At 39.2% G+C, this 576716-nt stretch overlaps 3 protein-coding genes and 4 pseudogenes across 55 annotated transcripts, besides 10 other annotated features; 3 read left to right on the top strand and 4 right to left on the bottom strand.

Annotated features, from left to right (window-relative positions):
• Window positions 71253-354217, top strand: PAK3 (p21 (RAC1) activated kinase 3). 43 transcript variants are annotated; one of them, NM_001128168.3, is made up of 20 exons: window positions 223047-223271; window positions 224246-224312; window positions 224431-224540; window positions 230012-230162; window positions 249933-250134; window positions 268952-269052; window positions 271716-271778; window positions 273377-273421; window positions 274593-274746; window positions 279266-279303; window positions 289771-289902; window positions 290418-290583; window positions 299874-299937; window positions 318983-319031; window positions 319362-319474; window positions 321157-321274; window positions 322698-322797; window positions 323300-323496; window positions 343277-343414; window positions 347214-354217. In NM_001128168.3, exons 5-20 carry the CDS (start codon window positions 249960-249962, stop codon window positions 347301-347303), a joined length of 1743 nt encoding a protein of 580 aa, NP_001121640.1. In that variant the 5' UTR covers window positions 223047-223271; window positions 224246-224312; window positions 224431-224540; window positions 230012-230162; window positions 249933-249959; the 3' UTR covers window positions 347304-354217. The 43 variants fall into 43 exon arrangements, 34 of the variants coding, with proteins under 34 accessions (XP_011529270.1, XP_047298104.1, XP_047298105.1 ...); XM_017029563.2 differs by having other exon boundaries at window positions 230015-230162; XM_011530968.3 differs by lacking the exons at window positions 223047-223271; window positions 224246-224312; window positions 224431-224540; window positions 271716-271778; window positions 347214-354217 and adding exons at window positions 71253-71484; window positions 120242-120338; window positions 140684-140756; window positions 343742-344350 and having other exon boundaries at window positions 230015-230162.
• Window positions 71627-72462: an enhancer, noted in NCBI's record as "H3K4me1 hESC enhancer chrX:110187999-110188834 (GRCh37/hg19 assembly coordinates)". NCBI's record gives its function as "activates a minimal SCP1, AML or CMV promoter by ChIP-STARR-seq in primed H9 embryonic stem cells {active_cell/tissue: H9 hESC(primed)}" and the evidence as "EXISTENCE:reporter gene assay evidence [ECO:0000049][PMID:30033119]".
• Window positions 91424-92024: an enhancer, noted in NCBI's record as "OCT4-H3K27ac-H3K4me1 hESC enhancer chrX:110207796-110208396 (GRCh37/hg19 assembly coordinates)". NCBI's record gives its function as "activates a minimal SCP1, AML or CMV promoter by ChIP-STARR-seq in primed H9 embryonic stem cells {active_cell/tissue: H9 hESC(primed)}" and the evidence as "EXISTENCE:reporter gene assay evidence [ECO:0000049][PMID:30033119]".
• Window positions 137665-138165: an enhancer, noted in NCBI's record as "H3K27ac-H3K4me1 hESC enhancer chrX:110254037-110254537 (GRCh37/hg19 assembly coordinates)". NCBI's record gives its function as "activates a minimal SCP1, AML or CMV promoter by ChIP-STARR-seq in naive H9 embryonic stem cells {active_cell/tissue: H9 hESC(naive)}" and the evidence as "EXISTENCE:reporter gene assay evidence [ECO:0000049][PMID:30033119]".
• Window positions 223118-223247: a silencer, noted in NCBI's record as "silent region_20943". NCBI's record gives its function as "represses an Ori minimal core promoter by ATAC-STARR-seq in GM12878 lymphoblastoid cells {active_cell/tissue: GM12878}" and the evidence as "EXISTENCE:reporter gene assay evidence [ECO:0000049][PMID:35858748]".
• Window positions 250095-250304: an enhancer, noted in NCBI's record as "active region_29857". NCBI's record gives its function as "activates an Ori minimal core promoter by ATAC-STARR-seq in GM12878 lymphoblastoid cells {active_cell/tissue: GM12878}" and the evidence as "EXISTENCE:reporter gene assay evidence [ECO:0000049][PMID:35858748]".
• Window positions 296077-296259, top strand: FCF1P4 (FCF1 pseudogene 4; annotated as a pseudogene).
• Window positions 322286-322787: an enhancer, noted in NCBI's record as "NANOG hESC enhancer chrX:110438658-110439159 (GRCh37/hg19 assembly coordinates)". NCBI's record gives its function as "activates a minimal SCP1, AML or CMV promoter by ChIP-STARR-seq in naive H9 embryonic stem cells {active_cell/tissue: H9 hESC(naive)}" and the evidence as "EXISTENCE:reporter gene assay evidence [ECO:0000049][PMID:30033119]".
• On the bottom strand, window positions 356863-358186 carry GLUD1P9 (glutamate dehydrogenase 1 pseudogene 9; annotated as a pseudogene).
• On the bottom strand, window positions 371955-397339 carry CAPN6 (calpain 6). Its single transcript, NM_014289.4, has 13 exons — window positions 397227-397339; window positions 390628-390807; window positions 381128-381259; window positions 379864-380072; window positions 379163-379355; window positions 378405-378598; window positions 378065-378142; window positions 377773-377959; window positions 375791-375913; window positions 375425-375627; window positions 374727-374848; window positions 374224-374360; window positions 371955-373615 (listed from the first exon to the last, which is right to left on the bottom strand). The coding sequence occupies exons 2-13, from the start codon at window positions 390790-390792 to the stop codon at window positions 373433-373435; spliced, it is 1926 nt and encodes a 641-aa protein (NP_055104.2). The 5' UTR covers window positions 390793-390807; window positions 397227-397339; the 3' UTR covers window positions 371955-373432.
• Window positions 373096-374295: an enhancer, noted in NCBI's record as "CDK7 strongly-dependent group 2 enhancer chrX:110489468-110490667 (GRCh37/hg19 assembly coordinates)". NCBI's record gives its function as "activates an origin of replication core promoter dependent on BRD2, BRD4, P300/CBP, MED14 and CDK7 cofactors, with strong dependence on CDK7, by STARR-seq in HCT116 cells {active_cell/tissue: HCT116}" and the evidence as "EXISTENCE:reporter gene assay evidence [ECO:0000049][PMID:35650434]".
• Window positions 382065-382598: an enhancer, noted in NCBI's record as "OCT4-NANOG hESC enhancer chrX:110498437-110498970 (GRCh37/hg19 assembly coordinates)". NCBI's record gives its function as "activates a minimal SCP1, AML or CMV promoter by ChIP-STARR-seq in primed H9 embryonic stem cells {active_cell/tissue: H9 hESC(primed)}" and the evidence as "EXISTENCE:reporter gene assay evidence [ECO:0000049][PMID:30033119]".
• Window positions 420635-539048, bottom strand: DCX (doublecortin). 11 transcript variants are annotated; one of them, NM_178153.3, is made up of 7 exons: window positions 538994-539048; window positions 536891-537276; window positions 527846-528186; window positions 459907-460009; window positions 457775-457897; window positions 439498-439592; window positions 420635-428599 (listed from the first exon to the last, which is right to left on the bottom strand). In NM_178153.3, exons 2-7 carry the CDS (start codon window positions 537252-537254, stop codon window positions 428543-428545), a joined length of 1083 nt encoding a protein of 360 aa, NP_835366.1. In that variant the 5' UTR covers window positions 537255-537276; window positions 538994-539048; the 3' UTR covers window positions 420635-428542. The 11 variants fall into 11 exon arrangements, with proteins under 11 accessions (NP_835366.1, NP_001356301.1, NP_835365.1 ...); NM_001369372.1 differs by having other exon boundaries at window positions 439495-439592; NM_178152.3 differs by having other exon boundaries at window positions 457760-457897.
• Window positions 538082-538614: an enhancer, noted in NCBI's record as "OCT4-NANOG hESC enhancer chrX:110654454-110654986 (GRCh37/hg19 assembly coordinates)". NCBI's record gives its function as "activates a minimal SCP1, AML or CMV promoter by ChIP-STARR-seq in naive and primed H9 embryonic stem cells {active_cell/tissue: H9 hESC(naive and primed)}" and the evidence as "EXISTENCE:reporter gene assay evidence [ECO:0000049][PMID:30033119]".
• Window positions 538615-539146: an enhancer, noted in NCBI's record as "OCT4-NANOG hESC enhancer chrX:110654987-110655518 (GRCh37/hg19 assembly coordinates)". NCBI's record gives its function as "activates a minimal SCP1, AML or CMV promoter by ChIP-STARR-seq in naive and primed H9 embryonic stem cells {active_cell/tissue: H9 hESC(naive and primed)}" and the evidence as "EXISTENCE:reporter gene assay evidence [ECO:0000049][PMID:30033119]".
• Window positions 548394-548463, bottom strand: RNU6-496P (RNA, U6 small nuclear 496, pseudogene; annotated as a pseudogene).
• On the top strand, window positions 561283-561871 carry HMGB1P12 (high mobility group box 1 pseudogene 12; annotated as a pseudogene).

Consider the following 576716-nt stretch of genomic DNA (forward strand, 5'->3'; position numbering starts at 1 on the left):
CTTCATTTCCTATCAGTCTCCCACTCATTCACCATAATCCTGCCTCTTCTTTCTGTTCCTGAAACCTAGGCCCTTTCCTACTGTTGGACCTTTGCACTTGCTCTTCCTTCTGCCTGGAATGTTTTTTTTGCATAGCTTGTGCCTTTTCATAGTGTACATCTTACCTCAAAGAACTCTTTCCTGATCACTTTGTCTAGAGTTGTCTCTTACTAATTAATGTCTTTAAAATTACCCTATTAATTTACTTGGTGGAATTTATCAACATTTGCAGATTTATTTATTTATGTATTATTCCTCCCATTCCCAGATTATAACATCCATGTGGTCCAGGACATTGTCATTCCTTTTCAGCAGTGTTTCCACAGTACTGAAATGGTAGGTACTTAATACATATTTATTTGAACAAATGAATGCATGGCATTCATTTATTTGAACAAATGAATGCATGGCATTTATTTATTTGAACAAATGAATGCATTATGAGTGGAAGTCAGAGTCAGGATCTAATATGACAATTTTTTGTTAGAACACCCACCCAGCACTATCACAAAGATGATTTTGTGGCTATGGCAAAGGCCAGGTTGGAAATCAACTTGAGTGAGATGGTGTCCCAGGAACAGTGTGGTGTCAGGAGTAGGTGAAACTAATCTTTGGGTTGCCCAGATCTATCTTTGACCTGGATACAGGTGCCAGAGTTTGCAGTGTACTGGAGCATATCATATCAGCTGCCAGGTTGCCCATAGGCCCTGTATTTAAGGTTTGGAATGAGCTATGGTGGACAGCTGGAGTAATGTCAGGATGTGGGCATTCCTCTCCACCCAAGGCCATGGAGACAGAATACTCAGATCACCTCTGCTGGCTGTGGCTGTGTCCTGATAACCACAAAATTCCATGTTACATAGTGTGCCTAGAAGTTAAACCAGAAGTAAGCAGCAACGACTGTGTATCAGTTGCTCTAGACCTCAGTGATCTGAGTATTCTGTCATCATGTTCTGGGATCCTTGAGGAAGTAACAACATGCTTCTGAGAGAGCTTTGTTGGTCAGTAGCCTTCGTTTTCAAAAAAAAAAAAAAAAAACATTGATGATGTCTTGGTGACTCAGACACAACAGAAGTGAGCACTGGTGTTTGGGATTCACCTGTGATAGAATGGCTCCCCCAAAATAATGCTGGAGGAATCACCTTTGCTAGGATATTGCCTAGTTGGATAGACTAGAATCTGAGCAGAGGTAAACAGAGTCTTTATGGCCATGGCTATGATGGAAGATTAGAGGATCCCATTCTCCTCAGGTAAAAATCTACCTTTTACAATATCGTGGCAGAAAAATGGTGGATAAATGTTCAGCAGCACTTGGTGAACCTCAGGCTTCTAAGGGCATCTTTGATTAGCCTAAGGAGGTACTACTCCTAGGTGGTTAGCATATTAGTCAGACAAGAGTTAGTTTGAGAATTCTACCTCTGAACTTTGGAATCTGCACTTTTTACTGTGGGTTCAAGATGATACCACTACAGGTAGTTATGAACATGCCAGACCATGCTTTTTGTTTTGTTTTATTTTTGAAAGCAGGTGTGAAAATAAAATAGGATGTCATCCAGGTAGAGAACAGACTATCTGTGCAGGAGGTCACATAGATGTTGATCATTAAAATAATAATGACTAACATTTATTGAGCACTTATTATGAACCCAATCCTCTTTTTACCCCTATTCTATAGGTTAGCAAACTCAGAACCTGAAAGGATAGCTAATTTACCCAAAGATCACACAGGTACTAATTGGAAGAGCTGAGATTTAAACTAAGGTAGTGAGACTATAGAGCCCATGCTCTGAACACCTATGCTAAACCACTGTCAAATGCTATGCTGTCTTCCATTCCACTAGGATTTAGAAGATATTCAAGATTGCTCAGGCCAAATAATACTACAGCAGATTTACTTTGGCTGAAGTGCAACCTCTACTTGTCACCCCCCAGGAAATGAACAACTGTAGGGCCCCAGAGGTTCCATTTCATAGTGATACCTCACATAGCTTGTCCCAGAGATTTGAATTGAGCATGAACAGGCAGTGGTGATCATGTTGAGATCACTGGCATCCAAGCAAGGGTAGAACTCTTCATTTATCAAAGTTAAAAAGAAATCAGGAGTGTCATCAAGGGAAGTGAATGAAGCACTGCAGAAAATTAGTGTCTTACTCTTGGGCTCTAAGACACAATATGTGAACTGAGCAGTAACCTGAACCTTGGAGTCCAAGGTGACTGGAACAGCTAGACTTCTGCGTAATGTCAGTTTCCCTACTCACTGCAAGAAAACCCCTCATGATGGACAGTGTTCCATGTGATCCAGGACTGAGGGGCACAGGAGGAACATGATAACTGTATCATTTTGTTATAAATGGGAAATCCTGATTTTTCCAGATGATAACCACTTTGAAGACTTTTACCCAGGAAAGGGTGAGGGCCCAGCGGAAAGGTGGAGGTGGACCCTGTGTAATGGACTGCACAAACCTTATATTAGTCTATTCTCACACTGCTATAGAGAACTACCTGAGACTGGGTAATTTATGAAGAAAAGAGGTTTTAATTGACTCACAGTTCTGCAGGTTATACAGGAAACATGGTTGGGGAGGCCTTGGAAACTTACAGTGGAAGGGCAAAGGGGAAGCAAGTACCTTCTTTACATGGAGGAGCAGGAGACAGAGTGAAGAGGGAAGTGCCATACACTTTTTAACAACCAGATCTCATGAGAACTCATTCACTATTATGAGAACAGCAAGGGGAAAATCTGACCCCATGATCAAATTACCTCCCACCAGGTCCCTCCCTCAACATTGACAATTATAATTCCACATGAGATTTGTGTGGGGACACAGAGCCAAACCATATTAAGCCTCTTGGCGCTTTCTCCCATTTCCAGCTTGATGGCATGGCTCCATGTTTACTGATCCCTTTCACAAGTAGTGCCTGTCAAATATATCAGTTATTAATAGTAATAAGAGATAGCATGTTTTTATTACTTACTATGTGCCAAGCACTGTGCTGAGCATTTTACATGGAGTATTTCATTTAAGCCTCATGACTACTTATAATGCCTGTTCTATTAGTATTCCTATTCTAAAGATAAGAAAAATTAAGCACAGAGAAGTTAGATGATTTGCCTCAGGTCACAGAAAAGATAACAGAGCCAGTAACAATCCCAAGTGGACTAAATCCAGAACCTGCCCTCTTAACTACTAGGATGGAAGCAATTATTCTTGCCTCAAGGCTCCTACATTTGCTGTTCCTTTTGCTTGAAACAATTTCCTCCAGATTGTCACAGAAATGCCTCCTTCTCATCATTCAAATCTCAACTTAAATGTCACTCTATCAGAGAGGCCTTTCCTGATCACTCAATCTAAAATAGCTGTCCCCACTCTATGTCTGTCACATGACTACATGAAATCATGTTATTTATATTTTTGTATTTGTTTATTTTTATCTTCTCGACCCCAACCAGAATGAAAACCTTGTAAATGTGGGGATTTTTGTCTGTTTTTATCAGAGCTAAATTACCAGCACCTAAAACAGTGACTGGTACATGAAAGGAAGCAGGTAGGCATTTGTGGACTGACTGGTATCACTATGTCATCTCAGATCAGGGGGGCTTTGCGTTGGGAGGTGGGGACTTCAAAGCCTTTACCTAGAGATAGAAGCCCATTTGCTACTGTGAGTTCACATTCAATAGCACTTGGGCCTGTATATTCTATGCTGTTGGGCTCAATGTGTCTTTGACGGAAGAGGGCAATGACACTGTAGGTCAGGACACAAGGATTATGGTGTCATGGTACATGTTTAACTATCAGCTCTTCAAAAGGAGAAGCCCTGATTTGTAGTGTTTGCTGATTTTCATGGTATAATTATTCCCAGCATAATTCAAACCATCATGCTTCAAGCTGCCCACATGGTATCACTGAATATGGAATTGGGAAGAGATATACAGTAGTACACCATTATATGCTATTTCCACCCTACATATACAAAAGCCATAAATAACATCAACAGCATAGATGATGATAACAAAATAAAATAGTTAACAAGTGATAAATTTTGAGTATTATCTTTGTTTTTTATATAATTTAATTAGAAGTTTATATTATTTAATTTTTAATAATGGCTGTGTTTAATAATTTTATTAAAAATTAAATAATATTATGAACCCATTAACATTTGGCTCTTGTGAGCCAGTACAAGCCAGCTCCAGTACACATGACTGGACCAGCACCTCTGGAAAATAGGCACAGGTGCTTTCCCAGCCTTTGGAAACATACACTCCACAGTTGTCAATGAATGATGTGTGCAGGCAGCTGATTTTAGTGTGAGTTGGAGGGGCAATGTCAACAGCTGCAGTGGAAAATGCAGGTGGACTGTTAATAGGTCTGCCAGTTTTGCAGTTCTCAGGGGCTTGGGATCTGTACCCTTGAGATCATCTCAGAACTGTGTGTGTGAGGAAAATCATTTCATTCCAGCCCCATGCCAAGAACTGAAAATCACTAACATAGCAGAAATCCATTGCTCAGAAAAGATCATCCCAGATGGAATTGCTAAGCACATGTTGGCTCTTGTGAGGGATGTACTATTGAGCTATAGCAAGAGAATTGCCCACATTTGTGTGTTAATAGGCAACATAATGTAGTGGTTAAGAGAATGAGATCTAGAGGCAGATTGCTTGGGTCACCATCTTGATTCTGCTGCTTACTGGCTGTGTGAACTTAGGCAAGTTACTTAATATTTTTATGCCTCAGTGTCCTCATCTTTAAAATGGGTATATAATAGTACCCATTTTTGGGTTAATGTGATGATTAAATTAGTTAATATGTGATAGATGGTGAATGCTATGTTAGCATGCTATCATTTTTGTTATCTGCCTGTCAAGAGATCAGAAATGTAACATGCCCAACCTTCCCCTACATTCCTGGAGCAGAATGTCTTCAATGGAAAGTAGGACTACCACTAGGAATCATCAGTGATTTTCTGCAGGATTGGGAGTTTTGCAAGCAACAACTAAGGTTTGGATACTGAAACTCCACAGTTCCAATGCTGGGCTGTCACTTGGCAGAGTGTCTAAATATACCACTGCCACAGTCCTCCTCTGTGAAATGCAAATAGAAGCCCCCAGGAGTCAAGTGGACTCTAAAGCTTGTCTGACACCCTGCCTGTGATAAGTTGAGTCACAAAGGTTACTGTAGCTCTGATCAGAGGGATGTCCCTTATGCCTGGGCAAGCTGAAGAAGTGGGATGCCTCCTGCTCCTTGATGTGATATTTGGAATCAAAGAGCAGCTCCCTGAAGCAACTTCCTTAATAAGTGCAAGTTCAGAAAAAAGGAAAATATCTGTGCCAGGCCAGAAAGCCAAAGGAGACTTGTAAAAAATGGGAAGGTAAGGTACAAGCAGGGATTTGCTGGTCAATGTGTAATAACTGGCTCTACAGGCAGGGGAAAACCAGTGTGTGGCAATTTCTTTCATGTTAATATTTCTATTATGTGACATCATATTTCTATTATGTGAATTTCACATAATTTCTATTATGTGAATTTCACATAATTTCTATTATGTGAATTTCACATAATTTCTATTATGTGAATTTCACATAATTTCTATTATGGGAAATTCACATAATTTCTATTATGTGAATTTCACATAATTTCTATTATGTGAATTTCTATTTAATGTGGCATCACTGAATACAGAGTTGGGAAAAGATGCACACTTTCAGCTCTCATGAACCAGTTGTAGCAAGCTCCAGCCAATAAAAATAGTCTAAAAGCAGCCAAAGGGAAGAGATGTTAGAAGCTCATAATAGGGAATAAAGCTTATCCTAACTTTTGATTCTTAAGACAAGTAACTGCAGTAACATGGGCATGCAAGAAGCTTTTAAAGGAAATGAGAATTGAGTGAGCAACTACATTTTCTGCAACACATTCTATTTACCAACTTGAGTAATCGGGGCAGTTGTTGAGGGATAGCTCAGATGAAACAGAGAATGGTGAAATATGCAAGGGAGGACACAGAGTAGAAATGCCACCAAACTGACTGTCTCTTTTATTTTTAAGGGTATCAACTAGGCATCCTTCATTTGAGAGCGGAGGCAGGCAGAGGAGCACCCCCTGAGGCTGAGAAAAGGGCCAGCAGCATTCTAGTTATCGTCGTAGACACACTAGGGTGGTGGAGTGGTGGTGCTTCTGTTTATTTTTCAAGAACAAAAAACATGATTTTTTTTTTAACTTTTATGTCAAGTTCAGGAGTACAAGTACGACTTTGTCACATAGGTAAACTTGTGTCATGGGGTTTGTTGTGTAGTTTATTTCATCACTCAGGTGTTAAACCTAGTACCCGTTAGTTATTTTTCCTGATCCTCTCCCTCCTCCCACTCTCCACCCTCTGAAAGGCCCCAGTGTGTGTTATTCCCATCTATGTGTCCATGTGTTCTCATCATTTAGCTCCCATTTATAAGTGAGAACATGTGGTATTTTGTTTTCTGTTCTTGTGTTAGTTTGCTAAATATAATGGCCTCCATTTCCATCCATGTTTCTTCAAAGGACATGATGCCATTATTTTTTATGGCTGCATAGTATTCCATGGTGTATATGTACCATATTTTCTTTATCCAGTCTATCATTGATGGGCATTTAAGTTGATTACATGTCTTTGCTACTGTGAATAGGGCTGCAATGAACATAGGCATGCATATGTCTCTATAATACAATGATTTATATTCCTTTGGGTATATACCCAGTAATGGGACTGCTGGGTCGAATGATATTTCTTTCTTTAGATCTTTGAGGAATAACCACACAGTCTTCCACAATGGCTGAATTAATTTATTCTCACACCAACAGAGTATAAACGTTCCTTTTTCTTCACAACCTCACCAGCATCTGTTGATTGGCCTGGATATCCTTTAGGTTCTGTTTAGCCATTAGAGTAATGGAAGTACTAAATGGAAAACTGAAAAACTGTTTTCTCTGGAAGGGTTCTGCCTCTTGGAGGAGTGCAGTGGCTGACTCTGTGTGAATCCCACTTTAATAGGTTGGTAAAAAATGTACCTACTGTACATAAGAGGTGTAGCACAGAGTGATGCTTCCAAGTCCAAGAGTCCATTTAAAGGACCCACCATAACATCCATCTGCAGATGGTGACAGGTAGATGCAAATGTGGAGGGCTTTGACAGCATTCTCCAAAGCGGGGATACAAACATGACTTTCTCATGAGAGATCAGTGGATGTCACATTCTTGGAAATGGAGAATTTCCTTGATGATTTTGGCAGCAATGTTTGATACAACTGGAGTATTATTTCAAAGGCAGTAATATGCTACTTGAATAGTGGTGTTCTTAATCACTAGAATTATCCCCTAGAATTGACATCAGCAAAATGGCAGACTAAGAAGTCCCAGCCTATATCCCGCCTGCCAAAATAATGATTAACAACTACCCACTGATGAAAATATCTCTGGCAAAACTCTAGAGTACAATGAAAAAGCTGCAGCAACCTAGTGGAACACAAAAACAAAGGATGTTGGCATAGAAAAGTATAAGAAGCATTTTACCAGCATCAGCCTATTCCCCAGCTCAGCATAGCTTGGTGCAAAGATGGATTCCCTCAGCTGCAACTTCACCTTGTGGAAGAAAAAGAAGAGCAGGAAGACCCAAGGAGTCTTCACCAACAAGGACTCCAACAGTCTTTGACAATGCTAACTCCAGCTGGTGGAGCTGTTTGAAATTCATGCCACTGTGAACCCTGTGACTGGAGCTGTGACACCTTTTCCCTGCTATAGCACCACTGTGTGCACACCCATGCCCTGGGCCATGGCATGGTCACTGCTACACACACACTCATCTCTCAGGCCTTGGTGGTGCTGCTGTTGCACACACAACTGTGCTCAATACTCCAGCACCAAAAGGGATCACCTTGGTCATAACTAATGTTGATGGGAAAAAAAGGAGAGCAGGAGCACCCCAGCAGTCTTCCCTAGCAAGGATTCTAGCAGATCTTTCCACCATCATGGACACACACATCTTTCACTGCCAAGTACTTCTGTTGTCTTTGCCAACAGTGACTTCAGCTGACAGATTGGTCTGGAATTTATGCCACTGTTTCCTTCTGGAGCTAGACCCACTACACTCTACCTAGCTCATGCCCTTGCACTCACCTGTAAGTGAAAGTCTTTCCCCACTGAAGGTTGTTCATGAAGTCTTAAAGAGGTGACTGCTTTTTCCAATGTGCAGATATCAACACAAGATTATAAGGAACACAAATAACAGTGGAAACATGACACCACCAAAGAAACACAATAAATTTTGAATAACTAATCCTCCCCAAATGGAGATGTATAAATTGCCTAACAAAGAAGTCAAAATAATAGTTTTCATAGAAGCTCGGTAAAATACATGAAAACACAGATGGGAAACTTAACAAAGTCATGAAAGCAATACATGAAGAAATTAAGAAGTTCAACAAAGAGATTGAAATCGTAGAAAAACAACAGAAATTCTGGAGCTGAAGAATACGATGAATGAAATAAAAATGCAACAGAAAGTAGATTCACTCTAGCAGGAGAATGTATGAACTTGAAAACAGGTCATTTAAAATTACCCAGTCAGAGAAGAAAAAAGAAAAAAAAATTAAAAAGAGTGAAGAAAGCTTATGGGACTTATGGGACAACCATCAAGCAAACCAATATTTATGTTATGGAATTTTTAGAAGCATCAGAGAGAGAGAAAGAAGAGAAAACTTATTTAAAGAAATAATGACAGAAAATTTCCCAAATCTTGGGAGGGAAATAGGCATCCAGATTCATTAGGTATAATGCATCTCAGAAAGGATCAACAAAAAGAGTACTACATGGAGGCATATTAAAATCAATTGTCAAAAGTCAAGGACAAAAATAGAATTCTGAAAGCAACAAGAGAAAAGTGACACATAACATATGAGGGAAAACTGCCTAAGCCCATCAGCAAAACTTTTATATGGGGAGAGAGTGGCATGATATATTCAAAATAGTGAAAGAACAAACTGTCAACCAAGAATACTATATCAGCAAATTTATCCTTTAAAAATGAAGACGAGATCATCTTTACCACACAAACAAAAACTAAGGGAGTTTATCACCATTAGACTGCCTTAAAAGAAATGCTTAGGGGGTTCTCCAAATTGAAAAGAAAATATGCTAAACAGCAATGCAAAAGCATATGAAAGCATAAATTTCACTGGTAAGGGTAAACACATAGATAAATACTGAATAATGTAGCACTGTAATGGTGATGTACAAATAACTTTTAATATAAAAGTTAAAATAAGCCAAATTTTAATGGATACTCAATATAAAAAGAAGCAAACTCTGACTACAAATCACAAAGTTGTGGGGAGTAAAAGAGTAGAGTTTTTGAATGCGATTGAAGTTAAATTTTTTATCAACTTAAAATAACTACAAATATAAGATACTTTATACAAGGCTTGAGCTAACCACAAAGAAAAAAAAGCTTATAATGAATATGCAAAAGATAAAGAAAACAGAATCAAAGCAAATCACTACTAAAAATTATTAAATATCAATGAAAGACAGCAAGAGAGGCAGAGAGGAACAAAATAACTACAAAACAGACAGAAAAAAATTAATAAAATGGCAATAGTAAATCTGCACCTATCAATAATTTTTTTCTTTCCAACTTTTAGGTTCAGGTGGTACATGTGCAGATTTGTTATATGGGTAAAGTGTGCATCATGGAAGATTGGTGTACAGACATTTTGTCACCTAGGTAATAAGCATAGTACCTCATAGGTAATTTTTCGATTTTCACCCTCTCCCCCACCCTCCACCTTCAAGAAGGTCCTGGGGTCTATTGTTCCCTTCTTTGTATCCATGTGTACTTAATATTTAGCTCCCACTTAACAGTGAGAACATGTATTTGTTTTTTTTCTTCTCACATTAATTCACTTTGGATAATGGTCTCCAGCTCCACCTAAGTTATTGCAAATGACATTATTTCATTCCATTTTTATGGCTGTGTAGTATTCCATGGTGTATATGTACCACTTTTTTTTATTCAGTCCACCATTGATGGACATCTAGTTTCATTCCATGTCTTTGCTATTGTGAAAAGTACTGTGATGAACATACACATGCATGACTCTTTATGGTAGAACAATTTATATTCCTTTGGGTATATACCCAGTAATGGGATTGCCATGTTGAATGATAGTTCTAAGTTCTTTGAGAGATCTCCAGACTCCTTTCCACAGTGGCTGAACTAATTTACGTTCCCACCAATAGCGTATAAGCATTCCCTTTTCTCCACAACCTCACCAGCAACTGTAATTTTTTGACTTTTTATTAATAGCCATTTTGACTGGTGTGAGATAATCTCTTATTATGGTTTTGATTTGCACTTCTCTAATGATATGTGATGTTTATCATTTTTTCATATTCTTGTTGGCCACTTGTCATGTCTTCTTTTGAGAAATGTCTGTTTGTGTCCCTTGCCCAATTTTAATGGGGTTGTTTGGTTTTTGCTTGTAAATTTGTTTAAATCCCTTACAGATTCTGGATATTAGACCCTTGTTGAATGCATAGTTTGCAAATATTTTCTCCCATTCTGTAGGTTGTTTGTTTACTCTGTTGATAGTTTCTTTTGCTGTGCAAAAGCTCTTTAGTTTAATTAGGCCCCAATTTGTCAACTTTTGGTTTTTTTATAATTGCTTTTGGCATCTTCGTCGTGAAATCTTTGCCAAGGCCTATATCTAGAATGTTATTTCCTAGGTTTTCTTCTAGGGTTTTTAAAATTTTTGGTTTTATATTTAAGTCTTTAATCCATGTTGAGTTGATTTTTGTATATGGTGAAAGAAAGGGGTGCAGTTTCATTCTTCTGCATGTGGCTAGCCTGTTACCCCAGAAACATTCATTGAATAGAGTGTCCTTTCCCATGTTTATTATTGTTGACTCTGTCAAAGATCAGATGATTGTTGGTGTGTGGCTTTATTTCTGGGTTCTCTAATCTGTTCCTTTGGTTTATGTGTCTGTTTTTGTGCCAGTACCATGCTATTTTGGTTACTGTAGCCTTGTATATATAGTATAGCTGGAAGTCTGGTAGAGTGTGATGCCCCTGGCTTTTTTTTTCTTAGGATTGATTTGGCTATTTGGACCCTTTTTTGGTTCCATATAAATTTTAGAATAGTTTTACCAAATTCTGTGGAAAATGTCATTGGTAGTTTGATAGGAATAGCACTGAATCTGTACATTGCTTTGGGCAGTATGGACATTTTAACAATATTGATTCATCTTATCCATGAGCATGGAATGTTTTTCCATTTGTTTCTGCCATCTCTGATTTCTTTCAGCAGTGTTTTAAGAATATCATTGTAGAGATCTTTGACTTCCCTGGTTAGCTGTATTCCTGGGTATTTTAGTTTTTTTGTGGCTATTGTGAATCAAGTTGCATTCTTGATTTGGCTCTCAGCCTGAGTGTTGTTGGTGTAATAAGATGCTACTGAATTTCGCACATTGATTTTGCATCCTGAAACTTTGCTGAAGTTGTTTATCAGACCTATAAGCTTTTGGGCAGATACTATGGGGTTTTTTAAGTATGAAATTATATTGTCTGTGAAGAGAGATAGTTTCTCTTCCTCTCTTACTATTTGGATGCCTAGTATTTCATTCTCTTGCCTAATTGCTCTGGCTAAGACTTCCAGTACTATGTTGATTATGAGGGGTGAGAAAGGGCATCCTTGTCTTGTTCTGGTTCTCAAGGGTAATGCTTCCAACTTTTGCCTATGCAGTATGATGTTGGCTGTGGGTTTCTCATAGATGGCTCTTATTATTTTCAAGTATGTTTGTTCAAATAAATGCCTAGTTTGTTCAGGGCTTTAAACATGAAGGGATGTTAAATTTTATCCAAAGTCTTTTCTACATCTATTGAGATAATCACGTGGCTTTTGTTTTTCATTCTATTTATTTGATGAATCACACTTGTTGATTTGCATGTGTTGAACCAACCTTATATCCCAGGAGTAAAGCCTTGTATCCCAGGAGTAAATATCTTAGTGGATTAGCTTTTGATATGGTGCTAGATTTGGTTTGCTAGCATTTTGCTGAGGATTTTTGCATCTATGTTCATCAGGGATATCAGCCTGATGTTTTCCATTTTCTTGCATCTCTGCCAGGTTTTGGTATCAGAATAATGCTTGCCTCATAGAATGAGTTAGGAAGGAGTCCTTCCTCCTCAATTTTTTGTAATAGTTTCAGTAGGATTGGTATCAGCTCTTCTTTACGTGTCTGGTAGATTTCGACTGTGAATCCAACTGGTCCAGGACTTTTTCTGGTTGGTAGGCTTTTTATTCCTGTTTTGTTTCAGTAAACTCACTTCTGGATATATAGCCAAAGGAAATGATTTAGTATGTATAAGATACATCAGTTCCATGTTCATCGAACCATTATTCACAATAGCCAAGACTTGGAACCATCCTATGTGTCCATGGACAGATGAATGGTAGAGAAAATATCATGTATATATACACAATGGAATCTTATTTAACCTTAAACAAAAGGAAATCCTGCCATTTGTGATGACATCGATGAACCTGGAGGACATTATATGCTAAGTGAAATAAGCCAGGCTCAGAAAGACAAATGCTGCATGATATCACTTATATGTGGAATGCAAACAAGTTGAACTCATAAAAATAGAGATTAGAATGGTGGTTGCTAGAAGATGGGAGAGGGAGAAATGGGAAGATGTTGGTCACAGTGTACAAAGTTTCAGGTATGCAAGATGAATAAGTTATTGAGCTCAAACATACAGCAATGTGAATATAGTTAGCAATACATTATTGCATACTTGAAATTTGTTAAGAGAATAGATCTTCAGAAAATAGGAACTATATAAGGTGATGTATATGGTAAATAACTTGATTGTGGTGATTATTTCACAATGTATATCAAAACATTAAGTCATGCACACTAAACATATAAAATTTTATGTCAATTATACCTCAATAAAGATGGAAACATATATACAATCCCAGTTTAATGATGAGGACTTACAATAAGCTGGCTTCTACAGCAAAGGGTACTAGTGGCAACTCAAAATTGTCTTGGGCTGCAGGTGCAGCTGGATAAAATCTTCATTCATATATCCATTAAATACCGAGAGTATACTATGACACAAATACGGAAGCAGGTGCTACTGCTCTCAACTTTACAATAACACAACAGAGTGTATGAATGGCAAAATATTAGGCCCAGCCAATCCCATGGGTAGCACCTTTTCTCCAGCTGTTTTATATAGTGGGCCATCTCCCACCCATTGTTTTAGTAGTTGTTGTAGCTGCAGTGAAAAGGTGTTGGCGGGTGACAAAATAACATCATGCAAAAGTTTCTGAATCCCCAAAAGATTGAGAGACTTGGGCACATTTTCTATCCATTATACAGTGCACTTGAGGTTTTCCTAGAACCAGGCCTTCTGTGCAAGCTCTTTTAGTTGCTTAGGAAGCAGAATTCACTTGTAAGTGGAACTATTTAATGTACTCTCTCTTTCTTTCTTGACTGAATCAGCAGATTACGGTGCTGAAATTTTTGACAGATAAGGAGTGTCCACATGTTTCTCACTGTTTTCAGGAATTCCCTGTAATCCCTCCCTGAACAGCACACTTTTTTGAGACGGAGTTTCGCTCTTGTTGCCCAGGCTGGAGTGCAATGGCACAATCTCTTCTCACTGCAACCTCTGCCTCCAGGGTTCAAGCAATTCTCCTGCCTCAGCCTCCTGAGTAGCTGGGATTACAGGCACCTGCCACCACGCCGAGCTGTGTGTGTGTGTGTGTGTGTGTGTGTGTGTGTGTGTGTGTGTGTGTTTGTGTGTGTTTGTGTTTAGTAGAGATGGGGTTTCACCATGTTGGCCAGGCTGGTCTCGAACTCCTGACCTCAGGTGATCCACCCGCCTCAGCCTCCCAAAGTGCTGGGATTACACGAGTGAGCCCCGGCGCCTGACCTGAACAGTACATTTCTAGATTGCAGGAGATGCTTCTGCCAGATGTGACAAGGTATGTGGCTTGTGCAGACCTTCATACAAATCAATGATTCTATATACCTAACTAATATCCCCTGTCAGGTAAGAGGGAGACTTTAGCACCAGCCCTGGGTTGGGGTGCAGTGTCAGTGAGTATAGACTAGGCACAAGAGTCTGTCAAAGCTTGCCCATGGTGGAAGGCTATGTCTGAAACATGTGTGGGTGATCCAACGAATCTAAAGATTGAAACAAAGTGCAGGCATATAGATGGTTCACTTGAGTTGTCAATCCAAGGAAGACTACAGAATGGATAATTCAGGAATAAAGGGAACCAAACAAGAATGATAGGGTATCAAGCACATGGTAGGAGTCAGAACCTGAAAGAAATTTCCTGCGCTAACTGACTGCAGCTGCTTGTGTGAAGGGCCCATAGCCTCACGTGTGGAAAAGAAGGAGCTAATAAGAGCAACTCCACTACACTGACCTTGTCTCCTCTCAGATCTCCTCTGCCAGGCAGGACAGGGCAGGGTTGGATTTCCCCTCATACAATTGACAAAAAGGCTTACCTCATTCTAGTACTTTTTGGAAACCCAAGCCAGTTTCCCACAACCAGTTTTCCAGCCTGTACCTTTCTCAGTGCCTCATTCATTAAACAGATATTTATTGAGTACCTGCTACAACTGGGACTGCAGCTGAGCACAACATCCTTGAGATCCTTTTTATCCACAATAGTAGTTTAGTTGTGGTGGCAGAGCAGGACTTTGATGTCTCAGACAGAGTAAGATACAATGGAAGATGAAATAAATGCAGAACACAGGGAGGCTTGATTGGGAAGGCCATGGAGTTAGCTAGCAACCTCAGTTACCTTAAATATTCTCAGATAATGGTCCTGAAGGTTTTGACAAGAGCAGATAATGGACATATGCTAGGAAAAGATCCAGCCAGAAGCTCCAATTTGTGTGCCTAACCTTAATACCTGGTACCCTTTGAAATGCTCTTTGAATTAGCCCCATTTTTGTGTGTAGGAGGACATCCTGCAGGTGCTTCTAAGGGTCTTGTAGTTCTCACAGGTACTGCCTGGCTCAGGAATGTCCATGGTTCTGCGAGTAAAAGGGGACAGATTGTATTATTGGTAAATTTAAAAATGCTCGTTGTCAGTTCTTTTCAAATATCTAGTATGTTGGTCTTGGTCTTATATTACCTTCCGATTATTCCTTGCTCTTTTCCTGATCTGCCCTGTGTCACAGGAAAACTGTTCTCTACAAACTCCATTTCCCAGATTCTCATATTGGTGGGTTTCCAGTTAAGTTCAGCTAATAGAAAGCACTGATGCAAGAGTAGAAGAGGGGTGTTGTGCCTAGGGGTGGGGACTGAGAAGACAGGATATTTCTTCTCTGTCCTATCTGTCACTAGTGATCTCTTTGGCAGCAGGCATGTCTCTTCCATGGCTTCAGATTCCATCAGTCAGTACTACCCTGATTCCAGCTTCCATTCAGTGATCCTGGACCTTGGGCTCCGGTAAGCCTGTCTCTTCCCTTCATCCCTCCAGCCTAGGGATGGTAGAAGTTTCTTGGATCTTCAGGTTAGGCTTACCTTATCATTTTTTGCTGGCTTTTCAGTTCTTCTATTACCCATGTAACCAGTTATCTCTATTAAAGTCTTCTCATTCTAAACACTTGAGTGTTTTTCCTTTTCCTGATTAGACACTGATGAATACACTTGATTAATATAATTTATTTGAAAATAAGTATAGATAGTCAAAATAGTAAAATGATCTAGTGGACATGGACCTGAAAAGCTGGAAACTGTGTCCTCAAAACCATAGTAGGGTTGAAAGCAAATATGTAGTCCATGGAGGCAGAAGACTTCATTAAAAGGGGCTAAAATGCATTCTCTAGATGGGGATAATATAGGGCATTTTGTGTGGCATTCTCCACTACCAGTAGGGCATGGCACCCATGATGAAGGGAGAAACTTGGAAATGAAATGTGGGGTGATGATTACATAGAGTTATCTGGTGGTCAGAAAGATGTTGTAGGAGATACAAATCCACCAAAGACTAAGATGTTTGCTAATTCTAGGTGGTATCATGGCACAGATGAAGATCTGGGATCCCAGCCTCTCTGGCTGGGATGGACAGTAAAACAGGTATCCTCAACATTCTGTGCCTTCCTTCCAGGGGTGCTCCTCACTAGCTCTGATTTTCAGACACATTTTAATGAGAGCATCTTCTCAATGCTCATGCCAAGCCAACTTCATTGGCTATAGCTGAGACGGAATGACTGCAAAATTATCAGGCCAAATAATTTCTCCATGTGGAGTTGCATCATATACCTATGGACACTATGGCTTTTGGAAAGATAAATCTATTAGGCAGTTTTTGCATGGGCTAAGCTTCCAGATTTCACAGAGCTGCTACAGACTTAATATTCTTTGTACACTCTCATGGAATACACAGAATCCTCAATCTATTACCTTCAAGACCAAATTGACCAGTTAATATAATCTGGGCCCATATTTCTAGAGGATCAGGAGGTAGAGGGGCAGAGATAACAAGCTGAGCTCATCCTGGGACTTAATAACTGTCAGTACTATCTGGAGAATTCCAGGGACCACTAGGTGTTTCAGGTGGTCTTAGAGAGGGACCTTCCACCCATTGTCCACAAACAATTTGCCTAGCATTGTATGTATTTCATTGTTGGACAGAACATGGTATCCAGAAAACTGACCACAGAACTTGACAACTTTTATTTCTCAAGGTCGGGTCAGGGATGGTGTTGTTATAGATAGTCTTGGACTGGTTTAACTAGGGAGTACAAAGTACAAGTGAAGTCAGTTTAGGAGAGCTGAACAGGATGTTTTCCAGGTTAATTTTCTTCTTTCTAAGAGGTCAAACAAGGTGTAACAGAAAAACAGAGAGCCAAATCATGAATGAACTCCCATTCACAATTGCTACAAAGATAGTAAAATACCTAGGAATACAACTTACAGGGATGAGAAGGACCTCATCAAGGAGAACTACAAACCATTGCACAACGAAATGAAAGAGGACACAAAAAAAGGAAGAACATTCCATGCTCATGGGCAGGAAGAATCAATATTGTGAAAATGTCCATACTGCCCAAAGTAATTTATAGATTCAATGTTATCCCCATCAAGCTACCACTGGCTTTCTTCACAGAATTGGAGAAAACGACCTTAAACTTCATATGGAACCAAAAAAGAGCCCGCAAAGCCAAGGCAATCCTAAGCAAAAGGAACAAAGGTGGAGGCATCATGCTGCCTGATTTCAAACTATACTACAAGGCTATAGTAATCAAAACAGCATAGTACTGGTACCAAAACAGATATATAGACCAATGGAACAGAACAGAGGCCTCAGAAATAATACCACACATCTACAACCATCTGATCTTTGACAAACCTTATGAAAACAAGCAATCAGGAAAGGATTCCCTATTTAATAAATGGTGCTGGGAAAAGCAGCTAGCCCTATGCAGAAAGCTGAAACTGGATTCCTTCCTTACATGCTATACAAAAATTAACTCAAGATGGATTAAAGGCTTAAACGTAAGACCTAAAACCATAAAAACCCTAGAAGAAAACCTAGGCAATACCATTCAGGACACAGGCATGGGCAAAGACTTCATGATTAAAACACCAAAAGCAAAGGCAACAAAAGCCAAAATTGACAAATAAAATCTAATTCAACTAAAAAGCTTCTTCACAGCAAAAGAAACTATCATCAGAGTGAACAGGCAACCTACAGAATGGGAGAAAATTTTTGCAATCTATCCATCTGACAAAGAGCTAATATCCAGAATCTACAAAGAACGTAAACAAATTTACAAGAAAAAAACAACCCCATCAAAAAATGGTCAAAGGATGTGAACAGACGCTTCTCAAAAGAAGACACCTATGCAGCCAACAAACTTATGAAAAAATGCTTATCATCACTGGTCATTAGAGAAATGCAAATCAAAACCACAACGAGATACCATCTCATGCCAGCTAGAATGGCAACCATTAAAAAGTCAGGAAACAATAGGTGCTGGAGAGGATGTGGAGAAATAGGAATGCTTTTACACTGTTGGTGGGAGTGTAAATTAATTCAACCATTGTGGAAGACAGTGTGGTGATTCCTCAAGGATCTAGAACCGGAAATACCATTTGACCCAGCAATCCCATTACTGGGTATATACCCGAAGTTTATAAATCATTCTACTATAAAGACACATGCACAGGTATGTTTATTGCAGCACTGTTCACAATAGCAAAGTCGTAACCAACCCAAATGCCCATCTATGATAGACTGGATAAAGAAAATGTGGCACATATACACCATGGAATACTATGCAGCCATAAAATAGGATGAGCTTATGTCCTTTGCAAGGACATAGATGAAACTGGAAACCATCATTCTCAGCAAAGTAACACAAGAAGAGAAAACCAAACACCGCATGTTCTCACTCATAACTGGGAATTGAACAATAAGAACACATGGACCCAGGGAGGGGAACATCACACACTGGGGCCTGTTGGGGGGTCGGGGGCTGGGGGAGGGATAGCATTAGGAGAAATACCTAATGTAAATGACAAATTGATTAGTGTAGCAAACCAACATGGCACATGTATACCTATGTAACAAACCTGCACATTGTGCACAAATACCCCAGAACTTAAAGTATAATAATAATTAAAAAAGAATATTTGACCTATAAAAAGTAAAAAAACAAAAGAAAGAAAAAAGAAAATGGCTGGTGTATTAGTCTGTTTTCACACTTCTGTAAAGACTGAGTAGTTAATGAAGAAAAAAAGGTTTAATTGGCTCACAGTTCTGCATGGCTGGGAAAGCCTCAGGAAAATTATAATCATAGCAGAAGGCAAAGGAGAAGCAAGGTCCTTCTTTACAGAGTAGTAGAAGAGAGAGAGAGAGAGCAAGGGGGGAACTGCCAAACCCTTTTAAACCATCAGATCTCAAGAGAACTCACTCACTATTATGAGAACAGCATGCAGAAAACCACCCCCATGATCCAGTCACCTCCCACCAGGTCCCTCCCTTGACACATGGGGATTACAATTCAAGATGAGATTTGGGTGGGGACACAGTGCCAAACCATATCCGTTGAGATACTTCAAAGATAAAGAGTTATCACACTATTCTCAAGTGGACACAGACATACTTGGAAAGCTATTTATTCCTTTATTCTACAGGTATTTACTGGGTGCCTAATATGAAGCTACTTTAGAAGATAAAGGATTGGGGGGAATGGGAATAAACACGGAGACTATAGTAGTGTTAGTATAAGCAGAGCTCCCTTGGAGTGGCAAATTAGGGAGGCCAATCTTGCTATCAAAGAGAGATGTTTAGGTTCCTTCCTACAGAAATAGTGAAAGTTCTGAGGAACCCTATTTCAGAAAATTTTATTGCAGCATTACCAAGAGACTTCAGGTGCAGAAACCAGATGAATCACACATTACACTCACACCATCATACCCAATTATCTACGGCTCATCATTTACGTAACCTATGGCCAGAGATAATTCATCTAGTAGGTCCTGAAAAATAGTGTGCTAATCATTTACGGCTTGCCTCCTCGACATCTGTTTTCTCTCCTTCTAATGACACCTGAGTTTTGTTTGAAGATCCACCCCTACCCTACAACACATACATATGGTTTAGGTGATTCTCAAACCATGGATTCCAAGTATAATTATAGAACCTGAGCCTAAATCAATACATCTCATTTCCATAAGCATAAATATTGGTTCAAGACTGTGTCTATGACCATATCTTGAACCCAAACTGTGTGTGAATTTGGCTGATAATATTGGGAAATTGACACTTTTCCTCACTCCTCACTCCTGGTTTAAATATGGAAGAATGGGCAGTAGATGGTTCTACAAGTTATTTTCTTATCATGAGAGAAAATCTGTAGCAACTAGGTTCTACTACCTCAAGCTGCACTGTCTACTATGTGGCCACTAGCCATGTGTGGCTATTTAAATTTAAATAGGACTTCTGATACTGGGGTTACTATAACTCAAAATGAAGTAACAGAGACTACTTCATTCATTCTATTTAACCAACAAAAAAACAAAAACACAAACCGAATATAAAAAACAAAAGTTTTTAAGACACCAGATACTAGGCCCTAAAAGATGATGATCCTTGAGATATGAGAAATAACTGAGGTAAGCGTTATAATAACCTGGCTTAATGCTTTGAGAAAGTTTCTAGGACATGGCATGGAAAGAGAATCAGGCAGAGTGTGGTAGAATTCCTGAGTTGAAGAGATGAAGCTGAAAGTCCAGGAAACCAAGATAGCTAGAATACCCAGGAAACCATAACAGAGAGGAGAGATCCCACTAATCAATATCCCTAGGATCAGAGAGTCCCTCTCCTTGAGAATGTAGCAGAGTACTGAGCAGCACATCCTGGTAAGGATATCACCCAAGGCCTGGGGGGAGAATCATCCAAAATAATTAGAGAAAAGAGTGTCCAAAAAGAGTAAAAAGCATACAGGGCCAGGAACCATGCCTTTTTCTACCAGCCAGAGTGGAAAAAATTCATAATTCATGGGACATCAGGTAGAATACTCAGGAAGGTCTAGCCTCAGTAGTGGAGAATAATTATCCCTATACTGAGCACTGCTCCAGACCCACCTAACAAATAATAAAAGAATGACTGGAAAAATCAAACTGTTTCCAAATAGCAGCTATACCCAGGAAGAAAGAACCAGATTATTTATAGGAATACCCAGTGTATTACCTCATAAAACACCCAGCACTCTATGAAGTAAAATGTACAGTATCTGATGTCCAATTAAAGAATACCAGATGAGAAAAGAGACAGGAAAACATTTTCATTAATGAAAATAATAATCATTTATTTGAGAATAACCCAGAACCGACACATATATTAGAATTAGCAGAAGACAACATTAAATAAAATACTATAACTGTATTCCATGTGTTCAAAAAGTTAAATAGAAACATGAAAGATATAGAAAAGATACAAATATTACTTTTAGACATGAAAACTACAATGTGCAGGATAAAAATACATTGAATGATAAATGGCAGATTAGACATTGCAAAAGAAACAATCCGTGAACTTTAGGTTGAAGAGATAGCGATGGAAACTGTCCAAAGTGAAACACAGAGAGAAAAATAGAATAAAAAAAATGAAAACAGCATCAGTGAGCTATCGGACAACTTCATACATTTTAATTTATGAGTAATTGGAGTCCCTGAAGAAGAAGAAAAAGGAAGGTGAGCAAGGAAAATATTTGAAGAAATGATGGTCAAAACTTTTCCAAATTTGATAAAAATGATATATTACAAAACAAAGAAGCACAGCATACCACATGCACAAGAGACAAGAGAAAAATGATACCAGGTCACATCATAATTAACTTGCTCAATACCAATGATAAAGAGAAAATCTTAAAAGCAGCCAAAGGTAAAAGATGCATAATGTGCCGAGGAAGCAGGATAATAATGATGGTAGATTTCTGATTGGGAACAATGTAAGAGAGAAGAGTAGAACAATATCTTTACAATACTGAAAGAATAAAACCTGTCAATTTAGAATTATCTAGAATTCTATGTCCAGCAGAATTATCTTTCAAAAATTGGTGACACCAGATGGAAATACAGCTGCACGGAAAGGAATGAAAAGAAACACAAATCGTTACCAGATGGGTAAATATATGAATGTTCTAAAATTATTTAAATTACTTTAAAGGATAATGGAGTGTTTATATAAAATAATGATATATTAAAGTAACAATATGTTGTGGGTTTTTACAACATATGTATAAGGTGTGTGATGGAAATAGCATAAAGGCAAGGAAGGGGGAAATGATAGTGTACTATTGTAAGGCTTTTATATGTGAAGTCGTATAATGTCACTTGAAAGTAGACTGTTATGAGCTAATGCTTTATGTTATAAGCCCTAAAACAAACATTAACAAAACAAAGAATTATACCCAACGAGCCAACAAAGGAAAGTAGAATCACCAAAATACATACAATTAACTCAAAATCAGAAAGAAATAAAGGAGAAAAAGGAACAAAAAATAAATGAGACAAATAGAAAACAAATAGCAAGATGACAGAGTTCAACCTAATCATATTATCATGTAAAAGGATGAATAAAGATATATGTTGCCAACCCTATTAAAAAAAAAGCCTCTCTGGACCATAAAACAAGTGCAAGTAAATTGGAAATGATTCAAATTTACACAAAGTATGTTCTCTGATCACAATGCAATTAAATTAAAAATCAGTAACAGAAAGTTCTCTGGAAAATCTCTAAATATTAGAAAACTAAATAAAACACTTCAAAATAACCCATGGCTAAAAATACAAGAATTCAAAAGGGAAATAAGAAAGTATTTTTACTGAATGAAAATGGAAACACAAAGACAAATACTACATGATCTCACTTACATGTGAAGTGTAAAAAAGTCTAACTAATAGAAATAGAGAATAAAATGGTGGTTGCCAGAGGCTGAGAAGTAGGTGATTGGGAGATGTCAGACAAAGGACACAAAATTTCAGTTAGATGGGATGAATAAGTTCACAAGATCTCTTGTACGTCATGGTCACTACAATCAATAACAATATATTGTATATTTGAAAATTGTGAAAAGAGTCGATCTTAGCATTTTCATCACAAAAAATGATAAATATGCGAGGTAATGCATTTGTTAAATAACTTGACTTAGCCATTCCACAATGTGTACATATATCAAAACATCATGTTGAACACAATAAGTGCATACAATTTATATTGGTCAATTAAAACCAACAAATAAATGCGAAAAAAAGAGAATGAAAACACAACATATGAGAATCTGTGGGGTGCCACCAAAGTGGTACCTAAGGGGACAATTTAAAATTCTAAATGCCTAGTTAGGAAGAAAAGAAAAATTTTAAGTCAAAACTAAAAAGGGGAAAAAAGTTAAACAAAAAGTAATGAGAAAAAAAGAAATAACGAACAACAGAGAAGAAAACATTGCAACTGAAAACAGAAATTCAATTTTAAAAAGCAATAACATAGAAGCATAATCATAAAAGAGCACATTAATAGATTGGGCTTCATCAAAGCTAAAAACTTTTGCTCTTCAAAACGTGCTACTAAGGAAATGAAAAGACAAACCACATCCTGGAGGAAATATTTGCAATATATATGTGTATCTGACAAAGGAATGCTATTCAGAATATAAAAAGAATATTTACAACTCGAATAAGAGGACAAATAAACCAATTTAAAAATAAGCAAAGAGTTTAACAAACACTATAACAAAGAAAATATACAATTGGCTATTAAGCATATGAAAAAGTGCTCAAAATTATTTGTCCTAAGGGACATACAAATTAAGTCAACACTGAGATGTCACTACACCCACTAGAATGGTTAAAATTTAGAAGACTGATAATACCAAATGTTGATGAGAATGTGGAGCAAGTGAAATTCTCATGCATTCCTGGTAGGGATATAAATAGTATAGCCATTTTATAAAGAAGTTTGGTAATTTTTTATAAAGTTAAACATATGTGTACCAACTGACCATAATTCCACTCATAAGTATTTATCTAAGAGGAGTAAAAAGGATATATCCATACAAATACTTGTACATGAATGTTCATAGCAGCTTTATTTATAAAAGCCCCAAACTGGAAATAACTCCAATGTCTACTAATAGGTAACTGTCAAAATAAACTGTAGCATATGCATACAGTATCATTAAGTTAATCAACACTCTGTGTATTAGTCTGCTCTCATGCTACTGTGAAGAAATACCCGAGGCTGGGTAATTTATAAAGGAAAATGGTTTAATTGACTTACAGTTCTGCACAGCTGGGGAGGCCTCTGGAAACTTACAATCATGGTGGAAGGGGAAATAAACACATCCTTCTTCACATGGCTGCAGGAGAGAGAAGTGCAAAGCAAAGACGAGAAAAGCTTCTTATAAAACCATCAGATTGGCCAGGCATGGTGACTCATGCCTGGAATCCTAGCAGTTTGGGAGGCTGAGGTGGGTGGATCACCTGAGGTCAGGAGTTCAAGACCAGCCTGGCCAACATGGTGAAACCCTGTATCTACTAAAAATACAAAAATTAACTGAGTTTGGTGGTGGGTGCCTGTAATCCGAGATACTCACGAGGATGAGGCAGGAGAATCACTTGAATCCAGGAGGCAGAGGTTGCAGTGAGCTGAGATCATGCCACTTCACTCCAGCCTGGGTGAAAGAGTGAAACTCCATCTGAAAAAGAAAAAAAAACGCATCACATCTTGTGAGAACTCACTCACTAGCATGAGAACAGCATGGGGGAACCATCCCCATCATCTAATTACCTCCCACAGTTCCCTGCCATGTCATGTGAGGATTATGGGAACTACAATTCAAGATGAGATTTGGATGGAGACCCAGCCAAACCATATCATTCTACACTTGACCCCTCCCAAGTCTCATGTCCTCACATTCCCAAACACAATCATGCCTTCCCAATAATCTCCCGAAATCTTAACTCATTCCAACATTAACCCAAAAGTCCAAGTGCAAAGTTTCATCTGAGACAAGGCAAGTCCCTTCCACCTGTGAGCCTATAAAATCAAAAGCAAGTTAGTTACTTCCTAGATGTATTGGGAGTATAGGCATGGGGTAAATACATGCATTCCAAATGGGAGAAATTGGCCAATACAAAGGAGCTACAGGCCCCATGCAAGTTTGAAATCCAATGAAGCAGTAATTAAATCTCAAAACCCAGAAATAATCTCCCTTCACTCCATGCCTCACATCCAGGTCACAATGATGCAAGAGGTGGGCTCCTACAGCCTTGGGCAACTCCATTCCTATGGTTTTGCAGGATACAGCCCCACTGCTGGCTGCTTTCATGGGCTGGCATTGAGTGTCTGTGGCTTTTCCAGGCATACAGTGCAAGCTGTGGGTGGATCTACTATTCTGGGGTCAAGAGGATGGTGGCCCTCTTCTCACAGCTCCACTAGGCAGTGCCCGGTGGGCACTCTGTGTGGGGATTCCAACCCTGCATTTCCCTTCTGCACTGCCCTAGCAGAGGTTCTTCATGAGGGCTCCACCCCTGCAGCAAACATCTGTCTGAATATCCAGGCATTTCCATACATCCTCTGAAATCTAGGCAGAGGTTCCCAAACCTCAATTATTTATTTTTTTGTTTGTTTAATTTTCTTTTCTTTCTTTTTTATTATTCTTTAAGTTCTAGGGTACATGTGCACAATGTGCAGGTTTGTTACATAGGTATACATGTGCCATGTTGGTTTGCTGCACCCATCAACTCGTCATTTACATTAGGTATTTCTCCTAATGCTATCCCTCCCCCAGCCCCCCACCCCACAACACACCCCAGTGTGTGATGTTCCTCTCCCTGTGTCCAAGTGTTCTCATTGTTCAATTCCCACCTATGAGTGAGAACATGTGGTGTTTGGTTTTCTGTCCTTGTGATAGTTTGCTGAGAATGATGGTTTCCAGCTTCATCCATGTCCCTGAAAAGGACATGAACTCATCCTTTTTTATGGCTGCATAGTATTCCATAATGTATATGTGCCACATTTTCTTTATCTAGTCTATCATTGATGGATATTTGGTTTGGTTGCAGGTCTTTGCTATTGTGAATAGTGCCACAATAAACATATGTGTGCATGTGTCTTTATAGTATCATGATTTATAATCCCTTGGCTATATACCCAGTAATGGTATTGCTGGGCCAAATGGTATTTCTGGTTCTAGATCCTTGAGGAATCGCCACACTGTCTTCCACAATGATTGAACTAATTTACACTCCCACCAACAGTGTAAAAGTGTTCCTATATCTCCACATCCTCTCCAGCATCTCTTGTTTACTGACTTTTTAATGATCATCATTCTAACTAGTGTGAGATGGTATCTCATTGTGGTTTTGATTTGCATTTCTCTGATGGCCAGTGATGATGAGCATTTTTTCATGTGTCTGTTGGCTGCATAAATGTCCTCTTTTGAGAAGTATCTGTTCATATCCTTTGTCCACTTTTTGATGGGGTTGTTTTTTTCTTGTAAATTTGTTTGAGTTGTTTGTAGATTCTGGATATTAGCTCTTTGTCAGATGGGTAGATTGCAAAAATTTTCACCCATTCTGTAGGCTGCCTGTTCACTCTGATGGTAGTTTCTTTTGCTGTGAAGAAGCTCTTTAGTTTAATTAGATCCCATTTGTCTATTTTGGCTTTTGCTGCCATTGCTTTTGATGTTTTAGTCATGAAGTCCTTGCCCATGCCTATGTCCTGAATGGTATTGCCTAGGTTTTCTTCTAGGGTTTTTATGGTTTTAGGTCTAACATATAACTCTTTAACCCATCTTGAATTAATTTTTGTGTAAGGTGTAAGGAAGGGATCCAGTTTCATCCTTCTACATGGGGCTAGCCAGTTTTCCCAGCACCATTTATTAAATAGGGAATCCTTACCCCGTTTCTTGTTTTTGTCAGGTTTGTCAAAGATCAGATGATTGTAGATGTGTGGTGTTATTTTTGAGGCCTCTTTTCTGTTCCATTGGTCTATATATCTGTTTTGGTACCAGTACCATGCTGTTTTGATTATGGTGGCCTTGTAGTATAGTTTGAAGTCAGGTAGCGTGATGCCTCCAGGTTTGTTCTTTTTGCTTAGGATTGTCTTGGCAATGTGGGCTCCTTTTTAGTTCCATATGAACTTTAAAGTAGTTTTTTTCCAATTCTGTGAAGAAGGTCATTGGTAGCTTGATGCGGATGGCATTGAATCTATAAATTACCTTGGGCAGTGTGGCCATTTTCATGATATTGATTCTTCCTATCCATGAGCATGGAATATTCTTCCTTTTTTTTTGTGTCCTCTTTTATTTCATTGAGCAGTGGTTTGTGTTTCTCCTTGAAGAGGTCCTTCACATCCCTTGTTAGTTGGATTCCCAGGTATTTTATTCTCTTTGTAGCAATTGTGAAAGGGAGTTCACTCATAATTTGGCTCTCTGTCTGATATTGGTGTATAGGAATTCTTGTGATTTTTGCACATTGATTTTGTATCCTGAGACTTTGCTGAAGTTGCTTATCAGCTTAAGGAGATTTTGGGCTGAGATGATGGGGTTTTCTAAATATACAATCATGTCATCTGCAAACAGGGACAATTTGGCTTCCTCTTTTCCTAATTGAATACACTCTATTTCTTTCTCTTGCCTGATTGTCCTGGCCAGAACTTCCAACACTATGTTGAATAGGAGTGGTGAGAGAGGGCATCCTTGTCTTGTGCCGGTTTTCAAAGGGAATGCTTCCACTTTTTGCCCATTCAGTATGATATTGGTGGTGGGTTTGTCATAAATAGCTCTTATTATTTTGAGATATGTTCCATCTATACCTAGTGTATTGAGAGTTTTTAGCATGAAGGGCTATTGAATGTTGTCGAAGCCCTTTTCTGCATCTATTAAGATAATCTTGTGGTTTTTGTTGTTGGTTCTGTTTATGTGATGGATTATGTTTATTGATTTGCATATGTTGAACTAGCCTTGCATCCCAGGGATGAAGCCCACTTGATCATGGTGGATATGCTTTTTGATGTGCTGCTGCATTCAGTTTGCCAGTATTTTATTGAGGATTTTTGCATCCATGCTCATCAGGGATATTGGTCTAAAATTCTCTTTTTTTATTGTGTCTCTTCCAGGCTTTGGTATCAGGGTGATGCTGGTCTCATAAAATGAGTTAGGGAGGATTCCCTCTTTATCTATTGATTGGAATTGTTTCAGTGGGAATGGTACCAGCTCTTCTTTGTACCTCTGGTAGAATTCAGCTGTCAATCCGTCTGGTCCTGGACTTTTTTTGGTTGGTAGGCTATTAATTATTGCCTCGATTTCACAGCCTCTTATTGTTCTATTCAGAGATTCAACTTCTTCCTGGTTTAGTTTTTAGAGGGTGTATGTGTCGAGGAATTTATACATTTCTTCTAGATTTTCTAGTTTATTTGTGTAGAGGTGTTTATAGTATTACCTGATGGTAGTTTGTATTTCTGTGGGATTGGTGATGATATGCCCTTCATCAATTTTTATTGTGTCTATTTGGTTCTTCTCTTTTCTTCTTTATTAGTCTTGCTAGTGGTCTATCAATTTCGTTGATCTTTTCAGAAAACCAGCACCTGGATTCATTGATTTTAGAAGGGTTTTTTGTGTCTCTATCTCCTTCAGATCAGCTCTGATCTTATTTATTTCTCGCCTTCTGCTCACTTTTGAATTTGTTTGCTCTTGCTTCTTTAGTACTTTTAATTGTGACGTTAGGGTTTCTATTTTAGATCTTTTCTGCGTTCTCTTGTGGTCATTTACTGCTATAATTTTCCCTCTACACACTGCTTTAAATGTTTCCCAGAGATTCTGGTACGTTGTGTCTTTGTTCTCTTTTGTTTCAAAGAACATCTTTATTTCTGCCTTCATTTCGTTATTTATGCAGTAGTCATTCAGGAGCAAGTTGTTCAGTTTCCATGTAGTTGTGCAGTTTTGATTGAGTTTCTTAATCCTGAGTTCTAATTTGATTGCACTGTGATCTGAGAGACAGTTTGTTGTGATTTCTGTTCTTTTACATTTGCTGAGGAGTGCTTTACTTCCAATTATGTGGTCAATTTTAGAATAAGTGCGATATGGTGCTGAGAAGAATGTATATTCTGTTGATTTGTGCTGAAGAGTTCTGTGGATGTCTATTAGGTCCACTTGTTGCAGAGCTGAGTTCAAGTCCTGGATATCCTTGTTAACCTTCTGTCTCGTTGATCTGTCTAATATTGACAGTGGGGTGTTAAAGTCTCCCATTATTGTTGTGTGGGAGCCTAAGTCTCTTTGTAAGTCTCTGAGGACTTGCTTTATGAATCTCGGTGCTCCTGTATTGGGTGCATATGTATTTAGAATAGTTAGTTCTTGTTGAATTGATCCCTTTACCATTATGTAATGGCCTTCTTTGTCTCTTTTGATCTTTGTTGCTTTAAAGTCTTTTTTTTTTTTTTTTTTTTGCTTTCCATTTGCTTGGTAGATCTTCCTCCATCCCTTTATTTTGAACCTATTTGTATCTCTGCATGTGAAGTGGGTCTCCTGAATATAGCACACTGATGAGTCTCGACTCTATCCAATTTGCTAGTCTGTATCTTTTAATTGGGGCATTTAGCCCATTTACATTTAAGGTTAATATTGTTATATGTGAATTTAATCCTGTCATTCTGATGTTGGCTGGTTATTTTGCCCATTAATTGATGCAGTTTCTTCATAGCATCGATGGTCTTTACAATTTGGCATGTTTTTGCAGTGGCTGGTACCAGTTGTTCCTTTCCATCTTTAGTGCTTCCTTCAGGAGCTCTCGTAAGACAGGCCTGGTGGTGACAAAGTCTCTCAGCATTTGCTTGTCTGTAAAGGATTTCATTTATCCTTCACTTATGAACCTTAGTTTGGCTGGATATGAAATTCTGGGTTGAAAATTGTTTTCTTTAAGAATATTGAATATTGGGCCTCACTCTCTTCTGGCTTGTAGGGTTTCTGCTGAAAGATCCACTGTTAGTCTGATGGGCTTCCCTTTGTGGGTAACTGGACCTTTATCTCTGGCTGCCCTTAACACTTTTTCCTTCATTTCAACCTTGGTGAATCTGAGAATTATGTGTCTTGGGGTTGCTCTTCTCGAAGAGTATCTTTGTGATGTTCTCTGTATTTCCTGAATTTGAATGTTGGCCTGCCTTGCTAGGTTGGGGAAGTTCTTCTGGACAATATCCTGGAGAGTGTTTTCCAACTTTGTTCCATTCTCTCTGTCATTTTCAGGTACACCAATCAAACGTAGAGTTCGTCTTTTCACATAGTCCCATATTTCTTGGAGACGTTGTTCATTTCTTTTTACTTTTTTGTCTAAACTTGTCTTCTCCCTTTATTTCATTAATTTGGTCTTCAATCACTGATACCCTTTCTTTCACTTGATCAAATCTGCTATTGAAACTTGTTCATGCTTCACAAAGTTCTCATGCCATGGTTTTCAGCTTCATCTTTTTTCAAGGTTTTTAGCTTTCTTGTGATGGGTTAGACCATGCTTGTTTAGATCGGAGAAGTTTATTATTACTGACTTTCTGAAGCCTACTTCTGTCAACTCGTCAAAGTCATTCTCCATCCAGGTTTGTTCCATTACTGGCCAGGAGCTGCAATCCTTTGGAGGAGAAGAGGCACCCTGGATTTTAGAATTTTCAGCTTTTCTGCTCTGATTTCTACTCATCTTTGTGGTTTTATCTACCTTTTGTCTTTTATGTTGGTAATCTAGGGATGGGGTTTGGGTGTAGATTTCATTTTTGTTGATGTTAATGCTATTGCTTTCTGTTTGCTAGTTTTCTTTCTAACACTCATGTCCCTCGGCTGCAGGTCTGTTGGAGTTTGCTGGAGGTCCACTCCAGACCCTGTTTGCCTGGGTACCACCAGTGGAGGCCGCAGAACAGCAAATATTGCAGAAAAGCAGATATTACTGCCTGACCCTTCTGGAAGCTTCATCCCAGAGGGGCACTTGCCTGTATGAGGTGTCTGTCAGTCCCTACTGGGAGGTGTCTCCCAGTTAGGCTACACGGGTTTCAGGGACCCACTTGAGGAGGCAGTCTGTCCATTGTCAGAGCTCAAACGCCATGCTGGGAGAATCACTGCTCTCTTCAGAGCTGTCAGACAGGGACGTTTAAGTCTGCAGAAGTTTCTGCTGCCTTTTGTTCAGCTATGCCCTGCCCACAGAGGTGGAGCTTATAGAGGCAGTAGGCCTTGCTGAGCTGCCATGGTCTCTGCCCAGTTCGAGCTTCCTGGCCACTTTGTTTACCTACTTAAGCCTCAGCAATGGTGGACACCCCTCCTCCAGCCAGCCTGCAGCTTCACAGGTCGATCTCAGACTGCTGCACTAGCAGTGAGCAAGGCTCCGTGGGTGTGGGACCCACCGAGCCAGGCATGGGAGAGACTGTCCTGGTCTGCCAGTTACTAAGACTGTGAGAAAAGTGCAGTATTTGGGCAGGAGTGTCCCGTTTTTCCAGGTACAGTCTGTCACTGCTCCCCTTGGCTAAGAAAGGGAAATCCCCCAACCCCTTGCACTTCCTGGATAAGGCGACACCCTGCCCTGCTTTGGGTCACCCTCCATGGTCTGCACCCACTGTCCAAACAGTCCCAATGAGATGAACCATGTACCTCAGTTGGAAATGCAGAAATCACCCATCTTCTGTGTCAGTCACGCTGGGAGCTGCAGAATGGAGCTGTTCCTATTCGGCCATCTTGGAACGGTGTACCCTGTTTTCTTTGTTTATTTTTATTTTTGGGATGAGCTTTCATTCTTGTTGCCCAGGCTGGAGTGCAGTGGTGTGGTCTTGGGCTCACTGCAACCTCTCCCTCCCAGGCTCAAGCAGTTCTCCTGCCTCAGCCTCATGAGTAGTTGGGATTACAGGCACCCAGCGCCACACCCAGCTAATTTTTTGTATTTTTAGTAGAGACTGGGTTTCATCATGTTGGTCAGGCTGGTCTCAAACTCCTGACCTCAGGTGATCCACCCATCTCAGCCTCCCACAGTGCAGGGATTACAGATGTGAGCCATCATGCCCAGCCTCAATTCTTGACTTCTGTGCACCCACAGGCCCAACACTATATGTAAGCTGCCAAGGCTTGGGGCTTCCATCCTCTGAAGCAACAGCCTGAGCTATACATTGGCCCCTTTTAGCCATGGCTGGAATGCAGGACACAAAGCAGCAATACCCTGGGCCCCACCCATGAAACCATTTTTTCCTCCTAGGTCTCCAGGCCTGTGATGGGAGGTGCTGCCATGAAGACCTCTGACATGCTCTGGAGACATTTTCCCCATTGTCTTGGTGATTAACATTTGGCTTTTCATTACTTATGCAAATTTCTGCAGCTACCTTGAATTTCTCCTCAGAAAATGGGTTTTTCTTTTCTATCACATTGTCAGGCTACAAATTTTCTGAACTTTTATGCTCTGTGTCCCTTTTAAACATAAGTTCCAGTTCCAAACTATATATTTGTGAATGCATAAAGCTGAATGCTTTTAAAAGCACCCTAGTCACCTCTTGAATGCTTTGCTGCTTAGACATTTCTTCCACCAGATACCCTATATCATCTGTCTCAAGTTCAAAGTTCCACAGATCTCTAGGGCAGGGGCAAAATGCTGCCATTCTGTTTACTAAAGTGTAGCAAGAGTCACATTTATTTCTGTTCCCAACAAGTTCCTCATCTCCATCTGAGCTACCTCAGCCTGGACTTCATTGTCCATATCACTCTCAGCATTTTGGGTCAAAACTATTAAACAGATCTCTAGGAAGTTCCAAACTTTCTCACATCTGTCTTCTTCTAAGTCCTCCAAACTGTTCCAAACTCTGCCTGTTACCCAGTTCCAAAGTCACTTCCACATTTCTGGGTGTCTTTATAGCAGCACCCCACTCTCTGCAGTACCAATTTACTGTATCAGTCCATTCTCATGCTGCTATAAAGAACTGCCTGAAACTGGGCAATTTATAAAGGAAAGAGGTTTAATTGACTCACAGTTCTGCATGGCTGGTGAGGCCTCAGGAAATTTACAATCACGGCAGAAGGGGAAGCAAGCATGCCCTTCATGTGGCAGCAGGAGAGAGAACTGAAACAAGGAAAAGCTTCTTATAAAACCATCAAGTCTCCTGAAAACTCACTATCACAAGAACAGCATGGGGGAACCACCCCCATAATCACCTCCCAAGAGGTCCCTCCCCCAACACATGGGGATTACAATTCAGATTACAATTCAAGATGGGATTTGGGTGGGGACACAGAGCCAGATCATATCACTGCAGCATTTGGTCTCTATCAGTTTGTGCACACCCACCCTATCTTCTACCTTTCCCTTATATTTCTTGCCTGTGAAGCTTCTATTCTTCTCTCCCAACAACAACTCACACACACACACACACACAATTAGTCCTGACATCCCCAAATAATAGGTTCTTATTGACCCCACAAGCTCTAAAACTGGGTCTTCAAGGAAGAATTTTTACTCAAATCCTTCTTTTTTGGGAGGTGCAATGGGGAGACAATCTGTGCCTGGTCCAGCTAAGACGCTAGTCATTCATTTGGCCAGGATTGGGTTTGATAGTGCAGGGCTAAAGTGAAAGAGGAATGTTCCTATCATAGCAAATCTAGGGGCCCAAGAGCTGGAGGGGCAGATAAGCCAACATCCACTGGGAAGAGCTGAAGCTTTAATGCCAGGGGGATCAGGCCCAATGCTTAGCAGAAATCAAGACAGTAGTTCCAGCAAAAGTTCAGAACTGAGTGATGGTGGAATTAGAAGAAGAACAAGGTCCAAGATGAGTAAGTAGAATTATAGAGTGATTTCTAGGTACGCTAGCAGGAGTTTGTGGGTTGCCTTTATTGACAAGTGGGAAGACAGTGAATGGATGAGTTAGGCTGTCTTAAAGGGCTGTGCAGAAGGAAGACAAGAGACCAAAGAGGTGCCAGGAGAAATGTTGTAGGTACTCCCCTTCTGCCAGGCACACACAAGGAAGCCCTTACCCTTATTTGCAAGGGAGTTTGGTTGTAGGGGAGAGTGAGAAGAGTTTGATTACCTTGGCTCTGACTTTTAAACAAACCTAACTCACTCACATTCCAATCACCAGCCAGACTATAAAATCAAGGCTCAATCACCAAAGACCATTTGCACCAATCACTAGTCACTACCCCTCCATCTCTGATCATGTTTCAACCAACATTTTTTCTTAATCTCATCTCAATCTAATTTTAAACCCTTGCTCTCTTTACCTGATCAATCCTAACTTTGATCCTTTGGACTTGGTGTTTGTAGTTATCAACCACTTGGTGGGCATCTCAGTCAGATTATCTCCAAATTCCCTTGTGCATATTTGGTTGGGGGTGATTTCAACAAGTGGGAGTTCTAATCCTACTCAGGAAGTTCAGGCAAGTGCCTAAGGGATAATACCAGCCATCAGGTTTAAGGACAAGATGTAATGTTCTAAATAGAAGATAAGACAAGGAGTTTGGAGCCAAGGACAAGTTTGGAAGTGAAACATAAGACAGGTCATGGAAAAGCCCTTCACAATGTGGGCAGTGAAAAATGCAGGCATGCAAGATGTCCTTATTTATTGAGTGTTAATTTATTGAGTGCACCCTTCCTACTCACATTGCAAACTGCTTCCAGAAATCTGGAGTCACAATTTGGACCACGGCTGTATACAGCTTTTAACCATTGCTCCTTTGCAAAATGTGACTCCAGCACATAGTGTAAAAAGCCTTCCATGACCTGTCCTTTGTCACCTTTTTCTTTACATTTCATAAATTTCACTCTATTCTCCAGTAACACTGAACTTTTTGATGTCCATCCACCACCCCAATTTTGTTTCTTCTTTATGTAACTTTACAAAGGTTCCTTTGCCTGCCTGGAATGATCTGGCCACCTGTTTGCCTGACATGTTCTTATTCTTCAATTCTTGGCAGGAGCATCTTCTCTGTAAGACCCTTTATGCCTACTTCCTATGCAGAGTGGATTATGCTTTCCTTTGTGTCACCATTCTTTAATGACACAGGTAAGCATGACATTTAGAAGATAGAAGATAGAATCTGTAGGCCTTGATGATTAAGTAGATGGTAGGGGTGTTGGACAGGTAGGAGTCAAGGATGGTCCTAAGTTTTTGCTTAGGCAGTTGAGTGGATGGCAGGCCATTCACTAACCTAGCAAACACTGAAGCAAGAGCAGATTATAGGCATGATGAGTTCAGTTTTGAATATGTTGAGTTGAAGCTCTTTAGGAGACATCCAAGCGGTGTAGCTATCAAGTAGGCAGTTGAATATACTTGTGTAGAATATAGGAGAGAGACCTCACCTAGAAAATATGCAATATGCATTTTGGAGTCTTTAGTATATAGATCTCATGAAAGTGGATGAAATTCCTCAGGAAGACTGTGTAGAGTGAGAAGAATAGAGACCCATGAATTGCCAACACTTAAGGGGCCAAAGAAGAAAGGCTTCTGTGGGATCAGTGGTGATATCCCCTTTATCATTTTTTATTGTGTCTATTTGATTCTTCTCTCTCTGTATTAATCTGGCTAGTGGTCTGCCTATTTTGTTAATCTTTTCGAAAAACCAGCTCCTGGATTCATTGATTTTTTGAAGGGTTTTTCGTGTCTCCATTCTCCATCTCCTTCAGTTCTGCTCTGATCTTAGTTATTTCTTGTCTTCTTCTAGTTTTTGAATTTGTTTGCTCCTGTTTCTCTAGTTTTTGTTTTGTTTTGTTTTGTTTGACAGAGTCTCGTTTTGTTGCCCAGGCTGGAGTGCAGTGGCACAATCTCAGATCACTGCAACCTCCGCCTCCCAGGTTCAAGCAGCTCTCCTGTCTCAGCCTCCTGAAGCTGGGACTACAGGCACTGACCACCAGGCCCAGTTAATTTCTGTATTTTTATTAGAGATGGGGTTTCACCATATTGGTCAGGCTGGTATCAAACTCCTGACCTCAGGTGATCTGTCCATCTTGGCCTAAAATAGTGCTGGGATTACAGGCGTGAGCCACCACTCCCGGCCTTCTCTAGTTCTTTTCATTGTGATGTTAGGGTGTCAATTTCAGATCTTTCCCACTTTCTCGTGTGGGCATTTAGTGCTATAAATTTCCCTCTAAACACTCCTTTAGCTGTGTCCCAGAGATTCTGGTACTTTGTGGCTTTGTTCTCACTGGTTTCAAAGAACTTACTTATTTCTGCCTTAATTTCTTTATTTACCCAGTAGTCATTCAGGAGCAGGTTGTTCAGTTTCCACATAGTTGTGTGATTTTCAGTGAGTTTCTTAATCCTGAGTTCTAATTTGATTGCATTGTGGTCTGAGACTGTTTGTTATGATTCCCATTTTTTGCATTTGCTGAGGAGTGTTTTACTTCCAATTATGTAGTCAGTTTTAGAATAAGTGTGATGTGGTGCTGAGAAGAACATATATTCTGTTGATTTGGGGTGGAGAGTTCTGTAGCTGTCTATCAGGTTCATTTGGTCCAGAGCTGAGTTCAAGTCCTGAATATAGTTGTTAATGTTCTGTCTCGTAGGTCTGTTTAATATTGACAGCGGTGTGTTAACATCTCCTACTATTATTGTGTGGAAGTTTAAGTCTCTTTGTAGGTCTCTAAGAACTTGCTTTATGAATCTGGGTGCTCCTATATTGCGTGCATATATATTTAGGATAGTTAGCTCTTCTTGTTGCATTGACCCCTTTACCATTATGTAGTGCCCTTCTTTGTCTTTTTTGGTCTTTTTTTGTTTAAAGTCTATTTTATCAGAGAGTAGGATTGCAACCCCTGCTTATAAACTACCATCAGAGAACACTAAAAACACCTTTATGCAAATAAACTAGAAAATCTAGAAGAAATGGATAAATTCCTAGGCACATACACCCTCCCAAGACTAAACGAGGAAGAAGTTGAATCCCTGAATAGACCAATAACAGGTTCTGAAATTGAGGCAATAATTTATAGCCTATCAATCAAAAAAAGCCCAGGACCAGTCAGATTCACAGACGAATTCTACCAGAGGTACAAAGAAGAGCTGGGACCATTCCTTCTGAAACTATTCCAAACAATAGAAAAAGAGGGGCTTATCCCTAACTCATTTTATGAGGCCAGCATCATCCTGATACAAAAACCTGGCAGAGACACAATAGAAAAAGAAAATTTCAAGCCCATATCCCTGATGAACATCAATGCGAAAATCCGCAATAAAATACTGGCAAACCGAATCCAGCAGCACATCAAAAAGCTTATCTACCACGATCAAGTCAGCTTCATCACTGGGATGCAAGGCTGTTTCAACATATCCAAATCAGTAAACATAATCCATCCCATAAACAGAACCGATTACAAAAGCCACATGATTATCTCAATAGATGCAGAAAAGGCCTTCAATAAAATTCAATACCCCTTTATGCTAAAAACTCTCTATAAACTAGGTACTGATGGAACATATCTCAAAATAACAAGAGCTATTTATGACAAACCCACAGCCAATATCATACTGAATGGTCAAAAGATGGGAGCAATCCCCTTGAAAACTGGCACAAGAAAAGGATGCCCTCTCTTACCACTCCTATTGAACATAGTGTTGGAAGTTCTGGCCAGGGCAATCAGGCAAGAGAAAGAAAAAACATATTCAAATAGGAAGAGAGGAAATCAAATTGTCTCTGTTTGCAGATGACATGATTGTATATTTAGAAAACCCCATCATCTCAGCCCAAAATCACCTTAAACTGATAAGCAACTTCAGCAAAGTCTCAGGGTACAAAATCAATGTGCAAAAATCACAAGCATTCCTATACACCAATAATAGACAGACAGCCAAATTATGAGTGAACTCTCATTCACAATTGCTACAAAGTGAATAAAATACCTAGGAATACAACTTAACAAGGGATGTGAAAGATCTCTTCCATGAGAACTACAAACCACTGCTCAAGGAAATAGAAGAGGACACAAAGAAATGGAAGAATATTCCATGCTCATGGATAGGAAGAATCAATTTCATGAAAATGGCCATACCGCCCAAAGTAATTTATAGATTCAATGCTATTTCCATCAAGCTACCATTGACTTTCTTCACAGAATTAGAGAAAACAACTTTAAATGTCATATGGAGCCAAAAAAGGAACCCATATAGCCAAGACAATCCTAAGCAAAAAGAATGAAGCTGGACGCATCACACTACCTGACTTCAAACTATACTACAAGGCTACACTAACCATAACAGCATGGTACTGGTACCAAAACAGATATATAGATCAAGGAACAGAACAGAGGCCTCAGAAATAACACCACACATCTACAACCATCTGATCTTTGACAAACCTGAGAAAAACAAGCAATGGGAAAAGGGTTCCCTATTTAATACATGGTTTTGGGAAAACTGGCTAGCCATATGCAGAAAACTGAAACTGGACCCCTTCCTTACACCTTACACAAAAATTAACTCAAGATGGATTAAAGACTTAAACATAAGACCTAAAACCATAAAAACCCTAGAAGAAAACCTAGGCAATACCATTCAGGATATAGCCATGGGCAAAGACTTCATGACTTAAACACCAAAAGCAATGGCAACAGAAGCCAAAATTGACAAATGGGATCTAATTAAACTAAAGAGCTTCTTTACAGCAAAAGAAACTACCATCAGAGTGCACAGGCAACCTACAGAGTGGGAGAAAATTTTTGCAATCTATCCATCTGACAAAGGGCTAATATCCAGAATCTACAAAGAACTTAAACAAATGTAAAAGAAAAAAACAAACAACCCCATCAAAAAGTGGGCAAAGGATATGAACAGATACTTCTTGAAAGAGGACATTTATGTGGCCAACAAACATGAAAAAAAGCTCATCTTCACTGGTCATTAGAGAAATGCAGATCAAAAACACAGTGAGATACAGTCTTACACCAGTTAGAATGGCACCATTAAAAAGTCAGGAAACAACAGATGCTGGAAAGGATGTGGAGAAATAGGAACACTTTTACACTGTTGGAGGGAGTGTAAATTAGTTCAACCATTGTGGAAGATAGTGTGGCGATTTCTCAAGGATCTAGAACCAGAAATACCATTTGACCCAGCAGTCCCATTACTGGGTATATAGCCAAAGGATTATAAATCATTCTACTATAAAGACACATGCACACATATGTTTATTTCAGCACTATTCACAATAGCGAAGACTTGGAACCAACCTAAATGTCAATCAATGATAGACTGGATAAAGAAAATGTGGCACATATACATTATGGAATTCTATGTAGCCGTAAAAAAGGATGAGTTCATGTCCTTTTCAGGGACATGGATGAAGCTGGAAACCATCGTTCTCAGAAAACTAACACAGGAACAGAAAACCAAACACTGCATGTTCTCACTCATAAGTGGGAATTGAACAATGAGAACACATAGACACAGGGAGGGGAACATCACACACCATGGCCTGTCGGGGGGCGAGGTGGCTAGGGGAGCGATAGCATTAGGAGAAATACCTAATGTAGATGATAGGTTTATGGGTGCAGCAAACCACCATGGCACGTGTATACCTATGTAACAAACCTGCATGTTCTACCCATGTATCTCAGAAATTAAAGTATAATTAAAAAAAAGAGGGAGAAGGAGGAGAAGGAGGAGGAGGAGAAGGAGAAGAGGAAGAAGAAGAAGAAGAAGAAGAAGAAGAAGAAGAAGAAGAAGAAAAGGAAGAAGAAGAAAAGAAGAAGAAGAAAGAAGAAGAAGATGAAGGAGGAGGAGGAGGAAGTCAAGGAGCAGGAGGAGGAGGAGGAGAAGGAGCAGGAGAAGAGGAGAAGAAAGGCTTCTTACATGCAGAATATGTTAGGGGTAAGGGGCAAGCCAAAAGGAGACTATATGACTTAAATTTGGGCTTTACATCTAGAAAGTAAGAAGTAGTCTCTATTGTGTGTATAAAAAGCCCGAGGAAGTGCAGTATATGGTTCCTCTTATATGAGGTACTTAGAGTAGTCGAATTCATAGAGATAGGAAGTAGGATGATGTTGCCAGGGGCTAGAAGGAGGGGAGAATGGGGAGTTGTTGTTTAATGTGTACAGAGTTTCCATTTTGTAAGATGAAAAAAGTTCTAGAGATTGATGGCACAAGAATGTGAATGTACTTAACACTATTGAACTAGACACTTAAAATGGTTAAGATAGTATATTTTACATAATGTGTATTTTATCACAATTTTAAAAAATTCCAAAGAAGAAAGAATCTCAACCTAGACTAAGAATGAAGGAGATTACGGCTTTCTTCTCCTTTCCTCAATAGTTATTTAAACACCCAAGAACGCTATATAGTCCTTTCTCACCCCACAGAATCATATATCCCATCTCCTCTTGCTGTTGGGAACATAATTCTAATAAACTGTGTTTATTAGAATTCATTGTTTAAAAATCCTTCCAGCTATTGACTACAGTCTAACAGTGAAATAAAATGGCCTTCCATTTCAACTGATTAATACAGATTTCCTCACCACCTGAGAATGTTTTTTCAAGATATGAACCTTGCTATTCTCAGGAGTATTCGTTTCCCTATGGTATTTTCCTGTTTTATAGACAGCAGTCTGTGTTTTCTGCTACAGTAAGCACATGCAGAAGTGGTTGAGTTACATAGGCCCTGGAAGTCTGAGGCTTCTGTGGATATTAGCAAAATGCCAATCACTCATCCCTGGGCTCCAAAGACAATAACAAAAGAGAGTGAAATTGACTTTGTAAGAGCTGGACCAAATTGTCGCCTGAATGGTTCCCAGGGAGAATTTGCCATTAAATGAGGATTATTTTGTTCCCTATGAAGTAAGGAGATGTAGGATATATAAAGAGACTGGGTAGCAAGGTGAGGTGAATAAGGTATGAGCAGGATGTTTTTGAATGTGAATGCAGCACCATTTCTGAGCACAAATAATCTTTGCATCTCCCACTGCAAGATCACAATTCATTGTTTCTCAGTAACTATTGACTGGGTCCTAGACACCCAGATCAGCACCAGGTGCTGTGAGGAATACTGATATAGACATCTGATCAGTCCTACTCTCAATAGCCTTATTGTCTAATTGGGGAATAATCCAGGGCAGATTTCAAAATATTCACTTTTTCTAAATCTCAAATACATTAGCTGTTCTTTGAAGTCAAAAAGAGAAGAGACTCATGTGGATTGGGAGAGATGGGCCTGGAGCAGGGCATGCAGAAGATTAAATAGGTTGTCTTCTCCCAAGAGCACCTGTTGTGGGGGCAAGTGGGAGCTGAAATCCATTCTTCACCCCTATTTTTTCAAGCTGTGTTCTGGCTCACTGCATGAACCCTGAAGAAGGGGTGTGTTTCTCCTGGTTTGTCTTCCCAGCAGGTCTGCCTTTTTTTTTTTGGATTGCTGCATCAGGGGTGCCTTTTGTAATTCAGCCAATGATGCCATATGTGCTGGTGGAGACCCTGCCTGGAGATAGATGATCACATTGTTCAGGGCCAGTGCTAGGAAGATCATGTATCTGCTGTCCAGATGAAGATTGGGGTGCATACTTAGGGTTCCCAAAGGCAGCCTTTCCACCACTAGGACTTCATTTTGACATAGTGAATAGTAGCATGTCAATAAGTTGCTTTTGTTTTCAAGCTAGTCCACAGAACATCTTTTGTGTATGACAAAAAGACTCCATTCTAGGTGGGCAAACTACAAAGTGGCCTTTTCTAGTAACCTGGCAAGGGTAACAAAGGTTTTGTTGTTGTTCCAATGTGTTCCCTGTTCCAACTTGGCTGGGTGCATTTGTGGAATGTAAGAAATGCACATCTATCTGTGTTGGCCCTGGCTAGCCTGTAGCCAAAAGTGCGGATACTGAGACTTTTCCAGCCTTATTTTTAACCATTTAAGATACTCCAGAAAGAAGCTTAAGAATGTTAAGTTTCCTTCTCTACTTCTGAGTACATTGTTAGCATCAGATATGAAGGTAGGGCCAGGCTTCTGGAAAGCACATAGAAAAGAGCTCCCTCGGTTTAGATGGTAGGGAGGAATGGCATAACAGTAGCATGGCTAGACTCTACAGTATTACTGGCCAGTGTTCAAATCCCACATCCACTGCCTGCTATCTATCTGTATAAGCTTGGGATCATTACTTTATCATCCACTAAGCCTCATTTTCCTCCTCTGTACAATGGGGATAAAGTCTCGCAGTGTTGTTCTGAGGATGAAAAATTACAACATATAAAATGACTGACATGTAGTAAGCACTTGATAAATGCTAGCTGCTTTTATTTCCCTGCAATTTCTTCAAATATCACATAATAAGGCACCACCACTTTTACAATGGATGGTATACTTTCATCCCAGGAGAACCCAGGAACTGACAGGCAGAGGCTAGGGAGAACTCTGTGTCACAGCCTCAAACAGGACTTTCTCTCACTTCAGTTAACACATGCCATGTGGCAGGTGGTGGGGCGAGGAAGATTCAATAGCAGCCCTCCTTCAGCAATGGGAGAGATGCGATTGTCACTTGGCTTGGCAGAAACCTCACTCTTCTCCTTCCAGGCAAGAGTCTCCTCACTTGATAGGCATTTACTCTAGCAAAGAAATGGTGGCAAGCTGATTTCCAGATGTTCTCCTAGGTTGGGTATGAGTCACATGTCGGATCTTATTTCAGCAGCACAGTCTGCTAACTCTGGAGAGTTGAGGGTTGTTTTTTTTTTTTTTCCTTTTGCTCTTCAGAAAAGTATTCCTTACTGAAAAATGAAAGTTCTCTATTTGTGTCAACAGGGCTAGCTTTCAGCAAAACTGAGAGTTAGGTGAGAAGTGTGTCTTTGGCTGCTTTTCATTTTCCCTTTCCATTTCTCTTCCCTCTGCATTCCCAGATCCCATGGTTTATTCCCACAAGGCCTTAATCTTTTTTCACTTTTTAATTTTTTAATGTAAGATACAAGTTTATAAATTTTAAGGTGTTGCCCTTTAAGATCTATTTTCCCAAATAAACTTGGCAGCTATTGGGAGATAGGATCTATGTGTGTCCAAGAATTCCCCTGGGGCTTGGGAGGTCTCTCAGATGATTCTAGATATTGCCCATTCTGCCAAACCCATTTGAGGTTTGGACTCCCACAGCAAATGCCATCAAAGGCCTTCCAGCTTGCTGCCTGACTCCAGTCCCTGACCCTACTCTGTGTTGTATTTTTTTAATTCAAATGCAGTGGGTCAAAAGAAACCAGAAAAGTCAAAGAAATCACCAACTGTAAGACCTGAGTGGGAGCTGTTTGTTAATTAGGATTTAATGAGCAATTACTATGAATCAGGAAATGTCCTTGGCACTTTCCCACTCCTAACCTCATTTAACACTTCCAGTACCCCTAGGAGGCAAGTATTTCCATCCTGATTTTATAGGTGAGGAAACTGTGGCTCAGTGCAGTCTTGTCACTTACACAGCTACTAAGCAGCACAGCTTATGTCTGAAGCCCTAATCTATACTCTGGGCCAATGGACATGAGCCAGAGCCGGGAGTAATTACTTCCCTGTATCTTTATAAAATGCCTATTAATCATCCTATTCATGAACACTTCATGGATAGCTACTCTATGCCAGGCACTGTGCTATGGACTGGATGTACTACTTGAATAACTAGAGTTGGCCTAGAGTGACCAACTCACCCAGTTTGCTTGAAATGTGGCATTTTGAGTGCTAAAACCAGGGTTGCACCTTCAAGTTACTTACAGTAACATTCCTTCCCATCTCTGCTTCAGTGATGCTATGCTGATAAACTGAAATTTGCCATGGTGGGAGTGTTTATTTTGCATAAATCACTAAACACTACAAATCAGGGCTTTTTTTTTTTTCACTTTCCCAGGAAAGCTGATTATAAGCATTTATCAGCACACCACCATTTACAGTCTAGTAAGAAATTCATCCAAGTAGATAAGCAGTATTTATATTTAAAATAGTGATACAGTCTGGATGTTTGTCCCCTCCAAATCGCATGTTGAAATGTGATCTCCAGTGCTGGAGGTGGGGCCTAATAGAAGATGTTTGGGTTATGGGGATGGATCCCTTATGAATGGCTTAGTGCCATCCTCACAGTAATGAGTTCTCAGTCTAATAGTTCATGTGAGAGGTGGTTGTTTAAAAGAACCTAGCACCTCCCTCCCTCTCTCGTTAGTTCTCTCACCATGTAATAGGCTGGCTCCTCCTTTGTCCTCTGCCATGATTGGAAGGTTCCTAAGGCCCTTACCAGTAGCAGATTCCAGCACCATACCTCCTGTACAGCCTTCAGAACTGTGAACCAAAGTAAACATCTTTTCTTTATAAATTACCCAGTCTCAGGTATTTCTTCATAGCAATGCAAAATGGACAAACAGAGTATCTCATGCACTATAATGACAAAAGCTAATGTGTTGAGAACTAATGATGTACTAGGCACTATTTTGTGTGCTTTAGATAGATTTAGTCTTTACAACAACCCTAAGAAGTAAGAACTATTGTTATCTCCATTTTGCAGCTGAAGAAACTGAAGCTTAGAGAGTTTAAGTAAGTTGCCCAAAGTCATACAACTAATAAAGTAGTAAAGCCAGGACTCAAACATCAGTGTGTCTTATTCCAAATCTGTACTCGAGGTAGCCTATGGTGACAGATTTCAGGATGAACAGCATAGTCGTGGCTGCTGCAGGTGGGCCGTTGAGACAAAGAGGAAATGGGTCAGTTTTGTGAGGTGGTGTTGTAACACACATAAACACACACAACTTAAAACAGTGTAGGGGATACACTAAGTGTTATATTGTTTGCTGCCATTATTGTTACTATGGTTGTGTTGTGGCCCTGAGGAAAGCGAGTCAGAGTTGAAGTGCATAACAGTGACATAGGGCAGTTGGGCCTTTCCCTACTGGTACTCAAGTGTGGCTGTAGGAGCATGCTGAAGACAGCTGGTTTGAAAGTGAGGCCAGAAGGTCATGCTAGTTGTGTTTAGGGCTTTCAATCTGCTACTGAGATCTACTGGAGTAGCCTTTGTGGCCTGAAGTTGTATCTTTCTGACTCAAGAATATTAAAATCCATTATGGAAAAGACTTATAGAGAAGTCCTCTGTCACTGTAAGAGCTCCAAGGCCATTCCCCAAAGCTCTTGACTTGCTATTTAATCCAGGTTATCTCTAATAACAAGAATGGGCCAAGACAACCTCAAATTTCTTAGGCCAGAGGTTTTACTCTCTCCTAATTTAGTTTCTCAAGGATAATTCTTCTTGGTCCTTGGCATCTTCTGATTGGAAAATCACATGCCACACATCCCCCCTCATCCCACTCTTATTACTTGGAAAATCCATGTTCTCTGCCTTACCTCTGCATTCTGCTGCCAGGGTTGTTTGTACCCTCTAGGGTCTAACTCATCTGTCGTGTGAATACCTGGGCCAAGAGCTGTTCTGGAGCATAGAGGAAGAATGGCTGCAGCCTTCTCATGAATGTGGTTGGGAGATCATTCCAGTACTCAAGGCTAATTTTTCTGCAAGCATGTACCCATTAGAGTCCAACATCTAGGCTTTCTGAACATTTGTAGAAGCTACTTTGTAGGAGGAATTCACCATGCCCCCAAACTCCCCCCACAAAAGCCCTGATACTCCTTGTGAGGAAAAAAACAAAAGAAAACAAAACAGGATGCTATATCCCTGCTGGGATTTCTGTGGCTGCAATATGCTTACTCCTTTGATTGCTGACCTCTCAGAACACAGGGCTGACCTCTGATAGGCCTACAACTTTGACATAGAGAGCAAGAAATGGAGGCTGACTTTCCACGTGGGTCTCGACCAGTCTGAATGTGCTGTTCACTTTTGGGCCTATGTGATGCCTGATACCTCGTGTGTACAGCTCGGTAGTTGACAGCATGGATTCCAGAGTAGACTGTGGATTCAAATCCTGGCTCCACCACTTCCCAGCTTTGCATCCTTGGGGAGACTACTTAATTTTCTGTGCTGTCATTTTAGCAACTATAAAATAAAGATAATTGTAATAATGATAAATATGATTATTATGAGGGATAAACATGATAATCCATGTGAACTTCTAGAATAATACCTAAGCATATAGTAAGCACTCAATTAATGTTAGCTAGTATTATTACTCTTATTATCTTCAGCAGGGGTCAACAAACTGTTTCTTCTATGAATGGCCAGATCGTAAATATTTTAGGCTCTGCAGGCCAAGAGCAAATGCAAGGATATTATGTAGGTGCCTATATAATAATAAGGAAAACAAATTTCTACACATTTTTATCAATACAGTTCCAAAAATAATAATGACCGAGTAGAATCTATGGGTCTACTAATGATAAAAGTGGATTTTTTTGGAATAACATTTCATTTAATTGGGTTTCAAACTTAATATTCCTTATCATTAAATTGGTTGCAAAGATTTAATCAGTTAAAACCATTCTTAACTTGTGAGCCAAACAAAAACAGACAATGGCTTGATGTGGGTCTATGAGCCATAGTTTGCTGACCCCTGATCTTATACAACCTTGATGACAAAAGGTTTGTAATCTACTTGGAGGATATCCTAATTTATTCCCATCATCTGAGGATATCCTAATTTATTCCCATTATCCCATTATCACAAGAACACCAAGTCCAGGCAGTTCTGAGCCATTTGAAGCAGCACTACCTCTGGGCAGACATTGAAAAGCCCAGAGGTGGCTTTCTTGAACCAAGGCACAGCCACCCAAGATGTGTCCATGTTGCCTGATAAAGTACTGGCCGTATCAGATTGGGAACCCCAGGTCAATCAGAGTGGTCTGTTAATATGTGATGTTTGTGGAGCATCCCTGCTACTTTTCACCCTATATCACCACACTTACTAACCTCCAGGCTGACATTATCAAGAGGAAAAAAAGGATTTATTTTGTTCACATCATAGCTTATCCTTCTAGCAGCTAAAGCCACTTTTAATCCTTGCCTCTTAGGTCTAGATAACCCCATAGCACTGAAACCAATGCCATCAAAAATAACTATAGAAGCCTACCTAACTTGAGGACCATGGCTACATCACTGTCATTTTTTGTGCCTGTTTCCCTGGGAAGGAAATATCCCTGCCTGTGTACTACCAACTTTGTGTAGCTGTAGAGGTCACTGGCCACCAAGGCTAACCTAGAAATGCAGAGATGTTGCTTCAAGGGACTCCAGTCCCCATGACTTGTAGTCACAGACGACCACAGACTAGAGCAGCTAAGAGATCCAACAGCTCAGCTTTACAAAATGAAGAGGGTCATCTTCTTTGAGCAGTTCAGCCTCTCCATTGTGGGTGTAGTAGGCCACATTTGAACTATTTCCATCTGTTATTGATTATATATCAGGCTTCAGGATGGCTGGGAGGATACTCTGCCTTTACAAGCTGAGTCAATGCCCTTTCTAATGTCTTCTGCTCATGCTGTGGTCAAAGGCACCCTATAAAACTTATTTGTGTGTATGCTACATAGCTCAAGGAATACTCCCAGGGTCCTCCTCTATCCTCTTTTTAACAAAAACAACTAACATTCATAGATAACTTACTAAGTGCTAGACACTATACAAAGCATTTTATAGAGATTACCATATTTAATCTTCACAAGCACCCTGTGATCTATGGGATCTTTTTAATCTCTATTTTTATAGATGAGGAAATTGTGGAATAAAAAGTTTAGCAGTTCATCCAAACTGTCAGCTAAATAAGTGGCTGAGGCAGAATTCAAACCAGGTTTAAATAACTCGCTCAAGGCAACTCAACTTGTATATAATGGAATCAAGTTGTAACCAGGCCCTTTCAAGCTTTTAAGTAATTTTGCCACTTTCTGCTCTGTTGCCTGGATTATAAATTCTCTTGCTCTACCCAGCCCATTTGGACTGGCATTTAGATTTAATTGTTTGACTGGCTTTGGTTTCAGTTTCTCCCCAGAATTTTGCCTTTTGGATTGCCCGCCTCTGTTCCACACCCCGCAGGCTGCAGTCCAGCTCTGCCCTATCTCTTCACCAATGGAAGTTTTAGTGATAGTATACTCCAGTCTAAAACCAATGTCTTAGAGCTCCAACTGTCTGGAAGGAGAAATTCAACATTATCTCAGAAAAAAAACTTGACTAAGGGAGAGATATGGAGGCAGACCCACCCTGGTAGATTCTGCAGGAGACCTTCTGGGTTATATGGTCCCAAGTAAAATAATAACATTAATCCTATGCTCTAAGTACAGGGATAAATACTTGACACTAATTGTTTCATTTAAATCTTCATAATAGTCCTTTGAGGTTAGTACTATTTTGATCTCTAAGATATTAGGAAACAAATGTTTACATAAATTAAGTGACTTATCTAATGTTGAAGAGCTGGGTTTTGGATTCAGATCTCTCTGACCGTAAGTCCTACATCACTAAACTCTACAATTAGCAGATACAATCCAAAGCAGGCTGCAAATGGATGCCTACTTGTAGCAGCACTTGGATGAGATCCAGGCCCATGCAGTGAGAGCTCTGAAAGGCCGAGAATGTCAGAGTTGCCTACAATATGAGAGTGGATTCTCATATTTCCCAGCTGGAAAGGCTCAAACACAAGTAATTCTCTTGTGCTATGATCCCACCGTGCTGGCCACTGTGATTCATTCAAGTCAAAACCTTGAACATGGTCTTTTTAGCAGTGGCTCCATCTCTGATACAACATCTCTAATGAGTCATCATTTATGATAGCTGCTTCCAAGTCATGGAGTAAACAAGTAGATCCAAGAGCCTTCCATATCCACTTCAGATTACTGAACACCTGAGGAATACCATCTCACAGTGAACTATTTCTAGTATATTCCCTTTTAATGACCCCACACATTCCTGGCAGTGGCAGATGTCTTGAAAAAAATGTATCATTCATTGTATACTCAGCCTATCTACTCCAACTGTGGTTATTTTGTTTATCAAAAGAATCTTCTGGTACCAAATTATCCGCCTATGTGATTTCTGATTATTACCTGCAATTATCATTCTGATTTTAAAGGGCACTGTTCAAGGCCCTTCACATTAGTATCCATTTGTCAACTTCCTACCACTAGTAGACACAAAGGTCAGATTGGAGATATCAACCAAGTACTCACTTGAGGAGTAAATCTCCTATTTCACCTTTTACTAATAACACACTGGTTTCCTCTCCTTACTATACAGATGTTCCTCACCTTATGATGGGGTTGCTTCCGATAAAACCATTGTAAATTGAAAATATCTTACGTCAAAAATGTATTTAATACACGTAATCTACTAAATATCATAGCTTAGCCATGCCTACCTTTTTTTCTTTCTTTAAAAAAGGATCTGGCCCCGTCAATCAGACTGGAGTGCAGTGGTGTGATCTCGGTTCACTGCAGCCTTGACCTCCCGGATTCAAGCAATCCTCCTGCCTCAGCCCCTCCGGATAGCTGGGACTACAAGTGTACACCACCAAGCCTGACTAATTTTTTTTTTGTAGAGATGATTTTGCCGTGTTGCCAAGGCTGGTCTCAAACTCCTGGGCTCAAGCAATCTGCCTGCCTCAGCCTCCCAAAGTGCTTGGATTACAGGCATGATCCACTGTGCCCAGCTAACTTGTCTACCTTAAACTTGCTCAAACACTTACACTAGCCTACAGTTGTGCAAAGTAATCTAACACAAAACCTATTTTATAATAAAGTATTGAATATCTTATGTAATATATTGAATACTGTACTGAAAGTGAAAAACAGAGTATTTGTGTGGGTACTCACCATTAATGTACACAGCTGAAAGCACACTGAACCTGTAGAATGTTTGAAGCATTGAACTAAAATTAATTGATGAATGATGGGGATACTACAGTGACAGGGTCATCAATTTCTCTGTCTTCTGATGAGGCTTGAGAATAGCTAGTATTGATGGTTTAGCAGGCATAGTGTTCTTCAGGAAAATATCAAATATCAGTTGTTTACCTTTGTGACTGCATGAATGACTAGGAGCTGCAGCTCGCTGCTGCTGCTGGCAGAACCACAAGACAGTATTGTACGGCACATCACTAGTCCAGGAAAATATCAAAATTAAAAACTCAAAGTACAGTTTCCTCTGATGCGTATTACTTTCGCATCACCATAAAGTAAAAATATCATTAAACCATCCTAAGTCAGAAACCATCTGTAACTGATTCCTCCCTCAATTTATCTCATTCATCAGCCAGAAAGACTTATTTTTATGGTAATTATGGCTTCCACATCCACTGCTTTCCACACTCTCCCATGCAATGTTGGACATAAGGAGTTGTAGGCTACCAGAATGCTGAAGGTCATAACACGTGAAGTATACTGAATAATCCTGGGTCCTTGAGAAGAACATCAGCATGGGAGACAATCATATATACATGCATGCACACACATAAACACCATCATATGGAGCACTTCAAGGCAATGAATGTTATCAACACCATGGGTTTCTGACTCCAGCTAACTCCTCTATGTCAATCCACCCCATCTGCCACCAATCTTTGCTATATCTGACCTACCAATATTTCTCCACCGTATCAATAGCTAAGTCTTCAGATTCTAGGAAAGCAAGGTTAAGGACCGAAGATGGTTGGGAAGTGTGCGATGAGCAGCAGTGTCCAGCTACATCTTCCTATATGCTAATCTATGGAGGTGATCTTGAGGCTCATAGGTCCCCCAATCAGAAACAACCATTGGTAGTTGTTGTTTACATGGTGGGGGTTACAAATTGAACCCAGTAGGTGACTGGGTTCCCTTGACCAGAGTTTGGCCTACCAAGCTGCTTAAGGCTCCTGAATCTATCCTGTCCTCAAGTGAGAGACAAAATGCACTGGCTCCCCTATGACAAGTTAGGCTACCAAATATATTTCTCAGATTAGTTAAGAGACCAAGTAGTTTATTAACATGCAAGAGACATAAGCCTCACTAACCCATGTCTCTAGGCATTTGGGAGACAAGAAAGACCAATAAAAGAATCTTTCTTTGGTTCCATGGTGAAAGATAGTTGAATATCTTTATATATAGCAGCATACGGGGCCCAAAGCTGAATCTCTATCAAGCTAGAACATATGCCAGCACAGTGACCATAACTTCATCCTAGTAGCTGATAGATCGCTATGCCCAAGGAGAAAGTTGCCCTCTAAAATACTGTCTGATGCCTTTCCAATAATGTAAGGATAGGAAGGAGGGTAGCCCAGATAGTCCCACAAGTCAGGGATGGGAAACAGGATGGGCTTCTTTCTGCAGTCCTTGGTCACAGAACTTGAAGGAAGAAATAGTAAAATTGTGTCCAGAGGAAAAATCTCTCTAAAGTGGGTAGTCATGCAAGACAATCTTAGGACAGCAATAGAAGTTGAGGGCAGTGCCATATGGGGAGAAACAGGAGTGGCAAGAATGGCCAGAGGAATATCACTGAGTAGGTCAGAGTGAATAAACAAAATAGGTGGTGTCTGAATGAACACCAAAAGCAGGGGCCCAGTGAAAGAGGCTAGTGTTATACCTGTTCCAGGTATTACTTGCATGAATGGGCCAAGTCCAGTCAATGGGGCAGAATAAATACTAAACTTAGAGTTTAAATAAATAAATAATAAATAAATGTGTTTTTTTTCTTTTTTTAAAAAAAATTTTTTGAGATTGAGTCTCACTCTGTCACCCAGTATGGAGTGCAGTGGCGCGATCTCGGCTCACTGCAACCTCTGCCCCCTGGGTTCAAGCGATTCTCCTGCCTCAGCGTCCTGAGTAGCTGGGATTACAGGTACCTGCCACAGCGCCTAGCTAATTTTTGTATTTTTAGTACAGACGGGGTTTCACCATATGGGTCAGGCTGGTCTTGAACTCCGGATCTCATGATCCACCTGCCTCGGCCATAAATGTCTGATAAACTGCACATACTCTCTGACTCAGTGACTCAACCTCAGCAATTCATCTTCTTGATGTATTTGCAGAAAAGCATAAATGTTAGGATGACAATTGCAGCATTAATTGTATTAGTAAAAGACTAGGTAGAATAAAATGTTTATCAATACTGGACTGGCTAAATAAATTATAGTACATTTATAGAATATAATATTATTCAGCCATTAATGAAGAGAAAAATAAACCAACTGAAACCCAATCCAGAACTGACACAGATACTGGAATTAGCAAAACTATTAAAACAGTTACTTTAACTGTAGTCCATATGTTCAAAACAGTAAGTAAAGACATGGAAGATTTTTAACAATGACTCAGAGCTTCAGAAAGGAAAATGTACTAAATGGGATGTACAGCAGATTAGATATTTCAGGAGAAACAATTAGTAAACTACATAATATAGCAATAAAAACTGTTCAAAATAAAACACATAGGGGAAAATACCAATATAATGAAAAGCACATTAGTGTGCTATGAAGCAACTTCAGGCAGCCAAATGTATGAGTAATTGGAGTCCCCAAAGAAGGACAAGGAGAGGCCAAAAAATATTTGGAGAAACAATCATTGAAAAATTTCTAATGTTGATAAAAACCATAAACCCACAGATTCAAGAATCTCAGAAAACCTAAACACAAGAAACATGAAGAAAACAACACCAAACCACATCCTAATCAAATTTATCAAAGCCAATGACAAAGAAAAAATCTTAAGACCAGCCAAATAAAACAGACAAGTTATATAATGAGAAACAAACATAGAGATGACAGTAAATTTGTCTTCAGAAATGGTGCATGTGAGAAGAGAATGGAACAGTATATTTAAAACAGTAAAACAAAAGAGCTGTCAACCTAGTGTTCTATAACCAGAGAAAATATATTTTTAAAAGGAAAGACATTGTCAGATATACAAAATTTTGAAAGAATCACCACTAGCAATCCTGAACTACAAGAAATGTTAAAGGATGTCTTTCAAGCAGAAGAAAAATGACACCAGATGGAAACGTGGATCTACACAAAGGAATGAAGAATACTGGAAATGATAACTACCTGTGTAAATATATACTTTTTTTTCATAGTACTTAAATATCTTTACAGGACAACCAAGTCTTTAAACAAATACAACAACAATTGTGGTTTATAAGTATGTAAAAATAAAATGTATGACAATAATAGCATAAAGGCTTGGAGGAGAAACATGGAATTATACTATTTTAGGTTATTATACTATATGTGAAGTGGTATAAACTCACTTGCAGGTGGCTTGTAATAAGTGAAAAAATGTTTTCTCCAGGCATAGGTAGTCCCAGCTACTCAGGAAGCTGAGATTGGAGGGTCACTTGAACCCAAGAGTTTGAGGTCAGCCTTGGAAATATAGCAGACTCTTGCTGTAAAGAAGAAGTATAAAAGTTTCTAAAATAGCCAAACAAAAGTTATAGCTAATAAATCAACAAAGGAGATCAAATGTGATCATAAGAAATACGCAATTAATCCAAAAGACGGTGGAAAAAGAGGAAAAGGGGAGAAAAGAAGAGATGAGACAAAAACAAATAACAACATGATACACTAAAAACTAACCATATCAATAATCACATTTAGAAGTAAAAGTCTAGTCTTCCTAATAAACAAGTAGAGATTCTCAGATTGGAAAAAAAAGCAAGACACAAGTTTATGTTGCCTTCAACTTTATAAACAATTTAAATATAAAGACACAAATAGGTTAAAAGTAAAAGAATGAATTAAGACATACCATGCTAACACTAGCCAGAAGAAAGGTGACATATCTGAATTAATGTCAGACAAAGTTAACTTAAACCAAAGAATATTACAGTGATGAAGAATGTCATTTCCGGGTTGATGAGTGCAGCAAACCACCATGGCACATGCATATATACCTATGTAACAAACCTGCACATTCTGCACATGTATCCCAGAACTTAAAGTGTAATGAAAAAAAAAAAAAGAAAGTCACTTCATAATGATAAAGAGTCAGTTCTTCAAGAGGACATGACAACCCTAAATGTTTATACCTCTAACGAAAGAGCTTTAAAATACATGAACAAAAACTGATAGAACTGCAAAAAGAAATAGACAAATCTATAAATTATAGTTGGAGATCTCAATATTTTTCTCTCAATAATTAATAGAACGGGTAGAAATTATACAGCAAAAAATATAATAGACTAGAACAACACCATCAATAAACATGACTGGCATATATAGAACATTCCACCTAACAACAGCAGATGACATATTCTTCTCAAGTATATATGGAACATTTATCAAGGGAGATCATACTCTTGGACATAGAGCAAGTTTCAATAAATGTAAAAGGATCCAAGTGGTATAATGTATATTATTTGAGGACAATGGAAATAAATTGGAAATTAATAACGGAAATATCTGGGAAATTTTTCCAAATATTTGAAAGTTAAACAACACACTGCTAAATAACCTATGAATCAAAGAAGAGATCAAAAGGGAAGTTAGAAAATTATTTTGAAATGAGTCAAAATGAGAATTCAGCATATCAGAATTTATGATATGTAGCTAGAAGTAGTTTAGAAAGGTCTTAAATCAATGACTTCACCCTTCATCTTAAAAAACTAGAGCAAAGAAGAGCAAATTACACCCAAAGTAATCAGAAGAAAAAAAAAGAAGGTTGAAGTGTAAATCAATAATAAGGGAAACTGGAAAACAATAGCAGAAAATAATGAAACCAAAGCTGGGCCTTAGAGATCAAAGAAATTGGTAAACCTCTAGCCACACTAATCAGGAAAAAAAGAAAGAGAAAACAAATTTCCAATGTCAAGAATGAGAAAGGGGACATCATTACAGATTCTACTGTTATTAAAAGGTTATTAAGGGAATATTATTAATAACTTTGTTTCAATATATTCAACAATTTAGATAAAATGGTCAAACTTCTTGAAAGACACAAACTATCAAAGCTCCTTGTAGAAGAAATAGATACACACCATGGAATACTATGCAGCCATAAAAAGGAAGGTGATCATGTCTTTCGTGGGAACGTGGATGGAGCTGGAGGCCATTATCCTCAGCAAACTAATGCAGGAACAGGAAACCAAATAGCAGATGTTCTCACTTATAAGTGGGAGCTAAATGATGAGAACTTATGAACACAAAGAAGGAAACCACAGACACTGGGGTCTACTTGAGGGTGGAGCGGGGGAGGAGGAAAAGGAGCAGAAAATATAGCTATCGAGTACTGGGCTTAATTCCTGGGTGATGAAATAATGTGTACAACAAACCCCCATGACATGAGTCTACCCATGTAACAAACCTTCACATCTACCTCCAAACCTAAAATAAAAATTATAAAAAGCAGAAACAGATAACCAGAATAGCTATATATCTATTAAATAAATTGAATTTGTAGCTTAAAATCTTCCCACAAATATAACTCTAGGCCCAGATGCCTTCACTGGCAAGTTCTAACAAATACTTAAGAAAGAAATAATACCAAATCTACCCCAATTTTTCTTCAAGAAAATTAAATGGAAGGGAATATTTCCCAACTCATTTTATGAAGCCAGTATTACCCACATACTAAAATCAAAGAAAATATGTTGCAAAATAAGAAAACTATCAACTACTGTTCTTCATGAATATTGATAGAAAATGTCTAAACAGAATGTTTGCAAATTAAATCCAACAATATATTAAAAGTATAAACACTATTGCCAAGTGGGACTTATTCCAGGAATGCAGGGTTGATAGAACATTTTAAAATAAGTATAATTCACCATATTAACAAACTAAAGGAGAAAACCCATATGATTATCTCAATAGATGAAGACACAGCATTTGACAAATCCCAACATCCATTCCTGATTTAAAAAAACCAAAAAGTCTCATCAAGCCAGGACTAGAAGTGAAATTCTTCAACCTGATAGAATGTATCTAAAAACCTATATCTGGCATCATGTATAATGATGAAAGACTAAAGGAATTTTCCCATTAGGTCAGGTGCAAGGAAGGATGTCTGTTTTCACTTCTATACAGCATTGTACTGGTGCTTCTGGACAGTGCAATTAGGCAATAAAAAGATATAAAAGGAATCCCGATTTGGAAATAAAGGGAAATAAAACTGTTTTTATCCAGAGATGATGTTGTTTATTTAGAAAATGTGATAGAATTTACAGAAAAGCTACTAGAATGAATGAGTTTAGCAATGTTGCCAAATACAGAGTCATCATAGAAAAATCAAGTATATCAATCAAAAAATGAAATCTTAAAAGATACCATTTATAAAAGCTAATCCACCAAAATCAAGAAGGTTTATCCCTGGGTTGCAAGGTTGCTTCAACATACACAAATCAATAAATGCGATTCATTACACAAACAGAACTAAAAACAAAAGCCATCTGATCATCTCAATAGATGCAGAAAAGACTTTCAATAAAATTCAACATCTCTTCATGTTAAAAACTCTTAACAAACTAGGCATTGAAGAAACATACTTCAAAATAATAAGTGCCATCTATGACAAACACTTAGCCAATATCATACTGAACGGGCAAAAGCTGGAAGCATTTCCCTTCACAGATGCCCTTTCTCACCACTGCTATTCAACATAGTACTGGACGTCCTGGCCAGAGCAATCAAGCAAGAGAAAGAAATAAAAGACCTCCAGATAGGAAGGGAGGAAGTCACACTGTCCATGTCTGCAGATGATATAATTCTATACATAGAAAACCCCCATAGTCTCTACCCGAAAGTTCCTTAATTTGATAAACAACTTCAGCAAAGTTTCAGGAGACAAAATCAATGTGCAAAAATTAGTATCATTCCTACACACCGACAACATCTGAGCTGAGGGCCAAATCAAGAATGAAATCCCATTCACAACAGCTACAAAAAGAATAAATACCTAATACAGCTAACCAAGGAGGGGAAAGACCTTTACAGTGAGAATTACAAAACACTATTCCAGGAGACCAGAGATCACAGAAACAAATGAAAAAACATTCCATGCTCATGAGTAGGAAGAATCAATATTAATAAAATGGCCATACTGCCCAAAGCAATTTACAGATCCAATGCTATTCCTATCAAACTACCAATGACATTATTCACAGAATTAGAAAAAAAACTATTTTAAAACTTATGTGGAACAAAAGAGCCCAAACAGCCAAAGCAATCCTAAGTGAAAAGAATAAAGCTGGAGGCATCACATTACTGACTTCAAATTTCACAACAAAGCTACAATAACCAAAACAGCATGGTATTGGTATAAAAACAGACACACTGACCAATAGAACAGAATAGAGACCCCAGAAATAAGATTGCACACCTACAACCGTCTGACTTTCAACAAAGTCAACAAAAACAAGCAATGGGGAAAGGACGATCTGTTAAATAAATGGTGTGGGGATAACTGGCTAGACATATGCAGAAGATTGAAACTGTACTCCTTCCTTACCCCATATATAAAAAAAATCAACTCAAGATGGATTGAAGACTTAAATGTAAAACCTAAAACTATAAAAACCCTGGACGATAACCTAGGAAATACTATTCTGGTTACAGGAACTGGCAAAGATTTCATGATGAGGATGCCAAAAGCAATTGCAACAATAATCGACAAATGGGACATAATTACACTAAAGAGCTTCTGCACAAAAAAAGAAACTATCAACAGAGTAAACAAACAACCTACAGAATGGGAGAAAATATTTGCAAACTATGCATTCTGGATTCTGATATCCAGAATCTATAAGGAACTTAAATTTACAAGCAAAAAACAACCCCATTAAAAAGTGGGCAAAGACACTTTTCAAATGAAGACATTACACATGGCTAACACATTTAAAAATGTTCAACATCACTAATTATTAGAGAGATGCAAATCAAAACCACAATGAGATACCATCTCACACCAGTCACAATGGCTATTACTAAAAAGTAAAAAAATAATAGATGCTGGCAAGGTTGGGGAGAAGAAGGAACTCTTTTTTTTTTTTTTTTTTTGAGATGGAGTTTCACTCTTGTCGCCCAGGCTGGAGTGCAATGGCACGATCTGGGCTCACTGCAACTTCCGCGTCCCCGGTTCAAGTGATTCTCCTGCCTCAGCCTCCTGAGTAGCTGGGATTACAGCCGCACACCACCACGCCGCCTAATTTTTTTGTATTTTAGTGGAGATGGGCTTTCGCCATGTTGGTCAGGCTGGTCTCAAACTCCTGACCTCAGGTGATCCGCCCACCTCAGCCTCCGAAAATGCTGGGATTACAGGTGTGAGCCACTGTGCCTGGCCAGAAAAAGGAACTCTTATACACTGCTGGTAGGAATGTAAATTAGTTCAGCTTCTGTGGAAAGCAGTTTGGCAATTTCTCAAAGAACTTAAAACAGAATTACCAGTTGACCCAGCAATCCCATTACTGGGTATATACCCAAATGAATATAAGTCGTTCTACCATAAAAACACATGTATGTATGTATTCATCACTCACAGTAGCAAAGACATGGAATTAACCTAAATGCCCATGAATGTTAGACTGAATTAAAAAAAAAGGTGGTACATATACATCATGGAATACCATACCAGCCATAAAAAAGAATGAGATCATGTCCTTTGCAGCAACATAGATGGAGCTGAAGGCCATTTATCCTAAGCAAGCTAATGCAGGAATAGAAAACCAAATACTGAATGTTCCCACTTATAAGTGAGAGCTAAACATTGAGTACTTATGGACATAAAGAAGGAAACGACAGACACCAGGGCCTACTTGGGGATGGAGGGTGGGAGAAGGGTGAGGATGGAAAAACCACCTATCAGGTACTATGCTTATTACATGGGTGATGTAATAGTCTGTACACCAAACCCTGGTGACATGCAATTTACCTATATAACAAACCTGCACATATACTCCTGAACCTGAAATAAAAGTTATACAAAACAAAAGAAAATAAAGATACCATTTATAGTTACACAAAAATATGAAATGCTTAGAGATAAATATGACAAAAGATAGGAAAGACTTGTACACTGAAAACTACAAAACATTGTGAAGAAAAACTAGAGTATACCTTCTTCATCGGTTTGAAGTCTCAATATTGTTAAGGTGTCAGCCTTTTTCAAATTGATCTATATATGAAATGCAATTCTAATCAAAATCCCCACAGGCTTGTTTATGGAAATTGCCAAGCTGGTTCTAAAATTCACACAGAAGTTTAAAGGACATAGTGCAGCCAGACACCTTTGAAAAAGAAAAAAGTTAGAGGGCTATCTCTATCTGATTTCAAGACTTATTATTAAGCTATGGTAATGAAAGCAATATGGTATTGGTATGAAGATAAATAAATCTGCCAGGCATGGTGGCTCACACCTGTAATCCCAGCACTTTGGAAGGCTGAGGTAGTTTGAGGCCAGGTAGTTTGAGGCCAGGAGTTCATGACCAACCTAAGCAACATAGCATAACCCCGTTTCTACAAAAATTTAAAAATTAACTGGGCACTGTGGCACACACCCATGGTTCCAGCTACTCAAGAGGCTGAGGTGGGAGGATTGTTTGAGTCCAGGTGTTCAAGGTTGCAGTGAGCCATGATCCTGACACTGCACTCCAGTCTGGGCAACAGAGCATGACCCTGTCTCAAAAAAAAGAAAGATAAATAGGTCAATGGAACAGAATAGAGAGTCCAGATATAGACCTACAGATCCACACATATATAGATTACTGATACTTTGCAAAGGTGATGTAGTGGAGAAAGGACAGTCTTTTTAACAAACAGTACTGAAAAAATTGGATATTCACATGCAAAAACATGAACTTCAATTCATACCTCAAAATATATGCGAAAGTTAACTTAAAGTGGATAACAAACCTAAATATAAAGTCTTAATCGGTAAGATTTCTAAAAGAAAACATAGGAGACAAGTTTTGTGACCTTGAGTTAGACAGAATTTTTGGATACAATGTCCAAAGCATAATCTATAATAGAATAAATTAATATAATAGTCATTGATATTTAAAATTCTACTCTTCAAAAAACATTCTTCAGAGAATGACTGGGAAAAAAATCTTTGCAAATAATACATCTGAGGAATGACATGTGTCCAGAATATATGAAGAACTCTCAAATCTCTATAATAAGAAAACAAACAATTCAACTAAAAAATGGCCAATGGGTGAGGAGCAATTTGTACTTGTATAAGTTGTTCTCTTGTATGTAATCTGAGATGCCCTTTTGAAGGGCAATTTGACAAAATAAAAAAAGTGTAAATGTACTTTATTCTTCAATACAGCATGCCCTTTGTAAATACTGTATTTTTCCTAGAAAAGTATCTGCTCTTGTGCACAAATAGGCATGTACACAGTTGTTTACTAAAACATTGTTTGTAACAGCAAAAGTGAACACAATCTATGTGTCCACCAGTAGAAAAGTGGTGAGTAAACTATGATTCATCCATCATCATCCATATAACATTGATCTATATAATACAACAGCTAAAATGAATGCGAGCTATGTGCACTGACATGAAAAGAATTCTGAGCTTCATAGGTAGACTAACAAAGAAAACTGCAGAAAAAATACACAATGTCATCCTAAGACTAAGTAAAATCATTTATTTGTATAGTTATACATACGTATGAAACTTATTTAAATGATCTGGAATGACACATATCGGACTTCCTACAAAAAGAAGAGGAAGGTGGGCACAGACTATTGTGAAGGGGCATTTTCTTTTTATGCTGCATATATATGTATATACATATACATATATATATATACTGCTTTATTGAGATATAATGTATATAACATACAATTCACACATTTAAAAAGTGCAAGTAAATCGTTTTTAGTATATTCATAGGAAATGAGGTTTCAGAAGGTTAAGTGGCTTACACCAGATCACACCTAATAAAGGAGAGACCTGAGATTCAAGCGTCTGCTGTCTGGCTCCAAAGGCCATTCCCTTAATCACTATGCTGTGCTGCCAATTGCAATGGCTTTCTGGTAAGGGTATTCTCTACAACAAAAAGAGTGTTGTGATTATGAAACAGGGAGTAGATTTGTGATCAATCCATAGCAATGGTGTCAAGGGTGTGTTCGAGGATTGGTAATGGGTATATTAATCTGTTGATCCTTGTAGATCTATTCTTGATTAGAGTACAAGTGCTCCAAGTGCTTGTATACTAAGTGTCATTGTGACAGATATGGGGCCACCATAAGTCCCTGCATTCTTTGTTCAAGGTTTTGAATAGGCCACTGTAGCTGAGTCAATGCTCCTACCAGGACATAATGCCTTTGTATAGTTAGCATTGGCCTTTCTATCTCCCTTACATTAGAATATTCTGGACCCTTAGCCAGTGTTCCAGCATAGAGGCATTTGCCTGCTGTCCATTTCCCTTTCCTCAGTCAGGTGCACCTGACCTTAATGACAGTAAAGCTCACAGGCCAGAGGACCTCTTGGGGTGAAGCCCTGGCTGCATCCAGACTTAAATAATTGGGCATCTTCTCAATGAGACACAGTGGATGTGAAAATTCTACCTTTACTAGAACAGTGCCATTTCATCTGGCAAAACTGAGCTTCTAGCTTTGCTTCAACAGTAAGATGATGCACAGGTTGTGCTATACCATTATAGGTACAGAAACCCTCATGCTTCAAAGATAGCCTTGATTGCCGGCAGTTCCTGTTCCTACACTGATATACTTTGGATGTTTGTCCCCTCTAAACCTTATGTTGAAATGTAAGCCCCAATGTTGGAGGTGTAGCCTGGTGGGAGGTGTTTGGACATGGGGTTGGATCGCTCATGAATGTCTTGGTTCTGTCCTCGCAATAATGAGTAAGTTTTCTCTCTGAATTCATGTGAGATCTGGTTGTTTAAAAGAGTGTAACACCTCCCCCGCCCCTCACTCTTGCCCCTGCTTTCAATATGTGATATGCCAGCTCCCTCTTTGCCTTCCATCATGATTGAAAGCTTCCTGAGGCCTCACCAGAAGATGAGCCAATGCCAGCATCATGCTTCCTGTGCAGCCTGCAGAATCGTGAGCCAATTAAACCTCATTTCTTTATAAATTACCCAGTATCACATATTCCTTTAGAGCAATGCAAAACAGACTAACACATATATTGAGTAATTCACCTCAACCTCCGTTGGGGCCATTTTCCCAGAAAGGGAGGCACATGGGTAGGAATGCCTGGGCCGTGGTCTCCTTCTATTAGGGTCACTTCTACCTCAATATTGGAGGTGTTAGTTTAAATATGTAAGGCTGAATTGGCTCAGGTTAAGTCAGGATCAGGGCAGAAAGTTTTCTTCACTACCTTATTGAGGTATAACTGATATAAAATATAATGCACAAGCTTCAAATAATTACCATTTATTTCTTTTCTGTAATTTTTCTTTTTTTTTCAGTCTCACATCACTGGTTGGAATCTCCAGCATAATGCTGAACAGGACTTGTGATAGCAGATATCTTTGTCATGTTTCTTATCTTAAAGGAAATAATAGTTTCAGTATTTCCCCAGTAAGTATGATGTCTGCTGTAGTTACTGATATGATGCTCTTTATCAGTTATAAGAAAGCCCCTTCTACTCCTAGGTAGCTAAGAGGCTGTTTGTTGAAATCATAAATTAATGTTAGATATTATTGAATATGTCTCCCGTATTATTAAGATGATTGTGAGTTTTTGCTTTTTTTCTTTAACCTGGTAATATGATGAGTTATGTTACTTAATTCTCCAAAATAACCTTGTTATCCTGGAATAAACCCAACTTGGTAAATATTCATTATCTTTTTATACATTGCTGAACTTACTTTGCAAATGTTTTGTTTACAATTTTTACATCTATAATCATGAGTGAGTCTGACTTGTAATATCCCTTTCCTATATAATACTGGTCAGGTTTGTTACCAAAATAACCTGGGGAGTGTTACTAATATCCTTTTCTCTGGAAGAGTTTAGCTAATATTGGAACAATATTTTCATTGAATTGTCAGAAGAACTAGCCTCTCAAGTACAGCAGACTTGGTATTTTCTTTGTGGGAGTAATTTTAAGTATTGACTCATTTTTTTCCTTTATGGTTAGAAGACTTTTTGAATTCTCTATTCTTAAGTTACTGTTAGTAAATTTCATCTTTTCTAAGAATATATCCAATTTTAAGTCCAAGTTTTCAAATGTATTGACATACAGTTTTTCGTATTATCTTTTTAATCCTTGCAGCATCTGTAATTATTTCCTACTTTTTATTCCAAAATGTATATTTATGCTACCTATCTTTTTTTCCCTTGATTGACCCTTGCTAGAAATTTTCCTTTAGCAAATTTCATTTTTTCAAAGACTGTGTCCAATTTTAAGTCCAGGTTTTCAAATGTATTGACATAGAGTTTTGCATATTATCTTTTTAATCTTTGCAGCATGTGTAATTGTTTCCCACTTTTTATTCCAAAATGTGTATTTGTTCTATATGTCTTTTTTCCCTTGATTGACCCTGCTAGAAGTTTTTCTATTTTATTAGTTATTTCAAAGAAACAACTCTTGACTTAGTTGATGTTATTATATATTTGTTTTATATTTCATTCACATGTATTCATATCTTTATTATTTCCCCCCTCTGCTTTCTTGAGGATTATTCTGATATTCATTCTCTAATTTATCAAATCAAATGTTTGGCTAATTAATTCTGAGCCTTCCTTCTAGTGTGAAAGCTTTTAAGTCTATTCATTTCCCCCTTAATATCACTTTGGCTAATCCCATGAGTTTTGATATGTAGAATTTTAATTATCTTTCAGTTCTAAGTATTCAGTTCCAAATCTAGTTTTCATTATGATTTTTCACCTGTAAATTTTATAATATTGTTTTACGTTGCCATAAATGGAATTTTTGTAGTCATATTTTTAGACTGATTTGTAAGTTAATTGTAATTAGAAAAGTTGGTGTGATATGTTACCAATCTTTGAAATTTGTTTAAACTAACTTTAAACAATGATTACATATGTTCCAGATGTGCTTGAAAATAATGTATATTCTCTGATTGTTTGCTGGAATTGTCTATATATGTCTGTTATCCTAGCTTGTTAATTATGCTGTTCAAATCTTTTATATCTTTAACAATATTTTTCTGCTTGATTTATCAGTTATTAAGAAAGATGTATTAAAATCTCCCACTGTGATATAGAGTTTACTAATTCCTCCTTGTTGATTTGTCAAATTTTGTTAAAAAATTGTTTTGAGAGTCTTCAGCTAAATTGGGGTTCCAGTGCCACAGTGGCTAGCAGCCCTGCTCCAACGGGAAATGAAGAAGAGCTGGACATGGGTATTTACAGTGTGTCTTTCAGGGGATACTTCTTTAACCTCGTGGAAGACCTAATGCCTAGTTGTTCAACCTGTGAACAGGGCATCCCTCACAGAGAAACTTGTTTATACTGGCAGATGCCCCTGTGGCTCTTGTCTGACCTGTGTTCAGTTTATGCCTGCCTGACCATCACTTTGGTGCTGGGAGCACAACCTTGTGTTCCCCCAGGAATCCCAGGGAAAACTCACCCAGGGGTTGATTCCGAGGCAACATAAAATTATAAGTATTCATTATAATATGTTAAAATTGCTATATTTTGCTGGTTAATTTATTTTTTCCATTATGAAATGACTCTATTTATCTCTTGTAATCCTTTCACCCTAAATTTTAAAATCCGATATTAAAATAGCGACTTCAGCTTTCTTTTGGTTAGTTTTTGCCTAGTAGTAATTTTTTTGGTTCTTTGACATTCAGTCTTTCTGTATCCTTACATTGAAATATAAATGAAGATATTTATCTTATGAACACTATACAACTGAATGTTTGCTATAGTTTGGATTATGATGTGTTTTCCCTGTAAATCTCATGTTAAAATTTAATCCCCAGTGTGTCAGTATTGGGAAGTGGGACCTCATGGGAGGTGTTTGGGTTATAGGGGCAAATCCGTCACGAATCCTGGTAATTAGTGACTTCTCACTCTATTAGTTCCCATGTGAGCTGGTTCTTTAAAAGAAGCTGGCACCTCCATCCCACTTCTCTCTCTTGCTTCCTCTCTCCCACCATGTGATCCCTGCACATGCCAGCTTCCCTCATCTTCTGCCATGAGTGGAAGCAGCCAGAGGCCCTCACCAGAAGCAGATGCTGGCGCCATGCTACTTGTACAGCCTGCAGAACTTTGAGTCAAATAAAACTCTTTTCTTCATAAATTATCCGGTCTTAGGCATTCATTTAAAGCAACACAAAGACAGACTAAGACAAAAAACTGGTACCAAGAATGAGGTGTTGTTATAAAGATACCTAAAAATGTGGAAGTAGCTTTAGAGCTGGGTAATAGGCAGAGGCTGAAAGAATTTGGAGGGCTCAAAAGAAGACAGGAAGGCAAGGGAAAGTTTTGGACTTCTTAGAGATTGTTTAATTGACTGTGAACAAAATGTTGATAGAAATATAAGCATTAGGCTGGGAGCAGTGGCACACACCTGTAATCCCAGCACTTTTGGAGGCTGAGGTGGTAGGATTGCTTGAGGCCAGGAGTTCTAGACCAGCCTGGTCAACATAGCAAGACCCTGTATCTACAAAACAAAACAAAAAAAGTTAAAAAATTAGCTAGGCATGGTGGTACATGCTTGTAGTCCCACCTACTTTAGAGACTGAGGTGGGAGGATTGCTTGAGCCCAGGAGTTCAAGGCTGCAGTGAGCCATGATGGCACCACCATACTCAGCCTTGGTGACAGAGTGAGACCCTATCTCGAAAAAAAAGAAAAAAACAAAGAAACAGGTAGTAAAGGCCATGCAGAGGAGGTCTCAGATGGAAAGAAGAAACTTATTGGGAATTGGATCAAAAACCACCCATGTATGCCACAGGAAATAACTTGGCTGTATTGTGTCCATACCCTAGGGCTTCTTAGAAGGCCACACTTAAGAATGATGACCTAGGGTTTCTGGTGGCAGAAATTTCTAAACAGCAAGAAATTCAAGAAGTAGTGTGGCTGCTTTTAACAACTTACAATCAGATGTGGCAGCAAAATAGTGTCCTAAAGGTGGAATTAATAATTAACAGGGGAGCGGGGCATAAAAATTTGGAAAATTCACAGCCTGGCTATGTGTTAGAGAAGAACAGGGATTTTTAAGTAGAGCAATCCAAGGGTACTATGGGCAACAACTAACTAGAGAGATTAGCACAGATAAAAGGGAGTTGGGTGCTAATAGTTGGTACAATGGAAAAAGGGCCCCAAAAGATTTCAGAAATCTTTGAAGCCTCCCCTTCCACAGGCCCAGAGGCCTAAAAGGAAAGAATGGTTTCAGAGAACAGGCTAGGAGGGCTGCTTCCCTGCATTCCCACCCCTCCAGCTCCAGTCAAGTCTCAAAGGGTCCCAGGTACTGCTTGGGCCATCACTCTGGAGGGTGCAAGATGTAAGCCTTGGCAGCATCTACATGGTGCTAGGTCTGCAGGTCCACAGAATGCTAGAGCCACGGAGGCTTGGAAGCTTCCATCTAGATTTTAGACGATGTATTAGAAAGCCTAGGAGTGCAGGCAGGAACCTACTGCATGTGCAGAGCTGTCACAGAGAATATCCACCAGGGCAGTGCCCAGTGGAGCTGTGGGAACAGGGCTGCTGCCCTCCAGACCTCAGAATTATAGAGCCACAGGTAGTGAGTCATCCTAGTTTGGAAAAGTTGCAAGTACCAGACTCAAACCCATGAAAGCAGCCACATGGGCTGTGCCCAGAAAAGCCACAGGGGCAGGGCTGCTTAAGGCCTCAGGAGCACTTGAACCAGTGTACCCAGGATGTGAGACAGAGTCAAAAGTGATTATTTTGGAGCTATAAGATTTACGTTACTTGTGTGGGGTCTATTACCTCTTTCTTTTGGCCAATTTCTTCCTTTTGGAATAGGAGTGTTTGCCCAATGTCTGCTTCAACATTGTAGACTTGGAAGTAAATCATTTGTTTTTGATTTTACAAGCTCACAGCTATAAGAAACTTACCTTGAGTCTCAGATAAGACTTTGGACTTTGGACTTTTTAGTTGGTGCTGGAACAAATTAAGACTATTATGATGGAGTGATTGTATTTTGTATGTGAGAAGGACATAAGATTTGGGGGCCAAGGTTGAAATGCTATAGTTTGGATATGGTGTGTTTAACCCCTCTAAATCTCATGTCAAAATTTAATCTCCAGTGTGACAGTGTTGGGAGGTGGGGCCTAGTGGGAGGTGTTTGGGTCATGGGGATGGATCCTTCATGAATGGTTTGGTGCTATCCTCACAGTAATAAGTGAATTTTCACTCTATTAGTTCTTGTTAGAGCTGGTACTTACTTAAAAAGAACCTGGCATCTCCCCTCACTCACCATGTGATCTTTGCACACACCAGCTCCTGCCATGTGTGGAAGCAGCTGGAGGCCCTCTCCAGAAGCAGGTGCTGGCACCTTGCTTCTTGTATATCCTGCAGAACTGTGAGCCACATAAACTTATTTTCTTTAGAAATTACCCAGCCTCAGGTATTACTTTATAGCAACACAAAAAATTGACTAAAACAATGTTGTTCTTTTATTCACTCTGATAATCCTTGATATTTTAATTGATGTATTTAATCCATTTAGATTTACAGCAATTACTAATCTGTTTGGATTTATTCCTACCCTCTTCATATGTGCCTTTTATTTGTTCTATTTTCTGTTTAATTTTCCTACTCTTATTTTCTTGACTTATTTTGAATTAAGCTTTTTTCCATTTTTTTAATTCAATTTTTCCCTCTACTTATTTCAAAGTTACATATTTTATGTCTATGCTTTTGTTGATTACTCTTGCTATTTTAACATGAATACTTTAAAAAGTCTAAAATTAATTGTTTTCCATTTTCTTCATAATTTAACTTTCAAAGGGACCACTCATACCACTCACACTCACCATGTATCACCTCCAACATAGAAATCTGAAAGCCATGGGTTATGTAGCAGTCTTTCCACAAGGCTTCAACTTTTCCTAGTTTTGCAAAGAGATGTGTGCGTAAAAATTATAACCCCATTTCGTAGATCAAAAAATTGGGTCCTGAAACAATCAAATGACTTGTCTGTAAAATTAAGTCATCTAATCAAGAAGGGAAATCAGGGCTTCAAATTATTTTTCCAACTGTGAAATTCAGGAGATTGCCTGGGGAAACTTTTTTTCCACATTTATTTTATTTTTTTGTTGCAATTTTGATATACATTGACACCTAGTTCTCCAGGAAAGTTATACTAATTTACACAGAGAAATACTTGGAGTCCATGATCAATAGAATTCTGAGTTCTTTCCTTCCAATACTTAGAGAACAGGAACCATGTCTTTTTTCACATTTGTATTATGGAACATTTCAAACATATACAGAAGTAAAGAGAGTAGTTAATAAATCTCGTGAGAATTTTCTAATCCCAAATAACTGTCAACTGCTTAGACAGAAAACATGAAGATAAAACAAAGCAAAGCAAACTTAAATAGAGTTGGGTTTTTAATTTTATTTTTTAAAGATCAGATTATTTTAAATCATTTCTGTGTTTTGAGATTACAATAAAGCCTTAATTAGTAGGACTCTAATAAACTGGAAACTTTCACTGACTAGATTCTTTTTTGGTTCTCTCTGTTTTGAGAAAAGGTTTATTATAATCTACTCATAACAGGGATTTATTCTAAAATTTAAGATTCAATGAGTGATCTAGACTCTGTCCACCCTCAGTTTACTCTCATATCTCTAGTATTATTTCCAGTTTTAGGTGCTTAGCATAACAAAGACCATTCTTCATGTTAATCTTGCTTAAAGTGGCCTCAGGATGAAGCTACTAGGAAAAAAAATAACTTGTGAGGAGAAAGCCAAAAGAAGCAAAAAGAGGACTGCACCTTCCTTCCTCACTTCTATTCTTGTTTTCATGCCATTCCTATATATCTGAAAAAATGTTTCAAATATCAGTTTCTAAGCAATTGCTCCTAGTTTTCTTCTTGGCTGTTGGAGTATCACAGTGTGGTGGAAAAAGCTCTGTGCTTGGAATTCAAGTCATGGCTCTCTTCTTTGAGCTATGTGCTCTTGGGAAAGTCACTTAACTTTTCTGAGCCTTTATTCAATCACTTACTAAACAAAGGGGTTGAGCTGGAGTAACTAATGCCTCTTAGTGTTCTCCATTTCTGTTGTGTCATGAATTAGAATTCCCAAAGTCTGGTTTTATTCATGGAGAGTCTCATACCAAATATGATTTGAAGGCACTCAAAGCATTTCTATCACCCACAGTGCCTGAACTTTTATCATTAGTGATCCATTCATTTTGCTGGGTTTAGCATTGTCTCCTCCTGTTAGTCTTTCTTTTGAGAAGAAAAGCATGTAAAGGCACTTCTTTGTGAATGCATTACTCACATGGCCCTTTCCCTGGCTTAGAAAGTAGAGATTTTGATGTCTAGAGGTTGGAAGTGGGAAGAAAAGGGTGAAACACAGAGAGACTAGAAGGGTATCAGAGACAGATTTCACCTCCTTCATAATTTTTCTGCAGCTTGGCTCTGAGCATTGTTATGACTCAACCTCCTCTGTTCTTGGCAAGGCTCAAACAAGACAAGGTACTATTTGGTAGCAGATTGGAACAGGGAGTCCCTGGCTGAGTATCAAATTCAGGTATTTTTGATAGATTCTGAATGGAGTTCTTTATTAGGTCTTTTGATCAACAGGAATGTGTTTAGAAGAGCCAAAGCACCTCTCTAAGTAAAACATGTACATTGTTGCAGAACCATTAACAGGCATATCCTCCCATTCAATCACAGTAGCCATGATTGGCAAGAATCTGGGTCATAATCCATCACCCAATCTTAAGTGTCCTCTCTTCATCATCCTCTTCTGGTCCCGTTCTCTTCTAAGTTCCATGTTGGTCCTCAATATTGTAGAGAATCTCTCATTTTTACTTGTGTATCATGCCTATTTCCTGACACCAACACTTTATCTCTCCTATCCCAGAGAAAAGCAATCTCTTCCTCTGCATTCCCTCAATGTTGGGACACTATTGGTAATAAATCATTTCTGCCTTTAATGGAGAAAGATTCATTAATGAAGTTGTTTTTTTCTCTAATAATAACAGTTATTGTTTTACTGAGCCTTGCTGTATCTTAAGCATTTGCATCACTTCATTTCATTCTCACACCTCTACCACCCATTTTACAGGAGAAGCCATTGATATTGGGTCATCTTCCAAGGTTTTCCAGCTAAGGCAGTCTGTCTCCAGAGTCTAGCTTTTGTCCACTGCACTAACCTGCCTCTCTTGTTTGATATCCACATGCTTGGGATTGCCCAGGCTGGTGTGTAGGAGATAGGTTTCCTCCATGGATGGCAAATAATGATTCATTCTCATGACTTAGAGGAGACAGATCTAGCTTGTGGGGGAATCATTTACAAGTTTATCACCCTGGGAAATTCAGACTCTTTTCTTATTGTCCTTTCTGCAACTTCATTTCAAATTTTTCTTGTAGTAGCTGGTAGCAGAATCAAAGGAGTAATTATGTGTGCTGATTGGGGTCTGAGGCCTAAAAGTTAATTCTTTTTTGTCTACTGATCTATGGATTGCATCTGAATGCATCGATTTAACTGAAAATATTTTTTAAACTCTCATTCTAGTTAGCAATTTCAACTTCCCTCACTAAACCATTACTTCCAATATGGAGATAAATAGATGAATCTGAAGGTTCTTTCCAAGATATAATTTTAAAAAGGAACTTTGGCCTGGAAATCCAAAGGCCTGGGTTCCAGTTCTGGATCTGCCACTTATTAGCATGTAATTTTAGGCACATCCACTTAACCATGCTGAGACCTAGTTTCTTATCTGTAACACAGGAATAATGATATCTTCTGTGCCTAATTTACAGAGATGCCATGGTAGGGAAGTTGTTATTAGAAAGTGCTTTGTAAATCTCAAGGTACTCAACAAGCATAAGCCATTAGGCAAGATGAAGCAAAATGCTATGCTGAAAAGATCAAGAGTAGGAAGGAGATTTTCATCAGGGCTCCAAACACCAAGAATTGAATCATGGGGGAAGTTCATGTCTCTGACAATTGGTTTCTTACTTTAGCTTTAGGGATGCAGGTCCAAACTGGATCTCCAACTGGATCCGTGATGACCTTCAACCCTCTGATCCCCAAGAAACCAGTCTTGGTCCTCATCTAAACTGAGTACCCCACTCCTAGAGGAAAAATGCCAAGAGGATTAGTTGACCCCTTGTCACCAGAGAAGCCAGGGGCCAGCGTAATGTTGATTGGATAAACTGACTAAAAAGTAGAGAATTAATTTTATGCCACTTGCTTACAGGGACAGAGTTATTGCAATGGAAAGAAATAGAGGAGAAAGGGTAGAATGTAAATGCTGTATGAAGTTATAGGCACTCCAACTTGTAAATGTCGATCACAGTGAGAACAGAACTTATCTTCTGACTAGTCCAGGCATTGCCCAGTACGGTGTGAGTGCTCACTCAATGCAATGTGTTGGTGATGGTAACTGTCCTTGGTCTCTTTCCTTTCTCCTTGGCTATAGAGTTTTCAGAGAGATGTGTTGATGCAAGCTACCAGTGCCCAGAAAGAAGATTGAAGAAAGGGGTACGGGCACCTTCTCCCCGCCCTCGCTCCCCCCAGCCCCCATCCCACCGACCTAAACAGTCAGGCTTGAGAGACTGGAAGGGTTTCACTTCCGCCTGGCTGCAGGAACCACAAGTTCCAGACTAGGTCGTAATTGGAATAATCACAGTCAAAATACACCCAGATGCTCTCACACACCCAGACGCGCGCGCATCCCCGGGCCATGGGGCGCACGTGAGCCCGCACCCCGCGCACCCAGCCCTGCCTCTCGCCAGAGCATCCTCAGCAGCTGCCACCGAAGCAGCCTCCTCCTTCTCTCTTCCTCCTCCTCCTACCACGGCCGCCGCCACCACCGCTGCGGCTGTGATCTCCTATCCCCTCTGGTCCTCCTTCCTCCCCCAGTTCCTGCTCCTCCTCCCATCCCCTGCTCCTCCTGCCCAGCAGCGAAGGGCAGAACCCTCGGCTGCCGCCCTCCTTCGCTCTGACCAAGAAGAGGCTGGAACAGGTCTGTGCAGGGGGGGCGCTTTGTTGCGGGCTGCTGGAGCTCTTGTGGCTCCAACAGCCACTGGGAGGGCACGGGGCGGGAGGGATGGTAGATTATTTCCCAGTTTTCAGTCTTGCTGTATGAATAGATGCAGGGCGAAAGGCTGGGAAGGCAGCTGGTTCCCTTTGCCAGTTCGCCTTCCTTTTTGGTTCATGGCGAGAGAGCACTGAAGCTGCCCGGACTCCTGCCCCCGCCCACCCCTAAAGCTCTCTTTCTTTGCGTCCCCACTCCCTGCATCCACTTCCCCAGGCTGAGCTTTCTCTTGTTCAGGGAGCTCAGGGATGGGGGCGGGGAGAGATGGATGGAGATGATCCAGCCGGGCACCTGGGTGCCTGGGGCTTTGTTACATACAACAAAACCAGTCCTCCTCAGCTTCCAGCTCCAGGCTAGGCTGCGGTCCGCCGGCAATGTGGGGTGTGGGTCGGGCCGACTAGGGAAGTGAGAGAATGTGAGAGGACACTCCCTGTATGTGACTACACACAGGAATGCAGTGGTGTGTGTCGTGGAGATGGTGTGGGTTTTGTGTGGAATTCAGTGAGTGCGAGTTGGAGTGGTGTGTGTGTGTGTGTGTGTGCGTGTGTGTGTGTCTGCGCCATGGGGCTGGGCTACTCTTGGCATTACATGTCCTTGGGTCTCATTCCATGCCAAGCCAGACTGCAGCAACACGCAGGTGGATCAGGTCCAACCTGTTCTGCCCACATTGGAAGGATAATGATTGTTTTCAAAGTGATGGAAATCCCCCCAGCTGGGACTGTTGCTTAGGACTTTCTGGATGCGGAATTTCGAGCCAGGTTGACCAAGCCCTACCAGATAGCGTTATTGTTCTCCCAAAGATGCCCAACTTTCTTAGCAGGGTTTCCTCTCTCAGCCAATGAGGATCCAAAGCTCTTACAGTGATCCCTGCAGTGCCTTCCCACACCCATTTTAATTAGCGCATCCTAATGTCTTCAGGTCTTACTTACTACAGTGAAGTTAGTGGTGTGCTAGGATGTAGTTCTATGTTTGAACTAAAAAGAACAAACTAAATGCACCTATGTGTTAGTCATGAATTTGATATAGAGGTTTTTTTTTTCTTTCTTGAATGATAAGGTATGAACTGGTATGGCCACTTTTTAATCAAAGAAAGAAGAGGTCAATAAAAATGAACAAAACTGCTAAACCTTCTCTTTGACATTTTTATTTGTGGTTTTAATAAAGCATTGTTTTTCAGGGTCCAAAAATATACAGTTAAAGGTAGTGATTAATCAAACAGCAGACATTTTTTGCATACCTGCTATGTGTTATTAATGTTAAGTATTGAAAGTATATAAATGAATAAAACATCATCTCAGCTCACAGGGAGTGCACAATCTGGTAGGCAAGATAGAGCGTGTAAACAGACAATTAGAGTAAAGTATGACAAGGGGCAGGCAGGGTATTGTGGGAGCCCAAGGGAGGTATGCTTGATTGGGGATGGGGGTTATGATCAAGAAAGGCTTCATGGGCGAGGTGACATTTGAGTTGAGTCTTGAAGAATTAATTCACCAGGTTACTAAGTGGAAAATGGTATCCTAAGTTGAAAGAATGGCATGTATGAAGGTAGAGAGGTCATAGTTAAGTGAGACTGCAGGGAGTCCTTGGAAGTGTGACTGCCAAATTCTCAACAAACTCAGAATGGGTCTTTCTGGTTTGGAGTGATGACTGGTGGCCAAAAAAAAAAGCCAGTATTGCAGATTGATAAAGACCACAACACATCTCTATATTAAGAAACATCTGGCTCATTTATTAATATTAGTGTGTTTTGCTTTAAGCAAATCTGATATATGTAAATGTGAGATTCCAAGGCAAATGAACTAAATGGACAATATTTACATTGCAGAATTTGCTGCTTTACAAAAGGATTCATAATCAGATTATGTTAATTAACACTGCCTCTCTGACCTTTACAGTGAATTTCTTTTAACCAAAAATCCACTAACGGAATTTTTCCAATAGTCCATGAATGGATAAAGACAGGCATACCTGCATTACATTTACTTTTTGCACAAAAATTTACCAACTTCAACGCAGGAATTTCCTCTCATTCTGTGGATGTTTAATAAATACTAAAAGAAAATATGAAAATGCTAGTAATGAATATTAAATCCATTGGCTGTGATCTTTTATCATTCAAACTGTATATAAAATAGAAACTAACCTGAACGGGATCTTGAGGAATTTTTACATTTTAGGTACTTTTAGTAGTTTCACTGGTAATTAACAATGGTACAAGATTTCTGTGCTGTATGTTAGTTTTAAAATGGATATATAATAACTGCTCTAATGCTCGTGCAATTAAGCCAGAACAGGGGCACATTCTGAGTCTCCTGTTTTGTTGTGTTGGTGCTGATTGCATTCATAGGCTGATAAATGGCCCTGGGAGTGAGACTAAGAGACTGATTATTTCTACTGGAAATGCCTGGTGGTCACAAAATTATGCTAGGTAAGAGTGTGGGTTCTGAGAACATGGATCAGCACCCATCTGGAGCACCTCTCCCCTTAAATGAAGACCAAAAATAGCCCTGGGTTCTATTTGAAAGGAATGACAGAAGTAGATGAGCTTGAATGACTTCTTTCCTCGTCTGGACAATACCTTGCTGTGGAGGAGTTGATGGCCTAGGGTACTTTGGGCACATAAAGGTCCTTTGTTCACTGGCTGTCAATACCAGAAGGTATCAGGCAGTATCTCTAAGATACATTCTCCAAAGCTTGGGCTGGAATGGAATCGATCTGTCAGCTGTGTTGATGTTCAGATCTGTCTAGTTACTAGACAGTGTTTTTTGATGTAGGTTCTAAAGAAGACTAGTTCCATAGAATGTTAGTAGGGCACACCTCTCCCCATCCACACACACACACAAACACACAGGGTTTTGTGGTCAAGTTAAGTTTTGGAAATTCTTACTTAAACATAAACAGGTTTCTTTCCTGCAGGGCTTCTAAAAGTCTTTACTAGGCTAATGAATATTGTGACTCTCCAGGAGTATAAAATATGCAGCATTTCTCAGATGGAATTACCCATAGAGCATGGTGTTCCAACAAGCATTTGGGTCTACTGGTGTTGAGAGACACGTTCTTTGGGTAAAAGCATTCTCTGCTGAGTTCTGAGTTCAGAGGCTGTCGGCATCTTGCTGGGTAAGCTTGGATGACTCGCTTTACCCCTCCAGGCTTTCCTTCCTTCCCCCCTCTTTAAAATGAGGTTGATAATAATCATCACTCTCACTGACTGTGATGGTGTGATGACAACTAAGATAATATCTCTGTAAGTATTTTGAGCTGCTTAGAAGAAAGGCTGTATGTAAACTCAAGGTTATTATTAAAGTGAAGTGAAGAATTAAGGCAATTATCCTGATAATGCAGGCCCAAATTCTGTCTTTCTGCTGAATTATTGGGCAGACTGCCTCATTTCTCTGCTCTGCTTTGACTGCAGAGACCTATCCTCATTCAACCTTGGCTGACTCAGTTCTCTGGGTTTATTTCCTTTCATATTCTGAAAATTTCAGCATGGCCTTTAATATCCTGGTCCAGAGGTATCATCAGTACAGCCTTCAGAAAAAGTCCATCAATCTGAACATACACTGCTGACTAGAGAACCCTGGAGTTAGGAATTAAGTTTAGTTGGAAAGTTGCTTTTATCCTTCAGACTAATTGTCTTTCAGAAGCATTTGTAAAGGGCCATGTTGGAAGCTAGCTGGTGCAGGATTTCTCTCCAGTAGCCCCAACACCCAACCTGGGCTGGAGTCCTGTTTACAGGAGACGCTTCTTGAACAACAGTTTCAGGGGTCCATTTTGTCAATGGGAAGCTGAGGCCATCTTTAAGGAAATTTAAAGATAAAGGAAATAGCATTCATGTGACTATTGACCCTTCTTGGATCCCTTGACTGCTATTAATTCCCAGAACCTTTTTTTCTTTACAAACTGCCTTGAAAGGAGAATGGAGTTCTTGAGACTTAATGGCTGATAATCATTGCAAACTGGGTTTGGGGTAGAGACTGTTGCACAAGGCATTCAGTCTCTACCCCAAAATGAACGTCAAGACATTCGGGTTGCTGGTTCTAGAGTACTCTATACTCAGATTAGCTCTTCTCTGCATGAAAGCAGCAAGCTTCAGTTGTAATAGGAAGGATTTCTGTTAGCCACAAGAGATAACTGTGTGACTTTAAGACTGTGTGATGCTGTAAAGCCAGAGTGAAGTTATTCGCTGTTCTGGAGTACATAGTGGAGATGCTTGTTCAGTGGGGGACATTCATAGAATGGTAGAGCTACAAATGCCTATGGAAGTTTCTCTGTTGTAAACCTTATGTTTGGATGATGAAAATGAGGATGGAAGAAGTGAAGTGAGTTGTCCAAGGTCACACAGCTACCACATGACAGAACAGAAGTCATTCTAAGAGTTGAAACTCAGATCTGCTGCCTCCCAGTGTTCTTCTCTTTGACTTAACTGCCTTCTTGTGTAGTTCAGGGGAGTGAGGATTGGCTCATTTGGTGGGACTTGGAGGTCATGTCCAGTTCTGAGCAGTGTGGGCTCTCACATTGCAGTTTTAGCAGAGGGATAGGTTTCTAGTGGAGACCTAAAAGACCATGCTTCTCTCTCTCCCTCCTCATTCCTCTTGAGTGTATAGTTGTCTGATTCACCAAGCCAAGCACCCAGTTGGTAACCTGAGGACTAGATATTCTACCTGAGATTCATGGTGGATGATTTGATCATCCTAGTCCTTTTACTTTGGTGATTGATTAATAACCATTTTCTGTGTGCCAAGGATCCCCTTGAAAGTCATGAAAGCTACTGATGCACTCCCCAGAGAAGGCCTCTCATCCATGGACATGTGCATGTAATTTCAAAGCATTGTAGGTCGAGAGCTCTTGCTCTGCTTGCTGTTGGTATTGGTACACAGCCTAGGGTGACTGGTAGAAGCTCCCTAAATATGAAAGATTCCCAGAGGTGGAATTGTCAATCTTAACTCGGAGGGAAATGGAAATGCTGGGATGAGCTTTGTGCCAAATAGACAGGGGACAGGGAGTAGAGTGGAATTTCTTATGGATAAAAGAATGGAATTGGATCCTGAATTCGAGATAAAAATAGAAAAGGAATTGAAGTGAGCTAACCATGTCCCCTTCCTTCAACCTTATGAAAGAAAGTGAAGTGGGGAAGCTAGGCAGGTGGGAAATTTGGGAGGACTGGGGAGGGGGTCAGTCCAGAAAGGATGGCAATCATGCCATATTTAAATGAAATAAAAATTCTTCCCAAAGAATGAGACAACTCTTTCACTTCTCTCCAGATTTCTTACCCTAGTCAAACACCTAAATACCAAAAGCTCAGGGCTTTGGGTATTAGAAGTTGTCTTAGATTCTGGAACACTGTCTCCTTGAAAAGGACACATTTAAAGGCTGGGAGTGGGGGCTGGACATTGTGGGGGAGTGGCACAGCATGGCTCTCTTCTTGTTTACAAAAGCATTTTTATTATCAAAGAACACATGCTCATTCTTGCTTATAAAAATAGAGATATGATGTAGAATGTTCCTTCCTTGTCTCTCCAACACTGATCCCCCACCATGTTCACAGGTTGGTATGTATCACATTGTGCATGTTTTTATGAATATTCACATAAATACATTCATGTACATAAAATAATCAAAGATGTGACCATGTGCTGTTCTACAGAATGCTTTTTACTGAACTATATGTCTGAAGATCTTTTATTGCCAGTAGACATCTAGTTATTTCATTCTTGTTTTTAAATTTTACTTTAAGTTCTGGGATACATGTGCAGAATGTGCAGGTTTGTTACATAGGTATACATGTGCCATGGCGGTTTGCTGCACCTATCAACCCATCATCTAGGTTTTAAGCCCCGCATGCATTAGGGATTTGTCCTAATGCTCTCCCTCTCCTTGTCCCCCAACCCGTGATAGGCTCCAGTGTGTGATGTTCCGCTCCCTGTGTATTTTATTCTTATAAATAACTGCATAGTATTCTATTATATAATTGTAATATAATCTCTTTAATCCAACCTTTGTTGATGAATTTTTGCATTATTTCTGATTATTTTTACATTATTAAATATTGGTGCAATGTACCTTCTTGTACATACAACTCTGCATACCACTGTGAGCAATTTTGTCATATAAATTTAAAGTAGTAAAGTTGCTGGTTTGGAGTTTGATTTGCACATCTTTGATTTTAATAGAGCCTGCCAAACTGCCTCTCAGAAAGGCTATCACAATTTACCTTCCCATCAACAGTGGCCATTTCTCCACACTCTTCCTCATCAATTTCAGATATTATTGATCTTTTTAATCTTAGACAATGTGAAGGCTGAAAAAAAATCTCCTTTCTCTTTGCATTTCATTGAGTACTAGTGAGGTTGAACATCTTTTCATGTGTTTTTTTGGCCATCTGTATTTCTTCTGTGTTGCCATTTCATATCCCTTGCCTGTTTTTCTTTTGAGTTGTTCTTTCTGCTTCTGATAACTGGGTTCTCCTTCTTTTGAGTTGTTCTTTCTGCTTCTGATAATGAGGATCTCTAAATATTTTGGATAGTAACCATTTAACTCTTCTCTATGTTGCAAATATATTAAGCAGTTTATCGTTTGTCTTTTAACTTTGATTTGGATGTCTTTCACTGTACAGAAATGTTTATGATTTTTGTAAAAATCACAATTTTCAATCTATTCCTTTATAAGCCAACAATGCCACAATTAGATATCCTTGCACTATGTCATATACAGTTGGCTCATTATTTCCTTAAGATAAATTCCTAGGATTAGATTTGTTCAGTTAATATTTTTCTCGATATTGCCAAATTGCTTTCTAAAATATTTCTAGCAAGTTACACTCCAACTACAGTGTATACAAGTACATTTTCCCCCTCCTCCTGACGTCTTCTGATAATTCAGGTTTTGGCTCTTAAATCAAATGCTAGGCTGAAATTCATATTTGACTGGGAGGAAAGGCAAGACTGAGAAAGGCTGGGAGCAGAAATCCCTAACTGCACGTGGAACACCTGTAATACATGTTTCACCTTCAATTATTTAAGTAAACATGCTCTTTAATTCATTTCCAACTAGAACTGTGTCGAAAGCGTTTTCCAACGTTAAATCACTCTAAATTCACTGTGAAATGAATGACCATTTAGGGTCATCTCTGCTGGCAGCATCTGCAACAGCAGGCAATGATGAACTAACTTTAGAGCTCTATCTCATCTTAAGACACTTGGAAAAAATCTACTGCTGCATCTTCACTGATCTCTGAGGTCAGCTAGATTGGTTCCATAACTTTCTGAAGGCTGAGTGGTGAGTAGGAATCAGTTTCTATTTAACTTGGCTTCCTGCAAAGAGGACAAGTTTGAGGTCCTCCCATGAGAAGTTATTCTAACAGAAATAAACAGTGATGTCACACTCTGCAAAGGGTATAGTGCCAAACAAGTACAGGTGTAGCTTTTTCCCTTACTCTGCCTGGGCTTGCTTCATCTTCTTGTGCCTGTTTTCTGCCAGTATCCAGATATGGTCAAGGGTATTTTGGTGTGTGCTTTAGGCCAAAGGTAGGGTCTGTGGATTAGAAGATGGAAGTCTGAGTGGTAGTTTATGTAGCTTACGAATATCTTTTGTCTGAAGAGCACAGTAGCAACCTAAAATCCTTTGGAGGTGGCAGGGCAATGGGGAAACATGAAAAAGTGGTGATGATAGTTGTTGCTTACCCATTTTACAGATGGAGAACACATCTGGAAAGGAGAAATGCTCCAAGAGTTGGACACTGCTGGAAAAGGATCCTGGCATACCTCCTAATACTTGCTAACTAAAGATTTGGCAACTTCTCTCCTCTAGGGATATATGTATGTGCCTTTAAAGTGAAGCTTCCTGATTTGATATGTTTAATAATGCCCTTTGTACTTACCCATCATTCACTTTATCTAGTGTGGTACTGACACAGCCCACCCCAGGGACGATTTTGAGCTGTCAGAAGATGGGTGGATTATTGTCCCCAAAGGAATAATTTGGATTACTTGAACTATTGACAATTATGAGTTGTGGTTTTCCACTTACCTCAAAATCTTGGTATTTGGCAAATGACTTTAGATTGTATCTAATATTTGTCTTTTTTTCTCCTTTTTAAAGATTTGGACTAGAGTAAGCATAGTTCACAGAGGAAATGATGGCCAGATAATATAATTATTAAATTTTGCTGCCTTGAAAAAAGTGGTTTTAGTTTTTATGCTAATGAATGTCCTGTTTTAAAACTAGTGTTTCTCTTTTTAATTGCCAAATAATTTAAAATTGAAACATCATAGCCACAGATATGGATTCTATGCATAAATCATATGATACATTTATACTTTTTGATGGTTACAAGTGGAAAGGTCATCTTTCTTTTTAAAACTATGCTTGGTGCTTTAAGTAGAATTGGAAATTGTCATGTTTTTCTTTTCTAATGAACTATTCTGCAAAGGTAACATTGTTTTTTTAACTCTGATTAGAACTGGAAGGGGATGTCTGACTCCATACTTAATCCAAAAATAAAAACCTCATTAACAAAGAGGCAAAGAGAGTCAGTAAATGGAGCTTACATTAAATTGGGAGGCAGAAGTCCAGGGTTCGAGTTCTGGTTTTGTTATTAATTAGTTGTGTGACCCTGAACTAGAGCTTAAATGCCTCTGAGCCTCAGATTCCTGACATATAAAATGAGGGCATCGTTAGGAATTGATGATCCATATTGTAATTCCTTCAACTTAAACAAGGCATTCTCCTCTCCAAAGTCAATGTTTGCTTTGTGACAGAATCACTTGGGGACATTTTAAAAATATATTTTGAAGGCCCCACCTCAACCAGTTGAATCTGAACTCCAAGGGTAGACCCAGGAAACCTATTTGTTAACTAGCTTCTTAGGTGATTTGGGAGAAGACTGGAACACCCTCCAGAGGTAACTTTCAGGAGGCAAGATCTCCTGGTGTTTTCTGGCTTGAGGGAATGAAAGCATTTTCAAAAGTGGGGAAGTCCAGGTCACCTAGGAGCTCTGGCTTAGAAATCTATGATATGAAACTGCACTTGAGGAGGCTGGCTTTTGGCCTAGCTCCCTGGGACTGGTTTCTGCAGAGGTGAATGGAGAGCACAGTGTTCTTCTTAAGAAGAGCGAGTTTGGACGAACAAACTGACCAGTCATTTAATAATGAGTATATTTCAAGCCCTTTGGCACACTACCTTGAGAAGAAGCATTACTGAGAGAGGGCACAGTGATTTCCATAACTCCTAGACTGTTTTGGCCCAAGCTTTCCTTTGAATCCTATTTCAAATTTCTATTCCCTCTTTGACTTTTTCAACTTTTGTTCTTCTTCCCTTCATTAAATTCACAGTGTTGCAGTGGGTTTTTCCCACTTCCCCTTGATCTCACTGATCTTATTTCCTTCAGCCATAGGCACTCTCTCAATACCATCCTATCTTCTAAATGCCAAAAAGAAAGGAGTCAGCACTAGTGTACACCAATTTGCCCCACTATTTCCTTCTGCGCCAACTTTCAGCCCTTCACTTCATTATGGGAGTAGTTGGAGCTAGGGAAATGCTTCTCTAAGGCAAACTTTCAGAGACAGCAAGTGTTTCTTTTTATATATAGCTCCCATTTATTAACTGTTTGTTGTGTGTCAGGTATTGCACTGCTCTTTGCATGTGTTGTCTCATTTAATTTTCTCTGCAACTCTGTTAGGTTAATACTGTTAGCATTCCATTTTACAGAGGAGGGAACTAAGGCTCAGAGCAGCTAAGTGATTTGCACAAGTTCACTCAGATGGTGAGCAGCAAAGTGAATCTCTGTCTGGTCTTGGGGTCTGAATGGTTAAACAGAGTGTTCTACTATTAAGGGCTTCCTGTGGTAATAAGACTGTGTTACACCAAAGGGGAATGTATGAAGCAACAGATCTTCTTGGGTGTGACCAGTCTGAGCCTTGAAGCAACAATAAAGACCAGGAAAGAAAGGGGAGGTTCATTTTAATGGCAGCAAAATGTTGCCAGAATTATTGTGTGTCATTGTAGGGGTGGGGCTCAGAGATTAGTCTTGATTCTTGTGAATTGTTAACTGAGTAAATCTCTAAATATTATCATTGAGAGATAAATTCCTGATATCCCCATGACTATTGTTTGTGTCACAAATCATGGGAATGTGGAACATACTTTTTGTTTTCCTCCTCCTACTCCCAGCAGGAGACTAGTGCCAAGGGTATAGAGGACCTCTGGGAGGCAGGGAGTGACTTCCTGGATGTTTTCAGCTAAAGGGAGCCTGGGTGGGGGAAGACAACCAGGGAGAGGACCCAGAATAACATGAATAACAGTGTCATTGGCTGGGATTATTGGGTTTCCAGCTCACTCAAGTTCTTCCTGTCTGATTCTCATTATCAAACTTGCAGCATGCAGCAAAGGATATTTGGCATCCAGCAATACAGACTCATTGATCTACGACTGATACGATTCAAACTCATGAACATAACCAAAGCATGCACTGCAATTTCCAGACTATACGTATGGGACCAAATCCATCCTTAAACCCTAACCTAATGCCCTTTTTGAAGTAGCCGAACTTTTCACTTTGACTGTAGTATAGGGCATTGAGCAATTTAACATCACTGCACAAAAACAGACCATTTGTTTTCTTTCCCGCAGCTCTTTCCTAGAAAGATCTTCTACTGGCTATAATTTCTCTAAAAATTCCCTTCCAATTGGAGCCCTCAGGGGAGGACTTGCACCCATTTCCTGCAATATCTGTCCTCTTTATTGCCGTTTCCGGTAATGAGAGTCAATAGGCATCAAGAAACCAAAGATGAGCCAGGCATGGGGGTGTGCACCTGTAGTGCACCTCAGCTACTAGGGAGGCTGAGGTGGGAGGATCACTTAAGCCCACGAGTTTGAGGCTGCAGTGAGCTGTGATTGTGCCACTACCCTCCAGCCTGGGCAAAAGAGTGAGACCCTGTCTCTTGATAAAACAGGAAAGAAAGGGAGAAACCAAGAAACTACGGTCTTGTAAGGCCTCAATTGCTTACTCCATGTCTAATGCCAGATAAGTCACTTTGCCTCTTTAGGCCTCAGTTCTTCCATCTGCAATGATTCTAATTCTCCCTTCTCTGTGGAAAACTTGGAGCAATCAGATCACTGAAAACAGACTACTTTGAAAGAAAAGTGGTCCAAGATATATGACTGTGAATGTCTTCATGTTTTCCCTGGCAAAAGAGCTGTTTTGGAGCAAAAAAGAGGGTAGGGTAAAGGTTAAAAGATCACTTGCTTAAGTTTAAGTCCCTGCTCTGCCTTCTGCTAGCTGTGTGGTCTTGGAAAGTTTCTTAACCACCTAACTGCCTTGGCTCTGTAAAATGGAAAAAATAATATTAGTACTTACCTCACAGAGTTGTGGTGAGGAATCAAAGAGATAATCTATGTCTGTCCAATAGATAGTGTTTATTTATGGCAACTATTTTTATTTTGAATGCATGAAGCTCCATGAAGAGGTTTGGATCCTGGCTCAGGCACTTTGGACAGTCATTTAGCCTCTCTAAACCTCTGTTTCTTCACTTGTGTAATGGGGATAATAATAGTAGCTACGTTTTTGGGTTTCTTGAGGAATATATAAGATAATTCCTGCAAAGTTCTCAGTACACCACCTGGTACACAGACGTGCTCAATAAGCTATTGCTATTATCATTCGGTTGCCATCCTCAGAGGACTTGTGGATCCCTTGGTCCCTGCTTTTCTATATCTGGACCACCTATGGGCCTGGCTCCCACCCCAGAAAATATTTCTGGTGCCTGTGATGTACTATTATCCTCATTTACCCTTGTTTGGGTTAAGTAGAGGAGATAGCCTTTTTGCATAGGGGAGGCCCCAAGACTGAGGGGACTTCTTGCTAAAGCACTGCACAAGGGCTGCTTGTGGAGAACAGCTGATTCCTTGACCTCGAAAATGTTTCACACAGTGACCAAAATGGGAACAAAGCAGACCCTGCTTTACGACTCCCACTGGAGCCTGGTCCCATGAAGCACAAAGTTCTGTCATTGCCCTCCCCACGCCTCCCCTGTCGGCTCCACCAGCCATATATTCCCTTCTGACATTCCTCCAAGACAACTGGTCAGAGAGCACTTAGTCTCCTCCCCACATAATATGTTGAGTAAGGCAACCAGATGCTGCCATAGTGACAATTCCTACCTGATCAATAGAGCTGGGAATTAAGCCCTGGTGACAGGACCTTCTTTGTGGAGGGCCTCCTCCCAGGGCATCGCCTAGCTCAGCCTGGTGATGAAGCAACCTGCCCTACCCACCACTGTCTGTGTACTAATCTCTGGGCCTTTCTCTATACATTAATCCACATCTCTGGGGCCCCAAAGTGACCATTTCAGAGAAATTTTGACCTCATTGGATTCCCCAATGTTTCTGCCTTGGTTCAGACCTTCATGATTTCTTGCCTGAACTATATCATATTATTGTTCCTGCTACTTTTACTTCTATGAATAACAATAAATTATAGCTAACAGTTATTGTGTACTTATTATGTCCTAGTTGCTGTGCTAGCATTTGCATGTATTATCTCATTTAATAGTCACAAAAACCCTATGAGGCAGGCACTATTATCCCCATTTTACAGAGGAGCAATTATAATACCAGCTAACATATATTGAGTGCTTACCATGTGCTAGGCACTGTGCTAGCTGCCTTATATATTTTTTTCTCATTTAATCCTCATGATAACTGTATGAGGTAGGCATTATTACTACTAATAGAGATATCTGTAGGCCTCTGGTAGTAAAGGACTGGATAAGAACCCTGATACTTATGAAATATTCAGAAGGGTTGCATGACCCAAGAGGACTTTGGATGTACTTTTACAAGTCCTTCCTCACTAGGTGCTTGGGTACAGTAGACATTGCTCATTTTGAATCTTGCAGGGACCCTGGCCATGGCTGGTGATAGGAGAAGGAGTGGTGAGTCTTTCTTACCCTGGGTTGTTTTAGGGATATCTGGGATCAGGCTATGGTAGAGGCACAAAAATTTTCATGCCTTGCTCATGGTGTTTTCCTACTTGGTCTTCTCTAAAAATCCTTCTCAGACCATGTCACTTCTTTCTTTCATTCCTTTAGTCATTCATCCTTTCATCCCAAGGACACATGTTGATTACCTACTATATACTAGGTAATGTGCTAGACATTCGGAATATTATTATAAGCGAAACAGACATAAAACCTACCCTCATGAAGCTTATGGTCTAATGGAGGAGACAAACATTAAACAAATAAACTCAGACACATATAATTGTAAATTATAGTAGTGCTGTGAAGGAAAAGTATAGGGTAGGAGAGACAATAGCAGGGGAGACTTCATTGAGATGGTTGAGGAGCATGAAGAAAGGCCCTTCTAGGGGAAATGACACCTAAGCTGAGGCCTGAAACGTGAATAAATATTAACAAAGAGTGTTTCATGCAGAGAGAGCAAATTGTACAGACACCCTGAGGTGGGTACTTTCCATATTCAAGTGACTAAAAGAGACAGTGAACCGGGAGAAAGTGATGCTCAATGAGGTCGGAGACCATGCAGAACCTTGAAGGCCATGGTAATGAGTTCCCTTTTTATGCCAAGAGCAGATGGAAGCCAATGAAGTAGAATCAGTGAAGTAAGGGTAGAATCAGGGTAATGTAATTCATAGTTTTACAATATCATTCTGGCCGCTATATAAAATGGAACTTAAGAGTGGCGAGAAGAGAAAGAGGGGCAAGCTAGGAGGCCATGACAGTAGTCCAGGAAAAGAGATGGTGGTGGCCTGGACTAGAGGTGACAGTGGCCATGAAGAGGAGGGCAAATGCAGCATGTGTTTCAAAAGAGCTTGCTACTAGACTGGATATAAGGACTAAGAGGAGAGAGGAATCTAGGAAGACTTCCATGTTTCTAGCTTGAATAACGTGATGAAAGGTGTCCATTTATGGACATGGGGAAGTATCCTGAAGCAGATTGAGTTGAGCTCTCATCCTGTGCCATATTCAGTCTAAAATGCTCATTTAGCATATAAGCTCTATTACCTTGTTTTGATGGTAGTTAACATGAATGCATTTGTTCTCTCCCTAGGTAGGTTTTAAGCCCCTTGAGGACAGTAGCTGTGTCTTACTCATCTCTATATTCCCCAAGGCACCCAAGATATGATGTATTAAATGCTGTATGATTGATTAACAAAGGGAAGAGGTTCCTTTCTCTTTCAACCTTACTCTTCTTGCCAAGGCATGGGACATTACTCTGGATTATGCTTTTTTAAAAAAACAAATGTGACGCACTCAATGATATATATTATTTGATATAGACTTTGAACTTCATTCAATCATTAATCACCTTTTGAATAACTCCTGCCATATGAGCAAGATACATAAGGCACACATACGTTTGCTCTGCAGAATACCCTTCAGCAGTGCAGTACAGGCTATGGAGTCACAGAAGAATGGTCTCACGGGAATGTGTGGGCTAGGTCAGGATTGGCAGAGCAGAAGACTAGAAGTAGCCTAAAAGCCTGAGTTGTTTAGGCAGTTAGTTTTAACTCTGGAACAACTTCACTCCAATGATTTCCTCCCAAAAGGGTCTATTCAGAGTTTCGAGACATCTTAATTCCCCATAATGCCTCTCCATTTCTGCAATCCACTGCCACTACCCCAAATGTAAGTTCCTTTCCTCTCCTAGGGATTTTCATCCTCATACATGTTTCTGCTTTCTCTTTACACTCTATCCTCTTTCTCGGGCTTTCCGTCTGTATCCTTTGAGATCTATGTTGCATATCAACAAACTCCTCTGGTCCTTCACCCTCGTGTACATCACAGTGCTGGCTACATGTTAGCATCACCTGGGGAGTTTTTTAACGGGTACTGAAGCCTGGACCCCATCCCTAGAGAATCTGATTCATTTGGCCTGAAGAGGGACCTGGGTTTCCGTACTTTTTAGAGCTACTCCAGGTGATACTAGTGTGCTGTCAGGTTTTCACACCACTGGTACCTGCTTGCCTTAATTGACACATCAGTTCTCTTGCAGCTTATCAAGTGTAAGCCGCTCATTCTCCTGGGTTGCACATTCTACAGAGCTGAGGGGTGATAGCCACACTCTCCTATTTCCCCAGAACTATTTTTAGGCCTTTTAAGTTCATCCTGAAAAAGAAGCGAAAAAAGCCAACAGATAACAAAATTAAATGCAAACTAAATTCATTGTTTTTTTTAAAAAATAAATTGATTTTAAAATAAAAGAAAATAAAATGACATCAATGCTCCCTGTAAGTGTCATGGCATCTATACTGCTCACTCTTTTCTTTTGTCAACTCTTGTCTTCCTCATGTACCCACACTTTTCCTAAATGTTTAATACTTGGTTTATCAGTTTCCTCTCCAACCTAAGTCCTGCTTTTCTCCTGGAGGACTTTAGTGCCCTTGTTGGCAATCTATCCAACATTCTGGACTTATGGTTCCTTCATCACTTTGACAAATATTTATGGAATGCCTATGTACCAGGCACTGTTGTAAGTAAGTACTAGGTATGGAACAGTGAACATATGGACAAAATCCCTGCCCTCCAGAAGCTCATTATCAGGAAGGTGCCAGTGAGGGGGATAATCAACCAATCAGTAGGCAAATAAATGTTAATAAGCATTGTGGAAAAATTTAAGCAGAGGATGAGGGAATGCTGGGAGAGAGGGATCAATTTTAAATATAAGGGAATAAATTTCAACAAGAATAGCCTTCACTGAGCTACCCTTGCAAATATCTTGAGGGAGAGCATTATAAACATAGAGAACAGCAAGTGCAAATGTCCTGGGACAGGAGTGTACCTGGCTGTGAGGAGGCAAGTCTAGCTTAAGCTGAGTTAGAAGGTGAGGTCAAGGAGGTAACATGGAGATGGGTCTTATCAGGCCTTACAGGAAATTGTAAGGACACTGGCTCTTACTTTGAATGAGACAGTGAACCACTGGAGGGGAGGGTTCTGGGTAGGGAAAGGAATAGGGTGTGACTTTTATTTGAAGTTTCCTTGATATCAGTTATCTCCACTCACTTTCATCTCTACTGCACTTTGATAACCTGTCCCCATTGCCAGCTCCTGGATTTTGTCCCCAAACTGTTCTACCTCTGAAATCTTAAACTCTAGTATTTTAATTGAGAGAGCTTATATATCCAGCTCCCTCATGCTAATTATACTTTCTCTTTTATTTCATCTAAATCTCTCATCTGTTGATTCTACAGTGGTCTTCGTGGATGTTAGTCCCTCCTGGCTTCCCTCTTTTCCCTCTCCCTCCTAAATTCCATAGTGCATCTTTTCCAGCAATTCTCATGTGTCAATATATTTTTTTTCCTATTTAACCCTATATTATAGTGGTTTAGCAAAACCCAAACCATAGATCATTCTAGTGGATCTTGTTCCTGGCTGCACATGAGAATGACCTGGGATGCTTAGAAACATACTGATACCTGATTTCACTGGTTTAGGATGGGGTCTGGATATAGATATCTTAATGATCCCCAAGTGATTGTAATGAGCAACCAGATTGAGAACCTGTGGACTAACCCAGCATCTGCCTCTTCATTTTCTATATCTTGACATCTGAGCAGAAAACCAAATCTCAACTGCTCCCTGTAAATTGCTTGGAAATCTTACAAAGTGACGTTAGTAAGCTACATGTCACTTTTCTGTTATGTTAAACCAACCTGCACCACCCTCCTCTAGGCTTCAACCTCACTTCTGTCTCTGTCTCTCCTAGAAGATGACTTCTTTTCCCATTTCATAAAGAAAATAGCAGCTTCTAGCACCCCAAGCTCCTGCCCTTCTACCTCAAACCTAGATGTACCTGTGTCCACTTTTATCCTGTTGTCTCCTCTGGCACTTCCAAAACTTTCCTCATTCTTGTAGATCTTCAACATCTTGCCACTGGGTCTTTTCAAAATATCTACAATCTCTTTTGTCTTTAAAAACCTTCTCTTCACCTCTAGATTCTCACTTGCTAGCTACTGCCCTATGTCTCTTCTTCCCTTCACAGCTAAGCTTCTTGAAAAAAGGAGTCTTTAACCAATCCCATTCTCTCACCTTCCATTCACTTTTTTAGTCCCCTGGAATTTGGTTTCTGGTTTCATGAAACACATTTTGCTGTGGACACCAGTGATTTCCCAAGTGACAAATCTAATGAATAGTTCTGTCTTTTTCTTTACTTGTTGTTTCTGAGTCATTAATTTTATACTGCCTGTCTTCCTGAAAATCTGTTCTTTCATGGATTCCATGAGAGTATTTTCTTGATTTACCTCCTACTTCTTTGGCAGCTTCTTGAGTTCTTCTTCCTTGTCCTAGACCTGAAATATGAGTTTGGAAAAATATGAGGAATCTCTTCTTACTAGTTCACATTTCTTTCTCAGCAATTTTATGCATGCCTTTGGCTTCAAGTATCACCTACATGTTCATGACTCCCAGATATATTACCCCCACTATGGATTTCTCTCCTGATCCCTAGATCTGTTTATCAGACTGCCTATGGACTGCCTCTGCCTAGAAATTCTGCAGGAACCTCAAAGCAGTGTGTCCCAAACTTAACTTGGCCTTTTAGAAATACTCTGACTCCACCAAACCAGAAAGCGGAGTCATCCAAGATTCCTCCTTCATCTCCCTCACCTTCCACAATTACCAATCCTCCCAAGGCTATCTCTAAAATCTTTGTTATCTATTTGCTTCTTGCATCTTGACTGCCACATCTCTAGATTCTCATCATCTCTCCTCTGGACCACTACAATATCTTCCTAACTGGATTTCTTGGCATTATAACAGCCTCCTTCAAGCTGTCTTGCAAAGTTGAATAATCTTTCCACCATGCAAACCTTACTTGTTATTTCTCTGCTCCTATGCAATTAATCATTAATGACTCCCAGGGACTTATAGCAGTGGTTTTCAAGTTATACTTCATGCATCCCTGTGTGTGTTCTGGAGTGAAGTTGGGGGCAGCAGGCCGAGCAGGCCACATAACAGGGCCAAGCCGCCAAGCCTCTAATTTAACTAGGACAGCTGTGCTTTATATCTGTTTATCATCCTGGCCTCTGAAGATATTTCCCATTAGAGTGAAAATTCTACAGCCAAAAGAAATATTTGAATGCTATTGATGTTGACCTTCATAACTAATAAGCTTAGTATTTATCAGGAACAGAAGGGTATCTCTGACATCAAGAATGTGAAAGCTTCATAGGCCTTGTGTCCAGGAACTTTATCCCCCCTAGATGTATTCGTTTGGTTGCAAGGCCCAGAATGAGGCCTCTCACAGCTTGATGTGACCTTTTGTGTGTTGTAAGGCCCTTTCTCTGTCTTTCAGGGCTGCTGGTGCCTGTTATACACATGAAATACAGAACTCTGCCTGAAGAACAACCATGGCCTTGATGCAGGCACTATCCCTGGTCAGCATCAGATATGAAATTGCACATAGTTCTATAATTTGCATTTTCTACTTAATATATGTCTAATATACTCCTGAGTGATTGTAGAGCCTATTTAAAAGCAGCAGAATATTCCACTGAATTAAAATTTTTTACATGTTTACTTCATGAAATGAAATTCTGTTGCCTTTATCAGAACTGGGAGAACCTTAAGACATCCTGTCCAGTCCTCATGCTGTGGTCTCCATGGGAACTAATTCCCAGTGAGCTCTTTGTTCTCAGGGCAGCTTAGTTGCCCTCATTTACTCTTCCAAACTGTGATTAAGCTCAGGCTGTAGGCTTTTCATCTGCATCCAGGAAAAGGGAAAGTGCACACTCTTACCTATAAAAAGGGAAATTTGCCATTGATAAATCTGGTGGTTCCCAGGCCCATGCTATAAAATTGCCTCAATTTTTCCAGTTCAGAGAATGTTCATGGTGAGTGGAGCCTATGGCCATGGCCAGGCTTGACTGACCTAAGCCTCTAGTGTCATCTCTCCCTAAACAAATATTCTTATTAAAACTGCTGTTAAGTAAAAGCACTGAATTGAAAATTAGGTTTTCATCAGGTTCTAGTGCTGATTGTGCCACTCAACTAACTGTATGACCTTGGGCAAGTCACTGAACAATTCTCATTTGAACACAGAAAGGACGATGTTGAACCAAGTGATCTCTAGGATTATTTTCAGTTCTGATACCTTGAGTCTTTGATACTAGGAGATAATTGCTATGTAAATGCTTTCAAAAGTTCAAAGTGCTATATCAGCGTGAGGTGTTATGATTAATTAAACTTACTGCTTTAAGTTCCCACAGAGCATAAGGAGAAGTAAAGGAGCCTTCCTGATACACAACTGGGCAAGTCAACATCCGAATCATCTGAAGTTAGCATGGTAGTGTTATTTACTGGGAAGAAAAATAATAATAAGAGTTATTATTCATTGAAACATGACCACATGCCAAACAGCATGCTAGTCACTGTCACATACATTTTTATTATTCATCCCCACAATGAATCCATTGTTACTATTATTTTTGCCCTTTTACAAATGAGAAAACTGAGTTCAAGGAGGTTAAGTGACTTGATTGCCATCATACCCCTAGCAATCGATGAAGCTAAGGTTTGAACCACAATTTTTCTGATTCAAAAGCTCAAGCATTTTCAAGTGTGAGAAAATGTGAGATCCAAGGCCATGTTTTCTATCCCAGTACATCTAAAACTCTAATTCGTGTATGAATCACCAGGAGTTCTTGCTAAATTCAAATTGCTGACTCCATAGGTCTGGGGTGGAGCCTGAGCTTCTGCATTTCTAACAAGCTTCCAGTTGCTGCTTGATGTAGCAGGTCCATGGACCACACTTTGAGTAGCAAGAGACTAGAGACCTTTATATGGAAATCATCTGGCCTATATTTGCCCCTGGAGCAGGGCTGCACAGACTGCACTGCACAACTCCAGGGAGCACTGTTCACATTGCAGTCTCTGTGCAGTGTGCCTCTTGAGTTGTGTACTGTGCTCCCCTTGTCCTAGAATGAGAACATTGTGAGTAGTGAGTAGATCTACAGAATCTTCCTCTACCTGTGCCACGTCTGAAGAACAGGAAGTGTTCTTTCCCTCACAAATGAAAAATGGATCAATGCTGTTGAGAAAAGCAACACAAATCCAGTCTGCCCACAATGAGGGTGGCCCATTTGGTGTTCTAAGGCAAGATGGGGAGGAGGGGGAGAAGGAAGCTAGCTGGCAAGCTGGCTGGCTGGCTGACTGACTGACTGGCTGGCTTGCTGGCTGGCTGGCTGGCTGGTTGGCGTGGCAGGCTCCATTCTTATGCTAACAAAGCTCTGATTCCAGGCAGCAGCTGCTGCTTGTGTGGGTGCTTGGGCCATTCATAGCAGCTTGCTTTACCAGTGCCAGACCCCCAGAACAGGTGCGGCCGCACTTGTTATTTTGCTCAGTCCTGACCGTCCAGACAGGGAGCTGATTATCACTATGAATCTGGGATTGCTGCTGATATTCCAGCTTCTCCTGAACAAAGGGGCCAGCCTTGAGACAGCTGTCTTTTCTGGCCACAGTGAGGCTGACTGCCCTGAAGGCCATGTGGGCCTTGGGGAGGTGGGTTTGCATTGCAAATGGGACGGAGAAAATCAGACCCAGGTAAGCAGTTCTTCTGAAACAGTTCAAAGTGTCTGAGAGTCAGAAAGTTTGGGGGCTTAAGCCCACAGTCCCCAAGCAGGAGCTCCAAACCTATTGAGATCTCTCCAAGCTCCTCTTCTCTGGTCAGGTGCTGTTGCCCTTAGCCTTCCCTTGGCCTAAGGTCTGCTGCAGTGGCCAAGGGCAAGAGAAGGGCAGCTGGCTGACATTGTCCCCTTCCTCCTTTGCTCAGCCTCAGGACCAGGCTTTGGGAACCAGGAAATTAGCTTCTATTCACAAAAAGGATGGAGAACTATAGCACTGTGGTTAAGAAGACCAGCTCCAGGGTGAGGCAGCCTGATACAGATCTTAACTTGATTACTCACTAGCAGCAAGCATGAGCTTAGGCAATCATTTGATTTATTCAAGCTTCAGTTTTGTCACTTCTCATAGAAGAATAACAATAGTACTTCCCTCAGGGACTATTATGAGGATTTATTATTAATAATAATGAAAGCTAACACTGACAGAGCACCTACTGTGGACTAGGTACTCTTCTAAGTACTTTACACACTGTAATTCACTAAATCCTCAAAATGATCCTGTGAGAGGGACTTGTATTATCCCCATTTTATAGATGTGGAAGCTGAGGATCAAAGGGGTTAAGTAATTCGCCCAACGTCACAAATCTGGTGAGCAGCAGAGCTGAGAATTGAACCTAGCAGTTTGCTCCAGAGGCCACGTCGTATGCACTATGCTTTACTGCACAAACTTAAAGTGGAGTGAGCACAGTGCCTGGCACACATAAATCCTTGCTAAATGAGGGTGGTTATGATTCACTAAACTGATTTAGCCTCACTGTTTCAATGAATAGCTAAATATGTGTCACCTAAAAAAGAAATGTATATTTTTTTCAATAAGAATATGGGTTTCCACAGCTGGAGTCTTCATAATGGAAAGAGTAATAGTCTTTCTTGGCCCCAGGGCTCCAGTTCCATTCATTCATACACAAAGGAGGGTAGGACAATTCATTTTCCCACTTGGCTTAGCAGACCATTTTTGATTCCCAGAGCAGCTTTTCATCTCTGCCCACCAAACCACCTCCTCTTAATTCTACCGCCTCTACAGGCCCACTGCTTCCCCATAACCTTTAGCCCTGTGAATTTGATTCACTTATTATGTGAAAGAAAGGGAGGGACTCAAAAAAGGAGGGAGGGAGGGTAGGAGAGAAAGAAAGGAGAGAGAGTGAGAGATCAAGAACAGAGAGAGAGAGAGAGATCAGGGGTGGGAAGGAGATACTTCTAAAAAGAAAACAAGGAAGAAAAAATAGTCAAGACAGTCCTATTCAAATCTAATCTTAAATAAATTTTGACTGCAGTTTTAGAAGAATGTTTATTGAAAAGGGAATATGTCCATAATATACAATTATGTGAGAAAAGCAGGCTGCAAAATAGTGTTACACCATTTTGAAGTGTGTATGTACAAATATAAAAAAAAAAGACTGGAAGGAAGTATTCCAAAATGTTAACAGTAATCATCTGTAGGTAGTCAAGTTGTAGATTATTTTTCTTCTTTAAATTTTCTGTAATTTTTCCAGAATTCTAATGAATATAAATGCTTTTTGTAATTTTAACAAGATCTAAGGAAAAGGAAAAAGCAGGGATAGGATATGTCGGTACTGCCTGCATGAGGGATGGATCCTGCCCCCAAGAATGCCCTGTACTAGACAGAAATGATTGTTGTCCTATGTGTATTGCAAAATTGCATTTTCTGTGTGCAAGGGAATGCTAGATTACTCAACAAGACCACAGAGAGCTTTGAGGCACATGCTCAGCTCCCAGTCAGCTCTGAGAGTGTCTGATCTTCCTGCCCAGACAAACCCTGACCTGTGGTGTGTCCACTTAGAATACCATGTGTCCCTGACTACAGTTTGGGAACCCAGTGGTAGAGTTAACATTCTACAGACTTGCCATAGGGGCAAAAACCAGAACAGGGCCAAGGGGACAAAAGCAAACAGATCAGGGACTACGAGTGCAGAAGGTCAGAGCTGACAACAGGAAACAGAAGGATAGTATCTTCAGTGAGCTGGAGGGGGTTAGTGCTGAGGTGTCACGTGCAAGATTCTTGTTTTGGGTATGGCTGTGTTGGAGACGGGTAAAAAGAGTGTAAGTAGGCACAGGGTTAGGGACAAAGGCATAACTAGGGGCCACAAACTCAAATGCCTTTGGGGACCAGACTGGTAGCTTAATGATTGCAGGGGCCTGGGTGAGGACTGTGCTGAGCTGAAAGAGAACGATTCCCATGGAAGAGAGCAGTGGGAAGCCTGGGAATTTGGGCCCACATTTACATGTCTTATGAATTTTTAAGAGAAGATAGATATCCAGGTATTTATGTAAAATCTCTTAACAATTAATTTTTTTTTCAATGTCAAGACACTACGGGCCAAGCAAAATATATCTGTGAGCCACACATTTAAAAACATTTCACTTTTAAATAATTATAGATTCACAGGAAGTTGCCAAGGTGTTACAAAGGGGTCTCTGTGTACCTTTCACCCAGTTTTCCCAATGGTTACATCTACATAACCATCATGTAATATCAAACCAGGACAATGACATTGGCACAATGTGTGTGTCTAGTTCCATGTCAGTTCATCTCATGTGTGGGTTTGTGTGTCCAACAACACAGTCAAGATACAGAACTGTTCTACCATTGCATAGATCTCCCTCGTCACATACTAGTCACATCCATTTTCCTCCCTCCAACATTCCTTACCCTTGGCAACCACTAATCTATTCTTCATCTCTATAGTTTTGTCATTTCAAGAGTATGACACAAGTGAAACAATATATTATGTGACTTTTTGAGACTAGCTATTTTTACTCAGCATAATGCCCTGGAGATCCACCCAGGTTGTTGCATATACTAGTAGTTCATTCCTTTTTATTGCTGCATAGCATTTCATGGTATGGATATACCAGAGTTTGTCTAACCATTCACCAATTGCAGGACATTTTTGCTGCTTCCAGTTTTGGGCTTTACAAATACAACTGCCATGAACAATCATGTACAGGTCTTTGTGTGGACAAAAGCTTTCATCTCTAGAATAAGTGTCCAGGAGTCTGATTGCTGGGTCATAAGGTAAGTGCATATTTAGTTTTATAAGAAACTGGTGAACTGTTTTCCAGAGTGGCTATACCATTTTACATTTTCAGGAACAATGTATCAGTGATCCAATTTCTCTACATCTTTGCCAACATTTGGTACTGTCACAAATTTTTTACTTCAACCAATCTGACAAGTGTTAGTGATATCTTGTGGTTTTAATTTGCATTTTCTTAATGGCTAATGATATTAAACATCTCTTCATGTGCTTATTTGCCATATATATAAACTCCTCAGTGAAATGCTGGTTCATGTCTTTTGTTCATTTTCTAATTAAATTTTGTGGTTTTTGTCATTGAGTTTGAGTTTTTAAAAATATATTCCAGATAGCAGTCCTTTGTTAGATGCATGATTTGCAAATATATATATTTTTTCAGTCTTCAGCTTTTCTTTTCATTCTGTTAACAGGGTCTTTCATGGAGTAAAGTTTTTAAATTTTTATGATGTCTGATTTATTCATTTTTCTTTCATGGATTATACTTTTCGTGTCATGCCTAAGAACTCCTTACCAGCCCTGGGTTTCTAAGATTTTTCCCTTATGTTTTCTTCTAAAAGTTTATAGTTTTATGCTTTACATGTAAATCTATGATCTATGTTGAGTTAATTTTGTGTGAGGTATGAGAGCCCGGGTTTAAGTGATTCTCGTGCCTCAGCCTCCTGAGTAGCTGGGATTAAAGGCATGTGCTACCAGACCTGCCTAATTTTTTTTTTTTTTTTTTTTTTTTTGTATTTTTAGTAGAGACAGGGTTTCACAATGTTGGCCAGGCTGGTCTCAAACTCCCGACCTCAGGTGATCTGCCCACATTGAGGTATGAGATTTAGGTCAAGGTTCATTATTTTGCCTAGGGATGTTCAATTGCTACAGCATTACTTGTCAAAAAGGCAATTCTTCCACTGACTTTTTTTTTTTAATAGAGTCTCACTCTGTCATCCAGGCTGGAGTGCAATGGCGCGATCTCAGCTCACTGCAACTTCTACCGCCCGGGTTTAAGCGATTCTTGTGCTTCAGCCCCCTGAGTAGCTGGGATTACAGGCGTGTGCTACCAGACGTGGCTAATTTTTTTTTTTTTTTTTTTTTTGGATTTTTAGTAGAGATAGGGTTTCACCATGTTGGCCAGGCTGGTCTCAAACTTCCGACCTCAGGTGATCTGCCCACATTGGCCTCCCAAAGTGCTGGGATTACAGGCATGAACCACTGCACCCAGCCCTTCCACTGAATTCTTTTTGCACCTTTGTCAAAAATCAGGTGGGCATATTTGTGTGAGTCTATTTCTGAGTTGTCTATTGTGTTCCATTGACCTGTGTGTCTATCCTTCCACCAATACAATGCTCTCTTGATTACTGTAGTTTTGTGGTAAACCTTAATATTGGGTAAAACAATTACTCTTGCTTGATTCTTATTTTTAGAAATTGTTTTAGCTATGCTAGGTCTTTCCAAATATATTACAGAATTATATTGTCTATAGCCAAAAATCTTGCTGGGATTTCTATAGGAATAGTATGAAATGTGTATGTCAATTTTGGAAGAATTGACACTTTTACTATATTGAGTTTTCTAATCCATGGGATCTATCCATTTATCTAGGTCTTTGATTTCTTTCATCATTGTCTTTACATTTCAACATACAAGTCCTGTATAGATTTTGTTACATTTACACCTAAATAACTCATTTCTTGAGTGATTATAAGTGCTCTTGTATTTTTAATTTTGGTTTTCACATGTTCATTACTAGCATATAGAAATACATGTATCTAATGACTAGTGATGATGAGCTTTTTTTCAGATGTTTGTTGGCCACATAAATATCTTCCTTTGAGAAGTGTCTGTTAATATCCTTCACCCACGTTTTGATGGGGTTGTTTGTTTTTTTCTTGTAAATTTGTTTAAGTTCCTTGTAGATTCTAGATATTAGACTTTTGTCATATGGATAGATTACAAAAATTTTCTCCCATTCTGTAGGTTAGGTTGCCTGTTCATCTGATGTTAGTTTCTTTGGCTGAACAGAAGCTCTTTAGTGTAGCCATAAAAAAGAATGAGTTCATGTCCTTTGCAGGGACCTGGAGGAAACTGGAAACCATCATCCTCAGCAAACTAACAGAGAAACAGAAAACCAAACACCGCATGTTCTCACTCATAAGTGGGAGTTGAACAATAAGAACACATGGACATCGGGAGGGGAACATCACACACCAGGGCCTGCTGTGGGTGGGGGGAAAGAGGAGGGAGAGCATTAGGAAAAATACCTAATGCATGTGGGGCTTAAAACCTAGATGACAGTTTGAAAGGTGCAGCAAACCACCATGGCACATGTATACTTATGTAAAAAACCTGTACGTTCTGCAAATGTATCCCAGAACTTAAAGTAAAATAAAATAAGTACAATTGGTTTTTGTATGATGATATTGTATCCTGCAAACCAAAACTTCATTGCTAGATCAAGGCTCATTTTTATAAATTCGTTGACATATTATTCTGTGTAGATGATCATGCCATCTGTAAATAGAGACAATTTTATTCTTTCCTTTTGGATGTATAAGACTTTTATTCCCTTTCTTGTCTTATTGCACTGGGTAGTACTACCTCGAATAGCAGTGATGAGAGTAGAAATCAGTGCTTCATTCCCAATCTTAGAGAAAAACATTCAGTCTTTCACCATTGTGATGTTAGGTTTAGCTTTAGTTTTTAAAAATCAGCTTGAGATAAGATTCACATGCTGTACAATTCACCCATTTAAAGTACAAGATTAAAGACTTTGAGTATATTCACAGAATTTTGCATTCATCACCAGAATCAATTTTATTCAGTGCTCTCAAAATAAACCACATACCCCTTAGCTGTCACCACCCAATCCACCATCTTCCCCGGCCATAAACAACCACTAGTCTCCAGTTGGTCTCTATAGATTTTTCTATTCAGGACATTTCATATAAATGCAGTAATACAATATGTGGCCTTTTGTGACTGGCTTCTTTCACTTAGCATAATGTTTTCAAGGTTCATCCATGTTGAAGCATGTATTAGTATTTCAGTTATTTTTATTGCTGAATAATATTGCATTGTATGCACATACCATAATTTGTTTATCCATTCATCAGTTGAATATTTAGGTTGTTTCCATTTGTTGGCTGCCATAATGTCTTTTTATTATTGAGTTACAAGAGTTCTTTAGATTCTAGATACAAGTCCCTTATCTCATATATGATTTTCAAATATTTTCTCCCATCCTGTGGGTTGTCCTTTCATTTTCTTGATGCTGTCCTTTAAAGTACAAATGTCTTTAACTTTAATGATGTCCAGTAGTTTATTTTTTCTTTTCTTGACTATGCTGTTAGAGTCAGATACAAAAACTACTGCCTAATTCAAGATCACTAAAATTCACACCTATGTTTTCTTCTAAAAATTTTCTAGTTTTATTTTGTACATTTACATCTTTTTATCCATTTTGGGTTAATTTTTATATGGCATGATGTAGGAGTAAAACTTCATTATTTTGTATGTGGACATACAGTTGTCCCAGCACCATTAGTTGAAAAGATTATTCTTTTCCTAATAAAACTTCTTGGCACCCTTGTTGAAAATCAAACGGCCATAAGTGTGAGAGTTCATTTCTAGACTCTCAATTCTATTCCATTGTTCTACGTATGTATGTAGGTATGTATGTGTATATATACACACATATATATACACACACACACATATATATACATATCTATCAATCTATCTATCTATCTCTCTCTCTATATATGTATGTATGTATAAGACTTTTATTCCCTTTCCTGTCTTATTGCGCTGGGTAGTACTACCTCGAATAGCAGTGATGAGAGTAGAAATCAGTGCTTCACTGCGTTTGAGCTCTGAGAATGGACTGACTGCCTCCTCAAGTGGGTCCCCGACCCCCGTGTAGCCTAAATGGGGACACCTCCCAGTAGGGAGTTGGCTGCCCCTCTGGGGAGAAGCTTCCAGAGGAAGGATCAGGCAGGAATATTGCTGTTCTGCAGCCTCCGCTGGAGATACCCAGGCAAAGAGGGTCCGGAGTGGATCTTCAGCGAACTCCAACAGATCTGCAACTGAGGGATCTGACTGTTAGAAGGAAAACTAACAAACAGAAAGGAATAGCATCAACATCAACAAAAAGGTCATCTACACCAAAACCCCATCTGTAGGTCACCAACATCAAAGACCAAAGGTAGATAAAACCACAAAATGGGGAGAAACCAGAGCAGAAAGGGGGAAAATTCTAAAAATCAGAGTGCCTCTTCTCCTGCAAAGGTTTGCAGCTCCTCGCCAGCAACGGAACAAAGCTGGACATAGAATGACTTTCATGAGTTGACAGAAGTAGGCTTCAGAAGGTTGGTAATGACAAACTTCTCCGAGCCAGAGGAGGATGTTCGAACCCATCACAAGGAAGCTAAAAACCTTGAAAAAAGATTAGACGAATGGCTAACTAGAATAAACAGTGTAGAGAAGACCTCAAAGGACCTGATGGAGCTGAAAATCATGGCACAAGAACTTCGTGACGCATGCACAAGCTTCAATAGCCGATTCGATCAAGTGGAAGAAAGGGTATCAGTGATTGAAGATCAAATTAATGAAATAAAGCAAGAAGAAAAGGTTAGAGAAAAAAGAGTAAAAAGAAATGAACAATGCCTCCAAGAAATATGGCAGTATGTGAAAAGACCAAATCTAAATTTGATTGGTGTACCTGAAAGTGATGGGGTGAATGGAACCAAGCTGGAAAACACTCTTCAGGATATTATCCAGGAGAACTTCCCCAACCTAGCAAGGCAAGCCAACATTCAAATTCAGGAAATACAGAGAACATCACAAAGATACTCCTAGAGAAGAGCAAACCCAACACACCTAATTGTCAGATTCACCAAGGTTGAAATGAAGGAAAAAGTGTTAAGGGTAGCCAAAGAGAAAGGTCGAGCTACACACAAAGGGAAACCCATCAGACTAACAGCAGATCTCTCTGCAGAAACTCTACAAGCCAGAAAAGAGTGGGGGCCAATATTCAATATTCTTAAAGAAAAGAATTTCCAACCCAGAATTTCATATCCAGCCAAACTAATCTTCCTAAGTGAAGGAGAAATGAAATCCTTTACAGACAAGCAAATGCTGAGAGATTTTGTCACCACCAGGCCTGCCTTACAAGAGCTCCTGAAGGAAGCACTAAACATGGAAAGAAACAACCAGTACCAGCCACTGCAAACACAGGCCAAATTGTAAAGACCATCAATGCTATGAAGAAACTGCATCAATTAACAGGCAAAATAACCAGCGAACATCATAATGACAGGATCAAATTCACACATACCAATATTAACCTTAAATGTAAATGGGCTAAATCCTCCAATTAAAAGACACAGACTGGCAAATTGGATAAAGAGTCAAGACCCATCAGTGTGCTTATTCAGGAGACCCATCTCATGTGCAAAGATGCACATAGGCTCAAAATAAAGGGATGGAGGAAGATCTACCAAGCAAATGGAAAGCAAAAAAAAGCAGGGGTTGCAATCCTAGTCTCTGATAAACCAGATTTTAAACCAACAAACATCAAAAGAGACAAAGAAGGACATTACATAATGGTAAAGGGATCAATTCAACAAGAAGAGCTAACTATCCTAAATATATATGCACCCAATACAGGAGCACCCAGATTCATAAAGCAAGTCCTTAGAGTCCTACAAAGGGACTTAGACTCCCACACAATAATAATGGGAGACTTTAACACCCCACTGTCAATATTAGACAGATCAATGAGACAGAAGGTTAACAAGGATATCCATGGCCTGAACTCAGCTCTGCAACAAGCAGACCTAATAGACATCTACAGAACTCTCCACCCCAAATCAAATAGATGCAATAAAAAATGATAAAAGGGATATCACCACCGATTCCACAGAAATACAAACTACAAGAGAATACTATAAACAACTCTATGCAAATAAACTAGAAAATCTAGAAGAAATGGATAAATTCCTGGACACATACACCTTCCCAAGATTAAACCAGGAAGAAGTTGAATCTCTGAGTAGACCAATAACAGGCTCTGAAATTGAGGCAATAATTAATATCCTACCAACCTAAAAAAGTCCAGGACCAGATGGATTTACAGCCAAATTCTACCAGAGGTTCAAAGAGGAGCTGGTACCATTCCTTCTGAAACTATTCCAATGAATAGAAAAAGAGAGAATCCTCCCTAACTCATTTGATGAGGCCAACATCATCCTGATACCAAAGCCTGGCAGAGACACAACAAAAAAAGAGAATTGTAGACCAATATCCCTGATGATCATTAGTGCGAAAATCCTCAATAAAATACCGGCAAACCAAATCCAGCAGCACATCAAAAAGCTTATCCACCACGATCAAGTTGGCTTCATCCCTGGGAAGCAAGGCTGGTTCAACATATGCAAATCAATAAACATAATCCATCACATAAACATAACCAACAACAAAAACCACATGATTACCTCAATAGATGCAGAAAAGGCCTTCGACAGAATTCAACAGCACTTCATGCTAAAAACTCTCAATAAACTAGGTATTGATGGAACAAATCTCAATATAATAAGAGCTATTTATGACAAACCCACAGCCAATATCATACTGAATGGGCAAAAACTGGAAGCATTGCCTTGAAAACTGGCACAAGGCAAGGATGCTTGTCTCACCACTACTATTCAACATAATGTTGGAAGTTCTGGCCAGGCCAATCAGGCAGGAGAAAGAAATAAAGGGTATTCAATTAGGAAATTAGGAAGTCAAATTGTCTCTGTTTGCAGATGACATGATTGTGTATTTAGAAAACTCCATCATCTCAGCCCAAAATCTCCTTAAGCAGATAAGCAACTTCAGCAAAGTCTCAGGATACAAAATCAATGTGCAAAAATCACAAGCATTCCTATACACCAATAACAGACAAACAGAGAGCTAACTCATAAGTGAACTCCCTTTCACAATTGCTTCAAAGAGAATAAAATACCTAGGAATCCAACTAACAAGGGATGTGAAGGACCTCTTCAAGGAGAGTTACAAACCACTGCTCAATGAAATAAAAGAGGACACAAACAAATGGAAGAACATTCCACGCTCATGGATAGGAAGAATCAATATCATGAAAGTGGCCATACTGCCCAAAGTAATTTATAGATTCAATGCCATCCCCATCAAGCTACCAATGGCTTTCTTCACAGAATTGGAAAAAACTACTTTAAAGTTCATATGGAACCAAAAGAGAGCGTATGTTGCCAACACAATTCTAGGCAAAAAGAACCAAGCTGGAGGCATCACGCTACCTGACTTCAAACTATACTACAAGGCCACAGTAACCAAAACAGCATGGTACGGGTACCAAAACAGAGATATAGACCAAAGGAATAGAATAGAGGCCTCAGAAATAACACCACACATCTACAACCATCTGATCTTTGACAAACCTGACAAAAACAAGAAATGGGGAAAGGATTCCCTATTTAATAAATGGTGCTGGGAAAACTGGCTAGCCATATGTAGAAAGCTGAAACTGGATCCCTTCCTTACACCTTATACAAAAATTAATACAAGATGGATTAAAGACTTAAATGTTAGACCTAAAACCATGAAAACCCTAGAACAAAACCTAGGCAATACAATTCAGGACATAGGCATGGGCAAGGACTTCATGACAAAAACACCAAAAGCAATGGCAACAAAAGCCAAAACAGACAAATGAGATCTAATTAAACTAAAGAGCTTCTGCATGGCAAACAAACTACCATTAGAGTGAACAGGCAACCTACAGAATGGGAGAAAATTTTTGCAATCTACCCATCTGACAAAGGGCTAATATCCAGAATCTGCAAAGAACTCAAACAAATTTACAAGAGAAAAACAAACAACCCCATCAAAAAGTTGGCAAAGGGTGTGAACAGACACTTCTCTAAAGAAGACATCTATACAGCCAACAGACACATGAAAAAATGCTCATCATCACTGGTCATCAGAGAAATGCAAATCAAACCACAATGAGATACCATCTCATGAGAGTTAGAATGGCAATCATTAAAAAGTCAGGAAACAACAGATGCTGGAGAGGATGTGGAGAAATACGAACACTTTTACACTGTTGGTGAGAGTGTAAATTAGTTCAACCATTGTGGAAGACAGTGTGGCGATTCCTCAAGGATTTAGAACTAGAATTACCATTTGACCCAGCAATCCCATTACTGGGTATATACCCAAAGGACTGTAAATCATGCTACTATAAAGACACATGCATATGTATGTTTATTGTGGCACTGTTCACAATAGCAAAGACTTGGAACCAACCCAAATGTCCATCAATGATAGGCTGGATTAAGAAAATGTGACACATATACAACATGGAATACTATGCAGCCATAAAAAGTATGAGTTCATGTCCTTTTCAGGGACATGGATAAAACTGGAAACCATCATTCTCAGCAAGCTATCACAAGGACAGAAAACCAAACATCACATGTTCTCACTCATAGGTGGGAATTGAACAATGAGATCACTTGGATACAGGGAGGGGAATATCACACACTGGGGCATGTCAGGGGTTGGGGGGCTGGGGGAAGGATAGCATTAGGAGAAATATCTAATGTAAATGATTAGTTGATGGAGGCAGCAAACCAACATGACACATGTATACCTACGTATCAAACCTGCACGCTGTGCACATGTACCCTAGAACTTAGAGTATAATAAAAAAAAATCAGTGGTTCATTCTCAATCTTAAGAGAAAAGCATTCACTCTTTCACCATTGCGATGTTAGGTTTAGCTTTTGTTTGAATCATCTTGAGATAAGATAAAATATATATAAGATATATATGTATAAGATATATATATATTTTATGACAGTACTACACTCTCTTGATTATTGTACCTTTGTAGTAAGTTTTAATATTGGGAAGTATTAGTCCTCCAACTTTGTTGTTCTTTTCCAAGATTGTTTTAACTATTTGGGGTAACTTGCATTTCCATACAAAATATTGTAAAAATTTTAGGATCATCTTGCCAATTTCTATTTTAAAAATGCAGCTGGAATTTTGATAGGGATTTTGTTGAATCTATAGATCAATTTGGAGAGTTTTGTCATCTTAACAATATTAAGTCTTCTAATCCAAGGACATGGAATGTCTTTCCATTTGCTTAGGTTTTCTTTAATTTCTTTCAACAATGTTTTGTATTTTTCATTTTATAAGTTTTCCACTTATTTTGTTAAATTTATTCCTAAATATTTTATTTTTTGATGCTATTGTAAATGGAATCAATTTCTTAATTTCATTTTTGGTTTGCTTACTGCTACTGTATACAAATAAAATTGATATTTTGTATAATGATCTTGTACCCTGCAACCCTATTTAACTTGTTTATTAGTTCTAATTATTTTTAGTGGATTCCTCAGGATGTTCTGGACACTGGTCATGTCATCTGCAATTAGAGATTATTTAAATTCTTTCTTTCCAATCAGGGTGGCTTTTATTTCATTTTCTTGCATAATTGTCCTGGCTACAGCCTCCAATACAATGTTGACTAGAAACGACAAAGGTGTTCCTAATCTTAGGGGGAAATCTTTTAGTCTTTCACTATTAATTATGACGTTAGCTGTGGGTTTTTCATAGATGCTCTTTACCACGTTGATGAATTTCCTTCCTATCTGTAGCTTGTTGAGTGCTTTATCATAAAAGGGTGTTAAATTTTGTAAAAAGTCTTTCTCTGTGTCTATTGAAATGATCATGTGGTTTTGTCCTTTATGGTATTGAAGTGGTATATTACATTAATTGATTTTGCAGATGTTAAAACAACCTTGAATTCCTGGGATGAATCTCGGTAGGTTATAATTGTGTAATCCTCTTTTATTTGTTATTGGTTTCATTTGGCTATTTTTTTGTTTTTGTTTTTTATTTGTTTGTTTGTTTTAAGGCAGTCCCCCCCTCTACTCCTAGTTTTCTGAGAGGTAGGTTTGGTTTGTTTTTTTTATTGTCAGGAATGAATGTTAGATTTTATCAATTGCTTTTCTGCATCAATTGATAAGATTATATTATTTTTCTTATTTAACCTATTGATATGGTGGATTACAATGGTTGATTTTGTAATATTGAACTAACTTTGCATCCATGGAATAAACCGTAGTTGGTCATGATGTATAATTCTTTTCAAATAATGCTGAATTCTATTGACTAATATTTTGTTAAGAATATTTGAATCATATTTATGAAGGATATTGGTTTGTGCCTTCTTTCTTTTTCTTTCTTTCTTCCTTTCTTCTTTCTTTTTTCTTTCTTTCTTTCTCTCTGTCTCTTTCTTTCTTTCTTTCTTTCTTTTTCTTTCTTTCTTCTTTCCTTCTCTCTCTCTCTCTTTCTTTCTTTCCTTCTTTCTTTTGTACTGTCTTTGTCTGGTTTTGTTATCAGAGAATAAATACTAGCCTCAAAAGTGAATTGGAAAGTGTTTTTCTCCCCTTTCCACTTTCTGGAAGACATTGTTGAGAATTGGTGTTAATTCTTCTTTGAATATTTGGTAGAATTCCTCAGTGAAAACTTCTGATCTTGGAAACCTTGTTGGGGGGCTTTGAAATTACAAATTCAGTTTTCTCAAAAGTTATAGGTCTATTCAAATTATCTATTTTATATTGGCTGATTTGTGATGCATTATGCATTTCAAAGAATGATTAATTTCATCTACATTGTCAAATTAATGTGTATAGAATTGCTTGTACTACTCCATTTTATCCTTATAATGTTTATAGGGTCTGCAGTGATATTTTCATTCAGATGTTGGTAATTTGTGTCTTCTCTCTTTTTCTTTATCAGTCTTGAAGGATCAATTCAGTCAATTTTCTTGATCTTTTCAGAAACCAGCTCTTGTTTTATTCATTTTCTCTATTACTTTTCTTTTTTTTTTTTTTTTTTTTTTGACAGAGTCTGGCACTGTCACCCAGGCTGGAGTGCAGTGGCGCCATCTCTGCCCACTGCAAGCTCTGCCTCTCGGGTTCATGCCATTCTTCTGCCTCAGCCTGCGGAGTAGCTGAGACTACAGGTGCCGCCACCTCGCCTGGCTAATTTTTTGTATTTTCAGTAGAGACGGGGTTTCACCGTGTTAGCCAGGATGGTCTCGATCTCCTGACCTCGTGATCTGGCCTTGGCCTCCCAAAGTGCTGGGATTACAGGCATGAGCCACTGCACCCAGCCTACTTTTCTCTTTTCAACTTCACTGATTTCTGCTCATATATTTATTATTTTATTCCTTCTACTTACTTTGAGTTTATGTTGTTTTTCATTTTCCAGTTTCTTGAGGTGGGAGCTTGATTACTGATTCAAGACTTTTCCTCTTTTCTAATATATGCATTGAGTGCTATAAATTTCCCTCTCAGCACTGCTTTAGCAGTGTCCCACACATTTTGGTATGTTGCATCTTCATTTTCATTCTGATCTGTAGGTTAGAAGTCCTGGCAGACTTGACAGGGCTTTCTGTTTAAAGTGTCAGCTGGGTTGGACTCATATCTGGAGGTTCTGTGGATGAATCTACTTCCAAGCTCATTCAGGTGTAGGCAGAATTCAGTTTCTTTGGGTTGTAGATTTGAAGTGCCCATTTCCTTGCTGATTGTCTGCTAACAGTCACATTCTGCTCCTAGAAGCCACTTGAATTCCTCCTTAGTGACCCACTCCATCCTCAAAACCATCAACTAGCAATCTCGCATGTCAAAATATTCTCATGCCTCAAATCTCCCTGACTTCCTCTTCCATTTATCAGTCAGAGAAAACCATGTTATTAAAGGGTTCCTATGATGAGATTACACACACTCAGATAATCTGTTTTGCCATGTAATGTAACATAATCATTGGAGTAATTTCTCATCATGTTGATAGGTTCCACCCACACTCAGAGGGGAGGGGATTATACAGAAGCAAGGGTCATTTGGGTGGTCATAGTTAAAATTCTCCCTACCACAGTAATTATCTAATTCAAAGAAAAATATTGGGAAAATGGTATGACCAAAATATTGAGGAGTGCATGACAACAGTTTGGGACCCAACGGAGTAGTTCATTTTAAGGTCCATTCCAAATTCTATGATTCTGTAGTAGGGAAGTCATGGAATATTCTGCTTTTCTGTCTATTGTAGGGGCCAAGGGATAACTTTCCCCTTGGCCTTCTGAAGGTTCCCTGAAAAATCAACTCATAAAAGGCAGATGGATAGGAGAAACGACATACACATTTAACATACGTGTACATGGGAGCCTTCAGAATGAAGACCCAAAGATACAGAGAAAATTTTCCATTTTATGCTTAGGTCAAAAAAGTATGGACAGCCATGTAGAAATATGATTAGACATAAAGAGCATAATCCAATGCAATAGACTCAGTGGGGAAATACATCAAAGCCTCTCTGTCTAGATTCTTCTAGGCCTCTCTGAACATGAATTCCTTTCTTCTGGGTGTGGGGCATGACCCTCTCTGGAACAGAGATCTTATGACCTGCAGTCAAACAAGGTAGGTCAGATCGTTTCTTTGTGGTTAGTTTATACACAGAAAGACAGAGGGAAAGTTAGAGTAATATTTTTAGGTTTCATGGCTGGATTTGGGGAGAAGGGGTCGGTTTCTATCACTCGTCTTAGGGAAAAGAGATTCTAGGTTCTGTGGCTAGCCTCCAGGGAGGATGGGATTGAGAGACAAGAGGGCAGGAGAAGGTCAGAGAATAACATTTGCTTCTGAGGCCTTCATTTTGGGGTACTGTTTTCTGAGCTCCAACACTCCAGTGAGGTGAGGTACAGCAAAAACCAGAGGCCAGTATATTCTTTAAAAATATCAAGGTCATGAAAGATAAGAAAAACTGAGAAACTGTTTCCAATTAAAGGAGACTGAAGAGATATGGAAACTAAAGTTAAGAATTCATTCATATTTGGATCTTTTACTAAATAATTTTTGACCTTTTGTTCTAAAGGTTGACATTGGGATAATTGGTGACATTTGAAAGAGGTTTTTAGATTAGATCATAATGTTGCATGAATATTAATTTCCTGATTTTGATAATTGTGGTTATGTAAGAGAATGCTCTTGATTTTTAGAAACATGAACTAAAGTATTTAAAGATAAAGGGGCATGATCTCCATCTTACTCTCAAATGATTGAGAAAAAATAGTGTGTGTGTGTGTGTGTGTGTGTGTGTACAGAAAAAGAGAAAAGGATAAAGAAAATGTTGCAAAGGTTAACATTTGGGGAATCTGAGTGAGGAGTACGTGGAAATTCCTTGTACTTACATTTATCCTTTCTACTAACAGAGCTTCAGATGAAAATCACAACCCTGGCCAACACCTTGATTTCAATGCAATGAGACCCTAAGTAGAAGATTCAGGCATACTGTGCCTGTACTTCTGACCCACAGAAACTGTACAAAAATAAATTTGTGTGTTTTTTAAAAGTGAGGCCAATGGTGTGTAAGAAGAATTTGAAGTGGGAAAAAAGGGTAGATTCAGGAGACATTATGGAGAGAAAATTGCCACAATATGGTGTTTTCCTTGGCTAGATATGGGTAGAGAGAGAAGAGTTGGGGATGATTCTGAAGTTGGGAGCCTAGAAATTGGGATAATGCTGGCAGAAAGAGGCAAATAGAGGGAGAGCTGGGTGGGAGAAAAAAAATGATGTTTTAGAAATTCTGAGCTTGAGTGAACAGAGGACATGAGTAAAAGGGAACCATCTAGTGGAAAGGAATTGGTTAAGGATTGAAGCTGAACAGAGAGGTCAGGGCTGCAGCCAGAGGTTTGGGAGGCATCACCATTGTTTTGGATGTATTTGGAATCCCTGTTGTAAAGGGAAGAAAGAGGCTGAAAATAGAACGATATATTTGAGTCCACTCCTGCACACCAAGTTGGTTGTGAGGACTTGCACTGAAGACAGACAGATCTAGGTTTAAATCCTGGCTTTGCTCATGCCTAGCTCTGTGACGCTGAACAAGTGCCTAAACCTCTCTGAGCCTCTGCTTTTCTTTTATTCAGCTATGAAATGGTGACACTGATCATACCTGCCTTGTGGTGAGGACTAAATGAGATAACCTATATATAAAGCACTTAGCTCATCGCCTGGAACATAGGTTGCGCTGAAGAAATTGGGGTTATGATTGTTACTGTTGTTTCCTTTCATGTGATTTTCTGCATTAGGCAGCCTTCTCCCGAAAAGAACCCTGACAATTCAGATCACTGTGTGTTTTGTTTTGTTTTGTTTTGCTGGTGGGAATGAGGCAAGGCGACCATAGCATGGCATCTTTTGCTTATGGAGGGCAGGTCCACAACCTGTTACTGAAAAGGGTGAACTTTTTCTTTTTCTGTCAATACGGGCAGATGAAGAGAAAAGCACAAGGAGCTCTAGGAAGGGAAAGTTGGAGCTGTGGCTAATGGAGCAAGGGCAGACCCCAAAGACTCATCTAGATCATCAGTGATGATTCATTCCTCCGAAGCCTTTCCTAGGCCATTCTGAGAAACACTGGAGGAAGTGGGATGGCATGATCTAGTGTGAGTGATGGGCACTGTGCACAAGGGGATGATTTGTATTTATGAAAGGTTCTTGGTGCCTAGGCTGCCTGATGCATGTCTAAAAAGGCAGTGGGTTCCAAGTCAATGTGCCTGGAGTGAGGAGATTTAGCTTCACCTGCTGGCACTGACTTTCCCTACAGAAGATGTAGCTCTGGGCACCACACTCCTAGCTTACATTTGATCCCTCCTGCTGAAGCAGTAATCAATCTGCAGTCTTCTGCTATTAGATGTTAATGCAATCAAAGAGATCACAATGACCTTAAGATTTCCTGATTAATTCACTTTTTCCCCTAGTCAGCATTACCTTCTTTAATTTCTCAGCACTTGGCTCGTTTTCTCAGCTCACTTGGCTCTGTTTCATGCTACAAGTACCTTTTTCCTCTACTGAGGAGAGGGTTTGGGTAGAGTGATGGCGTTCTGGGCTGCCTGGTAGTGGAAGATGGAGAATCCCTGTCCTTGAATAAAGGTGTACTACCCAAAAAGAAAGGTTTTGGGGTTTTGACAAAAAGCAATCTTAGAAAAGGACATTTGGAAATGGTAAGAGAAAGACAGAGAGAGAGAGGATGTGTGTGTTTGTGTGCATGTGTGTGTATGTCTGCGTGTGTGTGTGTGTGTGTGAAAGAGAGAGAGAGAAATCTTGAGAAACTGGTAGGAACAAAGTAAAATTATTATTTCCTCTCAAGTCAAAGAAGGTACAGAAAGAAAACTGCCGAGGTGAAGATACGTATCAGGGATTACCAATTTTCCAGAGCCCCCCACGCATAAAGTGCTTTAAGATCCTCAGTGAGGAGAAGCTTAAGATACAGAGACTGATGATCTGCCACCATAGGTGGGCAGCTGGAGTTGATACAAGCTGCCCAAAGCAGAATTTGTGATTTTTTTCTGCAAATACATTCCTCTTCCAGTCAACCCCACTCAGTAAATGGCACTACCGCTCACCTGGTTGCTTAAGTCAAACTCCTGGTGGTTATCCTGAGTTCTTCTTGTTCCCTTACACATCACATCCTAGTCATCAGCAAATCCTGTTCATTTACCTTGAAAATATTTACTGAATTTCATCACTTTTCACCACCTCCTCAGCCATTAGCTAGTGTGAGCCACCATCATCTCTTTCCCAAACCACTGCAACAGCCCCCTAAATAATCTACTTGCTTCCGCTCTTACTGCCAGGCCTGCCATGTATGGATGTTCAGGTTGTATACTACACAAGGGCACCATAGCTATGGGTGTGCCATTTATATCACAGACACATACATACTTACATAAGATTGTGCAGATGGGTGCAGACATTCTGGGCTTCTTGGCTCTAAGTCTGACAACAGCGGAAGAGAGCCTGCTCCTACTTAAAACTGTACCAGTGCACATGGCCTTGCATAGACTCAGGAAAGCACAATCACACACACACATACACACACATATACATCCATAAATGTACATACTCAGTGGCACACACAAGTGGACTCTATCCTACCCAAGCCCTGGGTGTCCCCTGAGTTTACTTCTCTCTCTACTACCCATTGTTCCCACAGGCTGAAGTCCCATCCCTCCCACTTCCAGCTGCCTCAGCTGGAGAGGGGATAGAACAGTGGGGGGCAAAGTGTTGTTGATGGTGCATCTATTCCAGTGACAAGAAATGCATGAGTGAGAGGAATAATGTGGGTGCTCACAACACAGGCTGCTGCCCACCATGACTCTGGCAAACTTTCTTGGGCAGGACTTAAATTTGTTTAGGTTGTACAAGAAAAGACTAACATAATTTTTGTTGTCATTTTTAAAATGAGGAAGGGGTGTCTTTTTTGTGATTCACACAGACACTGTATCAGATAGTGGCAGCCTTACGCCCCCCCGCCCCCGCCAAATCTCAACTCCAACCAATCTCTACTCTATATAACAGTCACTAAGAACTTTAACAAACAGGCTGGGTACAGGGGTTCAAGACTGTAATTCCAGCACTTTGGGAGGTCAGGGCGGGCAAATCGCTTGAGCCCAGGAGTTTGAGACCAGCCTGGGCCATGTGGTGAAACCCCATCTCTACTAAAAATACAAAAATTAGCCAGGCGTGTTGGTGCACACCTGTAGTCCCACCTACTCAGGAGGCTGAGGTGAGAGGACTGCTTGAGCCCTGGAGATCGAGGCTGCAGTGAGCTGAGAAAAATAAAAAAATAACTTTAACGAACACTTGAGTATGTTGATTCTTTGCTTAAAGCCTTCCATTTATATTTTAATGTTTTTAGGATAAAGATAAAACTCCTTAGATGGCCTACAAAGCTTGAATGATCTGGCCCCTGCCTTCCTCTGCAACCTCATCTCATATCACCCTCCCTCTCATGACTGCCCCAAACCCCACCCACACTGATTTTCTGTCCCTTGAGTTCACCAAGCACATATCATTGTATTTCTTGTTTATCTGCCTCCCCCTTCCTCCTACCTCCCTGCTTCTAGAGTGTTAACTCTGTTAAGCAGGGACTTTGTCTTTTTCATCATTATGTCTTCATCACCTAGCACAGTTCCTGGCATTTAATAGGTGGTCAATAAGTATTTGCTGAGTGAATAAATAAGTGAACAGGAAAATGAGCAATTTTGCTCCCTATTCCACTCATTGGCTCTAAGATGAACCTCAGCTCAGCCTCATCTCTAGTGTGCTTTGAGATCCTCTGGTGAAATGAGATGGCCAGAAAATGCAAGGTTGTTAAACATCAGAAAGTTGCAAGACCAGTTTGGTCAGGAGGAATAATAATCAGTATAACCAGCACGTATTGAGATATTAGCATGTGCTGGGCATTGCTCTAGGCTTTTTTCTCATTTAATCTCCACAGTAACCTTATAAGGTATTTCCTAGTATAGAATTATCCACATTTGATGATGAGCAAACTGAAACCCAGGTGATTCAGTGACTTGGATGCAGACACAGGCAGTTCGATTCAAAGCTTTCTTTTGTGTTGTGTGAGAATGAGAACAGTCTCATTTCCACTGATTTCTTTTTCAAACCACCCTAGGATTATCCCTCTACCCCCTGGCTTCTCTTCAATCTCATAATCTTGAATCCAGCCCTGAGGAGCAGGTAGAAAAGAGCCATGTACTACATTGGTAAGCTGCAGTGAGTGTAGGTCTAGTTAGTGTCCCCATAGGGTAGCAGCTACTTTGATGATTGACAATATAAATTTAAAAGCTGAGATATCCTGTACTATCTTGATACTGAAATCAATAAAACCATCAAATCCTAAGCCAGCCTCACCAAACTAAAAGGGAGTTGCAACCACAAAGCAAATTTAACACCTCTTGGAATCTTTCTGACATCACATGAAGCACTACCTCTGAGGTGAGAATGGCATTAGCTTGAAGCTCTACAGGGCTGAAACCTTAGCTATTACAGGGCTGGATTGTATCTGCCACCTTCACATGGGAAGAGAAATTGACATGGGGGGAAGAGACAACTGACTAGGCAGTCTTTGCAGCTCTGACTGTGCATAAAGAGAATGAAAAAATAAAAGAAGAGAGGGAAAACACAGCATAATCCTCATTGTTAAGATGTTATCATGCTCATGGGCATAACAGAAATTACTGTTCTTCATCTCACCTTATGATTCCCTTTAACAAAAGACAACCATTGAAAACACAATTTGAGGCCAGTTTACCCCTTCATGCTCAGAGCCTGAATCACAAATTCATGGGCTGTATTAAATGCTTTCCCCACTTATTTTATCAGATTCTTAGAACCAGAGAAGGAACCTAATAGAATATCTGGTTCAACTCATTCACATTTTCTAGATAGGGAGACTGAGGCCAAAAGAAAGGGGTCTTGATTTCATTTTCACCAAGTGTACGCGTGTGTGTGTGTGTGTGTGTGTGTATGTGTGTGTCCATTCGTGTGTTGCATGAGTGGGAGGTTTGCTTCAGGAGCTGTTAAGGGGAGAGATGGAAAGTTCTGTATTCTAAAAGGAAAGGGGTGAAAAATGTTAGAATCAATACAGTGTTTGGTAAATAACTAGTAATTTGTCACATAAACATATACACACTACAAACACCACTGTCTGTGGCAGAAACAGAGGGATGTTCTCAACAGAGGGAGGGTCTCAGCCAAGAAGGATAAATGAGGGCCATTCATCCTTTCAGACCCTTTCTGCCATTGGCAAAGATTGGTCCAGTCCACTGCCTAGGTTTTCTGTGGGCTCTCAACATTTTGCTCAGCAGAGACTTCCCAAGGCTGCTTCACTAGTGGCTGGTGGCATTTAACCTCTGTGGGAGGGATGGAGCTTTTTCTTTTCATCATGGAATCCATTATTTTTCTTTGAAGCATAGTGCAAAGCTTCTTACAAATTGCATGGCAAAAATAGAAATGCAGCCAGTTCTCAGCACAGCCTTGTGGAAGTCGGGGCAACCTGTCCCTCAGGCAGTGTGGATGGAGAGTGTGTTCATTTCTGAACTTGATGGTAAATCCTATGGGGAAGGAGGCAGAAAGCAACCCATCCCTTCCTCTTCTCCCTTAAAGGGAACTAGACCTAAAATGTGTTGGAGCTGTGAGCCCTGGAGAAAGCCAGCCCAATTGCAGTATTAGACCCCGCCAGAGGGAGTCAGAGTGTGGCAGCTTGGCTGTGAACTTGCCGTGAGACCTGGAGTAAGTTGCTTCCCCTCTTTGGGTCTCTGTTTTTTCATTTAACCCTCATGCTTCACAGAATGATTGAAAGGTACAAATGTAGAGAAAATAGACCCACATATGCTTTGGAAACAGTAAAAACCTGATATTAGTACAAAATATTTTTATTGTCATTGTTTTATGTCTGCTCTTTGTCTCTGGTGGTTGACCTGGAATTTGGGTATCTGATCTGGAATTTGACTTGGTATAGAATATTTCAGGATAGGTTCAAGGCCTCTGGAGCTGCAGAAAGAAGAATTGTTGGAAGAGTCAATGCAGGTTGAACACTGGGCTCAAACAGACCCCTCACAAATCACAGCCCTGCTCCTTCATTAATCTCCCCGGGTATGTCTTCCAGCAGCTTATCGAACCTCTGAGCTTCAGTTTCCTCATCTCTAAAGTGGGGTTGTTGTGGGAATTTAAGTGAGATAATAAATGAAAGCTATTATGCTGAAGCACTGGTGTGGAGTATGCATTTGATAATAATTCTTTTTGATGTTATTTGCATCTGTGTGCTGAGAATAACTGTGATTCCTTAATGTCAGTGCACAGCTAGTCCTTGTTAAAACATACAGATTCCTGGGCCTTGCCCTAAAGAAATTCTGATTCCATAGGTTTGGAATGGAGAACAAGAACATGTGTTTAACAAGGACTCCACGGTATTCTGATGTGGGTCCAATTTGGAAACCATTGGTGTAGAGCACTGTTATTCAAGCTGTCAATTGTTACCCACTGCTCAGAAAATCAATTTAGTGGATAGTGACCAGCATTAAACACACATACAGGAATGGAATGGGAAATAACAGGGTACACTGCACACAGTAAGGGTAAATATTGAGTTATAAAATGTTTATAATTACATATAATTTTAAATATAAAGACAGTTATATTTATCATTTATAATATAGTTGTATATACATCGTTTGTGTGTATGTGTATATATATACATGCAAACATTTCATGAGGCAATACTTACCCTCACTGTAGATACCTTGACATTGGACAAAATTATTTGAAATACTCATTTCTTATTTGGAGAAACTGGCATCCAGAGAATTAATCTGTCAAGTCTCAGATAAGACAAGAAATGACCAACAAGGGAATGGAGTAGGATCCATTTCTCCTCTCTCCCCATCTCTCCCATGCTATTCTTGGATCAACAGAGTTGGTGGTTCTCTAATTAGAATCAGTTCTAATATCATATAATGGCCCTGGCCTGAAATGTAAGGGCAAGTTAGGGAGGCGGCTGCAGGTATCAGGCTAATGGCATTGACCCCATTAGACGGAAAATGCATCTGGGTTTATGGGATGTTTAGCTGCTCTTGGTTAGTGAAGGCTTTGTATAAGTGTGCCAAGCTCTTGTCCAAACAACTGCTCCTCCTTTCCTTCTCCCAGACTTTGATATTGATTTTACCATTTGAAACTCTTTTGTTGCCTCTGTAAAATCAAATAATTAGCTTAAAACTATCCTTCCGGTCACATCAACCAGCATCATCTTTTCAGTCCTGACTTGATATGTTGAAGATGTTAGCACCCCTAACCTTTCATCCACATGCTCTGTCTAAAGGGAGCAGCTATTTCTGGGTTCCAGTTCATTATGGTCCTGTGGGAATGTGGTCACTTTGCCAGTGAGGCCTTCTGTGTCTACCCTCTGTGATACTCTAGGCCTTGCAGGAACCTACTACTCTTACCATTTCAAAACTCTTCATCTCCTACCTGACTTTGTATTTTCCTGATGGTACTTATCATACAACTTAACATAGTATATTTTAAATAATAAACAGATAATGAAAATAATCCCATGTGTCCAGATATTTTTTTTCTAGGAAGATTGAAAATCAAATTTTATGTGAAGTTTTCCAATTTTTAATGCTGCCAGATATTTTGATTTTTCTAGAGAGCTTGGACATCTGAATATTCATGTAAAATCTTGTAATTTTTCAATGTCGGTTACCAGTTCATAGAAAATTTAAATACTATTTGCACCAAAGAAAATATGTTTGTGATCCAGATAGAGTCCAAGGTTCACCCTATTGTGATCTGTGTCATAGATCTGTAGAACACTGGCGCTGTGAGAAGCCTTGTAAATTGGCAGCTTCTAATGAGGAAGTACAGACTCAGAAAGATTAGGTATCTTCTGCATTATCACACAGCTGGCTTGTAGCAGAACTGGATCTCGAACCCAGCTTTCCTGCCTCCTAGTTGCTCTGTCATAGTCACCATGCTGGCTGCCTCCCTTCTGCTGAGGGTTGAGTTAATCTGCTCTGTGTAGAGGACAGCTTTCAGTCTTCAGTCCCCTCCTCCTAAAGAATATAACAGACGCATCACCACCCATCTGATAATCCCCAGGCACTTCTCACCAGAGTGTATGAATTTACCTGCCTTCCCAATCTCAACTGAGGATATTGCCTCTTGGCGCTCTTTATTGCTTTTGCTCCAGTGATAGAATCAAGACAAAGTCTTTATAGGAATGTTATTATCATTGCTCCCAGACAGCGGTGTCTTCCGGCAGAGTCATAGAGTCGGTGTGGTCTAATGCAAAGAATCTGGGGCTCAAAGTCCAGACAGCTGGGCTCAATTCTCAGATATGTGACCTGAGACAACTTATTTAGCCTCTCCGGCACTCAATTTCCTTAACTGTAAAAATGAGAAAAATAAGATCTGTCTCTCTTGTGTCTCAGAGCTGCTGTGAGGCTAAAGTGAGATGATATGTATAAGAGCACCTTGGAAACAGATAAACATTTTACAACGATGAGGGTATAGTATCATTAAATCAGCAAAATAATGATTAAGCACCTACTATGTGACAGTGAACATACCATTTATGCAGGGCATGCCAAGAAGCATAGGCCTATCTGCCTCCATGAGCTTATAGTCTACCTGAGAAGAAGGGACATAGCTGAGTGGGAAGAGAGCCAGCACTGCAAAGCTAGAGACCAGGGCTGAAGGAAATGTATTGACCGTAGAATGAGAGAAAGAAATTGTGGTAGAAAGGGGTGACCATGGAAGGATTCCTGGAGGGAGTTGCATTTAAACTAAGCTTTGGAATAAAAATTCACAGGCTAGGGCTGGCAGGAGTTAAAAAAAAAAAAAGGATATTCTTTTACTGGTCAGGGGCAACAGCACAAATAAGGGCTGAAATCACAACGTATGCTGGAGGTCTAATCTACATGGACAGAAGGGTTCAAGTAGTGGCTCTCAGATTATTGCTTATCCAGCTTTTTCACTGGCCTAAAACACAAAAGAGAAAGTCAAGGGATGCTTGCTATGAAGTCAAGGTGGGGCCAGGCACGGTGGTTCATGCCTGTAATCCCAGCAATTTGGGAGGCTCAGGGAGGCATATTGCTTGAGCCCAGGAGTTCGAGACCAGCCATTGGCAACATAGCAAAACCTCATCTCTAAAAAATACACAAAAATTAGCTGGGTGTGGTGGTGCAGGCCTGTAGTCCCAGGTACTCAGGAGGCTGATCTGGGAGGATCGCTTGAACCCTGGAGGCAGAGGTTACAGTGAGCCACTGAGATTGCACCACTGCACTCCAGCCTGGATGGCAGAGCCAGACCCTGTCTCAAAAAAAAAAAGAAAAGAAAAAGAAAACAAACCAAGGCAGAGGTTAAGTGTGGGCACAGGTTTGGTTAATTACATCACAGGAGGGCCTAATACTATAAAATGATCATAATGATTATTTCTGCCTCATAGGGCTTTTCTCAGCTTTAAATTACATGATGTGTGTTAAACATTTAGCATAGCACCTGATACATGATTAGTACTCAATAAATGTTAGCTATCATCATCATCACCAGTTTTCATCTTATACTGAAGTTAGGGGACAATAACATGGGCTTTGGAATCTGTCTAATATTAGTTGTGTAGCCTTGGTCGAGTCACATCACTTCCTCGTTTCTCGGTTTCCTGGTCTTTAAAATGGGAATGACAGTAGTGCCAACTGAAAAGGGCTATTGTGAGGATTAAATGAGTTAATCCAAGTAAAGTACTTATCACCATGCCTGGTACATGATAAGCATTCAATAGATGTTAGCTGCTACAGTTATTATGGCCAGTTGACCATTAAGGTAATATGACAGCATAACTAAAACATGAGAAAATTGAGAAAAATAGGCAATCATGCCAAATCTTACTACTAAGACACATCTTGTTATTATTTTTGGATTTGGTTCTTAAATTTAAAATTTCTTTTGTTGAGAAAATCAAGACTGCAGGAGATGGCATGGATTTGGGATGCAGCAGGCATTTCGTTAAACACTTAATAAGTAACTACTGTGTGCTAGCCAGTGTTCCAGAAGCTGAGATATGACAAGAAAAAAAAACACACAGGACAGGCATTATTCCTGTATTTAAGGAATTTATAGCCCAATAGAGGTAGTATGGAAAACAAAATAATAAATATAAAATATTGTGTTATGTGATATTAAGTACTATGGAAAATATCTTCAGATGGGGTGATAAGGAGTTGTAAAATGGTCAGGAGTGGTGAGGGAGGGTTGGAGAGTGAACCCTGCAGAGCCTATAATTTTAGAGGGTGGTCAGGGTAGGCCTCACCAAGAAGGTAATCTTTTGAATCCAGCCCTAAAGGAGGTGAGGGAGTAGGTCATGTAGGTATCTCAGGGAAGAGCATTGGGAGCAGAGAGAACAGGAAGAGCAAGGTCTTTGAATCAGGAGGATATCTGGCATTTATGAAACTGCCAAGAAGCCCATGTTGCAGCAATGGAGTGAATGAAGGGAAGAGTATTGGGATGGGAGGTCAGAGAGGTCACAGAGACAAGTTTGTTAAGGGCATTGACTGCCATTTCCAGGGAGTGAGATGGAAAGCCACGGAGGAGCTTGTTCAGTGAAGGACATGACCCAACTTATATGAGCTATTTGGCACTCCTATAAGCAGTGGGTTTTGACCCCATAGATCCTGGGCAATAATAAACAAGAGGCAGCAACTCCACCATTCCCTCAGAACTCTCCTTACCACTCTGTAGACTGCAGAGAGTGGACTTATTGATCCTGAGGGCGACACAGAGAGGAATTGATGGCACGGAGAATAGGGGAAAAAGATGTAATCTCTTAGAGCTGAAAGGGACTCAGTGCAATTCTGCCACCGGGCATCTGTTCATTCCGCCTCGACTAAAACCGTCACTGCCTTATCAGCTTGCTCAGCCTCTTCTTGCAGGACCTTCTCAAGGTCGGAAAGCCTTTTGATGGGTTTACTGAAAATCTGCCTCCTTTTCACCACCGGGTGGCAGTAGTCCTGGTTCTATCACCTGAGCAACCCAGAATAAGTGCATACCTTCCGCAGGAAAATACTTGAGATTTGAAGGCAGGTGGATATCTTATATATCCCCCAACGTTTCTCCTTTACAGGCCCTATTGTCTCTTCTACCTTCAAGAGTAACTCCTATTATAGAATGGTTTTCTTTTGTCAATCTTGCAACCCTCTTCTGGAGGTTTTCCACTTTCTTAGTGACTCTCTTAAAATGTGATGTCTAAAATTGAACAGGAGACGGCAGGAGTGAACAGAGGAGGTTACAGTGCAATGATTATATTCTAGGATCTAGAAACTGTACTTTGATTATGCAATCTAAAATTGTGCTCTGTTTTTAGCGACTAAATAATTTAGGTACATTAAACTGTTGGCTCGAATTGTGCTTGTGGGTCAATTCAAGCCCCTTGATCTTTTTTAGTTTGTTTATTTGTTTGATGTGAGTTGCTGTGAAGCCACACTTCCCCTATTTTGGCCTCACAAAATGGACTTTTAAAATTTGAATTGATGATTTTTTTTCTTTATCTCATTTATATTTCACCATTTAAATTTTAGCCCAGTATTCCAACCCGTCTGAGCTTATTTTGAATCTCAATTTTGTTCTTCAACATATTCCGACATCCCTGCCAGGTTTGAGTCATCTTAAAACACAGTAAGTACATTTTCTGTATCACCTAAGTTATTAATAAAAATGAAAAAGTCTTGTGGCCCTTCTCTGGAGAACTTCTGCTGGATTGCCAATCCATTTGACTGTATTATAACTTGATCAATATGTTACTATCTTGCTTTAGTTCATTCATGAGAAAATTCTGAGACAAATTCAAATGCATGGCTAAATCCAAGATATGTTGTCAATGCAAAAGATAGCATGGATGAAGGTGATCTAAGATAGGATGTTTTTGTTTTGCAAAATGGAAATTCTAGTATTGTTTTTTCCAATTATAAGGTGATATTGGCTTGTTGTAAAGGTCAACAGCATACATAAGTATACAAAATACAAAGGGAAATTTCCTCTGTAATTCTGTGCACCGACACTGTACTAGATAACTATGGTTGACAGTTTTATGCATATATAAACACAGATCTATGGTTTTACTGGGATCATGATATAGAGACTGTTACATGACCTGCTCTTTTCACTTACAATCCTTTGGAAACGTCTGTCCTTCTCAGAAAGTACAGTTTTAGCTCCTTCTTTTAAACAATGATATAGTGTTCTTTTCTTTGGATGTTTCATAATTTATCTCATCAATCTCATATTGATGGGCATTTAGATCATTGGCAATTTTTGCCGTTACAAGCAGTATTACATGTTGAATTGTCTTTGCTGACTCGATGAGATGTTGTGCTAGATGCTGGTTGTTGCCTTCTCTGTATTTCCCATCCTCTTGTCCTTCTCAGATATTGTTGTCAATGTCCTAAATGCCAAAGGGCTGCTTCCGCCTAAGAACTAATGAGGGGGCCAAATTACTACTCATCATGGTTTGAGTTTGAAAATCTATACTTGCCCTACTTTCGAGTGTGTTTAAGGCTTTTTGAGCTGCCAGGGGCTTTTAGAGGATCAAGGCACCCCAAGATCAAGCCTTGAGGGACAGACAGTCTTGATAGGAGGCTGCAACCCCTGTTTGGCACATGTGAAGTGGTTAGGGGCAGAAAGGAGAAGGAGAACTGCCTTGCCATTGGGCCACAATTCCTTGTTATACACCCTCAGCCCTGACCAAGCAGGACACTTGCTGGTCCCTGAATAAGCTCCTCCTTTTTCATGTTCACACCTTTATTCCTCCACAGGGTCTTCCTCCTTTCACACGTGTACCTCCCAGAACAAGGTAGGAGCCATCTGCTCTGAATTCCCAGAATGCTTTAAAACCATGGGCTTGGGAGTTGAACCAATGTTTGAATATCAGAGCTTGGCAGTTGAACCTAGCTCTGTGATTTTTGGATAAGTCTTTTATCCTTTCTGGGCCTAGTTATCCTCATCTATGGAGTGATGATATGCCTATATATTTTGAAACACCTAGCCCAGTGCCTGGCTTAACAAACGTTTGCTGTTATTATTATCATAATTACCATATGTGATTATATTACCTACTCCACTGTTGTGAAAATTAAATGAGAACATATGTAAAGCACACAACACAGTGCTCAGCCTAAAATGGGTATTAAATAAATTATGGCAATTACTGATTGTATTCATATCTTCCTTTGGATACTTATCTTACTCTCTTGTGTTACTCCTATTTGTGTTTACGTCTTGATCTCCTCCTTTAATTAATAAGTTCCTTCAAAAGCACAGTGTTTGTCCTCTTCCCTCCTCCTACCCCTCTCCCCTAGAAAGCATAAAAAAACCAGTGTTGGGGTTAGTAGGGCTCTTTAAAATTTAGGTGCCGTCAGCGAATGCCACCATCACTTTGTCTAAGCCCCTTTCTGATTGGATTTTCTAGTTAGAAAGCACTGTCTCATTAACAGATCAACTGGGCCCCCTTTCTAGGGCAAGTCATGGCATACATATTCCAACCCCTGAGCCACTGATCAGAATTAGCAAGCTATAGAATCTTAGCTTTGGAAAGATTTTCAGAAACCAATGGCTTTGTGTATGAGTTTACCTGGGCAGAATGGATTCATGTACCACTCTCAGGCCTTTGCTATCTAGATGGAAAGGAACAACATTAGGCCATTAGCCCAGTCCAGACCACTGTTGAGTCCCTCTTAGACTACCAAAACAGTCTCCTAGGCTTTTTCCTGCTTTCGCTCATGCCTCTACACAGCAGCAAGAGCAATCTTTAGAAAATAAAAAATCAGATCACATGATTTCCCTCCTCAAAACCCTCCCATGGCTCCCATTGCATGTAGTATAAATTCATATTTCCTTCCCATGGCCTAGAAGACCCTGAATAATCTGGCTCCTGTGCATCTCTCCACATTCATCCTGTTACACTCTTCCCCTTGCCCCCTGTGCACCACCTGCGCTGATCTACTGTTCTGAGGATACACCAAGCTCATCCCTGCTTCAGTGCTTTTAATCTTGTTTTGACCCTCTACCAACAATTGAATGCCAGCCTTGCCCCAACTTCCCCATGTTTCTTTTCGTCCTTCAGGTTTCCATTTCAATTATACTTTCTCAGAAGAACATGAAAAGCCTTCCCTGTGCACCCTGTCTCAAGTAGGTTCTTGTCCCCACGTTATTCTCAAACTCATTGGTTCTCAGGCTTGCTTCAAATTGAGAATCACTCAGAGAGCATTAAAAAACAAAACAATGGCCAGGCCTCTTCTAGATGAAGTAAATCAGAATTTCTGAGAATGGAACTCAGCTATCTGTATTTCTAAATGCTCCTCAAGTGGTTTTAATGTGTAGCCAAGGTGGACAGCCTTTGTTTTATCTGTCAACTTGTTTATTTCATTCTTGGTGCTTATCACAAACTATAATTATTTTGCTTATTTTAGCAACTTATTTAGTAAATATTTATTATGCCCCTACATGTGCCAGGCACTACTCAAAACATGGAAATTAAACTAGTGGACATACTAAACACAAATCCCAACCATTATCAAACTTCAATTCTAGTGGAGGAGGCAGACAATAAACAAGATCAATAAAATATATAGTGAAATTTTTATAGTGTTCTAGACTAAATGGTTGTGTCTTCCCCACCAAATTATTGTGTTGACATCTTAACACCCAATATGATAGTATCTGAAGATGTGGCTTTTGGGATGCAGTTAGGGTTAGATGAGGTCATGAGGGTGGGGCTTTGATCTAATGGGATTAGTGCCTTGATAAGAAGAGACACCAAAGAGCCTGCTCTCTCTCTCTCTCTCTATCTCTCTCTTTCCCCCACCACCCCACCACCCAACATGCACAAAGAAGTCATATAAGCATACAATGAGATGGTGGCTGTCTACAAGCCAAGAAAAGAGGCCTCAGAATGAAACTTACCTTTCTGGCACCTTGATCTTGGACTTCCAGCCTCCAGAACTGTCAGGGATAAATGTCTGTTGTTCAAGCCACCCAGTCTGTAGTATTTTGTTATGGCAGTCCAAGCACATTAAGACATATAGTATGTTAGAGAATGATGAGTGCTAGGGAGAAAAGTAAACTAGATAATGGAGATATAAATTTTTTGGAGGAGAGAAACACTTTAGACAGAGTGACCTCGATAGATAAATCTTGAGTAAAGACCTGAAAGAAGTGACAGATATAGATCTGCAGCTATTTGGATGACGAACTTTTAAGGCAAAGAAGAGTCTGTGCAAAGGTCCTAAGACTGTATCATACCTAGTATGTTTGAAGAACAGCAAGGGGGCCGGTATGGCTGGAGGTTTGAAGACAAGGGGAAGAGTGGTAGGTGATAAATTCAGGAATTTAATGGGGTTGGGGGGGCAGGTGTTTGGAACTTTGAAGGTTATTGTAAGAGCTTTGGCTTTTACTGAGTAAGAAGGGGTATCATAGAGCAGAGGGTAATATCATCTGACTTAGATTTTAGTAGGCTTACTATATATGGTATGTTGAGAATACACTGAAGAGGGAAAAGAGTGGAAGCAGAAGAACCAGTTGGAGACTACTGTAATAATCCATGTGAGACATGATGGGGGCTCGAAGAAGGATGATAGAAATGGCAATGATATGAGAACCAATAAGAAATGGACACAAACTGTATGTGTTTTGAGAGATAGAGTATTTAGGATTTGCTGACAGACCTATAAATAGGACATGAGATAAAGTACCCAGTCAAGGATGATGCCATGGTTTTTAGCCTAGGCATCTATAATAATGGAGTTGCTATTTACCTGAGATGGGAAGAACTGTGGGAGAAGTAGGTTTTAGGGGAAATATCAAGGAATTAGTTTTCAACTTGTTAAGTTTGATGTGCAGCTGTGGTCTGAAAATTTGTGTTCTCCCCAAAATTTCTATGTTGAAATGCTAACCCCCAAAGTGATAGTATTAGGAGGTGAGAGCTTTGGGAGGTGATTAGGTCATCACGGAGGAGCCTCTACGAATGGAAGGGATTAGTACCCTTATAAAAGAGACCTGAGAGTGACCATTCACTCCTTCCACTACGTGAGGACACAGCAAGAAGATGCCGTCTATGAGAAAGCGGGCCCTCACCAGACACCACCAGCACCTTGATCTTGGACGTTCTAGCCTCTGAAACTGTAAGAAATACATTTCTATTGTGCATGTGCTATCCAGTTTATGGTATTTCATTATAGTATCCCAAATGGACCAAGACAGATGCCCATTAGACATCCAAGCTGGAGATGTCAAATAGAGAATTGAATATACAAACCTTGAATTCATAGGAGAGGTCTGGACTCGGGTCAGAACTTTGGGAGTCATAAGACTGAATGATCACTTAGAGAATAAGTTCAGGTAGAAAAGAGAAGTCCAAGGACTGATCCCTAAACCACTCCAATGTCTAAAGGTTGGGTTGAAGTGCAACAAGCAAAGGAGACTGGAAAGAAGCAGCCAGAGAAGAAAGAAGAAAACCAATAGAATGTGGTTCCTGGAAGCCAAGAGAAGGTGATTCAAGGAAGAGAGAGTGGTCACTTATGTCAAGCACTGCAGATAGCTCAAGTAAGATGAGAACTGAGAATTGGCTGTTGAATTTTGTAACATAAAGGTCACTGGTGATCTTGATCAGAGCAGTGATAAAAGTGAGTTCAAGAGAGAAGGGAAGGAGACAATTTGGAGATTATAAGTATAAACAAATGCTTCAAGGTTTTAGTAAAATGAGGAGGACAGCAATGGGGCAGTAGCAGTATCTAGAAGAGGAATTAGGGTCAAAAGAGGGTTTATTAACTTTTTTAGGTAGGAGAAAAAATATTCAAATGAAAAGATCCACCTCCTGCATTAGAATGTAAGCTTATTGAGGGCAAGGACTTTGTCTTGTGCATATTCAGCACCTTCTATGGTCCCTAGCACATAGCAGGCACTCAATAAATTTTGTTGAATGGTGAATGATCAAATGAATGAAGAAATGAATAAATAAACAAAAGTAGATGTCAATGAGTTGAGCAAGAAATACTAGCAGGATAGAGTGGCAGGTGAATTGAGTAGCACCTTGGCTTTAGTTCTAGTCATTCCTGCCACACTCCTGGCATACCAAACTTATCCCAGGCCCAGACGGCTTGTGAATGAGTTGGCATGGCACAACTCCCTTTGCTAAGAGGGCATGTTATATCTCTGTAGTCACTTGTTCCAGGGAGCAGACAGGCTGTTGGACTGTAAGAATCAGGTGCAGCCAGGTGAGACTGTAGAGTCCAGGAGTGTGCCAAAAGAGATGCCCCTTTGCATCATCACCATTCTCTGGTCCTGATCTGTCTGTGATGCAGGACATGGGTGAGACACATGCTGCACTGGCATCCCAGCCTGCTCTTACTTGCTGGAGGGTAGTTAATAACCTCATGTAACACAGGCCAAGGAGCAGCTAAACCAAAGTTTAAGAAGAAGAAACACATGCCCATGCAGTGACCAGAAGCTTTGGCACCCGGCTCATCTCAGTTGCTGCATTGCACAATCCCCACAATTTAAGGTGATGGGTTGGCCCAGTGGGGCTCTTGCATGGTGCCTATGACTCAGTTTTTGCTAGAAAGATGGCATGGCCCCACTCCAGGCTGGCACATAGGAGGTGCTCGGCAAGTTTTGAATAAATAAACCCCTTGGGACTGAGGAAAGAATGCTTCTTTCGCTTTGCGGAGTTCTTCAGTGCTCAGCCAGAGCCAGATTGTGAATCTAGGCAGTCTGGCTTCAGGGCCTGTAGACTCAGCCACTTAATTTATACATGCAAGGTATTGGGTTTTATTGGGGGAGTGGTGGTGGTGGTAGTGGTATTATTTTTTATAAAAGTAAAAAAAAAAAAAAAAAGCCAGGTGCAGTGGCTCATGTCTGTAATCCCAGCACTTTGGGAGGCCAAGGCAGGTGGATCACTTGAGGTCAGGAGTTTGAGAACAGCCTGGCCAACATGGTGAAACCCTGTCTCCACTAAAAATCCAAAAATTAGCCAGGCATGTTGGCAGGCGCCTGTAATCCCAGCTACTTGGGAGGCACGAGAATCGCTTGAACCAAGGGGGCGAAGGTTGCAGTGAGCTAAGATCGCGCCACTACATTCCAACTTGGGTGACAGAGTGAGACTCTGTCTCAAAAATAAATATATAAAAGTTTTTTTAAAAATCTTGCTATCACATTATCCAAATATTATATCCATATTCCCTCTCACTGGGGCACATACTACTTGGGTTCCTTTGCCTATTATTGTTTTGCTTTTTGGTAGAGAACTCCTACCATACCCAACCATATTACCTTCCCCTTCTTCAAAAGAGATTCCCAGGAATCCTAATATCCCACAGAACATAATCTTTCCATTTCCAGAAAGGAATATGGATGCCTGTTGGTTTTGTCCCTTTGTGTCTTCACAAGTACTGAGTGCCTACCATGTGTCAGGTCCTGTTTTAGTCAACTGGGGATATAGCAGTGACCAAAACAATTTTAAAAAATCCCACCCTCCACAACATCACTTCCATAGCATTCTTGCCAAAAAATGCACTACCTTAATCTAACTGTAAGAAAAAAGCAGACAACACCTGATTGAGGGAAACTCTACAAAATAGTTGGCCTGGACTTGTCAAATTGTCATGAGAGACAAAGGTTGAGGAAGCATCACAGATTAGAGGAGGCTAATGAGGCATGGCAACTAAATACAATATGAGATCCTGGATTGGATCCTAGAACAGGAATAGGACATTAGTAGAGAAACTGGGAAAATGTGAATAAGGTCTGTAGATGAGTTAATCTTATTGTATCAATGTTAATTTCCTGGTTTCAATAATCTTAGTATTATTATGTTAAGGTGTTAAGATTACAGGAAGCTGGGTGAAGGGTATATATGGTAACTCTCTGTGCTATGTTTGCAATTTTCCTGTAAAGTCTAAAATTATTTCAAAATAAAAAATTAAAACTAGCCCTGCCCTCCTGGGGCTTAAGTGCTGGAATTGACAGCCAGAGAGAGAAGAAGGGAGGGAGAGAGAGAAACAATAAGTAAAACAATCAGGATATTATTTAGTATATTAGCAGGCAATGGATGTTATGGAGACAAAGTAGGAAAGGGAAATGAGGAGTAGAGGGGCTGTATTCAAGTAGGATGGTCGTGGAAGGCCTCACTGAGATGACATTTGAACAAAGCCTTTAAAGAAGAGGGTGCAAGAGCCACAAGGTAGAGCACACCAGTACGAGGGAAATGCAAAGGTGCTGAGGGCATGGAATGCCTGCCCAGTTTAAAGAACCACAGGAAGCCTAGTGTGGCTAAAGCCCAATGAGCAAAATCAGTTTGCCGCATTCTGTGGTTTTAAAGGTATCGGAAAGAGACTGACCACAGAGGAAAGATTAGGGAAGTCAAACAAAGGACATCAAATGGAAGGCCTGCTGTTGTCCTCTGTTTCCAACCAAGTCACAGATGACAGAAACATGAAGGGAAGGAAAGAGCAGGGAAGTAAAATCGCTGAAGTCTAGAATCACTGTCCAATTTCTGGTGAGTAAATAGATCCTTATTAAGCACCATAACAAGTTTCTGAGTCTCCTGTGTTTTATTCCTCTCCAAGCACTGAACTATAATTAATGCTGAGTGTGGCACTGGTATCACACAGCCTGTGACATCTTCCTGATTTTGTGCTGTGTAAAATCATGAGAAGTGTAATTGGTAGCACAAACGGGTGGGCTGATTTTTCTTGGACTAATGAGTGGAAATGATGAAAAATCCAGAACATTTTTTTGATTTGGCTTATGTTTATTATCAAAAATTCTCGACTTATTCAGGTAGCATCACTTGGATGTTTGAGGCCTGGTAATGCATGCACTAAACAGTATGCAGTCAATGATGTTGCTTGGCAAGCAGCCCCCTGGCCTGATGTATACTTACAAAAGACAGGCCAGGTACCAGCGGGGTTTCCTAAGGGTTCCTCAGCTGGTAGCTTTGACTGAGGATGCTTCCTCTTCACCAACTATGCAGAAGCAGATATCCACATGGGAGGAGCCAGCCTAATTCATGGGAGGCTTGGTGACAGCAATGTTGTTTTAGGAACATCTTTGACCAGTCCACACAAGAGTGCTTAAAAAAAAAAAAAGATTGTATGAGAGGATTTAGTGCTTAGTATTCTGAAAAGTGTAAAATACTGCATAAGGTATTACTATAATAATAATTATTATTATGTACTATGATGAGGTTTAAAGAAATTAAAAGGTCTATAGCTATAATGTTTTCTAGTTCCTTACTTGTTTAGTGTTATGAAGGATGCCATTACCCTCTTTTTAGAAAGGACAGCTACCATTTTGAGCACTTACTATGTGCCAGGCACTATAATAAATGCCTTGCATGTATTGTTTCATTTAGCCCTCACAATAACACCATGAAGTAGGTACTGTTGATATCCCCATTTTAAAATTGAGGTAAGTGAGGCTAAGAGATGTTAAATAACTTACCCAAGGTTGCACAGTAAGTGGTTAGAACCAAAATTATATGCAGGAGATTGGCTCTAGAATTCTGTGTCCTTACGTCTGTGCTACAGTACCATTTAAAATAAGGGATGCAGGACACACATGCTCTGAAAAGGCAGATTTAGGTCTCCAAGAGGGAAGGCATCAGCTCTGCTTTTGGGGCTCCATACACAAGGATAACTGTTAAGAAGGCCCGAAGCATGTGGGGCAGCTGGAGCTCAGACTGATGTACTTGGATGTCTGAAGAGGTGCTAAGGGGCTATCTGGCATCCCAACTTGAAAGACTGAGCTAGGATGAAGAGCAATGGACAAACTCTGAATTCTAGAACTACCCAGAATAGCCGTCACCCACTTCACCCCATCCTTATGTCTGTGAGGAAACTAGAGAGGCAGAGCACTGCTGACACGTGCCCAAGGTCACACGGTTCTCTAGAGCCAGCAGCTGCAGTAGAACTCTGGTCTTCAGGCTCCCAGTTCAGTGCTCATCCTCCAACCCCACCCCCATTAGCCCCTCGCATTCAGTGGGCAGCAGTCAGAAAGAAGGCATCTCCTTTTGAGTGAAGCTACTGTCTGGAGCAGTGGTTCTCAGTGTAGCCCAGGGACCTGCAACATCAACATCACCTGGGAACCTGTTAGAAATGCCAATTCTTGGGTCTTTCCCTGGACCAACTGGGGCTGGGGCCCTACAATGTGTGCTGTAACAAGCCCTCTTGATGATTCTAATGTATGCTGAAGTTTGAAACCCACTGGTCTAGACTGACAAGCAAAGCACTGAGTGCTGCAGATATCAATATGCATGTGGAGCATCAACTTGCACAGCACAAAGGATAGTCTTCATAGGGAAGGAATGTGGAAAGGACTGCAGCCCTCGAGCCACACCTGCAGCACAGTGTCACCTTCAAACACACATGATAGTCACAGATAGATACACAGAGACTGGGAGGGAGGGTGTAGCCAGTTTTTGTTGATCTTCAGCTGCATCAAAGATAATGTAGTTTTGCCAGCTCAGCAGTTCGCTAGAGACATGCCAGCTACTCGGCTTGGTGCTGTGGAAGGTGAAGTCCCTGCACCTCGGGGAAACTGCCACCCAGGATTATAGAACTTCCAAATTGGGAGGGAGCTTAGAGATTATCTACTCCATTATCCACCTCTACCACTCCTTGGTAATGGCATCCCTGACTGGCACTTTCTCAGCTTCAGCATTACAGGGCCATAGTGAGAGTGAGCTCAGTTTCTTTTAGGACAGCTTGGAGGTGGGAGGGAGAAGGGAACTTACACACAGGTAACTACCATTACAAAAAGTAGTATAAGTGTTAGAGCCAATGCTGTAAGAACACAGAGCCAGGAGGAATACATTTTAGCTGTGGGAGATCAGGGATGACTTCATGGAGGAGATGTCCTTTGAGCTGGGCAAGATTTCAGCAAGCAGACACAGTGGAGTAGGAGGGGTTATTTCCAAAGAAGACAATATCATGAAAAACACTTGAAGGAATGAAAATCCAGAACAAATTTCACAAAACTATTTAGGCAGGCTAGGTTGAGAGGACACATTCTGCAACGAGACTGCTTAGCTTAAAATACTGACTCTGCAACTTACTGGCCACTTGACTTTGGGCAAATTATTGAACATCTCTTGGCCTCTGTTTTCCTACCTGTAAAATGAAAATAATACAACATACCTGTGCTATATCATATTGGGTTGGGAGAAAGAGTAAATGAGATAATGCTATGAACTAGCTAACACAGTGTCTGGCATATAGCAAGTGCTCCAGGACAGTTTGGCAAGCTTTCTTCATATATAACAGGAAATTTGTTTGGAGCACTGGCAATAGAACTGAGAGTAGTGGAGGTAATCTTTGATACTAGGTTGTGGAGAGAGCTTAGAGTGCCAAACTAAGAATTTGGGGCTTTTATTCTGAAGGCAGGGGATATGCGTAGTAGGAGGATGAATGGGAACAGCGGCAAGGGATAGAGAGAGTTAAGAAGCCACTCGATCTTACTTAAGGCAGTGACAAGTTACCTGAAAGGAACAGGACGAGAATCAGGTTCAGAGGAGAGATATTTGTGTGAGTGTATGTCTGAACTATACTGTCACATATAAACCTGACTTTGGGTTAACAGCCTGAAATGTACACATGTGTCTATTAAATAATTGGAGAATAAAAATTAATGGTTGGAGAGAATATTCGTCATTTGTTCTATTGTGAAAGACAATCCTTTGTTAGCTCGAGTGAAGCTATGTGAAATATTATATCCTATGAAAACACTTCCTAAAGTTGGCCTTTTTGTAAGAAAATTTGGGATATGTGCAATTCACACATACTTGATCAATTTAAGCACATTCTGTTTTACTGGCAGGCACCAAAATCTGTAATAAGACAAGGAGTCCTCCAGTGAAAGAGATGATTAGAGATTGCAATAGCAGTGCACACTGAGCTCCAATTAAGGAATTTCCTAATGGTTGTCTAGGAATACAAGTGCCCTCCATTTGGGCTTTGGTGATAACTAGAGTATTCTTTAGTTGTTAATCAGAGTGAACACAATTCAAAATGTTCTCGACTCGTGGGTCAGAGGGAATGATCTCATTTGGCACATTATTGAGTTTCTGAGAAGAGGAAAGATACTAACAGCTCACAAATATTTTGTTATTGACTAACTGCAAAGATGCATCTGTTAAAGCAATCCATCTGAGTTGGCTAGTTCTCTCGAATATTAAAGAATATCAATATATACTAAAAGCAAGTCAATTTGTCAAGCATTTACAAAGCAACTTTGAAGCCAAATGATACCTTTTCTGCCTTCCCTTCTCTTCTAGAAGATACTCACAAACACATACAAATCTGGACTAAATTCCCTCTAACAGACCCTTTGTAAAGAAAGCTCACTTTCTTTGGCTGCAGTGACACAGATGTTTGGGTGGGAGGGGGTGCGGAGGGTGGCGGAAGCATGCTGGTTCAATGCTTGAGAAACAGTGCTGCACCCAACAGACTGAATGTCATGAATTCTTTGTCAGCTCCCCCTCAGACCCTCCAGGCTTTCCCTTTGTCTGCTAAGGGATGGAAACAGAACAGATACATTGAAGCCGGTAGACTGACCAGCTAGATTGACCCAAATTCATTCAGGAAATGCAAAAGCCTGCTGGCTCCTGGGATTAGCTGGCTGGTGTTTGAATCGCTACCCATCTGTACATTTCCTTCTAGTCCAGTGCAGCCCCAGCTTGCTACATCTGCTCACCTCAGCAGCTTGCTTTCCAAGACAAGATAATTTGAGAAGAGTCTAGTTGTGAGAAAGCAATGTCCAATGCTAGGGAAACTTTGTGGCAAGCCCGAAGAGAAATTTGGCCCTTATGGTAAGTGATTTGCTATATCCCCGGTGTTCTTTTCCCACCATCTGCCCTTGCTCTTCTCTAATTCTAGGTAATGCAGCCAACTTGTCAGGCTTAGCTTTGTCGAGAGGATATACCATTTTCAAGGCTTCATTTTTTCATAAGGACTGTGCTAAGCAGCTGTAAGAAAAAATAGGATGAAAAAATGAATGTTTTGTTTACATTAGTGAGGTGGCATCAAAAAGCAATGAGGAAAGGCCCAGTACATCTCATAGACAGTTAATTATGTCAGAACTCAGACTAAAGGAGACATGGAGGTCTAGACAAATTATACCCAGGGTTTACCCTGCTGACAAGAGTTCCTATCCCAGCAATAGACAGGGGTCACAGAAAAAGCCTATAGCACAGTATTTCTCAGCCCTGCACATTAGAATCTCTTGGAAAACTTTAAAAAATATATATGCAGAGTCCCCTCCCTCAGAGATTATGTCTTAATTGCTATGGAGTTAGGGCCACAGCATTGGTACTTTTTAAAAGCTCCCCAGATGGAAAACAAAATTGCCACAAAGGACATCATTGAGACAATTAGCCACATTTGAATATGGACTATATATTAGGTAATATAATTGTGTCAGTGTTAAAATTACTGAACTTGGTAACCATGGTGCTGTGATTACGTAAGAGGATGTCCTCCTTCTTAGGAAATATGCACTAAAGTATCTAGCGGTGAAAGGCATGATGTCTGCAACAAACTCAAATGGATTAGGGAGAAAAACACCTAGAAATGTAAAGGAGGAATAAAGCAAATATGGCAAAATGCTAACAATTTGGCTCATCTGGGTGAGGGGTATACAGGGTTTTTTTGGTACTATTCTTAGAACTCTTCTGTTGGTTTAAAATTATTTTGAAATACAAAATTCTTTTTAAAAAATAAAAAATAAAACAGATCCCCTGATGAAATAAAGCCCAACCAAATTTGGAAACCATTGGGTTCAGTCAAATAGAGGGAATGGGGACCTGCTATAGATAGGTGAGACTGAAAGCCTTTCTGAGACATTATCCTACATCAGTGTTTCTTCCACTTTAATGCTCATACACATCTCCTGGAGATCTGGTTAAAATTCAGTTTCTGATTCGGAAAGTCTGTAGTGGGACCTGAGAATCTGCATTTCCCTTTCTTTCTTTCTTTCTTTCTTTCTTTCTTTCTTTCTTTTTTTTTTTTTTTGATAAGTTTTCCCTCTGTTGCCTCTGCTGGAGTGTAGTGGTGTGATCATGGCTCACCGAAGCGTCAACTTTCCAGGCTCAAGTGATCTTCCCGCCTTGGCCTCCCAAACAAAATGTTGAGTTTACAGGCATGAGTTACCATGCCCCCCTGAGATTCTGCATTTCTAATAGACTCCCTGGTGATGCCAATGAGGTTATTCCATGGGCCACCCTCAGAGTAGCAATTCTTGGACTGAATTACCCCACCATAAATTTGTCAGTCAGTAAACAAGTATTTTGGAACTGCAAGAAAAATTCTCTAAGTGGAGTGGGCCTGCAGAGTTCTATGGATTGGCAGCCCCATCATCTTGACCCCTTGACCATGGCAACTCCCCGTGAGGGATTCAGAAAGTCTGCAGTGGGGCCCAACCTGCCCTGTGGGAGTCACTCTGATCCACAGAACAGAACAGAGCACCTAGCAGAATAAGCATAAACAAAGGCTTGCAGCAAATGGAAGAAGGTATGAATGGTCTCTTCAAAAGCAAGTTTATGATACAAGTCCCAGGAGAAGTGCAGCCCTTTCCAGTGGGTGGCAGTGGAGCCAAGCTGAGGCTCTTATAGAGAGCAACATAGTTCTGATGAAGTGTCAGGGTACAGGCTGCGTGGGTCCAGCTGCCTCCTCCAGGTGAGGACCCCTTTCTTAGAAATAAAATTCCAAGGAGGATTCCCATTTCATGCTGGCTGTGGCATGCTTTGAGTTTGTTGCTTCCACTGTAAGTGGAGAACCAAAATGTCTCTCACTTGGAGGACCCTGCTTCCATCAGAACTTCCCAAACCTTGCTCTACCATTTCCCCCTCAAGGTAGCTCCTTTCCCCTCTGCCTGTGTGTTGTGATTGTGCTTTCCATGCATTGAATTAGAGGCTATCCTGTTATTTATATCTTCCTTGTTTACATCCAAATCGAGGCCAACTAGTGTGAATGCACAGAAGGCAACTGAGCTTTACTGAGCATGCAACCCCAGAGAAAAGCTCTAGAAGACAAATGAGAAAGGCCCTGGAGTTGGTCAGCCCTGAGTTTGTATCCTCGCTTTACCACTTAATAAGTGTGTGAACTCGGGCAAGTTACTTAACATCTCTGAGCTTTGGGTTCCTCATCTATAAAATAGGGTCAATAATTGTACTGACTTCATAGAGTTGTGAGTATTAAATCAAATAGCGAGTACAGCAAGTGCTCAAGAAATGGAAGATAGTCATGGACTTGATGGGCATTTATTAAGTTTCTTCTATGTGTAGACAAAGAGTAGTTCAAATCCAGTCTAGTCCTACTTGCTAGTTGTGCAATCTTGGATGAGTTGCTTTGTTTTACCTCTCTGAGCCTCAGTTCCGTTACTCTTAAGTGACACTGGTGCTGGTATATAAATCACAGAATTGCTGTAAGGAATAAGTGAAGTCAGACATGTTAAACACATGTCAGGCACATATAAATGTGCTCAGCCAACATGAAATATCATAATTGTTGTGGTTATCATGTCAGCTCTTCTCTGAGCACCTTTGTATTATGAGATTTACTTAGCAGCCAAGCACACTTTGCAGCCTCCTCCAGTAGACCCTCTCCAATCTTCACTGTCATTTCCCTGAGGGCGGAGGCCCTATCCTTTATACCATTTCTGGTGTCTCCATGACACCTGGCAGTGAGTAGGTGTTCAGTGCATGAAGCAGAGAGCACTATGCTGCAAGCACAGCCATCAGAAGCATCACTGCCTGGGTTCAAGTTTTAGCATGTCCACTTTACTTGCTGGGTGACTTTCTAGCAACTCCTGGATCTTCTCTGAGTCTCCATTCTCTCACATGTAGTAAGGGTGTGATAATAATTCCTACCTCTGGGGATTGCTGCAAGGATTAAAGCTGGGTACATAGTGAGAGCTTAATAAGGGTTGAGTGTTTTAATTGCTGTTATTATTTGAGAAAAGTCTTACAGTCAAGGATCACAGGAGCTACTCTGAGAAATCATGCACACACATGCATAGATACACACGAGTGGGCAGCACTGAGAGGACAGGTTACAGGAAAGACACAAATAGGCATTTATTGCCCATGAAAGGCTCTTTGAACCCCAAGCCAGAGCCAGTGTCTGCCTAAAATTTTCTCTGTAACCATGGTACTGAGAGCCCCTGAGGGTTTTTTTTTAATATTGAAGTAAAATTCATATAACAGAAAATTTATCATTTTAACATGAAGAATTCAGTGACATTTGGTACATTCACAGTGTTACAGAACCACAGCTCTTCTGAATTGATTACCCCTTTAAGCTGGCTGTATCCAGAGGAAGGCAGGGCTCATTGCCTTCTGTAACCCTTCTTGTCACTATTCCATACCTCTTCACATCCCCACTTTGTTTCTCCTTCCTCATTTTTTCAATTGTACTCTCTCTCTCCACTCTCCTGCTCTTTGGGGGCAAAGGGATATGTGTCTCTGATATACATGTACTTTTAGGAAGAGTGAGGATATTTACCCACTGGAAAGATTCCAGGTCTAAAAGATGGCACTGGAAGAGTGCAGAATGGGACTGGTGAAGCCACTTCTTGCCAGGACAGGCTTGGCACACCTGAAAGCAGGCACAGCACAATGTCAGCTGCCCATTGACCTTAGTCTTCGTGGCCCCAGGGTCAACAGACAACCTGAAAAGGCTTATTATCAATTATGACGTCTGAGAATCACAGTCCTGTTTGTTATCATGTCTTCTATCTTTGGCCTCCCCGTTATTATGAGTAAATTTGCTTCATATTAAAGCATCTATTGCAGAATAACCTTCATAGGCTCCACAACCTCACAGAATCTGCTTTATATTTGTACCTATCGGCAAGAGCCACATCTTAAATATATTAAACAATAAGAATAATACTGCATATGTACTGAATTATTCCTGCATGCCAAGCACTGCGCTAAATGTGTTTCATGAGTTATCTCATAAATGAATCCTTACAATGACTCTAGGGGCCAGGCATTGTTAATATCTACTTTTAATAGATCAGGAAACTAAGGCACAGAGCCAATGGCTGATTTGTCCAAGAGCAAGTGACAAAACCCATGCTTTACACGGCTGAGTAATATTGTGGCCCCATAATCCCACCATGGATAATTAACAGAAAAAAAAATATTCATTTGCAACCACAGACAGTAGCTTCCTTCATCCACTGCTAGACTTTAGTCTTGGTTCATGAACTTCCTAGTTTTTGACGTTAGGCTGTTCACCTAACCCATCTGAAACTGTTTCTTCCTCTATATAATTGTGGAAATTGTCCTGCCTTACCTCGCTCAGATTTATGAGTATAAAATATAAAAACATGCAGGGAATGTTTTTGCAAAATGTAAAGTGCTATGCCAATGTCAGGAACTGACATCATGAATAATGGCTTCTTGGGATTATGTGAGAACCACCCAGTTTCATGCTGGGGAATTAGAGCTCCCTAGGAGCTCTGTGATAACCCCGGGAAGCTGCAAGTTCTTCTAGCCAAATCAAATCCTTGACAAGCCACGCCCATTTCTACTCTTCATGGTTGTGTGAACTCTTAAGTGCTAGCTGATATGGTTTGGATCTGTATTCCCTTCAAATCTCATGTAGAAATGTAATTCTCAGTGTTGGAGGTGGGGTCTTATGGGAGGTGATTGGATCACTGGGGCAGATTCCTCATGAATGGCTAAGTGCCATCCCCTTGGTGATGAGTGAGTTCTCATTCTGAGTTCACATAAGATCTGGTTGTTTAAAAGTGTGCAGCACCTTTCCCCTGACTCTCTTGCTCCCTCTCTCACCATGTGATATGCTGGTTCCCCCTTCACCTTCTACCATGATTGTAAGTTTCCTGAAGCCCTCACCAGAATCCAAGCAGATGTTGGTGCCATGCTTGTACAGCCTGCGGAACTGTGAGACAATTAAACCTCTTTTCTTTATAAATGACCAAGCCTTAGGCATTTCTTTACAGCAATACAAAAATGGTCTAGCGCACTAGCCAACTTCTCTGAACTCCTAATCTGTGTCTTTAAAATGTACTTGGAACAGCACTGGAAAAATCCTCCACTTTTGATATATCCGGGGCTGAATAAACCCAGTGAAAGCCTTATAAGATGTCTTCTGCCTGTTCTAGTTTTGAAAAATCACAGCCTACCTATCACAGAGGTTGAGATGCAGATTAACTTGAGGTGATAAATTTGAAAGTGCTTTGCACAGTGCTTGCCTCATAGTGGGTGCTCAAAAGATGGTGCCTCTTTTGTGATTCAGATTGTTATTCTTGGGGCTGGGGGTGGTTAGGTAGGATGCCAAAGAAGAGAGAGGCTGCAGCAAGGGGAAGGCAGTTTGGGCAGTTGGGACTCCTAGACCACACGGCTTGCCAATTTCCTGATTCCTCGAAATGAAGGCATGATTTTGAAACACAGCTGCCTCTTACTCACACAAAAGCAGTTTATGCACAAGGCTGTGTCTGACTTCCCATGTAGGTTATTTGTGTTTCCCAGAAATGTTGGGAAGGTGTAGGAAGATGAAGCCTAATTAAGGGTCTTCCTGTTCCACCACACTTCATCTCCCTGGCATGCAAGTGGTTTAGCAGCAAAGCAGGCAGACAAAAAGTCTCTCAGCAAGAAATAACTTTTATTATCCCTCAATGTAGACATGCAGGACAGTGGACCAGAAAGGCTAGGAAGCAGTGGAGGGTAGCAGTCTTTTAAATACTACATATCATTCTTTTAAAGAATTATTAAGTGTTTTCAGAAATTGTAAATTTTCCACGTATTCATTGCCCTCAGTGAAACAATGCACAGGAATGTTCTCCTCCGTTCTTCTGCTTCTGCAGTGTAAGCAGTATTAACAGCCTGGGTTCAAATCCTCCCACAACCTTCTTTGTGCACATGCAACCTTCTTTGTATTCAGGCATGTAAGACATCCATAGGGGATTTTGCTGTTTGTACTAGAATGGGATTGTGAGATATATGTTTCTCTACAGCTTGGCTTTTGCACTTAACAGTGCATCACAGACCTCCTAGCACATCAGTAGTTATAGATCTGGTACATTCTTTCAAACCACTACATGATACTTCATAATATGAACAATATGAATATGCCAGGATTTATTAAACTGTACATCTATCGATAAGCACTTGGGTTGTTTAGAACATTGTAGTCATTCTCAGAGACTTTTTGTCTGCCTGCTTTGCTGCTAAACCACTTGCATATCAGGGAGATGAAGTGTGGTGGAACAGGAAGACCCTTAACTAATTATAATATGGTAAACATATTTACCAGTGTTGGTAAATATGGTGGGAAAGATTGCTGGGTCAAAGGGTTTTAATTTACTTATGGAAAAATTGCTTGGCTGATATTCATAAATTGCATTCTGATTCCCTCATCCTATTATCAAAAAGTTTATTGTTGATCAGTTAAGCAGATTTCATTTGCCTTCCCAATAATCAACGTATGACCCATAGTAAAGGACGGTTGTAAAGAGTGGGCATCCAAGGATATGATCTTCTCTTCATTGGGATCCCAGAAATGGTGGGTTGTAATTTATCTAACTGGACTAATTTCTCCAGATGCCTTCTTTCACTGACACAATCCAATTATTCTCCTGCCTTTTCTAGCCACGATCACCTTAGGCTCAACCTTGAGAAACAAAAAGAAAACAAATTTTGTTGGCAGCAGACATGTTTTGGTTCTCCCTCAGATAAAGTTTCCTTTGCAGGACAATAAAAGGGGAATTGGAAAGGCTGGAAAAGTAAGGTGAGCACAAGTTAACAGAAGATGAGGAACATCAATCTGCTTTACTAAAGGAATTACTTTTGCAAAAGTATTGCTGAATAGTGCTTTTAAGTATCAAGGACATGGTGGGTACATGGGGGTTCACTGTAAAATTATTTCACATTTGTTTTACAAACTCTTAAGGTGTTATTTTTTTATTTGCATTTTTTTGAGACAGGGTCTTTCACTCTGTCACCCAGGCGGGAGTGTGGTGGTACAATAATGGCTCACTGCAGCCTTCACTTTCCTGGCTCAAGCAATTTTTCCTACCTCAGCCTACTGAGTAGCTGAAATCACAGCCATGTGTCACAGCACCCGGCTTATTTTTTAATTTTTTAAAAAGATGTGGTCTCGCTATGTTTCCCAGGTTGGGCCGAAGCAAGCCTCCCACCTCAGCTTCCCAAAGTCTTGGGATTACAGGCGTGAGCCACTGTGCCTGGCCCTGTTAAGATGTTCATATGTGGTTTGATTTATAAAAATTCTGCTCACATGCCACTTTCCAGGCATAAAATATCTGTATCAAGATACTTTGCTGTGTGTGATACTTTATGCTTTTTAAAGCAATTTCATTTCACAATCCAATTCTACCCTCACAGCATCATAGTATGACAGGAATCACTCTTCTCATTTGACAACAGAGATAATTAGGCCTGGAGAGGTAAATGACTTGTCAAAAGTCACATACATAATTAGCAGCAGAGCTAAGCCTTAAATTAGGGATTCCCCATCCAGCATTTGTCTCACTTGGGGAAGATGGGTAGAACATGAGACCCTAATTCCATCTCTCATTAGGTCTCTGCTTGAGTCTTATTTGGCCTAACTCAATTTCTGTTTTACTTCAGGCATGTAGATCCATGCTTCTTTCCATGGCTAATATAACACTGATTGAGCACCAGTAATGCACTAGGTGCTCTAGAGACTATTGAATTAAATCTGGTTGCTGCCCTGTAGCTCCTATTCTGAATTTGTTGGAGCCCAATCTAAAATAGTTATTGCTCTGCACAGATAGTACAGGCGTATAAGAACATTTCTCCAATCTAAGCTTGTATCTCACCATTTTTCTTTAGGACCCCCAACAGAATTTCTTCTTATCAGGCAGGAATATCCCACAACTGGTCTCTGAGTAGTCTTAAAAAACAGCCCTTTATTTTGCCTGACTCACTCTTGAAGATGAATGCATCAGCTTGTTTTCTCTTCCAGAATAACATACAGAGGACAGCTTTCTCTTCTGAGGAGTCAGAAGTTCAGTTCGCCCAACATGGAATGACTTGAGGTACACTTGAATGGTCTCTGTGTCCCTAAATATCTTCCTCATCAGCAGAAATGTCCTCTTTGAAGATGTGATTCCTTGACTACTTCCTGCCTCTTCATGTTGTGTCAGTTACGTGATCCATTAACCAGGCTGTATGTATATCCTTTGAAATGTTTCAAACATCTTTCCCTTTGCTAACCACTCCCACTTGCCACTGGCTTTGTTATCTTAAACAGCAAAGTCCCAGCAGATCTCCCTACTTAGCATCTTTTCCTCCAGTCTACACTATATGCTACTGGCAAAATTATATTTCTAAAACAAAGCTCTGATTATATTATTCCCCTAGTCAAAAACCATAGTCGGCTTTCCACTGCCTGTTGCAGTGGTGTTCAAAGTCCATTTGTTCATTTGTCTGTTTGTTCTTTGGTTTCAAATCAGCAGCACCTTTTTTTTCAAGTAAAAAAAATTAGGTAGTTAAGATCCCAAAATGTAAAGCAGATAAAAGTAGACATGCCTTAAAAAATATGTAGACACACTGTAGTTGAAGTGAGAAGTTGGGGGTGAGAAAGTAGGGAAGCTCTGGGCCCCTTGCTCCTGGCAGAACCCTTGGTCCTCAGGGAACACAGTGTGAAGACCACTGGCCTGCTCATAAGTTTAAAATGCCTTTGCTTGCCATTCAAGACTGCACTAACCTGGCCCTAAACTGCCTCTCCCATGAGACTTCCAATTGTCCTTAAAGGAACCCTTTGCTTCAGCCGTTCGTTCTGCTCTCTGTCTTCCCCACACAACTGGGACATTCTTTACCTTTGCACTGCTAAGCCCCCAAGCCTGAAATGTCCACTACTGTTCTTGGTTCCTGTCTGACTTGCATTCACCCTTTGAAAACCAGCTCTAGTTCTACTTACTTTAAGAAATATTTGCCGGCTTCCTTGTTCCGCAGGGACTCACTTACTGGAGCTGTAATGACTTTATCTTCCAAAAGAACAAAAGAGAAGCAGCCCAGGAAATAAATTCCTATCAACTCTGTTTTTATGTGCTCCTTCTGGCTAGAGAAGCCTTATGATGTTACCACTCTCTGAAGTCCCTCTTCTGTAAAATTGGGACAATAATAGTAGTCATCTCAGGGATTATGCAAGGATTAAGTTATATCAAGCTCCTAGCCCAGGGTTTAGCACTAGTAAATAGTATAACTTACTAGTTATACTAGCAAGTGTAACTGGTAAGTAGTATAACTAGCAAGTTATACTACTAACTAGTATAGTAAGTAGTATAGTAAGTAGTATAACTCGCGAGTTATACTACTAACTAGTATAGTGACTGGCTTCTTTTTTGTGACTGGCTTCTTTCATTTATCATAATGTCCTCCAGGTTGATCCATGTTGTAGCATGTGACAGGATTTCTTCCTTTTCTATGACTGAATAATATTCCACTGTATGGATATATCATACTTTGGTTATCCATCCATCTGTTGATGGACACTTGGGTTGCTTCCACCTTTTGACTATTGTGAATATGCTGCTATAAACATTGGTGTACAAGTATCTCTTTGAGATACTGTTTTTGACTCTTTTGAATATATACCCAGATGTAAAATTGCTGTATCATATTGTAGTTATTGTTTTGTTTGCTTGATGAATCTCCATCCAGTTTCTCATAGTGGCTGCACCATTTTACATCCCTACCAGCAATGCACAAGGGTTCCAATTTCTCACATCCTTGCAAACCCTTGTTATTCTCTGTTTTCTTGTTGATAATGGCCATCCTATTGGGTGTAAGGTGATATCTCATTGTGGTTATGATGTGTATTTCCCTAATGATTATTGATGTAGAGCATCTTCTTTGTGCTTATTAGTCATTTGTATATCTCTTTGGAGAAATGCCCATTCAAATCCTTCCACCATTTTTAAATCAGGTTATTTGTTGTTGTTGTTGTTGCTGTTGCTGTTGATTTGTAGAAGTTCTTTATATATTCTGGATATTAATCCCTTAACAGATATGTGGTTTGCAAATATATTCTCTCATTCAATGGGTTGCTCTTTCACTCTTGATTGTTTCCTTTGCCACACAGAAGTTTTTAAGTTCAATGTAGTCATATTTGTCTATTTTTGCTCTTTAGTGTTATTTTAATGTGTCTATATCCTGTCTTCTCACTGAAACTCAAAGCTTTCCAAAGGTACAGTGCATGATTCCTCTTGTGTTGTCTGTTGTGTCATGCTCTGTGCCACGCACATAGTAGGTGCTCACGAATATGTACCAACCAATTAATTGAATCTCCATATGCACATTAACCTATTATCAGCCATGAGTGCCTTAGCAAAATTATTTTTTTAGTTAACTGGAAGCTTAGAGGATAGCATCTATGATTGGGCCAAAGGAGAGACATAGGTTGGAGGAGTGAATAGAAAACATGGGGCCTTCTCAGGAAGAGGAGACTCTATGGCAGCAGGTGGGGACATTGTGCCTGACATACGGAAAGGTCCCCATAAATGTTAGCTGGTATCATTATTTGTGCACTAGCTGTCTGAGACAGGGAGAGGCAATGCTGGGATAACTGAATGGAAATATGAGAAATTCAAAAGAGAAACTTTTTGTCAGCTTGCCTTCTTAAAAGTATGTGTGTGTGTGTGTGTGTGTACATATATATGTGCACACGTGCTCAAGTGCCAAGATCCAAATTTGTTTTGCGACCAGGAAGATAATTCACTGTTTGCGTTATTTCCAAGAGTAACCATTAATGCAGGTAGAGAGGAGGACCACAAATGTGATTACTATTCAGTAGACTCTTTTTGGATGATGTCCATGCATTACTTATCTCACATATACTACATCAGTGCTAAAGAAGAAAGGAAGGAAAGAAGGAAGGAAGGAAGGGAGAGAGGGAGGGAGGGAGGGAGGGGAGAAGAAGAGAGGAGAAGAGAGGAGAGGAGAGGAGAGGAGGCAAAAGAAGAAAGGAATAATTAGGAGTTGATTAAAGCACCTGCCCTAGGACTCTTGGAGATAAATAGGATTTTCTGACCTGTTACTTTATTTTAAAATTAATGTTGCCTTTGGGGCTCTCAGTGCTAAATAGTGAAAACTCAACAAAGATAGTAGTCCCTGCTTTGGGCTGGAAAACATCACAAGGGAAATTAGAAAACACCTTGAGATGAATGAAAATGAAAATACAACATATCAAAATTTATGGAACACGGTGAAAGCAGTGCTAAAAGTGATATTCATGGCTATAAATGTTTACATTGAGAAAGAAGTTCTTAAATCAACAACCTAACTTCACACCTTAAGGAATTAAAAAATAACAAGCTAAACCCAAAGCTAGCAGAGGAAAGAGACCAATAAAGATTGGAACAGAGATAAATAAAAATAGTGAATAGAAAATAAAATAAATAAAATAGAATAAAATAGAGAACAGCAATGAATCCAAGAGATGTCTCTTTGAAAAGATCAACAAAATTGACAGAGTTTATAGCTAGATCGACTAAGCAAAAAAAAGAGAAGCCTCAAGTAACTAAAATCAGAAATGAAAGCACAGACATTACCAAAAATGTTAAAGGAATAAAAAGATTATAAGGGAGTACAATGAAGAATGGCATGTTAACAAATGTGGTAACCTAGATAAAATGGACAAATTTGTAGAAACATACAGCCTACCAATATTGAATTATGAAGAAATAGACAATGCCAATACACCTATAACTAGTAAGGTGATGAAATCAGTAATCAAAATAATTTAAAGGAAGAAAAGCCAAGATCCAATGGGTTCACCTCTAATTTCCACAAAACATTTAAGAGTAATTAACATCAATTTGTTTCAAACTCTTAAAAAATTAAAGAAAAGAGAATATTTCCTAACTTACTCTATGAAGCCAGCATTACCCTGATATCAAGCTAGAAAGAGACACTGCAAGAGAACTACAGACCAATATACCTTATGAATATTGATGCAAATATCCTCAGCAAAATACTAGCAAATAGAATTCAATAGCATATTAAAAGGGTTATATGCCTTGAGTAAGTGGGATTTATTCCTCAAATGCATTGATGGGTCAACATTAAAAAAATCAATCAATATTATACACCACATTAACAGCATGAAGGGGAAAACCACATGACCATCTCAAGTTACACAGAAAGAGCATTTTACAAAATTCAACACCTTTTTGTGATTTTTAAAAAGAACTCAATAAACTAAAAATAGAAGAAAACTACCTCAACATAATAAGGCCATATATGAAAAACCTACAGCTAACATCATGCTTAATGGTAAAAGACTGAAAGCTTTTACTCAATGATCAGAACAAGACAAGGATGTCAGCTTTTTGGCACCTCTATTGAACATAGTATTAGAATGCCTAGACAGACAGCAATTAGGCAAGAAAAATAAATAAAAAGAATCTAAATTGAAAAAGAAAAAGTAACATTATCTCTCTTTACAGACAATATGATCTTCTATATGGAAAATGCTGAAGATTTTATTTTAAAAACTATTAGAACTAATAAATCAATTTGGGAAATTGTCAGGCTGTAAAATCAACATACAATAATCAGTTGTAGTTCTATACACCGACAACAAGCAATCTGAAAAGGAAATGAAGAAAACGATTTCATTTAAAATAGTGTCAAAAAGAATAAAATACTTAGGAATAAACTTAACCAAGGAGACAAATAAATGTGTACTGAAAAGTATAAAACATTGCTGAAAGAGATTAAAGACACAAATAAATGGAAATATGGAAATACATCTCATGCTCTTAGATTGAAAGACTTAACATATTTATGATGTCACTACCCAAAGTGATCTACAGATTCAGTGCAATCCTTATCAAAACCCCAGTGACTTTTGTTGCAGAAATAGGAAAATCCATCCTAAAATTTATATGGAATCTCAAGGGACCCCAGATGAGTGAAACAATCATGAAACAGAGCAAAGTTGGAGAACTCACACTTCTTAATTTCAAAACATACTACGAAGCTTACAGTAATCAAAATATTGTGGCACTGTCATAATGACAGACACATATACCAATGGAGTAGAAGAGAGCCCAGAAATAAACCCTCATTAGATGGTACCTTTTTGTACCCTTTTGACAAGGGCACAAAGTCCATTCAATAGGGAAAGAGCAATCTTTCCAACAAATGGTGGCTGGGAAAACTGGATATCCACATGCAAAGGAATGATGTTGGGCCTTTACCTTACACCATATACATAAATTAACTTAAAACAGATAAAACACCTAACCATAATAACTAAAACTATAAAACTCTTAGAAGAAAACATAGGGGAAAATCTTCGTGACATTGGATTTGGCAATGATTTATTGTATATGACATCAAAAGCATAGGCAACAAAAAAATGGATAAGTTGGATGTCATTAAAATTAAAAACCTTTATGTATCAAAAGACAATATCAGAGTGAAAAGGCATCCTACAGAATGAGAGAAAGTATTTGCAAATCCTATATCTGGTAAGGGATTGATATCCAGAATTGTAAACTCAACAACAACCACAAAATTCGATTATAAAATTATGCAAAGGCCAGGCAAAGTGGTTCTTGCCTGTAATCCCAGCACTTTGTGAGGCCAAAGCAGGAAGACGGCTTGAGCCCAGTAGTTTGAGACCAGCCTGGGCAACATGGCAAAACACCATCTTTACAAAAAAAAAAAAAAAAATTAGCCTGGCATGTCTCCTGTAGTCCCAGCTACTCAGGAAACTGAGGTGGCAGAATTGATTGAGCCTAGGAGGTTGAGGCTGCAGTGACCTGTGGTTGTGCCACTGCAATCCAGCTTGGGTGACAGAGTGAGACCCTGCCTCCAAAAAAAAAAAAAGAAAGAAAGAAAAGAAAAAGGGGGGGGGGCAAATGATTTGAATATACATTTCTCCAAAGAAGATATACAAATGACCTATATACACATGAAAAGGTGCTTGACATCACTAGTCATTGGAGAAAGGCAAATCAAAACAACAAATGAGATACCACCTTACACCAGTAGGATGGCCATTTTACAAACCACACACACACACAAACACACAAAAAATAACAAGTGTTAGCCAGGATGTGGAGAAATAGGAACTCATGTGCATTGCTGGTGGGAATGTAAAATGGTACAGCTGCTATGGAAAATGGTATGATAATTCCTTTAAAAATTAAAAATAGAATTACCATATGATCTAGCAGTTCTACTTCTGGGTATATACCCAAAGAAATTGAAAGCAGGGACTTCAGTAGATATTTACACATCCATGTTCCTTGCAGCATTATTCACAATAGCTAAAAGTTAGAAGCATCCCAAGTGTGCACCAACAGATGAATAAAGAAAATGTATATGTTACTCATCCTTTGAAAGGATGGAAATTCTGACATATTCTACAGGAATGGATGAACTTTGAAGACATTATGCTACGTGTAATAAGCCAGACACCAAAGGACAAATATTGTATGATTCCATTTGTATAAAGTACTTAGAGTACTCAAATCCATACAATCAGAAAGTAGAATGGTGGTTTCCAGGAGCTGAGAGGAGGGGAGAATGGGGAATTGTTGGTTATTGGGTATACAGTTTCAGTTGGGGAAGATGAAACATTTCTGGAGAGAGTGATGATGATTGCACAACAATGTGAATGTAGGCCTGAGGGAGGATTAAGATGGCAGATAGGAGGCAGGACTAGCTTGCAGCTCCCACTCAGACAGACAGAGCAGTGTATAGAGACTCTCATCATGAACTTTTGCTCCAAGAACTACCACAGGAACATACCAGGGAAGCCGAGAGAATCCACAGACCCTTTGAAGGAACTGGATCACCACTGCAGGTTCCCTGAGATGTCAAAAACCTGTGTCTGTTTGCTTTCTCAGCCAGTGGGGAGGCTTGTGGTCTGGGGTAAGTTCTCAGCCCTGATCATTGGCTGCCTAGAAATAGACTTGGTGCTGTTGTGGGGGTATGGTGGAAGTGAGACCGGCCTTTAGGACTGTGGGCTCTGTGGGAAAGGGGTGAGGCCTGTGACTGCCAGCTTTCCACCACTTCCCTGGTGACCTGTGTGACTTATCAGAGGCAGTCATAATCCCCCTGGGTATATAACTCCACTGGACTGGGAACAACACCCCCATCCCCCACAGCAGCCACAGCAAACACTGCATAAGGAGAGGCGGAGCTCAGACATGCTTATCCCTATCCCCAACTAGTGGTCTTTCTCTACCTGCCCCCGGGAAGACAAATGTCATAATCTCTTGGGAGCTCTATTGCCCTTCCTACCTCCTGAGAAACCTGAATACTTAATCAGGTGTCTTTGCATCCTCCTTGTAGGGCCACAGTTGATGCACTCCTGAAAGGGTTACCTCCTGGCTGGGGGCCAACCAACACAAAACCAGCCCACTACACAAAAACACAACCAAAGACCCTCACAGAGTCCATTTTACTCCCCTGCTACCTCCACCAGAGCAGCTGCTGGTATGCAGGACTGCAAGACCTGAAGACAGATTACATCACAGGACTCTTTGCAGAAACTCCCCAGTACCAGTCTGGAGCCCAATAGCTCCACTGGGTGGCTAGACCCAGAAGAGCAAAAACAAATCACTACAGCTTAGCTCTCAGGAAGCCTCTTTCCTAGAGGAAGGGGAAAATAACACATTAAGGGAGCACCCATGAGACAAAACAATCTGAACAGCAGCCATTGAAACCTAGATATTCCTTCTGACATGAGAAGGAACCAGAAAAACAATTCTGGTAATACGACAAAACAAGGTTCTTTAACACCCCCCAAAGATCATACCAGCTCACCAGCAATGGATCCAAACCAAGATGAAATCTCTGCAGTGCCAGAAAAAGAATTCAGAAGGTCAATTACTAAGCTAATCAAGGAGGCACTAGAGAAAGGTAAAGTCCAACTTAAAGAAATCAGAAACATGATATAGGATATGAACGGAAAATTCTTCAGTGAAGTAGATAGCATGAATAAAAAAAATCACAACCGCAGGAAATCAAGGACACACTTAGAGAAATGCAAAATGCACTGGAAAGTCTCAGTAATAGAATCAAACAAGCAGAAGAGAGAACTTCAGATCTCGAAGACAAAGCTTTCAAATTAACCCAATCCATCAAAGAAAAAGAAAAAAGAATTTTTAAAAATGAACAAAGCCTCCAAGAAGTTTGAGACTATGTTAAACATCCAAAGCTAAGAATAATTGGTGCTCCCGAGGAAGAAGAGAAATCTAAAAGTTTGGAAAACATATTTGAGGGAACAATTGAGGAAAACTTCCCCAGTCTTGCTAGAGATCTAGACATCCAAATACAAGAAGCTCAAAGAACACCTGGGAAATTCATCACAAAAAGATCACCACCTAGGCACATAGCCATCAGGTTATCTAAAGTCAAGACAAAGAAAAGAATCTTCAGAGCTGTGAGGCAAAAGCATCGGGTAACTTACAAAGGAAAACCTATCAGATTAACAGCAGATTTCTCAGCAGAAACCCTATAAGCTAGAAGGGTTTGGCGACATATTTTTAGCCTCCTTCAACAAAACAATTATCAGCCAAGAATTTTGTATCCAGAGCAACTAAGCTTCATAAATGAAGGAAAGACACAGTCTTTTCCAGACAAACAAATGCTAAGAGAATTCGCCACTACTAAGCCAGCACTAAAAGAAATGCTGAAACGATCTCTAAATCTTTAAACAAATCCTCAAAATACAACAAAATAGAACCTCCTTAAAGCATAAATCTCACAGGACCTATGTAACAATAATACCATGAAAAAAAACAAAAACAAGTTGTTCAGGCAACAAATAACACAATGAATAGAATAATATCACACATCTCAATACTAACATTGAAAATAGATGACCTGAATGCTCCACTTGAAAGATACAGAATGGCAGAATAGATATGAATTCAACAACCAAGTTTCTGCTGTCTTCAGGAGACTCACCTAACACATAAGGATTCACATAAACTTAAGGTAAAGGGGTAGAAAAAGATATTCCATGCAAACGGACACCAGAAGTGAGCAGGAGTAGCTATTCTTTTTATATATATATATATACTTTAAGTTCTGGGGTACATGTGCACAATGTGCAGGTTTGTTACATAGGTATACATGTGCTGTGTTGGTTTACTGCACCCATCAACTCAGCATTTACATTAGGTATTTCTCCTAATGCTATCCCTCCCCCAGGCCCCCACTCACTGACAGGCCCCAGTGTGTGATGTTCCCCTCTCTGTGTCCATGTGTTCTCATTGTTCAACTCCCACTTATGAGTGAGAACACACGGTGTTTGGTTTTCTCATCTTGTGTTACATTGCTGAGAATGTTGGTTTCCAGTTTCATCCATGTCCCTGCAAAGGACATGAACTCATCCTTTTTTATGGCTGCATAGTATTCCATGGTGTATATGTACCACATTTTCTTTATCCAGTCTCTCATTGATGGGCATTTGAGTTGGTTCCAAGACTTTGCTGTTGTGAACAGTGCTGCAATAAACATACATGTGCATGTGTCTTTATAGCAGCATGATTTATAATCCTTTGGGTATATACCCAGTAATGGGATTGCTGGGCCAAATGCTATTTCTAGTTCTAGATCCTTGAGGAATCTCCATACTGTCTTCCACAGTGGTTGAACTAATTTACACTCCCACCAACAGTGTAAAAGTGTTCCTATTTCTCCACATCCTCTCCAGCACCTGTTGTTTCCTGACTTTTTAATGATTGCCATTCTAACAGGCATGAGATAGTATCTCATTGTGGTTTTGATCTGCATTTCTCTAATGACCAGTGATGATGAGCATTTTTTCATAAGTTTGTTAGCTGCATAAATGTCTTCTTTTGAGAAGGGTCTGTTCATATCCTTCACCCATTTTTTTGATGGGGTTGTTTGTTTTTTTCTTGTAAATGTGTTTAAATTCTTTGTAGATTCTGGATATTAGCCCTTTGTCAGATGGATAGATTGTAAAAATTTTCTCCCAATCTGTAGGTTGCCTGTTCACTCTGATTATAGTTTCTTTTGCTGTGCAGAAACTCTTTAGTTTAATTAGATCCCACTTGTCTATTTTGGCTTTTGTTGCTGTTGCTTTTTGTGTTTTACTCATGAAGTCTTTGCCCATGCCTATGTCCTGAATGGTATTGCCTAGGTTTTCTTCTAGGGTTTTTATGGTGTTAGGTCTTACATTTAAGTCTTTAATCCATCTTGAGTTAGTTTTTGTATATGATGTAAGGAAGGGATCCAGTTTCAGCTTTCTGCATATGGCTAGCCAGTTTTCCCAGCACCATTTATTAAATAGGAAATCATTTCCCCATTGCTTGTTTTTGTCAGGTTTGTCAAAGATCAGATGGTTGTAGATGTGTGGTGTTATTTCTGAGGCCTCTGTTCTGTTCCATTTGTCTATATCTCTGTGTTGGTACAGGACCATGCTGTTTTGGTTACTGTAGCCTTGTAGTATAGTTTGAAGTAAGGTAGAGTGATGCCTCCAGCTTTGTTCTTTTTGCTTAGGATTGTCTTGGCTATGTGGGCTCTTTTTGTGTTCCATATGAAATTTAAAGTAGTTCTTTCCAATTCTGTGAAGAAAGTCAGTGGTGGCTTGATAGGGATAGCATTGAATCTATAAATTACTTTGGGCAGTTTGGCCATTTTCACAATTCTTATATCAGACAAAACAAACTTTAAAGCAAAGCAGTTAAAAAAGGCAAGGAGGGACATTATATAATAATAAAAGGACTAGTCCAACAGAAAAAATCACAATTCTAAATATATATGCACCTAAAACTGGAGCTCCCAAATTTATTAAACAACTACTAGACTTAAAAATTAGATAGACAGCAACAAAATAATTGTGGGGGACTTTAATACTCCACTGATGGCACTAGATAGGTCATCAAAACAGAAAGTCAACAAAGAAACAATGAACCTAAACTGTACCCTACAACAAATGGACTTAACAGATATTTACAGAACATTCTACCCAACAACTTCAGAATATACATTCTATTCATTAGCACATGGAACATTCTCCAAGACAGACCATATGATAGGCCACAAAACGTGTATCAGTAAATTTAAGAAAATCGAAATTATATCAAGTACTCTCTTAAACCATAGTGGAATAAAGTTGGAAATCAACTCCAAAAGGAACCCTCAAAACCATGCAAATACATGGAAATTAAATAATGTAGTCCTGAATGATCCTTGGGTAAACAATGAAATTCATATGGAAATTAAAATAATTATTTGAACTGAACAATAATAATGACACAACCTATGAAAACCTCTGGAATACAGCAAAAAGCAGTGCTAAGAAGAAAGTTAGTAGCATTAAATGCCTACATCAAAAAGTCTGAAAGAGCACAAATCTAAGATCACACCTCACAGAACTAGAGAAACAAGAACAACCCAAACCTAAACCCAGCAGAAGCAAAGAAATAACGAAGATCAGAGCAGAACTAAATGAAATTGAAACAAAAAAATACAAAAGATAAATGAAACAAAAAGCTGGTTATTTGAAAAGATAAATAAAATTGATAGACCATTAGCAAGATTAACCAAGAAAATAAGAGAGAAGATCCAAATAAACACAATTAGAAACAAAACGGGAGATATTACAACCAACACCACAGAAATACCAAAGATCATTCAAGGCTACTATGAGCACCTATAAGTGCATAAACTAGAAAACCTAGAGGAAATGGATAAATTCCTGGAAATATACAACCCTCCTAGATTAAACCAGGAAGATACAGAATCTCCAAACAGATCAATAACAAGCAGCGAGATTCAAATGGTAATTTAAAAATTGCCAACAACAAAAAATGTCCAGGACCCAACGGATTCACAGGTGAATTCTATCAGACATTCAAAGAAGAATTGGTACCAATCCTATTCATACTATTCCACAAGATAGAAAAAGAGGGAATCCTCCCTAAATCATTTTATAAAGCCAGACTAATACCTTAATACCAAAACCAGGAAAGGATATAACAAAAAAAAAAAAAAGAAAACTACAGACCAATATCCCGAAAGTAGGACATAGATGCAAAAGTCCTCAACAAAATACTAGCAAACCAAATCCAACAGCATATCAAAAAGATAATCCACCATGATCAAGTGAGTTTCATATGAGGGATGCACAGATAGTTTAATATATTTAACTCAATAAATGTGATACACCACATAAACAGAATGTAAAACAAAAAATCACATGATCATCTCAATAGATGCAGAAAAAGCATTTGACAAAATCCAGCATTCCTTTATGATTAAAACCCTCAGCAAATTTGCATAGAAGGGACATACCTTAAGGTAATAAAAGCCATCTACAACAAACACATAGCCAATATTATACTGAATGGGGAAAAGCTGAAACATTCCCCCTGATAACTGGAACAAGATAAGGCTGCCCACTTTCACCACTTCTATTCAACATAGTACTGGAAGTCCTAGCCAGAGCAATCAGACAAGAGAAAGAAATAAAGGGCATCCAAATTGGTAAAGAGGAAGTCAAGCTGTCCCTATTTGCTGATGATATGATTGTATACCTAGAAAACTCTGAAGACTCTTCCAAAAAGCTCCTAGAACTGGGAAATGAATTCGGCAAAGTTTTAGGATACAAAATTAATGTACACAAATCAGTATCTCTGCTATACACCAACAGTGACCAAGCTGAGATCAAATAAAGAACTCAACCCCCTTCCCAATAGCTGTAAAAATAAATAAATAAAATATTTAGGAATATACCTAACCAAGGAAGTGAAAGACCTCTACAAAGAAAACTACAAAACACTGCTGAAAGAAATCATGGGCAACACAAACAAATGGAAACACTTCTCATGCTCATGGATAGGTAGAGTCAGTATTGTGAAAATGACCATACTGCCAAAAGCAGTGGACAAATTCAGTGCAATTCCCATCAAATTACCAGCATCATTCTTCACAGAACTAGAAAAAATATCCTAAAATTAATATGGAAGCAAAAAAGAGCCCACATAGCCAAAGCAAGACTAAGAAAACAGAACAAATCTGGAGGCATCACATTACCTGACTTCAAACTATACTACACAGCCATAGTCATCAAAACAGTATCGTAGTGGTATAAAAATAGGCACATAGGTGAATGAAACAGAATAGAGAACCCAGAAATAAAGCCAAACACTTAGAGCCAACTTATCTTTGACAAAGCAAACAAAACCATAAAGTGAGGAAAGGACACTCTATGTACAAAAAATGGTGTTGGGATAATTGGCAAGCCACATGTAGAAGAATGAAACTGGATTCTCATCTCACGCCTTGTACAAAAATTAACTAAAGATGGATCAAAGACTTAAATCTAAGACCTGAAACCATGAAGATTCTAGAAGATTACATTTAAAAAAAAAAAACTCTTCTAGACATTGGCTTAGGCAAAGACTTCATGACCAAGAACCGAAAAGCAAATGCAACAAAAACAAAGATAAATAGATGGGACTTAACTCAACTAAAAAGCTTCTGCACAGCAAAATAAATAATCAGCAGAGTTAACAGACAACCCACAGAGTGGGAGAAAATCTTCACAATCTATACATCTGACAAAGGACTAATGTCCAGAGTCTACAAAGAACTCAAACAAATCAGCGAGAAAAAAACAAACAATCCCATCAAAAAGTGGGCTAAGGACACGAATAGACGATTCTCAAAAGAAGATACACAAATGGCCAACAAGCATATGGAAAAATGCTCAACATCACTAATTATCAGGGAAATATAAATCAAAACCACAATGCAATACCACCTCACTCCTGCAAGAATGGCCATAATAAAAAATAAAGAAATAATAGATGCTGGTGTGGATGCAGTGAAAAGAGAACACTTTTACACTGTTGGTGGGAATGTGAACTAGTACAACCACTGTGGAAAACAGTGTGAAGATTCCTTAAAGAAGTAAAAGTACATCTACCATTTGATCCAGCAATCCCACTACTAGGTATCTATCCAGAGGAAAAGAAGTCACTATATGAAAAAGATACTTTCATACACATGTTTATAGCAGCACAATTTGCAATTGCATACATATGGAAGCAGCCGAAATGCCCATCAATCAATGAGTGGATAAAGAAAATGTGATATGTGTATATATACATATATATGTATATAATATATATGTGTGTGTGTGTATATATATATACATATATATGTGTGTATATATATATACACACACCATGGAATACTACTCAGCCATAAAAAGGAATGAAATAATGGCATTCACAGCAACCTGGATGGAACTGGAGACTATTATTCTAAGTGAAGTAACTCAGGAGTGGAAAACCAAACATCGTATGTTCTTACTCATATGTGGGAACTAAGCTATGAGGACACAAAGGCATAAGATACATTTGGCTTTGGGGACTTGGGGGAAAGGGTGGGAGGGGGTGAGGGATAAAAGACTAGTCACTGGGTAGAGTGTACACTGCTCGGGTGATGGGTGCACAAAAATATCGGAAATCACCACTAAAGAATTTATTCAGGTAAACAAAAACCACCTGTTCCCCAAAAACGTATTGAAATTAAATTTAAAAAAGTGAATGTATTTATTGCCACAGATTTGTACAAGCAAAAATGATTAAAATGGTAAATTTATTTTATGTATATTTTACCACAATGAAAAAAGAATTTGTTAGAAATCCAAATTGAAATTTTAGTATAAGGGAAAAATAATAATTTAACAAAAAAAAAGCAATTAAAAATTGAAGCCTGTTTTGTGGTAGAACTAAACCAATATGGAAGTCAGCTAGATACATCTGTTAATAAAAGTTGGGTTGATAAGGTAAATAAAAAGCAATAATAGGAGCAAACACTTAGTAAGCACTTGCTGTGTTCCAAGTACTTTACAAACATTATTTAATTTTCACAACCACCTGTGGGGAAGCTACTGTTATTATCCCCAATATACAGATGAGGAAAGTGAGGCTCTCTGTTGAGACCAGGAAGTTCACTGTGTTGCCTCTAAAACACAGTCTCAGCTGGGCACAGTGGCTCATGCCTATAATTTAAGCACTTTGGGAGGCTGAGGCCAGACGATTGCTTCAGGCCACAAGTTCAAGACCAGCCTGGAAAAAATAGGGAGACCCTGTCTCTACAATTTAAAAAAAAAAAATTAGCTGTGCCACAGTGGTGCACTCCTGTAATCCCAGCTATTTGAGAGGCTGAAGCAAGTGGATTGCTTGAGCCCAGGAGATGCAGGCTGCTGTGGGCTGTGGTCATGCCACTGCACTCCAGCCTGGTAACAGAGCAAGACCCTGTCTCAAAAATAAATAAAACAATAAAGAAATAAAGAAATAACGGCCTCTACCTTTGAGCAGATCACAATCAACAAAGAGAAGCCTATAGGCAATGATAAAACTCTACAACATCATACATATTGCAAGGAATGTAGGTATGAAATGCTACAATAGAACAGACGAAGATGCAATTTCAGTTGACCCTGGAACCATATGGGAGTTAGGGTTGCCAAGCCCCCACACAGTAAAAATCAGTATATAACTTTTCAGTCCCCCAAAACTTAACTACTAATAGCCCGCCATTGACCAGAAGCAGTACTGAGAACATAAACAGTCAATCAACGTGTATTTTGTATGTTATATGCATTATATACTGTATTCTCACAATAAAGTACAATAAAGTATGCCAGGAAAAATACAATATTATCAAGAAAGTCATGAGGAAGAGAAAATACTTTTACTATACCATACTGCATTTATCAATACCGTAAGCTTGCATCATCTGTTTAAAAGATGAATCGTCTGTCTGAAATAGTGGGCCACTGCAGCTGCAGACCTCAATCTACAGTACATATCAAGCAATCAACTTTTTCTTGTAGTGTCTTGACTTTTCTCTGCTTCTTGGGAGCACTTCCAGCATGACTAATGGCACTTCGTGTGGATCTCCTGGTGTTATTCAAGGTTTACAGCATTGCACTATATGTGATGAAAAACATGTAAGAACAACAAGGATCACTTTTTACTGTGATCTGCAATTAACTGGAGAGAGGATCTGCTTACTTGAAGATGATTAGCATCACATGGCATTTTAAGGAACACTCATAATACTTGAGCTCACTACAAGAACAACAGGAGGTTGGCTACAAAATATTACAGCAGTACAGTGTGTACTACAATTAATTTTATGCAGTCATGATTTAATACTGCATCATTACATCTGCTTACATTTCTCTCAACTGTGAATGGTGCCATGTATGGTCTGTTTGTGCATAAGTTTTGATAAATTTTAACTTTTTATAATAGATTTGTGTATTTTTATGGGAGTAAATGATAAAATATATGAGTATCTACATATATTTTATGCATTCATAACATATCTTTTTGGTTTTTTTTTAAATATTTCTAGGCAACATGGTTCATCTCCGAGTTTTCTTGCCCGTGTTCACTGAGGAGAAATTTTGTGTAGAAGAGTGGTAGAGTTGATGTATGAGAATTATTGGGAATGTGTAGTGAGAAGGAAGGACAGGACTGAAAAGATCTAGAAAGCTTAAGAGAAGGGCTGCTTAGTTCAACTCAACAATTGTTAAAGATCCGATTTCCATATTTGCCACCAGAATTTTCACATGACACTCCCTTTGAGAGACTACATTAATTGTGGAGTTTATTTGGCTTTAAGATTCCAAGAAGATTAAAGCCAAAGATTAAACTACTCTATTTATGTTGGCCAAATAGATGGGTGGGTGGATGGATGAAGGGATGTTGAATGTATGGATCATAGATGAATGAATGGATAGTTGAAGGGATGTTGGATGGATGGATGGAGCTAGATGGAAGGATGGCTAGACTATTGCTAGACTGAGAAAAAGGAAAAAAATCTGAGCTTCATCTGCTTGTTTCCTGATTGTTTTTGAAGTTCAGGTAGACCTGCCTCAAGACATCATGAAATACTTCCTGGTTATTTTCCACTTCTTTAATTACATTTTAAATGTACCTAACAGTGATACAAATGCTGCATTTAGCTTAGTTTTAATACATTTGAATGATGTTAATTCTCACTGTGAAAGTTTAAGCTACATTACAAGTCGGTTTGTAGTCAGCTGTACTAGTAACTGTCTTAGAATTTGGCAACTGGCGAACAACTAACTCCACAGAACCCACCTTTACCCTTGTCCCAACCAAATTGCAGCATGAACTAGTGATGTGGTCAAAGCCAGTTGTTTGAAATGACTGATTCAGTGGAAACAAGACATTTCACTCATTAGCATATATATGCAAAACATATAAATTGATTACCTACTGCAAGACATTTGTCTCACATAGCTCCTATGTTTGGGGAGGTCACAGTCTAGTGAAATAGATATGTGGAACAAGGAACTAGAATACAGTAAGTGAGGACTAGATTGGAAGTAGGTAGAGAGAGCTAGGCAAGTCTAGAGCAAGGGGTGATGAGCTAGAGAGGGTCAGAGAAGGCTTTGTATGGGAAAGAGGTACTGGGAATCCCTGGAAACCAACCCTAAAAGATTAGGCATCCTCCTGTAGAGAAAAGGAAACAAATGAAGGGATTCTTTGAGCAGAAAACAGAAGCAACATATATTTTAACACTTTCTGGTTGATGCTGGCCCATCATCATGCTTAGTGACTGTAGTGACTAAATGTCTATGGTTAAATCAGTTCTGATTTCCAGACATTTGGTGAACAAAATCAGAGGTGGGAGCAGCTTTTCCTTTATTGTTATTTGTTTGATTGTGTACTTGTTGTTTCTTTTTGCCTCCAATACAATTAATGTCTTCATCTTTCTCAGCCTACTTTGACTTTTCAGCAGCGGACAGAACATTGTCTTATTTAGGGGTTACTATCGCAACCTCATTTTCAACTTTTGCCCTCTCTTCTTCTCAGGTGCAAGAGAACTTAACCATTTAGGGACCCATGGATGGAATTCTGTGGGTCTATGAACTGGGATTTGTATTTTTACTAATATCTAACTGAAAGTTAGCTTTTCCCTCGATTACCAATGTAGGCAACAAACAACAGTATTAGCAAGAGTTGTGATTTTATCACCAATAGAAATCATATTTTCCTGTAACATTACGGCTGTGGCTGATATCTTGAAATATCATTTGTGTGCATCACTATTTCAAAATTACAGTAGTTATGAGACCCACTACTGTAACTTGTTAATGAAGCACATAAATGACTACATCACAAATCTTTAAAAGGTATTTCAATATTGTTCATTTCCTTAGTAATCTTATATATTTAATTTTATACATTTAAAGACACTGTTTTGAGAGGGATTTACTGGCTTCATCAGGGGGCCATAGCACAAAAACGGTTAAGAGGCTCTACACTGCATTTCCTATAATTGCTTGTTCTAGAAAGTAAGGAATAACACATTTCTTTTTGGCCACCATGTTGGCAGCTTTCATTCAGAAACTTTCCCAAGCTTGCAAACATTTAGATCAATGCTCTTGAAGACCATTACATCTTGGTTGCATTTGTGTAACTATAGTTTTTTAAAAAAAGGAACAGTATGTGCAAACTCTGGTTTTCAGCCAAGCCTTATTCTTTAGGGCACCAGACCTCTGGGTGTAAGATAATCCATGTATTGCTCTACTTGCAGCTACTGTTCCTGTTATTTGCAGGGACAGCCAGAAATTGCGATTTGGGTAGCTCACCATATTGCATTTAACCATTCTTCTTCCCAGGATGACCTGTGAACTATGTACTTGTTTAGATCAAATAAAGATAATGAAAAACAAAACGAAAACTGCCCAATGCTGAGCACAGACGAGGCAGGCACTTGCAGACCCTTATTAGAAAAGAAAGAGGCATGGAAGACATGTAAATTTCATCTGATGGGGGCAATTTTGCTCCGTTTCCCTTTCTCCTGATTACTGAAGTGAAGGGAGAAGGGAGGAAGATTGGCTCGATTGTCAAGGAAATGAGGTAGTTTGGGTCAGCTCACGGGTAACTCAGGCCCTAATGAGGTAGGGTCTTAATGAGCCAGATCTTCCTCCTTGTCCTCTTCTTAAAGGGCTCTTCATAGGCTCATTGTCAGTTTGTCTCCCATACTTATGTACTTGTCTTCTTTCCCCTCATTACTAACCCGCAGGAAGGTACACTTGGGCATATATGTCAGTGTATGACTCACACAGAGGATTTGAGATGTGATATACATACACAGTTTCACTTGATTTATTATCAGCAGATTTAGATATGCTGGCCCTGAAACATCCCAAATCTATAGAGTGAAAGAGAGCCTGGTAGAGCTCACACATTTACACCCTCCCTCTCTCTGTACACACAGGGGCAACACACACACACACATTCTTTATGGCCATAGCCCTCTACACATCTGTGTCACAAACAGCTGTGACGAACCAAATCTTGCCACCCATCACCTACTTCTGTGAGAGGTGTTACTTGTCCAAGCACTCATGTCTGTGAGGAGCATGCATTTCCAAATGTGCTGTGCCCCTCCTCTCCCTCCTCCTCCTCCATCTCTACAGATCCAAACACACACGCAGGTATTCATAATGCACAGGCCTAAATGTCGAGGTCAGGTATCCTTTGCCTCACAGGCACTGTACAGATCTGAAAGATCCCACATTGACTGCACTCACCTTGCTGTCGCTGCTGACTCAATGAAATGGAACTTGCCCTAATTTGTTTTTAATTTTGGTAGACATCTGAGCTGGCAAAGGAAGAACTCAGGTGGACCCCCTTGATAAGACTTTTCTCAACATTTGGGAATGCAGCTCCCTTGGCTAAGCTAGCCAGCTATATAGTTACAGGAAAGGCTGGGGTGTCTGCTACCCACGCTTTTTAAAATGATTCCCCAACACCAAATTAGCCAACTGCGCTTAAGTGATTCCTATTTGACTAATTGCTTTTAAGGAGTCTGTTAAAACCCCTCACTTACTCCAGCCCACACTCCGTCAGACATTGCAAAACAGCACTATGGTTGGGGCAGTGGCTGGGAAGCAGCTATGGTTGCTAGGATGGAGACAGCCTGGTGTGATGGCTTGGGTGGGCCCATGTTGTTTTTATTATTATTATTTTGCAATTATGTGAGAGGAGCATTATCTCATATACTTTTAAAAAAAGAATCCCACTGTCTCATCCCTTAGGTCATTCCTGTGCCATCACTCCAGCAAAACTGTGTACTCTTTATTTCAGTTTCAAACTCTTGTCTCCCCTCTCCCTGCCATACACACAAACACACAAGTGTGTGTGCACAATTCTACCATACAGTTCTTCTTCTTTATTTTATTTCTGCATTTTGTTTTCCATGAGGAAGGCAGCTAGAGAGTGAAACTGAAGGATGGCTTATTTTCTGGGTGATAGTCACAGTAACCTACTTGAAGGGTTAAACTATGCCCAAAGGGAGAGAAGCTCCCTCAGAGGGGTTGGGGGTCGGGGAAAGAGAGAGGAAAAAAAAACAGTGAGAGATAGAGAGACAGAGAAACTGAAAAGGAAAAATCCCAGAGGAGATTTTTGAAAAGATGATCCTGAGAGCAAATGGAGGTCACCTTCCATAAGCAAGACTATGGCCCACTGCTTCAATGACCACATTGTCATTGCTTCTTCACTCATCCCCTTCTGACAGTGTATAAAATCCAGCTTTTACATAAGCTTCTTTGGCTGGTTTTTTAGTCAACCTCTTTATTACACAGTGATGCTTCTGTTTCAGTCCTTCAGTAATTCCCCAGGTCCGAACCAGTATATTACAAAGGGCCAAAGGATGGGCTTGCTGTCACCAGTTATCTGGTCTTTTCCCCATGACAACATCTGCATCCTGTCTGAGGTGCTGCACCCCCTTGAAACTGACCTTGACAGATGTGTTAGGACTTGTAGTGTAGGGGAATGACCTTCAGACTAACAGATAAGAGACCTAAGTTCAATTCCACCTCTGCTGATAACTATATGACCTTAGGCAAGTCTACTCTTCTCTGGGCCTTACTTTCTCATCTTTTAATAGAAATGGTGGCTGGGCGCAGTGGCTCATGCCTGTAATCCCAGCACTTTGGAAGGCTAAATTGGGTAGAAGGCTTGAGCTCAGGAGTTCAAGACCAGCCTAGGCAGCTAGAGATGGAGAAATCCCATCTCTACCAAAAATACAAAAATTAACTAGGCATCATGGTGTCCAACTGTTGTCCCAGCTACTTCAGGGGCTGAGGTGGAAGGATGGCTGGAATCCAGAAAGTCAAGGCTGCAGTGAGCCGAGATTGCACCACTGTACTCCAGCCTAGGTGACAGAGTGAGACCCTGTCTCAAAAAAAAAAAAAAAAAAAAAAAAAAAAAGAAAGAAAGAAAGAAAGAAAGGAAGAAAGAAAGAAAGAAAGAAAAAAAGAAACGGTAATATCTGCCTTGCCAACCTCATTGCTTTGTTGTGAGGCTCAACTAAGATGTCAGAAAACCATCCTGAAACACAAACAGTGCTGTGATAATATATGTACTTGTGGTCAACAAAAGTCAAGGATTCTGCCTCTTGTTTCAATTCTGCACTCTGCGGGGACTTACCCAAATCTCTAAGCCTCAGTTTGTTCACCATTAAATAGCCATTACAATGCCCAGAGGGAGTTGTAAGCATTTGGCTGGATTTTTCCAAACCACCTGTTGTTCTTTACTGTGGGTAGCTGATGCCATGCTGGGGACTGAATGGTGCCTGGCATGAGAGCAGGGTGGAAGTGGTGTGGTGTGCCAGCAGGCAGAGGCTGTGGTCACGGCTGTGAAACATTATTAGCTGGATGTTTCCAGGTTTTCCTAGAGAGAGAAAGAGAATAGAAAGAAAATTCTTTAAAAATAGAACTTTAAGTGCTGTGCAACTACATGATATTATGTTTTAGTCCCTCTCATTTATTATTCTTAACTCTGTGTTGGCACCATGTTAAGTTCCGTACATACCGTATGTCATTCCATCTTTGCTTCAGCCCTTGAGGGAAGTATTAAATAGATGAGAAAATTGAAGTTTGGAGAGAAAGTTTAAGTAGGCTTCTCAAGATTAGCTTGTTTAGAATTGGCAAAGTCTTACTCCAAAGTCTAAGATCATCTTGAGAGATGGATAACACTAGCCCCAATTTACAGGTCAGGAGACTGAAACAGAGAGGTAAATAACTTTCACAAAGCTAAACAAGCTAAACGGCCAGTCAATGGAAGAGACTGATGCCAAAGCCCATTCTTGTTTTCCCTACAATGTAAAATGTGGACCTTGGGCTCCCAGTGTATTGCTAAATCCATCAGTTCATCAGTCTCTAGGCAGCCATTTCCTGAAAATGTACTGCAGGGGGCTTGTTGAACACAGACCACAGTCCAATTGAGACACTAGGAATTACATGAGGCTAAGCTCAACTGTCCAAAATAGCAGCTGAGTCTATTAAGTAGGTAGATAGGCTTGTGGCCCCAACAACAGCTGTTTCCTCACACAAGCCCAAAGCACACCATTATGTGAGAAATGGTCTAAATGTGTTGTAGGCCTTTTATGCTTTGTATTAGTCCATTCTCGTGCTGCTATGAAGAAATATCTGAGACTGGGTAATTTATTTTAAAAAAGACGTTTAATTGACTCACAGTTCCACGTGGCTGGGAAGGCCTCAAGAAACTTACAATCATGGTGGAAGGCACCTCTTCACAGTGCAGCAGGAGAGAGAATAAGAGTTGGACGAAGGGGGAACCCCCTTATAAAACCATCAGATCTTGTGAGAACTCACTCTCACGAGAACAGCATAGGGGAAACTGCCCCCCATGATTTAATTATCTCCACCTGGTCCTGCTCTTGACATGTGGAGATTATTATATCAAGGTGAGATTTGGGTGGGCACACAGAGCCAAACCATATTAGCTTATTACCAATTTCTTTACAGAAATCTTGTCCAATTTATAGTAACCACGCATGAGAGTGCCCATTTGAGACTCCTTGCCATCATTTAGTCCCCCGATTAAAAAACCTCTTATTTGATGGGTAGAATTTATATCTGACTGTTGAGTCATTTTTATGTGTTTTATCACTAGGTAAAAGTTGAATGGTTTTTACATACTCATTAGCAATTTACAATTCCTCCTTTAGATATTGTTTGAATCTTTTGCCCATTTAACCATTAGAGTCTTAGGTTTTGTTTGTTTGTTTGTTTTTGAGCCAGAGTCTCGCTCTGTCACCCAGGCAGGAGTGCAGTGGCATGATCTCTCCTCATTGCAACCTCTGCCTCCGAGGTTCAAGTGATTCTCCCGTCCCAGCCTCCCGAGCAGTCGGGATTACAGGCTTGCACCACCATGCCCGGCTAGCTTTTGTATTTTTAATAGGGACAGAGTTTCACCATGTTGGCCAAGCTGATCTCAAACTGCTGACCTCAAGTGATCTGCTCACCTCAGCCTCTCAAAGTGCTGGGATTACAGTCATGAGCCACTGCACCCAGCCAAGTCTTAGTATTTTTCTTAACAAATTTATAAGCTCTTTATATATGAAGGCCATCAACCCTCTCTCATGTTGTGGTGACTATTTTTTAAAGCTTACTGACTCCCTACAAATAGTTTGAAATTGAGAGGATTTCCTTTTGGGATTTGTTTGGGTTGGTGTGAATGGCTTTTTTAGCCTTCTCACATTCCTTGTTCATTCAAAAAGTGGTCTCTCCTTGGTATTGTGGCTTTACCACTCAAAGAAAAGCAAGTGTTTCAGTTCTGGGCAGAAATAGCATGAATATTCTCTTCCATTTAATTATAGAGACTCAGCGTAACCCTGGCAAGAAACTAAATCGAGCCCATCAAGTAGCAGACAGTGAAGCCCAACTGTATTCCTAGTATAGTGCCTGTTACATAGTACATGCTGATGAAAAGTTTGTTGTAAAATTAAAGCATGCATGAATCTCTCCCCAAGAACCATGTATTATCAGTTATAGCTTCATGTCTCATCACCTCAGTTATGAGGCAAACTATCTTCTTTTTTCTCTTGAACTCTTCATTTTCAATATTTAAAAAACCTGATTATATCAGGAACAGGGTATCTATAGGTATTCATAGACCTTTAACACTAATAATTTCCCTTTCATGAAGGGGCTCATAAGGTTCCCCAGGTTTCTTGTGAATATTATGGAGAGGCTTGCAACATAGTGATTACAATCCCAGGCTTTAGTGACAAAAAGATGAGAGTTCAAATCCAATTCTGCAATTTACTGGCTGTTTGGATGTTGACAAATTATTTGACCTCCCTATGCTTCAACCTTTATATATGTGAAATGAAGATGATAGTAGCCCCAAACTCACAGGGTAGGGGTGATTCTGAGGGTTAAGTGAAATAATGTATGCAAAGCATCAGGCATGGAATAAATAAGCACTCATTTAATGGTAGCTACAATTATTATCAACAACAATGTATTATATGTTGGGGGCAGGAAGCAAGGATCAGGTTAGTATCAGGGACTATAGCATAAAGGGCATTGAATGTGAAGTCCCAACAAATAGATTCACGTTCAAATTCTATTATCACCCTGTGACTTTGGAGAAGTTCCTTTTCTTTTGTGGACCTGGTACTTTGACAGTAAGTGTCCTGCCATCCTCTGCTCACCTGGGCTGGGATACCATCCCCACCCTTCTTACAGAAGCAATGGCTTCAGCCCTTGAATCTACCTTGCAGTCAAGCATGATAAAATCCCTTCTGAGGTTAAGTATAATGAGGTGTATGGGACTCCAGGAAGAGTAGGTACTAAGGTGGGTGCAGTTTATAAGGAGGTAGACAGGTTTTACCCAGTAAAAGAGCTTTTCACAGTGTAGTGGTTAAATGCATAGTGTCAGAAGCCACATTGCCCAGGTCAGAATCCTGACTCTGTCATTTACTAGCTGTGTTGACCTTAGGCAAGTATTTTAGCCTCTCTGACACTTAGTTTTCTTACCTGTGACATGAGGATAATAATAGTATCTACATCATAGGATTGTTATGAAGATTAAATCTTTAATGTTTATAATTTGCTTAGATCAGTATCTGACATATGTAAAGCACAATATAAGAGTTTTAAATAACAAAATAGATAAAAATAAGAGCTAATTAAGAATTGGAGGGAGTTCTTTGATGGGTAGTGAGTTTCCTTTCACTCTCAGGACATCATCAGAGGCTGGAGGTATTAAATATATTCAAGTACCAAGAGAGGATTGGACAAGATAAACTTGATCATCACTTCCTGATCAAAAGTTCTATGACTTGCTTTCCAAGGTCACCATGGCAGACTTAGACCCAACTTAAGCCATAACTTTTCAGTAGATATTTTTCCTCCTCTGCTGCTGTCACCCTCATTTACACTTATGTTTTCTTGGATGACATTTTAAAATTGATCAATACAATTCACAGGTATGAAGGGCAGCTTAAACCTGCCACCCTTCCCTTGCTCACAAAGCAGCTATTACTTTGAAAGCCAGTTTTACTTTCTGCCTTTTTGTCAGATCTTAGCCAAATTTGATTGACAAGAGGCTTTTGGTGAAACTGTTTCATTCGTGTGCTGGATGTCACTTGCTGACTTACAGTCTCCTCATTTGTGAGGTCCCTGATGCTATTAAATGAGAGGAATTATCATGTCATAAAAAGAATGCCATCAGCTAGTCAGTTTTATATCTGACCTAGCTGTACTTGCATCTGCCATTTGACTTTAGCCTCTTATTTGGGCAGAGAATAGCATCCATTCATCCACCCTCCACCACCTGTCACTCTCACTAAAGACCAGAAGAAGTCTGCCTCCAGGTGAGGTTTCTCAGTGATGGACTGATAGAAAGAGTGCTGGAGTTACTCTAAGCTCAGCAGACCAGGCTAATGCTTTAATAGACCATGTAGACAAAGGGCAGTGAAAGAACTAGGGCAGAAATGATTTTTTACTTGGAGAATCAGACTAGATTGTAGCCCACACAGATGCAGCCTCCTGAATGATTGGAGGAGTTTCAGTATTCCCAGCCCCGCCCTAGGCTGAAATCCAAACCGGGAAGGCAAGGCAAGGTGTGAGCACATAGGTGAAGGAATTTCCCTCAAGCAGAGGCCCAAGCTCAGAAGGGGTCCTGTGAGGCACATAATTCCTAGGGTCTTGGCTGAGGCAAGTCTGCCAACCCTGAAAAGCCAGGGGATTTCCTGCATGTTAGAGAATGGCTGAGGCCCTGGAGTATTTTAACCACTCTGGGAAAAGTAGATGGAGCAAAAAAAAAAAAAAAAAAAGAAGAATCAAAAAGAAAGAAAGAAAAAAAAATGTCTCCAAGACACCATCAGAGAAGTAGAAGGTGGAGGTTTCCCTGAAGAAGAAGACTCAACCTGGTTCCAGAGAGACTGCCACTCAGCAACTGCAAGTATGGCCTTGGAATCGGAGAGACTTGGGTTCATGTCCTGGCTTAGCCAAGTTCCACCGAATGAGTTACTTAAACTCACCAAGCTTCGATTTCCCCTTCTCTAAATTACAGATACTAATAAAAGCCCCTGATTCATTGGGTTGTTGTGACAATTACATTATACAGAATGTAGGTAAAGCACTTAGCACTCTTGGCAAAAACTAAGTGCCCAGTAAATATTAACTATTTTAATCATTATCATCATAATGCATCAATTACTGGAAACAGACAAATATAACTTTAAGAAAATATAGATACATTTTATATACTTTTCAATGCATACTATATTTCCTAATAAAACCACTATTTAAAAAAGGAAAAAGAAAAGCAGTATGACAGAGTGGTTAAGAATGTATGACAAATCATGGTTCACACTCCCAGCTTGACCACCTATCCCTGTGAGTGTCTAGGTAAATCACTTGGCCTCTTGAGGCTCATAGGACCAACCGTGCAGGATATTGTCAGAATTAAATAAGGAAACCCCCATAAAGTGTTTAGTATAGTGCCCTTCACAGAACAAACTAAGATTTATTTCTAGTTATTATCATTATGGGTTTTCCTCTGCAACTCTCAGCCCTCTTGTGTTCCACTTGATTCTACCAGTCTTTAGCCCATTATTACAAGCTGTACCAGAGGGAAGTTCAGAGTAACACTGGCGGTTTCCTGGGTGGGGGTAGTCGAGATTGAAACTATCAGGCCCTAGGGTATAATCCAGTGGTAGTGAAATGGGGTAAAGCATTGTTAGGAACCCAGCCTATTAACTAAAGGCACTGTGGCTTTAAAAGGTAATTGTTTTCCAGTGGCCTCCCAGAGCTGAGTCAGTTCCTCAGTGGACCCTGTATCACGATATAGCTCCTTTCTTCCAGCCCCCATCACAGCAGCCAATTCAACACATACACTCCTGGCTGACGCATTTGCCACTTTCTTCAAATATTTGCTAAAAGCTTCCCAAAGCAGGAAGCCTTGCGGTTGCAGAGCATTCTCTGAGAGAAATGAAGCAATGGTTTCTATGGCAACACTTTGGCACTTATTAGTGTTTGCGTAGGCACTGAGGCAAAAGCTGGGGTCCAGACAAGCCCTTGCTGGGAAGGGATGAGGAGAAGAGAGGGCTTGGGATGCAAAATTGCTCTCACTTTGCCCTCTTGGTAGTCCTTAGGGACAGTCCTGGGGGAGTGTTTGGGGCACAATTTGGCCATATAGAGACAGTCTGAACTCTCCTGGGGCAGAGATTGCCTCACTCAGTACCACCTGTCTTTGCCACCAGGTTTAGCTTCCCCAAACACTCCTTCACTGTGCCACCCCTCTGCCCAAAAGCTTTGCTTCTTTTCCCCAGTATCTATAGATCAAGTGCAAATCATGGCATTTGTGGCCTTCCACAGACTCCTTTTTTCAGAAGCTGTAGCTGCCTCCCTCACTGTACCCCCTGTGCCTTCTACTTCAGCAAGATGGTTCAACCTCATCCTACCTCCACTCCCTGTTACACTGCAGGTGTTTCTACTTCCCACCTCTCTTCCATACCATTCTCCTTGCTTGGACTTCCTGATACCATCGCCCATGTATCCAGGACTTGCCTTTCCTTCAAGACCTGTCTTAAGCCTCAGTTTCTTCAATAAACTTTATTGGACCACCCCAACTCAGTGGAATTCCATTCTCTGAATTGAGATTGTATTACTACTCAGATCTGTCATGCATTTGACACTTAAACACACACTGCCTTGTATGTTGTTTTATTACTGCATATATATACTTTTTTATATATGTGTGTCTTTATTACTGCATATATATTTCTTTATTACTGCATATATATGTGTCTCTATTCAACAAATAGATGTCTCTGTCTAGACAGTAAGCTTCTCCCCAAAAGGGGACTTTTAAAGTGTTTTTCTGTTTTTCCACAGTGCCCTGCTCATAATAAGAAATTAATTAGACATTATATGCACAGGGTTTAACCCGGTGCCTGGTATATAGTAAGTGCTGGAGAGATGTGTGGTACCCTCGAATAGTTCTTGATTGATACCCTGTACCTCCATTGCCACTTCCACTCATGGGCTGCATATGGTGTCCCTGGACATTCATTTAGCCTTAGCCTTGGAGCCTTCATGAGCCATTAGGTTGGCAAAACTCAGTGAGTGACCATTGGTCTTATCCACACCATCTCCTGCTGCCCACCCACTCACCACTGCAGCCCTCAGGACAGGCTGTGTCATTTTTAGAGCCCAGTGAAAAACAGAAATGTGAGGCCTCTTGCTGAAATAGTTAATTTCAAGACAGTGAGAGTAGAGCATTAAACCAAGGATAGGGCTCTTCAGAGTTGGGGCCCTGTACCACGGCACAGGCTATGTTGCACACCCACAAGGCCAGCCCTGCTCGCCATCCTACTTTTCTTGTGCCGTGTTCCAAGTTCCTGGCACAAGAGACAGGGGAAATCCACATGCGGCAACCACATATCAAATGGCTCTAGACTAACTGACCAAAATCCAATGATCCAAAAGTGAATTCATTGAATGGCCAAGTGTCCAAAAAACAAATTTGTGATGTCTGTCTTTTATTTTGCCCTGCCCTTGCCTTTGCCCAGGCTCTGCCCATGCCTCTGCCTGTGCCTACATCTACACTTTCATCTTCTCACTTCCCAGGTCTTAGCAAATTAAACTATAAAGGCAAGGCTGCATCTGTTTTATGTCCCTTTCCCCTCATGTTCTGATTTCTTTTGAATCAGTCATGATTTCTTTGGGGGCTGAGGTGAGCAGCCACATGACCACTCCATACTTCACTCACGGGACAGCCAGACAGTAGAGATTAGTAAACATTCAAGAGTTAAAAGCTGAAGGCCAGGGGTGGTGGCTCACGCCTGTAATCCCAGCACTTTTGTGAGGCTGAGGAGGGAGAATCACTTGAGCCCAGGAGTTCGAGACTAGCCTGGGCAACATAGCAACACCCTGTCTCTACAAAAAAAAATGTAAAAGATTAGCCAGGTGTGATGGCACACACCTGTAGTCCAAGCCATTCAGGCAGCTGAGGCAGGAGGATTGCTAGAGCCCAGGAGTTTGAGGCTGCAGTGAGTTATGATTGTGCCACTACATTCCAGCCTGGGTGATAGAATGAGACCCTGTCTCAAAAAAAAAAAAAAAAATTAAAAGCTGTAAGCAGAGGATGTCATAGTCTTAAAATCATACTTTTACCCTGCTCATGGATAATATAAAACTGTAGGACAGTCTCACTCCGTTTCTTCAAACACAGTAAGCATCATTTTATAGTCTGTCTCTGGTATGTCCAACATCTGAAGTCTTTGAGGGTCTGTTTCTGCTGTTTGCTCTTTCTTTAGACTCCTGGTCATGGTCTCTTATTTCCTTGTGTGTCTGGTTATCTTCATGTGCTAGTTGTTGTATTTGAAAAACTATTTGTAGTAGTGATTTGAAGCCCAGAATAAAGTTATCTTTCTTCAGAGAGAGAATTTGTATTTGCTTTAGTGAGAATCCTGAGGCATTGCTAGTCTGGAGTAAATTTAAGTTTACTAATTAAGTTTTCCTAGACAGTATAAATGCAATCTGCTGCTCCCCAAGGTTCATATGTGGTTTACCCTTATTCTGCAGGTATAATCATTTGGAGCCCTAGTTTTCTGTGGGGAGCATTTCCTAGCAGACTTCTCACCTTCTATTGGATCTGGACTATGATTTCTGTCCCTCTTGACCCACAAGGTTTTCAATATTAAAGTTGAAATTTTCTGGCATGGAAAAATGCCCTTAGAGTGAAAGCAGCTACATCCATGCTTACTCATCTCTTTAGGTTCTCACTATCACTTCATTTTTGCCTAACAATACTTAAATACCTTGTTAGTAGTTCTTTATTGATTTTAAGAAGATTTTTAAAAAACAGATTTTCTGATTTCCGGTGGCTTCAACCATTATAAGAAACCCAAAGTATGTCACATGCAATTCTCTCATCATGCTTTGAAGTAGGCAGGTAGACTGGGAGGCTAAAACTATACATATTTTGTAGATGGGAAAATTCCATGAAGTTACTTGCCCAGAGCCAGACAGTGAATTAGTGACAGATCTTGAAAGAGAAATCAGGCCCCACATGTTACCATCACATTCTCAAATGATGAAGAAGTATTATTTCCCCTACTTATGCCAAATGCTGGGAGGATGGCCTTTGGTTGCTCCTACTTTTCCTTCCATCTTCTGTCATCATTTTATAGTCTGTCTTCTCCCAAGGGGAAACCTTGCTTTGTTCATTTGGTCTTTGTAGGAGACCCCTAGAAAAAGAGTTGGCAACTTTTGCAAAGCAGTGGTGTCAAGATTCCTGGTCTTCTCCTTTCCTTTATTCCCAAGTACCCTGGTCACTCCTGGGATGTTGCTTTAGAAACAGGGAGAGGGATGTGGCAGTGGGGCCTGATCAACAGCAAACACAGGTGCCTTCTTGGCTATGGTGGTGGCCTAATTACCATGAATGATCAACGAGGTCTCCTCTGCCGTCTGCCATTGTCTCCCATCTTCTAGTAGCAGTCCCTCAGGTGCAGCTTTAGAGAAGCTACATACCAGCATTCTGGAAGTGCTTTTACGCATGAGTGTTAATTTTTCCATCTGTCCTGTCATCTGTGACTACCAGAAGTTGATCTTGGAATGTGTTTAAGCAGGTTAGTGGAATAAAAACTCCAAGAAAACCTGACATTTTGGAATTGCCCATCTAAGCTGGATCATTGAAATTGTGAACCAGAGCCTTTTAGGGAAGGGGTTGGCATAAGAAACTCAGAAATGGCTGGGAGATGAAAGTTTCAGGCTATATGACCTATGACATGAAAGCTTACAGTGGTATACACAGCCTCTGCAAGAGAAGCCCAATGGACAGACATCCCAGTTACAGACCTCTCCAGACCTTTTCTCCTCCCCAAATGAAATTGACTTCCATCTTAGAGCTTAGGTACTGTTAGCTATTCTTCCCAAGTATCCTTGACAGATGCTACAGGTATAATCAGGTACAGGTGTCTGTCTGGAAAGATGCCAATAAGGGCAAGCAATTGGAAAGGTGCCCAAAATGTATACAAAATTAACTTGGATGTCAATTTGAACGTGCTAAGGTGGTTTGACACAAGTGAAAGGCAGAACCATGCTACTAACACTTTCCACTATGTTATGGGCAGATATTGCCAGGTTGCCAGAATTATGTCATATTTTTATTTTCAACAGTTATATTTTCTGGCATTTTGAGCACAGCATTTCTATTGATATTTGAGAGGGATTGTGGATAATTTAGCATATGGTTATGGGTTTCTTTTTCATTTAAATAAGAGATTTCACTAAGCTTGCTATCTCCCTGTATGTGATGTGATTGCACTCACTGTCTGATGTTCTGATGTTTTTTTCCCCAGGATAAGGAGAAGGAAGCTAATAGGAAAGTTTATAAAGGAAGGCAATTAAAAAGTTGGATTTATGAAATAGAAGTTGGATCTATTCTGTTAAGTAAAGGATGCATGTCTTGCCAACAGTCATGCCTAGTCATATACCTCCAGCAATAGAGGCTCTGTTGTCCTGAGCAACATTATTATCTTCTTCTAGGAAGTTATGGTCTCAGAATTCTAGGAAACTGCTTCCATGGCTGATTTCACTCCACCACACCTGCCGTTTCCATGGACCATGGCGAGGCTAAGCTGTGGGTCAGTCAATAACCCTCAGCTGCATTGCTGATGTTGGTCTGGGGCTCCATTGGACAGAAAATGTTTGACACTGATCACCTCTATTTGACCCTGCTTCTGAGCTATTGTTTCTGCCATTTCCCCACTAATTCCAGGTAACCTAGCCTTCTCATTTACTGATCTAAGTTTCACTCTGTAATCTCATCTCTTATTGTTAACAAGAGCCACCTGGCTATCCTCCTTAACTGGGAGCGAGAGGAGAGCCTCGTCTGCTGCTGGGCAGAGAAACTTGTATGGGGGCTGAGGCTGGGAAAGGCAAGTAAGGTCATTTTCTGAGTGCTTACTATTTGCTGGGCACTGTGCTGGGTGCTTTACACATGTTAACTCTACTCATTTGCTGTCAGCGAAAGGAAGGGTAGAAAAGGCTCAACCCTAAAGGATGAGAGGCTGAATTTGTGTTGTTGTTGTTGTTTGTTTGTTTGTTTACAATAGATGGAATGGTATTGTGTAAGGGAGGGCTTACTCCACAAAGATTAAGGAGCCTATGGTCAAACAAGAGTATGACTTAAAACAAGTCATTTTCCTTTACTGAGTTTCAGTTTACCCCCCTGTAAAATGGCCACATAGTCTTTGCTCAGCTTACCATATATACTTGTTGTGAGGATACAAGTGATATAGAATGCTTAGAAAAGTATAAAATAAAATATTGCATAATGTCATGTGAGGCAATATAGAATAGTAGTTAAGAACCAGACTACAGATGGGGTGTAGGATTGCAAATCTCAGCCCAGCAACTTGCTACCTATGTAACCTCGGACAAGTCACTTAACCTCTATATGCCTTAGTTTCAACATCTGTAATGTGAGGATATGAATAGTACCTGTTCATGGGGTTTTTGTAAGGAAAAATAAGATAGTATGTGCAAAACATTCAGAATAGTACTAGCACATGATAAATGCTGCATAAGAACTGTTTATTATTACAAATAATAGATAACTATGAATATTTTAGGCCCCTATCTTTCCCACATGCACTCTCTCAGTGTTGTAACCCTTAATGCAACAGAACTTGGCTAATGCTGCAAGTCCCGTTATATTGTACATAGCTCTCTGCATGCCAGGGCACATAACCCTGCCGTAGAACACACATAGGCCATAGCACTTGGCTATATAAGGAGGTGGGAGCTCAGTACTCCCAGTGGATGAGAGAAAGGCCTCTGTAAAACTGGATGGCCTCTGAGGTAAATGCCATAAAGGATTCATTTACATAAATTCAGAATGCTTCTTAACTTTTCAGAAACATGTTTCCTGCATTAAGTGAGATATATCTGTATATAGAGGAAGCTGCAGAGTTATAGCATCCCTCTACAACATTTATTGAGAGACAAAGAGGACTAATGCGTGAGGATGTGTGAGATAAAAAGAAGACTAAGACATAGTCCCCAACCTTAGAGAGTTGATCATTTAGTAGGGGAGATAAGACATATAGTCAAGCTCAACATGTTGTAAGACAGAACCGTGTTATCAGAGTAAATGAGAACATACATATATCCTTTATAAGCTGGGAAGACTATATAAATGCCAATGGTTTTAGGTTTTTTTTTTTTAAACAAGCCTTAAGAATTGCAAAGTGCTGTAGGAGATAGAGAAGAAAGGAACCATTTCTTACTGGGGGCATCATGGAAAGCACTGAAGCATGAGTAGTCTTTCAACAGGTAGAACTGAGGGCAAAGGGCACCAGCAAAGCCCTGCAGATGAGAACTCACTCAGGATATGAAGGGACCAGTAAGTAGCTTGTGTCGGCTTCCGCATAGAATACACACAGGAGTCTTCCTGAAGGATGACAAAGCTGGAAAGTTTGGCTGGAACTGGGCTTAAATACCAGGCTACGGAGTTGGGCTTATTTAGGAGGCCATGGGGAATTTTAGAGCAGGGGAATTGCATCATTCAAACTTCCCTTTTGGAAGTCACTCTGACAGCAGGAAGTGCCATCTCCTCTGGCCGCCTGAAGGACTTTTCTCCTGCAATGCTATCTCTTTCTCTTCTGCATCATCAATCTTTCTCCAGAGATATGCAGTGGCAGCCTGCTGCTTTCAAAAAACAAACAAATGAAAATCTTTTTTGGCTGCATACTCTCTTTCTATTTCTCTACAGCCCTGATAGCACACTGTCTAGAAAAAAAAGTCTATACTCCTTGTTTCCACTTCCTCGCTTATCAATCTCTTCTCAACTTGCTTTAGACAAGCATCTACCCCCAGGTATATCATTGTCAATATCCTCATATTTTTGTGAAGGTCACTAGTGACCTCCATGGAGTCACATCCAACAGTCCTTTTTCTGCAATACTCTTTTCTCTTGATTTTCCAAACTCAGTACTCTTCCAGCTTTCCTCATCTCTCTCTAGCCATTCCTTCTCAGTCTCCTTTGTTGACTATTTCTTCTCTATGTCATCTCTAATTGTTGGCACACCCGACGGCTCAGTTCTAGATCCTCAACTTCTCTTTATCAGTACTCTTATTTAAAGTGATTTTATCCAGTTCCATACTTTAAAAAAAGTCTGCCTGTTGATGATGCTCATATTCATATCTTCAGCTCTCACCTCTCCACTGAGCTTCAAACTTATATATTCTCCTATCTACCTAACATCTCCACTTAGGGGTCTAATAGCATCTCAAATTTTATCATGGCCAAAAACACCCTCTTGATCTGTGCACTTACCACATCTGCACCAAATTATTTCTACTGCAGGCTTCCCCTTATAAGTAAATGGTACCATTTGTCCAAGACCATAACCTAAGCCTCATTCTTGATCCTATTTTCTCCCACCCAACACATCCTCTTCATCTATCTATTAACAAGTTCTATTGGCTCCCCCTCAAAAACGTATAAAAATCCATCCATGTTGTCTATCTCCACTGCTCCCACCTGGCCCAAGCCACCACCATCTTTTGCCTAGACCACTACAATTGTCTCTTAACTGGTTTGCACACTTCTACTCTTGCTCTTCTATATTTTTACTACTAATTATGGGGCCTACAGTGAATTCTTCACAAAACCTTCAAAGTGAGGTTTTAAAAACATAAATCAGATCATGTCACTCATCTGCTTGAAACCATCCAATAGCTTCCTGTTGCAATTAAAATTCAAACTCCTTCCGATGGTTTACAAGGGCCCTGCGGGATTTGGCCACTGCATGTCTCTTCAGCCTCATCTTGTGCCACACTCCCTCTTGCTCACTATGTTTTAGTCTTACTGTCTTTCTGTTCTGTTAACAAGCCAATTAAGGCCTCTGCACTGCTCTTTTCTCTTCTTGGAATGTTCTTCCCCTAGATCTTTACATGTGACAGGCTTCTTCTTGCCCTTTAGGTCTCAGCATAGATGTCACTTCACCTCAGAAAGAGTTTTCTTCACCATGTAAAGTAGCCTCCCTTCCTTGCCATCACTTCCTAATACATCAGCCTGTTTTATTATTGTTATAGTATTTATTTATGTCAAATCATCTTATTTATGTGTTTATTACCCAATCCCCACACACAACTAGGATGTAAGCACCATTAGAGCAGGAACCTTTTCTGTCCTATTCACCCTTGTATCTCCCATGCCTGGAACAGTGCCTGGTATGTAGTAGACACACAATAAATATATATTGAGTGAATGTGGCATAAATTAATTAGCAGCAGAGTGGTTACTGCAGTGATACAAACAACAATCAATAAAGGTTTTAATTAAATTGGTGGTAGTAGTAAGTGAGATGAAGGAGGAAAAATCAGTATTAGACTAATCCCACCCAAATTGCATTTAAAGGCATTTAATACAGAAAATTTATCCTAAGTCACTATTTCTAGTACAGAGTATCAAAACTAGGACCACAAATCAATTAAGCAATAAATAATTATCCATTCATTAACCAAAAAAAGAAATGAAAGAATAAGTCAGTGGAACTTGGTGTATAGGAGTAGAAAGAAGAATGATGATTCCATAGTTTCTTGCCATTAGAACAAAATAGGAAATTTGAGAGAAAAACTGCTGGTAGGTGGGAGGGAAGAATGACAGGTTTGGTATAGAACATGCTGATTTTTACTCATCCTCTGAGGCGTCTGGGAGACTGCCTCAGTGTGAGTTTAGAATTCTACAGGAAGGACTGAGGAGAAGATAGAGATTAGGTACATAATCAGCATAGCCATGAGAGTTCAAAGCAATAGGAGTGGGATTCCTTGAGGAATAAAAATCAACTGAAGGGGATAGGAAATCTTTATTTCAAGGGATCTGTCTATCACATTTCTTAGCTCCCAGGAAGTATAACTAGAAATGTGGATTATAATAATTTCCATTTTCCCCAGGCACTTCCCCACAGTTCACTCCCTCTCTTGAATAACTCTGTGGATGTTTTTTCCCAGGTAGGGGGTTCCTGGTATGGGCTGTGAGGAAGCACCGTGATCCTTTTTGCCATCAGCCCCCATATTTATGCCTCTCACTACTAACAGGGACAGATATCAAGATAAGCAATGGAGAATGCCTCTAAAAGATTTTGTGGTCTTTTGGGGGAAAAAGCCTAGCTATAAAGAAAGTTATCACTTCTATTTTGCTTTTTCCAATGCAAATACACAGTCTGATCCCTTAAATACCAGAAGCGATGCTGTCAGCAGCAACAACTTAAAAAAAGTTCACCCCGATATGTAAAGCTTTTTTTGTAAATCAGACTTGCTCCCTAATGCTGTCAGTTGAAGAACTGCCCTTATAATTTTTACTCACTGCCAACCTGTGCCTTGCCAAGATGAAGGAGCTCATCTGAGTTAGTAGTAGAACTGGGTTGAGACCCTCAGACTTCTAGGCCCAGCCCTTCACCTCACGAGCAGCTGTTGGCAGCAATCTCAGATTGTTATTCTACCCTCTTTCTTTGCTTCATCTTGAACCCTTGGTGGGAGCCAAAAGCCTATCAGAGACTGATTGTTCTGCTGCTGTTGGCAGATTGGCACCAGCCAGTTTCAATGCTTGTGCAAAGAGCATATAATAGGTCCCTAATGAGGGCAAGACAATGAGTGTTTGGTTTTGATTGCAGGGCTTATTTGTCGTGTGTCTGTGTCTATATCTAGTCCCTACAAAGCAAACCTGTTGGTGGGACAGGGCAGGCAGGAGAGGAGGAGGCTGTGAAATAGAGACTCAAAGGACAAAGTGGCAAGTGGTCCAAGGCTCTGCAGTGGTTCATAGCTATAGGAAATGGAACCTAGAACTTAGTCCTGTGCCTTGGGCCTTGGGCTTGAGCAGAAGAGAGAGGAGTGGGTTTGGGTGGTCACAGTGGGCTGTTATATTCTGAACAAGACAGAACAGTCTGAATTTGGGTTCTGGAAAAGGAATCAACTCCTGTTGGGGGAAAAAAGTAAGCTCTATTGGAGCAGTAACTTTGTTTGTCTTCTTCACCTCTGTATCCCCAGGGTCTAGAAAAATGCCTGGCCATAGTACCTCTACAATAAATATTTGTTGAATATGAATATGAATTTTTTTCTGAATAGAAATCTCGAGTCTTTGAGATTTTATTGATTAACTCAGCTTGTCTAGCGGAAGCCTTTCCCTGGCTTTCACTGGAAGAATTTAATTTGTGTAACAGTCCAGGCAATAAGCCAAAACCCCACAGAGATTGCTTTTTAGAATTGCTCTTGTGCCCATTTGCTTTATTTTCGCTTTCCTCTAGACCTGGTCTTCCATATTGAACATTTCGAGATGTTTTTTCTCCTGAGCTAATAATCTCCATAAGCTCCCATTTTTCTTGCCCCATCACTGGGTTGCTGATACAATCTGAACCTCTGATAACTGAGATTTCCATTTGCTTGCTGATCTCTCCTTAGTACAGTGGGCCTTATGAACAACGTGTGTTACCGTGTGTGTGTCTGTGTGTGTGTGTGTGTGTGTGTAAGCAATCAGAACTGCCTGGAAAAATGAAAATAAGTAAAGAGGGCAATGGAAGGTGATGATTCACACATAAGTGAAATGATTAGATACTTCTCAGCCTGTCACTAGAGTCTTATGAATACTAGACAGGAAGATACCTTTGTTAAGTACCAAATCTCAAATTGGCCCTAAAATGGAGCTCTCCAGTTCAAGGGAATGGTTGATCTTCCAAAAACAGGCAGATGGTGAATCCACTAACTCTTATAATCTCCAAGGTCATTGTAAAGTAGGAAACCGGGAAGCCTGGAAGATAAGTAGGCCCATGGCTGTAAATAAGGCTTCCAGTTGGCCTGTGAGGAGGACTTTGGGAACAGCAGCTACTATCCATCCTTGGCCCTGCCTGAGCCTAGCTCCTCATGCTGCCTAATTCAGAAACTATAGCCATGTACTCCCAGTCCCTCTCTCAGCTTCTCCCACCATCTCCAGAAACTGCTGAGGGAGGGAAAATTAACATTAAGTTAGAACCAGCAAGCATTGAAGAAGCAGGCAAGCATCAGAGGTGAGGAACAACCTATAAGTCAATAACAGGAGAGTGAGTCTTTTAGGACAAACCTTGGAATGTTGACCAGAGTCTCAAGAAAATGTTTTACGTAGCTGTGTGCTTAAAAATAACTGAGTTTTTGTCATAGATAATACAAATAGTCAAAATTTCATCCTTTAGTCCCTCTACCTCGTGGTGTTAATAATAATGACAGCCAACATTTATTGAGTGCTTACTATGTGCCAGACACTGTCTTAAGCACCTTATGCACATCATCTCACAACTTCATTTAATTGCCACAACAATTCCCATGGTGGGGGTGGGTACAATTACTGTTACTTCCAGTTTATAAATGATAAAGCAGAGGTTCAGAGTAGTGAATGAGTTTTCCTGATTCATACAGCTACTGAGTGATAGAGAAAGGATTTGAAGCAAGGTTCTCTAACCTCAGAACCACATCTGTTAACCAATACACTGTAATAGGTCTTTTCCTTCCTTTGACTCTTTTTGCTTAAACCACAATTGTATAAAGACTTAAGTTGATGCAATAGCAATGGAAGTGAAAAATATTGTAAGTGTTTTGTCTTCTTTCATGGAACAATGGGTTTAGTAGCTGCCATACCCCTTTAACCATGTCAGAAAAGCATGAAAAAACAGCATATATTGGTGTATCATATACCGTTATTAAATAATAAGCCATATTATATATGTTATTAAACTATGAACAGACAGCAGTAGATTTTACTGTGGAAACTTTTGATAGACGCACAGCACAAGTATCTCATAAGCACAATTTTATTAGATTCACATGTTTATTCTGAGATCTGTGACATATTCAGGAATATACCTCCTGTGTAACTGAGGTAAAGGGTTTCTGAAGCCAGGCCTTCTTGTATTTTTTCTTCCAGGAGGGAACTGAGGTTATAGATAGGTGTATACTCCAAGTACACTTGATAGAGTGAGCTGTGCCAGGTTGAGGAATGAGTTTCCATTACTGGCTTAGGAGGGGGTGAAAGTGGGGGCCACAGAAGGTTCTGAAGCTTGAGGTGCACAATGCTTTTTGTCAGCTTGCTACCAGTGTCAGTGCAAATGGGGAAAGGCTTGATGTCTTCCAGGACACAAGACTATTTAAGCTTAACATCCCAGGAACATATTCAATACTGTCCAGAGACTTCTCTTTCTTTATCTGAACAGATATTTAATGATAGAAAGGTGTAGGCCAGTGAGTAGTCAACAATAGGCAACGATTCTAGAGTACTGACTCCCTATGTACTATAATTGGCTGTAATTTGCTCAAAGATTCATTCTAGGCGCAGGCACTTTCTACATACTCCATACCATTAGGCAGGATCTTGCCAAGATGGAGACCTTCGGACCTGTCTACATACAGTGGGGTAGCTGTCTGCCCAACTATGACCCTCATGATTATGCCATACCACACTGGACAGCTCCCATCCAGCCCGGAGCTCTTTCCTCTTTCCTTGACACATCCCTCAGGGCCCTTATCCACTGAATAGCATGAGCCCAGACAGCACCTCCTCAGACCAGGTTCACACCACCATACTCCAAGGCAACCCTCCAGGCACTTATCCATGCTCCTAATACCAATAAACAGCCTTTGCTCACAAGAGAAGCTATATCCTAATTGTGCATGTAGTAAGAGCTTTCTTGTTAAGATCACACATTAGCTGTGATACACACTGAGACAAGTCTGCTTTCCACTAGAGTCTACCTTGCAATTACACAATCTGGATACTGGCCTTTGTGGCCTACCCAGCCACTCTTTACTCAGTGAGGCAACCCTTGTGCAGATTAGAGCTCTCAGTGGACTCTCCAATACAACGAAGCAGGCCCTACCATCCTGCCCCTCTGCATGTTGTGTCCATCCCCACCACCAGCCACCACTTCCCACAAGACAATCAGCCCAGAGACTTTAATTGCTGGGTCTGCTGTGAGGCTGGCCTCACCAGCTCTCACCTTCACTGCAGCTTATACGGCTGTTTTGCTCACAGAAAGGCAACCATCTCCAGAGGAGGATCCACATCTCACCATATGCCCAGTGAAGCCACTTTCCAGTGCCCCTAGTCAGTGCTGCATTATCCAGAAGGCCAGATAAGTATGTGCTTAGAGAATAACACTGTGGGGGCACCAATCAAATGATTTTTAAAAGAGTTAGAAATTTGATATTTAAAAAGCTGAAGTAGATAAGAAAAATCAGAGCTGTGTTGGATTTTTTTGTCATCTGTTGTATGGCTTATAATTGTTTCCATGTGAATTACAGAGAGGAAGGTAGACACAAAAATGTTTTCATTAATTAGGGCTTCCAAAGGCCCTATTTTGGCCCTGCCCTCTTTGTTTCTCCATACACTGTGAGCCAGCCATCTGCTACCATCCAAAATTCCTCATGCTATTCCTGGAATAGTAATCCTACCACAAGGAACAATATCTATTCAGAATATACCAGTAAGGTCACATCAGGTGTTAAAATATTGAAATACTTCCATATCTATTGACGAAGAGCCATTGCCCTGATCCCTTCCTCTGCAAACCCCCTGCCTCCACCATCACCTCAGCTGCACTAGACTCTCCCTAAGGATCTCCGGGCCCCCTTATAATCTAACAACTGAAGGCATAATACTTGCTCCAGCATCCTGTTTCAATGTTTATACTGATTGGTCAGTGTCCATGCAGAATCTGCTGTTAAATATTTTGAATATCAAATATAGGAAAGGTCCTATAACTGCTGCACCAAGCATTATACAGCTTTCTGGGGCTCACTACTTACATGCATATGTCACTTGGCAAATCTCTTCCAAACCAGAGAGGATTTCTGAACACTTGGTGCACATTGTACACCAACCACTAGACCACACTACCATTCCCTATATTTACATGGACTCTTTGCCTTGAGGCAATCTCTGAATAGGCAGCACCTCAGCTGAGCTCTTCATGAGGAAGTCCTCCAGATACTTACCAATCCTGCACACCATGAGGAAGGTTTTAACTCTGCCTCCTCTTCATTTATTGACTTGACCTGCCATTCCCTACTTCCCCTATACCTTGGCAACCCATGATCTGGCCATTGCACATTGCTTCAAAACAAGGAAATGACTGACAAGACTAGGTCCACATAGGCAATACCAGTCCTTGCAAACTGAGACAACCAACCTATGACCCCGTAAGAGTCCACATGGAACATAGTGTGTTGGCTCCTAATGTGGGTCCCACATCAACTCTTCACAGAGCATTTGGCAAAACTTGAAACCAAGATCTGTAATACAATTTCCAACAATTCAATGGACTTTCTAAATAGTCAAGTCCAAAATCCCTTCTTCCCCAGGAACAATTCTCTAGCTGTGTCAAGCCTGTGAAACCACTCAGGACACTGACTGGAGCAGAACCACACCTACTTTTCACACAGCCTGAGCTAATCTCTAACCAGAACAGGATCTACATCAACCATCAACGCTGACCAGGCAATCATATACACAGCCACTCCTCATGGCCTGAAACAAACCCTAACTAGGCCAGGGAGCAAACATCAGTCTGCAAAACTTGAGGCAAATTCTGAGCAGAACAGAATCTTGAAGGAGCTGCTAAGATGACTCTAGTCCACAGAAGCAGCCTCCATTTCATGAAACAGCCTATGAACAGACCAGGCATATGGTCCCATGCCTCACATTCATCTCCTCCCTTTCCCTCCTCTTCCCTCTTTCTGCCCCTTTCTTCTTTCCCATTTTCTCCCATTCCTTGACCCTGTTATTCCCTTTCTCTCTCACCCAATTCACTGCCATATTATTTAGTTGTTATAATAATTTTGATCTCCCTAGTCACAGGGAGGGGAAAATCTAGGAAACTTCTAAGATAGTTCCAGCCCCCCAGGCAAGTCTGCTGTTGAAAGACTGGGCCTACTGTATGAGAATCAGTGCATGGAGTTTATGTTCCTGGAACCAGAATGGTTGTGGAACAAAAACCTCTTTTCTAGTAAGCAAGCCCCCAAGCCAGCTGTTATGATCTGAGACCAGTCCCCAAGTGAAAGGCTCAGGTTCAGCCAGATTGGGAGGGACCAGAGGAGACTCTGGGTAAAAAAGTCAAGTAGATAAACTCTTCCATACCTCCTGCTATTCCAAGTTTTGGTCTGCCACATTAGGATAAATATTTGCTTAAAAAATCCCTCATGTGTATGTTTGTTGTCAAGCTTTTGCATTAGATACTACACAAACTATAATTCATTGTCCCTCATGTTCCTTGAACCCATTTCTGCCCAATTCTCTCCTTTTATCACATTCCTTAAGACCTTTTAATTCATGTTTATGTACATATATAGGAACCTACACAGAGTACTATTTGTGTATGGTTTTTTAAATATATGCTATGCAGTACATATCATTTTGCAACTTGATTTTTCACTAGGCATTGTCTTGAAGATCTTGTCATATACATATAGACCTAGTTCATTTACATAAATTGCTACATAATGTGGCATATGTAATCACTCTATGTAATTATTCCTTTCTTAATGGACATTTAAGTTGTTTCCAATGTTTTGCTATTACACATAGTGATTCCGTGAAAGCCTTAGTTTCTGCTTCCTTGTGTAATTGAACTGGAGTTTTTCTAGAGTAGATACTAAGAATGGAAATTTCTGGGTCATAGTGAATGTCCCCCCTTTTTTTACTTTAATAGATACTGCAAATTGTACTCTCAAGTGGCTTTCTGTATTTACATTCCAATAAAGTGTGTAAACATGCATGTTTCCTCAATCCTTTGCATGCATTTTTTCAAGTTTTTATTTTGAAAAATTTCAAACATAAAATTACACATCTGACAAAGGACTAATATCCAGAATCTACAAGGAACTCAAACGAATCTGCAAGAAAAAAACAAACAATCCCATCAAAAAGTGGGCAAAGGACATGAACAGACATTTCTCAAAAGGAGATGTACAAATGGCCAACAAACATCAAAAAATGCTCAACATCACTAATCATCAGGGAAATGCAAACTAAAACCATGATGAGGTACCACCTTACTCCTTCAAGAATGGCCATGATTCAAAAGTCAAAAAATAAAAAAATATAATTTACAATGCATATCCATATGATCACCACCTAGATTCAATAATTAAGGTTCCATGTCTGTTTTATCTACCTATCTTTTTTGATGAACCATTTCAATGTAAGTTGTAAATATCATGATTCGTGACCCTTAAATACTTTAGCAAGCCTCTAAAAATAAGGACATTCTCTTACATAAATGCCAGTTATTTTCACACAATATCTTATCATACCTACAAAAATTAACAATAATTTCCTAATCCTTATATCATTTAATATCCAGTTAACATTCAAATTTCCTCAGGTGTCATCAATTGTCTTTTTTAATGTTTTATTTTGACAGCCAGGATCCAGTCAAGTTTAACTAATTGCATTTTTTAATGGAGATATTATTAACATACTAAAGAGTTCACCATTTAAAATAGAACAATTCAGTGGTTTTTAATATATTCACTAGATTGTGCAACCATCATCACTAATTCCAGAACATTTTCATTGCCCTGAAAAGGAAGCTTGCACCCATTAGCAGTCACTCCCCGCTCTCCCCTACTCCTGGTCACCAGCAACCACTAATTTACTTTCTGCCTTTATAGATTTGCCTATTCTGGACAATTCATAAAAATGGAATCATATAGTATGTGCCCTTTCATATCTGGCTTCTTTTGCTTAGCCATACTGTTCTCAAGATTCATCCACATTGTAGCATGTATCAGTACTTCCTTTTTAAATAGCCAAATAATATTCCATTGTATGGATATACCACATTTTGGTGATTCATGCAACATTTGATGGACATTTGGGTTGTTTCTAATTTTTGGTTTTTATGAGTAATGCTCCTATGAATATTCCTATACAAGTTTTTGTGTGGGCGTGTGTTTTCATTTCACTTGGGTATATACCTAGGAGTGAAATTGTTCAGTCATATAGTGACTCTATGTTTAACATTTTGAAGAACAGTTGAACTGTTTCTGCAATGGTTGCCCCATTTACATTACAACCAGAAACGTATGAGGGTTACAATTTCTCCAAATACTCATCAACACTTGTTATTGTCTATTTTTTTGTGTGTGTTAGAGCCATGTTAGTGGGCATGAGACGGTATCTTATTGTGGCTTTGATTTCAATTTCCCTGATGATTAATAATGTTGAATATCTTTTTGTAGTTTTTCACCATTTGTATATCTTCATTGAAGAAATGTTCATTCAGATATTTGCCATTTTTAATTGTGTTATCTTTCTTATGGAGTTGTAAGTGTTCCTTATATATTCTAGATAAAAGTGCTTCAGGAGATTTACGATTTACAAATATTTTCTTCCATTCTGTGGGTTGTCTTTTCATTTCTTGATAGTGCCCTTTGACACACACCCAAAAAAAGTAATTCAACTTATTGAGTTTTTTTCTTTGGTTGCTTTCACTTTTGGCATCATATTTAAGAAAATGATGCCTAGTCCAAACACAAAATATTGACCCCTATATTTTCTTCTGAGTTTCATTGTTTTAGCTATTACATTTAGGTCTTTGACCATTTCAAGTAAAGTTTTGTATATAAGACAGTGGTCAAAATTTATTCTTTTGCATGTGGATATCCAGTTGTCTCAGTACCATTTGTTGAAGAAACTGCTTTTCTCCTTTGAATGGTCTTGGACTCTCAATTCTGTTCCATTGACTGACATAGCTATCTATCCTTATGCCACTTGGTTACTGTCACTTTGTAGTAAGTTCTGAAACTGGGAATTATGAGTCTTCATTTTAGATCTTTTTCAAGATTGTTTTGCCTATCACGAGGCCCTGGTATTTCCATATGAATTTTAGGATCAACTTTTCCTTTTTTTTTTTTTTTTTTGAAAAAAAAGGCCATTGGAGGCTTTTGTTTGCTTGTTTGTTATGTTTTTGATACAGGGTATCACTTTGTCACCGAGGCTGGAGTGCAGTTGTTCACTGCAGCCTTTAACTCCTGGGTTCAAGTGACCTTCCACTTCAGCCTCCCAAGTATCTAGAACTACAGGTGTGTAACACCATGCCTGGCTAATTATTATTATTTTTTTGTAATTTTTTTGTAGAGACAGAGTCTCACAATGTTGTCCTGGCTGGTCTTGAACTCCTGGCCTCAAGTGATCCTCCTGCTTTGACCTCCCAAAGTGCTGGGATTACAGGCATGAGCCACTGCACCTAGTTAAAAAAGAGCATTAGAGTTTTGATGGGGATTGCATCGCATCTATAGGTCAATTTGAAGAGTGTTGCCATGTTAATGTTAAACCTTCCAATCCATGAACATAGGATGTCTTTTCACTTATTTAGGTTTTCTTTAATTTCTTCCAACAACGTTTTATTGTTTTTTTTGTGTACAACTCTTGCACTCCTTTGCTTAAAGTTATTCCCATGTATTTTATAATTTTTGATACCATTATAAAAGAAAATGATTTATTAATTTCATTTTCTGATTGTTTATTGCTAATTCATAGAAATATAATTGTTTTTCTGCTAATCTTATATCCTGCAACCTTGCTGAACTTATTTGTCTAACAGTTTTTTAGTGAATTCCTCAAGATTTTCTATATACAAGATTATGTTATTCGTCAATAGAAATAGTTTTACTTCTTTCTTTCCAATCTGGATACCCTTTATTTGTTTTTCTGGCCTAATTGCTATGGCCAGAATCCTCAGTACAATGTTTAATAAGAGTGGTGAGAGTAGACATTCATGTTTTGTTTCTGATCTTAAGGAGAAACTTTCAGTCTTCCATTATTAAGTATGATGTTAGCTGTGAGTTTTTCATCGGTGTGCTTCATCAGATTGAGGAACTTTCCTTCCCTCTCTTGTTTGTTGAATTTTTTTTATCATGGAGGAATGTTGGTCTTTTTCAAATGCTTTTTCTGTATCTATTGAGATAATGTGGGGTTTTCCCCTTTATTCAACTAATGTGATGTATTACATTAATTGATTTTCGTATGTTGAATCAATCTTGTATTCCTGAAATTAATGCCACTTGGTCATGGTGTATATTCCTTTTTATAAGCTGCAGGATTTAATTTGCTACTATTTTGTTGAGGATTTCTACATCTCTATTTATAAAGAATACTGGTCTATCATTTTCTTTTCTTGTGATGTCTGTCTGGTTTTGGTATCAGAGAGATACTGGCCTCACGGACTGGGTTAGGAAGCGTTCCCTCCTCTTCTGGTTTTGGAGGAGTTTGTGAATGAGTAGTGTTAACTCTTTAAATGTTTTGTAGAATTCACCAGTGAAGACTTCTTGTCCTGGGCTTTTTTTTAATTGTTAATTCGATATTTTTATATAAGTGTGTTCAGATTTATAATTTCTTCTTATGTCAACTTGATCTTCTGTGTAATTCATTGCATTTTGTTATGTCTCTTTAGAATCTTATGCCACAACAATACTCCCACATTTTCCACCCCAGGACATTGACTTTTAAAGACATCAGGTTGCCTTGTAGACCGTCTTGCATTCTGGATTTGTCTGATTGTTTCATCAAGCTGTCATTTAACATGTTCTTTGCTTTGTATTTACTATAACCTGAAAGTTACATATAATGTCTTGAGCAGAGTCAAATTTAACATTTTTATTGCCAATACTTGATTTTTTTAAAAAAAATTACATTTTGAAAATTGATAGATGAAGGTGAGAGCTCATGGTTAATTAGTGGTAAAATTGAATAGATTTTTAGACTTATTGGCCATTTGGGTTTCTTATTCCGTGAACTGTTGGCTTTTATTCTTTGCCTATCTTGCTATTGTGTTGATCATCTTTGTCTTATTGATTTGAAGGTGTTTATTATTATATTCTAGATAAAAATCTTATCCACATTTTTCATTTACTTCTTCAATTCACCTGAAATTTATTTTTGCAAATGGTATATTTTAGGCAAGAATGTTATTTATTTAAATGTATTTTTTAACTTATTTAAATCAATTTTATCTATTGTCCAGATAAAATGTATTGAATAGTCGGGCTTTTCATTGACTTGAGATGTCACTTTTATTATATACTAAATTCCCATATATACATGAATCAGTACTTTTTATTATGCCCTATTGATTTATTTTTGTCTAGTCATGTGAATACATTTTAATTACACAATGTATAATATGCTTTGATATCTGTAAGGGGAAGTATCTCATATATTTTTAAAATTGTCTTGGCTATTCTTGTACATTCACTTTTCTTTTGAATTTTAGAGTTCGCTTGTCAAACCTTAGGAAATATCTTTTTTATTATGTAGATTGTCATTGCATTCATCTTATAAGATTACTTTTGTGAGAATTTATATCCTTAACATAATGAGTCTTCCATCCATAAACAGGCCCTTTTTCATGTTGTTCAGTACATTTTTGTAGTTTTCTCCGTAAAAACTTTAACCATTTTTGGTCAGATTTATTCCTATTTATTTCAGAGCTTTTTTGCTGTTATAAATGATATTTGCTTTTCTATTACATTTTCCAATTGGTTATTATTGGTGTATAGGTAAACTATTAATTTTGCTTTGTGAACCTTATACTCAGTCACTTGTTTTTTTTTTAGAGACAGGGTCTTGCTTTGTTGCCCAGGCTAGAATACTGTGGCACAATCACGGCTCACTGCAGCCTTGACCTCTTGAGCTCAAGGGATCCACCTGCCTCAGCCTCCCGAGTAGCTGGGACTACAGGCACCCACCATAACACCCAGTTAATTTTTTAAATTTTTTTTGTAGAGACAGGGTCTCGCTATGTTGTCCCAGCTGAACTTGAACTTCTGGGCTCAACTGGTCCTCCTGCCTTGGCCTCTCAAATTGTTGGGATTACAGCTACGAGGAGTCACCACACTGAGCTCCCAGTCACTTTTAACAATGCACTAAGCTCTAAATAATTTGTCACTTCATTTTTAAACCTATTTTTTCTCTCTCATTGCATTGGCTAGGATATCTAGTACCACTGGAATAGTAATTGTTAATGATCACCCCTTTCTTCTATTTCATTTTAATGAGAATGTTTCTAAATTTTCATGATTAAAGTAGGTTTGCTGTAGGTTTCTAGTAGATAAGTTTATGAAGATAAGTTGGTCCTAATTTACTAGAAGATTTGTTAAACGTGAATGTATGGTATACTGTGTGTGGTACGTACAAACTTGAGACCAAATACCACATTTATTAGAAAATAATTCATAGGCAGCATGGGCCCCTGGGCTGAAGAGCACTGGCCTCAGTTGGACTGAACTCTGAGAAGATGGAATCTGCCAATTGAAGCCAGACATCTGTAGAATCTAGAAGTGAAGAATTTCCCAGAGAGAGGTCTCTGGGTATACCATACAACCTCAGGCTTACCAGGAAGTAGCATCTTGCTTGCAAGAAGAGAGGAAGAAAGGGCTGGCCTGGAGGGCGTCCAGGCTCAGCAGATCATATTCCTACTACAGACTGTTGCCTGCCCACCTGCCTGCCTGCCTACCTGCCTTAGGTTATGAAGCCAATTAGGAACAGAAGAGGATAAAGAACTGTGATTTGTTCCACTTTCCAACTCTCCATTAAACTGTAGAACCCATGGGTAAGGAAATTACTTTTTTTTTTTTTTTCTGCCTCAGAAGACAAAGAGCATTCCCTTGGAGATTGTCATCTTGTTTTTATGGAAGCCACTACCTAGAGTTGAATAGCTTTCCCCTTTCCATGCTATACTGTCAGCAGTGCCACATGACATCTTCAACTACTGCTACCTAAAAAAAAACTCTTACTTCCTACCCTAGCCTGGAATAACCAGTGGCTGAAGCCAAATGCCTAAGAGGTGCTTTCCTCAAAAGAATCTCTGTCTCCCACACTTCTGGGAAATAGGTGGAAAGCAGAATGAAACAAAGTGTTCCTTAGTCCAGTTGTAGTCAAATGGAAGAACTGAATATTTATAGACCTGGATTTCTTATACTAGCCCCTTCCCTCACTTGCTGTGTGAGTTGGGCCAAATCACCTAAACTCTCTGTGCCTCAGTGGGAGAGAGGACAAAAATACTATCTACCCCAAAATTCATTGCAATGATTGAAGAAGATTTGTATAAAATGCTTAGCAAAGAGTCTAGCAATTTAAGAGTTCACAAAATATTATTTGTTAAAATGCAAATGAATGAGATTGTGAGAATGCTCAGAGAGTGACAGGGAAGAAGAGCCCCATCTTATTCCATATCTATCTATCTCCAGTGACATGCAAGCAGATACTAAGTTATCTAAATCTAACTAAAGAGAACAAAGATTCCCCACAGATACCTTCAGTAGCCCCATGCTTTGGATTCAACCATCTCTTTTTATAGGGAAGGGCAGACACATGAAACTGGGCATTCATTGCAAAAGCAATGACTCCTTCGAGACCAGCCTGGCCAACATGGTGAAACCCTGTCTCTACTAAAAATACAAAAATTAGCTGGGTGCAGTGGGGGTCACCTGTAAGCTACTTGCTAGGCTGAGGCAGGATAATTGCTTGAACCCTATAGGAGAAGGTTACAGTAAGCCGAGATTGCGCCACTGCACTCCAGCCTGGGTGACAGAGACTGTCTCGAAAAAAAAAAAAAAAAATCAATGACTCCTTAAACATGGAAAGAAGCTCTATATTCCTCAATATTGAGGCCGCTGAAGAAAAATAATCAATGGATACCTCTACTGCTCAAGAAAGCTGGACTCCAAGACTAACTTGATTCAACCCCTGAATAACTACAAAATTATCCTGGTTTCCCAGGGATTTTATTAGCAAGAGGAACAGAACAATCAAGACTGATCTAGACTACAGACCCCTTTGTGTACCCTGAGCTATGCTACTCTGTTTACTAATATGAACATCAGAATGCCTTGATTGCTTAAAGGAGAAACTAGGTGTTATGTATAATTTGGGCTCTGACATGCTCCTACTTTAGACGAATAATTTCTTATTTGAAGAAAGAGGATGATACTGCGAATCATATATCTTTCCACAGGACTCGTTGAGGAAGAAAAGGAGATCATTTTATTTATTTACTTATTTTTTATTATTTTTAAGAATTTTAACTTTTATTTTAGATTCTGGGGGTACATGTGCAGGTTTGTTATCTGGGTATATTCTGTGATGTTGAGGTTTTGGGTACATTTGATCTCATCACCCAGGTAGTGAGCATAGTACCAAATAGTTGTCCAACCCTTGTGCCCCTCCCTCCCTCCCTCCCCCTCTAGTAGTCCCTAGTGTCTATTGCTGCCATCTTTATATCCATGAATACCTAATGTTCAGCTCCCACTTATAAGTAAAACCTGTGGTATTTGGTTTTCTATTCCTGAATTAATTCAATTAAATAATGGTCTCCAGCTGCATCCATGTTGCTGCAAAGGACATGATTTCATTCTTTTATATGGCTACATGGTATTCTATGGTGTATATGTATCACATTTTCTTTATCCAATCCACCATTGATGGGCACCTTGGTTGATTCCAAGTCTTTGCTATTGTGAATTGTGCTGTGATGAACATACAAGTGCATGTGTCTTTTTGGCAAAACAGTTATTTTCTTTTGGATATATACCCAGTAATGGGAGTGCTGGGTTGAATGGTAGTTCTGTTTTAAGTTCTTTGAGAAATCTTCAGACTGCTTTCTGCAGTGGCTGAACTAATTTACACTCCCACCAGCAATGTATAAGTGTTCCCTTTAAAGACTTTTGGTGGAGTCTTTAAGGTTGTCTAGGTATAGATTCATGAAGGTATAGCATTGTCCATGAAGATAGATAGTTCAACTTCTTATTTTTCTATTTGGATGCCTTTTATTTCTTTCTCTTGCCTAATTGCTCTGGCTAGGATTTCCAGTACTATGTTGAATAGGAGTGGTGAGAGTGAGCATCCTTGTTTTCTTTCAGTTCTCAAGGGGAATGCTTCCAGCATTTGTCCATTCAGTATGACATTGGCTATGGGTTTGTCTAGATGGCTCTTATTATTTTGAGGTATGTTCCTTTAATGCCTAGTTTGTTGTGGGTTTTTATCATGAAGGGATGTTGGATTTTACCTAATGCTTTTTCTGTGTCTATTAAGATGATCACGTTTTTTTTTTTGTTTTTCATTCTGTTTATGTGGTGAATCACATTTATTGATTTATGTCAAACCAACCTTGCATGCCAGGAATTAAGCCTATTTAAATGTGGTGAATTATCTTTTTGATGTGCTGCTGGATTCGGTTTGCTAGTATTTTGTTGAAGATTTTTGTGTCTATGTTTATCAGGGATATTGGCCTGTAGTTTTCTTTTTTGTTGTTCTGTCTTTGCTGGGTTTGGATATCAGGGTGATGTTTGCTTTGTAGAATGAATTAGGGAGGAGCCCCTCCTCTTCAATTTGTTTGAAATAGTTTCAGTAGAATTAGTATCAGCTCTTCTTTGGCTATCTGGTGGAATGTGGCTGAGAACTTATTTGGTAAGGGGCTCTTTTTGATTGGTAGGTTTTGAATTGCTAATTATGTTTCTGAACTTAATATTAATCTTTTCAGGGTTCCAATTTTTTTCCTGACTCAATCTTGGAAGATTGTGCATTGCCAGGAATTTATCCATTTAGTCTAGATTTTCTAGTTTGTGTGCATATAGGTGTCCATAGTAATCTCTGAGGATCTTTTGTATTTCTGCGGGATCAGTTGTAATGTCATCTTTGTCATTTCTGATCATACTCATTTAAGTCTTTTTCTTTCTTAATCTAACTAGCAGTGTATTGACGTTGTTTATTCTTTTGAAGAACCAACTTTTGGTTTCGTTTATTCCTTGTATGGATTTTTGTGTCACAATTTCATTCAGCTCTGCTCTGATTTTATTTATTTCTTTTCTTCTGGTAGCTTTGAGGTTAGTTTGTTCTTGTTTTTCTAGTTCCTCTAGGTGTGATGTCAGATCAGTAATTTGAGATCTTTCTAACTTTTTTAGGTAGTTGGTTAGCACTATCAACTTTCCTATTAACACTGCTTTTACTGCATCCCAGAGATTTTGGTATGTTTTGTGTCTGTTTTCATTTATTTCAAACAATCTTTTGATTTCTGCCTTAATTTCATTGTTTACTCAAAAATCATTCAGAAGCAAGCTGTTTAATTTTCACATAATTTAATTTTCACATAGTTGTGTGGTTTTGAGAGATTTTGGCATTGATTTTTATTTTGATTCCACTGTGGTCTGCAAGCATGGTTGGTATGATTTTGATTTTTTAAAAATTTATTGACACTTGCTATGGCCAAGCATGTGGTCCATCTTGGAGTATGTTCCATGTGCAGATGAGAAAAATGTATATTTTGTGGTTGGCAGGTGGAGAATTCTGTAAATGTCTATTAGGTCCAATATGTCAAGCGTTGAATTTAAGTCCAGAATTTCTTTGTTAGCTTTCTGCCTCAATAATCTGTCTAATGCTGTCAGTGGGGTGATAAAGTGCCCCACTGTTATTGCATGGCTGTCTAAATTGAGAAATAGATAATTTTAAAACAAAACAATAACAATAGTTGTACTGCAATAATGCTGCCATTTAATAAGCATATAGTCCGTATTGTGTCATTCAATTCTCTTAACAACTCTGTGAGATATGTACTATTAACTTGTCTATACAACATATGAGAAAATTGAAGCTGAGAGAGGTTAAATAACTTGCTCAGAGTCTCATACGTAATATTTTTAAGTTTCTATTGCTATTGCAAATGATATTTATTTTCCTATCATGTACCCTAATAAGTTGTTGATGATGTGTAGGAAAGGTATTGATTTTTGTAGTCTGATATTTCATTTAACCACCCTCCTGGACTTTTCATATTTGTTCTAATATTTTATCCGTTGACTACCTCAGATTTTTATATAGCCATATTGTTTGTGAATAACAAAAATTTTGTCTCTTGCTTTCGAATCCTTATTCTCTTATTTTTAAATTTATTTTATACCTTATTGCATTGGTTAGGACATCACCATGTTGAATAGTAAGTGGTAATAGTGGCCATCTTTATCTTGTTTCTCATTTTAATATTTTGTCAATAAGAACTACCAATAGCAATTCATATTTATTGAGTACTTTATATTGCCCGAGTAAGTGCCTTTATATATTTTATATCGTTTAATCCTTGCAACAATACTATGAGGAGTGTACTATTATTTTTCTCATTTTTTGTGGATGAGAAAAGTGAAGCTCAGAAAGAGTAAGCAATTTTCCAAGGTCACACAGCTTGGATGGAACCAAGATCCTAACTAAGGCAGTCTGACTCCAAAGCTTGTACTCATAATCAAAATTACCTCCTCAGAATTTTCACAAGATTTGTTGAGGAAGTTCTCTTCTAATCTTTATTGGCTATGGATTTTTAACATGGATGGACATAAAATTTTGTCAAATGTGTTTTCAACATCTGTTGAGATGATTATGTGATTTGTCTCTTAGTCTATAATTGTATTTAATTACTTTAATAAATTTGCTAATGTTAAACTATGCGTACATTCCTGAATAAACTCTACTTGATTATAGTGCATCATTTTAATAAGCTGCTAGATTCTATTTTTTCTAGAATTTTTATATTTATATTAATAAATAAGATTAGTCTATAATTTTCTTTTTCTTTCTTGTCCTGTCTGTCTGATTTGGAGGAGCCGTCCATCTTGTTGTACCCTCTGGAACTATTTCTATAAAATTAAAGTTGTCTGTGATTTGAAGGTTTGGAATTACCCATAAAATGTTTAGCCTTTCAATTTGTTCTATTATTTTTCTATGATTTTCTACTTTTTATTGGGTAAATTTTAGTAATTTTATTTTTCTAAAAATTTTCTCATTGAAACATATTAGTTTAAAATTCTATGTAGTATTATTTTATTTTTAATATTACCTTGGTACCTATATTTGTGTTCATATTTGGCTTCCTGGTGATATTTTTTCACCTTCTTCATTTTTTCATATTAGTATTTAATGAAGGTTTGACTCTTAAAAACAGTCTCGTTTTATGGATCATCTATAATTTATTTGTTTTCTATTTAACAGTTTTCTGTTTTTATCTTAATCTCTCCCTTCCAATTCCCATAGGCTTGTTTTATTTTTATTTTAGCTTTCAAGACAGAGTCTGGCTCTGTTGCCCAGGCTGGAGTGCAGTGGTGCAGTCATGGCTCACTGCAACCTCTGTCTCCTGGGCTCAAGCAATCCTCCCACCTCAGCCACCTGAGTAGCTGAGATCACAGGTGTGTGCCACCACGCTGGCTAATTTTTGTATATTTTTTGATAGAGACTGGTTTTTGCCATGTTGCTTAGGCTGGTCTTGAACTCCTGGGTTCAAACAATCTGCCCACCTCGGCCTCCCAAAGTGCTGGGATTGCAGGCGTGAGCCACTGTGCCCGACCCATGGGTCTATCTTACTGTGCTGTTTTGTAAAACTAACACCTGGACTTGATAGCTTAGTTCGTTGACTTTTCATTTGTTTATAATTTCTAATATGTGAATTTAAGGCCATGTTTTTCTCTGAATATTGCTTTACCTGCATCTAACAGACTTGGATATATACTTCACTCATCATCTTTGATTGCTAAAGCATTTGCAATATCAATTTAAGTTCATCTTCAATTCAAGAGTTATTTAAAAGTGTGTTTATGTTTTTAATTTATAGATATATATTGCGTTGAGCTTGTGTAATGGGAGTGGGGTAGTTGGTTATCACTTTACTGCTGATTTCTAATTACATTTCAGTCCTGCATAGCTGATTTCTGAGCCCGTATTCTCAATCGATACAAATGGTAATAGTCTGTCGCAGTGTGTGCCTCTATTTCCCAATCTAGAGGCAGTGTGATGTTGGCTTTTTTATATTCAGCACCACCTGAGAGTGAGCATTTAAGGATGTGAGAAATGAGACTTAATGTCAGTTCTCAGGAGTCAGTTGGTCCACTTAGAGACATGTAGTCCCTTTCTTACAGACCCCTCTTCACGTTTGGAAAGAAGGTGTTTGTCTTATGAGCCCTCTTTGTCAGTCAGGACACATCATGTTGACTTATCTAATCCTACTGGTTTGTAGCTACACTTCGGTTTCTGGGTAGTTGGTTATGGGCATATCCCATAGGTTGTGTGGCACTGAGGAAGTAGAATATTCAAAGTCCTGTCCTGGAGAAAAAACAATCCATCTGTCCATGGAGGCTAAGAGTTCTAGTTAGTTTTTCTTCCAGTTAACTCCACTGCCTTCTTGCTCTTCAAACCTACTGTTTCTAACAAAGAGGATGATGTATATATTACCTTCTATATTACTATATATTTAGATATTCTTAGCAAGATACAAACAATACAAAATATGTATTTGTCTTGCTTAGCAGTCTAGATGAATGCTTCATCTCCCTTGGTGCCTCATCTGTAGGAACACAGTATCATTGCCTTGTGACACAAGTCTGTATCTCGTATCTCATATCTCAGAACAGGGGCCTCCTTTAGACTGCTTTCATGGTCTCTATCTCCTCCCACTGCTACTGGCAATACCTTTACTGACACCTCACACATACATCCTGAGAATAGTGGGGTTTAATTTGTTTTCCAAATGAATAGGGTTGTCCCCTCCCCCAAGTGGACTCCAGAACAGTGTTTCCTTTCTGTGACACTTCCATTGTTTTTAATGTTCTTACTTCCTTGACGACCCTTAATTGGGGTCTTTTGCAGACTGAGACTGACTGCCTTTTTCATTTTCTCTTCTGTATCACTAATGACAGTGCAGAATAAAGTGGTACCTAACATTGTGTTCTGCTAACCTTTCTGCCAGATAGCCCTATGCATTGCATTATCTATTAGTTTTTTTCTGTTTTATGGTCAATTTTCTACCCATTCAAGCCACTAAAAAATGATTTTCCATTATATGGGTACAAGGTAATCCTGAGACAAAACAAACAAACAAACAAACAAACAACAACAACAAAAAACAGACCTTCAGCTGTGATTCCAGGGTAGGGTAGTTGCACCAACCCACAGCTGTTATGAAGCCCCTATCTTTATATAGCTGAATTTGATCATTTATATGGACAACAGCTGAATTTGATCATTTATATGGACAACAGCTGAATTTGATCATTTATATGGACAATGCAGGTTAGTCTTCAACTGTGTATGCTTCCAGTGAGGTTACTTGTACTCTGTGATTCAAAAAGTTCTGGTCATTTGTCTAGGCCACAGCATTCCTCAAAAAGAGACATGATACCTTTCTAAGGCTGAGCCACATTTGCTGTAGAAAAATCTTTGCAATTCCTTTGCAGCAGGGAAATTTTTGCAACTCAAGATGAAGTGGGGCAGGGCGAGAAGGCTTCTTTGACTGCAAAAGTATCTGAAACGAAGGGTAAGGCCTTTGTGTACTTGTAGTCATCATTATACTTCATGAATAGCTCTTTCAAATGAATCATATTAATAGATCTCTTAGAACTGGAAGGGACTTTGAGGCTACCTGATGTAGTTCCCTTCTTTCAGCTGAGAACGATATTTCTTTAATCTCCATTTTATAGGTGAGGCAACTGAGTTCCACAAAAACAATGCCATTCTGTAGTCTCAGGTTCACCTGAAAACATTGCATTTGACTCTGCCACTGTTCATACTTAGCCCACCTTTTGATAGTCTGTCTTATTCACTGCTTTGAGCTCATGATGCTCTCCAAAGAGCCCAACCAGGTTGTTACATGCTGTGCCCCTGGTAGGGAGAATTTTCATACCTGACTCCCATAATTGAGGGCAGATATGACACATTCCTGTTTGCCGATAGAGAATTGTATCCTTTAATGAAGCAATACTTTCCTGAGCCTCTGGAGCTGCATGTGGTTCTTTCACATGCAACCTGTCATTTTTCCAACCCTTTGATGTATTAAAATATTGTTTCCAGTGATATTTCACAGTGCACATGTAATTATCAGGTATTGGACTCTAGAATTTGTGTAAGTTGTCCCATCTAATGGGACAGTCTATTCCTTGCTTACACCATTCAGCTGGATGCTAAAACTGTTTTGGGAATTTTCACCTACACCCTTGACAAGACTAGTTCAGTAAGGCCATATTTGGTCTTTGGAAACAGAAAGAACTGGATTCAAACCTTTTCTCCACTATGAAACAGTGACCACATAAGTAGCTGTGTTACCTAGGAAACATCACTTTAAGCATTCTGTGCCTAAATTTCCTTATCTTTAATGGAATATTAGTAATGTATGTCTCATGGGTTTGTTGAGAGAATAGAGATAATGTACATATGGAATTTAGCTCACATAATGACTACCACATGTAAGGATTTAATACACTATTATTATTGTTCTCCTCCTCCTCGTCATCATCTCTCTATATTTCAGAGTTGCTATAAGATTCTTAAACAAAATGGTGTAAACTATATAGCAGTTTCTCATCTCTAGTAGAGTCTCAAAAATAGCAACTCTTATGAGTATAGTTAATTAAAGCACTGGAAATATTAAATGAAGCTGTCACATTTCTTGAACATGGCTTATTTGGTCACACAGGTGGTTTATCTTGAACAAATAGTACTGTTCAAATTTTCTAATTCAAGTCCACATGTTCCAGCCAGAGAGTAGAGTGGTAAACATCATAGAATCCTTTAGAAATTGATACTTTCTCTGAATTTTCCCATTAAGTTTCTCAGTTTTCTAAATACAAGACTAAAACACACTCCCAGAAAATAATTTCATTTGAGTGTAGAACTGTGACAAATGATATCACCAAGGTAGCTAACAAACAGATACACATAATTTTCAAGGCAAGATTTCTAGATGTTCTCTGGTTACTTGGTCTTAATTATCCTTTGATGTCAGCAACCATCTGCTCACCCTTTCACATACATAATTACCCAGCCAAACTTGTACACTGTACTGGAAATTTCAAGGGGTTAAGATTAAGAAAGACCTTGATTCTACTTGCAATCTCCACTACTTGCTAGCTCTATGTCCTTGGCCAAGTCTCCTAATGTGTCTGAATATCAGTTTTCATATCTACGAAATTGCTATAAAAATCATTTCCCAACCACTTATCCAAAATCCTTGGTGCCAAATAAGTTTTATAATTCAAGTTTTGTGGGCTTTTTATTTTAAAAATACTGCATGTTGCATAACACCTTCAGTGGGACAGAACCCGGTAATCAATCACATCAATATTTCTGCAACAAAGCATATGAATAGTTACACTGAGAGTGCCTCATGTCAATTCACAACAAGTTTTGTCACCAGGCAAGTTTTAGCAACAAACTTATGAAAAACTGTTTGGTCTTCAGAGCTTTCTAGAGTTTGTAATTATTAATGGTGGACTGAAACTTGTATCTGATCACATGAGATTGTTCTAGGGATTACATGAAATGCATTATGTGTAGCAGGGGTCCTGATGAGAGTGAATTGATATTCTGACACATCTGGGTATGTGAAGACCCCCATATGTTTATTTTCTTGAGATAATCTGCAGAAGGCAAAAGGCTTTATGCAGAGGAGGGCTGTGTCAGAAACTGAATTTGTAGGGATGGAGGAGCAATCTGATAAGATATGATGGTGTTTGTTCTCCAAGGACAGTAACCAAGTTTGAAAGTCTGAGCTAGGGTGGTGGGAGTGGGTTGTTGGGGAGATGTTGCTGCAGTAAGAAGCTGAAGATGTTTTTCTCACAGGAGCCTCACTCAGATACAGGTTAGAAGCAATATTGTTTCAGTGTCCAGGTGACAAAATTATAGCACAGAACTGAAAGGGGCATTCCTACCCTTCTATGTAGACCCATTGTTGGTTTCAGACAAAGCTGCCAGAAAAGAGGGCAGCACCATTTAAGCCCCTCAGGGATGTGTAGCTGGGAGCACTTCAGAATCCATACTCCCCCACAGTCTAGCGGGGGCCTCCATGTTCCCACAGCCACAGGTACTAGTACCATCAGTAGCTGGACTGGGTTGGAGGGGCTACCACTATCTTTCATTAGAAACACAAGCTCTGTCTAGTGAAAATGGACACATAACATACCAAAACTTATGGAATGCAGCAACGTTCCCTATTAAGAGGGAAGCTGATAGTAGAAAATGCCTACATCAAAAAAGAAGATCTTAAATAAATAACCTAACATTACACCTCAGGGAACTAGAAAAAAGAACAAACTAGGCCCAAAGTTGGTAGAAGGAAAGAAATAATAAAAATCAGTACAGATACAAATGAAATGGAGAATAGAAAGTCAGTAGAAAAGATCAATAAAAGTAGGAGTGGTTTTTGAAAAGGTATACAAAATTGGCAAATGTTTAGCTAGACTAAGAACAAAGGAGAGAAGACTGAAAATCAGAAATGAAAGAACACATTGCAACTGATGACTAAATAAAAACAAATGATCATAAGAATCTACTATGAAGTTATATGCCAATAAATTAGATAACCTAGAAAAATGGATACATTACTAGATACATATAATCTACAAATGTTAAATCATGAAGAAATAGAAAATATGAACAGACAAATGGTGAGTAAAGACATTGAATAAGAAATAAATAGTCCCACATCAAGGAAACGCTCATGGTCTGATGCCTTCACTGCTAAATTCCACCAATATTTAGAGAACTAATACCAATTCTTCTGAAACTCTTTCAAGAAATCTAAGAAGAGGGAATACTTCCAAACTCATTTTATGAGGCCAGAATTACCTTGATACCAAAAACTGACAAAGACATAACAACAATAAAAAATTAACTGCAGGTCAATACCCCTGATGAACATAGATGTAAAAATCTTCAACAAAATACTAGCAAGATAAATTCAACAGCACATTAAAAATAACATTCTTTATGATCAAAAAGGATTTATCTCTGGGGTGCTAGAATAGTTTTACATACACAAATTAATAAATGTGATGCACCAATTAAAAGAATAAAGGACAAAAACCATATGATCATTTCAATAGATACAGAAAAAGCATTTGACAAAATTCAACATTCTTTCATTATAAAAACTCTAAATACATTAGGTTTAGAAGGCACTATGATTTGGATATTTGTCCCCTCCAAACCTCATGTTGAAATATGATTCCCAGTGTTAGAGGTGGGGGCCTGTTGGGAGGTTATTGGATCATGGGGGATGATCCCTCATGAATGGCTTAGCACCAACCCTTTGGTGATAAACGAGTTCTTGCTCAGTTAGTTCATGTGAGATCTGGTTGTTTGAAAGAGTCTGAGATCTCTCCCCTTGCTCTCTTGTTCTCACTCTTGCCATGTGTCATGCATGTTCCCCATTCATCTTCTGCCACGATTATAAGCTTCCTCAGGCCCTCACCCAGAAGCTGAGCAGATGTTGGTGCCATGCTTTACAGGCTGCAGAACCGTGAACTAATAAACCATTCTTTACAAATTACCCGGCCCCAGGTATTCCTTTATAGCAATGCAAAAATAGCCTAATACAGAAATTTGATACCAAGGAGTTGCTGTAAAGATACCTGAAAATGTGGAAGCAGCTTTGGAACTGGGTAACAGATAAAGGTTGAAAAATTTGAATGTTGCAGAAGAAGACAGAAAGATTAGGGAAATTTTGGAACTTCTTAGAGACTCATTAAATGGTTGTGACCAAAATGCTGATGGAGATGTGGGTAGTGAAGTCCAGGCTGATGAGGTCTCAGATGTAAATGAGGAATTTATTGGGAGCTGGAGTAAAGATCATTCGTATTATGCCCTAGCAAAGAATTAGGCTGGATTGTGTTCATGCCCTAGGGGTCTGTGTGTGTTTGAACCCAAGAGTGATGACTTTGGGTATCTGGTGGAAGGAATTTCTAAGCAGCAAAGTGTTTAAGAGATGGCCAGGCAGCTTATAACATCCTACAATCAGATACAGGAGCAACGAAATGACTTAAAGTTGGAACTCATATTTAAAAGGGAAGCAGAGAAAAAAAATGAAAAACTTGAAGCCTAGCCATGTCACAAAGAAGGAAAAGGTATTTTCAGGAGTGGAATTCAAACAGGCTGTGGAGCAATTTAGATTATCACAACTAAAAGGGAGCCAAGTGCCAGTGTCCAAGATAATGGGGAAAAGGCCTTGAAGGCATTTCAGAAGTCTTTGGGACAGCTCCTCCCATCACAGGCCCAGAGGCTTAAGAGTAAAGAATGGCTTCATGGGCCAGGCCCAGAGTGCCAATGCCCCGTGACACCTCAGGAGGCTGCTTCTTGCATCCCTACTGCTCCAGCTCCAGCTGTGGTTCAAAGGGCCCTAGATACAGCTCGGACCACTGCTTCAGAGGGCACAAGCTGTAAGCCTTGGCAGCTTCCATGTGATGTTCAGTCTGCAGGTACACAGAATGCAAGAGTGAAGGAGGCTTGGTGACTTCCACCTAGATTTCAGAGGATGTATGGGAAAACCTGAACAACCAGGCAACAGCCTGCTGCAGTAGCAGATTCCCTGACAGAGAGCCTCTACTATGGCAGCACCAAGAGGAAATGTGAGGTTGCAGCCCACACTCAGAGCCCCAACCAGGTACTGCCTGGTGGAGCTGTAGGAAGGGGGTTGCTGCCCTCCATACACAAGAATAGTTGAGCCAGCAGCAACTCGCATCCTCAGCCTAGAAGAGCCACAAGCACTGGACTCCAACCCATCAGAGCAGCTACATAGTCTGCATCTAGCAAAGCCACAGAAATGAAACTGCCCAAAACCTTGGGAGCCCATCCCTCATACCAGTGTGCCCTGGCTGGTGGACATGGAGTCAAGGGAGAATATTTTGGAGCTTTAAGATTTAGTGACTACCCTTCTGGGTTTAGACTTGCATGGGGCCTATTGCCCTTTCCTTCTAGCCAATTTCTCCATTTTGTAATGAAAATGTCTGGTCAATGCCTATACCGCCATTGTACCTTGGGAGTGAATAAGTTGTTTTTTTTATCTCACAGGCTCATAGGTCTCCAGATGAGACTTTGGACTTTGGAGTTGGGACTTTTGAATTAATGCTGGTATGAGTTAAGTCTTGGGGGGACTATTGCAAAGGCATGATTGTATTTTGAAATGTGAGAAGGATGTGAGATTTGAGGGGCCAGGGGCAGAATTATATGGTTTGGATATTCGTCCCCTCCAAATCTCAAGTTGAAATGTGATTCCAATGTTGGAGGTGAGACCTGTTGGGAGGTGACTGAATCAGAGGGGATGATCTCTCATGAATGGCTTAGCACCATACTCTAAGAGAAAAGTGAATTATTGTGCAATTCATACACGTAAGATCTGGTTGTTTAAAACAGGCTGTGTCCTCCCCGCTTGCTCTCTTGTTTCCAGCTCTTGTGATATGATGTGTCTGCTTCCCCTTTGCCTTCTGCCATGATTGTAAGCTTCCTGAAGCCTCACCAAGAGCAGATGCCAGTACCATATTTCCTGCACAGCCTATAGAACTGTGAGCCAAAATAACCCTCTTTTCTTTATAAATTACCCAGTCTCAGGTATTTCTTGATAGTAACACAAGTGAACTAACACAGAAGGAATGTATTCAACACAATGAAGGTCATGTATGACAAACCCATAGCTAACATCATACTTAGCAGTGAAAAGTTGAAAGCTCTTTGTTTACAATCAAGAACAAGACAAGGATGTCCACTCTTGCCACTTCTGCTCAACCTAGTACTGGAATTCCTAGCCAGAGTGATTAGGCAAGAGAAAGAAATAAAAGGCATCCCATTCAGAAAGGAAGAAGTTTAAATGGTTTCTGTTTGCAAATGACATAATCTTATATATAGAAAATCCCAGAAACTCCACCAAAAAAAACTCTTGGAAATTATAAATTCAGTAAGGTTGCAAAATGTAGTACTGCTACTATACACTAATAATGAACTATCCCCCCCCAAAAAATCAAGAAAACAGTCTCTTTTATAATAGCATTAAATAACAAATAAGATATACTATTTAGGAATAAAGACCAAGGAGGTGAGAGATCGCTACACTGAAAACTATAAAATATTGATGAAAGAAATTGGAGAAGATACAAATAAATGGCAAGATGTTCCATATACATGGATTGGAAAAACTAATATTGTTAAAATGTCCATACTACCCAAAGCAATCCACAGATTCAATAAAATCCCTATCAAAATTCCAATGATATTTTTTCACAAAAATAGAAAAACAATCCTAATATTTGTGTGGAGACACAAAAGAGCCTAAAGGACCAAAGAAATCTTGAGTGAAAAGAACAAAGCTGTAGGCAATACAATGCCTGTCTTCAAAATATATCACAAAACTCTATTAATCAAAACAGCATGGTACTGGCATAAGAATAGATATATAGACCAATGGAACAGAATGAACAGCCAAGCAATAGACCCACACATTTAAGGTAAATTGATTTTTGACAAAGATGCCAAGACCACACAATGGGGAAAGAACAGTCTCCTTAATAAATGGTGCGGGCATAACTTGATATCCACAGGCAGAAGAATAAAATTAGAAGCTTCACTCATAATATACACAAAGACTAAGTCAAAATGGGTTGAAGACTTAAATATAATACTTGAAACTGTAAAACTACTAGAAGAGAATATAGGGAAAAACCTCTGTGACATTGATCTGGGCAATGATATTTGACCTATGACCCCAAAAGCACAGACAACTAAAGCGAAATTAGACAAATGGGATTACATCAAGCTAAAAATTTCTGCATAGCAAGGGAAACAACACAGTGACGAGACACCCTATGGAACGGGATAAAATATTTGAAAACCATGCATCTGATGAGGGATTAATATCCAAAATGTATAAGAAACTCAAACAACTCAATAGCAAGAAAACAAATAACCCAATTAAAAAATGGAAAAAGGACCTGAATTGAATTGACATTTCTCAAAACAAGACATGCAAATAGCCAACAAGTATATGAAAAAAGCTCAACATCACTAATCAACAGGGAAATACAAATTAAAACCACAATGAGATATCACCTCATACTTGTTAGAATGACTATTATCAAAAATATGGAAGATAAGTTTTGGTGAGGATGTGGAGAAAGGGGAGCCTATGTAAGGCACACCTTCTTTTATTGTACTTTGTTTAATTGTGCTTTGCAGCTATCATAGTTTTTTTTTTGTTTTGTTTTGTTTTTTTTTTTTTACAAATTGAAGGTTTGTGGCAACACTGCATACATCAAGTCATTCAGCATCATTTTCCAACAGCATCTTCTCACTTCACATCTCTGTGTCACACATTGGTAATTCTCACAATATTTCAAACTTTTTCATTATTCTTATATCTATTATATTGATCTATGATCAGTGATACTACTATTGTAATTGTTTTGAGGCACCATGAACTATGCCCATATAAGATGGCAAACATAATCAAGAAATGTTGTGTATGTTCTGACTGCTCCACCAACCAGCTGTCCTCCCATCTCTCTCCTTCTCCCTCTCCTAAGCCCTGCCTATTTTCTGAGACACAACAATATTGAAATTAGGCCAATTAATAACCCCAAAACAGTCTCTAAGCATTCAAGTGAAAGGAAGAGCCGCATGTCTCTCCCTTTAAATAAAAAACTAGAAATGATTAAGCTTAGTGAGAAAGGCATATTGAAAGCCAAGATAGACCTAAGCTAGGCCTCTTGTACCAGTTATCCAAGTTATGAATGCAAAGTAAAAGTTCCTGAGGGAAACTAAAAGTGCTACTCCAGTGAACACATGAATGATGAGAAAACAAAACAGACTTATTGCTAATATGGGCAAAGTTTGAGTGGTCTAGGTAAAATGTCAAACCAGCTACAACATTCCCTTTAGCAAAAGCCTAATCCAGAGCAAGGCCTAACTTTCTTCAATTGTATGAAGGCTGAGAGAGGTTAGTAAAGTGCCAAAGAAAAGTTTGAAGCTAGCAGTGATTAGTTCACGAGATTTAAGGAAAAACGCCATCTCCATAACATGAAACTGCAAGGTGAAACAGCAAGTACTGAAGGAGAAGCTGCAGCAAGTTACCCAAAAGAGCTAGCTAAGATCATTGATGAAGATGGCTACACTAAACAATGAATTTTCAATATAACAAAACAGCCCTCTATTGGGAGAAGATGCCATCTAAGGACTTTCATAGCTAGAGAAGTAAATGTCTGGCTTCAAAGATTCAAAGGACAGGCTGACTCTTGTTAGAGGCTAACGCAACCAGTGACTAAGTTGAAGCTAATGTTCATTTACCATTCTGAAAATCCTAGGGCCCTTAAGAATTATGCTAAATCTACTCTGATTATGCTCCATAAATGAAAGAACAAAGCCTGGATGACAGCACATCTCTTTACAGCATGATTTACTGGATATTTTAAGCCCACTGTTTAGATACACTGCTCAGAAAATGATTCCTTTCAACATATTACTGTTTGCTGACAATACACCTGGTCACTCAAATGTTCTGATGGAGATGTACAAGGAGATTAATGTTGTTTTCATGCCTGCTAACACAACATCTCTTCTGCAGCCCATGGATCAATGGGAAATTTTGACTTTCAAGTCTTACTGTTTAAGAAATACATTTTATAAGGTTATAACTGCCATGGATAGCAATTCTTCTGATCAGTCTGGACAAAGTAAATTGAAAACCTTCTGGAAAATATTCACCATTCTAGATGCCGTTAAGAACATTTGTTATTCATGGGAGGATATTTAAATATCAGTATTAACAGGAGTTTGGAAGAAGTTGATTCCAACCCTCTTAGATGACTTTGATTAGGTTTAAGACTTCAGCAGAGAAAGTCAGTGCAGATGTGGTAGAATAGCAAAAGAACTAGAATTAGAAATGGAGCCTGAAAATGTGACTGAATTGCTTCAATCTCATGATAAAAATTAAACAGATGAGGAATTGCTTCTTATGGATGAGCAAAGAAAGTGGTTTCTCAAGATGGAAAGTACTCCTGGTGAAGATGTTGTGAAGATTGTTAAAATAACAAAGGATTTGGGATATTACATGAACTTAGTTGATAAAGCATCAGCAGGGTTGGAGATCATTGACTTCAATTTTGAAAGAGTTCTGCTGTGGATAAAATGTTATCAAACAGCATCTCATGCTACAGAGAAATCTTTCACGAAAGGAAGAGCCCATTGATGTGGCAAACTTCTCTGTTGCCTTATTTTAAGAAATTTCCACAGCCCCCCAATCTACAGCAACCACCACCCTGATCAGTCAGCAGCCATCAACATGCAGGTAGGACCCTCCATCAGCAAAAAGATTATGAGTCACTGAAAGCTCAGATGATCGATAACATTGTTTTTAACAACAAAGTACTTTTAAATTAAGCTATGTATATTGTTCTTTAGACATAATACTATTGCATACTTAGTAGACTGTAGTATTATGCAAATGTAACTTTCATATGCACTGAGAATCCAAAACATTTGTATGAATCACTTCATTGCAATATTTGCTTTAATTGAAGTGGTCTGGAACCAAACCGTCAATATCTCCAAAGTATACCTGTACACTGTTGGTAGGAATGTAAATTAGTACAACCATTATGAGAAACAGTATGGAGGGTCCACAAAAAGTTAGAAATAGAACCACTATATGATCCAACCATCCCAGTACTGGGTATATATTTAAAGGAAATGAATAAATATGTTGAGGATATAGCTGAATTCCCATTATGTGCAGCATTATTCACGGTAGTCAAGATATGAAATTAGCCTACGTGTCCATCAATGGATGACTGGATAAAGAAAATGTAGTATATATACACTATGGAATACTATTCAGCCTTAAAAAGGAAGGTATTCCTGTCATTTGTGACAACATGGATGAACCTGGAGGACATTATATTAAAGGAAAGATGCCAGGGACAGAAAGACAAATGCTACATGATCTCACTTATATGTGGAATTTTAAAAAGTTGCTTAACTCAGAAGCAGAAAGTAGAATAGTGGTTACCAGAACCGGGGGGCAAGGACTGGGGAGATGTTGGTCAAAGGGTATAAAGTTTCAGTTAGATAGGAGAAATAAATTCAAGAGATCTACTGAACAACATGGTGACTGTAGTTAATAAGAACATATTGTATTCTTAAAAATTGCTGGCCAGGTACGGTGGCTCATGCCTGTAATTCCAGCACTTTGGGAAGCCAAGTGAGGTGGATCGCTTCAGCATTCAAACTCTTGAGCTCAAGAGTTAGAGACTAGCCTGGGCAACATGGCAAAACCCCATCTCTACAAAAAAATACAAAAATTCACCAGGCGTGGTGGCACATGCCTGTACTCCCAGCTACAGGCAGAAGTGGGAGGATCGCTTGAACACAGGAGGTTGAGATTTCAGTGAGCTGTGAATGAAACACTGCATTCCAGCCTGGGTGACAGATTGAGACCCTGTCACAGGGTCTCAATAGCAAGAGAACTAGAATTAGAAATGGAGCCTGAAAAATGTGACTGAATTTGAAAGAAAATTGCTAAGACAGTAGATTTTTAACTGTTCTTACTATAAAAAAAAGATAAGCATATGAGGTAATGCATATTTTAATTAGGTCAGTTTAGCCACTCTACAATGTATACATGTTTCAAAACATCATGTTGTACAGAATATATGCAATTATTTATCAATTAAATATATATGTTATATGTTATATATGTCATCTAGAATTTTTCCTGACAGATGATAGACATTTAGCAATGTTTTTAAATGGATGATATTCTCCTGTATATTTTTCTCCTCCTTCCTTGATACCTGACTGTGAGTTTCTTAAAGGCAAGGAGCATGGATATAGTTCTAGCTTTGTATCTTCTATGTCTAGCATGCTTCTTGACACACAATAGGTGTTCAAAAATAAAAGGTTGTTCATTGCATTTAATTGATTTTACATTTTAAAATTGATAATACATTTTAAAGACAAAAAATAAGTCATAAAAATAAGACCATCACAATGAAAAATTACGAAGAAAATAAAATTAAAAAAAATGAAAGTTCCTTAATAAGAGGAAGGCTTTTGGCTGTCGTGGTCCCCTCTGGATCCCCAGTAACTGAGCAACTGCTTGTGACTAAGAAACGTTTGTTGATCGAATTTGTTGGCAGTTGACATTCACGAAGAGAGTGAGAGTGGAAGAACAATATGAAAGGACTGTTCCTGACAACTATTAGAAATAACTGGGTAGAGCTTAAGGGGGACTGAGGCTCTCTATTACATAGGTGGGGATACAAGTCAGTGAAATTTGAGTTATGAAAGTGCATGCCATTTCATTTGTAATCAAGGTGAGGTATGGCCTGAGGAAACTTGAGGCCTAACACTTTATAAAGGTTCAAAAATGTCTTCTGTTGAGTTCTGGGTATTAGATAGCTAAGCTTCATGTAGACACCAAGTGGGTCTTGGAAAGTTTCTCATTATAAAGAAGACCTTGGGGGTGGGGTAAGTGTGGACAAACAAGGGCTTATTCTGGCAAGTTCTCATTGGGCTTAGTTGCTCCATTTGATCTTTGTGATGTTACTTTGGAAGAAGAAAGGGGCAATAGTCATTGGTTGGGAAAACAGGAAAAAGGAAACCAGTTTTACTTGGATTATTACTATTAAGGTGAATTCATTTGCACCCATGCCCTGGCTAAGCATGGGGAAATGCAAGTGATATATGTCAACTATCTAGAATTTTTCCTGACAGATGATAGACATTTAGCAATGTTTTTTAAACTGATGATATTCTCCTGTATATTTTTCTCCTCCTTCCTTGATACCTAACCATGAGTTTCTTAAAGTCAAGGAGCACGGATATAGTTCTAGCTTTGTATCTTCTATGTCTAGCATGCTTCTTGACACACAATAGATGTTCGAAAATAAAAGGTTGTTCATTGCATGAGACATGTTGATGATTAGGATATGGATTATTATATGCAAATTAGTGCCAAAGAAATATTTAAAAGAAATTATTTTCTCCCAAGGTGATTTAATCCCATCTGATATGAACACTAATAATTTGCTTAGCTAACAGTTTTTTGTTTGAAACGCAAAAGGTAAGTTTATTCCACCCTAGGTCTGGGATTATTACAAAACTGAGTTGGCTAGATCCAAATGAATGTGGTTTTCCTGTTTGGTTTTCTTGTCATGGCTTTTTACTTTCCTTTCCCATAAATCAAAATACAGCACAGAAAGTCTTTTTCTTCATAAGATTTGGTATGCCATGGCTACTGGTTTCAGTTGGCTCACATTTCCTAAGTAATCCCTTACCTCATTCTGGTTCATGGCTATTTTTAATAAGGCCTTCATGACTTGCTGCTCTCCTAAATTAGTTTATTCATTTGTCTGCAACTTGACTTTAAAAAGGCTCCACTTGAGGAGGCTCAAATCATTATTCATTCCATATCCTCTCTCACTTATGACAAGGCTAGATTTTGTTCCCTTTCTCTGTTCCCAGATTTATTCATATGAACCCTCTCTGTTCCTTAACCTCTTCTTTAAGTGGAACATTTCCTCCTTTCCTTTGCCACCTGAAATATGCTCTAAACATTCGAACTGATGAATTATATTCTTGTTTGTGTCCTTCCTTCTTCCTCTATTTTCATCTCAGCCATTTCTTGGCCTCTTTGATCTACTGCTACAAATAAGACATTGTCTCTGAATGTTTCATTCTGGAAGGTGCAGCTCTATGCTCTTCACAGTAAGCAAGGGAGAGATTCTCCACTCATGCAGTACCTACAATTGCTCTACGCTTTCCCCATTGCATGAACCAACTCTTTTCTTTCTACAGCATGACTTTCACTTGGTTCACAAATACTGCATGCCTTTTGGTGCTTGGCAGAGTGCTAGGCATTGAACAGAGAGTGGTGATCGTGGCCTTGCCAGCAAGCACTGATCTTATTTATTTAGTTTATGGACAGTCAACTCTTTCAACCATGCTATGGATAAAAGCAGTTTCAAAATTATTTTTATCTTTTTGATTGCAGATGTACTCATCCTGATTAATCATACATTAAAAATTACTTTGCATTTCTTGCGGTATAAAATTCAACAACCCTATAGTGTGCTGGAGAACTGACTGGCTGGTCCATTCAAATGTGTTCATGGAATATCCACAGGGGGCCATACAATGTTTGTCCTATTTTTCTTGCACACACATTTCTATTGCTTCCTGTATTAGCTATCTTTGTAGGCATCTGGAGGGCAAGGGCCAGGTCTATTTGACGTGAATTGTAGGGAAACTAGGTCAGAGGCACATCACTCTTTTGTGAATGTGTTATATATTCAACAGATTATTGATTTACTGGATTTAATGGATTTTCTTTTCTCTGTGCTTTATAAGGAAAGAAGTAACTGTTAAATGAAACAAAATAAGCACAGGCTATAAATGTTTAGCCCTAACTGTGAGGAGGGTTTAAACATGGGTTGCTTATCTTCTGTGTCTTCTGTCCTTATTGATTTTCATATTCCACCCTCAGCTCAAGCTATGCATTTGATATTGTTGACTTCTAGACTGCTACTTTGGGGCCTGCCTCCCTTGCTGCGATGTGGATGGATGACACCCATTTTTTTTCTAGTTAAGCAGAGTAACTGATAAGTTCTGATGTCAAGTTTGTCGATGCTTCACAACCAGGGAAGTTTTTAACTACATTGTCTGACAGCTGAGTCATCCAGCCTCCAAGCCTTTCTATGATACATTTTTCTTTCTAATTCAGAAACTTTGAAACTATCCCTTCGCCAACTCAGGGGAATGTGTGGGGCTTTATGTTTCATTTTAGTGCCTTCCTTTTTTGTGTGTGATTTGGTGCAGTAAATTATCTGAAAAACGACTACCCCTTTTTATAGGAGCTTTACAAATGACCTACTGAGTAAATGGCCTAGTCCATGTCTCTGGGCCGATATAGAAACAGCTTTGGGCTCTCAGTTCACCCAAAATGGTCTGGGGAGAGAATCTCCTTAGATGAAAATGTATTTTAACTTTTTTAGTACAAGCAGGCTTTCCAAAGGTGGCAGAAAGCATGGAACTTATCTTAAAGTACTGAGTTGGTTTTAGATGTAATTTTAAAAACAAGATAATTTGATTGTTTAAACACGACAGTTTTTTTTTAAAGTAATACGTCATAGCCAATCAAAATTCCCAAGCCAGAAAAAAATGTTTTTTTCAATTTAGCCAGTCTGCTTTAAATCTAGGATATCCCAGGGGCTTGGCTAAACTAGCCATGAGATTGCTCCCCAACCCCACTGTCACCTCCAGCCTTTTAAATCAAAAAGCATAAAAATGTATGGCAGCAAAGAAAGATGCTCTGAGGCAGGGACTAGCCTTGACTCCTAATATGGTCAGATTGCAATTAACCAGAGGATCAGCAGCTCTGTTAGGCATTTTAAATTTCTGTTTAACTCAAAAGCCTTATTTTTGTTTGAAGCTTCTTGGAGTTGAGTCTTGCTTTAAAGTATGAATGCAGAAGTCTGCCTTTGAAAACATGGTGTGGATTACTGAAAAGATGGTGTGAATGACTGAGAACCCTGGAGGTCGTGGGTATCAGAACCAACCTTGTTGGGGGAAGGACTCTTTAGCAGTGTGATTTGCAATTTTTCTTCTCCAAAATATCCCTCTTTCATCTACTCCCCAGACGCCTGCAGTGGTGTCTACATTTTCACCTCTGCAACTCATTCCTTTGATTGAAGCATTGTTGCCCACTCCAGAAAGGTTCTCCTAAAATACACAGAACCTAAAAGGAGCAATAAATGAAATCGATAAGACCGTACAGCAAAGAAGTCAATCAGATTGTCTCCTTTCTAGATACAGGAAGGAAACGGGCAGTGACTGTAGCTCATTGGGCTTTGGGGTATCTGGGAGAAGTCCTTAAAAGGAAGACTGGAACACAGGAAAGGAAAGAACACAATAAAACTAATTTCATAATATTTTTAAGAATAAGCCTGTTATGTCCATGGATCATTAGCTTAAACCGTAGAGAGAAGACTGTGATGTCAGCTTGTGTGTGTGTGTGTGTGTGTGTGTGTGTGCATGTGCACATGTGTGCACTGGGCAGGGGGGCGGTGGGGGGTGGGCACTTTTTTCAAAGTGCAATATAACAAAAAATATTATTCTTTGAGGCGCTGTTTGTGGGATTCTAGATAGTTTAGATTTTACCACAAATCTGTAAGAGAAAGTAAGGAATTTGAAGATTGTGTCATATAAATAAAACAGGATACACTCACCATCACCCTCCCCTACCAAGCAAATCCAAATAAAGCCTAGGGTTGGGGGAAGAATGATAAATCCTCAGTCCCCACCCCCAATATAGTTGTGATAGATGTCTGATAATTTCAACCGGAGTGTAGGGAGAATGGTGTTCTGTCTCTTTACCTCTCTCTTAAGAACAGAATTAGGGGATGTAAATTGCAAAAAACCTGAGTTAAGAGTTCTTTCTGGCCTTACATGGTGGTGAAAATTAAAAAGGGTCAAAGACAATCTCACGATTAGTGAGAAAGTACACCCTTCCCACCCCCTGCCATCTACCAATCCCATTTACAAAGACGCCCCATGTCTTTCAAAACAGAGCCCGCAAATTACCATGAAAATCTGCCCCAACAGACTGTGCTCAAGTAGAAGTCAGAGCTTTTGTTAGCAGGGGTTTGTGGGGGATGGCACCATAGCGAACACAGTTAAGCCTCACTAATTCCCTGAATGAGGGAAAGGCCAATCTTGATTTGTAAGAAGCTTGAATTTGAAAATATGTTTAAAGAAATGCCATGTTATTATTTCTAAAAACCTGCAGTCAAACTGCTGGCTGGGGTCTGTGCTCTGAGCTGCCTAGACTCTCAAGGCCTCAAACAAACAGATAAGGACTATAATTAGCATATTGGTAATTTGAATGCAAAGTGCACTTAGAGTGGCGCTTTAAAAACGTGTGTTAGCGTACTCTCCTAGCAGGCTGTCACTTTTCTATGTTTATAGTATTAATTTGCCTAGCAACTTGCCCCCTTTCCTTTTTGGCAGTAAACTTTAGCCTCACATGTCAGAATTCGTTAAATTTTCCATATTAGCAGCTGGAATGAACAAGTAAGTGTGTGTGTGTGTGTGTGTGTGTGTGTGTGTGTGTGGCAGGGTTTGCTGTGGGAGAGAGGTGGTGAACCACTTTTTAAAATAATTATGAACATATTGTAAACTTCTATTCTGCTGACCTTTAAAATTCATCAGTTAATTGATATTTATTTATTGAGTAGGGAATGTATTCTCTTGGATGATTAAAAAGGGTAGGAGGGGCAAGCTGTTTCAAATGTCCTTCCCCTACAAGTGGTCGTATCAAGTGAACATGAGAGAACATTGACTGTAAGAAGTTCTTGCATTATTACAAAAAAAAAAAAAGGATTGATTATGAAGTGCAACAGGTGCTTAATTATATGAAACAACAGCACACTGAGATCTGCATCTATCAAACACATCTTCCATGGTCAGCCAATCCTGTGTGCACATATTAACTTTGTTTGTAAATTCACACTTGAGACCACTTAATTTGAAGTGTGACTGAGTTCTGTTTGGGAGGGGAAAACAGAAGAGAAGATTAATACAGCTTCAGTTTTACCCAAATATTCAATATCTTCATCATTTTGCTGTGGACGTGGAAGAAAAAGGGGATGTTCATTACCAGAACGAACCATCTGGTAATCAGGACAGGGACTGCAAAAAAAAAAAAACAAAAAAAAAAAAAACAGAAGACAAAAAGCAAACAAACAAAAAAACCTGGGTAAAGCCTCCAAGAAGATCAAATTTAATGCCTTCTCCTTGAGAAATTCCCCCCACCCCACCCCATTCCACTTCCTGGCCTTCTTCAGACACTCAGAGACATCAGACACTGAGGGAGATCAGGAGAGAATAACCACAAGCCTGTGGAAGAAAAATAGTCCTTAAGTAATGAAATCCCTAATACAGTGGTTCCCAAATTTTGCTGCACATCGGAATCTGAGATTAGAACCTGAGGAGATTTTTTAAAAATCCTAGTGTCCAGATTCATGCTATCCAATTAAGTTAGAATGTCTAGGGGTAGGGGCCAAGCACTAGCATTTTATAAAAATCACCAGGTGGTTCCTTGTGCAGCCAAATCGAGAACCACTACCCTAATGCTTTCCCACTTTACATGCATTTAATTTATATTTAACCTTCCCAATTACCCTAAGAAGAAGGTGCTGTTGGATCCCTCATTTCACAGATGAGGAAACTGAGGTTCAGAGGGACTAAATACGTTGTCCAAGGTTATCAAACTATAAAATAGTGAACCTGGGATTTGAAGGCCAGCGGTTTAATTACAGAGACTGCATGCTGGACGTCTATGTAATAATGTCCCTCCTGGCTTTTGTCCTTGTATCCAGTACCATTACACTAAATTTGATATAGAACAATCCCACATCAATGTGGTGAGAGTTTATTAGACATCTGTTATGTATATCATACCCATTTTAGTCACACTGTGAGCCTCTAGGTAGATTCTAGGAAATATGGCTAACTTCTGATCATTCAAGGGGTTTTCTAGGTAACCCTGGCTTGGTTACCATTTGTTATGGTAAAGCTTAATTAGCCAAAGACTGTCAGAGACAAGACTATAGTCCCACAAACTCAAATTTATTGTGTGGTTTAAGAACTGAGTATCTCCAGTAATAAATACAAGTAGCAAAGCAGGTTTAAGGCATCACTGGTAAGAAAGGAGTAGTCACTCAAAGTAGGCGGTGTAGTTATGGCCTTTTACAACTGCCGTGTGACCTTGGGAGAAAGTGTTTTCTATTAACTTTGCAGCTGGCTTTATCTGTCCATTCTCCCAGCCTGATTAATGGCAGGGCTGCTTTTTCTTAGCTCAAACTGACTTTCACTCTTTCAGTTCTGGGGAAGTTTTGACTTTTTCAGGTTTTGGTCCTTTTCAGAAAGGGATGAGCCCGAGAAAAATATTGACATTCAGATTAACTATTAATAATGTTGCTCCTCTTCAGCCAAGTTGGTAAAATAGTTAATGGAAAAATGTATGTAAAAACCAGGCAAGTCTGAATAAAGTCAGTATTTGAGTTAGTAGTCATATACTAATGTCAGTTTCCAGGGATTTGTCAATGTACTGCGGCTGTGCAAAATAAAATCAATATAATATATCAAAATATTGGGGGAACTCGGTGAAAGATAATGGGAACTCTCTGTACTATTTTTGTAACTTTGTGTAAGTCTTAAACTACTTCAAAATAAGAAAGCTATAAAAGATGTTTAATGGGAGAACAGGTTTGTGTTGATTATCTAAATAAGACTTTTCTAAATTAGTCTGACTTTAGGCTTTTCCATGAATAACCCAAAATTGGTTGTACCAGTGTTCTCTTTTATGCTTCTAGATTTGAATATTGGGTACTGTAGTGATATCAGTGGATTAGTCAACATCCATATCCACCAGGTACAGATCCCTTTGGGATTAGAAATATAAGACCAGTTTGTTCATCAACAAGATGCCATTTGAGTAGAGTCTGGAAATATGTGTTCAATATCATTGGGTAGGGAAAGGAGGGAGAAAGTTGTGGTAGGCAGAGGGAAGATCAGGAGGAAAGGCACAGAGATATGAAAGTCAAGGCACATCAAGGAAACAGAGGAAGTTTGATACGGCTGACCCTCGGGGTATAAGGAAGGAGTGGTGGGAAAAAACCCTGGAAAGATGAGTTACAGCTGGAGTGTGACAATCTGGATGTGATTCTCCTCTCTGTGAAATTAAAGAATTTAGACTTCTTTTGTAGTACTTACTACATCTGTCTTGTGTCATAGTTTCCTGGGTGTATATTTTCTCTTCCCAACTAGATTCCAAGTTTCTTGAGGAGATGCCCCAAGTTTGACTCACCTATGTAGCGTCCGTAGCACCTAGATGTGTGTTTTGCACTTAGTAGGAACTGAATAAGTCTGTCCTAGGAATTTCTAATGTACCACAAAGACGCCACTGATATTCCCTCTCAAGAACATCTGGAGCCCCACGAGAATATAGAGTGAGGTGTTTACCTCCAGGGAAATGAAAGTCGCAAGCAGAAAAGCCCACAACCAATCTCCCTCAATCTCTCTTCATGTAGGGCTTTGGGGACTGGGTTTGGCCATGCCCTACCATCTTTGACACATAGCCCTCTTTTCCCCGGACCATGCCCATAATGAAGCCCCTTGAAGAGAGGTAATGTGCTTTGCCTTAGTCAATTTGGCATTCCACTCACACCTCCCTCTATTTAGCTTTACTGGAGGGTTGCAGAGGTTCCTCACTCCTTCACCACCTGTTCCTCATGTCTCTGGATTATAGTGGATACATGAGTTCAAGAGGGACCTGGAGAGGGTAGATATGGAACTCTTCAAGATTGTTTCCAGGATTTGCCTGACATAAATTGTCTGAGAGGATCTCCACCATTTGCCTTTTGGTGATTTATTTTCTCTTCGCCTCCTGAGAGAAATGTTCTATTGCTCACCATTTCAGATGGTTGGGTGTGGGGATGGGGGCACTTCTGTTCCTGACAACCTCATTATGTGGTTATCAGGAGCAGACACTGCCCAGGTTGTCACGACAACCAGCAATGATTCAAAGCTTCCCTGAAAGGTCTGTATCTCCGGCAAATAATCAGCCTTTAGCTCTCAGCAGATGCTGAACTGAGCAGCCAATCACAGGTGAGCTGGAAAAACATGACATCATAGTCCAGCCGGTCCAAAAAAAATAAAAATAAATAAGATTTGGTTTTCTCTTTACTTCCTTCATTCTTTATCCCCTAGATTTTGTTTTCTACTTTCTCCTTCTCTTTTTCCTTCTTAGTAAAATGGGGAGAGCAATGAAACCAACTTTCCAAATTCAATTCACTCTGCAGGTTGGACTTAGGTTCCAGTAGTGCAGTGATTGAGATCATGTAAGGAAGGAATATATAATATGATCCACTTGGGAGAAAAATCAAACAGAGCATCAGCTCAATTAAACAATGTGGTTTGATATGTAGGACCATGGTGGAAGCAGGGCTAATTAAAACCAAGTCAGAGGAGAGGAACTTTCTAATTCTCATATTAATTCACCCAGAGCCACCTGGATTTAATTGTCTTCTGCTTTTCCTTCACTAACTCCCTGGTGGAAGGGAACAGGGCAAAAGCTGGGGGCTTCAGAAAGCTCGTAGGTTCTACAGGGCAGGTCTCTAATGGGGGATAATTGTAGTGAAAGAAGGTCAGGAGAAATCCTTCATTCCCAAGCTGCCACCATTTAGGGAGCATATGTAAATGCGACTCATCAAGTCTATTAAGGAGATGTATAGCTCAGAAATCTGTTAAATCTGCTTTTGTTCCATTAGCTGTTTGTATCCATACAACAATCCAAGGAGAGAGGCAAGGCGAGTTCGACAAAGGAGAAAACTAGTGCCCAGCGAAATTTGAGTCTTGTTCAGGATTTCCTCTCCAGAGGCTGGAATAGAACCTGGGTTTCCTGATTTCCAGGAAAGAACTCGAAGACCCAAGAGAATGGTAACTTCCCAGCCATGGGCTTTCCTCTTTCCCTCACCTCTGATTTTTCAGAGACCTAGGACAAGACCTCTTGGCATCTCTGATGCTCCTTGCTCTTTGCCCAGCAGGTAACCCACAATGCTGCCTGCCACAGAAGAGCTTGAGACCCCTATGATGGGCATGGGGAGGCAGGAAGGAAGGGGCTCCATTGCACCAGACTGCAGTAATGGCAACGGGTTGTAGTGAGCGGCCCTGAGTGAAGGAGGAGTAGGCACTGTGCTCCTAGCCAATGCTGTGCACCAGCTGCCAAACCCCAGGTTCTTTTGTATTCAAAGAGTGGGGACACTTTTTTTTTAGTGCAGCTGCTGTAGCAAAAGATGTGAAGACTGAGATCCAAACAGACCCAGAGTCCACTACTGGGAACAACTTCTGGCTGTGGGACTTGAGGCAGGGGTGGGAAGGGAGCAAGGAAATCTGGGTTGCTTTTGCCCAGTGGGTTATTCATTACTGCCTTGCATTCAGTGCCTGCCCAGGTATGGCTCAGCTCAGTCTGGCACACCATAGCCTTGATTGCTACACCTGAATCATTGACCTGGCATTCAGACCTCTTTCAGGATAGCAGGGGTAGTTTGCTTGCTTTTGTCTTAACCAAAATAAGACTGTATTTCCTATTTCCCCTTTTAATGATGTTTCTTACAAGTAAAATATAGCATATGCTTATTGTAAAAACATACAAACAAGACAGTAGTATATAAAGAAAAGGGTTAATGTCCCCCATCATATACACATACCCACATGTCTTTCCTACCCTCTTTTATTCCCAGAGTGTCCCCTTTAGCAGTTAAAACACACACATACACCCAATTTTTTAAACAAAAATAAAATCATAATACACGTGCTGTTCTGCATTTTTTCACTCAAGAATGGGTCAAGGAGTATTACTATTTCAGTACAGAGGGGTCTATATACTTGGTTTTTTAAGCTGATGCATAGTAGTCCAAAATATGTATCTACCATAATTTATTTAATGATTCACTTACTTGGGCAGGAGAAAACTTTGGGAGGTGATAGATATGTCCATGCCTTGGATGGTGGTGATAGTTTCACAGGTGTATACTTATTCCCAAACTCATAGAGTTGTATACATTAAATATGTACAACTTTTTACATGGCAATCATATTTGACAAAGTGGCTAAAAAAACAACAGTTCCCTTACTGAGGGACATTTAGGCTACCTTTCATGTAATATTTTTCATTCTTATATAATATTCAGCATAACATATTTCAACATTTCTTGACATGTTTTTATGAATATATTCATAATCAGATTCCTTGAGTTGGAATTGCTGGGTCAAGTGGCACATGCATTTTAACATTTCCTAAGTACTACCCACTTGTGCTCCCAAAAGGTTGTGCCATTTACACTCCCGTCAATTGTATATGAGAGTGAGCAATGTTCCTTTTATCCAGGATTTGACTGAAACAGTTTGAAGATATTCATTTCAGTTTACTTCTGTTATTAAAAGCCCCATCCCAGCGCTTCTCACTTCTCATGTGAATCAAGGGGCTAGTTGGGTTGGTAAAGACCCAGAGAAGATATACAACTCAAGTGGCCATATAGGGTGGCAGAACAAACATAGAACTGAGAATTGGAGACCTGGTTTCCAGGACCATCTCTGTGAAGCACTGGACAGGTAACTTCAAACCCCTGAGTCTCCATTCTCTCATCTATGAAATGCAGATCATAATAATTGCCATAGTAAACTGTTGTGGTTGTTGTGAGGATCAGATGGGGAGATACAAAAGTGGTTTGTAACCTGAGAAGTAGGATACACATGCCAAGTGGTTATGATGGTAGTGTTGTAATACCCTTAAATCAAAGAGCTCCCAAGCAAGAGAACAGTGAGTTGGGTGGTAAAAATGGTGAGTTGAGGGGAAAAATTACACAGATGAAATCTTTAAGATATTTCAGATTGGAATCCCTTCCTGAGATCTCCCATGCAGTTGCCCTATATTCTTGGAGAACAAACCATGTTGACAGTAAAGACTGCTTTCTCGTATCAAGAATAACATAGGTTATCACCCTTTCATAGGAAGACCCTAGGCTTGGGTCTTAAGTCCAGTCCTCTTTCTATGACATCACTATGCTTTGTCAGTCACCTAATAGGATTTTGTCCACATGCTACTTTCTACAATCACTAGGGAGAAAGGAAATACACCCATGAAATGTTTAAATAACCATGTGTGGTGACTGCATAAATAGCTCTGAGTTATAGCTGAGGTATATGGGAGGATTAGAGTGAAATCAAATACCTTCTCATTACAAGTTAAATCAATAGCCTAGAAGACCCAAGTTAAATCATTAGCCAGGAAAATCCAGTTATATTTTTCTATTTCTTAAAAAAGGTTCTTGTTTAACCCAAATAAATGCATTTTACAAATCAGAGATGTTAACATTGAATAAATTACATTCATTTTGATTTGTGATTTTTTTAGATTATTTTTACCATGGTGTAGAAAAAAACCAGTGGGATGTGGTTGCTTTTTTTTTTTAACTCCAAAGTTAGTTAAAAAGATATCTGTAAAATCACTGGAGTCAGAACCATCCTGATTCCAACTTATTAATGAAGGATTTGAGAAAGAGTGTTGTATATTTTTGCATTAAAGACAACCACGACACCAAAAAAGCTATTTTTAAAAATGCCTGATTTTTTAAAAATGCCAATCTTATATAGTCTGTTTCTTTTAAAGCAAGTATGTATTTTAACAAAACCAGTAATACCACATTTAATTCTTAGCAGTAGTAAACTGTATCATATTAGAAAAAGCATGGACTTTGGACTCATTTCGATACAAATCCCAGCTCTACCACTTTCTACAATGTTAATGTAATACTCATATATGCATTAATATATATATTTTGAATTTAGGAAAATAAAATGCAAACTGACCCTTAAAAATGGTCTGGATTACATCGTTTACTTAGTCTTTGCCTCCCTCTTTCTTGTTTTGGCATAGAGTGGATCATTGTTGTTGTTTTTCTCAATTCCCTGTATCATCACAATTTAAAATGAATCAGTCCAAAAGAGGCATCCCATTCTTCAACTGCCTGAGATGTTTTGTCTGGCGAATCTGTAGCTCTTTTTTTTTTTTTTTTTTTTTTTTTGGAGACGGAGTTTTGCTCTTGTTGCCCAGACTGGAGTGCAGTGGCGCAATCTCGGCTCACTGCAACCTCCACCTCCTGGGTTCAAGTGATTCTCCTGTCTCAGCCTCCCAAGTAGCTGGGATTACAGGCGCATGCCACCATGCCCAGTTAATTTTTGTATTTTTAGTAGAGACGGGGTTTCATCATATTGGTCAGACTGGTCTTGAACTCCTGACCTCAGGTGATCCGCCCGCCTGGGCTTCCCAAAGTGCTGGGATTACAGGTGTGAGCCACCGCGTGTGGTCATCTGTAGCTCTTTTGTACGACTTTTACTAAAAGGACCTGGGCAGATATATTAGTTCACTCTTGTTCTTGAAACCTATTTTGTTGGCATTATGGAGAAATTATTGCTGGATGTTACACAGTGTGGAGAAAATTGAATAAAAGTTCACTGGGAAGGGTCATGATCTATTTTGGCCATTTAAGTATGTGAGGATATATTTATCTTTATGAAAATAAATTTGAAAGTAGAAAGAAAAAGTTACTCATAATACTACTAGTTTAACCCAACGGTTACAATTTTATGTCCTCTTCTGATCGTTTTCTGTAGGCATATTTTACATCATTATAATTTGAATGTCCTTATTGTTTTGTATTATTTGACTTTTTATGGCAGCTTACTGTCGCCTTGCTGGGATTCACCATAATTTACATAATCTAGCCAAATCATGGGGAGTATGGATTTTGGAGTAGCAAGAGATTATTTTTGGAGTTAGATTTTATAAAGCTTTGGCCATCTGCAAAAATTTGAACCGTATCCTAAAGACAAGAGAAAGCTTTGAAGGTTTAAGGGAAAGGATGGACAGAGAGAATCGCATTTAAGCTCCATTTGAAGTAGAGTTATTTTTATTTTTTGTATAATTCCTTGCTTTTTGGAATGTGTGTGCTTCATATGCAGAAAAGTAGTTTCCCGATCTAGACTGCCATCTCTTTGAATTCCACTGCCACATCTGTCTCTCTTAGTTTTCTGTGTATTTTAGAGATTCCGTCAGTTTAACCTGCCTGGCTGACAGGTGGTGTCCCAAATCGAAACCGTTTTTTCCCCCGAATAAAGTGTGCCCGTGTAGCTGTACAGATTTCGTCCCCTGAAAATTCATCTGAAATCTCAATTCTCCTGAGGGGAGCAATTAAGGAAGATACATGAACTCTCCCCTCCTCTCCATCCTGTCAGGTGCCCCTCTTTTTTGATGGCCCCACCTCTGTCTAGACAACCCTGACAGTGTAGAAGTTTCCATCTCCTTTCCCTTTCCCTCTCCATGTTCCCTCCCCTTCAGTTTTTTCCCCCTCCCAGGCGCTTCCTGCCTGGAAACAAAAGATTGGTCCCCAGTAGCCCACTCAGGGCGATTTTAGTTTTATGCTCACCATCTGATTGGCCTAGGTAAGGTGCAGAGCTCGGGTGACGTAATAGCAGAGAAGGGCTAGGGAGCGGTTGCCGAGCAGGGGCTCTACCGCGGGCGGGCAGCTGTGCCAGCTAACCGTCTGGGATCTCGCACTGGGGGCTGCAGCTTTTCCCCGCCTCGAGCCAGTGTGCGGGGGCGGGAGAAGAGCCAGGGGGAGCGGGCTGGGCCCGGGGCTGCGGCTGCGGCCGCGGGGCTGCGGCTCCCCAGCCCCGCCAGCTGGAGCGCTCGGAGGTAGAGGAAAGGTCTTGACGGGGTGGCTGGATCCGTGGCAGGTAAATCCCGCGACTAACTGCACCCGGGCTACCGCGGGGGAGGGGGTGGCTGTTGGATGATGCTTTAAGGCTGCTGGGCAGATGTTCTGCCTTTCCGGACCCCCCTCCTGTCCTGTTTGTGCCCCAGCCTCGAGTCTCCTACGTGGCTCCCCGGAGCCCTGAGACCAAGCGAGCAGTTTGCATGATCCCAGTTCGCGGACAAGTGGGTGTGTCAGGGCCGTTCCCAGAGGGCCGGGGCTCCTTCGCTTGGTCAAACCCTAGACTCGTTTACTGGGGCCTGGGCCGCTTGAGGCAAAACCCGCCTTGAAAGCTACGTCAGCCTGTAAGTCTTCCCTTTCACCCCCCCGCCCGCCCCCCTACCCAGCCCCAGTAGCTGTGACAGCAGTTCCCTAGAAAAGGGGAGGGGGTGTGGCCACGGTCTGGCCAAGTCCGGGGTAGAACCCCCCCGCCCCTTACACACACACACACACACACACACACACACACACACACACACGAGGAAAGAGAAAAAGTGACGATTTTCTTAAACGGGCGCCTTCCCCTCTTTCTTTTATTTTTCTTTATCCCCCTCCCCTTTTTTTGGTGGGGGGATGGTAATAACAGGGGGACCCTTTTCTTCTCCTGTGGGGATTGGAATGATGCAATAACGCCCCCAGAAAGCTCAGGGTCCCTGGATTGGCCCTCTCTTTGTCTGGGGAGCAGTGTCATTGGGTCCACTGCCTCTCCTTCTCTCCTGTTCCCCTTAGCTCGCTGGGGGACATTGCCCTCAGTTTGTGAACTGGCTCTGGCAAGATTACTGCCGCACTTTTGGGTGAACTGAACATTTTAGATTCTTACTCTGGCAAGTTTTCCTTCCCTAGGTGGTGGTTAAGGGGTGGGGTGGGGTGGGGGATGGTGGGAAGAGGGGGATGCAGGCAAGGAGAGAGATAGAGGCCCCACTTGTTTTTTTTTTTTTTTTTGGTCCCACCTTTCAGAATCCAGTTCCAGATTCTAGACTTGAGGGTTCTGGGCTGTTGGTCTGTAGAAGCGAAGGAGAGAAGGGTGAGTGGCTTGGCTTTGGGAAGCATGATGGGGGCGGTTGCAGTGCTATTTTTAAAAAACGGCTTTCAGCAGGGAAGCCTTTAGCCATGTTAGTCTTGCTCCCCTCATGGTTTTGCAGACTCAAATCCAGGCCAAGTGTATGGCTGTCTGAGGTATTGGAACAGAAGGAGGTCCATTCCTGTTGGTGACAACACCGTGGCCCTGTTCTGGGATGAGCAAGGTGTAAAGGTCAGTGCGGTTTTCACTGGGCCATTTGCAAAATTATAATTGGGCAAGATCTGTGATTTGGTACTTGAGGCCTCCAATCAGGGGCAACTTTGGGCAAAAAGACTTGATATGGTAATGAATGACTAACAGGCAGAGGCTTGGAGAGAGAGCCATTTGTAAGCCTCTGTTTCTGGATACAAGTGTCATATCCCCCAGCCCATGCAAGAAGCAAAATGGGAAGAGACTAGGAGGTAGCCTGGGCAAGAGCTGACAGCTGAGAATCCTGAGGTCAGAGAGACCTTAGGATGTCAAGGAGCTGACCCTGCAAGTCTCCGGACAGGCAGCTGGGCCTTGTAGGAGAGATCTGACAGGAAAAGGAGGTTCACATGCAATAGGGTTATAAGCTAGGGGACACAGGACCCTAGGGACATTCTCACCAGCTAACCATTCCCACAGGTTGCAGAATTTCCTGGTCAGAGGTGGAAATGGTATATAGGGCAAACAAGTTTGCTGAGGTCTTGGGAGAGGGTGAGTGGTGGACATACCAGGTGAGGGAAACGAGAAATAAAAAGAACTGCAGGGATGGGAAGGTGCTGACATCCGAGAGTTTGCTATTATGTGTTCAGAGACTAAGCTACTAAATTAAGGTTAAAGAAGGTGGCCAAGGCAAAAAAAAAAAAAAAAATCAGGTGTACAGATCAGATGTAGTAGGCAGGAAGGCAGGAGCAAACTAGAGAGAGAGAGAAGAAAAGTCGTGGCCTTACCAACAACCCAAAAGCCCTGAATTCTCTGGTGAGATAGGCAACTCTGGAGGTTGAGGCAGCTGTAGCTCAGCCAAGAATTAGAAGGATGATTCTAGATATTTAAAATCAACAGCATCCCCACCCACGTAACCCACCTTCAGGAACCAGTAGCTTTAACCAAGAGAACAAGAAACTCAATGAGCAGCAGCCTCAACAACTGGCTCTTTCCTCCTGGGTAAGGAGAGGGCAGTGGGGAAGGACGGTGCCTCAAAGGGAAGTGGAGGCGCTATCAATCTGGCCTAGACAGGTAGGTTGACTGCTTTTACATGGGTGGGCTGGGGCCTGGTCTGGGACCCCTGCTCAAAAAAAAAAAAGAAAAAAAGCCCTCCTTCTCAGGATCCCTGGGGACCCTGTGTGCGCAGGGAACTGTGTAAAACCTTTACTTCGGAAGGTAAGTGCAGCGTTCTAGGCATCTGGGGCGTACTTAAGCCTCCGCTACGCGTCCCCCACCCCCACCCCCACCTGCCGGGGGCTAGGCGTTTCCCTCTGCAGGGCCTGGAATGGACTCGTCTGCCAAGTCGGCACTACACAGCTTCTCCAGCAGGGGGCGGAAAAGGGCCTGCAGCGACGCGCAGGACCCGAGTCCTCCATTTCAGGTGTGATGCTTCAGCCTCGGATCAAATAATAGCCACACATTTAAAATCTCATTTAGGGTTACCGGAGAACCAAATGAACCTCCGGGTGTGGCAGTCTATTTCCATTTCCTCCCAGATATGCGTCGCTTCCTACCGCGCTCTGTGGCTTTGGAAGGCATTTGCATTTACCTACGCGGTGATTATTTGAGTCACTAATACACACAGCCTAACCGGGGGTTTAATTGGAAATGTTAATCAGTGCAATAGATCTGTGTCTGATTTCCACATTTGGTCAGTTATCTGCAGGTTGGAGCAATCTGTGCTAAACCCAGGGGATGCAATGAGGAGCAAAACGGTGCAGCTACAGCTGGGTCTAAGTCTGGGAAACATAATGGGGAGATGGACCTTGAAAACTGGAAAGAGAGTAACAATTTACTGGTGGGAAGAGGAAATCATTAGAAAGGTGTAGTCACAGAGAGGCCTGATTGCTGAGATGGAATAGGATGGCCTTGGAACCCACATGGTGGAGAGGGAGGCCAGAGTTTTTCTTTGAGGTTGGAGGGGGCTGAATTTGGAGAGTGAAGTTTTTTAGGGGCCAAAGGACCAGGAACTGGGGTGGAATGAACCCTGGGAGTCAGAAGTCAAGTGTTATGGAGGGCTAGGGCCTGGTCTGGGACCCCCAAACACACTGTCCCAGACAGTGACAGTCTGGGACCCCTGTTGTGTTTGGGGGTCCCAGACAGTGTGTTTGCCCCTCTCTAGGCCTCAGTTTCCTTGTCTTTCAAACGATGAACTTGGCACTAGTTGTTCTATAAGGTGGTCCATTTATTCTTGGTAATGAAGACAGGTCCACTAAAGTATAGCCCTCTTCTTCCCCTGTCAGAAAAATTACCCCTTCTTTTTTTGTATGCCCTCCAGTTTTAGGGAAAACAATACAAAACAACCCCACAACCACATATATTTCATCTCTTTCAACAGTGTGGCTTTACTTTTACTTCATGTGAATGGGGAACAGGAGGGAAAAGAGAAGTCCAAGTTAATAATCTGCTAGGGACCCTATAACCAAGCCCCTGAAAGGTTCTGTGTGGCTGGGTCTCACAGACCTGAGTGGATGGGTGGGTGGCGTATATTCACTAGTGGCCCTTACTCCCTAACTCAATCTCAAAACAGAAAGTCTTGGGATGAAGGTGAAGGAAGGGCCTGGCTTAGGGCGTATATCCTTCTCCTTCGTGCCCTCCTCCCATATCTCACTGTGAGCCCCAGGCACTTTTTGGAATTCAGCACCCTAAAAGAAACACTATCCTTAACAATCAGCACAACAGTGCCCTCTAGTGACCTTAATGGGGACAATTTTAAGAGCTCCCCATGCATCCCCGGTCCCAGCCTGGTCACCAGTGCCCTTGTGCAGCGGTTACTCCTTGTGGAGAAGGCTCCCAGTCCTTCCAACCAGCCTGACAGAGAAACTCAGCCAGCCACCGTTTCCTGCAAGTCCTTCTCCTTGCATATATGGATGGGGCTGGGGGTTCACAGAGGGAGTCAGCTCCCCACAACTTCCTCTCCAGCGTTGTTTCCTTTGGGCCTGAAAAAGGTTCCAAACCTCCTTTCCTAGACAGCTTCGGTGCTGAGCAAGATACTTGGCATGGGAAGGCTCTGTGGTAGACAGAGTAGTTGTCCATAGCTTCCACCTACCCCCACCGCCAAGGTGGCAGCCCTAGTCCCCAGACAGAGATTCTGTCAGGAAGTTGGAATGCAGCAAGGTGGCTGGGGGTGGAGTTGGGTTAGTGATGGGTATTGGGTATGTACAAGATGTGTGCACTGATTTCTACCTCAGTCTCCAACAGGAGGCTGAGCCATAGGTGTACAACAAGGCGGTATAGGCATACAACATGATGTAGGCACACAATGCCCACAACACTATACAGACACACAACATGGCATAAAGATATGACACAATACGAATTAGACACATTGCACATACACAAAGGATGGAAGAGATGCAATTCACATGCAACACAGTACAGACACATAGCACTCACACAGTAGCTTATTGACATGATCACGTATACAACATGATATTAACAGGACACTGTACACACACACGATATGATGCAGACTCAATACATGCATGTCATGGTAGATATGACACAGCACACATACACAGACATACAACATGGTACAGGGAACTGTGCAGATATACATGACCCAGTATGCACATGTGCTCACACACAGGATATCTCCCCTTGCCCTACTCTCAACACAACACACCCCCAGGCAGGTGAGAGGAGTGTGGCTACCAGGTGGAATACTGTGTCCTGTCAGTTGATTCTGCACTGACTCAAGCAAGTGGTGAAATAAAGGCAGGTTGCCATGGAGTTAAAAAGTGGTGCTACAATTGAGGCTGGGGGGAGGGGGAGGTAAGCTTCAGGAAAGCTCTTGATCTTGCTCTAAAACATGGAGGTTCTTGGTAGTACAGGTTGGGGGTGTGTTCTCCTTCTCTTACATCCTCTAGTATTGTTTCCCACCCCAGTGGGTGGATGCTGCCTCTGCTGTCTGCCCTCATCCCCAGAGATGGGCAGGGGGCTTCTTGAGGCCATTCTTCCTGTGTCCTCCTTGAGCCCCACCCCTCTCTGGAGCTTTGGCAGCTTGCACCCCTCTCCCCCTCACCCCACCCTCTTGCAGGGTGAGCTCACGTAGGGAGGGAGGGGGCGAGTACACCATTCAATGGTGCAGTGGGTGGGATTTGGAAAGGCTGCCTGGAGTGTGCATGTGGGAAGCACACATGGAATGCCAGGGATGCTGGGGGACAGACATGCTCTGGAGTCTTGCCCAAGAGCAAGAGGCAGACCCAGAGTATGGCTTGGAGTTTTAATTCCAGAAGGGGGAATTGGAGATCATGGGGCTTTTCTTGGCTCCCTAAGGCTTCAATTTTGCAATCTCCGTGTTTAGATATCCATCTAGCCATCTCTTTGGATTAGGACCCTGTTCATTCTGGTCTGTAATAAATAGGTGCTAGCCTGAATCATGCCTCCTTGAGAATTAGCATGTAGTTTCTGCTTTTCTTTGAGGACAAACACCACTGTGGGAAGGGGAAAGGAAAGCAGAGTAGGAAGGATTGCAGAGCTTGGGGTTCTACAAAGAGAAGATCAGCCTCTCCCTTGAGAGGCTCAAATGATTGTGGGAAAAGGCAGAAAGGGAGGGGTCAAAGAGACTCAGTCTCCTTCATGGTTAGACATGGAAACCTCTGTGGGAAAAATAGGGTAAATTATCACCAAGCAACAACAGTAAACAGTATGTATTCATCCTAAGAAACCTGGGGAGTACTGTGGAAGACTTACCTGGTGGAGACAGGAGAAGGTAGAGGGAAGCTCCAATTAGGGTCAGAGGCTGGGGCCTTCAGCACCTGTGAGATGGTAGCAAATTAGGAGACCTCAGAATGCTGTTGCCTGGCAGACAGACTTTTTTTCCACTTCTCCAGTGAAAGAGGTTAGTGAAAAGGGGAATGGAAATGGAGGTGGAGACTTAGAGTTGAGGGATGAACTGAACTGAACTGAATGCAGTGCCACAACATCAGGAAGCTCACATATTCACAGAGCCAACCTTCATTGGCCATTGTCTCTCAGTTTCCTTTTGTCCACTGGACTCTACCACCTCCTGTGATTATACACATTGCTCCATAATTATGCAGACTATGTAAATATTTCACATCTGTCCTATTTGATTTAGTTCTTCCAACACTTACCCAAGTCAACTAAGGCAGGCCTTTTCACTTGATACTAAGCAGGCCCAGAATGATGAGGTGACTAACAGCAATTCTCAGCTTGTAACTCCCAACTCCTGACTCCCACTTCCGTGCCCTTTCTGGAATCCTATGTAACAATGCCTTTTTACACTTCTTAGCCCTCTGATTTTCTAGCTTTCTTAAGAGATATTCTGAAATTCACCAGAGAGATTGAGAAAGAGAGAGAGAGAGTGTGTGTGTGTGTGTGTATGAGAGAGAGAGTATGTGTGTGTGTGTGAGAGAGAGAGAGAGAGAGAGATGTTTGGTGGGAGTTGGATGAGGGAGCAGTAGCAGGTGGGGAAAGAGGTTCCCTCTCCCCTACAATGCTTCTCTCAGCAGGTTTCCCCCAAGAAAGAGCAGCTGAGTCCTTGCATCTTGTGGCAGCTGGTGTGCCCAGCACTGAGTCTGTAGGAGCTGAAGCCAGCCCGGACCCTTCTCATGGGCAGTGCCCACCTGTGCTGAAGTCCTGCAGCGGTGGCGGTGTGAGGTGAGTAATGGAGTCCAGGGCAGGGAGTTAGGGATCTCCAAATCCAGGCAAATGCTGCTTTTCCACCAGATCTCCCAATATCAAAGACTCTGCCTAGACCTCGTGAGCTAGGCCTCAGGGCATGACCCCTATGTTCTGGGGAATTTTGCCCAGTACAGCTGCCTTTAGTCTCTTGCCTCCCTCCCATCTCTAATATGGGAATGACAGCCTTGACCTACATTTTGGGGTGAGGAGGAGAAACAACATAACAATCGTTGCCAAGTCCGTTGCAGATGTCAAGCACCATCTAAGAGCTTCAGTATAACACAGACATGCTTCCCATCAAGCTGTCATTTTCTTTTCTCCTCCTTTCCTGGTGCCTGGGTGGCTTTTCAGCCACATGCTGCAAATTTGCCATTCAGTTCCTATGATTTCTACTGCCCCATAACCTTAATTTTACCTTCCTGTTTGAAGTGTACCCCCACCCCTTCCATCCCTGCTTCTGGGCCTGTCAGACTTAGCTTAAACCTTCCCAAACCTTCCCTCTGCTTTCCCACCCAACCAAGATGCACTTCCTCCACCAGGTCTCCAACAGCACTTGAGTCTGTAGCGTGCAGGGTAGCACTTGCTGCCCTACTGCCTTAAATAAGTCTTGCATGGTTTCTGGAGTATTCATCTTACCAGGAAAACTAGATTGTAAGCTCTTCAAGGGCAGGGACTAGATCTTACAGATCTCTAGTCTCCCTTAAAAGGGCTCAAAAGTTCCCCAGCAGCTTTGCAAGTTGGGCCTCTCTCTCTTCCTCTGCATTTCTTTCAGGTTTCATGGCCTGTCTCTCCGATCATCTATTTGTTTTTTTGTCTGCCTTTCAGGCAGGCATTATAACTTCTTCTGTCAGCTTCTCCATCTGGCCTCTGTTGCTATTCCCTGCAGTCCAGCTACCTGCTTGTAGCTTGCTGTCCCTCTGTCTGGTCTTCTGTCTATCAGTTGCTTAGGCATCTCTCCTATTACCCAAATCAAAAAACAACCAACAAAATTAAAAAAAAAAAACAGAAAAACTAAACAAAAAACAAGCAAGGAATAAGCAATGTAGTTCCCTTTCACACTGAGCATACAATGCGCCTACAGACAAGGTAAAACTGCAGCTCAGCAGCAGGTGTTTCTGTGATGCCTTCTTATGAAAGGGAAGCTCCAGAGTTTCAGCCATGGAATTGAAGGTATGAAATTACAGCCTTGTTGATACTGATGCATTCAACTTTCTAGCGATGTTCTGGTAGGGGATCCTCTTTAGGCCTTGACGGACAGAAGGTAACTAGGACTGACTAAAATGAGAAGCCCCTGAATCGCTCTTTGGTGTTCTGTGACAGATGCAATAATAACTTGTATTTATTGTCTACTGTTGCCAGCTCTGTGCTAGGCTCTTTACTGGCATGATACCATTTTCTCCTATGATAATCTTGCAAGGTAGGTATTTTTTTTTCTAATAGTTATTGCTGTTTCTGATTATACAAGTGATACTAGCTGAAGTTAGGTATTATCATCATTACTGTTTTACCAAGGAGGAGATAGAGGCTGAGAGAAGCTAAGTAACTTGCCTGTAACAGAAGACATGCTGTGGCTTTGGGAAGAAAGAGACTTCCTGGAGAGAGTTTCCCAGCATCCAAAGTTATTTTGGTATCTTTAGTTCATGCACATACACATACATACTCTCACAAGCACATTCTTGTACTCTTGTACATTCACACAGTCACATCATCCCCTGGGCTCACTCACTTTTCATACTGGAGTCATTCAAAATGATGATCACTCTTATGCCCTCACCCTCACACACAATCATATTTACATACATGCTACATTTAGGTACATTCACACTGCCACAAATTCACATTCACGTATTCACATTTTCATATTGATGCACACAACACACTTACCATACACCCCACCCTCATGTTCACAGACACTCACACCTTTGTGCTATTAATATCATATTCTCACACACACACACAATCATACACTTTCACACTTACATTCACACAGAGGATACAATCACCTTTGCCTGCCCAAATTCCTGTATAGTCATACATACTCTATACACAAATAATACATTGACATTCCCCCTGCACACACTCCAACTGTTTCTTATACTCACAGCCATTCATACACTCAATTTCATACACTCCAGTGTACTTGCATTGATGTCATCACTGTTTCTTCCTCACAGTCACAAACTTATCACAGGGACACAAACGTGCATACATGCTCATATATCCACGTTTATATTTTCTCACATCATAAGCACCATCTCACCCACTTGCACTTTTACACTTAGAATTACACACTTTTGCATTCACATACACAGAGCTAAAACAACCTCCCTACTCCTGATACATTCACACATAATCACATTCATACATAGAAACACACATTTTGCCACACATTCACACTCACACACTCACTTTCTTCACACTGAGACATCATCACACTCTATACCAAACTTGCAGGCACATACACTGAAATACAACCATACACACATATTTTTATAAACTCAGCCATTTTCACTGAAAACCGTCACTCTACCCTCTCAAACTCAAGCACAATCACTTACACACACAGGTATAGTCACATTGACTGACACATATATAGGCTTATTCACATTCAGTACTCATACAAATTCACATAAACATACATACTGCACATGTACTTAACACTCACATATTCACTCACTTTCACATTCACGACTGTACACTCAAAATTATACACGCCCTTATTCCCACAGACAAGCACTCCTCCACATTCGTGTACATGCACATGTGTACCCCCTCACACACCATCCCCCACTCGTACATCACACATTTTCACACTGGCCCAATCACACTTACCACACACTCACATTCTTATACATTCCCACTCTTCTACTTTCATACTGACACACCCTTACTCACTTCGCTACACACGTTTGCACCAGTGCACATATAATGACATGCACAGTCACTGACTTGCATTCATGCTAGCACATACCACACTGACATACACAATTCACATTGCAATAGTTGACTGTGCTTCACACAGGCAATTACTGATACCACATATGACAACATAGACTCACACTCACAATCGCCATGCCACATTCTCACTTACATTGATACACTTACACTGACACACCTGTTCAGGAAGTCAAACACTCTCCCGTAATCCACCATGTACTCTTACTCAGACTCTCACATGAACACGTTGACACTTAACTACCACTGAGATAATCACATTGACCCACATCTATTCACATTGATTCACACATACTGCTAGTGACCCACACTCTCACTCATACATACTTTCCCAAACTCTTACACATCCCCCTCCCATCCCAATAGCCCTGCATTTATATACTTTCTCACTGACACACACACACGGATACATCTAATTGCAAGAAATAGTTTATATTCACAGTTGTCTCTTTTTTCTTTGTTTGCCACTAGTGCTCTCCTCACCCCTGCTGAAAGGTTATATTGGCAACCAGTTGCCAGAGGAAAAATGTTGGTCTCATCCAGGAGGTCAATGAGAAATAGATCCTTTCAGAGCAGAAAGGAGTAGAATTTATGTCTAGGATTAAAAAAGAAAAGGCTCAAACCCACAGATCAAGTTTTCCTTATCCTTTCCACATACTTTTTCTTTTTTCAGAAATCATCTCCAATACAGCCTTAGCCAGTCCTGTCCAACACAGGTTGGAGTTTAGATGGTGTGTTTATTTTCTGGAAGTTTATGGCTTAACTTGCTACCTCATTTCTTTCCTATAGTGAAAGGAAGATGAAGGATGTGTTTCTTTATGTGCTGTTAATGGTTTCTTATGCAAAAGTGCATGTCTCTGGTTTTATATTTATGATCTGGAATTGCCTGCTGATTACACACATGGAAAGGGCAGGCCTGCTTCCACCAGGCACCTCTAATCTAGCCAGGTATACTTAATACCCTGTTAACCCTGGAACATGGCACTCAAGGAAAGGAAAGAGAAGGTTAATGAACTAGCTGGATGATAAGGTAAATTTGTACTGTAAGTGTTCATGTGCGATAGTAGACCCCACTGAAATTTCAACAGCTGTTACTAACAAGTTACAAGAGGAGATTTTTCAGTAGGCGTGGATAAAGACAAGCTGAAGGAAGTTTCTTGCACTTCAGAAAGACTGTAGATTTCCCTGCAAGTGGATAAAAAGAAGCACAAACCCAGGAGTGAACTAATGGATCAGGAGCCTGGTGCAAGAGTCATGTGCCAACAGAGATTTGAAAACACAAGAGCATCTTGCAAGGGTGTCTCTAGTACATGGCTTCTCCTGCTGGAGTCACCCTGGAGCAAAAAATGAGTTCAGAATATACCCAAGCTGCCATTTGGTATGGGTTCTAGCATGCCTTAGGGAAGAGCTTATTCTCTGGAATATAACCCAACTCCCTGCCATTAGATTGAGAACTTCTTTGATAGCAAGAACTATATTATCTTACTCATTTTGGTTTCTTGATGCCTAGTGCAATGCTAGGTCCAGAAAAGCTACTTGTGAGACTCAGTTAAGAAACTAAAGGGGATACCTGAGCAGGAACATCTTATCAATACAGACCCAGTGTCTCTCTTCTTCTCTTCCTCAATCCCAGATTTGCAGTGGCATTACCAGCTCAGATTGAGGATTGTCTGTAGGCCCCACATAGAGCTAGGCCCAGAGATTCAAATGGGTGAAAGACACACCTATTGCACTCTAAGGTACTTTCATTTGTGTGGGAAAGATCAAGTTGCCATGAAACAGTAGTATGAGGCAACAGTCTGGAAGCTTGGGCATGGAGGGATCTTTATCATGAAATCCAGTGGTCTGTAGGCTCCAAAGGTCTTGACGGTTCATAAGTAGTTGGGGACAGCAGTCAGAATTTAGAGAAGTCACTTTCCAAAGTAAACTTCCTTGTAGATAGCTTGCTTAGCACAGGGCTGTGCCATATTCCCAGAAGATTGTATAACAGAGTACTCTGTTACTGGGCCTAAAGTGGAGTAATAAGAGTGATCTGCAGACCTTAGTGAGATTATTGTACTTATTAAGATCTAACCACCACCTCCTCCAAGAGACAGCTTAAGACAGGGGTTCCCAAACTCTGGACTGCAGACCAGTGCTGGTCCACAGTCTGTTAGGAACTGGGCAGCACAGCAGGAGGTGAGTGGTGGATGACAAGCATTACTTCCTGAGCTCCACTTCCTGTCAGATCAGCAGCAACATTAGATTCTTATGGGAGCGTGAGCCCTATTGTGAACTGCACAGGCAAGGGATCTAGGTTGTGTGCTCCTTATGAGAATCTGATGCCTGATGATCTGAGATGGAACAGTTTCATTCCAAAACCACCCCATTGCCCCATGTCCATGGAAAAATTGTCTTCCACAAAACTGGTACCTGATGCCAAAAAAGGTTGAGGACTGCTGGCTTAAGAGAAACAGCTGGGCAATTTTACATTTGGAAATTTTTGGCCATTACTTCAAGATTCACCAAAGGCAATTTATATAATTTGCAGGACTGGCTGAATATTAGGAAGAGAAAAATGCACCTGCCTGAGTGTGCTTGAATTCAGTGAGAAGCACTGAGAAAACCCATTCCCAAACCCATCATGCATTTATATGATATTTTATACTTTTAAAAATGTTTAATAACCCATTCTTCCATTTCAATAGAGGTGTTAGGAGCACCAACTCTGGTATCAGCCAGACCACCATTTGAATCCCAGTTTGGCCACTTCCTAGCTGTGTAACCTTGTTTGAGAAATTATCCCCATTGCTTCTTAGGCCTTTTGGCTAAGATCAAGTGAAGAGAAATTACTTATCCCCCTTAAGCCTCAGTGTCCTTATGTGTAAAATGGGAATGACACTAATGTCATCTACCTCATGGAGTTGTTAAGAGGATGAAATGAGATAATATATGAAAGTGTTTAGCAAAATGTCTGGCTTATAGTAAATGTTTGACACAGTATAGAGCTTATTATCTTTACCATAGCCCTTTGAGGTAGGCACCTTCAAAGGGACAGATCCTTGACATAACAGAGAAACAGTATGGTTCTTTGCAGCCAAAGATTGATTTTCACAGGACTTGTTGCCTGTTTTCCTTTAAGTCTTTATTTCTGCCTAGCCACAAGCTAGGTGTCAGTATTCATTCCCACTCAAGACGATGAGTGAAAAATAGGATTAGTCCATGGAGTTTCCTCAACTACTGTGTCTCTTTAGGACATGTTTATCTTGCAGAAATGTGTCCTGTTCATTTAGCTATCCCCTCTAGTCCTACTTCCACCCTTGAAATCAGTAAAGCCATCAGTGATGCCACCTTTATTTGCCAGTACCCAAACTTGTGGGGGTGGTGAGTAGAAGAGATTCCTAATGTAGGTGGAACCAGCAATTGGTTCTCTTACCATAGGCATTCTTCTGTCCTTGATTCTGATTGTTGAAATGTCTGTTTTGTGGGTGGAAGATCTGCTCATTTTCAGGCTTTCGTCCCAAACGCCACAGTGGAAGCACAGTTTACTTACGACAAAGCCCTAAGAACATTCATGTTCATGTAAAAGCTGTGAGTAACTGCAGAATTTAATATGAAACTTTCCGTGACTTAGGAAACAGAAATAAGTGCACGGGCATTGATGTCACATAGACATGGGATGGTATAATCTTACTATTACATTTACTAGTTCTGTGACCTTGGTCAAGTGACTTAATGAATGTGCTTCTTCATATGTGGAATGAAAATACTGTAATAACACCTCAGGGGTTATGCAAGTTATGTGAACTTGTACCTAAGTAACTTTTAGCAGAGTGCGTGGGCCATGATAAGATTTCAGTGAATGATAGCGATTTTGTTTATGGCTTGTGAAATCTGTGAAAATAAACTGTAAACATCTATTGGTAGAATGTCTTGAATTACTTCAAAGCAGTTCCCAAATGTGGATATGTGATCCTCACAATCTACTGGTGACGTGATCACCCTTTCTAGATGAAGAAATAGCTTCAGAGGGGTGAAGAGATGTACCTAATGTCACGCAGCTTGTGAGTGGCAGTACTAGGCTTAGAAAGCACCAGTTCAGATGATTGAATATTTGCACCTTCACTTGGTAAAGCCTTTGGGGGCTACAGTTAGCAAATAAGAACAATTTGAACTGAGCATAATCCTTCTTGTGACAAAAATATCTAAATGTGAGCTACAGTTTATCTACAAATCGAACCATAGGTGTTTCTCTTTGTATCTTGTGCAATGCCCAGAATGTTGCAAGAGTGAAACAAATGTGACATCATAAATGTTTGGAAAGCAGTACCTTTCCAAACATAGCTGAGTGACATAGGGCCACAGTAGTACCATTCACCACCAAGAGGAAAATCTTTCTTGAGGCATAAATACTGTGTGGTTCTGCTCATGTTGCTCCAGTAACACCAAATGTTCAGAGTCTGGGAATTCTTAAAACATACGGAGACACTTCAACAGACCTGTGGTGCCACTTGGCCATTTCTGTCCTGACATGAGAATTATAAGACATCAAGCTTAGTAAACGTTAGGGAGAGGATGGGAGGACAAAAAGATAGGAGCACTTTTGGCCTTTTTGTAACATTTTTCTCATAGCCAAACATTCACCTTGAAGCACTCTTCTCTTGGTTTCTATGACAACATATCAGTTCTCCCGCCTCTTTGACCATCTTTCTCAGGGATCATTAGTCACTCTTCCTCTTCCAACCTCTAAATGTTGGTGTTCCACAGAGATCTGGTCTAGTCCTCCTTCTCATTGTGTATTCTTCCTGAGCAATTGTGCATATTCCCATGCTGATGGCCTCCAAACAAATATCTTCATCCCACATGTCCAGCTCTCCATTGAACAGTTTCATAATGCCAAATGAATGTGTTAGAACCACTGCTACAATTGTATCTGTCTTAATATTGCTATCTCTGTTATGAGGAATAGATATAGCTAGAGATACAGTTTTTCCACCACATGTGAATTGATGTTTCCTTCAATTATTTTATTACTTGCCATGTAGATTATACTTTTCAAAGACAAGATGCTTAGATATGTGTCTTGCTTCCCACTAGATATTTCTAGTTAAGTTTTTACTGATATTTCTATTGTGTCACTGGTTTTATCCTCTTATCTTTGCCTGTTGTAGTCTTGATAGTATTATTATGTTTGTTGGTAAAGTCTGGATAAAAATTTAGATGAATTTTCTATAAAACTTATTATAAGTGCCGTTCTATTGGCCAAAAATATTATAATAATTTGTTCTTATTCTCTTTAGAGTGCAATTATTACAGGTGGTCTAATGGTTGCTAATACAAGGGACTTCCAACACATTCATATTTGTTATCAGCACACTAACTTCATTAGTTATTTTTCATCTCCATTCTAAGCTATTCGGTTATTTTCATTTCACAAACATGGAAACTGAGGCACGGTTCTATTTGGAATCCCAAATGTAAACTAAAGCTTGCAAAAACCATTAGGCCATTAGGCCTCCCATACTCCTCTGGGCCTCTTGGCATAGAAATATATCTCTACCCTGATTTCCATTTGGGGTCCTGAGAACAGTTAATCCTATCAAGGCTGGCATCTCTACCATCTTTGGCCAATGTCCACTGTAGAGACCTCTCTTGACATCTCTCTTCTCCTGTCTTCCTATTCCCATGCTGCATGTGCTTTCTGTCTCTTGACTGATTATCTTAGTGTTGTCACTTTTCAAAATGATTTCCATGTTCCTACCTGGAACATCTGACTCCATAGGAAAAACCTTTCCCAAGTCTTCAACCTTAGACATCTGCTACATTGTCACCTGAGTAATAGTTCTGAAATTCAAAGTTAATCATGCTATCTCACCACTTGAAACCTCTTCATATACACAAGAGGAGTCCAAACCTTGTAGAAACGCATATTAAACCCTTCTTAATTCGTCTCTATGGATCTTATTTTTTTCCATTCCTCTTTTTTGTCCCTAATCTCCTTAATACACGTTGCTGCTTGACCTGAAAAATGGTGTGGTTAATTGTTCTTCCTAATTCAACTCGACTGTACTTCCCCTGTGAAGCCTGCTTCGTCAGGCTCCAGGGAGTCTCTGTCTCTGTCCTTCTATAGCAACCTTTTCTCATCTTTGCACTGAGATGTCATGGCTGACATCCATTATATTTTAAGTCTCTTCAAGGGCGGGGTCAACTTTGTTCATCTCTCACCCTAGAACCTGGTGAACTCCTACTTTCCTTTAATACCCTGTTCAAGTGCTATATCCTCTGAACCCTCCAGGCACCATTAGCTACCCTTCTTCCACTGTCCTTTCAAAGCATCCAATGCCTACCTTAGCACATAATAGACACCATATAAATGATGAATAAATGAATAAATTTAAGAAGGTTTAATGATTTCTTCAGGATCACAGAAAAATCCAGAAGTAGAGCTAGAGTTAGTCATTCATTCCTTCTGTTAGAAACAATTCTTTTGGGTTTATAAAAAATCTACTAAATAAAAATCAACCCCCCAAATTAAGTCTGCCTAACAACATGCAACTTAGTTCTTAAATGTAACATCGAAGGTAAGTTTCTTTTTCCGAGTGTTATGTGCCTAATAAATTTCCCCAAAGAGATCTGTCCTGCTTATATATGGATACAGTTCTAAAAATGCTTTTAGGTCTTACACATATTATTTTCTTCCAGAGTTTTGAGATCTATTCTTTTACTTATACAGCACCAATATCATTCAGTCCAGCAGAAACAGGCCCAAGGCTAATAAATCTAATCTAGCATGCTTGAAGTATTCATTGGTTGAAATATACTGTTGAATAATAATACCTTATGCCAACCTAGTGCTTCCTACCTTTCAAATCCTATTGAATTCCTGCTCATCCTTCCATACCCTGCTCAAGCGCTATATCCTCTGAACCCGCTGGGAATATTAGCTATCCTTCCTGCTCTGTCCCTCCAAAGCATCTTGTGCCTACCTAGATTGTATCACACTGTATTCTTATTGTATATATGCATGTCTGCCTTCCTCACTAGACTAGAAGCTCTTTGAAGATAGAGATGTGTCTTTATTCTTCTCTCTTTGTATGCTTCCTGTACCTGACATAATACCTAGTATATATGAATGTTGGTGGTGGGAGGATGTAAGGCCAGGCAGCTATGTTCCCTGGAACAATATCAAACACATTCCTTGTGTGTGGTAGTATGATTTCTTATATAGCAATAAGATGAAGAGAGTCTTGCCCTTTTCTGAAGTGCTGTAGCTCCTCTTTTTAAATTTTTACTCTCATTTTGCAATGCACATATCCTTACTTGTTTTGTAGTTCTATTTTTGTCTGTATATGACATACTTTTTTTAAATTATACTTTAAGTTCTAGGGTACATGTGCACAACATGCAGGTTTGTCACATATGTATACATGTGCCATGTTGGTGTGCTGCACCCATTAACTCGTCATTTACATTAGGTATATCTCCTAATGCTATCCCTCTCCCCTCCCCACTTCCCCCACCCCACGACAGGCTCCAGTGTGTGATGTTCCCCACCCTGTGTCCAAGTGTTCTCATTGCTCAGTTCCAACCTATGAGTGAGAACATGCGGTGTTTGGTTTTCTGTCCTTGCAATAGATTGCTCAGAATGATGGTTTCCAGCTTCATCTGTGTCCCTACAGAGGACATGAACTCATCCTTTTTTATGGCTGCATAGTATTCCATGGTGTATATGTGCCACATTTTTCTTAATCCAGTCTATCATTGATGGACATTTGGGTTGGTTCCAAGTCTTTGCTATTATGAATAGTGCTGCAATAAACATACGTGTTCATGTGTCTTTATAACAGCATGATTTATAATCCTTTGGGTATATACCCAGTAATGGGATGGCTGGGTCAAATGGTATTTCTAGTTCTAGATCCTTGAGGAATTGCCACACTGTATGACATACATTTTACATATAATGTGTGGCCAGGAATGAAACCCACTGCTGGAGCCTATAACCTCACTCAGAGCTAGACACTTATTTATCTGCTTACACCCATCACTTAGTATGATGCCTAGCACATAGGCACTGGTAAATATTTGTGGTTCAAGTAAATGAATTCATGCACAGATGGGTTACTTAAGGGGCCTCAATAATATATTCTCAGTTACTATCTGTCACCTCAAAGAGTAGTACCTCTCTGTTTTGGGCTCAGGATTTTTTGAAATGAAAGTCAACCAGAAATGAACAAGGATAAAGCATTAGTTGGTATATTTTCCTGTAAAAAGGAATGTTGGGCTGACATAAGATCTTTTCCTCTCTTTATGCAGCTGTGTGACCTATAGACCTTCATTATTAAGCTGTGCAGAAGAGTATAGGGCATGCCTAGGTGATCTGCTAAAGGCCACAAAACCAACTGGTGATTGACTGGCATAATTGGGAGTACTATGACGTAGAGGATTTGTCAGGCTCAATCTTGAAGAAAAAAGAACACTCTAAGATGAGCATCATTTGATACAGAGTTATATACATTTATTATGAACACCCGAGTTTCCTCCCCTTTCTCTCTGCCCAGTGCCTTTGTCAGAATGTGCTCTAGGCTACACTGCAGTCTCCGCAGGAATGAGTCAAGAACTACTGACTGATTTACCCTCAGGCCTGCTGATTACAGCTCCTTCCACCAAGCCCTGCTTCTGTTTTATCTGCAGTTTTCCTCCCAAAATACCCTAACTTCCTTCTTGTGTGGTAAGGGCTGGGCCCTGTGATCTCAGCTTGGGGGCTTCCCAGGCCCACAGAAAGACTTAGGCACACAGCAGTCTTTGCTTTGTATGTATATGAGCACTAGGGAAGTAAAGCTGATCTTGTGCTGTGGTAGACATCTACTCTAGCATGAACTAAAGATGAACCATATATTCTATAAGTGGACAGCAGCAGCTGCAACCAGGTAGTAAAATAATAAGCATTGAGCCACTTGCAAATTATGAACTTGTATAAGCTGGGCATGGAAAGGCCATGGGAAAACCAACATACTCAATCATGAGTTCGTCCTTCAGATCAGGCTTTTAATTTCTAAAGAGACTGCTTTGGGTGTATTATAATCTTTTTTAAAATACCCATGCCAGTTTTCTTTAATGCAAAACATTTGTCTGGTGGGCTTGAATATGGGGAATTCCTACAAGTAAGGCCCTTGTCAGCTAAATGTTTATCCCCCACCATTGTGAAGTGGGATGGGTAGAAAGTAGGTTTTGTCATGTTTCATTCTTCCTTCAGTATTTAAGAAAGCCTGTTTTTAATAGATGTTATTTCCTCTTCCTTAACCATAGCTCCCAAATGAGATGTTTAAATGCATGCTCAGTATAATAATAATGAAATTAAAAAAAGTATGGGCATGTAAACATAGGTCAAGGGGCAAAAACTTGAGGAAGTGTTGCTGCATTTTACACCAGTTCAAATTCTTTAACTTCCATTTCTGGCAAGAAGTCACTTTTTTGGTGAACTGTGAGATTTGCTAAATTGATCTAAGTTCCTAGTTTAGAAATAACACCAAATCTCCATTGCCCCAGGTAGCTCTTCTCTTCAGATGTGAAATGGACACCTTCCCTGTAGAAAGCTGATTTGGGTACAGAGAAATTGGGAATAGAGCAAGGACCTAGGATGATGAGCCATGATGCACAGTTTGAAAAGCAACATTCAGGCACCTCTGTGGTATGCAAAAATCTCTAGGAAATTCAGGAATTGAATTTCCAAGCTTAAATTTGAGGACATTTGTTGATATTTCACTGGGGTGGATCAATAAAGAGTATAATTATTATCCATGCATAGTAACAGAGACAATCGAGACCCCCAGAGACTCAAGACATTGGTTTGCCATGTCCTGCTTGCTTGGGATGTTAATCTATCTAATTTGTTCCATCTGAATGCTTCCAAGGATGTTATGTGCTCTGAGAACTAGGAAATGTTTTCTTACTAAGTTTTGCTTCTCTTTTCTTTTTTCCACCAATTTCTCTGAGGCATCTCTTAGGGTAATTACTTTTGTTTTTTATGCTTAAAATATTTCTACCTCTATTCTTTATGGATCTTATTTTCTCTTTTTAGAAGCATCAATATTGGAAACAAAAAGCTGAAACCTGTAATAATGCATCGGTTTGCAAATATAAGTACATGTAAGATAATCATTAGCATTTTCTGGGCATTAGCTCATGAAGCACACACAATGAATAATAAAGTATGGTGCTGCATATGTTTAGAGGCTTAAGAAGTCATTTGAAAAATAACTATACTTAAGAAAAAGAATGATTTTTTCCTTATATGCAGTATATGGAGTCTGGATGCTGGATTATACCTATTGACTTCCTATTTGCAACCTGACGTTGAAATTTGCAACTATAATATGCTGGCTTCTTGGACTCAATTAATGTCAAGTTCCTGCTGAAAACAATGGAAGTCACTCATAAAAATGTTAGCAGACAACAATACTACAGCAGAACTGACCTCATTTGCTTGTTTGTATGAGAGAGAACATGAATGTATGCTGTGTGAGTGTGCTTGTATGTATGTCAGCAGTGAGCTATCTCTTACATGATCTAAGATTGAAACTAGGTGGCTGTAAAAAGAGCTAGTGCCTCTCTTTCTTGTCTGGCTGCTTTTGCAGATCTCCTGCCTAACAAGTAGCTCAGCTCCTTCTGATCAAATGATCTTAGAATTGGCTTCCCTCCATTACACACTGTAATGGTATCTCCCTAGTGAGGCTCTCTGAAACAGCACACCCCTGTCTCTGATAGCAGAGTTCCCTTGGTGAGTGCTCCAGAAGAGGCGAGCTCCAAAACGAGGCCATCTAAGAATTGGTACAACTGGCCAACGAAACTTGTTGGAGTGTTGTCAGTAAATCACCTAGCCTTGTGTCTTTAAATGGGAAAAGCCATTTGAAATAAGTAAGTACCAGCATGAAGTGGGTTGAAATGAATAGGGTAGACCTGTCGTATGAATATTTTAAGAGGATAAAAATGTATATATGAAGAGTGTGTTTGTGGGTTTACTTGGATATGCGTTGTATTGGTGTACTGGAAAGGGAACTGATGAGTTTAGGAGCTGAGGGATTGGATACTATTCTCAGTTTTTTCATTTGTGACCTTGGGCAAGTACTTAAACTCAAAGCTTGTAAATTCCTCATGTAAGAAATGGAGATGATACTTTCTTCTTCGCAATGTTGATGTCAGGCTCAAAGAAGAGCAAGACGTGGAAGCCCTTTGGACATTACAAAGTCATATGTTTTTAAAATGAGGTGTTGGTAATCAGATGGTAGCTGGCTTTGAAATGATGCCTAACTACTTGGCAGTTAGACTAGTGCTGATATTTCCAAATATGCTTTCTTGTCTCTGACCTGCTACAATTAGGTCTATAGGCTTATGTAACATTATGAAAAACTTACTCCAAGCTGTAACAAATACATAGGATGTATAGAGTTCCATTTTGTTACTTTACACATGTATTTAATGCCTGTTGGTAACAAGAGACTGTACTAGTAGTATGAAAGTGTATAATTACGACTGAGGGGCTCTTACCCTCATGGAACTTATGATCTAATGAGGGGAGTGACTTGGATAATGACTGTGCAATTTGAGACAAGATGATACAAATGGTAATTTGGGCCCATCTAGCTGGCTATAGTTAGTGGTTGGGCTGCCCCTTTTCCACCTAGTTTGGGAATGGTAGTGTGGGTTCAGAGCTGCTAGGAGACCCAGATCTGGTTCATTCTTCTCCCTGTAAAATGCCCGCTTTGGCATCTTAGTATATTATGGGCATTAATGTCTGAAAAGTCACTAGAAATCTTCAGATGCTAGTTGCTGTAGAAATGCAAGGCAACGTATAATATTTCTTTCAAATCCTAAGACATTGTCTCCTTTGTGGAAGGCTAGATGATTTTTTCTTTTTTTGGCAGTTAAAAATGTTCACTACATCTTCTTACATTATCAGTCATAAGTGAGGTGGTTGGTTCTTTTGTAAATAACGCATCTAAGATAAAGTGGATTTAGTATCAGCATAGGCTAGTTAGCAAAGCATGGTTTGTTTCCCAGTCAAGTCTATGCCTGAAAGCTCAGCTAGCCATCTCGAAAATGTATGCCTTTGGTTAAAAGAGAGCCCAAGAAAGAGCCAGCAGTTGTAACTCTTGGATTTTGTTGCCCACCACCAAAAGTACAATTCAGATATATATATATATGTATATATATCTCAGATTAGGAAATTCACCTTGGAAATTTCTCTTAGTGAACAGCTCAGTCCTGTGTTTGATCCTCTCATTTGCTATGAAAAGGGCGTTAAACAGCCTTGGTGTGTGCTCAGATTTGTGATAATAGCCTTGTGTGGCTGGTGGTTTTGGAGATTTTCTTCTGGGTTTGTTAGATCATGACTGTACATTGCTAACCTGGGGTTTTGTTTTTAAAAGGATGGCAGTGTTAATTTAGTTTTCATTGGAAAAATATAAAAATAAATAGTTATGTCTAAATATGAAATAGTTATGTCTAAATATGAAAATAAATAGTTATGTCTATTTTGAAAGCAGACAGAATAATACAGACATTATTATTCTACAGTTTGCAGGACCATCTATTAAGCCATGAGCAATTGAAATAAATATTTTTATCAGATATCATACCATCAGAGAAATAGGGCTTTACTGCAAAGCATTTTAGAGAAAAAACTATTACCAAGATGCATGGCAACTATAGATTAATAAAGCTCTGTGTCAAGGCAAGTTAATGAAGGTCACTCTGTATGTGTTCTTGTGTGCCCCTGTGTGTACATGCCTTCAAACTTGTGTGGGGAGTGGGGAGAAAGGGAGAGAGAAAGACAGGGAAAGAGAGAGGTAATCTCTCCTAGTACTCTGAAGAAAAGGGGTATTTAGGCTCTTTGCCTATCATGAAACAAGAGGCTTATGTCTTATTGCTGATGAATTGCAAGTGTAATTACAGAGCATTGCTAAACCACATTAAGTCCCAAGGGCTGAATAAAAAAATATACACCATCTACAAAAGCCATTTAAATTATCTCTGAAAAACCTAGTAGTCAAGTATGAAATCAGTCTGTGAGCAGATATAAACCATTGCTGGTTATCCATTAAAATTAGCTCCACAATGCTAAGGGCCAGTCTCTAAAAGAAAAATGAATGGCCTGTGGCTATATCTAATGTGCTACTCACAAGTTTCTGTACTGTTACAGAAATGAACAACAACAGTTGAACTTTAAAGATAAACAGTTTTTTTTATCGGATTCCTAGAGAATAATGGTGCTTATGTACAATTCTTGAAATAGAGCCTACAGCCGCCCAAAATAAAATAGTCTCTTTCAAGATCTTGGAAATAATGACATCATAGGCAGATTGAACCAGCAATCCATTAATAGTATCCTTTATAGAAAGCTGTCTCAGGGGAACACATGGCTAAGTAGATTGGCATTGTTTATAAACATAACATAATAAAATCCCTTTTTAAATATGTTTGTGGAATAGTAGGAGATACTTCCCACTTGGGAAACAAATACTTTAACCACAAGGATTCCTTGCAGGTCCCTACCCTTTCTCCATTGGTCTTCTAAAAGTGTGCTTAGAGGCACTTGATTTGAAGGTGAGTTAAAATACCAAGGACCTCCTGTACTATTCTTTCAACAGCAAAGCAGAATTATCTGGAATCATTAGCAGAGGATGATTGGTTGTGCCTTGTAATGGGTAGTAAAGAACCAAAGTAATATCAAGATAATTAAAACAAAACCATATCTGAACTGTCTAGGAAAATGGTTTGGTTCAAGCTTTATTAAGTTCCTAGTGTGGACCTGGACATAGGTTCTTCAGTTTCACTTGTGTCTTTGTAAAAGGTGTATTCCAGCTCCTCTTATGATGCCTTGATTAGTTGAATGACATTGAAACACTTCCAGTTTGGTGGGCAATAGGAATGTATGTCACATAAGCTGAGTCCTTTGCAGAATGTCTGTGATACTGACCATGGCAAATGTGTGTTATTGAATTTTTGGTCAGGGATTTTTAGTGCAATATAGAAGAGTTTAGTTTGAGTTTTAGATCCCAAGTATTCCTTTCTTCCCAACCCATATTATACTTGGTCAAATAAAGTCAGGGTAATCAGGCAGCCTGAAAGGAAGCAGGGCATCTACCTGCCTCTCTGGTCAGATGGAGTAATTAGGAACAAAAAAGGCCACTCTGTTGTTAGCCACACCTATTTATCAAGAACAAAGGAGCATAGCATTTTAAATTCATTTGAGCTGAAACCCTGGCTGGCTCAGACTCTTACTTGTCTTATCACGCAAGATCAGCTTTGTATATCATTTTAAAGAGGTCGTGTGGCGTGTTTTCCTGACTTCTGTCATCTCAAGTTAAATATGTCATCAGAAAATATATATCATCCAGAAAATGGTGGCTCTCTCTTCCTGTGAGACACTCTTTTTAGAAATTTGTCTTCTAGGTATTTCTATTTTAAAATGTTCAGTTTCTCTGCAATAACTTTCAAATTTCATTATTTTTACCAAGCTAGATTTTGTATATCTGTATACATATTTATGTAATAATCACTTCATATTTGCACATAGTTTTTGAACCCAGAAAAGTAAAAGAGAAAACTAGTGACTTGTCTCTGGTGGCAAATTTTCTCTGTGACTAAATTAAAACCATGAACCTGTCCAGTACAGAATAATGCCACTGGTGAAGTCAGTCTTAAATTCACTTTAATTCTAGAGAAACTGTGAATTTAGAAGGACCAAAAGTCAAAATGCAAAAGATAATGCAGACACATTAGCACTGGTCTCATATTCCAGTTCAAATATTTACTCTAGTACCGATAGTATCTCTGAATATACTTTATCCTTGACATCACAATTACTTTTTCATTGTACCTTGTTCTGTAGTTTGACCTAAATAGGAAAATGTAAGGTTTATGAAATTGTTGGTGATAGTGACAAACCATTTATTACTTAGTATTTTCACTATCATTATTACTGAAAAAATATAGAATTGGTCTTAATTCATTAAGATAATGCAAGACATGACACTTAGCAAAACAAAAGCGATCTCCCGTTCAAATCAAAATCAAACCAATTGTTAGTTGTCAATCACCTGTGCAGATGGAGAAGCTATTAATTGATAGTAACCTATTCTTGAGTAATTACAGACTGTATATGTTTGAGAGAATTTAGAACAAAATAAAATTTTTAAAATTCTCTACCTAACATGATGTAACTTAGAGTGCATTACTGAGAGTAATAAACATACTATAACCACTAAAGGGCCGGAAAGCATTGATAGATAATTTTTCAGCACAACAGTTAATGAGTAGACCCCTGTTTTTGTTTTTATTGTTCTTAGGTTTGTTCATAGTAAATGTTGTGGAAACAAAGTGATAATGCTAAGTCATGTTTGGAGAGTTGTAATGTTCCTAAATTAGTACCAGGTAATACTTGATAAGTTTACAGAGATATAGTTTTAAAGGGATTTGATTTTCCTTGAATTCAAACTGGGGATTCATTTGGAAGGTACTATTAGTACCTGACTTGTGCTGGGGTCAGGACCTTATGGAAGGACTTGAATTAGAGTAGGAAAATACCTGGAGACAGAAACATTCCCTTGGGGAGTTCATGCTTTTCCAGTTTACTTTATCCTCCCAGGGGAATGAAAACCAAATATACTCAGATGTAGACACAAGATACTAAAGAATAATGAACTTGGCCAGGCGCAGTGGCTCATGCCTGTAATCCCAGCACTTTGGGAGGCCGAGGCAGGTGGATCATGAGGTCAGGAGATCAAGACCATTCTGGCTAACACAGTGAAACCCCGTCTCTACTAAAAATACAAAAAAAATTAGCTGGGCGTGGTGGTGGGTGCCTGTAGTCCCAGCTACTAGGGAGGCTGAGGCAGGAGAATGGCATGAACCTGGGAGGTGGAGCTTGCAGTGAGCCGAGATTGCGCCACTGCACTCCAGCCTGGGCCACAGGGTGAGACTCCATCTGAAAAAAAAAAAAAAAAAAAAAAAAAGAATAATGAAATTCAGAGCAAATAAGCTCCTAAAACCCAGACTGGATCTTACAGCTAGCTACCTCTGTCACCTCCCTTTTTCCTTCTTCCAAGACGTAAAATGTGGCAGGGAGTAAGGTTATGGTGTCTCCTCGGGAACTGGCCCTCCAACATTTGCCCACCTTTATCTTCTGCCTGCTTGGGAGAATATGGAACATTGTTTACCCTAACAGCACACTCCAACTCTGTTGAAACTGCCAGATCTATGGGATGGTTTCTCGGTTAATTATCATAAAAACAGGAGAGTGCATTTTGTGACTGAGGTACACACATGTAAGAAATAAACACCAAGGACATCTCGATGTTAAAGCAGCTAACAAGTCATTGTTATGGGCCATTAAAAATCAACAGCCAAACCTGTGTCAATTCCAAACTCTGAGGAGGCTGATCACCTGACCACTACAATCATCAGGATAGAATTTTAAAATAAGATTGTAAATTGTTCACTAAAACACTGTTAGTGGGGAGGAGAAAATAGAGTTTCAATGTGGGAAAAGCAAAGGGACTTACATATTTTTATAATATTTGAAAAGCCATTAATTACTGCCTTCACTTTCCTTTTTTGAAAATTGCATCAGGGTTTTTGGGAGGTAACTTCCTTCCCTCCAGAAGAGAAACCCCTAAAAACGATCCTCACACAAAACCTGAGAAAACATGAGAGCAATGCTTTTGTTTCTAAGATGTTAGAATCCACATATTTATTAGGTTTTTAGACCTCTTCTCCCTCAACTCCTTTTTTTTCCCTCCTTTTCTTTAGGAGCTGTGAAATTAGTTGTAACTGAAAATGTCTGACGGTCTGGATAATGAAGAGAAACCCCCGGCTCCTCCACTGAGGATGAATAGTAACAACCGGGATTCTTCAGCACTCAACCACAGCTCCAAACCACTTCCCATGGCCCCTGAAGAGAAGAATAAGAAAGCCAGGCTTCGCTCTATCTTCCCAGGAGGAGGGGATAAAAGTAAAGTATCAGTGGCCGGGCATTGAAAATGGGCTAGTTTATTCTTTCATTTTCACTTTCTTTCTTAGGTAGTTGTTTCTTGAGGATTGACTGTTCAGGGCCTGCCGGCCCTTTACATCTACGTCTTCAGAGGTTGCATTTTGTCAGAGAATAATGTTTGATTGATTTACTGTGGGCTGACAGAAAATACATTTACACTATGTTTGCTTTTCACATAAAATTAAATTCATAGTGTTAAGCCAAGGGTAATCATAGCAACAGTACTGTCTTGAATATATCAACAGTGACTTTCTTTCTGATAATGTAGAGTAGAATTTACAATAATCCCTCCCTAACTATAAGTTGTTCTTTTTGGAAATTTGGGTATAGGTAGGTTTACTTCTGTATACCTTTTTGATAACTGAAAATTTTGAATTCAGTATATGAGAATCAGTCCACGTTGCCACAATATTGTCTCTCTGACTATATTGTAAGTGGGAAGGCATTTCTGAGTCATTTGTTTCCATTATCATTCTTCAACCTGTTTTCCCCTAGACAGCCCCATGTGTACTGAGTAGCACACCAATATATTATAATTTATCCTTCTGGTGTTTGTAATACCATTTGGTGCTTAAATGTCATATGCTAATGCTTTGTGACGTGCAGGGATATGAAATCTCTAGTAAGTAACTTTCAGGTTACATTAATTAGCATAAAGCTGAAACATGGCTTCTACAGATATGAAGCAAGTACAAGGGCACTGACACCATAGAAACTTGTCAGAAGGGCAAGAAGGGTGATGTCTTTAGAAGAGAAACAGGACATTCTCAATCTACTTCTTCAAGGTAAAATAAATAGCTTTGTAGGTCACTTATATAGTGTTAATCAATCTACAATTCATACCACAAAGAAAGCTGAAACTATTAGTATGGCCAGTACTGCCACTTGTACACCTGCATAACTTAAAAGATGCTTTGTTCTTCATGACCCAAGGATGGAAAAGATGGAAATGAAGTTAAATCTCTGGATTGAAGATAAACTGAAGAATAATGAACCACATTCCATGCAAGAGATTTGTGACTATGCAAGAGGAATTTTCAGAGACATGTCTTTAGACACTGAAATGAATCCAGAAAAAAATTTGTTGGGAGTAAGGGATGGTTTGAGGAATTTAGGGTGTACCATAATGTGGAGACCAGGTCTTATTTGACAGTTATGCCAAAGAACAAACAGTTCCTGCAGCTCTCATGTTGTATTCACCACAAATTCAGGAAGTGGCTGAAGAAGGGGATTACATGCCTGCACAAATCTTTAGTGCTATCGAGAGTGTCAAGCTTTGAAACCCTTTGAATACTTCTGAAGAGCAAGCGCCCACTGATGCTGAGGTCAACAAAATCAGAGAAGCTGACATTTCCATTTTTTGCCAATACTTCAGGTGACCTCATAATGAAACCCTTGCTGCTCTACAGAAAATTGTGCCCAAACCCTCTCAGGGGAAATAAATGAGCCAAGTTTCCAGTGTACTAGCAAGCAAACAGAAAAGCCCAGATGAATCTTCCTCTCCTTAAGGGATGGTTTGAACAGTACTTTCTTGTGGATGTTCAAGACTACTTAAAAGAAAAAAAAATACCTTGAATTCAAAGTCCTGCTGATTCTTCAGTCTATTTGGTGCTTCAGGTACATTTGCCAATATGCATCCTCATGGTAAGGTTGTCTTTATAACTAGCCACATGTCTGAGATTCTTGAGCCTTTCAGTCAGTGTTTGATCTGGCCATTCAGGAAGGCTTATTATAAACTAATGTATAACTTTGTTCACAATCTCGCAAAGTTTCCACTGTCTGAAAATCCTAGTGCATGAGACTCCTACATCGTTATTAATGGCATATCCTTAATAAAAGTTTGGCTTTTGATTTTTAATGGGTTTTCAGGAGATAACTTCCCAAAGAGGCATTAGATAGTTTAACAGAGCCTGTCATTAATGTGACCTGTGAGAAGACTTGGCTAGAGGTGGTGAAATATCTTTCCTCTATCCCTCCCAAAGACAAGAAAAACCTATGGATGAGGATGAAAATTTGGCACAAGAGCAATCATTGGCGGAAGTTGAATCTGAAACTGTTGACACCAATTCAAGTTAATGCTGCTAGAGGCTGATCCTCAGGAAGCTTTCTTGTCTCCAGAGGTTATTATCATAAGTGATGATGAAGACAATTAGGAGGCTGTGGGACTGGAAACAAATACAGCAATAAGAAACAGGAGCAAAATTTTTAGAACAAGATTAAAACCTCCCTAAGAAGGTAATTAAAATTGGCATCTTTACATGTGTCAGATATTACCTGTTCAAAATTTGAGTGACTTAGAGTTCTATAAAGAGGTGCTATGATGCCATCAAACATAATCATATTGGACAGAAACAATCTTCAATAGAACTTAAATCATGTGCCATTTAATACTGTTGCTGGACAGCTGATAAAACTACCTTCTGACAAAGTTTGATTTAATTAGACTCTAATAAAAGGTCCTATGAGACTTTCTAAAAGACTATATTGGGAAGAAAGAAACCTCAGAAAAGTCTAAATTATCAAGTAGTACCATTTAAATACTCTTACTGGACAGCTAATAAGCTACCTTCAGACAAAGATTGAATGATTAAATTGAACTCCATACAGAACTGCTAAGGTGTCTTCAAAAAGGACTTGAGAAGATGAAAGCATCTTTAGAAGGGCCACTTAAATTCACTTGCTTGATAGAAATAAAGCCTCAAGCAAGTTGTTATAACTTCAGGATTCGACTTCACTGACTCTAAGAGTATAGACATCCATAATTTGAACTAATGAATAGTCCACTTCTGTTCATTGCTTCTCTGTCACCCCCATTTGCCACTACCATAATGAGTGATAGATACATCTTCATCACCTCTGGAAATCATCTCAGGATCTAAATGGAAACTGTATAAAGCCTATCATTTTTACTGATTTAAACTATGTAAACTCATTATTCTTTTTATGTAATGTGCTGTTGTTATTGTTTACCTGCATAAAAATATTTATGAGGGTTTTCAACAGTTTACTTGAGACCTCATTTTTGCCCATTTTTTTCCTTCCCGATATCATGATCTCCTCAGCTGAACTTTCTTACCTTGGGGGTTGTTCAGGAACTGACTCTCATGGGGAAAGAGGGATTACTATTTCTGTGTTCCTATCTCTTGGTAACTGCTTAACCACAGTCAGTCTTGAACTAATGGAAGGAGCACTGGACTTGGGTTCTTGAGACCTGGGTTCATGTTCAGTTCTGCCACTGATTATTGTGACATTGGGCCAGTCACTTGATTTCTCTGAGCCTCAGTTTCATCACCTGTTAAGTGAGGATAGTAATACCTGGCACAAATATCACAATATTAGTGATAATTGAATATAATTATAAGTACCCAATGGCTATTAAAAGTAAAACTAGGAAGTGCTGAATAACCATAATATCATTATATTTGTAGCATTTTGGACCTTATCAATGAACAACTGAGAAAACTAGGTTTTTGAATTCTTTTACTTTTTAAAGTAACTTCCTCCCATTTTTATGTCAATTATAGAAAATTTTAAAAAGAAAATTAAATGTGCCTATAATTTTATAAGCCGGAGGTAACTAAGTTGGTATTTTTCTTCTTAGTACCTCTTTGTCTCATCATAAATTGTTCATCAATGTCAAAAACTTGGAAAATAAAGATAAGCATATAGAAAAAAATAAAAACCACCCATAATCACAAATCCCAGAAGCAATGTTAATATTTTGGTGGATTTATTTCCAGTCTTTTTCTATGGCTATATGTGCACATATATAATTTTTACATAGAAAAAGTCATAATGCATACAGCTTTGTTGCTTTTAGCATTTTTATCATGAATATTTTCCTACATTTATGCAAAGTATTTGTAAATATCATTTTCAATGGTGTATAATATTTCATCATAGGATGACATCATGGTTTAGTTAACCATTTTCTTTTGTTGGATATTTGAGGGTCTTTCCAAATTTGGCCATTGTAATTTCACAATGTCTTTTTCATTACCTAACTGAAAATATTTGCTTTGGTGAAAGCAGAGGATTTTTTGTTGTTTGTTTGTTTGTTTTTGAAGAAGTCCTTTTAATAGCTACATTTCATTGACTAAGTGGAACTTCAAGAGACAGGTAGAAGAAAAAAAAAAAGAAACAGTAGATGTAATTTCAAGATTGAGGATTTATTTTGTTAGTGACTGTTCCAGAAGCTGAATTTTGGTGTTAGAGCAATTCAGGAGGGACAGTTTGCCACCATTTTATGATACTTTACTGTAGAAAAGTTTTCAGGATTTAGACCAGGAAAGAGACATCCTAACCATATGGGTTGATTTTATTTTATGGACCCTGTGAAGTCTGGGACTGATCAGGTTTCTCTTTTGTTGGCTACTAGAAAGCTTGGAGTCAAATGTGTGGTCAATGCATAGCACTTGTAATGGGACTCTACGGTATGTATGCACTTTGTATTAGCTTTCTGCCAGGCTCCATTTCGTGTTCCTATCTTTATTGTTTTTGTTTTTTCCTTTTACTTTCTTATCTACTTTGAATTTATGCTATCATGTTGTATTTTGTGTATTCTTGTAAGCCACCTGACATCCATCTTGGAACATGGTGGGGAATAAACACACTAATAAATAAATACATTAATAAATACATGAATAAATAAACCAATAAGGAAAAAACAATGAGGCAAATGAATGCAGCCAGGACTCTGAAAATTGCATAGTGCCTCCAAGAATAATCAATGTTAAGGACTTGAAGCTTGGAAGAACATATTGGAAAGAAGCAGGTGAGGCTGCGAGGCTGCATTTAGAGGTGACGTGTTCTGTGTGACGTCTGTGTCTACTGAAGCATGCTTATATGTCTTGTGTCTTCTGCTGCACTTGAGCATTAGGTGTGTTTCAGAGGATATGCAGTGCTGTGTAATGGACTGTGTCTTTAGAGGGCACAGTTCATGTGCATTTTATTTGTGGGGAATCTAGAGAGATTTGGGAGTTGGTGAGCCTGGGAATGATGTGATGATCCTTTTTCATGGAGGCATAGGAAGGAATCATTGTATATAAATCAAATCAAGACAAATAGGAAGTTTCCTACCATTTACTAACTAGTTACTGGGTGCCAAGCTATGTGCCAGGCACTTTACATGTATTGATTTAACACTTAACAGCCACTCTATATTATTCCCTTTTTACAGATGAGGCAATTTAAGCTCAAAGCATTTAAGTAGACAACCAACCTAGAATCACATAGCAAATGACAGAAGCCAGAGGCCTCCCAAGTCTCTCTAACTCCAAACCCTATGCTTACTCTACTATATCACACTACCTTGCAATAGGACAAAGGGAATATGTGGTAAACTATGTTCCCAGCATCTAAAAGCCAGGAGTGGTTTTCATTTTTCTTTAAGAAGATGATAGTGTGATTTGAAACATATCTGAATTTCAGAAGAGGGGACTTTTAAAAATTGCCACTCATAAGGAAAGAAAGAACTTTTTCACATATTTTTGAAAGAAACGATGGTGAGAAGATATTCTTGATAATAGAGATATGCTAACATTTGCTTTGGGTGTTTTGTAGGTTAGATTTTTTTGGTGTGTACTTTATAGGCTTGCATATTGCTTACTTTAAACAGCTGAAGTTCTAAGTAAGAGTGTTCATATATGTGAAAGAGTTCTTAAAGTACTATATAGTTTTGTTATTGTATTGAATATATATTGTTCTAATTCCTAGAGTATGTCATCTTCTATATACTCTATACAGCAGGAATCCTTGCTGTACAACAATTATATTAAAGAAAACTCTCAGTTATCCTTTATGGTCTTGTCAATCAAATGTTTTGGTCAATGCATATTACTAACTTTCATCTAATTAATGCACAATAAAATATACTTAGTGTGATAACAGTATGCAGTCTTTCTTTGGTGATACTGGAGACCCTTTGGATCTTGCAGTAGCTCAAAGTTATTATCACTGCACCAATAATGTGTAAGAGTGTCAATTAATTCAGGGTTCTGTTATCAGAAAGCCAGGTATCAGAGACTGCTACATCCTGAATGGTGCTTACATTCTTGGTTCTGCAAATGTAGCCCATCCAGCTTAGCAAAGAGTGTTCTTTGGAAATCACTGCCCTGCCCTTTTGGAAACCTGAAGGACATGGCATCTTGCTTGTCCTCTAGGGTCAGTGCTATGCCCCAATAGAAGAGTCTCTTGTACTACTCCTTTACTCCTAGGAAACCCGTGTTGAAATGGGAAGAAGGTGGAATAAGGACACACTCTCCCTATCTACCAGGGTCTGTGCTTCCACTTTAAGGCCAATGAATGGGGAAACTGGGCACAAATATGGTAGCCCCGTAAAACCAACAGACAGTCAAATGCAAGAGAAGTATGGAATGTAGGGTTGGGAGATGTTTACACTAAGGTAAAGAAGCCACAGGGAGAAATAAACTGAGAGGAAGTAATGACTGAAAGGGAGATTAGGAGGTGGAGAAGATACAGAGGATGGATGGAATAAGAGGGGAAGACAGAAGAGTGCTGTATCAAACACGCAGTTTGATATGCTTTAAAAAATGGAGTGTTGCAAGAAGAGGAAAATTGACAAAGGCTAAGGGATATGAAGTTGCTTTCCCCATTAAGGCAAATGAGGCCTCCTTTTTCTCCTCAGACTTTTACCCTATATAATTATCCACATGATCAGAAGTGTCTAGTTAGGACATTGCCTCATCTTTGCTTTTTGTTTTCAAATGTTTCCCATCAAAGTTGTTGCATATGTCAATTGAATGCAAATGAAAGTGGAACCAGTATGTGTTGCCTAGAGGGAGATGAGTAAGAGGTAACTTCCTAATGATTTCCCAGAATAATCACTGTTGCTGAATGTTTTTGAAGATGATACCACTGAAGGTGCTAGCTGTTTGCATGTGTGAGTGGGGGTGACTTGAAGGGCTCACATGTGACTATCATTTTACTTCCCCCATCCCATCATCCTCACGGAACATCTGACCTGTGAATTGGGCTTGTGGTCACTCTTGCAGAATCAGGTACCACATTGAGTTTTATCTGTACATTAAAGCCTGCTAATTTGTGGAGGACATATGTTGTTTTCCATAGCCACTGAAGACCTAGCAGGAGAAACTGGGCTTAATATTCCACCAGAGAGAATGGAACTAGACATAAATTCCAGATAGGCTAATTGGATGCTATAGGTTACTAAGAGTGACATTTTCTAGAATCTTCATTAGATATCTCATGGCTTTAGCAAGTTCTACATGAAGGCAGGAGAATGGACCTTCCACCATGGGCCTTCCCAACTATATGCTTTTGAGATTTGCTAATATAATAAAAGATATTATAATAAGAGCAGTGAATGTTTAAGATGGCCCAGTTTAATCCTCTTTTCTCAGTAGTTATACTTCTAAGGATATCACTCATAAGATGAAAGTGCTAGGTCTAAACATAGTCACCCTGTTACTTAGTATATTGCCATAAGATGATGTATTTTGGAAAGCCGTTATAGGTGTATTACAATGTTCAAAACCTCTCATATCAGTTACCTTCTTCAAACTTCCTATGATGGAGGTAAGGCAGGGATTATTCCCATTTTACAGAGGAAGGCAGAAGTTCAGAGAGGTTAAATGACTTCCACAAATTTGCTCCACTACTTAATAACAAAGCAAGGCAGACCTAGAATTTGGATCCCCCAACTCCTAGTCCAGTGGTAGTTGAAGACTATACTGCTTACATAAAATGAGAGTAGCTTGTTTTGTAAACAGGTTTCAGCCAATGGAATATGCAAAAATGGAATTTTTACAGAAGCAAGTAGAACCCAGGTGCCTCAGTGGTTACAACAGTAGTCATACCTTTATCCTGACAAGTTTTTCCTCCTGAGGGCCTAATTTGCTAATAGGAAGTAACTAGCTTTTGTAAAAAAGAAAAATATGGAATATTAAAATAGAACACAGGAGTGGTGCACCTATCATCCCTCCCCTTAGATTCATTCATGATCCAGAATGTAAAAGATATTTGGGCCGTCTTACTCATTTAATGAACACCTTCCTTTTCTGCTCAGAATCAATATGTATTCGCCCAAGATGCTAAGTTTATGCCAGAAATATGTATGTTATGTGGAATTTCTTTTAAAATTCTTATTCAGCGTGTACTGTCAGTTGCTTTAAATACTTACTGCCAACAATAAAATCTATTTTTATGCCTATCTTTCTATTGTAGTCACCACATATACTTTCACATATTTCCAATGCAAAAAAAAAAATAAATTTGTAGGCCCACACAATGATAGTCTTTATACCAAAAAAAATTTTAGGTGTAAACAAAAGAACTGATCTCTCCCTGTGTACAGGGAAATGTACTTCTTGTAAATCCAGGAGTTAAGAAATTCCTGTGGGTTCCCTCTTGTAATATGCCCCCAAACAGGATGTTTGTTTACAGAGCAGATGTCTCAGGGATTAGAACATGCTTTGCAGAAATCAGTCCCTCTGGAACTATTGCTCTCACAAATGAGTGCCTGCCTCTTTGAAACCTGCAGGGCTGCTGTTGTCATAGGAAGAACTATTCTGAGACACTTACTGTTACCTAAGTATAAGGAAGGCTTCAGAAGGCTTCCCTAAGGAGGGTTATGGCACAGTGTGCTCTGTGACCCACAAATCAGAGGATGAAGCAAAATGGCATTTTTTTTTAATAAAAAAAGGAAAAACCACAGTACTTAATTCACTTTCCTGGTAGCTAAGTAGACAGTAAGGCATTTCATTTCTTACAGGCCAAAGGCAACATTTTGTAAATGACTTGTTTGGGGCACTAACTGACAGCCTTTTAGTAACAGATAAATCAATGGACCACCGAAAGCATCTATCATCCAGCTAAAGAGTAACGAAGTCACTAAGGATCATTTGTTAGGGAAATGAAGAATGTCACCCATAGGAGGTGGATGGCCCTTTAATAAGACTTATATATCCTTTCAACATGGATTTCCCAAATCAAGGCTCAGGAATATTGAGATGAAAAATAGGCCTTTAAATATGACAGATCTCTAACCTAGCCATCTCCACTGTTTCTGCCAGAAGTGGTCCCTGTGACTACAAAAGTTGCTTGGCTTTAGGAATATATAACACTGAATGAATACAGATTGCACCTGGGCAGGGTGAGGGGGACAAAGGGTGGAAAGAAGGACAAGGGCTTCTGGTGTCAAGCTAGGGATTATGAGATAAGTGCACCTCCCAGGAGGGCCTCGACCCCAGCAACTACACTACAAGCCTCCTAACGGAATGTTTTATTAGGCTTCCTTTATCTCAAAGGACTTAATGGAAGACCACAGGATAGAGACATATGGGTATCCAGCCAATGCACAAATCTGGGCTGCATTCTGACTTTGAGCACAGATTTAATTTATTAGCTATCTCAGTTTAAAAGTTAGATATAACAGAATCTGGAGCATGTTTTTAACTGCTTATATACCACTCAGAAAAGAGTTGTGCCTACTTTTTATGTGCCTAGCTCTGTGCTGATTATTGTGAGGGATACTACATATGAGACAAGGTTCCCTATCCTCAGGTAATTTTCAACATAGTTGCAGAAATCATACACACACACACACGCCGAGTTTGTGGGAAATGTCCAGTAAGTGATCTTAGAGAAAACAGATACAGTGGTGGGGAGGTCCTCCCCATTCCACTCCCACCATTCATTCTTCTTTTCCACCTGAGTGAAACAGCAACCATCTGGAAGCCTGCCCCCACCATGGCATGTGTACCTTTAGCAGCACACAGCTATCTAGCTTGTCTTCTCACACCTTTTTTTGTTGTGTCATTCAACTATTCAAAAACCTTTCTCAGCATATTTTGTATTACTACCTCCGATTTCATCTTTCTTCCCTTCCTGATTTCCAAGGCTACACCCTACTTATTTATTGTGTCTTCTCATTTCCTCATCAACATGCAATATGCATCCCTACTTCCAACCTTTTACCTCTACTGTTCTTCCTCGTTGAGATGACTTACCCTTGCATCTAGGTATCCAGTCTTTAAGGCCCATTTCTCAAAACATACCTCCTCCAGTAAGCCCTGACTGTCCACCACAGATTTCTGTGATCTTTTCTTTTGACATGCTACTATCCTATATTCTGCCCAACTTAGCACCTAATTTTCTTTGGTAGTTTCTGTTGCTATTTCTTGTTTATTAAGGTTATTTCCCCAGTTAGATTTCAAGTTCAGAATATTACTGAAGTTTCTAATGAATCACCCAGAATAACCTGTCACTACAGTGATCCACAATTCAATATAGTTGCTAACTGACTCACTGATTCAAAGGAAAGGAAGCTGGGACAGTAGCAGGAGGAAGTTGTGTTTTAGAGCCAAGGTTGTAAAATGCTTGCCTCATAGAACTAGTCAAACTATGTGTTTATTTTTCTTTAGAAAAATTATTTCTGCAGTAAAAATGCTTTATATGATATTTTGCTTTTAGCTTTCTGTATTAACAAGGCTTCAAATGTTGCTTTTAAAATTATGACATGTACCATAATATTTTGCATGCTTTTCATTGCTTTTAAAAAGATGATTATTGTTTTGTGCTTTTAGGCTAAATTTATGTAGGAAAGCATTTCCCTATGTCTGTCTTCTGCCATCCTTTTTCTTTTCCTGCATGCTCTGTTTTCAAGAAGCTAGAAAGAGTTCTAAAAAATAAATCTGAAAATGACCATATGACATCCAGTGAATAGGCCCAACAAAACTTCCAGGAATTTTAGGGGAAGATAACAAATGGAACTCCTACAACAAGGAAGACTCAGGTGAGAGCTTTCTAAATTGCTTTCAGAAGGCAGCCATAGCACCATCCAGGGATTTCATCTTGGGGGAGAATTGGTTGCTTTGCTCAACCTTGAACCATGCCCAGCTATGTTACCATATATGCCTTTGGCCCCAAAGTGGTACCTGGCAAGAGGTGTGCCTGAATGAATAGAGTCATCCCCACTGTTGGGGGAAAAACAGCAACAATGCCACCAAAAACAACTTCAACTACAAAAACAACTGTAAAATATACTCCTCACCCTTAGGCCTTCTTGGCAGACATCGATCATCTTCTCCTCTTCTATGAACACATAACAGCAAATAGGCATGACCTGTCCCCATATACTGGGCCTTATTTCATATAATGAAGGTCATTCATTCATCCATTCATTTTTTGTTCATTTGCTTTTTCATTAAACATTGAGTCAGATGCTGTGCTAGATAGGTGCTGGGGTACAAAGGTGAAAAAGTCCCAGTCCCTGGCCTTAAAGAACTGAAGCTCTAGTCAGGGACACAGATAAGTTATTCAATGATTAGAGTTTAGTGTGATAAGTGTAATATGTAGGAGTGAGAACTGAGGAGAGGCAATTATTCAAGACTGAAGGAAGGGGTGGTTAGGGAAGGCTTCCTGGAGGAGAGGATTATTGAACTGAGGTGAGTCTTAAAGGAGGCATAGAACTAGCCATTAAGGAGTGAGTGGCATGCCAGGTAGAAAGACCATCATTTTGAAGGCAGCAGGCATGACACGCTCTTAGTTGAGCTTCTATGAATACAACTACAAGTAGTTCAGAAAAACTGGTGCTCTGAGAGTGGGAGAGGGGTAGAGAAGAAGCTGTGGATGTAAGTGGGGACCAGATCCTGGAGGGCTTATCTATGCCATGCTAAGGGCTTTAAATTTGATTCTGAAGGCAATGGGGGAATATTGAAGCAGGGCAATGATATCAGATTTGTGTTTCAAAATATCACTCTAGCCACAGGAGGAATCGGGAAGAGGGGGAAAGAGACCAGTCAGGTTGTTGGAGTCATACAGGTGAGAAATGAGAGTGGCCTGGCTTAAGGGCCACTAATAGCAATAAAAGAGGACAATGCAGAGGGACTATTTAGGGAGGAGAATTCATAGAACTAGGCAACTAATCAGATGGTGAGAGGAAGAGCTGGAGAAGGTTGAGTTAGGAAACAAAAGAAGAGTTGTTATTTCCTGTTTTTGATAGAGAAAAGCACTTAATTAGTTAGATAATTAATGAAATAATTAGGCTTGATTTTGAAAATATTTAGTGTGGGGGTCTGTGAGGCACCTAAATAGAGGTGTTCAATAGCCAGTTAACTACATGGGGTTGGGGTGCAACAGAGATGTCATGGCCGGAGGTATATATGGAGAATCACTAGTGTCAGTGGGGATTGAAATCATGCATGTGGATGAGATGACCCAAGGGAGAAGTGTGTTGATGAGAAGGGATGAAGAGCCTTCTGCAAATGAGGCTGAGAAAGAAAACTGAGAAATGCAGAAATAGACTCTAAGAAAGAGTTGTATGAAAGAAGGTGGGGGAAATGTTAGCTTCAAGAAGTTCGTGGTCTCAAATGTCAGTTTTGACTGAGAGGTCCACACTTGTAAGGACAGAAAAGTAGCCATTGGTCAAGGAGGAGGCTAATTTGTGACTTCAGGGGAGTCATTACACTGGTTTGAGGAGTGAGAGCTAAGGAAATCTAGATTACCTTTTCAAGAAGTTTAACCTAAAGAAAGAAAAGCTAAGACTATAACAGCTAGAGAAGTATGTGAAGAAGCAGAAGCATTTTAATTTTTAAGGACAATAGTGATCTCAGCATGTTTTTTAAGCCAAAAGAGAAGTGCCAGTAGAGAGGGAGAGATTGAGGATACAAGAAGAAATAGAGCATAATTGGTGGATTCACTTTAGGTAGAAGGTGGCAGGAGTGAGACAGGAGAAGAGAAGAAGATGCTACTGCTGGAGATAAATTCATAGGGGCGGGAGAGAAAGTGAAATCAAAGGAATAACTGAAAAAAAAGGAGTCCCTCCATTTATCTCAGTGAAGTAGAAGGAAGGTCATATGCTGAAAGTAAGGGAGGAGGGGGTAGAGCTGAAGTTAGAGTGGAGTTCTGAATTTCTGGAATATTGGGTGTGGTGATTGGAAAAGGAAGTTGGCAAGGGGTGACGAAACTATTGTCAAGCACCATTAATGACCCAGCTATCATAAGCACCAACCAATCTGCATGGCTGTGTGATTTCCCTCCAGCAACTCTTGGCAGCCTTGACATAGAAGTGGAGAGCTTTCATGGTTGGATTCTATTAGGGTAGGGTTTCATAGGACAATTATAACAAGAAGTCAAAGAGTGAAATTTTCCAGGACAGAAGCATAAGAGCAATTTACATGCTGGACGATAGAGTCTCAGCCAGAAGGAAGCTGAGAAATTGGCTAAAAATGGCAGTGACTAGAATGATATTTTGAAACTCAAATCTGCTATTATTGCCTTGTTTCAATATTCCCCATTACCTTCTAGAAATGGAGGTCTTGTTGAGATCAAAGAACAAGTAAAATAGGAGTAAGCACTTGAAACAATTAGCAGGTTAGCCAGATGGGAAGCTGAGCTCAGAGAATGAGATAACAAGGTTGAATATTGCAGAGAAAGGGTTATTCTGGATAATAAAAAGATCTGGGGCAACTATGGTTCTTCACTCTGGCTGTGCATTATCTCTGGAGTTTTAAAAATTCATTTGCCCAGGTTTCATCCCCAGAAATCCTGATATAGTAGGTTATTGGTGGGCTCTAGATATTGGTATTTTATGGAACTCTACAGGTTATTCTGATGTGCAGCCCTGCTTGAGAACCAATGGTTTAAAAGATGGCTGTGGGAATGATTGCAGAAGTGGAAGGGAGGTAAAATTCATTAGAGTTGAGAGAGATCAAGGATCCATAAGGAAAGGGTATGAAGGAGGTGTCCATTAATACCCTGTTTCACACAGTGGTGGCAGCACAGAATGTAGGAAGGAAGACTGGGAGCCAAAGTACTCAATGGAGAACAACGCACTTGGCCAGGAGAACTAGGTGGTGATAATCTCAAAAGAGAGGATTTTGTAGGCAAGTGTAGAAGTACTGATCTCAAATCATTTGGAGTAAAAAAAGAGAAAGTCTGCCTTCTCCATTCTCTCAGGACTACAGGCTTGGGATGAGAAAGGGTGAGCAGCCTCCACCAGTCTTATCTAAGGAAGCGGTACCCTCACTGGATAGTAGAGTCTAAAGTCATTGTTCTCAGTCCCAGCTAAGTAATATAAATACCTGAGGAGTTTTAAAAAATAAAGATGCCTAAGGCTACCCCAGACTAACTGAATCTGAATCTCTGGAGATGGCATCTCTCTTTTTTTTTAAGTTCTCAGATGAAAATGATGTACAGTGAAGTATGAAAACCTAAGGCAAGAGGTGAAGGAAGAGGTAGAAAATGTAGAAAAAAAATGTTTCTGATAGGACAAACTCTTGCAGGTAAAAGAACTGCAGAACATTGGGGTGGGCATATAAAAGGTGATAGATGACTAGAGGGACTTCTCATTCTTTATGAAGTAGTAGAATAGAGAAAGATGTCAGGATGAGAGATTCTGGAGAGATTAGCTAGCCCCAGGAATTACAACCAGAACTCCCAATAGATCTCAAGGCCAAATGCTGTTTGCAGTTTGTGGTCCAGGCAGCAATTTGTAGCCTTGTTCTGAGTTCCAATAGAATATGGGAGGTACACTTAGAAAGTGATACTTTTTTGGACTTCTGCTCTCTGCAAATATCAACCCAGATAGCTGACCAGGTTGAGCTTTAAGATAAATGACAAATGCTCACAGAATTTTGCAGGGTGATACAGACATTTTAGTGTATCTAAAAAACAAAACAAAAGAAAAACTGGTTTTCATCTAGGGTCTAGTTTATTGCTAAACACTTACTGAAAGCTAGAGCTCAAATCTTTTTTTTTTTTTTAATGCCACTGAGTAATAAATAGTTTAACTGTTGAAAACTTTGGTTCTGGAGACAAAGTGGGGACGTAGATTCAAATCCTGGCTCTGATATTTGCCAGCTGTGTAACCCTGGGTATATGATTTAACCCCAATGAGTCCCACTTATCTATAAAACAAGAACAAGACCTGCCTCATATGACTGTTGCGGAGATTAAATGAGATAGCCCCAGATACTTGGCACGTGGTGAGTGTCCCATTCGTGATAGCTATTAAGTCTGCAGGTACAAGCTAGTTGCTGGGGAATGTGAGAATAAATAAATTACACTCTTTACTGTCAAGTATCTCAAATTTTAGATAGAGAGGTAGATATGTAAAAAATACCAATCCTATGCTGATGGTACCAAGCTCAAAGTAGACACTGAGTAGTTCTATGGGAGCATGAAAGGACAGGCATTTAACTTTGTCTGCAGAGGGGAGATAGGAAAAGACTTGCCAAAAGTGAAAAAGCCCAAGAGTGAGTCTTTAAGAGTAAGGACTAATAGGAGTGATCCCCATAAATTTGGGGGAGAGGGTAAGAAGTAAGACTTTCCAGGCATAGGTATAGCATGTATAAAAGCTTGGAGGTATGAGAAAGCCTGGCAGTTTAGGGAGCATTGAATGTGTATAAGTAGTGGGGCACATGGCAAGAATAGAGAGGTTGGAGTGGTAAACTTAGGAACATATCATGCAGGCCCTTGGATATCATGCTAAGAAACATGAACTTTTAACTTATGGGTAATAGGGGACAGCATTTAAGCATCTTAAAGTCAAGAATGTTATTCAGGAGGCTGAGGCAGGAGAATCGCTTGAACCCGGGAGGCGGAGTTTGTAGTAAGCAGAGATCACGCCACTGTACTCCAGCCTGGGTGACAGAGCGAGACTCCACCAAACAAACAAACAAACAAACAACAACACACACACACACACACACAAATGCAAGAATGTGATCTAGCCACAGAGTAGAGAAATGAATGGAAGTGGATAAAATTGGAGGCAGTGATGCTAAGTGAGAAGTGATGAAGCCTTGGACTAAGTTAGTTATTTGTGGGGATGAAGAGAAGAGGATGGATTCAAGACCAGTTTAGGAGATAGAATATACAAAACTTGATGATGAATTAGCATAGAAATAAAGGAGTGAAAGATGACTCCCAGATTCTTGGTTTGGGCAGCTGGGCCAGTGCTGGATTACTCAGGAGCCAGAACAAGCATTTGTATATGGCATCTAGTAAATCTGAAGTACCCAAAATGTGGAAACAGTTTAATTTTGAATATATAGCTTAAAAAAAAGACTCAATCACCATAGGAACATCAGAAATTTTGCACTTCCTTAATTGTTTATGCCTTAGTATTGTTTTTATTTGAATTGCATATTGGAGAGGAGGATCATAATTTTTTTTCATTGCTTAGAGCCGCCTAAAGGAGGAGGAGCCTAAGGCCTTGCTTCTTCTCTAATCTGCGTGGTTAGTGGTATCATTTCACTGTGATAGAGAACACCAGAAGAGGAGCAAACTTGGGCTTCCTGCCTTTGTTATGCTTAGCCCTGAGTGAAGAAAATTGCATAGTTAGGCTGATAAGGCATTGGCAGTCTGGTGGCCTTCTAGGAAAACACCATTAATCCAATTCTGCATGTAACTCAGCCCAAGTGGAGTGTTGAGTCAATTTGCTACAAATATTTTGCCAATACTAATAGAAAAGTTGGGAGAGTTTATTTGCTGACAAGAGGGGCCATGAATTCAAATTGATATAAGATTTGGAGGTACAGATTAAGGTAGGGGCTCTTAACTCAGAGTCCAGGAGAATTATGAACCTGTGAAAGTATATGTATATAGTACATTTTTATGGGCAGAAGTTCCATAGCTTTCTTCAGATTTTTCAGAAGATTGACCCCAAAAAGCTTACCAAGAGCTAATTACTGTGAAGTGAATGAAACTGCTCCTTCAGAGTTACTCACTTGCCTGGAACCCTTCCAGGGCCCTGGAGGGGCCCCGGTACATTTGTATTTGTAATTTTATAATGTCTTTTACTTAAAGGGAACCTTCCTCTCAAATTACATGAAGTATTTGGTCCCCCAACATGTGGATCCACCCCTGCCAACCACAGATTAGGGAATTACCTAACATGAGTTAGTATTTGGGAGTGGAGGCAATCCAATAGAGAAAGAAATGTAGAAGGCCAAAAACTGTACTAGCAAAGGCAAAAGCAATGACAATCAAAGAAAGAAAGGTCACTGAGAAAGGAGGAATGCCAGGCCACATTGTCAAGGAAGTAGAAAGAGAAGTAGCTAGCCATGGCCAGCATGGGTGGGACATCATGAAAGAGAAAAAGTAAGAAAATGATTACAGGAGTGGCTAGGACACCTTCAATAGAGTGATGACACCAGAGTGCCTTTCTGAACAAGTAAAAAATGGTAGTTGAACAAGTATAAATGTTAGCTATAGTTCACAAACATTCAGGGGAAGTAGAAGTACCAACAGAAAACTCTAAACTTCACTGTTAGGATAATATTCATGAATAAAGTAGGCTCACTGTAAAAATGGAATCTGTAATGAGGGTAAGTTATATGGCATATATGTATTTTTTCAAAATGAATCCTAAATGTGCTCCATGGCCAGACAAAGGCCTTGGGTGACTCTTGTTCCCCTGCTCCCAACCTTTCTTTCCTGATCCTGTATAGTTCCTCTCACTACTTCAGTTTTCTTATTTCTGCCCCATATCTCTGTCCTGTGGCTGGAGATAAGGAACAGTGAGAGAGAGTGGAATGAGACAAGAAGCCATAAGAATAGCCTTTGAACATGAAAAGTTTTGAATTTAAAATTTATCATGGGTAACCCACAAAACCAATAATCCATATACGGTTGAATGTTGTCTGTAATTCAGGCCAAGGCAACATCTATTTGAACCAGAATGTTCTAAATTGACCGCCCTGGCAATTCTGAAGTTGATTGGTCTTAACTGGGTAAACCTGGTTCATGCTGACTTGCCCTGTATTAGGAGGGTGAGTACTATTTTTTTCAGTGTGAAATGCAGCCTCACCAGAGATACATGCTCAGATCTGCTAATAAGTGTGTTATGGAAGCGACTAGATGCCATTTTAGAGTGTTTCCACAGTGACTTCCTCCTGGGAACTATTTCCAGATAGACTATAGTTCTCAACTTAGTTTATTCAGTGATTATATCTTTATAGGCTTTTAAATTATGAGCTACTGATACATTTATTTATAATTATGTAACTATGAAAAATCTGCTACTTGAAAAAGACAATGATTTTTGAATGGCTGATATGACAAAATATAATGGAAACATGGACAAATAACTACAAACTAGAAAAACTAAACCAAAGAATGGCTTTAAGTTTTCTGAAAACTAAATAAAATTAATTCAGTAAAAAAAGCAGCAATTTGTAGCTTTTTACTAGCAAAGTGCTGGGTAGGAAATGATTGAAATATTTTTAATAATAAAAAAGGTTTGTAACATAATTGATTTGCAGTGGTATTCTTGTTAATAGAAGAGTCTATTAAGATATGGTTAATAATAGAAACATGTTAAATTAAATAAGTACCAACCACTTGATTATTAGCTATCGTTAACATAGAAACAATTCACAATATCTTTATTGAAAGCTGAAGTGCTTTTCTATTCTTTCTAATAGTATGCCTTAGCTTGACTTGTATATGATGAATTTCTTCCTTAGTAAGTGATATTTGATTCAACAAAGCCAGTTAAACACAATATCCCTAGATATCTCCTGGTTACACTGGTAAAAGGCATAAATCAGTTTGAATGAGAGATTTGTTTCAAATGAGTTTTGGAAATTTTGAATTATTTGGATATGACATTTGTCATCACCCTCTTAGCTACTTCTGCAAATAATTGGAATTTCTGGAGTTAAGTGTTGTTAAAATTGTGTTGGAATCAATTGTCTTTCAACTTTGTAATTGTTTTGATGAACCTAATTGTACAACTTGTGGATGCCAAAACTATACCCCAAATAAATACATGTTAACATTTTGCCTTTAGCCAATAAGAAGAAGGAGAAAGAGCGCCCAGAGATCTCTCTTCCTTCAGACTTTGAGCATACGATTCATGTGGGGTTTGATGCAGTCACCGGGGAATTCACTGTAAGTAAGCTCCTTGTTTTGTTTTGTAAGCCACGAAAGAATTCCTTTGTGAAAATAGTTTTCAAGCAAGAATTGCCATGTCCCAAAATGTCAGACTTAATATTTTTGATGGTTCCAAATAAGATGGACATTGCCTAGGCAATCATAGATGGAAATAGAGGATGGCAACAGCATTGACCAAATTATTTTGTCCATCTTTTAAAAAAGTTTGATCACTGTATAGTCTCAACTTGGTTGAAAATATTAACTAACCATGGCACAGAAGATGTACTCCTGGCAGACAGATACTGCCTGAGCTTTTTCTTTATCAAGTGAATGGAATCAGAGAATCATCTACTCACCTTGGCCAGTGAAAATAATTCATCTGAATAATTCAGGCTTTACATTAAAACCTAGAATACCCAGATCAGCTAACTACGCTAACCAAGAATCTCTATGGAACTGACCTGTTTTTCCCTTTGATTTCTAGAACATAGATAAGTTTTACAATTTTTAGTAGGTATATTTTGTAGATTTTCAAAAAACAAACCTTATATTTCAAGAAGAAATATTGATGGATATATCATGTATGTTCTAGTTGTTTTGGGCATCTCTCTCCTCTCTCTCTAGATATCTCTCTCTAGAGATGTCATGCAATCCATAGTACATACCAATAAGAATTCGCTGGACAGACCATAGCTATAGATCAAGCCTTTTGCTGAATATTTGTAGTGCTCAAATAGCACAAGATCTCAGATCTATGGAATTTTATACTTTTCTTTTTTAAAAAAAAAGAACTGGTATCTTTTTTATTTTATTTTATTTTAGCTCAAGGAGAGAAAAGATGTGGCTATTGCTAGAAATATGTCCCCAGGAAGGTCAACTACCTTTTCCCATACTATTAGTGAACTCCATCAAAATGTACATTCTGAAATAAGGAGTAATTTTGAGGGCATTTCAAAAAAAATCTTTGATAGAGCCATCACCATCAATTCTTGGGCTGTTAAACCAGAGAGAAATTTACATATTAAGTAGTTGAGTTTTTTGTTTCATAACATAGTAGTGAATAGACTGTGTTATATGATTAAGCGGAAAAAAAGAAGGAACAAATTAATCTATGTGGAGAAGCAAACAATGTTGCTGAATTGACAGTCAAATTATCTTATTTCTTCAATTCTGGAAGTAAGTGATAGGAGAATGGAAATGGAAACAGTAAACACCTTGGCCTCATAAAGTGGTGTAAGCTGATTATTTCTGCGTTCTCAGTAGCAAGCAGAGGAGAACGTTAAGAAATATTGACACATAAAGTGGAGATAGGTAAGATTTAACCAATTTCATCATTAAAGTCAGAGACATTACTCAAATGGCTTTGAGTGTGAACCCATTCTTTACTATATTTGCAGAATATTCTCTTAGCCACACTTAGATACTCCAACCTTGCTATTATGACTACCACCACCATCATCACCACCAGAAAAAAACGTAATTTGTATAACCTGAAAAACGTTCTATTTTTAAAAAATTACAAAAAGATTGTAACTATTTTTGCTGACACTTGAAACAAGAAGATCCCTTAAACTTTATAAAAATTTTGCCTAATAACTCTTCCCTTTTTTATTAATTTTTCCAGCTTTGACATTTTAATGTTCTCTGTGCTTTTCCTCATTTAAACTACTATTGTGTTTTATTGTTGTCATTCACTATTTTTCTTTTCTTTTTTCTTCCTTTTTGTTTTCTGATGTGAAAATTTTCTCATCCAGTTATCTCATGTGATATTCTAGTTGCTCTCCAATATTTTATTCTTTCCACTTTTCAAACTTACTTGTCATCTTATGATACAGTATATCTCTAGCTCTTTCATTTATCATTCTGGATTCTGAATGGAAATGAAAGAAAGTAAATCACCACCATCTTGCTGACTGCAGCACCAGTCATTTTCAATTTGCTGTCAATTAGAACCCAAAGAACCCAAAGTGATGGACTATCTTTCCAATGATGAAAAACAGTTGGATACAACCAAACCATATGAAACAAATACTCCTCTCCCTACTAAAAATATCCCCAATTTGAAATAAGATAGCTGTTCGGAAGTATTCCATTGTTACGAATCCATTGAATATATAGAAAGACATAGGCTAAATTTGGAAAATGGAAGTACTTTATTGTCATCCTGATGATCTTTTGTAACTACTTGTTCATACATTATTCTTAAAGATGCCAAATTCTGCCCTTTTTGGTACTTTTTTAACCTGTGATTTACATTTACTATATTATTATGTTTATTAAATGTAAACATGCCAAATTATAAAAAGCTTTTAAGAAAGTCTTTTTATTGGTAGGATTTAGAATTGGGTCCTAATTGTCATAGCACCACTAATTTATTGTGTGTTGGGAGGGGATCATATTAAGTTTGATTATCGTGGTTGTTGAGGTTGAATTTTGTGCAATTTGCTGAACTATCTAATCCAGTTGTCTTACAAGGGCTTGTTATTTTGAATATTTGGACACTGATTTGCTGTGTTGCTTGGTGATTACTCTTTGGCTAATTGGCCCATATGACCTTGTATACCTGGTCATACACTTGGACCCTGAAGCTAAAAGTAGGTTGGGAGGTGAGATTTTTGGTATTCAATGATTATAAGTCCTCATCCTTTATATTGCCATTTTTGTCCCAAATACTTCAGAACTCCCCTTTCCAGACCTCTAGACCTGTGACGGTCGCTTCAAGTCAATCAGAGGGAAAAATGGTATGAGTGATATAAATTATCATTTCTTATGATAAGATAAATGCTTGGCCTGTTATATCGTGCTGCCATTCTCCTGGGCTACACTGGACAACCCCCAGCTTAATTTACTTCTAGTTGGTATCCTATACACAGTCAGACATTGATATGTGCTCCTGCTTCTGATGCTCAAACTCCTAGGTCTTCATTAGCTGTCTAACTTTTGGGATTAGTTCCTCAACGTGGCATAATGAGATGGCTTTATGACTATGTGCCTTTGTGGCATACATTCAAATTTGAATGTCGGGTTTTAGTGATAATTGGATTTGTCTCAACTTAGAAAAAAGAAATGTCAGCAGTGTAGTCAAAATTATGTCAGCAGTGTAGTCATGTGGTAAGTATAGTTGTCTGGAGGATTTTCTGCTATTGGCAGCATTTTTTCCTGCTGTCTAGTGATCATAAAACTATTTATCACAAAAGTTTAGAAGTGCCATGGGAATGTATAATAACTGCCAATATTCTAATGATTATGGTAATGATTATGCCAGTAATGTCTGCTCTAGTGGTTATGTGCAATGCATACCTCAATTTGTAACACTTAATAACTCCTTTGGCCATTACGGTATTAACAAATGCTATTAATTGCACTTAGAATCATAACTGGGATCATGCATGGGCTCCTGAGTTCAAATTTTTGGCTTAAGGCTTTAGCATCTAGCTGCGTGAAAAATGCATGTAAAAGTGTCGTTTCACTGTGCTTGGAGTAACCCTAAATACCAGGAATCAAGGACATATATACAAAATCAAGCCAGTTGGGTCAAGCATGTTTCTGTAGCATTTGAGATATCTTTATTTAGGCAAAGCTGTTACCTTATATCTTGTCTTATTTTGTGGGAAGTGGGATTTTAGAACTGCAGCACTAAAATGGAAATTATATATATATGGTTTGAAATGGAATTGTTCCCCTTTCCCTGGTCTAAATATCTAAGAAACTTAACATATAGAGTCTGGCTATGTGGGAATGTTCTTTATCTAGTTTTCTCTAAGCCAGCCATGACTTTAGCTACAAAGTGCAAAAGAATCACATCAATGAGAATAAAATTCAATGTTTCCATACAGCCATCCTTTGAATTTTAGCCACATACACACTTTTGAAACTAAAATTGGTTAACCAGAATTGGGAACTGAAATTTGTAAGTTTATCACATGGCCATTGGCTACCTGTGATCACCCAGTTATAAAAACAACTTACAAATTATTGTCAAAGCTTTTCATGATGCCATCCTTCTTGCCTCCAAATTCATGTTTCTGCCTTTTAATAATTTCTCCAATCATTTAATGGTAATTCTTATTAATACATATTTATGGAGGAAGCATCTTGCCAAAAGTGGAATTATACATCCAAACTTTGAAGCATCGTCGTTCTCTCTGTTCTCTTAAATCTGTTGTCCTGTAGCCTGTCCTGTCCCTGATTTAGTTAAAACCTCCCTATTTTCATAACTGCCCCACTTTAGAAGGGACTCCCCCCATTCAGACCCATTGGTTTCATCTCCTCCCACCTTCTAAGTTGTCCCACATTCTGTTTTAACTTTCTTTTCTTTCTTTATTTACGTCCATTACAGCCAGATCTCTATGGCTCACAGATGTGCCCAGGGAAGCTCCCAGAGGTGCGTCACAGGCCCAAAAGAAGCTTGCATCAAAGTGCTTCTTTGAGATGTCATAGCACTGCAGCAGCAGGTTCATGTGTGTGCAGTAGAGTTGTTGCTTGGCTTATCTCACTTTTTTTGTTGTCATTCCCAAACTCTGGAGGCCCACGTCACACATTGTTTTGCCGAGACTTCATAGGATAAAGCCACATAAATTGTGTCTGGATGCACTTCAGGAATAGTGTGTCTGTTTCTCTCTCCAAGTTGCTCTTGGAGGTTGGATAATTATGAAATTGGGACTTCTGTAGGCTGGACATGTAGGAAAGAATGTTGAATGCTCAATGCAAAGCTAACCTCTAATTTTTGCAATTCTCCTTGGTTAGATTTCCAAATATTCCCTCCTCTCTGCTCTAAATGCTTCAGATTATTATAAATTATCACAAGGCTTTGTCGTGGTTTTCATAGTCCCCAGGTTCTATGTGGCCTATAAATGAAGTAAGGAGGAAGGGAGAGAGAGAGGAGAGGAGAAGGAGGGCATGCCCTGGAGAAAGCTGCAGGGGAAATGCCCAAAGCAGCATTAATGTTACTGTTTAGCATCTCAGTGGTTCTTGCCCCTCCACAATTCTATTTTTGTCTCCTACCAACCTGCCTTTATAGTAAAGCGCTAGACCCAAAAAATTACATTTTGTAATCACAAAGTATAACCTGACCAAGGGTGATCCTTTCCTTTTATTCTAAAATATATTCTGATTACAACATGACCAGAAACAGCTTGTTATTCCAGTCATAAAATCCATTGATCTGCACTTTACTATGCTGTGCACAAATTTAGAGAAGTCTTGCTATGTCTGCCCTGAGTCGCCAGAAAAAAAATAAGCTAAGCCGTAAACATCATTTCATGGATGAGCAGAGTCAATATGGAGGTGATTTTCATGCGCTTTTTTTTTTCTATCACAGTCATACTCCCACCCACCCTTTTTAAGTTGGATCCTAGTTTTACCTATGTGTTTTAATTAGAGAAGAGAATGATTGCATTATTAAGTTACTAACTTTAAATCTAGAATGTAACTTCAGTTTCCCAAGTGTAATCCTACAGGTAGCATGGGCTTCTTGGTGAAGAACTTTACTGGAACATAAAAATGCTGCTGCAGAATGTTCTGAGCTACCATTCTTTCCCTTTGGTTGTCCACAGGGAATTCCAGAGCAATGGGCACGATTACTCCAAACTTCCAACATAACAAAATTGGAACAGAAGAAGAACCCACAAGCTGTTCTAGATGTTCTCAAATTCTATGATTCCAAAGAAACAGTCAACAACCAGAAATACATGAGCTTTACATCAGGAGGTAAGAGGAAGTCTGTGGTATCAAAGGTGAAAAAGTAATTTCAATTTCAGAGTGTCATGTTGAGAACAAAATGTCTGTGGGACATTTGAAATCGATTCTAGTACCTTCTTCAAATGACATCAACATAAGGAAACCAAAAAATGAGTTGGAATTTGAGGTTGATGTTAAGTTATATAACTCAAGTATGTTTAGAATCAAAATAAGGTAATTATTTAGTGAAGGAGTAGTTGTGAGCTTGAACTGGTAGTCACAATTGTTGTCTCTTTACTGTCATAAAGACACTCAGTCACTTACTGGGCTTTGTTATATGTTCATGAAGTAAGAGTTGTATGTATGAAACCATGCTCTCTGGAAATTTACTTTGTCCCTTAGATTCATTGATTTACACCATGATGACACAGCACACTGTTTTTTTGGTGTCAGGTTATTTTGCTAAGACCCCCAAATCAGACTGAAAAGAGAAAACTATGTGTGACTATTTTTAGAAACTGAAATATCCATGTTACTGCCAAATCTTGACCTTATTTGCTAGTGTGTAGATTTAGTCTTTTCTTGGAGCTTTGATGTTCAAATTTGCACTATAAGCAACTGTATTAGTCCATTTTCATGCTGCTGGTAAAGACATGTCCAAGACTGGGAAGAAAAAGAGGTTTAATTGGACTTACGGTTCCACATGGCTGGTGAGACCTCAGAATCATGGTGGGAAGTGAAAAGCACTTCTTACATGACAGCAGCAAGATAATATGTGAAGGAAAAAAGTGGAGAACCCCGATAAAACCATCAGATCTCATGAGACTTGTTCATTATCATGAGAATAGCATGGGAAAGACCAGCCCCCATGATTCAATTACCCACCCCCGGGTCCCTCCCACAACATGTTGGAATTATGGGATATACAATTCAAGTTGATATTTGGGTGGGGACACAGCCAAACCATGTCATTCTGCCCCGGCCCCTCCAAATCTCATGCCCTCACATTTCAGAACCAATCATGCCTTCCCAACAGTCCCCCAAAGTCTTAACTCATTTCAGCAGTAACTCAAAAGTCCACAGTCCAAAGTCTCATCTTAGACAAAGCAAGTCCCTTTTGCCTACGAGCCTGTAAAATCAAAAGTAAGCTAGTTACTTCCTAGATACAATAGAGGTACAGGCATTTGTTGAATACAGCCATTCCAAATGGGAGAAATTGGCCAAAACAAAGGGATTACAGGGCCCATGCAAGTCCAAAATCCAGCAGGGCAGTCAAATCTTAAAGCTCCAAAATGATCTCCTTTGACTCCAGGTCTCACATCTAGGTCACGCTGATGTAAGAGGTGGGTTCCCATGGTCTTGGGCAGCTCTACCCTGTGACTTTGCAGGGTCCAGCCTCCCTCCCGGCTGCTTTCACAGGCTGCTGTTGAGTGTCTGCGGCTTTTCCATGTGCAAAGTGCAAGCTGTAAGTGGATCTACCATTCTGGGATCTGGAGGACGGTGGCCCTCTTCTCACAGCTCCACTAGGCAGTGCCCTAGTAGGGACTCTGTGTGTGGGCTCTGAGCCCACATTTCCCTTCTGCACTGCCCTAGCAGAGGTTCTCCATGAGGGCCCCACCCCTGCAGCAAGCTTTTGCCTGAGCATCCAGGCATTTCCATACATCTTCTGAAATCTAGGTGTATGTTCCCAAACCTCAATTCTTGACTTCCGTGCACATGCAGGCTCAACACCACGTGGAAGCTGCCAAGGCTTGGGGATTCCACCCTCTGAAGTCACAGCCCAAGCTGTATGTTGGCCCCTTTCAGATAAAGCTGGATTAGCTGGGACACAGGGCACCAAGCCCCTAAGCTGCACACAGCACGGGGACCCTGGAGCTGGCCCAAAAAACCAGTTTTTCCTCCTGGGCCTATGGGCCTGTGATGGGAGGGGCTGCTGTGAAGTTCTCTGACATGGCCTGGAGACATTTCCCCCATGGTCTTGGGGATTAATATTAGGCTCCTTGCCACTTATGCAAATTTCTGCAGCCAGCTTGAATTTCTCCCAAGAAAATGAGTTTTTATTTTCTATCGCATAGTCAGGCTGCACATTTTCCAAACTTTTATGCTCTGTTTCCCTTATAAAACTGAATGCCTTTAACAGCACTCAAGTTACTTCTTGAATGCTTTGCTGCATAGAAATTTCTTCTACCAGATACCCTAAAACATCTCTCTCAAGTTCAAAGTTCTACACATCTTTAGGGCAGGGGCAAAATGCTGCTAGTGTCTTTGCTAAAACATAACAAGAGTCACCTTTGCTCCAGTTCCCAAAAGTTCCTCATCCTCCATCTGAGACTACCTCAGCCTGAATTTTATTGTCCATATTGCTATCAGCATTTTGGACAAAGTCATTCAACAAGCCTCTATGAAGTTCCAAACTTCCCCACATTTTTCTATCTTCTTCTGTGTCCTTTCAAACTGTTCCAATTGCCTGTTGCCCAGTTACAAAGTCTCTTCCACATTATTGGGTATCTTTTTAGCAACACCCCACTCTACTGGTACCAATTTACTGTATTAGTCCGTTTTCATGCTACTGATAATGACATACCTAAGACTGGGAATAAAAAGAGGTTTAATTGGACTTATAGTTCCACATGGCTGGGGAGGCCTCAGAATCATGGTGGGAGGCAAAAGGCATTTCTTACATCGCAGCAGCAACAGAAAATGAGAAAGAATCAAAAGCAAAAACCCATGATAAACCCATCAGATCTTGTGAGACTTATCCACTATCACGAGAATAGCATGGGAAAGACCGGCCACTATAATTCAATTACCTCCCACTGGGTCCCTCCCACAGCACGTGGGAATTCTGGGAGATATAATTCAAGTTGAGATTTGGGTGGGGACACAGGCAAACCATATCTGCAACTGAAATATATATACCAAATAATACTTTCACATTTTGAGATAGATGATTTGAGTTCTCTCTCTACAATAATTTATTAACTTATTAACATCTAAAGAATGAAGGGAGTATTATCATTAGTACTACAGCTATAAAGAGCCCTTACCTCTTCGCACTGGATTTAGTATAAGCAGGCTTTAAGTTTCTTTGAGAATGATCCAAGGATACCCTTGGAAAGGGAAGAGTGTCTGATTTGGCCATATCAAATATCAAAGCCCAAACTGCTAAATTGGACTATTGCTTAACTGCTGTTATCCAATGTTGAAAACCTAAAAAGAAAGCCATCAAGGGAAACTTTTTACTATATTTAAGCTTCCACATAGAATAAAATATCTAAGAGATCCTGGTGATATATCAAAAAATGTTTCATGTGAGAAAATCAAGAGCTGTGCTCCAAGTTAGAACCATAGGCAACCAGAACTGAAAATGTATTCAAGAAATCATTTCACTGTAACCAAGAATACACTTTAGAGTATCAGAGTTTGTTCTTTACTCCAAATAGCCATTGCTGTTTAACACTTAGTTTTATATGCCAAATTTCTCTCAACTTACAAAGATGAAATCCTGACAACTATATTAAAACTCAACTGTACAGTTGTACTGTACTGAGCTGAGTGTACCTCATCATAGGTTTTCTGAATGCTCTGGTATTGGGACTGACTAACTGAATAGGAAGAGAAGATGAAGATAGCACAGGAAGGTGGAAAGAAGGAATGGAAAGGAGGTAGGGAGAGAAGAAAGTGGGAAAAATCCTAGATTTAGAGTAGTTCTCCACTTATCCATGTGGAATATATTCTAAGATCTCCAATGGATGCCTGGAACCATGGATAGTACTGAACCTTATGTATATCATGTTTTTTTTCTATACCTACTTACCTGTGATAAAGTTATAAATTAGGCACAGTAAGAGATAAACAACAATAACCAATAATAAAGTAGAACAATTATAACAATATGCCAGCATCACTACTTTTGCTCTTTGGGGCCATTATGAAGTAAAATAAGGGGTACATGACTACAAGCACTGTGATAGCTCCGCAGTTGTTCTGATAACCAAACTGGCTATTAAGTGACTAATAGGCTGGTAGTGTAAACAGAGTAGGTACACTGGACAAAGGGATGATTCACATTTCAGGTGGAATGGAGCAGGACCGCGTGAGATTTTATCATACTCAGAATGGCATGCAGTTTGAAACTCATGAATTGGTTATTTCTGCAATTTTTGATGTAATATTTTTGAACCACAGTTGACCACAGGTAGCTGAAACCACAAAAAGTGAAACTTCAGATAGGGGGGACTACTATAGATGTACAGAATCATACCTGTTAAGAGTAGGTAATCTTGTCATTCTTCCATATAAATGAGATTCACTGGAGGCCTTCATTAATATCTGCAAAATGACCTGGTGAGAATATGGTGAGGATGTAATGGTGTGAGCTATTTTAAGAAAAGCTATGTCATTAGTCATAATATCTAGTTAATACTAAATTGGAGCATTTCCTTCTAGTTGAAATCATGCAGTTTTTTAATTTTTATTTTTCTGGTGTGGTCTCTGAATGAAACATTCTTTATGAAACAAAAATGACCTCTCTATTCTCACTTTGCAGATAAAAGTGCACATGGATACATAGCAGCCCATCCTTCGGTAAGTGAAAAATTGAAAACTGTTTCACATGATTGGTGTTTCCAAAGATTTAAGAGAATATAACTGCACAGATCCAGTTTTTAGATATAAAGTCTTTTAAAAACAATTTTAAGGTATAATTCAGTTTATATAAAATTCACCTATTTTCAGGTAAACAGTTCAATGAGTTTTGGTAAATGTATATACCTATGCTACCATCACCACAATTGAGTTTTAGAACAAGTCCATCACCCCAGTAAAATCCTTCATACCTACTTACAGTTAACTCCACCCACCCCACCCTAGTCACAGGCAAGAACTAATATGGAATCTGCCTTTATGGATTTGGCTTTCTGGACATTTCATGTAAATGAAATAATACAGCGTGTGACTTTTGAGGATTGGCTTTTTTAACTCAGTTTATTTATTTTAAGATTAATCCAAGTTGTTGTGTATATCAATAATTTGTGTTCCTTTTTATCTCTGAGTATTCCATGGTATGATTGTACCACTGTTTGTTTAACCATTCAAACATTGAAGGCTCTCTAGAAAATTTTCAGTTGCTAGCTATTACAAATTAAGCTACTAGGAACATTCTTGTACAGGGTTTTTATGTGGACAATGTTTCTGTTTCTCTTACATGTAGAACTTTGAGAATAATAATCATGTTAATAGAAATTTCTCTGAACACCTACAGTGTACACTTATAATATAAACTGTAAGATAATTTTATTTTTATAGGTACTTAATCTTTCCTACAGCCCAGTTAAGTAAGTCTTACCATTGTCCCCATTTTACAGGTGAGAAAACTGAGGTTTGGAGAAATTAAATAACTTCTCTAAGGTTATAACAGTATACGTTTTGTATGTCACTTGTTCCAACAAACTGAGATACAGGGAGGGAAGTGCCTTTGTCCAAAGTCACATAGATAATTTTTATCAGAGAAGTGACTAGAAAATAAGTAACCTAGTTGTTGAAAGTGCTATAGTATCTGAAAGAATATTTGTACACATTAGACAGAAAATGATCTCAGATAAGGCTTCCCTTTCTGTGATTTTCATTTTGATATTCTGATAGAAATTACTTCCTGCCTCATTTGTTTTTTTAGGGGTGAAATAATTTGCATTACTGAAAGTCTCCTAACCATTTATTCAAACAGTCATGGATGGCCAACCTGATTCTTCTTCCTTTTATAGCAGACCAATGCCTTTTATAGTGGACAGATGTCTGCTTGACATCACCCTGGGTAGCCAGTATGACACCAGTAGATCTTCTTTAGTTGTAAAGAGTAAAGGTTCTGAAATATTATGTCAGTTTCTCAAAAATTAAAAATGGTATTAACCATATGATCTAGCTATTCCACTTCTGGGTATATACCCATAATTGAATGCAGGGTCTCCAAGAGATATTTATACACCCACGTTCATTGCAGCAATATTCACAGTAGGCAAATGGTGGAAGCAACCCAAGTGTCCATCAACAGATGAAGGGGTAAACAAAAGATGGTATGTATAAACAGTGGAATATTATTAAGCCTTAAAAAGAAGACAATTCTGACACGTTACAACATGGATGAACCAGGAGAACATTATGCTAAGTGAAATAAGCCAGTCTCAAAAGGGTATATACTGTATGATTCCACGTATGTGAGGTACCTAGAGGAGTCAAATTCATAGAGACAGAAAGTAGAATACTAGTTGCCAGGAGCTGGGAGCAGGGGGAGTGGGCAGTTGTTTAATGGGTACAGAGTTTCAGTTTTACAAGATGAAAAGAGTTATGGAGATGAATGGCTTTGATGATTATACAACAATATCCTCAACAGTACTGAAATACATACCTAAAAATGGTTAAGATGGTAAATTTTATGTTATATATATTTTGCTACAATTAAAAATAAAATGAAAAAAGAAAGAATGAAGGCTCTGGATGTAGGTATTTAATCTGATTTCCCCATTTACTAAGTATGTGACATTGGGAAACTAGCTTAGCTTCTCTGAGCTTCTTTCCTCAGCTTTAAGAGGGAATAAAAATAGTACTTACCTCCTACGTCTTGTGTGAATATTAAATGTGATAATGTACATAAAGTACTTAGTATAGTACTTAGCACATAATATATATTTATTAAATGTAAACTACTATTATTTTTACATGACAACAAGAGGAAAAACTCACTCTCTTCACACATGAAGCTTGTACTTGCGCTTTGCTCAGATTCCCCAAAACAGAACAGAATATGGCCCTCTCATCTGACTGGCCATTTCCTTTTCCTCCTTCTTTGCCATGACAGCTTCCTGGGCCACACTGAAAACAACATGTGAAGGGAGGTAATAGGAAAATGGAAAGGACAAAAATGACAGCCTTCCATGATCAACACATACTTTACCTCCTTTGACTTCATTAATATCATGCTTGTGCAATCTTGACTGGGTATTCTGGCAAAAAAAAAATAGTTATTATTTTTTTAGGTTGGTCAGTTATTTGAAACACCAACTTGCTAGGATAGCCTGTGTATTGGTTTTTGTTTTCTCCTAAGATATTAACTGTTTCTTTTGAGATTGGTTCTATTGGTTTTGCTTGTAGAATTAAAATGAAGTCTATGTTATGGCTAAAATATTCCATTAAGTTAGAAAAAAAAATGATGATCTCACTGTCTGGAGATAAAACAAATAGATATTTACCTATTTAACATATATTTACCAACTGCCTCCTTATAAGCTCTAGGAAGTTTGGATATCAGGCTGGTAGGGGAAGGTAAACATGGACATAAAGAAGTACAATACAGTATGGATAGTGGCTGAGTATAGTGGTTCATGCCTGTAATCCCAGCACTGTGGGAGGTCTAGGTGGGCAGATCGCTTGAGCCTAGGAGTTCAAGAGCAAACTGGGTAACATGGTGAAACCCTGTCTCTACAAATAATGCAAAAACTAGCTGGGCATGGTGGTGCACACCTGCAGTCCCAACTACTTTGGAGGCTGAGGTGGGAGGATCACTTGAGCCCTGGAGGTGGAGGCTGCAGTGAGGCGTGATTGTGTCACTGGACTCCAGCCTGGGTGACAGAGCAAAACCCTGTCTCAAAAAAAAAAAAAAACCCAACAATATGGATAGTATTACATATCATAAAATATGTTGACATGCTATGAGATTTCAGAGAAAGTAGATTGCTTTTAGCTGGGGAGGGAAAGGGAAGCAGGCCCTTGTCTCCAAGGGCTGAAGCTCAGTGTCTGGTACCAAATAGATACTTGGTATGTATTTGTTGAATGTTAAGTTAGAAAATGCTTCATATAAAAGTTGGCATTTGAGCTAGATCTTAAAGGTCAGATGAGATTTCGATCTGTGAAGATGGGAAGGGCATTTTAAGTAAAAAGAAAAGCATAAGAAAGGGTGTGTTGGTGAGTAGAGCAAGGAAACAAGGAATATGGGGTTGAATGAAAACTGAGATGCGAGAAAGGGAATCAGGAAATAAGTCTTGAAGGTTAAGGCGGAACCAAATCATACAGGCCCCTAAATGGTACTCCAAGGAATCTGGCTTTCCAGTATTCAGTGGGAAGCTTTTGAAGTGTTTTGGAGCAGGAGAGTTAAGTGATTAACACTTATACCTTGGGAAGAGTAATCTGACGGCAAATGTCCAGAATGAATTAAGTACAAATGGTGAGACTGGATGAAGGGAGACTAGTAGGGAGAATATTGCAAGCATCCAGGTAATCTGAGCCAGAAATGAGGTAGTAACAGTAGGAATGGGGAGATTACATTCAATTTCTAGAGGTATTTAGATTATTAATTGGATGTTGGAGGAAAGGGTGAGGTCAAAGATAAACGCAGGCTTAAACTGATAGGTCGTGGGTAAAAAGATAATGATGCTGTCTTTCAGGAGAAGCCAATTTCTGTGGGAAGATGCTGAGTTCCTTATTGGACAGTTTGAGTTTGAAGGGCTGGCAGGACTTTCAGGTGAAAATAATGGATTGACTGCTTGATGAAGGCTAGGTTTCTATTGATTGAATGAACTGAATTGGACCCCGACATTCTATTTGAATTACTTCAGTGGGACTCAGTTCCTTAGGAATGGATAACTGCACCTTGTGTTTTCCTTATAGTTCTAGAGGAGAGTATGCTTCGCAATGTGTATGTCTTTTTGCATCATAAAAACTCCCAGTAGATCTGGCTGTCTACAAAATCTGATTTAATGGGTCTGACAACCCCTTGTAGACATAGCCTGAATTGATTACAAGTTTTGCATCCTTTAGTAGCCTGGGTGAGAATTAAAACAGAAGCAATGTTGCATTCTCTAAGTGTTTTAAACTCATGATTCTGTAATTAATATTGAACTCAGGGATAGATCTCATAGTCATATAACACCTGCTTTACTGCTTATTTGTGGTAGCTTCTTTGATATTAGTGTATTCAATTTCAAATACTGTTCAAGTCTCTACTCTTTAATTTGAGGCTAATTTTAAAATTTCATATTTTTATCGTACTGTTGAAAATAAAATGACATATTTAGAATCCTAAGTTAGTATTCCAACTGGAAGGTAACAGCAATAATATGTCATTATTGTTTTGTCATATTGAACGTGCCATTATCTATGCTTAGAGCAACTGGATGTGCAGTTGACAGATTGCTCTTTTGTGATTTGCAGTACTGGTTAATTTTTTTTAAACATAGTTTAAGTAATTCTTTTACTTCAGTGTGCATCAGAATTTCATGGGGATTCTGTTAAATTGCAGATTCCAGGGCTCCACTCCCAGAGTAGATCTGGAGTAGAAACCTAAAATCTACATTTTAAACAATCACCAAAAGTGGCCCCCAAACAGCATTTTATATTATCTAAAGCCTCTAAGTTCCTTACTTCTAAGTTCTTTGACCTTTAAAAATTAAGCTCAGAGAAAAGGAAATTTCCTAAGGTAGCTACTCTAGCTGGTGTATTCTCTAGAGCAACGTTCAGAACTTGGAGTTCATGGGTGGGCTTCAGATCTATGAACTGTTGAAGTTATACATAAGAGCATGTGTCTACCTGTACCTTTCCGGGGAGATAGACCAAACCCTAAGAGTCCGGGACCCAACTCAGGTTAAGAACTTCATTCCCGACCAGGCGCGGTGGCTCACATCTGTAATCCCGGCACTTTGGGAGGCTGAGGCGGGCGGATCACCTGAGGTCAGGAGTTCGAGACCAGCCTGACCAACGTGGAGAAACCCCATCTCTACTAATACAAAATTAGCTGGGCGTGGTGGCACATGCCTGTAATCCCAGCTACTCGGGAGGCTGAGGCAGGAGAATCGCTTGAACCCAGGAGGTGGAGGTTGTGGTGAACAGAGATCGTGCCATTGCACTCCAGCCTGGGCAACAATGGCGAAACTCCATCTCAAAAAAAAAAAAAGAAAAGAAAAAAAAGAACTACATTCTCTGCCCCAATGTCTAGCAAAATTAGAGTGTCAAAAATATCTAATTTGATAAGACAAAAATATTCCTTACTTGTTATCCATCTATCTATATTTCTGTAAGTTTAGAAGTTTTAGATACAGTAATTCTCAGCCTGGAATGAAGAGCATGGAAACATTGCACCATTGACTCCAAAAATGATCACCAGGAAAACCTCTAAGTAAAGCTATGTTTATTAAACTTAGAGTGACATAAAAGCATTACTTTGATAAAGTCTTTGTGTCTTAAGAAGGGGATGTCAGGAGGGAATATTTATAGGGTTTTAGGGCTTAGACTGTTTGATTTTAAAGCAGGTCTTGCAAGGCGAGGAATGGGTTAAGATTATGCAGTGTTTATGATAACATAGCTTTGTATTGGTGAATATAGCAAAGGAAGGGGCTTGAAGCAAGTTTTAGTGAGCAAGCTGTTAGTCTCAATGAGCAAACTAGTTGGTTCACGGTATCTTCTAGAAACAAGTATTTCCTAAAGTAAGAAGCTATGTTATTTTTGCTTATTCTCACTATTGTTTAATATAAGAACATTAAAGTATGTCTGTCTTGATATTGACTAACACAGGGAAAATAAAATATGCCCAGTCCCAGTACTATTTACACAGTGATAGTAAAGTACGCCTAATCCCAGTATTTTTTAACTCAGGGACAGAAATTGTTAATTTCAGTTCTCAGTACCAAAGATTGCTATCCTTGGTGGATTGCTGGGGATTTAATGCTCTCTGGCCCAACCATAATTCAAAACATACTATCCACTCAATGCCATACATTCTTCCAAGTCAACCAACCAATATGGCAGGATAGTGTTTGGTCCAAAGTAAACAGAAATATCTGTCTTTTTCTTTTCCCACAAACCTTCAGAGGACAAAAACCTTCAGGTTTTCTAATAGTCCCTTAAGTCTATCCTTGGAGATGGGGAATGGTTTCCACTGGAAGTTAGCAGTGAAGATAGTAATGAATGTTAACAGTCAGTGAAATCTTGCAGGTGGATCTTATCTAGTGAAGTATTAAGACTTGAAATGTGTAAGGCTGCTCCTTGCCCCAGTAGGCAGACTGATCTTTGTACCAGTTTAAGGTTTGGGCCAAGAAGACTAGACCTTGAATCATTCTTTTTGCCTCTAGGGCCGTTTTTAGAGCCTAATAGACTGTATATACTCTCACTTGTAGAGGTCACATCATGCATTGCTTTAAACATATTAAAGGGCCCCCATACTTCACTTTATATTTTTGCTGTAAATTTTTGAAATTATTTTTGACATATTAATTTTGAAATTATTTACTTACAAGTAACTTTTAAAATGTATGGTTAGGTATAATTTCTTGTTAAATCATTGTAAATACTCAAGAATTTTTGCTAAATATGAAAATCAAACCTACAATTTATATTTAATATAATGAAATTTCTTTAAATGCTAAACATAAGAGACTAGTTAAGTTGGCATATTGTTATACTTAACAGACATTTAATTAAACATTAATTAATTTTGACTTTATAGTTTTCTTGTGGCTTTTTGGAGCTGATGATTTATTTCTGATGGCAAACACTTTCACGGGCCCATGTAAAACTTATCAACCCTGGGCAAGGTTCGTATTGCCTAATAGATAAAATAGCACCATTTGTCATATAAAAAAGTACTCAGCTTCCATCCTTCTACAAAGAAACAGTGATTAGGTACATTCTTGAACCCAGCTGGTGTAAGATAGGGCAAAACTTTCTGGAACATAATATCAAAGCAAATTTCGATAACCCAAAGCCCATTTCTCCCTGTGCCCCCTGAAATGCCCTGAAGAATTAGTGTTTTGCAAGAAGAAAGTGATTTTTTAAAAATCTGGAAACTTAATGTCATTAACAGATGTTGCTATCCACATAGCTATACAATATAATAGCCCAGTTGTTATGGCTAAATTAAGAATAAATATAGGTGCATAAATAAGAAAACCAATATTCAGTAAACATACAAACTTCAATCTATAAACCACTTAGCATTTATATCAGGGCAATAAAATATTCTTTCAAATGCTTGTTTATAAATTCTAGGTTGGCTTTCTTCTCACAATTGGTAAGTCTTTCTGGCTCCTATCAGATGTGTGATTACACCTTATTACTTCACCATAGGTTTATACATGATTGTAGAAAAGCCACATTGAATTTTTAATCACAATTGAGGTCCTTTGATGTAATGGTCTATTAATAGGCTGCCTATAACTGCCTCAGGAGCTTTGTCCTCAAAGAATGAAAATTCATTGTCGGATTATGTTAGGACAGTATACCCAGTGGCATAAACAAAAACAAAATAAATACACAAAAACAAAACAAAACAAAACACCTATAATAGCACTGTCCAACAAATATATAAACTATAGTCATAACTTTAAATTTTCTAGTAACCACATATTAAAATGTAAAAAATAGGTGAAATAAATTTTAATAATATATTTATTAAGCCAATATATTCAAATTTTCAGCATTTCAACATATAATCAATATAAGAAGTATTAATCTAACATTTTACAATTTTTTGATATTAAGTATACAATATCTGGAATGTAATTTACACTTGAAACACATCTCAATTCAGGCTAGCCACATTTTATTTTATTTTATTTTATTTTATTTTTTATTATTATTATACTTGAAGTTTTAGGGTACATGTGCACAACGTGCAGGTTTGTTACATATGTATACATGTGCCATGTTGGTGTGCTGCACCCATTAACTCATCATTTAGCATTAGGTATATCACCTAATGCTATCCCTCCCCGCTCCCCCCACCCCACAACAGTCCCCGGTGTGTGATGTTCCCCTTCCTGTGTCCATGTGTTCTCATTGTTCAATTCCCACCTATGAGTGAGAACATGTGGTGTTTGGTTTTTTGTCCTTGTGATAGTTTGCTGAGAATGATGGTTTCCAGCTTCATCCACGTCCCTACAAAGGACATGAACTCATCATTTTTTGTGGCGCATAGTATTCCATGGTGTATATGTGCCACATTTTCTTAATCCAGTCTATCATTGTTGGACATTTGGGTTGGTTCCAAGTCTTTGCTATTGTGAATAGTGCCACAATAAACATACGTGTGCATGTGTCTTTATAGCAGCATGATTTATAATCCTTTGGGTATATACCCAGTAATGGGATGGCTGGGTCAAATGGTATTTCTAGTTCTAGATCCCTGAGGAATCACCACACTGACTTCCACAATGGTTGAACTAGTTTACAATCCCCCCAACTGTGTAAAAGTGTTCCTATTTCTCCACATCCTCTCCAGCACCTGTTGTTTCCTGACTTTTTAATGATCGCCATTCTAACTGTTGTGAGATGGTATCTCACTGTGGTTTTGATTTGTATTTCTCTGATGGCCAGTGATGATGAGCATTTTTTCATGTGTTTTTTGGCGGCATAAATATCTTCTTTTGAGAAGTGTCTATTCATATCCTTTGCCCACTTTTTGATGGGGTTGTTTGTTTTTTTCTTGTAAATTTGTTTGAGTTCATTGTAGATTCTGGATATTAGCCCTTTGTCAGATGAGTAGGTTGCAAAAATTTTCTCCCATTCTGTAGGTTGCCTGTTCATTCTGATGGTGGTTTCTTTTGCTGTGCAGAAGCTCTTTAGTTTAATTAGATCCCATTTGTCAATTTTGGCTTTTGTTGTCATTGCTTTTGGTGTTTTAGACATGAAGTCCTTGCCCATGCCTATGTCCTGAATGGTATTGCCTAGGTTTTCTTCCAGGGTTTTTATGGTTTTAGGTCTAACATGTAAGTCTTTAATCCATCTTGAATTAATTTTTGTATAAGGTGTAAGGAAGGGATCCAGTTTCAGCTTTCTACATATGGCTAGCCAGTTTTCCCAGCAAAATTTATTAAATAGGGAATCCTTTCCCCATTGCTTGTTTTTGTCAGTTTGTCAAAGATCAGATGGTTGTAGATATGTGGCATTATTTCTGAGGGCTCTGTTCTGTTCCATTGGTCTGTATCTCTGTTTTGGTACCAGTACCATGCTGTTTTGGTTACTGTAGCCTTGTAGTATAGTTTGAAGTCACAGGCTAGCCACATTTTAAGTGTTCTGTAGCCTTATGTGGTTAGTTACTGCCATGTTAAACAGTGCAGACCTAAGCCATAGTTGATGGTTTTTAAACTTGAGCTTGCATCAGGATCACCTGGAAGGCTTGTTATAATACAGATCGCTGGGCTCCACTTCCAGAGTTTCTGATTCATAGGTCTGAATGGAGCTTGAAAATTTGCATTTCTAACAAGTTCCTTAATGATGCTAATGATGCTGATCTGGGAACCACACTTTGAGAACCATGGCCACAGTTCTTTCAAAATCCAACTTTGGAACCATTTTACCACTGTATTAACATGAGTGATCAAGAACTGTCCCTAGGTATTGTTGCTATTGTACCACAATACTGTCGTATTATTGCAGTTTATAAAATATTGAAAATCTCCATTTAACTCATGGTTAATATTGAGTAATTATTCATGTGGATGAGTAGTTCTTAGATCTTCATGTCTATTACTCTCTGAGTGCTTCTTTCCAGGAGGCTGGACAGGGAAGAGACATTTATTGGCTTGTTTGTTCTTAGTGAGTATTTACAGAGCTATATTAATACCATATGTATATGCATGCTCTGATCCTTAGGTAGAAAATAGTTCTTTTCAAGTTGACAAACTGTCAATCAATAAATTGATAATCTGCCCAGTATAGATTCAAGGCTCTAAGAGCAATTAGTTTGATTTTTAATGTATTTCAAAAACATTGAACTTTAAAATATTAAGTGAATAATAGTCCACTGTTTTTGAGCTCAGTGAGAAGTTTTTTAAAAAATTACACTTCATGGTTTTTTAAGCCATGACATGAATTTATCTCTGAATAAGTTCAGAGATTGTATTCAGGTGAGCAAGTCCTGGCCACCAAATTGTTGATGATTCTGATCATTTGTGAAAGATGTAGTTTCCTCCTATCCCTACATGCTTAAATATTTCATTTCCCTTGTTTTATTTCTGAAGAAAAACAATGAGGAGTTAATACCTGATCTTTAAACTTTGTTTTTGTCACAAGAGTACAAAAACAGCATCTGAGCCTCCATTGGCCCCTCCTGTGTCTGAAGAAGAAGATGAAGAGGAAGAAGAAGAAGAAGATGAAAATGAGCCACCACCAGTTATCGCACCAAGACCAGAGCATACAAAATCAGTAAGTCACAAAGGACTATTTCCAAATGATTCAAAAGATGCCCTTTGGAATAGTCATAGAGTTAGAATATAGTTAATCAGCTAGTACCTATTAAGCATCTTTTATGTTCCAAGAGCTAAAGTATAAAATATGACCAAGGTTTTGAGGATACTGTTTGAGGATACAAGGTTAGCACATTAAACAATTAGAGAATAATACCAAACAATACATAAATAACTGCTAAGTAATAAAAATGTTGGAGAAGTTAAGGTAAGGAAGGAAATCCATGTAAACCAGGTAGGAAGAGTTGCATAAACAGAGATCCTCAGACCAGAATTAGCAAGGCATGTATAGGGACATCCAAAGACTAGCTCCCATGATCTTTCAACAGTGTTGTACTTTCAGCTACTCAAAGTCCTTTTTTTTTTTAAGAAAATACCACTTGTCTTTAAAAATTCATTGATATTACAATACATTGACTCCACACTCTTTCCTTGGCCTGCTGTTTTAATTGCAGAGCTTTTTGGTTTTTTTAGATCTATACTCGTTCTGTGGTTGAATCCATTGCTTCACCAGCAGTACCAAATAAAGAGGTCACACCACCCTCTGCTGAAAATGCCAATTCCAGTACTTTGTACAGGAACACAGATCGGCAAAGAAAAAAATCCAAGATGACAGATGAGGAGATCTTAGAGAAGCTAAGTGAGTACTTCTTGCCATGATTACTTTCTACACGGGAGTGTTTCTCATAAGCCATTTAAAATGGGAATTGATCCTTTGGAAGTTTTAATCTGCTTATATGAACTCCAGACTTCCCAAAATCATGAGATGAAAAATTTGAGACTCACTGCATATGCCAGAACACTTTCTCCCTTCCACTCCTAATTTGACAGGAACTAAATATTTTTACTTGAAGGAATCAATTGAGGTGAAAATTGATAAGACAAATTAAGTAGCAAGTTTTAAGATTACATCTTCAAAAGAGAATAGTCTGATAAAATATGTTATGATCATAACCCAAGGGCTCTCAACTAATCAGTGATGATAGATATGTCAACCTCAAAGCCCAACACAGTCAATCAAAACTTGGAACAACAAATAATATAGCTTTTTCCCTTAATTCAGAAGCATTTATATGTGGCAGGAGAGACAGAACTAGCAAATGCTAGTAGCTTCCTTCCACAATGTCATTAGTGTGTACATGCTCGTGTGTACACACTTGTTGCCCCAGTTTTATAAAACACTTACCTTCTAGTTACTTTTCTGGGTCAAGAAGATAAAAAAAAATGGATTATCTGCTGAAAAGTCAAAGGTTTGTAAAGCATATTCATTAAACTCATACTATAAAAGCATCTAACAAATTGCTAGATATCAGCAATAAGTGCCCCCCCCAACCCCAGTTTGACTAACTCCTACTTATCCTTCAATACTCAGCTCAAAAGTTGCCTCCTCAGAAGATGTTGCTTGTCCCTCCCAGTCCATGTTAAGGGCATCTCTTCCTTACCACTTTTACTGGAGCAAATATCAAACCATATTAGTCTGACTTCTTTACTAGACTGTGAGATTCTCAAGAGCAGGGACTGTGCCCTTTTTTCCCTATATGTCCAACCCCTAGTTCATACCCATTACATAAAGGCATACAGCAAATGCTTGTTGAGTGAGTGAATGAAAAAAATAAGTAAACAAATACATCTTTACTGAGTTCCTACTTGTCTGTTCTGTGCAAGAAACCTTGGAGGACACAATAGAATGAAACTTTCCTGTCATCAAGAAATTCAATCTTTTTTGGAAAATACGATTTAATAGTATGATACAATTAGAGCATAAGATAATCTCGTTTCATGCATATTTTTATTTAAAAGACCTCAGAAAAGGAAGACAGTAATTCCCACTATAGGCCACAGGGAGGCTCTGCAGAGGTGGTGGTAGGATGATTTTGCCCTCCAAAGGACATTTAGCAATGTCTGGAGAATATTTTTATTGTCCTGATTCAGAGACTGCTAGTAGCATATAATGGGTAGAGGCTAAGGATGCTTCTAAAACCCCAACAGTGCACAGGACGGCTGCCCTCCATCCACTTTACAGTAAAGTATTATTCAGTCCAAAATGTCAACAGTACTGAGATTGAGGCATTTGAGTTAGATGCATTTGGAAAGGCAAAGGTCGGAGTTGCAGCTGTCAGTTAAAACTCAGAACTACAATTGCTAGATTTTTGCTGACTTTACTATTCATGATTAAATATGCCACTAGCACTGATACTAACCATTTGCTGTAATAACAGCAGTAATAATTCTCATTTATTGGGCACCTTCTGGGTGGGCCACTTTACATACATTATCATAGTTTCACAGTAATTCCTTGCAGCTGATTCTAATATCCTCATTTTACAGACCAGTGAATGAAAGTAAGCTTTAAAAGGCTTAACTGACCAAGTCACCAAACCAATGTGTGGCACAACCAAAGTTTGAACTGAGACCAGTTTACCTTCAAAGCTTACACTTTTTCCATTACCTACCTACTTTGCTTCTGCATATCCGAACTGTCTATTTTTGTAAAAAGGAAGAACTAAATGAAAGAATTGCCTCGATAATTTAAGTTCAATTATTCAGACAATTGGCACGTTTTTCTTTATTTTGCATATGTAGACATGACCTATGTGATTATATCAGATTTTAAAAATCTAACAGCCTTGCCTTAATAAAATGACTCTTATTTGGTATCTGTTTCAAATCTCAATAGATGTATTACAACAAAAATGCTTGTATAGTTTTGTTAGCTGACAGAGAAACAAGCATTATTTTCTTGGACCAAAATCTTGTTTTGCTTGTAAACTCTAGTGGTGCTAGAGCTGTGTCCTTATTATTTTGTTTATTCTGCTCTACACTGAGCAACATGGTGAAGAAGGGGAAGCTAACTTTGATTACATTTGAATTAAGAATTCAGTGGGGTTTTTTTTTTCTCTACTGGACTTCATGCTTGGGCATAGAGAGAGTCATTTTCCCTCTAGCCAGCAGGCCACTTGTGACTGCCAACCTTACATTGGATTTGTAGATTTTGGCAGGGTGAACCTGCTGAGAAGTGGAGCAGTGCTTCTCATGAAGCAGATTCAGTGAACTATACTCCAAAGTCCACAAAGGCAGACTTTCCTGCTCCTGCTCCACCATTACCCTCTCTGTGCCTTCTCTCTGCCATTACGCCTTTGTCTAAGGAAAACTTCAGACAAGTCACTTAACTCCTCTGAGCCTCAATTTTTAACCTGTGAAATGGAGATAAGAATCATAACTACATTTTTGTGAGAGATAACGTCTGGCTCTGTTACCCAGGCTGGAGTACACTGGCACAATCATGGCTCACTGCAACCTTGACCTCGTGGGCTCAAATGATCCACCTCAGCCTCCCAAGTAGCTACAATTTTAGGTGTGCGCCACCATGCCCAGCTAAATTTTTTATTTTTTGTACAGATGGGAACTTGCTGTGTTGCCCAGGCTGGTCTTGAACTCCTGAGCTCAAGCAGTCCTCCTGCCTCAACTTCCCAATGTGCTGGGATTACAGGCAGGAGCCACCAAGCCTGGCCCATTACTACATTTCAGGACTCTGTCTATAGGATGGATTTTAAGGAGCTCATCCTATGGTTAAGGGAGTCAGAAGGATCTACATTTAAATCATAGACCCATTGCTATTAGCTGTGTCACCTAGGGCCAGTTATTTAAATTTTCTGGGCCTCCATTTTCTCATCTAAAAAGTGGGGATAATGATAATATAAAAACCTCAGCAGCAGTATCAGGCACATCATAGGGGCTCAATAAGTGGTAATTGTTATTACATGGGTATAAAGCCTTCATAAGATAATACAATGGGTCAAGCTTTGAAATAAGTCATCACTGGGTCTGAGTCATAGACTTATACTAGCTGTATGTCCTTAGTCAAGTCACTTAACATCTCTGAACATAATTTTCTTCATCTGAAAGATGGAGATAATAATTGTACCCATATAATAGGGGTTGTGTGAGGACTAAATAAGTTAAAGTATATAAGACATCTAGCACAATAAACAGTAATATAAAATTGTTATTATGCTATTTTTACAGAGTGAGAGTGATCATATTTTTCAGCATAAAAATGGGGGTTTGGGGTCTTACAGTGTGACAGAATGATTGAAACCAGGAATAATCCCAGGTGTATGATTACTGTACAGAAGCCATCAAGTATCTTGGACTCAAAGGCCACATTGGAGCTTGGGGAAAAAGTAGAGCAGCCTGTGCTGAGAGGCAAAAGAGAGGAAAAAGGGAAACAGGCAGGCAGAAAGATGGCCAATATCCCATACCAGAGTGGACCTCATAAGCATGGTGAAGAGTAGATGGCAGCCTCTACTAAACCATCCTTACCTTCAGTGTCAGGGGTCCAGTTACTAAGAGGTGGGCAGCCCAGACCACAGAGCTATTCATCTTCCATGCAGATGCTGATTGTGGTGGCCAGAGCAAGAGGTCATTATTGGGTGAAATGAACAGGTCATCTTTCAGTTTTACACAGACAAATAGCCTGGGTCTGGCTTGTTCATTGTGGTCTGTCTAGATCTGTTGAAAAATACAGAAACAAGAACAGAAAACCAAACACTGCATGTTCTCACTCGTAAGTGGGAGTTGAACAATGAGAACACATGGACACAGGGAGGGGAATATCACACACCGGGGCCTGTCGGGGAGTAGGGGGCTAGGGGAGGGATAGCATTAGGAGAAATACCTAATGTAGATGACGGGTTGATAGGTGCAGCAAACCACCATGGCACCTGTATATCTGTGTAACAAAACTGCACGTTCTGCACATGTACCCCATAACTTAAAGTATAATAAAAAAGGAAACCACCACATTTTAGTGACAAATTTCAAAAGCCATTACTGTCAGTAAAGTTGTGTAATACAGGAAATTTGTCTTCAACCTCCTTCCTCTGGGCCCCACTATCACCTACTCCTTGCCTCTCACCTCCCTCAGCATTCCCCACTCAAAACCCTTTTTCCTAATTCACCCTCATATAGAACTGATATCAATTTAGAGAATCTTTTTACTTTTTCTCAGAAATCAAAATCTTCATTATGCTAAAAGGATAATCTTTTAATGGTGGGAGTTCACCTTAGCTTAATATGTCAGAAAATATATTGATGGGCTTTTCTGTCACTGAACTCATATCATGAATGCTATTTTCAAATACAAGTATTTAGCATTCTTAAAACCTGCACTTTAAAATGAATAGTTTATTTCTTCTTTAGGAAGTTCTGGTAGGAAATTGTTCTGGTATTGCTTTTTTTTCTTTTGATTTTGATTTGCTGATTTTAAAAAACTTTCTCCCTATTGTGTCACAGTGTTTTTTCTTTATCGTAATTTACAAAAGCAAATTATAATAACTAATGGAAAAGATCACTTTAAAAGCTTGTTTTGTGATTGAGAATGGTAAACAAGGCCTCTAGTATACTTGCCTAACATCAGTAGATGGCAGCACACACTCTCCTGTGAAGGGCGATGAGTGTGGAGACACCATTTTATTTGAATAGCAGTTAAGTTCAGAAGTGGAATCTCATCAAAATGGTTTCTTTTGGTAATCTTCATGAAAGGATTTATTTCCAGTTTTTTTTCCCCCTGCATAACATGGAAATAAAGGTTGAATAATTTATTACCATAAAGCCACATTAACTGAACCCCACCATTTGGAATGGGTCATAATTCAGAAAGTGGCTTGGGCTGAAGCTTTTTCTATATGGAAAAAAGTTGCTTAGCAACTTAATAGTTAAACTTTTTTAGAAGACTATAAACTGCTTAATAAAATTATGGCTTCAAGTGACTTTAAAATCGTCATTTCATTAAAATAAAAAAGTCCAGGCCCTTGCGCATTAATAGCTAATTTGAATAAGGATGGCTCTCAGTTATATAGAAATCTGTTAGACAAGTTGAAAAATAAAAGACCAACTCAGAAATTGCTAAATTGGTGGCATTCTATAGATATAGCTCAAGTAAAATATATTCTCCAACCCTTGCCTTAAACCATGGAGCATTTACAAAGGGAAATAACTAATTGTATTTTATTGTAATTCAGCAAATATATCAATATATTCTACACACGGCATTGTGTGAGGAGGCACTGAAGATACAGAGATGAATAAGACATGGCTCCTGTACTTAAAGACATAGTCTAAAAGGCAATATCAAATACCATACACACACAAAGGAACCTATGCAGATGACTGTTTAGTACAGAGAGTAACTCAGCACAAGTGTTACATTGTGACCAAGACCTTAAGTGAACCAGGAAGATCTGTGGAATTCCCGTCATGTATATCATGTACATTTCTAGCCATAGATACAACATTGAATGGATGCCAGATGATTATGAAACCCTTCAGTTCTAATTCTTACAAGTCAAAGTTCCAAATAGATAGATATAGACATCTGATATATTAAGTACAGAGAGAGAGAGAACAAGGGCGAGAGAGAGAGAGAGAAGATACAGTAGTAGCACAGAAAAGTGAAGTTGTTAATTATTCAAGGGATCAGAGAAAGCTTCCTAGAAGAGGGAACATCTAAGCTAAGTTTGGAAGCATGAATAGGAACTTGCCACAGAGAAAATATGGGAAGGACATTTCAGGCAGCGAATGGCATGTAAAGAAGACTTGAAGCATATGTCCTGGAACTCTGACTTATTCAGTGTTACTTTAATAAAGAATTGGTGGTATATGGTGATACTGGCATTGTAGAAGAGGAAACTGAACTTTTAAGCAGGAGCTGATCATGAGCTACCATTAGTTTGTTATGCTTAGAGCATAAAGTTCTAGTGGGGAAGTGGTAAATGATGAGAAGAGAATGAAGCAGGAGCCAGATTAGGAACCTTGCATTGCCAAGGAGTTTTGGCTTTCATCTGTAGGTGTTAGGGAGCTATCAAGTAATCCTGAACCAGAGAATCACATTATCAGGTCTGCACTTAGAGGATCCTGATAGAGATGTAGAGCCTTGACTAAAGAGGGCAGCAGCTAGACTAGGAGTCCAGTTAGGAGGCTGTTGGAATAACCCAGGAAAAAGATGATGGGAGCCCAACTAAAGCAGTAGTAATGAGGAAGGAACACATTCAAAAGATGTCTAGGAGGTAACAAGATATAGGCCCTTGGTGGACAACTGCACGTGGTAAGTGAAAGTAAGAGTCAATGATGACTTGCAGATTTCTGACTCAGGCTACTGAGTAGATGGATTGGCAGTACTACTGACTGATAGTGGAAATACAAAAGAAAAAGTATTATAACAACCCATATATTAGCTAAGTCTTATTTAACTTAATTTAAAAGTGAACTTTCATTAAAAAAAAAACCAACAACTTGATGAGTAATCTATGAGTGAAATGTTTAACTGATTATTTTTCTCAAGGTATACTATCTACTGCTGTTAGGTCTAAATTATGTTGTATACTAGCCCAGAGAATAGACTGTTGTGTAAATTAGCATGAAGTATTATCTGTAGCATATAATTGAGCACTTAAATACATATTTTCTTGTTCTCATTCATTTAATCAACAAATATTTGTTTAGTAGCAGCCACTGTTCTAGGCTCCAAAGTTACAGGGATGAAAGGACAAAGTTCCTGCCCTCAAGAAGCAGCATGTAAGTCTCAGTGAAATGATCAGAGAAGACTTCATAAAGGTGGATAATTTGAGATTTTATTTAAATGACAAATAAGAATTCATGGGTTAGATAGGAAAGGAAAAGGGGGAGCACATGCAAAGCCCTAAGCACTAGATAGTGATAGCATTACTAGGATATAAAGTAGTAAGGGTGGAGAAAAAGAATAATATAAAGCTAGACTGGTTAGATAGGAGCCAGATGATGCTGAAGGGTGAAGGACCTTCTCTGTCTAACTACAGAAATAGGATTTGATCCTGCAGTGGGCAGGAGCTTTTAAGGAATTATGAACAGTGGAGCAAAATCACTCTGATATAGGGTTATTGTACATCTCAGTCTGTCCAGGACAGACTCATTTTATGAATAGTATGGTCCCCCTTTTCCAAAGGCATGGTGTAAGAGGAACTAGAGAAAGCAGAGTCTATGAGTAGGTTATGACTGGCACAATTGTTTGAATAAGAAGTATTGAAAGCCCGAACAATAGCAGTGGCCATGGGCATAGAGAGAAGAGTATGAATACGAGTGACAACTAGAAGATAGAATTTACAGATCTTCTCTTGATTAGTTCATATGTGAAAATCTTGCCTTACCAACCAACTGTACACTTCTTTGTACCATGTGTTAGTAAGATATAACTCAAAGATAATAATACTGACATGTTTGCTTCCAGAAAGAAAGGTGGGCCAGAGGCCTCCAAATAAATGATGCCCTTCAAAGTATACCCTTGAGAAGCTGCACCCTTATTCCCATGATTGTTCTATAACCCCAAGATTTTTCTGGACCTATTTGAACACTGCATTGAAGAGTCAATGCCACTTCTGTGGTATTTATTCTGAGTGATAGCAAGTATTCATCCTCTGAGTGATGGACTGGATTTTTTTGAAATAGCAAAACTATTATTTTTAAAGAGCCAAACATGATAAATTAATAGTTTTCTTATGTAGCTTATAAACTTACTAAAAAAATGTTTGGAGCAATCTATAGAAACAGAAAGTAGATTAGTGGTTGCCTAGATATGTTTTGGGAACTAAGGGAAGATGGGGAGTAACTGCTAACAAGTAAGAGGTAAAAGGTTTCTTTCTGGAATAATGAAAACATTCTAAAATTAGATCATGATGACATTTACACAACTCATTAAATATGTTAAAGACATTCAATTGCACACTCTAGGTCACTGAACTTTATGGCATGTAAATCATATGTCAGTAAATCTGTTCAAATCTTTGGAGCACTAGCAGTGTCCTAGGTTTGGAAATATATGTTTTGAACATGCATGGGTCTCATTACTTTATGATCAAACTTTGTTCTTCATTAGACTCATTTCCATCCCCACACCCTTAGCACTGTACTAGGTACATAGTAATTACTCAATAGATATTTGTCCAGCAGAATTGGATATAGCATAGTGCTTAACTTCAATTCAGAGAAGACAGTGATTTTACTAAATAGTGTGGATAAGTTCTTAGATTGTTTTTTAGCGATTATACCAATTTATGTACCCACCATCAGTGTACAAGGGTTCCAATTGCTCTACATCATTGATATAACGTTTGGTATTGACAACCTTTTTAATTTTAGCCATTCTGATCGGTCTGTAGTGTTAACTCATTCTGGTTTTATTGTATATTTTCCAGAATGTTTATGAGCCTGAGCACATTTTTGTATTTTATAACTTCAACTTTTGTTATAGATTAAAGGGTACACATGCAGGTTTGTTACATGGGTAAATTGTGTGATGCTGAGGCTTGGGACTCTAATGATGCCTTCACCTAGGCAGTGAGCATACTACCCAATAGGTAGTTCTTCAGCCCTTCTCCCTCTCCTCTCCTGCCTAGTGATCCCCAGTGTTTATTGTTCCTATCTTTATACTCGTGTGTATTCATTGTTTAGCTCCCACTTATAAGCGACAACATGCAGTATTTGGTTTTCTTTTCTTGCATTTGTTTGCTTAGGTTCATGACCTCCAGCTCCATCCCTTTCTTAGATTTTTTTTATATCCTAATATATAGTATTATGAGAACTTTTTATAGATGTTGGGTTGTGACAAGTTTTTTTTGTTTTCCAAATATCAGTAATTTTGAATATAAGCAAAATGGGTTATTATTACTACTTTAATTACTATAAAACTATTTGTTATTTTAATAAGTAGAAAGTATCATTTTTATGTAAATTATAGAAATCCCATGGGAGTATTTGTCTAATGTTTTATTTGTCACTGACTCTGGCATCTTAATTTTCATTATTAAATTAAAAAACAGTCAATCAATTTCTATTTCTCTCTCTCTCTCTCTCTCTTCCACCTCCTCCTCTTTTCTTCTCTCCCCACCCATCTCTTAGGAAGCATTGTGAGTGTTGGGGACCCAAAGAAAAAATACACAAGATTTGAAAAAATTGGTCAAGGGTAAGTGATTGTTATTTGAAATATAAAAAGATGAGTACAAGCAACATACATTAAAATTAAAATTCAGTAAGAGCTTGGGTTTCTGGTAAATTATGCTTCTCATTTCCTAGATTATATTTATGTCTTGCATTCTCAGTATTGGCCTTTCAGGGGGAGTGCTGACAACAGTTACAACATTAACCTAGGAACACATCCTGCTGAAATCTTCATTATTGTTGGGCTGACAGTAAATTCTGTGTGGACATTTTGATCCTATGTAGTTAGAAGATTCAAACAGATTTCTCTAGAAAAAGCAGTAGGGTTATGGAAACTTCTAGCTTACGTAAAAACCCCCTTTATCGCAGTTCCCCCTACAGCCACATGGATGGTATGATTAAGATCCTGTTTTATTGTCAAAATGTGGAGTGACAAACTGAGGGTGGGGAATGTCCTTATGGAATGATCCGGAGGTAGGCAGAGTTGACTATCTGAGTATGGAGGAAACAGACAATAATCCCTAAATGAGACCTAGTGCATCATTTTCACTTAATATACTTGTTAAAGATAAAGATTCCCAGGCCCCACTGCCAAAGATTTGATTTAGAGTCTGGAGTGGGGTTCAGTGATCTGAACTTTGCAAAAGTCCCTCAGATAATCCTGATAATCAGCAATACATGGGTACCATTGCATTAGATTATTCACTAAAGCTGAAGGCAGGAGTCACCAGTTCTGCAAGTCAACTGTACTAATGCATGTCTCTCAGGCCTCAAAGTGAAACTAGGCAGGTGGATCTGAGCAGGCAACAGCATTTGAAACAGGGAAAAGTTTTATTTAAAGGAAAATGGAATATTCTTAAGGGACATCCTTAAATGAGGAGTGAGACACATATTCAGGGACACCAACTACTGTATGTCAGAAACAAAGATGGCACCTCAGACTTTTCCTGGCTGAGGCAAGGGGCTGAAGACAAAGGGTTACAGCCAATATGCTTGCAAAACTGTGCTAGCCGATCAGCCATTAGAATCTAATTATTTTAGGGTAAGAGAAGGTAGAATTTCTTCAAGAACCACACTGCTTTTCCTGGCATACTTAGGTTCAAAAAAGTATACATCATATATAAGCTTGACTATTTTTCATGATTTTATATTTTCTTTGTTTTTCCCCCTAGCTTTTGTACTAAAGTTTCTTTTGAAATTGCCAGTATATCTCAGGAAATAAGGGAAAGCATTCATTAGACGTTTGGGCTAGAGAAAAGGAGAGGCACTCATGGAAACTGTGCCTGGTGGGAATCAAGATGAGAAGACCCTAAGGGGGACAGAAACTCAGGAAGAAATGCATGGCCAAGTTTATTCTTCCAGTCAAAACCATAATGACATTGTATTTGAACTTTCCAGGGGGCTAAAATATATTCTCATTTGCTCACAAAAAAGAAGAGTTTTATGGTCTCTAGAAGCTTCCTGTCACCGAATGGGTCAAATTAATATTTCTACTCATTGTTCTAAAACAGTGATAAACAACAGAACTTACTGTGATGATAGAGATGTTCTATATCTGTGCTGTCTAATATGGTAGCCACTGGCTATGTGTGGCTATGGGGCACTTGGAATGTGGGTAGTGCACATAAGAAACTGAATTTATGTGAACTCATTTATTTGTTTAGCAGATATTTCTTGAGCACTAACTATGTTCCAGGCACTATGCTAAGTGCTAGAGAGACAGAGATGGGTAATGATGGTGTGGGCCCTCAAGGAACTTACAGTTTACACTGATAAGTGCTTGACAGAGGGATACAGGGTACCAGAAGAACCTAGAGGCAAGCTTACTCAATTCAACCAAGTATAGAGCAGGGCCAGCTTCTAGAGCCGTTTTCTCCCACCGGGAATTTTCCCTGTCTACTTCTGGTGGACTTGTTGTTTTGCTTAAGTAAGAAACCTATACCTTCCCAAGTCTATATACAGACCTCAGCTCTCCTTCTTCATGCCTAAAGGGTAAATACCACCAGACAGATTGCAAAAAGACAGTATTATGTACTAAAGGGACTTAGAAAACAAAAGTTGGCTTTTAGATTTCATTTTCATCTGGATGAGTCTCAGGTGGAGCTAACAATAGGAAGGGAAGGGATATTCAATCCACTTAGAAATAGCACTCCAAATCATTGTTGTCCAGTATGGTGGCCAGTAACCACATTTGGCTACTGAGCACTTGAAATGTGGCTAGTCCAAATGGAAATGTACTTAAGTATAAAAGGCACACCTGATTTCAAAACCTTAGTATGAAAAAATAATGTAAAGTATCTCATTAATATATTTTTTATTGATTACATGTTGGGAAATTTTGCATACATTGGATTAAAGAAAATATATTATGAAAATTAATTTCACCTTTTAAAAACTTTATGTAACTCTAAGAAATTTTAAATATGGCTCGTGGCTCATGTTATATTTCTAATAGGCAGTAATGCTCTAGTTGTAGCCTTAACTGGGAGTTATTTGTTTATTAATTCGTAAAGTGTTTTTCCATGGTTGTTTTTTGGAGAGTGGGAGATGTTATAATTTTGTCTTGATTGTTCCAACTAAAGGCCAACTGAGCCAAAAATAGCATTGAATTTTAAAAGGAAAAAGTACAAGATGGTTTCAGATACCTCCCAGATACTAGGTAATGAAACAAGACTAATTTTGCCAAGAACAAAGATCAGGCCACCAAGCAACTTTGTGTAACAAAGAGATTTCCTCTCTTGGCTATTATTTATGCCTGTGACTTTTAAAGATGAAAAGGAAAGTTCTCTATCTCTGAGTCTCTTTGTACAGTCTTCACAACCTAAAATGAAAAAATCGAAGCATAAATCCTGCTTGCCACTGCAGAAAGGTCTATTTTAAATTCCCAGCAAGTTCATCATTTTAAAGAATGATAAAGTAGCAGATAGTTCACTCATAGGCCCAACACAACTTTTTAATACATCCTTAGAGGGTATGGAGTCAATTGTATTCCTACTTTTGTCTTCTTTAGTGTTTAGCACAGTGCTTTTGCACTTAGTAGGCCCTCTGAAATAATTTTGTGCAGTTATGATCAACAGCTGGGTTCACTTTGGCCAGATTCAAAGAACTGCAAAGCTGTCTGCCAACTCCGTCTCTGTGGGTCTGTTTTTGCCTCAATAAATATTTGTTGAGCTAATGAAAATGTTTGTCTTTCCACTGCATCTTCTCACTCGTAAGTGGGAGTTGAACAATGAGAACATATGGACATGGAGGGGAACAACACACACTGGGGCCAGAAGGGGAATGGGGGGCGAAGGGAGTGAGAGCATTAGGACGAATAGCCAATGCATGCGGGGCTTAAAACCTAGATGATGAGTTCATAGGTGCAGCAAACCACCATGGCACACATATACCTAAGTAATAAACCTGCACGTCCTGCACTTGTATCCCAGAACTTAAAGTAAAATTAAAAAAATAAAAAAGAAAATGTTTGTCTTTCTAGCTATCTCTTTCCTCTGTCCTCTGTATTTACATGTGTATATACATGCCTATCTTGCTCCTCCTGTGTCTGTCTTTCCCTGTTTTTCCTCAGTGTGTCTTCACATTTTTGTCTTTCACAATGACTTGATTGGCCTCACCACATCTGATTCCTTTATTCTCTGGGTATTTGTGTGTGCTGCATATCTGTCTTCTTCAAGCATGTTGGCCTTACATTCTACTGCCCATTTTCACACACACCCCACAACCCAAATTGTCATAATATAAAATCAAGATGTATTTAAGATATAATCTGCCGGCTTAAATCTATTTACTATGATTTTATCATTTACTTAATTTACTAATTTTATTTTTTTGATCTTAGTAGATTGTTTTTCCTCAGTTCTTAATTATTAAAGTAAAGCAAAATATTGACTTTTTTCTTTCTGGACCAAAAAAAAAAAAAAAACCCACCTCCCACTTATATTAACTTTCTTTTTACTTAAATGGCTTTCAACTGATTTTTTTTTCATTAATTACTGGCCTAAGTTATATAAACTAGTAGTCTCTACTCTCAATATGTAGAGTTTTTTAAAATTAAATCTGTGTTTTTAATTGTTTTTGCCTTACCTATTATTACAGTGACATTCAAAATTGTTGTCAATAATCATTTGGTGTTAGGGATAATCAGCCCCAGTATTTTATTCTCAGCTCCAGAGAGCACAACAGTTCACTCACTCTCAGGAGCTGGATTTGAGAAGAGCTTCTCCATTAATCACCTTCATTTACTTGGAAAACTAAATTTTTTCTCCAGCATGGGTTTCTGCCATCCCAGCATTCAGGCCTGGGGCCAGAGAATTGGGCTCCATCTTCCATAAATCAAGTTCAGAATCACATGTCTAATCGTTTGAGGCCATATCTGTGAGTTGAAGGCTAAAAATGACATTGTTTCACTGGGTTTGCTGTGAAAAGTGTTCTATAATTGGCTACCAAATCCAGACATTTTGAGCAAATTTATGCAAAGTTAAAAAATAAGGAAAGAAAGAAAAAAAGTCAGGTACCCCAAAATTATCATTAACTCAACAACATGAGTTTGTCAGAAATATATCCGGTGCGCACTTGAGAATCTTCACTTTCTAGAATAGTTATATAAAATAACTTGTTTAATAAATGAGGTAGAGTGAGACAACAAAGTCAAATATTTATTTTCAGTCAACAGCTATCAATAGCAACCCTGTGTAATTCCTGAATAAGCAATAGCTATGTAACAGAGGGCTGAATTTACAATGTTGGCAGCTGTCCTCACAGATTTCTCATTAATGTATTTGAATTCATGTTAGGGTCTTTCCTTAAATGAGAATGCACTGAAAAACAGGCCTTTTTTTCTCTTTCAGGTTCATATTGTCTTTTCTCTTCAACATTATAATAGAAAAATATTTTTGAGGAAGCAGCTCAGAGGATCCAGTTTAACAAGTATATTTTTAACATCAATGAACCTTTAATGAGTGCCTACTATGTGTAATGGAGAGTAGCAGTTAAGAATCAGGTTCTCAGAGTTCACAGTGACCTCTATACTTGTGGTCCCCCTGAATACTGGACATGGAGAAGAGTTATATCAAGAAATAAGATGAACACCTACCCCCAATAATGTACCTTTCCTCTATATTTTATTCATACACTCATCTTCACTGTCATCTCTCATATGAATCACTCTTTGGCTGGCCTGGTCCTAATTGACCTTTTCTGTCTTTTGTTTTTCTGAATCCTACAGATTATATCTGTGCCGGCATGTATTCACCACTTATATCTTAGCTTGTCTAGACATGTAAAATTGCTTGAAACTTTGAGGAATGTAGAGGAATAAAGGGAGAATTTTTGAAAAACTTGAAGAAAAAGAAAGAGACAGGATTCTGAACTCAGGGCTGTAGAAAAATTATTTAATTTCTTTAAGCATCAGTTTTCTCTTTCATAGTAAGCAGAATGCACGTATCTCATAAGGTTGTAAAAATAAATAAGAGAAGGCATTTAAAGTCCTTAGCACAGTACATGGCACATAGTTAATTGCTCAGTAAATGCTAGTTATTATTAGGGATGAAAGACACACTCATATGTTGCTATTATATAGAACAGAATATAATAAGTATTGTGAAGAAATTACAAAGATCTCTGTGGACAGAGAGGAGGGACAAATTATTTACAGCCAAGGAGTGGGTATGATGGATTCTTAGAAGAGGGTACACTTGAGAGTGACATTAGAGGGTATAGGAATTTAACAAGTAGGGTTTATAAGAAGTTTTGTTTGAATGCTTACTTCAGACTGTAGGTTTCATTCACTTTGGTATCCCTAAGGTCTGCAACACTGCCCCAGCATATATGCTCAAATATAAGGTAACACAATAAGATAATTTTAAAAAGTTTTTTGATGCACCTGCATACATAAACTGTTTTATATATATATATATATATATAGAGAGAGAGATATCTGTATATCTATATATCTATATATATATATATATATATGGTTGAAAGTCTACTTATGATGTTTGTTAATTTACTTTCATTTTCATATTTAAAACCACTTATATAAAGTATTATTTTGTAGAGATTTTTCTACTCTCATATTTCACGAGTGGTATAATTCAAAATCTTCTTATGTGTCTTTAACATCATTCTTTTTGTAATCACTAGAGATTATTTTTGAGTCTTCCAGCAGTTACTCAAATATATTACCTGACTTCCATCTAAGATATTTGAGATTTTGAACCCACATATAATTCTGTTCGTGGATATTTATTCCTAGTCACAATTACCCATTCATATAACATTAAGACTATTGTTTTTTGAATTTGTCCTGTAGGTGTATATTTAGGTCTTCATGACATATATCTACTATCTACTATATGACTTTTTAAAATTTCTATTACAAATTGTCATACTTACACAAAAATAGGGAAAATAACACAGGAACTACTGTATTCTTATCACTCATATTAAATATTTATCAACAATTTTTAATAAAATCACAATGCCATTACATCTACAAACAATTAACAATTGCTTCATATCATTTAACTCCCAGTCTATAATCAGAATTCTCCACTTGCAACAAAACGCTATTTTTATAATTGATTTGTTCAAATCAACATCCAAAGGAGATCTACATATTGCATTTGTTGTATATCGTAAGTCTGTATACCCTGAAGCAGTCTCCTTTCTTTTTCCACTACCATTATCTTGTTGAAGAAACTGGTTATTGCCTTGTAAAATGTGGCACTTTCTGTATTTGTCTGTTAGTTTCATTAGCTGTCATTTAACTTGCTCTTCTAACTTCCACCTCTGGGATTCAGGGGATTCTCTTGCCTCAGCCTCTCGAGTAACTGGGATTACAGGCGTGTGTCACCATGCCCGGCTAATTTTGTATTTTTAGTAGATACGGGGTTTCACCATGTTGGCCAGGCTGGTCTTGAACTCCTGACCTCAAGTGATCCACCCACCTCAGCCTCCCAAAGTGCTGGGATTACATATGAGAGCCACCATGCCTGGCCAGATGCTTGCTTTTTTAATTGCCAGCTTTCATTGTAAAGAGTTAGCATGGAGTTACATACGAAAGTGTTCAATGAGGGGTATTTTGATATTTTTAGTAGGGAAATTTTATTAAGTATCTTTATAAAGTCTTACAATTTTACATTGTCAATATGTTTCACTGAGTTGCATCTATTATTGTTTATGGTGGTCAAACTATTCCATCTTTAGCTAATGGGAGACCCTTTCACTGCATTAGTTTTGACAGAGGTCTTTTAATAGCTTGTTTACGACATCCAACACTTGCAGTTATGTGGTCATACCCTCCAAAATAACTTATTCACATCCTTTCTTTGTAATTCTGACAGGTACTCTCTATGAGCATCCAAAACTAGCATTAATTGAGAAGATATCAACCTAATATGTCCTTTCCAAACTGTATTTTATAGTTAAAAATAAATGAATATGGATAAGTACCAATCACATGAAAGATTTTTATAAGAACTTGCATATAAGGCAGCTCCATTTTTATGAGGAAAAATTGGGAGGAGAAAACCCTTATCTTGTATTTGGGTATATATGGTGCATTTCTGTGCATGCATGTATGTTTGTTGTAGGTATATTTTTAGCACAAGTGGTAACATACTATATATCTCCTTTTTTATTGTGTTTCTGTGTTTTAGAGATGGTTCTATGCTTGTACCTCATACTTTTTAAACAGATGCAGTGCTTTGTTATTTGAATAGTACCATAATTTATTGAACTAGGCCCTAAATGGACATAGACATTTAATTTGTTTTTGATGTTTTGCTATTATAAACAAGGCTTCTGTGAAGATCCTTACAAATAAACCATTTTATACAAAGTTATCATTAGAATAGATTCCTAAAAGTGGAATTGTTATGTAAAAGGATATGTGCATTTTTCTTTCTGAGTTACCCTCCTTAGAGGTTTGTTTATTTAACACACCATCAATAATGTATGAGAGTGCCGGTTTGCCTGCACCTTTGCCAACACAGCTGTATTCACTTATTTGGGATTATAGTCGTATAATAAAAACACTCCCACACTGACTTTTTTAAAAAGGAAAATAAATAAGAAAGGAACTCTAACAAGAAAGCATGTGGCAAAACAAAAGGCTATCCTGAAGAATTAATTAGCCAATGTAGTCCATGTCTTTATAATGCCAAAGTATCTTTGTTACATGTTATATCTCTCCATAGGTTAGATTAGCTATGCAGCTATGTTTGACAGAAAGTGACAATGAGAGCATTTCTTGAAATCATTTTTCTCTTACACGTAGATATATATCTGGGCAAAGGAATTTTGTCTAACATCTGGATCTTTGTCAATCATATCATTATATAGAATGATGATATGTTCAATTCATCAATAATTGCTAACAAATTTTGCTACTAGCTCATGCGTAATCAAGCCCTCAGTCCCCCCCGTCTCTCTAAATTAGTTTTAGTTTTAAGACTACAGAAACTAAGTATATAATGTTAGGTATTTTTCAGACTTATCTCTGCTACTCAGTGAGAAGCCCCTTTCTTCTTAATCTAACATGAAAGTCTCATATTGAAGATGAATAGCTTTGAAACTTATTTCTTAAAAGACTTGTTGAATAACAGTGTCGTTTAGAGAACCTGACAAAGCAGTGTATGCCATGGAACTCAGAGTGCTGAGAATAAAACCTCTGATTTTTTTTTTTTTTTTGGTTGTTCAGGAAACTATGGGCAAGAGTGGTGTCTAGTGTGCTTATAGAAGTGATTCTTTGGGTAGGACCACCCACCCCAAAAGTATTTGCTTCTTCATCGGATCTATTTTGGGCCACACAAGGTAGAACGCTGCTATGAAGCACTAAATAGATGTAGTCTGAGTTCTATAAAAGGCTTTGTGATGTAGGAGATTGGAAATACATTAGCATTTGTGAAGAACAATGTTTATGGAGCAATGGAAGATGCTCTTTGTTCTACTTAATGCTCTTAAATGCACTGTGTTGTGTGCTGTCCCTTGTAAAGAAAGATGATGCCACTCAATCAAACACCATTAGCAGAGTTTGCACGTTAACTTGTTTTTTCCAGCCACAGTAATGAGCTTGTTTTAAGCCACCTGCCCCCCTTTCCTGTCCAGGCCTCTTGAATCCAATGGCACACACTGTGAAACAGCTGCTTAGATTTAATGTTGGAGTGAGTAGCCGAGAGTTATCTGGCCTTTCCAGGGATTAAGCCTTGTAATTGTGGCCTCATTATCACTGGACTATAACCCACCGAGCTCCCTGGCCCCACACCCATAATGTGTTACAGCTCTCTTTAAAATTAGATGACCGTGAATACTCTGAGAAAAGTCATGCCCTAGCTAAAGAACAGAAAATTCCGTGTTCTGATTTATAATCTTAGTAATTAAAGACTATACCATCTGGCCCCAGCTACATTCTGTGTACTTAGAGCAGTACTGAGATAACATGATTTTTACATAATTTTCTTTTTTAAATTTAGGGATGCATTTTTTAGAAGTAAATTACACAAAGGAAAACGCCAGAACTCTGTCTTTGGAAAAGTTATTGCATGTGATGGTAACATCATTCCTGAGCCCCAAAGAACACATCTCTCAACAAAACAAGTAACTATATGGTAGTATCAAACTATATATATACAGATATATATAGATATATAATCTGTTTTTATGTCAGGTGCGTTAGTATAGTGAGACAATATCTAGATAGGAGCCTACAAGTAGTAACTTTTTTAATATTCAGCAAAAGATAAAGTCTATTTCTAAAAACTAACAGCAGTTCATTTTCAGCCACATGATCAATCTTAATTGAGTCGGCAAACAGAACAACAACTTGTGTGTGGTTATACCAAAGGAATAAAACATACCATGTCCTGGTACAAACTAAATGGCTTGTGGACAAAGTGAGTAGAAAATTAAAGGCAAGATAAACATTTTGGGGAGGCGGCTTAGCATAACAGGTACAAACATGAGCTTTGGGAAGTACCACACTTGCACTTAGCACTGAGGTAAAAATGCTAAAGATCTATAGCAAAACATGAAATGGTGATTAAGAGCATGGGCTGTGGAGAGAAAGTAATGCATTTTTAAGCTCAGCTGCTGATTGTGCAACCTTAGGCAACCTACTTAACATTTCTTTGTTTCAATGTCCTCATTTGCAAAGTGAGGAAAATCTAATTTATCTCATAGAGTTGTACAGGGTGGGCATTAAGTGAGATCATTACAGAGAGCTGCAGAGAGTATGGCTCAATAAGTGAAATAGCCTTTTTATAGCAGCAGCAGCAATAGGAATACATGTAAAAAAAATAACCATTCTATATGGGGTTTAATCCTTGACTATGACCTCATTAGCACCAGATTTATATTTGTAAAACCTTAATGGGAATTTTGCCTATCTTTCTGGCTCCCTCATTCTTATTCCTACCAGATTCTTCTTGGACTTCATTGAGCCTTTAGACCTCTTGCCCTTTTTGTTTTCTCCCAGTATATGAGCTTCTTCCTAGGCTCACTTCTTCACCCTTCTTTTCCTCTAATCCATTTCCATGCTGAAATCAAAGTGACTTATCTAAATTATTAGTCCTACCATGTTGCTACTTTTACAACTACTCATGATTATGGCTTGACATTGGCACTTGGTGGGAAACATCAAAACCTGGTCAAGATTCCTGATAATGAAACTGACCTGCTTTATGAGGAAAAGGGAGAATTGTGAATTGTTTCTTTCTGGACCCTTCAGGCTAGATGCCAGTGTTTCCATTTGAGTAGTAAGCGCTTGGCCATGTCAGGGAGAGACTGTTGACAAAGCATCTAATGTGATGCCAAGAACCCAGATGTACTTATCGCATTTTAATTGATGATGGGTCCCAATGGTTGAGAAATCTGTTGGTTTAGTATTCTTTAATCATAGTATAGTTAACTGAAAGATCTCTAACTTCAAGTTAGGAGACCTTTGTTACTTACTTGCTATGTTATCATGGGCCTATCCTTCCTGCTTTCTGGGCTTCAGATTTCTCATTTGTAATGAGGAAGTTAAACTGGATGTTCTCTATTTTCCTTTGAGTCCTGATAATGCATGATTACTTTGTACTATCTGAGGGATTGAGATTTGGAATAAAAACAATACCTATCATAAAAGCATGTTCTTCCTACAGGAATCTGGCTTTAATATAACTGGAATGGAGTGATAATAGGGATCAATGTAATTAAATGTTTAGCATAAAAATCAAATTGACAGTGTTGCCCATTTTAGCACACCAGACCCAATACACTGGAGAATTAGGAATTTTAACCCCTATCTTTGTTAGTTTGAGTTTTGGCATCTTTACATCCTATAGTGCTGCGTGACACTGACTTTTTTTTTTTTAATTATACTTTAAGTTCTGGGATACGTGTGCAGAACGTGCAGGTTTGTTACATAGGTATACACATGCCATGGTGGTTTGCTGCACCCATCAACCCATCATCTACGTTAGGTATTTGTCCTAATGCTATCCCTCCCCTAGCCCCCCATCCCCCAACAGGCCCCGGTGTGTGATGTTCCCCTTCCTGTGTCCATGTGTTCTCATTGTTCAACTCCCACTTATGAGTGAGAATATACGTTGTTTGGTTTTCTGTTCCTGTGTTACTTTGCTGAGAACGATGGTTTCCAGCTTCATCCATGTCCCTGCAAAGGACATTAACTCATCCTTTTTATGGCTGCATAGTACTCCATGGTATATATGTGTCACATTTTCTTAATCCAGTCTATCATTGATGGGCATTTGGGTTGGTTCCAAGACTTTGCTATTGTGAATAGTGCTGCAATAAACGTACATGTACACGTGTCTTTATAGTAGAATGATTTATAACCCTTTGGGTATATGCCCAGCAATGGGATTGCTGGGTCAAATGATATTTCTGGTTCTAGACCCTTGAGGAATCACCACACTGTTTTCCACAATGGTTGAACTAACTTACACTCCCACCAATGATGTAAAAGCATTCCTATTTCTCCACATCCCCTCCAACATCTGTTGTTTCCTGGCTTTTTAATGATCGCCATTCTAACTGGCGTGAGATGGTATCTCATTGTGATTTTTGATTTGCATTTCTTGACCAGTGATGATGAGCTTTTTTTAGTATGTTTGTTGACCGCATAAATGTCTTCTTTTGAGAAGTGTCTGTTCATATCCTTTGCTCACTTTTTGATGGGATTGTTTTTTTTCTTGTAAATTTTGTTTAAGTTCCTTGTAGATTCTGGATATTAGCCCTTTGTCACATGGATCGATTGCAAAAATTTTCTTCCATTCTGTAGGTTGCTTGTTGACTCTGATGATAGTTTATTTTGCTGTGCAGAAGCTCTTTAGTTTAATTAGATTCTATTTGTTAATTTTGGCTTTTGCTTCCATTGCTTTTGGTGTTTTAATCATGAAGTCTTTGCCCGTGTCTATCTCCTGAATGGTATTGCCTAGGTTTTCTTCTAGGGTTTTTTATGGTTTTAGGTTTTATGTTTAAGTCTTTAATCCATCTTGAGTTAATTTTTATATAAGGTGTAAGGAAGGGGTTCAGTTTCAGTTTTCTGCATATGGATAGCCAGTTTTCCCAACACCATTTATTAAATAGGGAATCCTTTCCCCATTGCTGTTGTAGATGTGTGGCATTACTTCTGAGGCCTCTGTTCTATTCCATTGGTCTATGTTTCTGTTTTGGTACCAGTACCATGGTGTTTTGGTTACTGTAGCCTTGTAGTATAGTTTGAAGTCAGGTAGGATGATGCCTCCAGGTTTGTTCTTTTTGCTTAGGATTGTCTTGGCTATATAAAATTTCAGGCCAATACCAATGATGAATATTGGTGCAAAAATCCCCAATAAAATACTGGCAAACTGAATCCAGCAGCACAGCAAAAAGCTTATCCACCACAATCAAGTCAGCTTCATCCCTGGGATGCAAGGCTGGTTCAACATACAAAAATCAATAAACGTAATCCATCCCTTAAACAGAACCAATGAGAAAAACCTGATTATCTCAATACATGCAGAAAAGGCCTTCAGTAAAATTCAACACCCCTTCATCCTAAAAACTCTCAATAAACTAGGTATTGATGGAGCATATCTCAAAATATTAAGAGCTATTTATGACGAACCCACAGCCAATATCATACTGAATGGGCAAAAGCTGGAAGCATTCCCTTTGAAAACCAGCATAAGACAAGGTTGCCCTCTCTCACCACTCCTATTCAACATAGTGTTGGAAGTTCTGGCCAGGGCAATCAGGAAACAGAAAGAAATAAAGGGTGTTCAAATAGGAAGAGAGGAAGTCAAATTGTCCCTGTTTGCAGACGACATGATTGTATATCTAGAAAACCCCATTGTCTCAGCCCAAAATCTCCTTAAGCTGATAAGCAACTTCAGCAAAGTCTCAGGATACAAAATCAATGTGCAAAAATCACAAGCATTCCTATACACCAATAATAGAGAGCCAAATCATGAGTGAACTCCTATTTACAATTGCTACAAAAAGAATAAAATACCTAGGAATGCAACTTACAAGGGATGTGAATGACCTCTTCAAGGAGAACTACAAACCACTCCTTAAGAAAACAAGAGAGGACACAAACAAATGGAAAAACATTCAATGCTCATGAATAGGAAGAATCAATATCGTGAAAATGCCCATACTGCCCAAAGTAATTTATAGATTCAATGCTATCCCCATCAAGCTACCATTGACTTTCTTCACAGAATTAGAAAAACTACTTTATATTTCATATGGAACCAAAAAAAGACACCAACTTTTAAAAATTAAAGTGAATTAAGGTTTTATTTTGTAAATATATGCATGGAGATATTTTGATATACCCCAGGCCGTTGCAAAGCTCATCTTTGGGAATCAGCACAACATGGTTGGCATGAAGATTGTTTCTTTGGGAGTATACACTACTGTGCTTCAGTTATTACAAGGAGAGTGCTTCCCAACTTCACCAAGATCCCTTCAATTATTTGTCTTTGTAAACCCTGGGTTATAAATAATTTTGATGATTGAACTGTATTTATTAATAGTTTATTTATTGTACTTTATTAAGCAAAAAATACATATAACTGCTAATTAAAGCTTTTAATCATCATGTGATATCCAACATAATTACAAGTTGATATAATTCTAGCTAAAAGGAAGTATATGTGATATTTGAATTAGCTGTTCTCAGGTAATTGTCAATTTTTTTGTTATGAATTTTGAAACATCAAATATCTTGAAAACTCCCAGATACTTACAGAGCTTCCTTATGATTCACACACTAGAATTTGAGAATGTAATGAATATGTTAGGAAATAATCAACCAAATAATAATTATCATTACTGCTAATATTTATTGGGAAATCACTGTATGCCAGAACTATATACATTTAATCCTCCTTTAATCCTAAATCACAAAGAAACTAAATTACTTACCCAGAGTCTGACAACTAGGAACTAGTAGTACTTGAACCAGGGGAGGTTTGAATGAATGGGAGTGAGGACTACTGTTCTCAACCCAGCAGTGAGCAATGAGAGAGCTTTAATAGATGAATCTTGAAGGAAGTTGAGATCTCTTGAAGGAGAGATTCATATTTATACCCGTTGAATTTTAAATTGTTAGAATATGTAAAAGCATCAGAACTGGGGTGCAGAAATATGTTGGGAGTGCTAAGACAGAGCTGGGGAAAAGGTGGTAAATTTTAATTTGCAGGTTAGTACCTGAATTTGTGCATTCGAGTTGAAGGTTGTGCAAAGGCTAGAAGTTGCACAAACCAATAACTTATTGGTCAGAGCAGGGAGTTCCAACCACCTAACAACATGTTTGGTTTGAGGGGATTGGTAAGTGTGGTAGGAGAGGATATTACCATTTTATGACAAGAGAACCAGGGTACAGGGTAGGGAAATGCATATATATATATATATATATACACACATTACACAATTGCATATATGGAGTAAGCGGGGAGGGGAGGGGAGGAGAAAGGCTCATTTTTAGTTAGCAGCTGGTGCTCTAGAGTTTCAGGATATTTAAACCTCTGTGGATTAGTAATTTGTCGCAATTTTATACCACTGGATGCCATAAATCCCAGGATATTGAGATTCCAGGGTTAGAACTCTAGCAATTTTAATACAATTAAATGCTGAGGGTGCTGGAGGACAAAAAAAAACAAAACCCACGAATTTGAAAGGTAAAGCTCTGAAAATGTTAAACATGAATCCCCACTTGCACTCCAAGTCAATCACAATTTTAGCCCTCAGGACAGTGGGAATGGGCTTGGGGGTTAGGGAGACAGAGGTGTTGAATAACAGAAAGGGCACCTGGGCAGGTATTTTGGGCCCCCCTCCCTAGCTTTAACTGGGGCAACTCCCAATTTATTTGTTTAATATATTGAGGGTTTCTTCATACAGTTTCATTTGATAAAGGCGTTCCAACTTTCAAAGAAAAGGGTAAAACCACTTCCCTAGGGGGGGAGAAAGGATGTGGAACCTCTAAAACGTGTTCCAATAGTTTACCTCAGCCTCTGTCCTTTTGGAAATAGGGGCAGATGTTAGCAAGGATGCTTTGGCTGGGAGGTTTGGATGGGCCAACTAATAGTTCGGTGTACCAGTCATCCCCTACTGTGAAACCAATAACAACAGCGGCAACAACAAATGATGATAATAGCAGCTACCATATAGACATCAACTCTGATCTGGCACAGGGCTAAATGCTTACATAGATTGTGCCATGCACAATCTCTACATGTAATTCTCTACAGCCCTGTGAAATAGGAACTATTATCTCATTTTGCAGATACTCTCACTCTTTTGCATCTAAAGGAATTGTGCATGCGGCCTAAATACATGTGAATAAACCAGAGTCACTTTTATTTATTTATTTTTAAATTTTATTTTAGATTTAGGGAGTATATGTGCAGGTATGTTACCTGGGTATATTGCATAATGCTGAGGTTTGGGGTACGAATTATCCCATCACCCAGAAGTCAGCATAGTACTCAACAGTTAGTTTTTCAACCCTTACCCTCCTCCCTCCTTCCTCACTCTAGTAGTCCCCAGTGTCTATTGTTGCCAGCTTTATGTTCATGCGTACCCAATGTTTAGCTCCAGCTTAGAAGTGAGAACATGTTGTATTTGGTTTTCTATTCCTGCATTAGATCCCTTAGAATAATGGCCTCCAGCTCCATCTATGTTACTGCAAAGGACATGATCTCATTCTTTTTATGGTTGCATAATATTCCATGGTGTACATGTACCACATTTTTCTTTATCCAATCCAGCATTCATGGGCCCATAGGTTTTTTCCATGTCTTTGCTATCATGAATAGTGCTGCAATGAACATACAAGTGCATGTGTCTTTTTGATAAAGTGATTTATTTTCTTTTGGATACATACCCAGTAATAGGATTGCTGGGTCAAATGGTAGTTCCGTTTTAAGTTCTTTGAGAACTCTCCAAACTGCTTTCCACAGCGGAAGACCTAATTTACATTCCCTCCAGCAGGGTATAAGTGTTCTCTTTTCTTGGCAGCCTTGCCAACATCTGTTGTTTTTTGACTCTTTAATAATTGCCATTCTGACTGGTGAGAGATGGTGTCTCTTTGTGGTTTTGATTTGCATTTCTGTGATGATTATTGATGTGGAGCATTTTTTTCATATGTTTGCTAGCTGTCTGTATGTCAAAAGGCATTTTTAAATCATATTTTGCAATTAGATTTAAGTAGTTTCTCAGGACTTATTGCGGCTGAAATATACACCAAGTCGAGGTGATCTATTCCTTTGAACTCAAATAAGTTCAGAAGGACAAATCACACACCGGGCTCTGAAGTCAGGAATGTTTGTTCGCTTATTCCAAGAGCAAAGTGCTTTATTTAGATTTAAGTAGAAGAAATGTTTTCTTCACAGAAAGGAAAAGTCATATTGGCATTGCATGTTTGCTTTAAAAGATTTTTATTAATTTGTTCATTCAACAAATATTTATTGGGAACTAACTGTGAGCTCTGAGCCCAGAATCTCACACTTACAGAAGTGAGGAAATGATTTGTCTGATATAAGCCTCAAGCCTAAGAAATTTCTAGAATTATCAAATCCCGGTTTAGGTGGCACCTATTGATTAAGTGTGATTTTTCAGCCCAGTTCCAATCGATATTTAGAAACACAAGCAGAGTGAGGAGGGTAGTAGAGTTGTAGATTATAAATCATAGAATTAAAGAACCTTAGAAATAAAGTAGCTCATTTCCTGTACTTTAAAAGCAAGAGAGTCAGACAGACACGGGTTGTTAACTGTGTAACCTTGGGCAGGTAACCTCTCTGAACCTCAGTTCATCATATGTAACATGGGAATAATAGCATCTGCCTTATAAAAATATGGTAAGGATTACATAAGATAAATTATCTAAAGTTCTTAGTGCAGTGTCTGACATATACAACATACTCAGTACATGTTTACTGTTATTGTGATACCTGTTTTCCATGTGAGGGGACTGAAACTCAGTGAAAGGAAGTAACTAGCGCAAAGTCACATAGCTTGATGATGTTAGGACAAATATTAGAACTCAGATCTCTACTAATAGTCAAATATGCCTTATACTACACACCGAGTTTACTCCCTGAGAGCCAGGTCATATACACTTCCTGGACCTGTGAGAAATATTTGGGCTAATACAAGGAGAAGGGAAAAGAATGACAAGGAAGTGCCTGACATAAGAAAATAATTCCTGGACTCAGAAAACAAAACAGCAAGGATGAAATAAAGAACAAGAGAAATAATTACCAGAAAGTTTACAAAGCAATGTTGGAGTATTATAACATGTAGTCAATCACAGGACTGATCTCTATTCTAACTCCTTTATTCACTAAAAGCGAAATTGACTTTTTTTCTTTTTCTTGAAGGTGTTGGTGGGAGGTGGTTTAGAATGCATTTGTGATTCATAGAAGGTTACTGTGAATGCAGCTTACTATACAATTTCTATTTGCAAAGCAAGGGAACCCCATAAATGAAGTTAGAATGGAAGCAAGAGTACTGCTAAGATATAAAGAATGATACATTATTAATTTTTTTGAGACATGGACTGGCTCATTATTAATTTTTTTGAGACACCAGGCTGGAGTGCAGTGGCACAATCACAGCTCACTGCAACCTCGACCTCCTGGGCTCAAGTGATCCTCCCATCTCAGCCTCCTGAAAAGCAGGGACTACAGGCATGTGCCACCACACCTGGCTAATTTTTAAATTTTTCATAGAGACTGGATCTCACCGTGGTGCCCAGGCTGGTCTCAAACTTCTGGGCTCAAGCAATCCTCCCGCCTCAGCCTCCCAAAGTTTTGGGGTTACAGGTGTAAGCCACTGCACCAGGCCCAGAAATGACAGATTTTAAAAGAATATTGGGCTGGAGTGACACCTCAAAGTAGAAGTTGTTGAGAAATTTAGTAAAAATAAGAAAACAATGGCTCAATAATAAAGTCATGTTGCTATTGCTTCATGTAGCTATAGTACAGTACAGCACTGAGAGAGATTGGTCTTTAGATGAAGATAGTCTTAAAAATTGGAAATATATGAAAAGAACCACTCGGTTTCTATACTAAAAGGGAAGGTTAATTTATACTTGCCTAAGCAAAAGATGATATATTCTTTCCTAAACTATTCTTCAGTTTAATGAAAGGCCTGCAATGTTGGTTATTACAAAATTCAAGAAATATTTAGGGGATTCCAGGAGTTTCCTAAAAGAAGCAAGGCCATTTTGCTCAATTTATTACTGCATAGTGCATGACACTCAGACTAGTGCCAGAAAATCTGACTGGAGTTCCTAGTCCACCACAAGGGATACATTGTGATTGTTTCAGGTGCATATGCTGTATAAAAAGATTGTTCCAATACTGTACACTTAAAAATTTGTTAAGAGGGTAGATCGCCTGTGTTTTTTTTTAATCACAATAATAATTTTTTTAAAAGGTTGTTCCTTTTCTTACCTCATAATTTTGAGTTTGCTAATTTTCCTCCCCTCAAAATAATTACATTTTATTTCAAGTAAAATATATTGGTAACAGCTTGATTGCTTATTCTTTTGATAATTTTCACCTTCACAGGGCATCAGGTACTGTTTATACAGCACTAGACATTGCAACAGGACAAGAGGTAAGTGCTAACGTTCAATCCTGATTTTTATTTTCTTTTATTCATATTTAACAGTTATCTTCTTCGATGGCAACTTCGCCTAAAAAAAAAATGGGTAGCACTGGGTTGACATAGGTGTTTACTTCCTTGGTGCCCAAAGCCTCTGAAGTGAGTAGTTTACCCATGATAACCAAAAAATAAAAAAAAAAGTGGGGGGCATGTGTTTGTGGCACAGGGAAAGAGCTTAGTAAATAAAGAATGTGTATGTTTCACTCTATGTCCCCCAAAATATGAATATTCATGTTTATTATAATGATTGTAATTCATTCTTGTATTTTAATTGCCATTCAGGTGGCCATAAAGCAGATGAACCTTCAACAGCAACCCAAGAAGGAATTAATTATTAATGAAATTCTGGTCATGAGGGAAAATAAGAACCCTAATATTGTTAATTATTTAGATAGGTAAGTGTTTTGTCTTATTATGTACTTATATTCTTTGTGGGATGTCATTTTTTCTTGGCAAATTACTTTATTTGGGATTCGTTCATTTAACATTCTGCAAATATTTCTCAAATGCTACAGTGTAGTAGAGTATTAGATCTATTGCTAAACTTGCACTCACTTAGCTTTGTCCACATATCAGACACTTGAAGAAACATTTTATGGTCTTGGTTGTAAATTTCATTTTGAGAATCATAGCTCCATTTTGGCAGAAAATAGACCATTGCATATAGGAGGGAGTAGTGGTTTAAACATTACATCAAGTGTTTGTCTGGAGCCAGTACAATTTCTGGGAGTCTAAGTGAAGAAGGCTGACTACAATGGCTTTAATGGGTGCTTTGTGATTAACTAACAGTGAGGTCTAGGGAATTCAGACTTTAATCTCAAACCTTTTTCCTAAACCTGGTAATTAATGTCTCTTTATCAGTGGTATTAACAGTGTGTTATAAATAGGTATTTAAAGGCAGCACTAACTCTTCACTTGTGGTTAACATCTGTCTCATTCAATTTCAAAAAGAGTTTGTTTAGTACCACTGTGCGGTGTTCTCTGGAGGGGATACAAAGAAACTAAATCTAGGTCTTCAAACTCAATAAGCTTAAGATACTGTTTTCTGCTTTTTGGGCCAGGTAGACCAATGTTACAGAAGAAGGAAAAACTGGGAGGAAAAAAGAGGGTTAAATTTTACAGTCCTTTTTTTTTTTTTTTTTTTTTTACAGAGTCTTGCTCTGTCGCCCAGGCTAGAGTGCAGTGGCGTGATCTCAGCTCACTGCAACCTCTGCCTCCTACGTTCAAGCAATTCTCCTGCCTCAGCCTCCCAAGGAGCTGGGATTACAGGCGTGTGTCACCATGCCCAGCTAATTTTTCGTATTTTAGTAGAGACGGGGTTTCGCCATGTTGGCCAGGCTGGTCTCAAACTCCTGGCCTCAGGTGATTCACCCACCTTGGCCTCCCAAAGTGCTGGGATTACAGGCGTGAGCCACTCCACCCGGCCGCAAATTTTACAGTCTTGATCAGTGTCTCCTAAAGTGTAACTTAGGAACCACCTGCAACAGAGTAACCTAAAGTCATTCTGTGTTTGTAATTTTGCAAAAACAAAAAACAAAAAACAAAAAACAAAAACAAAAAAAAACAAAAAAAACAATGCATTTGCACTTATAAAAAATTCAGAATTCTAGGCTGCTTTCCATAAATAATAAGATGAGGACTGTGAATTTTTGTTTTTAACAAGCTTTCCAGATGAATTTTATGGACACCACAGTTTGAGCACCACTGGATAGAAAATCTTGCTTCACATTGATATGGGTCTTAGGGCAGGGTGGGAACATTGGGTTCATTCCATTTCCTATAATTCATCTTTCTTGATAAGCAAGGTTTCAGAGAGACCTGATTGTACTGCTAAAGTGCCGTCAGATGGTGTCAGGTGATTTGAATAACCTCATGCTCTCTTTGCCTGAATTATAGGGCTCTGGTGACCCTTGGCTCCATATTATGATCACTTGGAGTATGTCCCTCAATACCTTCTCAAAGGTAATGGGCATAGCACAACTCAGAGTTGACTTCTATCAGAACTGAGGCCTGGGAATATCAGAGTCCCCAGGTTTTTTAGCGTCATAAGGCAAAGTCTTTTCTTTTCTTGTTATAGCTACTTGGTGGGTGATGAACTATGGGTAGTCATGGAATACTTGGCTGGTGGCTCTCTGACTGATGTGGTCACAGAGACCTGTATGGATGAAGGACAGATAGCAGCTGTCTGCAGAGAGGTAAGCAAATAGAGCATTTCTAGCTGAGAAGACCACCGAAATTGGCAGTTCTTCATTTCTGATTATTCAGAATGTTTGTATCATCAAAGTAACAATAGTAGAACTTTTCCACTGAAAACAATTGGAGAGGCCAACTTCAATTTAAATTCTGTCCTAATAGCACTCCCCAGCATCACCCTCCTGAGCCTCTTGTTTATTTTAGCTGCCTTTTGTGAATCTTTTAGTTCCATTATGCCATTTGTGAGGTGCCGTATCTAAACCCACATGCTGTAGTTTCCGTGAACATGGGAAACAGTGATATTGGCATAGCACTTCTTTCTAATTTGGGGAAGTTTTTACATGATACTTATTTTATCCTGCATGTGTAATATGAGCCATGTAAAATAAATTATATTTTCATCATTTTTAGAAGGCAATTTAAACAAGGTCCTCCCTCAGGCCAGAAAGCAGTTGCTTTCACAGTACAATCTGAACTTCCCTTACAGCCCCCAAGTGGGCCTGACGGTCTGTCTCTTTTCCAGTAAGTGTCATACCCCTAAGGGGTTTCAAACTAAATTAAAGAGATGTTATTATATTTATTTTGTTGAATATTAAAAAACACACACACTTTTTTACTGGAGTCTCATCTTAGGCATTATAATCTATCCCATTTATTGTGGTGAGGTTTTCTATCAACAAAAGTAGGAACTCTGACTCACTGAAACTTGAAAACCAATGATAGAAAAACAAAACTAAGTGATATCAGCTAATCTCTGCTTTTTTTTTATAAGTTGTTCACTTAAATTTCCTCCTTCCTTGCTCTCCTCTCATTATCATTTTCCCCACCCCACATATCCACCAAACATATATGTTTTCTATTCATTCAATACATTAAACTTACTACCCTGAGCCTGTGGTTTCCTTCTTCCAGCATTACACTGCAAAGGCATTTCCAAACAAGTGCCTATAGTTACTTCATAGCCTAGGAGTGGTTCCCAAACCTGGCTACCCATTAGAAATAGTTTGGGGCACTTGTTTTAAATGCAGATTCCTGGGTTTCATGCCAGAACTTCTGAATCAAATCATGCCATCTACAATGAAGCTTACCACAGCTATAGAAGACCAAGCTGAATCCTCCAAATAACTGGGCCAAAGTATATTAATTGGTTAATTTGACTGTATTATTGATTGGTGCTATTTATCACATTATCATTCTTAATGTCCTAGTCTGATGTGTCAGCCATCATACTTAGCATGATAATGCTAAGTGGCATCATTGATGTAAATGGTAATGTGACTTTAAAGTGGTGTTGTTAAAGCATTCAGTAATCGATTTCACTTGACAATATAAAGTTATATCCCTGCCCAAAATTTATCTAGAAATAAAACTTAGTATTAAAAATTATTTGTGATATAATTAGAACTTTTTTTTCTGATTTAATAGTGCCTGCAAGCTTTGGATTTCCTGCACTCAAACCAGGTGATCCATAGAGATATAAAGAGTGACAATATTCTTCTCGGGATGGATGGCTCTGTTAAATTGAGTAGGTATTTTGGTTCAGGTGGTATTAGAGTATCAGGGAATTTCTGTTCTTTCATTGTATATCTTAAGAAGATAATGGTTACTGAAAGTGATTTATTTGAAAGAAGTTACAGCCCAGTTTGAAGTAAAGAATTTTTCTAACACTGTGTTCCTGAATATTGTGACCACATTTTTTGGATTTAATATTTCAGAATTTCTAGTGACTTGTGGAATGAATAAATGACAAATACCTAATTAGGAAACTGAAAAATTCTGTAAGTTTGAGAAAACAGTGATGAGAGGGAATTAGATTGAAGTCTAGTAAAAATGACATCACGTTAGTCAATTATTTCAGACCTTCTTAAAATCAGGACCAGCTGAGACATCAGTTAACAAAAAGGTATGAGCTAGGCAGTTGTGGAAACTCAGTGTGTAGCAAAGGAAGGTACAGCCATATCTGAAAGTGATATATTGTAAAAGGAAAATAATTTGGGCTTATTTTAACTGGCTTTTCTTCTCTGCAGCTGACTTTGGGTTCTGTGCCCAGATCACTCCTGAGCAAAGTAAACGAAGCACTATGGTGGGAACCCCATATTGGATGGCACCTGAGGTGGTGACTCGAAAAGCTTATGGTCCGAAAGTTGATATCTGGTCTCTTGGAATTATGGCAATTGAAATGGTGGAAGGTGAACCCCCTTACCTTAATGAAAATCCACTCAGGGTAAGTCAGAAGAGAAGTCAGGTACTTTATTCCCAGGAAAGAGGAAAGGCCAAATATCATTTCTGGCTTCCACCAAAAGTGACCAGAATGGGCTCTTTTCTGAGACCAGTAACATAGAAGCACCAAGTTATAATTTTCAAATTTACTGTAAGCTTTTTAAAGTTTATCTTACAATGTCTCAACAGTTTTCCTTGTCTTTTTCTTTCTTTCTTTCTTTTTTTTTTTTTTTTTTGGAGAAAGAATAACTACCCTTTTTTTCTCTTTTTCTCATTTAATTCTTTTTTCCTTCCAACTTTCATTTTAGGTGCAGGGGGTACATACGCAGGTTTATTATATAGGTAAATTCCATGCTGTTGGGGTTGGTGTACAGATTATTTCATCTCCCAGGTAATGAATGTAGTACCCAACAGGTAGTTTTTAGGTCCTCAGACTCCTCCCACCCTCCACTCTCAAGTAGGCCCCAGTGTCAATTGTCCCCTTCTTTGTGTCTGTGTGTACTCAATGTTTAGCTCCCACTTACGAGTGAACATGCAACATTTGGTTTTCTGTTTCTACATTAATTTGCTTAGAATAATGGCCTCCAGCTGCATCCATGTTGCTGTAAAGGACATGATTTCATTCTTTTTTATGTCTACATAATATTCTATGGTGTATATGTTCCACATTTTTGTTATCCAATCCACTGTTGATGGACATCTAAATTAACTCCATGTCTTTGCTACTGTGAATAGTGCTGTGATGAACATACACGTGTGTATGTCTTTATTGAAGGACAATTTATATTCCTTTGATTATATATCCAGTAATGGTATTGCTGAGTTGAATGATTTATATTCCTTTGGGTATATACCCAGTAATGGGATTGCTGAGTTAAATGATTTATATTCCTTTGGGTATATACTCAGTAATGGGATTGCTGAATTGAATGATAACTCTAAGTTCTTTGAGAAATCTCCAAACTGCTTTTTACAGTGGCTGAACTAATTTACATTCCCTCCAGCAGTCTATAAGCATTCCCTTTTCTCCTGAACCTCGCCAGCATCTGTTATTTTTTGACTTTTTTTTTTTGAGACAGAGTCTTGCTCTGTTGCCCAGGCTGGAGTGCAATGGAGTGATCATGATCTTGGCTCACTGCAACCTCTGCCCACTAGGTTCAAGTGATTAGTGCCTCAGCCTCCCAAGTAGATGGGATTACAGGCATGCACCACCATGCCTGGTTAATTTTTTATATTTTTGGTAAAGAAGGGCTTCACCATGTTGGCCAGGCTGGCCTCAAACTCCTGGCCTCAAGTGATTGACTTGCCTTGGCCTCCCAAAGTGCTTGGATTACAGGCATGAGCCACCAAACCTAGCCCCTTTTTGACTTTTTAATAATAACCATTCTGACTGGTGTAAGATGGTATTCATTGTGGTTTTGATTTGCATTACTCTAATGATTAATGATGTGGAGCATTTTTTCATATGCTTCTTGGGCACATGTATGTCTTCTTTTCAGAAGTGTCTGTTCACGTCTTTTGTCCATTTTTTAATGGGGTTGTTTGATTTTTGCTTATTAATTGAGTTCCTTATAGAGGCTGGATATTAGATCTTCGTCAGATGCATAGTTTGCAAATATTTTCTCCCTTTCTGTAGGTTGTCTGCTTACACTATTGATAGTTTCTTTTGCTGTGCAGAAGCTCTTCAGTTAAATGAAGTTCCATGTGTCAATTTTTGTTTTTGTTGAAATTGCTTTTGGAGTCTTCATCATGAAATCTTTGCCAGGGCCCATGCCCAGAATGGTATTTCCTAGGTTTTCTTCTAGGGTTTTTATAGCTTTAGGTTTTACATTTAAGTATGTAATCCATCTTGAGTTGATTTTTGCATATGATGAAGGGAAAGGATCCAATTTCAATCTTCTGCATATGGCTAGCCAGTTATCCCAGCACCATTTATTGAATAGGTAGTCCTTTCCCCACTGTTTATTATTGTTGACTTTGTCAAAAATCAGGTGGTTGTGGGTGTGTGACTTTATTTCCGGGTTCTCTCACCTGTCCTATTCATCTATGTGTCTATTTTTTTTTTACCAGTACCATGCTGTTTTGGTTACTGTAGGCTTGTAGTACAGTTTAAAGCCAGGTAATATGATGCCTCCATCTTTGTTGTTTTTGCTTGGTATTGCTTTGTCTATTGGGGCTTTTTTGGTTCCCAGTGAATTTTAGAATAGTTTATTCTAATTCTGTGAAAAGTGTCATTGGTATTTTGATATGAACAGTATTGAATCTGTACATTACTTTGGGCAGTATGGCCATGTTAAAAATATTGATTCTTCCTATCCAAGAGCATGGAAAGTTTTTCCATTTGTTTTTGTCATCTCCAGTTTCTTTCATCAGTGTTTTGTAATTCTTGTTGTAGAGATCTTTCACCTTCCTGGTTAGCTGTATTCCTAGGTATTTTATTTTTTAGGGCTGTTGTGAATGGGATTGTGCTATTGATTTGGCTCTTAACTGGACATCGTTGGTGTATAGAAATGCTACTAAGTTTTTTAGCATTGATTTTGTATCCTGAAACTTTGCTGAAGTTGTTTGTTAGATTTAGAAGGCTTTGGGCAGAGACTATGGGTTTTCTAGGTATAGAATCATATCATCTGGGAAGAGAGATAGTTTGATTTCTTCTCTTCCTATTTGGATGCCTTTTATTTCTTTCTCTTGCCTGATTACTCTGGCTAGAACTTCTAACATTTTTCTAACATGCTTTGATTGTATTTTTAATGACAAGGGTCTTTAAGATTCCTTAGTATAGCTTTCTAATGTAAAATACATGTAGCTTTTTTTTTAAGTGAGATGTGGGGAGAAAGTACTTTTATTACATGACATGGTTAAATGATCAATCTAAAAAACACTTGCTTTATAATTACTTTAACAAAGTAAATAAATGCATTTCCAGAACAGCTGTAATTTTTAAATTGGATTTTCCTTCATTATCAGTAATGATTTATTGATTAACAACAGCTTGGTGGGTATTGAGTGGAACACAGAGATAGACATAGTGCCAACCTGGTGAAATCAGAAACTTAATTAGATTGTCAAGTAGAAAATGATTGGAAACAGTTTCCGTTTGGTAACTCACTTTGCTACCACAAAATCAGAGATTTGATCTTCATGTGATCTTGTTATCCCTGCAAAGAGAAAAACTTCATTTCACAACCTAATCCTATCATCTTATTTCGGAGATGTGCTGTTGATCATGAGGAGGAAAGGAAAGAGGTATGAAAGAAATGCTTACTCAGTGCAGAAGTGAGCCATAGGTATTTTGTTGTGTATAGCCCAACAGTGAGCTATTAATAGAAGCTGTGTTTTGTGTCTATAACAGGCATCACATTGTTTAAAAAAGAAAATATGCACAGATTCAAATTCTACTCTCAAAGTTCAAGCACAGTGCTAGTATCATAGGCATCTTGTATACTGCCTGCATCATTACCACTAGGAGTCTAAAATTGAATTGTACCCTTGGTATGCCAAAAAAAAAAACCATTGTTCTTAGTAAATGGTTAAGTGTTTTCATATAAAGCTTGCAAAATCCATGTTCAAACCAAATATATGTGGCTTTCTATGCATGTAAAGAGACCTATAAACTAACTGTCTAGTTGTTTTGCAGTTAAACATTTTGTATTTGGGAACTGCATTCCCTGTATATGGAGAGGAGGACAGCTTCCTCCTGGCTCTCTCCTAACTCCTCTCTGGTACTTGGCCTCTTGTTTTATTCCCTGTGCTGATTAGAAAACAACAGATATGAGGGAATGCCCTAATGAATGCTATAGGCTATTTCTCTGATCTCATGCAACAATCTGGAAATGAGATGTGCACATTGATTAGCTGCCTTCAGGGCTGAGTGGAAAAGAAGGGGCATTTTCCCACCGTTTGTGGGTTAGCCCTCCATGGATTTAATCAAGTCCACACCTGGCCTATGGTCCAGCGCATCAGGATAATTACATGGGCTTTTCCTTATTGTTTAACCACCTTCACCCATTAAGAAATAGCAGTGAAAGAACACATCGGACCTCTTGTTTCTATGGATTTCCTCCCCTAAGTCTTTGGAGTTTGGAGGCACTAAATGGATTATGGCTATTTTGCTTTCTGCCTTCTAATGAGTAATTTACAGCCTGCAAATTTTAAGGATTAAACAAATGGCTCTGTAAAACAACTAGTCTCAGTAATGGATTTATTACCTTCTTCAATTCCCCAATTACAATTGATCTCTCTTTAGCTAGGCTGCTAATTATTAGAAAAAGGAAACAAGTTTTAATCTTTATAGGCATCTTCTAGCCTAGGATTAGAACTCACAATTAACAGCTTGTATCTTAGATGCCACCGCCTGATATCTAAACAAGTACTTGCAGATTAACAAACCACAAGGTTCAGGAAGCCTACATTAAGTCTGCAACAAAAAGACCTGTGAGAAAGACCACCCTGTTGAATTCCACTGATAAGGATTTACTCTAACTTTGCTCATTACTCTCTGTATGTGTGATCAACCTTCAATTAATCAATCAACAAGCCCATACAGAGCTAGCTTTATTCTAATTTTGTCTCTTCTAGGCATCAGGAGTACTTTTTTGGTTTCGATTTCAAATATGTTTTCCTAATGTTCTCTTGAAGGAAACACAATGTCTCAGGCTATATGCCCTTATTTGGAATCTTTAAAATGTAGTCGCTGAAACCATGGGGAGATTGGAGAGAAAAAGGATCTAACATGAGCCTATAGGGAGCAGCGATTTCTTGGATCCTGGTGCCCAGGCCATATGTGGGGAAATAGAAAATAATCCAGAGCTTTAAGAGGAGTATAAAAGAGTGCCAGATTAGTCTTCTTTAATATCCTTCCAACACTACAACACATCCACTATTGTGTGCTTTGAGGTGGAAAGAGGTAGAAGGAAGGAAGTGAAATAAGTGTAAGAAAGACAGAGTAGTAGAGTACAGGGTAGCATGTTGATGTGAAAAATTTTGGTCCTGTAGTCAGGCAGATCTGGGTGTGTCCTGGCTCTACAACCTGCAAGCTCTGTGACCTTCTGCAAGTTACTTAAAACCTTTCTAAGCCTGCTTCCTATCTGTAAAATGAGAACTATGTCTATCTTACAGAGTTAGCATGAAAACTAAATGAATAATATATGTAAATCACCTAGCACAGTGTCCAGTTCACTGTAGGAAAAAAATATATATGTATATATTTATATATATGAAATGTATATATGGATAGTAAAGTAGTAAGATAGGAAAAACAGAGAAAGGATGTTTAGAGGGTTTTTTTTACCCACTCATGAAGGGAGGTTGGATTCAGCACTCTCCTAAGAACATATCCTTCATGAGAGTGGCACACCCATCTACTCAAGGAATGGAGGGTTTTGCACAGTTCAGTACAATTACCATGAACAGGTAACACTGAACAGAAGAAGTTCAAGGTGAAGTCTGGGGCTATACATTTCAAGGTCATTTATGTTTCACTGTGAGTTTTTCTGTGTCTCTGTTGTATCAGTTCCAGCTGAGCAGACCCTTTATGAATATTGCCTATTAACATATTGTTAATGCAATGAATTAACTACTTTTCCCCTTAGTTAGAAAGTGGCTGAGATTTTTTAATGTAAATGTTGCTATACTAATTGACCTAATTTGTTCATAAAATGCCTTTTAAAGGTCAGAGAGTTATTAATTGTACTGATGTTATGAGGCTTGTACCCTTCCAGAGAGAGAGGACACAAGCTTCTTACTGTCCCCCACTGCCTGAAGTCTTTGTACTCAACATAATTGGCCTTGGACATGTTGTTCTGTGACCTATAGACAGTTTTAGTGCAGCCTCCAATAATTAAGTACCTTGTTCCTTCTCTTTGCCAAAGTGACTGGGGTTAAAAATCTAACTTTCCCTGTGGATATACAAATCAAATGTTACTGTTGCTGATATCATCAACTTTTTTGTTAATTGAAGACTTTAAACAACTGTTATTATAATAACTTGATGCTAAGTAAGGAGACACAATCATTTTTGTCAAACAAAACTTTGGTCTATTTTCTCAGCACCCAGAGAGTGCCCCTTTATTAACTTTGCTTTTACACGTAATGGGGCTATTCTTATCAACAGGTTTTGATGGAATTTGTTATTTGTGAAATGTAAAAAAATGACATCCACTTGAAGTCCCTACTAGACTCTTTGAAACACCTTTTATGGTAATGTTCCAAATCTTTATCCAAGTTAAAATAGATTTTAAGTGTTCTCTTTCTACCCCTTACTTGAAACATCTGTGAAGCTGTATCGAAGATTGGATCGCTGGAAGACAGTTATTGGTATCACTGCTAAAAACAATATGTAGTATAGTATGTGAACCACAGATCCTGTATCAGTGGATCTCCTTGGTTGCACATTGGAGTCATCTGTGGAGCTTTAAGAACCAGCGATTCTAGGCCCCCATCCTCAGGGAAAAATGGCAATCAGGAAATGTCAAATATCAATGTGGCAAGCCCTTTATAGAACACTGTCCAGCCTGGACAACAATTCGTCATCACCCCTCTTTGAACATGGTCGTCCAACCAAAAAATAACACTATCATTCTACTCACATTTATCCATTTTGTCTAAAAACTTATGAGTAATACTATAAAAGCCTAATTGAAGTCCTGATGTGCTTTATGTCATTCTCTGATTTACCAGTTGAGTAGCACTATCCAAAAAGAAATGACATTAGTTCAGCATATGCCTCCATGATATGCTATTTTCTTTTGCAATTTTGCTTCTTCTGAAAATGGAGTTCATCATTAAAATGGGCTAGCTGCTGACCGAGTAGCTAGCATATATTGGTGCATAATAAACCCATCAGTCTGACTACTCATGATTAGGAGTGCATTACCTATATGGCAAGGGGGAAAGGAGGACAGAAATCTAAAATCAGACCTCTTATCTACACTAGTAGGCTTCCCACTTCCCTTTTCCTGCACTTAAAGCACTACAGAAATGTTAGTTGTTCTTATTTCTTCTTGTGGGAACAGGGAAATTATAATTGGCTTATATGGCTAGAGAAGAGAGTTAAGCAGAATAAGAGAATCTCTAGTAACTGAAAAGCAACTAAAGGCTAAACTGTTTCTAAATCCCTCCAAGCACTGGGACTTTGCTGTGGATTGGAATGTCTGGGTTTGATGGCGTGTGCTCATTTGGAATTAAAGTCAGACATAAACTTCCTGAGTGCCAGAGAAGCAAGCATACTTTGCTAGCACTCAGTCAATATTGTTTTGAATGTATTTCAGGAAGAGCTGGGAGCATTCCCTTCATTTTCCATAAGCCATGATGGAACAGCAAGGTTTATTGATGGTTTGTTGACACTCCTCCTATTTTGAGGGCAAACCTATGCCTAAAAGGAGGGGGAAGTTGGGATCACTACAACTAAAATAATTACAGAAGAATAACAGGGTTCCTTTTTAATCAGAAAAAAATATTGCCTGTCAAAAGATAGACAGCTCTTAAGAATCATTGGTTGTTAGGAATTCAGCATAGGAAAATGGGACTTAGCCATAGGAAAGCTGCAAGTCTCATTTAGAATGTAATTCAGAAGCAGACAGCTCAAACTGGTGAATTATGACCCAGAAAACAGCCAAAGGAGAAATTGATTCCATAGCAAACTAAAATCCACCAAGAGAAAATGAGAGAAAGAAAGTTTATGCTACTATTATGTTATAATTTCTCAGAATCCTTATAGCATGGCTTGGGAGTAAAACAAGGATGCATATGCTGATTGCCCTAATAGGTACCATACCTATAACTAAGTAGTTAAGTCCCTCCAGATCAAAGTTAATTCTAAAGAGACAAATCATGGAGTGTGATGATCGGCATTTGCGCACTGAAATGCCCATGCACGTGTTTTATCCTATGGCTTTTGAAATCTGTGTTTTTGCCAATGAAGAATTATTTTACCAAGAAAGTTGGAGTTTTCTTAATAATTAAGATAATTTCTGACCTTTATTGTCATTTTGATTGATACCTTTTCCAACCGGGTTGCAACATCATTGTAGAAAACCCTTTGCATTCTAATAAAACAGTACTCTGAAGTGTCTTAGATAAGACGCTCTGCAGAGAAAGTTAAATCAATTAAGGCAGTGTAAGAATTGTAGCTGGGAGAGTCAGAGTTCTAACATTATCCCAATAATCAAACTGACCTTTCTGTTGTAGCTTTTTTCTTTCTTTTCTTTTGCTTTATTTTTCTTTTCTTCTTTCCTTTGCTTTGTTTTTTTTTTTTTTTTTTGTAAAGAATTACCCTCACGCTCAGATGGCAAAGTTCATCAGCACATTTTTTTTTTTTTTTTTTTTTTAATCTAGGAGGGGCCAATGACTGTGAGAGATCTAGACAAGGAACTTTCTAGTGTCTCTACCAACTGTTCGCATTATGCGGGTTAAAGAGTGAATTGTATTCCGATGTCTGTCAGTCAAGAAATCCATAACCTTGTGCAGGTTTCTTCTTGCTGAGCCTACATTTCCTTATTGCTTCAAAAGAGTGGAATTTCACTAGATTTTTGTTTACCAGTAGGCTCCACAATGCCCTAGAATACCATAGAGTTCCTTGAGGGTATTGAAGGAGCCAAGAGGGAGGTAACCAGGATAGGGCTCTTGGTTCCACCAGAATAGTTCCTTTTTAATTCCTTTTCTGTCTTGCGCCATCACATGAGATTTTCTTAAATAAGGCTAAAAACTCGTGAGTCCCTTACTCTGATTCTGTGTCCTTTAGCTGTACACAGCCTACAGCCTTCCCCAACTCTGCCAAAAGGGCCATGTTTTGTGTGTTGTCTCTATGAGTCTCTATGAGTACTTTCAGAGGAGTGGTATTCAGAAAGCAGCTTGGAGACATTTATCTCATCATCTCTGGAGTAAATCTGTATCCCACAGAATGGAAAAATCCTCCTTTTCCCACCAAGCAAAGACACTTGATCATGATGTGAAATATACTGTATATGAGACTTGGTAACTTCATTCTGATAATAATCTTGGGAAGAAGCCAGTGAAGAACACTGCAGTAATAAAGCTATTGCAGGGACACAAGGTTCCTCACTCTGTAGTAGTATTAAAAGAATTGTATATTATTATGTACGGGCCTGTTCAGCTGATTAACTGCATATAAAAATAGAAGTTGAAATCAGTTTATGTGACTAGTAATGCATGTTTCACAGATCATATCACAGTCAGCCTGTTTTAATCCTAATATGGTAATTTGGAAAAGCCCAAAAGAATAAGAGTGCTAGTCCCTTCTTGCACTAATATTCTGAAATGAAACATGAACAAATGTATAATATTAAATATTACCTTAGGACTAGAAATTTGTTGTGTGTTAAAGAGAAAATGGGAGGTGAGGAAGTTGATAAACCAAGTATACACAGTATTTTGAGAAGTTTTGTGGGAAAAGGACCAGGAGCAATGGAGCAGTCACAGAATGGGACCTAGGATCCAGGTCCCCTTGGTCTCCCAGATTGTCTAGCCCTTATCTATCTTCATTTCTCTTTGTCCTCATTCCACCAGCGATATTCTCCTCCCATTGTCTTTTGGCCCCTGTTTTTGCCCTAAAGTTTTGTTTTGCTTCCTCTGCTTCTCACAGCTTCTTGCCTCTACCTTTTGCACCATTTTGCTTTCCTTCCTTTCCTAGCTCTGTACCTACCCACATCCCTACTTCCAAATGCCCTATAGTTCCAAACCTTGGGTACTGCTTTGAGTGCCCAGGGTTGCTTCATAAGCACAAGCAGCCCCCTCTGCAATTCTTAGCAAGCATTATTAGTTCTGAGAATGAGCACACATATTGTTGGAGTTATCTGTAATTTATTTTATGGCATTGGTCAGTCCTTTGTGCTTGAAAGGAGCACATTTAAGCTAGGCTAACAGCCAGTGAGTCAGCCCTACCTAATTACCTTTTACTATCAACCTATAAGGGGATAGATCTATAATAGGTTCATTTTAAATAGCCTTTTAAGGATTAAACAACAAAACAATAACAATTGTCCCTCATAATTTAGTGACCAGTGAGAACTTCTATGTAAGACAGGTAGGAAGCTAAATTAGACCACATTGCTCATTCAGCTATCACACTGAAGTTTTGGGTTGAGTAAGCCCAAGTATGGAATACAGCGTTCATTATAATGTGATTATTTCTTTTTGTATATTTGGCCCTCATTACTCTCTTCTAAAAAAGACATGGCAGACACTTTCATGATATCCATAAACACATCAGAGGCAGCAATATACTCTGGCTTTTAAACTGTGAAATCCCAGGTCACGAGTAAACTAAGTCATAAGGTGTTAAGTCACTTGTTGGCAAATATCTCTCATAAAACACTCAAAGTTAGTTGGAGATTCTAAAACAACAAAAGAATCAGATTAGGAGTCAGTTGCAGGCAACAACCAGCTGCATATAAACCTTCAATGTAGATAGATATATACGTGTGTGTGTGTGTGTGTGTGTGTGTATATATATATACATATATACATATACATATATGTATGTGTGTATATATACATATACATATTTACATATATATGTGTGTATATATATACGTATATGTGTGTATATATATACACATATACATATACATATACACATACACACACATACATATATATACACACACACACAGTTGAGCCTCTGATCCACGGGTGTGAAATCCATGGATTCAACCAACCACAAATCAAAAGCATTTTTTAAAATGATGGTTTCATTGTATTAAACATGTACAGACTTTTTCTTGTAGTTATTCCCAAAACAATAAAGTATGACAACTACAGTCATGTGCTGCATAACAATGTTTTGGTTAATGATGGACTGAATATACAGTGGTGGTCCCATAAGATTATAATGGAGCTGAAAAATTTCTATCACCTAGTGATGTCATAATATCCTAATTCAATGCATTACTTACATGTTTGTAGTGATGATGGTATAAACAAACCTACTTCTCAAGAAGAGCTTCAGGCAGGTCCTTCAGGAAGTATTTGCAAGCAAGGTATTGTTATCCTAGGAGGTGACAGCGCCATACAAGTTATTGCCCCTAAAGTCCTTCCAGTTGGACAAGATATAGAGAGGGGACAACAGTGGTATTGATGATCCTGACGCTGTCTAGGCCTAGGCTAATGTGTTTGTTTGTTTCTTAGTTTTTGGGGAGGTTTTGTTTTGTTTTGTTTTGAGACAGAGTCTCACTTTGTTACCCAGGCTGGAGTGCAGTTGTGCTGTCTTGGCTCACTGCAACCTCCAACCCCCAGGTTCAAGCAATTCTCATGTCCCAGCCTCCCTAGTAGCTGAGATTGCAGGTGCCTGCCACCACACTCAGCTAATTTTTGTATTTGTAGTAGAGACGAGGTTTCGCCCTGTGGCCCAGGCTGGTCTCGAACTCCTGACCTCAGGTGATCCGCCCGCCTCGGCTCCCAAAGTGCTGGGGTTACAGGCGTGAGCCACCACGCCCAGCCTGTTTGTGTCTTAGTTTTTAACAAAAAAGTTTGAAATGAAAAAAGGAAAACATTTTTAAGATAGAAAATGTTTATAGTTTATAGGATAAGGATATTTAAAAAATATTTTTGTACAGCTGTACAATGTGTTTTAAACTGTTACAAAGGAGTCAAAAAGTTGAAAAAATAAGTTTATAAATTTAAAAACTTACAGCAAGCTAATTTATTATCGAAGAAAGACAATTTTTAAATAAATTTAGTGTAGCCTAAGTGTACAGTATTTATAAAGCCTATGGCAGTGTATAGTAATGTCCTAGGCTTTCACATTCACTCACTAGTCACTCAGTGACCCTGAGCAACTTCTAGTGCTGCAAGCTCCATTCATAGTGAGTGCCCTACACAGGTGTACCATGTTTTATCTTTTATACCATATTTTTACTGTACTTTTTCTATTTTTAGATACACAAAGACTTAAACACACTGCACTAGTCACCTACAGTATTCAATACAGTCACATGCTGTACAGATTTATAGCCTAGGAGCAATAGGCTGTACCATATAGCCTAGGTGTGTAGTAGGCTATTCAATCTAGGTTTGTGTAAGTGCACTCTATGATGTTCACAAAACGATGAAATTGCCTAATGATGCATTTCTCAGAATGTATTCCCCATCATTAAGCAATGCATGGCTGTATTTACATGGCATTTACATTGTATTAGGTAGGTATCATAAACAATCCAGAGATGATTTAAAGTATAGGGGAGGCTGTGCATAGGTTTTATATGAGGAACTTGAGCATCCATAGATGTTGGTATCTAAAGGGGTTCCTGGAACCAATCCCCCATAGATACCGAGGAATGACGTGTGTGTGTGTGTGTGTGTGTGTACTAGACAGTGGGCAATATACAATACTGTATGAAACCCCTCTACCTCTCTGAGTGGGTACCTGCCCTTTGTTCCCCATTTCCAAACAGGTAGAGAATGATTGACCTCAAGAGGACCCATTTCTTCTGTACAGGCAGAGGTGGATCAATTAAACCAGTAGCTTATACACAGTGTGCTTCACTCCTTGAAAAGCCCTTGTCTGCCTTTTCTAGGAGCACTCCCATAACAGAGACTGGGAACAGTGAGACGTGGTATTGTGCAGTGGTCAAGAGCATGAACTCTGGATTCATACTCCCTGGATTCAAATACTAGTTGTGTGACATTGGGCAAGTTCTTCTTATCTCCACAAGCCTCAGTTTCTTCTCAATTGGAGATCAAAATAGAACTTATTATAAACAGTCTAAAATAAATTTCAAGGGTTTATATGTAAATTGCACAAGCTAATAGTATCATTCAGTAAAAGTTATCTATTAATACTTTCCATGGATATAACATTTATATAGATATCAAGGTATCAATGAATAGCCCTCTTATAGTTCAGTTGCATTGTATGTTAAGTCGACTTTTAGGGCTGGGCTGGAGCCCTGTCACCATGTATCATATGATTTCCATGGTAAAATGTGTTTTGCATCTCAAATATTCAGCCTACAAAGAAATGTTTGTACTGCACCCTATCCTCTTTGTAAAGTGAGTCTTTATATTGGTGCTGGGGCCCCTCATGGTTGCTAACACGTTTCCATGTAAGTCCTCTGGTTTGTTTTCTAATTTCTTAACTTAAACTTTATAAACTGTTGTAATGAACTGAAGTCACAAACTAAAGCTTTTTAATTAAGTGGTTAGTCCTGTTGCAAAACTGCCTTAATAACAATTTATTGAGTACATATGGATTGTGTGGGGACTTCTTTGGAGAAATGTGGTAACTTCTATGATGACTGCTTTGATCTTTTTTAACTGAGGAAATTGTTAATATAGTAAATTGAATTATCCCTTAAACTTGGTAACCTAGTTTTCTCTTAGTACTTAGGTAAATTCAGTTGCACATCAGTGTCAGTGGAAACTTTGATGTTTGTGTGTTATTACCAAGATATTTAGAGTTATTATGAAGAATTCGAGAACATCAGAAACTTCTAGGTAATGCTTATATCACAAGGAAGAAAGCCACCGTTTTTCTGGCCAAAGGTTGTATTTCTAACATTATAAATAAGGTCCGTAGGTTATGGGGCCTATATTGCCTCACCTCAGGAAGAAAGCAGATCTTGTTAAATGATCTAATAGATTAATCAAGAGTACCTTTTCTGTTCAAGAACAGCCAGAGAGAATAAGTTTCTGAACTATGTTTCAAGTTCCAGAGAACACTTTTTTTCTTCCCTTTCTCTATGGGTCTTTCTGCATTGGCCATGTTTTAGTCATCTTTTTCCAGTTTTCCCTCCCTTTGGTGATGACATCCCCTTACATACACTATTCATACAGCTCTCTTCCTTCTCCCACACTGAACAGTGGGGTCATCAGAAGTTATTACATGCCAGGCCTGTTCAGCTCAGAAAAGGTGCTATTTTTCATTTTCTGCATATCTTCTTAGATTTTAATAGGTCACTTTTAGGTTCTGAGCTTTAATACTTATGTATATAAGTCTGTTATAGTCTCAGCTCAGTTAAATTTAAACATTTTGGCTATTTTGTCCAGCAACAAAAACATTTATTGATCACCTATTTTGAGCAAGTTGTCACAAAATCCACAGTTGGTTATAACACAGCTGCTACCTTCCATGGGCTCACAATCTAGGAAGGAAGACAGACCTGTAAACAAATAACAAGTGTTCATATATAATACAATGTAAAAATAGACATATAAACCAAGAACTCTCAGAGTTCAAAGAAGGAAATGGCTAATTCCATCTGCAGGGTGACCATAGAACTATCCTGGTTTGCTTGAGATTGAGGGACACAAAACCTTCAATACTAAAACCCAGGATAGTCCCCAGAAAACCAGAGTGGTTGGTCACCATGTTTACCTATCTAGGAGAGATGGAGAAGACTTCAAAGAGGAGATGGCATTTTAACCAGTGCTTGAAAAGCAAGTTTACCAGGCACTTAAGGCAAATGAGGATAGCATTTTAGGCAGCAATGAAAGGCATTTCCTATTCAGGGAATGATGAACAAATTGGTGTGAGTAGTATGTGAGCTTCAGCCAGTGTGTATGTGTGTGGCGGGGCGGGAGAGGAGTTGGGAGAAGGGCCCTAGGGTGAGAAGAGAACAGATGGAAACTGGAACTGGAAAGGTGGGCAGGGGGCAAATCATACAGGACTGCCTAAGGAATCTTTACTATGTCCTGTGAATCAGTAGTTTTCAAACAACTATAATGATCCTCTGGTTCCAGTGAAACCTTGCTTGGAAGCACAAATAAATGGAGAAAAATGCACAAATTTTCTGATTGAAAAAGGTATGTGGGCTGGACGCGGTGGCTCATGACCTGCACTTTGGGTTGCTGAGGCAGGTGGATCATGAGGTCAGGAGATCAAGACCATCCTGGTCAACATGGTGAAACCCTGTCTCTACTAAAAATGCAAAAATTAGCTGGGCATGGTGGTGGGCGCCTGTAATCCCAGCTACTCGGGAGGCTGAGGCAGGAGAATTGCTTGAACCCAGGAGGTGGAGATTGTAGTGAGCCATGATCGCACCACTACACTCCAGTCTGGCAACAGAGCAAGACTTTGTCTCAAAAAAAAAAAAAAAAAGAAAGAAAATGTATGTGTTGGGGAGAGTCTTAGAGTATCTCCTCCTCTTTCTCCCTGTTCTTTTCCCTCTTAACTGCTCTTAAGAGGAATTTTGGGGAGCACAGTTTGAAAACCACCTCTGTGGACCATGGGGAGTGACAAAAAATTTTAAAGCAGGAAGTGAATGACATGATGAGACCTGTGATGAGATAAGATTGTTAAGGAGGATGGACTGAAGAATAAAAAAGCTTGAATAATGGAAAAACGGTTAGGAGGTTATTGTAACTTTGGAACCATCTGAAAGAAGCCCGACTTTAAGCAAAGACAACAGGGATAGAGAGAAGTGGATGGGTATGAAAGACATTTCTAAAGGTTGCATTAATAGAACCTGGTGGACTATTTATAATAAGGGTGTGGAGCGGGGAAGATTGCTGGGTGAGGAAGAAGGGGGAAAAGATGATTATATGGTTTCTTACTTAACATTAGAAGCAACCAACTAGTATATGGGAAATCTGTAGTCTAATTTCTAATAGCCACCTTATTTTCTTTGAGTTTTCATTAGCTCAGATAAAACCAACATGTTATCACTCACACCCAGAACTATTGTCCTTAATCTTTCTTCATCTAATACTTGACTTTGCTAGTAAAACCCTTTTTGTTGTCATTGTTTTATTGGCTACAACTGTATTTGTCTCTCATTAGCTGGGTAGTGGGTAGCAATTTTCTTTTTTTTACTAAGAGAGTCCCCAGCTTACTCACAGGATGTGTTCCAAAAGTACATTTTTAAGTTAATTATTTGGACCTCAGAGTACATTTTCCCATAGAAGTGGCATTATACATAGTGATTAGGTTCCCAGGCCAGTCCACAAAAGCCAGTTTAGCCCATATATAACTGAAAGTGTGGATTTTTGCAATGGAAATTAGTTGTAAATGATACTGTTGCAATTAAAATGAAAACAATAGTTGCAAAAGAAATAGTCTGGGTTTTTGTTTCCCTCAAAGAGTAGGGCTTGATGAAAAGCAGGTTTAATCCTAGGAAGACAAAGAGAAATAGATGGGGATTTTTGTGTAAATTGGACACTGCAGCTTTTTAACTGTATTTTCTAACTAATGTTTTGGAGGTTTTAAAATAATAAAAGCAACTGTGTCCATTGTAGAAAATTTGAGAAATTAAAGAATACATTTCAAAAATTAAGTCACCAACAATCCTACCATCCAGAGAGAACCAGTATTCACAAATTGGTGTGTTTCAGCCTTTTTCTTACCGCATGCATTTTTTAATCAGTTCACCAATAGTAATTATGGTGCATCGACATGATGAACTATTATGCAGCTCTTAAAATGATATTTATGAAGAATTTTTAAAACATCCAAAAATATTTATGACATAGTGTTGAGCAAAAGGCAACCTTGCATTTGATACCTTGTTTATGGATGAGGGAGTATAAGCAGATCAACACTAATCAACCAGGGCAGGAGTCTGCTGTTAGGCCACCAGTCAGAACCTCCTACTATCAGACCCACCCCCTAACAAAAACTACAGCCAGACCTTTTTGTTGAAGTTCTGAGGAGGACATAAGGGTTCTTTGAAGTACTGTAGAGGTTCGTAGCACTGGCTCTTCATTACTTCAGATTTTCCTTCAAATTACAGGGCTTTCTTCTCCCTTGATGTACTATTTCACTAGCACTACTCAGGCTTAACAACTGTGATTAAGGTCATTTTTTTGGATTCATAAATGGAATGGAAAAAAGGCCAAGTATTTCCTTAGGTAATTATGCATAGATTGGAGAGAGATGAGAAGGACTCAGGTAGAGAAGATGTGTATGTACTTTCAAGGAAGAAAATTATGTGGAATAGAATATATTAAGCTAAGAATGGTGAAAGTAAAGTGAGAAAATGAGACATTATAGCATGAATACAGATCTACAGAGAGCGGAAACGAGTCTGGGAAAGGAAGAAAGAGGTGTGCTTGTTTAGGTCTGGGCTTGGCTACAGAGCAGGAAAAAAAGGAAGAACAGTGACTTTGGGGAAGTTGTAGCCAGCTGAAATCAAAGTTTTAGGAGGAGGCAGCGAATGCAATTTGTAGCAACTGATTTTGTTTTAATAAAGGAATAAAGATGTTTGGGAGGACAGGTGCTTCAAGTACTAATCATCCAAGAAGAAAAGCAGTTTGAACTTAATTGACTATATCTGCTATGATTGTGCACTATTCGATTTTAGCCCAATCAGTGATTTTCTAAAAGCATCCCATCTCCTTTTAGTCAAAACTGGATTTGTCACTGACTTGTATGTTGGCATGGAGGTCCTAATAGCTGCCACCTGCATTTCCTGTTCATCAATGAAGGTATTGAAAATTACAAAGGAATGAGAGTTGGGGGAAAGGAAGATGTTCATTTCGTAGGGGTGAGGGATGTATTTACATGTGGGTTTTTAAGTGTACAGTACTAGAAGGAAAAGCCAAAAGTTTCCATGCATTCTAGAGAAGCATATGGCATTGTAATTCTCACACATTGCTATGCAAGACAATCTCCTATGGAATTCTGTGGCTCTTACCTTTGGTGTACATACGACGCAGAGATTCTGAGTTATTATGTGTGAATTGGGCTCCAGGTTCTCAGCCAGGGATTCTCATTGTTGGTTGTAAATTGGAATCACCTGGAGAGCTTAAAAATATTGGCACCTAGGTTCTGTTCCCAGAGGTTTTTACTTAATTTTTCTGGGGGTGAGAACTGAGCATGGGGATTTTCTAACTCTCCCCAAGTGATTCTAATGTTCAGACAAGTCTGGGACTCTCTAGTTTAGCCCATTGCTTAATTACTTGGGTGGATTAAACTAGTTGTTCTTAAAGTGTTGTCCTGGAACCAGCAGCTTCAACATCAACAGGACACTTATTAGAATGCAAATTCTTGGGCCCCTGCCCATATTTACTGAAACTCTTGGGGTGGCTCAGAAACCTGTGTTTTAACAAACCCTCTGGATGATTCTGATGCATGCTATAAAGTTGACAGCCACTAGATTAAACGGTTGTTCCTGACCCTTTCTAAAGTACATCTGTGGGAGTTGCTAAAAACAAGAGATGTCTTCAAGAGCTGATGAAAACTGGCCTGCAAAAGGACTTTTACAGAAATACCTATAATAATAATAATAGAAGCTAGAGTAGAGAAAGGGGAAAGGGGATGATAATTTGCTGCAAAACCTGGGCAAGTTCAGGGGGAACATGTCTTCATGAGTTAGGGAGTTTGTTGCATGGGCTAGTAATACCCTGGCAGTACCTGCAGGCAAACTCCTACTTATTCTTCAATACCCTTTTAAAATGTCAGCCTCCTCTGTGAAGCTTTCTCTGAGCTGTGGTGTAAACTACTTCATCCTTGTGTTTACTTAGTGCTTTCTAGTTTCCTCGATTAGCTCTTGGCCCACTGTACTGTAGCTCTCTATATATGTCTGTCTCCCACTAAACTGCGTGATCCTTCAAAGCAAGAACACTGTCTTATTCATCCTTAGCTCTCCAGTGTCTAATAAACTATCTGGTACATACTAAATGCTCTTGAATTGTTTGCTTAGAGGGGGGATCAGTAATGGCCAGCTTTCTTGTATCAAGAACCTTCAGCTGGGCGCAGTGGCTCACACCTGTAATCCCAGCACTTTGGGAGACCGAGGTGGGTGGATCATTTAAGTTCGGGAGTTCAAGACCAGCCTGGCCAACATGCTGAAACCCCATCTCTACTAACATGGTGACGCGTGCCTGTAATCCCAGCTACTCTGGAGGCTGAGGCGGGAGAATCACTTGAACCCAGGAAGGCGGAGGTTGCAGTGAACTGAGATCGTGCCCCGCACTCCAGCCTGGGCAACAGAGCAAGATTCCGTCTCAAAAAAAAAACCTTCAAAAGATGGGTTTACCTTTGTGAATTAATCGTAGTCCTGAGTTCAACTCTGACTAGAAGACTAGAGACATTGATTCTCTCAGGCCATCATGACTTGATATCTCTTAGTGGTGGCCTTATACCACAAAGCTCTCAGAGAAATATACAATTATTAGCAACTTATTATTTTACCATGATAATTGGCAGGTGCCAAGACTACTATTGTCATTTTTTCCTCATATTTCCTCTCATTGTAGATGCACCTTCATGGGAAATCTAATTAAAATCAATAGGGATACAGCTGCCACAGGGTAAAAGTATTTGAGTTCTTGGGCCCCACAGCTTGCCTCTCTCATCCAGGCACTGGCATCTTCTGGTTCATTGTACTTCCCTAATTCTATAATGTACTCTCTTCATTCCACATCTATTCACAAACATTCTTCAAACAAGATAAGCACTTAGCAAATTACAATTACCTTTCCATTGCACTTTCCCAAGGTTATACTCAGGTCAAAATGAATGGATGTATGTGTATTCCCCAAGTCTTTAGAGAAACAGATTTACAGGCAATCCTTTGGTTTAATTTTCTAGATACTTAATCACATATTCGTTATATGTGGGTTTTTACTGGCTTAACTCTCAGAGGACAACCATATAACCTTATTTTTAAGTTTTTGGAGGTAGGACGACACTTCACTGTCACCTCAGTTACTGCCAATATTAATCATTTCTAAATGTTATAGAAACTTTGAAATATATGTGTCATTCTCTAAAGTGGAATTATTAAGACCCAGAATGTAAACCAGAAGAAACTGGATTTTTGCCGTCTGTGCCAAGCCATGATTTTAATATGTATGTGCTGAATGGATTTTTCTATTTTTTTCTACAGGCATTGTATCTGATAGCCACTAATGGAACTCCAGAGCTCCAGAATCCTGAGAGACTGTCAGCTGTATTCCGTGACTTTTTAAATCGCTGTCTTGAGATGGATGTGGATAGGCGAGGATCTGCCAAGGAGCTTTTGCAGGTGAAAATAAAATAGGACAATTACAAAGAGAGGCATTATACTCAGCTTTTCCATCTCAATGTGTGACAGAGAGCTCTGTCAAGAGATGTCTAGAGTTAGGCTATTACCATTTTATTTTAGACCACAGGCACATAACTATAGGCACGCATCTAATACATGATTGATTGACGTGTTGCCTTTCTTCTGAGAAGTTGGCAGTGTAATCTGTAAATCTCTTTTGTTCTTCCTGGAGTCTTATTTTGCAAGGAAAAAAAAAAAAGCAATGTGACCCTCTGGTGTTGGTGTTTTGTTCTAAACTTTACTTGTGCCCCTGGATGTTGTATGCAGGTGCTCTTGGCCGGAGGTAATTCTCTACATAACTATGCAATTATTTCCATGGCATTTGCTACTCTAATGCTTTGCTGGTCAAAGCCCCTTTGCTTGTGATGCCAATTGGCAGGCACCTGCTTGCCTGGGTGAGTACCATCCAGTGGTGAGTGCCTCTGTAACCATTTGTCCTTTTCACGGCTCCCAGGGATTAGTATACATGATGAGAAATAATACTTACTATGTACCAAATTCTTTCAATAAATTATTTCATTTTTATAACAACTTTATAGGGTAGGCATTATTATCCCATTTTATAGATGTAAAAGTTGAGACTCACAGCTCTTGAAGGGCAGAGCTGGGATATGAGCCCTGAATTGTCTGACTTTCCACCACACGTCACACACAAACCAATTTAGATAAAAATATGTCTGTATTTGATAAAGCAGTACGTGCCCAGGATTATACACATAGCTTCACTGCTGGGGAGTGTTTCTCAGGGACATGTATGAAGACATTTAACATCTAAGAACAATGACTGCTATTTTTCTTTGTGATTTTGAACACATAAGCCAATTAAACAGAAGGTGCAACACTTGGTTATACAGCGCATTAACCACAGATTGTCTGTTCTAGCCTACTCCCTGAAAGAAAAACCTGTTCCTGTTGCTTCTGAACTCCTTCCAGAGACAGAGCTGCACCCAGGCAAAAACTATCCCACCCTAACTCAGATCATACCTGGAATAAACCTATTTGGAGAAACTGAAGAGACTACATCTTTTCTTTTCTGCTACCTGCAAGCATTTCACAGGTTATCATAGGGCCCTAAAATGTCAAATCTGGAATGGCCCTTTGTTAATCCTCTAATTAATCCAGCCTCAAATTACAGATGAAAAGACAACTTTTGAGTACATCACTTTTATATTTTTTCACCCCTCCCACCACTCCACATACACATTCTGATACACATTCCTCTTATATCTTCTTGTAAGGATAATTGAAGGTGTAGGTTATCTTCAATTGGCTATCCAGATAAATGTGGCTATCCAGCTAAATAGATCATTAAATCAATTATCTAGTTAATTCATTCCCCAACAATACTTTTATATGAACCAGTCAGATAACTGATACAAAATTGTATTTTGAGTCTAAATTGAATAGTTTATTGCGTCTTTTCATTTTATATATGTAAGCAATAGCCTGTGTTTCTCTTTGAGTCCATGCAACTCCATTCTCTGACTCTAGCCTATTATTGCCATTTTCAAGATTAGAAAGGGGAGAGATGCATGACATTCACCCCACTGGAAGGCTGGAGAAAAGACACAGGTCTTCAATATTTGTGTGTCTTTCTGTATGACCTAAGACAGTTCTGTCCATCAATTGATATTTATTGAGCAACTTCCATTTGTAAAGCATAAGTGCAGTGGGTGATACAAACCTATTAAAAGGCATGATTCCTCCATTTAAGAAGTTCACAACCTTCTTAGGTACATGAAAATATAATGCAAAGCTGTTTACAGACTCATTCAACCCAAAGAGCTGTTCAAATAGTAAATGATATGGTTGATTAGAGAAATACTTCTGTTAGCTAGGGGTGATCAGAAAATGTCTTCAAACAGGAAAGAGGTCTTCTGGGCCTTAAAGAAGTGATCAGGTTTAGTTAAGTTGAAGAAAATAAGGGAAGGGATTTCAAATGGAAGGAAGTGTTAGGGTATAACCAAAGACATATGGGCAAGGTCTACAGGAACAGAACCTAGAAAGTGTAGCTGAAATAAAGAGTTCAAGTAAAGAAGCTGCAGGGGATAATCCTATGGTGGGCCTTGAACACCAGGCTTAAGAGTTGGGGCTGTAGGCAGTGGGGAAACACTGAAGATGTCTGAGGGACAAGCATGATGACAACTTTGTTTATGAAGATTAATCTGGTAGTATGTGGTAAGAATTAGCAACAGGAAAAAATGGAGACAGGGAGACCAAGGGGGAGTTATTATAATTTGGGATTAAGATGATTAGGATTGAATTAGAAAAAGCAAGAGATGGCCAGACGTGATTGCTATGATTGCTATGCCTGTAATCCCAACACTTTGTGAGGCCGAGGCAGGCGGATCACCTGAGGTCAGGTGTTTGAGACCAGCCTGGCCAACATGGTGAAATGCTGCCTCTACTAAAAATACAAAAATTAGCCAGGCATGGTGGCATGCGCCTGTGATCCTAGCTACTCAGGAGACTGAGGCAAGAGAATCACTTGAACCTGGGAGGCGGAAGTTGCAGTGAGCTGAGATTGTGCCACTGCACTCCAGCCTGGGCAACAGAGCAAGAGTCCATCTCAAATAATAATAATAATAATAATAATAATAATAATAATAATAATAATAAGCAAGAGATAAATGTAAGAGACGTTGAGAAGAGAGTACCCGGTAGCTTATTGCATTTAGAACATAAAGAAGAGGAAGACAAAAGTGACTTCAGGCTATCAAGTCAATGGTAGCATTCAGCAAGAGGACAAGTGATGGAAGACAATATAATAGCTAACATTTCTTGACCCTATGTAACTTACAAGGGATTGCCACTTACCTCATTTAACCATTTTAATAAACAGAGATGAGGATTTAACCTAAGTGCTCTGACTCCAAAGCCCCTGTAGCTTACATTACACAAGATTGCCCTGCTTGTGAGACTGTAACATAACTTTTTAAATGTTGAATTTAAGGTGACAGAAGAAAATCCCGTAGGAAATATCCAGCAGGAAAACTAGGACCAGAGTTCAGGAAAGAGATCAGGTCATACACTATGGATTTAGGAGTCATCTCCATAAAGCTGATGGTGGGTTGAAACCATGAAAGAGAATGACATCTGTAAGAAATTAAATTAAAAAAAGAAGATGATGACAGCCAAGTTCTTATGAGTGGGAGGTAGGAGGAGGAAGTGAAACCAGGGAAGAAAATGGAGCTGGAATATTCAGTGCACATGCGCATGGAAGAGACCCAATATGGTAGAATGTCACAGGCTTCTGAGGCAAAAAAAATAAATTAAAAAAATTCAAAGAAGGAAGGGATATTCACTTTTATTAAGTACTGCAGAGGGGCCAAAAGAGAAATGGTAGAGGCACAGCCGTTGGGTTTAGCAGTTAGTAAGCCATTGGTTTCAGGACAGAGTTCTCTAGTGGTTAACTAAATATACTTTTTCCAAGCATGACAGCTTCTCTAGATAAATATATCAGTTTAGGAAAATCAGAGAGTCAGACTGTTGCAAACACAGTGAGGTTTTACAAGATCCCTCAGAGTTTCTCACTCTGCTAGTCAGCTTCCAGAGGATTTCATGACAATGAAGTACAAAAACATCTGAAGGACAAAAGCTGGCACCGTTTTTAATTAAATGATATTTAATTGGGTGTTCAAAATATATCTTAATTCAAAAGGGCTGCTTGAAAATGTAAAGTAATATACTTGTTGGAGGAAAGAATTCCAATAATTCCTCTTTTTCCTTCCTTTTGCAGCATCCATTTTTAAAATTAGCCAAGCCTCTCTCCAGCCTGACTCCTCTGATTATCGCTGCAAAGGAAGCAATTAAGAACAGCAGCCGCTAAGACTGCAAGCCTTACACCTCACCATCTCCCTCATGAGTAAGACTGAAATAAAACTCTGCTGCAGGAAAGATGGAAGAAAAGACAGTCAAATGGGGTGGGGGTTCTTTACCTTTCAAATGAATAGAAACTTCTTATAAGCCTTTTTCCTACTCCCTCAGATTATGTAATTTATTTGTAAGCCTGAATCGCAGCCCAAACAGGGCAGCAATGTTGAAGTGACCATAAAGTGGTCACTTCCACCGTGAAGCGAAAGAGCCAGTAGTGAATCCCCTCATTTTGTGCATTCACTTTGAAGAAAAAGGTTTCTCAAAGATGCACACTCCCTCTTCATAGTGTTGTGTTTGTTTTTAAGTTAGAGAGTAGTCCCTCTTGCATTCAAACCTCCTTCAAAACTCCTTACCCAATGTGATGTTTTTCACTTGCATTGTCATTAGATGTCCAGAAAAAAAAAAGATGTCAAAATGTTTTTCTAAAAAAAGAAAGCAAAAAAAGCAAGGCAAAAAAAAAAAAAAAAACAAACAAAAACAAAAACAAAACAAAAACAAGCAAACAAAAAATACCAGAGCAAGTACTGTGTGAACATGTGGAAGTCCATGCCCTAATAGAGTTGCAATTTTTTATTCTTCTTCTATAGTGGTGGCTTGGTTTGTGTACCTATTTTTCTGCATTTGTATTGGAAAAGGTTTCTTTTAAGACATTTTCCAAAAGTGGAGAGGAATATGTGTGTTCAGGAAGGGCTTTCAAAAAACTGTATATCTAAATAAAGCTCAAACGGTGAAATCCTGTCACATTTTCACAATGATGCTTAAAAGATAATTGAGTAAACCAGGTTGTTAATCTCCTTAATACCTGAAAGAGGACACACTGAAACTGAAACTGTGACATCCTGCTAGGTGAGTTCAGGTTCTGAACCTAGGAAATCCTCATAGGAGAAACCACATTTAAACAAAGATGGGACTTTCTCTGAGAGCCAAAACCAGATAAATGTAGAATACTGAAATCCTTGTTGGACATTAAGTAAACAAAGATAATGATACCTAAATTAATCCTCTCTTGTGCTTATGAAACATATGCACTGTAAAATAGGCATACCAGGAGGAAATAGATACATTAATCATCATTTACTTATGATACAAATTATTTATTTTGACAATTTATAACGTTTAAAAAAGTTTTTTAAAGATCTAGAGAAAGGTGATATAGTAAACATTCAACTCTGTAAGAAATGGGAGGTCAGTGAAGGCTACATCCCAATCAATATTTGGCTCTAAGTACCTCTTCCCATTTTTCCTATGTATCACCTATTTCTGTTTCGGAATATGGTGTGTTCATGCTTAGTTCTTTGGGCTTTTGAATATCAAAAGCATATTCATAAATGTCTTGAAATTCTCTCCAGTGGAAAATAATTTTAACTTACAATCATATCCCAAGAAATGTCAGTCCGACAGAATTCCTTATATGACTTGGGGAAAATAACAAAATTTGACTACTATTTCACCATATATCTATTTATTAAAAAATTCAACAGTTGGCACTTCCTGAATCTTCTGAGAGTAGAAAAATATCTGCGGAGTGTCTGTGTAGAAAAGGATATGCCTCTCTTTTGAGTGTATTGACAATTTTGTAAATTACAGAAAGTTGTTTCTCTAAGCCTTTGAAAAACTAACAATTTGTGTTATAGAAGGCTTCTTAATTTGCAGTATAAAAGAATCTAAACAGAACTTATGTACATTCAGCCAGAAGGGGAAAGAGATCAGTTACATAGGCCTCTCTCCTTCTTTGCCAAGGTACATCCATCCATCTAACCATCCATATATCCACATCTTAAAATGAAAGCACTTTCTTTAGAGTTTCAGCAAACTATATAGTGTACGTGTTTATGTTCAGGAGATGACCCCACTGGTGTATTTCCTATTTTCCCTATTGTTTTCTTTGACTGTAAAAGTTGGGAGAGGCTTGACCTCCTCCCCTTGAAAATGTCCACAGTGGGATAAAACAACAAATGTGAAAAGAAAATGAAACGGTAATATTAATTTGAAGCATACTATGTTATACTTTGCAAAAACGAATCTGGGCCTGTAATTTTTAATGCCACACTGCTCTAATGAGAGAGAGAGGCCTTAATTTTGATTTCATTTAAAAATAAGTACTTTAAAAAATTTTTCACTCATAGTGCCGGGAAATTCAATGAAATCCTGGGATGCAAATAAAAATCAGTACATTAGTGACTGTGTCCTGCCAGTGGAGAGAGCCCAATACCTGGTTAGGAAGCCCTATTCATTAGTTAGCATCCCTTACATGTTGAGAAGGCCTTTTTTTTGTTGTTATTTTGGAGACCTTGGAGCAGTGACCCTTCAGATCACTGTAGGCAGAGAAATGGCTTCTCTCTTATGCTTTCAGTTCAGCATATTAACAATGAGGAGCCAGGTACTTCTTTACTACCACTTTGTACCAAGATTTGATAATAATATATCCCAGGAGGCATTACTTTTATAAATTTGTATTCATGTAAATTTTCAAATGAGAACAGCTTCTAAAGCCCCTTCCCTGTATTGGAGAGTTATGTATATTTCTAATAAGTATTAGAAAGAAGCTGTTTCTCATGCCACAGTGATGCTGAAGGATTCACATTTGGTACAATCGAGTAACTTGAACGCCAGATTGTTAACAGTTTATTCTCTTTCCCTGGATTTTTAAGCTCATCTTGACACAGGTGAGTCTATCCAAATCTTTGATGTTGCTAGTGTGCCCTGAGATAACGAGGGCACATCTTTCAATGTTGATTCCAAAATGTCCTGAGTTAGGAATAGGGCAGTGGGAAAGTCAGGGAAGGGTGAGAAGCACAGTAGAGATTATTTATTTAAAAAAGGAAAGAACGTTAATGTTGTTAGCAAGGATCCAGTGCGTTGTCATAATCCCATGAGGATTTTCAGATGACACAATCCCCTCAAATCAGTCACCATGTTGGGTAATGACTTCGTTCTTGCTGATCTCGTGTGTGTGTCATTGTAAATATTTGTGTGTCCATGTTCCATTTTGGCTACTGGATGGCCAAGCCATGTAAGAAGATTTAACTCAAGTATTTATTCTTTATGTTATTCAGATTTCTTTCAGGCTTGTGAACTGCACCCCAATGTTTGAGTTTAACCACCTGATCCTTACATCTATCCCTCCCCGGTGAAGCACATTCCATTGCTAAAAGAAAAAGAAACACGAAATTGCTTCCTGTTGTCTGTATAACTGTTTTGATAGTTTGAGATATTTGTCTATAAATGATATTTCTCAGCTCAAAGATCGTGTAAATAATTATATTCCTTTGCTCAATGGGTTTATTTCTAATGAGGCTGCCAGTTCTGAGAGATTCTATAATATCACTTTTAAATAACATAAACAGGGATTACAACTATGTAAAAAGAAATGCATATGGACAAAGACTGGGAACACAGATAATTGAAATCAGTTGTGTTAGGGTGGTGGAATTATGTGAATTTTTTTTTCTTTTTAAAATTTTATTTGATATTGTTATAATATTGCTTTACAATAAATAAACAGCAGAAAGGGAACTATAGACACATAGAAAAGATGCCAGAAGCAGATGCCTTCTGGCCAGAGCGCAGAGCATGCAGGGCAGAGATATTTGCTAGTTACAATTATTCCATAGGCTTTATGCTTGCCTGGGTGCTGAGGTTGGCACACGCTCGGGTATGGCACACGCTTTCTTAGGAGACTATTATCTATAAGTTAAAGCTAGGGAGATGTCACTATTAGAACTCCAAACACACTCTTCTGCTTTAAAACAGGTTGTCTGCCCTCTGCTTTGGTATGGCATTCGGGTGTCTGTTTTGTGGTTGCTTTAGATTGGAGGGGTGACCATTTTATTAGCCCCCTTGATAACATCTGTTGCAGATATTGCCTTTCTGGAACGTTTTAACAGACTCTCAGGTTGAATTTTGGAGGACTAGAAGGATAAAATCCCCAGCTCCCACCATTTTCTTGTCCAACAGGATATTACTGTATATCATTCAGGTAGGATTCTTCTTTTAATAACCAATAGGGCAAGTCCCACTAATTTCAATAGAAGTTATGACTTGCAATTAAAAGCTGACTTTGAAATCATTAAACAAATATGTAGGACTGTCTCTGCCTGTTGGCATTCAGTTATAGTTCTGTTAATTTTGGCTTGGGATGGTCTCCATGTGCTTTTTTCTGCCTATTTATAGGTTGTTTGCAGTAGTTGTGATTTTTAAAGAGCAAGGGAGACCATCTAACCAAAGGATAACTTCCTTCTAACTCACCAAAGAAATTTTAGGTGAGAACTTTAATAATGAGGTAGTCACCTCAGATATGCTGCTTAGTTTCACTAAAAGCAGACCCTATACCTAGAGAAGTCACTGGCTTTTTATTGGTCATTCTCAATACAGAAATACTTAGGGGAGTCTTAACCCTGCCATCCCCGGTTGAATCTCTTGGTCTTTATCTAAGCTACTTGCAGTTAATATTCAGTTAAGCAAAGGTATGGCCAGTAGTGCAAGTATCTCCCAGTCTCTGAGCTCTGAACAAGAGGACTGAAATTCAGCATTTGTAAACTGACAGTTTGATGGGCCTGGGATTTGAAGTGAACTCAGCACACAATTCTGAACGTGTATTTGCATGTGGACTGGGAAGGAAATAAATGGGAACTTGGAAATAATGGAATATTTCTCCTATGAAAGAATTTTTCGTAGAAGATTTGTTTTTGATATAATCTTTCTGTTGGTTAGCTTTTAGTGTTTTCATTCCTTTTCTGATCCACACTCCTTTAAGTGACCAAATGAATATAACCCAACATGCATTGGGAATGTGTTTAATATTAAACAATGTCTAACTGAATCTGCAAATGCGGGAACTGAGATATCACCTCCATGTGCACACCTGTGTGTACGAGTATTCTATACAACTTGTAGCATTTACTGCCACTTAATTGGGTTGAACTTGCAAGATAAACTTTTGGAAACTGCTTAGTGCCATCGGAGTCTCCTTTAGAAGCTGCCATCAGGCAAATGCTATCCCATAATACCAGCAGTAAGCCTGGCAACATGTTCAACAGATTTAGTACCCAAGAGGAAATCAACAGCGATAGTAGAGAATGAGTCAGATGTAGTGGGATAAATACTAGCCTAGGAAGAAGGAGCCCCGGAGTCTAATATGAGCTTTATTACTAAATTGCTATGTGACGCTAGGCAAGTCACTTAACCTCTCCATGGCTGTTTCCTCATCTGTAAAATAAGTGTATTGGACTAGATGATCCTTAGGGTCTTTCCAAAAGTCTAACATTCTATGGCATTATAGGTTGCCTTGCAAATTCAGCCTGCTATAGTGATGGCAAATATCACGTTTAAGCCTGAGTCTCTTATGTTGCAGTTAAATAAAAGAACTATGTAAGATGATTTTTAAAATTCAAGCAAATGGGCCGGGTGCGGTGGCTCATACCTGTAATCCCAGCACTTTGGGAGGCCAAGGCAGGCGGATCACCTGAGGTCAGGAGTTCGAGACCAGCCTGACCAACATAGAGAAACCCCATCTCTACTAAAAATACAAAATTAGCCGGGTGTGGTGGCGGGCGCCTGTAATCCCAGCTACTTGGGAGGCTGAGGTGGGAGAATCGCTTGAACCCAGGAGGCGGAGGTTGTGGTGAGCTGAGATCATGCCATTGCACTCCAGCCTCGGCAACAAGAGTGAAACTTCGTCTCCAAAAAAAAAAACTCAAGCAAATGAAGTTCATAATAATAGGGGATGTTGATAAAACTTGTGGCAGCCTTCCAATTCATTTACAGTTGTTTCGTTTTGTTTTTGTTTTAATGTCCATTTTCTGTTGACTGTTCCCAGTTTTCATTTTCCATACAGTCTGTATGTAAAGTCTGGTTTTCATTAAGCTGTGGCCAGTATTTGCCACTACAACAGAAACACACTGTCACACTTGCTAGAATATAACTGTACTTGAGCTTCTCCTTTCCTGTGAAGTAGTGCTGGGCTTTCTAGAGTTTAATTCTCAAGTGGCACAAGATAGCAGAGCCCATGCATTTTAATGGCTGAGACTGCTAAGAGTGAACCTAAACACTTACAAGTTGCAGAGAGAAATGAAAAAGTAATTACATGCTATTAGCATTGAGAAATGTTGACAAATTAATTTGTTGGGAACCAAAGATAGCATTTCTGATGACAACTCCCACAGTGATTGGCCAGTTGTATGATGAGTACACTGCTGGAAAGAGGGTAAACTGGGAGTTAGTGGATGGTCCCAATGCCCTGCCTACAGCAGAGTGCCAACCAGCCCTGAGTGCAAAATTCAAGTTCAATGTGTGTGCTTGTGTGTGGTGTGCTTTATGGACCCGCAAATACCATATTCATTATTGATGATAAGATCTTCACAGAATCCTGTAGCTACTAATGCATTGAGTTTTTAATCTCAGTACATCAGCCAGGAGGAGCCAGATCACAGGGTAGTGATGTCTACTGGGATTATACTCATAACATCTACACAAAACAAGTTGAGAAGGATCCACGTTTTCATTGTTTATCAGAATTGTATCTCATTTGGCTGAGCATTACTTTTGTCAGAATGTGTTATCTGTAAACCATGTGTAGTGAAATTCTTCTGTAACTTTGGATTAAAGGTATTTATGGTCTTTTTGTTTGTTTGATTTTTAAGTAAGTTATTTCTTTTGTAGACCTGCTGATGGTATGGTTCCATCCTTCTGACCTCAGCATCCAATCTTTTTAAGGATTTTTGTTTTCAATATTGTTATTTTAAATTGTGGTTGAAGCAATAGAAAATTGAAATATGGATTGTGCATGACTGTGTCTTGAGTGTAAAAATATTGCAGTTTGAAACTTGGACCTAAAGTATTGCAAATAAAAATGACAAACATCAATGAGCTATTGCTTCTGTCTTCTGTCACCTTCCCATCCACCCCCCTTGGCATTGACCATTTTACCTACTTCACAGGTTAGAGGGTATCACCATCTCATAGGTCTGGAGTCAGGGAAATGCCCAGCCTTGTCAGCCATACAGGAAATGCTCTGCAAATTCTGCTACTAAATAACTCGGACCCAGAGTCTCCATCTGATGTTTACATGGAATAGCTCAGAGAGGTGAATGTGTATACTCAATGCAGGTCAGAAGCCTTGCAGATCACAAATGTAGATGAAGGGGAACTACCAAAAGAAATCACGTGTAGTAAATAATTTGTTTTTGATCATCTTTCCACTTGGAAAATTCTGAACACGCAAAACCATCTGCACAATGTTTAGTTTTGTCTTATATCTGATACCAAAGTCCAGAGGTCACAGGAGGCATTTCAACCAACATTACTGAAAACCTTCATTCATTAATTTGCTCACACATTTGAAAAGCATTTATTGAGCTGCTGCTACATGTCAGACACTGTAGATATTCAAAAAATCACCTGTAAATGTGACTAAATGACAGTAAAGCTTGTTAAAAGCTGCTAGATGCACCTGTTGGAGTCAGGTTTGTCAGAGGCTCTCTTGAGTCCTCAAGACTCAAGGACACCAGCAATTTGGTAAACTGGAGGTTTGTTCCACTAGTATTACTTGTACAGTGGGCATAGTACTCCTTCTAGAGAACGTGTATATAATTTTGTACCTTTGTGTAAGTGCATACACACTGGTACTATATTCCTTACAAATGGATTATGTATCTTACCAAATGTTATTTGGTTGTTTTCTAGTTCACTGTACTTACATGCAAGCTTTAATTTTCTCACTTAATCTCTCCATGTTGAAAGCCAAAAAGACATTTTCTGTAAATATGAGCGGGCAAGTGAATGAGAATTCCAGCAACTAGGATTTAGCCAAGTTCTCTACTGCCCATGTGCATAATTACTGCACTGCCTCTCTTACTAACAAGCTCCTGCTAACAAGCCTCACACCCTTCCAGCCTTTCTTGCCAGGTTACTCCAACTATTTTTCTATTCCTATTAAATGAAACAGAAATACTGTCTATGAGTTAGCAAATTACCAATATCTTCCATCACAAAATAAAATTTGAAGGCATTTTCCTTTGTCACAATGACTTGGAGGAGCAGGGCCCAAACAATGATAAATATATTATTCCACAGCTCAACCTTATAAGCATGATTGCTGGAACTCTAGCCTTATCCAAGTTCCTTACCTCCTACTGAAGTGAGGAGGGGCTAATACCTGAAGTGCCCCACAGATTTTAGTTGTTCTCCACATCCCATGAGGTCTTTGCCCCCAGGCACTTGGGTGGCATCTGCTGGCTTCCCACACACCTGTGTCAAGCACCACTACTACCACTACCCTCTGCTAATCCTGTACCAGTGTCACTGTCCAGCTGCTCCTGTGCTTGCCATTCTACTTACCTATATCTGCAATATACACAGCAGTCCCTGATGCTGACAGATCTCTGGGATGATTCAACCACTTTGCAGTTTTACAGCTGACTACTTTTTATTTGTTTTCCATACCTGATGGCAGAAACCCTTCCCATGGAATCAAATCATTTCACTACATCTTTGGACCCATTTTGATGTTGATGTTCTTTTTCAGTTTTTGGCACCTCACTGAACCAGGGAGCAAGTTTGGTCTTGGTTTTTTCCCCTCTCCCTTACTGGGGCTTGTCAGGTCAACTTTTGCATATTACAGGCCCGCTGCCTACCATAGAGGTTAATCTGAAGCCTTTGCTATAGCTATTGCTTTATACACATTTATACATGTTCTCTCAAGCAGCCAACCTTGGAGTAAAAAGGAAATTGGCAATGTGGCCCTCTTATACGTGTACTTTAGTATTTTACCTAGAGAACCCTTGTCCTATTTCCTAGACATATATATTTCTGCAAAGTAAGAAGCAAGGCTATATTACCATTGAGGGTAAACAGATAAAAGGTACACAGGATCTCTCTTCATTCTTACAATTACATGTGATATACAATTATCTTAACAATATTTGCAATAAGAAAAGCAATGGACTGCATGGCATCTTTGTTTATGACATTTCAGAGGTCATGGTAATGATATAGGCTGGGTATCATGGCCCAGCCCACTTCTATCTCCAACTACCTATACTTTGGTATCAAGAAGTTCCTCACAAAATTAATTCCACCTGTCACCAGTCCCACCCACCTTAGATAGTAGGACATCCCAGTTTCTCCTCAGCCACTTGTGATTTCTCCCTGGGGATGCAGGGAATGCAAATATCATTGTTTATGAGTTCCTCCCTGTGGACATGAATTGACTGGCTTCTCAGCCTACAGTATTGCAGGAGAATAAAATTCATAATGAGAAACATCTTTTAATTTTATAATATGTAAAGCCAAATTGCTTTGCTTTACAAAATGGGAGGGCTATGCCATGTTCTAATGTTGTAAATTAAGACTCTACATTGTATACTGAAACCCTGCAGTAAGAATAAATAAATAGCCCCACTAGGCTTTCCACATTTTCATTCTAAACTCTCTTGAACAGACATTAGCAAATGGAGTTAAAATTCCTTTTATATTTAAATATATGTAGCTGACATAATTCAGATATTTTAAAATTATTTAAATAAGATAGTTACTCCTCTAGAATTCAAGTAGAAAATGGGGATTATCAAACTATTCACCATAATGAAGATCTTAATCCCTGCTGCTATTGGTCCATTACCACCTTCAGCAGTGATTTTTGTTTTGATTTTGCAAGCATTGTGCTTGGTAAGCTGTTTTTCACTTTACTCAGAAGTGCATATATTATAATCTGCTTTCAGGATATTTCTATCATAAGGTTTGACTGTAGAAAAGACAATAATGTTCCCAGTTGGTAATTTAGAGTCTTCTAACTCCTCTGGATAAACATTATCTGGATTCCATGTGATCTCATCAATCTTACCAACACCAACACATCTAGCATCAAAATGATATAAATAATTCATTGTATGAAGGATCATATTACCAAATCCTGAATGATAAAGGTTTTATCCCCTACACTGAGAGAAAATACTAAAACGTTCATGCAAGAAGCAGCATTTATGAACATTTCAAATCCATGCAGGCTAACTCTCCAATGGCAGAGTTGCATGGATGCCACTTGGACTGATCTGTTAACCAATGATGTAGGCATGTGGATTAATATCAGAATAGCCTATACTATCAGGATAAGTATCTGTAATCTAGAATATTCCTTTCATCAGTGCTCATATGAGGAGCAAATGTATCAATTCCAGGATCAATGAAACCCATTTTCCTTAGCTCCATGGTGAGCTTAACTCATTGACTGTATAATTTTGAGCACTGTGAACACCAAACTTAGCCCCTCCTTTAAATGGTATATAAACTAAAGCACTTTGTATGTTATTAAAGAAACGAAAGCCTTAATATCATTTTCACTAACATCTGTACCATAAGGGGTGCAGTGTTAGTTGTGCTGGGCCAATGTGCCCTCTATGACCATCTAGGAGTCACTGTTCCTCTGATGGGAAAACTAAGGCCCAGCACATAGTTGTAGGCTTAATGATTTGTAAAATGTCGTGTCCCCAATTGAGTTCACCTCACCTTCTCAGATCTTCAGATTTTCCACCAGCTTTTCTCCAACCATCATGGCATCACAGTTGAAGAAGCTACCCACCCCACCCTGTAATAAATGATTTCCAATCATATTGTCCTTCATCATTGTAATGATGCCTTGTAACAGATGAGGTGGTTCCCACTGCTGCAGAAGCAAGGTCAAGTACAAATTTGGCTCCCCAGCCTCTAAGTGAGAATTAAAGGAATTCTGGAGGGGTACTTACTTTGCTGGCAAACATATGGATGGTGGCCTGGTGACTTTTCTTTAATTTCCTGTTGACTAGAGTATACACTGTGGCCCACTGTGATAGGGTGACTCATTTTTCTTCCTGCCCATAAACAGGGCAACCATTTTGGACTTCCCAGGGAGGCCCTCAATTATTCAGTGGAACTCAGCACCTCTCCATGCAGCTCCTGTCATCATACTCTAACAATGTAATAGTGTTTATTCCATTCGAGGTTGTTGCAAAATGCCTTGGAGGCCAACCTGTATGTTTCCAGTAGTTTCCACATTGGTTTAGCTACATATTTTAGCCGCTTCCTAAATCTCTACACCTCTTCTTCCTCCCTCATAGAGGAAGTCTCTGGTAAATGGAGTTTCCCACCAAAAATAAAATTAAGTGAGTAAAATTATCATCCCCTGTAGGGTGGTAGCCCAGTACCAAAAATGCTCAATCCTGTTCCTCTACCACCTGTTTTGCTTTTGCTTCAATTTGACTCAATCACATGCTGTCAAGTCAATGGAATCACTGAAATTATAGATCCCTTTAGGCTAATATGGGCTAAGAGTTTAGATTTCAGAGTTAGAACTGCATTTTATGTCTCTCTAATCATGAGTTTCCCCCATTTTAACAAGAGTGTAAAAATACATCAGAGGTTGTGAAGAATAAAAAGTTAACATATCATAATGCTTATCCTGCTATACAGTAGATACTCCATAAATGGTAGCCATTATTATTATTCACCTTTTAAAAAGTCTTGGTCGATTGGAACACTTTCAATAGTAACCACTGCCCGGAGTGAATTTTGGCCAGCAATTCAAATGCAGACAAGTGGCTCTTCCACAGTAGTATACCCATTGTTAGAGACCTTCTGGTCCTAAGCAGGACAAGCTTAGGTGGGCCCTGGTTGGTGCAATGTGTGGACATCATTAGTATGCACCCCAGTTTTCTCCATCTATATCCAACGGCAAGAAATCTTTGCTCACTAACACCAGTCTCTTGCTTGTGGGGATAGCATCCAGCTGTGCTTTCTGTATTGGCTAGGGCTTGTCCTATTTAAAGCAAGCCCATGCCTCACATTTGTGTGTCAAGCCCTCATCCATCTTAGGCAGAAATAGCCCGTTCTTTATTAGTTCTCAAGTATTTTTCCCTCTTATATTGCCCAAACCATTGTGTAATGCTTTTAAAACCATAAGACAATACTCTTGGGAGGAAAATCCAGCTATTTCCATTTATTTTTGCAAAAGACATTATGGCATCCATATAAAACCTGATTGACCCATAATTGAATTGTATAATTAGATAAGGCAATTTTATTGTATTTATATTTCAATGAAGCTGAAACGTAAAAGCAATATGAGTGTTGTGTGTGCGATTGTATATGTACAATTTGACCATTCTTGCCACTTTTACTGCAACCAATCTGATTCAAGCCATATTCACCTATGCTTTGATTTTTGCAATTGCTTCTACACTTGCACACCTAACTGTAATCTCAGCACAGCATTCAAAATAAATCAGAACTCTCCAATGGTTCCATACCCCTCTCAGAGTAAAGACAAAGTCCTTGTAATGACATCATACATGGCCCTCCACTGTGTGTACCACGCTCTTACCTTCTCACCTCATTCCCTTCTATTCTTCCCCTCATTCATTCTGCTCAAGGTAGAATGCTTCTTTGCTATTCCACAAACATTTCAGGCATGTGTTTACCTCAGAGCCTCTATAGGGGCTGTTCCTTCTGATCAAACACCCTTCTCTCAGATATCCACATCTTCACCTTTCACCTCAAGTCTATATTCAAGTTTTTCTTTTTCAACGAGTGCTACCCTGATCACCCCGTGTAAACTGAACTTCTCTGACTGGAACTCCTGATCTGCATTCCCTGGTCCTTTTTCTCATAACATCTCTAAACTTCTTTCATACTTTATTGTTAATTTATTTGTTATGTGTATTGTTTGACTCCTTCCCGTTCAATGTTACCTCTACCAGAGCAGGCATTTTTTTCCTTTTTAATTCCATGAAGGCATCCCCAGGTACACAGTAGTCATTCAATAAACCTTAGTTGACTGAGTGAATGTTGACTGTTCCTTTCTTCTTGAAACTCTGTTTTCTTTTGGTTCTGTGACCAATCTCTTCTGATCATTTCCCTACCTTTCTGGTTGTCACTACTCTAGTTCCTTTTTATATTCCTGTTTCTAGCCATCCCTTACATGTGGATGTCCCCCAGGACTCTTTCCTGCTCTATTTTGTTCACACCCATGTCTCTAGCCCCCATCTGCATCATAACTTCCAAATTAATATCTCAAGCCCATATATATTTCCTCTGAGTTCTAGATGCTTATTATAAATCCACCTATCTACTCAAAATCTCCACTAATGTGTTTCAAAGGCACTTGATACTCAAGTTGTCCCAAACTGAATGTGTTCTTTTATATTTGTCATATCAGAGCCTCTCCTCATATTCTCTCTTTTCTCACCACTCAAATCAGAAATCTAAGCATCATCCTTGAATTTCCCCTCATCTTATTTACCCGTACCATTTCCTCAGTTACCAAGTTCTTTTGATTATTCCCATTAAACATCTCTTAAACTATCCCTTGCTCTTTACCCCCATTACTCCTGGGGAATATTGCAGTAATCCAGGAAAATAAATAATGAAGACCTAAAAGAATTGGTCACTTAGCTTCTACTTTTCCCTTCTAATTTACAATTCTGCTAGAGTGTGTGTTCTAAAAAGCAAATCTGACTAGGTCATGCTCTTTCTCACATCCTTTCTGTAAACTCTCTGGCCTTATCAGGGTGTGCCTCTGGCTCTTCAGTGCATCCCCTCATGTGGATCCTCTGCTCAAGCTCAAGAGCTTGTCTAATGCTTTATGAATATAAAACATGACCCCTGCTTACAGATCCATAGAGAGATATAGAAACCACCTATGAAAATCACATCAAAAAATCAAAATCGATGATCTGTAAGCCAGTAGGGAGTGAAAAAAGTTAGTGAAGAATATTGGCTGTAGTTTGTGACTGCAAAATCTTCCTGTGTGATAATCCTATATAAAAGCACATAAACCCAATGATGAAGCTGAGAAATCACAAACAGATGAGGAGAAGGAGGAGGAGGTATTTTTGCACTGCCCATCATGCAGAATAATCCCACAATGCTCCCCATCCCGTGGAGCTTGAATTTGAACTTTCAGTTGTTGTAGGTCAATCTCCATCCTGGAAGGTAAGCTAACTCTTCCTCAACTTGCTCAGGAAGGCACAGTCCTTGGTAAATAATCTGAATTGGTTTGATATATTTAGCATTCTTGGAAATGACCATATAATGGTCTAGAGCTAGACACACAAAGATCTATTATTTTACAGTAAAATGAGTTATAGTCATTGAGATTGTCACTGAGAGCTACATCTCAAATGGTTTAGTAGGAGAGAAGATCTGCACTGAAATAAAAAGTATGAGTTTTTTGGTCTGGATAGATGTCTTGACATGGAACAAAAGGAAATGCCCTTCCCTGAGTAGAGCTCCTCTGGAGAGATGAACTGTGCCAGGGCGCAAGTCAGCTTGGATAAGCACTCTGGTACAGACTATGGACTTTCCTTGTAACCCTCAACATCTGGAAGGAGCATCTGGGAACAACTCAACAGCTACTAGGGTTCAAAGAAAGATAAGACCCCTCTGCCAGATCTGGGCAGAGGTTTGAACAGATGTTTTTATATTGACAGTGGTCTCAGAGTATGGGAATAGTATCTGGAGTAAAACCAACCTTGATTCAAATCCTACCTCTGCCACCTAAAAGCCCTGTGAGTTCAATCTAAGTTGTTAACATTCATAGGCTTTAGCTTCCTCATCTGCAAACTGGAATTGTTATACCTATGTAAAAGGTTGTTGCAAAGATTGAGTGGGACTATGTAATGGAGAAATGCAAGTTACAAGGCTTGGCAGATAATATTCTCTTGATAAATGAGTTTTCATCTTCCCTTACCCAGACTTTGACTGTATGAAGAGTGAGCCTGCAAAACCAAGAATGCTCAAGATCAAAACTGCCCCTTTTCGAACTGACCCAGTTCTCACAGCAAGGTCTTTATTTCTGTCTTTAAAATACCATCTAGAAACAACATAAGATGGAGATGTGACACTTGTTAAGAAGGAGGCCTTAAAAAGGGACTAGTACATTATTTTGTAAATGAACAATTTTTGTTTTACTCTTATCTAAAAAGTGATACACACCCTATGTTCCTTTTAATGTTGATAAGTTAAATGCCCTGTAATATTGTTAAGATGGCAATATTCCCCAAATTAATATACAGATTCAATTCAATGCCTATCAAAATCCTAGCTGGCTTCTTTGCAGAAATTGAAAAAATTTGACAAGCTGACCCAAAATAACAAAAATTATTCAAAGATAAGGAAACAGTTGGAGGTCTCACACTTTCTAATTTCAAAATTTACTACAGAGCCATAGCAATCAAAACAGCATGGTACTATCATAGGATAGACATAGATAATAGAATATAATTGAAAATCCAGAAATAAATCCACACATTTGTGGTCCATTGGTTTTCAACAAGAGTGCCAACACTATTCAATGGGTAAAGAATGGTCTTTTCAAACAAGTGAAATAAACCATTTGCACATGGATATCCACATGCAAAAAAAAAAAAAAAAAACAAATTTGGATTCTTGCAGTACATCATATACAAAAATTAACTCAAAATGGATTAAAGTCCTTAACATAAAAGCTAAAACAACAAATCTCTTAGAACACATAGGCATAAATCTTTGTGACATCGGATTAAGCAATGATTTAAACAGTGGATTAAGCAATGATGTAAGCTGTCACACCAAAACCACAAGCAGCAAAAGAACAAACAGATAAATTGGGCATCATCAAAATTAAAAATGTTTGTGCATGAAAGGACAAATCAAGAAATAGAAGGAACAACCCAGAAAATGGCAGATAATATTTGCCAAGCATATCTGTTAAATGGCTTAGATCCAGAATATATATATAAAGTCTACAACTCAATAAAAAAGACAACCCATTTTTAACATGGGCAAAGGATCTGAATACATATTTTTCTGAGTAAGATGTACAAATTTCTAATAAGGGCATAAATAGATGCTCAACATCATTAGCCATCAGAGAAACACAAAGCAAAAACACAATGTTATATATTCATCCTGCATACCCATAACTTTATACCTGTTGACCAACATTTCACCATTTCCCCGACCTCCCCACCCCTGGTAGCCGCCATTCTACTGTTTCTATGTGTTTGACTTGTTTAGATTCCACATATAAGTGAGATCATGCAGTATTTTCCTTTCTGTTTCCAGTGTATTTCACTTAACATAATAAATAAGTCTAGACATTTAATGTACAATATGATGACTAGCGTTAATAATACTGTATTATATATTGGAAATTTTCTAAAAGTACATTTCATGTTCTGTCACCAAAAAAAGTGACTATGAGAGGAGATGGATATGTTAATTTGCTTGACTGTAGTAATCATTTCACCACGTATATGTATATCAAAACATTATGTTATATAATGTGATATATAAGATAAATATAATTTTATCTTAAAAATAAAAACACTATGAGATATCACTTCACACCCACTAAGATGGAAGAATAAAAGCAACAGATAATAACCAGTATTGGCAAGAATGTGGAGAAATTCAAAGCCTCATATACTGCAGGTGGGAATGCAAAATTGTGCAGCTGTTTTGAATAATGATCGTCTAGTTACTCAAACAGCTAAACACAGAGTTACCATGTGATCTAGCAATTCCTCTCCTAGAAATACACCCAAGAGAATTGAAAACACATGTTCAAACAAAAACCTATACATGAATGTTCACAGCAACATTATTCATAATAGTCAAAAAGTAGAAATAACCCATTTCCATTAACTGGAGAATTGATAAATAAAATCTGGTATATCCATACAATGGACTATTATCTAGCAAAAACAAATGAAATACTGCTTTGTGCTGCAATATGGAAGAACCTTGAAAACACTCTGCTAAATGAAAGACGACAGACACAAAAGTCTATATATTGTATGATTCCACTTACAGGAATGTCTGGAATAGGCCAATCTATAGAGAAGAAAGTAAATTAGTATTTTCTTAGCGAGGAAGAAAAGAGGTTGGGAGTAAGTAGAGCGTGACAAAGGAAAAAATATTTCTTTTTGGAGGTGATGAAATTCTTACAAAATTGACTTTGGTGTTGGTGGCACAACTGTTAATATACTAAAAAGCATTGACTTTTACACTTTAAATTGGAGAATTATATGGTATGTGGATTATATTTCAATAAAACCATAATAATAAAAGATGACACATGTTCCTTATAAAAACGTGAAGAAATTCAGATATGCAAAAGGAAGAAAAGGAAATTCCTTTTACTTTTTCTTTTTCTTTTCTATTTAAACTTTTAACTTGGATTCAAGGGATAAATATGCTGGTTTGTTGCATGGATATGTGCATGATGCTGAGGTTTGGGGTACAGATGATCCTGTCACCCAGGTACTGAGTATAGTAGCCAATGGGTGTTGTTTTTTTTTTTTTTTTTTTGAGGCAGAGTCTCGCTCTGTCGCCCAGGCTGGAGTGCAGTAGCGCCATCTCGGCTCACTGCAAGCTCCACCTCCCGGGTTCACGCCATTCTCCTGCCTCAGCCTCCAGAATAGCTGGGACTACAGGCACCCGCCACCACGCCCGGCTAATTTTTTTTTGTATTTTTAGTAGAGACGGAGTTTCACTGCCCAATGGGTGTTTTTTTAGCCCAAGACCCCCTCCCTCCCTCTCCCCTCTAATAGTCCCCAGTGTGTATTGTTCCCTTCTTTATGTCCATGTGTACTCAAATGTTTAGCTCCCACTTATAAGTGAAAACATGCAATATTTGGTTTTCTGTTCCTTTGCTAATCCACTTAGGATAATGGCCTCCAGCTGCATCCATGTTGCTGCAAAAAAGACATGATGTTGCTCTTTTTTATGGCTTTGTAGTACTCCATAGTGCATATATACCATATTTTACTTATCCAATCTGCCGTTGATGGGCACCTATGTTGATTCCATGTTTCTGCTATTGTGAATAGTACCTCAATAAACATGTAAGAGAATGTGTATTTTTGGTAGAAAGATTTATTTTCCTTTGGGTATATATCCAGTAATAGGATTCCTGGGTTGAATGGTGTTCTACTTTTAGTTATTTGAGAAAGGACCAAATTGCATTCCTCTGGCTTCATTCTTTTTGCTTAGGACTGCTTTGGCTACTAGTGGCTAAACTAACTTACATTCCCACCAACAGAGTATAAGCATTCTATTTTCTTCACTGCCTTGCCAGCATCTGTTGTTTTTTCGACTTTTTAGTAATAGCCATTCTGACTGGTGTGAGATGATATCTCTTTGTGGTATTGATTTGCATTTCTCTGATCATCAGTGATGATGAGCATTTTTTCATGTTTGTTGGCCGCTTGTATAGTATTGGAAGTCCTAGCCAAAGCAATCAGGCAAGAGAAAAAAATAAAAGGCATCCAAATAGGAAAAGAAGAATAACTATCTCTCCTCACTGACAATATGGTTCTATACCTAGAAAACCCTAAAGACTGCTGAAAGTTTCCTAGAGCTGGTAAACAACTTTAGTACAATTTCAGTATACAAAATGTACAAAAATCAGCAGCACTACTATACACCAATAATGTTCTAGCTAAGGACCAAATCTAGACACAATCCCATTTACAATAGCCACATACACAAAAAATGAGATGCCTAGGAATATATCACCCCACGGAGGTGAAAGATCTCTACAAGGAGAACTGCAAAACACTGCTGAAAGAAATCACAGATGACATAAATAAATGAAAAAAAGTCCACGCTCATGAATTGGAAGAATCAATATTATTAAAATGGCCATAGTGCTCAAAGCAATTTACAGAATCAATGCTATTCCTATCAAAATACCAATGACATTTTTCACGGAATCTAAAAATCTACTCTAAAATTCATATGGAACAAAGAAGAGCTCCAATAGCCAAAGCAACCCTAAGTAAAAAGAATGAAGCTAGAGGCATAACATTACCTGACTTCAAACTATACTACAGGGCTACAATAACCAAAAGAGCATGGTACCACTACAAAAACAAACACAAAGACCAATGGAATGGAATAGAGAACCCAGAAATAAAGCCACACAACTACAACCATCTGATCTTTGACCAAGTCAACAAAAATGAACAATGAAGAAAGTACTCCCTATTCAGTGGTGCTGGGGTAACTGGCTAGCCATATGCAGAAGAATGAAACCAGATCCCTACCTTTCACCATATAAAAAAATTAACTCAAGCTGGGCTGAAGATTTAAATGAAAGACCTCTAACTATAAAAATCCTGGAAGAAAACCTAAGGAATATCTTTCTCAACATCAGCTTTAGCAAATTATTTATAGGTGAGACCAAAAGCAATTGTAAGAAAAACAAAAATTGACAAGTGATACTTACTTAAATGAAAGAGCTTCTGCACAGCAAAAGAAATTATCAACAGAGTAAACAAACAGTCTACAGAATGGGAGACAATATTCCCAAACTATGAATCTGACAAAGGTGTAATATCTAGAATCTACAAAGAACTTAAACAAATCAACAAGCAAAAAAACAACCCAATTAAAAAATGAGCAAAGGACAAGAACAGCCACCTTTTTTATTTTTACTTTTATTTTTTTAGAGACAGGGTCTCACTCTATTGCCCAGGCACAATCATTACTCATTGCAGGCCCAAACTTCTTGGTTCAAGTGATCCTCCCACCTCAGCCTTCTGAGTATCTAGGACTACAGGCACATGCCACCATGCCCTATAAATTTTAACATTTTTTGTAGAGACACGTTCTGCCTATGTTGCCCAGGCTGGTCCTGGCCTCAAGCAATCCTCCCACCTCAGCCTCCCAAAGTGCTGGGATTATAGGTGTGAGCCATTGTGTCTGGCTCCATTCACATTTTTAAAAAAACTTCCTTTCTATGTTTCCCAATTGTTTTTAGGTCAAAAAATCCTTATCCTGAAAGGAAAGATCTCTCATGATTCATCCCATTACTTCTCCAATATCATATTTCAATCACTCCCGAGTTGGCATGATTTGTTCCAACTACAAAAAACTTTTCCTGCTAATATTCCATGCTCTCTTGCAAGTCCATACATTTGCACACAATATTCTCAGGGTTTGTAGCTGTTGATCCCTCCTTTCTTCATTGTGTTAATTGTACTGATGCATCATGATTCAGCTTAGGTATCACCTCCCCCAGAAAATTTTTCCAGAACCCTGGCACGAGCTGTGTCTCCTTGGTGTCTAATAGTTCCCTGTGTTTTTTTCTATGAGATAATTCACTGTATGTACATTTTTTTAAATAAAAATCAGAATTAAAAATTATGCCAACTAAAAATTGAAAAAAATTTGCATGGTGCCTCAAAGATCTCTGGGACAATATCAAAAGGTCTAACATTTATACCATTAAAGTTCCAGAAGGAGCAGAAAAAGAAATTGGTGCAGAAAGTAATTTTTGCATAAATAATTGCAGAAAACATCACAAAGTTTGATCAAAGTTATGAATTTACAGATTCAATAAATCAGTGAACTTCAAACTGCGTAAACTTAAGGAAAATCATTTCTAGACAGATAATAAAACAATACCAAAGAAAGAAAAACCTTTGAAGTACCTACAGAAAAATGACACATAATATATATGGTTAACAGTAATTTGGAATACTGTGAATTTCTTGTCAGAAACTATGGAGGACAGAAAACAGAAGAATAATGCCTTTAAATTAGAAGAAGATAACTGCCAAACCAGAATTCTATAACCAGTGAAAATATCCTTCAGGAATGCAGGCAAATACGGACATTGTTAGATGATAAAAAACTAAGAGAACTCATTGACAGCTCTAAAAGAAATAATAAAAGAAGTTCTTCAGGCTGAACATAAATGACACCAGAGAGAATCCTGGAATGTCAGGAATGAAGACAGAGAAACAGAAATCGTAAATAGCTGAGTAAATATTTTAAAAAACTATTTTTCTCCTCTTAAGTTCTTTAAAATACGTACTGCTATTGAAAGCACAAATTATAACATTTCCTGGTGGAGTTTTAAAAATGTATTTAGATATATGTATTTTTATGTGTATTTAGATATAAATATATGTAAACTTTAAAAGATCAGTGAAGGATCGTGAAGTGGTTATAAGGCTTCACTTAAAAAAATTTATTTACAGTACAACTCAGTTGAATTTTGAAAAACACACACAGTTATTTAACCAACACAACAATCAAGATACCAAGTAGTTCCAAGATAGTGAACATAATCATCACCCCCAAAAATTTCCTTGGGCCCCTTTATATTCCTTTCTTCTCTTCCCTTCCCACCTCCCCAGGCAATAAATGTGCTTTCTGTCACTATAGAGTACTTTGCATTTTCTAGATTTTATATGAATGAAATCAAGCAGTACGTACCCTTTTTTGTCTGAGGTCTTTCTCCCAGCATAATTATTTTGAGGTTCAATTTTGTTGTGTGTATCAAAGACATGCTCATATATATTAGTGCATTGATTTTTTTTTGGCAAGACCAAGTCTACCTACAGATGCTATACATACATGAAGTATAAGTTAGAGGTAAAGATTCTGAGAGAAAGTATTTGGTATGTTACCTGCACAGTTCTTGGTACAGTGCTGTGGATACACACTGTACCAAGGTTAGATGTCACTACCTTCTGGAAGACAGCATATTTCTATGGAAAATGCCCAAGTTCCGGAGTTAAATAAAAACAATCATACCAAAGCCATCTGTTGTTAATGGATGAACATCCATGAGCAAGTTATTTTGCCTCCCTCTTTTCCTTAACTTTCTTATCCTTCAAAAACAGGGATAATAACGGCACTCCATTTGGTTGTTATGGGCATTAAAATGAGATCACATATGTAAAGCATTGAATGTGGAGTTTGATACACAGCAGATAATTTAAAATGCTAGTTCCTTTTCTTTTCTACCCTTTTTAAATTTTTTAAAATTTTGTTTTAAGTTCTGGGATACATGTGCAGAACATGCATAGGTATACATGTGCCATGGTGGTTTGCTGCACCTATCAACCCATCATCTAGGTTTTAAGCCCTGCATGCATTAGGTATTTGTCCTAATGCTCTCCCTCCCCTTGACCCCCACTCCTCAACAGGCCCTGATGTGTGATATTCCCCTCCCTTTGTCCATGCATTCTCATTGTTCAACCCCCACTTATAAGTGAGAACATATGGTGTTTGGTTTTCTGTTCCTATGATAGTTTGCTGAGAATGATGGTTTCCGGCTTCATCCATATCTCTACAAAGGACGTGAACATATTCTTTTTTATGGCTGCATAGTATTCTATGGTGTGTATGTGCCACATTTTCTTTATAGAGTCTATCATTGGTGGGCATTTGAGTTTGTTCCACGTCTTTGCTATTGTAAATAGTGCTGCAATAAAGATGCATGTGCATGTGTCTTTATAGTAAAATGATTTATAATCCTTTGGGTATATATCCAGTAATGGAATTGTTGGGTCTAATGGAATTTCTGGTTCTAGATTCTTGAGGAATCACCACACTGTCTTCCACAATGGCTGAACAAATTGACACTCCCACCAACAGTGTAAAAGCATTCCTATTTCTCCACATCCTCACCAGCATCTGTTGTTTCCTGACTTTTTAATGATTGCCATTCTAACTAGTGTGAGATGGTATCTCATTGTGGTTTTGATTTGCATTTCTCTTATGACTAGTGATGATGAGCTTTTTTTCATATGTTTGTTGGCTGCATAAATGTCTTCTTTTGAGAAGTGTCTGTTCATATCCTTCGCCTACTTTTTGATGCGATTGTTTTTTATTGTAAATTTGTTTAAGTTCCTTCTAGATTCTGTATATTACACCTTTGTCAGATAGATAGATTGCAAAAAATTTCTCCAATTCTGTAGGTTGCCTGTTCATGCTGATGATAGTTTCTTTTGCTGTGAAGACGCTGTTTAGTTTAATTAGATCCCGTTTGTCAATTTTGGCTTTTGTTGCCATTGCTTTTGGTGTTTTAGTCATGAAATCTTTGCCCATGCCTATGCCCTGAATGGTATTGCCTAGGTTTTCTTCTAGGGTTTTCATGGTTTTAGGTTTTATATTTAAGTCTTTAATCCATCTTGAGTTAATTTTTGTATGAGGTGTAAGGAAGGGATCCAGTTTCAGCTTTCTGCATATGGTTAGCCAGTTTTCCCAGCACCATTTATTAAATAGGGAACCCATTCCCCATTGCTTCTTTTTGTCAGGTTTGTCAAAGATCAGATGGTTGTAGATGTGTGGTGTTATTTCTGAGGCCTCTGTTCTGTTCCATTTGTCTATATATCTGTTTTGGTACCAGTACCATGATGTTTTTGTTGCTGTAGCATTGTAGTATAGTTTGAAGTCAGGTAGCATGATGCCTCCAGGTTTGTTCTTTTTGCTTAGGATTGTCTTGGCTATGTGGGCTCTTTTTTGGTTCCATATGAAATTTGAAGTGTTTTTTTTCTAATTATGTGAAGAAAGTTCATGGTAGCTTGATGGGAATAGCATTCAGTCTATAAATTACTTCAGGCGGTATGGCCATTTTCACAATATTGATTCTTCCTATCCATGAGCATGGCTTTATTTTGCATTTGTTTGTGTCCTCTCTTATTTCCTTGAGCAGTGGTTTGTAGTTCTCCTTAAAGAGGTCCTTCACGTCTCTTGTAAGTTATATTCCTGGGTATTTTATTCTCTTTGTAGCAATTGTGAATGGGAGTTCACTTATTATTTGGCTCTTTGCTTGTCTGTTATTGGTGTATAGGAGTGCTTTGTGATTTTTGCACACTGATTTTGTATCCTGAGACTTTGCTGAAGTTGCTTATCAGCTTAAGGAGATTTTAAGCTGAGACTATGGGGTTTTCTAAATATACAATCATGTCATCTGCAAACAGAGACAATTTGACATCCTCTCTTCCTGTTTGAATACCCTTTATTTCTTTCTCTTGCCTGATTGTCCCGGCCAGAACTTCCAATACTATGTTGAATATGAGTGGTGAAAGAGGGCATTCTACCCTTTTTTGTCTGGGGAAAAATTGTCATCCTTGGGGGGAAAAAAAAGCAGTAGCATCTTTGAGCTTAATTGTAATACCATAGTGCCATCTGGTGACCATATGGAATGACTGCATTATCCACATGGGATATTTCATGTCTAACAAAAATCTACAACATGTAAATCTCTAGTGTGTTCTGGGTTAGTGTTATAGGGACAGACAGTGAGGGCTGTACTTGAGAACTGTTCTCCTGAGCTACTCCTTTGGAGATCCCTCCCCTGGTTAGGCACTTTTTCATGTCAGAAAGAAAAATAAGAATTTTCCCCTTTGCCTACCCTAAGATGGTAGATGGCAGGTTGTATAAGCAAATGAGTGAAGTCTTCACACATCCCTTCGGCTCTAAGGAAGATGCTGGGAAAGGGGAGTTGGTATTTTGTCTTGTTGAGAGATCTTCCCTTGAAAGATTTGGCTACTGTACCTATGGCCTCGAGTCCAATCCCAAATAGGAGTTTCAAACTCAAGTAACCCCGAATAGCACCTAGCTGTCCCTAAATATGAAATAAAGGCCCCTCTTCATTCTTCCAACTACCCCAGAATGCAAAGAACTGTACCATCAGAGTGTAGCCAGGGCTTTTGAATCCATCACACTTTTACCTGAGCTCAGATTTCATGAAGTACCTCAACCCCCACCTCCAGTGGCTTTGAAACAAGTCTTAACAGATGGTCACTCTTGCCATCCATCCCATGCCATCAATTCAAGTCAAGACTGATCAATGTACTGAATATGAACTTTATTGTGATTTGGTTTATGTAAGGCAGTGTAGTGAAGGCACTGCAGAAGTTAAACAGACTGGAAAACATGGTAAAAAATGAGCGAGCTAAAAATGAATGCTTGCTGGTCTAGGTAGGCTAAGTACTACAACTATGTTTCTTTTTCATCATTGCAGAAGCGTTGAAATATTGTTGAAGGTGGGGGTTTGGGGTGGAATTAGGGAAGGCTTCATGGAGGAGGTGGCATTTATACTGGGCCTTGAAGGAGGGGCAGAAAGTTGATAGGTTAAGATGGAGGGAAGTACATTTCATAATGACTGACTCTAGAGAAAATTCTGTAGAAGTACTGAAAAATGAGAGGGCAAACAAACACCCCCAGCGAGTGAAGCATCCCAACTGAGAGAAAAGTCTGAGGAGTCTGGGCTGGGACCAAAGTCTCAAGTCCCCAGATGGGGTCTTCAGTACAAATGATATTAGGAGGCACAGGACAATGGGCTTGTTTGTAAACCTAGCAGCAGCGAGAGGTTTCACATTGCAGTCAGGGGCCCCAAACTGGCTGTAATATGTCTGGATGAATTCTCTCATCTTTTAGGTGTGTATGGTACTTACTTATCTTTCCTCTTGCCCACTGACTGCCTGAATGGTAGTTCGTGCGCGCCCATGTGCGCGTGTGTGAGTGTAGGTGTGTGTGGATGGGTGGGGGACCGAGGCTTTGTCTCCCACTGCAGCTTCTTCCACTTTTCCGTCTTGTGGCACACAGCAGGCTTCCATTGAGCTGAAGCTCAGGCCCCTCTCACTGTCTAGGACTCATTGAACTCCAGCTCTTGATTAAGCACCAGGAAGCTTTCTCAACATGAAGGTAAAATTTACTGTCGGGGGTGACTTGGGTTAGGGCAGGACTACACTTTCCGGAGGTGATGATGGTGGTGAGTGGTGGTGGTGGTGGTGGTCGTGGTTGGTGGTGGTGGCAGTGGTGTCTGTAAGGGTTGGGGACTTAAAGCCGGCTCTGGCTGCTGGGTGAAATGCTGCTGGGAAGTCTATAGTGTTCAGTCAGGAGCTAGGATGTCAGGCTAGACCAGCTTGGCCTTGATCAGCCCTCCTCCTTCCTCAACATGCCCTACAGGGGAGATATATCAAACAACTGAAAACATCAAAGACATCTGTAGGGTGTCCAGCCTCTTGTTATTGTCCTACTTGAATCTCACCCCCGGAAGCCCCAGAGATCCTTTCTTGGCAAATGTGTATGATGTCTAGATAGGACTGTCGCCTCCCCATGTCCAGCTGCTGGAGGTATATAGGTTATGTAGCTACAGATGCTACTTGGATTGGGAGGTATGGGGAATTTATCAGAAGAGAGGAAGAGTTAATTATTGTGAATCTCATTCTTTCTAAAGATTGTGAATCTTAACTAAGACCTGGCACCTGACGGAAAATAAAAGGGTGGCACGCTTTGTCAGGATTCTCTGGGATTGCAGATTTAGAGCTCAGTGAGATCATCGCTGGAAATAACCTTGAAGCTGATGTGGCCTTGCTTGACTTTGGCAGTTGGACCACCCTTCTTACGCAGGTACAGAGACTTCAGATCACGGCAGTCGCTGGGGTCAGCATCCAGAGTAACCTGCCCCAAGAACTGATCACAGAATTTTCGGCTGTTCCAGACCTGGAAAGACAAACGAAGGGAGTGAAGATGAGCAGCCCTCAGTGAGATTAGCCTTTGCCCAGTGACATCCAGATCTAATGCTGAGCTTCAAAAGATTTGTTTTAAAACCAAGAGACTATTCTGTCCTTTCCTGATAGCCCATCAGTTGAGGGGAGGATACCTCAAAGAATATACATGAAAAGCCAGAAAACAGAATCTCCGGGTCGTTCTTGACCTGTGGGATGGTTACCTAAAGGCTGCTGGTCAGGAGTATTAAGTCAGAAAAACTGCCAAACTGCAGTGATTCATCCTGACCTAGCCATGTGAGGGTCCTCTGAACTGGCATAAGCTTTCCTCCATGGGATTTTATGATACGTGTGTTAACATGTGTACTGGTGAGCATGTGGGCTTTTGCCCACAATTAAATAAATGGAAGAGAGGAGATTTAGGATGGATGGTAATAAGGAAGTCAGTGTCCATGCTTGATGAGAAGAGTTTTTGAGTATAAAACAAACCAAAAAATACGATAATTCTTGCTCTGCATCCTAAACATATATAAGGTACTTGGGATCATCTAGTATCTGGTACAAAGTATGAGCCTTTCTGGCGACCCCTGTACACACTCTTACCTGTACTATAATAGGAATGTCAGTGGTCCTTCTGTAGAAAATGGCCTGGGTGTCAAAAATGGCATGAACTGTATTCTTCTGGACAGGAGAACGGACTTCCTCCTTTCCACATTTGATGACCAAATATGGGTTTACAGCTGGAACAAAGTGACATATGTTTTTAACACAGCAATTAAAGTTCCTTTTCTAGATAGACAAGAAGGTATCTCGCTAAGCCAATTCTGGGACTTTCAGCATAGCACTCGAGCACCAGAATGACTGAGATTCAACACTTTTATTCCCACTTCCCTTTCCTTTTCCATATTTTATATAGGAATATGAAAATGAATCTAATGTAGGCCTTGCTTGAAGTTGACATCCCATCCTCTGCCATGGTTGCCATCCATTCCCAACTTCTCTAGACAAAATATCGCTGGAGAAAATCATTTGTGATCATGTTTTCTAACTTATGTGCTATAAATGCAACTGAATTTTGCTTTCCCAGACATTCCTGCCATTCTTACTTTCATTGGCATACTTCTTCTCCAGGTCCTCAGCACTGTGAACAGTGATCTGAGTAACTACTTTCGGGTAGCCACGAGCCAGGTTCCAGCAGGACATTTTGGGCATGTCCAGAGTCAGTTCCCTAGAACATCAAAAATAAAATATTGTCATCATATGATAAATATCCTTTGATGAAATAAGCCCGCCAAAGCAGACATCATTGCTGAAAAGCATGAGACATTGTGTGACTTAGCCCATTCCTCCTCAGATATGTCTTATATATATTTTAAGCATGCTTTCCTTTCTCCTTTCTTTAAGGGCCAGGAGATAAAGATCAAAGTAGGCAGGGCTGGGACAAAAAGGTGGCTTTGGTGATCCAGCACACAGAACATAATAGAAGAGCAGGGAGGAGTGCTACCTACTTAAGAAAAGAGGCCATCAGCCAGAAAACAGAAGACAAATTTGATGTGGAAGAACTTAGACTATAGGCCTGTTCCTCTTTAAGGGTAGCTCAGAGCTCTGAAGTTCAGACCTTCACTGGGGAATTTCCCCCAACCACCCTTTGAGAAATATTTTTACCACCATGATTTCAGTGAATCAAGTCTGATTTAAACAAGTTGTCCCATTGAATGTCTGAAGAGGGGAGACGGGTGAAGGGGTTTAGGATTGGAAGTAAAGCAAAGAACAGGGGTTTGAGGGCTTGCGAAGGAAACTGAACCTGAGCTGGACAGGCACTTCAGAGAAGATTCTCAGGAGAAACTCGCTGGTGCGACCATGCTGGAACATGGTTGGGACAAGCACATAGTTGCCCTTCTTCAGGTACTTGCTCAGAAACACTGTGCGGGTGTCAATATAGGTGGAAGTCCCAGCACGCTCCTGGATGTAGAGGTGGTGGAGGCGGAATTTGCGGTTCATCTCCACCTGGAAATGAAATAGGGTAAAATATTCAATTCCACTCAAATCATGGTTTTTGTATGCTCTGTCTTTTTTATCCCTAGGCCTTCCATTCTTCCCCTACCATTAAATTATCCTAATTTTTACTCTGTTTGCCTTCATTCTCTCTGCCCCAAATGCCCATTTTTACCTTGAAGAGCTCAAAGCCAATGATGTAATTGTCAGGTCTTCCCATTCGGCGGTAAGTGCGCAGGTCCTTCTGCTGCAGTGACATAATGACCTTGTGCCCATCCTCAGGCACAGTGAAGATGTACTAAGGGAAAGAGACCACCACAGAGGTGAGTTAGCATTCCCATTTCATATGAACGAGCTTAAATTTCAGGGAATAAAGCTTGTCATTGGGAAGCAGAGCCTTGAGTTATTTTCTGGGCTTTCATATTTATCAGACAACAAGGTCTTGGATAATTCACTGACTTGCTAAGCGTAGACCATTAACACTTGTTTCTTTCTATGTCATTCAGCATGTGTTGAAGGACAACCTTATTCTTAGCCTTTGATGCCAAAGAGGATATGCTTTGTTCTAATAAGTTCTTGGTAAATTATTGTATTATTATTATTATTATTGTTATTATTATCCCTTTGTATTTAAATGCCATATATAGAAAAAGTTTGGAATCCATAAAGACAGAAAGGTATTTATTTGACTCAACCTGACACTACAGCATCACCCTGGGCTAGCCTCCTTTTGCCAGCCAGACATACAGCTTGTGGAAGGGCTCCTTGGAGAATTGATGTTTTGCTACTTCCACTTTAAGGAAGCTACAAGCCTGTGTCAGAGACTTTCCAAACATCATCTGGGGAATCACGGTGCTATTAGGAGATAAAACTAAAAGGCATCAGATTTTTCTCTCTGTCTCTGTCTCCATTCCTCTCTCCCTTTAGAAGGAAACATAAAACAGCTACTCAGGAGGCTAAGGCAGAAGGATCCCTTGAGCCCAGGAATTCAAGGGTGCAGTGAACTGTGATCATGCCACTGCACTCCAGCCTGGGCAACAAAGTGAGACCCCATCTCTAAAATGAAGGAAAGAAGGAAGGAAGGAAGGAAGGAAGGAAGGAGGGAGGGAAGGAAGGAAGGTAGGAAGAAAAGAAGGGAGGGAGGGAGGGAGGGAGGGAGGACTTAAAAACAGACTCTGAACTAAGGCCCCTAAGTTCAATCCTGTACATACATATAGAGTGAAGCCATTTTCCCAGCTTAGTATATGTGCCTAATACTTGAAACATTTCCAGAGTTGTAAATGGAGGTGAGGTGGTGTGTGTGGGGGGAGATAGGATATTTCTTTAGGAACAATTAAGATGGGAAGGGTGGAAGAGCAGTATGAGTTAGGTGAATCAGCCCACTAGTCTCCATATTCTCCTAAATGCCTGACCAATGAGATCCATGAAAAGAAAAGACGCACCCATGGGCAGTGAGGCAGCAATATAGTCAGAATTCTTGTTTTCTATGAGTTAGCTCATCAGCACATTTTGAGATGAAACCATCCAGGTTATTATAGATTCAGCCTTTAGATGTTTGGATTTTTTACTCTGGAGTGTGCGTGGACTTGACCCTGTTATGTCACCTGGAATAGCACTGTAATGGGAGATGGATGGGACAGAGTCGTTGACAGGGCAATGATTCAAATCCTGGGAAAAATGACCTGGATCTAGATGATAAAATGGAGGCATAATAATGGGGTTCAAAAGAGTCATCTGCATTAGAAAGAGGAAGAATATAGTAAATGTGCACCCCAGAGAACAGCTGGGCAGTAAAGAGAAATGAGGAAGAATTGAGGGAGCATCTCAAAGCAGATCTTCTCTCTCCAATATGGGACCATCACAAGGAAGCAGGGATTGTCAAAGAGCCATACCAGACAATATGGCCAGAAGAGAGGCAGCCAGAGGAGGTGATTCAGATTTGATACTGCTGCCAAAGTCTGTCTCTGCAAAAAGACATAGTCTGCTGTGTTTTACAAGCACCTGAGACAATCCGTAGGGATCCTGGTTGTTGAATATTACACAATAGCTGCAAAAGGAAGATTTGATGCTAAAGAAATACTCCAGAGATGACCAAAGCAAGATCTGAGTTCCTATTGACTGGATAACTTTGAGGCAAATAAAGTAATTGACTCAAACCTGGGGATTCTGCAGGAAGGTATCACGGTTGTTATAGCAGCCTCCTGAGCGGTTCATCAGGGGATCATCATCCACAGTCCAGCATCCCAACACCGATTCCAGCTCCTTTCGGCCAAAAATAGGGTTGTTCACATTGCGGCAGACATTCAGTTTGTGAAAGTTGCGGCAAAAGTCCTCCAAGCTCATCCTGAATGGAAGGAGCACAGGAAAAAAATAAAGATGGTATTTAATACTTAACACTGTAGTTCCATGTAGAAGCCCCAATTCCCTTAGTGCAGAAACCCCTCCTCACCAAAACTCTCCATCATCAGACATAACAAGCCCCAGGTTCTTGCGATCTGATGCAGTCAGTTGCTGCCACTCTTCAGAACTGAAAGTAAATAGAAAAAAAAAAAAAAGATAAATCATTATGTTTGCCATTGACTTCTTGTAGTAAGTAGGATGCCAGAGAAACAGAGTGCATGAGGATCAGTCCTGCTTTATTTCATCTGCGGCTGGGTCACAGACCCCGTGCCTGACAAAAGCCCACAGATGTCACTGAGCATTGACAGCACACTAGCAGTCTGGAGGGATGGGTCTGGGAGAACTACAGGGCTTTGGAGATGTAGCTGTGAAAGTGGAATGCAACTCACATTTCACTCCAGGGGCCACTCCATTCCTGTCTTCCCAAGGGGTTTCTCAGGCGAACCATATACACCTTCTCAGCACTGAAGACTTCCACAAGTCTCTCTCCAAGACGAATTTTGCGAATATCAGTCATGGTATAGGTATGGCCCTTCAGCAGACCCCAATCAGTTTCAACTTCTTGCTCCTCCTGATTGGGAGACTGAGAGCAAAGAAAGATATATAAAGGCACAGGAATTGGGAGACCCAATCCTGACTCCTCTTCTTCATTAATTGGCTTAACCCAGTAGGATTGAAGCTAGTTCTCACACAGATGGAAATTTCATCCTGACACCCAACTTGAAACAAAAACAGTAGAGGAAAATAAATAAAGAATGTAATATAACAACTCAAACAAGTCAGATTCAAACTATCCACTGTAGGACATTAATATGAACTGCCATAAAATTTGATGGGGCAGATTCATTTATTGAGCAAGCAGCCATAACCTCAAGATCTAGAAGCAGAGACAAGAGGAATAATTTAGCAGAGGCTACTGACACAAGCCTGGATGCTGCATTGGTTCCATGTGGAATGACTGGTACAAAAGGATAAAAAACTAAAGCACCTCAGCTTCCACACCAGGGCAAAATGTGTATTTTAGCTTTCCAAGTCCCATTAATAGTTTTTCATGGGTCTTCGGGTTAAGGGCGAATTTCCCTACCAAACTTTGTAGTCTCTTCTGCCAGGAATGAGTATACAGTGGTTGTTTTTCATGAGTACAAACCTCAATGGAACAGCAGATCAGACCACCTTTGGTAAATGTTTTGTACAGTTCTCCGAATAGCTTGTACTTCTCCTCAACAAGCTCAGTGTATCTTCCTTTCTGCATGTCAACAGTTTCAGCCAATGTGCCCGTGAAGTCCACAATAATATCAGTGATGGTCAAACCATCCAGGGCCTCATAACAGCCTAGCAGCCTGAGGGCAAGTATGCAAGGTTATCTTTGTAAAATTGTTTTTCCAGGTCAAGAACATCATAATCTAAAGAATCAGAACATCCCCTGCCTAGACTTTACCAGATGGCTTTTCTCTAGGTATGAAATGAGAGATGTTTTGAAATTATATTCAGAAATTTCTAGGCTTAGGCTATGTTGATCAAGGACAGTCTATGCAGAAACTTCTTTCTACGGGGAGATATGAGATAAAGAAAAAATGAAGTGATAGTGCCATGTGATCTGCAGATAGCAGGAGGAAAGGGTACCTGGGAGCAGGTAAGAGTTTAAATGGAAACAAGAACCTCTGATTTCTCTCTCATCTAAGATTTCTGAGAGCCAGGCCCAAGTGCAAAGCAATGCCTTGGTTCTGACTGACATCTTACCCAACTTAAACTCCAGGGTTGGGCTGGGAGAGAATGAGCTCCCAAAGATAAATGTGGCTTTCCTTTCCTCATGTACCCTGATAGCAGACTAGTCAATCACCTCCTTACTTTGCATAAGCTTTTTCCAGCAGAGCATTCCAAAACTCATTCATGGAAGTGGAGAAAGAGAAGACCAGATCTCCGTTAATGGTGGGCAACAAGTCATCAATCACCACTTCAGTCCATTCTCCAAAATGCCAGAAACGAAAGTGAAATATCCCAGCGTATTTTTCTGTTTTTTGAGGGTCCCATTCCTGTTCCTTATGGTTGGGAATTGTCTAGAAATGCAAGAACATTTAATCAAGTGTTATTCACCAGACCACATCCAGAAACTGAGATTACAGTTTACTCCTGGCAAATCTACAGGGCAACAGGAAGCATGCCACATACACCTGGTTTGAGTCTGGATTGGAAATTCCTAGATATGGCATTTTGCCCACAACTTCTGCTTCCTCAGTTCAGTTTTGCTGAGGATGATATCACCATGCCTGTCTAAATGCACACAGGAGTACACAGTGTGGCTGGGACAACCAGTTAGTGGTTAAATGCTTTCCACAAATAATCTATAAACTAGATGTTGAGAAGCGGACTATATAAACATATTCATGATTGCATGTTTAAAATGCAAGGCATTCTAAAGAGCAAAACCAATCAAAATCAAGGCCCATTGTAGTTTGCTTTTTAAATATCCATTCTAGAGATTTTATATCAATTATATTAAATATGGATTTCATTTGCATTTTGAATAAAATCATGTTTAGGAATTTTTTTTGTATAACAGCTACACATTAATATTCTAAAATTATTTTTTGAGGAAAATGTTTTAACTTTGTCCCAAGTCAAGTTAACACTTCATTGCCTTGACCTCTACCTGAATGCTAAAGGAATTTTTGTACTATTAATAATTTATTAGAACTTTTCAAGTCCTACTTCTGTATTTCTCACCTTTTTTGTTATTAATATGTATTATTGACTTCCTGGCTTCTACTGACTTTATACCCCAATAGGTACAGATAACATAATATGCAGAGATACTGAGTCAATGCACGGCAAATGATAACCAAAGATCAGTGAGCATATATGACAAAGCAAGTAGAGTAAAATGTTAATGGTAGAATCTAGGTGGGTATATGAGTGTTCACTATAAAATTATTTCAACTTTTCTGTGTTTGCAAAACTTCTTATAATGAAATGGAGGGAAGTCGCCTAGTTAATATCTCTGCTTTCAAGAAATACAACAATCTAAGGAAGTTATGCGCTGATTTTTTTCCTAAAGTTATTAAAGAAGACAAGAAAGTGGAAACTGAATGAGGTCCCACAGGAGGGATAATACCTTTGTCCAATGAGACTCCTGAACAGCCAAACAGGAAAATGCAGAAACCATTGGCTTGTGCCCCAGTCTCCCTTGGGTCAGCTGGTGGTTGCTAATGTTGCCCACAATCAGATGGGGGTCATCACAGATGTCCTATGAATACAATAATTGGTTATATGAGAGTCTGGGAAGAGTTTCTCAAGAGTCACTGTGAGCTGAACTAGGCAGGACAGCCTTCATAGAGGAGATAAGGTTAGGGTTGAAAAATAAGTAGGATTTCCATAGATGGGATGAAGGGAAGGCTGAGGGGATTATAAGGAAAACCAAAAAACAGTTGATCATCTAGCCCCATGTTTGGAAGTGGCAGGAGAAATGAAAGGAGAGGGTGTCATGAGATTGGGTGCCATGCGGTGGTGAGGGCTCTTAGACATAGCTATCATTGGGGTTTGGGAGAGTTTTCACCACAGCAGTGAACTTTCCAAAAAAATAATAACTAGGAATTAGTACATTACATTCTGATCCTATTTTGCCAGGATGAGATTTTCTGAAGCACCTGTGCTTGGAAGGGAGATTGTATTAAAGAGACAAGGTCTAATGAAGGTTAACATTAATTCATCTCCTTCTCTAGGAAAACCAGTTAGGAGACCTTATAGGAAGCCCTTTTCTAACATAAAGCAAAAGCAACAGTGGTCTCCATAGCAACCAGATTTTTCTACATTTGTGGATGAATATAGATGACAGCAGCATTAATAGCAAGTGGTAATAAACCACTCACAGGAACACTTCAACCGACACTCTTCCCAGTGAAGGTCCTGAGGGGATCTGGGCAGAGTGGGGGCAGTATTTGTTTGGAATGTATGTGTGTATCTTCCCCCCAACATATTAACTGTGCCTTTCCCACTGGGAGTAGGAAAATGATACCTAAATGATACAATTATAACACAAAGCGATAGGGCACAGTAGAGTCATTTTCAAAGCATAATTCATGTCTAAAGGAAGAATCCCCATAATTCTCCTGATCACAGTCAGAATAGGATTCATAGTGTTGTTAACACTGGAGTTGACTAGAATTAGGCAGTTGGACAAGAGAGGGGTACGGTGGCATAACAGGTAGAGAGAAAGGCATGGGCAAAGGCATTGTGGCATACATGACACTACATAGTTGAAGACATAATTGGGTGACTCAGAGTATCAGCATTTGAAGAGTTCAAAGGCAGGAAATACCAATGCATTCTTGACTAGATGGAGAAAGCTTCACGAGGAGGCCATTGGCCGGTACCTTGACATTCTGCTTACGCAGCAGAAATAAATCCTTGTCTCAAATGGAATCTAGACATATATCCTTTTAAAAAGTATTAGAGACAGCTATATTTTTCTGGTCCTCAAACCTCTTTTTTTAATGGCCATAATTCTCCTTGACGAAGGGTCTGGTCTACAGAATGAAACATTCCATATATTCTTTAAAAGCCAAAATAACTCTGGAAAGAAATAGGCAGGCATTCTGGGCAAAGACAAGTCCAAGCTGGAGATTAACTGGGCATCCCTCTGCCAAAAGGAGATGGCTAGATAGGTTGTCAGCTTTGGATTCTCAGGTCTTTTTTTTTAGATGCATGCCTGGTAGTTCACAACTACTTTTTGTTTTAGGAGAATTTTCTATCTTAAAAAATATTTTTTATGGGCTGCAAACTGCCTTTGTTTTCACTTGTTGAACATAGAGCAGGTATGTTGGGTAAGTCAAACCCTGATGTTCTTTTTCTTCTCATTTTTTTGGCCTTTTCTAAAATGAAACTAAGCACAGTTTTTCCTCCCCAGGTCAGGTGTTTTCATTTTATTTTGAGCAAGATGTCAAAGTATAAAATAATTTCTGGCCAGGTGTGGTGGCTCTCGCCTGTAATCCCAGCACTTTGGGAGGCCGAGGCAGGTGGATCACCTGAGGTCAGAAGTTCAAGACCAGCCTGGTCAACATGGTGAAACCCCATCTCTTCTAAATATACAAAAATTAGCCAGGCGTGGTGGCAGGCGCCTGTAATCTCAGCTACTCAGGAGGCTGAGGCAGGAGAATCGCTTGAACCCGGGAGGCAGAGGTTGCAGTGAGCCGAGATCACACCATTGCGCTCCAGCCTGGGCAACAAGAGAGAAACTTCGTTCCAAAAAAAAAATAATGATTTATTTGACCTAGATAATACATATCATAGTTTCCTAACATGGAAAAACAATAAAGTGAACACTGATATATGAAAAAGTGTGCTTTTAGATTAATAAGGCAAATTATTTGCTAATTTTATGTAGAGTTATTAGTGGTTGGAGATACATTATGGTGTCTTGAATTTCCATAAAATTTTCATTTCACAGTAGGTATCTAGGCTTAGCCAACACTTTTGGCATGTCAACTTCTATTGAAGACATAAAGGGTCACATAAGTGAGCAAAAAGACATATAAACAATTCAAATTGAGGAATGGGGTAATTATTCTCTTCTTGACCCAAGATGGATATGATTATTATATATTATATGTGTCTATGTATATACATGTATGTACATATAATATATATATTAAAAGCTGTGTGAAATTCATGAGAGAATGTAAATTTGGGACCCCCCCCCCCACAACATTCCATTTCCTCTTATAAACTGGCCCATTCTCCAGTTATACTTTACCCCTTTTCATACGTGATGGCTATTTAACAATAGATTTAAAACATGACAAGTTAACAGTCATAGAATGTCAAAACTGGAATGAATTTTGGAGACTATCTAGTAAAGCCTATTTTTCACATGAGGAAGCAAGCTCAGAGAGGGGCAATAACTTGCTACTCTGATCATCTAGCTAGTCAGCAGGAGACCTAGGCCTAAAGTTTTTTATTTTTCAGAACCACATATGGCTAGAGAAAGAAGCTGAAGACCTCAGTCATCCATCCCTGTGCCTTTAGGCTCAACAATGGCCACCACATAAAGGATGATATTGTGCAACTCCTCAGGGACAGAGATGCTACTACCTCTTTCAGTCATTCATCCCAGTGTTTTATGCCTCTGCTTAAAACCTACCTAAACACTCTTCACTCTTTTGGGAAATTTACTTACCTCTTAGCTTTTGGTTCCAGGATGAATATCACTAATAGGCGTTAGTCTGCTCAATTAAATTCAATAAATATGAATCAATCTCTTACTATATGTAAGCATCGTGATATGAAATACGGGAAATAAATCCTTTATTAAGCCCTATCTTCTGCCTCTTTAAGGAAGTGAGGCATTAAAAGACTAGAAAGTAGCCAAGGATTTAGAAAGGGTAAAGGGTAATAAGCCAATGCAAACCTAGCAGCCAAACAGACTATTTGGTGACAAATTTGAAAACAACAAAATGACTGTTTGTTGACTTCTCCCCTAATTTTGGACACACTGGATATCTTCCTGTTGGGGTTAAGGATGTAAGACGAGAAATTTTTCTGTAACTCAAAGCTGAGATGCAGAGTGCAGATGGGACATTTCAGCTTGAGCTGTGCTGGAGTGGTAGGAATGGGGTTGGAGGAGAGGTCACAGCACACATATTCACAACATTTGGGTGGCTTAGGAGCAAGGAGGGATGCTGAGCCCCTAATGGCTCCCAGCTGTGCTGGCACAGTTGAAGTGATCATTTTGTCACGGCAAAATGATTTCTTAGGAAGAAACACACAACTAGGAAGTTGAGTACCAAGAGTAAAGCTGAAATGGTCCCCGCATGACCCCACTTCTGAGCCAAAACCTTCCATTAAGCAAAGCAGCTTCTCTAGGAAGTGTGTTCTCTTAGCTTAGTCTTAAGGGACTTCTCATTGTCCTTACTTCATCCTCCTTCCCAGAGACCTCTGAGCGGGAGGGGGCATACAGTTACAAGTCCTGTAGCCCTGCACAAGGCACTCTATGTGACTCCCTTTGCACCTACCACATCCAAATTCAGCATTTTTTTTACACAGGTGAAATTTACTGACAATAAACATGGAGGTCCAGGGTAAACCGCAGGAACCTCAGTAAAATGAAAAGCTGCCCAGAAAACCAGCAGCCAGAATAGTGGAAACACTTTCAAAAGTGCTACGTGCAATCTAGCAGTAGTGAGGGGGTAGGGGTGTGGACACCTACAAGTGAGGTCAGGCCTGCAGTAGGTATATTATGAATAAGTCCAGGGTCTAAATAGTCCCAGAAAGCTCAGGGGCTAATTTGCACAGAACTGCTATTCAGGAACTGAGGGTTTTGTGAGCTAGTCCAAGTAGTCGTTATCTTACTTAGAAAATTGAACCATCCCCCAGATGGAGCATTTATAGGTGGACTTAGGCTCAGGGACTAATGTTGCACCAGCCTCTCAAGAAGTCCACTTTTCCTACTGGGGAGTTTCAATTCTGCATGAAGATTTTATTATCAATAAAATAGTCTCTTCCTTCCTAACCCATCCAAGGAAAGCTCAATATGGAGAATAGAATAGGATCTTAGGCCCAACCTCCACTTCCAAACTGGGCCACCAAATCACTGTGTAATCATTTTCTCACTTTAACCTTCAGGATTCTGCTAGGAGACTCAAGGCACAGATCCCGAACTGCTTTTTTGGGAAGAATTTATATATCTATGCAACGGAATACTGTTCAGCAATAAGATGGAATAAATTGATACATGCTACAACATGGATGACTCTTGAGAACATTATGCTAAGAAAAAGAAGCCAGTTACTTTTATGATTCCATTTTAAGTGAAATGTACAGAATAGGCAGTTCTGGATAGAAACCAAAAGTACATTAGTGGTTGGCTGCAGCAGGGGTGGGGGTAGGGTGGAGGGATTACTCCCTTCAAATGTGCACAAGGGATCTTATTGAAGTGATGCAGCTCTTCTACAACTGGGTTGTGGTAATGTTTGCACAACTTTAAATTTACTAAAAATCATTGCTTTGTATACTTAAAACAGGTGAGTTTCACAATATATAAATTGCACTTCGATAAAGCTGTTAAAGTTTGTTAATGCATAATTTAAAATAAATAGGACAGTTGGAGAAAAGACTATGGGCCTATTCAACTCTCTTCAATTGTGTAAACAGTGGAAAACACTTAGGACTACTCACATGGGGTGATATAGTCTCTGGGAAGAAAAGGAAATTCTTGAGCAGACTAGGCCAAAACTACTATACCTAGGTGTTGCATTCAGCTGGTGGTTGGAAATTTCTATTAGCACAGAGAGAAAAGTGTTTCTTTCCTTACGGTTCCCTCATATGCTGTCACCCAAGCCTGTATATTCTGCTTCTAATGTCTTCCCTTATCTGCCTTTCCCTTCCATTCCTACTACCATAATTTTAATCCAGAGCCTCATCACCCTCCCACTCTCAACCAGACAATGTAGTAAAATGGCCCCAGGGGAATGTATTCTAGAGGGGAAGACTAGGCAATGGCAATGGTAGCGAAGGCTGAACTTAAAACTTGACAGGAGAGCTGACAGATCTTGTGCAGGTGCCCTTTTTTCCTCACAGCTGACAGTGCAAATTCCCATGAGGCTTTACTCCTTTTTAGTCAGGGATTAGATGTGTCTGATTTTAAGACACTATTGTAGGTAGATATGAGTCAGTAAGGAAAAACGCCAGAGGTGGGTAGGAGGGGAGAGTGGCTGGAGGGAGCTGGAGAAGAGATTTTCTGTGGGAATTTGGCAGGCAGATTTCAGCCTAAAAATCCTACCGGCAGTCTTATGATCACACTGTAACTCAGTATAAGTTAGACCTTATAATTTATGAAGACTATATATGTTGAGCTCCAGGAGAATAGAAAAGTCCAGGAGCACATGGTCTCAGGTAATATACCTGTGTATTCAGAAAGCTAGGACAACAGCTGAGGCCAATAGACGGCTGGAGAAATTAAGAAGAACTTTCCTCTGGAGGGTATGGGCAGATGATCTGGCATTGAACAATTGCAAGACATTCATAATTCCTGTCATCTGAAGAGGCTCCTTAAAACACAGCAAAGAAGTGGCAAGTGGGAGGAGGGGAACTCAATCCTGCCCAAGAATGGGGCGGCGGGGGGCCGGGGGGGCGCCAAGGCGGCGAGGGGCGGAGCTTGACTGGAGTCAGTTTGTTAAACTATCAGTGGTGTTTGCAGGCATGGAGGCTTACGAAGGCAAAAGCCTTCAACACGAGAAAGGAAAAAGACAGAAAATATCAGGTTAATCGTGTTGCTTCCATTTTGGAGACTTCAGAAAATAGCCCCAGTTAAGTGTGCAGCTACATGGCATGCCAAGGGACAAGATGTCTGTAAGTTTCGCTGCAAACCAGGATCTCAACCTTGCCAATGAGGTGGGGGAGGCCAACGGCTCATCTGGCCTTCCTGAGCCAATTCAGAGAGGCCCAGCTCTGTCTCTCAGCTTTCCTGATGGGAGGCCAGAGAACTTTGACGTGGTTCTTGACCACAGGCTTGGCCTCCACTCTGGCTGGGAAGGAATCCACAGCTTTTGGAGGAGGCTCAGATGGTGGTCCAGAACCTTGTTTTTTTCTCCTGCTCCCCACAAGAGGCCCCTTCTCCAACCATTCCAATCTATGGTAACCTCCCCTTCTTCAAAAATTCTACATGATTTACTGTCCATATGACTGAAAATAGCATTTCATACATCCAACATTCATTTCTTTTTTAACTATTTGATAGCTCAATATCCATCTCCCCAACTAGAATGGGAGTGCCTCACCACAGGCCATGTCTGTGTCTTGCACCAAGGCTGGCATAGAGTAAGTGTTCAGTAAATATTTCTCTAGTGACCCTCCCTTTGGGCTTAATAAGATTAAGCAAACACCATGCTCTCAAACGGGAGAGTGTGGAACAATTAATGGAAGTGTGGCATCAACACAGTGAAGAGGAATATGAGAACTGACTGGAGGGAAGCTACCTATTTTGGTGAAAACAGGGGACACAAACAACTAACTCTATCTATCTCCCTGATATGACAGCATGATAGAGTGAAAACTTATGCAGGCTTTGCAGTCAAACGTGGATGCAAATCCGAGCTTGTTAGCAGTCTGACCCTGAGCAAATACTTACCTTCTCTTAAAGACACAGTTTCTTTTTATATAAAGATATATAATGGGCATGTATCTACTGCTATTTTTTAAACTAGGAAATCAGAATTGCATCAAAGTAACTTTTAACATGCCTACTTTGCTAAGCCATGGTAAATAAGGGTGAAGTAAAATAATGTATAGAAAACTTCAAACACAGTATCTGGCCCATAGTACGCATGTCATGACTGTTGATTCTTTTTCCTACCCATCCCCACTGTTCAGCCTCTCTCTCTGATTTTCTCTCACTTTAGAAGGGCTATTGTTTGCCTTAGAGGCAAAATGCCGTGGTTGTTAAGACTTTTTCCTTCCCTGCTAATCCATCTAGGATTCAATCCACAGAATTTGGAGGATGAAGGCAAAGGACAATGGACTGAGCCAAGATAGAGGGGGAAGGATATGTCTAAAGACAGCCAGTACAGGAAACACTGTCTGCTTGGTGCACTTCTGGGGAATGGCTTCATGTTGGCTTGCAATTTTGCTGCCCATCGGATCTCCTCCCACCTCCTCCACCTCACCCCTATCAATCATCCCTTTTCTCTTCTGTGTCTTCAACCTCTTCTTCTTTACCATCTACTTCTTAGCCTATAAATATGTTCAAGTCTGTCCTATTTCAGAAAGACACCTACCCAATACACCTCTCTTAATTTCCTGCTTCCTTTTTAGCTACTTTTGCCCTATTGACATCTTTTCCTTCATATCCAAGCATCAGAAAAGAGGGATGCCCCTTATTTATCACCATCCATTCATAAGAGTGGCTCCCAGACAACGTATCTCTATTTTTCTCCATGTATTTTTGCAAATAAAAAAAAAAGCCTGTCTGCATACCAAAGTATTGGTTAATGAATTCTGCTCATTTCCTAGATTTTTCTTGCAGGTCAGCTAAGTGATCCGCTGGAATGTCAATAACTGCAGACACAGAAAGGCAGGAGGAGTGTAATTTTCCTTCAGACAGAGCGAACTTCTCCCAGTCTCATACTTTCAATGGTTGTCATTCTTTATAGGCAAAAACTAAGAGATATCCTTTGAGTTGCATAGTAAACAAGTCTTGATGTAACCAGTGTATCTTGACACCACATGGTAGCAACGTGCATAAACAGAAGTAGCTCTTGGCAGAACTCCATTTAGGAATTTAAGCTGTGGAAATTGCAACTAAAAGTGATAGTTGGTAAAAGGGTTACTTGAGGGAGGCAAACATTGAGATGATGCCTGAGATGGTTCCATAATAGTACACAGAAAGGAACCTCATTAAATAGGACCTGAATGTCTTCAGGATATTATGAAGTTCCAAGAACTTGCATTTCACAACATCCTTCTGTGGCCTATATACCTCATCACCTACATTGAGAAGGAGTTTAGGTACAATATCCTTCTATCCAGTTATACCCTTTAGGTATAGCAAGGTTGCAATTTATTCTCCAGACTCCATCATCCTATTGTTTTATACACTGAGCTCCTGCTCATGTAGGACTAGTGAAAGGGTTCTGAAACTTGCTTTAGAGACACAACATACAGATGATGCACAGAGAACCACAACAACTATTAATAGTTACTACTAATAGGTGGTGAAAGACCTACAATTCTACTTGAAGCCCACTTGTCCAGTTGTGGGATGATACAGATGACAGTGTCCATAGAGCAGCAAAGAAGCCTTCTTGCCCCCATGAAAAATTCATCTTCTCCCTTTAAAATTTGTCTCATTTATGCTCACTTTATAAGGAGTTTTTCTCCTCACTGGTCTGAAATTACATTTAAATTGTTATGACAGGTAACTCAGTAAAGAGGCAAGAGCATAGTTGCTTTTTGTGTTACCATATTTACTCAAATGAACTTCCAAGAGAAAATAAGGTTGGCATATCTCTCTGTTTTTTGTACAGAAATATTCATAGCATCTTTATGTGTAACAGTAAAAAATACTAAAACCAACCCCAATGCCCTTTAGTGGGTGACTAGATGAACAAATTTTGGCATATCCTTATCATAAATTACTACTCACCAGTAAAAACAAAACAACTATTGATACACAGAACACCTTGAATGGATCTTAGATTAATTTGCTTAAGGTTAAATAGCTAATCTCAAAAAGGTACAGTGTATTTTTTTGTTGTTTTTTCTAAGTAAATCTGTCAAAATTTGACTAAAATTCAGGACTCCAAGCTAGAGCCAGGAGCACAGATCCATGGAACTTTCATTATAAAGTTTTCTTTATGTGAGGTGATGAATACGTTAATTTACCTGATTGTGGTAATTATTTCACAATGTATATGTATATCAAAACATCACATTGAACACCATAACATACACAATTTTTATTTGTTAATTATATTTCAATAAAGCTGAAAAAAAAAGAAAGGAAGGAAGGAAGGTTAACTTCTAAATTGGTCTACACAGTAGGCTTTGTAAGTGAAACAGTGGATCACGTAGAAGTATGATGAAGGAGGTCAAGGAGACAGAATGTGTAAAATAGAAAGTTACCTGGGGACGTTTCCACACCACCTTTCCAGGAAGCAGTCGGTTGTAGAAAAGAGAATCATTCTCAGGCAGAAATGTTGGATCACAGAAAAGTCTGCTGTCTTTGATGCATTCCTGCTTCAGTTCCTGGTATTTCTGGTTTTTGAAGAGCTTCAGAGGAGGACCCATAGTGTTGAACTATGCCTAGAATGAGGAAAATTTTTGTCTTTGAAGGAAGAATTTCTCAGGTCTTTTAAGGGTTACCTGAGATTAGACAAACAGCCGTCATCCCAGTGACTTCTTCCCAGAGCTAGGCACTTCTAGTTTGGCTTTAAAGGAAATGTCACCATTTTCAAAGAAAGAAGTGTCCACACTCCGCAACTAATTAGTATGGGGCCTTGGGTAAGGCACCTAACCATTTTGGGTCTCAGTTTCTTTATCTGTCAAATGGGGCAATATGGGCCTTAATCTTATTGGGGAAAAATCAATAATAAAAGTAAAGATTGTGAATTAAATGTGATTCATTATAATTTAAAGAGAAGTCTTCCATTTACACCAGCAGGGAGTAGTTCAAGGCAGAGAACAACTTGAAGATAAGGGAAAAATCACTTTACTGTAGTCAGAATAATTTGGTGCCCTGGAGAGTCGCACACTTTGTGCATGAGGGGAAAAGCAGCCTCTTTCCATTCCAGCAAGTCTTTTTACACAATTTCTTCCGTCTTGTCATTTAAAGAGCTTTGCATTTTTTATTATTGGCCAGGAAGACTACTGCAAGAAACAGCTCAGCAGATGGCCTCCAAAGACAAGGAAAGACAGAAAGATTGTATGGTCTTTCTTCTTAAAAGTCTAATGTATAATCCTTTGCCTGTGATAAAAGGCAGACTCTGAAATTCAATTACACTAATTTGGTGGGCTATAGATTGTTATCCCATGGCAATACACTCTTGCTTTCTTTTCTTTAAAAAAAAAAAAAGGAGGAAAAACAAAAACCTTACATGGCTAAACAGAGAATTCATATAGTGGCTCTTCAAGCAATGTCTATCAGAGTGCCCCACACTCAAGTGCTCTTAACAACTGGTTTTTAGGAAGATAATTTGAAAGGCAAATTTGATTTTCAATAGCTTTGGGGTGATAATAGGGTTTTCAGTGCTTTTTCTTGATTCACAAAGATTTGTAATGATTTTAATGATCCTCTCCTGGCATTCAACAGTAAATAAGAATGAGATTGTGAAATTTACATGGTGTCAACTATTTCAAAATGTATTTTAGAAATAACTAAAGTCTATATTCTATAATCACAGGAGGGTTGAAACAAAAAAAACCTGACTAAGCTACAGAATGTCTGCTAAAAAATAAGGAGAATACGTTAGCACTTTAAGGAGTATCTGTGTGGTATATCTGTGAGGCAGTCGCTGTTTTATAAAAAGTGAAATATTGATCAGACCTCTCTACTAGTTCATTTTATATCCTTTCAGTATCACATTGAAATGCCTCACTGGTAAAGAAGTTTCCCCATTTGAAAACCATAACAATTTTTAATTTAAATGTTTGCAATGTTATTACAATGTTATTTGCAATGTATGTACAACAAACTTACCCTTTCTCTGAATCCAAGGAATAAGAAGCTGAGAATAACCACATTTTTTTCATAGCCTTATTTATTGGCAATTGCTTTTAAAATTGAGAGCTGTGGGGACACTGCAAAATACTGATGTCCCTTTTTTCATCAGATTTGTCTGCTCATGTGTTTTAAATATTAAAGTGTACTTCATTGTATTTGAAAGCATGGATGGTATCAGTAAAAATTTTTAGTTATGCAGCATCAGAGCCAACCTGAATGTTTGCCCAGACTCCTTTCTGGAGGCTGTTACAAATGGATCCCAATTTTCTTGTGTGCTCAAACTTACAACAAACACTACTGCGCCTCTTGCTTTCCCTAGAAGGTTTGGTGAATTGCCAGAGCCTGGGGACTGTAAATGTGGAAAAGCCTGGGGCAATTAGAATATTTAGTTTGCCAGAACCTCCTAGTCCCTGGACATTCTGGATAAATGAGTATTTCCTGTTCTGCCTTCAAAGGTCTTCCTTACTACTCGGTCAAATGGCAAGGCAGGCAAGATCCTGCAAAAGGAATCCCTGTTATAAAGAGGGCCTGTGTACAGACAGAAGTAGCACCAATTGAAAGGAAAATCAGGTTTGATTTTTAAAGCCCATGTGATCCCAATAGACTCTTTCAGAGGCAGAATGTACAGCTCACATGGATAGATTACAGCTTGACGGAACACCTTTTGGGTCAGGGTGCCTGTGTTCTGGGGACACACAGTAAATAAAGAAGAGCAGACTATGAGCCTGAACTTCCACTACAGTACAACTGTAGTCCCAAGTCCTCTCGGACTTGGAGAGTAGAAGTGACCTTCATGTGGAGGTTGCAGTGAGCCGAGATCGTGCCATTGCACTCCAGCCTGGGCAACAGAGCGAGACTCCGTCTCAAAAAAAAAAAAAAAAAAAAAAAAAAGTGACCCGCATTTCTGACTGGGCAACAGAACTGTGATCCATTTGCTCTGTGACCTTGTTCTCTTTGTGCCTCAAATTTTTCATCAGGAAAGTGAGGTTATCTACCCTGCCCCTCTTACACCATGGGTGTACCTAATGAGATGGTTGGTGTAAGAGGAATTTTGAATAAGTAGAAAGTGATCCATAAATGCAAAATATACACTGAAGCCCTCTCATTGCCTAGCATTGAGCTGGGCACACAAATATTGTTCAGAAAATGTTTGTTGAACAGATAAATGTCTTATGTGGAGAATTAGTGATTGCATGGCAATTTCTTGTTTGAAATGTGCATTTTACATTTTAGTTCGGGTTCTCATCATAGCAGTCATGTTTAATGAGATTATCTGTGCCCTTCATTTTGTATCTGCAGAAATGGCAGCTCAGAGAAGCAGTAGCTAGAAAATGGCAGAGTTAACTCAAATCCAGGTTCTGTGCAATGCCAGATTCAGTGTGCAGCTTTCCATCACACCACACTGCTTCTTTTGGTCACTGCCTTCTTAGAGAAAGGATTTTTTAGTTCAAATGAGGAAATCCTCCAAAGCAAACATGATACTCAACTTTGAGGCATTCTGCCTAGAATTTATTGCCATGGTAGACATTGAAAAGGTTCTTTATTTTCATGGTTTGATGTTCATGGGAGAATCTGAACTCTTTACATCGGCGGGTTCATCATTTAAACATCAGAATACTTTTGGAAACCCAGAAATTTGTAAGTTGAGTTTGTCATAAACAACTTACTCTGTTGGAACGGATGAGTGCAGAGAAGGGAACACTCCCTCCTTTCTGTTCTATTGCACCCGATGGCGATGGGGAAGGGAGAGCCCTTACGTTAAAGATCACATATTAGGAAAGTCGGGAGACAAGATAAAAGTTAGGGCTTTGAGTATAAACCCAGGGATTTGAATATAAACCAAGGAGAGCCTCTAGCTAACAAAGGCAATGTGGACATTTGAGAAGAGGGACCCTGTGGCCTGAGGGCTAGTGGAATGAGCGGTTGGGTGAGGCAGAGTGTGGTGGGGCTTAGCATTGAGGTAATGGTCTTAGGCAATATTATTATAATTCAGATCCACCACTTTGAGAAAGAATATGAGGACAACCGTGTCTGCCAAGGCAAAGGATAGGAGCGGGCCCAGAGTGCAGAAAGTTGAGAATTGCCAGGGAAGTTGAGGGAGACTGCCACGTAGAATACAAGGCTGCAGTTTAAAGAGAGAGGTATTTTTTTTCTACTCACTGGACTGGAAAGCTTGAGGAAGCTAGGCAAGTCGTGAAAGCAAAATCTCTTGCTTCTTAACCTGCGGGTTAGCCTTAGAGCAAAAAGCATATTTTGCTCTAAAAAAATCTGATAAAATACATCCTGTCTGTGGTTCACAAGCCACTTTGGATTTAGGTGAGTGGGAGAGAACATGAGGGAACTTAATGGGGAGAGGGAGAGAGGGCATGGCTGAGGCATTGTTCCTGCCTAGTTTCTCCTTTTCCTCAGTTTCATCCCTGTTCTGTACTTGGAGCAAAAATCAAGATAAAATCAATAAAAGTTTGCAGACAAATTGAATACAGAAGACCCAATTCTGCCCTGGCATGAAGTAGGCACCACTTTTACCCACAATCCACATCCCTTATCCCCACACCTGGGGGGTGGTATGGTGAGAGAAAAGGGACTTGGATAGGAAAAAGTAATACAAATTCAGCATCCACATGGTATACAGAGAATAGTGCTTTTCATAGGTACACAGGCAGAGTCATAGCTTACATACATGGGCACGCATTTAACCACAGGACTTATGTATGGCTGTTCAGATTCAAACTTCTAACCAGATATTCTGGGTCTAAAAAGGACCACAGAGATCCTCTGATCCAGCCCACTGCCTTATATAGGATGTACCTACTGGCCCAGAGAGAAGAGTCTGTTCAAAGCCATTCAAAGGAAAAAAAAGAGGACACAATTTTAATTCGGTTGCTCAATAACTCTATCAAAAAATAAAAAGCAATTCAAAATGATAAAAGGAACACAGGTGGTTACAAGATCCAGAAACAAATCCAAAATATCACCATTTAGTATACATAACATCTCAGTCCCTCAGTTTCCACATAGCACAATGGGAATATGTTAGCTTCCCTGTCTACTTCAGAGTGTTATTGGGAGAATGTAATGAAATTATGTATGTGAACATACTCTTTATTGTTAAAGATAAGGCTAAAGCAGGGCAGTAGTATTAGGAAGCACTTATTTTAACAAGTTAAATTTCTTTTCTGTCTTTAGGGGAAACTAATGAAATTTGATCATGTGCTTTAAATAAGACATGCACCAACATTTAAAAGACTAATATAAAAATTGCCCCTCCACCATTCTCTACACCTCCCTATTTCACCCCTCCTTTTTTGGCTGACTTGCCCTTTTGGCCGAATAAGCCCATCCTATATGTCTACTTTTCCAGCCTTTCAAGAATCAAATTCTGATTTTATAGAATGTTATGTTGGAAAGTCTGTTAGAAATCACTTAGTACAACTTCTTTCTTTTGTTGTAAGGTAAAGGCACTTGCCCAGGGTTATGTAGTTAGTGACAGAGCCCACACTAAAACTGGGACCTCCCAACGTTTTTTTTTAAACCACAATTTGTTGTAAGGTGGGGAGGAGGGCAAACATGCAGACACAATATGTCAAGCAAGACGTTGCTTTTAAAAATTCATATTGTACTCTTCTCACAAGAATGCACTTAGAAGTTTTGTTTTTGAATTGCAAGCTGTCAGAAGGTGAGATGATTTCAAATCAAGGCTAATCAAAGAAACACTGTTTTGGGGTCACAAAGGGACTTTTTCTGCTTTTAATTTAGGAACTGAAAACTCCCAAGGATATGGAAAGCCTGCTTTTTAACCTATTCCTGACCATGTAAGTGTTTAGACTTTTTCCCTAGACTGCTAGGGAGTCTAAGGACAAATAAAGAACGCTATTTGAATACAAAGTATTCACACACACCCAGGCACACACGTGCACATAAGCATGCTCACACACACACACAAACTTCCAGAGGAATAAAAGAGTTAATTAGCAGTCCACAAATAATTTTTTTGTTTATTACTTCAGACTGTAAAGTGTTCTTACTTTCACAATAAAGATTAGCAAATGAGGCATTAGCTGAATTTCAATACACCAATAATACAAACCAGGATGTTTTATCCTGAAGCCAGAAGTAATTGTTAGGACAGCAGAATTTGCTGAGTTTTCCTATGTGCTTTTCAGCAAACTTACAGTTCCAAATCCTCAGAACCAATTGTTTCCATTACAATGCACCGCTCCTTTTTCCCGTCCCCCACCCAAAGCCAGTTCTGATCAAGTGGTCCAGTGAAGACCCTAGAACAGTGTACTTGGCCTGGGAGTGGAGGATGGAGCCCCATCTTGAAATCAAAGTTTAAACCAAAGCTGGAATCAGAGGGGAACAAAGCCAGGCCAGAGGCTGAAAATGGAATAGCCAAGATCAACCTGTCACCAGGGCAGGAAGACCACTGGCTGTGCAGACAGGGAGTTAAGATAGACTTGGCCACCACTTCCTCCTGTACAACACTGCACAGCCTGCTCACCCTCCTACCAGAGTTCACAGGCCTTTTGCACACAGTGTGGCTCCAAGATTTTGCTCGCATTTCAATAATTTTCCCACAGCTGTGGGTCAGCAGAAGCTAGAAGGAGGCCCTGAAAGGAGCCACGCTTCTCCCCCTCAACACCATCCCCTGTGATTTTTCCTCACTTACCAGGTATTTTGGGTAGCAGAAGGCAAACACATACACATGCACGCGTGTGTGCACACACACAAAAAACTGACCAGATATCCCCAGAAAAGTTTCATTGCCAGACAACCACAATCATCACCCCACACACCCCTCAAAATAACCAACCAAAAATTCCATTATTTTTGAAGTTCTCAAACTGCTATTAACGGGCACATATTTGATCCAGACAAGCCATAAAATATAGCTGTGGAGTTTGGTTAACTACAAAGTTGAAGTTTCTTCATCTTTCTTAGACGCTAAGTTATCCAGGAAATAAAACTCCAGGGTAAGTTTGCGAATTCCCTCTCTACTCACCTGAGTTATCCCAGGAGCCCTGCTGCTGCTGCTGCTGCTGCTGCTGCTGCTGCTGCCGTTGCCGCTGCTGCTGTTAGCCAGGTAACCCCACTAAAAGTCTGTTCAGTCAGTGTGGCTGAACAAAGATTCTGGCTTTCTTAACCTGAAAACTATTTGGGCTGTACCAAGCTCTGCTCACAGGGGGAGGTGCCTCGCAGCAACTTCAGGAGGCTTTGCCCCGCCCAGCAGTCAGAAACTGATCCTGAGTCATGAGGAAAATGTGGAAAGTGCCTCTACCAGATGTGCAGACGGGATGCCCACTCCAGACCCACCCACCAGCAAACTGAAAAACTCAGGAAGCCACGTTTGAAAGCTCTTTCGGTTTCAAGGAGAAATAAGACTTTCAGCGAGGATTCTGATAGATTTCTTACTTTTCTGTCCCAGGGTTAATATCACAGACATGCACATTACTAGAGAGAGGACATGCAGAGAAAAATGGTGAAGTGTTGGCAAAGTTAATATGGGCTAGGCTGCAGACATGGCCCTGGTCAGACATGGCCCTGGTAGGCAGATCTGTGATAGTGATGAGGACTTCAGGAAGTGACTGGGAGTGAAAGAGCAGCTAATGGGGTGCAATGAAGAAAAGGTCACTTCGTGAAACAACAGGTAACATTTGGTCAAAGACAGAGAGAAGGGATTGTTAAGAGGAAAGTGAATGGAGTTTATTCCACAGCAGCTATAAGAACCCTAATTTCTAGCAACCAGGCTATGAAGATTCTGCACAGCTGTGTTAGGTGAGAGGAGAGAAAATAATTGTTTTTGCTCTGAAAGGCCAAGCAAGATCCCTATAAATACTATACTGCATCACAGTCAAAGTCCTGGTCCCTTCAACCTGAGACATTCATTTGGACACAATTCCAGGAACATGATTCTCAAGTTGTTTTGTTTGTTTCATTTTCACAAACTGTAAAGATGCTCATCATCTCATTCCTCAGCTTTCCTGACCAGTGTACTGTTAACCCTTGAACCTGAAATTACTTCCTTCTACCCCTCCTCCTGCACCAACCCTCCTGCTGGCTAGTTGAAGATGTAAGAGATAAGGGGGGTTGGGGATAACAAGTGAGCAACATAGAGCTCAACAAGGACAGGAAGCATGTTCTCTCTCCACTCACTGGGCCCATACCAATGTTTTCATAAAACAGTTCTGAGCATTTCTATAACTCTGGTCTCTGAGATCTCCTTCTTGGCATTTCCCTACAACTCCCTCTGTACCTTCTATGCCAAGATGGAAATTCAGCTAGAGGTAGGGCACAAGGAAACAGGGGTCCAGGGCAATTAGGCCTCTAAATATTGGCAACCATTCAGCTAGACAGTGAGATAGTCCTCAAGCAAATATCCCTGGTATGGAATTTTGGTTTTAAAATCAACGGAGGATGTTTTGTCTGGGCTCATATTCTTTAGCCATCTTTTCCACCTTCATACTTGTAAATCTAGCAGGGAATCACAGAACCTGGGAATTGGAAGGAACCTTAGAAGCCATGTTTATCCTCTTGCTCAGTGCAGAAATATCCTTCTGACAGTCTGAGAAACTCATCCCTATGCAAAACAGCTTATTCCATATTTGATCATTTCCTAATTGTTAAAAGGGTCTTCCTTAGGTTGAGGAAAAAATAGCTTCACACAAACAATTTCTAATTCCTCTTTCACATGACAGCCCTTTAAAATATCTAGCATGTCACGCCAAGTCATTCATCCTCTGGGCTAAATATCCTCAGTTCTTTCAAACCATGCCTCATAGGACATGGTTTACAGACTTTTTGCCACTCTAGTTGTCTTTTGAGCATAAATCTACTCAGTGTGCAGCCCGTAGCTTAATCAAAATCCTCTGTTGTTTCTTGCATGAACTACTACTATGTGCCTGATTCTAGGTTTGTACAATTGACTTTTAATTTTACCTGGATGCTGGGCTTTGTATTCATTCTCAAAAACCATTGCCTTGTTTATTTTAATCTATCTCCTTAAGATCTTTCTTTATCTTGAGCCTCATATACAAAATCATATTCTCCATAGTAATGTTTCTCAATCTTTTTTTATCATTATCACGGTCCTAAAGAGCCTTTTTAGATATTTTTCCCAATGTCTCTCCGTGAAATTTTAATACCACAGATATGCTGTCTATCTGTTTATTTGCTGTCTATCTGTTTATTTGCTGTATGTATATCTCTGTTTCATGTAAAAAAGAAATTTTTTTTTCACTCTTCAAGAATCAATTTTTGCCCTCTTGGGGGCAATATCACCCCCATTGAGAATGCATGATCTGTATCAATAAATGTTTTATATGTGTATTTGATCAGCCAGACTGATGAAAGTATTGAATGAGAGGGTCCAGGACAGAATACTGCAGCATAACCTTAAGAGTCTTCCCCTTTTGATAAGGTTGTTCAAACTTGAAACAATCCATATAACTCCTGCTACCACCCAGCTCTGACTTTTCCATCTTCTTCATGAAGATATCATAAGACTTTTTCAAATGTCTTGCTGAAATCCAGATACAGTATACTATGGTATCCCAGTGATCTATCCTTTTAGATACCCTTTTCAAAAAGGAAACGGACTTAGTTAGGCATGTCTTGCTTTTAGTCATCCCATGCTTACCCCTAGTGATTTCCGCTCCCTTTCTAAAGCCTCACAAACGATCTGCCTAACAGTGCATTCTACACTTTTGCCAAGGATAAATGCCATGCTCATTGGTCTTCAGTTTCCAGGATCTATATTTTGCACCCCACACCACCACCACCTACCTTCACTAAAAATTGGGATATTTCCCTGCCTCTTTGCACCCCTCATGTCTTCTCTTTGCCATAATTTCTCAAAGGTTACCAAGACTGGCTCTGTGATCACATCTGCACATTCTCTCAGCAGCCTCAAATGTGATTTGTGTGGGCCTGGAAACTCATTGAAGGCAGCTAAGGACTCCTTTATTATCTCCTCATCTATCTTGGGCTTTAATTCTCTTTCCAGTTCAAAGATCATGCTCCTTGATGGAGAGGTTAATTAACTTGCCCACAGCCACACACCTAGTAAATTGGCAGAGCTGGGATTTAAATCAGGCTCTATTTAACTCTGAAGACTGGCTCTTAACCAGAATGCTATGAGATTTCAAACACCAAATGAGTGGTATGGCCTATGGGTGTTGTATGAGTTCCAAAATGGGAGAGAACTATTTTAATAAGAGTAGTCGAGGCAGGCCTTATACAAGAGGTGAAATTTGAACTGGATCTTAAATAATGAGTAGGATCCCAATAGGAACAAAATAATGATGTGTGCATATGTTGGTAGGAATCAGGGAAGAGACTGAGGATGGCATCCCAGTCAGAGGAAATAACAAAGAATAATAAAGGATAAGAATTGCCACCTTGGTCTGCCTCATAGTCTACTTGGTTGATCATTATGAACACTAAGATACCACAAATGGTCAAGAGAGAGCCAGAGTGTTCCTGCCTTACCTTAATAATAGTTTATTAAAGCTCTGATGCTTGCTACTTGTATATTCTAGGGCAAGGCACAGCCCTTCTGGTCCTTGGTTTCCTGCTCTATAAAATAGGAATAAAACAGTCCTATTTTCAATAAGCATTTACTGAGCTCCTACTATATACCAGATACTATGCTAGTTGCTGGAGTTATAATGGCAGGCTATAATAAGAAACATGATCTCACCCTCAATAATTAAAAATCAGTCATGTATTTGCTTTGTGGAAGTTTTCAGTCCATACTACTATTTTGTTCCATTATCTGGGTAATGTGGCACATTTTACTTATCTTAAAATGACCTCATTTAAAAGCTTGTGGGGATAGTGGTAAGGAGGCTTTTGATATGGTAGCCTAGGATTTGTGGAGCAAGTTGGTGTCTGCTGTCTCCAAGATGTTATAGATTCTGGTTAATTCCATCTCAGCCCTCACCCAAGTCTTGGATTCTGTTCTTTTGCTTCCTCTAGCCTCATTCCCAGCCCAATATTTTCCCCTATATTGGGCATTTTCCATCCCTAGATTGTAAAACTGAGTTCCCTGAGGGAGAAAAAAAAGCCAGCTGCACCCAGTATGCCAAGTGGTTGGCAGGGGCGGGGGTTGCTGTACATTGGTGTAGTATGGCTCTGCCGTGTGGGGCAGTGTCATTTGGTTTTGGCTAGCTAACTACAGTCCTTGCCTCTTTTTAGCTTGAAATCCTCTAAGGCCAGTGAAAGTGTGAACAGAAGCCACGGAAGAGGATGGACTGTCAGCTTCCAAACCAAATAGCCTTGGGGTGGAGTTCAACCAAGATTTTGGGAGAGTGTAAGTTGGATATCTTCTCTGTTGGCCTGGTTAACACAAAAATATGCTTCGCTGGCTGGCAGCAGAACTTTTTTTTAATCAGGGGAAGCAACTCATTTGCCTTGTCAACAAAAGGGCTCTAGTTTCTCAATATTAGTCAAAGGAAACCTCTGTCCCTAGTAATTGAAATAAATGGTTACAGTGGTTGCTGATCTTTGACTATATCAAATCCATACCCCTCTGCTTGGTCATCAAACCTCTTTCTCCACCAAAAGCTTGGTTTCACCACTACTTGGCACTAGTCTAGCTGGCCTTTGTATTCCATTTCTCAGGGCTGAACAAAACTTTCAGGAACATAACCTCCACTGGGCTGGTGTTAGAGTAGGAGACTCAGGGCTGGAAAAGGTTGGGTGGAGGGTGATACTTAAAATACAGATGTCATCCAAGTCTTAGGCATAAATTGTAGCTGAGAAATGGTCAGCCCTAGAGAATTGAGCATAGGGTACCAGGTGAGAGTGGGCAAGGCCACAGGCAGAAGACAAGGCAAGAAGTCAGGAATTGAGGTGATCCAGAACTCACAGGTCAGGAAGTATTGTGTAATGTGGGATGGAGCCAAATAATGCAAGGCAACAGCTAAGAACAAAGCCACAGATCAGGTACTCATTTTTAATGGAGGTTGGAGTCCCAGCATGATTCAACCCTACCACCATATTTTTACTCAAGTTATGCCCCCGGCTATGACTGTTCTTTCTCACCCTTCCATCTACCCAAGTCTTGCTTATTTTTTGATTCTCCAACCTTACTTTCTCCACGAAGCCTTCTCCCTCCCTGAGTGATCTGCACTCTTTCTGAATAATCATCTCACTTTGAGTCAGTATCATATCACACAGGGTTCTAGTTAATCATTCTTCAATGTTTCATGTGTGTGCTTGGATTTCCTCAGACTACAGACTCCTTGAGGACAGCAGCTCTAGCTTCTGTACTTCTACACTCCCCACAGTGTGAAGCACAGAGCCAGGCACCAAGTAAATGTGCAGTAAATACTTGGCAAGGAATTCCAGAGATATTCAGAATGGAAGTCAGTAGCAACTTAGCAAGAGACTTGAAATTAGCCCACCACACACGTGAGCACATACACGCACGCACGCACACACATACACACACACGTGCTTAGAAAACCAAGTAAAACTGTCCTAAATGTGGAAGTCATGGAGGATGGTATTATACTATCCCTTTGTCAGAGCTAGGTATACATAAAGAGCTCTTTGAGAGCTGGGAAAGCTTATAGAATTAGAACAAAATGGGAGGAGGCAGCCTTGAGTTGTAATTAAGCTGGAGGGTGAAGTAAAGATAGGGAGGGGGTTAGAAGCAAACAGAAATATGAAAAATTTCTAACATGGAGGCAAGGGACTCTTTTTCAGTCCCCGTAATATGTCATTCATCTGGCATCCACTAATTTGGGATTTTTGAAAAATCGGACTAAGAGAGGTTGTAGCTTGTTATAGCCAGATCTTGAAAGAAAAAGAGCTGCTAAATTAATTAAGCCTCCTCCATGATGGGAGAGACAGTGGGGCATAGGGAAAAATCTTGTTTGACTTAGTTAAAAGTTTCCCAGTTCCTTCCTAGAGCTCTTTAGAAACCTCGTTAAGCTACTTGTAAATCCTGGCCATTCCTGTCCAGTTTTTTCCTTATCATAAACACTTTGGAGTATTAAAACTACATTAAAAATTTACAATTCCAACTTTTTACTATCTTAGACTCCTTCTCCTCCTTCCCTCCTCAGCTGGTACCAAAAGAGAAGAGACTAGGTATGGAAAGCCTCAAAGTACTGGGAGCTTTCCTGTGCTATCTCATTTCGTCTTCACAGAAATAACCCTGTAGCAGAGATAATTTTTTCTTGGTTATCAGAGGGGGGCACCTGCTGGGTGCTCGGGGGTATGTTAAGTAACCAGGCTAAGGCTACACAAGAAGGAAATTGTGAAGCCCCTGCTTCTAAAAAACAATTCTTCCAACTCCAAAGACCTCCTGCTTTCTCCTAGACTATGTTGCCCCTAAATTGAAAATAATCATTGACTAACAGGAGATTAAAATATTTTTCTTGGAAAATATTGCTTTATTAGTCATTTAAGTGGCTGTGAATTCATGAGAAGAGCACATGTTCAAAAACAGAGGTCATATTCATAATAGACAAAAACTGGAAATAGCCCAGGTGTCCTAGTTTTAGAAATGGAGAACTGATTAGCATTTGCCAGGGTTTGGGGGTGGGGAGAAGCTGTGTTGCGGGAGGGAGGTGGGTGTGGTTATAAAAGGGCAATACCACGAAGGATCTTTGAGGTGATGGCACTTTTCAGTATCTTGACGCTGATGGTAGATACATGAACCTAATGTGTTTAAAATTATATAGAACTAAATATATATGCACAGATGAATATGAGTAAAATGAGAACTCTGAATAAGACTGGTGAATTGTATCAATGTCAATATCCTAGTTGTGATATTATACTAAAGTTTTGCAAAATATTATCGGGGAAAGCTGAGAAAAGGGTAAACAGAATCTCTCTGTACTATTTCTTACAACTGCATGTGAATACACAATAATCTTTTAAAAATTCAATGAAAAAGGAGATAATATGTAGTGGCTATATATATATATATTCAATATATGTAATGTGTGCATATATATGTGTAAATTCAATATATATAATGTGTGCATATATATAAATTCAATATATATAAGACAATTCAATGAAAAATGAGGTAATATATAGTGGGAACATATATATTTATATATACATAAAATTTTATAATAAATATATATATATAAATCAGTGTATTATCTCTGATCTGACAGAAGTTTCTTTTGAAAGATACCTAATGCTAGATGACGAGTTAGTGGGTGCAGCGCACCAGCATGGCACTTGTATACATATGTAACTAACCTGCACATTGTGCACAGGTACCCTAAAACTTAAAGTATAATAATAATAATTTAAAAAAAGAAAGATGATGTTACAATAATCTTGTAGGTTTGGGTAGTTCAGCCAAGACTTGGAGACAAGGTGGTGGGAATTCTAGCTCAGGGAAATCGTTCCCCAGGGAAAAACACAGGTTGCTGAGCCCGACTGAGTGCAACGGAATGGGAGTGTGGTGTGAAATTTGAAGGAGTAGGTTTCACGCTTCATTCAAGGCCATAACTTTTCAGGTTCCTCTGCTCTTTGCTGAGAGAATAAGCTCTGCTCCCAGAGGCCTGATTGCAATGAGCCCCAGCTAGAACCAGCTACATAATTTGCTGGGCCTAGTACAAAATGAAAATGTGGGGCCTCTTGTTCAAAATGTATTAGGAATTTCAAGATAGCCACTGCAGAACGTTAGACTAGGTGTGGGGCCCCACCAAGCACAGAATGCTGTGCAACTACACAGGTCCTGGCCCAAGTTAACATTTCTGCTAAATCCCCACAGCTGCAACATCTAGAGAACACAGACCATCACCCACTTTGCAGCCCTTCCCTGCTAGTCTGAATTGACTGAGATGACGGAGGCCCAAGTGGCTCTTTGGGATCCATTCACTGTTTAGTCACAGTTCTGAGCACTGGTAAATCCCTGCTGACTGATGGACTGGACTGCTGTTCCATAGACCAGATATAGAGCAAGAGAGGGTGGAACCCAGAGGCAGAAGGCATGCTGGAAAACTCTGGTGCCCATTGACAAAAAGGAGGCTGGTGAGAAGCAGATCAGGCTGGTGGCCATTCAGAAAGTGTACAATGGATGGAGCACTAAATTATAGCCTGGAGACCTGGGCTCAAATGCCAGCTTTGACACCCTCGAGATCATTAATTTCTGGGCGTGTCAGTTTCCTCATGTGTGAAATGAAGATAATATAAATAGTATTTTTCTCATTGGGCTGTCATGAGGATCAAATAAAATCACGGATATGAAAGCACTATGAAAACTCTCATGTGAACAGAAATGTAAGACATCTCAGAATGACCACCAGTCTGATTATTACATACACATCCCTAAGCCTTTGCTAGCAGGTGGTGGCTGGCCTGATCTGGATGCCTGAAATAAGAAGTAAGGTTAAAATGCATGGGCCAGATATCCAGTTCTGGCCAAGACAGAGGAGTCCCATTCCCCACCCTCAATCCCAGTCCTGGCCAAGACAGAGGAGTCCCATTCCCCACCCTCATTCCCAGTCCTCCTTCTTACAATTAAAAAATGCTGGCTATAACACAACAAACAAACATAAGAAGGCTGAAATGTGGGAAGAAGAAGGCAGACAACCTAAGCACCTAAGGACTTGAGAAACAACACAACCTTGAATACCCTGGGTTTTCTTTTTTCCTCCCATATATCTCAGATAGGATGTTGTAGAAGACTCCAACCTGAAACGTCCCACAAGCACAGATGAAAAAAGGTGTTCCAAGCAAAGCCTGTTCACTGTAGCCACAGGACTGGGGAAAAGGTTACCTAAAAACAGAAAACCTTTTTTGGCAATACTCACTCTATTCCAACTAAACATCAATGGCACAACTGCATACCACTCCTCTGGGATTTCAGTGGGGCTGAGTGGAGAGCTGATATTCTATCCCCTGCCCGGCAGAAACAGTTAGTACTCTTATTCCCCCATCAGAGTATGGTCAGCTTAGCAGTGAGCTGAGCTGCTGGTTAGCTCCACTACCAGCTAGCAGCAAAGAGACTGAACAAGGTGATGTGAGGTAGGGCTAGTTAGTTTCAACAAGCAATTACTAATTCTCTGGAAACAAAGGAAAAACTGGATAATCTCAGCAAAGAAATAGAAAAAGTTAACAAGAACCAAAGGGAAATTATAGAACTTAAAAACACAACAACTGAAATATAAAACACTCACTGAATGGGCTCAATGGTAGAGATAACAGATGGTAGAATCAGTGAACTTCAAGATAGGCCGATAACGTTTACCCAATGTGAAAAAAAAAAAGAGAGAGAGAAAATGACTGAAAAAAAGTGAACAGGGACCCAGGGAGCTGTGAGACAATAATAAAAGTGCTAACATGTGTATCATTGTAGTTCTGGAAGGAGCAAGTAAGGAGTGTGGGGCTAAAATATATTTGAAGAGGTACTGGCTATGAATTTTCCAAATTTGTCATGACATAAACCTAAAAATTCAAGAAGCTTAGTGACCTGAAACAGAATAAACTCAAAGAAATCCATACTAAAACACACCATAATTAAACATCTAAAAATTAGAAGTCATGGTCCAAAAGAGATCACTCTCTGCCACCCCATGGGTTTTGGGGAATTCAGTACAGAAGATCTTCAGAGCTGTCAGCCTCCCCTTTCTGCATCATAACAGGGAAGAAGGGCAAGTCCCACCTACTTCAAACCCTGGCTTCCCCAGGCTTAACTATCAAGCCTATCATTCATTCATTCAACAAACATTTATGAGCACCTAATATTTACTAGTCATTCACCTCATTGCTAGTGAGACAACTGTGAACAAGCTAGAGTCTCTGCCCCCATGGAGCTATATTCTAATAGGTGGAGATAGACATACAGGGCATATGTTGAGAAAGAGGGTAACTAAACAGAGCAGTACTTATTTAGACACATACTTTTCCCAGAAAAGGATCTTACATCAGCCACCATTTCATTCACTCAATATTTATTAATCACTCAAGCACTCACAATGTCTAAGAACCTGCTCGGCCTTGGAGACACAGTTCCTGCCCTCAAGGAACAAATAGTGTTCTTGTAGGACACGGTTGCTTAACCACAATACTGTTGACATTGGGGATTGAATAATTCTTTGTTATGTGTGTTGAGGTGGGGGCTGTTCTGTGCATTGTACAGTGTTTAGTAACATCCCTGGCCTGTACCCTCAGAAGGCAGTAACATCGTTCCTCCAAGTTGTGAAAACCAAAGATTTCTACATACATGGCCAATGTCTCCTGGTAGGCAAAAACACACCCAGTTGAGAACCACTGTTGTAAGGTAAACTGAAAAGTGGACCAATAGTTGATATAAAATGTGATAACTGCTATGGTAGAGAAACCTCCCTTGGCTCCACCTTGCTTCCAGGCCCTTTAGAGGTGGCCTTACTCCACTTCCAGCCTTATTTCCTTCCATGTGGTCAAGCCCCCACTATACTGCACTCTAATCATCCCCAGAACATGGCATGCCTTTTTCTTTCCCCAGACTTTTCCATATGCCCTTTTCTCTACCTTGAATACCCTCCCCTGGCCAGCAACCTCAAGTGGCATAGCACTCCTTTTAAATCTTTATTTGAGGTATTTGTCTCATGTTGAGGGCAGAGACTATGTCAAGCTGATCTCTGTATCCCTAGTGCTTAGCATAGTCCTTACTTCCTGAAGTAATGCAATGATGCAGAAAAGAGAGAAGATATAATTGTCCCTAGCTCTCAGATTGCTTCCATTCTCCTTGTAGGAGGAAAGAGAAACAGAAGTGAACATTCCCATTCTGTACAGCCCAGTTTGTAGTAGAATTAAGTGTGAATATGTGCAAGATGTATTACAAATGATAGAACATGGGCGGAGGATTCATGAGATGAAATAATTGAACTGGGCCTTGAAGCCGTTGATCATATGAAAGGTATGGAGGAGTAGCTAAGAGATGGGAGTGGGAAAAGATAATAGAACACACTATTCCCCAGACAGTAAGAAAACCAAACCCCAGAGAGTACAGACCTGACACCCACTTCATGTACATAAGAGGTCTACTCCCACCCTGAGGTTTGCTCCTACCCTGATGTGTGGATAAATCTTGAATCCTTTAAGCAGGTAACAAAGGGAAAGGGTTAAAGAATGATGGGAGTTTTGGACTGCTGGAAAGCACTGGGAGTGACAGGTTTAGAGAATTAACACAGGCACACTGCCACCAAATAAGCTGATATTCCAAGCACAGGAAGTGAACTCTTCCTTAGCACTTCTGATTCAGCTAATTTAGACTGAGCACCAATCATGTACAATGTGCTTCCTATATATTGTCTTGCTTAGCTTTCACAATAGTAAGATGGTGAAGTCTCAGTGGCAAAATAGATTCAAACCAAAGTTTTCTGGTGATGACAAAGCCTGGTTACTTTCATTGTGCCATACTGCCATGGTTAGCTCGGTGGACCCAAGTTTGGGATCTGGAGATATTCTTAGTGAGCTACTTCCTTCCTTCCTTCGTTACTTTTCTCCCTCTCTATAAGCTTCTAATCCTGAGATACCCCATCCAAAAGAGCATGGACAGTCTCTGGAATGGGGCATCCACAAATACTTCCAAGACTGGTATGACAATTTTGCCCAGATACAAAGGCTCCTCTGGAGGGTTTCTGGGGGAACTTCTTTGTGGAATAGGAGAGACTTGAGCTGGGCCTGAAAGGATAATAGTGCTTTTAGACAAAGCAGGTATTTGGGGTATAAGGTAGAGCGATCTATAGATCTTAAAGTCTTGAGTCGGGGGAAATGTCGTGTGTGTTAGGATGGCCTTCAGGGAAGAACAGTGAGGAAGACTGGTGGGGCCGGGCTTAAGAGTTCATGTTGGCAAATAGTGGGAGATCAGACCGGGTAGAGCCTAAATGTAGAGGAATTAGGAGTTTACGTGAGTTCTGCAAGCTGGTATGTGTAGACACAGGAGCCTGCCTAGACAAATATAGCTGTAGAGACAGTCATGGATTAGTTGACTGGGGCAGCTGGGAAGGCTGCCACTGGGGGTGGGTAATGTAATTGAAACTTCTTTCATGCCAAGATCCTCTGAAATGGAAATGGTGAACAAGGGCCCACCAATGACGAAGTTGTGTGCCTTGGGTTCCTTCACCTCCATTTTCCACCCTCCGTTCTCTTTGGATTTCAATAGATCCATCTTGCCCTTCTGCACACAGCGCCCTCACTTTCTGTCACCAGCAGAATCTCACCCAGAACCACCTTCTTTAGGAAGGATCTTTTTCTCTCACTAACTAGTTCTCTTTCCTTCCGCCAAACAAACCGTATCATTTTTTCTTAGGGCTCCATCATGTTACTAGCACAAACCTGATTAGACAAATTCACAGAAAATGTTAGTGTTTTGATAATGTCTTAATAATGTTCAAATTTGAACGAGAGCCTGCAATGCCTTTGCTAGAAGCAAGGGTCGCCATGAGACTTTAGGCTTAGATAAAGGGAGATTGTGATGGGGTGAGAATAGGGTAGGGACAGGAATTTGAGAAGGGGACCTTTTCATGACCTTTGCATAAAGATAGTCTTGCTTGTTTCTTAAATATTTGAAAAGAGGCTTCCCTCCATTCCCCTCCATATTCTCCCTACCTTGTTCCTGCATTCCAGGATCCTACCAGAAATAATTGTATTAATTAAACAGCATTTAGGTGCAGAGAAAATGCCCAGTTTGGTTTGGGGATAGAAACTTTTCTTGAGTTGTTAAGGACCTCACAGAACTGTAGCTGCTGCTATTGGAGCCATGTTCACAGCTCCCTTGAACACTAAAATTAACAGATGGGACACTTCAATCCAGGGCACAGTTGTCAAAAACCACAGTTTAAATCAGTCACAGACAACTGTTTCATTCCCCACACTTGCCTGGGTGTAACAACTGCAGGAATGCCTCTGCTTAAATCGCATCCAGTGACACCACAGAGAGAGACATGTCTAGGCTGCATTCATTCTCAGGACTTTCTGAGCTTCTTTTAGAGCAGGGGTCAGCAACCTTTCCAAAATGGGGTGCCAGGGTTCTGACCCATGTTCTTTTATAGGACTAGTGCGTGTGGACTTATGTATGCAAACAACGGCAAGGTGGGAGGGTGGTGAGGTAGGGAGAAAAGAGGGAGTTATACTGACTCTTGAAGAAGGAGATATGGTGGCCAACTATTAGCCAGAGACAGAGCACCGCTGGGTGACAACTTACAAAAATAAATGGTGAGGAAAGGGTTTTACCTGTTGCTTCTGACTGGTGTGCCTGTAATAGCCGGTCTATGGGTCATCCCTGGGTATACAGCCAACTCTTTGATAATGACTAATCCATTTATTCATTCACTCAGGCACTTGTTAAGTGGCCACACTTTGTGGAACACTGGAAACCCAGACACAAATAAGATGCTTTCTTCCCTCAAGGAGCTCACATCACAGTCTAGTTTCTGTTCCCAGTAATTCAACTATTCATTTGGTGAACTCACTGTCATGTATTTCACTAGCACTTGTTGAGTGTCAGGAGCCATCCTGCACTTGTGGTATGCAGAGATGCCGAGAAAAATCAGACAAGGTCCTTGACCTCAAGGGGATTCCAGTCTAGTAGCATAAAAGGACAAGTAGACATTTCCATTTCTATTCAGTGTGGTAGGAGACATTTGGCTTAGATGAGCCTCTGAGACACCTTCTGATACAAGATCCCTGATCTAGAGGGAGTATACCTTAGATTTGGGGAGAATCAGCCTTGGGGGAGGCAGATCCCTGTGTCTGAGAGTTGTCTTGTCACTGTACCAGGATGAAAGAGATGTTACCCAAAACAAGAATAAAAACTGTTTACCTAGATGCTTGGTAAACATTTGTTATTCTTGTTTTGGGAACCATTTCTTTCATCATTCTCTTTACAGACGAGAAATAAACTGAAGTTAGTGAAATGAAATAGGGAGGCCTCCTGATCAACAGATTATGTTCTACTTGTGGTTCATGGGCTCTGGAGCTTCTTAAGCTGATAGTCATCCTGTCAATGTCCTACTACCTTGTGCTGGCAGGTCTCAATCTGGGGGTCTCTAAAGGCAGCAAATGATACCCTTAAGCTATTTTTCAATATTAAAAAATCATAGAAATTGTACTTTCAGCCAAGACAAAGCCACAGAGAGCTAAGTACAATATCATGTTTCTTTGCTTTTGACTGAAATTATATTAGCTTTGGTGTGGTTAGCTCATGTGGATCAGAAGCCCTGAGTGAGTAAAAAATTGGAAAAACGAATTATTCCATAATAAATGCAGTTTCGCTAGATAAAAATTTTTCCAAATGTGGGGGCCACAGGGGGAAAAATAATAAAAGGGATCCTTGGTGGTGTAAAGGTTGGAAATCACTGGCCTCCACGTCTGGATGCCAAAGTTTGGCTGCAGATTCAAAGCCTGTGACCACAGAATCCTGGGATTATTGGCATCTGACACCCCTGATGTGGTTCCTGTTGGAAAAGCAAACATGCTCCCTGCCCAGCTTTCTAAAGTGTTATACATTAACTGGCTTACAAAGCACCATTCACGAGTGGACAGGTTTTTTTTGGATCGCGGTTTACTGTGTTTTTGTACCTGCAGTGAAAGAACGTTTCAGAGGAAGCACAGGCTTGCCTAAAATCCACAAAGCTATGCTATTGCCAGACAAGCACAGAACTCCTTATAACTCACAGAGCTGGAACAAGCTGTCCACATCTTTCTCCTTCTCATTGACAGCCTTCATCCAGTACCTCTGAGAACGCACATTCCATGAACACACGCAAAATAGACTAAGAATATCCATTGGGTATAAGCAAAGAAGGAGGGGCCCTGCAGGCTAGAGAGTGAGGAAGGAGGTTTGAAGGAGACTGGTTAGAGAATCATTCTCACTCTTCCCATTGACTGAAAAAGCTTTCTGCAGGAGGCTTAGGAGGAGAGCTCAGGAAAACTTAAGGGAGAGGAGGCCCGAGGCTTCTGGAGAGAAAAGGGATTTCCAGTAACATTGATCCTAGCCTACATTTAAAAATAAATTTTTAATTTAATGGTGATAAAATACACATAAGATAAAACTTACTGTCTTAACTATTTTTAAGCATACAATTCAGTAATGTTAAGTATATTCACATTGTTGTGAAACAGATCTGCAGAACTTTTTCATTTTGTAAAACTGAAACACTGTATTCATTAAATAACTCCACATTTTCCCCTCCCTTCAGCCTCTGATAGCTGCCACTCTACTTTCTGTTTCCATGAGTTTTCCTACTTTAAATACCTTATATATGTAGAATATATAGTATTTGTCTTTTTGTGACTGGCTTATTTCACTCAGCATAATGACCTCAAGTTTCATCCATGTTGTAGCATGTGTCAGAAATTCCTTCCTTTAAAAGGCTGAATAATATTCCATTGTATGTATATATTACATTTTGTTTACCCATTCATCTGTCAATAAACACTTGGGTTGATTCCATCTTTTGGATACTGTGAATAATGCTGCGATGAGCATGGTTGTACAAATATCTCTTTGAGATCTTGCCTTCAGTTCTTTTGGATATATACCCAGAAGTGGGATTGCTGAATTGAATGCCAATTCTATTTTTAATTTCTTGAGGAACCACCTTACTATTTTCTATAGCAGCTGCACCATTTTACATTCCCACCAACAGTGCCCAAAGGCTCCAATTTCTCTATATGCTTATCAACATTTCTTATTTTCTTTTTTTAATTTTTAATTTTAATTTTTGTAGGTACATAGTAGGTATATATATTTATGGAGCACATGAGATGTTTTGATACATGCATGCAATGCATAATAATCACATCAGGGTAAATAGGGTATCCATCTCCTCAAGCATTTATCCTTTGTGTTACAAACAATTCAATTATACTCAGTTAGTTTTAAATGTACAATTATTATTGACTATAGTCACTCTATTGTGCTATCAAACACTTTTTTTGATAATAGATTTCCTGATCGATATAAGCTAATATCTCATTTTGTTTTTGATTTGCATTTTCCTAATGACTATGGATATTGAACATCTTTTCATGTACTTGCTGGCCATTTGTATATCTACTTTGGAGAAATGTCTGTTCAAGTTGTTTGCCCATTTTTGATAAGATTATTTGTTTTGTTATTGGATTTCAGAATTCTTTATATGTTCTGGATATTAATCCCTTATCTGATATATGGTTTGTAAATATTTCTCTCATTCCATAGGTTACCTGTTTAGTCTGTTGATTGTGTCTTATGGTGCTCTAGCCTACATTTAAACTATTTTTAATTGATAAAATACAAGCTGTATATATTTATGGCATACAATAAGTTTCAAAATGTGTATACATTGTGGAATTGTGAAATCAGTGAAATCAAACTAATTATCACATGCATTATCTGTCATGCTTACCTTTTTGTGTATAGTGGAAACACGAACACCAGCCCACATTTTTGAAAATTATACTTTAAGTTCTGGGGTACATATGCACAACATACAGGTTTGTTACATAAGTATACATGTGCCGTGTTGGTTTGCTGCACCCATCAACTCGTCATTTACATTAGGTATTTCTCCTAATGCTCTCCCTCCCTTGCCCCCCACCACCCCTGACAGGCCCTGGAGTGTGATATTCTGTTCCCTGTGTCCATGTGTTCTCATTGTTCAACTCCCACTTATGAGTGAGAACATGCACCAGCCCACATTTTTAAAAACAGGAAAAATGTGATAAAATGAAGAACAAACCCAGCAAGAATGATGCTCATATGCCAGGGGCCAGATGAGATGATTTCTCCAAGTCCTTTGGAATCGATGTTCTTGAGTTCCAGACCTCCTGGTGATGCTCCTCCAGAGCCCCTCCAAAGCTTTTGGGGCACCACTTTGTCTTTACACTATTAGCTCTAAGCTGCTTCTACAGAGAATGGGCCCCTTTCTAAGTAACCTCTTTAACACCCACAACTTTCTTGTTGCTTTCTCCATACCTACACAATCTACCTTTTCAGACAACAGCATCTTCAGATAGCAGGCTCAAATCTATTTGTAACCCCTTTGCTGTTCCAGTTAGGGAAGAGGCTAAACTCTAATTTTATGAGAGCCGTAATGGCAGGACTTAGACATATGAAAATTTTTGCAGAGGCAAGTTGGTCTAATGTAAAGACTATCAGACCATCACTTTCTTGCTGTGCAACAGTTCACAGATCACTTCCTCTCCAAGCTCCCATTTCCTGTCTGAAAACATGAGGATAACCCCACCCCATTCTGCTGGGGTTTGGTGAGGTTTGTTCAGGAGAAAGTTTGTGTGCTGCCTGGCACACCACAGGAGAACTCAACTATTGGTAAGTCTTTCCACTGGGCCTGGACTTTTCAGCCAGAGCAAAGCATGCCCAACCAAAGCCCATCATGATACCAGCCCCCAGTGCATGACTTGTCTCTTGTTCTTGTGTGCCTCTGGTCCAGTCTCCACAAGGTTGCAGCAGAAGTGATCTATTTACAACTTTTATCTGCTTATCACACTCTCCTGCTTAAAACTCTTTAATGACTCTCTGAGTGCTCTTCAGGGGGAAATTCAAACTTCTTAATGTGGCTAAAAGACCCCACGTCGTCGCCTCTGTCTGCCTTTCTCATGTCACCTCTCACCACCTCTCCACCATAACACTCCATACTTCAGCCACATTGGACTTCTTTCAGTTGCTTCAACAAATGGTCCTGTTTTATTCAGGGCCTTCACATATTCATTTACTCTCATCTGGAACAGCTAACTTTTACTCATCTTTAAGTTCAGTTAATATGTCACTTCCTCTGGGAAGGCTTTCTTAACATCCCTCAGGTTGAATTAGGTGTGCCATGGGGCCATTCTATGCTTCCTCATGTCACAGCACTGGGCATACTGTGTATAATTACATCTACCTTAGCTATATTTGGAGCTCTGTGAGGTGAAGGGCCATGTCTATTTATCCCCTAGAGCCTAGCACAGCACCTGGCACATAGCATGTTGCACATGTGTCAAACAAAGGAATCCTATTTTACCTTTCCAACATTGTCTACATGCACTCACTCCCCCACACTCTACATCTTAGGCTCTTCTACCTCACTAGAAGCCTTTCTGATCTCCAGACACATTGGGCACAGATCATACCTCTTTAACTTTGTTCATATGGTCTTTCTGGCTGGAAGTCTCTTGTTCTTCCCTCTTCTCTTCCGCCCCTCCCCTCTTTGCCTAACAAACTCCAACTTATTTAAGCCTCAGCTCAAGTTTCACCTCCTCAGTGAAGCCTGTGCTTGAAGAGAAGCATTAAAATAAAGATTTATCCTAGGCAGGATAATTCTTAGCTCATTCTTCATCATTAATGCTTTATTATACCAAGTCCAATATCTAACAGCCTTCATCACCCCACCCTAGCAGTTAGACTGCCCTCCTCTGGGCTCTCTCAGCTCCTTACAACACCTCCATCATAGCACTTCCTCAATGCTTTGGGGGATAGATTTTGTTTGTTTAGTTTAGGTTTTTCTCCTGAATGAGGTAGGAGGACATTTCATGTCCTTACCCACTCCCCACCCCCTGCCGACCCCTTGTAAGAGGACCTTAGTCTCATTTCTTCAATTAAAACAAAACATAAATTCTGTCCCCTCCCCCCTACCCTTTGTCTTTTTTTTTTTTTTTTTTTTCCTGCCAGTGTGCCCACTCATTACTGAGACAAGCCAGGGCTGCTTCCCTTTCAGGAAGCATAATTTTTTCCAATTAGCCTTTGATTGGAAACAGTACCATTGCAGCTGGGCTGCTTTTAATGCCTGCTGATGGGCTGCCTGGTCATACGGAAAGAGCACTGGCCCAGGAGTGGAAGCCCATCTCTGCGCTTAACCAAGGGTCTGAATGTGAGAAACTTCCTTTCCTTCCTTGGGCCTCAGTTTACTCTTTTTCTGAACAATGAGGAACTTGAACTTAGTGTTTTGCTATTTTAAAGTGTGGTCCACAGACCAGGAGCATGAAGTACCAGTGGGCAGCTTGTTAAAAACACAGAATCTGGGCCCCACACCAAATCTCCAAAATCATAGTCTGCATTTTAGCAAGATCCCCAGGTGATTCTATCCACAAGTTTGGGAAGCTCTGTAAGCTTCGCAGATGAAAGATTCACTGAAGCTCTTGTTAAATATTCAGCTTCCCAGGCCACTGTCCTGGAGACTCAAATGAGGTGGAACTGGGATGGGGTCCCTGAAGTTGTATTTGTAACAAGTACCTGAAGTGACTCACATCCCTAGAGGACTTTGTGAAACGTTAGACAAGTGGTTGATAAAGGCCCTTCCACCTTTGACATTCTGCAATTCTATATGCACTTGTTCATTACCAAGGATCGTAAATAGTGATACCTAATTCAGAATTCTGGGACTTACCCCTCTCTCCATTAGGGTAAACATTTTTTAAAACATCCAGGGCTGTGCCAGTGGGAAAAGGAAGAGAGATTACAACAAATCAAGCCAAGTCTTCTTCATTGGAAAGAATCAGCACCTCTGGGATTCAAAGAGAAATTAAATTATCTGCTTACTCAAGCCTCTCTTTCTCTGAAGCATTCAAGCTTGATATAATCAGATGATCTCAAAGACCTTCTTGGGTATTGAAAAGGGGATATTAGAAATGGAGGGTGCAACACCTGTCCCACACTGGCAACGGAATCCAGGAGAGGGGTTCCAGACAAGTTGACAAGGAAACCTGGAGAAAGCCTCTCCCTGAAAGGAATTCTATTTTCCAAGCCCTCAGTGTGGATGCATGGCCTGTTTAAAAAGGGGTGTTTTCTGATTTGTGAGTGTATTTATATAAATTATATATATAGTTGTATGCTTAACAAATCACCTTTATTTGGAAAAGGAAAGAAAAATTACATAATTTACATAAGATCACGACTGCCCTGGAAAATTCAGGATAGAAAGTTGCCAGTTTTTCTCCATGTTTGGGCTTGTTTTTCTTATAAATATGCCCTAAGTTCCATTGCTGGTAGCTTTATGGCAACATCTGAGATTTAGACAGGTGGAGAGAATGTGGAAGGGCATTCAGAGGGTATTTTTCTAGGCAGGGAAAGAAGGGTAGGCTCTGTCAGCAAGAGTGAAGTGTGATTGAGCATTGCATAGCGAGAGCTGAAGTCGGGGAAGGAGATGCATGAGAAGCTATTGGGCTGTCCGGAGCAGAGGCCCAGGTCTGGGAACAGGGGACGCTCAGGCTGAGTTGCTCAAGTCAGGGCTTTCTGTTCTTCCCATTTCCTCCCTACATCCAATCTGTACATCAGCTTCTGACAATTCTATATGGACAACTTTTCGCTCTTATTCCTCCTCTCTACCACCACTGCTCTGGCCTTAATTCAGAATCTGCTTTTGTCTCTATCTGCACAGCTTGCAACAGCTGTGAAGACCCTTTCCAGAGTGTCTTTACTGGTGTAAGTTTCTTCTCAAGCTTGAAAAGGCTATCTTTCTCTACAGAAACTAAATATATAGACCTAACTGAAATAAACAGTCTCTTGCATCTTTTCTTCTCCTGGGAGAAGTGCAAACTAACCCAAATGACCAAAAAGATCATATATGCTGCTTAAATTCTCACTGAGTCCTCAATGAAAAGGAAGCAGAATTCACAAGAGCAGGGGGTTCTCAAACTAGAGAGGGTCTCAGATGCCTCATGGAGAGCTTGTTAACACGGGAATCGCTGAACCCCACGCGCAGAGTTTCTGATCCAGTATATGTGGGTGGGGCAGGCGTGTGTGTGGCCAAGGATGTGCATTTCTGACAAGTTCCTAGGTGGGGCTGATGTACTGCTCACACTTTGTGGACCAGGGGAGGACAACGGAAGAGAGGCTGAGGAAGGGAAGAGGCAAAGCTGAGGGAAGAGAAAAGGGAGATGGAGAGAGAACTGAATGCTTTCAGGAGGAACTTCCTTCAAATACCAAACACCTTTTTCCTCATAACTCAACCCCTAGTGGTTTCTCCATTTCCCCATTTCTTTTAGTCTAAACTAGTGCTTGCTAAACTTATTGACCTCACAGATTATGAGAATTAGAAAAAGAAAAGAAAGAAATATAGATTTTATTTGAGGCCCCTCCTAGGATTAGTCACTTTAAATTTTGCCTAGTTAGGACATTCAAAAACAAATACATACCTATCTTCTACCATGACCAAAACTTCATATAAGGAAGGACATTTTTAATAACCAAAAGTAAAATGTTATGATCTCAAAACTAAAGATAGTTATTTAAATGAAGTACATTTACTTCTATGAAAAAAGCATACTACATTGTCCTTAGTTTTCTCTTTATATCACAGCCTGGTGAAAACTTTATTACAGACCACCATTGGCTGCTGTACCAGCATTTGGGAACCACTGATCTAAATCACCGAAATTGTAATTCTCAGACTACTGCACTTGTGTTTTCCTGCCAGAACCATGTGTACTGGCTCTGTAACTTTGCCACCTCAGGTAATCATCAGTTCTCAGAGAGACCCTTGCTTTTTGGGACACCTTTCATGCTATTGCCTCTATTTAGATGGCTCACTGCCCACCTGGAAAGCTCTTAATCTGTTTTCAAATGCTGCCAGCTCCATGAAGTTTTTCTGAACCTCATCATCCTGCAGCAATCATTATTCCATCATTGGTGTTCCCATAGCACTTGCTCCTTTGCACTGGACTCATTTATTTACAGATCTGTCTTCACTATGCTGGAACTCCTGGAGGCCTAGGTCCAAAGCCTAGCAATTGGCAGGGTACCTAGAACATAGTGCTGTAGTGATGTCTTAATAAAAACCATGAAGAGGAGTTGGACTTGATTTAATGGTCAGAGAAATGAGACAATCGAAAATATTTTTATTGTAGTAAAAAACAACATTAAATTTACCATCTTCACCATTTTTAAGTGTACAGTTCAGTTGTGTCAAGTATATTGACATTGTTGTGCAACAGATCTCTTGAACTTTTCCATCCTGCAACACTAAAACTCTATACTCACTAAATACTACTTCTCCCTTTACCCTCCCCAAGCTTTTGGTAACCACCTTTCTACTTCCTGCTTTTATGATTTTCACTATATTAGATAATTAATATGAGCAGAATCTTATGGTATTTGTCCTTTTGTGACCAAAATGTTCTTTTAGAAAGATTTCACTTGCAGGGGACTGCAGGATAGACCAAGGTGGATGAAAAGGATGTCATGAGTAATCAGGGACAAGGAGAACCTGACGGTAGTGGGGGTCATGAGTAATCAGGGACAAGGAGAACCTGATGGTAGTGGGGATAAAAACTGTCAGCAAGAGGCCTAGCCAGTCTGATTGTTGTATCCAACTTTTCTTTGGATTAGAAACACCAAGAAGTCCCATTTCCATCTACTTTCTTTGTCTCCACCAGAGTGATGGTCATGGAGCCAGGTGGTAAAATACTGCTTAGATGAAGAATTCATAATCATCTTGGTCCTTGGGAGTGCCTAGGGGAAGCTGGCATCGTTGCTTCTCTGAACACGGGTCAGCTGGGAGCTGCAGAGTTGGCCTCACATAACTGTGATGTTGGTCAAACTGTTTCCTAGAATCTCAGCCTCCTGTGTTTGTTTGTTTGTTTGTTTGTTTGTTTTGAGATGGAGTCTCGCTCTGTCACCCAGGCTGGAGGGCAGTGGCACCGTCTCGGCTCACTGCAACCTCCGCCTCCCAGGTTCAAGTGATTCTCCTGCTTCAGCCTCCCAAGTAGCTGGGATTACAGGTGTGCACCACCACACCCAGCTAATTTTGGTATTTTTAGTAGAGACGGGGTTTCACCATGATGGCCAGGCTGGTCTCGAACTCCTGACCTCAGGTGATCTGCTCGCCTTGGCCTCCCAAAGTGCTGGGATTACAGGTGTGAGCCACCATGCCTGGCCTCAGCCTCCTGTTTTCTACGTCCTTTTCTCTTTCCCTCTCCATCAACCTCTTCCCAAGCCCAGTGCTTTGTGTTCTTTATCCCATTAAAACCTGATCTGAGAAAACTATGTCATCAGTCATTTACGTCTGAGGGTAAATAAGATATCTCCGTGTTTCCTCTCACAGAGAGTAGCTGCACCATCAGCCTATTGAAGAAGAATAGCCACACTGTAAAAGAAATTGCAAGCAGCAGGTAGAGGTATTTTGGGGGGCATGGAGTGTTTCTTGGGCTTCTGAAAACATGGTACTAGAAGTCACCACCTGATGACACAGGCTGACATTGGCCAAAGCATCTTATGCATAAAAGGAGGTCACTTTATTCCTGCTCAACTCTGGGGGGAGATCTGAGATCTTATTTTTTGTAAATGTGCTGTACCAATAATTATGGTGTTTCTATCATACATTTACTCTCAGCTTCTTCTTCTATAAAATTAAGAGGTTGGAAAAAATAATATCTAAGTTCCCTGCCAGCTTGGACATTTTGAGGTTATATGATTATTGGTTCAGTGTTTTTTGTTTTTGTTTTTGTTTTTAAAAGAATGTCAGCCAGAAATATTGAAATCAAATTTTATTTTTGGAAAATGACATTACACACATCTTGCAAATGTACACAGAAATGAGAATGCGATGAAGAACAGAGCTTGAGAGCCAAAATAATTGCAAGAGCAGCTCTTTGGCTGCCTGGTATTGAATGCTGCGAATCTTCAGCACTCACAGTTCACAGCACCTTACACACATGGCAAACTTCTCTAGACAACCTTGAAGTCCTCTGACCCAAGAAAGCCCTCATTGAATTGCGGAGGGGGTGGGGGAAGAGGGGTGTTACAGGCACAGGAGATGAAAAGGGTCTGCTCCAGCTGGTTTATGGGGGCCTCACCAAACCTACCAGTCCAAGTGGGGTCAGCAAACCAAAAAAGGAGAATGCCTCTTGAAATACTGCTTTTGAATCACAATTTCAGAGTAGGTTAGGTATTGCCTAGGACACTGATAGTAATGCATTTGAACTCATGCCCTTGTTTTTTTTTCTGGCTATAACTATTCTAAATAGGTGGCTAAAGTTCTTAAATATCTGTTTTATTTCTCTCATTTTTTCTTTTTTTTTCAAATAATTATTGGTCATCGGTCAAGCAGAGTCTTCTGAGGTCTCTATCTTAAAACAGCTGCAGGGATAAGGGACATCACTACCTACTGTCTTTGGATTACATGTGATTCTGAAAACTATTCAATCCTGAAATGTAATCAAATGGCCAAATACAACCCCAATTTACCACTGATTTTTACGTAAAGTTGAGTCTTTGATCACAATGCTGTTCCTTAAGAAATGATCAATAACTGCTGAGAGATGGTTGAGAAATGCCTTTTCCCCACATTTTGGTTTGTTTGTTGTTTGCTGACTTTACTTGGCAAGAGTTATTGGGCCTCAAATCAGATATTTACAACTGTAAGACAACTGGGAGCAGGGAGAGGGAGAGGGCAAGGGGGTGGGAAGAAGGACTACAAAGAAGAATATATTCTTTTCAGAGGTTAAAACGAGTTAAGAAATGTGATGTACAATACCATGCATTTACTCTCCAAAGCTAGTCACTAGCAAGCTAACACCTCTAACACTACAACCACCAATTACAGCTGTTTTGCTACAGGTACTCAATTCTAACTACAGCTATAGGGCAGAAAGGGTGGGCTGTTTCCATTTTAAACTTTCTCCCTTTGAAAATGGCCATAAAAACATTTTCTGTACAAGTTTAATGGCACAAAAAGGTGATCAAAAACATTTTAAAGAACTTACCACACGTGGGAAATGCAAAATTCAATAAAACATGCATTAGTTGTATACAAGTCATAAGGGATCATTGGCTTCAAGCTGCAATATATTACAGGACCATACATTGGAGACATTTTGGCATAACCTCTTACTTGTTCAAATCCCTTTTGGATAACTTATAAAGAAAAGTCATTGTAAATTTTGGCATTCCATATGGTATTGCCAAGCAGTGACATTTCCAAGGGCTTTGCACTCTGTTTAATAAATTAACACCTACAATCTGGCTTCTTTAGGTCCACTAATTTCTCTTATATGGACTGTCTATTCAGTATCATGAACAGTTGGTGTCAAGAGTAAATGTTTAGGTGACTCAGAAGGAAAAAATACATGTCAATTAAGCAAATGTCTCTTTTTATAGTATAGATTTGTTAAATTATCTTTTCATTTAAATCAACTCCGATTGCCTACCAGTTTAGTTAAAACAGCTCAACAGTTAGCAAGCCCCAAACAAGATTATTATAGAGAGTTTAATGTGTAATGGTAAAACTTTAAGCAATTACTCCCCCACCCCCATCCAGCCAAAACAAATGACAGGAGAAATTACCTGTGGTCCCTCATTATATTATATTGCAGCTTTAAAAATTATGGGCACATCAAACAAAATCAATTATTAGTATTTAGCTGATATAAATCCATGGGTGGATTTTTTCTCTTCAGCTGATTATGTCTCTGAGCACGCTTCACTGCTCCACAAAATGTCAGACTAAAAAGGAACCACAAAGTATTCTGTACAGTGCTTGGAAGGCAAAGACCTAAAGATACATGAGCTATAAGGAAACTGCTTGTAAAGATCTGCTGAGGGGGATTACGAATGAAAATGGAGAAGAAGAAAGGGCCAGGATCAGGTTGATTCCCACCAACATACTTCTGATTGGACTGGGGTAGGACCAGGGCTGATTGAATCTGGAAATAATTTATCATCAGTCCCAAGGCAAAATCACAGGCTAAGAAGAGGCACATGCCCAATGCCTAGACAGGGAGGAAGGAAAAAGTACAAATAAAGATAATAAGAGGGAGAGACAGAATTGCACAGGAGAAAGGATGGATGTTTGTACTGTGGAAAGAGAGACTGATAACATAGAATATAAACTGAGAACAGAGGAAACTAGACAGAGAAAGAAAAGTCAAAGAGATACACAAGAGGTAGAGCGGCAAAAAGCCATTGATTCCCTCAGGTTATTGACCTAGTAATGAGAAACGCTAATGCCTTCAAGTCTTTGCCTTACTTACAAGGTGACTTCTGTTGTGCCATCTGACCTCTCCCAACTAACCTGCCCTTCTGATCAGGAGCAGAAAGATGCCTTAATTACCAATTGGAATTCTATACTCCCCTAGTCTCAGGCATCCAAGGTAAGAAAAAATCACCTCTGATTCCAGAAGATGTTGAAGCCAATAAACCAAGGGATAAAAAATTAGTCTTGTCAGCTGGGCATGGTGGCTCATGCCTGTAATCCCAGCACTTTGGGAGGCCGAGGTGGGCAGATAATTTGAGGCCAAGAGTTCAAGACCAGTCTGGCCAACATGGTGAAACCCCATCTCTACTAAAAATAATAATAATAAAAAAATAGCCAGATTTGGTGGCGCACGCCTGTAATCCCAGCTACTCGGGAGACTGAGGCAGGAGAATCGCTTCGACCTGGGAGGTGAAGGGTGAAGGTTGCAGCGAGCCAAGATTGTGCCACTGCACTCCAGCCTAGGTGACAGAGGGAGACTCAGTCAAAAAAAAAAAAAAAAAAAAGTTAGTCTTGTCAAATGATAGCCAATGTCACGCTAGCTAAGCCAAAGCGGGAGGTCTGCATAGATCCTTAACAAGGAAACAAGGCAGGACGCAACACTAAGAGTCTGGGTGTATAAAGACCATACTAGACTTTTGGAGACAAAAACAATTTCTGGGGACCAGGCTTTAGGAGAAAGGGAGGGAAGGCACCTTTTCCTGAAGGGATAGATGGGGCAACATTCTCATGCCTCACCCCAGATGAGCTCCAAAACACTTATGGTTCACTTGGGAGACCAGTCTGGGACTTAAAGCCAAAGCCCTTCAGTGAAGGCAATATATGAGTAAGGCCTGGAAATGGATCCAAGTGGCCCTATGTGGCCAAAGACAGGTTCCAATCATCTTTTTAAAAAATCAATGCCTTTTATTTCCATAGCAAACTGGACAACCATAAAAGAAGTCGTTCAAACCACTGTCCCAGTGTTTCTATCTGGGGAAGTCTCTTGGCACAGACGTTTCTGAGGTGGGGTGATCTTTGGGATCATTCCCATCAGTGTCCTGGAGCTCATTTTGGGGATATAGGCATCCTGTTCTCTTGTCCTAGGGATATGGATTTTTAAAAAATAAAAGCCATTTAGAATCAAATGTGCAGGGTGATTGGGAGCATTGTACCCAGAGTATTGAAGGGATTAGGAACACAGACAAAATTTTGTTCAAGGTAAGCACCAATCACTGGTCTAAGACTTGGACTAGAGGATTCAAAGAAGAATCTCAGGGTTCCTTGCCTTCTTCAAATAGCTACACATCCACTTTCAGGTTCCTTGGTTACTTGTGACTGTGGAGGAGAAGGAGGAAGGAGAGAGAAGTACCTGAGGAGTGGGGTAAGCCCAGAAGGAGGTCTCTTAGAACTGAACTAATAAATACCCCCTTAGTTCCCAGGAAGAGCCTTGCAGCAAGGAAAACCATGTGTTTGGACCCTTTTGCCCTGGTTTCTGCTGTGGAAGGCCACAGGAGCAGTGTACACAAGACGATGGGAAGAGTGTATAGAGCACACAGCTTGCTATTTTGGTGCAAACACAGGAGCCAATGTTTAACATCAGCCAGGGTACATTTTTGTCACAAAGCCCCTTGCTTATACCTGGAAATTGTCCTCATCAGAGCAGGATGGCTTTGGGGACATTGTGGATGAGGGCAACCACAGTGAGACCAGGTTATTTTCTCTAGCTCATCTTACTCCCATATTCTAAAAGAAATCATTGCCAGTGAATGGTAGCCACACTAGTTTTTTTAAAATGTTGAAAAGCCATCTCAGAAAGTTAGGATGAACAAAGCTATTGTTCCACTCTTTCTTTTTCTACTCTGGAAACAAGAAACATTTCCCTCAGCCTGGAAAGACCAACCATTATGAGATGACACAAGGTGAACTGATGGAGAAAATCAATCTTCCTCCATTCCATTTGGGCAAGGCAAGCATTCAGTGGGGGGCTATTCAGAGGGCTCCTCACGATGGAGCAGTGATCTCCTGAATCAGATGGACAAGGCCAGGGACCCCATTGCTCCTATTGGCCCTCAATGCCTCACTCTCTTCAAGGACATCTGCAACCCATGTGGATGGGAACCAGGTGAATGCAGGGAAAAGGGGCTGTATTAGGTTGCTGGGTGGATTTCCCACTGAGATCAGGGCAGCAGCATGTGGCTCCAAGATGCAACATGACCCTGAGAAATAACTCTCAGGAGCCTAATGGAAGGCAATACTACTTAGTGGGAAAAGGCCCTGGAATAAGAGCCAGGAGATGTGGGTTGTAAACCCAATCCTGCCCCAGCCAGCTGTGTGACCTTGGGGAAATTACTTTACCTCTGTGTCTCGGTTTCCTGGCCTGAAGAATGAGAAATTTGGAGTAGAGGAGTAGATGATGTGATCTTAAGGTTCCTTCCAGCTAGAAAACGCTATAATTCAATCTAGGCTAATACTAAAGTCCATAAGGACACAAAGCAGTCATGCTAATGGCTATCCTTTCCAAAACAGTGAAGAGAAAAGGAGCTTTTCTCTCAATTTACCCCTAGTTAATACTACTTATGAAGTTAGTTGTTCAGCCCAGCCCCAATATATACATTTTCCCCTTCTTTGTCCCTATTTCTATTTCTGTAGGGAAGAAAAATCAGGAGGTAGGAACAAGCAAGAGATGGATTGTGTGTGTGTGTGTGTGTGTGTGTGTAAGAAGGAGGGAGAAGTATAGGGAGTGGTGGCAAATGCTTGCTGACTTGATGTTTGTTGACCGTGCAGAAATTAACACAATGGAACTTGAGTGCTAAAATTGGATTGGGTAAAATTGGAAGTGAATGACAGGGGTGGAGGAGCTCAGTTACAGACACACAAAAAAAATTGCCTTGAAAGTGGGCCAATTTAAAATGCAATTAATTATTGGAGACTTAAATTTTGGACTATGCCAAGCCTCATCCCCTGCTCCCTCCAAAATGGCCATAAAGAAACATTTCCTTATACTCGATTAAAAGTAAGATGGAAGATGTACTATTGTTATTGAAGATTGTTGGTTCAAAGGTTATCCTAAAGAAAATATATCCATTTGGTATTTTCTAGTAGTACATATACCGCAATCAAGGAAATACTCAGAGAGCTAGTGTGAGGCCCAAGCATAAGGAAATCTGGATTCTTCCTCTGGTCCTGCTCTTTACCAGCCTCCACTTCCTCAACTTAAAATAAAGGTGATGGACTAAATGAGACCTAAAGTGAGACTATGGGTGGAGTCATTGGGGGTTCTGGCCTGAAGTTTAAAATCAGGCCTCCCACCATTCTTTATGCCCACACCCCCTAATCCAAGTATCACTTTTTCCCAATTAACTACAAAATGTTCTGGGAGGCACTAAGAAAACCCTGAGCTTCTAGAAAGAAATAGGGGCTTAGTAAAATGGGCTTATTAATGGTTTTGAATGGGTCTACAAAAAAAGGAGAGGGGGCAAAAAGAGATCCTCATCATTTGGGGTTCTTCAATTTCACCAGAAACCAGTACTACCATCATCTCACTTTTCCTGAACCGAAAATGTTTCTGGTAGCTACAGACATCTGAAGCTTGTCTAGGGGCATCTGAGCTACCCCACCACCACTGGGTTCCCCCCTACACAGTGCACATCAGCAGTGCCACCCAGTTGCCACCAATCCATTACAGGGGTGTCCTGTAGTATTTCCTAATTTTGAAGCAGCTGCAGATGCACACACACACACACACATGCACCACCCCCTCCCACCACCACCACACACACACACAGCAAGCTCATTCCATTTAGAGTGGAGGAACAACTGCAAGCCATTCAGTAGCCAAACAGCAGCTTGGCTTCGAATGCTGTGCCTTTCAAAATATCTGCACAATTACAAAGAAATAAGGAAATCTTCATATCTGCTAAAAGCAAACACAGAATTGGCATGCATGACCTTCACTTAAATTTAGTTGTCTTTGCCATTATGGGCTATGATTACAGAAAAAAAAAAGCAGTGTTATAAACCTGTATCTCAAAAGACTGAAAACTATTTCAAATGATCAGTCCTTAGTAAAGAGAAATCCTTTCTAATGTTAAAGACAAGTGAAAGATTTCTGTGTCTTCAGTATGAAATATTAGGATTATAGATAAAAAGAGTTGCTTAAAATATGCTGTAACATTTCATTTAAAATATAATTAGAATGTCTGGTCCACATTGAAATTATTAATGCAAGCATAACTGTTAAAAAGCTATCAAAAAACTGATTCTATTGAATTGGCCTCTGCTATTCATCTTGTTTTCTCCTGGAGGTTACTGTTTGGCAGTGACAGCATAATTTCTAAACTACATTATTCTTCTGCTTTTTTTTTTTTTTTTGGTAAATTTTCTTCATGTGTTTTTTAGACAAAAGAAAAATCACCAGTTTATAAAAAAGGAGCCTGAAGAGTTTGCTCCTGAAATACAGACATGAATTTTTATAAAAAGGATATTGATTTCTTGCTATAAAAAGAGACTGAAAGGTGTCAGACCTGAAAACAAATTCTCACAGTGTTTTCAGTGTTGGCTGTTAACAAGGCATTCAATAGAACAGAGATAGATGGATACCATACAGTTCATGTAATCATGTGGTATGTTAGACAGCCTTCTAGAGGAATCAGGTATATGAAGTCCCTTACTCCAAACTATTATCAATTGCTTATTGATTCCAAATTGCCTCAGTGGAGAGATTGACCAGGAATTCACTGTGCTTTATAAACTCTTCGGAAATGTCTGCAGTATTTTCCAATTCTGTCTATTCTCTTAGCTAACCCAGCACCAGGATCCTAAGCATCTGGTGTCACAATTATAAGTTGTTGGTTTATTTCTCCCCATTGACAGCCAGAATTGGTGCTGGACAACAAACCCGGGCCTCAATCAGGAGTGAAGAGTGAGGCTGGGGAGCTGCCTTGCTGTCCTTCCAGGGTCCTCCACCATTCTTGAGATCCAGAGAAAAGGGGCACTTGTGTTTGTCATTCTTGGATCTGCCAATGAGTTTTTTTTTTCCCACACAAACATTTTAAGTGCTGTATATGTAAACAGCCCTCTACAGAAGGAAGACTGTATGGGCAAAATTAGACAGGGCAAATATAACGCAGGCACCTAAGCTTTCCATTGAAAGGTCATGGACTAGCACATTTTGCATCCCTGGAATGCTGCCCCAAAGGATGGTTATCAATCTATCTCTCATAATTGGTAACTGTGGATCAGTGGCCCAGAGGAGAAATCACAGGAAAATAAACCCAACATATTACAATGTGTTTTTCAAAATAACAACAACAACAAAATAAAAACTTGAAAGCACCAATAGCCCTGTTGGACACTTGAGCAGAAGTACCCTACTACAATGATAGGCTTGGATTTGTACTCTGGACTCTGAGCACTCTCCCCTCCTTTACATGGAATCACCAAGCGAGTCCGAGTCATCCAAGGACAGAGGCAGGTACAGGTCCTATAAGAAGAGAAGAGACAAAGTTAATTTTCCTTTTCTTGATATCTTGAGCTCTGGAATGTCTGCTTTAGTTTTTTTTATTAATACTTTAATTTTTACAACATAATAATTATAGATTCACAGGAAGTTGAAAAAATGTACAGGGAGGTACCCTTGTACCAATGTACCCTTCATTCAATTTTCCCTAATGGTACCATCTTGCAGTTTAACATGTGATCATTTGTGTGTGGGGTGTGTATGTGTGTGTGTGTATATTCCTATGCAATTTTATCATGTGTGTATATTTGTGTGACCATCGCCACAGTCAAGATACAGAACTGTACCTTCAACACAAGGCTCCCTTGTGCTACCCCATTAGAGCTCCATCCAACCCTCCCCTCTTCCCTGAGCCCTGGCAACAAATAATCTGTTTCCTGTCTCTGTAATTTTGGAATTTCAACAATGTTATATGAATGAAACCATACAGTATATAACCATTTGGGATTGGCCATTTTCATTCAGCATAATTCCCCGGAGACTCATGTAAGCCATTATATGTATCAATAGTTTGCTTCTTTATATTGCTGGTGTAGATGCACCACAGTTTGTTTAGCCATTCACCTGTTGAAGCACACGTTGAATGATTCAAGTTTTGGGCTATTGCAAATAAAGCTGCCATAAACGCTCCTGTACTGTACAAGTTTTTGTGTGATCATACATTTTCATTTCTCTGGGACAGACACCCAGGAGTAAAATTGCTGAGTCATATGGTAATTCCATTTTCAGTTTTGTAAGGAATGCCATATTGCTTTCCAGTGTGGCTATACCATTTACAGTCTCACCTCCTGCCAGCAAAGTATTAGTAGTTTGGTTTCTCCACATTCTCTCCAGTATTTGATGTTTTTATTATTTTTCATTTTAGCCATTCTTGTGGATTTGTAGTGACATCTCATTGTGGTTATAATTTGCATTACCATGATGGCTAATGATGTTTAACATCTTTTCATGTGCTTAGTTTTCATCTGTATTTCTTCCTCAATTAAATGTTTCTTCATGATTTTATTCATTTCTGAATTAGATTTTTTTCTTACTGGTAAGTTTTAACAGTTATTTTATATTCTCTAAATAAGCCTTTAATTAGATATTGGGTTGCAAATATTTTCTCCCAGTCTGTATCTTGTCTTTTTACACACCTTCACAGCTTTTGCATGGTCTTTGGCAGAGCAAACATTTTTAATTTTTGAGATCCAATTTACCCAATTTATCAGTTTTTATTTTATGGATTTTACTTTTGTTGTCAAGTCTAAGAATTCTTTGCTTATAATCCATTTTTAATTTTTGCATATGATATGAGGTCTAGGTTAAGAAACTTTTTTTTTTTTTTTGACAGAGTCCCTCTCTGTCACCCAGGCTGGAGTGCAGTGGTGTGATCTCCACTCACTGCAACCTCCGCCTCCTGGGCTCAAGTGATTCTCCTACCTCAGCCTCCCGAGTAGCTGGGATTACAGGCGCCCACCACCACGCCTGGCTAATTTTTTATACATGTTATCAGTAAGATACCAAAGAGAACTGGAAAGTATAGAATCAATTCTGTGGCCACTTAAGAGCACCCCCACCCCCACCGCCTTGCCACTGCTTTTGTATCATAAGGACAAGAACTTCAGTAGAAGATTGTTCAAGAAAATTGGAGAACATAGCTTCTCCTTGAGGTAGAGAAAAAAGTGGAAATGAGAAAGAGGGACAAGAGTGGGGAGGAGAAGGACTTATTTATTTAACATTGGGAATTTATCTAACATTGAAAATGCTTTTTGCTGAGAAAGAAGTGACAGGAAAACCTGTAGGCACCTTAGAATGGAAAGACGAGTAAAGCATATTCAGAAACCCGAGGTTTAACTCTGGCTAATTAATGCTATGACATTGAACAAATCTTTGAGTATTGGTTTCTTTATCAGTGAACAATCTGTAAGGTTTCTTCCAGCTCTGAGACTATAATTTGGGGGTCCTAAAGGGATATTGAATGATTAAGAAACAAAACAAAGGCAACTACAGCAAATAGACTCAGTTCTCGTCAACCTACCATCCCTTCACTGTAAGTCAGGGATTAGCAAAATTTTCTGTAAAAGATTAGATAGTAAATATTTTAAGTTTTCTTTGCTGGTCACATATGGTCTCTGTCACACATTCTTCATTATTTGTTTGGGGTTTGCTCTTTTACAACTCTTTAAATATTTAAAAAAACATATTTTAGATGGGGTGGGTCATCCATGCAAATATAACCAAGACACAGGCAGGATCTGGCATCCCTGTTCTAAACTACCAAACAAAAGTTTCTTAGAAAACTGATAAACAGGTAGGATGTACAATGCCAAGGAAATACTAGAAATGCAACAAATACATGTAAAATGGAATTGAAGCAAAGTGGCATACAATGGAGTTGCATCTCTGAAGGGATTAATTCTGAAGTACTGGAGTAAAGTGAACATAGTCAAAAGTATTTTTGAGCTCTGGACTTCCAGAAAGGTGGCATAAGCCCCTCTGAAAATCTGTTCCTCAACAAATGCAGTAACACTGGCAAAACTGTCAAAATTAACTTTTTCAGGACTCTAAAAATCAACCAAAAGCTTGCAACAATCCAAACAGTGTTGAAGAAAAACTGATGAATCTTGTAAAAATACTAAGATTTTTGGTGTTTCAACTTGCCTTATTTCCATTTTTCCTCTCCCCAGCTCCATGGTAGCCTTGAAAACCAACAGTCACAACTACTGTACCGGTGAAAAACAGCAATCTAGTAGTTACTGGAGGACACAATTGGGGGTTTGGAGCTCCCCAAAGAACTCATTCCCAGAGAATTGTCAATCTTTGACCTGTGGGGTAGCTCCCTGGAAACTCCCATTTGCTAGGTTCTTCTTTTTTTAACCTGACTCAGAGCACACTCGCTGTGAACAGCCTTTTCAGGGGGCATTGATCAGTTGCAATTGTTTAAAAATCACAGCCGTATGAGGAAGAGGGCAAAAGTTGGAGCAAATCAAGCTGCTGAAAACCTTGAAAGGAAAAAGTCATAGAATTATGTGCCTATAAGGATCTTTGAAAAGCTCAGACATATTCCTGGGAATCTAGAAGGTCAGGCACAAGTTCAGGACTGGGTATATTCTTAGAAAAGAAGCGAGATGGCCCTAATCTTTCCCCATTGACTGACCCTGAGGCCCTGTGCAAGCGGCAAGAGAATGCTAAGATGGAGTTGTAAACTGCCTGGCAGAGCATTGAAATCATGTCCCAACACAGGAACAGAGCCCCTCGGCAAAGGCTGGGAGTCTTACTGGATCAAGGCATTTAAGGTAAGCAAACAAAACTATCCTATTCATTCAAAATTATCATCACAAATAAAGGAGAAATTAAAACATTCCCTGATAGAAACACAGAATCCATTGCTAGCAGACCTGTCTTGCAAAAGAATACTAAAGAGAATCATCCACAGAGAAATTAAAGGACACTAGAAAGTAATTCAAATCCACATAATTAAAAAAAATAGTAAATGCGTAAGTAAACACAAAAGACTGTACAAATTTATTTTTGTAACTCTTTTCTTCTTTTTTAAAAATAAATTTTACTGTGTATATTTGAAGTTTGCAACATAATGTTATGGGATACATATAGATAGTAAAATAGTTACTATAGTGAAACAAATAATTACTTTTTTGCTGACAAGAGCAGCTAAAATCTACTTACTCCCTAATACAATTTTATTACCTATAGTCCTCATATTTTATATTAGATCTCTAGATGTTCATCCTACATATCTGTTATTTTGTATCCTGTAACCTACATCTCCTCATTTCTTCCCTTTCTATCCCCGGCTTCTGGTAACCTCTGTGTTATTCTCCATCTCTGTATATTTGACCTTTTTTTTTTTTTTTTAGATCCCTCATATATGTGAGATTATACAATATTTTTCTTTCTGTGTCTGGCTTATTTCAAAAGACAACTACATGAACTAGATGAACTAGTAATTATAAGAATGTGTTGATGGACTTACTATGTATAAAGATGTAATTTGTATGTCAGTAGGAGAAAAAAGGAGTGGGAAAGAAACAGAGCTATGCTATGGCAAAATTTTTATATATAATTTAAATCAAGTTTGTATTAATCTTAAGTAGAGTGTATTAAAATGTAAATTGTAATCCTCAGGGCAACCACTAAAAAAGCTACTCAAAATGAAATTAGTAAAAATACAACAAGTGAATTAAAATAGTGCACTAAGAAATATATTTAACACATAAAAGGCAAGCATCAAGTAATGAACGAAAAATGATATAACATATATAGAAAATCGCAAAATGGTAGATGTAATTCTCGCTTTACCAGTAATTACATTAAACATAAGTAGATAAAGCAATCCAATTAAAGGCAGAGACTGGCAAAATAGATTTTTTAAAAACATGATCCAACTCAATGCTGTCTAAAAGAGAAACAATTTAGATTCAAACCCACAAATATGTTGAAAGTAAAATGATGGAAAAAGATTTGCCATGCAATCAGTAACTAAAGAGAGCTAAAATTGCTATACTGATGTCAGAAAAAAAATAGACTTTAAGACAAAAATTATTACTAGAGACAAAGAACATTTTATAATGATAAAAAGAGTCAATATATCCAGAAAACATAAATACAAATATTTATATATCTTAACAGAGTACCAAAATACATGAAGCAAAAACTGATGGAATTGAAAGGAGAAACAAACAATTCAACTATATTAGGTGAAGACTTAAATATCCCACTTTCAATAATGGATAGAACAACTAGACAGAAGACCAACAAGTAAATAGAGGACTTGAATAATACTATAAACAAATACACATCTATGGAATATTCTATCCAACGAGAGCAGAATACATATTCTTTTCAAGCTCCCATGGAACATCCTCCAGGATAGATCATATGCTAGGCCATAAAACAATTCTCAATAAATTTAGAGGGATTTAAATGATACAAATTATATTATTTGGCCACAGTGGAATTAAATTAGAAACAATAATGGAAAGATATTCAGGAAATTCATATATATGTTGAAATTAAACAACGCACAGATGACTAACCAAAAAAGAAATCACAGGAAAAATCACAAAATACCTTGAGATAAAGGAAAATGAAATCACAACACACCAAAACTTATAGGATTCAGCTAAAGCAGTTTTCAGAGGGAAATGTATATGAAATGTTTCAAATATGCTATCCCATAGAAACAGAATTGATTAGTGGTTGGTTGCCAGGGGTTGGATGAAAAGGGAAGGGGCTGCGACTGCTAATGGGTAAGGGGTTTATTTTGAGGGTGATGAATATGTCCTAAAAGTAGATAGTGGTATACTAAATTACCTTAAAAACCACCAAACTATACCCTTTAAAAGGAGTGAATTCTATACTATGTGAATTATATCTCAATAAGCTGTTATTTTTTTAAGTACCTTTGAAAATCCTTTATATTGACAATTAAGTACTGTTTATGTGATTTCTGAATATGCAGCCGTACACAGCAATATGCTGTACATATATTAATATATATGATATATACATATATATATACACGTGTATATATATGATATATACCATATATACACGTGTATATATATGTATGTAGTGATATTCAGGATGTAATGATGTGTACAAATGTAAGAGAAGGTTTTATAGTTGTTCGCTCTATTACTATGTTATGACTATTGATGAATTCCATTAAGTTAAACTTGCATATGATGAAACAACACTGTAATATAAAAAGCACAGGACTAAGAGTCTGGAGACTTAGATTCTAGGCCTACATTTTCCATTTAACTTCCCTTTTCAGGGTCCTTGCTTCTAGATCTTAAAATTGAGGAAGATCTTTAAGGTTCCTTCTAGTTCCAAAATTCTATAAACTGCAATCATTCTATCTTTTTCTTTAGTTACCCCAAAGCAAGAGAAATGGTACAGACATTGCCAAGTTAATGAACTCCCTGGGTATTTTTCAGGCCGTACAAAAGGACCTTTTAATAATATGGAGGCCACTTTGAGTCCCAGCACACTGAACCACTGGGCTTTAGTATTATTCATGTAACAGACCCTTCAGTGGAGTTGCTTGGTTGGTGGAAAAAATTATCTGAGAAGATTGTTCCAGACCTTTATCTCAGAGGAAGCAGGGATAAGGCCTGAGGGTAGAATCCTGAAGAGATTTCACTTGTAGCTGCTGTGAGACTCTGAATTAATGGCGTGAGATGCAGAAGATGGAGAGAATTCATAGAACTAGGCCTAATTATGAACTTCTGAACACTGTATCTCCATCAATTTATTTCGTATTCAGAATGTATTTTCCTGTATGGGTAGAACAATGTTCAGGAAAAGGAATTATCTCAACATTCTGTTTTTGTTGATTGATATGTAGAAATACAGAAACACACATATTGCTTAGCAATACAAATAATTTGCACCTGAAATTCATTTGCTTATTCCCTTGGAGCCCTACAGAACAAAATGTTTGTAACAAATACAGCTGTGCTGGCGATACTATTGTATTAGAGAAAACAAAAAGTTGGTCTCTGGTCCAAGGAGCTTATAGTCCAAAGGAAGTCAGGGAGGAGTTTTGAGAAACCTGGCTTCTAGTTTGGGTTTTCTATTTCCCAAACGTGCCCTGTGCTTTTATGATGGTGTGGTTTTGTTTCTTGCTAATTTTTTTTTAAAGCTGGCATGCCTGTTCTCTTCACCAGCCACTTAAATGTCACCTCTGTGAAAAGCTTTCCCCATCTCCCACTCTCTCCCGTCTTTCCCACCCTCCTTTGTGCTCATGCAGTCCTTTCGTTAGCTCTTGATCACACTACCCAAAGCCACTTATATTAGAGTTAGTTGCCTTCTGTGATTTAAGGGTCAGGACCCTACTTTACTCATCAAAGGGCCTCTCCAAGCACGTATAAGAGGACAAAAGAAGTCTGGAAACAGAGGAAAGTGCATATTTAAATAATGTTATTTATATTTTCAAATAATATGTTGAATATACTTTCCTCTAGTCTCTAGACAACTTTGCATACAAAATGCCTCTAAATTTCAAGCCATTGGTGCAATCACTGATCTGAAAATTTAAAAATTAAATAAATGAAAGAGTTTCCTTACGTTTCTAGATTTTTTTTTTTTTTGAAAATCTTTACTATGTACTTTCTTCAAAGGGGATCCTTAATAAATTTTTGTTGAATCACACTGGGACTGTCTTTCCTCTGTACCTCTTTTTTTCTCATCTGTAAAAGGGAAATGCTATCTGCCCTGTCTCTTTCACGGGGATATCACAAGGGTAAATGATAAAATGGCTGTGCGATAGAAAAAAGCAGTATGAAAATGCAAAATGTTGTTCTCATTAACTATCCAAGGATTTACTTCGTGTCCATATTGTAACACTTAAGTATGCGGACTTTGGCTAACCCCATTGCAGCTGCATTAAAGAAGATTCTCCATGAACTGCTTAAAAGAAGAAGCCAAGAAGCTGATTACAGCTTAGGGCCCCACCACAGCCATCAAAAATTACCAAAGGGATGCTGGGACTTCAAGTTTTTTCCAGTTGTGCAGGAGGAAAGTCATGGCCTCAGCCATCTGCTTCCTGTCTGCATCATGACTCACATCTTTCAGGTCCACTTGGACAGAAGTTCAGATGAGATCTGCTCAGGCCTGCTGCCCAGAGACTTGATGGTGCTAAGGTTCAGGTAGCTGTGTGAAAGGAGGAGCATGAATCTAGGACCTGAGACCTAGGGGGACTGAGACAGGGTCACAAGCTTTTTATCTTATTCAGAAAAACCAGTTCAATCTTCATTACTGGTGGTGTAAGCATGACACTATTGCTTCTTGATAGGATGCACTGAAAGGATACAACATCACTCCTATGATATTCCTGCCCCAAATTCAGAATCTGAATCTAATCACAGAGAAACATCAGACAAGCCCAAATTGAAAGGCGTTCTACCAAATAACTGGCCTGGACCTTTTATTTCTATAATATACTGTACTGAGAGATAGAGAGTCTCAGGAACTTTTCCAGATTAAAGAAGACTAAAGAGACATGAGAACTTGCAACATGTGATTCTAGACTGGATTTTGGACCAGAAAAAGAACATTATTAAAGCAATTGATAAAGTTTGAATATGGACTGCAGAGTATATAATAGTATTGTGCCAGTGTTAAATTTCCTAATTTTGATGATCATGCTATGGTTATGGAAGAAAAAATCCTTGTTCTTAGGAACTACATACTGACATATTGAGGGATAAAGGGGCATAATGTTTGCCTGTGATATTAATCTCAAATTGTTCAGAAAAAATAGGCCCAGTGCGGTGGCTCATGCCTGTAATCCCAGCACTTCGGAAGGCCGAGGCAGGCGGATCACGAGGTCAGGAAATCGAGACCATCCTGGCTAACACGGTGAAACCTCGTCTCTACTAAAAATACAAAAAATTAGCCAGGCGTGGTGGCTGGTGCCTGTAGTCCCAGCTGCTCGGGAGGCTGAGGCAGGAGAATGGCTTGAACCCGGGAGTGCGGAGCTTGCAGTGAGCCGAGATCGTGCCACTGCACTCCAGCCTGGGAGACAGAGCGAGACTCCATCTCAAAAAATAAATAAATAAATAAATAAAATAAATAAAAGAAAAAATAATAACATGTACTATATGTATTTATTTGTGTATTATTATGTCTACATATATTATACATAGAGAGAGAGAACATAAAAAATAAGTAAATGAGGCAAAATATAAACAACTAGTGAATCCCTGTAAAGAGATACATAAGTTGTTTATTATTTTTGCAACTCTTCTGTAAGTTTGAAGTGATATAAAAATAAAGAGCTTTAAAAATAGTGAGAATTATACCAAATTTAAATGTTTACTTTATTTAAAAGCTTGCTCTAGAAAATGATATAATGTATTACTTAACATTTGCTTGCTTAACTGTCTTTAAAAAGAGTAATTTTAAAAATAAAATGAAACACTGAAAATTCCACAGTTAAGAAAACAGTGAAGCTCTGACAATGCTGCCACCTGTGAGCTTGTTCTAGTCCTTCAATGGTTAGAATTGAGTCAATAAACAAACAAGCTATAAGTGTCTGCAAGCCCAACCAGGAAAAATAGTTTAACAATGCAAACAACTCACCTTGGTGGGCTTGTGGATGATGGGTCCTCAGCATAAATGACCTGAACATGTCAGTTGAAAAACTGAATAACTTGAGTGTGCAGAACAAATGTCCAAGCTGCCTTCACACTTTAGGGAAGGTACCAATGGAAGGTGCTAGGGTAAATCATGCTTACCAAAAGGAAGGTAAGGGCAGAAAGGCATATAGGAGGTGCTGTGTGGACAGTGGAACAACAGAGGTAGACTTCCTATCTTGGCATGTCCATATTTACAAGCTTTACTGCTCAGCAAAGAATAACTAAAAGCCAACTGTAAAAATAATTTTCATCCATCTCATAATCTCTAGGTAACACTGGTTACACAGAGTTCAGCAAATACTTCTTTGGTAAAATGAAATAGCTCAACAGGACAATCAGAAAGTTCTGGAAGGTTCAATAGCAGAAGTTAAAGGGGCCATTAAAGCAATGGAACAGACATTAGAAATTATGGGGCAGGCAGTAGCCAGATTAGCCAGGAAATTAAAAGACTGATATAGAAAAAATAAAATGAAAATGGATGTCGGGCAGTGGTATGCTATTAAATGTTTAGCAACTGGCTGTGAGAAAAAAACAACCTTGACTTATAGTATTTGTTAATGTCCATGGTGTAAATATTCCCACCATGGCCAAATTCAAGTTAAAAACGTGATGTCACTCAATACAGAGTTGAGAAGCAATGTACACAATCAGCTCTCACCACCTACTGTGAGCTGGCTCTGGCACACCACTGGTGGTGACTTGGGTACCACTCTTATAGCTAGATATGTTACCCTAGTAAGTAACTTAACCTTTTGGCTCTCAATTTCCTCATCTGTAAAATGTCAAACCTCATAAGATTATTTAGAGAATCAAATAAAACTAATTTATCTCCATCTAAGGTGTCTTCCAGCTCTGACCATCTCTGATTCTGTGATGCAGTTAGTCATATTGGTGGCTTTTTGCCTTTTACCATCTCACACCAAGTCTTATGAGCAGGAGAAAGATTAGAGAAGGCTAGAGGAAGTTGCTCCACAGTATGGTAATCAGAGAAGAAGCCACATCAACACTGCCTTAGGTATAAGAGATTCAAGGCAGTAACCACTCCACATTTTCTACACAGAGATTTCTGGGTGAGAATCTGTTTGGATAGCGGGGCTAGGGAATTTATGTGCTTTTGTTATTTAATGATATACTTATTTGGAATAGTTTAAGGGGTATACATGGTGGCCAAGGCCAATGCAATGTGTATATGTGCTCTCTTCCTATTCAGCATCAGAATCTGCCTGGTAATGAAAAGTGCACAGCAAAAGTAGGAGCTATTCATTTGTTGATGTCCAGTAAATCTAAATGGAGTAAGTAACTCAGTGCAACTTTTTGGGACTGCTATCTTTGTTATTTCCACTGACTGGTGCCTGGTGACATAAAGTGCCCTGAACACCCCCTTTGCTATGTCTCTGAACTGGGGAGACAAGTGTTCAACCCATGTCCCAAAGCATGGTTTGGTTACCTCATTAGCTTTGGAGACCTTTTGGAAACCCTTTGGAAGAAGTGCTAGAATGTAGCAGGAAATAAGTCAGGAATTGGAGGAATAAATAAAAGTGACTAGAAGCTTGCTCCCTGCTTGGATTCGCAGAACTTCAAGCTAATGAAGCCAGATGAAGAAAATTTCTGGCCTTAATGTGCTGTTGAGTTAGAATGGAAGAGAAAACCTTCACCAAGCCATTCAGGAAACTGAGTGCAAAGAGGTTTAGTAAGGTATAAGAGACATAATACCTTGTGCTTCCGGAGGCTGCCAGGACTGGTGGGCGTAGAGATGGGAGACTGCTTAGACTTGGGGGTAGAGAGCTGGCTGCTGGAGGTTCCGTTTGCTAGCCCAAAGCAAGAGAAAAGGAAGGGATAAAAATCAACAGCATACAAAGGAGCAAGTTATCCTTCCCCTCAGAAGACACTAAGAACATTCAAACAAGGTACACAGACAACCAAGTGATTTGGTGAGTAGAACAAAGGTGAAAAGAAACACATTCCTCAAAAGGGCAAGAACTGCAATCCTCAGTTAATTGGATCCCTATGCAGTGCAAGGCCGTCATCCTCCCACCCTTTCCTCCTCAGTGCTTCCCAATCACAGGGGTCTGTTTCTTTTCAAACATTTTTCATATTCATTCCCAGGTTTGCCCCTAACATCTCTGGGAGGTAGTCTGGGAAGGTATTATTTTGCTTTAATTTTATAGAGGACAAAAGTGAGGCACAGAGAGGTTATGTGCCTTACCTTAAAGGGGAAGAAATATGGGCAATTTGGACCAGTGCACATTTCCTTTGGTGCCAGATGATGGGGTAGGTGAAAGACAGCCCCATTGTTAGTCTCTCCCCCTCTCTTTTCCTGCTCATGCCACACCATTGTGCCTTTCCTACCTCATTCTGCATGTGTGAAAAGAACAGGAGGAAAGAAAGAGAAAATAGGCTAGTCAGGAAGAATGAAAGAGACAGTGGAGGAGAAACAGAAGGTGAAACATTAAAAGAAGGCTCAAGCAGCAGAATGGGCAGAGGAGAAAATCAAAAAAGAGAGAATGACAAAGAGATTGGGAATGGAGGAGAAAAGAGACAAGGAAGATGATAAGATATTAAAAGAGAAGGAGGAAGTTGAAACAGGAAGAAAGGCATAGAGACACATAAAGATCCAAAATGGTAGCCAGAGTCAGGGTTCACCCACATTTGGCTCTAGCCAAGAAAATGCTGAAAATCAGAGTTTCTTTTTAAACATCTTTATATTCTATTGTGTTGCTAAATTGTTTTATATTCCCTTGCTAATGAGCTTTTTAATATCCAATCATGAAGAAAGAAAAGTGGAATATTAAAATGGAACAATTAAACAGCTTTCAAAGTGGATTCTTGTTCAGACACTTCATACTAAAGTATTTTTTTTTTAATCTTAAGACCTAAATTGTTAAACAGAGATATTCTAAAATGTGCTTTAAAAACAAAGGCAAATATCCTGAGGGTGTGTGGAGAGTGGGGGAGAGGAAGAGAGAGGGGGAGGGAGAAAGAGTGGGGGGGAGGGAGACAGAGAGAATAAATAGAAAATTGAAAACATTAAGCAGAAAGATGGCCTGATAGTGTTCCTGTCAGTCCCATAGGTAAAGCTTAAACTGCTGTATCATGAATATTTCCTGAGGATACATTCCTTCTGCACCACTTATGGAAATATTTCCCTAGGTTCTGGAACATGCACATCAACTGTAGAGATGGAAGAGACATCAGTGTAGTGGTTGGTAAGTTTATTTAAGCGCAAGTGAGCTGAAAAATGGACACTTAAGCATTCACTGTCTGGCTTATATCCTCACTCATCTCTCACCCACTCGTTGAGAAGCCCTCCTCCCTGTCATTCTTTCATTTAGCCAGTAGCTATGGAGCTCTACCTATGAGCCAAACAAAGTGTTAGACATCAAGGTTTCAGAGAGGAGTAAGCTACTTCCTGGGGGAGGCAGGCAAGAATTCAGTGAAATAAACGCTAAGACATAGCCTTGCATAGGGTATTATTGGAATTCAGAGAACAGACTTTGAAATCTGGGGCCTGGAAGACAAACAAGAGGAGGCAACACCTGAGAAATCTTGAAAGATGAATCTGAAATAGGCAAATCAATAGAGACAGAAAGTAGATTAATGGTTTCCAAGGGTTGGAGGAAGGGCAGGAGTTTGAAAGTCTGCTAATGGGTACAAGTTTTCTTTGGGGAAGGCAAAGATTCTGACATTAAATAGTGATGATGGTTGTACAACTCTGTGGTCAAACTAAAACCCACTGAGTTGCATATGTTAAATTAGTAAATTATATGTTATGTAAATTGTATCTCAATAAGCCCTTAAAAAAAGAAGAATCAGAGATAGAATCATTCCCATAACAACACATAGGCAGAGAGGATAGGAAGGGTATTCTAGGCATTAGAATTGCCAACATCCTTTCATGTTAACAACCCACAATAATCTAGGCATTGAAGGAACACACTTCAAAATGTTAAGGGTCGCAAAAATTTTTTCCCATGTTGTAGGTTGCCTGTTCACTCTGATGGTAGTTTCTTTTGCTGTGCAGAAGCTCTTTAGTTTAATTAGATCCCATTTGTCAATTTTGTCTTTTGTTGCCATTGCTTTTGGTGTTTTGGACATGAAGTCCTTGCCCACGCCTATGTCCTGAATGGTAATGCCTAGGTTTTCTTCTAGGGTTTTTATGGTTTTAGGTTTAACGTTTAAATCTTTAATCCATCTTGAATTGATTTTTGTATAAGGTGTAAGGAAGGGATCCAGTTTCAGCTTTCTACTCATCTGACAAAGGGCTAATATCCAGAATCTACAATGAACTCAAACAAATTTACAAGAAAAAAACAAACAACCCCATCAAAAAGTGGGCGAAGGACATGAACAGACACTTCTCAAAAGAAGACATTTATGCAGCCAAAAAACACATGAAGAAATGCTCATCATCACTGGCCATCAGAGAAATGCAAATCAAAACCACTATGAGATATCATCTCACACCAGTTAGAATGGCAATCATTAAAAAGTCAGGAAACAACAGGTGCTGGAGAGGATGTGGAGAAATAGGAACACTTTTACACTGTTGGTGGGACTGTAAACTAGTTCAACCATTGTGGAAGTCAGTGTGGCGATTCCTCAGGGATCTAGAACTAGAAATACCATTTGACCCAGCCATCCCATTACTGGGTATATACCCAAATGAGTATAAATCATGCTGCTATAAAGACACATGCACACGTATGTTTATTGCGGCACTATTCACAATAGCAAAGACTTGGAACCAACCCAAATGTCCAACAATGATAGACTGGATTAAGAAAATGTGGCACATATACACCATGGAATACTATGCAGCCATAAAAAATGATGAGTTCATATCCTTTGTAGGGACATGGATGAAATTGGAAACCATCATTCTCAGTAAACTATCGCAAGAACAAAAAACCAAACACCGCATATTCTCACTCATAGGTGGGAATTGAACAATGAGATCACATGGACACAGGAAGGGGAATATCACACTCTGGGGACTGTGGTGGGGTCGGGGGAGGGGGGAGGGATAGCATTGGGAGATATACCTAATGCTAGATGACACGTTAGTGGGTGCAGCGCACCAGCATGGCACATGTATACATATGTAACTAACCTGCACAATGTGCACATGTACCCTAAAACTTAGAGTATAATAAAAAATAAAAAAAAAAAAAAAAAAAAAAAATGTTAAGGGTCATCTACAACAAACCTATAGTTAACATCATACTGAATGGGCAAAAGCTGGAAGCATTCCCCTTGAAAACCAGCACAAGACAAGGATGTCCTCTCTCACCACTCCCTTTTTTGTTGTTGTTTTTGTTTTTTGAGACGGAGTCTTGCTCTGCCACCAGGCTGGAGTGCAGTGGCGCAATCTCGGCTCACTGCAACCTCCACCTCTCAGGTTCAAGTGATTCTCCTGCCTCAGCCTCCCAAGTAGCTGGGACTACAGGCATGCACCACCATGCCCAGCTAATTTTTGTATTTTTAGTAGAGATGGGGTTTCACCATATTGGCCAGGATGATCTCGATCTCTTGACCTCATGATCCTCCTGCCTCAGCCTCCCAAAGTGCTGCAGTTACAGGCATGAGCCACTTCGCCTGGCCCCTCTCTCACCACTCTTATTCAACATAGTATTGGAAATTCTGGCCAGAGCAATCAGTCAAGACAAGTAAATAAAAGGCATCCAAATAGGAAGAGAGGAAGTCAAACTATCTCTGTAGGTGATATGATTCTATATCTAGAAAACCCCATAGTTATCTGCCCAAAAACTCCTTGATCTCATAAACAATGTCAGCAAAGTCTCAGGATACAAAATCAATGCACAAACATCACTAGCCTTCCGAGACACCAACAACAGCCAAGCTGAGAGCCAAATCAGGAATGCAATTCCATTCATACTTGTTAGAGAAAGAATAAAATACCTAGCAATACAGCTAACCAGGGAGGTGAGAGATCTCCACAATGAGAATTACAAAACACTTCTCAAAGAAATCAGAGAAGACATAAACAAATGGAAAAACATTCTATGCTCATGGATAGTAAGAATCAATATCATTAAAATGGCCATACTGCCCAAAACAATGTACAGATTAAATGTTATTCCTATCAAACTACCAATGACATTCTTCACAGAACTAGGGAAAACTATTTTAAAATTCATATGGAACCAAAAAAATAGCCCAAATAGCCAAAGCAAGGATAAGCAAAAAGAACAAAGCTGGAGGCATCACATTACCTGACTTTAAACTATACCATAGGGCTACAGTAACCAAAACAGCATAGTACTGGTACAAAAACAGACACATAGACCAATGCAACATAACAGAGAGCCCAGAAATAAGGCCACAAACCTACAACCATCTGATCTTTGACAAAGTTGACAAAACTAAGCAATAGGGAAAGGACTCCCTATTTAATAAATGGTGCTAGGATAACTGGCTAGCAATATGCAGAAGGTTGGATCTCGGCCCTTTCCTTACACCATATACAAAAATTAACTCAAGGCGGATCAAAGACTTAAATGAAAAACCCTGGAAGATAACCTAGGCAATACCATTCAGCACATAGGACTTGGCAAGGATTTAATAATGAAGACATCAAAAGCAATTGAAAAAAAAAAGCAAAAATTGACAAATAGGATCTAATTAAACTAAAGAGCTTCTGCACAGTGAAAGAAACTATCAACAGAGTGAGCAGACAACCTACAGAATGGTAGAAAATACTTGCAAATTATGCATCTGACAAAGGTCTAATATCCATCATCTATAAGGAACTTAAGCAAATTTACAAGAAATAAACAACCCCATTAAAAAGTGGGCAAAGGGCATGAACAGGCAGACACTTTTCAAAAGAAGACATTCATGTGGCCAACAAGCATATGAAAACATGCTTCACATCACTAATCATTAGAGAAATGCAAATCAAAACCACAATGAGATACCATCTCACACCAGTCAGAATGGCTATTAATAAAAAGTTGGCCAGGCACGGTGGCTCATGCCTGTAATCCCAGCACTTTGGGAGGCTGAGGCAGGCTGATCACAAGGTCAGGAGTTCGAGACCATCCTGGCCAACATGGTGAAACCCTGTCTCTACTAAAAATATAAAAATTAGCTGGGTGTGGTGGCGTGCACCTGTAATCCCAGCTACTCGGGAGGCTGAGGCAGGAGAATCGCTTGAACCAGGGAGGCGGAGGTTGCAGTGAGCTGAGATCATGCCACTACACTCCAGCCTGGGTGTCAGAGTGAGACTCGGTCTCAAAAAAAAAAAAAAAAAAAAGTAAAAAAATAATATGCTGGCAAGGTTGTAAAGAAAAGGGAATGCTTATGCACTGCTAGTGGGAGTGTAAATTACTTCAACCATTGTGAAAAGCAGTGTGGTGGTTCCTCAAAGAACCTAAAACTGAATTACCTCAGTGTACCCTAAAACTTAAAGTATAATAATAATAATAATAATAATAATAACAATAATAATAATAATAAAACTGAATTACCATTTGACCCAGCAATCTCATTATTGGGTATATACCCCAAGGAATATGAATCATTCTACCATAACAACACATGCATGTGTATAATCATTGTAGCACTATTCAAATAGCAAAGACATGGAATCAACCTAAATTCCCATCAATGATAGACTGGATAATGAAAATGTGGTGCATATACACCATAGAAAACTATGCAGCCATGAAAAAGAACAAGATTATGTACTTTGCGGTACCATGGATGAAGCTGGAGGCCATTATCCTTAGCAAACTAACACAGGAACAGAAAACCAAATACTTAATTTCCCACTTATAAGTGGGAGCTAAATGATGAGAACACATGGACACAAAGAGGTGAACAACAGTCAATGGGGCCTAATTGAGGGTGGAGGGTGGAAGGAGGGAGAGGATCAGAAAAGCTACCTATCAGGTACTATGCTTATTACCTGGTTAACAAAATAATCTGTACACCAAACTCCCATGACATGCAGTTTACCTATATAACAAATGTGCACATGTATCCCTGAACCTAAAATAAAAGTTAAAAAAATGCACCAGCAGGGACAAAGATATGAATGTGTGAGAGAATACATTATGTTTACAGAAGTGCAAGTAACTCATAATGGCTCAAGCACAGGGTGCCAGCAGAGAGTTTCAGGAGATGAGGCTGGAGACAGAGGATAAGGGTCAGCCCCTGGGGGCCTTTTTGTGTAGCCTGTTAAGAAGTTTGCATTTGGTTTCTGAAGGAGAGTCACAGAAGAATTTTAAGCTGAAAGTGATATGATCAAACTTGCATTTTAAAGCTCCAGCTGCTGTGGTTGGTTAAGACTGAGGGTAGAGTGGGAAGGGGTAGGGTAGAAGCAAAGAGGTTGGTTAGAAGACATTGCACTAATCCAGGTGAGGGATGATGATGGTTCACTAAGGCCACGGGGGAGGGAGAGAATGAACACCATGGTAGATAGGGACCTAGAGGCCAGATAAGCATAGAGTAGTGTGTTTATATACCATACAACCACCCAAAGAACATACATACATACAACCACCCAAAGAACATGACCTGTGCCAAATAGCACCAAGAATGTGGGCACTAGACTTTGTCAAGGCACTAGGCTTTTTGTGAATAACAAATGCACTTTGGAAAAGGCAAGAGTCTGTGGAGTCGCAATGGGGCAAAGCAGTCAATTACTCTTTGTAGGAAATGAAGGAGTTAATAGTTGAAACAGTTAATGGACCACCTACAGTGCCTGAGGGCTTCCCCAGCAGGACCTGACCTGTCGCACTCAAGGTAAGAAGCAATCTTGGAGACCTATATGAGCTGACACAATAGAACTCTTCCAAAAGAGCTGTGACCTCGGCCATAAAGTCTGAGTGGTGGGCAACCCCGGTAAGTTCTCCTCTGGCATTTTGTTTTACATGATTGCTATATACTTTACAGATTCTAGTGTCCCAGTATTTGTTAGCCAAGCTTTATAGCCTCTCTATATATTCTCTGCATATGTGTACGTTTATATATGTTCCCAATTCCCCTCCACCCATTACTCTCCCTTTTAAAATTAAGAATTAATCTTAAGCTGTCTGTAAATAAAGGACTTAATTTTGTCATCAACATTCAACAAGCATTTTGGAAATCAGCTTTTAATAATTTAACTACCATTCACTTCACTGTTGTAAAAATGCAGACACTTTGTCAGACGTTCCCAGAGTTCCCTGGTAGAATGAAATCCAAAAGTGGACATAGAGAAATTAAGTAATGTAGACTTGCACAGTTAAATGTAGATTCATTACAAGCTAAAGGAGGCCCTACATTTACAGACTAGATAAAATGTATTCAAGTGCACACTTTGTCTATGGATTCTGTGGGGAAAAAAATCTGGAAAGGTGCCATTTGACATGGATTCTAGAGCCAATTCACATAAATGTCAAGTAAAAGAAGCAGCAGGAAATAATACAAATAGGGTCTGATGAACTTTGTGTCCTTGGATTGGTAAATCCATGTAGATCCACATTTCATTTTAAGAGTGGCTGGAAATGGCACCACTGTTTGATATCCTTCATTTTCCTTTATTCTTCTTTGCTAACCATCCTTAGCTCTTGTCTCTGAGCTTTCATTTCTAAGCGGCAATTAGGAAATGCCTTGGTGGATCTTCTCCTTAACTTGTCTCTCTTTCTCATTTCCCTTCTCAGAACCACAGCATTGTCTCACTGTTCTGACCTTTTATTTATATATGGTACAAATTCTCTCATCTCTTTCAACTCTTTTATAGTCCATTTTTCCCCTTGGCAACAAGGGGCATCAAAAACTTTTCTATCTCCTAGGCCACCTTTTCAATCTTATCAACAAAAATAGGATAAAAATTACTCTTTATTGAGTGTCTATGATGGGTCAGGCACTCTTCTTTCTCTCTCTTTCTTTCTCTCTCTCTCTCTCTCACACACACACACACACACACATGCACACACATGTTCCAGCTAGGGGTAGCAAACACAAGATTTGAATGTAAGTCTCTTTGATTCCAAAGCCTATATGGTTTTTTTGTTTTTGCTAACATAGGCTCTTTAAAAAATAATAATAATAATTGCTTCTGAAATTCCTTCCTGTGACAATTTTCTGATGGAGGCTAGGGAGGAGGGTGAAAGTTGTGGCTGAGAAAAGAGAAAGTAATGAAAAGAAGATAGACACCAGAGCTGACACCCATCTTCAGGGCTTCTATACTATTTGTCTGGTTTAGATTTAGAAAGTGGTTAGCAAGAGCTTTCTTTCATTCACCGAACCAGCTGGGTATCATACACAGTGTCATAAAACAATAGCAGACAGAGCATTAGCATGACATGTAACTACCCTCATGTTACAGAGTTCTCTGGGAAGATAGTATCTATGCCCTGCCTGTCAACCCTCTCAGTTGGTGCCCTTCAGCTACGCAGCACAATTGCCAAGCTTGGTCCTGCAGTCTTGGTTCACTGGCTCCTCTGAATGATTATGCCTGTTCTTGCCTTTGTACTCATCTTTAGCTCCTTGGCTCTGTCTGCCTTTCCTGTCAGAATGGAACAGGACAAGCCCAAACAGGATGGTTGGTAAAGAAACTAGGCTGACTTATCTAGATTTACAGAGATTTAAATATATGGGGGAAAATGGGTCCCTGGGGGATGAGGAATAAGGGGTATGTGTGTGGATGGGGTAGGGAGAGGTTAGTTCCCAAAGAACAATGAGAGAGTCCAGTTTTTGGTGCGAGTGGCCAAGGACAGAGTGGGGTCACTAGCCAGGCAGAGTGGATGCTAAACTCCCAAACTGTGGATACCCTTGTCTGGGAGGCTGGACCAATTCCTGGAAACTAGGAAGCAACTGAGTACAAGTTGGGCATAAGAGGCCCCAGGTGTAGCAATTATAGAGCTGCCTAGGCAGCAGGTTACATGAGTCATTATACTTTCTGGGCTCAAGTTTGCATGACCAGAATGGTACAGAAAATAAAGGGACAGCTTGGCATCTACTTTTCTCCCAACCTTTGACCACAGACCAAACCAAGTTAATGCTCATTCACTTAGCCCTGGCTTTCCCTCCCATCCTAAGCCCAACATTTGAGCCCAACTCAAAATCAAGCCTCGTGGTTTTTATTTGATGTCATTTTGAAATATTGCTCATTGAAAACAACCCCAGTTTATCAAAAGAGCTATGATAATAATTTCAGAGCCCTTTTTATAATTTCAGCTGTTTTTCTGCAGTTATTTTTAGAGCATTTTACCATACATGAACTCACATTATTCTCCTGATAGCTCTAAGAGATGGTGGCCAGGTATTACTAGTCTCCTTTCAATTAACAAGGATATAGGGGCTCAGAGAGGGTATGGCTTGCGTAAATGGTATAAACTCTGCCCCTTCTCACTGGATAGTGGCTTCTGGACTTGCTCACAGATTCTATTTCAAAATTTCCTTAAAGTTAGCACACCACATACCTCCCACTGTGAACTTCTAGTGATTCATTTTCTGTCTTGTGTTCTGTAACTCCCTAATGCCTTGCAGAGGGAGATCTCAACACACAATTCTGCCACTTCCTCATTTTTCTCATACTGAGATGCTCTAAGATTTTATTCATTCCAGTCCAAAGATACCTTGTTTTCCCCTTACAAATAGAGGGAATTTTCCTGGAAGGCCATCCAAGTGGATCCAAGGTGGTTTCAACTTACTTCAGAACAAGGTGAAGAGACAGACCCTGTGGTTTTCACAAATACATTCCAAAGAGCCCTTGGGCAGGGTGTCTGGATTGCTTTGGCTAATTGTTTCTGCTCAATGGAAAAGCTTTTGTCCCTCTCCCTAGACCCATCCATTAGGGGAGCAAGAACTGAGAGCCTGGGAATAGTTCTTCAATGATTTGATCATAGGGTTTGCTCTCAAGCCAAATTCAATTGTAGGTTGTGAGACACTGTAACTTCAGAAGATGGAATTTGAATTTTAAATATATTTCCTACGGAATCTTGGACAGCATGAAGTTATGAATCCTTTAAATAAGGGGGAGAAGTAAGAGTCTTCCTTGTTACAAAACAAATGTATATACCCAATCCTGCAATATTTTGACACAGATGAGTTTCCCTCAAGAAGAGGACATCTGTAGAGGGGCTGATGGAAGTGCCAGAATTGTTTTCTCAGGGTTGACAATGCTGTCAACATTTATTTCCTACTGAGAAACAGAACATGTTTCTGGTGGAGCTAGCCTGTTGTCAACGCTGACTGCTGGTTTTCCTGGTGCAGGGACTAGGATAAACTGCACTGTTCTTAATTTGTGAAAAGAACACAGGCTTTGGAATCAGTCAAAGTTTTAAATCCTGGCTTAGCCATTTCCTAGATTTGTGATCCTGGGGCTAACCTAACCTCTCTGAGTCTCAGTTTCCCCATCTGTAATATTTGAATAATAATTATCTCAATTGTTGCTGTTTTGATGATTACATGGCAGACTATACATAAAATGCTTATCTAAGTGCCTGCCACATAGAAAAGAGTTCAATAAATTGTATTTTCTGTCAATATTACTACCACCACTACTAGCACTGAGTAAGTATTCAATTTATAGGCACTGAGTTAGGAAATCCTAGCCCACAAGAGATGAGATATCATTCTATGTAGGCTGAGGGCTAGTTCTTTGGCTAGTTGGTCAAGTATCAGATAATCGAAGCTTTCCTTAGGTGAAGCCTATTATTTCTGTTTTTTTTTTTTTTTTTTTTTTGCATTTTACTGCTGTGCTCCCCAAAGCAAAATGATTGGCCCTATCCTGTTCTCTCTTTTTACCCTCTCAGCATTATTATGGCAGGGGAAGCTGTGTTGGTCAATGAACAGTGTGGAGCCACTGAAAGTTTTGGAGCAGGGAAGTAGCACAATGAAAATGGTGTTTTAGGATGAGAAATGTGGTGGCACCACACCACATGGATAAGTGGACAGAGATTTGAAGCAGAAATATTGCTAAGGAGTCTGCGAAATAATCGAGACATCAGGTCATAAGAGAAAGGAAAGGACTGCTGTATAAGTCACATGGAGATGGTTCACATGTCCAACAATGATAACAACAGCACACAGTGGGTATGCAGGATTAATGAGTGGGAAGTCAAAAATAGCACCAGGGTGTTGAACCCGGGAAGCATGATAATTCTATTGTCAGACAAAGAGATGGGAGGTGGAAATGCTTTTGATTTTTAGATAGCTTGTATTTGTCACATATAAGCCATATACACAGGATTGTTTAGTAGGCATTATGGGTCTGACATCCAGAAGGAAGATCGGGGCTGGAGAGGTAGAGTTAAGAGCCTCCTTTGATAAGCCATATTCATCACCACCTCTGCCCCTTTGTTCATGCTTCCCTGACAGCCAGAAGTATCCATCTCCTTATCAATTTACATATAGCCCTTCTTCAAGTTCCAGTTCTCCCAGGAATTCCTCCCTTAGCACCTTAGTCCCTAATGAGCTCTCTCCCATGAACTCCAATAGTTCCCATAATACTTACTACCAGTATCTATTATGCATTTTGCATTTAAATAAGTTATTACCATTAACATGGCATTAATGGTTCAGTGGTTAAAATTGTGGACTGTGGAGTCAGATTGCTTGGGTTTAAATTCCAGTTCTATCATCTTACTAGCTGTGTGATCTTGGGCAGGTCACTAAACTTTTGTATGCCTCAGTTTCTTCATCTGCAAAATGGGGATAATAGTAATTGCCTCACAAGGTTGTTGTAAAGATTAAATTCGTTAATACAAGTAAAGCGATTAGAACAGTTGCCTGACACATAATAGGAGCTATATAAGTATTTGTAAATATATTTTTAAAATTTACATGTATACTGGTTACCCAAATAAATCATAAATTTCTTAGTGGCAGGGAATTCATCTTAACATCCCTTTTCTTCATAGCACCTAGCACTACTAAGTACTTTAGAGGGGTACTTTGCACATTCAGTTGTATGTAAACACAAGTCCCAAGCCAAGACTGGCTGATAAGACTCATGTAGGGAAATATCACCATATACCATGCACTATGGGGTGCTCACTGGCACCCACTATACTGCTTGCTCCAATCATTTTCTAAGCAGGTTTTAGAAGAATCAGATTGGAGGAGGAACTGGGGAAGTTTTTCTCTTCCCACAGCTCTGTCAAGGACACCACTTCCCTTTGGAGTTGCTGGTAGGGGAGCTAGGGGAGCTGAAGGAATGTCTAAGCTGTCTTGTTTCAGTGCTCTGTAGCACTGAAAGGCACCTAATTACTTGTGGGACTTTGCTCAAAGCAGCACAAAGGAAATGACACAGACACCAACCCACCCCTTGCCTTTCCACCTCCCTAGCCTGGAGATGGGAGAAGGGGAAAAGAAGCCAAGAAGCAAGGACCATCCAACGTAGACCTTTGCATTCACCAGACAGCACATCCCACATACTAACTACTGTGTGTCAGTGGGACACTGCGAATAATGCTTGTTGGGAAGTCAGGAGAGCGATGTTCTGGCTCTTGGGTGCTAAGTAATGTGTGACATGGAAGATCCCAAGATCCTAAACTTTGTATCTTAGTTCCCCAATGAAAAAAAAAGATAATTATCAATTTCCAACTTAATTCATAGTGCAATTATGAGGAACAACTGAGGTAATAGATTTGGAAATATTTTGCAAAGTGCATAGCATCTAATTCACGTAAAAAGATTGTTATCATGAATCTCTCTTAGCTAGAGAAGAAAGGTATTCTTGTGCTGTTTAAAACAGTAGCCAATAGTCACATGGCTGTTGAACATTTGAAGTGCGGCTAGTCAGAACTGAGATACGTTGTAAGTGTAAAATACAACTCAATTTCAAAGAATGTGTAATTTATTACATTAATTATATGTTAAAATGATAATATCTTGAATGTATCATTATATGAAATATGTCAAAATTAATTTTGCCCATTTTTTAACTTTTTAAGATGTGGCTACTAGAAAATGTAAAATCACATACATGATTTACATTTATGGCTCACATTCTATTTCTATTGAGCAGAGCTGGTCTAGACAGTCACTTTCAGGAAGGTCAGAATGACCAAGTCCCTCTATCTTAGGCAACCCAAAGCAGCCTACTAGTTTCAGAAAAGAAGGACCCTGGGATACAGGTCTTTCATGAACCCTGCTGTTTTGTGTCCCTTGACCTCCCCTTCTAAAGGCTGTATATTTTGTTAGAGAAGGCTTTCTTTCTTATGAATTTGGGAACGGAAAAGATCGGACTTTCAGAAATAGGTGCACATGAGTTGGGGGAAGGGGAATGGAGAACATTGGATTGCTACAACAATGACTTACTGTTGAAGAATAGCAAACTAATTATCACATTACAATTCTCTCAGCCTACCAGGGTGGGTAATTAGCTTCCTTCGGGGGCTCCTTAAAAAAAAAGAAAGAAAGAGAAAGATTCCTTCCCAGCAACTAGCTATTTTGTCCTTTTAATTCAATTCAATTCAACTGGGGACAAAGTTACATAAAGGGAAAATTAACACATTAATGGCTGAAATGGAAACAGAGAGAGACATGTCTTTCTTTAGTTCTGAAGCCAGGCTTACCTTCGCTCATCAAAATGGCAAGTCCGGGGTTAATCAAAGTGTGGCACTGCATAAGCTTTTTTCAAATATCCCATAGGAGCCTCCTGGGCTCAGATTTTATCTTTTTTACCACAGTTCCATGGCCTGATTTAAAGACAGACATAGCTAATATGACTTGGATTCTAAGAGTCCATCAGTTCTGCCCGGTGAAAATGAGCTCCTTACAGAAATATTATATAGACAACAAAATCCTTACTTAACTTGAGTTTAGGGCTTAGCAACAGACATTCCATTTGGGGCAAACTCAATATTGGCAGAAGTGAGGATTGAACTTGAAGGAAATAAAGTAGAAGGATTTGATTTATTCATGGGGCAGAACAGGAAAGGGACAACTTAAGGTCTAAAGACTAAGGAATAAAGAATCAAATTATAGCACAAATTACAGACCAAATAGCATCAATTTACTAAACCTCAAGTCAGAATGAACCTAGCTATTAACTGAACCATGAATTTGACCATATAGATATAGATATAGATATCTAGCAAACTTGTTCAAACCAGAATCAAACCTGTATATTTTCCAATGAAGTAGAACATCAAAACATTCCTTAAACTGAACCTGAACCCAGCCAATGTTTCATTTGGTTAGAATTCCTGCTAAAGAGGAGCACTTTTGGTCTTTCTTTTGTCTTCAAAGGAAGACAATCTTCCATTGGTCTATCTTCCATAGACTTGGATTCTAAGAGTCTTTTGTTACTCAGGTTGAAAGAAGTTTTATAAATCTGTTCACAAGTTCCACATCCAAGACTGACTAACACAGGATGGAAACAGGGTGGTACTACCATGTCCTAGAAATGAACAAAGCCTGTTTGCCCCACCTAACCTATTATCATTTGGTTAAGTGTATTTTAACCTCTACATGTCCCTGGCTAACAGCTAAAAAAAATTGACATTTTATGAAACAATTGTTACTTTTTAAATCTCAAATGTCTGTAAGGAGAAATTTATGCCATATGAAAAGTATGCACTGTCTATAGCTTATCATTCTGGTTATCCGCTTTTGTTTCTGTGGGAGCTATTTTACAACTCTGTAAATTGTAAATAACTGATAACAATGGAAAATTATCCTTATCTATAGAGATTCAAATTCTGAATTATCTAACGATGATATCGAATCTCAGAAAAGGCAAAAATCTTGCACAAATCACAAAGCTAGGAAGTGGCGTAGCTGGGACTTCTTAGAGAGTCATCTCCCTCTCCTCTTTCATATCTTACCAATCTCCTCGTCCCAGCTTGGAATGGTCCTGAGTGAGGTGGAAGTGGAGAGGGAAAATGGGTATAGCAAATCCAAACTTTAGCTAAGGTACTGTTTTGCCTGAGATCAGCTTTGCCCTTATGGAATGTTCACTGAATGGATGCCTTGGACTAGGCTTTAAACAAACTCCGATGAAATGGGCTTGGTTATGTTACAGCCCTTCAGGGTTGGAATCATGAGGAGGCTATAGACACATTATCTGAGATGAGCCCAAACATTCTGGCAATTGCCATAAAGATTGTCTAGACTAGGGTTTGACTTCATTTATGTTCATGAACATCAGAATATAAATGAATATTCCAATTCTTTAAACTGAGAACACCATGTTAGATTGGTGGTAGGAAACAGAGGTTATTTGTAATTCTGCTATCTGCCAAGCAAATTCCCCTCATACACCCAAATTGGTTACTCTGTTTATCGTGTGGGTTGGAATAAATCCTCATTTCTTTTTTTCTTTTTTTTTAGTGAAGGAGTTATGAAAAAGCAAGAGCAGATCTTGCCTGCCAAAGCCTGGGTTGGGATCTCTTATATTGTAACTCCCTTCAATTTGACAAATATTCATTGAGTTCTAATATATTCACGTTATATCTCTGATATTTTAGAGTCACTGAGGTGCATATTTTGTAGAAGGGAAATTCTGTAGGTGGCATTCTGGAGATCAATGATTTGACATAGATTTAAACTGTGTAGTTATAGGTAGTTGTGTTCATGTGTGCTGGGTAACCAATTGGATGCAGTCTGCAAAGAGGATCTATTTACTTCAAGCTGATACCACCTGAGAATTTCTAACTGATGGGTTATATGGTGGTTTAAAAACAGATCTACAAATTCTTCAACACTCTTTCCTTTAATAAATAGAGTCTGGTTCCTCTCTCTTTGAATGTAGGTTGGACTTAGTGACTGCTTCCAATGAATATAATAAAGGAGAAGTGACAGTGTTGGCTATGGAGACTAGATCACAAAAGGCAATACATCTTGTTCTTTATTCATTCTCTTGGATCACAAACTAAGGTAGGAGATCTTGCCAACAGCCATATTGTAAGTGGATCCTACAGCCCCAGTTGAGCCTTCAGATGACTGCAGCCCCTACTAATATTTTAATGATACCCACATGAGAGACTCTGAGCCAGAACCACCTAGATAAAACACTCTAGAATTTCTTGCCCACCAAAACTGTGAGATAAAAAAAAAATGCCTTTTCTTTAAGCCACTAAGTTTTGGGGTAATGAATTTGTTTCACAGCAGGATACAAGTAATACAGGTTAGAAATCCCAGAAATAGCTACTGCTGTTTCTGAGAAATGATTAGCTAAGCAATTATTGCCAGACTTTATTAATCTTGACCAAGTGTTTTAAAGTGTATTTTTTGCAATTCTCTGCTTAAAAACTGTCAAATTTTATTCTCAGCCCAGGTGTTAAAACCTAGGTCTTTGTAGTTTCAGCAATATAAATTTGCTTAGATATAGATTTATGTGCTCTTCTGTACATTTGAACAAGATAGCATCAAGGCACATGTATTTTTTATTTCTTCAGCAAACATTATCTAAATGCTTGATTGGTCTCTAGCACCATGTTGGGTAAAATAGGTACTGTTGTGCATCTATTTATTCACAAATATTACTGGAGCATCTACTAGGGGCCAGGCACTATGCTCTGCACTGATGATATGAAAATGAACCTACCACATTACCTTTGAGGGGCTCAGCATTTAATTGGGGAAGTAGACAGGTAAACACATACTTGACAACACAGTGTGGTGAATATTACCCCAAAGATATGAATGGCATGCTATGGTATTGCAGAGACTGGAACAATTATCTCTATGTGAGGTCTTGAAGGATGAATAGGAGTTTTCAAGCAAAAAAGGCTGATGGGTTAGAGGATGGCATTCCAGGTATGGGGGAACAGGGAGTGCAAAGACATGGAAGTACTAAAAGCCTGGGTTGCCTTTTCATACTTTAATTTCCTCAACCCAAGAATAAAGAGATGGCTGGTAATATGCATGCTCCTGGCAGTCTGATGCAGGCAGTACAGGCTATTCATCTTGGCACCAGCATTTCATAGCCATCAGGCTACTCATGATGCCCCAAACTGAAGGGCCCTTTTGTTTTCCCAAGGCTCTCAGACTGCAAGAATTCTCATGATAAATTCTGAGCCTTGGGATGACAAATGTATAAGTATTTTGGACCATATAGTTTCCTTAGTGTGAAGAACCTCAAATTGTGCATAAATCTAAGCTTCTGAACTTGGACTTCTAAGGCCTTTTATTTTTGATATTTGTTATAAAAGAATGGAAGACATTGCCTCTTAGATCAGTGTCACTCAAACTGTGGGTCCAAGACAAGATAGGGTTCACATCAGAATGCAAATCAACATACTGCTGCCTTCATCAATAAAATCAGGCTCTGAAAAAAAGGCAGCTGAGCTAAATGGTTTGCTTAATGGCATAGTTTATTTACATTTGGCACAAGCTCCTAATCTTGCCACAGACTGACTGGTAATAAATAGTTCATGGGTTGGCAGTGATCAATAGACGACATGTTTTAGATAACTCACTATCCACTAAATAGAATCTTCTATGGCAAATCTCTTTGTTTTCTTTTAGAACCTGGTCTGTGCTTTACTTTCCGGTTGTGAGGTTTATACAATTTATCTTGTCCCCCTATTTATATGGCATATATATGTAGTGTACTTGTTTCCCTTTTTGTTTTGGCTTCTAATTACTTCAGAGTCAAATTTGAAGCTCAAGTGAGTCAACTATGTTGACACTTTGGGGTGTTGTTTTTTATATTCTTTTTCTTGATTCTGATTTTTAATTTCAGGTTTATGGTTAATTTGATTATTCCATTGAATATGTTTTTGCCACATGATGTTGAAGATGATGAAAATGATGACAACCATGAAAATAAACATTACAGCAAGCATAGACAATGGGCCAGGCTTCTGGTTTGCATCCATTTGAATGGAATAATGGTTGTAGCTGTGCCTCCATGACTCCAAACAAGTTTGACTGTTTTAGTCCCTGAATTGATAGAATAGGGTTTCATGGAGACACAGTGGTGTTCATGAGGAACTGATTCCTCTGCATGCAGAAAGTATTGTCCTCCATAAATGAAGTCAGCGTGCACAGTTAGGAAAAGAGCACTCACCGTCTTGGTCGTTACCTGAGTCAGCTGGAGACTTGCTTCGGCGCATAGGACCAGGGCTCTTGGCTGAAGTCTTCTGAGGTGTTGGGGATGCCTTTGGGCCAGCTGTGGCTGATGGGTTTCCCTTCATGACTCGGCATTCTGGGGCAAAAGGACACAGACAGCTTAGTAGAGGATAAAACAGGCTCAGCATGTTATCAGCCTCTGGAAACCGCAATAACCATCACAGGCCAAAGGACCTAAATGGGTCAGGACTACAATGTGGTCCTTATTATTAGTAGGAGCCATGGTTCTGGGGAGGGAGGCATTAGGGAAACCTTCAAAAGCCACCTGGGCTAAGCTAGGTGTTTAAGCCCCTGAATTACGAAAACAAGGGCAAGAGTCCATAAACAGGTCAAGTAGGCAATTAAATAGTCAATTCAATCATTTATGGACAAGCTAGCTATGTCTCAGAATAGCACCTATTGATATAATGTTTAATTAATTTCCCTGAATTAGAGATTAACAACTCAGAGGTTACAGCTACACAGATGAAACATCCATTGAGTAATTTGAAGGAGAGGTAGAGAGCTACCACTTACTATTACATGCCACACGTTGATAGACACATGATGGATATCATGTCACTTTATATAAATAAGCACTATGACCACCACCATCTTGCATTTATCAAGTTCTTTTCGATTTCCCATGTATGTTATTGCCATCCCTTATGGGGGGTTAATGAATAAATGGGCCAGCAGTGACTCTGCCACTAAAAACTTAAGAAAGCTTGCTGGTGTGTGGGAGAGTCTGCCAAATGTTCTTGTATTTGCCCTAGCCTCAGTCTGACACCTTTGGAACACCCTTTCTATGCAGGTCACTCAGCATCCCCTTCTATGGTCATTTTGGGCACTAATAGTGCTAATTTATTAGAAGGATTATTATTCTCATTTTGCTGATGAGAGTACAAAAAACTTAACCCCTTTGCCTAGGGCCACAAAACAAGAAATTAGTAAAACAAGGTCTAAAAGTCAAGTCCCCTGAGTTCCAGTTTAGTGCTCTTTCTACTACAGTTTTTCCAACCTTGTGCTGTGATGCACAAAGGGGAATCAAACAGCAGAGTAGAGGATATAGTCTCTCCTTTCCTTTAAACACTTTCTTGTTGCCTCCTACTTAAAGGTGCATTGAAATATAAATTAAACAGAAAGATTAGAGGAGCTTTTCTGGTAAATTGAATATTTTAGGAAACTGAGTTAAGCAGAAAGCCCCCTTTTGTTTGTTTCACTTCTTGTTTTGGTTGGTGACCTTTAGTGATCACTGTCCAGAGCTGAAGATACAGAAGGTATAGGAAATTGGACATAACCTGAGGTTTGTTTAGCTATTCTATAGTCATTGCTTCTTCCTAAAGGGAACACAGCAGAAATGCCACCTCTTACAGGGTTCTTGTCACTTGAGTTGTTTATAAAGTCTATATTAGCAAAATTCCCTTTGATTTTTTTTCACACTTTGCTTCTCCTAAATGGGAAATATGCTCTGAATGTATCTTTCTATCAGCATCACATTCTACCCTTGTTGCTGCGTGAGCTAATTAACCTTTAATGTATACCTGGAGCTTGGACTCAAACCAAGGGAGATGGGAAGACGATTAGATCCTTCTTATTATTAACAACCCTCTGTAAACCTGAATCACAAGGCAGACGAATGGGGCAGCAAGTCTGATGGTGTGAAAAGGGTTTGACACTAAGAATACTGTGGAAAAATCTCTCTAAATTGGAACCATAATCACAAGCTAAATAGTTGGAGGACGTTGAATGGAGAAAAAAGGATATGTACAATATCCAAGTTCTGACTGAAAATATTCCTTCCTGTGGTCTGATTGTGCCTGTTATCCCATGTGACACAATATATGGTTCAAGAAATATGGTCACTATTGGGGCAGATAGTGAGTTTTATTGAGTTTGGAGCCTGGGACTCTGGGATATCCAGTCAGTCTTTCAGTCTTACATGGGTCATGACCCATGTATCCAAATATACAGGAGAAAGACCAACATTATAAGCCCTTGAAGGATCATGCATAGATGTTTTCCACACCATACAAACCCATGGAAATCCTAAAGGATAGAAGGGGAGAGAACAATGGAGCAATAAAACCCAGTGGTTATGCTTACCATTTTCATCCAGAGAAAAATCATCCTGAGCATAGCGAAATTTTTCAGGACCACAGGCAATAAACACATCATCATCACCAAAGAAATCATGGAGACAAGTTACCTATGGAGAAAGCAGAAACACTGATTGTATATGATGGTCCTGTGACAATGAACCTCACACTACACTGACAAGGAGAAAAGCTTCCCATCTAGGCCATCATCTTCAGCTCCCAGGAGTTTTCTCTTTCTTAAAACACCTACCACATTCATAGTCTGAATCATGACCCCTAGTGAGGGATGATATACTGAGTACCATTGTCTATCCATGTTTCATGTATGGTACTTTCAATTGCATCAAGAGTAAGACTGAGACCATGTCCAAATGGAATGCCGTTTTCTGAAGAAAAGTCAACCAGCAGATGGCCCTATAAATGTCACCTTTTCTCAGAGCCTCAAAGACGGGAAGCTCCTGGCCCAACTCTAGGGCAAGGGACTGGGCCAAGGAAGATGAGAAAAATCTTCTGCAGCCTGACTGTAGCTGACCCAGAAGTGGAAATGTGCTGCTTCATCTGAATGAGTTCTAAAAGAAGGACATCATTTCTTAACTGCTTTGGACACACAAAAATTGAACTTTTGCTAAAAGCTGGCCGAAAACTTGGTAGTGGCCCAGAATACCATTTCTTCCTGTGAAACCAGAAGAGGAAAACTTCATCATGAGCAATGGGTCCCAATAGGCCTGAGTTTCTACTGGTAGAGCCATGTTCCCAGGACCCTCATGCCTGCTAGCATCCTAAGCATTACTGCTTCTCAACAACAGACAGACAGTCTCCCCAACCCCCTTTCTGCACAAAGAGATGAGGGTCCCTGGGAAAGTATGCTGCTTCCTGCAGTCTCCCCACTTCTCAGCTTTCCTAATTACATCTGTTAATTAGTCCAGCACATCAGGGAAACCCCTGGAGGAACCATAAAGTCAAAACATGCTTATACCACCTCTTAGTTTGAAAGTGTTCAAAGCCTCTAATTGTTCTAAGTTTCCCATTCAAGCTGCCAGCAATGGCTTTCCAAAGGCATGGTGCTCACAAACTAACAACAGCTTGCTGGGTGCAGAGAGCAATATGTTACATTAGAAAAATATTTATATTAATAACATCACCCCCACCTAAGGTTAACTCAATCCCTGTTTTCCCAATCAAAACGATTGCAAGCCTTACACAAAAGGAGATATACTTAAAGATTATCCCCATTGTGTCAGCCTCCCAATCATCCAAGAGATGCCCAGAGAAGAGAAGGTGACTTGAAGGACTGCAGGGTCACTCTCATTAAGCCTCTTTCCAGTCCTGGGTCTTGACCTCATCAAATTGGCCAACACCTTTCTTCGGCCCACTTGTCCTTCATCCATTCATTCCATGATCACAGAATGACAATCAGAGCTACCAACTAACTGAATGCTTACTCTGTGACAGGCACTCTGGTAAGTACTTCCAAATCTGTCATCTCATTTTACCCTCACAAGAAACTCTAGAAGTCAGTATTTATTGTCATTACTATTTTAGGCTTGAGAAAACTGTGACCCAGAGACAATAAGTAAGTTTTCCAGGTGGAGAGCAATGAAGCCAAATAAACACAGATCTATCTAACTTCAAAGCCTGTCCTTTTAACCACTTGGCAATACAAAGCACTTACATATAGATCAGTCACTGGGGAGACAAAGATGAATAAGACTCAGGCCATGACTTCATGGAGCTCACAGTCTGATGAGGTGAGATACATCGAAATAGAGCATTTCAATTTAGTGTCATGAGTACTAGGATGGGATTATCTGTTGGTGCTGTGAGAGCTATTGATTACCATGTCCAAATGACCCTAGTCACTGGTTAGCACTGTTAGTTCAATAGGCATCCTGCATATTGTCCTAGTAGTGGATCCAATGACAGAGGCTACATGGTTTTGAGCCTAGCTGCAGACCTCCTACCAATATCTTGGACCTTGGCTCAATAAAACACAGAGCCCTTAACTCTGATACACCAAATATCTCTGAACTATTTACCTGCCGCCACATCCTTGACCCTGAAGATCTCTGCCATATCTTCCTATTTGAGGCTGCCTTTGACCCTGACTAGCTGACTTTATTTTTGGTCATGAGTCAGGAATACCTCACCTGTGAGTGTCCCTCTGTTAGTGGTCTCAAGGATTTGGCACTTTGTTTCAAGACCTGCCTGTATTTTCATGAGGACTCACTTAGTTCTCCCCACCGGATCACAGGTTTCTGAATCTAACAGCCAAATTCATACCTTCCTCTATATCTTCCTGTGGTTCCTTGTAGAGAGCTTATCACATAGTGAAAATTTACTTAGGGCTGTTTCTGCCTCAGCTGCATGCAAAGAAGGTAAGAAACAGGAATATTCAGGGGCTTTGTAAGGATACACAAAGACAGAAAAGTAGGAATAAGAAAGATGAAATCAATTGTGGCAGACAACGGAGATTAGCATTTAGAGACTTTAAAAGGCAACACAAATATACAAATTTAGGAACAAGAAAAGTAGAAATAATGTGAATTCAGAAACTATTCTTCACGTAACTATGCTAATTAGTTTGAAAACAAATGAAATGGATGATTTTTAAAGAAAAGTCTAGGCCAGGTGCAGTGACTTACGCCTGTAATCCCAGCACTTTGGGAGGCCAAGGCAGGTGGATCACGATGTCAGGAGATTGAGACCATCCTGGCCAACATGGTGAAACCCCATCTTTACTAAAATACAAAAAACTAGTCCGGCGTGGTGGTGCACACCTGTAATCCCAGCTACTGGGGGTGCGGGGGAGCTGAGGCAGGAGAATTGCTCGAACCTGGGAGGCGGAGATTGCAGTGAGCCGAGATCACACCACTGCACTCCAGCCCGGCAACAGAGAGAGACTCCGAAAAAAAAGAAAGAAAGAAAGAAAGAAAAGTCTCAATAATTAAATTAGTTCAAAAAGAAATAGAAAATTGAAACTAGCTAATAGCTGTAAAAAAAAATTAGTAAATGCTTCAAACAGCAACCTTCCCTGCAAAGTCACCAGAGCATTCATTTTGGAGGTATTTGTGGAAATTGCTTCCTAAGAAGAAAACCTAAAAGCTCCAAAGCAGCCATCTCAGACACATGCCATGATATCCTATTGTAGGACAATAATGTCTTACATATTGCTCTAGGGGTTGCTGTTACAATGATCCACCCTCCTCCAACCACAAGCCTCTCTACCCACACCCAGGCTTTGGGAAAAGCCTTTGGATAACCCCTCTTTGGGGGAGCCTCTAAGAAAGGCAAAGTCCCCTGTGCTTCTGACAGACTCACAATGGTGTGGCTGGCTTCAAACACAATCATGCTACAATCCAGCTGTTCAGCATCAGATGTCTTTGTGTGATCCCATTCCACATTTTACTGGCTCCCAAATGCAGACAAATGCACTTTGTGCATGTGGATACCCAGCTTTTCTAAATGTCTTGGCTATTGAGACACGGCAGCCCCCCATCTTTGTTACAGGGTTGGGAAAATAGAATGCTCTCCATCTTAAATAAGAAGAACTCAAAGCGCAGAGAGTCAAAGTGTCCCGAAGATACACAGCTGGCTCATGGCAGAGTTGGGACTAGCATTCAGGTGTTCTGCTTCAATTCAGGACAAAATAACTCAATTGCCTGAAAGAACATATTATCCTAAAGCACTGACTTCAAAGGCATATCTATAGCCTAGACAGGAAAATCTATATTTGTCCTAATCAATGCCTGCTATGCATTAGAACATCTTACTGGATTGAAAAAATAAGCTTCTTTAAGGATATGTTTAATCTATGGACAACAAAACTCCTATTCATTACTGTAACAATAACCAAGTATATGGTGGAGAAGGAGGACAAGGAGAGGGAGAAGGAGGGAGAAAAGAAAGAAGAAGAAGAAGGAAAAGAAGGAGGAGGAGAAGAAGAATGGAATATAAGAAATAATTCTCAAATGAAACTCACACTCACTTAACACCTGCTTTTTAAAATTCTATGGAGGTAATGTGATACAAAGTCCACCTTAGCTAACATTACACATGTATGATTTTCCAAGTTAGTTTTTTTGAGATATAATTTCCATTACAAGGGGGCAACAGAAATAGTAAATATAATAATCATCATAATATCACTTACAGCATTACAGCATCCTCAGGGATCAAAGGTCTTGCTGACATCAGCTTCAGTATGAATCATACTTGGATTTTTAAGTCAGGGAAGAGAACACAAAGGCATGACACCTACCATTATAATTAATCAACTTCCAGCACAAAATCAATAAAATCAACTCACATTAACATTGAACCATTAACTCAATGCTCTTCCTTTGAAAAAAAAAACCAGCAGGTGTTGGGGGAAGGGAAGCCAGCTTGGTTGTGCATTAGCATGAATGATAGATTATATGGATAGTCCAGTGGCTTAAATGTCAAATTACACATGGGGAAATGGAGACAACAGATCACGGTGTCAGAGAAGTTTGAGTCTATTAGCTGCAAATAGAAACTTCACTGTGTGACTTGATTTAAGCTTGATTAGATTCTCCATCCACATATTATAGATGCTGGCAGTTCGTTTTTGAACATGCCTGGTTCTAGTAGATTCTACATTTCACTTACCTAACTATTCAGAAATAAATGTTTTCTCGAGAAGTAAGGTCTTGCTCACATTATCTATGATGCTCACTTTTAACTTGTAAAATACTTTCTTCAAAAGTTCAATTCTACTAATATTGATACATTAAGCACTTACTAGGGCAAAGGAACTCTGTAAGAGATACAGAAATGTGTAATAAAGGGCCATGTCTTCAAAGAGTTGACAACATAATAAGCAAGTCAGGATTACACAAATAATTGGAATACAAGGCAGGCTGTTGTTAGCACTACTATAAAGATGCAAAGAACAAGGGAAGCACAGAAGATAAAGAGAACAATTCTAATTATGAACTGGGGAAGGCTTCACAGAGAAAAACTGAGTCTTGAAGGATGAGTGGGATATAGGTTGATGGAGGTATTCCTGGCAGAGGTGATTGCAAAACAAAGGTAGGTACCTTTTTCTTAACAGCCCTAGGAAGAGTTGCATCCTGTTGACTACAGTAAGGCATTCTGATTTTCCAAAGCTGTGCAGAGCACAATTAATTGCCTAGACTCACCTGCCAACCTTCTGCACAGGCAAAACATAGAGTTATCTATTGGTGGAATTCAGGGTGAAGAGGAGGGCAGAGAGTGTCTATGAGGAGGAGTGGCCAGAGTGGTAAAGAAGAGGGAAACACCGTGGCAAGGAACACAAACCACACTGATTTTTCAGTCTTGCCAACAGTGTGCCTTGCCTATCAAGAATGGCAGGGAAATTTTGCAAAATGAGTTAATAAAATCTCAGTAAACATAACAGATGAGGCTTTTTCTAAATGTTACTGCTACTCGTATTTTGGAACATTTCCCACCTACCAGCCCTGGACCAGCTCCAGTCAGAGGTTGACACAGAGTTGGCTTGGTGAACTGCAGCAACCTTTCGGAAACAATCCTGACTTTTTTTTTTTTTTTTATCAAACTCATGTTTCTGGGGTTATCTTGAAGCCTTACTTGGGGGCTTTTTATGACAACATTTTTGCCTGCGCAACAAGTTCCTTGGTTCTGTAGTGCCTTTTTTTTTTTTTTGCACAGTTCTCTTTATTCAATGCCCTGAACTTCCCTAAAATCTGTGCTGAAATAATAACAATGGCACTTACATTTGTATGGTATTTTTACTGTTTTTGAAACACTTCCACATTTATGGTATTTTATGTTTTCTTTCATACTTGTAATTCTCCTCTCAACTCAATCCGATCAGGCTTCCATTCCCATTGCTCCACCAAGGCTGCTCTTGTTAAGGCCAACAATGGCTTCCATGTTGTCAAATCCAATGGTCCTTCCCTGGCCTCATCTTACTCAACCCATCAGCAACACTGGATATAAGTTGATCGAGTTCTTTTCCCTAAATACTTTTCCTTCTTTGCTTCTGTGAGATCACCATCTTCTGAATTTCCTTCTGCTTCAATCTCTTTTGCTAGATTCTTTTCCTTTTTTAGACTTCCAGTATTTGAAAGCCCCAGTGCTCAGGTCTTACATCTCTTTTATTTTTTATTTACATATTTTTACTAGGTGATCATATCCAGTTCCAAGGCTTTACACACTGCTATGGTTTCAATGTTTGTCCCCTCCAAAACTCATGTTGAAACTTACTCCCCAATGTGGCATTATTGAAAGGTGGGGTTTTTTAGAGATGATTGGGTCATGAAGGCTCTGGATGAATGGGTTAATGGATTAATGAGTTACCATGGGAGGAGAACTGATGGCTTTTATAAGAAGAGAAAGTGAGACCTGAGCTAGCATGTTCAGTCCCCTTACCATGTGATGCCCTATACCACCTCAGAACTCTGCAGAAAGTCCCTACCAGCAAGAAGGCCCTCACCAGATTTGGCCCCTTGACCTTGAACTTCACAGCCTCCAGGACTGTAAGAAATAAATTATGTTTCTTTATATATTACCCAGCTTCAGGTAATCTGTTATAAACAACAGACAATTAACTAAGACACATGCCATATATATACTGAATACTCACACATTGATATCTCCAGGTCCTTCTTACCCCTGTACTCTAGACATGTATTTCCATCCAACTGCCTGTTCAATATCTCCACTTGCTTGTCTGATAGGCATCCCATGTTTAATATGCCCAAGACTAAACTGTTATTTCTCTCCTCCATATTTTACTTCCCTTCAGCTTTCCTTATCTTAAAGAAAAGGCACAATTCTCACAATTACCCAAACCAGAAACCTGAGAGTCATTTTTCATTAGGAGCCACTTTTCTCCCTCTCCCTGGTCACGGTACTAGTCTAAAATACACTACAACATAGCCTCATAACTGTTCTCTAGGCAGCATGCCCTCCCCATGCCCCACAAATACCTATTCTGTGTTGCATAAAGCAGTCAGAGTAGTATTTTACAATTTTAATCAGGAATATCACTCTTCTGTTTAAAACCCTTGAAAGTCTGCCCATCACTGATAGAATAAAATCCAAACATTTTAGCTCCCTGGGTCGGGGAAGGGCAGCACTCATCTCTATAGCTCCAGGCCACACTTTTCCCTTGCTGGAGCCAGGGAGCTGTACTGCTTGGTCCCAAGACATGTCCACAACAGCCCAGCACACTGGCTGTGGCAGACTGTGGCCAGAGTGCCTCTTCAGGCCTGACCCTGACTCATCCTTCCTCACTGGGTGGGGATTCCCTGCAGGAACTTTATTAACTCTAGTCAGAGGCTCAGGGGCAGAACTCTGATCTCCGTGGGCCTGAACCTGTAGGAGTAAGGGGGTCTGCAGTCTCTGTAGACCAGCAGACTTAGCCTTTCTTCCTGGTAGTTCTGAGGAATCAGGGCAGCCCAGATGAGTGGGTTTTCCCCCAGTGAGGCACACCCCTTCCACCAAGGGACAAAGTGCTTCATTAAATGGGTCCTGTTCCCCATGCCACTCGACTGAATGAGACCCTTCAACAGGGGTTGTCAGACAAACTCATACAGGAGTGATCCTACTGGCATCAGGTTTGTGCCCCTCGAGGTCAGAGATACCAGAAGAAGGAAGAGACACCCATCTTTGCTGTTCTCCAGCCTCCTTGAGTGACATCTCTAGGCATGGAGTGAATCAGATGAATAGGGCCTGAAGTGAACCCCCAGCAAAAGACAGCTACCCTACAGAAGAGGGACCTGACCATTGAAAGAAAAACAAACAAACAGAAAGCAACAACAACAGCATCAACAACAACCAAAGAGCCCCCACAAAAACCCCATGTAAAGGTCAGCAGCCTCAAAGATCGAAACTAGACAAACTCATGAAGATGAGAAAGAATCAATGAAAAAATGCTGAAAACCCAAAAGCCCAGAGTTCCTCTTCTCCAAATGTCTCTTCAAGGGCACAGAATTAGAAGGAGGGTAAGACTGACGAATTGACAGAAGTAGGCTTCAGAAGATGGGTAATGAAAAAACTATGCTGAGCTAAAGGAACATGTTCTAACCCAATGCAAAGAAGCTAAGAACCTTGATTAAAGGTTAGAGGAGCTGCTAACTAGAATAGTCAGTTTAGAGAGGAACATAAATGACCTGATGGAGCTGAACAACACAGCACGAGAACTTCATGAAGCATACACAAATATTAATAGCCGACTCGACCAAGCAGAAGAAAGGATATCAGAGTTTGAAGACCACCTTACTGAAATAAGGCATGCAGAAAAGACTAGAGGAAAAAGAATGAAAAGGAATGAACAAACCCTCCAAGAAATATGGGACTTCGCAAAAAGACTGAACCTACGATTGATTGCAGTACATAAAGGAGACAGGGAGAATGGAAACAAGCCAAAAAACACACTTCAGGGTATTATCCAGGAGAACTTCCCCAACCTAGCAAGACAGGCCAATATGCAAATTCAGGAAATACAGAGAACACCACTAAGATACTCCATGAGAAGATCAACCCCAAGACACATAATCATCAGATTCTCCAAGGTCTAAATGAAGGAAAAAATGTTAAGGGCAGCCAGAGAGAAAGGCCAGGTCACCTACAGAGGTAAGCCCATCAGACTAACAGCAGACTTCTCAGCAGAAACTCTACAAGCCAGAAGAGATTGGGGGCCAATATTTAACATTCTTATAGAAAAGAATTTTCCACTGAGAATTTCACATCCAGTCAAACTAAGCTTCATAAGCAAAGGAGAAATAAAATCATTTCCAGACAAACAAATGCCGAGGGATTTCATTACCACTAGGCCTGCCTTGAAAGAGCTCCTGAAAGAAGCACTAAATATGGAAGGGAAAAACTGGTACCAGCCACTGCAAAAACACACCAAAATATAAAAACCAATGACACTATGAAGAAACTGCATCAAATAGTGTGCAAAATAACCAGATAGCATCATTATGACAGGACCAGATTAACAGATATCAATACTAACCTTACATTTAAATGGACTAAATGCCCCAATTAAAACAACAGACTGGAAAATTGGATAAAGAGTCAAGACCTATTGGTGTGCTATATTCAGGAGATGCATCTCACGTGCAAAGACACACACCAGCTCAAAATAAAGGGATGGAGGAAAATTTACCAAGCAAAAGGAAAGCAAAAAAAAAAAAAAAAAAGCAGGAGTTGCAATCCCAGTCTCTGACCAAACAGACTTTAAACCAACAAAGATCAAAAAAAGACAAAGAAGAACATTACATAATTGTAAAGGGAACAATTCAACAAGAAGAGCTAACTATTATATATATATATATATATATATATATATATATATATATATATCCATCCAATACAGGAGCATCCATATTCAAAAAACAAGTTCTTAGAGGCCTACAAAGAGACTTAGACTCCCACACAATAATAGTGGGAGACTTTAACACCCCACTGTCAATATTAGACATATCAACGAGACAGAAAATTAACAAGGATATTCCAGACTTTAACTCAGCTCTGGATCAAGTGGACCTAAAAGACATCTACAGAACTCTCCACCCCAAATCAAGAGAATACACATTCTTCTCAGGACCACATGGCACTTATTCTAAAATCAACCACATAATTGGAAGTAAAACACTCCTCAGCAAAAGCAAAAGAACTGAAATCCTAACAAACGGTCTCTCAGACCACAGTGCAATCAAATTAGAACTCAGGATTAAGAAACTCACTCAAAACCACACAATTACATGGAAATTGAACAAACTGCTCCTGAATGACTCCTGGTTAAATAATGAAATTAAGGCAGAAATCAAGAAGTTCTTTGAAATCAAAGAGAACAAAGAGACTACGTACCAGAATCCCTAGGACACAGCTAAAGCAGTGTTAAGAGGGAAATTTACAGCACTAAATGCCCACATCAGAAACCTAGAAAGATATCAAATTGACAACCTAACATCACAATTAAAAGAGCTAGAGAGGCAAGAGCAAACTAATCCAAAAGCTAGCAGAAGACAAGAAATAACTAAGATCAGAGCAGAACTGAAGGAGATAAGCACACAAACTCCCCCCCACCCCCAAAATCAGTGAATCCAACAGCTGGGTTTTTTTTTTTTTAATTAACAAAATAGATAAACAGCTAGCTAGCCTAATAAAAAGAAAAGAGAGAAGAACAAAATAGACACAATAAAAATGATAAAGGGGATATCACCACTGACCTCACAGAAATACAAACTATCATCAGAGAATACTATAAACACCTCTATGCCAATAAACTAGAAAATCTAGAAGAAATGGATAAATTCTTGGATACATACACCCTCCCAAGACTAAACCAGGAAGAAATTGAATCCCTGACTGGACCAATAACAAGTTCTGAAATTGAGTCAGTAATTAATAGCCTACCAACCAAGAAAAAAAAAAAAAAAAGCCCAGGACCAGACAGATTCACAGCCAAATTCTACAAGAGGTACAAAGAGAAGCTGGTACCATTATTTCTGAAACAATTCCAAACGACTGAAAAGGAGGGACTCCTCCCTACCTCATTTCATGAAGCCAGCATCATCCTGATACCAAAACCAGGAAGAAATACAACAAAAAATAGAAAATTTCAGGCCAATATCCCTGATGAACATAGATGCAAAAATTTTCAATAAAATACTGGCAGGCTGGGTGCGGCAGCTCACTCTTGTAATCCCAGCACTTTGGGAGGCTAAGGTGGTCAGATCACCTGAGGTCAGGAGTTTGAGACCAGCCTGGCCAACATGGTGAAACCCCATCTCTACTAAAAATACAAAAATGAGCTGGGCATGGTGGTGGGCACCTGTAGTCCCAGCTACTCAGGAGTCTGAGGCAGGAGAATGGCTTGAATCTGGGAGGCAGAGGTTGCAGTGAGTGGAGATCGCGCCACTGCACTGCAACCTGGGCGACAGAACGAGACTCCATCTCAAAAAAAATAAAATAACTGGTGAACCGAATCAAGTAGCACATCAAAAAAACTTATGCATCATGAACAAGTCGGCTTCATCCTGGGATGCAAGGCTGGTTGAACATATGCAAATCAATAAACATAATCTATCACATAAACAGAACCAAAGACAAAAACCACATGATTATCTCAATAGATGCAGAAAAGGCTTTGATAAAATTCAACATTCCTTCATGTTAAAATCTCTCAATAAACTAGGTATTGATGGAACATATCTCAAAATAGTGAGAACAATTTATAACAAACCCACAGCCAATATCAAATTAAATGGGCAAAAGCTAGAAGCATTTCTTTTGAAAACTGGTACAAGACAAGGATGCCCTCTCTTACCATTCCTATTCATCATAGTATTAGAAGTTCTGGCCAGGGCAATCAGTCAAGAGAAATAAATAAACGGTATTCAAGTAGGAAGAGAGGAAGTAAAATTGTATATGTTTGTAGATGACATGATTTTACATTTAGAAAACCCCATCATCTCAGCCCCAAAACTCCTTAAACTAACAAGCAATTTCAGCAAAATCTCAGGATACAAAATCAATGTGCAAAAATCACAAGCATTCCTTTACACCAACAATAGACAAGCAGAGAACAAAATCATGAATGAACTCCCACTCACAATCACTACAAAAAAAGAATAAAATACCTAGGAATACAGCTAACAAGGGATATGAAGGACCTCTTCAAGGAGAACTACAAACCACTGCTCAAGGAAATAAGAGAGGACACAAACAAATGGAAAAACATTCCATCCTCATGGATAGGAAAAATCAATATCGTGAAAATGGCCATACTGCCCAAAGTAATTTATATATTCAGTGCTATTCCCATCAAACTACCATTGACATTCTTCACAGAATTAGAAAAAAAACACTTTAAATTTCATATGGAATCAAAGAAGACCCTGTATAGCCAAGACAATCTTAAGCAAAAGAACAAAGCTGGAGGCATCACGCTACTTGACTTCAAACTATACTAGAAGGCTACAGTAACCAAAACAGCACGTTACTGGTAGCAAAACAGTCATATAGACTGATGGAACAAAACAGCAACCTCAGACATAATACCACACATCTACAACCATCTGATCTTCGACAAACCTGACAAAAACAAACAATGGGGAAAGCATCTCCTATTCAATAAATGGTACTGGGAAAAACTGGCTAGCCATATGTAGAAAACTGAAACTGGACCCCTTCCTTATATCTTACACAAAAATTAACTCAATATGGATTAAAAACTTAAATGTAAAACCCAAAACCATAAGAACCCTAGAAGAAAACCTAGGCAATACCATTCAGGACATAGGCACGGACAAAGACTTCACGACAAAAACGTCAAAAGCAATTGCAACAAAAGCCAAAAATGACAAATAGGTTCTAATTAAACTAAAGAGCTTCTGCAAGGCAAAAGAAACTATCATCAGAGTGAACAGGCAACCTACAGAATGGGAGAAAATTTTTGCAATGTACCCATCTGACAAAGGTCTAATATCCAGAATTTACAAGGAACTTAAACAAAATTTACAAGAAAAAAACAAACAACCCCATGAAAAAGTGGGCAAAGGATATGAACAGACTTCTCAGAATAAGACGTTTACATGGCCAACAAACATAGGAAAAAAAGCTCAACATCACTGATCATTAGAGAAATGCAAATCAAAACCACAATGAGATACTATCTCACGCCAGTCATGCGTCTTTATAGTAGAATGATTTATAATCCTTTGGGTATATACCCAGTAATGGGATTGCTGGGTCAAATGGTATTTCTAGTTGTAGATCCCTGAGGAATCGCCCTACTGCCTTCCACAATGGTTGAACTAATTTACATTCCCACCAACAGCGTAAAAGCATTCCCATTTCTCCACAGCCTTGCCAGCATCTATTGTTTCTTGACTTTTTAATAATCACCATTCTGACTGGTGTGAGATAGCAACTCGTTGTGGTTTTGATTTGCATTACTCTAATGATCAGTGATGTTGAGCTTTTTTTCCTATGTTTGCTGGCCACATAATGTCTTATTTTGAGAAGTCTGTTCATATCCCTTGCCCACTTTTTCATGGGTTTTTTTTTTTCTTGTAAATTTGTTTAAGTTTCTTGTAATTCTGGATATTAGACCTTTGTCAGATGGGTACATTGCAAAATTTTTCTCCCATTCTGTAGGTTGCCTGTTCACTCTGATGATAGCTTCTTTTGCTGTGCAGAAGCTCTTTAGTTTAATTAGAACCCATTTGTCAATTTTGGCTTTTGTGTTCAATCTGGAATGTTTCATAGACTGTCAGAGCTAGAAGAGACAACAGATGAAAAGGATAAACAAAATGTGGTATATCCATACAATGGAATATTATTCAGCTACAAAAAAGAATGCAGTTCTGATATATGTTACAACATGGACTTTGAAAACATTATGTTAAGTGAAATAACCAGACAGAAAAGGACAAAGATTGTGTGATTCCACTTGTATGAAATATCTAGAAGAGACAAATTCATAGGATCAAAGACTGGATTAGAAGTTGCCAGCAGCTAGTGGGAGGAAGGAATAAGAAGTCATTGCTTAATGGTAACAGTTGGTTGTCATGTTAAAAGTTTAAAAAGTTCTAGAACTAGATACTGATCGAACGATACTGTGAATGTAACTAAAGCCACTGAATTGTACACATAAGATTATTAAAATTAATTGCACACATTAAAATGGCAAAATTTATGTTACACATATTTGACCAAATTAAAAACATTAATAATATAATATACCCAAACCATTGAATTATACACTTTAAATGGGTGAATTATACATTATGTGAATAATATAACAATAAAACTGTTAAAAAAAGAAATGTAAAAATGATTATTAAAATTTATTCAGAATTTACTTATATTGTAGCCAAAAGGCCTTTTAAAATACTTATTCTGACATATTACAGTAACAGAAGTCAAAGTTCACCTATATGGAGATGTCTTACCTATTGCCCAATATAAACTAGAACCACCACCACCATAAGAATTTAGGCTCCACAAGAGTAGAGACCTCACCTGTTTGTTCACCATTCTATCCCTACTAAGTTAAAGTACAAAAAAACACATATTTAAAAATTATTATTAGTAGTAGTAACAAGCAAGAGTAAGAAGAATCTAAAACCCATAATTAAATCTTAGTTTCATAATTAAGGATATTGCAATATAATAAGGTTATCTGTGGACTACTAGTGATCACTGTCCTCTGCATCTTATGGAAGAGTAAGTCATAAGAGATGAAACTGACTTGCTTACTTAATTCTTGATCTTTTTGTTTTCTGATTATTTGCTTAAAAACAACACAATGTCACCCCCCTTCCCAACTAAAATCCATTTCTTTGAGTGCCTGGATCATTATATGATGAGTTTTGTCTTTTCTCCCTCTTTCACCCATCAAAGCATCCATTTCTTGAAGACACCGATTTCCTTTGGCTTGCCTTGTGGGGCTTAGCTACAGAAAATGACCCATCCCAGGCCCTTAAGAAAAAGTGTTGACTAGCTGATTGTGAAGGGAAAAATTGATATTCTTTTCCTACTATCTGTATCATTTTCTGGGAATTCCCAGCCCCTGTGCAGCCAGTTTACCTATTCCTATAGCAAGTCATATTGAGACTGACGCCCGTCTGATCCTCCAGCCACTAGATCTGACTGAATTTCTCTCCACTCTTTCCTGGTGAAGAGTGACTGGTCCTCAGAAGCTCTTTACATTGGTCTTTTGGCTGTAAAGTGCCATAATAAACTTTTCGAATAGATCGTGTTCTGTCAACTCATTTTTCCACTGATCTTCTTAGCCCCATAGCCAATGGTGACTCTCCTCTCCCCATTTTAGAATTTCCCCCAGGCAACCCAGCTATATTAAATCTGGGCTGTCAGATCTCAGCTGAGATATTGGTCTTCAAATTTATTGTTTTCAACCTTTAAAATAGTTTATCTTTGAATGGTGAAGGGCCATAATGATCCTACATAGCTTTTGCTGTTTTACATGTGTCAGGTGCCCTTATCTTCATTACCTCATTTGGTTCATTGGCCTCATTTTTAATAAATGAAATGTCAAGGTCCATGAAGGTTCAGTGACCTGTACAAGGTCACATTGCTGGCTAATGACAGAGCTGATACTAGAACTCAAGATTGTCTAATTTATTCTGACACTATAGGTACCTAAGGTATACTGCAAAGGCATTTCCTAGACAGGGGAGACCCAGGTAAGGAAAAACAGCAGGAGACTCTGAGTAGCATGAAAATACCAGTGGTATGGGAAAGAAGGGCACAGAGGGGAGATGTGAAGGAATAAGACTTTCTACCCTATTTTACCTGGAGCTAGTGGTGATTTAATAACCTGAGCTAGGCAATACCAGCCTGATTGGAAGGCTGGCAGCCCCTCGATGCTCAAGGGTGTTCTTTCCTTATTTTGTCTTTGCCATTTTTCCAAGAGTCTGTGTCAGCTCCCACTGGGGGCCTCTCAAGGATGAGAACAGCTGCAGAGGCGCTGGAGTTGGGCTGTTGAGTACATGCCCAGGACTGACACCTGCCCTTCCACAAGGCCCTGGGGACAAATTGGCTCAGAGAAACAGAGACGAGACAGAACTCCATTCATCAGAAAGAACTGGGGTGGAAAAACCCTGCTTGATCCCTTGGCACCATTAAGCCCTAAGGTTGGCTCTGGGCCCCACACAACTCTAGGTTCTGTTTAGTAAGGTCAATTAAAATAAGAGAGTGTGCTTGTAGGGCCCATTACAGTTATCTGTTGCATTTAACAGTTTCCTGGTGTCTGCTAGACACAAAGCATGAGAGGGATATTGCTTTTGAATCACGTAGGGGAAGGAAAGGTTTGTTAAAAAAAAAAAAAGAAAAGAAAAGAAAAGAAAAGAAAGTTATTGTCTACCTGCATTCTAGGTTACAACTTGACACTGGCTCACTGCTTTCTCTCTGGGTCTGTTTCTTCTGCTATAAGGAGAAGGTGCTGATCTAGAGCCTTTTGAGATCTATATCTTTTTTGTGTCACAAGCCCTTTAGAGAATTTGATGAAAGCTGTAGGTCTTCTCCCTAGAAAAAATGCATATATGCCCATAGATAGCTAGTTTTCTATATAGTTTAGGGGGGTTAAGGATTCCTTTGAAGCTTGTCTATAGATCCCAAATTAAGAGTCTCTAGACTAGTTGATTTCTGAGGTCTCTTCTAGCTCAGACAGTCTATGAAACATTCCAGGTTGGACACAGTTAATGAGCAGTGACACCCGGGCCAGAATGCTGGCAGCTGTCGTGGAATCCCAGAGGCTTAACTGTACCCCCCTTCCCAGGCTTCCTGAGACTCCAGTCCAAAGGAAGCAAAAGGATATAAGCTCATTCTCTGCAAACTGAGTCCAAGGGAAGCAAAGGAGTGCAAACTGATTTACGGCAAACCAAAGACTAGAGTGTGCATCAGACCCATTGCCTCCCAGGTTGCTAGAATTTAGGAAGGATGCTAACTTTTCAGGAGAGTGTAGGCATGAGAGGCATGACCTCTAAATGTTCCTTAGTGGTTGGTTGAGGACAGGAAAAAAAAAGCATGACTGCCCAGTTGGTAAGGGACATACAGCTTGATTATAGATATTCTGAAATTGTTACTTAGGAGCTGACCTCAACATGGCTGGACAGAATACTAATGACCATAAACATACTGCATTTCCTTACATAATATCCCCTACTCTGTAAGTGTATATTTTGCTATGCAAGAAGAAGGTTAGGAGAGAAGAAAGAACGAGTTCTCATGGGTACATCAACCATCAGTCAGTGTACCAGTAGGAAATATATGACACTCCTAGAGTGGATAAATTGAGTGGAGTTTACTAAAGGGGATTGATTACAAAAGTATGGGCAGGGTATAGAAGAACCACAGAGGGCACTGTAGAATTTTAGGAATAGTAATAGTGAAGTTCATTACCACTCTTAGGCCTCAAGGAGAGAGGGGAGGTATCAGGAACCAGAACTCAGAGGGAAGGAGAGAGAATGACAATTAGATATAGAGAACACTCTGATAAGAGCTATGACCTTCAGTCAAGGAATGCCCAGCAACCTCTCAGGCAGGGTGCCTGGAAATAGATAGCCTAATCTCACATTTCTCCTTGTTAGTGCTCCCCATTGGCTAAATACAACTGGAATCCAAAAAACAAGGGAGCCTGTTGATAAGAGTCAGCTTCCCAGGACACAGAGCAGGGTGGAATAGAGTAGAGAGTAGAAAGGAGATCTGGAGGGGAAGTCCTGGAGAGTAGATCTGCCACTGTAAGCAAAAGGAAGGAGCTGTTGTTATAGCCTAGAATATAGGAAATGTGTGAATAGTGATTAAGCAATAATAATAATACCATTTTGCATTTGTAAAAGCCTTTACGCATTTTGTGCTTCAGTCACCCCATTGTCTCCTCTGAACCATATAGTTACCATGTAGGCAAACAGGTAATTTATTTTATGGATAACGAAACTGAGGGTCAACCAAGTTTAGGTGATTTGCAAAGACCAAATGTCTACAAAAAAAGGACATGGACTAGAACTTGGGTTTGAGCTCCTGGTCTAGTACAATTTCCACTATATCATGTTATCTCTTCTGTACCCTTAGTCCACAGAGCTATTCTGATAGTTCTTCAGCGATCTCCTGCTTCTTCTGACACACAGTCAATTCCACCACAAGAGCAACGATAAGAGGGAAAATTATATACACTTCTTCCTCTCATTTTTGGGAAAGGGTTAGTGTATTAGTCCATTCTCACACTGCTAATAAAGACATACTGGAGACTGGGCAATTATAAAAGAAAGAGGTTTAACTGACTCACAGCTTCACATGGCTGGGGAGGCCTTACAATCATGGTGGAAGGCAAGGATGAGCAAGTCACATCTTACTTACATGGTGGCAGAGAAGAGGGAATGAGAACCAAGTGAAAGGGGTTTCCCCCTTATAAAACCATCAGATCTTGTGAGACTTATTCACTACCATGAGAACAGTATGGAGGAAACCGCCCCCATGATTCAATTATCTCCCACTGAGTCCCTTCCACAACATGTGGGAATTATGGGAGCTACAATTCAAGATGGGATTTGGGTGAGGACACAGCCAAACCATACCAGTCAGTATGGGGGCTCATGAGGGAACAAGCTGAGTTGGAAGATAGGTAAGAGGATACAGTGTTCTTTGCACTCACTATTTTCCAGAACAGAGGTTCTTAGACCCAGTTTTTGCCAAACGACTTTAGTCAAGATTCCCTATCCTGTCTCCCTCTTCTCTCTTCTGGCCTCTGGGTGTTACACCTTATCGACTATATACTTCCAGTGTAACAGATATGATTGAATGGAAGTAGGGAAATAAATGAAAATGAAGAAATGACAAGCTCAAGGTAAACAATAAGAAAACAGAAACAGTATATCTTTTAGAATTCAACTGCAAAAAGTAAAAAGTATTTACACATGTGTTCCAGTTAGCATGTAAACCATCTATTAAGTGCTCAGAAATTGAAACCATGAGCAGATTCACCACTGAGTTTGCAATTAAGTGGAATTTGGGGAAAATTCTAAGTGTTCAATGTTATTAGGAATTTCAACAGTCTAGTGGAAGTGATGAGCCAAGCACTAGGTATGAAAAAGCATTTGGGAAGTATGAGATTGCAGATGCCTATAGCTGCTACCTTAGTTTTCCTGGTTGGGAGATAATTTAGTAAATACAGAAGGCTCAAGGCCAATAAGCTTTCAGAATTCACAGCTTCTGTCACTCAGACTGGAGTGCACTGGTGCGATCATATCTCACTGCAACCTCTGCCTCCTGGGCTCAAGCCATCCTCCCCACTTCAGCCTCCTGTGTAGCTGGGACTACAGGCGCAAGTCACCAGGCCCGGCTAATTTTTGTATTTTTCGTAGAAATGGGGTTTTGCTATGTTGCCCAGGCTGGTCTGGAACTCCTGGGCTCATGCAGTCCGCCTGCTTCAGCCTCTCAAAGTGTGGGGATTACAGGAGGGAGCCACTGTGCCTGGCCTGCAATGGTTCTTAACCAGGGGTGATTTGCCTCCCTCCAATAACCTCCTCCCAGAAAATATTGGACAATATCTGGAGACATTTTTGGTTGTAACAACTCGGAGGAGGGGTGCCACTGACATCTAAGACATAGAGGCCTGGAATGCTGCTAAATGTCCTACAATGCACAGGACAGCTCCCTACAACAAAGAATTATCTGGGCCAGAATGTCAATAGTGCCAGGGTTGAGAAGCCCTGTCTAGGGCATTTGATGCCTGTCAAGATATTTACCTTAGCCCTGGCCATTATACTCTTCACTCTCCACCTCTGACGATGGCTTTATTGCTTCCACCTATGAATCCCAGGCTGACCACTCCAAGAACCAGCTCCATCTCAGCAGGCTTCTGGGCTAAGGCAGAATTTATCTCATTTCCCAGGGTGTTGCTGCTGTTACTATTGTTCATTGCTATTTAGTTTTTGACCCTTGGTCTTGCGTTAACCCTAATAGAAGCTTATTTCCTAGTTGCTAACTGTTGTATGGTTAATGACTCAGCCTGCCTAGACCTCTGGTTTTTGCAAGCTGTTCTAGTCCTGGCATCCTTCCCAGGCTCTGAGGGCCAACTTCATCTATGGTTTCAGTACAACACTGCTGTACTCATTTCATTAGGGAACACCAAATAGGGTTTGGGCTGGCAATTACACTAGACCTGCTGCCTTTTGAATCTCTGTGAGAAAGGTGCCAGCCCCAGGGAAGAAACAACTCAATGAACTATCAGCTAGCACAAGAGTTGCTCCTCCTGTGACTGTCAGTGAAAGCTGAGGCAGACAGACAGACAGAGAGAGAGAGAGAGAGAGAGAGAGAGAGAGAGAGAGGAGGCAATGCCTTCTGGGTAACAAATTTCAGAAGACTTTTGTGTCAACTGGCTTAAGTAGAGGTAGAAAGATGTCCTACACAATGGTGTTTTAGAGGCAATTAAGCATCAACTCTGTACTGAAGAAGGAAAAAAAGAGAGTAAATTGAAACCCCAAAGTTGAGATAATGTCTGGCTTGGCCATTTCTCAAGTGTCAGCTTCATATGCCTAGAAAGGAGTATAAAGGAGGAATTTGGAACAACAACAAAAAGTATGACCATGAAGGCAGTAGAACCAACTGCTGTTTTTCAAACAAATCTCCATCCCTGAATTTTGAGACTTAGGTAGTATTGTAGAAAGGGACTGGCTTCTAGTCCTTGTTCAGTCACACAATGCTGTGTGATCATAGACTTAAACGGTGTATGCCTCAGGTTCCTGACCTGAAAAATGGAGTGAATACTACTTTGAGTGCTTCATAATTTTTTGTTAAATTTTAGAACAAAAAGAAATAGTGCATATAAAATGCTTTGAAAATCATTAGTGCTATATGAATACAGATTATAATTAACCATCACAAAAGATGTGTGACCTGAGGGAAAATGAATTTGGATAAGATGAGAACAAGAAAGGCTGGCAAAGTGTATCTTGTTTTGGCAAAAAGAAAAAAAGATAGAGAGAAATCTACTGTCTTTTTCTCTGTCCCTGTGAAGCACTTTTCACATTCCTGGCATAGTAGTAACTATCCTTTTTATTATTATTTTATAAAATCTATATGATAAAGGACTCCCCAACATTATTAATACACTCTAGAATTGGTCTTTTATTCAAGGAAGTTGTCTTAATTCATTCACTTACTGAGTAGCATTCATTCAGTGCTCATGATAATTCAGCCACCACGGTAACTGTTAAGGGCCCAGAGAAGAACATGGCATGCCTTCTGTCCTCAAAGAGCCATTAGTCTGGTGGAAGTTTCTCATTTGAGTCACTTCTGTTACAATTTAATTCTCTTCTTGCATCTGACCTACATTTAATAGTCTAAAAAAATTGACTTTTGGACCTTGTTTATACAATCATCGAAACTGCTTGGCTACTCCAAGTTTTGACTCATACCAGTTACTTTTTGAGCCTGTTAAGGATTGTGTACTTACACAATTAAGCTCGTTTCCCTTAAGAATGGAGAAAAAGATCCAAGTCCAATATATTGGCAATGAACAGTAACTGGTTACTGGGAAAGGATGAGTCAACTGCAAATTTTTGATGAGCTAATTCATGCTAGAATGTTCAGTTATGGTTCTCTCTAGGCATTCCCCCAACCCTGGGTAAGATGTGGATACCTAGAAAGGACCAAAACTGAATCTGAGAGAATAAATCTCTAATAGCGGACATTCTCATATCCCTTAAAATCTAGTGAAATATATCGAAGGCCTTTGATTGTCCTTTTGAATCACCCTTTGTATGTAAACCATCTTTAGAATTCTGTCTCTATCTCCCTATAGTTCATCTTCCCATTATGCGAATTACCCTTTAAAAAAAATGAGCTAAGTTTGTTCAAGCTCAGTCAAAAGTAAAACACATAAAGAAATAAGGCTGATGGCTGTGTTAAAGAGAGTTTCTGTCACAACCCTCAAAGAGACAAAGAGACAAAATGTTTCTCTGAAGACATCTAGGAGGAACAGCTAGTGAAAGTCCTGTATTCTCCTCCCTCACAAAAAGGCCTTTCTTTTTATCCTCCAAATCCATCCCACCTCCCACACAGAAAGGCAGGACTAGTGGCAAGTTTCAGCAGGAATGCAAATTGAGGGATGTGTACAGGAAGACAGAAATAGACTGTATAAAATGGCAGACAGTGTGATTGCCTGGAACGAGCTCAACTCAAAGCTTTCCACTTCAAGCAAAGCAGCCCCTTTTTATATTCACCTCTTGCATAGGCTGCTGGGATCAGAATTCCAGTTTTCAATGGTTTATAGCAGCAGGACAACCTGTTGGAGGGCCAAAGGCCCCCTTCTCACTGTACCTCTTACTGAAATAGGTAGTAGGATTCACGCCAGAGGGAAAGGAACCTTAGCTGGACAGAACTTGCATGATGAGATTTCCTAATCCCAGTAAGGACCAGGCCTGTTGCAGCCTCTACAAAGCAACCCACAGCACTAAGCGAAGAGACAAGCTGCAGCCTTTTCAGTCTAATTTTCTTTGCATTTATAGTAGATCAACAGTTGTTTAACCTACACATAGTTGAAAGAAAGAGTTTGGATGAATTTCATTTTCTAGTAATTGGAGGCTAGCCTTCTAAAAAGTTCACATATTTTGGTTCTTAATCTTGTTAAAGAAAAAGATTTTTTTTTAAATTGAACCCCTGTTTGTCATTCTCTTATTAAGGTAGAAAAATATTTTTAAATTATTGCTACATTTTTAGGATCATGTCTTTGTATCCACCCAGAGTCTAGCACAAGACTGGGCACTGGTAAGTCCACAAAAAATTCTTTTGTTTTTAAAATTCCAATGAATCATCATTTTGTGGTATTTTGTGTGTGTCTACATAGCTGATATCCTCTCTTTTTCAAACATATACAGCCTGAAATACATCTATTATTAATCTAATATCTTTAATTTCTTAATTAAAGATAACATTTGCCTTTAATGGGTAAAAGTTCATTAATATCTTTAATGTCTTGATATTATTTCCTGTTTTGCTTATCATCTCTGTCACTAACAGTCACTGACCTATGCCCTAATCAGAAATTCAAGGGCAGATGTGCATTCTTCTGGTCATTTTTGTACTGAGGCTACACTTTAGCCATCCAAATTCAGCTCAGAGGAGATGAAGTACAGCAAAGAGAAGAACACAGAGCCAAGAGAAGGGGAAAGGAAGACAGACAAGGGAGGGCCATCCAAAATGCTTATTGGGCCATGGTTCAGAGAAAACTGCCTTCCTAGACTTGGCTCACTTTCTAGGCCAGGCTTCTGTCAATAACACATTTATTGGCCATCCTGACTTCAGCCTCTGATTTGCCCAATTCAAATATACTTTTTCCAAGAAACAGATCTCCTAGTCATGGCCCCTGACCATTACAAACAATACTGTTGAAAGGTCCGAGTGAAAGAGGCCATTTTCTCCAAATGAGTCACCACCACCTGGAAAGTTCTTGGAAAATGGAAGGGGTGCCAGAAGGCTAAAGACAAGGAAATGTTGTCCTAATTTTTGCAAAGGGGAAGAAGTATATCTCAGGAAATATAAACCAATAGTTAACTTGATGCCGATACCCAGATAAAAATTTTAAAAGGGATATTAGAATACAGTTTTTGAGGACTCAAGAAAAATTATAATCAGTATACACAAATAAGGGTTGATGGAAGGCATGCCCTGCCAACTTTTCTTTTGATAACTATACTAGACATCTAGGAGTGGGCATGGCCTGGGTTAGGACTGGCAAAACATCTCCCTTCAGAGTCCATGGCAGAAATCATTAACCCCTCACAGCACTCTTGTCATTGAGTTCTTATTCAACCTCACATTCCTTCTCAGTAAGCAGTCACAGCAGACCAATCTGCTGTCCCAGGCTCAGGGCCTGGGGATGCAGAGAATACAGAAGATCCTTAGGGAATGTACAACATAGTAGAGAAAGTATGTAGGTATTATAATTTTGTTATCTTACAGAAATGGGACCTATCTATTTTGTTCTAAGGACGGGGAGTGAGAGCTTAGGAGCACTTCACAGAGGAGGTGACATTTGAAATGGGGTTCAATAGTTGAATAGGAGTTCTCCAAGTAAAGGAGGAAAAATGCCATAAAATATGAGTCTGATGTTTTTGAAGTGAGGAGTCAATTATACACTTGTTGGCAAATTAAACTGACAGTTGAATGTGAAAGTTATAACAAAGAATTATAACTTCAATTGAACAGTCCTGTCAAAAGAATCAAAATCAATCAAAAGATTGATGTTGAATGACAGAATCAAGATTTAGAAAGTTTCTAAACTTTGCGAGACTGAGGCAAGAGGATTACTTAAGGCCAGGAGTTTGAGACCTCACTATATAAATGGGCAATATAGCGAGATTCCTGTTTCTACAAAATACACATAAATAAAAAGCTGATAACAAAAGAAAGTTTTTAAAAGCCAGAACTTTGGGGCCAAAGCAAAAGATTTTTAAAGCCCCTTTGGGTTCTGGGAGAGATTACATGTAATATATTTAATAATTGTAAGTTTTCACATTTAGATTTTTAATATTAAACTGTATATGGTAGAGAAAAATAGATATTAACAGTAGTTCTAGGATTTTAGTTGAGCCCAAGGTTATTATGAATCATCAAGATGGGTACAGTGGTTAATAGTGAGAAATAGCATGACATAGTGCAAAGATCTCTGAAATGGGAAATAGGAAACCCAAGTTTAGGTCCATCTAGTCCACTAAGTAACTATGTAACCTTGGTAAGTCATTTTTTCTCTCAGGATCACACTGTCCCCTGAAGAACTTGGACTCAATTCGTGGTTTCAAACTATGTTCTTTGGTTCCTTAGGATTCCTCTTTGGCTACCTTTGGGGAGAAGAAAGATGTTGAAATGATGAAGGCTCTGCAGCCTCTCACTCTCTTCATTTCAATGAGAGGAATTCTACTTTTAACTGTTTTAAGAATTGGAGTTCTGTCCCAGCACAGGGGCTCACACCTGTAATCCTAGCACTTTGGGAGGCCAAGGTTGGGGGAATCACTTGAGCTCAGGAGTTTGAGACCAGCCTGGGCAACATAGTGAGCTTTTGTCTCTACAAGAAAAATTTAAAAAATTACACGAGCATGATGGTGCATGCTTCTAGTCCCAGCTACTCAGGTGGCTGAGGTGGGAGGATCCCTTAAGCCCAGGATGTCGAGACTGCAGTGAGCCATGATCGCACCGCTGTACTCCAGCCTGGGCATCAGAGCGAGGCACGTCTCAAAAAGAGAAAAAAAGAAAAAAAAAAAGGAGCTGAAGCTCTTTTTATTTTTTATTTTTATTTTTGCAGACAGAGTCTCACTCTGTCAGCCAGGCTGGAGTGCAGTGATGTGATCTTGGCTCACTGCAACTTCTGCCTCCTGGGTTCAAGGGATTCTTCTGCCTCAGCCTCCTGAGTAGCTGGGACTACAGGCGTGTGCCACCACGCCCGGCTAATTGTTGTATTTTTAGTAGAGATGGGGTTTCATCATGTTGGCTAGGCTGGCCTCGAACTCCTGGCCTCTGGTGGTCCGCCTGCCTCAGCCTCGCAAAGTGCTGGGATTCCAGGTGTGAACCAACGCGCCCGGCTGGAATTGGAGTTCTGACTAAGATTTCATTTCTAAAAAGATTCCATTGCAAAAAACAATTTTAAACCATTTAGCTCTAACATTGCAGTCTTAGACTACATTGATAGAAGCATTGTGTGCAAATTAATGAAATTAGTTTCTCTATACTCTGCAATGTCAGACAATATTTGAACTCTCACTCAGAACACCATGTTTTGAGAGGAATGTTGACAAAATGAAGTTTATATAGGGAAAGATGACCAACGTGATAAAAGGATCTGGGAAGTCACACCACATGTTTAAGGTAATAGAGTTGCTTATCCTGGAAGTCAGAAGATGTGAGGAAGGACATGATAACCATATTCAAACATTTCCAGAGTTATCCTGTAGAAGAAGAATTTGCCTTATTCTGTTTAACTCTAGAAAACCAATTAGAACTACTGGACAGAAAATTTTCAGAACAGATTTTGAGTCAAAACAAGAAGGAACATTAAACATGTAGCCTTTGGAGAAATGATCTTGCCATAAGGACAAAAAATGAGGTATAAAGTTTCCAAAACAGAAGAAAAAATTATCACATCTTCATAGTCTGTGATTATCCACTCACAAAATCCCAGAAACGAGCTTTAAAATTGCTGCAATAAGATAGTTCAACAAGGCAAGAGCAACATAAAAAGTAATCGTTTTTCTATACTCCAGCAATATTCAATTATATAAAAGCTATGAAAAAGTATCACAGTCACAACAGGAAGCAAAATTATAAACGACCTAGGAATAAGTCTACAATAAATCTATTATACCTATTTGGTGAAAATTATATAATCTTTACTGAAGAAAATAGAAGATATTTTAATTTTTGAAATACTTTAAACATGTCAGCTCTCCTTAAACTTGGATATAAAATTCAAAGCAGTCTAAATCAAAATCTCTATAGAACTTTAATGAAAATTGACAATCTGATTCTACAGTTCATAGAGAGGAGAAAATGCACAAGAATAGTAAATAACATTTTGAAAAAAAAATCACAAGTGAAGACGTAACAGTAAATTATACAAATAGATTATAGTATCTAAAACAGGATGGTATTAGGCCAGGAGCAGGCAGAAATAAATCCATGGAACAGAGATTATGGATGAATAGAGAGTCCAGAAACAGAACAATGTACACATGGAAGTTTATTGTGTGATCAAGGTGGCATCAGTGGAGAAACAATTATTTTATAAATTGGATTCAGAGATTGCCTATTTGAAGAAAAGGTAGATTACCCCCCAACTCTCACCAAACACCAAAAATAGAGATAAGCATAATAGGAAAAACAATAAGCGTATTTGAAGAAAATATAGATGAATTTTTTTATCATCTTTGGGTAAGAAAGGCATTCTTCAGCAAGACCCAAAACCGAAGCCATAAAATTAAGGAATACTTTTGATTATGCCAAAATCTAAAACTTTTATACAAAAAAGATGTGGTAAATAAATTAAAAACACAAGGTACAAAATGAAAGAATATTTGCAACACATTCAACAAAGAATTACCTTCTAAAATACATCATATACATTTTTAAAAAGAACAAACAGTCCAATAGAAAATGGGCAAAATAAATAGGCAGTTAATTACTTAATTAATTAATTTGAACATGCTGAAAATTATGCTCACTCAACTTTGACAGTATCAGGACAATGCAAATGAAAGCAGCAATTTTATTATTGTTTACCCACCAGACTAGTACAAATTTGCAGGTTGATGAGTAGTGTTGTTGAAGGTATGAAAAACAGCACTCTTAAACACTATGGGTATAAGTATACATTTATAAAGCCTTTGGGATGGAAATTTGGCAGAATCTATCAAAATGGAAAATACCGTTTGATCCAGTAATTCTTCTAGGAATCTATTTAATAGACAATATGTGTACAAAAATGCCTATTGCAGTATCGTGTGTAATTGCAAAAATTGGAATCAACCTAAATATGCAACAATAGGGAATTGTTTAATAAACTACAATATATCCATACTATAGAATATTATACAGCTGTTAAAAGAATGCAGGGGTTGCAGCACTGTTCACAATAGCAAAGACTTAGAAGCAACCTAACCATCCCTCAATGGATGAATGAATAAAGAAAATGTGGTACTTTACAATGAAGTACTATTCAGTCATAAAAAATAATTAGAACCTGTCATTTGCAACAGCATGGATGGAATTGGTGGTCATTATGTTAAGTGAAATAAGCCAGGCACAGAAAGACAAACATTGCATCTTCTCATTTATTTGTGGGATCTAAAAATCAAAATAGCTGAACTCATGGAGATAGAGAGTAGAAGGATGGTTACCAGAGACTGGGAAGGGTAGTGGGGGTGGGGTTGAGATGGGGATGGTTAATGGGTACAAAAAAATAGAAAGAATGAATAAGACTTACTATTTGATGGCACAACAGGGTGACCATAGTCAACAATAATTTAATTGTACATTTAAAAATAACTAAAAGAGTATAATTGGATTGTTGTAACACAAAGGATAAATGCTTGTGGGGATGGATACCCCATTCTCCATGATGTGATTTTTACACATTGCATACCTGTATCAAAACATCTCATGTACCCCATAAATATATATAACTACTCTACACTCACAAAAACTAAAAATTAATTAAAAAATTAAAAAGAATGCAGTGGAAATATATTCACCCACATAGAAAGAGCTCTAAATGGTACAAAAGTAGATTACAGGAAAATAGAGATTATGTGATTCAATGTATTTAAGTAGAAAAGATATATTTATACACCTCTCTGTCTGTATATGTAAATGAAGTTTTCTCAACCTCGGTGCTCCTGACATTGGAGGCTGCATAATTCTTTTTTGTTTTGGAGATCACTTTAAGATGTTCAGCAGCATCCCTCCCTGGCTTCTACCCACTAGGTGCCAGTAGCGACCCACCCCAAACTGTGATTACCAAAACTGTCTCTATATATTTCCAAATGTCCCCTTGAGGGGCAAAACAGCTTTGGCTGAGAAACACTGATATCAGTGTACAGAAAAGTGCTAGAAGAATGTGCATGAAACAATTAACAATGGTCACCTCCAGTGAGAGAAAGAGGCAGCGGGGAAAGAGAGAAGAGAGAACTTTTACATATTCTCTACATACTTTTGGATTGCTTTAATTACCTAAAAGTGATAATGAACTAATATATTATGTGTACTTAAAAAAATAATAAGGAACAATGAGCTTTCTGTCTCTGGAGATGTTCAGAGTTTAAAGAATCACTAGTAAGAGGAATTTTTGTTTTGCATGGGACATGAGACTGGGTGATCCCATAAAGTTTACTCTTTAGCCTCAAAAAGTTGTATACTTCTAAGGAGAGAATTGCCAGACTTCATTTACTCTCACTTCGAAACAGTTGAAACAGTTTGATTTTTGGTTTTATTAATTTCACCTAAACTCCTAAACTGTTACCATTATTTCAATATTAGGTCTATTGGGAACTATCTCCCTGTAAAAAGGGAAAAATAAACCAATCCCAAATACCCAACAAACAACGAAGTTATTTTCCATCAAAGGCTCATTTGTAGCTTCTTGTTTCCTCTATAACTGGCTTTAAATCATCTGTACATTTCATTTACAGTAAAATTTACAGCTACAATGCACAATGTTAATCTAGGGTTTACCCTTATCATAGCAGACTTGTTCTTGTCCCTCAATGAATAATGGTAAATATAAGCATGAAAATGAAATTAGTGATACCCAAGCCAACTGCTTTATCTAGTTCCTGAGTTATGGGATTAGCAATTGTCTCACTGGAAAACTCTCGGTTGGTTTTCATGAATTAGGGCTATTCCAATTAGTAACAACTGTGAAGCTGCTGTGGTAAAAGCATTTGTGGGTTCAGCTTGCTCCTTGTTTCTGCATCAGGATCCTGGGTCATATGAGAGGGACTGGGGATTCAGTTGGAATCTTATTTTTGCTATCAATGGACAGAGGTATAAGGCCTTTCAAGAATTCAGGACAACAGATAAGAGGTCAAGAGAAGGATTGTGAAAAAAGAGCAAGGTTTGAAAAGAGGTGAAATGAGATGGATGAAAAAAGATGGAGAAAAAACCATTGCTTGAGTTCATAAGAATGCCCTTGAATCAGAGCTTGAGTCGAAGTTTCCTCAAAATACTATCTTTGTTCCATTTTCAGCATCTTTGCAACACCCTTCATTCTTCATCCTCTCCTCCTTGCATGTCAATTCTCTTCAAAAGTGATATATTGGCAATATATCACTGGAGCAATTATGATACAAGAAATGCGCTAGTGTGTCTTTGTTTCAAATTTAATGGAAATGCAGTCCCCAAGCCATTCAGTTCCCCCACCATCCTAGCTCCACAACTCATTGGCGTAGTTTTCCTCCTAGCCTCCAAAGAACGAGATGGTGCTGTGCCTGCTAATGAGCATCTGTCTTGGAGAAGACAGTGGCTTTGAGATCATGGGAAAACAGTAAACTATCAAAGGCAGGTTTCATCCTCAGTCATTCCCAACCTTCCTAGGTTAGAAGGCACTGTTGGCAGATTCAGGGGATGCCTGGGGCTAGAGACAGCCTTATGCAAAGGTGGACTGTAGAGTCTCAGGGTGAGATGTCTCTCCTGTGAAAGTAGAGAGATGAGGAGATTCCCTGTCTCTCACAAATGCCTTTCCCCATCCTCCTGCCTAAATATCTGGCTTTCCTCCATCCTAAGAACATCAGAGCCACTACTGTTTGTTTATTTAGTCAACAAATGCTATTTATTAGCACTTATGTGATAGATACCTGTGCTAAGTGCTGGGAATTCACTAATGAACAAAATAAAAGTTAAAAAAAATAGATTTGGCTCCTGTTCTCATGTTGTTTACAGGCTGGTAGAGGAGACTGATATTGACCAAATAGTCACCCAAACAAATGTAAAGTTACAACTGTGGTAAGGCTACAAGGTGAGGTAATTGGTGCATATGACAAAAGAATATGATATAGACCATTTATCTACCTATCTCCCACCTTACCTTCCACTCACTTAGAAAAGACCATCACCTTGTTAATGGGCAGGAAGAGCCTAACCTGCCTAAACTCAGGCTAAGGGACAGAAAGCCCTGCCCTTTCCCTGACACCTCTTCTGTAACTGGTGTGAACAGTTTTGACTCTGTCTGCTTCACCACAGAACACAAGCCAATGGGGAGGGTGATCAGGCAGAAGATGTCCCCCAGCCATTGGGGGAAGGGAGGCAGACAAACAACATGTTGGTAGCAGGAATTTAAAGTGTTTTAAATCTGTAGTCCTCCAGCAGAGAACAAGGCCCCAAGAAAACAGTTCAAGAGGGTGTATGGGATGGGAGCAACCAACAGTGCTGCAGGGGATGAGAAAGGCCAGATTGGGTATGGCCTGATTTAGCCATACCCAATCTGGCCAAAGCCTTGTTCTGTTTGAGTTTTTGGAACCCCTTCTTCTGATCCTGCAACTCACCACCACTGAATTAATCATCTTCTTCACCACAAAGGGGCATGTCCTACAAACCTCCTAGTTTCAAATAATGCTGAACATTCTTGAAGAAGCTTTCCATCTAGTTTTATTCTTTAGCCACCGCATTTCACATATTATACATTTTCCTTGTCACATCTTTTTTCAGTTTATGCCCAAGGTGGGGAAAAACTAGTTGATAAAACTACCTATTTGCAGTGGTCACAATCACCCAACCTCATCTTTGGTGCTCTCATTGGCTAGACAACAGATGTTCTCAATGAAGATTAAGTGAAATTTAATGGTACTAATTGCCATTTGCATGGGCTGCAGATACCATCAGGTTCACACGCTGCCTTTCATGGTCCTTTATGCCTTACTACATATCAGGTTTGTATTTGACTGGAGTGAATCTGACTGGCAGTACCTGCTGGATGCTCAGCATGAAGACGCAAGCACGGTAAAGGCACACAGGCCAGAGAAACATAGTGCAGTGGTGGAAATAGGGCTGGCTAATTTGTTTCCTAATAATAACTGCTTTCTAAGTTTCTTAGTAATGGCAAGTAAGGATCATTTTGGACTGGGTGGGACTCAGTATCTGCCTAGGGAGGATATACAAGACACTAGGTAGGCTGACTTCTGTGTTTTTATACAAAACTGATCCTTTTCTCTTTTGTTCTTAAAACTATTGGAAGGCCCTTATAATACAAAAGTGAGCAAAGGAGGTGAACACCACTGTTCACACAAGAGAACATGTGACAGTTTCAACAAATACATGAAAAGGTGCACAATCTAATCAGTAACAAGGTAAATGCAAAGTATATAAGAAAGATACTATTTCTCAACTATCCGATTGGCAAATGTGGAAAACAAAGATAAGTATCGGGTATTGGTGAGGATGTCAGGAAATTAAATCTGTGGACATTCTGGAGGTCAGTTGATAGTAGCTGATAAAATTTTAAACATGTGTGTTCCATAAACCAGCATTTTTTAATTTCCATACCTACTCTAGAACACCTTTGCAAGCATGTTCAAGGAGATGTGTACAATATACCATTTTTTTGTAATAGCCTCAAACTGGAAGCAACCTAAATTTTCATCAGTAGGAAAACAGATGAACTACAGAATAACTATCAAGTTGTAAAAAGAATGAGATAGTTTATATTTTGTATGACTGCACATAATATACGTGTAAATGCATAGACAAGCTCTGAAAGGCCACAGTCACAAAAGTGGTTACCCTTGGGAAGTGGACTGAGGTGGGAGAAGCTGGGTTAGTCAAAGACATTTTCAGTCTTATTTATCTTGTTTTGTTTTGTTTTGTTTTGTTTTGAGACGGGGTCTCACTCTGTTGCCCAGGCAGGAGTGCCATGGTGCGATCTCACTGTGAGGCTCACTGCAGCCTTCACCTCCTGGACTGAAGAGAACCTCCCACCTCCACCTCCCAAGCAGATGGGACTGCAGGCGCACACCACCAAGCTCAGCTAATTTTTGTATTATTATTATTATTATTATTTTTATTTTTATTTTGGAGAGACAGGGTTTTGCCATGTTGCCCAGGCTGGTCTTAAACTGCTGAGCTCAAGTGATCCACCTGCCTCCACCTCCCAAAGTGCTGGGATTACAGGTATGAGCTACCATGCCAGGCATAGTCTTATTTGTGATACTGTAATATTTTATAAGCAGAACTGTTCACTCATTATTTATGTAATTAAAAATTAATTTAAAATTATATTAAAATTTTGTGTGTGTGCTTTTTAATTTTTTTAAAATTAAAAAAAACTTTGTGGGTACATAGTAGGTGTATATATTTATGGGGTACATGAGATGCTCTGATACAATCATGCAATGTGAAAAAAAGCACATCCTGAAGAATGGGGTATCCGTCCTCTCAAGCATTTTTCCTTTGAGTTACAAAGAATCCAATTGCACTCTTTAAGTTATTTTAAAATGTATAATGAAGTTATTATTTACTATTGTGGTATCAAATAGTAGTTCTTATTTATTCTGTTTTTTGTACCCATTAACCATCCCCACCTCCCCCGCTTCCAGTCCCCCACTACCCTTAACAGCCTCTGGTAATAATTAAAAATTTTAAAGGCAATATAGTTATATTAGAACATTTATAAACAAGAAAAAAAGAAAACAAAGATGTATAGTCCTGCCACCTGGACAAATCCACTATTATAAGTGGGTGTGTTTTCTTCTAGTCTTTTTATCTTTACATTGTATATAATTGTTATCTATAATTTGTATCTTGCTTCTTTGTTTAACACTGGGTTTCTCAGCCTTGGCACTATTGACATTTTTGGGTCAGCTCACTCTTTGCTGTGGGGTTGAGGGGCTGTCCTGTGCATTGTAGAATGCTAAGTAGCATCCCGGGCCTCTACCCACTAGGTGCCAGTAGCACACCCACAGTCATGACAATAAAAAATGCCTCTGGACATTGTTAAATGTCCCCTGTTGGACAAAACTGCTCCTGGTTGAGAACCATTGGTTGAATACATAATTAGCGTAATGTCATTATATAAATCCTTATAACCTTGCCCAGGCCTTCAAACTTAATGCCAGTCTCTGTTTTTCTCCCAGATCTTGATCTATGTATGTCTAACCTTGGCCTTGATAACCTGACCTTGCTTTCTGACACCTCTTTTCCTAGTTGGTTGGGGATTCCTCAGCCCAGACTGTAATCTGACATCACCATTAAAGCAATTAAACAGTAACAGCCAGGCTTCTTCCCCTGACATTGTAGACTGATTTCAGATCATGTGTCAGAAAACAGGGATAGTAATCAGGAAACCCATTAACACGGTAAAAAGTAATCAGTCCAGAGACAGAGCTGAGGGTTCAAGTCATAGGGCTAATGGTCAAGTCTAAGAAGTCGAAGGCAACCAGAGCCCACCACAGGATCTGCTCTCTAAACAATCAAAAGCCTGGTTGCTTGGCAAACAATGCTTCCTTCTTCCCTTTCTGCTTTATCTAGACATTTCCCAGGCTCTCAGGGCATGATCAATCCAAAGGGCAGACATAAGGATAAGCCATGGAAAAGATGGCACTTGCCTGATGAGGACAAGAGACCGAGACCTCAATGCTTATATTCCCAAGGAACAAGGAGAGGTCAATGCCAGGTGTCAGGCCTAACCTTAAGAAACATTTAATGAGTGTTGCATATCAAGCACTGTGCTAGGCTCTGGCAATGCAAAGATGACTCTGGAGTGACTTAGTCTAAAATCCATTTACCACATAACTTCCAGAGAAATATATCTATCAGGAATCAAAATATAAAGGCAGTGACAACACTCCTCATTTTGAGCACTTAATTAGACTATGTATCACTATCCATGCTTGTCCTCCAAAATCCAGTAAGATATGGAGAATGAGAATAGTATCGTGAGTCTCTGTGGCTCCAAGACCCCAATTCAAAGAGAAGACTGAGTTCATTTACAGAGCACAGAGGGCAGTATCAGATTTCATCATGTGAATTCACTACGTTGAAAATGTAAATTTCCTGCTCCCCAAACTCCAAAAATTCTCATCTGGTCCAGGTTTCTGCAGTCTGAGCTAAGTTGGAGGTAACCCCTCATGCATCTTTGTCTCTCTGGTTCTTTACTCTCTGGTGCCATGAGGGAGCAGAGATAGGCTGAACACTATTTCATCAGGGACTGAATCACTTCCCTGCCTGCCCATCTGGCCTTTTCCTGACAAGATGGTCCCTGATTATTTGAGATCTGCAGACACAAGGAAATGGAGCCAAGGAAGACTGACCCTGGTGTGAAATCTAGAGAGATGATAAAATCTCTTCTCAGCATTGCAGGATATCATTATGCCTTGCAAATAACCCACTGTCTTCTGAAGACTGAGATGAGTTCAGTCAGAGGAGTTTCCACAATGCTTTCTTGAAAATTGAGGTTTTATTACACCCAGGTCAGTCACTGGCTAAATGCTGGACTACCTCCAATTGGCATCCAATAGAGATAATGCTCTGCTGTAAAATGCGTATTTAATAACTGAATGCCTATCCCCTTTGTCTTTCTATAGTCCTTCCTTTGTCCTGGGTTTCTGCAGCAATAGTAGGGCCTAAGGGAGTGACAAATTATAAGCAATGTGCTGTGTAGTAGGGTACGTGGCGGCCCTTTGAGGCAGACGTTATAATTCTGCATAGCAATGATAGCCCCCTCTCAATTTATATTTCCAAGTCTAGGAATTGCTGGCCATGGTCATAGCCAGGGGAAGTCTAGAGCAAAACTGAGAAAAATGAAGTTTGTTTTGTTAGCCCCCAACCTCTTAGTTGGCATCATCTTGCCCCAGTGGTGGGCCCTTTTTCCCCCAAGTTAGCCAAACCATCATGACCCACTCCTTAGAGTCTTAATTCAAAATGAGATATAAACATTGATAATAGCTAAGTATGCTATTTTTTCCTCCTCAAACATTTCAAGCCACAGGCTGCGGGGTGGAAGAGTTCTTTACCATGTTTGAAACCATACTACTTGTGTGTTCAACTAGCATGATCCCAGACCTAGGAACAGAGGTTCTAGGTCCTAGGCCTGCCATTTCTGTTTTCAAAACAGTTTTATTGAAGTAGCCTTGCAATTTATGCCCCAATTGTGCCATACCACCTTCTGAAATTACAGTGGGTTCATGGAAAGCCACATGTGGAAAGACAGGGGTTCTCCCTCTGTGGTTTTAAAGCCTTTGGCCACAAGGCTATATGAGATAACTGTGGTTTTAACACCAGCTCTTCCAAAACCATAGTCTGCACTTCAATGAAAAAAGTCCAATTTTCTCAGACCTCAGGTCCTGTACTTCTTTATAGAAAGCAACCGTAGTCTGAGTGGCCTGATCTAATTTAAAGAGCTTCCAGAACGCGGGGGTAGTGCCAAACCCTATGCTTCATTAATAATACCACGATTATTTTATCTTAGGGGAACTGGCTTTCTTTCTTCACTATATTCAAGCATTTCCTGGCTGTTTTTCCAAGCAAAGAAGCAAATGTTGAACGACTTAATAACATTGGGATCATTGGCAACTGGTTTTGAAAGAATAGAAATGAGTTTACAGAGAGTTAAAAAATGGAAGATGAATTCCACTTCTTGCCCTGTATCTCTTGTTTCAATGTTTCTCTTTCTCTGTCAGTCAGAGCATTCTTTCTTACTTTCCAGGTGGCATTCCAAGGTTCCCCTAGTTATCTCTTAAATTAATCTGTATTCCCTAATTTAACCACATTTATATTAATATATTTTTATAACCATTTTATTGAGATACAATTCAAATACTGGATTAATCAAGGTTCTCTAGAGAGACAGAACTAATACGGGATATATATATATACATACACACACACACACACACACACACACACACAAAGGGGAGTTTATTAAGTATTAACTCACATGATCACAAGGTTCCACAATAGGCTGTCTGCTTGGCTGAAGAGCAAGGAGAGCCAGTCTGAGTCCCAAAACTGAAGAACTTGAAGTCCAATGTTCAAAGGCAGGAAGCATCCAGCATGGGAGAAAGATGTAGACTGGGAGGCTAGGCCAGTCTCGTCTTTTCACGTTTTTCTGCCTGCTTTATATTCTAGCCATGCTGCCAGCTGATTAGATGGTGCCCACCCAGATTAAGAGTGAGTCTGCCTTTCCTAGCCCACTGACTCAAATGTTAATCTCCTTTGGCAACACCCTCACAGACACACCCAGGATCAATACTTTGCATCCTTAAATCCAATCAAGTTGACCCTCAGTATTAACCATCACATACACTATACAATTCACTTATGAAAATTATACAATTCCATGGATTTTAGTATATTCTCAAAGTTGTGCAACTGCCTCCACAATCAATTTTAGGACAATTTCATCAATCCAAAAAGAAACCCCTTAGCAGTCAATTTCCATTTCTCTCCAGCACTAGGCAAACAACCAATTCACTTTCTCTATATACAGTAATTCATATATTTTAACAGAGACCTCTAGAAAATCTGCATTATCCAAGGGGATGGTCCCAAAAGGGGTGTTTTCAGGTACCATGACAGGGAACATGTGAAAAAGTGGTGGCCCTACGACTGGCACACTGCAAATCACATAATCTATTAGCACATATTTCCAAGAGTCAAAGGTAGTGGGCAGAGATACATTGACAACAGATTAAGCCAGTACTGCAGCTATTTTAATTGATCTTGCTGCCATCCAGGGGGTGAGGAGGAGGGTGCATTCCCAAAGGATGCATCTTTCAAATGGAAATCTGCTGAAGGGCATTCTTTTCTGGCCTTTTAGGGTCCACAACAGAGTCCTGCCTCAGTAGATAACTTTGCTTTGTTCTCTAGCAGCTATCTATAGAGCTATAGGCAATTTGTCAATTGGTTCCACAAACAGGTTTTGATCATCTACTTTGAGCCAGGCACTGCACTAGGTATCAGGGATGTGAAAATAAATAAGACCATTTCCATAAATTCAGCCTGGGTACACCTGACTTTTGTGGAAAACTGCTAAAAAAATGTTGCCCTATTCCCCAAAACATACCCAAAGACAAAATATATCTCTTTTTGACTATGCTTAGTTCCTGAAAATTTCATCCAAGTTAGTCTTTAGCTTAAGGCTTTGATGGCCCCACTAATTACAAGAAACACATTAATATATTTTCAGTCATTTTACTCTTTAGTAGTATATTTTAATAGCCAATCTTAGAGTCTTGAGAGGATGGAACTCTGAGATAGGCATGATTTGGTAGAAAGATAAAGAGGGAAATTATAGGTCTCCATTGCTCAATGAGTGGTCTATAGGCCAATAGCATGAGCATCACCTAAAGGCTTGTCAGAAATGCAGAATCTTAGACCTCACCTCAGACTTACTGAATCAGAAGCTGCAATTTAACAAGATTCCTAAGTGACTCATATACACTTTTAAATTTGAGAGGCACTTGTCTATAGCATGATATCTCAACCTTGGCACTACTGACATTTGGGGCTGGATAATTTTCTCTTGGAGTAGGGGGTCAGTGGGGAGAGGGACAGTTCTGTGCATATCACTCACAATAGCGTCAGAAATAATTAGTCTGTCAGGACGCTCTCAGTTCGGAACTGGCTTTGAGAACCTAGTGTTTGTTTTGAAGCCCTAAGGTACATTATTCATAAAGAAGTCCACACAGCAAAATTGGGCTTACCCTAGCACTGGTTTTCAACCTTGGCTGGATGTTAGGAACACCTGGAGAGCTTTAAAAAAAAAAAAATACATGTTCCCTACTCCAGGCTAATTATTTCTGAAATTTTGAAGAAATCCCCAGCATCAGTATTTTTTAAAAGCTCCACAAGGTGATCCAAATTTTTTTCTAACATTTTAAATGAACATTTTCAAACATAAAGTCTGTATCACTTAGATTCTACAATTAACATTTGCTATATTTGCTTTATTACATAGCTATCCCTCTAACCACCCCTCTATCAATCCATCCTATTTTTAATGCATTTCAAAATAGGTTACTGATATTAGAATGCTCACCCTTAAACATTTCTGCAGGCATATCATTAGTGTTCAATATTTGTTTAACACTCTTTTTATTAGTCAACTTTTACATACAGTGAAATGCATAAACTGTAAGTATGTCATTTGATATTTTTAGTTTTGTGACATACATACACCTGTATAATACAAACCTTTATCAAGATAGAGAACGTTTTCTTATGCATCTTCCCAGTAAACACCCATCCCTGCCCCTGAGAGGCAATCACTGTTCTCTTCTGATTTTTTTCTAGGTAATTCCAAGTTGTAGCCAGGGTGGAAAATGCCTTAAAGGGTGATAGGCAAATTCCACTTCCTCAGCCTTCTGTAATTGAGGCAGTGGAGCCTTTTGGTTAGCAGCTCTAGAGTCCAAAAGCTTGAAGCCAGGTCCAGCTCAAACAATGCTATCAGTGAAACTTTAGGCAAGGTAACCTGTGAAAATCTCAGTTTCTTCATCAATAAAATAGGAATCATAATAGTACCTACCACAAAAGGTTAGTTGGGAGATTTAAATAAGATAATATAAGTAAATTAGTAATAAGGTTAATGTTTATTAAGGGCTTACAATTTGTTAGGCACTAAACCAGTTGTATGGATTATCTCATATAATCCTCTCTACTGTTAGATCTCCATGACAGATAGAAAAAATAGGCTTAGAGAGAATAACTTGCCCAAAATCACATAGCTAATTATTGGAAGAGCCAGAATATAACCTAAAGTGGTTTGATTCTAAGAACCACATTCTCACACTGTTAACTACCACACTTCCTTTTGTATGCATTACACACAGAGTAAGAGCTCAAAAACTACTATGTATTAATTATATGCACATTGTATTATATATATACAGTATTATATAGATATATGTGTACACACACACACACACACACACACACACACACACACTTCCCTAGAATTTGTCTAATCTATTCAGTTATAGAGTCCAAATGAAGCCATGGAGCCTCTGACCCAAACACAGAGAAAGCTTAGAAATCTCAGCAGCCCAATGTTGCTGGTCCACACCTTGGTACAAGCATCTGTATCTATTGTGTTCTTAACAATGCCATTTCCATCATGACTTTGAGAAATACCAGCAATAAGATAAGCCATCATGCTGACCAACACACAAAGCTCTCAGTGACAACATCTCTGTGGAATAAAGAACTGGGGGAAGCGCTTTTTTTTCCCCATTAACACATTCAGCTCCCTGACGCTCTGTTCTGCAGCTGTGCTGCAGTCGCTCAAACAAAGGGTTGCTGGAAAATTGGTTACATCATCGGCATCAGCTCTGACAGACTTTCCAGAAGCAGCATTATTAACATCTCCACAGAACGAGAGAATGGGCAGGGCTGGAGCTCACTCAAGCTACATTATGCTACCCTTCCTCCTAATGAAAATCCCATTGTACTGGGCAATTATCCACACCCCATTCGAGGTGGCTGTTTATGCACATCAGAGTCGTCCATTTTTTCCTAAGTGAGGCAGCATCACATGGAGCCATCTTATTCCTCAGTCTCCCCTATTGGGCCACTCAGTCTAATAGCCTACCCTCACAGGTTAGATGATAGTTGTTTGGCACCAAGAAGAGAGTGGCATGCCCTGGGCAGGGCAGAAGATGGATATCTAGTAGTAAACTCTGTAGCTAAGTCTTAAGAGGAAGCATGGTGACAGCTGAAAACAGAACTTCTTTTGTCACTATCAGGAAGCCTAAAAATGGCTGGAAAATCAATTTCAAAGTTTTGGAATCTCAATTTAGCCGGCAGGCAGCAAAGGGAGTGAGAAGAGGATGAGACAAGGTGCTGAGACTTCAAGCTTTGTGGCTCCGTTGGAATATCAGACTGCCAGGGTTATTTTAATCATGTGAGGGCTTACAGATACTCTTCCACCAGGGAGGGGATATCGCTGGCAATTTAGCTAAATGAGTGTCTGGGGTTATGATGAAGTCAGCAATCAAGGGATGCTTTCTAACAGAGGAAAGCTGATAACACAATGAAATGAAATGAAATGAAATGAAATGAAATGAAATGAAATGAAGTTTTCTGTTAGGGAAGTCAATGTTCCATTATTGCAAAACCCATAGAGTTAATGTCCCCAGTGTAATCACTACTATGATTTGACACTTTCAGCTACTGGACTTGTGGCCAAAATACAGCAAGGCTGACCTTTTATCATTATCCTTCTAGCCCCAGAGGGGCTGAGCACACCATTTAGATATAGGGATGAAGGAAGAGAGAGACCAAGTTCAAGCTGCAAGAAATCCCTTCCCTGGTCCCTGATTCCACAGAACAGATAGAAGATATTTGTGTGAATATTGATCATCAATAACTGGCTCAGTCTTTTAGAAGATTTTGCCTGTGGATACCTTGACTCTCAACCTAGAGATTCAAGTATTTTAGGGATGGTGTTTGTCGTCATTCGGGAATATTAGTACACAAAATAAATGGTGTTTGCTGAGCCAAGAAATAGGAATAATTGGTTGTGTTCACTCTTGTCTCCAGGAATAACTGTGGTTCTGGGACACATCTGTCAGACATGCCAAGAGTTAACATTAGGCAGGATCAACTCCTGGCCAAGAAGAGAGTCTGAGGCACCATGCATAGTCCAAATAAATCCAGGTCTCCCTACAAGTGGAGTAAATATTTGTTGTCAATAATAATATGAATATATGCCATTTTTGAGTGCTTACTATGCACCAGGTACTTTACAACAGCCATATCTTATTATCACAAGAACCCTCTGAAGCAGGGATAGTGTCTGGTATATAGTAACTACTCAACAAATAGTACCTATTCATTATTACTGTACCCATTTTTATAGACAATAAAACTGAGGCTCAAAGAAACTTAGAAACTTATTTAGAGTCACAGTATATAACTGGATGTGACACTTTAAAGAGATTTGGAATTAAATGCATTCTGTTTTATTCTGTCTTAGACAAGTCCAAGCTCCTTAAAATAACAGCTATGGGCTCCCTGAATCTGTTCTTTTTCTATTTTGATCCTCCATGTAATTGCAGTGTTCATGAAATTACACTAAAATCTGAGAGTAGGTGCCCATGTGGGGTACAATGCCACTATGGATGCACAGGAGCTTGCTCCAGAAGTTATTAAAATAGAGCCCATGCCATAATGAGAACCCCAAAGGAAGTGAAGTAAACCAAGGCCCTGTGGCAGGACTGAAGGGCATGTTATGGTTGGGCTATTCCCTTCTAGCTTTCTGGATCCCATTATTTGCCTATTTGAGCATAGCCTAGAGTAGCTTTAAGAAGCTTTCTGTTATCCATAGATGATCCAAGCATTGGAGAACAAATTAATCCATGGGATCTTTTTTATATTGCTTATGGGGTTATACATTAATACAATACTTAAAAACACTGTGGCATTATCTTGTAAAATTGTATACTCACATACGCTACTGTTCAGATCCTGGGCATGTTTTCCCTCAGATCCATTCCTCACTGTCTCTTGATATGCTCAGTTTTGCAGCAGGGTGACTGCTGCAGGCTACTCATCTTGGGCAGCCAGGTTATCTGCCTTCCAGTTGAGTTCACCCAATGGAGGGAAAATGACAGGCAGCAGGAAGGGAAAAACCAAGGTATTTCTCAACTAGCACCTTTCTCCACCCTCACCTCAAGTAGCATACCCTGTGGTGGCCACAGCTCTCACATGGATTCAGTTCCCACAGGAGAAGTTGGTCATGATTCCAGCTTCTACCAGGTAACCCTGGCCCTGAGCTCTGGTGACATTAACCCTTTGTTCTGCCAGTCCTAGGGAGGAGTGGTAACAGTTGCTGCTATTGTTAACTTATAGGTTGTCTCGCCACCTGCTGTTAGGCTTCTCAGCTATTGGCCGGCATAATACTCAGCAATAAAAAGGAAGAAATTATTGACACATGAAACAACTTAGACCTCAAGGGAGTTATAATGAATGAAAAAAAATCTCAAAGTATGACATACTAGATGATTCAATTTATATAACCCTCTAGAAATAACAAAATCATTGAGATGGAGAACAGATTAGTGATTGCCAAGGGTTAAAGGCAGGAGTGGGGTGGGTAGGAGGGTGCATGTGACTATAAAGGGGCAGCTTCTTGATGCTGGTGATGGCTACACAAAAATCTACACATGATAAAATTTTACATAGACATACAACTACATAAACACACACACAAAAAAGGAATGTATATAACACTGGTGAAATATTAATAAGGTCTGTGGATTGTACTCATGTCATTGTCCTAGTTTTCATACTGTACTATAGTTATGTAAGATGTTACCATTGGGAGAAATCTGGGGGAAAGGTACATGGTAGCCTTTTTTGTACAATTTTTACAACTTCTTGTGAATCTATTATTATTTCAAAATAAAAAGTTCTTAAAAATAAAAAGGAGCTTTCCATGAGTAGTCTAGACAGTACTAGGGCAGCATGCTTGGGTCTCTTCATGCTTAAGGCTTCTTGATGGTTAAGATAATTTGAGTCCCACTCTAGGCTCTTGATTGCTGACTTTATATCCTAGTGTTCTCCTCTCTCATTCATATTTACAGTGAAGTACTTGGAGGATGATCCATTGTTCTTAAGCAAAAACATACTTTACATTAAGCTCTCTATGTCAGAATAAAATCAGTTACCCAAGCCAGGAGTACCTTTCTCTGCTCCTCCACTAGAAAAGCACAAGAGAAAGGCACTGGCATATTAAACAACATAATTTCCCTGGCCATCTTGACTAAGTGGCATGATGTGATTATCAAATTCATTAGGTTTTCTCCATTGGGAAATGAAATAAGCAAATGACAGACTACCACAACAATCCAGCTTCCCTTCCTTTGCCTGCATTTCCTACGAAGATTTCCAAGTTTAGGAGCAACAACCATATTCAGCACCATGGACAACACTATCAGATGCCAGCTATTGAGAGAAACAAGCTCTGAGGTTTATTAGCTCCCTAAGTTTCTCCTCTTGATTCTGCTTTCCTCCCTTTAGTAAACTGATATTTAGGAAGACAATAAGGTGAGGTTCTTACCGTTTTATAGGAAGAATCAGGAATGAGCCAGGGGAGGGGCTATTGAAAACATCAATTTTTTAAGGAAAAGTTAGAATTGAAGGCAGCTGTGGTTCAAAACAACTTAAGCAGATTGAGGTGTGTCCTTAGCCAGTTATTCCTGTGTAGTAACACACCCCGCACAGAGTCCTTTGTCTAGTGGTAAGATGAAGCATGCATGCAGCAGTCAGAGTCTTTGCTGATTCTTGCAGAAACCTTCACCTTGGCACCAGCCTGCTGGCAAAATAGACCTTAGAAGTCTTTGCTGTATGAAAATGAGAGGCTACAAAATTAAATGAAGGTGAAAATATAAGGGAAACTTCTGTGGTATGATATAGAGCCCAAAAAGAACTAATTATGAATAAGTCCCTGAGGAAGGTAGGAATGAGGAGAATATGCCATTTCAAATAACTAGCTGACCACTGGGGCTTGCTGATCAGTAAGCAGAACCAATGAAAATAAGAGCTGAATTGTCCCTTAAAGATTCTCTAGCTTAGTGGTTCTTAAACACGAGTTTGCATCAGGAATTACCAGGAGGGCTTGTTAAAACAGATTTCAGAGCCCAGCCCCCAGAGTTTGTGATTCAGAAGGCATGAGGTGAAGCCTGACAATCTGCATTTCTAACAAATTCCCAGGTGATACTCATGCTGCTGATAGAGGAGGGAGCATGCTTTGAAAGCCACTCTCTAGTCCAACCTCTGTTCGCGTTTCTATTACTCTTTTGGTAACAATCCCATACAAAATTCATTATCAAGTGCATTGCATAGTAGTTAGGGTTGCCAGATTTACCAAATAAAAATACAGGATGCCCAGTTAAATTTGAATTTCTCATTGCTTATCTAAAACAAATTTAACTGTCTGTCCTACACTTAATCTGACAACGCTAATCTGAAGAAACTGCTGGTAAATTTGAAGAAAAGGACTTAACTTCTCAGCTCATGTTTTTGCTATGTCCTTCCTGCCTGAGGCACTAAAGAGGCTAGGAAACACCTGACCCCTCCTCCTCCTGCCTCCACTTCCAGCCTGACAAGCTTGTTGGGGCTCTATTGAGCCAGCGTAAAAAGGCTGTGATTTGAAGAGCTGCAAAAAATCAGCAGCAGCTAAACTGGTACCCTCCAGTATCTCTCATTTCTATGGAAAGTTTGATTTTGGTTCCCTGCCCTGTGATTAACCAAAACAAGAGGAGACAAATAAAAATTCTTTACAGCTGTTTCACACTGATAGACCTGACCTTCCCAGCTGAAGGTTCTTTGTGCTGAGAAATTGTTACCTAGCAACCAGGCCTTGCAGCTGCCAGACTCCAAACACTGAAAGCATTACTTACAGAAAAGAAGCCAGGAGAAGGGTGGGGTGGGGACTGCATCAATCTGAGCTTTGTCTTGGGGTCTAACGCCGCATTTGAGTGAGAAAAGATAAGCAGAGATCGAAGTCCCTTCCTGTTGAGAATCAATTTCCCAATCGGACTGCTTGGGTTCAGCTTTCTGTCACCTGCATCTGCTCTACCTACCACTCCTACGTGTGAAAATGAGAGGGTTGAAGGAGGAGTGGGAATGCTTCCCAGAGATGCCAAATACTCTGGATGGTGCACATGGTTTTTATTTTTTGACAATGGAACACATTTTCACTCTTCAATGTACATTGTCAATGATTGGTCCACTTCCTTCCTTTCCTCTTCCTCCCTTCCTCCTTCTTCCTTCCTCCCTTCTCCTCCTTTTCTCCTTCTCCTTCTCTTTCTCTCTCTCCTTCCACTAGAAACACTTGTCTTCATAATATAACTGTGGAAACTAAGGCACAAAGAGCCCAAAGGACTTAACTAATCTTGAACACCTCATAGAATCTTTTCCTTCTTAGCAGTGTGTAAGACTTGGGCAGCAGTGAGAAGGCAGGACCAGGAAACCAAAGAAAGGCCCAGGACAAAACGTAGGGGCCAAGCACCAAGCATAGGAGCAAGCCTGACATGGTAGAGCCTCCAAAATCAATGGTTGAGATGAGACAATGGGCTAGATTCAGGCAGGGATCAAGGAATCAAGGAGCATAGAAGTCAAACAAATGCATTGAACATGTATATAAAAGGTTTAATGTAATTGATCTGGGGAGCGGCCAACCATCTGTATTTTTAAAACTTCACAGGTGTTCAGAATATGTAGCTAGTGTTGAGAATCTCCCAATATTGCAGAAGGTAAAGGATTAGCTTAGTGGTTTTCAAACATTAGCGTGTACGTGAATTACCTGGCTAGCTGCTTAACATCCAAAGTCCTGAGTCCTATCCTCTAGCAAATCTAATTTAGCAGGTCTGGGGCGAGGCTCAGGAAATCTGCATTTTTAACAAGCTACCCACATGAATTCTGATATGAACAACACACTGCAAAATACTGGTTTATGGTATCTCTTTGACATAAAGTTTACTTTTATATAATCAAATAATATTCTTCACACCTCCTTACCAATCTTCTCTAACAGACAAACAACTTCCAACTTTCTAAAATGTGCAACTAGGTAGCGACCAAATTTCTGTATATGGGCATGGAGATTCTCTTCAGGGGCCATTAGTAGCTTGCCCCACGACTATACCCACAGTTGTCTGTCTAGTAAGCATCCATTTTATCTCTGTCTGCAAGTCCACTGCCCTGAAACAAGGTCAAAGCACTCCCATGTGCTTTGAATTGACTGCTGCTAAGATATGAATGTGTTCCCTCCAAAATTCAGGGGTTGCTAATGTGATATTATTAATAGTTGGAGCTTTTAAGAGGTGATTAAGCCATGAAGGATTCTCCTTTGTTAACGTGACTAAGGCCCTCCAAGAGGCTTCACATAGCATTAGGCTCTCTTGCCCTTCTGCCTTCTGCCATGTGAGGACAGTCTTCCTCCCTTCTGGGAAATTCATCCCTCACCAGATAAGCAAACCTGCCAGCACCTTGATCTTGAACTTTCTTGTCTCCAGAACTGTGACAAAATAAACGTCTGCTTTTTATAAATTACCTAGTCTAAGGTAGTTCGTTATAGCAGCACAAATGGAAGTTTTAGTTGATAAGCACACACTATAATTCACGCATAAACTATATTACTGAACTTGAATATCTTTAGAAACGTATTTAAGTAACAGCTTTATTGAGACATAATTTATATACCACGCAATTCACCCATTTAAAATGTACAATTAAATGGTTTTTGGTACATACACAGAGTTGTGCAACTATCACTGCAACCAATTTTAGAACATTCTCATCACCCCCAACAAAAACCGCTGTGCCCATTAGCTGTAAATCCCTATTTCTCCCCAAACCTCCCAACCCTAGGCAACCACAAACCTACTTTTGTTTCTACGTATTTGTCTATTCTGGACATTTAATATAAACAGAGTCATAAAATATATGGTCTTTTGTGTCTGGTTTCCTTCACCTATCATAATGTTTTTATTGTTCATTCACGTTATAGCATGTCATCACTTGATTTTTTATGCCTGAATAATATTCCATTGCATGAATACAGCACATTTTCCTTATCCATTCTTTCATCGATGGGAATTTAGTTTGTTTTCACCTTTTTGCTATTATGAATAATGCTGTTTTGAATATCTGCGTGCAAGGTTTTCTGTAGACATACATTTTTATTTCTCTGGAGTAGAATTGCTGGTCATATGGTGACTCTGTTTAATCATTCAAGGAACTGACAGACTGCTTCCAAAGTGGCTGCACCATTTTATATTCCCACCACCAGTGCATGAGGTTTCTTTCTTTCTTTTTTTTAACTTCCTTGCCAATGCTTATTATTCTCTTTTTTATTATCACAACCCTAAGGGTGTAAAGTGGTATCTCATTGTAGTCTCGATTTGCATTTACCTCATGGCTAATTATGTTGAGCATCTTTTCATGTACGTGCTCCTTGGAGAAATATCTATTCAAGGCTCTGCCATTTTAAAATTGGACTATTATCTTTTTATTATTGATGTGTAAGAGTTCTGTGTATATATTCTAGGTACAAGTCCCTAGTCAGACATATGATTTTCAAATATTTTCTTCCATTTTGTGAGTCATATTTCCACTTTATTGATGTATCATGTGCAGCACAGAAGTTTTTAATTCTTATGAAGTCCAATTTGTCTATTTTTTCTTTGGTTGCTTGTGTTTTTGGTATCATATCTAAGAAACCATTGCCTAATCTAAATTCAAGATTTATACATATTTTTCCTTAAGAATTTCATAGCTTACATTTGGGTCTTTGATTCATTTTGAGTTAATTTTTATATATGCTGTGAGGTGGGGATTTAACTTCATTCTTGTCCATGTGGATATCCAGTTGTTCCAGCACTGTTTGCTGAAAAGACTACTTTTTTCCCTATTGAATTACATTGGTATTTTGAAAATCAATTGGTTGTAAATGTAAGAGTTTATTTTTGAACTCTCAATTTTATTCCATTGATTTATGTGTCTATGTCAGTACCACACTGTTTTGATAACTGTAAACTTGTGGTAAGTTTGAAATTAGGAAGTATAAGTTTTACTTTATCCCTCTTTTTTTCAATATTGTTTTTGCTATTCTGGATCCCTTGAATTTCCAAATGAATTTTAGGATTAGTTTATCAATTTCTGCAAAGTCAGTCAGTATTTTCATAGGAATTTCATTGAATCAGTAGGTCAATTTGGGGAATATTATTACATTAATAATATTATAAATTCTCTTTTGAACTGGTTTATAATATCAGCCTGGTTCTCTCATTTATTATGAGTTAAATAAATTTTTAACACATGTTCATTTTTATATTTGCGTGTTATGATATTATCTTTTTTTTGAAAATTATATTTTAACATCTGTGATTTAGGTAAAGCAAGGATACTTCCTCCATTTCATAAATGTGGATACTGACACCCCAAGAGGTTAAGTGACTGGCATGGGTTGAACAGCAACTTAATGATAGAGCTATGACTAAAACCCAGGTATTTTGACTCCCAATCAAAGATGTTTTTACCATCAACATTTTGTTTCTTAAAAATTTTTAAATGGTAGAAATGATGTTCTGGAAAGAATTCTGTTAGGTTTCTGCTTGGAATATAATTTCTTTTTTTTTTCTCTTTTCTATATTCCAAACTCTACTCTGCCAATATGATGTCCTTGTGTTTTCAGTATATATTTATTTTAGCTAAACTTAACAAGGTTGAATTATTTGTGTGGCATTTGTTTCTTGGATCAAGGTATGGGGGAATCCAAAATATAGTGCAAAGGATTAGACAGGACATAATGTTGAATGAAAGTACTAGTGTAGTATAGTCCATGACACAGGGAACCCCAAAGGAATATATATCAATTGGGACACTAAACAGAATTTGGGATGACAGAGAATTATCTGTACATAATGGTATGGGTGTAAGGCTTTCATGGGAGGAGGTGGGGAGGCTGACATGAAAAAATGCAGAATTGCCCTGAAGATTTAAGAAGGCAGCCATTTGTTCTGCCCATTCTGTGAAGAAAACAACTCTACTCAGAACCTATTTCAAAGAAATCCTATTTAGAAAACAAGCATATTTTCTCTCTCAGTCTTTTGTGTCCAAGCAGAATATGTCATTCTCCAACATTTACTTGCAAATTGGAAATGTCTCTATTAAGACGTAACTCCCAGTAACTATGGTTGTCCAAAGTTGAAATTCCTCAACACTCACTTACGCTGAATATTAGGCTATGTGTCGTAAAACAAAAATCAACAAAGGAGATGAGGCCTACAGTTTCAGCTTGTATTAAAGATATAGGTTCTTATTTCTAATCCATTCTAAAGGGCTATTGATGATGCAAGAATATTACTCTGGTTTTCTAATGTAGCTATCTAAAGCAAGCCTTTGATTCTTTTTTTTTAAATCCACTGCACCATCCCTGTACCTTATTTTGAATATTATTTATAGCAGTCGTTCTCATGCTTTGGCAATAGTCAGAATTACTGGCAAAGATTGTTGAAACCCAGAATGCTGGGCCCCACCCATTTTGAATTCAGTAGATCTAGAGTGAGAACTGAGATTTTGTATTTCTAACAAGTTCCCAGATGACGCTGATGTTGCTAGCACATGAACCACACATTGAGGACCACTACCTTCTAGCCTTCTTTGGTCTTCTGGCCCACAGTATCAGCATCACCTAGGAACTTGTTAAAAATGCAAAATCTTGTACACAAATTAAAGTTTGAGACGCACTAGAGAACATTGAGGCCAGTGGTTTCTAGACCTGGATGTTATCAGAATTGCTTGTGGAGCTTTCAAATTTCTAGATTTCCAGGTCCCTCCCCCAACAATTCAGTTCCCAGTGATTCTGATGCACAGCCATGTTTGGGAAACATTGCTTTAGACAAGTGCTATCCCAAAATACTTTTATCACAACCTCTCCACCTCTCCTCACATACAGTCACATGTTATCCTTTAGCAATTTCTGTGAATGGCAAATGAGCCCAGCAGAGAAGCATTTTACTAGGGCTTTGAATGGCCTTAAGCAACTGGAAGCTGTTCACACAAGTGGCTCAAGCATTGATTTTGTAAAAACAACATGTTAAATACTGGAACTGGGGGAAGGGAGAGATACAAGAGAGTGCAAGACAGGATCTGTTGGGGAGATAGACCTAACACACATAAAAAAATAACTGCAAAACAATGAAGTGATAAACTCTCTGGCATTCTCAGTATGCCTGATGTTCAAACAAGGTATGTGAATCAGAAAACTGCTCAAAAAGAGGTGACCATGGGCATGCATAGGGAATCATCTCACATTTTTTTTTCATTTTCTCTTCTAGGAGTCATTCAACAAATGGTCTCTGAGACAAAGAATAACTCAACAATATGGAGCTAAATAGGGGAATAGAAAATGCACTTAACGCTCAACAAATTTTGTATAGAAGGATGAATCACAGAGAGTGCATCCGATTAAATAAGGAAAGGGTGGGAATGGGGACATGGATCTTGAATAAAAATTACTCTTGGTTTCCATCCTCTACAAAATGTGGCATCTACAAGCTGAGTGTAAGCCAAAGACTCCCAAGCCAGGAACAAATGAAGGCCCTCCTAAGCAAAAATGCCTGATACCATGCTAAAATCCCCAAACCTCATTCCTTTTCTTCCAGACATGATTATGCCCCAAACAGATGATGTAGGCTAGAAATATGCTAGAACTAGACTAACAGCACCCCCAGCTATAGATTTATGTCCTTGTGCAAGATGTTTATGTTTCTTCTTGGTGAAAAATATAAATTTTCAGGACATATTCATTTGCCAAAATTTTAATCCAATAATCTATATCCTAGCTTTTGAAATGGAGCACTTACTCATTTGATAATTCAAGGAGACCTGGGAAATGAAAAAGAATAAAAGTTTTATCCATTGTCCTACTAGTATAATTTATTGACAGAGCGGATGCTTTGCCTGGTTACCAATTAGTATTTTCTGATTCTATTGGCATGATCATCCCTTACAAATGAATAATGGTTATGTTATTCAGAGCACCTTCACAGGTATTTTGATGTCTACAGCTCTAAAGTTATATGACCTAATATTGTCCTTTATGGCCCTATGAGGTAGGTTAGGCAAGGTCCCTTAATCTGTTCTGTACCTTAGTTTATTCATCTATAAAATGAGAGGGTTGGACTAAAACAATAGTTCTCAATATTGGCTGAACATTGACTTGCCTAGGGAGATTTAAAAAATACTGACACTCGTGCCTGGGTCTCAGCTCCAGAGGATTTTGATGTAATTAGTCTGGAGTCAGGTCTAGGCATTGAACCTTCTAAAAGTTCCCCAAGATTTCTAGTGGACAGCCAAAATTGAGACCCACTTGATTGGATGAGGACTAAGGTCTCTTACAGCTCCGATATTCTGAGTCTAGATGCCATTTTAATTTTAAGGATGAGGTAACTGAGACACAGAGGGGTTAAAGGACGGCTGAAGTTCAAAAACTAAATCACTTCTAAGATAGATGATAAACCCTAACCCATGTCTTTCTACTTCAAAGCTTAGACCTTTGTTTCCAGCTGCCTTTAGTTTACCAAATGTCTAAATCTGTATGGTTATTAACCCTGACTTTAGCCTTTATACCTTTATCTATAGAAATACAACATTTCAGAAATATTGCCCTTGGACTATTGCCTTCCTCTGTTGAGCTCACTATACCTTCTCCTCCATTAGAAGGCCTTCATGAATTAGCCTCCACCTGGCCCTAATCTAAGTGCGTATGCATTATTTTAGTACTTACTAATTATTAAGTCACTCTCCATTCATTCGTTCATTCAATATATATATTGAGCATATACCATGTTCCAGGCACTATTCTAGGTCCTGAGGATATATCTATGAACATGATAATGCCTCTGCCCCTGACAGTTGTTCATATGTTACTCTAAAGATATAAGACTTTACTCTAGGTATGGAGTTTGTCTTCTTGACTAGATTGTAAGCACCTCAAAACTAGATACTTTATTTTCTGGTCCCTATAGAGTCTCCCAAAGTGCTAGTACAATACTCTGCAAATAACGGATGCATTGCGGTTTAATGATTATAAAGGACCATCACAGTCAGCTATTAATGGAACCTACTATTAAGAAAGTCACTAAAAATTGGAACTATTGGGCATTTTGTTTATTCTTTATATGATAGATAATTAAAATTTACTGATGTCTGGGACTCTTGCCAGCATGGAATTATTTCTAGACATTGACAGGAAGCAGCTTAAGATTGGCTATTTTGGAAAGTTTGAAATTTGAGTTATGTTATCATGGAACTTTATGTACAGGGAGGACTGAAGTGCACAGAATGTTTGCATTGTGGAAGGAACTTTTGGGAATATATTCTACCAAAGTAGAAACTGAGATCCAAAGAGAGGTTGTGGTTTCTCATAGATTATCCAGCTCTTTAGTGTCAAAGCAGGAGTCTCTGAGTCCCTTGACCAAAGCTCTTTTCCACAATTTATTCCTGTGTTGCGGGGCTTGGCAAATGCCCTGGAAAAGGCAGTGCCTTTGAACTCCAGATTGAAACATCAACTCTTCTCTGCGTCTCCAGCCTGCTGGCCTGCCCTGGATTTGCCAGCCCTCACAAACTGTGTGAGCCAATTTCATAAAATAAATCTCTTTATATACATCCTATTGGTCCTGTTTCACAGGAGAACCCTGACCACAAAAAGCCCATATAATAAATATGTTGGGTTTTCTGGTCCTACATTTTCTCTGTTGTATATTTTTTGTCCTGTTTAAAAAACCTATAGCTTGCTGACCTCTGATTTATTGTATTTTGACTAATGGAAAATCAAGTTCTTGGCTGGGTACAGTGGCTCACACCTGTAATCCCAGCACTTTGGAAGGTGGAGGTGGGCAGATCACCTGAGGTCAGGGGTTTGAGACCAGCCTGGCCAGTATGGTGAAACCTCGTCTCTACTAAAAATACAAAAATTAGCCAGGTGTGGTGGTAGGCACCTGTAATCCCAGATACTCGGGAGGCTGAGGCAGGAGAATCACTTGAACCTGGGAGGCAGGGATTGCAGTGAGCCAGAATCATGCCACTGCACTCCAGCCTGGGCAATAGAGCGAGAATCTGTCAAAAAAGAAAGAAAAGAAAAAGAAAGAAAGAGAAAGAAAGCAAGAAAGCAAGAAAGCAAGAAAGCAAGGAAGGAAGGAAGGAAGGAAGGAAGGGAGAAAGAGAGAGGGAGGGAGGGAAGGAGGGAGGGAGGGAAGGAAGGAAGGAAGGAAGGAAGGAAGGAAGGAAGGAAGGAAGGAAGGAAGGAAGGAAGGGAAATCAGGTTCTCCTTTGTATTCCAAAGGGAAGTTTCCTAGAGACTGTAAACTCTAATCAGCCTTAATTCTTTCTAATTATATTTCAATCTGATTACTCTTGTTTTCTATCTCTCACTAGCTCTGCCTTTTGTATGAAGATTTCCAGGATCTAGAATCTTCGTGTTTATGCTGTGTGTGTTACATACACAAACTAGCTACCCCACATCATTCTGTTCTGTTTCAGGCTGGGACTTGACAAGGGCAAGGGCAGTATGGAGCAGATACTGTCATCCTTGAAAGCCACATCCAGCTAGGGGGATGGGAACCTATTGATTGATTTAAACAATTTTTTTTTCTTTGCTTGGCAAGATGGGAAGGAGAATGATTGCTGTCTGACCTCAGGTCTCAGCAAGGTCCCTGTGGAGTAGCCAACCTCCATACCGCTCGGTGAACTGAACCACAGCCAGCGCTGTTAAGCTGAGTGGGAATGTGTGTGTGAATTTTTTTAGCTTGCTCAGTAACAGTTATTTCCTCTGGAGTCCAAGTGCCAGCCCCGGACCAAGCCAGAAAAATATCTACAAGCAAAGTGGCAATGTAAAGTAAAACCCCATGAGAGTGTCCCCTCTAAATTCTTATCTTCTATTTACATCAGTTCGTGTCTAATCCCAACCACCACCAGCTTCCAGATAGGGTTTATTGGTAAACCGTTAGGAAACAGACTCTTCAGCAGTCAATGTGACAGCAGTGGTCAGATTCAGAACCCTACTTCAGGGTGGGGTGGCTGTTGCTAAGGAAGATTACAGTTGGGGTTGACATAGAGCTGCCTAAATTAACTACCACTAATATAGACATGGATTAAAACCAGCCCTACCCTCTTTTCTCTGGATGAACTGCAGTAATTCATCCCATTGCTAATCAACTTTCACTCCACCTTCACTCAGCTGCCTTCTGTAGGACCACAGGCTAAATGACAGAAACAGTTTCAGCTTGAAAATGAATGACACCATCCATCATTCCCAGAAGCCTCTCCTGGAAGATGCTGAGGACGCAGATTTCTATTCCCAACTCTGAGTCCACCGAGCCAGAAAAAAATGCCGACTATTGACAGCGTTTTATTACCATGCTTTGAATAGCGGGTAACACATGTTAGAACAAAGGAAGGGGAGAAGCACTCCTTGGTACATCTCAATTAGTAGCTGGTACATCCAAGAAGCTACCACATTCTTAGACTAAACCTTCAGTGAGTCATACCATTCTTATTCATTGCTTAGCCCATGTGACCTCACAATGCCAGCCCAGAAATCAGATAGCTCTGTATATCCAGGGCTGATTATCTGTTAAGTATGGTAGGCAAAGTGCCTAGGGCCCACAGCACTGTTATGGACCCATGAAAAGGGTTTAATTTCTTTGAAAACCAGAAACATAAATAAACGTTTAGGTTGGTAAAAATGCTTTAAAATGTAATATTAATATATACATCTTTATATCAGCACAATGGTAGTTTGTTTTTTAGTGGAGGAAGAGATCCACAAAGGCAAAAGTGCCTAGGGCCCACCAGAAGCATAATGCATTCCTAAGTTTATCAACTATTCCTAAAGATCCAAAATCTAAAGGGTAGGATGACCTGCTAGAGAACTCACACTTCTTTTAATCAGAGAAATCTGGGAAAGCACAAACATCAATTCCCAACAGGAGACAAGTCAAACACTTGAAACTCCAAGCAAGGCAAGGCTCCATTCTCTTTGCAAAAGCAAGAGGAAGTTCACCTATCAACTGCCATATTAAATAAACTGTGGAGGCAAATACTGCCAGAGGGAGGCTTTTTATCAAGGCTGTAATGTCTCTGGTGAGTAAGACCAGAAATGTTCTGACATATAAATATTTATATACGACTTCATCAGATGAGACAGCCAATACTTAAAAGAAACAGGGGCACAAGTGTGTGTATGCAGACACAAAGAGACTTAGAGAGGTGCTGGTCTCTGGCTCAAAACCTCTTTTAAGGGATATTATCATGCTGTGCGAGCCATTCAGACCCCTAGGGTCTTCCAAATTATTGCCAGCTGGAGAAGTATCGGCTTGGTGCAATAGAAAGTGTGCAGTCTATTTAAATGGTAAACACTACTTATGGAAGTTAAGTCTAATTAGTAAACCTGACTGATTCCTCCAGTGAGACTCTGCAGCATGGTGTGGTGAGTGGAAGGAGTGCTTGTTTGTATAGGACTAAATCTATTGTGAAGGTTCTAAACCTGGCAATTGATATTACTTCCTCTTTACCACTAAGGCTAGAGAAGCCAGACTTTAATGCCTATGATCAATAGGATTTTCCTAACCTCTTACAACTTTGGGGGACTATTCAAACATCTTCTAGAAAATTTGCCCCTTTTGTTCAATTTCTCCTTTTCCTTCTATAGTTTATATCAGAGATGGATGCTCTGAAGTCCTGCCTTTACCATGGGTGAATAGGTGTTACCTTTGCAGTGATTGTTGGTACTCTATCAACAAAGCCCTTTTTGATTTAGTTTATAAGCCCTATCAAAATGCAGTGGTGCCTGTTTTCTTTCAATTTAATTATTCCTTTCAGCCTTGAAGGTTTTTCCTTTTCAAGATTCTCTAATTAAAATACAAATAAATACCTGAGGCAAAGACCAGTGATTCCCAAAGTGCATTCTACCCTATGGTCATAGATTTATATTTAAGGTTTGGTGTTCAAACAAGTTTGGGGAATACTGGTCTAAACACAAGCAGGTTTCTTTGTAGAGGGATTCTTGGAGTCTTTTTTCCAAGAGGAGACTATACTATGCAATGTTACTAAACTTATTTGACCACAGAATATTTGATCAGACTAGTGTTACATATAGCGTAATTTGAGAAATGTGCTCTAAATTGATAGGAGCTAACACAGTGAGGATTGATTTGTTAGAGCCTTACCAACTAAATCCATGAACTATGATGAAGGCTTTGAGAAAATCAGACTCAGAAAATGTCTGATTTATCTGAGTTAGGACTTTAAGTGATAAGATAAGACAAGAGCACACACTTGGACTAAGGGCTAGCTCTATATGTTATAGTGTATACATGACATAAGTAAGTTACATGGGACATTTTAGCAACCAACTACATATAAAACAAGAGTTAGCAAAGAGAAAATGGGACACTGGACAGACTAGTTTTGATAGATCTGGAGCATGGGAAGCTGCCAAGAAACAGATCCAACAGCCTGACCCAGTCATAGCTCCATCTGCCTAGTCACCTCTGAGAGTCTTTATGAGCCAAGGTTTGCCCTCTGGTCTACTGGAGAATTTTGCTTTCTGTTCCCAGCAATAAGGACTATTCAAATCATCTGGATTTTATTGATTTACTATCCTAAATCTTTATCTGAAACAGACCCTGTCTGCTACATTTGACACGGCTGCCCGCACCTGCCTTTTAATGTTCTCTGGATACATCTTCATCTAGTTCTCCATGGTTTTCTCTAGCAATTCCTGGGCTCTTATGCCTACCCACCCATTTAATGCAAATGTCTACAGGGCCTTTTCCTTGGACAATTTCTCACATGCACCCTTGGTAAGCTCATCTACTTACCTGATTTTAACTACCATTGTTTGAAGATTACTCCCAAGCCTATATCTCTAGCCAAGACCTCTCTCTTGAGTTCCAGATCCATATCTATCACTTTCTCCTTCTGGAGTCTCCACTTAGATGTAGCAAAGTACCCCAACTTCAATGCATCTAAACCCCATAGCCAGGTGTGGTGAGACACGCTTGTAGTCCCAGCTACTCGGGAGGCTAAAGTGGAAGGATCACTTGAGCCCCAGAGTTTGAAGCAGCAGTGAGAAAGGATCATGCCACTGCACTCCAGCCTGGGCGACAGAGCAAGATTCTGTCAATACATAAATAAATAACCCTACTTCTTGCCCTGGCTTTCCCTGCCTCAGTGAGTGGCCCCACCATCCACCCACATAACTGAACCATAAACCTCAGCCACCTGAGTCCTCCAATTCCCTCACTTGTGGTAGGCAGAATTCTAAGAATGACCCTTCAATGACCCTGACCTTTGTATATTCTCCTCTCTTTGAATTATAATTATGAGTTGCCATTCCCATGATTATGTTATGTTTCATGGCAAAAGGGCTTTTTTATGTAATTAATGTTACCAAATTAGTTAACTTTGGGTTAATCAAAGGGGAGATTATCCAGTTGGGACCAATTTAATCACATGACCCCATTAAAAGCAGAGAATTTGCTGAGGCTGGTGGCAGAAAAGGAAATCAGAGAGATTCTAAGCATGAGAACAATCTGATGTACGTTGTTGGCTTGAAAATGGAAGGGGACATGTGAGAAGAATGTGGGTAACCTTTAGAAGCTGAAAACATTTCTCAGCTGACATCTAAGAAGGACATGGGAATTGAAATCTGCCCCAAACCTGAACAAGCATGGAACCAGACTCATTCCCAGAGCCTCCAGATAAAAGCCTATCTTATCTGACACCTTGACTTCAGCCTTGTGAGGTCTTAAACAGAGAATCTAGTCAAGCCTTCTTTAACTCTGACCTACGGAACTGTGACATAATAAATGAGTGTTGTTCTAAGCTGCTATGTTTGTGGTAACTTACTACACAGCAATAGACAATTAATACACCCTCAAATTCAATTAATCACTAAGTTCTCCAGTTTCTACCTCACAAATATTTCTTGGCTTTGTTTTCTCCTTTTTAATTTCCACTACTGCTGCCTCGATTTAGATCCTTCTATTCTCTTGCCTGTACTACCACACAGCCTCTATCTGGACTCTCTACTAGTTATGTCTTCCTGAAATTCAAAACAACAGTGACCTACTCAAACTGCATATCTGATCATATAATTCCCCTGCTTAAAATCCTTCAGTGGGGCCTGGCATAGTGGCTAACACCTGTAATCCCAGCACTTTGGGAGGCTGAGGCGGGCAGATCACTTGAGCTCAGGAGTTTGAGACCAGCCTGGCCGACATGGTGAGATCCTGTCTCTACAAAAAATACAAAAATTAGCTGGATGTGGTGGTCCATGCCTGTAGTCCCAGCTACTCAAGAAGCTGAGGCTGAGGTGGGAGACTCGCTTGAGCCCAGGAGGATGAGGCTTGCAGTGAGCCAAAATCATGCCACTGCATTCCAGTCTGGGCAATAGTGATATCCTGCTAAAAAAAAAAAAAAAAAAAATCCTTCACTGGCTTCTGTTAACACATGGTAACAATCAAGTTCTGATATGGTTTGGCTCTGTGCCCCCACCCAAATTTCATGTTGAATTGTAATTCCCAATTTTGGAGGCGGGACCTGGTGGGAGGTGATTGAATCATGGGGACAGATTTTTCCCATGCTTTTCTCATGATACTGAGTGAGTTCTCATGAGATCTGATGGTTTGCAAGCGTTTGGCACTTCCCCATTGCTCTCTCTCTCCTGCCACCATGTGAAGAAGGTCCTTGCTTCCTCTTCACCTTCTGTCATGATTGTTAGTTTCCTGAGGCCTTCCAGTCATGCTTCCTATTAAGCCTGTGGAACTGTGAGTCAATTAAACCACTTTTTTTCATAAATTACCAGTCTCAGATAGTTCTTTATAGCAGTGTGAAAATGGACTAATACCAGTTCCTTAACACAGTTTACAAGGTCATTGCTAAATATTGCCTTTGCCTTCCTTTCAGCTTCATCTTCTGCTGTGTCTGCCCGGCACCTTACCTGTAATGCAGGGTTTCTCAACTACTATAGACATATGGGGCCAGATCACTCTTTTTTTGTGGGGGGAAGCGCTGTTCTGTGCAGTGTAAGATGTTCAGCAGCATCCCTGGCCTATACCAACTAGATGTCAGCAGCACCCTTTCCCTAGTTGTGACAACCAAAAATATATCTACCAAGTGTCCCCTGGACAGCAAATTGTCCTGGTCGATGACAACTGGGCTAATGATGAAGACCTGCTGTGGCTCCCTACACCCAAGTTGTTTTTTATCTCATGAGCTAACATCACAAGACCTGAAGAGGGTAGAATATGTGGTATCGATTATAAAAGTATTCTAAATCTAGGAAAAATTGATAGACTGGAATTCTAGAAGCTCCTTTTTCTGTTCCTTTTTCAAAATAAGAAACTTTGGTGGTTTGGGGGAGAATCTGTGACCCACTGGATTGAAGGTCCCAACTGTTTAGAATGCATCTTTGATTCTGGAAGGTTAGGAGGGCCAAGGTAGAACTCAGATTAAAAAGAACAAGAAAATAGCTTCTTAGGATTTGTTCTAGCTTTAAGAAAAGTTAATAAAGAAACCTTCATGTTTCCTTCTATATTGTTTAGGAAAGAACTCTGGGGGACAAATATCTACATAGAAAAAAAAGATTGTGAATTTCTTTGTTTGGAGCATGCCTTGGGGTACATATTTTAGAAACATGAGTTTGGTGGTTGGGGGACAGAACATCAAGAAACCTCAACACCCAGCAATTCTATTACTAGATATATATTCAAGAGAAATGAAAATATATGTCTATACCTAAATCATGCCCAAATGTTTATAATAGCATTATTAATAGGCAAAAGATGGAGCAACCCAAATGTTCATCAACAAATGAATGGATAAACAAAATGTAGTATATCCATACAATGGAGTACTATTCAGCCATAAAAAAGAACAAAGTACAGATAGATACATGACAGAACATAGATGACCCTTGAAAATATTATGCTAAGTGAAAGAAGCTAGTCACTTAGCATATATACATGAATCATAAAATATGATTCATTTATACAAAATGTTCAGAAAAGGCAAATCTATAGAACTATGAAGTAGATTAGTGGTTGCTTAGGGCTGTGGGGGATAGAGGGTAGGAGAGGTAATAAAAATATTCTAAAATTGACTTTGGTGATGGTCACACATATCTGTGAGCATATTAAAATCATTGAACTGTACACTTTGAATAAGCAAAATATGTGATATGTGAATTATATCTCAAGATGTTACAAAAGAAAATAACCCCAACAATTTTGGACATCTCCTTACTCCCCTCCCCCAATCCTGTTTAGCATCACCAGAAGTGTATAGGATATTTGACAGGGAAGTTCAGATAGGTCTGGGTGGGAACTCTAGGAGTCTAGAACATGGCAGGGCACTGTCAAGGAACAATAGCCCATTTTAGCTTCTCCTATCAAGACCTCTTTTTTCCCTACAAAATAAGACTAAGCCAGCCTTACTGATACAGCCTTAGAGTATTGTAGAGTACTTGTATTGTAGAGTATTGTAGAGTAGAGTACTGTTCCACAACATCTGCATAGGAGAAGCTCCTGTGTTACATTAGTTCACACCCACAGTTCTTAGAAATTCTAAAAACCTTCAGAGGACTCGGCTATATGAACCACTGTTCATATTTAATTTAAATTAAGAAAACTGTCTTATCTTTTCTTTTCAACAAATAGTGCTAGAAAAATCAGATATCTATGTGCCCCTCCCCCAAAAGAACCTTGACTCTTATCCTGTACACAAAAATTAACACAAAATGGATCAGAGATTTAAATCTAAGAGCTAAAAATATAAAACTTCTAAAAGAACACATGGGAGAAAATTTTTGAGATGTTGGGTTAGGTAAAGATTTCTTAGATATGACCCCAAGGTATAATGCATAGAAGAAAAATTAATAAATCAGACTTCATCAAAATAAAAGCTTTTTTTCTCTTGAAAAATTAAGAAAACCATTAAGAAAATGAAGACATGCTACAGACTAGCAGAAAATTCTTGCAAATCACATATGTGACAAAGGACTTGTATCTAGAATATATAGAGAACTCTTACAACTCATTAATAAGAAGCCCAATAACTCAATTAAAGAATGGGAAAATGATCTGAACAGACATTTTTCCAAAGAAGATATACAATTGTCCAATAAGCATGTGAAAATATGTGTGATATCATTAATCATTAATCACTAGGGAAATGCAAACAAATCAAGAAAAACCACAATCAGATACCACTTCACACCCACTAGGATGGAGCTAATAAAAAAAAAAAGATAACAAGTGTTGGTGAGGATGTGAAGAAACTGGAACTCTCATACAATACGAATAAGGATGGAAAATGGTGCAGCCACTTTGGAAAACCATTTGACAGTTTCATAAAATTTTAAACACACTATACAGCCCAGCAATGCCATTTTGAGATATTTACCCGAGATAAATGAAGACATGTATCTACATAAAAATCTGTACATGAAGGTTCATAGTAGCATTATCACAATAGCCAAAAGATAGAAACAACCCAAATGTCCATTAATAGATAAATGACTAAATACAGTGTGGTAAATCCATACAATAGAATGTTATTCACACATAAAAGAAATGAAGTACCAATATATGCTACAACATGGATGAACCTTGAAAACATTATGCTAGGTCAGGCAGGCCAGGTGCAAAAAGCCACATGATTCCATTATTATTAAATGTCATGAATAAGACAATCCATAGAGCAAAAAGCAGATAAGTGATTGTTTAGGGATGGGGAAGTGGAATCGGAGAACTAGAGGGCAATGTCTAAAGGGTACAGCGTTTCTTTTTGGGATAATCAAAGTATTTTAAAATTGATTGTGGTGATGGATGCAGACCTCTGTGAATATACTAAAAGCTGTTGAATTTTATACATAAGATGAGTGAAATATATAATGTGGGGATTATATTTCAATAAAGCTGTTTTTAAAAACTGTTTTTGGAGACAATGCTTTTTCTCCCACTTTGAGGGAATGACAATAATGAAACAGATGAAAATAAAGAACTAAGAACAAAAAGACCATTGCTTCAACAGTTTTAAATGGAACAGCCTGCATCCCTGGATAGATCAATCCCCACTTGATGAATCTCTTCAGTCTACTCAAGAAATAGCAAGGCATTTAGCACCAGTGCTAACCACCCCCATTAGTAATAATCCTTCCCTAGCACTGAAAATAGCACCACTGTGATATAAATAGCTTAATAATGGCACTGTCAAACACTTGCCACAATTTTAGCAGGCTGGCTTTTGCCTTGCTTTGTTTTGTGAGTCCTCTGCCTTCTGCTCCTTATACCATCCACAGTGTAAAGAAAAGGGGGTCAAACGAAAATTACAAGTTTGAAAATATTCTTTGGTGATGTCATTGCAGGCAGCAAGAAAGATCTGAATATAAGAATTATGCAAATACCTTTTAGAGGCCATCCTGGAAAGCAATGTATCCACCAAAGTAAGTACGACATCACATTGGCAATCCTTAGGAGCATAGAGAGGTAGAGTACATTCAGAAGAGTGAAAACATGTCTCGACAGAACCAACACTATGAGGTGGATACTCTGTTATTGTGGAACTAGAAGGACTCTTACAGGTCATATACTAAGGCTCCTTAAAAAATTAAGGCCCAAAAAGAGACGTGATTGGCTCCACGTTACATAGCTAGGGAAGAACAGAGTGAAGACTAAAACTCAGGCCTCTGAATCCCAGCCTAGGGCTCTTTCCACTTGCTGAATGCTAGACAGTGACAGACTAGTCAGCACAAGAGACTGGAATTCTATGCCAAAGCTTTTGATTGAATTGGCCAAGTCACACCTCTGTCACTGCTCAGAGCCAGGAGCATCTCAACAACAATAAAACTCTAAGAGGATAAATTACTGAAGAAATAACTGATCACCAGGCTACACTTAGTCTTTTCTTTCCAGAAGGGCAGTATATTTGATGTTTGGCCACTCTTTTAAAGTGTGAAATCTACCACCACATATGACATGGTAGTTTGCAAACTGTCTCCTTTCACAGAGCCCAGCCTGGCTTTTCACCTTTGTTCTATTTCACTTCATGCTCAAGCCAATCCTCCCAAAGCCTTTCTCTAGGAACCTCTGAAAGGTTGGAGAAGGAGAATTTTGGTAATAAAAACATGAACTTTCCAGCCTTGATCTTCTCAAGTGAAGGCCAATGATAAATGACCTCCCTCTTGAGGCATAATTTATGCCCATGTGGCCTTTTCTAATGAGCCCAATGTTGACTGACAGGGTCATAACACTAGGAGAAGAGAGAGGTTGGCTCTGAGAGAGCCGGAGGCCAGGGAGTATAAATAAGATCAGATATTACTTGGGAAAGCAGAGATAACAGGGGAGAGAAAAACTGGCTATGTAGGCAAAGGAAAAACACACCTACCTTGGTAAGTGCATTCAACATTTCCAAGGTTAAATCCAATCTGTCTTGCTGTGTTTCCTGCAATTGCCTTTGTGCTTACAGCACCCAGTTCTTTTGTATGGCAACGTGGAAAGGGCAAGTCTTTCCTAGAATACTAAGCAGCAATTGAAACATCCCTCATGCTCTCATCTGTGTATTATGCATCAACCATTTCCTTAAAACCCCTGTACTAGTTTCCAAGGCTATGGATAATCTTGGAATCGGCTTAAACCTCTCCTCTGTTATTCTGAGACCTGTAATCCCAGATCCAAGTAGTCGGTGCTATAAAGGTACAGACAAAAACATAAAATAAATCCTTCCAATTGAAAATTGGCCTAACAAAGCTAGAACAAGCACTAAAGGCCATACTTATGTCTTAGGCATGTATATTGAGGCAATAATGAATCTTCACTTGCACAGATTCTGGGTGTGGACAAAACTGAATCTAGAGATGTCAATCAGTGTAGCATGAAAATGGATGTTGTGAAGACCAGCTGCACCACTGTGTATGATGCCAAAAAGCTGGAAGTCTATTATTAAAGCTCTGCAATTAATTTTAAGGCCAGAACATGTATCTATTAAACTACTACTATCATGTGAACCAGAAATTTGGGTCCCAGTTTTTATGTATCCATCACTTTTATGCATGAAAGTCAATGTGTACTTTAGTTATGGAAATTAATAATTGGATAATTTTGTCAACACTCCACAACCACTCCAGCTGCCAAGGAATCAAAAGAACAATTTTCACCTGCAAGTGAACTAATATGCATCACCATCCAATCCTCTATCATGTCCTCTTTGACCTCCTAGAAGTCCATTTTAATCCCTGGGAGTAGCCAGAGCCCTACCAACTACTTCTTATATCATTAATAACTTCTTATTGAGGTGAGGAATCAATTGGGGTGTCTTCCTACTAGTGGTGGTTGGCTTTCCTGTCTACACAGACCCCAAATATCTCAGAGGCAAGAGGTCAGGAAACCAAACTTCTATAACATCAAACATAAGCCCTAGAAAGATCAAGGGCTCTAAAAGACACATTCAAACAAAATAAAAACAGAGAGAAAGAAATGAGCCATGTCTGCAGATTGCTTGTCAATCAGTGTGAGCCAATCAGTCAAATGATACACACAATTACAGAAGCAACAATAAATTTGCAATAACCAACTGGGCTCTTTTAGCTGATCATTATTTATATGAAGAGGGAAAACCACCTGGTTTGGTCGATTTGGAATCCAGTTATAGTGAACACTGAAATCAAGCGATGGCCTTGATTTCATGAATAAATCATTCCATAACAAATAGTCTTGACCATACTTTGTTCTTTACAAATAAGTGCCTTGTGTCACGTATAGCCAAAAACATGCATTGGAATCTCATCCAAGCAAGTCAAGCTATTGCCATACATGTGACTTCAGCCTCCACAAAAAAGATTATATTCGCAAGCAGTACGAATACCCACTAATAATCAAAGTGATTGACAGGTGTTAACTTTAGTGCTGTCATCACCAGACCTGGGAAATGAGCTGAGCTCCAAAATTTTGAATTTGGCACCAACTTTCACTATACCCAGCATCTATTTTGTAATTAGTAGGTTTGTCCATGTACCCCCAAATTTTATTTAATGTCTTTGCTGTAACAAAACAACGTTTAATTTGTGGTCACCCTGTGCATACCAATATTACCATTAAAGTTACGGTAGTTAGTTCTTAATTATCAGTGTTTTATGTAAACAACATTTTCTAGTGCACTCTGTGCATGTGTGTGTGTGTATATCTACATATATGTGTGTGTGTATATCTACATATATGTGTGTGTGTATATATACATACATATACATATATGTATGTGTGAGTATGTGTGTGTGTATATTTCATTAAAAATGTTTGTGGTTAAGTAGGATTGGGATGGATTTCCTTGCTGTAGAACTTCTCAGAGCATTCAATGTGCCAGTGAGCACTGGAATCTCTAAGAATGGCACACAATTTGCAGCATTTTACTGCAAATAAGGCAAACCTTATTTGCCCACAGAATTCTCTTTGGAGAGCTTTTTGGGGTGGGGACATGGAGACATTTCTCCTTAGAATGTATTTAGGGAAATGTTGCTTTAAATGTCTGCCCTCAGTGACTTCCAAGTAAACCACCAGATAGAAGCCACCTGGTGGAATATGCACTCCTTTGGAGGCCCCCTATCTCTTCTGAAAGACCTAAGGATAATGTCTGGGGAATTGAAAGATGGGTCCTCAAAACATCTACCTGGGCCATCTGAGAATCTGTTTATGTCAGTTCATTCAATCAAAAAACATTTATAGAGCATCCATAATATACCAGGAGCTTAGCATTAATTAAAAAAAAAAAAAGGTTTGGATTGCTTTTACCCTCCTTAGCAGAGACAGAAATTTTCAAAGATAAAGTGATATTTGAACCAGGTCTTATAAGATGACCTCCAGGGGTCAGGGTGGGCAGAGGAAGACATTTTAAAGAAAGGGAATGTATATACAGAGGTACAGATGCCTGAAAGGGCATGGTTCAGATCCACTGGGCACCACTCTATTTCTCTATATGAATGTCATATCATATGCTGGTATTTTGTAATATGTCCCCCAAAGAAAGGGAACTGATGTTTAAAGGAGTTTGAGAGAGCTTGCCACTCTGCATGGCCTGCTGTAGGACAAAACCCTATGCATCACTGGACTGGAGCTTGCTTCCCTAGGAGATGGAGGTGTCCCTTTATATATTATTTGGAACAAAAGCAGAATGCCAAGGCATGGTATATATTCACAAATGTTGGAAATTTATAATAAGAATGATAGAGATAAAGTAGGGGGAAGAGGCTAGGCATGGTGGCTCATGCCTATAATCCTAGCACTTTGGAAGGCCAAGGTGGGCGGATTGCCCTAGCTCAGGAGTTCAAGACCATCCCGGGCAACACAGTGAAAACCCGTTTCTACTAAAATACAAAAAAATTAGCCGGGTATTGCAGCGTGCGTCTGTAGTCCCAGCTACTTGGGAGGCTGAGGCAGGAGAATTGCTTGAACTCAGGAGGCAGAGGTTGCAGTGAGCCAAATTCACACCACTGCACTCCAGCCTGGGTGACAGAGTGAGACTCTGACTCCAAAAGTAAATAAATAAATAAATAAAGTAGGAGAAAGAGAGCTAACATTTATTAATATATGAAAATTGCCATAAATCTCATTTAATGATGAATTATATGCATATATATATATATACATCCATGTGTCAATTTACAGAGTGCTTTCATATCCATTATTTGATTTAATCCTCATAAGAGTCCTGTGAGCATGCTCAGGGCAGGTGTGATCAGTCCTTTTGTACAGAGAAGGAGTGTGAGGTTCAGGACAGTTAAGTGGTTAAGTGACAATATCAAGACTAAAGTCCAAATCTTCTTAATCCCAGTCTTATGTTTTTGATTTGCATATTCCTATATTACTTCAGAAGGCTGAAGGCACAGGGAATCAGATTTATGCCTAATATAAAGAAACTCTAAAAATCACAGCTGTTGAACAGTGAAATAGGCTGTCTTATAGTCTTATAGAGTGATTGTAGAGGATATCCATGCCTTAGGTGGAAGATTAAATGTCATGGCTTCTAAAGTCATTCTCAACTCTGTGATCCAATGATTCTAAACTTTCTATGTCCTATTTCTCTGAGATGAGGCTTTGGCAATCAGGCCTATACTTAGACAGCTCCTGTTTATTACATACATGGTGCTTAGAAGATAGACACTCTTAGAGAAATGCTTGGGAATTGGAGATTTTCCCAACATCACAGACAAACCCATTGCTTCAGTACAACAAACAGAAGTCAGGTATAACCAATGTGTCCAGGTAGCTCTCAGATCGCAAAATGATGGGAAACAAAGCCAAATATTTCTCAAAATTGCAAAGTACACAGTACCTGGGTGAGTTTTCCCTGAAACTTAAAATCTTGGAGCACACATTACTATCAGAAATTATAGGAGGAGGCACAGGTCTGCATTTGAACACTCATCAGTAACTTTGATATATAGTGAATCCGCCTTTTAGGAATACCTTTTCTATATAGTTGTTTAAACACCAAAGGCATTTTAAGAGGTAGAATATATGGACTGATACTAATCCACACTTGTCTTTTCTGATGGGAGACCAGAATTCTCTTTAGAGCCAACAGAACCAGCCACTGTTCCAATTCCCTTGGAACATTTTTGTTGTATATTTACAGCTCCCTATGCTTAAGAGAATGGTGCATCTGTCTGATGGAGACGCCTGGCTGCATTCTTTCCCAGATATTAATATAGGTGGCACTTTAGTAGTATAACCAATGACATGAAGAACCTGATTTGGAGGGGGAACAGATGGCAGCATCTTTCTTGGGCTAATTTTAGGATCCTGAAATAGTCCCTTTCTCACACAAACCATCAGTGGAACCAAATTAAGACAGCTATGTCATATGGAAAAGAGAAAGAGAATAAATATGGTTTAGTGTGAGGCAAAGACAACGAGCCAGAGGCTTCAGTGCTTTCCCCGTATCTGACTTCTTTCAGAGCATATGAAGGTCACTTCAACTTCCTTTTATCAAAATAGATGCTGAGCATCAATGTGAGGGTATCTAAAAAGTAATGAATGGGCAAATATCATTTTCAGTCACATGTATTGAACAATGAAGGTTGCATCATATAATAGCTAAATTCATATTCATAAGAATTCATAGAACCTAGGTTCTAACACATCTTTCATAGCAGATAAGGAAGCTGAGGCTAAGTGACCTTTCTGCATGGTAAATCAGAAGCAGATTGAATTTCAAAGCCTCAGATTCCTGATTCATTGCTTTGCCTGCTAAAAATACCTTTTCTCCAAATGAAACCTATAATATCAGGTTGTGATGATGAGATGTGGAGGAAGAGTCCGTCAACAAGAAATGATATTTTAGGTATAACATGATCATCTAAGAATTTAGAAAAAACGGGAAAAGTACTTTGAAAAAGTACCTACCTGTTTTCCATCCAGAGTGTAGAGTTTTTTGACAACCCCGGTCTCCAGTTTGATGGCTTCTGTGATATCAGTGAGGACTTGCTCAAAAGAGTGGGCTGTCTTCTTGTTCAGAAGCACACGCACAGCCTTCCGAGGCTTCACCCCACTGCGGATGATGGTAACCAGCTTGGGGCGCACAAAGTCCTTGTTCTCCCTGGCCTGTGCACTGTTGCTGCTAGCCAAGGACTGGGGGGCTTTCATATTGGCAGATGTTTTTACGTTGACAGACCAGTTGGGATTGACATTCTTGGTGTACTCCACCTTTTTAAAGAAGTTGTCTGAGGAACAGACATAGCTTTCCCCTAAGGCAAGAAATAAGTGATTAGGTGATTAGTTTAATAGCAGATATATGGATTATTCTAACCAAACTAATACACACTGACACTGGAGTAGAACTTTTCAATAAATGGTGATACTAACCAACCTTAGGTGCAATTCCTAATTGGGCTAAAAACTTGGCTCATCCAAATTCAAGAGTAATTCTCAAAACATCCTTCAATATAATGACACACCTAGTTGAAGAACTCTGTAAAGCTAAGGGTTCTAAGGACAAAGAGCATATCTAAATTTAATATAACAAGTGGAGTTCCAAGCTTGATATGGTTTTTTCTGGAATTTAAACATTTATGTTAGTTTCTAGGATGTTTAGCTTTCAGGGGCATTACTGGAGAATTTTTAACATTTCTATTTCTTAAAATCCCTGTCCTATTTTTGGACTCAAAGTCCCATCCCTTTGTGATATTATGAACCAAGGAAAACTTTCAAAGTTAAAACATTTTTATGCCAAGTTAAAATGAACCAAGTAACCTTGTATATCAGGCATACATACATACTTGATAAGAAACCAGGTCATCCTTTGCACAGAGTATATGGCCAAGTATGGAATATTGAAATGTGAAATGTGTGTGCATATGTTGAATGTTTATATGTGTGTATAAGTGTGTCCTCTACTCCTTATGCTACACTAGGTAGAGAAACTGTCTAAATAACAACCAGTACATATAAACACCTTAGCTTTTGCTTGAAAAATACTCTCATGTTTCTACCACTCACCCTTCATCTTTCCATCCTCTCAAAGGATGCACATAAGATCTGTGTATTCAGGGTCATCTTCACCAGTGCTCACCCTTGGCTGCCACAAGTAATGAGGTAAAGAAGTGAGAATACATTATACAGCCTGATTTATGGATTGGAAGGATCTAGTGTAATTTTCACATTTACCTTGGGCTAGAGGAAATGACTAATATCGCAAAAGAAATGCAGGGATCAGAGGCAAGAGGAGGGGACTGGACACCTGGGACTATGAGCTGAAGAAAATAGGAAGAGAGATAGGCTCAGCCTGGGGAAGAGAATACTGGAAAAGGTTGAATTCGTTGAGTAAAACACATTAGCCTCAAGGTATCTAGAAGTTCATTGAGAGGTTGAGCTGCAGAAACAGTGTGATTTAATCAGGCTTAAGTCATCGGTAATAACCCTAAATAAATAAATAAACCCTAGCCAGTGCACAGAAAGCATTAAACACAATTATAGTCTGATGGCTCTCCTTTGGTCTCAGCAGGAGAACTGCATTCAGAAACACCAGGTTGATAATTCACTCCCTTTGCAAATATTTATTGCTTTGCCATAGCACCAAATCCTTTAAGACATGTTAATGAATAAATTTCTCAGTAATGCTAAGAGAAGTTTCAGTCAAAATCTCTAGTGTACCTTTGAGGACATTTATGTGTGTGTGTATGTGTGTGTGTGTGTGCGTGGTGTGTGTGTGTGTGTGTGTGTGTGTGTGTGTGTGTGTGCGGAGGGGGAGGGTAAGTGGCATCCAACATAAGCAAAGTGACTTCCAAAGCTGCCCTCAGTCCCAGAGTTCTATCTTGACAGGGGGACAAAGGGATGGTTTTAAGTGAGGATAGGCACCCTTACCCACTTGGTGCATACATGGACACCCAGGATGAGATGGTCAATACCTCAGCCAAGAGAAGCTCTGATTTCTTTGACTCCCTTGCTGGTTAATTCAACCCAACCCAAGTAATTATAGGCTGGGGTCTTTAATTTTTGACTTAAAAGGATGAAGGAAGGGGCCCTTTTAGTGTCTCCATATATTCACAGCCAATAACCCCCATAACCCTAGAAATGGTCTCTTGACTTAGCAGTTCACCAGATTCACTGGCACCTTGCAGGAGGTCACTGCCTTTGAGTCAGATGTTTTCCATAACTTGTCATGTACTTTAAAACTGTCAGACAAATGGTGGTGTGGAAATGTGTGAAGCTATATATTTATGATTTCACTCATCCAGTCTCCTCTGGAGAGTCAGCTGTGTAGCCCTATTAGGACTTTGGACTTTTTTGCTCCCATCTCTTAAACCTCTTAAGCCTCTGGAGTATGAGTATGATTAACCGTCTCCAGATGAAAATGAACATGATGACTGACAGCTATAGTATCATATAGCACCCAAGAACTTTCCAGAGGGCCCAGCCTCAGCCAAATCTATGTTGAGCACCTTCCAGTGGTACATTTTAGTCACTCCACTCTCTCGTTGGGCTGAATATGGAGTAATGGAAAAAGCGCAGCTGATGTGATGTCAGTCAGGATGGGGTCCCCAACACTTCCTAGTTGTGCACTCTAACCTCCCTTGGCTTCAGTTTCTTCTTTGCAAAGCAAGGGTGATAATAAGAATACCTATCTTGTGGGGTTGTTGTGGGGCACAAATCAGATGATGGATAAAAAGTGTTCAACCCATGGCCAGGTGCGACGGCTCATGCCTGTCATCCTGACACTTTGGGAGGCTGAGGCAGGTGGATCGCTTGAGATCAGAAGTTCAAGAGCAGCCTGGACAACATGGTGAAACCCCATCTCTACTAAAAATACAAAAATTAGCTGGGCGTGGTGGCACATGCCTATAATCCCAGCTACTAGGGAGGCTGAGGAAGGAGAATCGCTTGAACCTGGGAGGCAGAGGGTGCAGTGAGCTGAGATCGCACCACTGCACTCTACCCTGGGTGACGGAGAGAGTGAGATTCCGTCTTAAAATAAAATAAAATAAAATAAAATAAAATAAAATAAAATAAAATGCTGATCCCAGAGCCTGGAACATAGTAAGCACTTGATAAATTTCTGTTATTATTAAGCCCCTAATCTTACGGAATAGAAGCGAGAACAAGAAGGAAAGAGCAAAGAGGAAAAGAGGAAAAAATTGCTGAGAGAAAGAGACTAAAAAGAGGAATAGAAGCTGAAGAGGAAAAAAAAGAGAAAGTATCAAGGGCAACCATCTAGGAACTGAGCTGTGATTATGATATGACATGAGCACTGCTGGGGGCCTGTGATTCAAGGATAAGATTTCCTGCTGGTTGGAAGGAGGCTTCCAGTTGTGGCAAATGCCAAATGTAGGAGATTTATGCTAACACCCAGTAAAGCTGCTGCTGCCTCTGCAGAGGCCCGCTGAGAGCAGGATATTTATCGTCGTCAAGAGTGATGACTTAGGAGTCACACAGACCTGGATTCAAATCTCAACTAGGCACTTAAAAGCTGTGTGACCTCAGGGAAATCACTTAATGTCTCTGAGTCTCAGCTTTGCCTTCTCTAAAGCAAAGATAATGCACTAGGTGACACCTGAGTCCCTTCTAGGTCCTAGAGTCTATAGGGAGGAATCTTCTCTTTTCCTTCTCAAACAGGCTTCAGAAAACAAAGCTGTTAGGATAATTAAATGTTAAGAAAATAGCTGCCCACCTCCAAGGACTCTTCACTTCTGCTAGAAAGACATCAAATGCTCTTCTTTGCTAGACTAAGACTTCCTTGTCCTGATTTTGCCAGCATTTTCAATGTCTGCTGCCAGAGCTCAGTGCCTCCTGCACTTCCTGCTGCCTGGCACTTGGAGCTGGATGAGGTGTGTCGCACCTTTACACAGTTGGGTTCCCATCCTGCCACAGCTTCCAAGGGCTATTTCCTACCAGCTGGGGGCCTAGAGGGAAAGCTGGCTTCACAGCCAAGCAGGGTGCAAATTCGCTGGAACTAAAAACCTGCTTTAGGGTGAGGGGATAAGGAATGAAATCATGGAAGCACAGCTGAAAGGGCAGAAATGAAACAAGCTGTGGGCTGGAGATGATCTAATGTCTACCTCCCTTCTCTTTAAGAAGGCTGCATTTTCAAAAGCATTTTATATATATTTGTATCTTCTCAGTGCAAAAGCAAGCTTCTGCCTGGGTTTTCTCCTCTTCTCCAGGGCTTCCTGACTCAAGAAGGAATATATTAAATGACACTTTACTGTATTATATTAAAATATTAAATGACATTTGATTATCATATCTATTAGCAATGCATCCCTCCCAGGTATCTTAAAATTCTTGTGTTTGACAATGTACTTGCTTTAGTAGTTAGAGAATAAATTAGTGAGAAGGTGGATTCATCTCAATGAAACATATGAGCTATGGTAAAAGAACTGGATCATAGCCAGTGTGACTACACAGCTCGGATTTTCTAAGACTGTTCCAATTGTAAATATTCTGTCCCATGGTCTGTGTAATAACTCTTGAACTTGTCTCAATTTGGGTTCAGAAAAGCTGGCTAGTCATAAATGATATCCCCAAGGTTGATCTGGATACTTACATACAAGAAAATGGGGAAAGAATTGGACCAGATATAAAGGGAAAGAGAAAGATTCTAAAAAAAATAAATAAAATAAAAAAATAATAAAAAAAACAAAGACATGACAAAAGGAAAACCCACCAGTGGATTTTATTCATTGACCTCCTTGGGATACAGCTAATGAGGACCATATCCTACATGGCTTCACTAAGACCCTCGGTGTACCCAAGGACTGTGGGAAAACTGACATCAATAACCTTTGATCCAAAATGCTTCCCTTGATACTTTCTGTATCTAGCAGAAAACCGTAGACAAGAGGCACTAGACAAAGGAGTGTCACAAGGCCAGAGTGATTATTAACCAATTATTTTTAAATTTCATTTATTTTTAGGCTAAAAATGTAATAATGTGGCCATTTGAAAACACAGTGTGTTCTATGCTCTATTATTCCTTTAAGATGTAAAAAGAAAAAAATTAAAACAGATTTCTGCACGTCTCAAAACTCCTACCACTTTAGTTAGGTGAATGGAACCATCAAGATCACCCAGTCTAATACTTCCCAAGTCTAAGTGCTCATAAAAGTCATGTGAGGAGATTTGTAAAAACACAAACACTGGGGCCCTAGCCCTGGGGATTCTGATTCAATAGATCTTGGGTGTGGCCCAGGAATGTAATATTTTTCTAAAGCTCTGAAAGATTTTGAAAGGCAGCCGGGTTTGGAAACCACTGACCATTACAATCCCTTACTAACATAATCATTGTCATAATCATTATTATTATTATTTCCATTATTAGTATTTTCACATCATTAATAATAATAGTACCTGTAGCTATAATTTTACCTTGTCAATATGTTTCCATATCTATTATCTAAGTTTAACCTTACAACCACCCTAATGGATAGAGAAGGCAGGTGTTACTAGTCCCATTTTACAGTTAAAAATATTATTCACAAGAGATACACAAATGTGGTGGTCTACATATACATGAAATATCATCCTTCAACAAAAAGGAAAGAAGTGCCAATACATGGAACAACATAGATAAAATTTGAAAACATTATTCTAAGTCAAAGAAGCACAAAAGACCACATAGTATTTGATTCAATTTATATGAAGTGCGCAGAATAGGCAAATATGTGGAGACAGAAAGTAGATTAACCATTGTCTAGAGCTGAAGAGATTGGAGAAAATATGCAGTGACAACTAATTGGAATAGGGTTTCTTTCTGAGGAAATGAAAATGGTCCAAAATTATGTTATGATGATGGTTGCACCACTTGATAAATCTTCTAAAAATCATTGTACACTTGAATGGGTAAATTTCATGTTATGCAAATTATACCTTAATACAGTTGTTTGTTTTTTTAAAGAGTTATTTTAAAAATAATTAACATGAGTCACATTAATGATAAGAACAAACCTATGATCATGTAGCTAACCAGCTATAAACTAGGATAACTCAAACAATAATAACTACCTTTTATTAAGCACTACTGTGTGCCAGGCAGAGTAATATGCACTTTATATCTACTGTCTTATTTAATCCTCAAAGCCATTATTCCCACTTTACAGATGACAAAATGAGGCTTAGGGAATCTAGATGGTTTCCTCAAGGTCTTACAGGCTAGCACTGACAGATCCTGAATTTCAACCAAATCTGAGTCCAAAGACTTCTGTTTTCATTATAATCTGCTGCCTCTAAGACTAGAACCCAATGACCCTGATATTTCACACCGGGAAGTCTGTCCTCCATTCCCAGATGGGCAGTTCTAAAATATAAAATAGGAGAGAAAAAGACACATTGTCTTCATCCTCCTCATCCCAGTGCCCTTTCCCATTTGGCTCTGTGGCAGTGGGAAAATTGATCACATTTCTTAACACTATCCCAGACATAGCCCTGAATTTTCTTGACTGAATAGGCAGTACTAAGGACTAAATGGGTATTGAGGTCCACTGTGCCTTGTAGTTGTACATGACATGTGAACAAATGCAACTGAGCCCTATTCACACTTCACATAGTCCAGGAATTCACCAAGAAGTACTACTGCACCCAGGAGTGACAGATAAGAGGAGTTCAACCTAATATGACTCAAAGGTAATCAAGGGAATAGAAAGCTGCAGTCTTTTCAAAGTTACATTTATTGCCTACCTATGTTGAACAGAGATTATCACCAGCCCCTCGTGATACATCAATACGCACACACACACACACACACACACACACACACACACATATCTAGGGAGAAAAATCAACATGTAAAAAATGGATTTTGGGGAAATTTTGTGCATAACGCCTCTCTTATATCAGAGACAAGAATATTCTAATACTTGGTCTGAATACAATGTCACTTGGTTCAGTACTCTTTCCTAATGTCTATTGTGGTCTTTAGAATATCACAGTTCATGGAAATGAGGACATATTGGGTGATACAGGGTGCTTTGTCTGTGAAAGTTGTTACAGAGAAATCCCTGAAATTTGACTGAGATGTGGATTTTACAGTGACAAAAGACAGACACCCTAACAATTACTCTGTTGGACAGCTCCCTCGACCTAGCTTCAAACCCTTCAAAGTTGCCGTGACTCTCCTTTATTTTAAGACATGCTCCAGGATGGCCAGTCCTTTGATGGTCAGGAAGGGCCTAGGATTAACCACTGCCTGTCCATTGAACACATGATGAAATAATCTAAGCTTCCTGGGCATTGGTTTTCAAGGTCAGCTATGTAGAAAGATCTCGGCCAGGCACAGTGGCTCACACCTGTAATCCCAACACTTTGGGAGGCCAAGGCGGGTGGATCCTGAGGTCGGGAGTTCAAGGCCAGCCTGACTAACATGGAGAAACCCCACCTCTACTAAAAATACAAAATTAGCCAGGCATGGTGGCACATGCCTGTAATCTCAGCTACTTGGGAGGCTGAGGCAGGAGGCAGAGGTTGTGGTGAGCCAAGATCATGCCATTGCACTCCAGCCTGGGCAACAAGAGCGAAACTCTGTGAAAGAAAGAAAGGAAGAAAGAAAGAAAGAAAAGAGAAAGAAAGAAAGAAAGAAAGAAAGAAAGAAAGAAAGAAAGAAAGAAAGAAAGAAAGAAAGGAAGGAAGTCGAACTTGAACCTTGAGACTCAGATGCAGCAACAATATGGACACTGTCTTTTATAAGTAACTGGTCCCAATCACTTTGCCTGACAACTTGGGCAACAGCAGCTATTTGAGAGAACTAGTGTCTTGTACAAAGGAAACCCTCATTCTCCTTTGTCTAGGAACACAAGAAACTTAGAAGCAGTGAAGCAGAGGCAGGTTTTTCCCACATCAAATTCTTTAAGGTGCTATTTCTCCTTCCTTGTTAGTTATTTCATAATTTGGTTACTCTAGAGATCTGCCTGCTTTAAACTCACCTTTGCTCAGGGAATGAAAGGAGTGAGGAGAGAGGGCTGGATAATGGGGGAGGGGCTTGAGGAGGAACACATTAATTATCACCACTCCTTGAAGCTGTTCTTTAAAGCACTGTATTAGGTCAAATTGATCACATGTGTTATATCCACCAATTTTAAAATAGGGAAGCATCCTCAGTATAATTGATTTGATAATATAGAATGTTAAAAATGTGACCCAAGATCTATTTTCTAAATGACCACAAAGAAGACTCTATGGCTGGGTAAGTTCTGGTAAGAGGTAGGATTTTCCCTATTTTGAGGTGGGTACACAGGTTGTTGGGATTTTTGGCAATCTACTCAGAAAATTTAGTTGCCACACAAAAATCTATAGAGGTTATAAGGGGATTTAGGTATAGTGAGTCAAATCCTATTCTAATAGGAATGGTCTTTATTAAAATACCAGACATACCTACAGCTTTCTTTGGTATTTCTCCCAATGACCTCAGCCTTAGGGACACACCCTAAAGTAGGCTTTTTAGAAGCAACAGCTGAGCCGCGACCACTTACCTAAAAGAATAATCCTCTGTGAATATGTCCAGGAAATCCTGCTCTTAGGGTGCATATTTCCAATGAGTTGCAATTCACAAATAATTTCTCAGCAGTTCAAAGAAAATTTGGGCATAATATTTTCTCTGTTAACCCAACCAAATGTCCTTCCTCGTTATACCCTTAATGATTTCATGCTCTGCCTCAATAGTGCTACTCAGAGTTAATTATGAACAAAATCTAGAGTAAATGCTACAATTAAGATTTTCCTTTTTATACCCTGGCAGATAAGCACAATGCATGATCACCACCATTCACACTTCAACCTCAGCAGAGACTGAAGGGTGATTGCTAATGGTTCTGTTGATGTCTATAGCATTAGAAATTTGAGCATCAATCAACCCGGTGTTTTGAAAAATACATTGCCTAATTTTTTTTCAAAGCAACCGAAGAATGTAACCATAACCAATGATGCCACCTCCCACCAACGGCCACCACCCACTATTTAAATTACCTTCCTCCAGTTCATCCATGCTTCCGATCTTCCTGGATCCATCAATGGTGTAAATGTAACGCACTCCCTGAGGCAGGTTGATGTTGTCAGACAGAGATCGCGTCAGGTCAGCCAGCAAGGCGTCAAAGCTGCGAAAACGGTCAGAGGACACAGCGTACACAATCCCCTTGAAGTAGCGGTCCCCATTGCGGTAGAAACGTACCTTCTTGGCTTTCTTCTCATTACTCAGTGCCTGCAAGGTTCTGGTTCGGTAGAAGCTACAGTGGGCGCTGTGAGTGGGGCTAGGCAACCCATTCATCCGGGAGCCTCGCATGTTCCTGGATGTCTTATCTCTTTCGTCAAAGTGTCCAAAATCAAGTTCCATATTTTGGTGGAACCTCAGAGACCTGAGCGTGGGAGAAAGGGATGGGGGTGAAGAGAGGCAAAAACAAAAAGGGACAAGGAGAAGGAAAAAAGAAGGGATTTTAAATATTAGCCAGATCCAGATCTGCAATCTGCTGCTTGTGAAAAGAACTGGTTGAAAAAAGCCTGTGACCCATCTGCTGCTTGCCCCTGACCTGCAGGAATATTGATCTTAATAGAGAAGAAGGAGGGGCTGGGCGGGGGTGCTGGTGGTTGTGGGGGTTGGGAGTAAGAGATAGAGAGGGAGGCACTCTTGGCACTGTTCCAGACAGAGGAGAAGGGGAGATTTTGAAATAGCTGAAAATCCTGAGACTTACTGACAGTGGCTCCTATCAAATTGGAACTTCGGGCTAAATACATTAAAACTGGCATCTGTTTCCTCACACATGCCCACATGACTAACAGTTGTAAATGAATCCATAGCCTGACAAAATTCCCCTTGAAGAGAACAGAAGGAGCTACCCAAGGTTAGCATCTCCAGCTTAGGAAGCAGTCTTTGCATTTCAGTACAATGACTATGAAGGGGGAGTGTTTTCATTTTATTCCAAGCCCTCTTTCCTACTCTAATGTGTGCATCCCCTCCCCCCAGAATAAACTAAGATTCTCCTTTAAAGGGACAGCCTCCAGGGAACAGCCAGTGTCTTTGTGCTATTCATCAAACCCTTTCCCCACCAAGCTGGTGCAGCTATCCGACATTCATAAGAAATAAGCTGGGGGGAAAAAGGATTAGAAAAATAAGTTATTTAACAAGTTACTAGCTCTGTCTTCCCCCGGTTCCATTTGTTCACAAAATCCTTTTTTTTCCCCCCCAGGTGCTCCACCCCCTCCCCACTGATGCAGCAACACCTCTTAATGGAATAATTTAATTGTTGAAAGATTCACAAATGACTCTCCGAACAGCATACGGGACCTTTAGAAGGAAGCACACCTTTCATTGTTCTGGGTTTCTACCTTAATTGAAGTGACATTTACCCTCACAGCAGGCAATTCACCCCAAACTTGTATATTGCCCAGGTGCATTAGCTGAGAAAAGATGGTCATTTGTCAGGCTTTGCTTTTCTCCCTTCTGTTGAACCCCCTCCCCCACCAAGAACCCCAAACAATCAAAACATGAAACCCAATACAACTGAAGCCACAAATGCTAGCAAATGTAGTGACATCCTACGAGCCAAACTATTAACATGCATCTCACAGATGGGGATAAAAGGACTCACAAAGCAAGCAGGGCTCAGCTGCTACACACTGCCACATCAATATATTTGCAAGGGACCAGGAGGACAGGAGATAAGAAAGACTGGTGCCTAATGGGTCTGCCAGGCTCAATTCCGCCTTTTTTCCAATGTCACCATGACCTATGCTGAGCTCAGCATTGTCTCTGTCAGACAACCTGCAGTGGTAAGAGACCCCACCTCCTCAAGGCAAGCAGCAAACATTTCCCCAGGCATGCCAGTAAGGCTTTGCTTTGCTTTAGGATCAGAGGTAGTATTATTCTAAATTAACATCACAGTGAAAACAAAGGAACATCAAACTCACTTTTCCAAAGGAAAATCCCAGGTAGAAGCTTAGGGAAAAAATCGGATAGAATAAGGCAAAAAAGGAGAAGAGGAGACAGAGAGACAGAGAGAGCAGGCTTTGCCTTGTGCTTTTCCCGTTTGACATCTGTTACATTCTTCTTGAAAATCACTTAAAAGCCCCACTCACCGGTTTTCTGCTGGTTGGGTGGAGATGCTGAGAGAAAGAAAACCAATCTCTCTATGCCTTTGTTGTCTGAGCTCCAAGCAAGAAATTCCTGCCAGGGTGGATAGATGCCTTCTAGGTCCTAGTGCCTTGTCCAGCTTCTCCCATGTAACTCAGGCTTAGTGAATCCCCCCAACCTCCTATGATTAATTACATGCTTTTAAAAAAATTCACAGGCTGCATTAACAGCTAGAAAGGTTTCATTTATAACCAACAGGAAATTGCGGGGTAGCAAAAAGATTGCGCAGACAAAATCAGAATGCTCTAATGAGCAATGTGCTAGCCCTTTCTTTTAGAAAATTGGCAATTTCACTTGGCCAAAACCTTGGCCTAATCTGCCTGGGGGCCAGACTCAGACAGCCAAGCCAGGCTTCTTAGAAATTGTAGCTCTCTTCCTTTTACCCTCTTGAGAGAAAAAAAATAAAATAAAATCTGCAGATTCTTTAAGGCAGTTTAGCTCAAGTATCCAACAACTGGTTTTTTGTTTTTTAATGAAGTCAACAAAGTAGACTAAGAGGAAGTAGGATAGGAACAAAACAAGGGAAAATAATTTTAGAATATTATGGAAGATAGAAGTAAAAAGGACATCCCAAATCTATCAGCTTGGTGTAAGAATTTGGTTAATGAAAGGTTAATGTGGCATTTACCTTTGAGAGTTTGGAAGTTCAAACCCAACCCAAAGACCTTTCTATGTGAAGTAAATCTGATGGCTACAAAATAAATATTAACAGATTTCTCCTCAAACTGCTTATTTGTCACTAACTGACTTCTTTATATAAAATATGTTACAAAAAAAACTCAAGGAAGCATCCAAATTGAACTAATTAGATCAGGCCGAACTATAAAACAAAAGAGAAAGGTGAGAGGTTAAATGGGGTAGGGGGATGCTACCATCTTCACAATTGAAGCTACATGCATCAATATGTAGCAGCCTTGAACTATCATGGTTCTATTTTTGCTTGGCTTCCAGGAAGCTCAGAGCTAAGAGCATGCTCAGTAATTATTTTATATCTGATTCCTAGTATAATTAACCCTTCCTTTTATATAGTGCTGTTGAACTTTTATATTTAAGCATTTTCTCTGCATGTGTTTTATTGTAAGCTGCCACCAAGTGGGATAAAATATATGATGGTCTTTCTTCTGTGAAAGGTGTTGACTCAGCAAAGCCTGGAACTGTCTGTTAGTTGAGTGGATAGCCTCAAATGTGCAACCTACCTAGTTAAGTCCCCCCAACACCTTGCTGCTGATTTCTTGGTTACTATACAAGTACCTCAGGGGAATGCATGTGTCTGCCCTGTTTTCTTCCATGTGTTGTTGCCTTACCTTGTGGCAACCTCATGAAAAATCAACATTATTCAGGCTAGAGGCAAAGAAAAATCAAGGAATAAGGGCAGGAAAATATGGAAATTCCAACAAAGCTAATGTCTTAAAACTTCTTTCTTGCACATCATAAGCATTCAGTAAATATGTAGCAATTAATTTTGCATCAGAACTAAAAATCATTTTATTTCTGGTGAAGATACAACAATGGATGGGATAATAAAACTTAAACACGAACCATTTGGAATGTATTTCAGAGGAAAATTCCTCATAATATAGGCTTTGCAATGCTACTGTGGAAGCTACAAAATGTTTTTATGAGACAGCCTAGGATAAATGACTTTGTTTGCTTTATATATAATAGAGAGCAGAGGGATAGGCAGGATCAATATTTCCTTGTTTGAGATATGTGGGCATTAATAGGTGTTCCTTAAAAACAGGAAAAAAAATTCTGTGGTCAAAAATGTCTGAAAAGTGTTGCGCTAAACGAAGATAATTTTGCTTATCATAAAACTTGTCAGGGCCTTTAATATAAACTATAAAATGTGTCTCAAAAAGAAAACAATTTGGTATACAGGGCTTCCACTTATTTTTAAAGCTCAGAACCTTTTGGTCGCCCCAGAACATGGACTAATGTTCTGCAGGGATAAAAAACTTTTGCAAAAACTGGACTAGATCATCTCCAAAGATATTTCTTCTCAAAGAACTCTCAGCTACTTACCAAGACCTTCTTTCTCACTTCTTCAGAGGAAACAGGCCATTGGCAAAGAGAAGGTCTCAGATGTGAGTCCAGGGAAAAAGTAAATCTTTAAATATGGAAATCAACTTTGAAGGTCAAGGGAAAGTCACGGTTGAGGGAGTGAAGTGATTTAAGAAAAAGAATAGCAACTCTATGTTGGAAATGTAGCAATACGACCTTTTGATTACTTACCATGTGCCCTGTACCACAGGCAAGACAGTGTAGGAAACATCCATCACTGCCCCTGAGGGGCTTGACGACTCATTGAGGAAAGGAGATAGCACAGGACTATGCATCTTGCAAAAATCATGAAGAAGGGATTAGATCTTTCTTGATATACTGCAGTCTGGGTTAATCAAACTCAGCTTAAAGAGCAGGGTCAAGAAATTTCTCATCCATCTCTCTCTCTCTCTCTCTCTCTCTCTCTCTCTCCCTCTCTTTTACTCTCTCTCTCTCTCTCTCTCTCACACACACACACACACACACACACACACACACACACACACAAAATACCAAAAAAATTATTAGTTTATGTTACCAATCAGAAGCACAAAGAGTAGGATCCTGTGTGGGACAGAGTAAGCAAACAGGAAACGAGGTTGGACTTTCCCTTGACCTTCAAAGTTGACTTCCATATTTAAAGATGTACTTTTCCCCTGGACTCACATCTCATATCACAAGATTGCTTATGCATAGGGCCTTTATTGAGAAAATCATAAAACTATTGAAAAACATAACAGAAGCTGTTAATAAATGTAAAGTCAGACCAGGCTCATGGATAACAAGATGCAATGCTGTAAGGTATCAATCCTCCCCAAAGTAATCTATACATATGAAGAAATTCCAATAAAAGCCCCAACACGAATTTTTGTGAAACTCAAAAAATTACTTCAAAATTTTTGTGGAAGAATATAAAACTCTAAGAGTAGCCAAGATCATTGTAAAAAAGAGAAATCAGAAGCCAATAACTGCCCTACAAAAATTTGTTATAAAGCTATAGTAATGAAGATAGTGTGGTGTTGGCCTGGAGGACAGACAAAGATTAATTAAACAAAACAGAGATCAGCATAAACAGGAACTTGCTATATCATAAGATAATGGGAAAAGCATGGACTCTGGAGCCAGACTGCCTAGGTTCAAATTTTGATTCTACTAATTATTAGCTAGGGACCTTGGGTGAGGTACTTAACCCTCTGTGCTTCACTTCACCCATCTGTCACACGAAGGTGATGATAATAATAGTAGCATTCTCAGTTGTTATGAGGATTAAATGAGCAAATATATGTATAGTGTTTAGAACAGACCCTGGCACATAGTATGTATAAGTATTAACTTTTATTATCCCCCGAATATTCATATGCCAACTCCCTCACTTCTTTCAAGTCTTCACCCAAAGGTTGACTTCTCAACAAGACCAACCTAGACTACCTGATTTAAAGTTACAAACTTCCCTCTCAACCTAGCAGTTCAAAATTTTTTTACTCTCTTTATTTTTCCATAACATTTATCACCTCCAACATACTACGTAATATACTTATTAATTACATATTTCCTGAAGGTATAATATAAGCTTCAACAGGGTAGGAATATTCTAACAGCTTTAATGATATATATAATTTACATTACCAATAGGACTACTTTTGTCTATATTTTTAATATTGCATAATTAACTTTCTAGAACAATACCTAACACACAATAGGTTTGGATATTTGTTGAATTGCATAAAGTAAGGAACACATAGAGTATTCAATAGATAGTATTAAGTCAATTAACTTTCATATAAAAAAAATCAAATTAGATACTCCCCTTATACTATACATAAAAATAATCTCCAGATGTTTTAAAGACCTGAATAAAGAACAAAACTTTAAAATTATTGGAAGGAAGCATAAAAGGTTTCCTTTAAATCCTTACGGTAGAAAAGAATTTCTTAAGACACAGAAAGCAGAGATCTTATAAGAAAATATTGATAAATTGATTTCATAAACATTTACAGCTTCTAACGGCAAAAGACAGCATTTAAACATTAAAAAATAAATAATAGACTGAGAAAAAATATTTGAAACTTAAATATCTGACAGAAAGTTAGTGTCCTGATATCTATATATGACACATAGATATTGATATAGTTTGTATTTTTGTCTCTGCCCAGTCTCATGTTGAATTGTAATCCCCAATGCTGGACCTGGTGGGAGGTATTTGGATTGTGGGGGTGGATCCCCCATGACTTGGTGCTGTCTTCCTGATAGTAAGGTCTCCTGAGATTTGGTCTTTTAAAAGTGTGTGGCACCTCCCCTCCAATGCACTCATGCATGAGTGTTCTTTCTCTCTCGCTCACTCTCGCTCTCTTGTTCTCTCGCTCTCTTGTTCTCTCGCTCTCTTGTTCTCTCGCTCTCTTGTTCTCTCGCTCTCTTGTTCTCTCGCTCTTGCTCCAGCTTTTGCCATGTGAAGTGCCTGCTCCCACTTCGCCTTTTGCCATGATGATAAGCTTCCTGAGGACTTCTCAGAAGCTAACGTTGGAGCTATGCTTCCTCTACAGCCTACAAAACCATAAGCTAATTAAACCTCTTTTCTTTATAAATTATCCAGTCTTGGGTATTTCTTTATAGAAATGCAAGAATGGCTGAATACAGCTATACATAAAAATATATATGTAAAGTTATATGTTATGTATATATATATATATATATATGTATGTATGTGTGTGTATGTGTATATGTGTGTATATATATATATATATATATATATATATATATAGCACTATGAGCAGTAGCCCAAACAATTTCATATGAAGTCATCCTAGCTATCATCCTCCTATCAGTCCTATTGATAAGTGGTTCACTGAACTCAGATCACGTAGGACTTTAATCGTTGAACAAACCCTTAATAGTGGTTATACCATTAGGATGTCCTGATCCAACATAGAGGATATGTTTACCTCACCAAATAAACACAGGTCTTAGAGCCTCATATGCAGTTACCAATCGAACATTTTCTCTACCCCAATATCCACAAAACAGAAAACAAGTTACTTTAATCTGTTTACCCTTACTATATATCCTAAGTATACCCTCTAACATCAGTACATGCTTATTGTCTTATTTCAGCAGTTTACCAGCTTTCTGGATCTCTAGCTTAATCTAGGCACCTTGATCATCACACCATCCCAATGAACATAATACTGATCGAACCTGCAGGGTTCATGTTATCTCTGACACTTGGGCTTTATGACCCAATAGATCCAGTGGTGCTCAAAAATATCTATAGCAGCTCAGGTTGTTATATAGAGATGGTGGCAAGTCCTAATAGGAGAATCATTTGTATAAGCCCCTCCCCACCCCTCAAAGGTTTTGAAGAAAAGCCTCTTATATTGTAAAGTCGCTCTTGATTTTCTTGTGTGTTCTAGGTAAGAATTTAATGCCTGACCATGGGAAACAGAATGACCCTGGAACCCAAGCTTCCCACCGTATGTGGGTTTTATTTGATCTGCCAGGACATAAAGCTGAACATGCACAACAGCATTTCCTCTTCAAATAGAACTGATATATAACATCAGGACTTCGTGTGTCCTAAAATTTTTTGAGAAAGTAGACATTTTATCTGTAGATGTCCTTGCCCAGCTACATCAGAGCTTGGTCAATATGGCTGATGAATAAAGCGTCCATGATGGTAAGGGTGGAAGATGCATATAGCTAAATAACATGAGGTTCCTCTTATCAAAAAACTAGTCTGGCTACAGCCACTGCTGAGTGCCCAATCTTCTTCTAGCAGAGACCACTGCTGAGCTGCTAATTTGGAACCATAACCCAGTATAACCATATGCCTACCTGGTAACAGTAAAATTACAACTATCATTTGGGAGACAGATGTTTGCCCTCAATGGAATAGACAACTATTTTTTATACATGCTCACATTGGCTATCCACAAGGCTTCTGCCATATCACCATCCATGGATTTACTGAATGTCTTATCATCACAGCATCTTTGCAACATTTGTTCTAATTAAATAATTCATTTGTCAGCCAAAAAAGTGAGATAGTAGCCTCATATTCATGGGTTTCACAGATCTTACCATGGATGCCGTCTCTCAGAAGCAGCTAGCCTTATTGAATGGTGCATTACCTAACACTGAATCAGTTTATGGCCTTAACTGGGAGGCTACACATTGTGAAGTTGAAGTACTGTTCTATGGATATAGTTGTGCTCTGAACTAGCTACCAATATTTCTCTTAAAGCCAGGCTATCAAAGAATGGAAATAGAGATGGTATCAATTATTATTACACCTAATGACCCGCTCACAAAAAAAAGTTGCTTCTCTCCCTGCAACTTTGGACTTGGTGTGGTTATGGTTTTTAATTCCAAATGGAATGGTATCTCCACCACTTGAAAGTTAGAGCAATCCAATACCGGCAAACTATCAAAGGCTCAGTTTTTCTTGAAATAAAAACTGGGATGATGCTACAGGGTAAATAAACAAACAAACAAAAAACCCAGACAGACAAGCAAAACAAAAACAAAAATCCCTAGTGAATATGGAATATGTAATGGAAAAAGAAAGTTATAAATGCCACCACAACCATATGAACAAATTAACTCCAAATGAGTCAAAGACTTAAATGTAAGAACTAAAAACTAAAACTCTTAGAAGAAAACAGGGTTATAAATCTTTGTAACTGACCTTGGATTAGCCAATGGTATTTTTAGATATAACACCTAAAGCACAAACAACTAAAGAAAATATGAATTAGATTTTATCAAAATTTAAAGCTTTTGAGCATCAAAGGACACCATGAATAAAAGAAAAAGGCAACATACATAATAGAAGAAAATATTGGCAAATTATATATTTAATAAAGGACTTCTATCCAGAATGGATAAAGAGCTCTTTCAACTAAACAATAAAATGACAAACAACCCAATTTGAAAACGGGCAAAGGATTTGAATAGATATTTCTCTAAAGATGACATACAGGTGGCCATTAAGCACATGAAAAGATGCTCAATTCCATTAACCATCAGGGTAATGCAAATCAAAACCATAGTGAGACATTATTTCACAGCTACTAGGATAACTAATTTAAAAAAATACAGACAATAACAAGCATTGACGGAGATGTGCAGAAATTGAACCCTCATTACTGGTGAGAATATAAATTAACACAGCCACTTTGGAAAATGGTTTGGCAGTTTCTCAAAAGATTAAACACAGAGTTACAACATAACTCAGCAATTCTACATTTAATTCTGCATAATCAAGAGAAACACAAACACCTGTCCACATAAAAACTTGTAATTTTAAATGTTCATAGCAGCGTTACGCATAATAGCCAAAAAAGTAGAAACAACTGTCCATCAACTTATGAACAGATAAGCAAATTATGATATATCCATACAATGGAATATTACTTAGCCATAAAAAGGAATAAACTACTGATACATACTACGACATGGATGAGCCTTGAAAACATTATGCTAAGTGAAGGAAGCCATGCACAAAAGGCCGCACATTATATGACTCTATTTATATGAAATGTCTAAAACAGGCAAATCTATAGAGACAAAAAGTACATTAGTGGTTGTCTTGGACTGGCGGTAGGGAGAAAGGAGTGACCGCTAATGGGTATGGGTTTTTCGGGGGTTGTTGAAATGTTCTGCAATTATATAGTAGTTAGTGATGGCTGCACAACCTTATAAATATACTCAAACTCATTAAATTGTGCATTTTAAAGGAGCGAATTGTATGGTGTGTGAATTGTATCCCAATAGAAAAACTATTTATAAAAATTTATACATAAACGTTTGGAGCAACTCTGTTCATAATCTGCAAAAAAATAAAAACAGCCTAATATCCTTCAACAGCTCAAATAAACAGATAAACACTCTGAGCTACATCCATACAATAGACTACTACTCAGCAATAACATCAATGAACTACTGGTAATCACAACAACTTGGATAACTCTCAAATTCTTATGCTAAGTAAAAGATGTCAGTCTCAATAGACTGCATAGTGTAGGATTCCATTAATATGGCATTCTAGAAAGACCAACAATAGGGACAAACAACACAGCAGTGTGTGCCAGGGGTTAGGTGTGGAGGGAAGGTGTGACTACAAAAGGATAGCACAAGGGAGATTTGAGGGGTGACAAAAGTGTATTTGATTCCAATTGTGGTTCATACAAATTCTAATTGTGTTGTTAACACAAATCTGTACATATGTTAACGTTCATACAACTATACACCAAAAAGTCAATTTTATTGTATGTTAATTTAAAAATGAAATGTTTAAATATGGCAAATTTTTATGATTGCGTAAAACTCGGTGGTAGGCATATGGGTGGTCCATCTAGTTTTCTCTGTACATTTTTTAACTTTTTATTTTTAAATAATTCTAGATTTACAAAAAGTGGGAAAATAGTACAGAAGCCCGTGCACCTTTCACTCAATTTCCCCCAACGGTTGCAAATTAGAAAACTGTAGTACGATATCAAAATCAGGAATTCGATATTGGCAAAATATATATAATTCTATGTCATTTTATTTTGTGTATATATTAAGTGCAGCTGCCACCACAATCAAAATATAGAACTGTACCATCACCACAAGGCTTGCTATTGCTACCTCTTGTTAGTCACACCCAATACTCCATCCCTTCATCATTCCTAACCCCTGGACACCACTAATCTGTTTTCCAGCTCTGTAACTTTATCATTTTGAGAAAGCTATGTAAATGAAATCATACAACATGTAACCTCTTGAGATTAGCTTTTTTTCACTCACCATAATGTTCTTGAGACAACTGCTAGTTGTTACATGTATCATAAATGTATACCTTTTTATTGTTGAATAGTATTTCACGGTAAGGATATACCACTGTTTGTTTACACATTCACCTATTGAGGGACAATTTGGTTGTTTTCAGTTTTGGGCTACTACAAATAAAGCTATGTGAACAATCGTATACAAGTTTTTGCGCAACCATAAGTTTTCACTTCTCTGGAAATGAAAAGCCTAAGATTGCAATTACTGGGGTCATACGGTAATTGCAATATATAGTTTTATGAGAAACTGCCAAACTGTTTTCCAGAGTGGCTGTGAGATTTTACATTCCCACCAGCAGTGTATGAGAGATTCAGTTTCTCTGCATCCTCACTAGCATCATCTGTCATGTTTTTTTTCTTTAGCCATTCTACTAGACGTGCAGTAATATCTTGTTGTGATTTAAGTTTGCATTTTTCTAATGTCTAATGATGTTGAACATATTTTCTTTGGTGAAATGACTCTGCCCCTTTTACCCATTTTCTGGTGCAGGGGCCATGCTAATCTTGTCTGTATCGTTCCAATTTTAGTATATGTGCTGCCGAAGCAAGCAGACTTTTTACCCATTTTCCAATGAGATTGTTTATTTTTTCTGATTTTGAGTTTTGAGAATTCACTATATGTTCTTCATATGATTCCTTTGTCAGATACATTGTTTGCAAACATGTTCTCTCAGTCTATAGCCTATTTTTTCATCCTCTTCACGTGGTCTTTCACAGAGCAGAAGCTGTTAATTTATTCATTTTTTCCTTTATGGATTGTGGTTTTGTTGTCATGACTAAGAACCCCTCATGAAGTCTAGGTCCTAAAGTTTTCTCTTATATTATATTCTAAAATTTTTATAAATGTATGTTTTACCTAATTCCTATGATCCATTTTGAGTTAATTTTTGTATAATGTGTGAGGTTTAGGTTATGGTTCATATTTTTTGTCTATAATTTTTGTTCATGTGTCATTTTTTGTTCATATTTTTTGTTCTTTTTTGTTCACATGTCATTTTTTGTTCATATTTTTTGTTCCTATGTCTTGCTCTAGCGCCATTTGTTGGAAAAAATATCTTCCATTGAGTTGCTTTTGCACCTTTGTCAAAAATCAGTTTGATATATTGGTGTGAGTCTATTTCTGAGTTCTCTATTCTATTCCATAGGTTTATGTATCTATGCCTCCTTCAATATCGAAGTCTTGATTACTGTCGCTACATAATAATTCTTGAAATTGGGTATACTGATTCCTCCCATTTTATTCTTATTCTTAAGAATTGTGTTGGCTATTCTAGGTCTTTTGACTTTCCATATAAATTTTATAATAATCTTGCCTATATCTATAAAAAATCTTGCTGGGATTTTTGATAGAAATTGTGTTAAACCAATATACCAATTTGGGGAGAATTGACTGTATTGAATCTTCTAATCCATATACAATATATGCCTCATCATTCATTTAGGTTTGATTTCTTTTCTTAGTATTTTGTAATTTTTAGCATACATGTCCTATACATGTTCTGTTAGACTTTCACTTAAATATCTCATTTTTACAAGATTGTATATTGGATTGTATTTTAAATTTTTCATTCCTCATGTTCACTATTAGTATCTAAAAATGTAATTGATTTGTGTATGTTGATCTTGTATCTTCCCACCCTGCTGAATTCACTTATTAGTTTCAGGAGTTTTTTGTCATTACCTTGGGATTTTCTATATGGATCATCATATCATCTTTAAATAGAGATAGCTTTAGTTTTCCCCTTCTAATCTCAATGCCTTTTATTTCTGTTTCTTGCCTCATTGCACTGGCTAAAACTCTAGTGCTATATTGAGTAGCAGTGGTGAGAATGGACTTCCGTAACTTCTTTCTAATCTTAGCTAGAAAGCATTCAATCTTTACCATTAAGTATGATGTTAGCTGTAAAGGGCTCTTTTGTAGATGTTCTGTATCAAATTGAGCAAGTTCCCTTCTATTTATAGGGTTTTCTGAGGAATTTTTTAAAAATTATGAATGGGCATTGAATTTTGTCAAACACTTTCTCTGTATCCATTGATATAATCATATGATTTTCTTCTTTATTCTGTTAATATGGTTTATTACATAGATTAATTTTCAAATATGTAACATTTTTAATGTCTGATATATTTCTTCATAGTTTTTTTCTTAACTTGAAGCAAATATGAAATAAGGTACTTTTCTGTACTTCTTCAAAATAATTTAAAAATTACACAGACTTGTAAAAACAGTGTAGGCAATTAATTACTCAGAAAAATGTGTGGCAGAAGGACATACAGCTTAGTAGTCAAAAAGAGAAACAATTTATAAAGTGTAGCTCAGTAGTATTTAACCCAGGCTTCACAATAGAATCAGGTGAGATGCTTTTACAAAATACTTTTAACTATGATTTCATTGATCTGGTGTGGTCTCAAGCATTGCTATTTTTCAAAGCTACCCTGGTGATTCTAAAGTACAGCCAATGTTGAGAACCACTGGCATTGTGGAATGAACTTAACAATGTGGACTTTAGACTCAGATGTAAAGTACCTAGTAGTAGGTATGATACATATAAAGGATATATTTATCAGACTCAGAATATAGAAGAATCTCGTACAACTTACGGGAAATATTCACAGAAAGCGAAACCACATCTGTTTTCATCCTCTTCTTCCTGCTGGTTAAAATGTGAATGACATAATTTGTGCCCAAGCAGCCATCTTGTACCAGGAAGTGGAAGCCAGGTATTGAGAATGGCAGAGCAACAAGATAAACTGGAACCTGGTGATTACAAAACAACCATATCAGCCCTGGAGAACTTCCTTACAAATGTTATTTAAGGCATAGAAAAATAAGCTTATACATTTCTTGAGCCCCTATTGTTTATAGTTTTTTCACTGGCTCTCTTATACCTAATACAAAAGAAAAAATGTTAAATATAGTCATGCTTTACATCACTGTTGGTGGGCCAAAAACTGGGAAGAATCTGAAGGACAGGAAGTAGATAGGCTCTGATTGAACAAGGAACCATAGCACAAGGCACATATGGGAGAGTATTCTGATAGATGGTGAAATTATCCCAAGAGTTCTCCAGACCAAGAGGTGAAACCTAGAACCAAGCAGTGGTCTTAGAGGTAGCCACTTTGTATCACAGGAAGAAAAGCCAAAAAACTCAGGCTCTTTTTATCCCTCTACTCACCACATGGACCAGCAAGCAGTAACAGAGGAATCTGTCTTCAAGTGAAAGCAGTAAGTACAGGAGCTTAAGGCTGTGAGACAGGGTAGTGCCTTGGTGATGATGATGGGCAATGGCTAAGAAAATAACAGTATTCATGAGAAATAGCAAAGCACATATAGTCATCAAGGTACCCTTCCTTATGGCATGTTCTCCATCTCACTCACTCTCACTGAAAATAGTACCTCTGTCTGTTTCCCCTATTATCTGAAATAAGTTGCATAACCAGAGGAAGCAGACAGTCTAATACGATATCTCAACTACAAAGAGAAGCATATAATAAGAGACTTGCCAAACATTTAGACAAAGAAAATTCTATGAAATATAGACAATAAGCTCAACAAATTAAAAGACTTCCACTAGAGAAATAGTCCTAAGAACACGAATATACAATGGTAATAAACTCAAAATGATAAGAAAAGATATCACATCCATGAAAGATCAAGCAATTATGAAAACAATAATAGGCAAATATGAAAACTTGAGACTTTTAAATGTAAATAATAGATCAAATTAGAGGCATGAAGGACCAATCAAGACATTTTCACATTTTTCTAAAAGAGTTCCATTGAGTAAAATTGGAGAAAATGAATGGGGAGCAATATTTGAAGAACAGCCAAAAAGTAAAACCTCTTCAGAGACAAAAATCATTAATCCACAGATTGAAAGGACCCTCTGATTGCCAAGCAGGATGACTTATGAAAACAAGAAAAGTAATTTTTTTAAAAAAGACTTAAAATTAAAGACACCACAGTGAAATTTTAGAGCATCAAGTATAACATGAAAATACTAAAAGCATTCAGAGAGAAAATAAAGACCACCTACAATGGAACAAGAATCTGTTTGACATCAGATTTTCCATTATCAAAATCACATGCAGGAAAGCAATGGAGCAATATCTTCAAACTGTTGAGTTAAAATAATGCTGAAACTTGAATTTAATACTGAGCCAAACTATTATATGAGTAGGAGGGAGAAATTAAGACATTTTGGATACATAAGAACCCAGAAAACTTACCACCCACAGAAACCCTCAGAAAGAATTGTTAGAGAATATACTTCAGCAAGAAGAAAAATAATTTGTGGAAAGTAGTTATGTTAAGGGAATAATGCTTAATAATTTATGTATTAGTTATATAATTAAGAACTAATTTTTAAAATGAGATATAACCTATCTACCATCTGGGAGAAAATTTTGCAAGTGTAAGAACAGTGAAGTGTGTTACCCATAAATTTTACTTAAACCAAGAAAAACATAACATTTTTATTTTGCCTCAACAAAGGGGATATGAATGCTTATGTAGCTTTTCCAGCCATTTAGAAGAGCATGAGGGGTGTCTGTGGTCACTGGCCTAAGTTAATTCCCAGGAAACAACTTCCAGAAAGTACCTGCTCATCTATAGCTAGTCCCAGGGATCATCTCTGGTCTAAAATATCCTTGTATGAAGCAAAGTGGAAGTGGTTCATAAACTGAAAGAAAGCAGAAAACTGATCCACACAATAGTGTACTCAAGAGATTTCATTCTACCAAATAGTTTCTGAGCTTCTCCTATGTGCCAGACTCTGTGCAAGGGGGAATAGAGAAATGAGAAGACAAATAAAGAAGAAGTGGCAGATCCTGCTCTTTGAAGAGATGGCCTTTCTGCTTCAGTCTTTCAGAAAAAAGGAAGAATTTTTAATGAAGCTATTACATCAAGAATAGCAGTAAGAGACAGACCCAAACTACCCGTGTTTTAGGAATCTCAGCGTGGTACAGACCATGGGAAGATTTCGCACCTTGAAAACCTGAAAGCAGGGAAACCATCTAGAAGCTAATGAAATAATTACAGGCACTTAGTGAAAGTAGCCTTATAGAAGTTGAGAGGGATAAACATCAGAAATTTGAGTAAGATTTCTGTAATCAAATCCTAGATATTCCATCTTTTATTGCATATTTAAAATATAGTTCTTCCTGATGAAACCATGTGGTGTGGTGGAAAAAGTGTAGACTTTAACTGTATGACCCCAAGAAAATTACTTAGCCTCACTGAGCTTCAGTTTACTCAGCTATATAATGTGGATAAGAATAGGGTCAAATCTGTAGGCAATTTGTAAGAATTAGATGAAATAATAAGTATAAAGTTCTCGGCCCATAGTTGGTGATATTTAATAATAGGCATGATTTATAGACCTGTACTTAAAAATTACCCTACAGACACGTTATTGAATTTTTGTGTGTATGTCACCTATTCCAGTTACTATGGTTGCATAACTAACTGCTCCAAAGCTTAGAAACATGAAGCAATCATTCATTATTATCATGGATTCTGTGGGTTAGAAATTTGAACAAGATGGCAGGCACGGTGGCTCACACCTGTAATCTCAGCACTTTTGGGAGGCCAAGGCAGGCGGATCACGAGGTCAGGAGTTCGAGACCAGCCTGACCAACGTGGTGAAACCTCATCTCTACTAAAAATACAAAAATTAGCCGGGTGTGGTGGAGCACGCCTGTAATCCCAGCTACTCGGGAGGCTGAGGCAGAAGAATCGCCTGAACCAGGGAGGCTGAGGTTACAGTGAGCTGAGATCACACCACTGCACTCCAGCCTGGGCGACACAGCAAGACTCCGTCTCAAAAAAAAAAAAAAAAAAGAAAAGAAAGAAATTTTGACAAGACACAGTGAAAATAACTTGTCTTTGCTCTATAATGTCTGGGCCTCAGCTGGAATACTCGCAGGCCAGGGACTGGAATCATCTCTAGGCTAGTCCACTCACATGTCTGGCAGTTGATGCTGGCTGTCAGCTGGGGGCCTCGGTTGCCTTCCATAACCGAGCATCTCTATTTGATTTCTCTACTTGAGCTAATTTGGTTTGTCTCACATTATGATGGCTGGTGTTGGAGAGAAAAACCTTTTCCCTACCCTCTAATTTCAGTGTTTTGGGGCCTGAAAATTAAACTGACAACACACAGATCAGCAAGAGAAAATAACAAATTTAATTACATCCACATGGGGGTTCACAAAGAAATGTGACTCAAGGAGGTTAGAATTGGAGGCTTTTATAGCATCTTAATAAAGGATGGGGAGGAGCAGAGGGGCATTTCTGGGAGAATAAATGACTTCTTAGAAGGAGAAAGGGCATTTATTGAAAAACATTTAAATGATTTTTTAGAAAGATAAATGAGCCCTTAGGAGAATAGGTGAGAGATATCATAGCTTTGTGATGTTTAGGTGTGGTGCTTGGGTGTGGTGCTCACTTCTCATCTCTGAGAAAAGAATATTACCTCTCCTTTCCAAATTTGAGAACTTCATCATTCTTCAGTTGACAAACTCATAAATGTCATACTTACTAATATGAAATTATTTTCACCTCATAGAAAGGTATATGATATAACATCACAGGCTCTTAGTCCTGCATTGAAAATTCACTCATTTGAACAGAGACAATTTAGTATAAGGATTAAGTTCATGAGTTTTGGAGTCCAACAGACCTTGATTTGATTTCCTGACTCAGCCATTTATGACCTATGTATTTAGATCAGACAGGATGAATTTAGTTGCCAGGGACAGAAAGGACAACTAAGAGGGGCTTAAACAATAAGCCTGTAAGTAAGGCGATTCCAAGATTTTTAATTCAGTGGCTCTTCAGGGATCCACTGCTTTTCACATATCCCTTCCCTCTTCCCCAGTTTGTCAGCAGTGCCTGCTCACATGAGCTACAAAAATAACACATGTTCTAGACATTATGTGTAGAACCAACCATTTTAAACAAAAGAGAGGACATTTCTTCCAACAAATGTGTTTTTATTCTCCATGAAAATATTTCCTAGAAGCCACTCAGCAGACTTCCTTTCAGGTCATTAGCCAGGATTTCTTCCATTTCCATGCCTTAGCCAATTATTGGCAAAAGGAATGAGACCACTGATTGGGTAAAATTGATCATGATTCACTTCCTTAGGATGGGAGAAAACTCAGTCTCTCCAGAAAATTATGGCTGATGAGAGGAAGGTAAAAAAAAAATGGGGTTCTGTTAGTGAGAAATAAGTGAAAGAAACCAACAAAGTTTGCCCCAATACTTAACATATCTGAGCCACATGGTGGGGAGCCCCATGATATGGTTTTTTTCACAAGGAAGTGTTATGATCGTTAAATAAGATGACAACTCTCGTAAAGTGCTCAATAAATGTCAGCTATTAATGTCATGATTGATTATGTTATTTTGGCTTTTAATTTGGTAGCTGGTCCTTTCCATATTTCTCTTCTGTCCTCCACAACTTGATATCAGTGCCTTCTTTCATGGTCAGAAGATGGCTACAACAATTCTACGCATCACATGAAGATAATATTTTTGATCCTCAGTTTCCCTATCTGTAAAATGGAGATATTCATATTTACCTCAAAGATTTGTTGTGAGGATTAAATGAGATCATTCATGTAAGAGCTCAATAAAGTTAGCTATTATTGTTGCTGTTATTGACATCAATACCCTCTGGCAAGTGCACAACATGATGCCAAGCTTAAATCAAGTGCTGAACAAATAGTGCTGTTGTTGTAAATAAACATTTCTTTGTCCAGTCTGTGCAAGAAAGGGCCGAGAAACCTTCATGACCTTGGGCTAAGCAAAATACCTTACACATATCAAAAGCCCATATAACAAAAATAGATACCTTGGACTTGATCACAATGAGAAATTTTTGTGCCTCAAATGATACTATGAAGAAAATGAAAAGATAATCCACAGAATGGAGGAAAAGATGGGCAAATCATATCGCTGATGAAAGGCTTGTATCCAGAAAATATAAAGAACTCTTGAAACTGAAAAATTTTAAAAAAAATTTAAAAATAAGCAAATAACCTAAATAAATAGTTCTCCAAATAAGATATAGGAATGGCCAATAAGCACCTGAAAAGATGATTAACATCATTAGTCTTTAGGGAAATTCAAGTGAAAGCCAAAATGAGATACTACTTCACACTCACTAAAATGAAAGAATAAAAAAGACAGATAATAAAAAGCATTGGCTAGGATGTGGAAAAATTGGAACCCTCATACACTGGTAGTGGGAATGGTACATTTGGAAAACAGTCTGGCAGTTCCTCAGATGATTAAACAGGGTTACCATATGATCAAGCAATTCCACACTGAGGTATATATCTAAGAGAAATGAAAACAAATGTGCACAGAAAAAATTGTACACACATGTACATTGCAGCATTATTAATAGTCAAAAATTGTGAACAACCCAATGCCCATCAATAGATGAATGGATAAACAAAATGTGATATATCCGTAAAATGGAATATTATGCAGACATAAAAAAATCAAGTACTGATGCATGCTACAACATAGATGAACTGTAAAATATTATGCTAAGTGAAGGAGGCCAGACACAAAATGCCACATATTGTATGAGTCAATTTTTATGAAATGTCCAGAATAGGCAAATCCACAGAGACAGAAAGGAGGTTAATGGCTGCCTGGGGCCGGAGGTAGGGTGATACAGGGAATGATGCTAATGGGTACCTGGTTTCTTTTAAGGGTGGTGAAAATGTTCTAAAATGGATTGTGGTGATGATTGTACAGCTCTGAATATACTAAAAACTGTTGAATTTTAAACTTAAGTGTGTGAATTTTGTGGTGTGTGAATTATATCGCAATAAAGCTATTTTTTAAAAAAGAATATGTTGGGCCTTGCAATTTATACAAAGATGAATAAAGCACATTCCTTCAGTGATGGCCCTCACTATTTATTAGGAGGGTTAGGAAGTGCACAAAATTAGCATTCCTGGCTCCATTTTATGTCCCCACCCTTGCTTTTTTAAAATTCCATTTTAAATACATGATGTGTGTTTATATTTGATTTACCCTTACAAATCACTTCCAATTTCTGGGACGAGATGAACTAAAGAAAAAACTTCAAATAATGGTAATACAAAGAAGAAAGTGTTCAGTGCCATAAGAGATTTAGATGGGGACACATAGCCAAACCATATCACCCTCATACGTGCAAGATGGATGAATCTCAAAAACATAACGCTAAGAAGCCTTACACAAAAGAGTACATTTTATATGATTTCATGTATATACATTTCTAAATCACCCTCATATGGTTTGGCTTTGTGTCCCCACTGAAATCTCACCTTGAATTGTACTTCCCATAATCCCCACGTGTCATGGGAGGCACCCGGTAGGAGGTAATTGAATCATGGGGGCAGTCCCCACTCCATGCTGTTTTCGTGATAGTGAGTGAGTTCTCACGAGATCTGATGGTTTTATAAGGGGCTTTCCCCCTTTTTGCTCTGCACTTCCCCTTGCTACTGTCATGTGAAGAAGGACGTGTTTGCTTCCCTTTCCGCCATGATTGTAAGTTCCTGGGGCCTCCCCAGCCATGCTGGACCATGAGTCCATTAAACCTCTTTCCTTTATAAATTATCCAGTCTTAGGTATGTCTTTATTAGCAGTGTGAGAACGGACTAATACAGGGGAGAAGTAAAGAGCATTTATGGAAAGGGAAAAATAAGAGTGCCCTATCTGTCAGTGAATCTTTGTTTCCCTGATCTCCTAATTAACCACAGGAGAAACAAGTCAGAAGACACATAAATGGATCCCAGAGGGACTTCGGTAGAACCAGTGAGTAGCTGTATGTTCAAATCTGATGAACTCTGAGAGCCTGGGTTATGTCGAGGACTGAATTCTTAGGTAGTTTGGGCTCTGCTGGGCTGTATCATGCACTGGCAGCTAACCCAATGGTAGGATGAGGAAAGTAATGCAAGCCTCTTAAGCTGGAGTGTGCCTGCAACCTGCACCTGACCAGCACTGAGCAAGTGGAAACATGAGAGTTGTTTGCCATTAAGCAAGCCTACAGAGGAAAAGCCAGATATGGGGAGGTGAGTCTTCAGCATGTCAGCTTCAGGCGAAGCTCAGCTGTTGGCACAGCAGGCACTGGGCTCTCTGCTCAGAAACTGTCAGGAACATTATAATTAAACATCCCCGCCTCTCCCTGACCAGGGCTGACAGCTGTGAGAACAGAGCTGCTAGGAGAGGCACACATATTCTTGAATCAATTCTGATACAGGAAGGGGGTGGGAATCATCCCACCTCCACAATTTCCAGAATAAAGGGCACTTCTATTCCTGGGAAACCCATGAGTCAGAGATTCCAAAGGCATCTTGGATGATAGAAGTACTTTTCTACACTTTGGAAAAAATATGGCAGTTTTTTATAAAGTTATGTACACCGCTATCTTGTGATCCATCAATTCACCTCCTAGGTATTTAGCCAAGACAAATGACAACATATGCCCAGAAAAAGACTTGAATATGATTGTTCATATCAGCTTTATTCATAATAGCCCAAAGTGGAGACAGCTCAAGTATTCATCAATAGACTAATGGATAAACAAAGTATGATTTACTCATACAATGGAATACCACTCAGCAATAAAAAGGGACGCATTATTAATACATGCAAGATGGATGAATCTCAAAAACATTATGCTAAGAAGCCTTACACAAAAGAGTACATTTTGTATGATTTCATGTATATACATTTCTAAATCAGGAAAAATCTATGGTGGAAAAATTTAGAACATGAATTACATTTGAGGGGGTTGGGGGCAGAAAATAGCTGGAAAGGGGGAATAGGAGGGGACATTATATGGTGATGATCATGTTGTATCACTTCATAGGGGTTTGGTTTGCATGGGTATATGCATTTCTCAAAACTCAGTGAATGCACATCAAAAAGAAAAACAGAATGGGAAAGAAAATGAAAAATACATGTCATGTTGGGGGCAGGGGGGATGTTGGACATTATCAGATTTGAATTTTTAAAAGTCAGTCTGAAACAACCAATTAAAAGTGGGTAAAATCTTTTTTTTTCTTTTTTTTATTATTATTATACTTTAAGTTTTAGGGTACATGTGCACAATGTGCAGGTTAGTTACATATGTATACATGTGCCATGTTGGTGTGCTGCACCCATTAACTCATCATTTAGCATTAGATATATCTCCTAATGCTATCCCTCCCCCCTCCCCCCACCCCACAACAGTCCCCAGAGTGTGATGTTCCCCTTCCTGTGTCCATGTGTTCTCATTGTTCAATTCCCATCTATGAGTGAGAACATGCAGTGTTTGGTTTTTTGTCCTTGTGATAGTTTACTGAGAATGATGACTTCCAATTTCATCCATGTCCCTACAAAGGACATGAACTCATAATTTTTTATGGCTGCATAGTATTCCATGGTGTATACATGCCACATTTTCTTAATCCAGTCTATCATTGTTGGACATTTGGGTTGCTTCCAAGTCTTTGCTATTGTGAATAGTGCCGCAATAAACAAAATAAATAAATAAATAAATAAAACAAAATAAATAAAAAGTGGGTAAAACTTTAAACACATTTTACTAAAGCAGATATATGGATGGAAAATAAGCACATGAAAATATTTTCAGCATTATTTTCAATTAGCAAAATGCAAATTAAAGTCACAATGAGCTATCATTGAACACTATCAGAATGGCTAAAGTTAAAAATAATGACAATTCCAAGTGCTGGTGAAGATTGCAAACAACAGGACTTCTCATATATTACTGGTGGGAATATAGAACTGTACAGCCACCCTGGGAAACAGTTTGGCCTTTTTTTTTTTTAATTAAACGCACACTTGCCATATGACTGAGTAATCCTGCTTGTTAAATAGAATTTAAGGGAGGCCATTGTTTTGGACTGAGCTCCTGCACTAGGCCCAACAGACCAGATCAAAGCAGAATTTAGTCACTTGTACTAAGTGCCATGCAACCAAACTGAACTTAACTCTGGCCACTTTTGAAAAGAACAGGAGAGTCACAGCAACCAATCCTAAGGAGCCCAGTCAACCTGAGCAGGTATGATAAGGAAGCCTTGTCTGCTTTAACCGTATAAGGAATGTTATATGAAGTAACCTGATGTTAACCAATCTGCTTTTTACGCTATATCAGTTTTCTTGTTTCTGCTTAAACTAGCTTATAAAAACCAACTGTTCTGCCGTGCCCAGTGGAGTGCCCTTCTATCTTGTAGATAAGATGTTGCCTTGGCCAGGTACAGTAGTTCACGCCTGTAATCCTAGCACTTTGGGAAGCCAAGGCGGGCAGATCACTTGAGGTCAGGGGTTCGAGATCAGCCTGGCCAACATGGCGAAACCCCAGCTCCACTAAAAATTCAAAAACTAACCAGGCCTGGTGGCGTGTTCCTGTAATCCCAGCTACTCTGGAGGCTAAGGCATGAGAATTGCTTGAACCTGGGAGGTAAAGGCTGCAGTGAGCCGACATCACACCACTGCACTCTAGCCTGGGCAGCAAAGCAAGACCTTGTCTAAAAAAAAAAAAAAAAGTTGCCTAATTCATGAATTGCTAATAAAATCCAATTAGATCTTTACGCTAAATTTGTTGAAATTTTGTTTTTAAACACATTCCTGGGTTACCCCAGAGAAATGAAAACTTCTGTTCACACAAAAACCTAGGTAGGTAGCAAGAATGACTTGTCTCTGCTTTATGGTATCTGAGGCCTTGGCTGGAATGTCTTGAATAGCTGGGGATGACTCAAATCTGGTGGGCTGGAAGCCTCTGGTGGCATCTTCACTCACATATCTGGCATATGAACTGGGATAACTCAAAGACTACTTAGTGAAGACTGTTGACCATAGAACCTACAAATGACCTCTCCATGGGAGTGTTCAGAAGTGAGCATTCCAAGAGGACCAGGTGGAAGCTGTATTGCCTTTTGTGCCTCAGAATCTGACCTAGCTTCAGAATCCATGCAGTGTCACTTTTACCACATTCTGTTGATTAATACAAGTCACTAAGGCCAGCCCAAATTCAAGGGGAAAAGAATTAGACTGCACCTCTTGATAGGGGAGTGGCACGGTCACACTGCAAAAGAGCATGTGGGATAAGAGATATGGTCACCTCTATCCTTGGAAAATATAATCTTCCATAGTGAACAAATAAATTAATCTATGTAGAAATCTAGACAGCCACTGATTTTAAAAAACCCCACCACAACAATATTAAATAATTTAGGATGTTAAAAATAAGATGGGATTTCAGTACATTGAGCTTCATAGAGACAGCACCCAGGCAAGTGAGAGTTGGATGGACACTGGGCAACTCTGTGCCTTGCTGATGAACTAATAACTAAACATGGCCAAAGGAGAGCCTAAGAAGCTGAAAGGCAAAATGTCATCATATGCATTCTTTGTGCAAACTTGCCGGGAGGAGCACAAAAAGTAGCACCCAGAAGATTCAGTCAGTTTCTCAGAGTTTTCTAAGAAGTGCTCAGAGAGATGGAAACCTGTCTGCAAAAGAGAAAAATTTGAAGACGTGGCAAAGTTGGGGGAGGCCTGTCACAAAAGAGAAATGAAACCTAAATCCCTCCTGAAGGGGAAACAAAAAAGTTCAAGGATCCCAACGCACTCAAGAGGCCTTCTGGAGCCTTTATCTTGTTCGGTTCTGAGTACCGCCCAAAAATCAAAAATAACATCCCAGCCTATCCATTAGTAACGTTGCAAAGAAACTGGGAGAGATGTGGAATAACACTGCTGCAGACAATAAGCAGCCATGTGAAAGGAAGGCTGCAAAGCTGAAGGAAAAATATGACAAGGATATCGTTGTACACGGAGCTAAAGGAAAGCCTGATGCAGCAAAAAAGAAAGCCGTTGGGGCTGAGAAAAGCAAGAAAAAGAATGAAGAGGAGAAAGATGAAGAGGATGATGTTGAGGAGGAAGATGATCATGAATAAGCTGGTTCTAGTGAAGCTTTTTTCTTTCTTGTCTGTAAAGCATTTAACCTCCCTGTACACAATTCACTCCTTTTAAAGAAAAAAAAATTGAAATGTAAGGCTGTGTAAGATTTAACAACTAAACAGTGTCTTTTTTTGTATAGTTAGCACACTACCAAATGTGTAGTTAGCTAGCCCTGTCCTGATGGTATTTTCAATAGCCACTAATCTTGCTTGTTACAGCAAAGGGGTTGCAAATTGGCATGGAAATTTAAAGCGGGTTTATGTTGGTGCACAGCACAAATTAGTTATATATGGGATGACACCTTTTTCATCTTCAGTTCTCTCTGATGCAGCTTATACAAAATAATTGTTGTTTTGTTTACTAAATGCTAATTTTTAATTGCAAAAAAGTTGCAGCTGTTTTGTTTGACATTCTAAATGCTTCTAAGTAAATATAATTTTAAAAATTAATATTGTTGTCCTTTTCATAGGCCTGAAATTTTTCTTCCTGAGGGGGAAGCTAGCCTTTTGCTTTTGCCCATTTTGTATCACATGAATTATTACAGTGTTTATCTTTTCATATAGTTAGCTGATAAAAAGGTTTTATCTAGACACCCTGCTTCTCATCATGGGAGTAATAAAAGTTAAATTGAGACCGTTTTCATCCATAACTCAATCCCCAAATCTTGATCAGTTGATAACAAATTTCATATAACCCACTTATATTTACAAAGGGAAGAGTAAACAAGCTACTCATAGCAAGGGGTTATGAGAATCAAACATTTTGAAAGTCTGTTTTTGAAGGACTAATAGAAAAGTATGTTTTAATTTTTACATGAGGACTCTATATTCTTTCACTCCCATTACCATGTAATGGTAGTTATATTTTGCAGTTCCTACATTGAAGAAGAACTGAGAATGTATCCCCAAAAGCATGAGCTTAAAATACAAGACCACCATACTGAATATTTTTTTGTTGATGTTAGTTCCATTGAAGACTGAGAGAGCTGGCTGTAAAGGTCTTTTCCCATTTCTCTAAATATGGATTGCTCAGGAAACTTGAGACTCTCCATTAAAAGTATTTCTAATTAATTGGGCCAGCTTTTAAAATGACAATGTCAGATTTAAAATAGGGTATATTTTCCTATAGTGCAGTTTACCTCTTTACAAATCAAATAGATGTGAGGAAAGAAGACATTTAAGCTTTGCATCTCAGTATGAAGTATTCAATTTATTTGAATTTGATTTTTCTTTAAACTTATTAATTAGAGTCAGCGTCTTCTCTGATTAGCAGTTTAGGGAAATTTGACAATTTTGTGGGTTTTGAGATTATCATTATCTTAAAGTGCCAGTATTTTAAAATGGCATTCTTGTAATTTTACACGCTTTTGTGATGAAGTGATGTTTTGTTAAATAATTATGACTTACATTTTTTCCATTTGTATTTTTTATGTAGTTTTAGGAATAATACTGAAAATCTTAGTCATGGATGATACTAATATACTAACCATTGCAGAGTTTGCTTTTTAAAAGTTGGAAATAAAATATTAAATAACAATACATAAAAACCCTGGGCATCAATGTTTATAGAGGTTCTATTAATAATTGCCAAAAATTGGAAAATTGGAAAAATATTGGAAAAAACTTAACTGAAATCCTCTCCTTCAAACAAGAAATAAGTAACAAGAAAAATTGCCAAAAATTGGAAACAACACAAATATCCTTCAATAAGTGATAAACTGTGGTACATCCATACTACGGAATATTGTAGAATCTAGGTGATGGGTAGACAAATGTTCACTGTAAAATTCTTTCAAATTTTCTGTATCTTTGAAATTTCATAATAAAATATTGGAAAAAAATTTAACTGAAATCCTCTCCTTCAAACAAAAAATAAGTAACAAGAAAAATCCTTCATGAATCCAAGCCAGCAGCTCTCATTTGAAACTGAAGCACACCACATGCTTTCCACATTTGGTAAGAAGAACAAGTGGAAATAAGAAAATTAATCAAGGGAGAACCTTGCTGTCTTTCAGATAATTTGCAGAGCTTTGCTTTATTGTTTATGAGAAGAGAAAGTCACTCATTTCTCAGAAGACAAGAATCAGCATTTCTAGACTAAAAAAAAAGAGCCAGGTGCCTATTCCTTGATTTATTTGTAAAGCTGTGTGGCCAAGCGCAAAAAAAAAAAAAAAAAAAAAAAAAAAAAAAAAAAAAAAAAAAAAAAAAAAAGTACAACCATATTCCAGGAGCCCTTCTTTTATTTCCCAGGTTGTGTATTGTGTATTTTATCATAGGTGTAGCAAAAGTCCTTTTGTCCTACCCTTCCTTCCCCAGTCCTCCAAATCCTATCCCTGTCTCTTCCTCATATTAAAACCTGAAATCTATTCATAGATCCTAACCTTGAGATGTGGCTTTGATCCCTGCTAGGTGGGTAGGTAGACTCTTTAGCATAAATGCAAGATCTAAATGCAAACAGGGTGGAGTTGAGTGGGGTGAAAGTCTTGTGAGGAGACTGCTTAAGTTATTTGGGTGTCTTGTGTGGAGGGGTAGAAGACGCGGCACACTTCAATTATTCCCACATTTATCTGCACAAATAACACATACAAGCTGTTGCATATATTAGTAATTTTTGGATCTCAAGTGAGTCTCTTGTACACAGCATATATAGACAGGATCATGTTTTTTATCCATTCCATCAATTTTATCTTTTAGTTGTAGAATTTAATCCCTTAACATTTACAGTAACCGCTGACAAGGAAAGGCTTACTTCTGTAATTTTACTTTGTCTTTTATATTTCTTATAATTTTTCTTCAGTGCTTCCATTACTGCCTTTTTTTGTGATTCATTGTTTTTTTTTTTCCCCTAGTGTTATGATTCCCTTCTTGTACCTTTTTCTCTATGTTTTTAAGTTGTTTGGTTGTAGCCACTCTGGGGATTGCAGTTAACCCCTTAACTATAGCAATCAGGTTTGAATTAACAAAAACTTAAGTTTCAATAGTATTAAAAAACTGCTGTCTTTGGGATGCTGGTGAGGGAAGATCACTTGAGCCTAGGAATTTGAAACCAGCTTGGGCAACAGAGGGAGACCCCGTTCTACAAAAAATAAAAAGCTGGGCATGGTGGCTCATGCCTATAATCCCAGCTACATGGGAGGCTGAGGCAGGAGGGTCACTTGAGCCCAGGAACTCCAGGCTACAGTGAGCTGTGATCATACCATTGTACTCCAGCCTGGGTGACAGAGTGAGACTTTACCTCAAAACACATACACACACACACACACACACACACACACACACACACACACACACACGCAAACTGCTGCTTTATAGCTCCATGCCCCCTTTATGTTGTTATTGTCACAAATTGCATCTTTACACATTTGTGTGCCCATTAAGATAGATTTATAATTATCATTTTATTTACTTGCTTTTTAAATCATATAGGGAAAAAATAGGAGTTACAAACCAAAAATGTTCAATATTACTGGCTTTTATGTTTAACCATATGATCACAGCATGAGTAAATCCCACTGATGATGATGTATAATTCTTTTTCTATATTGCTGAATTTTATTAGTTAATTTTTTTTTGTTTGTTCATTCGTTTTTCAAGACAGGGTCTCGCTCTATTGCCCAGGCTGGAGTGCAGTGGCATGATCACAGCTCACTGCAGCCTCAACCTCCTGGGGTCAAGTGATCCTCCCACCTCAGCCTCTGGAGGAGCTGGACTACAGGCACATGCCACCATGCCTGGATAGTTTTCGTATTTTTTTTTCTTGAGAAAGAATTTCACCATGTTGGTCAGGCTGTCTCCTGAGTTCAACAGATCCACCTGCCTCAGCCTCCCAATGTGTTAGAATTACAGGCATGAACCATCGTGCCCAGCCTTATTTGTTAATATTCTTGAAGAATTTTACATCTATATTCATGAAAGATAATGGTCTGTAGTTTTCTTCCTTTTCCTCTTTCTTTCTGTTTCTTTTCTCTTTTTTAAAAACAATCTTTGTTTAATTTTGTTACCAGGGTAGTTTTAGTTTTGTAAAATGAATTGGAAAATACTCCTTCTCTTATTTTCTGGAAGAGATTGCATGGAAATGTGTTAATTCTTCTTTAAAATTTGGTATAATTCTCCAGTAAAACCATCTGGTTTTGGAAGTTTTTTTGGCATTATAAAAATAATAATTCAATATTATTACTAGTTATGGGATTATTCAAATGCTACATTTTGTATTAGGTAAATTGCGGTACTTTATGTTTTCCAAGAAAGTGGTCCATTTAGTCTGAGTGGCCAAATTTATGTGTTAGAGTTTTTCATAGTATTCCCTTATTATCCTTTTGATTTCTGCAGGGTCTGTAGTGATATCTTTTGTTTCATTCTTGATATTAGTAATCTGTGTGTTTTCTTTTTTTGTCAGTCTTGGTACACATTTGTCAATCTTATTTATCTTTTTAAAGGACCAGCTCTTGGTTTCATTTTTTTTTCCCATTTTCATTGTTTTCTCCTCTTCATTATTTCTTTCTTTTTGCTTAATCTAGGCTTATTTTGTTCTTATTTTAGGTACTTGACGTAGGAGTTTAGATATTAATTTGAGACCCTTCCTTTCTTTTAATCTATATGTGATGCTTTCCTTTCATTAACAATTTTGTAAGTCTGCAGTAGACACCTTACACCAGACAAAGACACCAGCTGACTTAAATGAAAAGCTAGGATTGAGAGGATAGTAGATGTTGGTGACATAAAGGAATCGAGGGTGCTACAGCAGGATAGCATGAGCTTTAGAGGCATTGACAATATAGTTGGGAACTCCAAGTTGATACATGAAATAATGAGTGCCTATTACAAGAATACCACTAAGTGTTAGCTTGAGTTGGTACAAGTGCTAGTGGTAGCAGGAGGAAGGAAAAATTGAGTGAACAATCACAAGAGGGTGGAAATGAGCATGAAGTAATTTCTGGTGACAGAGGCCTGTCTGCCTGACAGAAGATCTTTATATAGGAGCAGGGAGAAATGGGGTTGGTGAATTAGGGTGGGGCCAGATATAAATGAACTGAAAAATCAGAAAGATTTGTAATTGATGTGGTAGGCTGATGGGCTGGCATTCATATGAAAGAAAAGGCAAGCTGCAGCCATGTTAGCTTTCTGCACTCACTCCTCTAACAAACTGATTGGCAGTTGCAACTCCCCAGGCATGGTCTGTGGAATACGGCAAGGCAGAGAGCCATCTCCATAGGAGGGAACATACCTTAAAAAGTAATGGGGATAGGAGTAAAGAAAAAAAAAAAAAAAAACGGGACCGGGCACGGTGGCTCACGCCTGTAATCCCAGCACTTTGGGAGGCCAAGGCGGGTGGATCACCTGAGCTCAGAAGTTCAAGACAAGCCTGGCCAACATGGTGAAACCCCATCTCTACTAAAAATATAAAAAAATGGCCGAGTGTAGTGGCACATGCCTGTAGTCCCAGCTACTCAGGAGGCTGAGGCAAGAAAATTGCTCGAATCCGGGAGGCGGAGGTTGCAGTGAGCCAAGATTGCACCACTGCACTCTAGCCTGGGTGATAACAGCCAAACTCCATCTCAAAAAAAAAAAAAAAAGAAAAACTAACTTATGACAACCTAAGAACTCCAGAATTAGGAGATCAGATATAAAAAGATAATCTTTCTAGAGGAAAAGAGTAGTGCTGCAAACATACAAGAAATAATAAGATGAGGTCTTTTGGGGAGCTATCAATGACTGATTTTCTATCTTGTGTTTCCCCAAATGCTTAGTACACAGCCTCATGCACTGATGATGTTCACCACACTTAAGCAGAAAAGAAATGATTTGTTTTGATTTAGCTTGCTGGTTCACATGATCCTGAAGCTCATAGAATATGATTAAGTGAATAAAATTATACCATCATGAAATTAGTTATTGAGCATCCACTACATGCCACATACCGTTACTAGACTAATAAAAAAGCAAAATAAAACAAAACTCTTTTCAGTGAGGATGCAAGACCTTGACCAAAATAGTTCTTAGACATTTAATACCATGCACTTCTAGGGTAGGCTATATACCTTCATCTTCCCAGAAAGATTAATAGTGTCTATAATTTCAACTTTCAAGAGAAGATACAATCAAGAGAGGCAGTATTGCATAATATAAGAGCATGTACTTCCAAGTTTAGCTGCCTGTGTTTAAATCCTTGCTGTGTCTTTTACTTTGAGTTTGACTGTGGGCAAGTTACTTACCTTGTCTATGCTCTATATTACTCAATTATCAAATATAATAATAATAATACTGACCTAGGTTGTTGTATTTAACAATTTAATATAGATAAAATATTTCATTAGCTCTTGGCACATTGTATGCTTTTGGTTAATGTTAACTGCCGTTATTATAATTACCCAGCCTCTCTTAAAAATCTACTTTTATTGATACTTGTTATTTATACCAGTTAGTTGCATATAGCCCTTAAACAAAAGTCTTATTGACTATAAATATACTGTTCTTATAGCTTTATGATAACTACTATTGTCCCTGTTGCTCAGCTGAGATAAATACAGAGAGATTGCCACAGGCTTTGGGGTCAGATTACCTGGGTTCTGAACTAAGTTCTACTTTAGACTAAGTGTGAGCCAGAACAAGTTATTTCAGCTCACCATGCCTTGGTTTTCTCACCTGTAATCGGGAATAATGTTATGTACCTCATAGAGTTGCTGTGAGGCTTAAATGGGATAATGGTTGTAAAGTATTTGGCACAGTGCCTGGCACAGAATAAGTAATAAATATTAGCTAAGTGGCACACATAGTAACTCTGGAAAGGGAGAGAAATGGGGGGCTGAAATTCTCTCCTCCTGCTCAGAGTAGGAGTCTGGTGTGGATCAAAAATAAAGCGTAGTTCTGGAGTCCACAGAGCCACACAATTAGACCACCCTGCTAGGGTGGAGTATAGGAAATATAAATAGAACTGGTCTAAGGCAAACAAACCCTTGCTTTCTTTTGGCTCTCTTGGATCCCTTCTTTTCTGCATAGTTTGCTCTTTTGATTCTTTCTGATCCCAGTGGGTTGGTGCAGGAAGACACCATTCCACAGCTCTTGAAAATTTGAGCAGGATCAGGGTGCAACTCAGGGGAAAGGAGACAGAGAGTGGGTGGTTTAGCTCATCTAGATCTTATAAAAACAGGAAGGAGAAAGAGGGGAAAGGGAGTTTAAAAAGAGAGATTGAGAGACAGAGAGAGAGTGTGCACACTTTTTTCTATGTTCTCACTAATTTTCTCCTTTTTGGCCAAAATTTTAAGATCCAGTGAACTAAGACATGATGTGAGCTGAGCTTGCTTTCTTGTGTGAACCCCAAGCTAGATGGGAAAAATGAAACCCTGGCAGTATACATGTTTCAATCTAGCATTGAATGAAGAGAGTTCCCTCAGTGCTATTTATCTCCTGGATAATATAGAGGTTTTTTTAAATGGCCACAAATTCATTGTCACTCCTTCCATCAAGAAGTGGGATCTGTGGATACCCCATTTTCCATAATGTGCTTATTTCACATTGCATGCCTGTATCAAAAAACTCATGTACCCTATAAATCTACACGTCTACCCTATAAGTCTATACATCTACTATGTACCCACAAAATTTAAAATAAAATAATTTAAAAAACAAACAAGCAAACAAAAATAAGGCCATGGCCAAACATGGGAGCTTGTTGCCATGGTTAAATGGTGGTAGGGCCAACTTGACCTGATTTCAGAGATGGAAGAACAGAAAGAAGAAAATCAACACTGAGGGTAAAATTAATGCTTTATTCTTAAGTGATCCTGTGAAGAGGAAGTGCCAGGTAAACTGGGATCAGTTTCTGAATCTGTCTGTATCTCTCTTTACCTTGAGAATTTACCTTTGTTCACTCTAGCTCTGGGGGAAAGCCTCAGATGCTGGTTTCTTCCCACCATCAGCACAGCTACCCTCTCCTGTAGTTTCATGCGGGCTCACTTTGCAAAACTGGAATGGTGACAACCATGAACACCTCATCTCAGAATGCCTGGAAGGGTCAGTGGAGTTGGGGCAATCTGAAAGGAGGAATTGGAAATATCCAAGGAAGCCAGTGTTTTACCACCTGGTTTTCAATCATAAACTTCATTAATCTGAAGGAAGTTGAGCTATTCATATTTACAAGGAAGCATCCAAGGTCAAGTGTTCGCTGTTAATTAGAATCCTAGAACTTTGGGGCTTAAATACCTTCAGAAGCCTTCTGGTTGAATCTCTCATTTTACTCATGAGAAAATTGAAGCTCAGGGAAAGGAAGTCACTTGGATAAATTTATTAAACCACAAAGTGGCAGAAGCAAGGAAAGAAACCTGGTTTTCCAAGTCTGAATCCAGAGTTATTTTTACTACATCAGTGCCTCACAAACTTCAATATGCACAAAAATCACTTGGGGCTCTTTTACAAAAGACTACTAAGGAGAAACAAAATTGACTTACCCATACCATCACATTTCTTCTTATCTTATCTTTTATCTTGTGCATGTTTATTTCACCATCTTTCTTTGAGATACAGACTGTTTTTCATTTTTCGTCTACTTATTACCCCTGCTTTCATTTGTCTATTTTGATACTTGCCTTGGTATTAGTACCAGTAAATAATGAAATACGCACAAGAGAAAAGATAAGAAACGTGATGTCATGGCTAAGTCAATGTGCTTCTCCTTCGTGGCCTTTTGCAAAAGGTTTGTTGAAGGTGGAGGTAGAAACTGGTTTCAAAACAAGTTTGGGGGTTATTTCTGGATTTCCTGTCCCCTGTATCCATGGAAAATCCAGAGCATGCAGTATGAATATATAATAGTGTTCCCAGTTTTATTCTGTGGTTTGTGGAAACTGGTCACACTGCTTTACAGCCATACCACATATATTTAAAGGCTATAGCTATGCAATGGGGTTTCATTCCAAATGATTCAGAAAACTACTTCAATCTTTTACTTTGTCAGTAGGGTTCTGGCTGGTACTTAGAGAAGAACTAGATGAACAGGGAAACTTATGACTTCTATTTAAGTGAGCCAGGACCTTCAAATTAAGTGGGGTTATTTTCCTTCCCAATTTTAGAAGATACAAGCTCACATTGGAGCTAGTTCTCTGCCTTCCAAGCTTTATGACTCATGTGACCTTACCTTGGGTAATTCACTTCCTTCTCAGGGCCTCAGTTCCCTAATTTGTAAAATGAAGGACTGGACTACTTCCAAAGCTGTTATATTTCAGTTACCATGTTCATTCCTTGAACATGGTAATTGATGTGCAAGACAATGACTAAATCCATGAAATCATCTGCTCCGACTATGTTCTCCAGGTTCTCTTACTTCCTAACATAGAAGGGGCACACAGAAGATTTTCAGCCACAAAAGTTGAAACAATGAAGCCTTTTTTGGTTATCCTTTAGTTACCCAGAAAAATAAATCAATCAGAACTTTTCTCTCAGCCACCAAGAGTTCTGGTAACCTGTGTTTTCCCTCTGAGAAGCTTTTCTGCTGGTGTCCTTTATGATTGTCAGTGACAAGAAGCAAGACTAGGGGGTAAGAGTGGGAGTAGCTGGAGTCTGGACTTAGTGGGCTGCAGAGTAGTTGACAATCATGTTTTCTTATTAGGTGTCAGGAATGACCTTGGCCATTTATGAAATGTAAGTGACCCCAGGGAATGCTTAGCAGTCCTTTAAAAAAGATTTAGATTAAAATTCCTGCATTGCCATTTTACAAAAGAGAGTAGAGGAAAGGGAAACATCAAGCTAAGTTTGACCTCCTCACCTTGTGATTCCGACCTTCGAGGGTCTCTGGTGACAGTACTATGCCTTCCTTGTACATAGCTGGCACTCAATTTTTTTGAGTACTGGCTTCGATACTTCTTGCCTAAGAAGAAAATAAAAAGCAAAATTATATGATGAAATATGGATGAACCCAAAAAAGAAAGAAAGAGAAGGAGAGGGAGCGAGAGAACAAACAAAACCCAGAGAGGTCACAGGGTCTATCTTTTACATCTAAGGAAGTAGAAGCTTAAGCGAGCTCAGACGGAATTGGCCATGTGATGTTTTTAAAAGTCCATATAAGGAAATTTCATGCTGCAGCCTGTCAGTACTGCCAATTCTGCTCATGAATTTTCTATGCCGTTTGACACTTATGTTTTCTGGAGTTATAAAAGGAGGAGTGTTACTTCTTAATAAACTCCCTCTTCCACAGCGGGATAGAAAGGAACCATAGCTGAAAATAGGAGCTTTTAAGTGTGGCAGAGCAAGCCCAGAAACCGGGGTTTTCAGCCTAGGTTATCTTCTAACTAGCAGTGTGTCCTTGGGTAAATACTCCTTCTATGGCATTTTTTTTTTAATCTGGAAAATTAAAGAAGGTCAGAGTATAAAATCTCTAAATTCTCTTCCACTAACAGAAATATGTGTTGCTTTTTTTTTTTCAACTTTTATTTTCAATTTGGGGGCTACATGTGCATGTTTGTTACAAGGATGTATTGCATGATGCTGAGGTTTGGAATACAGTACGATTGAACCTATCATCCAAGTAGTGAACACAGTAACCAAGAGGTAGTTTTTCAACCTTTCTCTCCCCCCTTATTGTCCCCAGTGTCTATTGTTCCCGTCTTTATGTCCATATGTACCCACTGTATATTTGGTTCTTGAAATGTTTGTGCTGAAGCACCCTGGAATTTGATTCTCAAGCAACTAATACTGCCATCTTGTGGTCAAAACAAGTTTGTCTTTTTGTTCTAAAGATGGCTCTCCAGCTAAGACACAAATGATGATGTGCATTCATTCAGTACATTATCATCTATGTACGTATGTATATCTATCTATATCTATCTATCTATGTATATCTGTCATCTATCTGTTTATCCAAGTCTCTATCATCTGTTCATTATCTATGTATCTATCATCTATTTATCCTATTTTTTAATTTTTTATTGAAGTATAACATACATATAGAAAATTGCACCATTAATAAGGATGCTAAATTTTCACAGACTAAGCATATCTGGCACCCTGCTCATGAAACAGAACATTACCAGATCCCACAAGCCCTCTTTGCCCCTTTTTAGTCACTGCTCCCCACCCCCAACCTACACTCACAGTGAATTTCACAAATGTAACATTGTGCAAAAGAAGGCCAAATACAAAAGTTAGTACCCACCTCCTGCCCTGGGTTACCACTATCCCAATTACTAACAGCATAGATTTATTTTGCTTGTGTTTGTACTCTATAGAAATTGAGTTATTTTCTATGTATTCTTTTGCATCTAGTTCTTTTTGCTCAACATTATGTTTATAAAATGTATCCATATTGTTGCATATAGTTGTAGATCATTCTTGTTGCTGTAGAGTATTCCTCAAGAGCCTCTTAAAAATTGGTCTGTGGTGGCTGGGCGTGGTAGCTCACGCCTGTACCCCCAGCATTTTGGGATGCCTAGGTGGGTGGATCACTTGAGGTCAGGAGTTCAAGACCAGCCTAGCAAACATGGTGAAACCCCACCTCTACTAAAAATACAAAAATTGGCCGGTTGTGGTAGCGTGCACCTATAATCCCAGCTACTCGGAAGGCTGAGGCAGGAGAATCGCTTGAACCTGGGAAGTGGAGGTTGCAGTGAGCTGAGATTGCGCCACTGCACTCCAGCCTGGGTGACAGAGCAAGACTCCATTTCAAAAAAAAAAAAAATTGATATGTGATTAAATTAAATTTTATTTTTTTCAGTATGAAAGTCATGTTTTGTGCATGGTAGGAAAGTTTTTTAAAAAGTAACTCATAACCTTCTTCCCAAAGGTAGATCAACCATCATTAATATTTTGGTGTTTTTTATCTCAATATTGCTTCAATACATTTTTTTCAACATTTAAGATAGTTGTATATAGAATTGTATATATAAATTTTGTTACCTTAATAGTAGAATGTAAACATATCACTGTGTTATTAAACATCCTCATGGATGTCATTTTTAATTTATTTTAATTTTTGGAAGTCATTTTAAATAATTAACATTTGCTTACATTTGGAGTGCTCAGAATATTTTTTCTTTGTTTTACTATGAGCAAACTCAGTGAACATCCTTGACCACAAAATGTTTTCTGTTCTTTGGATTGTTTCAAAATTTTAATAAAAGTACTAAAAGTAGAACTTTGGGGTCAAAGCCTTTAGAAACAGAAGACAGCTTCAGTTTGTGCCTACGATGCAGTCAGTGATAAGACACTGGGGGAGAAACTGGCACATACTGAGTTCCTAGTATATGTACCAGACATTGTACAAGGGACTTTATGGACATTCTCTCATTTAATTCCCTGAAAAACTCTATGAGGTACATATAATCTGCTTTTTTTGGAGAGAGAAAAATCAGAACTCAGACAGGTTAAGTAACTCATCCGAAGGTGCACAAGGAGTAAAATGGCAGAACCCAGATTTGGACTCTTATCTGTCAGGCTACAAAGCTTGTGTTCTTTCAACTACACCACACTGCCCCCCAGAGTGCAGTTTGAATGATGCAACGGAAATAGACCCTCTTCTCCAATTAATCATCTCCACGGGCCTGTCACAGTTCCTAATAAACTGTACATGTTTTCTGGGCAGGGCAAAATTCTATTTTTCTCAGCCATTACATTAAAGCAAGAGTATCAGAGTGGTTCTGATCTTCTAGCAAGGCCTGAGAATAGAAATTGGGCCCCAAGAGAGTGTGAGCAGCGTTTGCCTGAGAAGAGGAAGGAGCTGTTTCCCAACTATGTTCATACTTCTTGAATTTTCTCTACAGTGAGATGGAAGTTGCCTTTTTCTCTTGTTTCCCTTCTATTAATACCTCTGAGTGCTCAGTCTTCCCTGCTCCATCCCTCTGACTTTTCCCCAACTTGAATGTTGTAGTAGCCAGGCTGGTGCACTACTAAAGTTCTCTATCTCTCCTTTCTGCGAAAACTAAAGCCTCATGGCTGGGTTTTTGGATACCCTTCCTGGTCATTCCGGCTGCTTTCTAGTTCCACTATTCCTTCCTCCTCCTCACCTCCTGCCAAGTACATCTTTATTTCTCCAGATTCCATCTTGTCATTTGCTACTACTATTACTACTACTACCTGCCCTGCACCAACAACCAATCTCCCAGATTATCTGCAGCTACTTTGGGAAGCAGAAGGTAGAGTCCTGAGAGAAGGAAATGAGAGAGGAAAAAAAATGTCAGCTAGGGCTGGGCGCGGTGGCTCACGCCTGTAATCCTAGCACTTTGGGAGGCCGAGTCGGGTGGATTGCCTGAGCTCAGGAGTTCAAGACCAGCCAGAGCAACATGACGAAACCCCGTCTCTACTAAAACACAAAAAATTAGCCAGGTGTGGTGGCACACACCTGTAGTCCCAGCTACTCAAGAGGCTGAGGCACACGAATTGCTTGAACCTGGGAGGCAGAGGTTGCAGTGAGTCGAGATCATGCCACTGCACTCCAGCCTGGGCAACAGAGTGAGACTCTGTCTCAAAAAAAAAAAAAAAAAAAAAAAAAAAAAAAAAAAAAAAAGCTCAACTCAGTTGCTGCATATTAGATAAATGTCAGGCAGCTGGAGTACAGCATGAGCACTTGAAATGACTACCGTGAACACAAATGCCGGCCTGCTGCACTCTGCCTTAGGTATGAGACATGAAAGACTTGTCAGTATGTCCTTCCTTGTTCTGAATTGCCCAACAAGCAAAGCCTTTACCAGATAGCTGTACTTCCCTCTCCGCCAAACTGACACCAAACTAAAACTCTCCCTGCAACATCCTCACCCAGATGCTAAAGTTTGTACCAAGTTTGGGAAGCTAATGAGCATCAGACTCCTGTTATTTTAAAAAATGATGCTGGAACAATGATATATCCATATACAGAAATAAACAAACAATACATCTCAACCCTTTTCTCATAACATATATTAATACAAAAATTAACTTAAAATGGATTATAGACCTAAATGTAAGTGTTAAACTATAAAAGTCTTATAGGAAAACCTAGGAAACATGATAAACATAACTCTTTATTACCTAGAGTTAGTCAACGGTTTCTTAGATATGACAATGAAAGCATACGCAACAAAAGAAAAAAGTAGAAAAACTGGACTTCATCAAAATTTGTTTGGTACAACAAATTAGATAGCCTAGATAAAATGGATAAATTCTGAGAAACACACAAATTACCTAAACAGACTCAGAAAGAAACAGAAAATCTGAACAGACCTATAACAATTACAAAGTTTGAATCAATAGTTAAAAAAAAAAAACTCCCAAAAAAGAAAAGTCCAGGATGAGACGGTTTCACTGGTGAAATCTACTAAACATATAAAGAAGAATTAATACCAATTTTTCTCAAACTCTCCCAAGAAACAGAAGAAAAGGGAATATTCTATGAAGTCAGTTTTACCTTGATACCAAAACCACATGAAGGCATCACAGGAAAAGAAAACTACAACTATCTCATGTGACTATAGGTATAAACATTCTCAATAAAATTCTATCAAACTGAATTCAATGGCATATGAAAAGGACTATACATCATGAGCAAGTGGGATTTATCCCAGGAACAAAAGGATTGTTTAGTATAAGAAAATTAATCAATGTAACATGTTACATTAAAAGAAAGAAGGAAAAAAAACATATGATAATTTCAATTAAGGCAGGAAAAACATTTGACAAAGTCCAGCCACCCTTTCTTGATAAAAACTTTCAACAAATTAAGAGTAGAAGAGAACTTCCTCAGCATGTTAAAGGGCATTTATGAAAAACCCACAGCTAGCATCCTCCTCAATGATGAAAGACTGAAAGTAGTCTCTTAAAATCAGGAGCAAGAAAAAGATGCCTGCTTTTACCACTGTTATTCAACATTGTACTAGAA

This window comes from Homo sapiens, chromosome X, assembly GCF_000001405.40.
Source record: "Homo sapiens chromosome X, GRCh38.p14 Primary Assembly".
Classification (NCBI taxonomy): domain Eukaryota; kingdom Metazoa; phylum Chordata; class Mammalia; order Primates; family Hominidae; genus Homo; species Homo sapiens.

Coding starts and splice junctions, on each gene's coding strand:
- PAK3 (NM_001128168.3), top strand. CDS start 249,960: ATGTCTGACGGTCTGGATAATGAAGAGAAACCCCCGGCTCCTCCACTG. Junction 250,135..268,951: donor CCCAGGAGGAGGGGATAAAA/GTAAAGTATCAG, acceptor TTTTGCCTTTAG/CCAATAAGAAGAAGGAGAAA. Junction 299,938..318,982: donor TTTGAAAAAATTGGTCAAGG/GTAAGTGATTGT, acceptor TCACCTTCACAG/GGCATCAGGTACTGTTTATA.
- CAPN6 (NM_014289.4), bottom strand. CDS start 390,792: ATGGGTCCTCCTCTGAAGCTCTTCAAAAACCAGAAATACCAGGAACTG. Junction 381,260..390,627: donor TGGTGTGGAAACGTCCCCAG/GTAACTTTCTAT, acceptor TTGTATTCATAG/GACATCTGTGATGACCCCCA. Junction 373,616..374,223: donor ACATTCCTATTATAGTACAG/GTAAGAGTGTGT, acceptor TTGTCTTTCCAG/GTCTGGAACAGCCGAAAATT.
- DCX (NM_000555.3), bottom strand. CDS start 537,830: ATGAAAACACTCCCCCTTCATAGTCATTGTACTGAAATGCAAAGACTG. Junction 460,010..527,845: donor ACACTCTGGATGGAAAACAG/GTAGGTACTTTT, acceptor CTTTCTCCATAG/GTAACTTGTCTCCATGATTT. Junction 439,593..457,774: donor CAAGTCTCCAGCTGACTCAG/GTAACGACCAAG, acceptor GCTTTGGGCTAG/CAAACGGAACCTCCAGCAGC.